Here is a 576,716-nt window from a genome sequence, read left to right as displayed (position 1 = left end):
TCCTGATCCAAGCTGATGAGGCAGGTGTCCACACCCCTGTCCTGTACATAGGCAATCGTATCCCTGAGCAGCGCCAGGCTGTCAGAGATCTTCCTGCCCGGCACAGTGCAGGTCTGGTCAGGGTGGATCACCAATTCCAGAGCAGACTTGACCCGATTGGTGATGACCTTGGACAGAATCTTATAGTCCACATTCAACAGTGAAATGGGTTGCCAATTTCTAATTTCCTCCCTTTCCCCCTTGTGCTTGTAGATGAGGGTGATGATGCCTTTCCTCATGGATTCTGACATGCTGCCGGCCAGGAGCATACTCTCGTACACTTCTAGCAGGTCTGGGCCGATCCCGTCCCACAGAGCCGAATACAACTCAGCCGGCAAGCCGTCGTTTCCGGGAGTTTTACTCTTCTCGAAGGACTCAAGGGCCTTAATCAGTTCGTCAGGAGTTAGCGGTTTGTCCAGGCTCTCCCGTGTACTGTGGTCTAAGACCTCCGTGATAGAGGACAGGAAGGACTGGGAGGCCGTGCTTTCTGTGGGCTTCACCTCATACAATCCGGCATAAAAGGATTTGCTGATCTTCAAAATGTCGGACTGCAATGACTTTACTGAGTCGTCTTCTCCCTTCAGGCTGCTGATCACAGAGCTCTCTGTGTGTACCTTTTAGAAGAAGAAACGTGAGCACATCTCATCCTGCTCCACGGAGCGGACTCTGGAACGGAAGATGATCTTGGAGGCCTCCGAGGCAAAGAGCAAGGCTTGCTGGCTCTTCACCTCTTGGAGTTCCTCCTTGACATCGACCCCCATCGACTGCAGCCGGAGCAGGTTCTGCATCTTTTTCTGGAGTCGGGACATTTCCCTCTGTTCCTTTCTAGCTTTCTGGGTGCCTTTGAGGATGAAAAACCTCTTGATGTTTCCCTTAATCGCTTCCCACCAGTGTGTCAGGGACTCAAAGAGGGGTTTCACAGTTCTCCAACATTTGTAATCCCTCTTGAGCTCCTCAATGTTCTCTGGGGTCAGCAGTTTCACGTTTGGCTTCCATGGCCCCCTGCCCACCCTCTGGTCTTCCTCTAAGTGACAGTCAGCCAGTAGGAGGCAGTGGTCAGAGAAGAACACCGGCTTGACGTCGGTGGATCTGACTGCGAACGCACGGGACACAAACGGGAAGTCTATCCTGGAACGGATGGACCCATCTGGCCGCGACCAGGTGTATCTACGCTGTGCTCCGTCTGCAGGGTTGCTGAAGACGTCATGCAGCTTGTCATCCTTAACTGTTTCCATGAGGGATCTGGACGTAGCGTCCAATCTGCTGTCGGCCCTGCCGGATCGTCCAGCCGCATCGATGATGCAGATGAAGTCACCGCCCAGGGTGACTGGCCTGGAGGTCACCAGCAGCAGTGGGAGCTGCTGAAAAACCGCCAGCCGCTCGCCCTTTTGAGCCGGGGCGAACACGTTAATTCACCGGAGTGGAGCGTTCTTGTACATCAAGTACCTCAAGTTCAGTCAGTGGTCAGGGTCAGCAGGGTATGACTGCAAGTGAGGCAGGTAGAGGGATCCTATATTCAGGAACAGAGGAGCCTCAGCTCTTGACCTTCTCCAACAGGTACAAGGTACTTGCTCCCTGTGTGGATGAGGAACAGGGCTGTAGGGAGGATGAGCCAGCTGACCACGGCACCGTGGCACAGGAGGCCATTCAAGAGGGAGGAGAAAAAAAACAAGTGGTAGTTGTAGGAGATTCTATAATTAGGGGAATTGATAGCATCCTTTGTAAGCAGGATCGAGAGTCCCGCATGGTATGTTGCCTGCCCGGTGCTAGGGTGAGGGACATTTCTGACCGGCTTGAAAGGATATTGGAGAGGGAGGGGGAGGATCCAGTTGTTGTGGCCCACGTCGGGATGAATAACATAGGTAAGACTAGGAAAGAGGACCTTCTTTGGGGATTATCAGGAACCAGGAACTAAATTAAAGAACAGGTCCTCAAGGGTTATAATCTCCGGATTACTACCCGAGCCACGTGCAAATTGGCATAGGGACGCGAGAATAAGGGAAGTTAACACATGGCTAAAGGAGTGGTGCGGGAAAGAGGGGTTCCATTTCGTGGGGCACTGGCATCAGTATTGGAACAGGAGGGATCTGTACGGTTGGGATGGTCTCCACCTGAACCGATCTGGGACCAATGTTCTAGCGAAAAGGGTAAATAGGGTGGTCAACAGGACTTTAAACTAGAAAGCGGGGGTGGGGAGGGGGGGGGCTAAAACTCCAAGAGGTATGACTAATGGGAAACAAAGCAGCAGGTTAGCATGTGGGGGGGCTGGATTCAACTTCATGGAAAATTATGAAAAAACTGAAAAGAAAGGAGAGCCCAGGAGAGACTATTAAAGTCCCCAGAACACAAAATAGGACAGAGTGTTTGGAAAGGGCTAGGAATCTAACTTCAAGCACATCAGATAAAGGAACGACAATGAGAAAGGGGACAGGAAATACAGGACTGAAGGTGTTGTATCTGAATGCACGCAGTATACGAAATAAGGTAAATGAGCTTGTGGCGCAGATTGAAATTGGCAGGTATGATGTGGTGGGCATTACGGAGACATGGCTGCAAGGGGATCAGGACTGGGAGCTAAATATCCAAGGATATACATCCTATCGAAAAGATAGGCAGGTTGGCAGAGTGGGTGGGGTTGCTTTGTTAGTAAGAAATGAAATTAAATCGATAGCAAGAAATGACGTAGGGTCAGATGATGTAGAATCTGTGTGGGTAGAGTTGAGGAACCGCAAAGGTAAAAAAGCCATAATGGGAGTTATGTACAGGCCTCCGAACAGTAGTCAGGATGTGGGGCACAAGATACACCAGGAGATAGAAAAGGCGTGTAAGAAAGGCAAGGTTACAGTGATCATGGGGGATTTCAATATGCAGATAGACTGGGAAAATCAGGTTGGTAGTGGCTCCCAAGAAAAGGAATTTGTAGAATGTCTACGAGATGGCTTTTTGGAGCAGCTTGTGGTGGAGCCCACTAGGGAACAGGCAATTCTAGATTTAGTGATGTGTAATGAGGCAGATTTGATAAGGGAGCTTAAGGTGAAGGAACCTTTAGGAGGAAGCGACCATAATATGATAGAATTTACCCTGCAATTTGAGAGGAGAAAGCTGGAATCAGATGTAACGATATTACAGTTAAATAAAGGCAACTACAGAGGCATAAGGGAGGAGCTGGCCAGAATTGACTGGGAGATGAGCCTAGCAGGAAAGACAGTGGAACAGCATTGGCAGGAGTTTCTGGGAGTAATTTTGGAGACACAGCAAAAATTCATCCCTAGGAAGAAGAAGCATACTAAAGGGAGGACGAGACAACCATGGCTGACAAGGGAAGTCAGGGACAGCATAAAAGCTAAAGAGAAAGCATACAATGCAGCGAGGAGCTGTGGGAAACCAGGGGATTGGGAAGCTTACAAAGACCAACAGAGGACAACTAAAAAAGAAATAAGGAGGGAGAAGATTAAATATGAGGGTAAACTAGCCAATAATATAAAAGAAGATTGCAAGAGTTTCTTTAGATATATAAAGGGTAAGAGAGAGGCAAAAGTGGACATTGGGCCACTGGAAAATGACGCTGGAGAAGTAGTAGTGGGGAACAAAGAAATGGCGGAGGAACTGAATAGGTACTTTGCGTCAGTCTTCACGGTGGAAGACACAAGTAACATCCCCAAAGTTCAAGACAGTTGGGGGGCAGAGGTGAGTATGATGGCCATTACCAAGGAGAAGGTGCTAGGAAAACTGAAAGGTCTGAAGGTGGATAAATCTCCTGGACCAGATGGATTACACCCCAGAGTTCTGAAGGAGATAGCTGAAGAGATAGTGGAGGCGTTAGTGGTGATCTTTCAGGAATCACTGGAGTCAGGGAGGGTCCCAGAGGACTGGAAAATCGCTAATGTAACCCCCCTGTTTAAGAAGGGAGCGAGGCAAAAGATGGGAAATTACAGGCCGATTAGCCTGACCTTGGTCGTTGGTAAGATTTTAGAGTCCATTATTAAGGGTGAGATTTCAGAATACTTGAAAGTGCATGATAAAATAGGGCAAAGTCAGCATGGTTTCATCAAGGGGAGGTCATGCCTGACAAATCTGTTAGAATTCTTTGAGGAGGTAACGAGTAGGTTTGACAAAGGAGAGCCAATGGATGTTATCTACTTGGACTTCCAGAAGGTCTTTGACAAGCTGCCGCACAGGAGGCTGCTCAGTAAGATAAGAGCCCATGGTGTTAGAGGCAAGGTACTAGCATGGATAGAAGATTGGCTGTCTGGCAGGAGGCAGAGAATGGGGATAAGGGGGTCCTTCTCAGAATGGCGGCCGGTGACTAGTGGATTTCCACAGGGGTCAGTGTTGGGACCACAACTTTTCACTTTATACATTAATGATCTAGATGAAGGAACTGAGGGCATCCTGGCTAAGTTTGCAGATGATACAAAGATAGGTGGAGAGACAGGTAGTATTGAGGAGGCAGGGAGGCTGCAGAAGGATTTGGACATGTTAGGAGAATGGGCAAAGAAGTGGCAGATGGAATACAATGTGGGGAAGTGTGAGGTCATGCACTTTGGTAGGAAGAATAGAGGCATAGACTATTTTCTAAATGGGGAGAGAATTCAGAAATCTGGAGTGCAAAGGGACTTGGGAGTCCTAGTCCAGGATTCTCTTAAGGTTAACTTGCAGGTTGAGTCAGTAGTTAGGAAGGCAAATGCAATGTTGGCATTTATTTCGAGAGGACTAGAATATAAAAGCAGGGATGTGCTGCTGAGGCTCTATAAGGCTCTGGTCAGACCACATTTAGAATATTGTGAGCAATTTTGGGCCCCGTATCTCAGGAAGGATGTGCTGGCCCTGGCGAGGGTCTAGAGGAGGTTCACGAGAACGATCCCAGGAATGAATAGCTTAACATATGCGGAACATTTGAGGACTCTGGGTCTATACTCGATGGAGTTTAGAAGGATGAGGGAGGATCTGATTGAAACTTACAGAATACTGAAAGGCCTGGATAGAGTGGATATGGGGAAGATGTTTCCATTAGTAGGAGAGACTAGGACCCAAGGGCACAGCCTCAGAGAAAAGGGAAAACCTTTTAGAACAGAGATGAGGAGAAACTTCTTTAGCCAGAGAGTGGTGAATCTATGGAATTCATTGCCACAGAAGGCTGTGGAGGCCAGGTCATTGAGTGTATTTAAGACCGAGGTAGATAGGTTCTTGATTGGTAAGGAGATCAAAGGTTATGGGGAGAAGGTGGGAGAATGGGGTTGAGAAACTTATCAGCCATGATTGAATTGCGGAGCAGTCTCGATGGGCCGAATGGCCTAATTTCTGCCCCTGTGTCTTATGGTCTTATGGTCTACATTACGTCTGCTACGAGGAGGCGCCCGCCCACCACCTCCTTAACCTCAGAGACGGTGAAGTTGCCTCCCTGCAGCAGAATACCCAGGCTGGAGGAACGTGAGGTGTTTCCTCCCAACCAGATCGATGGCCCATGGGACCACCATCGTGACCATTGCCTGTAGGAGCTGAGGTGCGGTATCGCACACTCCTGCAAAAACAACAGGTCAGCTTTGACCTTGGCAAGGTAGTCCAAGGTCGCAACACATCGCGTAGTAGATTTAATGCTACGCGCATTTATGGATACAATCCTTACATCCATTTTAAAGCATTTAGTCTCTTACCAAACCTGTTGTCTTTGAGAGTCCAGACCTTTGGTCTGCTCCTGCATACCCATAGTGTTCACAAATTGCTTCACTTTGGCTGGGCTGAGGAAACTGTCCTGAACCTCCCCATTGGAGATGTTCCGCTCAGGTGGCATCTGGGGGTTCGTGCAAGGAATGAGATTTGAAATGTCCTCTGTTGGAGAAGTCTCTCCGATCCTCTCCCCCTCTGGGGCATTGCTGCTCCCGGCTTCCCGGAGCTGGGGTGCGCTGAGCGCTTCCCTGCTCCCAGATTCCTGGGGCTGGGGTGCACTGGCCTCTTCGGGTTGTGGGCAAAGTTGGGGTGCGCTGGTCTCCTCATTGTCTCCAATGTTCTGGAGCTCGGGTGTCTCATCCTCCAACTCCCTAGAGCTTTGCCACTTCTTCTGTAGGTGCCACCCTTGCACTTCTTCGCCCGAAGAGCAGCTGCCCTTGTCATCCATGTCGGATGGGAGACGCCTCTTGCCACTTGTCTGGGAAGTGGCTTGGTCCCTTCTTAGCCCGTTCTTCCTTTTGGCTCTCTTCACCAGCTTCCACCCCCCCTGCTGATTTTCCGCTGCTTCCTCCTCCTCCATTGATTCGCTCCCCTGAGGAGTGGGAGGATCTCCAAAACTCCATATAGCCACATCACATATCTATCTTATAGTGACCATATGCATTATATTCTAACTTTGTCAATGTCACCATTACTGAAACTAGCTTTATCTACCAAATTTTATTAGTTGAATTTAAATTCCACCAGCTGCCATCGTGGGATTTGAACCTCTGTCCTCAGAGCATTAGCCTGGGCCCCGGGGTCACTAATCCAGTGACATTGTCACTACACCATCAACTCCCCATTGTGTGAATTGTTAGTGTTGGATGATGGATGAAATTTGTTGAGGTTGTGATGCCTGTGGTGCTGCAGTTATTCAACAGTGTGTTTGTGACACTCCCAGGCAATCTCTACCTACACCTTCCGTGTTAAACTCCCTCTGTGGCCTCCTTCTACTCCATGGGTAACTGACATCCCTCCCCCCCTAGACCCCCTCCACGAGGATCTCCAGTGCTGCGTCTGAGCTCCTGGAGGCTGCCTTCTTGCTCGGTCTAAGCCATGCTGAAACGTTCACTAGTCTGCCAATCCGCAGTGCACTCCACACCTTCAGTGGAAGTGGGTGAGTGGAAGCTACATTTACAGCTCCAGGAAAATTGCTTTTAATCAATGTTTGAGTGTTAAACCTGCAAGCCTCCTTTTTGGCCTTTAATCAATTCGTGATCATTCGTTAGCCTCAAAACTGTGAGTTAAATCCATATTTTCAAACAGGTGACTTTTAGCAACACAACACCCATTTAGCACCTATTTTCACAATTTCATTAAAGCAACTCCCAGGGTTTTATGCTGCAACATTGGTTTAGCACACATTCTGCCCAGGACAGCATGCTGGTAAGGGGTTGATGCACATTCTAGAAGCAGCCACCTGGAGGATCAATAAAGGGATTATTCCCACTTAAATTGCCTACAAGTGCTCATTAAGGAGCTTGCACAGCACTTGATAGCACTTGAACCAACTCCCTCTTCTCACAGTGCGGCCAACTGATTGAGAGTCTTGTAGAGGATTTCAAGCATTACTTAAAACTTATATCGACTTTTACTGTTCATTTAATGCTGGAGGTTTGAAGAGGACTTTTCGAAACACATGAGGGGACTTTCTGCCCCACTTTGTCAAGACTTCACCAACAGTATCAACATTTATTCTGAAAATTCTCTGAGGACGACACGACAAAGACTGAGTGCTGCGTTACTCTACCTCATTGGACACCTTATAGGGGTCACCGTGAGAAAGGGAGTGCCATCAGAATCTTGCACGGTGTCCTGCTTATCTGCAGAAGAGATGGGAGGAGGACATGAGGCAGCCCCAGCTGGAGAGAGGGACAGGGGAGTGAGGTGGATTTCTTCCCTCCTGTGGTTACAGGGCATCCCTCCTCTTCTGGACCTCCTCTATCTGGGCCTCCAGTGCTTCATTCGGGAACCTGTGCACCCTCTCACCTGGTCCCCGAGCCATCCTCAAACATGCTGCTGAGTGTCAGCCCTACAGTGGACGTGGGTGCAAGGAATGCATATACACTGCTCCACAAAACTTGCGTCCAAACAGAACTTGAGTACCAAACCTGTAGATGTCCGTTTAACACCACCGGGCAAATTATGATAATCAGGGGGAGGCAATGGTGTAGTGGTATTGTTGCTGGACTAGTAATCCAGAGACTCAGGGTAATTCTCTGGAGACCTGGGTTTGAAGCCTGCCATGGCAGATGGTGGAATTTGAATTCAATAAAAATCTTGAATGAAAAGTTTAATGATGACCATGAAACCATTGTTGATTGTTGTAAAAACCCATCTGGTTCATTAATATCCTTTAGGGAAGGAAATTTGCTGTCCTTACATGTCCTGGCTGACATGTGACTCCAATGTGGTTGACTCTTAAACACCCTCTGAACAAGGGCAATTAGGGATGGGTAATAAATGCTGGCCTAGCCAGCGATGCCCACACCCAATGAGTATTAAAAAAAAAGACCTGAAATCACATGCTAAAACCAGGTGCTGAGCATCTATTTAGAGCTTGCTTTCATCCTTTCACCAAAATAACCCCTAAATTTTTAATCTTTTCTGCCCTTTTCATCGTTCTCCCTTAATCCAATCTTCCTTTCCTTCTCTTTGTATCACTTTCTGTACCTGATTTGAATCTCCTTCACCCTCCTTCTCTTTCATTCAACTGTTTCTCAGTCCATAAATCCCTTTGATTGAGGGGATGGATTGAGCAGTGCTGCCATTCACTGAGCCCAGATGCCCCATTGCCCCCTGCTGCCCCATTATCAGCTCGCGTTTCAAGCAAGTGGCAGCACCAAAGAAAACCTCTTGAACTGAAGGGTGCAGGAAAATGCCTAACTTACGCTGTGCACCGCAAACTGTCCCACACCAGTAAGATTTATTCCGACGGGCAATTGACAGTTGGTGACGGATGGGGAATGCAGCAGTATATCCTGGGAACCTTGCATTATGGGACAAGGATGGAGGTGCATGTTAAACTGAATAACATTTAAACAATAACTACAAATTAAGGCTAAGCTAACCAACCAAAATCTCACGGCAAAGAGTATAGTGCACTGGAATCGTTGACCCTGCCCTCTGTGCTTCTAAAGATAAAGTGACTAGGCAACTGTTACTTCACATTAGTTCTGCCTGCTGCTGCTCTGGTCGTTCCTTAGTCTGCCGCCCGTACAAGTTAATATTTCACAGTTTGCTCTGATCTCAGCATGTGACACAGGTCCTGGCACAGATACGATGGGCCGAATGGCCTCCTTCTGTGCTGTAAATCTTCCTACGCCTTTCCAGGTTCGTGCCTCCACACGCAGTATTTGTCAGTCACATGGAGAGGGGAGGAGAGAGGTTAGGAGACAAATACAGCTGCTGACCCAGTCCCACATTCATCCTTGAATACTTTGGGCGGGGGGGGTGGGTATTCGAGTGTAGAAAACTAAAAAGAACAAAGTGGTTCAGCAAAGCTTCATCCCAATACAGCAGGGATGCGATGTGGCATTTTTCAACATGCCCTACAAGATGAGAAGGAGAGCAAGCTCGTGCTTCTGGTTAAATTTACACCGGCATCAAAAACATTTGGAGAATCAACACAGCAGGAAGCGAGAGATATAGAGATTTTTATCTTCAAGAAGCCACACTGACAAGCTGTCCATCAGGCAAACTCCTTCATAATAAGAATGATGCCCCTGCGGAATGGCTCGCTGCCTGAATTCTTTATGATGAATGATCATCTCAAAGAACAACATATAATCGAAGCAGCAGTATATCGACTCAGTGTGAATAGAATAGCTGCCTCATATTTTTCCCTCACAGTCGCAGTGATTTTTATTCTTTTTTGCTCTGAGCTTTTGGTCATCCGTGTTTACAGTAACGTTTTCTTAAGTCGTAATCCAATTTCACCCCCGCCAACATTAGCTCCGGCACTAGTGCCACGGGTTCCAATCCTCCCATTGCTATGAGCGTATGAGGATATCCCCACGCTCGCAAAGTCGGTCTCCATCTTCAACCCTTCGAAGTTCTTCTGGTACATCTTCCACCTATGAACACTAGATTCTCAGAGTTGTAGTATTGAGCACATCTGACATATGACTGATCTTATCATATATGTCTAGAATTAGCCCAAGCCGCCAGGTCTGGCCAAAGTGGTCTCTCGTCTCCCTCTCCATCACCAATTCCTCCAAAAGCTTCAGGATCGTCCTGGATGGCAGCCGAACCCAGGATCCTTTCCTCTTTGACTAACTGCATCTTCTAAATCCCTGCTTCCCCACCCTTACTTCCAATACCAAATACGACAGGATCGTTAATTTCTTGGTCAAAAGTTGGGTGGTATGTACAGCTGCCTCAGCTAATATGGGCGGAATTTTATGGCAGCAGGATTTTATGTTCCCATCGAATTCACTAGCGTTTAGAATGGCTCAACATATTTTACAACCACATCCACGCCGTGATGGGGCCATAAAATTCCAATTTATATTGCCCTTCTCTCTGCACCAGCCTTAGTGACCCCATGCCCACCCCCCTGCACCAAAAGAACTATTGCATCATGCAATAGTTTAACAACTTGATATCAGTATAGACCATGAATGCAGCAAAAGGTTTGGAACATCTGGTGTGAAAAGAGGAAAAGCAGCTAACAATACAGAAGTCAGTGTCACTTATCTCACTGGGGCGTCACTGCAGGTTGCTTTGGAATTGCCATGCACTCATTGCTGGAGCTTTGTTAAACAGTCATGCACAATTCCACAGTCGCCATCAGACCTTACCTGCACTTGGCACAACCTCTGTGTGTAAAAAAAAGTTTCTGCTCATATATCCTTTAAATGCTGGCTCCATGAAGTCCAAATCCTAGTGGACTTCTTCTGTTTTGTTGTACCAGCGTCACACACTGGCATCCGTTGTCCTGCCAATGTTTATGAATGTGGTTAACACCATGATAATGACGGATAATTGATTTTTTTGTGACGTTAATTGAGGGACAGATATTGGCCAGGACACCGGGGATAACTGCCCAGCTCTTCTTCGAAATAATGCCGCGGGATTTTTTTACACCCACTTCAGCAGGCAGATGGGACCTCGGTTTAAAAAGACGGTGCATCTGACAGTGCAGTATTCCCTCAGCATCCCACTGCAGTGTCGGCCTGGATTTTATGTGCCGAAGCCCAAGAGTGGGACTTGAACCTGGGACCCTGTGTTTCAGATGCAAAAGTGCCACCAACTGAACCACAGCTGACATTCTTGGCAAAGTAGCGAGCTAGTCCTCCACTCAGCAGGTTCCAGCTTCTCCATTGCCTCGTACACGTCATCGTGTTTGCTCTATTTACCTCAGGAGAAATGTGTTCCTGTGGAATGACTGGTACAATGAACATTGGCTTTAGAGTAACTAATCTCATTGTCAGTAGTGTAATAGATACTTCAATGGAAACCACACAAAAAATTGAATGCGATGCACTGCATTGCTACTCTGCATTCAATTGGCATGATCAGTCTGTTCACGTGAGTCTGAAAGGTTTAAAATGTCCAACAATTTGCAATAAACAGCATAATTAACACTGTAAATTAGGAGGAGCAGAATGCAGTTTAACTTTATCATTATAAAGTGTGTGTGACAAGTGAGGTAAAATACAGCTGGATAGTTTGAATCAGCTCATTCTCCATCTTGTGCCTTTGGAAATACAACTGAAGTAAGTATGACTGAAGCACTCTCATTGACCTAGAGGATATACATATTGCTCCAGGGCTCCCTCATGCTTTCAGTAACACCCACCAGAAGGTCCCAACTTCAATTCCCTCTTTGCCCTAATTCCTGGTGGGATGTGATGGCAGCACCAGCACCCTGAGGATCCTGTGCCAAGGATTTTTTTTTTTGTTTATTCTTTCATGGGATGTGGGCATTGCTGCCATCCTTAACTGCCCCTGAGCTAAGTGGCTTGCTAGGCCATTTCAAAGGGCAGTTAAGAGTCAACATGTAGGCCAAACCAGGTTAAGGATGGCAGATTTCCTTCCCTAAAGTGCATTAGTGAAGCAGATTGGCTTTTACAACAATCAACGATATCACCATTACTGGGGCTAGGTTTCAATTCCAGATTTTGTTAATTAAATTTAAATTCCACCAGCTGCCATGCTGGGATTTAAATCCAGAGCATGGGCCTCTGGATTACTAATCTAGTGACATTAGCACGACACTACTGTCTTCCCCCTGGTATTCACCAGGCTCTGATTGCTACACACAACTCCTGAAGAAAAGTAAAATCAAAAAACTGCGGATGCTGGAAATCCAAAACAAAAACAAAAACAAAGATACCTGGAAAAACTCAGCAGGTCTGACAGCGTCTGCGGAGAGGAACACAGTTAACGTTTCGAGTCCGTATGACTCTTCAACAGAACTAAGGAAAAATAGAAGAGAGGTGAAATATAAGCTGGTTGAGGAGGGTGGGACAGGTAGAGCTGGATAGAGGGCCAGTGATAGGTGGAGATTGCCAAAAGATGTTTAGTCTACTGCATTCGCTGCTCCCAATGCAGTTTCCTGTACATTGGAGAGACCAAATGTAGACTGGGTGACCGCTTTGCGGAACACCTTCGGTCTGTCCGCAAGCATGACCCAGACCTCCCTGTCGCTTGCCATTTCAACATTCCACCCTGCTCTCATGCCCACATGTCTGTCCTTGGCCTGCTGCAATGTTCCAGTGAAGCTCAACGCAAACTGGAGGAACAGCGCCTCATCTTCCGACTAGGCACTTTACAGCCTTCTGGACTGAATATTGAGTTCAACAACTTTAGATCATGAACTCTCTCCTCCGTCCCCACCCCCTTTCCGATCCCCCTTTTTTCCAATAATTTATATATATTTTTCTTTTCCCACCTATTCCCATTATTTTTAAATGTATTTCCATCCATTGTTTTTTCTCTACCTTTTAGCCTATTTTGATCCCTTCCCCCCAACCCACCCCCACTAGGGCTATCTGTATGTTGCTCGTCCTGCTTTCTACCCTTAATGTCACCATTAGCACACATCTTAGCTAATATCACCACCGTCAACACCTCTTTGACCTTTTGTCTATGACATCTTTTGGTTATCTCCACCTATCACTGGCCCTCTATCCAGCTCTACCTGTCCCACTCTCCTCAACCAGCTTATATTTCACCTCTCTTCCATTTTTACTTAGTTCTGTTGAAGAGTCATACGGACTCGAAGCATTAACTGTGTTCCTCTCCGCAGATGCTGTCAGACCTGCTGAGTTTTTCCAGATATTTTTATTTTTGTTTTTGTCCTGAAGAAAAGTGCTGGTTTTCAGTTATGGGCAGGATTGGGCTCAGTCACGATACTGTCTATTGATTAACAACTCGTTCCTTCATTGTAATTGGGTCAAAATCCTGGAACTTCCCTATTTAATGGCACAGTGGGAGCACCTTCATCACATGGACTGCAACGGTTCAAGAAGACAGCCCACCACCACCTTCTTAAGGGCAACTAGGGATGGGCAATAAATGCTGGCCCAGCCAGTGACTCCCACATCCCAAGAATGAATATGAAAATAAAAATTCTATTGGCTAGACTCAGAGATAGCTACTTGCCTCTTAGGCAAGGCACCAATGAGCAATAGTTAACTCTGGAGCTATATCAATGCAGTAATCAGCACCCTCAGGGAAGGAAATTAGAGAGGTTTTTTTTTAAAATTTATTACCCACTACTGAGCTATACAGGTTATGGTGAAGTGTTAGCTGATATCAGCTGGGGGTACTACAACCGGGTTCTGCATCTCTGACCTTCACCATTACCCTGTAACCCAGCTAGAAACTAGATATGTATTGGCATCAGGCGACAGCAGAATCACACCCTCACAGTTGGACAGAGTCCAGGCCTCCCAGGTTTATGCAGCAAGCTGAGCAAGTTAATGGAAGGCCACCAGTACCCACTGAGCTGGACACAGAAGAATCAAAATCTTCAAGGCGGCAACAGGAAAATTAAGTGGAAGAAAGGTAAAGTGACCAGAAAAATTGTAACAAAACAACAGCTTAGAACATCCCAACGCCCTTCAGCAAGAGGGATAAAACATGGAAAATATGCCAAACCAGGGAGGAAACAGTGAGGCAGAGAAAAATAAAAAGAATGAGCGTTCATTTAGCACCTGTCTTGACACAAAGGATTTTACATTCAACTAAGTAGTTTTGACACATAGTCATTGTTGCCATGTAGGAAATGCAGCAGTCAATTTGCACACAGCAAGCTCCCACAAACAGCAATGAGTCAATGACCAGATAATCTGTTTTTTTATTGATGTTAGTTAAGGGAAAAGCATTGGCCAGGCCACCAGACTCCCTAGGTCTTATTTGCAATAACACATCCGTCAAAGAGCACAGACATGGTCCCAGTTTAACGTTTCATCTGAAAGGCAACATCTCTGACAGTGCAGCACTCCCTCCCAGTACTCATTGCCGTAGAACCATGGAGCCACTTACAGCCCAGGAGGAGGCCATTAGGCCTATCAAGTTCATGCCAGTTCTCCAGGGAGCAACCCAATCAGTCTCATTCTCCCACATAAAAAAGTTCGTCCTCACATTCCTGGCATATCTCTTATCCAAAGCTTCAAATCTGTGTCTCCTAGTCCTTGTACCATCAGCTAATGGGAACGATTTTCCCTTATCCAAGTTATCCAAACCTGTCATCATCTTATACACCTCTATCAAATCTCCCATCAATCTACTTTTGCTCCAAGGAGAACACCAGATTCTCCAAACTAAACTTGTAGTTAAAATCCTTCAGCCCTGGAACCGGTCTGGTAAATCTCCTCTGCAGCCTCTCAAGGATGCTCACACTCTTCCTAAAGTGTATCAGCCTGGATTTTCTACTCAAGCCTCTGGAGGGAGACTTGAACCCACAACCATCTGACACAAAGGCAAGGGTGTTGCCGTTGAGCCATAGGTGAGGTAAGTTTTGGAGAGGCTTCTAAAAGAAGCAAAGGAGGTGGAGAGATTAAGTCCCAGAGTTCTTTTTTTTTCATGAGACATAGGTATCACTGGTAAGGTCAGCATTTGATGCCTACCCATTATTGCCCTTGAACTGAGTGGCTTGCAAGGCCATTTAAGAGTCAACCACATTGCTGTGGATCTGGAGTCATATGTAGGCCAGACAACTTCTTTCCCCTAAAGATTTTACAATTGTCATGGCCGCCATTACTGAGACGAGCTTTACATTCCAGAGTTATTAGCTGAATTTAAACTACCATAGTAAGATTTGGACACACATCCCCAGCACATTAGCCAAAACCTCTGGTTTATGAGTCCAGTGATATTACCATTACACCGCCATCAAATTCATACAGCACTGACATTAATGGAGGGATGAAGCAAAGGAGGTGCTCAAAAGTCCAGAGACAGCAGAATGGGATGCTCAGGAGGGAAAGGGAATTTAGTTTAGAAGGATTTACCAGTCTGAGACTATGGAGGGACTTAAGGACAATGTGGGAGAAACGTGTTTGCATTGCACTGCTTCTCGTAATGCTATCATATATGCTGACTTTCCGAGGGCAGGAAGTGATGTGGACCACATAGGACGCAGCGCTACGCAAATAGGTTTCTCCCCCGAGGATTTTAAATTTAACACGATGGGGGATAGGGCAGGGGCAGGCAACTGGGGCTTGTGGGATAAGGAGTGTACGTAAGTTGGAGTCTATAGATGGTGTCTGAAGGAAGGCTGACTATGACTGTAGGCAGAATCATCCCAGAATTGCACTAAATGAGGTAGTGGGGGTCAAAAAAGACATTTTATCCGCTGGCCGCAATGGCAGTTTTTCACACCCTATCGTCTGCTTCCCGCCTCATTAATTATGCAGCAACAGGAAACATGGCGTCTCGCTGGCAATGGCCTCTGAATCACCCACCACACCGTTACCACACCGTTACCACACCATTTCCTCACTCCGGGTGCCATATCTAAACTGTAGCTGCACACACAGTTCTCATTGTTTGCAGCCCAGGACCGCTCCAGTGAAGACATGACCCTGAAGGCCAAGAAGAGTTCAGTGAACTGTCACTGGAATGCTTTTTGGAGATCCACCTGAGATTGCAGGGGGTCCAGCAATCCCACCACTCCAGTTTTGGGCGGCAGTGGCAGTGGTGGTCAGTGCCAATGCTGCACAGAAGAGGTTGGCCATCCATTGCAGAAAGAGGATGAATGATCGCATCCATGCTGCAAGGATAAGGCAACCATCTCATCACTCTAAACTCCCAAACTCACAAGGCCGTCACACGTTCACTGACATCTCACTCACTGCCAGCTCAAGGGACATCACCACTCATTCTCTGAAACACACACCCTCACATCTTCATCTGGCCTCAGCTCCTCTGGAGACTGCCTCCTCAGTGTTCACCATCTTGGGGCCACTTGCACAGATGAATATGTGTCCCCACAAACACCCTGGGATACCCCCCTCCCCAACGCAGCCCTCGCCCTGCAGCCTCTTCCCTTGCCTGAGGCCACTTCCCCCCATTCCACAAGCAGCCCTAGCCCTGCAGCTGTTGAAAAGCCAACCCTGCCTTACGGCTGGTCTGGTAGGTAGAGACCTGCCCATGACTCTCCCTAAAAGTGATGTGGTGCTGCCTGGGAAGCCTGGCGCTGATAACCGTGAGTGCTGACCGAAGCAAGGAAGGCAAACAAACCTCCAAAGTCCAGAGCGAAATGCAGATCGCCAGGTGCACATCTGTGGAGAGAGAAATGGAGTTAAGGTTTCGAGTCCGCACAAGATGGTATGAGATGGTTTTAGTGGTAGCTGAGGGTCAATGCAATAGTTGTAGGGGTAGAGATGGGCAATATTACAGAGGTGAAATAAACCATCTTTGTGCTGGAGAGGGTATAAATGCAGGGTTAATCAAGATGTTGAGCTGAGCCTGAGATAGTTCCAGGGATTGGGGTGGTGGGGTGGCGGGGGTGGTATCAGTGGCAGGAAATGCACAAACCTGGCTGCTCTTCCCTTGGATTTCAAAGGTTAATGTTGATCTAAGGTTGTAATGGGATTTAATGGGGTAGATGGGGTTTCAGGGGAGGTGGTGGGAAGATGAGGTGAAGATTGAATTCACTGAGGGTGAGATATCTCTCAGGGCAAAGGGAAGAGGGAAAGTGAAATGAAAGACTTGCATTCTATATCATGTTTCATAACTTCAGGACATTCCAAAGCATTTTACAGCCAATGAAGCATGTTTGAAGTGTAGTTAGTGTTACGGCTAGGATAGGAGGAGTGCGCAAATTATCAAGCCCCACTACTCTGCAGGCTGTATCATTAATTTAAACATTGAATTCTCTCATGAAAATGGCATATTGTTTACTTATACCTCTGGTACACAGGAGTAAAGAGACTCTGACCAGGCTTCTTTCAAAAGACTCAGAATGATTAATTTATTATAAAACAAAACTCCTTTTAAACAAATTTCAAGAACTGGTTGACACATGATTGTAATCTGGAAGTGTAAATAACTAACCCTTTTAAACTTACCCAGCACACACACACATACAGACACACACACAGACAGACACAGACACACAGACACCCAGACACACACACATGCACATACACAGACACAGACACACCAACACAGACAGACACACACAGACACACACACAGACAGACACAGACACACAGACACCCAGACACACACACAAGCACGCACACACACAGACACAGACACAAACACAGACAGACACACATAGACACACACACACATTCAGACACATAGACACAGACAGACATACACACGCAGACAAACAAAAGACACACAGATAGTCTCTGCAGAGTCGGGTGGATGGAAAAAAACTTTCTTCGAAAGAAAAGAAAAATTAAAGTTCACGGAGGTCGGTCTGAAATTCCCTTGGTTGAACGCTGAGCTGGGCCATGTAGATGTCGGGAAGTTCACCAACGATGCTTCAGCGTGGAGAAGAGGATAGCTGAACCAATTCTTCTTGTCTCAGCTAGCAGGTCCAAAATTATGCAGACAAAGTACACTTAGATGAGGATTATCTGGTTACAGGCCGAGAACCACACACGGTTTCACAAAGCAGAGAGGAAGAGAGAGCGAGCTAGTCAGGGTAGCCTTCTGATCTCAGCCTTTCCCCAACAAGACTGAAAGCAAAACCACAGGTTCAAACTAAAGGGTTTTTTCCTCTGCCATGTGATTGTCTTTTTGTCTTCCAGCTTTTAATTAATTAAAGACTTTGCAGTTCAAAACAAACAACAACTCCTTCTCAAGTACCATATAGCTCTGGTGATTGCTTGGAAAAGGCCTGCTTGTTGACAGTTCCAAGGTGAACTTATGACCCTTTTAAAAAAAAAACTCTCAGACAGACTCCAAATGTCCAAATACTGCAATGTCCTTCCTTATTTTTTTAAAAAGAAATATCCAGATTAAAGAGATATGATTCTAACATTAGTGTTGTAATGTGCGAAGTACATACATCTCAGTGAGCAAGTCAGTCGGGATCCTGGAAGCACAGTAAGTGGCTGGGATTTGAAGTGGCAGGTTGAGGTACTTGAAGGAGGAGAAGGCACCAGAGGGGCAGGGTAAGAGGCCAAGGCATGATGTGGAGATGAGTGCCACTCTGCTGCCACAACAGTTTGGACAGGGGCATCAGTGGAATGTGTATTCTCGCAAGGAGGTTTCTGCTGCCTGCAAGCCATGTTGCTAGGGCCTTGTGGATGCCAAATCCTTGTCTGTGCACGTATTTTTTTGTTATTCATTCTTGGCATGTTAGCATCGCTGGCAAGGCTGGCGTTTATTACACAACTCTAAAAGTCTTTGAAGCAGGTGGGGGGGTGGTAGCTTGCTAGGCCATTTCAGAGGGTGGTTAGGAGACAACCACATTGCTGTGGGTCTGGAGTCACGTGTAGGCCAGACTAGGTAAGGAAGGCGAATTTTCTTCTCTAGATGCAGTTCATGACCACCATTACTGAGAATGGCTTTGATTTATTAATTATTTGAATTTTCAAATTCCTCCAGCTGCCTTGGTGGGATTTAAATTCATATCCCCAGAGTATTAGCCCCCACTATCTTCCCTTTACTCTGGAGCCCAACAGAGGCGGAACGTGACTGCGGTCTGGTTAACTACTCTTCAGTTACAGTACACGTTATTTTCCACACTGTCACATCTATTTGGGAGGAACAAACAATTCCCAGGGTGTTACCATCAATTTTAAATGATAGAAATATTCTTATTGAGGAAAAACATGGATCCTTTGGAGAAACTGATAGGATAGTCAGCGTTATTCATCTTTTAATTGACAAAAGGAGGCGGCTTCGTAAAGACTCTTCACTCGGATACGAGTCAGGCTGCAACACGGGTTTGAAATTAATGACCAAATAGTAGGCGTGGCACTCAGCCAGTCAGGTTGCAGCCTGCATTCTGGTGCTTATGAAACCACGAGTCGACAAGGGGAAAGAGCAGCAGTTCAGACGGTTCCAGCTCCAGGTGCAGGCGCAGGAGACGAAACTGAGCGCTATGGGGGAATATGCCTTAGAGGCAGAATTGGCAATCTGATTCTCCACGCTGCTCTGTCAAGGCTGGCACAGCCGGTAATAATGGTCCAGGTCAGAAGGGCTGCGCAACCAACCACCTGCAGTCCCTTGGCAAGGGGTTGCTGGTCGATATTGCCACAGGAGGGTTTAGAAGCTTGATCCTCAGCTTAGCCATTCCTGGAATAAGTACTGGGTCAGAGGGTAATGCATCGACAACAGTCTCTGGGTCACTTGGTTAAGAGCGGGTGTATAATTTGTGCAGAGGTCTAGTCAGAAGGTGACTTATAACACAGCAAGGTAGCCAGATTAATCTTTTGCAGAGCCTGGATCAATGAAACAAGCTGACAAACTGCAGTTGGGAGGTGACCTTCTTAGCATCGCTGAATGGAAGAACAGTCTCACTCACTTAGTGAAAACATAAGAGTCTGGCTTTGCTTATACCTTGATCTTTTGTGATCCTTAGTCATACTTAGCTGTTTGTAAGTTTCCTTTTAATTTATCGTTTTCCAGTGTGCAGACAGTTAAGTGTGAAGTCTTCGAACGGCTAGACCTGATAGCCCTCAGTGAATCAGCCCTCTACTAGGGTGACAGAGACAACGTTAAGGTAAAAAAGAAAGTCAGTTCTGTTAACTTGGTTATTTTTTTCTTTCAGTTAATAAAACAACAGGCTTGAATGCTGCCACAAATAAGGTGTCCACTGTTGGTATCACAATGTTGTGAAAGGCAGAGGGCAGAGCACATTGTGAAAATGTAAAATAATTTAAAATGGAGTGTCTATGACACGTTTAGAAACTGGTTTAGGCCTGTTTTCGTACCTGAACACGGTGAAGTATGCAGAGCACTCGTCTGAAGCCGGGGTGGCCAGGAACGTCTGAAATTAGGCCTCAGATCCCATAAGCGCAAGCTGCAGTCACCCATCGGACATCACTTAAGGCAGCTCACCAGTTCAGAGAGGACCCAATATGGGCCAGAAGTGGCAGCAGTGGCCCATGGGGTGGTCTGGGATGTACCAGGTTGGGGAGAGAGAGGTGAACAGGGCCTGAGGCAATCGCAGCCCACCTGAGGCCTAGGACTATAGAACCGGGAAAAGCACTCCTGCTCCTCTTGTCTCCACATCAAAGGGAAGTTCGTTGACCAGTTCTAGCAGTCCCTTTAAGGATTACCGGTTGTACCTCTTGGTATGTTGTTACATTATTCGTAAAGAGCTAGGAGCTAATTGTTATGTGAATATATATCCTGGGGTGCCACATTCATTGTCGCACTGCAGACATGTGCTGAGAAACAATGTATCAGTTTATCAGCTGCATGGAGAGCAGCAAGAAGTACACTTGGGTCTAAAGTATGAGTACTTCAAATTTTGGGAACCAGTAGATACTTCTGAAGAACCCAGAAATCGGAGCGTAATATGCCTGACTGGCCTCAATGCAGAAAAAATTCTAGAAATTGTGCAACAGGCAGTGGGCCCTTTAGTTAGCATATGCAATGGGCCTGCTGCCTGTTTAAGGCAGCTGTAGAGGATGCCTGAATATTGGCCAAGCCAAATTGATATTGGACATTTTTCAGGTGAGTTGAGATAATGGACACAAGCAAAATTGGACATTTTTGACTCCATTTCATGACTAGAGGCCCAATTTCTCTCGCTTTGAGCAATATTTTGTTGCTCAGTTCATTCAGTGCAGTTCTCCTGGAGCCGTTGTTACATCGTATAGGGCAGTTGTGTGCACCACTCTCAAGAGCAGATGTCTCAACCTCCTATCTGTGCTTGATTGTCTTGGGTGGGTTTTATCTCTTCCTGTAGCTTCTTCCTGGGATGAGCACCCATGGAGACAGAATGGCAGGGTGGGAGCCCACATCACTGCTTAGCCATTCCAAGCAATTCTTAACCTTAGCTTTGAGATTCCCTGGGGCAGATGTATTTCCGTTTCACCGTCCTCCGCGGACAGAGAGCGAGAGTGGAGTATGCGTTTGGTGACAGCTGGCACCATTTAAATAAGGCCCAGAGCCAAATTTGGTTCCAACTTCAATCTGTCACTGACCAGTGGGCCCTTCAACTTAGTGCCCAATTTCTCCCTTATTGTTCACTACTGGAAATACTTATGGCTGACCTTGTTTTGAGCTATTGCCTCTAAAGTCATGGATCTGCATCTCGGAACTTTGCTTCCTCAATATCCTCTTCTGGTGACTTCCCTGCCCTAATGGCTTCCTCATCCTTCAACTGCAAGGTAATCCCCCTCAATAGGACAATAATGAACTTTTTTTTTTTTAACATGGCAATCCAAAGGTTTCAGGGCCTGTTTTACTGATACCAGCATTTCAATCAAATTTTCCAAGTGCCCTGGTAGGATTTGAACTCACAATTCTTTAGGATTATTAGTTGAGGCACCTAGAATTGCTAGTCCATAGCAGACCTACTACGCCATCGTATCCAGTGGTCGGATACTAAAATAAGACTCAGGCACCCCTTGGGCTAGGGAGGAGCAAAATCAGCTGGTTCACACTGCTGGTCACTATCTGTGGACATGATTGGACTTGATTATAAGGCCCCCTGTGGTTGAAAACCCCTCTTGGGAATGACAATGGAGGCTAGCATTCAAAGAATGGTGACTTTGGCAAGATTTCAGGAGGCTGCCAGTGCCCTAGCATTAGCGATTGGCAACAGGGCTCAGTGGAAAAATTCTTTTTTTGTTTTGCTTCAACAACTTTATAATCTCCGTGAATTTTTTCTCTTTTTGAATAATGATCTCATTGCTTTCAATGATGTGACAACGGTAATGGTGGGGTAAAAGGAGAGAATTTTACTGGGACATGCCCCACTCTAATGAGGTTACAGTACTCTTGTCTACATCTTTTTGGATTCACCGCAACTTGGAGCATTATAGGCAGTGCAGAGTGTTGTAGTTAACTGACACAGAATTGAAACCTATCACATTAAACGTGATTGCACTATATCAACACAAGATATTCTGGATTGTTAATCAGTAAAGCTGTTAGGCTCACTGCAGGCTAAGTGGGTTAATCAACTGCGCTTTGTAGATGGGACCAAAGAGATCAGATATCATACTCAGAAATGCTGTTTACCTGTGTCCTACTGAATACTTAGAAATTCAATATTGTCAAACTTCGATAGAGAGAATAAAAAAATAAATGCACGAACTAATCCTTTAAGGCGCCTTTCAACAGATTAATGTCTTATAGACTCGATGCCCAAATTTGCCACCGAGTTTTAAGTTTAAAAATAAGTTGATGTTAGCTAATAAGATCATACCCTGCTACAGAATGATTTCCTTCCATTTTGCTCTTCTGAGTCTTGCTCCCAGGCTAGACTATTACAAAAAAATAGTCCATAAGTTAATAAGTTTAAAAGGGTCTGCTTGCTGAGAACTGTTAAGGTGTTGAGCCATGTATAGTCATATCAGTGCCAACCATGCCTTACTGGTAGCCCTCTTGCCTCTTGAAGGTTTAAGCCCTACTCCAGAGACCTGAGTAGATCATTGGCTGATCTGTACCTCAACTCCATTTTCTCACCTTAGCTCAGTATCCCTTAACACTCTCGCTGAACAATCGGCCTCAGTTTTGAAAGCTCCAGCCACCAGCGAGTTTCGGATTTCCCCACCCTTTGTGTGAAGAAGTATTTCCTGATTTCCAGCTAGATGGACATCACAGAAGAGCAGGCATGATCCATCTTGGTGTAAAAGTTTGTTTAATAACACTCCTGTGAAATGCTTTGGGGTCTTTTACTATGTTAAAGATGCTACATAAATGCAAGTTGCTGTTGTTGATAAGACTCAGACCAACAGGAGAGTCAGTGGCTGAGAGGTACCAGGTAATGAATGACCTGTGTGGCCAATCGAATTACACTTTGGCGCCAGACATCACCTAAGCCCATTAAGGTCTTCTGATGCCCATTAAACCACCACTAAGGAACTATGATGAGCTGGGGCTGGGCAGATCAACCAGATTGGAGTATTCAGTGAGAAGCAAGACAGAGATTTTCAACTTACAGATGAGATTCTCAAGTCATGAGAAAATTCAGGAGTAACTGTCAAGGAGAATCCTTCATCCTCAGTGTGCTAAGAATTACACTGACAACCAATTTAAGATTGTCAGTCGGGCTCGCTGTGTGGCACATTTGCTACATATATTAATCCACAGGGCCCTGTTCTTTGCAGACAGAAAGAGCATCCACACACATTGCACCTGTTTCAGCTAAACAAAATAAGTGACAGCCATTCGCTGGTTCATTCCCCAGGGTGATGTATTGACCAAATAGAGCCAAGCTACGTGGTTTGATTTTCAAACAATGCTTGGCAGTTAACTGTTGGTCACCATCAACTGGTGCATTCGCCCCTACCAATCAGAGCACACTTGCCAACCAATCAGCACTGTCTTCCCACATGGTAGAAATATGTTGTGTCTCTTGTGAATTGTCCTGATGAGTATAAGACGAAAGGTTTTGACAAAAGATATCTCTTTGTTCAGCAAGACTCATATTCTGTACTACCAAATGAATATTAGAACACAGCTTTCTTAGAAAAGGTGCCTTCATTTGTCCCAGTTATAACATTGAGGTCCGGTAAATCCTTTGTTATTGTGCAAAAATCTACTGCTCTTTTCGTTCCTCATCTGAAAGATTGATAACAGTCACAGCAGAAAGATGTGACTACCTTGCTATGATGTTTGGTGTGGGGCTTATTTTGTTAGCTCAGCTAGCCTTGGGATGTGGGCAATGCTGGCTAAGCAGTATTTATTACCCATCCCTAATTGCCCTTGAGAAGGTGGTGGTGAGCTGCCTTCTTGACTTCTTGAGGGAGTTCCAGGATTTTGACCCAGCTAACAGTGAAGGAACAGCGATATATTTCCTAGTTAGGATGGTGAGTAGCTTGGAGGGGAACTTCCAGGTGGTGGTGTCTCAAGTCTCTGCTGCTTTTGTCCTGCTAGATGGTAGCTGTCGTGTGTTTGGAAGGTGCTGTCTAAGGAGCCTTGGTGAGTCCCTGCACTGCATCTTGTAGATGGTACACACTGCTGCCACTGCGCATCGGTGGTGGAGGGAATGAATGTTTGTGGATGGGGTGAAAATCAAGCAGGCTGCATTGTCCTGAATGGTATAAAGCTTTTTCTTAGTTCTGTTGAAGAGTCATTCGGACTGGAAACGTTAACTGTCTTCCTCTCCGCAGATGCTGTCAGACCTGCTGAGTTTTTCCAGGTATTTCTGTTTTTGTTTTTGCTAAGTGAAAGGTAGCCTATTATAAAGGCCCTGTTCCCCTGCACAGTTATGATATTATAATTTTTTTTAGAAAAACTGTCCTGAAGGTCGCATGTTAATAAAACCTTGGATTGAGTTTAAGGCCTATTCTCAAAATGGTTCCAGGCTATCAGACAGGAGTGTGGATTTCAAACATCTTTCTCTTATCTCTTGAGGAGACCAGGATGCATTCCTCAGAACAAAAACAGAAATACCTGGAAAAACTCAGCAGGTGAAACCCCTCTCCTATTTTTACTTAGTTCTGTTGAAGGGTCATGAGGACTCGAAACGTCAACTTTGTTCTTCTCCGCCGATGCTGCCAGACCTGCTGAGTTTTTCCAGGTATTTCTGTTTTTGTTTTGGATTTCCAGCATCCGCAGTTTTTTGTTTTTATCTCTGCATTCCTCAGACATCTACATTTAAAATTCAATGAGTGTTCCAAAAGAGTAAACAGAAACTCATTGACTTGATGGCCTTCCCTCTAAACACAAAGACATTGATAATCCATGATAAGGTGTGAACAACTTTAAGCCTTTTGATCACTAAAGGGGGTAACAAGACTTCGGATAACTGTAATGGAAATATCAGTTGCCTTATATGGAAAGTGACTCGGCATTATTGTAGAGGTCACATGATAACAGTGGTCATCTTGCCTTACCTGCGAAAAGCTTTGGAAAGGGCAGGAAAAAGGCAGATCCACAAAGAAATCATGTTCAGAGAAGCAGAAAAAGCTTCAACCCAGGGAGAGACAGAGAAAGATATCTGAAAACAGTTGCTGATCTGCTGTAAAGTAACTAGGCATCTAAAAATGCCATACCTGCAGAAAAGAAGTAAAGAACCTTCTCTCCTTCCTGTAAACCCTGTTCCACCTACCAAGCTCACCTGTTAAAACAACCTCTGGCAATTTGACAGTGGAAGCCATCGCAGCTGAAGAGGCAACTCTACAACCTCAGGACCTTCACTTCAGACCATGCAACACCTTGACTTGAAAACATTGTAGGCCTGCATCGAATCTGGACTGATCTTGATTTACATTTATAAGTATCATCTTGTCTTCATTCGTAACTAATCTTTGTGTGTGTACGTGTTAGTAACTTTATCTTTTCTAAGGTAACTTCCAGAGCAATAGAAGGAAATAAAATACCTTTTCTTTTTGAAGTAAAAGGCTTTGCTGCTGGGTTATTTTTAAATTGAATTACTCACTCCAAGGGTAATATATGCATTCACGCATACAAATACATCATTCATGGGCGGCTTTGGGGGAAAACCTTTTCAAGCATCCATGACAGTGCCCTAGACCATGGGCTGAATTTTGCCGTCGGCGAGCAGGGGGCGGGGCCCGCTCGCCGACGCGTAAAATGACGCGGGATGACGTCGGGCGGAACCCCCCGGCATCACCCCGCCCCATTTAAATTTTCAGGAAGGCGGGGGCACAGCAAAATCAGCTGTGTGCCCGCCAACCTGTCAAAGGCCAATTGAGGCCATTGACAGGATCATTGACACAATTAAAGGACCTGCCCGGCCAACCTTAAGGCTGGCGGGCAGGCCAGGAGCCCCGGCGGGGAATGGAAAAAAAATGGAACCTCGTCCACCAGTGGGATGAGGTTTCATGTAGGGATTTAAAAAGTTTAATAAAGTTTTTAGTGTAATTTATGAACATGTCACATGAGGGGGACATGTTAAGGATTGTTTTTTCTTATTTTTAACGTTTTTAAAAGTGTCAACGATCTCCCTGAGTCTGCACTTAGCCTCAGGGAGATGTACGCTTTATCATGCACATGCGCGAAAGAACGCACTCTCGCTTTTGGGGAATCCCCCCCCCACCCCGCTCGCACAGGAAGCGCATAGCGCTTCCCACCGGATGTCACGCTGAGCGGGCCAGTAAGGCCCGCCCACGTAAAATGGTGGCGGGGCCCGTTTCTCCGGCGGGGATCGGTTCCCCGCCCACCGGAGATTGGGTCCGGCCCACCCGCCCGACAGGCAGAAAATTCTGCCCCATGTATTTCCTAGGGGAGTGTTGGAGCAACTTTGTCCTCACCCCATATTGCTAAGACGAATGGGGAGCCCCAAATCCTGTGTGGTACACTTCCCATAGAGAATAAGGGCAGAATTTTATCTGTGTCGCACCATTTCCAACAGCAGAACAGGAAGTGGGCACCACTTCCACTCTTCTGCTTTTTGCTCATTCCCACTCACTCACAATTAAAAGGTAAAGTGCCAGTGACGTGCATGGGAGACACGTACAAACATGCGGAAGGGGAATCTTTTCAGTGGTGAGACCCGCCATCAGCTGACAATGCAATAGGTACGGGCGGGCTATAAAAGAGCCTCTTGGACAAACAGTAAGGCTCTTCATCACAGCTACGACTTTCCTGCCCAACTCCATCACTGTTAACATAAGACTTACTGAGAGCAGAAAGGTGGCATGGGTGTTTTTCAAATTTAAATTCCACTTGTAAATATTTCACATTACATTGGTTTTGCTTTATGCATCATCATTATTTGCAGAGATTAGCTTAGTCAGAGAGCTAAATGTACTGGCACACCTCATGGCTGGCACACATTGATGGATACAGGGGACTTGGGACATTTCTTTATTGTGGAAGAAACAATGTTGTGTTTTTGCGTTCATTCCTTATTGACTAGTAACCCAGAGGCCGAGGGTAATGCTCTGGGGACCTGGGTTTGAATCCTGCCATGGCAGATGGTGGAATTTGAATTCAATAAAAATCTGGAATTAAAAGTCTAATGATGACCATCAAACCATTGTCGATTGTTGGAAAAACCCATCTGGTTCACTAATGTCCTTTAGAGAAGGAAACCTGCCCTCCTTACCTGGTCTGGCCTACACATGTCTCCAGACCCACAGCAAAGTGGTTGACTCTTAAATGCCCTCTGAAATGGCCTAGCAAGCCACTCAGTTGTAACAAACCGCGACAAGGTTTAAAAAAAGGAATGAAACCAGATGGACCACCCGGCATCGACCTAGGCACCGGAAACAACAACGGCAATTGCAACCCTGTTGACCCTGCAGAATCCTCCTACTACATCTGGGGGTGAGTGCCAAAATTGGGAGAGCTGTCTCACAGACTAGTCAAGCAATAGCCTGACATAGTCATCCTCACGGAATCATGTCTTACAGCTAATGTCCCAGACACCATCATCACCATCCCTGGGTATGTCCTGTCCCACCAGCAGGACAGACCCAGCAGAGGTGGCAGCACAGTTGTATACAGCCGGGAGGGGGTTGCTCTAGGAGTCCTCAACATTGACTCCAGGCCCCATAAAGTCTCATGGCATCAGGTCAAACATGGGCAAGGAAACCTCCTGATGATTACCATGTACCGCCCAGCCTCAGCTGATGAATCAGTGCTGCTTCATGCTGGTCACCACTTGGAGGAAGCACTGAGGGTGGCAAGGGCGCAGAATGTACTCTGGGTGAGGGGCTTCAATGTCCATCACCAAGAGTAGCTCAGTAACACCACTACTGGTCAAGCTGGCTGAGTCCTAAATGACATAGCTGTTAGACTAGGTCTGCGGCAGATGGTGAGGGAACCAACAAGAGGGAAAAACATGCTTGACTTCATCCTCACCAACCTGCCTTCCGCAGATGCATCAGCCCATGACAGTATCGGTAGGAGTGACAACCGCACAGTCAGTGTGGAGACAAAGGCCTGCCTTTACATTGAAGATATACTCTTCATATCATATTGTGTGGCACTACCACCATGCTAAATGGGATAGATTTCGAACAGATCTAGCAACTCAAGACTAGGCATCCAAGAGGCACTGTGGGCCATCAGCAGCAGCAGAATCGTACTCAAACACAATCTGTAACCTCATGGCCCAGCATATCCCCCACTCTACCATTACCATCAAGGCCAGGGGGTCAACACTGGTTCAATGAAGAGTGCAGGAGTGCATGCCAGGAGCAGCACCAGGCATACCCAAAAATGAGGTGTCAACCTGGTGAAGCTATAAGAGAAGACTACTTGCGTGCTAATAGTAATAGTAAACACTAGTAAACAATAGTAAACAGCATGGACAGCCAGTAATAGACAGAGCTAAGTGATCCCACAACCAACAGGTCACATCTAAGATCTGCAGTCCTGCCACACCCAGTCATGAATGGTAGTGGACAATTAAACAACTCACTGGAGGAGGGGGCTCCACAAATTTCTCCATCCACAATGATGGGGGAGCCCAGCACACCATTGCAAAAGATTAGGCTGAAGCATTTGCTACAATCTTCAGCCAGAAGTGCCGAGTGGATGATCCATCGCGGCCTCCTCCGGAGGTGCCCAGCGTCACAGTTGCCAGTCTTCAGCCAATTCGATTCACTCCACGTGCTATCAAGAAATGGCTGAAGGCATTGGATTCTGCAAAGGCTATGGACCTGACAATATTCTGGCAATATTACTGAAGACTTGTGCTCCAGAACTTGCCATGCAACTAGCCAAGCTGTTTCAGTACAGCTACAACACTGGCATCTACCCAGCTATGTGGAAAATTGCCCAGATATGTCCTGTACACAATAAGCAGGACAAATCCAACCCAGCCAATTACCGTCCCATCAGTCTTCTCTCGATCATCAGTAAAGTAATGGAAGGGGTCATCACCACTGCTATCAATTAACCTGCTCACTGATGCCCAGTTTGGGTTCCACCAGGGCCACTCAGCTCCTGACCTCATTACAGCCTTGATTCTAACATAGACAAAAGAGCTGCACTCTCAAGGTGAGATGAGAGTGACTGCCCTTGACATCAAGGTTGCAATTGACCGAGTGTGGCATCAAGGAACTCTAGCAAAACTGGAGTCAATGGGAATCAGGGTGAAAACTCTCCGCTGGTTGGAGTCATATCTAGCACAAAGGAAGATGGATGTATTTGTTGGAGATCAGTCATCTCAGCTCCAGGACATCACTGCAGGAGTTCCTCAGGGTAGTGTCATCAGCCCAACCATCTTCAGTTGCTTCATCAATGACCTTCCTTCCATCATAAGGTCAGAAGTGGGGATGTTTACTAATAATTGCACAATGTTCAGCACCATTCATGATTCCTCAGATACTGAAGCAGTCCATGTCCAAATGCAGCAAGTCCTGGACAATATCCAGGCTTTGGCTGACAAGTGGCAAGTAACATTCGTGCCATACAAGTGCCAGGTAATGACCATCTCCGACAAGAGAGAATCTAACCTTCATCCCTTGATGTTCAACGGCATTACCATCACTGAATCCCCCACTATCAGCATCCTGGGGGTTACCATTGACCAAAAACTGAACTGGACAAGCCATATATATACTGTGGCTACAAGAGCAGGTCAGAGGCTAGGAATCCTGCAGTGAGTAACTCACCTCCTGACTCCCCAAAGCCTGCCCACCATCCACAAGGCACAAGTCAGGATTGTGATGGAATACTCCCCACTTGCCTGAATGAGTGCAGCTCTCACAACACTCAAGAGGCTTGACACCAGCCAGGACAAAGCAGCCCACTTGATTGGCACCACACCCACAAACATTCACTCCCTCCACCACCAACGCACAGTAGCAGCGGTGTGTACCATCTACAAGATGCACTGCAGGAATTCACCAAGGCTCCTTCGGCAGCACCTTCCAAACCCACGACCACTACCACCTAGAAGGATAAGGGCAGCAGATAGATGGGAATACCACCACCTGAAAGTTCCCCTCCAAGTCACTGACCATCTGACTTGGAAATATATCGCCATTTCTTCACTATCGCTGGGTCAAAATCCGGGAACTCCCTTCCTAACAGCGCTGTGGGTGTACCTATACCATGTGGACCACAGTGGTTCAAGAAGGCAGCTCACCAACACCTTCTCAAGGGCAGCTAGGGATGAGCAATAAATGCTGGCCCAGCCAAGTGAAGCCCACGTCCCGTGGATGAATAAAAAAAAGAATGTTCATGTCAGTGTTCAGTGTTGTACTCACCACTCTGTGGAACATGGCTGAACTGACAGTCTCAGCTGGCCCTCCCTTCCATGCATTGTAAAGGACGTTGTCTGAGATCTCAGTAGGGATATTTGAAATGTTGTAGGTGAACACAAAGCCCTGTAAGGACTCTGCCAGCTAACACAGTGAGATGGGGCCCATATGTGGATACTATTGATCTTACACCCACAACATATTACTCACCACTAAAGCCAGTGGAGGGTAATATTGGACAGGATATAAAACTGGCATTCCGTGTAATCCTGGTACCGTCCCCAGAGAATTAGGTTAAAATGACTTCTGCAGATCGAGGTTGATTAATTTGATTTCCATTTCCCTTCCTTGGAGCAGTAGAGAAGGAAATCCTCTCTTGTTAAGTGAGAAGCTTATGTGTAGTTTAGCATGAATTTTTGTAATACCCAATTTGTGCTGTGGTACATCAAGGGAAAGAGTTTGCAAACAGGCTTCCAAGACATAACTGAAATATTGTACTTCCCCCGTCTGCTGGCTGCCACTCCATCTAGCGGATGAACTTCTACTGGTGTAGTTTCATTAAACAGACATAACCACAGCAGCAGAGATAGTTAGAAGCCAAGAGGACATGAAGATGTGAATTTATTTATGAAGCTGTAAGAAAGTTTGTGATCTATGATGCTCATATTGTATGTTTTTCTTACTGTTGCTGGGGTAGCAGCCAGTGGATGTGATCCCTGTGTCATGCCGAGTTTGAATGCATCACGGGAACAGTTTACGTGTCTGAGGTGGGTTTTGCAAGTGTCACTGTGGCAACTTCTCTTTTGGTGTTAACCTGGTGCTGTGAATATTCACATAAAACATTTACACATACAAGTTATCCAACATGCCCAGGCTCTGGCATTATTGCAGCTTGTTGTCTCCTTCTAGGATATTCTGATTTTCTGAAGAATGCTTTCAAATTCTTGAAGTGAGCAATGCAGGAATCTATGGCCTGATAATACATGCAGAGCACTGCTTCTTGGCATTCGATGTAGCGATATGATATCCCCAGGACCCCTGCCATTGAACTACCCAGAGATTTCACTTCAGTTAAATCGGACTGGTCAGTGCCCACACCAGTAAGGATGCCTTCAAACAAGCAAGCAATAACTCTTAGGCAACCGGGGTCAGGAGCATACAACTTCCATGATGACCACATTGTGCGGCTTCATTTCAGGCATCAGGCAGTTCCCAAGGATGGTTACTGCTCTGATGTAGCCAGGTGACCGAGGACTGAATTATGAGACACTGTGCAAATGGCTGACGTATTTACCCACATAACATCAGGAATTGTACTTTCTCAGTAATTTGTTATTGGGAAGTGCTTCAGGAAGCCCTGACACACATGATAAGGTTCTGCATAAATAGAAGTCTACTGTCTTTTCTTAAATAATAAGATAAAAGCAAAAAACTGCAGATGCTGGAAATCCAGGACAAAAACAAAAATACCTGGAAAAACTCAGCAGGTCTGGCAGCATCTGCGGAGAGGAGCACAGTTAACGTTTCGAGTCCGAATGATCCTTCAACAGAACTAAGTAAAAATAGAAAAGAGGTGAAATATAAGTTGGTTTACGGGGGGAGTGGGTGGGACAAGAAGAGCTGGATAGAGGGCCAGTGATAGGTGGAGATAACCAAAAGATGTCACAGACAAAAGGACAAAGAGGTGTTGAAGGTGGTGATATTATCTAAAGGAATGTGCTAATTAAGGGTAGAAAGCAGGACAAGCAAGGTACAGATAGCCCTAGTTGGGGTGGGGTGGGGGGAAGGGATCGAAATAGGCTAAAAGGTACAATGGATGGAAATGCACTTAAAAATAATGGAAGTAGGTGGGAAAAGAAAAATCTATATAAATTATTGGAAAAAACAAAAAGGAGGGGGAAAATCGGAAAGGGGGTGGTGATGGAGGAGAGAGTTCACGATCTAAAATTGTTGAACTCAATATTCAGTCCGGAAGGCTGTAAAGTGCCTAGTCGGAAGATGAGGTGCTGTTCCTCCAGTTTGCGTTGAGCTTCACTGGAACAATGCAGCAAACCAAGGACGGACATGTGGGCATGAAAGCAGGGTGGAGTGTTCAAATGGCAAGCGACAGGAAGGTCTGGGTAATGCTTGCGGACAGACCGAGGGTGTTCTGCAAAGCGGTCACCCAGTCTGCGTTTGGTCTCTCCAATGTAGAGGAAACCGCATTGGGAGCAACGAATGCAGTAGACTCTGTTGAGGGAAGTGCAAGTGAAATGCTGCTTCACTTGAAAGGAGTGTTTGGGCCCTTGGACGGTGAGGATAGGGGAAGTAAAGGGGCAGGTGTTGCACCTTCTGCGGTTGCATGGAAAGGTGTCGTGGGAGGGGGTTGAGGTGTAGGGGGTGATGGAGGAGTGGACCAGGGTGTCCCGGAGGGAACGATCCCTGCGGAATGCCGCCAGGGAGGGAGAAGGGAAGATGTGTTTGGTGGTGGCATCATGCTGGGTTTGGTGGAAATGGCGGAGGATGATCCTTTGAATGCGGAGGCTGGTGAGATGATAAGTGAGGACAAGGGGGACCCTATCATGTTTCTGGGAGGGAGAAGAAGGTGTGAGGGCAGATGCGCGGGAGATGGGCCGGACACGGTTGAGGGCCCTGTCAACCACCGTGGGTGAAAAACCTTGGTCAAGGAAGAAGGAGGAAATGTCAGAGGAACTGTTTTTGAAAGTGGCATCATCAGAACAGATGCGACGGAGGTGAAGGAACTGAGAGAATGGGATGGAGTCCTTACAGGAAGTGGGGTGTGAGGAGCTGTAGTCAAGGTAGCTGTGGGAGTCGGTAGGCTTGTAATGTATATTGATGGACAGTCTATCACCAGAAATTGAGACAGAGAGGTCAAGGAAGGGAAGGGAAGTGTCAGAGATGGACCATGTGAAAATGATGGAGGGGTGCAAATTGGAAGCAAAATTAATAAATTTTTCCAGGTCCAGACGAGAGCATGAAGCAGCACCGAAGTAATCATCGATGTACCGGAGAAAGAACTGTGGGAGGGGGCCAGAGTAGGACTGGAACAAAGAATGTTCCACATACCCCATAAAGAGACAGGCATAGCTGGGGCCCATGCGGGTACCAGCCTCCGCATCAAAGGATCATCCTCCGCCATTTCCGCCAACTCCAGCATGATGCCACTACCAAACACATCTTCCCTTCACCCCCCCGGCGGATCGTTCCCTCCGGGACACCCTGGTCCATCACCCCCTACATTTCAACACCCTCCCACGACACCTTCCCATGCAACCGCAGAAGGTGCAACACCTGCCCCTTTACTTCCCCTCTCCTCACCGTCCAAGGGCCCAAACATTCCTTTCAAGTGAAGCAGCATTTCACTTGCACTTCCCTCAACTTAGTCTACTGCATTTGTTGCTCCCAATGCGGTTTCCTCTACATTGGAGAGACCAAACGCAGACTGGGTGACCGCTTTGCAGAACACCTTCGGTCTGTCCGCAAGCATTACCCAGACCTCCCTGTCGTTTGCCATTTCAACACTCCACCCTGCTCTCATGCCCACATGTCCGTCCTTGGCTTGCTGCATTATTCCAGTGAAGCTCAACGCAAACTGGAGGAACAGCGCCTCATCTTCCGACTAGGCACTATACAGCCTTCCGGACTGAATATTGAGTTCAACAATTTTAGATCATGAACTCTCTCCTCCATCCCCAACCCCTTTCCGATTTTCCCCCTCTTTGTTTTTTCCAATAATTTATATAGATTTTTCTTTTCCCACCTATTTCCATTATTTTAAGTGTATTTCCATCCATTGTTTTGTCTCTACCTTTTAGCCTATTTCGATCCCTTCCCCCCACCCCACGCCCACTAGGGCTATCTGTACCTTGCTCGTCCTGCTTTCTACCCTTAATTAGCACATTCCTTTAGATAATATCACCACCTTCAACACCTCTTTGTTCTTTTGTCTGTGACATCTTTTGGTTATCTCAACCTATCACTGGCCCTCTATCCAGCTCTTCTTGTCCCACCACCCACCTCCCCACGCCCCTTAAACCAACTTATATTTCACCTCTTTTCTATTTTTACTTAGTTCTGTTGAAGGGAGATTCGGACACGAAACGTTAACTGTGCTCCTCTCCGCAGATGCTGCCAGACCTGCTGAGTTTTTCCAGGTATTTTTGTTTTTGTTTTTCTTAAATAATGTTGCATACTACACAGAGGATAGTGAAAATATCGGAACTCTCTCTCCCAAGAAAAACTACTGCGGCTTTAAGTCAATTGAAAGTTTCAAAACTGTGATTGACGTTTTTTTGTCAGACCAGCCTATTAAAGGGACACAGAACCAAGATAGGCAAATAGAGTTAACATATCATTCAGCCTTGATCTAGTTGAATGGAAGAACGGGCTCAAAGAGCTGCATGGCCTCCTCCTGGGAGAAAGATTTCTTAATGATTCAAAAAGTCAGATAGTTTTCTCTTACATTTGCATATCTGGAGAAACACACTCTACACTCTGCCCTGTGATGCAAGATAAAGGTGAAGTGCTCTTTGTATTCTCAGGCGACCTTGTATTTTAACCACTGTAAATGCTCTCAATAAGTCACTAATTGCAGACACTTCTTCCGTGTATTTTGAAATAGCCTAAAACCCATAATCTTATTCCGCAGTCTTATGTGCAGTGCCATGGTCCATTATTTGACTATAAACCTTTCTGATACTGTTCGGTATTGCTGCCTCCTATATGTTGCAATGTTCATTTTGCACCACATTGCTAGTTCATAGATGAGCAATTAACAACATTTCACAATGTCTTCTGACTTTTGAACAAATCCATTCTCACCTTTGTGTTCAAATCCCTCCATGGCCTCGCCACTCCCTATCTCTGTAACCTCCCTCCAGTTCTACAAGCTTCTCCAATTCTGGCGTCTTGACCATCCCCGATTTTAATCGCTCCACCATAGGTGGCTATGCCTTCAGCTGCCTGGGTCCTAAACTCTTGAATGTCTTCCGTAGACCTCTCCTCGTCTCTTCCTCTCTTTTCTCCTTTAAGATATTCATTGAAACCTACTCCTTTGAACAAGTGTTCGGCTACCTGTCCTAATACTGTTTGTATAGTTAGTTTCAGTTTGTTTTGTCTTGTAATGCTCTTGTGAAGCACCCTGGGACATTCTGCTACATTAAAGGTGCTATATAATTGCAAGTTGTTGTTATTGTGCAGATGTATAAGCTATAAAGCTGCGGGAATACAGATGTCCACTTGGATCAACGCTACAGATCCTTTATATGAGGAATGAGTCATTTCCTTGTGCTTAAATCTTGTAAACAGACTGCTAGCCCGAACATCTGAGCATTTACAACCTCACATCTCACATTTCACCTTGCCAGAAAGAAAGCTTAACAGGGCTGCAGTGTCTGCTTCTTCGAGCTAATTGGCCTGACACAGAGGCAAGGAAACAAAAGCTATATGAAGCTCGACTGCCATGAAATAATAAACATCTCAAGAAAGTCCATTGCCAAATTTGCATACCCAGCTAAATGATGAGTTTCAAAAGGCAGAATCGCCCTTTCAGGGTATGACTGATTGGATTTACTGGTGCCTTACAAGGACACTGTCAGGGCGAACATGGATGAGAAACATGTCCCCAGATCACTGGTCTCCCTCCCCCAAAGAAGACAGCTGTTTTTAATTTTCCATAATAGCTGCTTCACTGCCCATGTTCATTAGGTTGAGTGGACTAAATGAGCATGGAGGCACCTGCTTTCAGTTTTTATCAAATCATCAACTAATCCTGATTCCAAGTGTGCTTTGAAATTTAGAACTGTGTGAAACTTCTTTTCAGCGTGTCTTCATTTATATAGCAGACGTGCCAGTCAATGGGACATTCTTATACAGTGAGCGCAGGGTCAGTGTGTGAGGACGTGCAAACCAATCAAAGCAAGGGACAAAAAAAAGCAACACTGACACTTGAATGGCACAAGTCGGTCAGGCTTCAGTTTGCAATCTCTGGCACATACTCAGACCGAGTTAAATAGTATTGTTGTTAGAATGCACTCGGTTTTACCTCAATTCATACTACATGTTAGACCTGAACAACATGGTGGAATGTACGGGGAAAAGATTTGGGTAAAATTAAAATTTTCCAAATATAAATGATAAAAATATGGGATTAGAGAATTATAGAAGTACTTAGCATACAGTGCATTGTTCTGGTCTCCATTTACAAAAAAGGACACAGAGGTACTGGGGAAAATGCAAATAAGATTTACAAGGACGATACCAGAGCTGAGTAGTTATAACAATCAAAAAAAGCTAAATTGGTTAGGGCATTTTCCTCTACAAAAAGAGAAAACTGAGGAAGTGACCTAACAGACACCTTTAAAATTGCGAAGAATTCAAATTAATAATCAAATTAAAATTATAAAATCTAAAAAGTTAAAATTTTAAAAAATCTATATGTTGTTATCAACTGATTTGATAGGGTAGACAACGGGACATATTGATGGCGTCTTCACTTAAAACTAGGGAACATACATATAAAATAATTACTAATAAATCCAGTGAGGAATTCAGGAGAAACTTCTTTACCTGGAGAATGTTTAGGATGTGGAACACGCTACTGTAAGGGCGAGCTGAGGAGAATAGTACGGATGCATTTCAGGGGAAGCTGGATAAATACATAAGGGAGAAGCAAATAGTAGAATATACAATTGGGATGAGATGAATTAAGGTGGGAGGAGGCTTATATGGAGCATAAACACTCGCATAGACCAGTTCGTCTGAATGGCCTCTCACTGGAACGTAATTCCATGTAAAGGTTAAATGATGTTCCTGTAAAAGCTTGGTAAGTTTGACCAGTAAATAGTTAAGCTGAATACACCAGGAGGGTCTAAGGTTCAAGCCCTAGACCATCCTGAATCAAGCAATGACAGCTGGAGTGACAGTAGGAACAATTGGCCTCAGCACCTCTTGCTTAAGGAAGCAACAGCGGCATTAGAACTATTCAAACCAGGGAATGGCTCAAGCCAGCCAAGAGCTTCCAGTACTAAACCAAAAATAGCTGGAAAAACTCAGCAGGTCTGACAGCATCTGCGGAAAGGAATACAGTTAACGTTTCAGATTTCCAGCATCCGCAGTATTTTGCTTTCATAAAAGCTTCCAGTAAATGGACAACCAGACAATGTTAATTGCTGATCCCTGGTTATTCGATCAACTATTTTTGTATTGCTGATTGAAGACCTTTTCATGATTGTGTGTGTGTGTGTGAATTGGGCACTTGGTTAAGTCAGCAATATTTATTATATGAAGGGAGCCTCAAAGCCAAATGGCAATCTGCAGGGTAGAGAAAATTAATTAAAATTAACCTGCAAGCGGCAGGTAGCCAAATAAGCTTGTTGAAGGCCTTTTAAGGCCAATAGGTTGGCTCCAGGTCCCTGGAGATGTCAGTGTACTGTGTAGTTTTCTGGAGACCAGATCCAGTGCTCCAGGCAGACACTAGGGCCCTCTTCACCTGCACAGCTGCAGGCCACCTTGTTGAAAGGGGTTCATCTTCTACAGTGGTCGGTCAGCTGCTAAAGGCATTTTTTTTATTTTGAAGTTACAAAACGTTGGAGAGAGGGCGCCTCCACCTTCAGGCACCCACTAGCTCACTTACCCAAAAAGGTAGCCTGCTGCTTCTTCAGTGCTGGCCTTAATAGAATCATAGTCAAGCAAGTATTCAACCCCTTTCAGGAAAGGAAATGAGAGAAAAGACAAGCTTAAAAGGGCATGTGAGAAAAATTGCATCCGTTGGGTCTCAGGTTCGACCTGTAGCCTGGGAGTCAAATGATTTTTTACCCAGAGTGGGACTAAGGACAAACAATTGGCCACAGCACCCTTGTACTGTTGAGGAGAATGAATCAGCTGGTGTTTCCCACGCTTAATGTGCCAGAAAGTGTACTAGTGTGGTTGTGATTGGGCACTGCTGTGGTGCCCCAAGTTCAAGTAACCAGCCGAAACTCTCCGTCATGCCTGGCACACATAAAATGACCATAGGGGTGAGAGTGTTTTAAGGGTTGCTTGGAGAGGTCTGGAGACATGTATTGTTGAACATTAAGTGTTTATTAACAACACATAATTATATCCATCTCCAAGGTATAGCCCTGCATGGGTGCTGTCTCCATGCTGGCTTCTTCCAGACTCTTCTACACACAGTCGACCCACATGTGACTCTTCACATCATTGTGTGGACAGTGCTGTTTCCCCGGTCCCACATTGATCCTCGCTCTGCCGAACACCCTTATACTACACCCCCCACCACCCCCCCCCTCCCCCCCAACCAAAGTCTTTACCCAACATATTAACAATGCAATCCTCTTAACATACTACCCCTTCTCCCCCACCTCAAGTCCTGACTTTATAAATTCAGATAGTCAGCCATGTCATTCTTCAACAACTCAATTTGAGGCATCTAGTACTTTTCCTTCCGTATCTGCAGCAGAGCTTGTCCTTCATCTGGATTCTTCAAAATCTCGTTCTTTTCACATTCCGAGGAGTGGTAGTCTCAGCTGTTTCAGGTTGACTTTGTTGGTTCAGAATTGAAATCATAGTATTCTGTGTTTCCAGTGCTTGGGTGTCACCATTTGATTTGCTTTTTGCACCTCTTCAAGTATCGGCAATCCGCCTTCTTTGATGAGATACAATGGGCTTGTGCCATTCCTCCTGAAGGGAATGATTGCTCCGTTCATTTATAGAATGGCCTCGCATTTTCTTTTTCCATGGGATCTGCCAGGTTCTTCCTGGAAGTTGACATTTCAAAACTGAGATCATCATTTCCACTTGTTTCACAATTTCAGACAAATATTTCTTTACTCTCTAATTTTCCAATTCTTTCGCAAGCTTATTAATCTTTTCATCCAGCTCAGCAACCACTCTCCGTCAGTTGAGTTGTCTTTGTTTCAGAGTTATATGTGGATCGCTTATGTAAGTTGAACAACTTCACTTGGGCATTCAATTCCTTTTGTAATGTTTCTTCCATGGTCACTGACTGCTCCTTAGACTCTTTTAATTCACTCGTTAGATCTTCAAACTGTTTCCTAGAAGTTTCCTTATCTGCTTTTAAAGTCTGAATTTGCTCTTCCATGCTGCGCATCTCATCTTCCATGTTCTTCAGATTAGATTTAAGTTCAAAAATTTCATTGCCCTTTTCACAATGAAGCTCCAATATTTCATCACTTTTGGTTGTTAATTTTGCATTCAATCAACTGTTCGGAGTCACCAGTAACTCTTTTTCCTGTTCCAGCATCAGCTTCATGCTGTTTGTGTTAGCTTGAAGCTCATCATTTCTGAGTTTTCCTTTTGCTATTTCCTCTGTACTATCATTCAAGCTTACATCCTGTAATTTTACTTTTGCTAGTTGTTTCCATGACTCTTCAGGTTCTCCTGTGAGAATTTCTACTTTCCCCTGCAGCTATTCAACTTTTCCTTGACATTCTAGGTTCTTGATTTTCATCTCAGCCATGTCATTCTTCAACAACTCAATGGTTCTCAGTAAATTTGAGGCATCCGGTGCGTTTCCTTCTAGTTCCTTGAGCTTCAGCATCAGTTTTACATTTTCTGATCTTATTTCTGTCTTTTCTTCCTCCACCTGCAGTCTAGTTTTGACCTTGTCCTTCATTTTGGTTTCATGTTGGCCAGGTCTGTCTTTGGTAAAATCTTAACTTGCTTCAATTCGGTAACTGTGTTACTCTTGGATTCAGTATCCACTCGTAGTATGGAAATCTCTACGGCTTTTCCTTTCAATGCCTCCTCTTTTCCATTCAGCTGGTTCTTCAGCTCTCCAGTCCCTTTCTTGTATCTCTTAACTTCCTCCTGGAACATTGAACATTGCTGAGTCTTCTCTTTCAACTGGTTCTTCAGTTCGTTCAGAGTGACAGTTAATTCATTTTGCTTCTCTTCGTGATTTCCTATAGGAACAAACTTTGACCTGAGAGATCCTTGTAACATGTCAAGGTCTTTCACAGGTTTCCCTTTACTTTGTGAAGCACAATTGCTTCATCTAGAGGTTTTCTTGTAATTGAACAGAGTCTCCACAACTTTGTTGTGCTGTTCTTCCATTCTGCTGTTCAAAACAGTCTTCATGTCTTCATGCTGCTGTAGGGTTATGTACCCCCTTGCATTTGTTCTTGAAGGATGATCAGCAGTTCTTTCAACTGTTTATTTTCTTGTTGACCTTTTGGAAACTCACACTGTGCTTCAATGCATTGCTTTGTCACTAGTGATAGTTCCAATGCACCTTTCTCTGAATTAGTATTCAATGGGCAGAATTTTCTGCCTGTTGGGCGAGCGGGCCCGGCCCAATCTCCGGCGGGCGGGGAGCGGATCCCCACCAGAGAAACAGGCCCCACCACCATTTTACATGGGTGGGCCAATTAAGGCCCACCCAGCGTGACGTCCAGGGGGAAGTGCTATGCACTTCCTGTGCGGGCGGGGGGAGGATTCCCCAAAAGCGAGAGTGCACTCTTTCACGCATGCGCACGAAAGAGCGCACATCTCCCTGAGGCTAAGTGCTGCCTCAGGGAGATCGCTGACACTTTTAACAATATTAAAAATAGAAAAAAAAATTCCCTAACATGTCCCCCTCATGTGACAATGTCACATGAGATGGGACATGTTCATAATCAACATAATAACTTTATTATAAATTTTTAAAACCTGTATGAAACCTCATCCCGTCAATGGATGAGGTTTCATGTTTTTTCTATTGCCCACCGGGGCTCCTGGCCCTTTAATTGTTTAAATGGTCCTATCAATGGCCTCAATTGGCCATTGACAGGTTGGCGGGCGCACAGCTGATTTTGTTGTGCCCCCGCCTTCCTGAAAATTTAAGTGGGGCGGGATTATGTCGGGGGTTCCGCCTGATGTCATCCCGCGTCATTTTACGCATCGGTGAGCGGGACCCGCCCCCTGCTCGCCAACGGCAAAATTCTGCCCAACATCTTTTTTTTTAACTCCTCATAATTTTCCAGGAGCACAAACTGATTCTTCAAAGAGTCTTTCAGGGCAGCAACTTGTTTGAGTATCGTTCCTGCCTGCTGTTGGGCCTAACTATACTTCTCATTGAGTTCTTCCAACTCAGCTTTGATATAAACATTTTCCTGCAGAATAGCTTCATTTGTTTTTTGCAGGATTTTTTTTTGCTTTGGGTTACATCAGATAGCTTTCCTTCATTCAAAGCCATCTGCTCGCTCCGCACTGCCACCTGCTGTTGCAGTCAGCATTTTCAAGAAGTCCTATTTTTTAAGCCTTTTGGCTGCTTCTCAATCTCTTCTTTCCTCTGCACTAAACTCTTTGGCTCATGCACTTCATTGCACTGACATGGTCTGCGACCATCTTCCCTTTCCCTGGGGTCTCCTTACCTCTTCAGGGCTTTATTGGGGGTGTTCTAGACCTTTCTTTAAGGTCCGCACTCTCCACAGCTTGGAGTTAAAATATTTGTCGAAGACTTGAAATATCATATCAAAGCTGTAATCAAAATATTTTCTTCTCCATGACACCCAATTTTGGGTCTGGTTTGGCACTTGCCTTAGACTAAGTTGGTCTGCTAATGTTACTGTGCTATCCATGGCTGTTTTTCCACAGAAGGGCGTACAGCTTTAATTTTTCTTTCTTTCAAGATGTCTCCACAAGTAACCGTTTCTTTTTTCCTTCTCTTTGTTCTTCCCGCGCTTGTCGGGTTTCGGCGGGCTCCCGCTGCACTGACAGGGCTGTTTTTTTTTAACTTTTTAAACTTTGCGGAAAATTGTCAAAGCAAGACGTTTCGGCTATCTAGTGAGTTTTTAAATCGGAGAAAATGTACTGGAAGGCAATTTTTCAACTCTGCGTTCAGTTTTAAAACTTTTTTTTTTCATTCAGTCGAGCTGGGCTGCCACGTGTTATGGTGCCGGCTGTGGACCCATGCTGAGAATTTCTTCCAGCTGTGCCCTGGTACCCTCGTGCTGATCCTGACCGCTGCCAATTGTAAAAGGTCATTTCTGCCTTTTGATTGTATTTTGCTCACCTGAGCTGTGATCTGGCTAGGTCCTATGACCCTGCGTTCACTCCGTTTCTTCCTTTCATCTGCACAGTGGATTCTTCTTCTGCCTTTCAGCCTTTTTTTTCTCTCTTATTCCTTTACGAATTTTGCTCAGCCCTTTGGTGATCTGGTTAGTTTCCCTGGACTCTGCGTTCCATCAGGTCCGGCAATGGAAATTTTTTGGGCGATCTCCAGCTGTGTCTTTGATTCAGGCACACTCCTGGCGGGTCAGACTGCAGTTTCTTTAATTTTTCATGCTTTCGGGGTTTCAGGGTCCATCCTTCACTGCCAACCTGTTGTAAGGGTTGCTTGGTGTCTCACTGAGCAATCTGGATGGTTGAACATTAAGTGTTTATTATCATTTCATAACTATATATCTCCAGGATATAGCCCTGCATGGGAATTGTCTCCATGCTTGCTTCTTCTAGATTCTTCTTTTTTTATTCATTTATGTATGTGGGCATCGCTGGCTGGGCCAGCATTTATTGCCCATCCCTAATTGCCCTTGAGAAGGTATTGGGGAGCTGCCTTCTTGAATGCACAGTCTACCATCATTTGACTCTCTACATCATATTGTGAGCGGTACTGTTTCCCCATTCCCACATAGAATCACAGAATCTTTACAGTGCAGAAGGAGGCCACTCAGCCCATCGAGTCTGTACTGGTTAATTAAACAAGCATTCTACCTAATCCCACTCCCCGGCCTTATCACCGTAGTCTTCCACATTCTTTCTTTTCAGATAGCAATCCAATTCCCTTTTGAATACCTCGATCGAAACTGCGTCCACCACCTTTTCAGAAAGTTTGTGCCAGACTCCAACCGCCCTCTGGGAAAAAAATTTTTCCTCACATCACTTCTGCTCCTTTCGCCCATTATTTTGAATATGTGCCCTCTGGTTCTTGATGTACTCTTGAGTGAGAACGGTTTCTCACTACTTACCCTGTCCATACCCCTCAGGATCTTGAATGCCTCTATCAAGTCTCCTCTCAGCCTTCTTTTCTCCAAGGAAAACAGACCCAACCTCTCCAATCTATCCTCATAGCTACAGTTGTTTATCCCTGGAATCATCCTTGTTACTCTCCTCTGTACTGTCTCCAATGCCTTCACATCCTTCCTCAAGAATTTGTTTTTTAAGTTGTGATGCAATTTTATTTATTTTTTTCATCAGTTTTACAGTAAAGCCAGTATTCAATCCACTAATATGGTTAAACATCAAGTAATATGAACTACCATGTATTAGTATAAAATTAATCACAAATATAGCTACCGTTAAGGCAGTTGGTTTCATTCAGATATCATCTCCCCTGTACATTATCAAGAGGAAACAAATTAGCTCAATGAGTCAGTGCTTTTTTCTACAATTGTAGACGAAAAATCAGGCCTTCTTTAAAAGGTCAAATTTTAATTCATGCCATATTTATCTTTCAGTTCTTGAAATTTTGAGATGTACACCTTCACTGCCTCTTCTTTACTTGTTCCTTTACATTTGTTCCACGCATCCCACTGGGCCTTTCCTTTCAAATCAAACATGCCAGGATGATCTGTATTCACATCTCCAATGGTTGCCTGTTTGTACAGACTGTGGATAGTCAACATTTCATCATCAGATGGTTTCGATTTGAGCTGTTAAACCTCTTCTGCTGCCTTTTCAAAATCACCCTGTGCCTTTGCTGCTGTTGTCTCCTCGCTCCACCCGCATGGTCCCGATATGGCGCCCAGAACTGGACACAGTACTCCAGATGAGGCCTAACTAGTGTCTTATACAAGTATAACATGAACTCCTTACTCTTATACTCAATGTCCCTATTAATAAAATCTAGGATACCATATGCTTTACCATCTGCTCTCTCAACATGCCCTGCCATCTTCAATGGCTTATGTACAAATACACCGGGTCCCCTTGTTCCTGCACCTCATTTAGAGTTTTTCCCTATATCTTATACTGTCTCTCCATATTCTTCCTGCCAAAATGAATCGCCTCACATTTCTCTGCATTGAACTTCATCTGCCATTTGTCTGCCCAATCCACCAATATGTCTATGTCCTTTTGAAGTTCAAGACTATCCTCATCACAACTGACAATGCTTCCAATCTTTGTATCATCCACAAATTTGAAATCATGCCCTGCACACTACAGTCTAGGTCATTAATATATATCAAGAAGAACAAGGGTCACTACTCTCTCTTTCCTGTCACTCAGCCAATTTCTTAACCAAGTGGCTACTTTCCCTTTTATTCCATGAGCTAGAATTTTGCTCACAAGTCAAGCATGTGGCACTGTATCAAATGCCTTTTGAAAATCCATATACACTACATCAACAGTATTGCCCTTATCAACCTTCTCTGTTACATCATCAAAAAACTCCAAGTTAGTTAAATAAGATTTTCCCTTAATGAATCCATGCTGGCTTTCCTTAATTATCCTGCATCCATCTAAGTGATAATTGATTTTGTCCCAAACTACAGTTTCCAGAAGTTTCCCTACCACTGAAGTCAAACTGACTGGTCTGTAGTTGTCGGCATTATCCTTGCACCCCTTTTTGAACAAGGGTGTAACATTCGCAATTCTCCAGTCCTCTGGCACCACGCCTGTGTCTAAGGAAGACTGGAAGATTATCACCAGTGCTTCTGAAATTTCCATTCTCACCTCCCTCAGTATCCTCGCATGCATCTCATCTGGTCCTGGTATCTTGTCAATTTTAAGGAAAGATAGCCTTTCTAATACCTCTTCCTTCTCAATTGTAAATTCCTCAAGTGTACCAGTTACCTCTCTGAAAAAGGGTCATACAGACTCGAACTGTTCACTCTGTTTCTCTCTCCACAAATGCTGTCAGACTTGCAGAGTTTTTCCAGCATTTTCTGTTTTTATTTCAGATTTCCAGCATCAACAGTATTTTGCTTTTACCTTTTCTCTCATCTCGGCTGGGGTAGCATTCTCTTTCTTTGTAAAGACAGATACAAAGTACTAGATTAATACCTCCGCTACTTCTCCTGCCTCCACATGCAAGTCTCCTTTTTTATCCCTAATTGGCCCTACCCTTTCTTTTACCACCCTTTTATTATTTACCTGCTTATAGAAGATCTTGGGATTCCCCTTTATGTTCACTACTAGTCTCTTTTCATGCTCCCTCCTTGCTTTCCTGATTAGCTTTTTTCACTCCCCCTCTGGTGCCTCTATATTCAGCCTGATTCTCCATTGTATTTTCTACCTGTCATCTGTCATACGCATACTTCTTCTTTTTCATCTTCACCTCTATCTCTCTCGTCATCCAGGGCATTTGTCCTCCTTTTCCCCTTCAAGGGAATATACCTTGACATTGCTTGCAATACTATCTCTTTGAAGGTAGCCTAATGTTCAGCCACCATCTTTTCCGCCAACATTTGATTCCAACTCATTTGACTCAGATGCATTCCCATCCCATCGAAGTTGGCTTTCCCCCAATTAATTATCCCTGCTCTGGATTTCTCCTTGTCCTTCCCCATGGCCAACCTAAACCTTATGATACAATGATCACAGTCCCCTAAATGCTCTCCCACTGATATTTGATCCAATTGGGCCAACTCGTTCCCCAGAACCAAGTCCAACAGTGCCTGCCCTTTCATTGGACTAGAAACATACTGCTGCAGAAAATTATCTTGAACACACTTCAGGAATTCTCGCCCTTCATGTCCCTTTGCACTATTCCTATCCCAGTCTATATTTGGATAATTGAAGACCCCCATTATAATTGTTCTATAATTCTTGCACCTCTCTGTAATTTCTTTGCAAATTTATTTCTCCACACCCCTTCCACTAGCTGATGGTCTATATATTACATCAATCAATGTTATTGCACCTTTTCATTCCTTACCTCGAGCCAGAGAGATTCCATCCTTGACCCCTCTGGAACATCCTCTCTCCCCAGAGCTGTAATGCCATCTTTAATCAATACTGCCACTCCACCCTCTTTTCTTCCTTTCCTGCCTCCCCTAAATACCTCGTACCCAGGAACGTTTAACACCCAGTCCTGCACTTCTTTGAGCCAGGTCTCTGTTATAGCAATAATATCATAGTTCCATTTGTCAACCTGTGCCTGTAGTTCACAATCTTATTAACCACACTCCGTGCATTCACATACATGCACATTAATCTCAATTTAGGCTTTTTAACTTTTCCCCTTGCTCTGACCCCCATCTAATGACATACTAATTCTATCAAACTCTCCAAGTATTCTATCTACCTTGATACTACTCTCTGATATATCCTCCTTATTAGCTATTACTTCTCTACTTCCCACTGCCAGTTCTCCTCCTCTCCACTCTGAATTTTCCCTCAGGTTCCCATTCCCCTGCCAATCTAGTTTAAACTCTCCCCTACAGCACAAGCAAACCTCCTGCAAGGACATTAGTTCCAGTCCTGTTAAGGTGTAACTCATCCTTCTTGTACAGGTCCCACCTGCCCCAGAACCAGTCTCAATGCCTCAGAAACCTAAAGCCCTCCCTCTTACTCCATTTCTCCAGCAAGATATTGATATACCTATGGATATCTTAGTGCTAGGGGTTTGGATGGTGCAGAATTTGTAAGGTGCATCCAGGAGGGCTTCCTGAGACAATATGTAGATAGTCCAACTAGGGAAGGGGCAATACTGGACCTTGGTATTAGGGAATGAACCCGGCCAGGTGGTCGAAGTTTCATTTTGGGAAACGTGACCATTATTCAGTAAGTTTCAAGGTACTGGTGGATAAGGATAACAGGAGTCCTCGGGTTAAGGTGCTTAATTAGGGGATGGATAATTATAACAATATTAGTCAGGAACTGAGGAATCTAGACTGGAGGCGGATGTTTGAGGACAAATCAACAACTGACATGTGGGGGGCTTTCAAACGTCAGTTGATAAGAATTCAGGACCGGCATGTTCCTGTTAGGATGAAGGATAAGTATGGCAAGTTTCAGGAACCTTGGATAACGAAGGATATTGCGAGATTAGTCAAAGAGAAAAGGGAAGCATTCGTAAGGGCTAGAAGGCTGGGAAAGTAGGAAGAAACTTAAGCAAGGAGTCAGGGGGGCTAAAAGGGGTCATGAAAAGTCATTGGCAACCAGGATTAAGGAAAATCCCAAGGCCTTTTATACATATGTAAAAAGCAAGAGGGTAGCCAGGGAAAGGGTAGGCCCACTCAGGGACAGAGGTGGGAATCTGTGTGTGGAGTCGGAAGAAATGGGAGACATACTAAATGAATACTTCTCATCAGTATTCACCAAAGAGAAGGACTTAGCAGTCGATTTGTCTAGGGAAGAGTGTGTAGATAGCCTGGATCATGTTGAGATCAAAAAAGAGGTGTTAGGCGTCTTGAAGAATATTAAGGTGGATAAGTCCCCTGGGCCAGATGGGATCTACCCCAGAGTACTGAGGGAGGCAAGGGAGGAGATTGCTGGGGCCTTGACAGAAATCTTTGCATCCTCACTGGCTACGGATGAGGTCCCAGAGGACTGGAGAATGGCCACTGTTGTTCCATTGTTTAAGAAGGGTAGCAGGGATAATCCAGGAAATTACAGGCCGGTGAGCCTTACATTAGTGATAGGGAAATTATTGGAGAAGATTCTTCATGACAGGATTTAGTACCATTTGGAAGCAAATGGGCGCATTAGTGAAAGGCAGCATGGTTTTGTGAAGGGAGGTCGTGTCTCACTAACTTGATCGAGTTTTTCGAGGAAGTGACAAAGATGATCAATGATGGAAGGGCAGTGGATATTATATATATGGATTTCAGTAAGGCCTTTGACAAGGTCCCTCATAGCAGACTAGTACAGAAGGTAAAGTCGCACGGGATCAGAGGTGAGCTGGCAAGATGGATACAGAATTGGCTTGGTCATAGAAGACAGAGGGTAGCAGTGGAAGGGTGCTTTTCTGAATGGAGAGCTGTGACTAGTGGAGTTCTGCAGGGATCAGTGCTGGGACCTTTGCTGTTTGTAGTATACATAAATGATTTGGAGGAAAATGTAACTGGGCTAATTAGTAAGTTTGCAGACGACATTAAGGTTGGAGGAGTTGCAGATAGTGAAGAGGATTGTCAAAGGATACAACGGGATATAGATCGGTTGGAGACTTGGGATGAGAAATGGCAAATGGAGTTTAATCCGGACAAATGCGAGGTAATGCATTTTGGAAGGTCTAACACAGGCAGGAATTATACAGTAAATGGCAGAACACTTAAGTGCATTGACAGGCAGAGGGATCTGGGTGTACAGGTCCACAGGTCACTGAAAGTGGCAATGCAAGTGGATAAGGTAGTCAGGAAGGCATATGGCACGCTTGCCTTCATTGGCAGGGGTATTGAGTATAAAAGCTGGGAAGTCATGCTGCAGCTGCATAGAACCTTGGTTAGGCCACACTTGGAATATTGCGTGCAATTCTGGTCGCCACATTACCAAAAGGATATGGAGGCATTGGAGAGGGTGCAGAGGAGGTTTAACAGGATGCTGCCTGGTCTGGAGGTTATTAGCTATGAGGAGAGGTTGGAGAAACTTGGATTGTTCTCACTAGAGCGACGGAGATTGAGGGGCAACTTGATAGAAGTTTACAAAATTATGAGTGGCATGGACAGAGTAGATAGTCAGAAGCTTTTTCCCAGGGTGGAAGAATCAATTACTAGGGGACATAGATTTAAGGTGAGAGGAGAAAACTATAGAGGAGATGTGAGGGGCAAGTTTTTTACGCAGAGGGTAGTGAGTGTCTGGAATTCACTGCCAGAGGAGGTGGTGGAAGCAGGTACGATAGTGGTGTTTAAGAGGCAGCTTGACAAATACATGAATAGGATGGGAATAGAGAGATATGGACCCCGGAAGTGCAAAATGTTTTAGTTGACGGGCAATATGATCGGCGCAGGCTTGGGGGGCCAAAGGGCCTGTTCCTGTGCTGTGCTGTACTTTTCTTTGTTCTTTGAACTGCTTAATATTGCTGTTCTTATGCTCACTAGCACGTGGCATTAGGAGTAATCCTGAGATTACTGCTCTTGAGGTCCTGCTTTTCAATTTCCTTCCTAACTCCCTAAAATCTGCTTTCATGACCTCATACCTTTTCCTGCCTATGTCATTGGTTCCAATTTGGACCACGACCTCTGGCTTCTTGCCCTCCCCCAAAAGAAGACATTCCCAAAATCATGTCCCGCAGCCACTCTGTGACATCCTTCACCCTCGCACCAGGGAGACAAGTAGGCATCCTGGAGGCACGTCCATGGCTACAGAAACAGCTGTCTGCTCCCCTAGCTATGGAATCTGCTGCTACAGTAGCACCTCCACTCTTCTTCCACCTCTCCTGTGCAGCTGAGCCACCCGTGGTGCCACGAACTTGGCTCTTGCTAATGTCCTCTGAGGAACCATCTCGTTCCAAAATGGAAAAGCAGTTAGAGACAGAGAGATAGCCTTGGGGGATTCCTGCAATACCTGCCTGTTTCTCTTAGATACTCTGGCAGTCACCCATTCCCTCTCTGCCTGTGTACTTATTAGCTGGGGTGTGACCACCTCTCTAAATGTGCTATCCATGTAATCTTCAGCCTACCACAGAACTTTAACCCTTGTTCTGCCAAACACCCTTATACCACAAGAAGGAGTTATCCCTAGCGACCTGGCCAATATTTATCCCTCAACCAACTGATCTGATTATCACATTGCCTGTTTGTGGGAGCTTGCTGTGTGCAGAAATTGGTTGCTCTGTTTCCTACATTATAACAGTGGCTGCTGTTCTCATTGGCTGTGAAGCACTTTGGGACAACCTGAGATTGAGTGTATTTAAGACCGAGATAGATAGGTTCTTGATTGGTAAGGGGATCAAAGGTTACGGGGAGAAGGCGGGAGAATGGGGTTGAGCAACTTATCAGCCATGATTGAATGGCGGAGCAGACTCGATGGGCCGAATGGCCTAATTTCTGCTCCTATGTCTTATGGTGTTATGGTCTATTGTGACATGCTTTCTTTCTTTTAAAGGTGAAACTTTTGTTTGGTGCAGATATGTATATGAAAAATTGGAATGCATGCCCAAAGTCCTGACACACACTTCTGATACACAATGCTACGAGATGAGCGTGCTGAAAATATTTTTTTTAATTCCAATGAGAAACCATGGCTAAAGTAAGGACTTTTTTTTTGATTCATGGGGCACACAGGAAGAGATTATGTGATGGACCTGGGTACTGCAGTGGGTCAGCACACAGCTCTATCACACTAGCTGTGGGATCTGATGTCAAATGAAGTCTAGATAGGTGAAACTGACGCCTCCATCTTCACTGTATGTAATAACTCCTGCATGAAATAAGCTTGATCAGTTTTAACCCAGATCCCAATGGGTAGAGGCTCCCAGCATGCAACTGCCTCTAATTCAGCACAAGAGTGGCACAAAATTGCAAATCTTCCTGAGAGAAGGCGCAAGAGCGGTGTAGAAATAATAAAAATCACACTGTTGCAGAGGGAGTAATCTTCTATTCTCAAACTTAAGATACATTACTGGGGTAAGCTAGAGGAAGTTTTATTCTGTATCTGACCGTTCCATTTCTTACAATAGGATCCCCCGACAAAAATAAGGCTCTGTTTCGAACCCCCAGCACTGGCATGTCCTCATTTTGATAAACATAACATGCAGTCAACAAAAGTTACATTTATGCCGCCTCCCAAAATCACTGGTCAAGAGTGACATATAACAGGCGTAAAGGTATAAAAACCTGCCAAAAAAAACTTGTTTTGTATGATTGAGTTATGATAAATGAAGACTGCACAATTCTTGCTAATTCGTAACAGAAATTCCAGTCCTTTTCGAGAGGAAGTTAAATACACCTGGTGGAATGGTCCGTGGGGCTAAAAGGATGTTATTAGGGTGACAGTAAAAGGCCAATTTTGTCATCCCTTTTAACAGCAATGCCGGATTTTAATGTGCTGCCATTGCGATGGGAAGGTGGTAACTTACCCTTGATAAGGTCCCTTTGATGGTTGCACAGAGCCGGCACTACACCACGATACCTGCTGTGTCAAAGAAAAATCCCTGTAAAGAGGAATGAGAGTCTGAGGGGGAAAAAGCACCTCCGCTATTTCGTTTTAATCTCATTAAGCTTTAAAACTGACACAAATCAAAGTGAACGATCCTAGATTTTTCAGCAGCTCATTCTTGACACTTAACAAGAGATAACACCGCAGATGCTGTCAGACCTGCTGAGTTTTTCCAGGTATTTTTGTTTTTGTTTTGGATTTCCAGCACCCGCAGGGTTTTTTTTTTTGCTTTTATAACAAATTACGACTTACATACACTCAGGCGGCATTTTCCCGTCATGTTGCCATTCCTGATACAATTTTCTTTTTGTGTCACCGAACAATTAATGCCCGCGTTAACTCTGCTGACAATTAAAGAAAATAAAACTCCCTGGTTTCACATTTTATCCTTGAACATACATTTTTTTAATTGTGGCAAATGCAGTGCCAAAAGATTTCTCCAGGGGGTGCCTATCCACCGTTGGATCAGTGTCTGCAATCATGAAGTACAAACACTACACAATTTGAGGTTTCTATTTTTAATTATGCTTTTTACACAAATGTGCTCAGCAAAAATCTTCCACATTATTTTAGTTGAGGCTTCCTGTGTCCTGGGGGGGGTGCTGCGGGAGAGGTTCAATTCTGTAAATCTTCCAAGCACAGTTTCCAGTGGCAGGAGGTTAGGTAATCAGGCACACCAGATTTAACTTAATTTGCAAAAGAGCCAGAGGGGTAGATGAGGAGAGGGGTTTTTTTTTACCCCCTCAGCGAGTTGTTGTGATTTGGAATGCACTGCCTGAGAGGGTGACAGAAGCAGATTCACTAGCAACTTTCAAAAGAGAATTGGATAAATACAGGTCAAATATCCTTTATCCATAAATCCGAAAAACCGAAAACATCCAAACATCTTTTTTTGAACCTCATCGACCTTTAGCATGGGAAGTCCAGTTGTTTGTCCGCACTGTTTACCTTGCGATTTTTGTGGTGATCATGTCAAAAAGAAACTTTTTTTCAGGTACGCTGTATTTGTTTTTCAGTGATACATCTTACTTTTCTAGCCATTTTACTTACTTTAGACTGTAGTTAGCCTAGGCTTCGGCCATTATTATTATATAAGTTTATGTGCGGTATCCGAAGGCCAAAATTATCCGAAATCCAAAATCTAATTGGCCCCGAGGGTTTCGGATAAAGGATGCCCGACCTGTGTTTAGATAAAAAGGAAGAAAAATTGCAGGATGGTGTGGACAGAGCAAAGTAGTGAGACTAATTGGATAGGTCTCCCAGAGATCTTATTTTGTAAATAAAAATTGGGTATATTTTCTGAAATCAACATTAACTATCCTAGCTGGAGACAGCCCACCTATAAACTGCATTATTCCAATGGCTCAGTTGGAAGGTGAAAATGGAAAAAAGTACTATGTATTTAACATGTCAGCATCATTTCTTATAAAACCCCATCTGAAATTCAGCACTGGCATGATGGGCTGGGGCTTTTATAAATTAATTATGGCAAACGTTGAAATAAAGGAGAGAACTGTCAACAGTAACTTGCATTTATATAATAGCTCTAACATAATAAAATGTCCCAAGACACTTCCCAGGAGCACAAAAGAAAATTGACACCAAGCCAAAGAAGACAGCATTAGTGCAGGTGACCAACAGCTTGGCCAAAGAGATAGGTTTTAAGGTGCATCTTAAAGAAGGTGGAGAGGCAGAGAGGTTTGGGGAGAGAGTGCAAGGACATAGGGTCTGGCTGGTTGAAGGCACGGCCAACAATGGTAGGATGAAGGAAGTGGGGGATGCAGAAGAGGCCAGAGTTGGAGGAAGGTAAAGTTCTCAGAGGACTATCAGGCTGAGAACCATAAAAACTGCACTGCAATAATAAGGTTTTTGTTTTCGGTTCGTTGCGTGATGTGTAGTAGTGTTTCATGACCTTTCAGATTTCCGAATTTGGTTCTGTTATATAAATATTATGTGAAGACTTAACTCTACACTTGTGCACATGAACACACTAGTGTATGTGTGTGTGTGTGTGTGTAGCTAAACTTTAGATTTTAAACCACGTTGGTGACATCATCCAAATTCTTCTTATCCCCCCAGCAATGAAACATTCGCAAACTACAGCAACGATGACAAAGTCAGAAATAATTTACTTGCAAACAGAGGGACAGCAAAAAACAAAAGTGTCATCGCCCTAACTTTGAAAAAAGAGTGAGCTTCCTTAGCACCACAACCCAATTCATTTTCAAATAAAAACAGAATTGCTTTTTGTGTCCTTTCACAGGATGTGAGTGCCGCTAGTTAGGCCATCATTTGTTGTCCATTCCTAATTGCCCTTGAGAAGGTGGTGTGAGTCGCTTTCTGAACCGCTGCAGTCCATGTGGTGTAGGTACACCCACAGTGCTGTTAGGAAGTTCCAGGATTTTGACCCAGCGACAGTGAAGGAATGGCAATATAGGCCAAATCAGCATGGTGTGTAACTTCAAGGGGAACCTGCAGGTAGTAGTGTTCCCATGTATCTGCTGTCCTTGACCTTCTAGGTGGTAGAGGTTTGTAAGATGCTGTCGAATGAGCTTTGTTGAGTTGTTGCAATGCATCTTGTGTATGGTGCACACTGCTGTCACTGTGCATTGGTGATGGAGGGAGTGAATATTAAGGTGGCGGATGGGGTGCCAATCAAGCGGGCTATTTGTCCTGGATAGTGCCAAGCTTCTTGAGTGTTGTTGGAGCTGCACTGATCCAGGCAAGTAGAGAGTATTTCAACACACTCCTGACTTGTGCCTTGTAGATGGTGGATAGGCTTTGGGGAGTCAGGAGGCGAGTTACTCGCCACAGAATTCCTGGCCTCTGACCTGCTCTTGTAGCCAAATTATTTATATGGCTAGTCCAATTAAGTTTCTGGTCTATAGTAACCACCAGGATGATGATGGTGCAGGATTCAGCAGTGGTAATGCTGTTGAATATCAAGGGGAGATGGTTAAATTCTCTCTGTTGGAGATGGTCATTCCTTGATACTTGCATGGTGTGAATTGCCACTTATCAGCTCGAGCCTGAATGTTGTCCAGGTCTTCCTTCATGCTGTAAGGCATTTTGATATTTTGTGTGTTTCTGTGATGCTGTAAGGCCTCCCTTTGTTTCTTATTAATATGTATTATCTTTATACTTGTGTCAAAATGTAACCAGTTGTGAGATGGACCAATGTCCAACTGGGTGGTAGGAACGGGGAGTGCAGAGGACATCGGACAAAGGGAGATTTTTGACTGAAAACATCAACTCTGAGGCTTGTATGAAACTTCTTTAAAAATAAAGGCTGGACAAGGATACACAGACACTGACGTGTCAGGTCAAGCCACCGGGGCATTGGCTAATCACCAGATATCCTGATTACAGAAACTAACCTAGACAATGGCCTCTTGGATGTGTGTGAATGGCTTTCCTCCTGCCTTACCAAGATACAGAAATCACATCCATTGCTGGCAGGTACCTGGAGACACTCCCCTACTGAGAGCAGGAAATGACCACATGCAAGTTGTCTTTGCATGGGATTGATAATCCAATCAGATGACTCGATTTAACACGTTACCTTATATGTCGAGAGACCAGAGTCAGAAAGGGGTATAAAGCCACAGCTCCCAAGGACATTGGGGCTGCAATCAGGAAGTGTGATTTGGTCAATCACAGAAAGTCATGTGGAGGAATTTGTTCAGCATACTGACCACCCAGGGAATGAGCTCCTGCATGTGGTTCTTACTAAGAAACTACTATTGTAAGTACTATAGTTTAGTGCGTTAATAAAGGCTTTCCACATGAAGTGGGAATTATATCCATAGTTTGTTCCATGTTGTTGATATCAAGTACAGGCTGAGGACCTTAGCGGATAGTGGTTAAGAGTCGTGCAATATGTACACGAACTGCTTCAGTATCTGGGGAGCTGTGAAAGGTGCTGAACATTGTGCAATCATCGGCGAATATCCCCACTTCTGACCTTATGATGGAGGGAAGGTCATTGATGAAGCAACTGAAGATGGTTGGGCCTAGGACACTACCCTGAGGAACTCCTGCAGTGATGTCCTGGGGATGAGAAGATAGACCTTCAACAACCACAACCATCTTTCTTTGTGTGGCTCCAACCAGTGAAGTGTTTTCCCCCTGATTCCCATTGACTCCCATTTTGCTAGCACTTGTTGATGCCACACTCGGTCGAATGCTGTCTTAATGTTACGGGCAGCCATTCTCGCCTCCTCTCTAAAATGCTGGAAATACTCAGTGAGTCTGGCAGCACCTGTGGAGAGAGAAACAGAGTTAGCATTTTGGATCTTTCAGTAGTTTCAAATTTGATTTCTTGTATTAGGAGAAGGTAAGGATTTTTCACAATTGCTTCATTGCCAGCTATGCTCACCTAGCCTTGTTCCCCAATCAGTGCTTTCCATGCTAGTGCAGGTACATTTATCCTTCTATACATTTCCCTTCCATTGAGGTTTCTGTCTCCCTCTACCAAATATACCGTAACTGCAGTTTCCCATCTCACTGACCATGTCACTGCCACTGTCCTCCTCTCTGATGCCTTCGCCAGCTGCCCTGCTGCTATTTGGCTACCCCTTTCATATTCTACCACCCATACCCTCCTTGCTGACTATGCTGATGATGCTGCTGGGCCCTTCCTGTTTTGCAGTGCTGCTGCTGTTTTCCTCACTCGTTCTCTTCCTGATTCGGTGCTCCCACTGATCACCCTTTCCGACTGAGAAAAAGGGCCCCTCCCCCCGCCACCTTGAACCCATCTCCTCTGACATCTCCTCTTCCTTTGAAATAAAATTGCTCCACAAACCCCCACCTCCCCAACTCCCCTCTTCCCCTTCAGCAGAATAAACAACCTCTCTCTGAAATCTTAAGATCGAACCCAGGGGTGGGGAGGATTGTATTCGGATATATAATCACGGTGGGTGTGACACCTTTCTAATTATGGAGCCAGGAAAGTGGAGATCAGGGAAATCTGAGCCTCATCGACACAGTACAAGGGTTAAGGGACATAGGAAACTGAAACTTCAATCTGCGCAGCAGACAAACGTGGATTTAGGGGATGAGCTCTAAATCTGAACAAGTATGTTTTTTTTAAAAATGTCTTTCAGTGGGGAGGCGGTGGTATAGTGGTATTGTCAAGTAATGCTCTGGGGACCTGAGTTCTAATCCCACCACGGCAGATGGTGAAATTTGAATTCAATAAAAAAAATCTGGAATTAAGGGCAGAATTTTGCCCTTGATGGGCGGGCGGGCCCGACCGGCTCATCGGCGGGCGGGCAGCCAATCGCCGATTGCCGCAACGGGCCCCGCCGCCATTTTTAAGTGGGCGGGCCTTAACGGGTTGCCCGGCGGGAAGCGCTATGTACTTCCTGTGCAGGGGGTGAAGGGATTCCCCAACTGTCAAAGTGCATGCGTGAAAGAGCGCACAGCTCCCTGAGGCTAAGTGCAGTCTCAGGGAGATCGGTGAAAGTTTCATAAACCTCAAAAATAGAATAATAAAAAAATGATTAACATGTCCCCCTCATGTGACAATGTCACACGAGATGGGACATGTTAATAAATATGACAAAGACTTTATTAAAGATTTTTTAAACAGACATGAAACCTCATCCCGCCAGTGGATAAGGTTTCATGTTTTTTTTCAGAAGCTCGCTGGTGCTCCTGGCCTGCCCGCCAACCTTAAGGTTGGACAGGCAGGTCCTTTAATTGTGTTAATTATCCTGTCAATGGCCTCAATTGGACATTGACAGGTCGGCGGGCCTACAGCTGATTTCGCTGTCCGCCCGCCTTCCTGAATATTTAAATGGGGCGGGATGACGTCGGGGGTTCCTCCCAACATCATCCCGCTTCATTTTTGCGTCGGGAAGCAGGCTCCGCCCCCAGCTCAGCGACAGAAATATTCTGGCCTAAAAGTCCGATGATGACCATGAAACTATTGCCGCTTGTTGTAAAAACCCATCTGGCTCGCTAACATCCTTTCAGGAAGGAAATCTGCCGCCCTTACCTGGTCTGGCCTACATGTGGCTCCAGATCCACAGCAACGTGGGGTTGAATCTTAAATGGGCAATAAATGCTGGCCTAGCCAGCGATGCCCACATCCCATGAACGAATAAAAAAAATAAACTTACCTTTCCTAGAAAAATACAATAAAATTTACTGTTTCAATGGTCCTACAGGAATATATCCAAGTATTTTCTGAAATATTCATGTTCTGGGATTGTGAAAGACCTTTGTAGCAAATTTATTTTTAACCATATAAACAGAGAAACAGGGTGAAGATAATCAAATAAAAGAAAGAAATGCAGAGTAAGAGGTTGTTTTCCTTGGAGAAGAGAAGGGTGAGAGAAGATTTGGTAGAGGTATTCAAATTCATGAGGGGTTTGTACAGAGTATATAGGGAGAAACTGTTCCCACTTATGAAAGGATCAGGAACAAGAGGGCACAGATTAAAGTAATTGGCAAAAGAAGCAAAATCGACATGAGGAAAAACTTTTTCACTCAGCGAGAGTTTAAGGTCTGGAATACAATCCCTGAGTGTGGTGGAGGCAAGTTCAATCAAAGCGTTCAAAAGGGACTGTGACTTTGGGACTTTGTGCCTGTCTTCACAGAGGAAGATACAGAAAATCTCCCAGAAATACCAGGGAATCAAGGGGCTTGTGAAAATGAGGAACTGAAAGAAATTGGTATTAATAAAGAGGTACTCAAAAATTAATTGGATTGAGGTTTGATAAATTCCCTGGACCTGTTGAGCTGCATCCCAGAGTGTTGTGGGAGGTGGCTATAGGGATGGTGGATGCATTGGTGATTATCTTTCAAAATTCTATAGATTCTGGAAAGGTCCCTGCAGACTCGCAAGTAGCAAATGTCACCCCACTATTTAAGAAGGGAGGGAGAGAGAAAACTGAACTACAGACCTGTTTGTTTGACGTCAGTAGTAGGGAAAGTATTAGAATCTATTATAAAGGATGTGATAACTGGACACTTGGAAAATAATGATATGATTGGGCAAAGTCAAAATGGATTCATGAAAGGGAAATCATGTTTGCCAAACATGTTGAAATTTTTTGAGGATGTTACTTGTAACATAGATAAAGGAGAACCAATAATGTGGTATATTTCAAATTCAGAAGGCTTTTGATAAGGCCCCACACTGAAGGTTAGTAAACAAAATTAGAGAACATGGGATTGGGGGTTATACATTGGTATGGATTAATTGGTTAACAGACAGAAAACAGAGAGTAGGAATAAATGAGACATTCTCAGGATGGCAGGCTGTGACTGCTGGGGTATCACAAGGGTCTATGCTGGGGCCACAGTGTTCACAATCCATATAAATGATTTGGATGTGGGGACCAAATGTAATATTTCCAAATTTGCTGATGACACAAAACTGATTTGGAATGTAAGTTGTGCAGAGGATGCAAGGAGGCTTCAAAGGGACTTGGATAGGCAAAGTGAATGGTCAAGAAAATGGCAGATGGAATATAACGTGAATAAGTTTGAAGTTATCCACTTTGGTAGAAAAAGCAGTATTTCTTAAATGGTTGGGAAGTGTGATGTCCAAAGGGACCTGGGTGTCCTTGTTCATGAGTCACCAAAAGCAAATTAGAAATTGTTTCCTCATTTGCAGCAAGCAATTAGGAAGGCAAATGGTATGTTAGCCTTCATCACAAGGGGATTTGAGTACAGGAATAAAGATATCTTCCTGCAATTCTTTAGAACCTTGTTAAGACCTCACCTGGAGTATTGTATACAGTTTTGGTCTTCTTATCGAAGGAAGGATATACTTGCCATAGACGGAGTGCAATGGAGGTTCACCAGACTAATCCCTGGCAGGAGAGATTGAGGAAATTGGGCCTATATTCTCCAGAGCTTCAAAGAATGAGAGATGATCTCATTGAAGCTTGCAAAATTCTTAGAGCATGACAAGATGTATGTAGATAGGATGTGTTCCCTGGATGGTGAGTCTAGAACCAGGGGACACAGTCTCGCAATAAGGGACAGGCCATTTAAGACTGAGATGAGGAATTTCTTCACTCAGATTGGTGAATCTTTGGAATTCTCTACCCTAGAAGGCTGTGGAATCTCAATTGTTGAGTATGTTCAAGACAGAAATCGATAGATTTCTGGATACTAATGACAGGAAAGTGACCTTGAGTTAGATGATCAGCCATGATGTAATTGAATGTTGGAACAGTCAGTTGGCCAACTCCTGCTCCTATGTCCCTATGTTCAGTAGTGGGGTCATGGTTTGGAGGAGATATGAGCAAGTATCAGAGAGTTGGCGTTCGGCCTCTGCTAGGAGAGATCAGTACGTCAGTCAACAACAGCACCACTTTGTCAGCAGGTTTGATAACAATGTTAGGGCTGAACCTCAGAGAACGCAATGCAGCAAGTTCGGAGGGATACAGGTGAGTGAGAGGAGCCGAGAAATTGAGATGGCTAATACTATACCGGCAGTTCTCAATGAAAAGATCTAGAGAGGCCAGAGGGAGGTGTCCAGGCGGAGGTGGAGTATTGGAGATAGATGAAGGGATCCATTAAGCAGAGGAAAACTCCTGGTCAAAGAAGTGGGAATGAAGGTGGAGACAGCAGAACAAGAGCTCAGTGTCATGCCAAGCTCAAAATTCGTTGAAGTGGGGATGTAAGGGGATGAAGCTGAGGCCTCTGCTAAGGACAGAGCATTCAGAGTCAGAGAGAGGAAGGTCAGATGGTTTTGTGAATATACAATAAGGGGTGAAACTCGAGGAAGAGAGGGGTTTGGAGGGAAGGGAAGGGGAGGAAGGATCCAGAGGGGTGTTGGTACCCATGAGTTGGGGAAGCTTGTGATCCTTCACACTTGAAAGAAAGATAAAAGTTTCTTGTTAAAGCAGCGACTGAGGCAAAGGATGAAATGAAACTGTGGACCAGTACAAATTGGAGGTAGAGTGAGTCAGTGTTTCTTAAGGGAGAGATCAAGAATGTGCATGTGACGGCACATGGCATTGAGACTGCATCTTAGGATGTGGGGAGAACAGCAGTTTGAGGAGTTCTGGATGGCTTGGAGATATCTGTGATTATATCAAGAAGGATTGAATTTAAGTTGGAATCCACAAGGAAGCTGGAGATGGTTGCTGACAATGGAAATGTGGCTTCTGTGAGGGGGCTAAGACCTCGAATTTTTTTATTTTTAGAATATATGTATGGATATCCTCATGGCTATTTCTAAAATTTTTAAAACTGGGCAAAGACCTTTTAAAATGGCTGCAGTTATGTCTGTCTGTGACCCCTGAACAAAAAGAGCTATCTGGCAGTATCAAAGAAACTTGCACCTCATTATCCCTGAAGAGACACTAACGACCCCACTGTGGGCCACACAGACCAAATTCAAAGAGAGCCATACAAAGGCCATCTGCATTTCATAACCCAGGTTGGCCAACTGGAGTCTATTCATCTTCTAGGACAAATGGCCCCGCAACCTTCCTTTCAATTCTTAATGGTTCAGACATTTAACTATCTCAGGGACCGAGATAAGGGATACACACCCTTTGCCAAAGACAATGTGGAGAGGTGGGAGTCATGTGACATGGATCTCTAGTTTGTGAAACCAGGACTATTGCCTTGTGGAACTGGAAGCTCAGTTTGCTGTTTACCATCCTGCAAGCAGCCTCACAGGAAGGAACTCTGCCCAGGTTGAATACCTGGTCCCATCTACACTGTTTCTGCTGGAAATTATGTGCCATAGCCTACAAGACCGATTCATTTCTGCGTGCCTATCCCATTGTATGAAGTCAACACCACTGGAAAAGTGAATTAACCAGCATCAGTTTTCAGCTCACCAACCACCTTGAAGGAATACCCCTTTGGACTTTGATTCTGGTCTCTGAAACCCACGTGATATACTATTCCTTTTCTCTGATGTCTCTGCACTGTAAATCGTTCTTTTCTCTATCCCTCTCTTTACTGTATGAATACAAAGGAGGTGACATTGCGACCCTCCTCCCACATTTTGAGTGCGTGCAAATTAACTAGCCCTTTGAGTTCATCCAATCTCGAGTTTGCTGTGGGGTTATTAATAGAAAATTGGATTACACCAAAACTGAGGGGTTGGGAAATACGCCACCCCTATGAAGAGGGAAACAAATCAAAACACCTTTCTGTCTATGGACAGGTGGTGAGAGGAGAAATTAGTCCTATTTAAATTACCCCCCTCCTGTCCGTTACACTTTGGAAGTGGGCATTTTTTAGGTATCTGATCAAGAAGGGAAATAAAAAGCAAAGAAGGTGAACAATGTAAAAGAGCCAAACGGAAATCTCATTAAAAGAAGAGCAGAACTTCTTCAAGGTAGGCATTCCTGCAAGGACTGGAATGTCTGGTTTGGTTATCCATTCAATGTTCTGAGATGCCAAGTGGAGAAATGAGGTGCCTCTTAGAACAGGCCTAAGTGGGCAGGTTGATGATCCGAGACTTGTGACACAATCACACTTCGGGTTGTCCGTCATCGTCCGTGCTTTGTGCAGAGTCATTGAGCAATGTTTACTGTCATCAAGGGAGGACAAAGCCAGGAACATCTGCTGCTGGATCAGTAATGAGGTGTTGGTTCTTTATGCTGCATGTATCCTGTAATTCCATCCGTTTTGATAGTGGGGTTGGTAACAGCTGCATGAATGGGAAGCTGATGGCCGCCGACATGTGGGCTCCCTGTGTGTGTGAGTTCATCATGAACTTGCCAGCTAATCTCATCATGATGACCCAATGTCCAAAAGTGGCTGAAAAACCTTGCTTTCCTCCTTTAAGATGCCTCTTAAAACCTAATGCTCCAATCAAGCTTCTGGTCATCTGCCCTAATGGTTGCTTACATGGTTCAGTTGTCTCTATGAAATATTTTACAGTATTATATTAAAGGTACTATATAAATACAAGTATTTCTTTATATATTCCTTGAAAACTGCTCAGAAAAGCTGAGTAGACTGTAAACGGGGAAACTAATTCTCCTGAGTTTGTGTTCCAAAGGGCATTGGGTTCATGCACTAATTATGAAAACCGGCGTTCATAAGGAATTCTAAGCAACCCATGCTCAGCACTTCCGAAGAGTCATATTGGACTTGAAACATTAACTCTGTTTCTCACTCCACAGATGCTGCCAGACCTGCTGAGTTTTTCCAGCATTTTAAAAATTTTTATTCATGCTCAGTACTTGCTGGGTCTTGGGGATGGTTTGATCTCAGGACATATAAATTTAAGTACAACTCCTTTTCACTGCAGCATACTGAGAAGAATTTGCCCAAATTCGTCCCTGGACTAAAGAGACTCATACAACAGGAGCCGGTGGGATCAGACCTTCAGATCCGGCTTCATGAACATAGAATTCCTAAAACAAAATCTGAAATGTAATCGCAAAACTCCACAAATTATTAGTCATAGAGTTTTACAGCATGGAAAGAGACCCTTCAGCTCATTGTGTCCACAAGGTCATCAAGCCCCTATCTACTCTAATCCCATTTTCCAGCACTTGGACCGTAACCTTGTATGCTATGGTGTTTCAAGTGTTCATCTAAATACTTCTTAAATGTTGTGATGGTTCCCGCCTCTACAACCCTTTCAGGCAGTGGGTTCCAGATAACTCCCACCCTCTGGGTGAAAAAATTTCTCTTCAAATCCCCTCCAAACCTCCTGCCCTTACCTTAAATCTATGCCCCTGGTTATTGACCCCCTCCACGAAGGGGAAAAGTTTCTTCCTATCTACCCTATCTATGCCCCTCATAATTCTGTACACCTCAATCAGGTCCCCCCTCAGCCTTCTCTGCACTAAAGAAAACAACCCCAGCCTTTTCAGTCTCTCTTCATAGCTGAAATGCTCCATCCCAGGCTCTCCCAGGTTCTTGCTACTTAATGTGCATTCATGTAAAGAAGTGATATTCGAAGCTAAGCCTGTAGCTCAGCACAAGGATAGCCTAGCAACAGACTGCTGGCCAACTACTGTCATTGTGAGGTTTGTCTTCAGCCTGTATCTAGTACAGTCCCATGTTTCCTGATGATCTTGGGGCTGCTTCTGATTGGCACTGCTACAATGGGCACTTACCCCACCAACGCAAACAATAGACTCCAACGCAAGCAAACAGGCCACATGGAGACATTCCAGTCATCAAAAGAGACAATGGACATCTTAAAAACATGAAATTGTGCTCCTCAATAAATAGGGAGCTGCTACAGAACTCATGGGTTACTTAATCTACCTTCAGTGTAGACCGCATTGACTGAGGCCCAACATTCAGATATAAATTAGTTAGAATTAGGAGGTCATGACTGAAAAATACTTGAAGTAGACTAATTAATGTGGTATATGGTTAATTAAAAAAGAACACTTTCACCTATTAAAAGTGCTTGCACAATAAACAGTGTTTCATAATTTTTAAGACCCTATCGGCCAAGAATATCCATCTAAAATATATTTAAATATCTTCTCTCTGTGCATATTTCCTCTCTACACAACTTGCCTTTCTGTTGTCACATTTTCATCATGCATTTTGTGTCACTTTTGTCATGTCTCTAAGACACAAAAGAGATCATAAGCTGTTTAAATCAAACCTTACTTATTCGTATATTTAAAAAGTGGACTATGCTGAACCAAAAGATGGCTGTTGCAGGACACATGATTCACAAGTTGGCCACAGTTTCTGAAAATTTCCAACAGCAGTTACAGGACAAAAACTCAGCCCTCATCCTTGTAGAATCTCACACTTCTCATTGTGAGGACATATTACAATCAACGAAACCAGGGACCAGCATACAACTTGTCTCCTCAGTCTGGTCCCATAACAAAGGGAGAGCCATCGAAACTTATTATACCTGCAAAGGTGCTAACTGCCACCAACTATCTCCTAGGGGATTTTGACCAGAGGTATAGAAACTGCTTGTTAGGCTGCAATTGACTCATTAATGGGCAATGTCACATAACCTAAGCTTCTGGCCTTTGGAAAGTTTTAATATTACATTTCTAGAACTCTAATCTGCTGTTTTACCTCCAGCCTGCAACTACCACAGCAGGACTCCAGGCTGACCAACAGCCTGTATCAAGTCTAAGTCTCCTCAAAGCCTGTTTCTCTGGAACATTCCTGCCACCACCTGATGAACAGACCAAGTCTTTGTATACCAACCTCATCTCACTGTGTCACCATCAACTTTAAAGGAATTCTGTAACTCCTCCTTCAGCTAGCTGAACCCACCTGAATTGTAACTCCTCCGTGAAGGAACCCTCATCAGACTCTGACTTTCTGGACCTCTAGCAATCATGTCAACAGATATCCTTATCTGTTATTGTTTTTCTTTTAAGTCATTCATAATTGTAAAAACTAATTTTTCCCATCTTCTTATTGTGCACTTGTGTGTGTACATGAAGTTGCAATGATCCTCCGGATTTGAATGTATGAATAAACAATTCTCCTGATTCAACCCTAAAGAGTTTGCAGTGAGTCATTTTAAAAATTGACCTCACAAGCTGAGGGATTGGGGAAATGCGCCACAGCCTATTTCAAAAATCAAAACACCTCTGCTTATAGGCAGATAGCAAGAAAATAGATAAAAGCAAAAAACTGCGGATGCTGGAAATCCAAAACAAAAACAAAAATACCTGGAAAAACTCAGCAAGTCTGGCAGCATCTGCGGAGAGGAGCACAGTTAACATTTCGAGTCCGAATGACCCTTCAACAGAACGAAGGGTCATTCGGACTCGAAATGTTAACTGTGCTCCTCTCCGTAGATGCTGCCAGACTTGCTGAGTTTTTCCAGGTATTTTTGTTTTAGCAAGAAAATAGGTTTGCCTCTCTCACCTGTCCATAATACTTTTCCTGCTGTTAAAAATCCCAATGTCTATGCTTGGAATGATTTACCTGTGTAAACTGGTTAACTTGATTGTACAATCTGACTATCAGATTCCCACAAACTGCTTAAAATGATTTCTGACCTTTTTTAACCATAGTATTTTCTCAGTAACTGAAATTTCTAACATCCAAATTGAAGGCTTCACAAATCATGTAAAAGGTTATATATTACAAAGATAACATTATTAAATTTATCCATAAAGTTGTCTTTTGCTTCTCCTCATTTCTTCATTACAGTTTTCATTTAAAAGACTCAGAGTCTTCAAAATTTCTGAGCTTTGGCTTGATACTTCTAGCCAATTTTTTTGCCATTCCAGGTTATGAATTCCAGCAGCAATGGCCATAAGATAATTTCAGTTCCCTTTTATAGAACTTCTGAACTTTAAGATTGCAATTAGGTATAAACCATTTCCATTTGCAGGAAGGCGAAAATACTTCCTATATCGCTTCAAGTACAATCACATAAATTTATCCAAAAGCTAATTGTTATACAAAAATAAATGTATTTAATTACCACTATTAATTTGATTAATTAATTCATGGAATCAAAGAATGCTACACCACAGAAGGAAGTCATTCGGCCCATCATATATTTTTATGTTCTTATGCCTTTTTGAAGTAGCGATCCAATTAATCCTACTACCCTGCCCTTTCCCCATAGCCTTGCAAACGTTTTCCCTTCAGGTATTTAGCCAATTCCCCTTTTGAAATTCCTATTGAATCTGCTTCCAGCACCCTTTACGACAATGTGTTCCGGATCATAAAAATGTGTTGCATGAAAAAAAAGTCCTCGTGTCATCTCTTTATATGTTACCAATTATCTTCCTCACATTACTACCCATTCTGCTACTGGAAACAATTTCACCTTAATTACCCTATAAAAACCTCTTGATTTGGAACACCTCTATTAAATCTCTCCTCAATCTCACTGCTCTAAGGAGAACAGCCCCAGCTTCTCCAGTAATGGAAGTCCCATATGTCTGGCTCCATTCCAGTAAATCTTCTCTGCCCCCTTCTCCACAACCTCGACTTTCTTCCTAAAATTGGGTACAATACTCCAGTTGGGACCTAACCAGTGAGTTGTAAATGTTAAACATAACTTACTTGCTTTTGTACGGTGTGGGCTGGATTTTATCGATGGAGTCAAAGTCTCAATGCCAGGGTCACTTGCAGGTCCTGGAGTCACATGGGCAGGTGGCGGTATCTCCACTGCGATCTTCCGCTATGCAGCCAATTAGCATCAAGCTGGTAGGTGAGCCAGCAAATAATGGATATTGGGCAGGAACTAATGCCAGCAGGGAGGCTAACGGCACTTTTTTTGAAGGCCATTGTGCAGCCTTCACACTGGCTGCTCACAGGTGAGGCAGAGGAAGGGAACTTGACTACAGTGAGAGGAAGGGTTGCTTCACATTTCAATGATGGAGGTGCTGCTCCAGGCAGTGATGGAACAGAAGAAGAGCCTGCTCCCAGTGAAAGGGAAGAGGAGGCCAGCATAACCCCCATAAAAGAGGCCTGGCTGGAGGTGGCCCAGGAAGTCAGCAGTTGAAGGGAGGTCGCATAATCACGGGTGGAAAGCCAGAAGTGCTTCAATTACCTCGTGAGGTCTGGCAAGATGAGTGGCATGCATCATGCATAATGCAAAAGGGGCAGCTCTGCAGGTCTTACAAGAGATGTGAGGTGAGGTGATTGACCAAGGACTCACCAAGGACCTCTGTCCACAATAGTCACTGAGTGGCCTCACACCTGAGGACGATGGCACATTGAAGGCACTTGCAACAGTGCCAGACATCAATGTCCTCTTGCAGAAGGCTTCCTAGTGGCACAATGGTGCCATTTAAAGTGGCGCAGTCTGACAAGCACAGTTGAGCCAGAAGAGTTGTCTTGACTCTGTTGTTCTTTTGTTCCAGGAGAAGTAAATTCATAATGCCAGAGAACAGAGATGCATGGGAGGTGGTGTACTCTCATTGCTCTAATAACACAGATGGAGGAGAATGTGATGGAAATTGGATCAGTGGCAGCAGGCCAGCCTGTCGCACAGGGTGAAGCGGGTGCGGAGCCCAGGGAGAGTCATGGGCACCAAACCTTCTCACTGGTGCTTGACGACCACAGGAAGCTCCAGAGCATCAACAGGCAGGAGGAAGTGGGTATGAATGGATGTTGTTAACACCACTCTATCGCAGAGCCAGTAATGAGTGAAGCACCCCTGAGGGCATCAGAGCCACCTGAGAACCAGGGGAGGAGTCACCGTCTGAGGAGGCCCATCACATCAGTCCAGCACGCCCTCCACCAGTGCAGCTACGCTCACATCAGAGGGCACTGACATGTGTTTGGAATGGGTGTCACTAGCTGGTGAGCTTGGCACAGATGGCCTAAAGCAGGTAATGCAGACTCATGGGCTCATTGTCAAATGTCAGCCCACTTCTGGTAAGCAGGGGAATGTAGGTGTCATGAAAGGGTTGAGGAGTGACTAGTTAAAGATTATATATAGGATCTCTCCTCAAGACACTCCAGACATTGACAGAAACTCCTTGACCCCTTTCATGATGACCCAATGGCTACATCCAGCTCCTGATGACAGAGGCTGCCCCTGCACAGATGCAGGTTGTACAGCCTGTGCCAGATCTCACTAGGGCTCCGCAATACGGAGACCGTACCCCACAGGGATATTATGCACTGGAACAGCAAGGCCAGCAGTTTGCCCCACAACAGCTCCAGCTGCCGAGAGAGCAGAATCTAGGAATTTTCACCTAAAGGCACTTGGCAGCACTTAGGGCCTCACTGGGTGATTTTTATTTCCTGTATGCCACTGTGTGCTTGCTTTGTGCACCTTAAAATTTGCTGAAATCCATACTCGGATAGCCTGTGTGGGTCCCAGGATCCATGCCCAGATGTTGAGGCTTTGAAATGGTGCCCATGAAGTGGTGGCTGGTGAATGCAGGATAATGATGAATGATTCACTTGGGATGGTCTCATCAAGGACCCCTGACATTGTGATGGAATTTCATCAAAGGTCACCATGACATCCCCAGTCTCAACTCCAGTGGGGTGACCAGCTGAGTCATGTGTGGATGAGGGAGTTTGTTTCCCTCGTCATGTTTCCCTTGCACATATGTCAATTGGTGTCTCCACCATCCTCTCAAGTGCATGGCTATTACATATCAGATCCAGATATGCTCCCCCTCAATCCTCAGAAAAGGTAGCATGCTCAATGTGTCCATCCGTCTCCAATTCAGCTCCTCCCTGCTGCACCAGGTTGTGCAGACCACAGCATACCAGCATGTTATGGGATACCCTTTATGGGCCATATTGAAGGGCTTCCCCAGAAGTGCCGAAGCATCTGAACTGCATTTCCAGAAGGCCAATTGCTTGCTCAATGGGCACCCGCTAGTGCCTTAACAACGGCTGTACGCTTTCACTGCCTTGGTGTTGTCTGCACTGGTGTGAGCAGCCATGTTTTTAGTGGATGATCCTTGTCACCCAGGATCCATTCATAAAGGAAATCGGGTGGTTCAGGTACCTGGGGCTGTCTCAGGATCTATGAGTCATAGCTGCTTCCCAAGGACCTTGTGCACACCTGGAGGATCTCTTTCTCGGTAATTGCGGAAGAGTTGAATATTGAGGGTTTGGAACCCCTTCCTATTCAAGAACATGTCAGGCTGCTCTGAGGGAGACTTGATGGCCACATGCATACAGTCCATAACCCACAGACCTAAGGGAATGCTGCAAAGGCACAAATTCCAATTGTCATCTCCGCCTGATTAGCTTGATTGGTGTCATACCTGATGTATTCCCTTGCCCTCTTGAATCAGGCTTCCATCACTTGCCTGATGTAGTGATGAGCTGCTGACTGATAGATTCCACAACCGGCTTCAGATGACCCCTAGAATGAACCTGATATGAAAATGTTTGACACCCCAATTACATTCACCACCCCAGGCAATGGATGTCCACCACATCCCAGTGGCCCCAATCCTTCCTCCAGCATTCCACATAGGTCAGCAACCACCATCCTTTGGAGACACTGGTGCTCCGACATCTCCATGAAGTGAAGCCTTTGTCTGGTTACACTTTGCACTGGGTACCACCATCTTCGACCATCTGACTGCCTTACTGCCCCTATGTGCCCTTCACATCCGCATCCTATCACAGCTTTGTCTTTGTTGCCCCTCTCCGTGTGGCTAATGCTACATCTCTCTCAGTCTCCACCTGGCTGAAGGCGTCAAACTCTGAATGCAGAGCACTCATCCCTTTGGAGCCTCCATGGTGCAATGGCCCTCACCACCTCATCCACATTGCCCATACCCCCTATAGACAACCTGTGAGCCACTTCTCCTGTTACAGCCCTCCATAATGGCCTTCCACTCAGCAATCCCTAAAGGTCCTCGCCTCTGGCCTGGGCACAGTAGAACTGAATGGCTTCCTTCCAAAATGGCACTTCTCCCATGTCTTTTTTTTTCCTTAACCAAACAAACTGCTGGCCTTGCTGTTCCAGTGCATAATATCCCTGAAGCAGCACTTCACTTGCACCTCCTCCAATTTGGTCTACTGCATTCGCTGCTCCATATGCGGTCTCCTCTACATTGGGGAGACCAAACGCAGACTGGGTAACCACTTTGCGGAACACCTTCGGTCTGTTCACAAGCATGACCCAGGCCTTCCTGTCGCTTGCCATTTCAACACACCACCCTGCTCTCATGCCCACATGTCCATTCTTGGCCATCTGCAATTTTCCAGTGAAGCCCAACACAAACTGGAGGAACAGCACCTTATCTTCCGATTAGGCACTTTATAGCCTTTTGGACTTAACGTTGAGTTCAACAACTTCAGACCACGAACTCTCTCCTCCATTTTTTGTTATTTTTACTTATTTATTTTTTGTATATTTTAAATGTATTTCTCTATCCTTTTTCCCAGCTGTGCCACCTCTCCAACCCCCCCACACAGGGTCATCCGTCATTTGTTTTATGTTTTGCTTTCACAGAGCGCTGACCTTTGTTCGGCTATTAACACATTCTGCTATCTTACCTTTATGCCACTATTAGCACCTCCTTTAGTCTTTAACACTACCATTAACACCCCCTTTGTCCTGTGTCCATGACATCTTTGTCAAATTTCTCCTTAGTTCCCACCTATCCCTGACCTTCTACCTTGCTCCACCAGCTCCACCCCCTCTTAAACAGTATAAAATCCATCATATTTCTACTTCTCTTTAGCTCTGAAGAAGAGTCATACGGACTTGAAACACTAACTCTGTTTCTCTCTCCACAGATGCAGCCAGACCTGCTGAGTTTGTTTGTTCTTATTTTATATTAGAACTGAATAGCTGTTAGTTACAGCCAACACTCACCTGCTGCTCAGCTCTGCCTCTTTTGAGTAGATGAGCCACTGAAGCTCCATGGGACGCATGCACCCCATGGAAAACTCTCTACACAATGGGATTTATTTTCAATTGACAACTTAACAGGTGCAACTAAATGCTCACCCACCTCCAGACTCTCGATCACGCTGCCCAACCATTTAACCCCCTTGTTCATATATCCATTGTTCTTCAACCATCTATCCAATCTGCTCTTGAATGTTGATGGTTTCTAGCCCAGAAGTGAATTCCAAAGCCTCCTATCCCTCTATGTGAAGAACATGGTCTTGTTCTCTGTTCTAAGTTTCTTATATTTAATCATGTATCAAAAAACCCCATTCCAAACCCCTCAATTACTGCCATTTTACTCGACCTTGTAAACACCTCTCTCATATTGCCCCGTAATCGTCACTGGCCTAATGATATTTCAATTCATTCTTTATATCAGGCATCGTCCTAGTGAATCTAAAGCCTCAATACTCTTTTTATAGTGTTCTTTTTTTATTTATTCATGGGATGTGGGGCATTGCTGGCTAGGCCAGAATTTATTGCCCATTCCTAATTGCCCTTGAGAGGATGTTAATGAGCTGCCTCTTGGATCGCTACAGTCCACGTATCGTAGGAACATCCACAGTGCTGTGAGGGAGGGAGTTCCAGGATTTGATCCAGCGACAGTGAAGGAACGGTGACATATTTCCAAATCAGGATGGTGTGCGGCTTGGTGGGGAACTTGCAGGTGGTGGCGTTACCATGCACCTGCTGCCCTTGTCCTTCTAGGTGGTAGAGATCATGGGTTTGGAAGGTGCTGTCAAAGAAGTGTTGGTGGATTGCTGCAGTGCACTTTGTAGATGGTACACACTTCTGCCACTGTGTGTTGGTGGTAGGGGGAATGAATGTTGAAGATGGTGGGCGGGATGCCAATCAAGCGGGCTGCTTTATCCTTGATGGTGTCCAGCTTCTTGGGTGTTGTTGGAGCTGCACCCATCCAGGCAAGGGGGGAGTATTCCATCACACTCCCGACTTGAGCCTTCTAGATGGTGGACAGGCTTTCAGGAGTCAAAAGGTGAGTTACTCACTGCAGGACTCCTAGCCTCTGACCTGCTCTTGTAGCCATAGTATTTATATAGCTGGTCCAGTTCAGTATCTGGTCAATGGTAGCCCCCAGGCTGATGATAATGGGGGAATTCATCAATGCTAATGTCAAGGGGAGATGGTTAGATTCTCTCCTTTTGGAGATGGTCATTGCCTGGCACTTGTGTGTGGGGATGTTACTTACCACTTATCAGCCCAAGCCTGAACATTTTCCAGGTCTTGCTGCATAAGGACATGGACTGCTTCAGTATCTGAGGAGTCTCAAATGGTGCTGAACATTGTGCAATCATCAGCGAACCTACTGACCTCATGATGTAGGGAACGTCTTTGATGAAGCAGCTGAAGATGGTTGGGCCGAGGACGCTACCCTGAGGAACTCCTGCAGTGATGTCCTGGAACTGAGATGATGGACCTCCAACAACCACAACCAATCTGCCTTTGTGCTAGATATGACTCCAGCCAATGGAGGGTTTTCCCCCTGATTCCCATTGACTTCAGTTTTTCTAGGGCTTCTTAGTGCCATAAGTCAAATGCGGCCTTGATGTCTAAGGCAGTCACTCATACCTCACCTCTTGAGTTCAGCTTTATTGTCCATGTTTGGACCAAGGCTGGAATGAGATCAGGAACCTAGTGGCCCTGGTGGCAGCCAAACTGAGTATCAGTGAGCAGGTTATTGCTGTGTAAGTGCTGCTTGATCGCACTGTTGATGACACCTTTCATCATTATGCTGATGATCAAGAGTAGACTGATGAGGTAGTAATTGGTTGGGTTGGATTTGTCCTCTTTTTGTTGACAGGACATGCCTGGGCAATTTTCCATATTACCAGTTAAATGCCAGTATTGTAGCTGTACTGGAACAGCTTGGCTGGGGCCCGGGCTAGTTTTGAAGCACAAGTCTTCAGTACTATTGCCGAAATGTTGTCAGAGCCCGTAGCCTTTGCAGTTTCCAGTGCCTTCAACTGTTTCTTGATATTACATGGAGTGAATCGAATCGGCTGAAGACTGGCAGCTGGGATGGTGGGCACCTCAGAAGGAGGCCGAGATGAATCATCCCCGTGGTACTTCCGGCTTAATATTGTAGCAAATGCTTCAGCCTTGTCTTTTGAACTAATGTGCTGGGCTCCTTCATCATTGAGGATGGGGCTATTTGTGGACCCTCCTCCTCCTGTTAGTTGTTTAATTATCCACCACTATTCACGACTGATGTGGCAGGACTACAGAGCTTAGATCTGATCCATTGGTTTGACCTGATGCCATGTGACTTCATGGGGTCCGGAGTCAATATTGAGGGCTCCTAGGGTTACTGGAGCCCAGTACTGCACACAGTGCTCTAACAGAAATCTTTTGAAAATTTTATACTGGCTAACCATTACTTCTTGGGTTTTTATATTCTATACCACTCGTGACAAAACCTAGCATTTCATCTGTGTGCTTTTTTTCACAAATTGAACAGCCTGCATACTGTTTTTAATGTCCAGGCATTACATAAGGCTACAGCATTTGTGTTTTAACTGTTTAATTGCCAGATAGCAGAATTAAAATTCTATCTACATCATACCTTCATTGGCTCTTGCTTGAATGTTCCTTGATGTGTCCAATCTTATACTGTGAACTGGTACTCATAATCCCTCTGCTGTTTCACAGCAACAAGACTACTCCCATTCAGAACAGAATTACTGCTGTAACCTTTTAAACAAGAAGCATCACCTCATACTTACTGACACCGACCTCCATCTTCCATTTTATCACATTACCCCATCTTCTAAATATCCTATCATAGCTTTCTTTGGCCTTTTGAAGAATTAACTGTGCCTCCTATTCGGGTATATCTTCTCCAAATTTAGACACAGTTCTTAATGTTATTCTTATAATATCATGGGTCCTCTTCTTCAACATTAGTTAGTTTCTCACCTTTTTGTTTACCCATGGCTCCCTGAAATGCCTAATAGTTTCCTCCTTTTAATGGAATATACTTACTCTCAACCTTCACAATCTTTTTTTTTACTGTCCCTCTCCAGTTCTATGTGGCAATTTATCCTTCCACCCCAGCTCTGCCCATCCTTACAAAGTTTGCCCTAATTCAATCTGGTGTATTAGTTGTTATAATGATCTTTTCCCTTTCAAGTTGAATATCCAACCTTATTGTATCATTATCTCTAGTCCCAAAACACCCTTGATTTATAGGAGACCTGGGTGATATAAAGGTCAGTGTTACCATTTCTCTTTAACATAGAATATTTGTTTAATGCTGCCTATATACTGTACCTTTAACAGCAGTTTTTCAGCAAAGGTTTTCTGGTGCGTTAATGCCAAGACAGCAATAAGGGTTCTGGTGCAGGCTGGTATCACAATAAGCAAGGTTACATCCAAGATATGATCATGTTTCACTTTCTTGTCATTCCAGCATTTTAACTAGCCTGTTTTAAAACTTAAAATTAAGCTCTGGCGGTAGCACAAACTAATTTCAATTTGTACTGAAGGCTCTAAGGCTCCCTTCCATACCTGCGACTTCTACCACCTAGTGGAACAATGGCAGTAGACAGATAGGAACACCACTACCTGCAAGTTCCCCTCCAATCATCCTGACTTGGAAATATATCGCTGTTCCTTCACTGTCACTGGGTCAAAATCCTGGAACTCCTTCCCAAACAGCACTGTGGGTGTACCTACACCACATGGTATGTGGTGGTTCAAGAAGGCAGCTCACCACCACCTTCTCAAAGGCAACAAGGGATGGACAATCAATGCTGGCCTAGCCAGTGATACCCACTTCCTATGAATGAACAAAAAATAAACTTCAGACTGACCATCCTCTCAATCTTCTCCATTACTAGAACATAACCATAGCTTGAAGGCTGTTCCATCAGCTTCCGAACACATTTGAATGTTCAAGCGATAAACTCTGGCTACATGACACTGTATCTTTGTTTGTAAAATCATGTGGGAGTGTTGTAAGATTACCAGAATGATTTCTCAGTAACATTTCAGTAGGGTTGCAGTTGGAAAGTTATAGGAGTCCATAAATACTTGGCAACGTTCCTCAATCTTACATAAAATGTTATTAATTTGTAGTATGTATTGTTATTAAATATTTACTAATGAACCAAATCTACATGCAGCAATCAAATCATTCCAAGATTGGTATCAGCTTAATAGATAGAATTGTATAGAATCACGGAATTTTATAGAGCAGAAAGTGGCCTACTGGCTTGTTGTGCCTGCACTAGTTGGCAGAGCTAACCATTTATAAACATTCCTCTGCCCATTCCAAATTCCCTCTTAAAATTTCCTTTTTCAAATTATTATTCCTTTCCCTTTTAGTGCAATTGCGGATTCCGCATCCATCTCTGTTGAGGGCATGTAGGGTGTTTCATGTACAAACAGTCCTCTGCGATTAAAAAAAAACTCCTAAACTTATCCTTTAATTGTTTACTATAAGCATTAGTTATGTATGTTCAGGCAGATATGTGTGAGTGTGTATATTTGAATATGAGGTACTATCAATTTGAAGGTCCAGTTGAGTTAAAACAAAACACCTACCAATGTGTCATTATTTAAAATATTGATTTTTCAGATAAATTGGCTAAACGTGATCATTGAGGACAAGGGGCCAATTACACTAAAGGCAATAACATTTAAGAAAACCTTTCAGAACCAGTGGGGTAATTTTATTCCCAAAGATTTGGCGTCAGGTGGAACGTTAAAATCTTTAAAATCTGAAACCTGACCCTAAAACCTCTTCCAACCCGCCCGCTTCCAGTTTTCACGGAGGCAGGACAGGGGTTGCAGGCAGCCAACCCGCTCCCAGGAGGCAATTGATCATTTAAATATTATAACGGGGCTGCTTTCCTCAGATCTTAAATATCTTCCAGGTTTAAATCTGGCCGGCTGACTTTCCCGAGCCTCAGGAAACCCGGCAGCTAAAGGGAGGCAAGGGCTGCTTTGTGAAAGAGATGTGACTTTCAAGCACTGCTTGTGTACTAAAAGAAGTAGGAGAGTTTCATCCCAGCCTGCCAAGCTAACCTTCTTCCCCGCCCACTAATGGGATCCTGTTCCTACCCCTTACCATTATCCCATTCCTGGGATCGTGGTTGGGGGTCAGACCCGCACCGCCACCCAGGATCAGCGACCGCCCCAACTCCACCCCCCAACAAACTTCACAAGTCCTGGATCCAAACTCCCCTTATCTGGGCTGTCCGCTCCCTTCCTGCGACCAACATTCCCCAACATGGAGCCAAGCCTGTCAGTTAGGCTGTCTCCCAGGCACCAGGCCTGCTGAGGAAGAAAGGACACAGGCTGTGAAGTCAAAACTGCGCAGCAGGCGGGGGAAACCACGCACGGGGTGACCTTGTCAAGTTCGGGTATTCCACACCATTGGAGAGACAATGGGAGGAGGGGGGCAATGCTGCAGATGGGGAAAGGAATGAGCACAGGACCCTGCCAATGCTTTACTAGGGTTAAAACATTAATACAGAATTTGTAAATTCAATGTACTAAAATTGCTAATGATGTGAAAGCTCTCAATCTGTGTTTTAGTTGTAGTAATATTAAGATGGAGTACGTTGGTTTTACTCAATGTAGAGTGTATAATAGGCGCTTGCAATGACATTGGTGGCACAGTTCATTTGCAGTACTGCACCGTGGACTGTTTACAAAAAGGTCACAGTGGTTTAAGGCTTTGAAAAAAAAACCTTGAAAACTGTGTTTAAAAGCTGGTAGGCTGTTTTGCTTTGGAGGAAACAAGAAAGATCAACTGCTTAGGCAAAGAAGACAACAACTCCTGAAGCTCCAGACCCAGTTCAAAGCAGAGAGTGAATAGAAGTTGCTCCAAAGTCACTCTATGTTCTGAAATTGACTGACTATAAGTTTTTCTCGAAGTCCACCTGAAAAGTAGTGCAAGAATGATTGATTGTTTTTCAGGCCAGTGCTGACAAACCAACCATATAACCTGGATGCCATTTCAAGGACCCTACCATCTATCCTTTTCCCTTGAACCATTGACTTTTACCCATTTGGTGGAATTCCTCTACTGTATTTTATATATTTTTTTGGTGTGTGCGTGCATGCGTGCATGTGAGTGAGAGAGAGTTAGGGTATTTAGAAAGAGTCATTATCATCCTTTCATTTTTCATACTGTATGTTGATAAGCTTTGCCTTTCCACTTGACAAATCTGGCTTTATAATAAACTAATAATTTTGTTCCTCAGTGAAGAAACCTGGGCATTTTGAATGGTCGTTCTGAGATTAATAGGTTAAGCACCTATTTGGCTGTATAGCTAACTGAAAAAATCATTTAAATACATGTTGTGACACGTGGAGTAGCGGAACTAGAGACAGAAAGCACATTCCTCCCATCTTGTTCATAACAGCACTCACAATTTCTCGTACAATGAACATAGACCATGTAGGGATGCTGCAGAGAGCAGGAAGAGAAGATAAAAGTCAGAAGACAATTCAGCTCTACAGCTTTCACATTACAAAGTGCATTAGTACAGGCCTGAACTTTCACTTGCTCAATGGCTGGATATGGGGGCAGTCAAAAAGGAGGACAAGTTTAAATGTGTAGAGATAATTTTTCATAAATAATCACTTAGTCTCTATCTTATATTGGTGGATGTTCAGTGCCAATAATATTATTTGCCCATCAAAGTAAAATTGTTTTTAAAGATGCGCACCATATGCGTTAGGTGTTGCAAAAATGTAAAGGTAACACTAATGTGTTTAAGCTAAAAATTGAACAGTAAATGGAGGAGCGCAACATTACCAGTAGACAGATTTTAAAAAGTCATATGGGCAATGTCAAATAATGAACGTTTCCTCCATGAATAGCCTCATGATTTAAGGAATAACCATTGTAGTGACACAGCCTGTAGATCTCTCTGTATTTCTTTCATCAAAAATACTTTATTTTGCAGTGTTATGTGAACTGTGCTGATTTAACTGCCATAGTAGCATATCCGCTCCAAATTGAAAGATTACATTTTAACTTTTATTCAGAGGACGCTGCAAAGAACTGTTGAAATGTGCTCTTGTAAAGTCTAGTACTGGCAATTTGCAGAAAATCATCGTTTGAGGTTGCTCTGAAAAAAAATGATGTAAAGCTGCAAAGAACATCCAGCATTTAAAAAAAAACAAAAAAAAGAAGTACATTAGATGACAAGACCCAGTAAATCTTCTGCACAGTGACAAGAAAGGTAATACAGTGAAAAGGAATCTGTATGCATGAGCTCATTAATACCATAATGTTGTAAAATAGGAATGTGCAGTTACACCTGCTATGCTGCATTGCACATCACTGTGTTGTAGAGTGAAATACTGGACAGCCATGTGATTATTATGTGCGAAGCAAAGTTGTGGGCTGGCGACAATTTACATACATCATAAAAATGTCAGGAATTTACTTATATTTGAGATTGTAGGTACGTAGATTTGACTGTAGCCTGGTAGAATACAAATCCTTGCTGAGACCTGTGTGGTGATGCAGATCATTGATGCATCAGAAAGGAAGAGTGGCATTTATATAGCGGCTTTCACTATCTCAGATCAAATCCCAAAGCACTTTGCAGCCAATGAGTGCCACTGTAGTAGGGTATGGGTTCTCATGCGCAATGTTTCTGCCAGGCAAGTTTCAGATCTTCTTTGTTCCCAAGCCAGATGACCCCGCCCCTTCACACACCCACCACCACAAAAGTTAGACAGAGAAAAGCAAAGGGAAAATCATTTCCACCAACCTCCATCCCTACCACTGTATCACCTTCTCAAAGCATAACAGATGGTCAGCCTAATCTTCACAGTGAGGCGATGCAACATGATATTGAGGGGAAATGGGGAAAAAATCTATTAAATAGGAAATTATATTTTTTCTTGTCTTATCGGTTTGAATCGTTGCATTTAAGACTGGAGTTATACAGCACCCCACAAGCTCAAACTGGTGTAAAATGGCCTCCTTGAAGCAGCCTCACAGCTCAAGTCTTGAGTTAGTCTGCCACTCTTGCACTGATTAGTAGGGAAATGCTGGCATAATGGTAATGTGCCTGGACTAATACTCCAGAGGACCAGGCTAATGTTCTGGGGGCACAGGCTCTACCTCACCGAGGCAGCTGGTGGAATTCGAATTCAATTAATTAAAACAGGAGTAAATAGGTCTTGCTGGAATTATATAGAAGCTTGGTGAGACTGCATCTGGAGTGTTGCGTACAGTTTTTGTCTCCTTACCTAAGGAAGGATATACTTGCCATAGAGGAAATGCAACAAAGGTTCACCAGACTGCTTCCTGGGATGGTGGAATTGTCCTATGTGGAGAGATTGAGGAGACTGGGCCTTTATTCTCCAAAGTTCAGAAGAATGAGAGTGATCTCATTGAAGCATACAACATTCTTACAGGATAGATGCAGGAAGGGTGTTTCCCTGGCTGGGGGTTCTAGAACCAGGGGACACAGTCTCAGAATAAGAGGTACACCATTTAGGACCAAGGTGAGGAGGGATTTCTACAGCCAGAGGGTGGTGAATCTTTGGAATTTTCTACCCCAGAGGGCTGTGAAGGCTCAGTCATTGAGTATGTTCAAGACAGAGAGCAATAGATTTCTAAATAGTAAAGATATCAAAGGATATGGAGATATTGCAGGGAAATGGCATTGAGGTAGAAGATCAGCTATGATCTAGTTGAATGACAGAGCAAGCTCGAGGGGCTGAATGGCCTACACCTGCTCCTATTTCCTATGTTCCTATGCACAGCCAAAACCACTTTGCAATGATGTGAAAGTGACATAGCTATGTTCCAAGGTGCCTTTCCAGATCCACTGATCTTAATCATCTCACTACAATGTTTCTTCAAAAGTATATTGAGAGCTACAAATGCCAAACTATGATGAAACTAGTTAACGTTTCGAGTCCGTATGACTCTTCATCAGAACTAAGAAATATAGAAATGAGGTGGAATATAAGCTGGTTGAGGGGGGGGTGGGACTGGTAGAGCTGGATAACGGACCAGTGAAATCCTGTCGGAGAGAAGAGCAGTACTTCTTCAAGGTAGGCATTCCTGGGAGAGAAGTGGCAGTCAATTAAACACTAAGATAAAAGCAAAATACTGCGGATACTGGAAATCTGAAACAAAAACAAAAATAGCTGGAACCAGCTATTTTTGTTTTTGTTTCAGATTTCCAGCATCCGCAGTATTTTGCTTTTATGATAAAACTATCTTGTTTCATGCATCTTATTCCACTTATTATCAGGCACACACATTTGGCTGTAGAACCTCTAGCCATTCTTTATTTCACCCTAAAGAAAATGTATGTTTTGCTGAGTGTATCAATTCCAAAACGTGTAAATCAATCAAAAGCGATATTTTCATTTCTCATCTCTGAATACGGCTCATTAAACAGCACATGGAAATAGAAAACAAAAGTCTCAGCCATGACCTTGTGTAACATTACTGTGGACAACATTCTTCTTCCGCAAAGTAAGTTTGTGTTGACTGCTTACCTTGTGTGAAAAATAGGTTTCTCAAATTAACCGTTATGGCAGCTACATTTGCCCCAGTAAAGTATACTGAATTCATCCAATTACAGTGACTCATTTCTAGTGGCAATGCTTTCTCCATTATTTTTAGGTTTAAAGCTTGTCTATTACAGCCAGCCTCTAGAACTGTCATTATTGCATCTGCTGGCTATTGCTAAGATTATGTGCAACTACCTGTAAAAGCAAACTTAATGGTAATGCAAGCATTTATGTGTTGTGTAACTGGTCACCTCGTCGTTTAGCAAAGCTAGGCCACCTCACAAAATTAAACTTCCATAAGACACCTACCTTTTCTGCATTTCAAGTTCATATGAAAATGTGGGCAAGCATGGGAAATGCTTAGCCAGCACCAGTGAGAAATATGCAAGTGCGAGTTCCATTGTTAAGGGGTCACAGTTCTTTCAGTCCAGACTGTTGACAATTCTCTAGTCTCCCATATCATTGTGTGCTCTAGCTGTGCAGTTCCTATCTTTTATTCAAATTGCAAGACATTTAACATTGAGGAGGGGAATGTTCATGGAACATCCTCCTCCCCTTAGTTCTTTAATTGCCCACCACCACTGGAACTTCGATCTTGTGTTGGTTGTGGGATCGCTTAGCTCTGTCTATCACATGCATCTTCTGCTGTTTAGCATGCATGTAGTCCTGTGTTGTAGCTTCACCAGGTTGGGATCTCATTTTTATGTACGCCTGGTGTTGCTCCTGTCATGCCCTCCTGAACCCCTCAATAGCCCAGGGTTGGTCATCTGGCTTAATGGTAATGATAGAGTGAGGGATATCCTGGGCTGAAGCTGTAGTGGAATATATTTCTGTTGCTGCTGGTGGCCGACAACGTCTCATGAATATCCAGTTTTGAACTACTAGATCTGTCTTGAATCTATCCTACTGAGCACAGTGCCACACAGCATGATAGAGCATATCCTCAGTGAGTTGACGGCACTTTGCCTCCACTAGGACTGTGTGATGGTCACTCTTACCAATACTTCTATGGACAGATGTATCTGTGACAGGTAGATTGGTGAAGGTGAGGCCAAGTAGGTTTTTCTTTCTTGTTGGTTCTCTCACCACTTCAGCCCAGTCTGGCAGTTATGTCCTTCAGGACTCAGCCAGCTCAGTCAGTAGTAGCGCTACTGTGCCACTTTTGGTGATGAACATTTAATTCCCTCACCCAAAATACATTCCGTGCCCTTGTCACCCTCACTGCTTCTTCCAAGTGATGTTCAACATGGAGGAATACTGATTCAGCAGCTGAGGGAGGGCAGTCAGTGGTAATCAGTAGGAGGTTTCCTTGTCTATGTTTGGCCTGATGCCATGAGGCTTCATGAAGTCCAGCATCAATGTTGAGGACTCCCAGGGCAACTCCCTCCTGACTGTATGCCACTGTGCCACCACCTCCAGTGAGTCTGTTCTGTTGGTGGGACAGGACATAACTAGAAATGGTGATGGAGGAGTCTGGGACATTGACTGTCAGTTATGATTCTGTGAGTATGACTATGTCATGTCAGGCAGTCGCTTGACTTGCCTGTGGGACAGCTCTCCCAATTTTGGCACAAGTCTCTAGCGGTTAATGAGGAGGACTCTGCAAGATTCACTGGGCTCCGTGTGTCTGTGTTGTGTCTACTGTCTAGGTCCAAGCTGGGTGGTCTGTTTGGTTTAATTCTTATTTTGGTCCAATTGAGTGACTTGCTGGGTCATTTCAGAGACCAATTAAGAGCCAACCACATTGCTATGGATCTGGAATCATCTGTAGGCTAGACTGGTTAAGGCCAGTCTAACCAGTCTGGCTGGTTAAACCAGACTGGTTAGACTGGCCTTAACCAGTCTAGCCTACAGATTCCAATCTGTATTGTGATTGGATACACAATATCAATTCTGCTGATGGCTTTTTAAGACAATCCAGTAGTTTCATGATCACCATGACTGAGACATGTTGTTATTCCAGATTTATTTAATTAAGTGAATTTAAATTTTCTAGCTGCCATTGTACTACCACCTGCAGATTAGTCCAGGCCTCTGGATTACTAGTCCAGTAGCATAACCATTATGCTACCACGCCCAGACACTTGACTTAACTCCCTCGCCTGACGGTGACCAGCTGTTTGGGGGTAAACTAGCCGTTGCCAAGTATTTTGACAGTGACTTAAGGTTTCATCAGCTTTCACTGTTCACTTGCTGCTGGAGGTTTGAAAAGGACTTTTGAAACACATCAGGAGATTTTCTGGGACACTCAAGAGTTCACCAACATTCAAGTAACATTTATTCTGGAAATTTCATGAAGGATGTCATCTAAAAAGAGTGAGTGCTGTACTACTCTACCAGGAGGAAGGCAGTGTGAGGTCATAGGTGCCATTCTGAGGGTCCCTTAGTCTAGACGAGGTATGTGAGGAGAACATGAGGCCAAACAGAGCAGCACCAACTGCTGGCGGGGAGGGGGATAGGAAGGTGAGGCGGACTCCTTCTCTCCTGCAAGTACAGCAAATCCCTCTTCCTCTGGACCTCCTCTACCATGACCTCCAGCGCCAAATCTGAGAATGTGTACTCCCTTGCTCAGTCTCTGAAAGGAGCTGCTGTTTGTCAATCAGCACTCCACAACTTCAGTGGTAGTGGCTGCATTGAGCCCACATCTTCTGCTCAACAAAAATTGCATCTAATCAGCACTTGAGTGCTAAATCTACAGGTGACTGCTTTAGCACCTTCAGGCAAGGTTAAAATATGGCATCAGAAATTAGGGTCAAAATTGAATACTAAAACTAGATTTTCAAACAGGCATGTTATTAGTACAATAATAAAAGCAAAATATTGCAGCTGCTGGAAATCTGAAACAAAAACAAAAATTGCTGGAAAAACTCAACAGGTCTGACAGCATCTGTAGAAAGGGAGATAGAGTTAACGTTTTGAGTCCATATGACTCTTCATCAGAACTATTATTAATACAAGTATTATTATTAGAAGTATTATTAGTACTTTTATTAGTACAGCTCCCCATTTAGTGCCTGTTTTCACCCTTTCACCAGAATAACCACACCTCATGTTTTAACTCCTCCCTGAGGAGAAGAAAGACTTGCATTTATTTGGCACATTTCTTGACTTAAGGCATCCCAAGATGCTTTACAGCCAATTAAGTACTTTTCAATTTGAATCACTGTTGTTGTGATATAGGATAGGTGGCAGCTAATTTGCACACAACATGCTCCCACAAACAGCAATGACCAGGTAATCTTTTGTTTTTAGTGATGTTGACTTGGCCAGGACACCAGAGATAACTCCCCAGCTCTTCTTTGAGATAGTGTCTTGGGATCTTTTGCCTCCACATGAGAGAGTAACTGGGGCCTTGCTTTTAACATCTCATCCAAAGGACAGCACCCCCAAAAGTGCAGCACTTTCTTGCTACTGCATGGAATGGCAGTCCAGGTTTTGTGCTCAAGTCTCTGGAGTGGAACTCAAACCCACAACTTTCTTACTTAGAGGCAAGAGTGTTACCCACCTAGTCACAGCTAACACCAGCCTCTAGGGTTCACTGCCAAACTAAGGTCTCGAAGTGAATGATGCCTAAATTTGGATCACTTAATTCTTACATCATGCAGTACAGATTGATTATGGATTCACCTTATTAACTCTCAGTTAGAATACCCACAAGCTATTGAGTGAATAAATTGACCTCTTTCTGCCAAATCAAAGATCAGATCATGGAATAACGACTATTGACTACAAGATTCTAATTATTACTATTTAAACAAGCAATTAATAGATATAAATAGGTGTAGACAGGGTCACCTAGCACATGATTAATGGACAGTTACTTAACAAAATGAATAAGTGATTGTAAAGGTAATATTGTTGTGTCACCAAAATTCAGCATTAATTGGATTACTTATTCTCAGACCACAGTTGAAATTAGTATTTGTGATAGATATAAATTAATGAAGTTAAATTAGGATTTGACTCTATTTATTCTTTCGAGTTATCAACAGTCACAGATTGCAACTCTTTTGAGTACAATCACAGTTCTTGGTTTCCGGGAGTGGGACATGAACCCACAACCTTCTGATTCAAAGGCGAGGGTGCTATGGACTGAGCCACAGCTGACACCTCTTGACTCTATTTATAGTGAACAGTTTAGCATCAAAAGCTAGTTAGCCTATTGGGATTAGATTCTATTGCAGGCGGTGAGCAATGTTGCCAGAGTTTCTACGGCCTTTTCCTTCTGTGTCAGTCTTGGCTCAGTTGGTTGCACTCTCACCTGAATCAGAAGGCTGTGGGTTCATGCCCTATTCCAGGACTTGAGCACAAAAATCTAGGCTAACAGGGAATGCTGCATTATTTGAGGTGTTGTCTTTTGGAATAGTGTTGAACTGAACCCTGCCTGCCCACTCAGGTGGATAGAAAAGATCCCATGGCACTATTCAAAATTGAGCAGGGGAGTTATCCTTAGTGCTCTGGCCAACATTTATCCCTCAATCAACGTCACAAACATAGATTATCTGGTTATTATCGCGTTGTTGTTGGTGGGAGCTTGTGATGCACAAATGGCACATTTCCTACAGTACAACTGTGACTACACTTCAAATGTATCACATTGCCTGTAAAACACTTTGGATGTTGTGAAAGGTGTGATATAAATGCAAGTCTTTTTTTTTCAAACTGGCTGTGTCCATCTTCTTCCTCCCTGAGATAGCAGCGTTAGGCTCTGGAATATTGGTGGAATTTTACACCAGTGGAATTTTACGATCCCACCGAAGTCAATGGACTTTTGAATGGCTCGCCGCATTTTACAGCCTCACCCCCAGACAGGGCTGCAAAATTCCACCCATTGAGTTGATAAGTCCCTTCAATGATGGAATTAACTGTTTCACTTGGATCTTGGGTTTCACCTGAAACCATTTTATGCAGCTAGCTATCTTAATTCTCACCTTCCTTGGTCTCAGGCAACTTGTACAATAGACACCTTGTACAATTAAGTGATTGATTTATCTCCGCCTGTAATTGGTTAATATAGCCCTGCATTGTATGTTATTTAACCTCTTACTCTCTGTCCTGAAAGTCTAGACCAGGCGAGGCATCACATATTTATGCCCTACTGCCACTGAGACAAGGTTCATCCCTAGTGTTCTGTAATAGTTGGAGTTTATGTAAATCTGAGCTTGTGAAGCCAGCTACAATGGAAATGGCAAGATCGGGCTGGGAAGTGAACACTCACAAAAGGATTTCAGTCACGGTGGAGTGAGCTGACTGAATAAGGGCCGGGGGAGGGACTGTGGTGTTTCAGGCAGATTTGGAGATGGACGGACATCCATTTAAACCTCAGATCAGAGTTGAGCAGGATGCAGGTGATGCATATTGGTGTACTCAGTCTGAGAGAAGTTGCGGAGGTATTTGGAAGCAAGAGTGAGAATCTGAAGTTTCAGGCAAAAATAGATTTGCACTTGCCTCCTTCAAGGGAGGAAATATTGGCCCATCCAGATTTGATATTTACCAGCACAGTAACAGTTGAGAGATTGAGGAAATGGCAGAGATGTCAAGTTGGATGTCCTCAGCAAACATATATAACCTGACCACAAACTCACAAATCATTTGGCCAAGAGACAGCATATAGATAGGCATTGTAAAATATCAAGAGTGGAAACTTGGGCCTTACCAAAGGTGACCAGTAGAGAGAGTGGCAGTATTTGAGGTAACCAAGCCAGATCCAATGGTAAAGTGAGCTTGAGCCTGTAAGTGTTGAATCTGAGAAGGTAGAGGTGAGTAAAAGGGTTGGCAGAAGTAGGAGGAGAATCTGGCAAAGACCAGGGTTTCAAAGGGAACATGTGCAGCTGCTAAGCAGGCTGGTAGAAACTACAATAGTGACACTTGGTAGACTAAAACAGTGGGAGTTTAGGCAGAGTGAGAACTGGCCATAATTTTTTAAAAATATAATGCCAGAAAGAAAACGTGGGGCCTTAGAGGCGGTCAGGGAGTGTGAGATGGAACACGATGGTCAGCGGATGGTCATGGACGTACGTAGGGTGAGGTCATACCTGTTATTCCGTAACTTATGTGATCCACATTACCTTATAATTTAGTGTAAGACATTATATAGTTACTTAAATTCTGCCTTTTTGAAAAAAAAACACATACATTGTACTCTAGCTGAGAAAACAGCTGGGTGTAGTGCCCGAAGGGTACTGCCAATGATGCTGCTGAGCTGACTGCAAGGAATGTTTTCACAGGGAAATTACTGTCTTCAGTCATCCCTTGCCTTCTGTGGGGTAGCAACTAACCCGCATTTGGAAATTTGGTATGATTACTGCTACATTAAGACATGGACAATAGGTGTTGCAAAATATGACCCCAGATGCAATGTTTAAAAATTAAAGCAATTTCCGCATTTCCCAGCCAGGGGATGCCTTGCAGTGATACAGATTTAGACCTTCAGTCAGCCTAACAGTGCTGTGTTCTAATCCTGTGTTTTCTCCTTGATGCTTGCATATGACAGGCACTCTGTGAAGTGCTTCTTCAGTGGAAAGTGTGAAGTGGCTGATGGCTGGGTGTTAGCACAGGCCTCTTGGGATTCAGGTAGCCTAGTACTTCCTTTTCCTAAATCTTGAACGTGTGGCACCATTTGCAAAGTTATGCCCGCTAACTGTTTGCTACACACTTTGACATTTCTCTCATGTGAAAGGAGTGGGGGTGCTGGACAAGCTGAATTTGGTGTATCTACATTTCTGTTGCTCCTTCATCATGCCCATTGAATGGCAGAGCAGGCTCGAGTGACCATGTGGCTTGCTTCTGCTTCTACTTCTTACAAGAAATCTCCAAAAAATCCTTCCAGAAACCAAAAGGGAGGAAGGTGAAGGGTTACGGGAAGACGGCAGAGGAATGGCACCAGGAGGCAAATTGCTCATTTGAAGAGCTGACACAGACATGACGGGCCGAATGGTCCCCTTCTTTGCTCTAACAATTCTATGATCATCAGTCCACTGGGCAGCAGTGAGATTTGCCAAACTCTAAAGTCAGTAGCTCTCTTCATTCAAACTTCCAGCAATTCAAAGCTGGAGAAAACCAGCTGTACTTTGACGGCCCACTCCTCCATTACAGAAATGTGAGGATTCACAAATGATATCCCCATTCTGCAAAAGATCTCTCTCACACAGACCCACTAATTAACGCACGCTCCTTAGTAGACTGCGGCCCCAAGAAGCCATTATACAATGCAGAACTATGTAGCTGTAGGTGGATAAGGGAAATGTTCCACGCAATGCTGCAGGAATTTTTAAAAGGGTTTTGGGCAAAACTGTAGATAATACTCATGCTCTTCAAATGAATACTCACGCTGAACTCTGATACTTTTAGTTTGCACATGGCCAGTACCATCAGCATTTAGTTTGTGGCCTGCAGTCCATTACACCCAATAAAAGACCTGGACAACATTCAGCTTTGGGCTGATGAGTGGCAAGTTAACATTCATGTCACACAGGTGTCCCTGAGGTTCAATGGCATTACAAACATGGAAATGCCACCATCAACACCCTGGGGGTCGCCATTGACTAGAAAAGTAACTGGACCAGCCACATAAATACTGTGGCTGAACAGCAGATCAGATGCTGGGACTTCTGAGGTGAGTAACTCATTTCCTTTAGGGAAGGAAATTTGTCATCCTTATCTGGTCTGGCCTACATGTGACTCCAGACCCAAAGCAATGTGACTGACTCTTAAATGCCCTCTGAAATGGCCTAGCAAGCCACTATCAAACCTCTACAAAGCCACAGAAGAAGAATGAAACCGGACGGACCACCCAGCATCGAACTAGGCACCAGAAATGACAACAGCAATCTCAGCCCTGTCAACCCTGCAAAATTTTCCTTACTAACATCTGGGGGTCCACTGCCAAAATTGGGAGAGCTGTCTCACAGACGAGTCAAGCAACAGCCTGACACAGACATCCTCACGGAATCGTACCTTACAGCCAATGTCCCAGATACCACCATCACCATCCCATGCGTATGTCCTGTCTTACCGATGGTGGCACAGTGGTATACAGTTGGGAGGGAGTTGCCCTGGGAGTCCGCAACATCGACTCTGGACCCTATGAAGTTTCGTGGCATCAGGTCAAACATGGGGAAGGAAGCCTTCTGCTGATTACCACGTACCACCCTCCCTCAACTGATGAATCAGTGCTCCTCCATGTTGAACACCATTTGGAGGAGGCACTGAGAGTGGCAAGGGTGCAGAATGTACTCTGGGTGGGGGACTTCAATGTCCATCACCAAGAGTGGCTCAGTAGCACCACTACTGACCGAGCTGGCCGAGTCCTAAACGGCATTGCTACTAGACTGGATCTGCGGCAGCTGGTCATCCTCACCAACCTGCCTGCCGCAGATGCATCTGTCCATGACAGTATCGGTAAGAGTGACCACTATGCAGTCGTTGTGGAGACGAAGTCCCGCCTTCACATTGAGGATACCCTCCATTGTGTTGTGTGCCACTACCATCGTGCTAAATGGAATAGATTTTGAACAGCTCTAGCAACACAAGACTGGGCATCCATGAGGTGCTGTGGGCTATCAGCAGCAGCAGAATTGTACTCGAACACAATCTGTAACTTCATGGCCTGGTATATCTCCCCTCTACCATTACCATCAAGCCAGGGGATCAAGCCTGGTTCAATGAAGAGTGCAGGAGGACATGCCAGAAGTAGCACCAGGCATACCTAAAGATGAGGTGTCAGCCTGGTGAAGCTGTAACATAGGACTACTTGTGTGCCAAACAGCATAAGCAACAAGTGATAGACAGGGCTAAGCGATCCCACAACCAACGGATCAGATCTAAGTTCTGCAGTCCTGCCACATGCAGTCGTGAATGGTGGTGGTCCAAAGTGGGGATGTTCGCTGATGATTGCACAATGTTCAGCACCATTCACAACTCCTCAGACACTGAAGCAGTCCATGTCCAAATGCAGCAAGACCTTGACAATATCCAGGCTTGGGCTGACAAGTGGCAAGTAACATTCACACCGCACAAGTGTCAAGCAATGACCATCTCCAACAAGAGAGAATCTAACCATTGCCCCATGACAATCAATTGCATTACCTCACTGAATCCCCCACTATCACATCCTGGAGGTTACTTTTGACCAGAAGCTGAACTAGACTAGCCATATAAATACTGTGGCTACAAGAGCAGATCAGTAGCTAGGATTCCTGTGATGAGTAATTCATCTCCTGACTCCCCAAAGCCTGTCCACCATCCACAAGGCACAAGTCTGGAGTGTGATGGAATACTCCCCACTTGCCTGGATGAGTGCAGCTCCCACAACACTCAAGAAGCTTGACACATTCCAGGACAAAGCAGCACGCTTGATTGGTATCACATCCACAAACATTCACTCCCTCCAGCACGATGCACAGTGGCAGCAGTGTGTACCATCTACAAGATGCATTGCAGGAATTTACTAAGGAATTCCTTCGTTGGCACCTTCCAAACCCAGGACCACTATCATCTAGAAGGACAAGGGCAACAGATGGATGGGAACACCAACTTCTGGAAGTTCCCCTCCAAGTCACTCACCATCCTGACTTGGAAATATATCGCCGTTCCTTCACTGTCGCTGGTTAAAATACTGGAACTCCCTCCCTAACAGCACTGTGGGTGCACCTGCACCACATGGACTGCAGAGGTTCAAGAAGGCAGCTCACCACCACCTTCTCAAGGGCAACTAGGGATGGGCAATAAACGCTGGCCCAGCCAGTGAAGCCCACATCCCGTGAATGAATAAAAAAAATACTTCCTGACTCCCCAAAGCCTGTCCACTATCTAAAAGGCAAAAGTCAGGAGTGTGAAGGGATAGTCTCTAATTGCCTGGAGAAGTGCAGCTCCAACAACACTCAAGAAGCTCAACACCATCCAGGACAAAGCAGCCTGCTTGATTGGCACCCCATCATCACAGACACACCATGGCCTCTGACACCTAGAAGAACTTGGGCATATCACCTGCTAGTTCCCCTCCAAGTCACACACCATTCTGATTTGGAAGCATACTGCCGTTTCTTCACCGTTGCTATTTGCTCGTTAAACTCAAACACAAACTATTCCTAAAATAAATGTAATTTAATCTAACTGATTACTTCTGTGTTTATGTCGCTCTTTTTATCCTGTTGTCAATCCCTCTCCTATTTTTCACAGCTACGTCATCCCAACTTCTCATACTCTTAACTTTCATGACTACTTAATTTCTAGGAGACAAAAATGAAAGGAAAAGTACTTTTTCTCCTCCCTCTAACCCTCTCATTGCCCCTTATTAGTCCGATGTCACTAGAGTATACATTTTTTTCTTTAAACAATGCTAATCTGCCTTCCCCATTTTAGTTTTCCATCAAAATCAATTATTACCACACAACAGTGGTGTTAACTGAATAATTTAACTAGCGTACAAAGTTTTGACTCGTCCATTCTTTACTTGAACAAGAGACAGGACAGTAAAAAAAAGTACTCACTTTAAAAAAGGAGCAGGTAGAAAGCACCTTTGTTCTTGCTGTGACAACTGATTTATGGCTTATATGCTGTGCATGTGGCCAGGGAAATGGTGTTTCATCATTTCCAGCAAGATCAGTTCCCAGACCCTGATCTTTCCACCGTCATCAGTTATAAGCTCAGCTTCTTAAAGCACCACGAACGAACTTAACCTGACATCCCTGCTTTGTTGGACCTCATTCCCATGAGGCTCAACCTACACTTACATTCATAACTGCCACGAGTACAGGGCAATAATTCTTGGTCACAAGTGCATTGCACTTCAATGTGCTTTATGCCATGTGTTCTTTGCCTGCAGTTTAGTGTCACAGCCCTCAGTAGAAAGCTACACCGCATTTTGTGAACATCAAGCTAACCGGTGTCCTCAGACACGATCCCCATGTTTATAGAGCACTTAAAATATTAAATGCAAAACTTCACTTTCCTCCTGATTCATTTTTCTTTGAACCAATAAAGTTGCATATGCCACAAACTTTAAACCAATTAAGTTGCATATGCCAGAAAGTAATGATCAGTTTCTGATAAACGCCCCACATTTACAAGGGGGACACCAGTAAAACATCTGGCTCACAACAAGTAAAAGTGCGTGTGACAGTCAATGGAAACCAGTAGCATCTGCTGGTTGTGAAACGCTTGAAATGAACCTGACGCCACATGCCCCTTGCTCATTGTTCATGCTACAGAGATTCAAAGATATATTTTACCTGGTTCATGTGCCCTGTGGGTATTCAAGGGCTGTTTTTTTCCCACCTGTAGGATATTAAAGCCCTTTGTACAGTTATTTGCTGCTCCACAGCTTTGTGTACCACTCATGTGGTATTTTCCAATAAGTAGCAACATAGTTCACAGATAACAGGAAGTTAAACCACTCAAACCTCAGCCACACTAATCACAACTCTGCGTGACACCAGGCTTGTGCAAATCACAAAGGCTGATTAGAAAGCTACAAACTAACCAGAAACTCCATGCCCTTGCCACTGATACTATCCCCCACTGTTTCAGGTTAACACTGTTCGCAGCCTCAGTGTCCTTTACACTCCTGAGCTGAACTTGACTCTATATCTTCTTTATCACCAAAGACCACCCACGTCCAACTCTGTAACATCACCTGCCTCCTCTGATCTCATACAGAATCTCTCACATCTCTCTTTACCAGTTCCAGACTCTACTATTCTAATGCTCCTCTGGCCGGCCTCCCATTCTTCACAGTCAACTGCCCATAGCCTAATGCGTGTCCCATGCGCCCTTCACTTCTGTCATTGCAAGTTACAGCAATTTCTTTCAGAAAAAAGCATGTTTGGATACAGTATATGAGTAATTTGAGATACCAAGTGATAAATGCAGCATACTTCAGAAGAAAATGGTGATTTTGGACCTACACTGAAAGCTCTCCACCGGTTTTTCCTTGCTCAAGTCTATGGACTAATTGATAGATTGCTTTGATAAGTCAACACCTCCAATATCATTGGATAATACAAGCAACAGGATGCTGAAAGATAAATGAGATGCACCTTGATCTTTCTGCATCTAGCAATTCCTATGCTGACCTGCATCAGCTCACAACTGAAATGCTTCGAGGGGCTACTGTCGAAGATATCTGATCTTCAATAGGGGTTCAAATTGTACCATGCCATTGCCTACCCCCACAGTCCAAATTGAATACAAAGGAAATAAATCACTTTAACAGTGTCATAACAAAAACCCCTAGTGACATCAAAAGATAAAAATAGGGGTCAACCATGGGCCTAGGTAATCCACCAGGCAAGGGACATAGCACTTCAGGGAGTTTTTATACCTTAATGCATTCCAAATTTAGGAAAGAAAGATTTTTATTTATATAGAGCCTTTCCTGACCTCAGGACACACAAAAGTGCTTTACAGCTAATTAAGTAATTTTGACGCGTAGTCACTATTGTAGGTGCAGGAAAGGTGGCAGCCAGTGTGTGCACAGTAAGCTTCCACAAACTGCAATGTGATAATAACTAAATGACGTTTTCTTTGACATTGGCTGAGGGATAAACATTGGTCGAGGCACCAGAGCAAACTCCATGCTGTTCTTCAAAATAGTACCGTAGAATCTTTTGCATCTACCCGAGGGGACAACAAGAACTCAATTTAACTCACCCAAGAGCTGACACCTCCATTCGTCCAGCACTCCACCAATACAGCCCTGGTGTGTCAAACTGTTCGTTGTTCTCAAGTCTCTGGAGTAGGACTTGAACACACAACCTTCTGCCTCAGATGTGACAATCCACCAATCAAGCCATATCTGACACATAGGAGAACTTGCATACCCCTTTCCTGCTAAACTGGCCTGGAATAAACCATTAAAAAACATACAAAAAAATGATGTGCAGTCCAGGAAAGGACCAACTTGTCCACACAATGCAGATACTTCTCACACAAACTGCCTGTAGAAATAAGCTGCAGTACTATAAAACCTCCATTTGCGTGAATAGCTTACAGAAAGCAACTTGTACTTTTGTAGTAATTTTAAACTCTGGAATACTTAACTAATGTTACATAAGGCTGAAAACAGACGTCAAACAGTAGAAGTCAACAGTTGACAGATGTGACCAACATAGGATTCATTATGATTCTAAGCATGCATCGCACTGAACTAACTCAGTACATTTACTAAGCTAGTCAAAGAGCTGCTAGAAGCAGTCCAGAGGAATTAAAACTGGTTCTTCAGTCATTGTACTTGCCACCATTAAATTAACCTTTTGCCTTGTCGACTCCCAACAAGTGGTTGCTACTCAAACATTGATGCTGCTATGCTGCAAAATGCCTTACGAGTGCTCACAGTGGCAGAAAATGATTTGGATTTGGGAGTCTATAGGGAGTGATGAAAGCCAATATGGTGTTAATCACTGCTTGCCTTTGATGCGTTGTCTCCCACACCTTAATTGATATAAAGCTTAGCCTACAACAGTTATTATGAAACATATTGCTCATGATTTATTATGAACTTCAGAAATTGCTATTCTGAAGAGTATCAGTCAAAATGTTAACCTGTTTTTTCTCTTTTCAAATGCTACCGTGCAAGGATTTTAGATTATTTTGGATTTGCAGCACTGGCTGTTTTTCTTTCTATAATTGTCTTTCACACAAGCTGTACTTTTGATAGCAGCATAAAACTTCTGATTTTTTTTTTAATCTCAACAGGTGAACTTGTTGGGTTTCAAAAGGCTGCTGCAAACTCCCACAACTGGACCAGAATTACTTCTGGAAATCATTAGACCATCAGCACATAAGCATTGACTATACTAGCTCCTCCTGACTGATGGTGAATTGGTGACATGTTTGAGGGGCCAGACATGTCCAAAACTAAATCAGAACGGGTAGAATCGGGATCAATAGGGCTGACTTAAATGTTGCAAAGGCAGAAAAGACAAGCTTAGTGCAAGTTCACCAGGGCATCTTCAACAGCAGCTCCCAAGCCCCCGATTTCTTAGAAAGACAGGAAATCAAGCACATAAAAACACTACCATCATATGCCATCATAACTTGGATACATCACCATTACCTCATCATCTTTCGGTCAAAATCCTGGATCTCCCTACCTAACAGTACAGTAGTAGTGCCTGTACCATACAGACTGCAGCAGTTCAAAGAGGCTGACCACCACCTTCTCAAGGACATTTCAGTGATGGGCAACAAATGCTGGCCTTGCCACCAATACTCACAGAAAGCTCCAAGGATGGAGCAGACAAACAGAGAATTATATCTATGTCAGAGAGCACAAAAATCTAGGCTGACACTGCTGCACTAGAAATACCAACTTTGAGATAAGACATTAAAGAGGCCCTTTTCTGCCCACTTAGGTGGATTCAAAAGGTTCCATGGCACTATTTTGAGCAGGAAGTTCTCCCTCGTGCCTTGTTTAATATTTATCCCTCAACTAACAGCTTAAACAGATTCTCTGATCATTATCACATTGCTGTTATGAGAACTTGCTCTATGTGCATAAATTGACAACCATGTTTCCTACATTCCCTCTTTGAAGGGTCATCGATGTTGTACTTAATTGGCTAAAGTGCTTTGAAGTGTCCTGAAGTTATGAGAAGCCCTATACAAATGCAATTATTTCTTCTTGCTTACTGGAACACTAAATAGCACCAATGCAGCCTTTCATGGAGAGAACATAGGCTAATATAGTGACTAGTGCAAAACAAAGCTCTGTGACACAGTGGACAAAATATAGGGGCAATCCTTGTATTGCTTTGACCCCTAGTTAATCCATTATCCCCAAGTCTGGCGGTCAGGACTGAACAGTCTGGAGCAGAATTTGCAGACAACATGGATTGTTTTTCTCCCAGCTTATGGATATAGAGAAACCTGTCCCTAGCATCAGACAACTATGGTTGCAAATCTTGATGCCCCACTCAAAGGTACAGAGCTCTCCACAATGACTTTCTGAAGCACTCAACACTCTAATACTCCATTGTTAGGAAGTTCTGATTATCCTTCTTCTATTTGTTGACATCAAGCTGGAAGGCTCTTGTTGGATAAATCAACTTCCTTGAGTGGAATTACAACCGAAAGGGAAAAAGAGGTCACCTCAACCACTAACCACAGTTGGGAAGAGCAATGGGAAGACTACAAAGCATTAAAAGATTACAAATTGATTTGCCCCTTCTTTAACATTAACTTTTCACTAGCCATGGAGGCAACAGAATGGATGCAGGCAATGGGACACAGCCAATTTGCCCTTTAGCAGTTTATTTTATTTTATTTTGCAACTGTTACATATATTGGAAGTGCAGCCTATGTGCAATGAGTCATTGTGTGAGACCTGGTATCAAGCAGACCAGTGTATGAAGGCTCTCATCTTGACATGGGAAAGGATGGTGGGGCCTGGGTGCTTTGAAATCTATTCTTCCACCAAATGGAGGAATGATGCCACAAGTGGAAATATCATGGTACTCCCTTTGCTAGTTTTACCACCTCGTGCAGCAACTTTAGCATTCTGAAAGGCATCTGAGAGCATTTTATGGAGGGCTGACAAAGATTAAACACTTAGCAGAAGGAAGAACCAGAAAAACAGATGAGATGGGCAAATACACAATTTATGCAAAAAGGTCTAAGGAAGCTGAGACATAGGAGACAAGAGTAAATTATTGAGCGAGTTTGAGAGACAGCAGACACAAAGGAGTGCCTACCAATAATGGAAGAGAAAATAAGGAAAGGAGTAAACCAGTGCTACAGAAGTCAAGGATGCATGCAGGAATGTATGGCTAGAGGTCACTGGGAAAAGAGTTGCAGTGGCTATAGGAGGGGTTTGATAACAGGGAACTAAATTAATTCCCTATGGCACAGAGAGTCAGTGCACCTTGATGAGAAGGACAATGGGCCTTCGGGCAGCTGAGGATTCAGGGCTCAGATTAATGTTTCTGGGAGTCAAGTAGTACAGTCTACAGCAAAAGCCTGGAGCAGTAAGGTTGGAGATAAACAGGTACTGGCATGATCTGAAAGTCATCTTTTTTTTTCCCCCAAGGCTTAGTTGAAGGAAGTTACATTCATCTAAGTCATAATTTGGACAGTTAATTTGAAGAGACAATCCAAACATCATGGGGTTTAATGGGAGAAGGTAGAGTGTCACAAGCATAAATCTTTAAGCTTATACCATGCTTGTTTACAATGTCACAGAAGAGTAGCTTTTTTTAAAATCTATTCATTCATGCAATGTGGGCATCACTGGCTCAGCCAGCATTTGTTATCCATCCCTAATTGATCTTGTTCAGGGGGCATTTAAGAGTCAACCACATTGCTGTGGGTCTGGAATCACATGTAGGCCAGACCAGGTAAGGACAACAGATTTCCTTCCCTAAAGGGCATGGCAATGATTTTATGGTCATCATTGCATTTTTAATTCCAGATTTTTATTGAATTCAAATTTGCCATGGTGGGATTTGAACCCAGGTCCCCAGAGCATTATCCTAGGTCACTGGAATACTAGGTCCAGTGAGAATACCACTATGCTACCACCTCCCCACATACAAAGGAACAGGATTGGATCAAAAAGATGGAGAACTGAGAAACCAGTAACGACTATAAGAGGAAAACCAATGGAAGAGAAGTAATATTTCAAATGCAACAAGTCTGACTAGAATTACAAGTGTGCAGTCCTATGGAATAGAAAGCCATTGGAACATAGTGCAATAGCCAAGTATGATAACAGTAAAAGGTCAAGGAGAAAAAAAGGATTGCAGCTTGTGTTGTCTTAGTCCAGACATAAAAGAAAATAAAGATTTGCATTTATATAGCACTTTTCGGGACCACCAGACTTCTCAAAGCACTTTGCAGCCAATTACGTACTTTTGAAGTGTAGTCACTATATAAGAAACGTAGCAGCCAAGTACACAGCAAACTCCCATAAACAGCAATGTGATTATAAAAACAGATTTTCTGGTCATTATGTTGATTGAGGGATAAATAGTAGCCAAGACACCAGGAATAATTCCCTGGAAAAACTCAGCAAGTCTGGCAGCATCGGCGGAGAAGAAATCAGTCAACGTTTCAAGCCTCCAAACGTTGACTGATTTCTTCTCCGCCGATGCTGCCAGACTTGCTGAGTTTTTCCAGGTAATTCTGTTTTTGTTTTGTTTTGGATTTCCAGCATCCGCAGTAGCTTTTAGCTTTTTGTTTTTACCAGGAATAATTCTCCTGCTCTTCTTCAAAATAGTGCCATGGCATCTTTTACATCCACACATACAGGTAGATTGGGACCTTGGTTTAATGTCTCATCTGAAGAAAAGCACTTATTGAAAGTGCAGCACTCCCTCAGTATCACACTGGAGCGTCAACTTTGACTTTTGTGTACAAGCCCTGGGGTGAGAGTTGAACCTGTAGCCTTGTAACTCACAGCTGACACCAAGAGGAACTTTAATCCCATTGTCAACACACCTTATATCTGCTCATCAAATACAGCAAAGCTAAAAGTAATTGGATCAATCAACTGTTGCTGTTTGCCGTTTCGGTCCATCTCTGGAAAACGAATACAATTTCAAACCCTCATCAGAAAATAGGAACCAGTCACCAGTTTCATCCAAATGAGATTTTACACCTAGTTTCCACATGGCAGCAGTCAGCACCAAAATCATAGACAGAAATTTCAAATGCTTTTTTTAAAATGCCCTATTTAATTCATTAATCCAACTCCAGCAATTCATGTTAAAAATTTGGAGGTGACCTATCTGCAATGGCCAGTAAATTTTATGGCCAATCTTTGTATAGGTTAAAATTAAGTGATAGTTGCAGAAAACATAGTGGCATGTTTGATATTTCAATTATGTAGTGTATAAAGTATTGATGTTCTTTGCCTATTTCCTAAACTTCCTGGCAAGGAACTGGCCCCATTTCAAACAATTCCAAGTCATAAAACATCACTGTGATTAAAAAGGAAGTGTATCTTGCAATAATAGTGTTAGCCTTTGCCATAATTAAATTCACACAATTGGAGGATCTTAGTGCTGTAAAAATTCTCCAGAGACTTCTCCTTTGTCCATGTGTTTCATCTCTGGCCACTATTTACTACGTTACATTCAAGCAACATTATCTTTCCTTACGATTTTGTCTCATGCCTTAACAAAGTTGTAAACCCATTTAAAACCATGGTAAAATAGTACACAAGACTCAGATGTACATTTGTTAACTAGTGCCCTAAAATAGTGCATGGGAGGAATTTTAATTCCCAGGTCTGCTTGGGAAAAAGCATAAATATAGGCAGTAAAGGTGATAGCAAGCAAAAATTAAACTGCATGAAAACACACATTGGAACAGAGGAGAAACTCAGCATTGTGATCATTGCTGCATTCACGTGAAAGTAGTTTCACCAGTATGAAAGATTCTGTGCTTCAGAGTAGCATGCAATGAGTACCCAAACATGCCTTCACAGTGACATTGCTTGAAATATTTCACCTCCTAGTTCCCCAACAGTTTGTATTTTTGCAATTAAAGGAACAATGACTTGGGAGTTGTCACATCAAGTTTCAGACCAGAGCACAAACACCCAAGCTTCTTGTTTGGAGAGCATACAGGTACAGATCATAGAGCTTCATGGACCCCATACAAAGGGCGCTTCATGGACCCCATACAAAGGGCAAAGTGAATATTTCTATTAAAGTGCATATATATCTTAAACAACAGGTGCTAACAGATCTTATGTTCTAATTTAGGATGTATACAACAGTTAGCAACACTAACAGCTCTTTCCAAACCTCCAAGCTTGCAAAATACACACAAATAAAAATCAGTGAACAACATAAGCGCAAGCAGAAAATCAGTTATTGTGGACCTCCTGGACCAAAACCAGTTTAGACAAACCAGGACTAGGGAGTCCACTTTGAATAGGTTCGCCAGCTTTCCAAAATGTGGACTCAAACACTTTTCTGATTAAATTTATACCACTAAACCATGGATAAAACTAAAGAAAGAACTCACATTTAAAAATTTTGGGGGAGGTGGTAGTATAGTGGTAATGTCACCAGATTTGCAATCCAGATGCCCAGGCTAACGTTCTGGGGACATGGGTTCAATTCTCACCATGGAAACTGGTGGAATTTAAATTTAATCAATAAATCTGGAATTAAAAGCTAGCCTGTTATAGTGGCTATTGTCAATTGTCGATAAAAACCCATCCGGTTCACTAATGTCCTTTAGGGAAGAAAATCTGCCATCCTTACCTGGCCTGACCTACAGGTGACTCCAGATCCACAGCAATGTGGTTGACTCTTAAATGCCCTCTGAAATGGCCGAGTAAGCCACCCAGTTGTATCAAACGGCTACAAGTGTAATAAAAGGAATGAAACCGGATGGGCCACCCAGCATCAACCTAGGCTACGGCACAAATAGCCCTGTCGACCCTGCAAAGTTCTCCTTACTAACATCTGGGAGCTTGTGCCAAAATTGGGAGAGCTGTCCCATAGACTATTCAAGCAACAGCCTGATATTGTCATACTCATGGAATCATACCTCACAGGCAATGTCCCAGACGCCACCATTACCATCTCTGGGTATGTCCTGTTCCACCAGCAGGACAGACCCAGCAGAGGTGGAAGCACGCTGGTATACAATCAAGAGGAGGTAGCCCTGGGAGTCCTCAACATTGACTCTGGACCCCATGAAGTCTCGTGGCATCAGATCAAACATGGGCAAGGAAACCTCCTGCTAGTTACCACCTAAGCTGCTGAATCAGTGCCCCTCCATGTTGAACACCACTTGGAAGTTGCACTGAGCGTGGCAAGGACACAGAATGCACTCTGGGTAGGGGACTTCAAGGTCCATCGCCAAGAGTGGCTCGGTAGCACCAGTACTGACCGAGTGCTAAAAGACACAGCTGCGAGACTGGGTCTGCAGCAGGTGATGAGGGAGCCAACAAGAGGGAAAATCCTACTTGACCTCGTCCTCACCAATCTACCCGTTGCAGATGCATCTGTCCAGAATGGTATTGTTAGGAGTGACCACCGTACAGTTCTTGTGGCAACAAAGTTCTGTCTTCCCATTGAGAATACCCTCCATTGTGTTGTGTGGCAGTACCACTGCGCTAGATGGGATAGATTTCAAACAGATATGGCTACTCAAAACTGGGCACCCATGAAGCACTGTGGGCGATCAGCAGCGGCAGTATTATATACAACCACAATCTGTAACCTTGTGGCTTGGCATATTCCCCCACTCTACCATTACCATCAAACCGAGGGATCAACCCTAGTTCAACTGCCAGGAGCAGTACCAGACATACCTAAAAGTGAAGTGTCAACCCAGTGAAGCTGCAACGCAGGGCTGCTTGCATGCCAGACAGCAAAAGCTGCATGCAATAGACAGAGCTAAGCAACCCCACAATGAACAGATCAGATCTAAGCTATAAAGTCCTGCCACATCCAGTCACGAATGGTGGTGGATAACTAAACAACTAACTGGAGGAGGCGGCTCCACATCCTCAACGATGGGGGAGCACAGCACATCAGTGAAAAAGATAAGGCTGACGCACTGGTAGCATTTCAGCCAGAAGTGTCAAGTGGATGATCCATCTCAGCCTCCTGTGGTGGTCCCCAGCGTCACAGAAGCCAGTCTTCAGCTAATTCGATTCATTCCACGTGATATCAAGAAACGACTGAAGACCTGTGCTCCAGAACTAGCAAAGCCCCTAGCCAAGCTGTTCCAGTACAGCTAAAATACTGGCATCTATCCGACAATGCGGAAAATTGCCCAGTATGTCCTGTACACAAACGCAGAACAATCCAATCCAACCAACTACCGCCCATCAGTATACTCTCGATCATCAGCAGTGTGATGGAAGGGTCGCCAGAAGTGCTATAAAGTGGTACTTACTCAAAAATAACCTGCTCACTGATGGTCAGTCTGGATCCTCCACTCAGTTCTTGACTTCATTACAGCCTCGATCCAAACATGGACAAAAGAACTGAACTCAGGGGGTGAGTAAGAGTGACTGCTCTCGACATCAAAGCAGCATTTGACCAAGTGTGGCATCAAGGAGCCCTAGCAAAACAGGAGACAATGGGAATTGGGGGGGGGAAAACACGCCACTGGTTGGAGTCATGCCGAGCACACAGGAAGATGGTTGTGGTTGTTGGAGGCCAATTATCTCAGTCCCAGGACATCACTGCAAGAGTTCCTTCAGCACAACCATCTTCAGCTGCTGCATCAATGACCTTCCCTCAATTATAAGGTCAGAAATGGGGATGTTCGCTGATGACTGCACAATGTTCAGCACCAGTGGCAACTCCTCACATACTGAAACAGTACATGTCCATATGCAGCTAGACCTGGAAAACATTCAGGCTTGGGCTGATTAGTGCCAGGCAATGACCATCTCCAACAAGAGAGAATCAAACCACCACCCTTTTTGACATTTAGTGACATTACCACCACTGAATCCCCCACCATCAACATCCTGGGAGTTATCATTGACCAGAAACTTACTGGACTAGCCATATTAGTACTGTGGCTACAAAATCAGGTCAGAGGCTGGGAATTTTGCAATGAGTACCTCCGCCCAACTCCCCAAAGCCTGTCCACCATCGACTAGGCACAAGTCAGGAGTGTGATGGAATACTCTCCACTTGCCTGGATGAGTGCAGCTCCAACAACACTCAGGAAGCTCAACATCATCCAGGACAAAGCAGCCTGCTTGATTGGCACCCCCTCCACCAAATGCAGCATTCACTCCCTTCACCACCATAGCAGCAGTGTGTACCATCACTCCATTCACACAGTAGCAGCAATCTACAAGATGCACTGCAGTAGCTCACTAAGGCTCCTTCCAAACCCATGACCTCTACCACCTAAAAGAACAAGGGCAGCAGATGCATGGGAAAACCACCACCTGCAAGCTCACCTCCAAGCCACACACCATTCTGTCTTGGAACTAAAGCACTGTTCTCTCACTGTCACTGGGTCAAAATCTTGGAACTCCCTTCCTAACAGCACTGAGGATGTACCTACACCACATGTACTTTGATCTTTCACTGTGACCCCGGTCCCTATCATTAAGTTTTGGACTTGACAAAGTTGAATCAATGGTGGAATATAGGAATTTCTATTCCAGGGTGTCCTCTTCGATGCAGTGGTAGCATTCTTGCTGGAGCCAGAAGCCCAATTCAATCTAGGCTGACATTGTACAGTACGGAGGGTTTGCTGCACCGTCTTGAGGTGCTGCCCGCTTGATGAGGTGTGAAAGATCCCACAGCACTATTAGAGAAGAAGCAGGGGCGTTCTACTAGCCAACATTTATTCCCAACCAGAAGCTAACGTAGATTAAAGCAAAATACTGCGGATGCTGGAAATCTGAAACAAAAACAGAAAATGCTGGAAAAACTCAGCAGGTCTAACAGCATCTGTGGAGAGAAAAAAAAGTTAGTGTTTCAAGTCCTATAAGGACTTTTTTCTCTCCACAGATGCTGTTAGACCTAAGTTTTTCCAGCATTTTCTGTTTCTGTTTCAGCTAACATAGATTGTCTGGTCATTTATTGCATTGCTATTTGTGAGGCTTTGTTATGCACAAATAGGCTCCTGCATTTCCTACTTTGCAAACGACTACACTTGATTTGGCTGTAAAGTGCCAAATTGAATGTACTGAGGCTGTGGTGAAATAACCTATAACTTGCAAGTTATTTGGTCAACCAGTGTAATTCATACCTTGCAACCTTAGATTAAAATTCCCTTGAAAAGAAAACAAGAGGGACAAAGGCTTGGGAGTCAACATATATTGGCTGCAAATAGGACTTCAGTTGGAAAGAAAGAGCATTCATGCAAATTCAAAAGATTAAACTGAACTTTGTTAATTGTTTGGCTGGTTGGAAAAGTCAACACAGGAGACATCTTCCAAAATCAAACAGCATCATTTTGAGCCAGAGTTTAATTATTTTTTAAACAAATTGTTAGTATGTTTATAACTGATTTTTAAAAAGGAAACAAACTAGTTTCAATACTCACCTTTCTTAACCGTCTTAAATCAAACACCTTCAAAATACTTGGTGCACAAGTTATTTCTTGGGGACAGTAAAGGTCATTTTGGCTAGCTTTCTATATATCACTGGGTCATTTCTCTCCTGGTCACAACACCTACAAAGGGCTCCTTCAGACTGGTTCTGGTCTCCAGTCAGTATTTTGGTTTTCACCAAATATAGAAGATGTCATCAAAAGGCAACGACACCACCTTTTGCAGAGTGGTTAACTACCCACCTGAAAAGAAAAGTAACAAAAATCACTAGACAAACGTAGACAGAATCAGAGTGGATAGGTAACTTGGTCTTGTCACTGCCAGAAGATACAAGTTAATAATTAACTCAACCATGATGTTTGTTGCCCATCAGGTTTCTACCAATCCACCCTTAGAACAGCATCAGGAAAAAAACTGGACAACAAAAAGCTTCCACAACCTGCCCGCCCACCCATCAAAACAAAATCCTTGTGAAAGCACTTGTTTTTAAGGTTACCATTTTCAATTAACTTTCGTCAGCTGTAAGACAATCCAAACTCAAGCCATGATTCCAACATCCAATCTATCCCTATCCTGCCTGCTGCTCGGTTTCTATTTGTCAAATTAACGATTCAAGTGCCCTCCAACAAAGGGTTTTATTTTAAATTCATTTTTTAGGATGACAGCATTGCTGGTAAACCCGGCATTTATCATCTTCTCAAAGGCAAAAAGGATGGACAAGTGTTGAGGATGGCTTGTGGACAATTAAAAATCAACCACATTGGTATGTATCTGCAGTCACTGGTTAAGAATAACAGGATTTCTTGCCTGAATAAGATTAATGAACCCATTAGGATTCAATAACTGCTAATCCAACTGCTTCATGCTCAGTTTTACTGACTGAGCTGTGTTTCAGTCAGTCTTTTTAAAACAATTCAAATCTCATGCTGGTTTGAGAATTTGAACTCACTTTCTCTGGGTTTGTCCAGGCGTCTCCATTACTAACATAACTAGTGTATCATTTTACAAGCAGGCTACTCAGTCAGATACCCAATGCTTTGGGTTAACCACTCTGCAACTACACTGGGGCTAAGTGGCAGGGCTGGTTGATATAGATGAGGCATGAGAGTTTAAATTCCAGAAAAAAGAATTCAGCTTTATAGAACCTACACGGACTATTACAGCCCTATATGGCAATTGAAAAACATTTCCTGTTCCTGGCTTCAAAGATCAAATTGATTAACACTGCAAGTTTTTAAAAACTTGAGCATCATCTTTCTAGCAAGAATCAACAGTTGCACCTCAGTGTTAAGACATCTATCCAAGAGGTGTTAAAAAAAAACTGCAAATTTGTTACCATTTCCGCCCAAATGCGAAAGTTTAAAGGATCATGGTTAACAAATCACTTGAACCAGAGTGCTGGATAATGAATTAGGTCACCAGGAACCCGCTTTCCAAATGTTACCCACAATTTCTCCAGGAACCCGCTTTCCAAATGTTACCCACAATTTCTCCAATCTTCCTGCACTTTCAGCAACCATCATGGAGAATCAGGTCTGCCAGGCTCAACCTTTCACATTGATTGATACCCTCATTAGATTGTATAAAAATACCATTCAACAGGTGGTGGGTACGACAACTACTCTCTAGCACACCTAGTGGCTAAAGCACCATTCTAACTCTAGGTGACTCAGGCAGGGGAAAGAGAAAAGTGACAATACAAACTTATGTAGAAATTAACCTAACTTGTAGAATATAGAAAATGTTCACTGATTTTACTAGATTTCACTAGAAAAGTTTGTAGTTTGGAGATCAATAACGTTCCATTGTCATCTCAATTAGATGAACACTTAGAAATAACGCATGTCCTCCCAGATGTCAGGCCTATGTAAAATGTTTGCAATGATCTTAATATATCATGTGCCAAATCAGTGGGCAAATTTTGATTTTGCACTTTTAAGCTGTTGGCACCAAATTAAATTTGGGAAATTGCAACAAGAAAATCTAGGTTACATTTTGCCCAACTGATGAAAGATTTAAAAAGCAGCACTTTTTTTTTTAAAAAGTTTTTGAATGTATTAAAGTTTAGGGTGCAGCTAAGGATTAAAATACATGCAGGGTCACAGCATATTATATAAATTGTATGAATAAAGTTCAAGGTCTTTTGCTTTAATGTTATTTAACTTACTGACATAGCTCACATCAATATTTGTTTGCACACCTAGTGACCTCTGCACTCAATTAGCATGAACCCAGCACGGAAGATTAGAGACCAATAGATTAAGTACAAACTATGCTTTACTTATTTCTGCTGAAAAATAGGAAATGGCTGCACAAGAAAAAATACATTGATTCTTTAGCAGCCACTGGAAAACATTAATTATGGAGCACTGCAGCCTTAACAGATTGTTCCCCCAGGATAGAGAACACAATTATGCATAGCTGCAACTAAATTCAAGATACCTCAATACGTTAAGTGCTGGAATGTTTTAAGAACTATTCTTTTAAAAATCTCAATTCTGAACTTTGATTAAATTAATATCAATAAGGGCTAACAGCAATATCATGTGCAAATCTACAAAATAGGAGCTGCAGGAGTTGAACAACTGATCACTCAATCGGGTACTGGGCAGCACAAAAAACTTAAAAGCAGCACTCAGATGGTCTTATCCAGCGTCATTAGAAGCCACTTTTATAGTAGCATACATTGTGTATGGACAGATCCAACTATCACATGGACTTTATGTGCCAGGCCTTTGCCTCATTTAACAAGCTCTTCAAAACATAAAGAAACATCTCAAATTATTCCAATACAGTTCCCATCTCTTGACAATTGAATTCCCTAAATGGGATAAATGAAAGGTCATTTACTTTTCAGACAACTAGGAGGCACAGTGCTGAAACAGCTGATATAAAAAGGATAGAGGTAAAACAGCACAGTTGACATAACCCATATTCACTATTTGACCTGGGTCTGACCATCTCCCCAAGCTCTGCTGAAGGGCTTAGTTGTACTTTGCTCACATTGCATTAACTTGGCCAGTGCTTTTATTCTACTCCCTCCAATTTATTTTTTTTAATTTTCTTTTTGCAGAAACACATCAATGGAACCTTTGATACGGCTGCATTCATTTTATCAGTGCATCTTAATACTAAAAGTTTAGCTCTTTTCATCATTAATACCTGTGAACTACTCAATTTCACCAATTATGGCTATTAAACTGGGTAGCGTAAATTACAAGACTATCCTTAGTCATAACTGTAGAATTCAGTATCTATCAGGAATATATAGACTTTTGAGGTGAGCATGTGCATATTCATTTCAAACTCCCTTGAAACCATTGTATAGTTTTAACTAAACTACTGAAGTACTGTGGTATAGGGATATCCATTGTGAAATAGCTAATAAGACTTTAAGACAAGCAAGACTTTACAAATTTAATCCTGTTTTAATTACTTCAAAACACATTTTAGCATACTAAACATACAAAAAAGAAAATATACCTTAGTTACAAGATCATTTAAAGTACAGAATGCTCAGGGTTGTCACTAGGATTTCAGCAAAGTGCAAAATTGGGAGTCACCACACAGCCTGTGAAGTTTCAGGCGGGGCCACATATTACTGCACAAAGTCAATGTCATTTTTATATAAAAAGGGGGTGTCTTAAAGCATTTTGCTGAATTGTTCCCAAATTGCACCAATTGTGAAGTATGCAATCACTTTAAAGCATGAATACATTACCTAGAACACCACACACAGGCCTATTAATTTCAAAACAAAGCTTTTGTTTTAAAATAGTACAATTCCATTCTCATTTAAGAGTGAGAACAACAGTTCACAAAAATGGCAAGAATCATTTGCCATTTCACAGCCCTTTGGATTTGGCTTCTGCTTACCAATATATCCTTGGAAGTGCAGTAGCATGATGTATATAGGCACAGGAGGTCAGTGTTGAATGATGGTTACCTCCTTTTCAATCCAACAGGTCTAGATTAACTGATCACTACCCAAGAGTGGCTGCCATCTTGCTACTCTGCTTCTATAAACCATACCTTACTCATTTCGAATGAAGTCAAAAGCATATTGCACGACCATTCTGGTACATGGGACATCGTGCGATGCTGCCTACAAGTGTGGCAGGCTTAAAATGCCTACTGACAACTCTGATTTTTTTTTAAACTTTGATTGCTTCATTACCCCTCATACTTACAGCAATCTCAAAAATTGAAGAATCGGCTACAACGGCACTTTAAACTATACTGCACTTAAACACAACACCACATAAATACATTTTAATCCAGTTAAATCCCCCTTCTGTACAAGAGGCTGAGCCAGTTCACAGAAAGAAGAATTAACAGTTGACTCAATGTCCACCGCTGTAGTGTGAATATTACAAAAAGGCCTGTACAGTTTAAAACTCAAGCTACTTTTTGCCTTAGACCATATACACACCAACTTACAAAATTAAAAGGTTGCAACACTTGTAACAGGGTTTAAATGCTTTCAGTTACATAGCAAGTAATTAAGCTGAGGCAAATGTACAATTTAATCATCATCTTCTTCATCCTCCTCCTCCTCTTCCTCCTCATCTTCTTCCTCATCATCATCGTCATCATCGCAATATGCCTCCTTCTTGGCAGGGGGCTTCTTTGCACTATCCACCTTGCCTTTGGCGCGATAATCAGCAACATCCTTAAAAAAAGGAAATTATTTCAACTCCTTGCCACTTGGAAGACCAGCAATTCCCATGAGATAATCAACATGCACAAGACTTAAAACTACCAAGTCTCCCTGGTAATGAATAGTCAATACCTCATGCTATGCAAAGTTTCAGGTGGCATTACAAATGTTTCCAAATATAGTGGGGGAATCTGATCGATAATATGAGCGGCTTTCCTTATACACATCCGGTGGCTTGTGCACGTTTTAGGCCATTTACTCCAGTTTAGCCTTGGGAGCAAGATGTGAAAGTACTTAACGTTACAACTGGACATACCTTATCATATTTCTCCTTCAGTTTATAAGCTTTGCTAATGAACGGCTTTTTCTCCTCTTCACTACAAGCATTCCACAGCTCGCCAAGCTTCTTTGCTACATCACCAATAGATAAGCCAGGACTCACAGCTTTGATTTTTGGTCGGTGTTCCGAGCAAAACAAGAAGAATCCAGAGCTGCAAAGAAATGAGCATTACAACAAGTGCATTTGAAAGCATAGTTCCAGTATTATTAAGTATGTAGCTGTCCGTTGGGCATCAAGCAAAGAAAAACAAACAAGTGGCCATACAACTGAACTAGGCACTATCTTGTGGCAGGTGAGTAATTTAAAAATGTATTTCCAAATTAAGCTTTGAACAATGCTGCCATTTCTGCACAGCAGAAGTCAATGCCGCTCAAATCAAAATAGCGTCAGATTGCCAACACAACTGGCAGTATCTAAGGTACACTTACGGAGGCCTTTTTGGTGCATTGGGGTCCTTCTTCTTCTTCTTGCTACCTTTAGCCGGCACATAATTTTTCATTTCTCTGTCATAACGTGCCTTATCTACTTTAGCCAATTCTTCAAATTTGGACTTCTCTTTGCTGGACATGGTCTGGTGGAGAAAACATGTGTTACACCAACATCTCAGTTAAAATATATCTTTTATCTGTCAAAGCACAAGGAAAACAAAAGTTACCTTCCATCTTTCAGAGCACCTTTTAGAGAATTCTGAGAAGTTAACAGGAATATCAGGGCTTTTCTTCTTGTGTTCTTCACGGCAAGTCTGAACAAAGTAAGCATAAGAGGACATCTTGCCTCTTGGCTTTTTAGGGTCACGTTTTGCCATTTTGGTGTCTTCCTGTAAAGAGAAAAATGTTTACACCTCATTTTTAAATTTTCCTAAAAAGCAGAAAATCTGCATATGGCACTGCAAAAACAAAGTGCATTATAATTTGCCTTCTAAATTCCTATATTAGATGTAATGTCAACTTTGGGGGAAAAAAGTAAAAAAAAAAGATTTGGAATATAAAACATGTATTTTAAATATCAATCTTGAGAAAAATAATCCAAAGTCAAGAAAATTGTTATTTTAAATCATCTGCATTAAGAATGTTTTTAAATCACAAAAGTAAAAAAAGTAGGCTCATTTGAATTAAAACCTTAAAAAAAAAAGTACTGATGTGAAAATATTTTTTTTTTTTAAAACCCTACGCAGCACAAGTCCTTCTTTCCATTGTTAGCAAAAGATATTTCATTTCAGAGACAGATTCAGATAAGCGCAAATTAAAGGCTAAAAACTGAAAGCACAGGTCTGAATACAGCCGGTAGGGCTTTTCAGCTGGACAATTCAATAGCATTGAGCTTAATACTACTAGGCAAAGAGTCTTTCCTCAGCTATTTATCTATTTCTTTCCCGCCATGTTCTTTCCATCTCCATTTTATGTTCAAGGACAACAAAAAAAAAAATCCTCTTCTGAAACAAAGAACCTGCAAAAAAGGGCGAGAGAGAGAGAGAAAATTGGCATTTAAAAACCTTTTGCTTTCGTTATTTAAGCACAAGAAGGGGAGGTGGGGGGGACGGCACTGTACATGTATGTGGAGATAGAGAGTAATGATGGCGAATTGCAATCGACAAGGAGGAGAGGAAAAAAAAAGAGGGAAAAAAAAACAGGTCAACATCCCAATAATTCTTCTTCCATTTTGTGAAATCCTTCCTCATGAAAGAAAGTCCCCTTGAAATGCCTCCGTCGTCAGGCTGCGGCTGCTTTGGGGGTGGAAAATCGGTGGGGTGGGGGTGTTTGAAGCGGCTGTTTTATAAAGGGATAGAAAAGAAATTGTTCCCCCTCTTTGCTTTGGCAGCACAGTGCTTATATATAGCGAGAGAGAGAGAGAGAGCAGGGGCAATGTGTGTGTGTGTGTGTCTATAGTTGTTCTCAATAGCGCACACACGCTGGGCTAAAATGGCTCCATCTTTTGCACTAGGAGTGAACGACAGCCTGAGAGAGCCCAACAATACCTCACACACACACACACACACACAAAAACACCCTCACAAAAACATTCCATATTTTTAACCACCTTTTATTTTTGGGAGGGGGGGGGGGGTGGGGAAGGTGGGGGGGAAAAAAATTCGGAATTATTTTTTTTTAAAATTAAAACCGAGAGGAAATTCCCTTCGGCTGAAAAGTTTTGGCCACAGTTTTTTTTATATAAAATAGAGACACTTGACGCATAGCGGTTGCATTGATATAGACATTACGCCGGGAGTCGAGAGGGAGAGAGGAGGGGAGAGGGAGAGAGAGAAAATGCACAAGTTGTGAAAAAACACTTTCCGCCCCGCCACCCGCATTAAAACCCATCGATTCAAGCGGGGGAAGGAAATCCGAGCGCGAACCGAAGGGTCGGGGAAGCTGAGGAGGGGAGGTGGACGTGGAATTGGCGGCGAGGGAACAGCCGCTTCTCGCTCTCTCGGGCTCGCTTCGCCTTCGCCATTAAGAGGAGCTGCCATGTTATAAAGACAAGCGCCTCACACACACACACGCGCGCACGGCTGGAAGGGAAGAGCTGGGAAACCGTCTTCCCGTCGGGGTAGAGGGGAACGGGAAAGGAGAGAGGGTAGGGAGAGAGGAGGCGGAGGGGTAACGAAAGGATCGGGGTGGTTTAGCGGGAGCGGTTGGGTTGTTTTCTTCAAAAGAAAAAGCCCTCCCCCCCTCCTCCCCTCCTCCTCCTCTCTCTCGCTCGCGCGCCCCCGGCCCGGCGGTACCTACCGGCGGCGGCTGCCTCTGCTGCTGCTGGTCGGCGGACGCTCTCGAGCCTCCTTTTGCACCAAGTCCCGCCCACCCCCCACCGCTCCCTCCTCTTCTCCTCTCACCGCTGGGCTCAGCCGCTGATTGGACAGACGTGCCGCCGCTTTAAACAGTTGCCGCGCCTCCCCATTGGACGGCGCTGCCGCCCTCCGCCCCGCCCACCCGGACGCCTCCCGCCCCTCATTGGCCGGCCGCCCCGCACGCCGGCAGATTCAAAAAAGGCCCGCCTTTTTCAAAAAAAAACTTCAAAAAGAAGTGCTCGGGGTTGCATAAAAAAGTCATTCATCTGTCTCTTGTTTCTCACTCTGAACTTGTGATGTCTTCTCCTGTTTTAAATCTATCGCTACTCTTTCTCAACACTGCACTGTATAATCCATTTTTTTTTAAACAGAAATAGTTTTTTGCCTCGGTTTTTTATTCTGGCTCTATGTTTTTTTTAAAAAGAGTTTATAAAACAAACAGTGGTCATAAATTGAATAGTTTTTTAAAATATCTTATTGCTACCGTTTTTTTAGGGTTTTAAACCTGTTGCTACTGTTTATCAATCTGAGTTTATGATTTTTTTAAAAATCTTTTGTTTCGGTTCTTCTTTGTGGACATTTTTTTTTAACAATAAAAAGTTTTATAACTGTTGCTGCTGTTTTTCACCGTGAAATTGTGATTTTTTAAAACAAAAACTTGCCTACTGATCTTCATTCTGAACTTAAGAACTTTTAAAAACAATTTTAAACCTTTTGCCACTCTGGATGTATGATTTTTTTTGAAAATTGAACTTATTGCTACTCTTTCTCACTCTTAACTTACGATCTTTTTTACAAAAATAGTCTTTTGCCTCTGTTCTTCATTCTGGATTTTGTTTTTTTTTTAAAAGGGTTTAAAAACAAACAGTAGTAATAAATTTAAGAGTTTTAAATTTATTGCAACTGTTTTCATTCTGAACTTACGATTTAAAAAAAAATCTTTTGCCACTGTTCTTCATTCTGAATATGTTTTTTTTAATAAAAGGAGTTATAAACTTTTTTCACTCAAGTTTTGATTTTTTAAGTCTTGCCACTTCTTCATTTCGGGCGTATTTTTTTTAAGAATTTTAAATGTTCTTCACTCTGGACTTGAGTTTTTATTTTAAAGTTAAATTTATTGCTACTATTCTTCACTCCGAACTTTGAGTTTTAAATCTTTTAATTTTGTTGTTCATTCTGAACTTGATTGTTTTTGAAAAAAGCTCACTGCCGTTCTTCATTCTGGATTATGACTAAATGTTTTAAATCTATTGATGCTGTTCTTCGTAGTTGATATCCATTTATAAGAATATCCACCCTTCCCGTAAAATTCAATAACAAGACAAGAGTTTAGTGCAAGTTTTAAAAGCGACAAATTCAAATTTAGTTGTTGGGAAGAGTTTAGAATCTCACAATGGAATTTGACTAAAATAAATAACTGATTGCTAACCAATGGAAAACAATCAAAATAGGGAATTAATACTGTTGACATATTAAGTATTTTCCCAAATTAATTATGTAACCAGAGTTTCATTGATAAAATACCGTGGAATAAGCCAGCTATCCAAATAAAAGTGAAATGTGTACGAGAAAACCAAAATCTATTTACACACACACATATAATACAAATACTTGTATTTTATTTATGTTGCGAGACATGTGTAAGTTTTTTTTAAAAAAATAATAATGTACGTCGGAAATGCAACCGCCAACTTTGAGAATGTTTGCAGGTGAATTTTTTAAGACACTAGCTCATCTTTCTCGAGCTGTTGGTAGGTCTAGCACAGCACTGTTTAACGTTTAAAGGTGGGAGCCGTCTTTAACCCAACTTATCATGTTAACGGGCCAGTGCTCAGGTATTCCCTGCGGGGAAGTGATCTAATTAGACACATCCTGAGGGAAGTTTCTGTAGATTGGCATCTGCTTATGAATCCCCAGGTGCTATTCTTGGGATGGGGCCAGGATATCAAACTCAAAAGTAACAGCAGGAAACCACTGGCGTTCTCTCTTTTGCATACTTCGGTCGTTGTGGAATGTAACTTCTGAAGCACGCTACACCATTTAACACACTTATCAGATCACCGACGGTATAGCTCACAGTGATTCAGAAGATACACTGTTTAATAACGATAGGAATGTCACATCGCCATCCCTTTTAAGACCACTGATGCTAACCGCTGGCCGATGTCAATCAGGATTTAATTTACAGATTGGAACATGATCATTTCAGGCTCCAGGGTCATTAAATGAAAACACTTCTCTTTCTCGAATACTTTTCACATTGTTATTCTCCCCCCTCCACACTTTTCCCTTGGATTGTCTTTCTTTTTCTGGCTGCGCTACCGCCTTTCAAAACTTCCCCTAAATAACAGTTGGCTTGAATACGTTGAAGAGGTCCAAGCTGATAGGGTCGGTCCACTATGAAAGCTGAAAGGGGTCCAGCACTGTATCCTTGTCCACGTTATCTTATGGTCTCACACCAAAGTAACGTTCTGTTATTCATTTTTGGGGTGTGGGCATTTCTGGCAAGGCTGGTATTTATTGCCCATCCTTAGATGCCCTTGGAAATGTGGTGGTGATCCTCCTGCATGAACTGCTGAAATCATATGGTGAAAGTGTTCCCACAGCACTGTTAGGTAGGGAGTTCCAGACTTGGAGAGAAATCTGTAAACAGTTATCTAGTTTTGTCTCAAATTGTCCTGTCTGCGCTGCAGTTAAAGGTTCATCTTTGCACTTTTTCTCTTAATTCATAGTATCCCTAGTACTTTGTTCCCTTTTCAGTGTGATCTTTCTTCAGGTTATTGACTACTATTCACAAGCCAACCCTATCACTTTTTGGTGACAATTCCACTCATCATCATTCATCTAACAATAGTTACCATTTCTCTTACTTTCATCATGTCAGCACTCTTGACATTCAGTCCTCTGATTTTCAGTGGAACTCCTACATGTCATGCTAGGAAGATGATTTATGTTCCACTCAAACTACTTCCCATCCTTCCTCATCTAATTATCAGCAGACCCCTATATTCCATTCTCCTTTATGTGCCTATCTAGATTGTGCTCAAATGCATCTTTGGTATTTATCTCAACTACTCCCTATGGTAGTGAGTTCCACATTATCACTGGGTGAAGAAGTTTCTTCTGAATTACCTATATGACTTATTGGTGACTATCTTATATTGATGGCCTCTAGTTATGGTCTTCCTCACAAGTATCCATTCCATCAAACTCTTCATAGTTCTAAAGACCGCTGTAACATCATCCCTCAGTAGTAAAATACGTTAATTGTATATTAATTATGCTTAGTTGTATGCAGGTGGGCATTAACTGGGGATTTACTTGTGTTCCTATAAATAGGAACAGACAAACTGGGATGGTTGGGTTAGGGGATACATGTCTAGGCTGTGCTTCTTTGTGAATAAAACCCTATAAAAGTGTGTAAAGATTGGCTCCAGATCTATCCTTCACCACCATGACTTCAGGACTACAACACAAAAAAAAACCCCAATTTCTTCATCTTTTCCTTAAGGGTAGTGCTTTATAGTTTTGGCATCATCCATGTAAATTTTTTTGCACTCTCTCCAGTGGCTCTATATCTTCTTTTATAATAAGGAGTCCAGAACCGCATGCAATTAAAGTGTGGGTAAACCAAGATTCAATACAAGTTTAGCAAAACTTATCTACTTTTCAGATCTATCCATCCAGAAATAAAAAGGCAAATAAAGCACAAAAGTTTATGTATTTGTACACGCTGATCCATTTACCCCTCTGTCCCATTTGTCCGTATTAAACTTTACTTGCCATAGCTCGGCTCATATTTTGTCAGACTCATTCTACAATTTCTGATCTACCTCCTCAGATTGTACTGCCCCTCCTAATTTGGTAGCAACTACAAATTTAACCAATTTTCAGTGTATTTCTGAGTCCACATTATTGATGTAAATTAGAAACTTGCAGTCATATAGTACATATAGTTCATAAAACAAAGCAAAAACATCCCAAAATATGAGCGTCATGCACAAAAAGTTTGATACCGAGCCACAAAATTATAATAGAACAAATAATCAAAAGCTTGTTCAAAGAGGTAGGATTTAAGGAGCATCTTCAAGAGGAGAGAGGGGTAGGGAAGAAGAGAGGTTTAGGGAAGGAATTACAGAGACTATGGCCAAGGCAGCTGAACGCATGACCGCCAACAGTGAAGTGATTAAAAATTGGGAATGTGCAAGAGGCCAGAATTAGAGGAGCACAGAGATATCAAAGGACAGGTAGGCCCATACCCTGACCAGTAGGTGGTGGCGAGTATTGACCTCAGGGGATGGCGATGGCTTCTCTATGGAAGGCCAGAGATCAAATTCCTGAAGTATCAGAGGCTGGGTGAAGGGTTCAGGTGGGGGTGGTGAGGGGAGGGGTGCAGTGAGATAGGAGGCCTCATGGGGGAGATCGGAGGTCTGGGGGTAAGGCCAGAGAAATGGTCAGAGGGGGGAGATCTGAGGCTGTCAGGGGGAGGTTAGAAGTCTCAGTGCAGGGGTGTGAGAAAAAGATTGGAGGCATGGGGAGAGATCAGAAGTGTTGCGGGGAAAGCGGGGAGGGTAAAGGTATCAAAAGAGTTGGACAGGCAGACATGCTGGATCCAGCAGGTAAATGAAAAGGCAATTCCCTCCTCATTTAGCAGTCCCTTGGCTCAGTTTAGCTGGTGGCTTTTTGAGGCCCAGGAAACCTGGCAGCCAGGGTTAAATTTCAAATGGTGAACAAAAACAAAGCGCTCAGCCTGATTATATTTTAATTGCCAATCTGCCTCCTTCCAGCGGGTTGAGTACCCGCACCTGCCATTTGGCATCTGTTGAAACTGGAAGTGGGTGGGTCGGGCTCAGAATTTAGACTTTTAACACTTTAAACAACACCACCACCTCCCCCTCCCCCAACAGATCCAACCAATACCTGCCATTTTTGAGGTTAAAATTCTCCCCTACGACTGAGTAATTGCCTGAGAGTTTATGTTTTAATTTATTCATTCTTGGAATTTGTTTTTGTTTCTTTGGATGTGAGCTTCACTGCCAAATTTTCCATCCCTAACTACCCTTGAGGTGGTGGTGGTGAGCTGATCCCTTTTGAATGTTGGCATCACGCTGGCCTGTTTCCAATTTATCGATAGCTACACCAAGTCAAGTGGCTCCCTCAAGATTGTCATTAACTCACAAAGCACTTCCATTGTGTCCTTCAACAATCTTACTTAAATGTTGGCCTATACCTGGGAGTTTAATGTTTTGAGTCCTTTTATCTTATCTCAGACTTCCTTCTCAGTTATAGCAAAGTGATTAATTTAACCTGAAATCATTCTGTTTAGGGGGACCCTGCTACTCATACATCCTCTTTGATTACTTCCTCCACAAGTTATCACTTCAGAATGTTTCCTATTCTTTGTCTGTCCTCTTCTTATGGTTTTCTTTTGATTTCACAATTTTTTAACAGTTTTGAAACAAAGATGACGGGACACTTGATGACACAAGGGCAACTCCTTATGGATTTGTCATAAAAAGGTTAGCAATTGTTTGCCGTGTGGCGATCACAACCCAGTTCAATCCTATAGTTACCAACAACCGCATGCTAACACTTCCAGCAGGTGTCACTGAATACCAGTGAGGAGCAGGAACCTTGATTGACTACTTTTTTCAGTTTGAGAACATGAGGACAGGAATAGGCCATTCAGCCCCTCAAGCCTGTTCCACCATTCAGTTAGATGATGGCTGACCTGTATTTTAACTTCATCTACCTGCTTTGGCTCCATATCCTTTTATACCCCTGGCTAGCAAAAATCAATCAACCTCAGATATAAAATTATTAACTGAGCAAGAATCTACTTACATTTTGTGGGAGGGAGTTGCACACTGCTCTCACCCTTTGCATGAAAAAGTGTTTCCTTACCTCTTTCTGAACTGGCCTAGCTATGATTTTAAAGTTATATCCCCCTGTCCTATACTCTTTCACCAGTGTAAACAGTTTCTCCCTGCTCCCCTTTTCAAAATCCAAAAAACCTCAATCAAATTACCCTTTAATCCATTATATTGCAGGGAATACAAGCCTAGTTTTTGTAATCTGTCTTCATGATCTAAACCTTGGTGCACTCCTTCCAAGGTCAATGTATCTTTTATTCTAAGGTGGAGTGCCCAAAAACTATGCAGTGCTCCAGGTGTAGTCTAACCAGGGCTTGGTAGGGTGTAGAAAATTTCTTCCTCTTTAGTCCTTATAACTAAAAGGCAAGAATATAATGTAATAAAATTAGCCTTTGATTTATTCTTCGTACCTATTGCATTTTAGTAACTTATGTAACTGGACAACTAAATCCCTTTGAATCTTCACTGTTCCTTGCGTTTCACCATTTAACAAATACTTGGATCTATCTTTCTTCATCCAAAATAGATGGCCTCACTCTTTCCTGCGTCAAAATCAAAGTTTTGTACACACATTTAATCTGTCAACATATCTTTGTAATTTTGTATTTTCTTCACACTATTTACTATACCATCAATCTGTGTTGTATGCAAACTTGGATATGTGGCTCTTCATTGTGTTGTCTAAGTCACAAATAAACATAATGAATCGTTGAGGCTCCACCACAGATACTAGGGGAATGCCACTGATCATTTCCTTCCAATTCAAGTGAATATCAATTCTCTCTATTCTGTTTTCTACTGCCTAATCAATCTCTTGACCAAGTCAATAATTTTCCTTAAATTTCATGGGCTTTAATTTTAGCTAGCAGGCCCTTATGCAGAATCTTATTGAATGCCTTCTAGAAGTCCATATAAACCACATCCATTGACGTTCCCTATTGAAGTTCAATAATACTATTGTTACTTCCTCAAAAAATCCAGTTAAGTTTGCTAGACATTTAAAAGTTTCTGGATGTGCACCTCAAGTGCCGTAACCTGCAGGGCTACAGACCAAATGCTGGAAAGTGGAATTAGGCTGGGTGGCTCGGTTTTCGAGCGCAGACACAATGGGCCAATTGGCCTCTTTGTGTTGTAAACTTTCTATGATACTATGACAAAGCCTACCCTTTACAAAGCCACATTGGTTATGTGTAATCAGCTCAAATTCGTCTAAGTGCTCATGTGCTTAATTAGAGACTCCAATAACATCCCCACAACAGATGTTAGATTAACAGGTCTATCACTTCTGGGTCTCTGTTTCAACTTTTTTTTTAAAAAATGGAGTTGCATTTGTAGTTTTCCAAGCTAAAAGGGACAATTCCTGAATCAAGAGAGTTTTGGAAGATCATGGCTGAAGCAACCTCAATTTCCTCACCTACTTCCTTTAATATCCTGAGGTGGAAACTAATCAGCTCTTGGGGTTTTGTTAGTCTTTACTGCCATTATGTTTTCTCTAAAACTGTTTTCTTTCCTACGTTAACTTAAGTGAGTTCCAATACTTGATCCATCATTACTTTCCCCGGACTGTCAGGTATATGACTCTCTTCCACTATTGTGAAGACTGACACAAAGTACTCATTCAACAAGTCTTCCAAATCCTTATTTTCATTTGCACCCTGACCTCAAGCTGTTTTAAAAGGGCTCACATGACCTTGACTATACTTTTTCTTCCAGTATTGTTTAAAAGTGTTAATCTTTTTATCTCTTGCAAGTTTCTTCTCACAATCCTTTTCTCAGCTCTTGGTTGCCTTCCTTTGCTGATCTTTATAACTCTATCAGTCTGCTAGATTTACACTATTCTTTGCACTTTTAAAGGCTTTTTCCTTTAGTTTTATGTCATCTCTCATCTCTTTTGTTGACCGAGATTGTTTGGTCAATTTATTAATTCCTGCAATTAGTGGATGCCACAGAATGATGTTCATTGCTTCTTAGACCCAAATGCTCATTTAAAAGGTTTTGCTGACATCCTCCATCACTTTTTATGAGTACCATTCTTCCAGGATAGCTGCTTAAAGCTTCTTTTGTAATATTTCGCCTCATTGGCCTGAATAAAAAAGTGATAAAGTGCTGCAGAGTTCTGTAGGAATTATGGGATACATCCTCTTCACAAATTGACAGGACAGGGTGGCTATTTCAAGCATCCCGGGAAGAGGGCATGACTAACAAAATAGTTGGATGGCCAGCCCAAACTAAATTCAAATGCCAGTTTGAAATTCTTGTCCATAAAACATTTAACACCTTGGAGTTCCCAATGGTTAGAAAAATCACTGGGCTATACCTCATTTTGCTTAAGCTGATGAGCCATAAAACAAATTCAAAAATAAGGACTTGGTAGCTATTGTTCAGTGCCTATTTACCTGATTGCTCTGTTTCTTGACTCTAGTTCTGCCTTTCACTGCTCCATTTCCTGATAACAGGCCCCTGTCTCTCAATCTACTCTGGTTCCCAACTTAAGTGCATAATCAATGCTGTTTTGAGAAGCCTTCATGTGGGTTTCAGAATTACCAGTTGGCACAGTCTCCTCATAAATTTAAAGTTGCTTAATTTACATTCTGATAGAACCAAAAACAGTGAATTATCTTCCAACCTTGTTGTGTCATTTACAGTACACTGAATTGTACAATAATTTGAACTAACCAACGTAAAAGAGCAACTTTAAATGGTCTGAAATGGTCTATATTACCAGAGATGCTGGATAGTTGTGATGCTTTATCTTGACTATAAACAAGCATTCATTAAAAACAATGGGCAAAAGCTCACAATCCACCCAATACTCGCACCACTCATTTTCACTGACTTTAGTAGAGCCAAATAGGTGCAATTCTACCCCCTATTAAGCAGGGTTGGATATAAATTACTTTTCAGTCATGGCTTCACATGAACTTTTTAGCTTTGTGGCAACAACCAACTTTATCTTTAATTGTTAATGACAACCCACATGTTTCCCCTCCATAACTCTTTAGCACGAGAGAAGTATTGGTTTAGACAGTGTTGTTTGAAACCTGTCAAACATTGCAAGTCTGCCACATATATATGATGTCAAATATACTTCATCATACAGGCAAGTATTGTTGTCTGAAAGGTCATTTGGTTTATATCATTTATAAAAAGTTACATCGTGGCAAAGGAGTGGTAAGTAATGCTGGTAATTCATTGTACAGTCCCTACTTTTTGGTTCTCGACTTCATCAACCAATCAAGTTTTGGCCCAGCAGTTCACATCATCGAAACCACCCAGTGTAGTTCCACATGTGACATTCTAGATTTCACACAATCTAAGTTAACAACACAAAAACAGAATTACCTGGAAAAACTCAGCAGGTCTGGCAGCATCGGTGGAGAAGAAATCAGTTAACGTTTCGAGTCCTCATGACCCTAAGTTAACGTCCAATTGACTTGGACACCAGCATGCAGTGTTCATTAATTTGTTTAAGAGCATGTTTAATTTTCACCAGGAGTTGTGCACCAGTAAAATAAATAATTCTCACCAACAATTGAGTCTCAGGTGTTTTCTCAGTAATACATAAGGAGTTTATAAGGCTCACTTTGCACTTATCACATGCGCTAATAATTGAGCATGGCCCTTTCACTGCTGAGATCTCTGTTCCTTTTTGACACAGGCCAATTGGATATTGACTGATGCTTTAAAGTGATGTAATCACAGGTCCAAATGAATTAAATTTAATAAAAAGAACTTACCATAATTATGGAATTCTGCAATTACTTAACCAATAGCTCATAGAAAATCAATGCTGTTTCAACAATATTAAATTGAGTCTTGGTTTTTAGATTTTTTTTTTAAAAACTTGCTTAACACCAGAGGTTTGCCAATTATGTATGATGCAAATAGTACATCATAATACAGGCAAATACGATACAATCCATGTCATTTTCAATGATTTTCTTCAGCATTGGATAAATACACTGACACAAATTAGGTTTTCACTGGTTATGCAGCACCTCTCATGACCTCAGAACATCCCAAAGTCAATCACAATCATGAATTACTCTTGAAGCATTCCTGCATTCTTGCTATGGTACCTTGTCTAACTTTTTGTTCTACATCTGTAAGTTCTGATGGCAGGCTACTCAACACTGATGAGCATCATACTCAAGATTGATCATCTTGTTACACAGGCAAAACATGGTATTCAAATTGCGCACAGCAAGATTCCACAAACAGTAAATTAGATAAATGAGCAATTAGCCTGCTTTGATGGTGTCGGTTGAAGAATTGTTAGCCAGGACACATTCCAGTTCTTCTTCATACAGTATGAATACAATCTTGCACAGGTTGGTGGGGAATTATTTGAAAGGCAGCAACCAGAGGCAGGAGTGTGGCCACTGAACCAAACTTTACATCATCATTTATCTTTCATAATGGATAGATTCCACAAGTAATGGATTCATAGAATAGCTACAGAATAAAAAGAGGCCAATCAGCTGGTTGAGCCTGTGCTGGCTCTCTACTAGAGCAATTTATAGCTAGTCCCGCTCCCCCCATCCTTCCCCCATAACAGTGCAACTTTTTTCCCCTTCAGGCGTTTATCCCGTACTCTTTTGAAAGCCACAATTGAATCTGCCTCCATCACACTCTCAAGCAGTGCATTCCAGATCGTAACCATTCCCTACATAAAGAGCTTTCCCCCCATGTCGCATTTAGTTTTTTTGTCAACCACCTTAAACCTGTCTGCTCTAGTTCTCAACCTTTCAGCCAATGGGCACAGTTTCTCTCTACCCACTTTTTGTCTCGACCCCCTCATCATTTTGAGCGCCTCTATTAAATTTCCTCTCAACCTTCCCTTCTCTAAAGGGAGCAACCCTTGTTATCCAATCTATTCGTGTAGCTGAAGTCCCTCATCCCTGGAATCATTCTTGTAAGTCTTGCCTGCATCCTCTGTAAAGCCTTCACAGCCTTCCTAAAGTAGAAGGATTCTTATATGGCCCAATAGGTTAATGGATAAATATACCACCTGGTCTATTATTGAACCATACAAAGCAAGATGATCAGAAAATAGATACAAATGAGGAAAACATTTTGACCTACCTTAGCTCACTCATCCAGAGCAACCCAATAATCCATCCATCAAGGCATCCAGCTGTTTCTTAATTGATTCCAAGGTTTGACTCTGCCTTTCATTATTATGAACGTGCAGATCCTAAGCCTGTGTGGAGTTATCTGATCACAGCTGGGAGGCATGGTTATGGCTCTACAATTGGGCTTAAGGGATGGGAAGGGTTAAAGAAAAAGAAAAATCAACCAAAGTTCCCATTGCTGATTGTTACCCAATGACGCAAATTAGGAATTGCACATGATCAATCTTGTGTGTGATGCTCATCACAGTTGAGTAGCCTGCCATCTGAGCTTACAGATGAAGGACAAAGAATTAGACAAGGTGCCATAGCAAGAATGCAGGGAGAAAGTTAGAAGAAATCTACTTCCTTAGCTTTAGTCTAATATTCACTATTAATAAAAGTAGTTTGATTTTTTTGGAATTAAGTTGCCCACACTATCATTCTAATACACTAGAGACATGAATTCAAATCTGACCGTGGCAGCTGGAGGAATTTAAATTCAATTCAGTAAGTATATCTGGAATAAAAAGCCAGTCTCATTAATAACGTTCATGAACCTACCGGATAAAAACCGATCTGGTTCACTAATGCCCTACAGGGGAGTAAATCTGCTATCCTAATCTGGCCTGGCCTCCATTTGACTCAAGATCCACAATAATGGGGGTGACTCTTTACTGCCTTCTGAAATGGCCTAGCAAGCCACTCAATTGCAACTAGCTCACTGTAACCTGCTTAATCAGGAATGGGCAACAAATACTGATCTTGCCAGTGATCTCCACATCCCAAGAATCAAAGAATGAAAGAAAAGCATGACATTGGCACCTAGACCCATTGGACTATTACATTCAGTCCAATTTTCCCACAGTAATTAGGCTGCCCTGGTCAAAGTCAATGACACCTTTTCGGCAGTATATAAACACTCATCTCGCTCCACCATTTCTCCTCCATGGCACCCTTCACTCACATCAGCTTCTAACAATAGTCATCATATCCCCTGCGATGACTTCTGCTCCTGCATCCGTAAAGCTCAGTTGATAGCATTCTCACTTCAAGACCAAAGGTTGCGGGTTCAAATTGAACAGTTGAGGATCTGAACATTAAATCAATGATGACATTCCAAGGGAGTACAGGATGAGTGCTGCACTATTGCAGTTGCTGTCTTTTCCATTAGATGTTTAGCTGTTGGCTTGTCTATCCATTCAAGTGGAGGTTAACAATTCAGTGGCACTACTTCACCAAAGAAACAAGTTAACCTGTTTATGGGATGTTCTGTGCACAATATACCTGCCATGTTCTCCTATATAACAATTAGACTTTAAAACATTTCTGATACACATAGCATAGTACTAAATAAATATATATTCTTTCTTTTTCTTATCACCTGAGGAAAACCCCAATATTCCACTGAGGGCCCGCCTATTCTAATATGCTGACAACATCCCATTCTATCTTCCTATTGCCACCCTTGACTCTACAACAGCCACTGTACTCTGTGACATCTCAACAGAAATCAAGGCCTGAATTTTCAGCTCAGAGAGTGGGGATGGGGCCTGCTCGCCGATGTGTAATATGATGCGCGGTGACGTTGGGTGGGTGTCCCGACATCACCGCGTGTCATTTAGATCTTCAGTTCGGCAGGTTTACAGCTGAGTCGGCCGCGCACCTGCCGAACTGTCAAAGGCCTATTAAGGCCATTTAAAAATCAATTAAATTAACAAACTGAGCTGCCCGTCCAACCTTAAGTTTGGCGGACAGGCGAAGAGCCAGGCGCCCTTCGCATTTTTCATGGAAACTCATCCACGGGCGGGACGAGGTTTCATGAAGGGTTTATAAATTAAATAAAGTTTTTCATTAATGTTCATTGACATGTCCCAGCTCATGTGACACTGTCACATGAGGGGACATGTCCTAAATTATTTTCTTTTATTTAAATTTTTGAAACTTAAACTCATCTCTCTGAAGCACCTGTTTGCCTCAGGGGGATTTCTGCAGGGAGTGTGCAGGCCCCGACCCAGGGAATCCCCCCCTGCCCACACAGCACTTCCAGGCGCGCGTCACGCTGGGCGGGCCTCAATTGGCCTGCCCACGTAAAATGGTGGTGCGGACCCGATCGGAGGCGCCAATCAGGTTTGCATCTGCCCCCCCCCAACCCCCACCAACAGGGGGGAAAATTCTCCCCCATGTCATGAATGAGTCACAAATTCTTCCACTCATTGCAGAACTAAGTCCTAATCCTCTATCCCTCTTGTCCTTTCAGGAGTTTTTTTTAGCTCCTGACCCTATGCCCCCATTGCATTGAATTGGGATTCCCTGTCTCCATTTACAGATTCTGCTAAGGCCTCACCACATCCCACTTCTGCAACCTCCACTAGCACTTAACCCTCTGCTTTTGTACCTCAGGACTCCTTCACATCCTTTCCTCCCTCCACTCCATCAACATCAGAGACACAACCTTCAACCATCCAGACCCTGTAAATCTCTCCCTATAACAGTGACTTCAAAAATCATTAGTTGCCTATGAAGTGTGTCCTACAGGTATAAAAGATGTTATATTAATTTGCGACTGCAGTGTATATTATCCACAGGGTACACTGCAGCAATTCAGCAAGATTTCTTCAGCAGCACCAACCAAGTCCAAGATTTCTACTACCCTGTAGGTCAAGGGCTTCAGGTGTGTGGGGACATCACCTCCTTCAAGTTATCCTCCAAGTCACAAACCATCCCAATTTGGGCAGATACTTCTGTTTCTTCATCATCACTGGTCAAGTCCCTGGAACTCCTAACCTGACAGTGGTGCGGGGGCATCTTCACCACTAGGGCTACAGTGGTTCAAGAAGACGAACTACCACCACATTCTCAGGGGCCAAAAGTGAGGCGCAATAAATATTGGCCATTCTAGCTACACTCATTCACCAAGAATGAATTAAAAATACTTTTCTTTCTGTGTTTCTTTCATTCTCTTCCACTTTGCTACCTCGGTCATCTTCAAAAGCCTCTTCAAAATCTTTCTTTTTAATCATGCCATCACTTTCTCTAATTCTTCTATTGCCACCTAGTATCTACTTCTGCTCTGTGGTTTGGGGGACTTCGACCATGTCATAAGAACAATTTAAGTGAAAATAATGTAATATGCTACAACAGTACTACAGAACATTTTTGATAAAATAATTCTGTTTATATGCATCAACAAGAATGAACATTTGTTAAGTGCTATCTACACCGTTTGCCATTATGTAATTATATGTAACATTAATTGTCAAGATTTTCAGATTCAACCCAACAGATCTTCTCGTTACTGGGAATTAATCTATTCAGCCTTCTTGTTCTGCATGGTCAAGGATCCCTCTTCAAGATATGGTATTTTGAACACAATTGCCATGCCACCTCAAGAATGACTTGCTCGCAAAACTCATTCTATAACCAGCCATTAGGATATATGCAAGATACTCTTTAAGATACCCTCAGTGTGGTTTTATTTCATTGTACAACTAGAAGGGGTTTGAATCTTGCATCCAGGCTTGACTCCAAAGGAGTGGAAAATCCAAATTTGTTGCAAAAACATATCCCTTCCTAAAGACAGGTCATTTTGGGAATGCAGATTCAGTCATTGCCTGCTAACAGCTATTGCTAAGAGACCTCTTTCTAGTGTGTCAGACATCAGTCAATGTTGATTTTTGTGCTTGTTAACATATGATAAGATTTTTTGCTTTCAAGCAGGTGCTTTGAGGTTTGAGTGAAAATGTACAGTTCACAAGACAATGGTTTGTATTTGTATAGTGTCTGTTGTAAAGGCACTTCACAGCAGTGTTATCAGACAAAATTTAACACCAAGCCACATGAAGATATTAGGTTGGGTGAGCAAAAGCTTGGTCAAAGAAGTAGGTTTTAATGACTGACTTAAAAGAAGAGATGAAGGTGGCGAGGTTTAGGGATGGAATTCCATGCAATATTTTGTGGGGTGATATGTGTGTGTGGACATCGGTAGACAGAAGAAGAGTCTGAATTTCAATAGTTTAAAACTTCCCTCTTTTTCATGATAATCAGTGTTCGATAGATTGTCTAGAGAGAGAGAGAGGGGGGGGGATTGCATTGTGTACTGTGTTTCTTTAATCTCTTATTAAAATTAATCATTTATTTTGATTTGCAGAAATGTGGAAATAAAGCATTCTTGTCCTGGTTGTAGTTATTATGGAATCCATGTTAGGAGGCCCAAAAAGTTAAATCCTGTCCTCGGGTTCCAAAGCCATAGCATATCTGCCCGCGTCTCTCTATACCATGGCACAAAGCACTGAACAGCCAAGCACTTTTCTTTCACTTCATTTATGTGGTGCCCTCAGATTATGCCTGTTGACAGAGAAATGCAATTTGTCCAAACAGCAAAATAAATATTACGGTGCCTGATTGGATTTTTGCTGAGCAGAAATCTCCTCATATTTTAGTGCAAATCTCATGACTTTTGAGCACAAGATGAATTTGCCAATTATGTCATTGGAAAGCTGAAAGTTAAATTCCTTCATGGTCCAATTTCATAAGGACCGTAAGTGTGGTGCTGATGCACTCTTTCAGTCAAGAGCTCAAAATGAAGCTTGAACCGGAAGTCTCTGCGCAATATAGCTCTAAAAGTCCTTTAGCATTGAAAAATGTATATTGCGCTGCAGAAATAAAAATTACTAAAAACAAGACATAGATCTAAAATGTACTGCTTTCTGAAATTCTTATTACCTGATACATTTCTGCAACTTTCGTGTTTTTGGTGCATGGTTAATTATTAAAATATGTTATATCTTCAGGAAAACAAATAAAATGAATTTTAAATGTTTATTTTATGCCAGTGTTTTTGCTGGTGGTAATGACACTTCAACATAAAAGGATCATACTTGGTACAAAGCTTGTCCACCATCTGAAAGGCATAAGTCAGGAGTAATACTCTCCATTTGCCTGGATGAGTGCAGCTCGACACCACCCAGGGCCAAGCAGCCCGCTTGAATGTCACCCCCACCCACCAGTACCTCTTATTGAGGTACACAAAATTGAGGGGCCTAGATATACATATATTGGGCCTAGATAGGGTAGCCAGGAAAGACTTGTTTCCCCTAGCAATTACCAGGGGGCATAAATTTAAGGTGATTGGTGGGAGGATTAGAGGGGACATAAGGAAAAACATTTTCACCCAGAGGGTGGTGGGCATCTGGAATTCACTGCCTAAGTAGGTGGTTGAGGCTGAAACACTCAACTCATTTAAAAAGTACCTAGATCTGCATCTGAAGTGCTGTAGCCTGCAAGGCTATGGACCAGGTGCCGGAAAGTGGGATTAAAATGTGTGGCTAGCTTCCAACTGCCCCATTTCATAGCTCAAGGAGCCAGGTAACATACTTACAAAAATTAAAAGATTTGAAAAAGAGGGTTTATAATATATCAGTATGTTAATGTGTAACAGTTTCCTTTAATCAAATAATATCCTTTGCTTTCTAGAAGGGGCAATTTTTCTGTGATTTTCACGTTTATTAATGTGAGTTCATGAATGTGAGTTCCCTCTGGGTGAAAATGTTTTTCCTTATGTCCCCTCTAATCCTCCCACCAATCACCTTAAATTTATGCCCCCTGGTAATTGCTAGGGGAAACAAGTCTTTCCTGGCTACCCTATCTAGGCCCCTCAATTTTGTGCACCTCAATAAAGTCAGCCTTAGCCTCCTCTATTCTAAGGAAAACAACCCTAGCCTATCCAATTGCTCCTCATAGCTGCAATTTTCCAGCCCTGGCAACATTCTTGTAAATCTCCTCTGCACTCTCTCCAGAGCAATTATGTCTTTCCTGTAATGTAGTGACCAGAACTGTACACAAAACTCCAGCTGTGGCCTAACCAGCATCTTATACAGTTCCATCATTACATCCCTACTTTTGTATTCAATACCTTGCCCTATAAAGGAAAGCATTCCATATGCTTTCTTGACCACCTTGTCTACCTGTCCTGCCACCTTCAAGGACCAGCTCACGTTTTCATATTTCCTGATTCAAAAGCCACTTGTGCTGAACCCTGCCATGCCTCTCTAGCAGGAGGAGGTTCATGTGATGGTTAGACATGTTGGACCAAATGGCCTATTCCTATGCAGTAAAATTCTACATAATTCTATCCCGTGTTACACCTAGCACAAACTGGCTAATAATCCCCTATGGGTATATAATAATAGGGAAGAGGATCAAACGAATTCAAAATCACAATCGCATAAGAGGGTCATTGATAATTTTCAGCACATTAACAAGTATAATACGCAATTTGCTTTGAGGTGTGACATTGTCTTTTGCACATTAAACCCATCCAAGAGAATGGAGAGAAAATGCGTGATTTAATCTCCACAATTGCATATGCACCAGATGGCGCTGCATTAGACGTCACAAAATAATAAGACAGTATAAACAGACAAACAGCTATAAGTCTTAATAGATGAACAGAGCATTCAGACGAGCTGATGAGTGAAGCTGCTGGAACAGATTGAATGACAGCTGCATTAAAAAATGGTACAAATCAGAAAGACTTGCATTTTCATTCTGCCTTTTACAACCTCAGGTTTTCCAGAAGTGTTTTCAACCAATGGAGTATTTTACTGAAGTACAGTCAACTTCTGTAATGTATGAAACAGAACAGCAAATTTTTGGACAACAAGCTCCCACAACTGGCAATGAAATAATGACCACCTTGAAGGGGCAGATAAGGCCCCAATTTATCATATCTCATTCTGACTGTGCAGCATGCCCTCAGTACTGCAACGAGGTGTCGCTTTGGATTGTGTTCTGGACAGGGACAAACCTTGGCAGCTGATCCCATAAACCACAATTCTGAGCGTTGAAGGGAGGTTTCCTCGGTCCACCACGTGCAAGGAAGTTGCAAACCCTCCTTTATTAATGGGGTTTCCGATTTTTGTTATTGAGATTTAACAACAAGTCAAAGTGTTCAGTTTAAGTGTTCTAACCACTCACAAGCTGAATAAAAGGACATTATGAGTTTCTGATTTAAGACCACCGGAGACCATTGATCTTCTAATGAACTCTCTGTTATCATCTTAACCCCAAGGTGAAATTATATTAAATGTAATTATTTTTATATACCCATTGTTCATATTTGACAATATTATTTTTGGCAGTAATATTTTCAACAGCATATATAAGAATTAAGTCTAGCCAGTTGGTGCCACTTGAAGAACATTTGTTTTCTTTTTTCTGGATGTGTTTGATGACATGGCTGATTTCTAGGGTCAGGACACTTCACTCAGTTCATGCAGCATGATAACTTTACAGAAAGATTAAGTTTGAAATGTAAGCACAAGATTAACCAGAATTTAATCTGCAGCGGATTACTAAGCATGAGCACTGCTCTACATATTATATTTAGATACTAATAGCAGTCCTGTGGCATTGCCCATGGTGAGTCAGAGCATATGGTACAGGCTTGAGAAAAGTGTCACACTATGTAGTGTAGCAAGTGGCTAATGGTAAAATGCTTTTTGACTATTCCCTGGGAATTCTGGGGTAATCAGAAAGCGTGACAGATTTCTTTGCACAACAGACGAATTTAAGATGTCATGTGTGCTATAGAGAATATAATACTCATCCTATTTTGTTTGTTTTCAATTTGTTGTTCATTAAACTTTTTAATTGGAAGGTGCAAGTCTAGGTGGGGTAGAGGAACTAAGGAACCACGGAGTACAAATACATCAATCACTAAAAGTTGCGCCACAGGTTAGCACGGCCATAAATTAAAAACAAACAAAGCACTAGATTTTATTTCTAGAGGAATTGAAATGAAAAATAGGGAAGTTGTGCTAAACCTATAATTGATCCTTGGTTAGACCACGCTTAACAGTACTGCATGCAGTTCTGGTCCCCATATTATAAAAAGGATAGAGGCACTAGAGAGGATGCAGTGATTTACAAGTATAATACCAGAAATGCATGGATATACATACCAGGAAAGGATTGACAGGCTGGGTCACTTTTCTCTTGAAAAAAGGCGGCTGAGGGGTGACCTACGAAAGGGATTTAACATTATGAAAGGTTTTGATTGAATGGATACAGAGAAAACGTTTTCTCTTGTGGGGAAGAGCATAACCAGAGACCATCAATACAAGATAGCTACCAAGAAATCCAAGAGGGAATTCATAAGAAACTTAACACAGAGCGGTAAGAATGTGGAACTCGCCACCCCAGGGAATGATTGAAGTAAATAGTACAGATACCTTTAAGGGGAAAATTCTGGCTATTCTCAGTAAGTCTGTCAACATCTGTAGAAAGAGAAACAGGTCGATGACCATTCATCAGGAATGGTAAAAGTTAGAAATGTAAACAAGTGCAGGGAAGTGGATGAAAGGACAAAAGGAAAAGTCTATGATAGATAAAAGCAAAAAACTGCGGATGCTGGAAATCCAGAACAAAAACAAAAATACCTGGAAAAACTCAGCAGGTCTGACAGCATCTGCGGAGTGGAACACAGCCAATGTTTCGAGTCCGAATTACTCTTCCATGATAGGGCGGAAGACAGGAACAATTAAATGGCCCAAGGGATGTAAGGAAAAAGGGAGTGATAATGGGACAGGTAAAGAAACAAAAGATGTGTCCAGGTGAGCTGTGAATTGGAAAGCAGAATCACCACCAACAACCACATCCAAAAACAAAACAAAATAAAACTGTGGCAGAGGTTATGACACGAAATTGTTGAACTCACTGTTGAGTCCAGAAGGCTGTAAAGTGCCTAATCAAAAGATGAGGTGCTGTTCCTCGAGCTTATACTGAGTTTCATTGGGACACTGTAGGAGGCCGAGAACAGAGAGATCAGAGTGGGAGTAAAATGAAGAATTAAAATAACAGGCGACTGGAAGCTCAGAGTCATGCTTCTGAAATGAATGGAGCAGTTCCACAAAGCGATCGCCCAAGGACACGGAGACAAGCTACATTGTGTCCAGATGCATTGCTTGAGATTAGCTAACTCAGCGCAGCCTAGGAATTAGACCTGGTATGTTCTCAATTTTTATGAGCATTGTGAATACCACTAAATTATCTGTTACTTATGGCCGTGAAAGTGGGCAGCATTTTGGTCAGGTATGCTGAATATGCTGGCCAAGGAAGCATTCACAAGGAAAAGCAATGGAGGGTGATCTCAAGTTTGCCATCAAGTATGCTGGGAGGTCAATAGATGCAGAGTTCCAGGGGGAGCAAGGTTTCATTCAGACGCATGTAAAAACTGGAGCCAAATTCCAAAGTCATATCCCCAATGCACCCCCAAGGCCAATGCTCTTCTCTATCAGGTTCAGACAGCCCATCTTATTTGTCAACTTAGCATCTTAAATTTATACGAGCTGAAGACTGTCTGATGACGGAAGGAACAACATTTCCAACCGAACCCCTTTAAAACTGATGCAGCTGCCATGCAAGAATTGAGAGAATTACAAGAAACTGGAGGAATTTTTTTTTTTTAAGTTTTGAAAAATTCTTATTTTTAAAGCTGCAATACGTGCAGTTCCCTAGTGTATTGTAATGAGGGTCCAGCATATCCTGCTTTGTGTGCTTGAATATTGATGAACCATTTTGCACTTTGTGATATGCTAATGAAATAAAACATATAGGAAAAACACAACATTGCAAGTATTTTACCATGCGGGAATATTTAAAACTTTATCATTAATGTGGGAGACGTCCTCACATAGTCTTTCTTTACTTGCCACTCAATCCCAGAAGGACCTGACTATAACACATGAAAGCTACCTTATTACCATGAAGATAAAAGGCTGTTCTTTTCCAAAAGGATTGGGCTGAGTGTAAGGCAGCATGTATTAGTAGAGGAAAAAGCTTGTTTATAGGACTCCTTTAACAAAGCAAAATTCACCAATGTTGTTGTTACTTGGCTTGTGATATAAAATTATTTTATTAATTGAAGGAGCTAGCCACATCGAGCAAGTTAACTACAGGTTTCACTGAACTTGCGAAAAACTCTGAAATCCTGGTTGAATAAAATGAGGTTTGAAGGTGTGAGAAAGAGACCAGACTAGAACAAATCACTAAGAATTAGTTATTGCACATGTACCCATTAATATAATGAATTATACAAGACCATGACTGCTAGACTGCACAATGAGAACCTTTAGGAGATTAGATCTACCTTGTCAAGATAGAATGGCCTAGAAACCCTCTGGCACTGTGCCTCCTTTTCAGGCACAAAATGGGCACCTGAGAATCCAATAAAACGCATGCTCATCACCAAGCCGTCAGTGCCTCATTGGAGCATAGGAAGAGGAGTCAACCATTCAGCCCCTTGAGCTTGTTCCATCATTCAATTAGATCAGCTTTAAAATTTTCAATTGACCTAGTATCAACAGCTTTTTGGTGGAGAGTGTTCCAGATTTCAGCCCTCATGGCCTCATTCAAGTTTCAATGTTAGGTTCCCCCTTGTTCTTGACTCCCTAAATAGAAAGAATAGTTTCTCTCCAGCTATTTACTAATCATCTGAAACACCTCAAATAGATCAACCCTTGATCTTCCAATATCGAGGGCTGCTCTGTAAGCATCCAGGACACACACCTGAATTATTTGAAATGGTGGAAGATTAAAATTACACTTGTTACAGGGCCCTTTTTTGCTATTGGACTCCCCAGTACCAGATTCATTGCACAATGAACTCACTCAGCAACTTGTGGATCAAACAGATGAGGGACCTTCCAGCATTATCATTTAAAGGATATATCGGTTAATTACCAGTTTGTCTTTTCAGGCTGGTTAACTTCTGGTTGTTTTTTTGGCCTGTCTTCTGACTGAAAACTTCATCGACTGTTGAGAAGAAGATTTTGCTGGTGTTACCTTCTGAACAGTTTGCAACGTGAGGGTTAAGTACGTGCTGCACGAAGGTTAAAAAACAAGATTTGTTTATTACACCAACATCAAAACTGTGAACCATCAAGGGAAAGTAAAACTCCAAGGAACAACTATTTACAGAGAGCATTCACCGCTGATACTCCAGATCTCTGTCCTAGTTGGGTCCTCAGCACAACATTCACCAGGCATGTTCATGTTTGCCCTGCTTCCCCTCTCTCTCTCCATGAGGCTTCTCAAATTCAGGGGTGCAGCCAGTCAGTCTGACTAAGTCCCCATTCCCCTTCCTGGCTCTTCAGCCACCCTCAGGTGCTTCAAGCTATTTAAATTCCTATGACTCACCTGTCCCAGCTGCTTTCTCTCTCCCCTCACAACCTCTGGCCCCATCCTTCAGCTTGTCAAAGACACTGCTCCCTGCAGGGAGGGGCCCACAGGAGCTGGCCAGTTACCATGCTCGTTCCTCTCCTCCACCATCGCCACCTGGAGGCCCTGCTGCAAGTTGTACTGCAATCATGAGTGGTCTGGCAGTCCGAACTAAGTAGCTGGAGGCGGAAGAGGGGGCAACAGCAAGGAAGACAGGGGAGCAGGAATGACCACAGTAGGAGGAGATGCATTGTACAGGAGGCCAGACCCAAATGGCATACATCTCCTCAAGAACATCTCTGAGCAGAAATGTCTGAGGTGCCTCCACCACACAAAGGAGGCTGTTACTGAGCTAAGTCACCTGCTGCAGCCACAGCTGGAGCTTCCTACAAGGGCATGGGCACGGGCACAGACAGCACTGCGGCACATAACCTGTATACTGCAAGCTCCTTCCAGGCTGTAGCAGGTGACGTCAGTGACAGCTCCCTGTTTGGAATCCACCACTCTATGAGGGAGGTCACCAAGGCACTCACAACAGGAAGGATATCAACATCTCTTTCCCCATGGACAGAGTGAAGTAGGATGGGAGAGCCTTAGGCTTTGCACACAAGCCAGGGTCCATGGTGTTATATACTGCAGTGACATTGCCTTGTGAGCTCCCCATCGCCAGCCTGGCATCTTTGGCAAAAGGGTTTTCACTCCCTCAATGTCCAGCTGCTTTCTCTCCCACAGGCAGCCCACTCTGTAGTACCCTGCCTGGTCTCCTGGCAGCAGTCATGAATGATTTATCCTTTGCCAGCCCTCTGTGCCACCATTGTTCAAACCAGGCTGCCAGCTCACAGGATGGCCTGCTGGGTGTCAAGGGATATCCATCTCAGGCATGGCTCATGAGCCCCGTCAGGAACGTGAGCACAACTGGCCTACAACTAGGGCCCAATGGCCAGACATTGTCAAACAACACTTCTCAGCATGGCCCTGAGCAGGTATTTAGATTGCTAGTCATCTGCTGCAGGCCTCCTAACTTTACCATTATTCTGGAGCGGCCCTTACTGCCATCTGGACATGAAGAAAAGCAACGGGAGCAGGAGCAGCAGGAGGAGCATCGACCACCAGTGTCCCAGATGCCAGGACTCTCAGACAGCAGCTCATCAAGGAGCACTTCATGTGAACCAACCCCCACACCCACACCCTCCCCAATAGACCAACAGTTCCACAAGCTTCATCACCACTGTGCCTAATACCACAGTCCAGTTGCCTCCCTTCAGTCCAGCCCCAAATGGATTTTATCCTCACTCCACTACAAATATAAACACCAAATCCTGAGCAAAAAACAAATTTATCAATTATTTCATTTTCATCTGTGTTTAAGAGTTAACAGAAATAATTAGGAATCAGCTTTCTGTAAGCCCTTGTTGGCCATTCTAGTGTGCTCTTATACCATATTAATCTGACAAAATCTTTCCCCAGTGGCTACAGCTTGGAAGTTGGAAGGTAGCTGAGCTCACATTGAGGACACTTTAGATGGTTGGGGCGGGTGACCTTGAGCAGCTCTGGGCCTTGAAGGCCAGGCTGCAGACAAGGGTAGCTCAGGATAGAACTGGAATCATCTGGCTTACCTGCTGTGTGGCAATAACAAGGGCATTGTTGGAGTGGTTTGTAGAAGAACATGTGTGTTATCACCCTGGGAGGAGACAGAAGGTTCCTCTCCCACGGAGATAATACCCCTGTTCTGGGACTGTACACCAGCACTGCCATGGCTCTGTGGAAGAACAGAGGACAGAAATGATGGAATGCTCTGGAAGCTCCCGTAAACACCGGCTCCCAAAAGCCAAGACGACAGTCATCCAGGTTTCCATGACAGCAGCGTTAGCTTTCATGGCAGCTGTCAGAGCCCTCAGCAGGGGTCCACCATGGTCCACAGAGCTGACTGCTCCTTCCACGATGGACAGAATGGTCAATATGCCCTGCCCAAAGCCTTGGCACAAGATGGAGCTGGATTTTTCCATGTTCTGCAGCATTGTGTGCAAGCTCGCTGGCAGGCTGTCCAGTGCACATAACGTTTTATGGTGTACACACATCAGCTTTCTTCAGTTCTTGGGCCCATAAATGTAACCCCTCTATAACAGAGGTGCCGCCCTCTGATAGACTGTGTTACGATCTTGGTAGAGCTCAGTAGCTTTTTTTACAAGTAGGCAAAAATTAAAAACCCATTATTTATTCTGAGAATGAAGCCAAGATTCCACGGTTTAAATCAGATGTTTTTACTATACAAGAGTCAATAAAGCAAATACTAAATGCTAAATATCGTATACTCTAACATCCAGAATTAATGAGTTAAGCATGAATTCACAGGCAAATTGTAGTTGAATATAAACCATAAATTGCACAATAAAAGACAGATACAACTAAGACAGATATTATGAATTAGCTCAACTGTCCACTCTGATTGTAGTGATCACAGTGAATCACAAAGTCCTTCAAACTCTTTCTTCCTCATGAGGAATATTCACTCCGATGCTTCTAGGAACTAGTCTGATATCCAGCTGAGAGTAGTGCACAACCAGTCGGAGTTCCACAGCCACCGTCTTCACCACAAAGCACATGCCTGCAAAACCGGCTCAACTCGGTTTGGACAGTATAGGTCCCCCAATGTTATTTTAAGTAATAGAAACAGCTGCAGCAACTTATTCGCTTTACTTATTTACAGCTTCTGGTTCTAGCCTCTTCTTCTTGAGTTTTCTTCAGCTTGCCTGTTCTGCTCCAGTTGACTGAACAACTGCTACTGCACAGCTTGGACTGATCTGTGTCCTTTTATATCTTTCAACAAGGGCTGGAATTTTCCATTGTAGAGTCTAAGACCACTGGTAGGCGGGACAGTCAGCGTGATTCCTGTGGGTGAACACGAGCCACCTTCTGCTTTTAAGTTCATTAATTATGCATCTGCAAGGAGCTCAGCGAATTTCGTCGTGGGGCAAGCAGGAAGTCGCCAACCTCACTGTTACCTCATGGGGTCAAAGGTCATTGTGTCATATTTAAATGGCACCTGGACAGGTATTCACTCATTGTAGGCCAGGAGCTCTGTATTACTCCTCCAGTGTCCTAGGAACATAGGAACAGGAGTAGGCCATTTGGCCCATTGAGTCTGCGCCACTATTCAATTTGATCATGGCTGATTATCTACCTAAATGCCACTTTCCCACACTATCTCCATGCCCCTTGATGTCATTGGTCTCCAGAAATGTATCAATTTCTTTCTTGAACATGCTCAATGATTGAGCTTCCACAGCCTTCTGGGCCTAGCTTGACCCTGCCCCCTCCCATTATGCAAGCCACCTGTCTTGTCTCCCTTTGTAATTCACACGATGAGACATTCACCTACCAGATTTTCACCCTGGATATACCACCCAACTGCATCCCTCTCCGTCCTCTGACTGTGACTGTTCCCTCCTATCACCAGGACCCACACTTCTCCCCTCAGGACCCCACCATTGACGCCACTGGCCCCACCCTCTAAGACACTCCCCCAGCCTCTTCCCTGGACTCTCTACCCCACCCCCCCAACTTCCTCAGACATTCCCCCTGCCCCATTCCCCAGATATTAACCCCCTCTTTCCCTGACATCCCCTCCCATTCTCCCATACCTTCCCCGGACATTCTCCCCCCTTTTCCCGAAATTCTCTCCACCTTCCCCCGACAATCCCCCCCCCCAACCCCTTCCCCTTCCCCGGCCATTCCCTCCACTTCCCCGGACACTCACCCCACTCTTCCCCCATAAGCCTGCCTCCTTTGTCTAGCCTTCACTCCACCCTTCCACCCCACCCTGCCCCAGCCAAGTTCCAGCCTTCACCTGCCTCCCTTATCCACCCGTGGCACAGCGTTTGCTAACAGCACTCAGTGAAGTTGTGCGAGATCTGCAAGAAGGAGAACCTACCGACCTCAAAGCCGCGGAAGAGGTGAAGCTCACGAGCTGCACATCACTTTTTTACTGTTGCAAAACTGAACGTTCTAAATTCTCACTGGCAGGGAAATTAATTTGGAGGGGTTGGTTAATTCCGGCAAGGTAACCTTTTAATGAGCGTGCATAAGACGCTAATGGGATTCCCGACATTGTTTGTCAGGAAACTCAACCCACCTTTAACCTGCCTTGAAAGGCCCAGGAACAAAATTCTGACGATTTATCCTGCTTTTCTTGGAAAATCTAGAAAAACAGATTTTTTTTTGCCTCCTGCCGAATTAAGTTCCTGCCACTGGCGGGAGCAGAAAATTCCTCCCAAGGTTTCAGTTTCGACTTCCCAACCTCAGCTTCCTCCTTCCCGATTGCCTGAGGGGCCAGGGGATTCAGTTTAGATCCTGTTTACCTTTTCTGCTCCCCTTTCAGTTTCATTTTCAGTTCAGCTGCTGTTTTGAGGTAGGGTCCTGCCTCAAAAAAAACATACAAATTAAATTTGAAAGCTGTCTCAGTTAGCAAAAGCTTGGCAACGCAAGGACGCCAATTGTGAAAACAAACAGCTACATTTAAGTTGTTGGAAATCAAAGGGGGCATTAAAAAGAATTTATTTTGCACAGCGAATTATAATGACGTGGAATGCAATGCTTGAAACACCTTCAATCGTAACTTTTAAAAGAGAATTGGATATAAGCTTGAAATGGAGAAATCGGAAAGGCTCTAGGGAAACAGCATGGGAGCAGTTTTAATTCGATAGATCTTTCAAAGAGCTGGCATAGGCACAATGGGTCAAATAGCCTCCTTCTGTACTCTAAGATTCTATCATAATAGGTTTTCTCAGTCTAACCTTTATAAAGGGCCTGTGCATTCTGTAAAGACAAATTCAATTAAATAAAATAAATCCTTTATTCCTCCTACCTGTGTTTGCAAGAGGATTGTAATTGGCTCCTGAAGGGCTTCATGTTGAAGGATGTGGTTATACTTGTTTAAGATAAACCTGTGTGCATTGGATCTTTATGCTGCTTGGTTGGCAGATGGGTGACAGGGGTTGGGGGGTTGTTGTGGTGAGGTTTTGGGGGATGCAGTTCTAGCGAAGAGGCCCTTGCTTTTCATTTTAGGTAAGCGGAAGCAAGAGCCTCCTGCTTTGGATCTGGCTTTTCAAGAAAGCAGTCATCAGTTCGGAATAATGTAGACCGCAAAGCCTATCATGAACCAGAAGAAGAACCAGAAAATAAACCAGGAAGGATTATAGAGTACAATGAAGGGAACAACAACACAGCAGGTATATTCCATGACAAATCAGCCTTCATGAGGTTACTGCAGCCAAAATTCTGCCATATGACTTCAAAGTCTAAAGGGTGATGTACACGAGGGAATCATCCACCTTTGTGTTTTATGGTACAGATTAAGTGTGCCGCTAAGACTGTCAAGTGGTGCTGTTGATCCACCATACATTAGACTATCCAGATATGTAAATAAACTCTCATTGTGCTGCTACTTCTGACTCCATCAGTCATTTGTGATTTCCTATCTGACAAGTCAACATTGTACAAGATATAGAGCTGAAAGCAACACCGAACTTCAAAAGCACTTCATTTTCGTCAATCCTCATCTGCTCAGCATCTCTATTTCCTTCCTCCTGAAGTAGTCAGATTTAATCCATTCTGCATGCAGCTCAAACTTGCACCAATATTTCCCAGACAGCCAGCTCGATTGATGATGCTCCAGTGAATAATCTCTTCTGCTTGATGGATTTCCAAACCAAGCATCTCTCAGCTCCTTCCCCAGTGACAGCTTTCCTGATGAATCATTTATTTTTCCACCATATACCTTCCCACGTGGCTTGAAAATGGTGAGAACTGGACACTTAATATACAAGGATATAAAGTGTTCAGAAAAGATAGAGAAGGAGAAAAGGGAGCTGGGCTGGCGGTAATGATTAGGAAAAACATTGTAGCTTTGGAAAGAGAGGATGTCATTGAGGGGGCAGGGAGAGAGGCTATTTGGTGAGAGCTAAGAAGTAAAAAAGATAAGATCACACTACTTGGGGTATCCTATAGGCCCCCAAATAGTGAGAGAGAGAGAGAGAGAAGAACAAATCTGCAAGGAAATCACAGAGAGGTGCAAGAACTATAGATTGGAGACACTGGGGCGGGGGGTTTAATTACCCAAATATAAATTGAGATAACATTGGAGTAAAAGTTAAGGAGGAGGAGGAATTTCTGAACAGTGGTCAGGACAAATTCCTTGATCAGTATGTGCTCAGCCCAGCTAGAAAGGAGGCATTAAAATAAAAGCAAAGCACTGTGGGTGCTGGAGATCTGAAATAAAAACAGAAAGTGCTGGAAAAACTCCGCAGGTCTGGCAGATTCTGCGGAGAGAGAAACAGAGGTACCATTTCAAGTCCAATATGACACTTCTTTGAAGCCCCTGGACACATCACTGGGTCTGGTCCTGGGAAATGAGGCAGGCCAAGTGGACTAAGTGCCTGTTGTGGAACATTTTAGTAAGAGTGATCATTGTATCATAACGTTTAGTTTAGCAATGGAGAAGAGCAAGAAACCATCAACTTCTAAATTGGAAGAGGGCTTATTTCAATGGGATGGGAAGGGATCTAACCAAGATAAAATGGAACCAGAGGCTGAGAGGAAAAAACTATAATGGAACAATGGATGATCTTAAAGGAAGTGATGCTTCAGGTACAGGCTAGGTATATTCCAACAAGGGCAAAAGGTGAGGGAGCCTAAAACAGGGTTCCTTGGATGATGAGGGAGACAGAGATTATGATGAAACAAAAAAGGAGGGTACATGATGCATGTCAGGTGAGTTCTTCAAGTGAAAAATCAGGTCAAATACAATAGATCGAAAGGGGAGGTGAAGAGGAAAGTAAGACTGGCAAAGAGAGAGTGTGAAAATGGAATGGCAGTCAACATAAAATGGAACCCTAAAACCTTCTACTGATATGTAAATAATAAGCGGGTAGTAAGAGGTGGAGTGAATCCTATTAGGAACAAACAGTGATATTTGCTTAGTGGTGCAGGATAAAGCTAGAATACTTAATAAGTTCTTTGTACTGATGTTAACTAAAGAAGAGGAATCTGACAAAATATCGATAGAAGCGATGATAGCGGAGGCAATGAATAGTTTGAAAGTTGTTTTTTAGACTGGATGACGGCAGACAGTGGTGTTCTGAAGGATCAGTGCCAAGATCACACCTCTTTTTTGTTATAAATAATGACTTGGGATCTTGGAATACAGAGTAAAATTTCAAAATTTGCAGATGATAACAAACTTGAAGGAGTGGCAAACAGTAAGGATGATAAGAATTGCCTGCAACTGGACATGGAATGGATTGCTGAATGGGCAGACAAGTGGCAGATGAAATTTAGTACAGAGAAGTGTGAGGTGATGCATTTTTGAAAGAAGGGATAGGGAGAGGCAATATAGACTTAATGGCACAATTCTAAACAATGTAAAGGAACAGTGGGCCTGGGGGTGCATGGGCATTGATCTTTGAAGGTGGAAGAACATAGTGAGAGAGTGGTTAGCAAAGCATATGAGATTGTGGGCTTCAGAAATAGGGGCATTGAGTACAAAGGCAGGGAAGTTATGCTGAACCTTTGTAAAGCTCTTATTAGAAACATAGAAGTATAGAAAATAGGAGCAGGAGTAGGCCATTTGGCCCTTCGAGCCTGCTCCGCCATTCATTATGATCATGGCTGATCATCCAACACAATAGCCTGCTTTCTCCCCATATCCTTTGACCCCTTTCGCCCCAAGAGCTCTATCTAACTCCTTCTTAAAAACATACAATGTTTTGGCCTCAACTACTTTCTGTGGTAGCGAATTCCACAGGCTCACCACTCTCTGGGTGAAGAAATTTCTCCTCATCTCAATCCTAAATGGTCTACCCCGCATCCTCAGACTGTGACCCCTGGTTCTGGACTCCCCCACCATCGAGAATACCCTTCCTGCATCTACCCTATCTAGTCCTGTTAGAATTTTATAGGTTTCTATGAGATCCCCTTCATTCTTCTGAACTCCAGTGAATACAATCCTAACTGACTCAATCTCTCCTCATATGTCAGTCCCACCATCCCAGGCATCAGTCTGGGAAACCTTCGCTGCACTCCCTCTATAGCAAGAACATCCTTCCTCAGTTAAGGAGACCAAAACTGCACACAACATTCCAAGTGTGGTCTCACCAAGGCCCTGTATAATTGCAGCAAGACATCCCTGCTCCTGTACTTGAATCCTGTCGCTATGAAGGCTAACATACCATTTGCCTTCTTTACCACCTGCTGCACCTGCATGCTTACCTTCAGCGACTGGTGTACAAGGACACCCAGGTCTCGTTGCACATTCCCCTTTCTCAATTTATAGTCATTCAGATAATAATCTGCTTTCCTGTTTTTGCTACCAAAGTGGATAAGCTCACATTTATCCACATTATACTGCATCTGCCATGCATTTGCCCACTCGCTCAGCTTGTCCAAATCACATTGAAAGGCCCCAACTTGAGTATTGTGTCCAGTTCTGGTCACCACACTTTAAGAAAGATGTGAAGGTCCTTGAGAGGGTGGAGAGGAGGTTCACCAGAATTATTCCAGGAATGGAGGGTTTTAATAACAAGGCTGGTTTAAGTTGGAAAGGCTGGTGTTGTTCTCCTTGGAGTAAAGGAGACTGAAGGGAGATTTGATAGAGATGTACAAATATATCACAGGCTTAGATCAGCTGATTATACATGGTCCAGGGGCCAAAGATTTAAGATTTTGGGCAAGCGATGCACGGAGGGAATGTGAGGAAGAAGTTTTTAAGCAGTGAGCGGTAATGACCTGGAACTCGCTGCCCAAGAAGGTGATGGATGTGGAAACGATCAATGATTCCTAAAGGAAAGTGGATGAGCACTTGAAGGAAATAAACTTGCAGGGATACAGGGACCAAGCAGGTGAGTGGGACTGACCGGATTGCTCAGCAGGGAGCCGGTATGAACTCGATGGAACGAATTACCTCCTTCTGTGCCGTAATGGCTCTATGATTCCATGACCCTATATAACCCTCCGCACAATATTTTTCTCAACCAAGCTTCATTTAGCAGCATTTTCAAATGTTCACCTACTAATTTCACTACTGATCGCTTCTCAAAGCACACAATGATCAAAGCAGCTTCTCAAGCCAAACATTATAGATGATTTCAACCAAGCACAAATCCAATAGCAGCTCCCCAGCCCAAAATGACAGCTGTTGGAAGGAATCTGTGTTACTTTTTGTATTCTTGAAGTATATATAATTAAGTTTAACTCTAAAGAGATAAGACGAATTTTTTTTGAAAGTTCACTGTTTTCCCATAAATATTAATGCACTTTGAAGGGTTTCATTGTTTAGTTTTTTTAGTTAAACCATGTTGGGAGTTTGGGGGTGCTGAGCATGGATAAATGGGTTGCTTTGAGATCTTTCCATGTTCTGAGTTAGTGCAGGGAGTGGACAGGGTAGCTACTCTGCTCCACCTGTGTTGCTGCAAGTGGGCGCAGGCTATTCTTGCTCTTGGTTCTGGTTTGCTGCAGGACTTGTTCCATTCAGCTGGAATCTTAATGCTTCCATTCTTTTCCTTTTCTTTATTTGCCATAAATAAATGATTTATTTTAGATGTGGCACCTGTGTTAATCTCTTTAAGCAAAAGCTCAATTTATACTCAGCCCTTAAGGCATTTTGCAAATGTAAGCAGGCAGACAAGCATTTCTATATCGCCTTTCTCAATCTCAGGATGTCTCAAAGCATTTACAGCCAATGAAGTGCTTTTGAAGTGCAGTCACTGTCATAATGTAGGGAACACACCAGCCAATTTGCACACAGCAACCTCCCACAAACAGCAATATGATCATGACCAGATAAACTGTTTCAGCGATGTTGATTAAAGGATAACTATTGACCAGGACACCGGGAATAACTGCCCTGCCCTTTTTTGAAATAATGCCATAGGATCTTTTATGTTTACCTGAGGGAGTAGACAAAGTCTTGATTTAATGTTGCGTCAACCAAGATTTTTGTGCTCATGTTCTGCAGTGGAGATTCAACCCACAACATTTTGACTCAGATGCAAGAGTGTTACCAACTGAGCCACAACTGATATTTCATGTATAAAAAACCATAATCTCATATAACATTGACCAGAAACTGAACTGGACCAACCATATAAATACTGTGGCTACAAGAGCAAGCCAGAGGCTGGAAATTCTGCAGAGAGTAACTCACCTCCTGACTCCCCAAAGCCCGTCCACCATCTACAAGGCACAAGTCAGGAGTGTGATGGAATGCTCCCCACTTGCCTGGATGAGTGCAGCTCCAGCAATTCTCAAGAAGTTTGACACCATCCAGAACAAAACAGCCCGCTTGCTTGGTACCATCTCCACAAACATTCACTCTCTCCACCACTGACACATAGTAGCAGCAGTGTATACCATCTACAAGATGCACTGCAGGAACTCACCAAGGCTCTTTAGACAGCTCCTTGAAAAATGCTACTATCTAGAAGGACAAGGGCAGCAGAAACGTGGGATCACCACTACCTGGAAGTTCCCCTCCAAGCCATTCATCATCCTGACTTGGAAATATATCGCCTTTCCTTCGCTGTCCCTGGGTCAAAATTCTGGAACTCCCTTCCTAACAGCACTGTGGGTGTACCTACACTACATGGGCTGGTGGTTCAAGAAGGCAGCTCACCACCACCTTCTCAAGGACAAATAGGGGTGGACAACAAATGCTGGCCCAGCCAGTGATGCCCACATCCCATGAATGAATACAAAAAAATTTCATCTGGCAACCGCACATTCCATTTCTCCCGCCTGATTTATTCTCAATTAATTTATCAATTTAAATAATTCAATGTAGCATTCTTTATTTATATCTATCACATTTATTCCTAAATCACTGAGTAACCTAGTTGGCCTTGTCCTCAACTTACTTGCTGCAGATACATCTGTCCATGATAACAGTGGCATAGTGGTCTTTGTGAAGGCAGCCACTGCTATCATAGAAACATAGAAAATAGGAGCAGGAGTAGGTCATTCGGTTCTTCGAGCCTGCTCCGCCATTCAATATGATCATGGCTGATCCTCTATCTCAACACCATACTCCCGCTCTCTCCCTATACCCCTTGACGCCTTCAGAGTCCAGAAATCTATTTATTTCCTTCTTAATTATATTCAGTGACCTGGCCCCCACAGCCTTCTGCGGTAGAGAATTCCACAGGTTCACCACCCTCTGAGTGAAGAAGTTTCTCCTCATCTCAGTCCTAACTGGTTTACCCCATATCTTGAGGCTGTGACCCCTTGTTCTAGGCCCCCCCAGCCAGAGGAAATATCATCCCTGCATCCAGTCTGTCCATCCCTGTCAGAATTTTATATGTTTCAATGAGAGCTCCTCTCATTCTTCTAAACTCCAGTGAATACAGGCCTAGTTGGTCCAATCTCTCCTCATATGACAATCCTGCCATCCCAGGAATCAGGCTGGTGGACCTTCGCTGCACTCTCTTTATGGCAAGAAAATCCTTCCTTAGGTAAGGAGTCCAAAACTGCACACAATACTCCAGGTGTGGTCTCACCAAGGCTCTGTACAGCTGCAGTAAGACATCCTTGCTCCTGTACTCCCTCTCACAATGAAGGCCAACATACCATTTGCCTTCTTAACTGCTTGCTGCACCTGAATGCTTGCTTTCAGTGCCTGGTGTACAAGGAATACCAGGTTCCTTTGTAGATCAACATTTCCCAATCTATCTCCATTTAAATGATATTCTGCCATTCTGTTTTTCTTACCAAAGTGGATAACTTCACACTTATCCATGTTATACTGCATCTGCCATGTATTTGCCCACTCATTCAACCTGTCTAAATCATCTTGAAGCCTCTTAACACCCTCCTCATTGCTCACACTTCCACCATGTTTCATGTCGTCAGCAAACTTGAAAATATTACACTTGGTTCCCTCATCCAAATCATTGATATATGTGATAAGTAGGATAAGCTAGGGATAAATCTACCAGCCCAAGTTTGGGTATCCATGAGACGCTGTAGGTCACCAACAGAATTGAATGCCACCACAATATATATCCTCTTTGCTTGGCACCAACTCTGCACCAGCCAGGACACCAGAGACCAAACGCAAACTGGGCGACCGTTTTGCGGAACACCTCGGTCTGTCCACAAGAAAGACCCAAACCTCCCTGTCGCTTGCCATTTTAACACTCCACCCTGTTCTCTTGCCAACATGTCTGTCCTTGGCTTGCTGCATTGTTCCAGTGAAGTCCAACGCAAACTGGAGGAACAGCACCTCATCTTCCGACTAGGCACTTTACAGCCCTCCGGGCTGAATATTGAATTCAACAACTTTAGATCTTAAACTCCCCCTCCCCCCATCCCCACCCCGTTTCTTTTCCCACCCCCCCGCTTTTTTTTTCAATAATTTATATAGATTCTTCTTTCCCCACCTATTTCCATTATTTTTAAATCTAAAACTAAAACCTCTAGTCTTTCCACCCCACCCCCACTAGAGCTGTACTTTGAATATCCTGTCTTCCATTCTTAATTAGCACTTTTCTCAGACAAAGACCACCACCTTCAACACCTCTTTGACCCTTTTGTCTGTGACATCTTTTGATTATCTGCTCATCTCCACAATCATCACACCCTCAATGTGTCTCTTCCCCCCAACGACGCCCCCCCACACCACCCCACCCCCCCCCCTCCCCCCCCACCACCCCCCCAACCCACCTTAAACCAATTTATATTTCTCCTTTCTTCTAACTATGCTCCAGTTCTGCCAAAGGGCCATGAAGGCTCGAAACGTTAACTGATTTCTTCTCCGCCGATGCTGCCAGACTTGCTGAGTTTTTCCAGGTAATTCTGTTTTTGTTTAGGACACCAACACTGGTTTAATGGGTGGCACAGAAGAACACATCATGAGTGGCATGAAGCATACCTTAGAATGAAGTACCAATCTACCGAAACTACAAGCACAGGGCCACCTGCATGCTAAGCACTAAATATTGCAGATTATAAAGGAAATAAACTGTTCCACAAACAGATGAGGACATAGTTCTGTAGCCCTACCACACTGAATCAAAAACAACTACGCAGGAGGTGAGGACAAGGGACAAAATGTTTGCAAGCATCTTCAGACGTAAGTGTTGAATGGATGATCCTACATGTCCTCCTCTCCCTTGAGGTACCAACCATCATACACGCTGATGCCCATCCAATTCAGTTCATTCATGTGACAAAGAGTAGCTGAGTCCATTCAAGACAGTAAAGGCGATGGACCTTGATAGTATCCCACTAAAGACCTGCACACCAGAACTAGCCACCTCCTCCTCACCAGACAAGTTTTTCCAAAACAGTAATAACATTGGCATCTACCCAACAATGTGAAAAATTGTTCAGGTATTCCTATTCACAGTAAAGTAATCGAAACAGTAATTAGTAATGCCATGAAATAGGACCAATCAATATACTGCCTCGCCGACACTCAGGGTGGGATTTTTCATTTTGCAGACTAAGTGGTGGTGGGTGGGATGGTCAGCGAGTTTCACGCTGATCGGCGATGCGGGTTCTCACACTTGATCCTCCATTTGAAAGCTGATTAATTATGCATTGGCAAGCTTATACATGTTATATGATAATTATGCATCAGCAAGCTGAATCACATAGTGGGGCAGGCACTGATACATCCGCCCGCAGTTACCTCATGGAGCCAAAGTTCCTGGCGCCATAGTTAAGCAGCGCCTAAACACACATTCATTCTCTGCAGGCCAATGGTACGGTGTAGCCGTACGACATGTCCTCCAGGAGAAGCAAGGGAATCACACCTCGATTCAGCCACAACTCCCTGGTGACTCTCCTCCAGGCCGTCCGTGAACAGCGAGATGCCCTGTTCCCGAGGGATGGAAGCAGGAGGGTAACCAGCCTAACCTCGCCGGCCTGGGAGGAGGTTGCCAGGGAAATCCAAGCCCGTGGCACACAGGAAAGAAACGCGCTGCAGTGCAGGAATACAATAAATGATCTCATCTGCTCCGCCAGGGTAAGTCAACCTTCTGCTCACTCTGGGCTCACACTCTCATAAGGGCATCAGGAACTCTAAGGGTTACAGTTCACAGGGATGTCAAACACTATTAGCAGAAGGGACATCTGCAATGAATGCCTCACAACGAATGTCTCACATATACTTTAACATGACCACCATCTCATGTATCATCCTGCACACTCAACATCTTTTGCCCTTCCTGGAGAGGGCACAACATACACATCAGCCGTGCATGCTTCCCAAATTCTCTTCCATCCGTTCTCCTCACCATTCTATTCCATCTGTCTTCATGCAGGCAAAAAGAGGAAGCTAGCCCACAATGGTTGGGAGAGATCCCAGACCAGAGATACAGGAGCTGACTGTATTTGATGGAGTTGGCAGGGGTGGACAGGGATCGCTGCTGTGGCGAAGGCTAGATTGGCCTCCGCCAGCAAAGCAGTACAGATAAACCCTCAATTAGTCGAACACATCATGACGTTCACAGTGAGTTAACTGACATAAAAGCAAAATACTGCGGATGCTGGAAATCTGAAACAAAAACAAAAATAGCTGGAAAAACTCAGCAGGTCTGACAGCGGAGAGGAATACAGTTAACGTTTCGATTCCATATGAATCTTCATCAGAACTAAGGAAAAATAGAAATTCTTTTTTTCCTCAGTTCTGATGAAGAGTTAATTGTCATGTTGGATTCTGCCAACCCAGGAACTGTTTCTATCTTCTTTCTCTTCCAGGCACCAGCAGGAGCAGGCTGACGCAAACCTCCAGCCAGCCCCTCAGCCCCAGACCCCAGCCTACCTTGGACGATGATGCTGAGAACCCACTAGATGTGGAGCTGTCACTGCGCCCTCCACAAGCACAGAGACACACACACCTCAGTGCGTCCTAGATCTAGATTAGGCTCGGGTTCACTATCTGGAGAACACCTCATGAACACATCTCCCCAGCAGTCAGAGGCAGTGACAGCCAAGGTCTCTAGCACTCAGAGGACTGCTGGAGAACAGGCCACTGCTAAGTCTGAGTCGGATGATGAGCCTTTAGTCGTCCATCGCAAACATGCTGGAGATGCAACGACAGGCAGGGGAACATCAGGCAGAGTTGTCCAAGGCAGTCACCAGACTAGAATGAAGGGTGGAGGCATCTGTCCGTGTTCTCTCTGATGCCATAGCGCCATCGTGCCAGTGCATTGAGGCCTCCAAGGGAAGGGTGGCCGCCTTAGTGACCTTGGCCCAGCAGATCCTGCTGGATTTGTGCGCAGACCTGCACTCCATCAGTCTAGGTGTAGGTGGGATCCATCACTGACTAGGCAAGGGGGGGTAGGGTGGGGCACCTCAACATCCCTCCAGGTGCCCTTTCTCCTCAGGGAGCCAGGGAGGGGCCCTCGGACATTCAAAGGGTGGAGGAGTGTCTACCGGACACCAAGGTCCATTCTCCCAGGATACTCCAAGGGTATCCCGCCATTTCCTCTGACTGTGACCCCATCAACTCCAGCTGCTCAGGCCATGGAGGGTGCACCTGCCCACAGCAGGGGACCCAGAGTAGGCTGGGGCCCTCCAGGCAGCAGGCCTCCAGAGGACGCCTACCAAAGTCATCTCAGATGACAGGGCATAGCAGTCGTTTCCTCTCAGCCCTTTCATGGTGACCTAATGGTGGGTCGACTTTCCCACTGATCCAAGTTGGGAACCCCATCTGCATGTATTAGCATGTCATGAATATTCATTAAAATCACAACACGCCAGAATCACATTCTCCCTCCTAATTTAGGGCCATGTCAGTCGCTTGCCAGAGCTCCCTGTGAACCAAAGTAGAGATAATTAGTGCATGGCAGCAGAGTCAAAAGCAGGAGAGGGAGCACTCACAGTTGCGTTGAGAGAGGGATGATGGTGGTGCAGGATCCTCACGTGGGTGTTCACCGCCGACCTCACTGTCGCCGCAGGCACAGTCCATATCTTCACCAGTCAGCGTGATGCTCCCCTAAGAGATTGAGGAGTCTAATGTGGGCCACGCCACCCCTGGTTTAGGAACTCTCCCTGTTGTGAACAGGTTTCTCCTGCATGAAAACAGATGGAGAGAGTGTGAGCAGGACGCTTATCGCTGCATGGAATGTTTGTGTGGTGAGTGGAGCCATGATTGGGATGAGGATGCGAGTTCCAGAGGGTATGAGCCTGATAGAAATATGAGGGGGTGTGTGAGATTTAGTGGTGTTGTCCCTTGAGGTGTGAGATCCCTGTGGATGTGTGATGGGTTTGTGAGTGTGTGAGCTGAGAGTGATGAGGTGATTGACTTACCCTGATGGAACGGATGAGAGCATTCATCTTCTTCCTCTGTGCTCCGGTAGCACTGACCGCCACTGCCACCACCTCCCAGGCCAGATTGGTGACTCTGGTGGACCTCCTGGGACCAGAGCGGGGGTAGAAGACATCGCGGCGGCCTTCCACTGCATCCAGCAGACACCCCAGAGAAACGTCACTAAATTTGGGGGCTGCCATCTTCTTTGCTTTTGGGGCCATCTGTCGCCTGGAGCAGCCCTGACCTGTAGACATGAAGTAGGCTGTGCTCTGGTGTGCATTAAAAATGGCACCAGGAGCGAGGAAGCACTAAGGGCAAATCCAAGCCCACCCACCAGCGATCTGGAGCATTTCCCGTGAATGCATTATCAATGAGGCCAGGGAGGGGACGATACGGTGCGAAAACCCAGCTGGCAAGTAACAAGATTTTTTCCCACCCACTACCGCCCTTTGTGTAAATCTGGGACGATTCTACTCTAAGGCACAGGAAGGGAGAAATTGACGATTATCATGCCTGTTTACAAATGGAAAGGAAGAGATAAAAATTACCAATTTCACAGCACCTGCGCCCTAAGGACACCTGAAAAACATTTGATGCCATGGTGGCTGCAGACGATTCCCGGTCATACAGTGCAACCATTGAAACAGTGGTCAGGCCTCTGGCATATGCTAATGAAGGTGCCTAATGCTTATTTTAGGACCCCTGTGAGAAATTCAGCTGCCCAGCTCCAAGCCTGCAGCAGTCAGGTTTTTATGCCACGAATGCAGCCTAGGAACTGCCAAGGTTTTCCGTCGGGCACCACGGCATGTCCGACAGCCATTATCGGCCCCTATCCTGCTGCCTGCAAACTCCCTCCCCTATCCAATCGTCCAATCGCCCACTGACATCATAGTAGTGTGATTACTATTTCCTGAACCATGAAGGCATTAACCTTTTTTTGCTTCTTCTTGGCTGTACATCATTTTCAGAGCTTTGAGTTTTTCACGCTTATTTCTGAGCTCCTAAAAATGTGACTGTTTTGTGGGTTAATATCATAAATTTAGGCTGCCAGATGGTCCAGTACAATCGTGCAATGTTCAGGCATTTTAGGGGTTAAGAATAGAAATGTCAATGCTGCATTACGAGTTGAGTATGTAAAAACTTACTTAATGGATTAATCAGTAGATGGTGCTATAGATTCTTATTCACTTACGAGCAGATAGCTGATTAATTATAAGACAAAGCCGTTTCCACCTGCATCACTCCATCATGACAATGAACGCTCTCTTTGAATTATTACATAGCTGGTGCATTGATTTAGGTTCTCTCCAGAATGGTTTTTCTATTTATTACACAAAGCCTACCGTTTATTGTGCCATCTTGTTTTAGGTATTTAGAATGATTGAGCTAATGCTGGTTTCTTTGTTCAATCCACATGCAGAAGAAAACAGGGTGGGAAGAGTCAGTGGCAGCCGGTTTGGAATCTCCTAGAAGCCCGCTGCTTCTAGATTTCATATCTGCTCATGACTTTCTTTCTGTGCCTTACAATTTTCAGGCCTTTGCTGTTGTAAAATATGAAGAGAACCCCACGAGAGCCTTTGAGTGCTGCAGCAAAAGAATTGGGCACATGTCTTCTTAGCTCATGAGTATAATTGTTATTGCCCTGAGGGCAGTGACTCAGGTGTTTAATTATAGTCAATATACACCACTTCCCTCCTGAAAGTTTCATTATTCAAAAGGATTAAATAAGTAATTAAGTAATGGCTATGAGTCTTCCGTCTAAATATGGCTGAGAGAGTAATTATTCGGAGTGGTGGGGGGAGGATAAGGAAATCTCTTACGTGGCACAGCAAATGGAAAATGTTGGAAACACTCTGCAGATCAGGAGGCACCCATTGATCGTTGATCTTAAAACATTGGGGGAGGGGGTGAATTTTACCCTCCCCACCCCCACCCCATCCCCACCCAACCACGACAGGAGAGAGTGTCTGGGGGGGGAGGAGGGGCAAGGGGGTTGGTTAAAATAGTTACAAATATGAAACTCAATCCCAACTCATCATGGAAGCATCTACTTCTGCTTTAGCCATGTGTTTGGGGTTAGCTGGAGGGGTGGATCAGTAATTATAATGTGTAAGTGAAGCTAAGATTTTGTCAGCAATTTGGAATGAAGTCCTTTAGCATGAGTTTCCCAGGGCTCAGGAAACCCAGCAACTTAAGGGAGATGGGTAATGCTGCACACAGCAGGCAAATGCATTTCCAGGATTGCTTGTGACCCAGGCGGAGCAGAAATGTTATCCTTCCTTCCTGCCACACCCCCAAGCAGCTCCTTCCCCAGCGATGTCTCCACCTGTTGCTGCCCCACCCAACATACTGAACCCCACCCCACCCCCAATCTTCTCAATTGCTGGAGGCCATGCCCAGCAGTCTCCAGCTGCTACCATTTACTGCAAGTTTTACAGCCCTGCAGCTGACCAACGTCTCAATCTGGCCAGTTGAGAAATGGAGTTAAAGAGGCCCTGATGTAAAATTTGGCAGGAATTCTGCCTTCCCAGTACTTCCTGAGCCTCCCAGCCATTGACAGGTGTTCCCACTCTTTCCCTGCCTTCCTGTAAATATCTGGGCCACTAACTGTGTTTCTCTCTCCACAGGTGCTGAGTACATCCAGCATTTTCTGTTTTCATTTCAGATTCCCAGTAGCTGCAGTATATACATGTCTGGTCACATAATCAAGAAACCCTGAGGCTCCAGATGTTGACCATCACATTTTTCTTTCATGTAGCTTGTGCAAAACAACTAAAATCAAAATACCAATATTTTAGGAAAAAATTGTATTATTTGCATAATAATAATAATTTTGAACATCAGCAAGCACCAAATCTAAGTTTGCTTTTCCTTATATCTACACAGATAACATAGAGATCTGGAGTTGGCCAATGAGCCGATCAGTACTCAACATTATAAAGGAGGAAATCTGATAACAACTATTGGGCTACGCACAAGCATAAACTGGAAAATCCAGAAGTTGCTGTCAGTGACACCCTGCCCCTCCACAGGGGAGACTTATCACTGAAATGAATGCAATAGTATGAATTTGCTGTACTTACCCACTAGTTCTGTACTAAAAAGGACCAAAAAAGTTATGTCTGGTGCATTCAGGAGTAAGCGAGCTCTGGACAACTTAATAAACGTTTGTTATGCTGAACAACCTTTCTGGTCCTGAAAAATTAATTTTACAATTGTGAAATCGCATCCTTTTAGCAGGAAATGTTGACAATTTTTAAAAAACCTTTTCTGTCTATTTCTCATCCCTCTCCCTTAATCACCCTTATACTTCCTAATCTTTATGTCGCTCTCTGAAAATTATTTAAAACTAATTTGTAAGTCCCGCTTTATACTTCCTGCCTTAGACTCTGAATGTCTCAGTGTGGAAACTTAAATCTGATTCATTGAAGAGCCAGTTGCTTGCATTGTTCACAGTTGCCTCGTAAAGGGCACCACACGTGGAAAATATGCCAGTTTAGAGGAAATGGCCACTGAAAAGCCCACAAAATGTCCGTAGCAGCTGTCAAAGAGGTGAACAGCAAGTGGTATTCCTTCACCACTGAGAGCATAAAACCTGACCAGTATTCTTGAGTAATATACTGTCCTGATGTTATACTAGAAGTCTCCAAAATGTAGTATTAGGTGTCCGAAAGCCACCAAATCCATAAGATCAGATTGCATTGCTCTGTGATCAGCTCTCTGTATCTTTTTGACTCATTAACATGTTATTTCTGTTGCTATATAATAACATCACAAATCAATAATTAAGCAGCTGACACTATGATTTGGCAGTCTGGGCTTGGGGTCCATGGGAGTCTGTCCATCTTTGCAGGGGTTTTCCTGAAGTGTGTTAATTTTCACCGGGAGTCGCTAAACATCTGTCAAAGTTTGGAGCTATAAATAAGTCAGAGCAACAAACACCAAATTACAAAAATAAAGGTTTATCAATTAAAAGCCTAATATCAAATATTTTTTCACCTGTCCCCTTTTTGTATATGTTATATTTTCCCCTTCTGGTCTCTGTACCTTTCTTGTATATCTTGCTTGCTTTGTACCAGCCCAGATTATTTTCTTTCTCTTCGATGTGCCATAAATCTGTAACATATAGCACTGACTAGTCCTTTTGCAGCTGCTCATATCTGAAAGTCAATGGCTTCACTGTTTGCCTCTGGATATAAAATTTAATAAGCCATCATAAGATCAGAATGTGTGGGAGGAGTGGGAGGAGGGATTTTCAGACTGGTCCCTGTTTTTTTTAAACAGTTTGCCATTTTTGCTACTTGTGAGCTTTTGTGTGCATCTATATTTTTGAAGCAAGTGATGTAGGCAGCAGGGTTAGAATGTGGAATTTGCGAGCACAGGGAACTGTTGAGGTGAATAAATAAATGAGGTGAATAAAATAGATTTATTTAAGGGGAAGCTTTATAAGTACGAGAGAGAAAGCAATAGGAGGATAGCGTTAGATGATGAAAGGTGAGAGACAGTTTACATGGAGCATAAATATCAGCATGGACCAGTTGACCTGTTTCTGTGCTGTAAATGGAGTGTATTATAAGTAAAAAAAGGCAGATATTGTTCTCAAGGTCCTGAATCAGTGTCACCAGAAGTCGCAAGACTTAAAAAAGAAAATTGTTTGGACAGTTACCAACTTTATTTTGCTCAAAGAAGAACCCATTTATTATTGTATTACTTTTAGTTATCTTCTCTTCCTGTGTCTGACCTGGTTACCTACTTGAGATCAAAAAAATCATTAGACTGAATTCTGTGTCTGGCAACAGTGGTATATTATATTGGCACTGCAATGCGTTACCACAGCAGACCATCCATCTCAACTTGAAGTCCCACTTTCATTCATAGAGTCGTAGGGTGGAATGTTGTATCAGCGATGGGGGTCTCAACAATTGGCTTGGGAGCTGACAAGAAAGGGAGAAAGGGCTAATTAATAATCTCGTTGTAAAGGAGCCTTTAGGGAAGAGTGACCATAATATGATGGAATTTTACATGAAGTTGCAAATTGATGTAGTTCAATCCGAAAAAGTGGTCTTTGATCTAACAAAGGAAGCTATGAAGGTATGAGGGGCAAGTTGGGTGAGGTAGATTGGAGAACTACATTAAAAGATATGTTGTTGGACAGGCAATAGATAGCATTTAAAGAATGAATACATGGCTTGCAACAAATTTACATTCCTTTAAGGTACAAAAAGCCAGTAGTAAAAGTGATTCAAACATGGCTAACAAGAGGAGTTAAGGATTCTATCAGATCAAAGGAAGAGGCATATAAAGTTGCCAATAAAAGTAAGCATGAGGATTGGAAGCATTTTAATATTCAACAAAAGACACCAAGAAATTGATAAAGAAACAGAAAACAGAATATGAAATTAAACTCACGAGGGACATAAAAGTAGAATGTAAAAGCTTCCATAGGTATGATAATAGGAAAAGGTTAGTAAAGACCAATGTGACCACATTACAGGCAGAGAATGGAGAATTTATAATGGGTAATAAGGAAGTGGCAGAGAAACTCAACAAATACTTCATTGTTGTCTTCATGGAGGGAGATACAAGAAAGGTCCCTGAAGCATTAGGGAGCCAAGGTACTCGTTGAGACTGAGGATCGGAAAGAAATTAGTATTCGTAAAAAAGTGAGGAGAATTTTTTTTCTCTCAGCGTCGTGAGTCTTTGGAGCTTTCTTCCTCAAAAGGCTGTGGAAGCAGAGTCTTTGAATATTTTTAAGGCAGGGCTAGATAGATTCTTGATTAACAGGGGGGGTGAAAGGTTATCGGGAATGGGCAGGAATGTGGTTACAATCAGATCAGCCATGATCTTATTGAATGGCGGAACAGGCTCGAAGGGCCGAGTGGCCTACTCCTGCCCCTAATTCATACGTTAATATGTTTGTATGCAGTTGTACTGGAGAAATTAATGGGGCTTAAAGTTGATAAATCCCCTGGACCTGATGATCTGCATCCCAGGGTGTTGAAAGAGATAGCTGTAGAGATAGTGGATGCATTGGTGATCATCTTTCAAAATTCTATAGATTCTGGAATGGTGCCTGCAGATCGGAAGGTGGTAAATGTAACCCCATTATTTAAGAAAGGAGGGAGAGCGAAATGAGGAACTACAGATCTGTTGGCCTGACATCAGTAGTAGGGAAAATGCTAGAATCTATTCTAAAGGATGTAATAACTAGGCATTTAGAAAATAATGGTGAGATTGGGCAGAGTAAACATGGATTCATGAAAGGGAAATCACGTGTGATAAACTTTTTGGAGTTTTTTGAGGATGTTGCTCATGGAATAGGTAAGGGAGAGCCAATGGATGTGATGTATTTGGATTTTCAGAAGGTTTTTGATAAAGAGGTTAATAAACAAAATTAGAGCTCATGAGATTGGGGGAAATATACTGGCATGGATTGAGGATTGGTTAACAGGCAGAAAAGAAAGAGTAGGGATAAATGGATCATTCTCAGGATGGCAGGATGACTAGTGGGGCGCCTCAAAGGTCAGTGCTTGGACCCCAGCTATTCACAATCTATATCAATGATTTGAATGTGGGGACTAAATGTAATATTTCCAAGTTTGCTGATGACACAAAACTTGGCGGGAATATGAATTGTGAGGAGAATGCAAAGAGGCTTTAGGGGATTTTGACAGACTAAGAGAGTTGGCAAAAGCATGGCAGATGGAAAATAATGTGGAAAATGTGAAGTTATCCACTTTGATAGAAAAAACAGAAATGCAGAGTACTTCTTAAATGGGGAGAGATTGGGAAGTGTTGATGTCCAAAGGGACCTGGGTGTCCTTGTTCATAAGTCACAGAAAGCTAACATGCAGGCGCAACAAGCAATTAGGAAGGCAAATAGAGTGTTAGCCTTTATTGCATGGGAATTTGAATACAGGAATAAGGAAGTCTTACTGCAGTTGTATAGAGCTTTGGTGAGACCACACCTGGAGTATTGTGTGTAGTTTTGGTCTCCTTACCTAAGGAAGGATATACTGGCCATGGAGAGAGTACAATGAGGGTTCACCAGACTAATCCTGGGGAAGGCAGGATTATCCTATGAGGAAAGATTGAGGAGACTGGGCCTGCATTCTCTAGAGTTTAGAAGAAAGAGAGGTAATCTCATTGAAATGTACAAAATTTTTACAGGGCTCGAAAGGGTAAATGCAGGAGTTATTTTTCCTCTGGATGGGGAACCAGGGAACACAGTCTCAGATTAAGAGGTAGGCCATTTAGGACGGAGTTGAGCAAGAATTCCTTCAGTCAGGGGGTGGTGAATCTTTGGAATTCTCTACCCTGGAGGGCTGTAGAGGCTCAGCCATTAAGTAAGTTGAAAGTCGATAGATTTCTACATACCAATGACATTAAGGGATACAGGGATAGTGCAGAAAGATGGTGTCCAGGTAGAAGATCAGCCATGATCTAGTGAAATGCTGGAGCAGGCTTGAGGGGCCAAATGGTCTGCTCCTGCTCCTATATTCCTATGTTCCTAAGACCCCTGCGTCGACTCTTTCCAGGAAGATATACTGGTAATATGTGCCAATCCGGCAGTTGACAGGCCAGCTGGGGTTAGGATCCCAGGGTTAGGACCCCAGGGTCAAATCCCACCTATCAAGAGTTTCTGGCCAATCAGAGGCTTGCAGTTCTTTTGGATGGCAGCACCACTGGGGAGGCGTTGTGTGCTACCAGGACAACACCCACCCGAGGGCCTTGACCCAGGCCACAGGTGAGTGATGGCAGGAGGGGATTCGTGAGGTGGGGAAACTGGGGGAAGTGTGTATAGGGGTGTTGGCAGCAAAGACAGAGGTGGCTCTCAGCAGGTCCCCTTTTCCCAATGCCGGTCCCTCGATCAGGCACTGAGTGCCTTTGAACAAAATAGCGCCCCCTCCGAGAGCCACAAGCCAGCACACTAGGGTTTGCTTGTTGTGCATGCCGCAGGGCAAGCCCCATGTCCACCGCAGGGTTAATATCAGTAGTGTCGGGATGAGGCCTTGAATGGGCAATAATTGCCCACTTAAGGGTCTCCATTGGGGGCAGGCCTGGAAGCCTGTCCATGGACATTCCCACCACCGACCTAACTGGGATGGAAGTGGGAAGGTGGTCATGGGGCTGAATTATAGGAGGTGCCGGATTCCCAGCCACACCCACCACACCAGCTTAAAAAGCCGATGGGAGCCACCGAAGGGAACACCGGCTGCCCCGCAGACATTAATAAACTTGAAGAGGGATGTCTGCCCTTCTGGATCAGGAAGTTCTGTCTAAGCAAGCTGCTGGCCAATCAGCAGTTTGGTATAGAAGCGTGTGGTGTTGGAGCAGGGTTTGGGGGCCAGGTACCAAGCTGGCTGGCCCCAGTGAGGACGGTAAGGAAGCGTGGAGCTGGAGTTTGAGAGGCCAATGGTGGGGGGAGGGCTATCACCTTGGGGTTGCCCTCCAATAGGCTCAAGGGGCTCGACAAGAAGGGGCCTCAGACCCCACCCTGCCCACCACCAGCCTGAGCAGGGAAACCTGCCGGGCTGGGCACTTGGTGTGGGCCTCTTCCACTGCCGGTTAAATCCTGGCAGTGGTGGGATTGCCCACACAAGGGCCTCAGCTGGCCCTCTGGCAAGGGGGACGTCCCACACCATCCCCACTGCTGGTATAGCTATGGTTGGGCAAGCAGCTGGCAAGCTGCCTGCTAGATGTAACAAGCCCCCCACCTTCAAACCCAGAGCACCGGAGAAGGCTATTTGACCCATTGAATCTATGATGGTTCTCCTTTGAACATTCGGTCAGCCCCAATCCCCACTCTAGATTACCTTGGGAAAAGCAATTGCTATATTGTTTTTATAACAACTACCAAAGGCGCTTTAAAAGGTGTTTCCCCAAAGTCGTCCGAGAACAATATAGTTGTATGCATGAATGTGTATATTTCACCCTTGGAGTGAGTAATCCAATTTTAAAAAAACCCAGCTGCAAAGTCCTTTTTACTTAAAAAGGAAAAGTTAGTTTAAATCACTCTATTGCTCAGGAAGCTACTTAAGGAAAGATAAAGTTACTAACACATACACACACACAAAGAGTAGTTACAAATGCAGGTAAAGCGATACTTTTAAAGGTAACTTAGGTTCAGTCTATTTCGGTGCAAGCCTGATATGTTTTGAAGTTGAGATGTTGGGTGTCTGAAGTGAAGGTCCTGAAGTTGTAGAGTTGACTCTGCAGCTACGATGGCTCCCACTGTCAAATTGCTGGAGGTTGTTTTAACAGGTGGGCTTAGTAGGTGAAATCAAGTTTACAGGGGGGAGAGAAAGTTCCTTGCTTCTAATTCTGCAGGCATGGCACTTTTAGCTGCTCTGTTAATTACAGCAGACCATTAGCTATTTTGGGACATCTCTCTCTCCCTCTCTGGGTTGAAGCTTCTTAAGATAGATCTCCAAGATGGTTCTGTGGATCTGCCTTTTGTAGGCCACTGTTTCAACAATGCTGAATTATGTTCCATATAAGGCAAGTCCATTGTAATTCCATTACAGTCTCCTTACCCTCTGTAGTGATCAAAAGGGTCAAGGTTGTTTACACCTTACAGTTAGCATCTTTGCATTTGGAGGAAAAGCCATCAAGTCAGTGAGTTTCTGGTTACTGTTTTGGAAGACTCATTGAATTTTAAATGCTTATGTCTGAGGAATGCATCCTGATCTCCTCAGGAGGTAAGGGAAAGATGACTGAAATCCACATTACTGTCTGGTAGCCTGGAGCCATTTTGAGAACAGGCTTTAAGCTCAGTCCCCAAGCATTTTTTTTAAAATGTGACCTTCAGAACAGTTTTTCTAAAATTTATAATATCATAACTAGAACAAAACACTAACATGATGATGAAGTTTTAGTCAAGGTTGCTATGTTATCTTCCATGCATTTCAAAAATGTAGTTGAATTCTGATAACTCATTCAAGGACCTTCACTATTGCAGAACAGGCTGCTGTTTTATAATAACATCAACCATTTAGGCAGCTCTGATCTTTTCGTATCACTAATAGTTTGACATTTGAATATTAATGAAAAGAAAGAAACATGTTGCCAAAGCTTTTCATCTAGCATTCATCAGAAAAAACACAAGAATGCTAAATTTCAGATGATCACTACAAGATATGCTACAGGAGAAAAGAAGTGCTAATGGGTTGATAAGTCGACTCTGGATGAGGCGTTGCCATGGAGAATGCAACAGGAAACAATAGGCTGCCCATTCTTCCGGGTAATTCAAAAAAGGTGCAAGGCTTGAACATATTCCTTTTGTTTGCAGAGAACAGGTCCCTGCGTGTGAATATGTGCCACTTCTAGCAAGCATAAATGAGCCAGGTTACGACCTCAATTGATTATCTGATTAAGTAAACTAACAACCAATGGCTTCATCTGGTGCCATAACAGAAGTGGCTGCAGAGAGAGTAGATGCATTGCTTGTAATCTTCCAAAATTTCCTAGATTCTGGAAAAGTCCAGCAGATCGCTAATATAGCACCTCTATTCAAGAAAGGAGACAGATAGAAAGTAGGAAACCATAGGCTCGTTAGGCTAACATCTGTCATTGGGAAAATGCTAGAATCCATTAATAAGGAGATAATAGGGCATTTAGAAAATCATAATACAATCAGGCAGAATTAACACGGTTTTGTGAAAGGGAAATCAAGTTGACTAATTTATTAGAGTTCCTTGATGATGCAACAAACAAGCTGGATAAAGGGGAACCTATAGATGTGGTGTACCTGGATTTCTAAAAGGCATTCAATAAAGGATCACATCGGAAGTTACTACACAAAATAAGAGCTCATGGTGTAGGGGGTAACATTTAGCCTGGATAAAGGATTGGTTAGCTAACAGGAAGCAGAGAGTAGGGATAAATGCGTCATTTTCAGGTTGGCAAGCTGTTACTAGTAGAGTGCCACAGGGATAAGTGCTGGGGCCTCAATTATTTACAATTTATGTCAATGATGAAGGGACCGAATATATGGTAGCTAAATCTGCTGATGAGACAAAGATAGGTAGGAAAGTAAGTTGTCAAGAGGATATAACGAGTCTCCAAAGGGGTTTAGATAGGTTCAGTGAATGGGCAAAAATTTGGCAGATGCAGTATAATGTGGAAAAATGTGAACTTGTTCACTTTGGCAGGAAGAATAAAGAAGCAGAATATTATTTGAATGGAGAGAGACTACAGAACTTTACGTTGCAGGGAGATCTGGGTGTCTTGGTACATGAATCACAAAAAGTTAGGATGCAGGTACACCAAGTGATTAGAAAGGCAAATAGAATGTTGGTGATTATTGCAAGAGGAATCGAGTATAACAGTAGAGAAACGTTGCTGCAGCTGTACAGGGCCTTACTTGTTCCGCTTCTGGAGTATTATGTGCAGTTTTGGTCTCCTTACTTAAGAAAGGATATAATTCTATTAGAAGCAATTCAGAGAAAGTTCACTTGGCTGATTCCTGGGGTGAAGGGGTCATATTATGAGCAAAGGTTGAGCAGGTTGGGCCTATACTCATTGAAGTTTAGAAGAATGAGGGACATATAAGATCCAAAGTGGACTTGACAGGGTGGATGCTGAGAGGATGTTTCCCTTTGTGGTGGAGTCTAGAACTAGGGGACCCAGTTTAAAAATTAGGGGTCACCCATTTAAGACTGAGATGAGGAGAATATTTTTCTCTCAGAGGGTCATTAGCCTGTGGAATTCTCTCCCCTAGAGAGCAGTGCAGGGTAGGTCATTGAATATATCCAAAACTGAGTTAGACAGATTTTTGATCGACAAGAGTGTCAAGGGTTATGTGGGGCAGGCAGGAAAGTGGAGTTAAGGCTGCAATAAGATCAGCCATGATATTATCGAATGGTGCAGCAGGCTCCAGGGCCGCATGGCCTGCTTCTGCTCCTAATTCTTGTGCTCTTGTGTCCTTGGATGACCTATTGTAGAACGGATTTGAAAATCCATACCTGAGGCTATTAGGAATTCTTACCCTGCCCACTACTCAAGGTATTTATATTTTTTTTAAAGAAGAGGGATGAGGAGAATTTAAATACTTACGAAATATTTACATATTGATTGCACCTCAGGTCCCACATTAATGAGCTCTGCTCCATTGACATAACACAGTGCAAACTATTTTTTTTATTCATTCATAGGACGTGAGCATTGTTGGCATGGTGAACATTTGTTGCGCATGGGTAATTGACCTTGAGAAGGTGGTGGTGAGCTGCCTCCTTGAACTGCTGCAGTCCTTGTGCTGTTGGTTCACCCACTGTGCAGTTAGGAAGGGTGTTCCAGAATTTTGACTGTGACAGCGAAGGAACGATTATATATTTCTAAGACAGGATGGTACGTGGCTTGGAGGGGAACTTGCAGCCGGTGGGGTTCCCATGCGTCTGCTGCCTTTGTCCTTCTAAGTGGCAGAGATCGCAGGTTTGGGAAGTGCTGTCCAAGGAGGCTTGGCAAATTGCTGCTGTGCATCTTGAAGGTGGTACACATTGCTGCCATGTGCACCAGTGGTTAAGGGAGTGAATGTTTAAGCTGGTGGATGGGCTGCCGCTCAAGCGGGCTGCTTTATCCTGGGTGGTGTTAAGTTTCTTGAATTTTGTTGCAGCTGTAGAGAAGTGGAGGATAATCCATCACACTTCTGACTTGTGCCTTGTAGATGGTGGTCTGGCTTTGGGGAGTCAAAACTTGCCCCAGAATTCCCAGCCTCTGACCCGCTCTTGTAACAGTAATTGTATGGCTGACCCATTTCAGTTCCTTTTTTTTTCATTCATGGGATGTGGGCTCTGCTGGTTAGGCCAGCATTTATTGCCCATCCCTAATTGCCCTTGAGGGGGTGGTAGTGAGCTGCCTTCTTGAACTGCTGCAGTCCATGTGGTATAGATACACCCACAGTGCTGTTATGGAGCGAGTTCCAGGATTTTGACCCAGGGACAGTGAAGGAACGGCAATACATTTCTAACTCAAGATGGTGAGCGGCTTGGAGGCGTGGTGGTGTTCCCATGTGTCTGCTGCCCTTGTCCTTCTAGATGGTAGCGGTCGTGGGTTTGGAAGGTACTATCTGAGGAGCCTTGGTGAATTCCTGCAGTGCATCTCATAGATGGTACACACTGCTGGTACTGTGCATTGGTGGTGGAGGGACTGAATGTTTGTGGATTTGGTGCCAATCAAAATCAGAGCTGCTCTGTCCTGGATGGTGTCAAACTTCTTGAGTGTTATGGGAGCTGTACTCATCCAGGCAAGTGGAGAGTATTCCATCGCATTCCTAACTTGTGCCTTATAGGTGGTGGACAGGCTTTAGGGAGTCAGGAGGTGAGTTACTCACCGCAGGATTCCTAGCCTCTGGCCTGCTCTTGTAGCCGCACTATTTGGATGGCTAGTCCAGTTCAGTCTTTGGGCAATGGTAACTCCCAGGATGTTGATAGTGGGTGATTCAGAGGTGGTAATGCTATTGAACGTCAAGGGGTGATGGTTAGATTCTCTCTTGTTGGGGATGGTCATTGCTTGACACTTGTGTGGCACAAATGTTACTTGCCACTTGTCAGCCCAAACCTGGATATTGTCCAGGTCTTGTTGCATTTGGACATGGGCTGCTTCAGTATCTAAGCAGTCACGAATGGTGCTGAACATTGTGCAATCATCAGCGAACATCCCCACTTCTGACCTTCTGATGGAAGGAAGGTCATTGATAAAGCAGCTGAACGTGACTGGACCTAGGAAATTATCCTGAGGAACTTCTGGTCAAGAGTAAACAACAGGATGTTGATAGTGGGGATTCAACGATAGTAATGCTATTGAATGTCAAGGAGAGGTGGTTAGATTCTCTTGTTGGAGATGGTCATTGCTTGGCTCTGACATGGTGTGAATATTACTTGTCACACCAAACATGAATGGTGCCCAGGCCTGCTGCATGTGGGTATGGAGTGGTTCATATCCGAGAAGTGCTAAATGGTAGTGAACACGATGCAGTCATAAGTGAACAGCCTGCCCATATGGTGGAGGGAAGGTCATTGATGAATCAGCTGAAGATGGTTAGGCTGAGAACACTGCACTTAGGAACTCTGGCAGTAGTGTCCTGAGGCTGAGATGCTTGGTTCCCAACAACCACAATCATCTCTTTGTGCTAGGTATGAGATTCCCATTCACTTTAATTTTGCTAGGGTTCTTTGATATCAAATTCGGTCAAATGCTGCCTTGATGTCAAGGGCATCATTCTCACCTCATAGCTCTTTTTTTTCCATACTTGCACCAAGACTGTAATGAGGTCCAGGGCAGAATGGCCCTGGCAGTATCCAAACTGAGCCTTGATGAGCAGGTTATTGTGGATTAAATGCTGCTTGAAAGCACCGTCAATGATACCTTTCATCACTTTGCAGATAATCGAGAGTAGACTGATGGGGTGGTAATTTGCCAGATTGGATTTGTCCCAGTTTTTGTGCACAGGACATACCTGAGCAATTTTCCATGGTTGGGTATATGTCAGTTTTGCAGCTGTACTAGAACAGCTTGGCTAATGGCGCATCTAGTTCTGGAGCACAAGTCTTCAGTACCACTGGCAGAATATTGTCAGGGCCTATTTTTTTTTTCCCCACCTGTAGGATATTAAAGCCCTTTGTACAGTTATTTGCTGTTCCACAGCTTTGTGTACCACTCATGTGGTATTTTCCAATAAGTAGCAACATAGTTCACAGATAACAGGAAGTTAAACCACTCAAACCTCAGCCACACTAATCACAACTCTGCATGACACCAGGCTTGTGTAAATCACAAAGGCTGATTAGAAAGCTACAAACTAACCAGAAACTCCATGCCCTTGCCACTGATACTATCCCCCACTGTTTCAGGTTAACACTGTTCGCAGCCTCAGTGTCCTTTACACTCCTGAGCTGAACTTGACTCTATATCCTCTTTATCACCAAAGACCACCTACGTCCAACTCTGTAACATCACCTGCCTCCTCCGATCTCATACAGAATCTCTCACATCTCTCTTAACCAGTTCCAGACTCTACTATTCTAATGCTCCTCTGGCCGGCCTCCCATTCTTCACAGTCAACTGCCCATATCCTAACGCGTGTCCCATGCGCCCTTCACTCTGTCATTGCAAATTACAGCAATTTCTTTCAGAAAATAGCATGTTTGGATACAGTATATGAGTAATTTGAGATACCAGGTGATAAATGCAGCATACTTCAGAAGAAAATGGTGATTTTGGACCTACACTGAAAGCTCTCCACCGGTTTTTCCTTGCTCATGTCTGTGGACTAATTGATAGATTGCTTTGATAAGTCAACACCTCCAATATCATTGGATCATGCAAGCAGAAGGGTGCTGAAAGATAAATAAGATGCACCTTGATCTTTCTGCATCTAGCAATTCCTATGCTGACCTGCATCAGCTCACAACTGAAATGCTTCGAGGGGGTACCGTTGAAGATATCTGACCTTCAATAGGGGTTCAAATTGTACCATGCCATTGCCTACCCCCACAGTCCAAATTGTCAAGGAATACAAAGGAAATAAATCACTTTAACAGTGTCATAACAAAAACCCCTAGTGACATCAAAAGATAAAAATAGGGGTCAACCATGGGCCTAGGTAATCCACCAGGCAAGGGACACAGCACTTCAGGGCGTTTTTATACCTTAATGCATTCCAAATTTAGGAAAGAAAGACTTTTTATTTATATAGAGCCTTTCCTGACCTCAGGACACACAAAAGTGCTTTACAGCTAATTAAGTAATTTTGACGCGTAGTCACTATTGTAGGTGCAGGAAAGGTGGCAGCCAGTGTGTGCACAGTAAGCTTCCACAAACTACAATGTGATAATAACTAAATGACGTTTTCTTTGACATTGGCTGAGGGATAAACATTGGTCGAGGCACCAGAGCAAACTCCATGCTGTTCTTCAAAATAGTACCGTAGAATCTTTTGCATCGACCCGAGGGGACAACTAGGACTCAGTTTAACTCACCCAAGAGCTGACACCTCTGTTCATCCTGCACTCCATCAATCCACAGCCTATGTGAAGTTAATGTGGTTTAGGATGGTCTGCATGTTGCTTGCAGTGAGTGTCACAACTGCGCAATACTTGGCATATTGCAAGTTGCGCCATCTATAAGATGCATTACTGAAATTCACCATGGCTTCATCAACAATATCCTCCAAACTCATGACTTCTACCCTGATGAAGAACAAGGGCAGCAATGCATGGGACCAACAGCACCAGCAAGTTCCTCTCCAAGTAACTCACCATCCTGACTTGGGAATATATTGGCGTTCCTATACCATTGTTAGGTCACCCTACTCTACTGAACTGCACTGTACCAACACCTGGTGCACTACAGTGGCTCAAGGAGTCAGCTCATTACCATCTTTTCAAGGACAATTAGGATGGGCAATAAATGTGACCTCACCAGAAACATCCACGTTCCATTAATGAATTTAAAAAAGAGAGATGGTAAGCCAGAGATGTTTAGAGGAAGAATTCCAGAAATTAAGACTTGGAAATGGCTGGAGGCATGGCCACCAATGGTGTAGCAAAGAAAATTGGAGATGCACAAAAGGGGGAGGTGATGGCATAGTGGTATTGTCGATGGACTAGAAATCCAGAAACCCAGGGAAATGCTCTGGGCAATCAGAGTAATCCCAGGGTAATCTCGCCACTGCAGATGGTGGAATTTGAATTTCATAAAAATCTAGCATCAAAAGTCTAATGATGCCATGGAACCATTGTTGATGGAACCCATCTGGTTCACGCGGGAAGGAAATCAGCTGTCCTTACCTGGTCTACATGTGACTCTGGATCCATGGGTATGTGGTTGACTCTTAAAATGTCCTCTGAAATGGCCTAGCAAGCCACTCAGTTGTATAGAACCGCTACAAAGTCACAAAAAAGGAATGAAACCAGATGGACCACCCAGCATCGACCCAGGCACCAGAAACAACAAAGGCAAACTCAGCCCTGTCGGCTCTTCAAAGTCCTCCTTACTAACATCTGGGGGCTTGTCCCAAAATTGGGAGAGCTGTCTCATAGACTAGTCAAACAACAGCCTGACGTCGGCATCCTCATGGGATCATATATTTCAGATAATGCCCCAGATATCACCATCCCTGGTTATGCCCTGTCCCACTGGCAGGACAGACCCGACAGAGGTGGCGGCACAGTGGTATACAGCCAGGAGGGAGTTGCCCTGGGAGTCCTCAACATCGAGTCCGGACCCCATGTCTTATCCACCACGTGTTTGAGAGGAACACAGCCATGTGGACCCCATTGGTAGAGTTGATGTGGGGAGTGAAATAAATGTGCATCTGGAGATGAGGAGCCACCACAGAGAGAAGGATGCAGCCACAGCTGTACTGGGAGAGCAGGGGTGAATGAACCAATTGACAAAGATTCAGAGCCAGCTCTCAAACAATAACAAGATATATTCACCAAACAATATTAATTAATCACAGTCAATACTTCACATCAATTTGTAGCATTTATTCAAGAAGCTGATTTAATGAAGCTGTCAACTTTTGAGTTAACACCTGTTGCTGCCTGAAATACATAGAGTGCTTAACTTGTTGTAGGTAAGCAGCTTTGTAACTGACTGTAATGGAAATGGAAAACGTTTAACACTTTTTGGCCAATTCGAATGATTACCCAATTTAAATATGGGCATCTTAAGTGGTGGGGACTTGCACCTCCAAGTGAGGTCTTTTCCTCCAGTGTTCTTTCCTTGTCTCTCCTCTCCAAAGCAGTGATTCAACAGGCGCATGCAGTCCCTGGCACTTTATCCAAGTTGTTTTCTTATATTCCTTGATGGGATGTGAGTGTCGCTGGCAAGGCCAGCATTTGTCGCTCATTCCTGATTGCCCTTGAAAAACATCCATCAATTCATGTCCAAGCAGAGCCAGTTAGCATCAATGGCAGTCACCATGACCCAAGGCCATACACCTTATACACCAAGAGATATTGGATGACGATCAGAAGTTGAAACCCTGGTTATTTTCTTTAAAATGTTTCTCTACCCGAGGAGCACTGTGAGCTATTATATTACCATTCCATTTTTCCCAACTGATGTTGATTAATGCAGCAAAGATCGGGGGTTAAGTTTAGGAAACTTCTTGATCTGTATGAGTCAATGCCATAAAACACAGTACATTTACCCACTGAACCATAGGGGAAACCTAGATAAGAAATAGTAACAAACATGATAAAAGTACAAATTGCACACCATTTAACAATTCTGATGAATTTTCTGGTACAATGCAAATTACCTTTAAATAAAGTTAAATTAAACTAAAGAAATAAGGACCTGGACTTGAAATCTGTGATCTATTTGTCCAGAAAAATAGCACAACAGACAAGAGGAAGAAAACTTTGCACTATCATCTAAATCGCAATTCAGGACTCTGCCTTTCATTTTTCACATTTCCCACTGCATACCTATGTTGTTCCCTTCTTTGATGAGCAAGAAACTGTTCCAATTCTTTGTGAGGGAATGCTCTTACTATGACATTATTTCCTCTCAAAAAGGGACAACTCTAAGCATGAGACAAAATTATTTAAGCAAAAGTTAGCTGACAGCTTCTTGAGTTTACAACAATGTTCTTTGGTTCTCCGACTGCAATTTTGTTTGTCCACATCATAAATATCAATTAATGTATTTTCAAAGGAACTTGAATTGTGCCCTGGTCCCACTTGACCTTTATTCCCCAATGAGATAGGTTTAGTTCCTGAGCTCTTCTTTGTAGCTGAATGATCTGAAACCTGGGATTATCTTTGTTGTCTTTTTCTAAATCCGATCCACAGCCTCTATCTTTTTGTAAGTATGTTGCTACAGATGGACACAGTTCTTTTGTGCACTTTCTAATGCCTTATAGATTCTCAATATAACTTCCTTGCCTTTCACTTTCTAAGATTTATTTATATTCCCCAAGATCATATTTGAAACTCCAGCAACACTGCACGGTGAGGATATATTTCGTCACCCATTAAATCTTGATCTTTCTCTGATTTGTCTGATTGTACGATTTAGCCTACATTTTGTAAAGATATATACCACGTGGGTCTCAGTGGAAGCACAGTTCAGAGGAAGGACAGGGAAAGACTAAAACCTAGGTGTTTTCCCATTCTTTGGCTTCAAGTGTTAGTAACTAATGCTCAATATCACCATTGTGTTAGGTGACTAATAATGGGCCATACAATGCCTCAGGATGTCTTCTTTAAACATAGATGCTGTAGTATGTTGCATGATGGCTTGACCATCTTTACTTAATAAGCCACTGAGCCATACAGACTAGAAAGGTCTCGATTTCTCACTTAATTTATCTCAGCCAGGGTGATGATATGGCTGCTTCAGCTGGCCTCTTTGGGTCTTCGGCTCTATTCATAGACCTATGCACCAAGTTTGTTTGTGCGGACATCAGATGAAGACCAGATGCATTCCAGCAGTTGAAAAACCTCATAATGCTCACTAAAAAGGTTCATGTATGAACCACTTAGGTAAGGTACCATACGGTGTTTGGTACCCATGACATTGTATTCCAGCAAGAAGTCAACCCCTTCAGGAGAGATGGGAAGGGAGTATATTTACAAAGAGAGCATAACATGCCAAAGTGAATGACTGCTTACAAAAAAAAACTACTGTCGTAGCCAGAGAATCACCAGCAATGGTTTTCTTCCAGTTTCTGCACTGTTAGCTCTGGAGTCCCCAAGGCTCTATACTTAGCCCCCTCCTATTTCTCATCTACATTCTACCTCTTGGAGGTATCATCTGAAAATAACATCAGGTGACAACACCCAACGCTACCTCACCACCAACTCTCTCGATCCCTCCACTATCTGGTTTGTTATACTGCTTGTCTGACACCCAATGCTGGATGAGCTAAAATTTCCTCCAATCAGATAATAGGATGGCTGAACCATTGTCTTTGGTCCTGTTGTGACACAGCAGTTGGTAAAAGCTGTTATTTAAAATCCCAGAGGGAAACTTTAAACAACTGTCATAACCTATATTTTCAAGAGGTATGTTTTGAGTTGCAGCTCTAAATTCAGGAATAAGACCACCAGTTCTCGAGAGGTTTTTATATCAAACTACGAGATATTTATTAATTAACACAAGTTAAACATATACACATGGCTACAAATTACTACTATCATAACTTTTTAATAAATTCCCAAACTAATCTCCACTAAGGCAACAACAATCCATAGGCTTTAAGCAGACACCAGGCAAAGCATTTTCACCTTACAAATTCAAAATGAGGTTCCTTTCGGTTTGGGTCCTTTGCGCACAGTTGTAGGCTTACAGCTGCTTTGATGTTACTTGCCTCTGCCCTGCACACACAAAACTACCCTTCTGTTATACATAGCATTTCTCTTTGAATGTAAATTTGCATTGTATCACCAGGCCCTTTGAACTTCTTTCATAGTACCAATTTTATTATTAATATAAACATATTGTTTGGTGTCTCCCAGCTAGCTAGGCAAGATTTCACTTCCATTCTTGAATGCTCTATTCAACAAAATGCAAATGTACCTCTATCTCTGTTTCCATCTCAAAACTACTATATATCAAAGCACCCAGACTAGCTGTCTTTAATCCAATTAAAAGACACACAGGCACACCCACAGACAAAACCTCTATTCTTTTGAAAAATCATTTCCAATAACATTATAAACATTAGTAGCTTCATGACAAGTCCCTACCACAAACTCTGTTCCCTAGTCGCTCACTCCAACCCTCTCCCCGGTAACCGCCTAAAGCTGAGCCACACTGTTCGCAATCTCTGGTATTTGACCCCAGATGAGCTTCTGATCCCACATCCATTCCATTACCTAAGCCACCTGCTTCCACCTCAACAAAAACAGAAATACCTGAAAAAGCTCAGCAGGTCTGGCAGCATCGGCGGAGAAGAGCAAAGTTGACGTTTCGAGTCCTCATGACCCTTCAACAAAACTAAGTAGAAATAGGAAAGGGGTGAAATATAAGCTGGTTTGAGGGGGGGGGGGGGGGGGGGGGGGTGGAAAGAAGGAGGGGTGGTGTTGTTGGGACAAGCAAGCAGTGATAGGAGCAGATAACCAAAAGATGTCACAGACAAAAGGAACAAAGAGGTGTTAAAGGTGGTGATATTATCTAAAGAAATGTGCTAATTAAGAATGGAGAGCAGGACAAGCAAGGTAGCTCTAGTGGGGGTGGGGTGAAATAAACCATGGGTGGAATACATTTAAAAATAATGGAAATAGGTGGGAAAAGAAAAATCTATATAAATTATTGGAAAAAACAAAAGGGAGGGGGAAGAAACGGAAAGGGGGTGGGGATGGGGGAGGGAGTTCAAGATCTAAAGTTGTTGAACTCAATATTCAGTCTGGAAGGCTGTAAAGTGCCTAGTTGGAAGATGAGGTGCTGTTCCTTTAGTTTGCGTTGAGCTTCACTGGAACAATGCAGCAAGCCAAGGACAGACATGTGGGCAAGAGAGCAGGGTGGAGTGTTAAAATGGCAAGCGACAGGGAGGTCTTGGTCATGCTTGCGGACAGACCGAAGGTGTTCTGCAAAGCAGTCACCAGTCTGCGTTTGGTCTCTCTAATGTAGAGGAAACCACATTGGGAGCTACGAATGCAGTAGACTAGGTTGGGGGAAATGCAAGTGAAATGCTGCTTCACTTGAAAGGAGTGTTTGGGCCCTTGGACGGTGAGGAGAGAGGAAGTGAAGGGGCAGGTGTTCCATATTTTGCATTTGCATGGGGAGGTGCCGTAGGTGGGGGTTAAGGAGTAGGGGGTGATGGAGGAGTGGACCAGGGTGTCCCGGAGGGAACGATCCCTACGGAATGCCGCCTGGGGGGTGAAGGGAAGATGTGTTTGGTGGTGGCATCCTGCTGGAGTTGGCGGAAATGGCGGAGGATGATCCTTTGAATGCGGAGGCTCGTGGGGTGATAAGTGAGGACAAGGGGGACCCTATCATGTTTCTGGGAGGGAGGAGAAGGCGTGAGGGCGGATGCGCGGGAGATGGGCCGGACACGGTTGAGAGCCCTGTCAACTACTGTGGGTGGAAAACCTCGGTTAAGGAAGAAGGAGGACATGTCAGAGGAACTGTTTTTGAAGGTAGCGTCATCAGAACAGATGCGACGGAGGCGAAGGAACTGAGAGAATGGGATGGAGTCCTTACAGGAAGCGGGGTGTGAGGAGCTGTAGTCGAGGTAGCTGTGGGAGTCGGTAGGCTTGTAATGGATATTGGTTGACAGGCTATCACCAGAAATTGAGACACAGAGGTCAAGGAAGGGAAGGGAAGTGTCAGAGATGGACCATGTGAAAATGATGGAGGGGTGGAGATTGGAAGCAAAATTAATAAATTTTTCCAGGTCCCGACAAGAGCATGAAGCAGCACCAAAGTAATCATCGATGTACCGGAGAAAGAGTTGTGGGAGGGGGCTGGAGTAGGACTGGAACAAGGAATGTTCCACATACCTCATAAAGAGACAGGCATAGCTGGGGCTCATGCGGGTACCCATAGCCACACCTTTTATTTGGAGGAATTGAGAGGAGTTAAAGGAGAAATTGTTCAGTGTGAGAACAAGTTCAGCCAGACAGAGGAGAGTAGTGGTGGATGGGGATTGTTGGGGCCTCTATTCGAGGAAGAAGCTAAGGGCCCTCAGACCATCCTGGTGGGGGATGGAGGTGTAGAGGGATTGGACGTCCATGGTGAAGAGGAGGCGGTTGGGGCCAGGGAACTGGAAATTGTTGATGTGACATAAGGTGTCAGAGGAATCACGGATGTAGGTGGGAAGGGACTGGACAAGGAGAGAGAGAAGGGAGTCAAGAAAGCGAGAAATGAGTTCCGTGGGGCAGGAACAGGCTGACACGATCGGTCTGCCGGGACAGTCCTGTTTGTGGATTTTGGGTAGGAGGTAGAAGCGGGCCATCCGAGGTTGGGCGACTATCAGGTTGGAAGCTGTGGAAGGAAGATCTCCAGAGGAGATGAGGTCTGTGACAGTCCTGGAAACAATGGCTTGATGTTCAGTGGTGGGGTCATGGTCCAGGGAGAGGTAGGAGGAAGTGTCTGCGAGTTGACGCTCAGCCTCCGCGAGGTAGAGGTCAGAAGCTTCCACTTATTTGACATCTCCACTCCTGCCTCAGCTCACCTGCTGCTGAAACCCATATCCATACCTTTCTTACTTTAGAATTTGTTTATGCTAATACTATCCTGGCTGGCCTCCTATCTTCCACACCACATAAACTTGAGCTCATCCAATACTCTGTTGCCCGTATTCTAACTTGCACAAAGTCCCGTTCATCCATCTTTCATGTGCTCGCTAACCTAATTTCCATTCCTGTTTTAAAATTCTCATTCTTGTTTTCAAATCCATACATGGCCTTGCCCTCCCTATCTCTGTAACCTCCTCCAGTTTGCAACCCCAAAGATCTCTGCACCCATCCAATTCTGGTCTCTGGCGTATTCATGATTTTAATCACTTCACCATTGGCAACTGTGCCTTCAACTGTCTAGTCCCTATACTCTGGAATTCCTCTTAACCTCTCTGCCTCTGTCTCCTCTTTTAAGACACTCTTTGACCAAACCTTTGACCATTGTCCTATGTCTCTGTATATCTCTTTATATGGCTCAGTATCAATTTTTTTTTGGTGGCATTCCTGTGAAGCACCTTGGGAATTTTACTAATTCAAGGTGAGACATAAATTGAAATTGTTGCTATATAACATTAGACAACATTATACATGTCTTATATTGTGTCTTTTACCATCTCTATCATATGGCACAAATTATGAATGTGATTAATACTTTATTTGCATTATTCACCGTTTAACACATGTTGCTAAAGACGTTCTTACCAGAATCTGCGATCTGGGTGGATGTTCTCCCTATCTCCCTCAGGAGGTTGAAAGTATGACAACTTTCTATTTGTCAGTGAAAATTAAGTTAGTTCTGGCGACACAGAGTTCCACCTTTGCTTTGCAAAACTTTTACCCACGCCATTGTTTTCTGAGTACAAGGCCACCTGATTAGGTCTTTGCATCCTATCTAACTTGAATGCTATGGATAACTGGAATGCCTTTTCACACTGTCACACCCAAAGTAGGTATTCATTTTATTTTAAGTGACTTTGCGGGCGATCAGGCTGGCAAGCAAATGCTCTCAGGTCACATCTAAAACCCTTATGCCAAGCATCTTTCCCCTTCTCTCCATATCGCAAAAATCTCAATTTTCTCTATTTCCAATACTCACTCCAGGTTCTTCTTCATGATCCTGACAACATTATGCCTGAGACGTTTCTAACATCTCCAACATTCTTCAGGTAGAGTTTTTTCCGTCACAATTCTCCTCCCAGCTTTAAATGTCTCTGTTCTGCTCCCTTTTGACCTTTCGTAAAAAGCTTAAAAAGTGCTTTTGTGAAATTCTCATGGCCACTTAAAGTGATTTATTCCCTTTATTGGCATTCTGGATGCAAGGCTAATCCCAAAACTTTACCATGACAAAAGAGACTGGCAGGGAGCAGCAACACAACAGCAGTCAGACGAGAGGTAAAGTGAGGGAATGTTTAGGAGAGTTAATTACAGTTGGGAGCAGGGTTTGAGATGCAAATTGGAAAGGGAATGGGATCTGATTGAGGTGATATGTGTGAGAAGCTACTTTCTGCTAAATATATGGCCTAATATCTTTATAAAGTTTCGGGGGTGATGGCTGAAGAGTTAGAACCTCAAGGCTCTTATAGGCCTTCCTTCGGGAAGAGGACTTGTGTTTCCTTTGAATAGACACGAGGAAGGCAAGAGGAAACCATCTCATGTATTCTTTTCCTTAGTCATTTGGCTCGTTGAAATCGAAAATAAAAGGCTCTCACAAGCAACTGAAGGGGGAAGCATAATACCGCGAGGCATGGAAAAATGAGCAGAGGGACTGACCTTAGGCAGATCACTACTACAAACACTGAGAAAGAGAAAAAAATTCTAATGGAAATACTCAGCAGGTCAGGCAGCATCTGTGGAGAGAGAAACATTTAAAATTCTTTCGAGTTATCAACAGTCACAGATTGCAACTCTTTCGAGTACAATCACAGTTCTTGGTTTCCGGGAGTGGGACATGAACCCACAACCCTCTGATTCAAAGGCGAGGGTGCTATGGACTGAGCCACAGCTGACACCTCCAAATGTTAAACTCTGCAACTCTTTTGAGTCATCAACAGTCACAGAATGTAACTCTTTTGAGTACATTCACAGTTCTTGGTTTCCGGGAGTGGGACATGAACCCACAACCCTCTGATTCAAAGGCGAGGGTGCTATGAACTGAGCCACAGCTGACACCTCAGAAACATTTAAAGATGTACAGAGATCCTCAGAACCTTAACAGGCCCACAGGGACAGCTCATCCGTTTAGCAGAAGCAACTCTGCTCTTTGTGCTTTGAACTTGGGGGAGGGAGTGAGTAAATGAAAACAAAGTCAGACAGCTTGGTAGTTATAGAAAGTTTGGAATAGAACTAGTGCTGGTGAATTGGACCCAAAGTGGGAAAGTACAAGCGATAAGAAAGAAGAATGGAATCTTTAAGAGGTCACTCCAATAATATACAAACCAGCGTGTGTTCCCGGTGTTTGAAAGCTCCCCCCACTCCCGCTGTGCGCGCTTTGGTTGAGGGATAAGCCGAGGCACTTTTATTTACAATAGTCAGGACCAACTGGAAATAAGATGTCGGGAGCGTTATTTGCAATGAAACCTCCAGGGGAAAGAGAGAAAATCCGACAGCTTTATAATGAGCTCTTGGGGATTTGGTGACACCCCCATCCTTGGAGAATTACAGTGTTTTACCTTTGAGGGTCATACCTCTCATCTGTAAGGAATTAAAATATTAGCTAGAATATTGGAGCAACGCATCAGATCAGAGAGGATTTATTGAGAACCACTACTGGATCGACACAGTGAGAATTATTTGTCGACGTAAAGAAACTGTCTCCCAGAACCAGCTGCGCTAGTTTGAGTCAGAAAATGTCACCAACCGGGTCTAATTGCAGCATTGAGGGAAAATCTGGCTTTCGCCTGGGATCAGCACTTGGTTGAATACCAGCACAGGTTCAAACATCACAAATGGGTTACTTTTGCCTCACCTCCCACCTCTCTCTCTCGCCTAGTCTAGGTAGCCCAGGTCAGTCAGACCAGGAGGCAAAGGAAAGAGCGGAACCTGACGTCCCACAGCTAATCCAGAGTGGTGTTTGGATGGTCATAACTAGCAACTGACTTTGTAAGCAGATATCAACGACAACCCACTACCACTGGTCATAGCCAGTTAGGTCCTGGAGTGTGAAATAACGCAGCGAGCATCTACATACTGGAAGAGTAAAATTGCACCCTTCTCTCCAGCTACAGCGAGCAGGTTCCAAAATCTGCGCCAATGCTCCGCTTGTCGATTTGCCCTTTGGCCGGTTGTGTGTGCTAATCATTTCTGAGCTGAAGTATTGAAAATCCTGTTTAGAAAGAAAGACGTGCATTTCTATAGCGCCTTTTATGTCTTCAGTGAAGCCCCAAAACTGAGGGGAATAGCAAAACCAATCCAGCTATGTTTGCAGTATTTATCGCGGCATTGCAAGGCAAGGATTTTTGTTTCGCAAGAGTGTAATTTTTAAATCTAGCTACCGTGGAATTGTACAGGAAGGGTAATTCACCGCACTAACTAACTGAAAATGCTAGGGGAAAAACTCAGCAGGTCTGACAGCATCTGTGGAGAGAGAAACAAGACCCTTTCATGCAGACTCGAAACATGAACATCTCTCTCCACAGATGCAGTCAGACCTGCTGAGTTTTTCCAGCATTTTCTGTTTTTTATTTCAGATTTCCAGCATCCGCAGTGTTTTGCTTTTAATTCACCGCACTACTGCACGTTTGCAGAGTCGGATATATAATTAAAAAAAAGGCTTGTAGGAGAAACTTTCAAAACGCAACACGGTTATATTATTAAAAAAAAAATAGTTGTTGAATGTCCGAGTCGGGAAGGAGTGGTCCGGGTAGGGTGTGATGGTCAGTGTGGAGGTGCTTGAGCCAGCTAGCCTGTCTGTATCTGTGTGTGTGTGTGTGTCTGTCTGTCTGTGATCGCTCCTCTCTCCAGCGTGCAGACGCTCAGCGTCACTCAGTGTCAGATGGGCCGGGGAGTGAGCAGAAATAGGACGTGCTGGAGGCTGGTGTGTTCCCGGCTACTACTTCAATCTGACACTTCCAGCTCAACAAGCCGCCCCCTTTTCCTCTCTCTCTCTCTCTCTCTCCACCTAGCTCCAGCAACAGCAACTTGATCTTCAACCTCAAAAAACATTTTGCTCCACAGCCACCCCCACCCTCCCTTTCTCCTCCTAACCCAATCTCAGCACCACTTTCCACAAGCCTGCACCAGAAAAAAAAAACAAATACATTTTTTTTACCAAAACAAAAACCCTCAACCGCCCGACCATGGCGAACGCCCTGAGAGTTGTCTTCCTTTGCGCCACTTTTACCCTGTTGACAGGACGAGGTAAGAGGATTTTGTTTTCTCTCTCTCTCTCTATTTCTCTCTCTCTCTCTCTCTGAGTTTGGGTGGATCCCGCCCGAGTGTTACATTATAACGGGCTGGTTGCTGATTGACGCAGTGTCGAGGCTGTTTTTCCTTTTCAACCTTCACAACCAGTTGGAAATTTGGTCATTTTCCTCAGATATAATAATAATAATAAAGGAGCTTTCGATGTTTGAGTAAAAATCCCGAAGTGTGGTGTTTATTTATTTTTATTTGTTTATTTTTTGGGGGGGGGGGTTGGAGGGTGTATGGTTAGGGATTGACAATAGGATTGGATTGAGTTCCCCTTTTCCTCCCTCCCCCTCTGCACTGCGCACGATAGCCTCCCCACCCCAGGATAAATGGTTGGCCCCTGCGAAAAAAAAAAGATCTTAAAGCCTTGGCTCTTCCCTCCCGCCATTGGTTTAATGCAGATTTATAGGGGGGGTGGGTGGGGGCAGAATGACAGCTTTTAGTAATCGAAGCGCTTCTGCATTCATCGTTCAGCCGCTGCGCCCGGCGTCTTTTCGCTTTCTAGTTGCCCGGGGGAGGGTGAGGGGTGGGGGGTGTTGGAGGTTTGGGTGCAGAAAATGTGGCCGATTCTCACACCCAACGATCACATCTGCAGCAGCAAAGACAGGGGAGTGGTGGTGGGGGAAGCAGAGACAAGAGAATCTGTCCTGATGAAAAGCGATTCGGTATCGTCTCTGGACTTAAGGGCTTCCTCTAGGAACCCACTGGACCCGATCCACGAATAAAATTGCTGTGCACAATCTTTTTATATATATATTTAAAAAAAACAGGCGCAAGATCTTTTGGTAGTATCGCAACGCGTGAATAAAGCCGCAGAGGCTGTGCTGGGGCCCTGCTGCTTGTCATCATAGAGAAAAAAAATCGAATCTCGTTCAATTCGTTCGATCAGCCAGTGCAGGTTTACAGCGACCTTCAAACGCAGTTTCTTGTTATCACAGGGGAGGAGACCATTCGGCCCATCGTGTCTGCACCGGCTCTCCAAATGAGCATTATGGCCTAGTGCCATTGCCCTGCCTTTCCCCCTCCCCTAACCCTGCACCTCGTTTCCATTCGAATGTAAAACATGAGTCAGCCGGTCGTTTGAGCACAAGACTTGTAATGATCACTTTTGTCTTTGCCTTGCAATGAGGGGGATCTGGAATATTCATGATGCATTGATTTTTTTTTTCTCTAGAATACATTAAAAGACTCCGTTTGTAATACAGTCCAGCCTGAATGCGTGTCCCCTAAAGGACACTTAATAACTGATTGGAATAGTTAAATTCAGTATCTGGGCACAAAATCCAAGGTTGACACTCCAGTGCAGTACTGAGGGAGTGCTACATTGTCAGAGGTACTGTTTTTTTGGGTGAGGTGTCAAACAGGCTTCGTCTGGCCCCTCAGGTGAACTTAAAAGATCCCATGGCAGCATTTCAAAGATGGGCAGGAGAGTTACCCCCAATCCCCTGGCTAACATTTCTTCCTCAATCGACATCACTAAAACAGATTGTGTGGTTATTATCACATTGCTGTTTGTGAGAGCTTGCTGTACATAAAGTGATTGTCGTGCTTTTTACATTACAACAATGACTACACTTCAAAAGTACTTAACTGGCTGCAAAGCACTTTGGGACATCCTGTAGTCATGAAAGGTGCTGTAGAAATGTAAGTCTTTTTAATATAGTAGCATATTTACCAACATGGGAGAACTATACACACAGGTCAGATATGCAGATCTTCAGGTGAATATTTGAACTTTTTGAAATGGGCAGTGAGGTGCCCCATAAAATCAAACCTTTATGCATCATTCTTTTTGTATTTTTACTTGCCAAATAGACTGTTTTGACAGTGAAAATAAGGAACATATTGAGCATGATGTTTATTCAATAGGCAGAGGCACTATAAATAGAATGAAGTACCTCAGGTATGGAGTAAGGATGACAAGTATTCTGAAAAGATTTTAGACAAGTAAAACAATCATGGAGATTTCATTAAATCAGTATGGCTACACTGTTAAGAGTAATTTATTATTTTACACAATGCTGTCTTCCAAGTTGATGCATGTGTTTAGGACATAAGATGAATGAATAAGATGTTTGAAATTTGTTCACGTTGAATGAAAAGTGCTATTGGCAAACAAAGGATACACAACTGAACAGTGGTATTATGAAGATTATTCCATGTGGCAGGGAATCCTAAATTCATAAAGCATTAAGCCTGATATTCTCTTTCACTGGCCCAAATTCCCTTAAAGGGATCCCCAGACTGTACATTCAAGGTATGACTAAAGCTTGCCAGATTAATTTCAAATTATTGGTAAGAACCCCCCCCCCAAATTCCCTTAAAGGGATCCCCAGACTGTACATTCAAGGTATGACTAAAGCTTGCCAGATTAATTTCAAATTATTGGTAAGAACCCTTTTTACACGAAAGAATAATTTACATTTAACAGACACAGACTGTGCTTTTGAGGGCTTCCCACCACGATGATGGCTATCCCATGAGTTATTATGCACAATATGTTTTGGCCAATGTGCCACCTTTTTGCAGTTGCGTTTCACACCCCTTTGTATCAGCTGAACAATGGTACATTATCTGGCCCTTAATCTCAAGCAGAATTATCCAGGCTATGCAGACAGTGGCAGTAAGCACACATGTACCCCTTTTAAAAAATATTGTTTAAACACGAGAAAGGAAGGTAAAGCTAAGGGAAGTTCAGCTTTCGGAGTTAAATTTCTCTTTATACTTCAGGATATAACCTACAAAAGAATATTTTTAAAGACAATCACTGGGCAATATTGAAGGAGCTTTTATCTGCTGTCAATTATATATTAAACAAGCCTGATTCTGACTCTTCATAATAGATAAATGTCCCTCAATGCTAGTGTAAAGTTCAAAAATAAGTGACATGATCTGAGGATTATGCTGAAGCTGCATTTAATTTTCATGTTCAAATCACTATTCCCAGCAGCAATACAATCTAATATTAAAATTGTTCCAAGGATTAAGTGGTCCTCACTCTATTTATGGAATTTATACATTCACCTGGACATAACAGCAATTATTATTTAGTTATGCCATCCAATGGAGCTTTTGAACAAGGGGTGTGTTCATCACTGAGATGGACCCAAGTGGTGTCTTCTATGTTCATTGTAACTATTGGTCACAGTACTTCATTCATTAAGCAAGTATTAAAATTTTGTGAAAAGTTATTGCAATTTAAATACAGGTCCAAAGAATACTTTGAATTTTAGAGCTAAATATGAGAACAGTGAAGCCGCATTCTAAAATCACAACCAACTCATAACATCACAAAAGTGTTGAAATTACATTATCTGTAATCTGCAATAGAATTGCATTTACCTGTGTAGAGTGGTACAACTTCAGCATTCTTATTTTGGTCACCTTCCCTTTTTGGTGTTTTCTATATGCACAAAAGTGGAAATACTTCAGGAAATCATGAAAACTATAATATCTGTTACACGTGTGTATATTTGGATTAGGTTGGAGAAGCTGAGGGTGTTCTCCTTGGAGCAAAGGAAATTTGATAGCGGTGTTTAAGATTATGACAGGTTTAGATAAGGTGGATAAAGAAAAGCTGTTCCCATTCGCTGATAGCACAAGGACTGGGGGGGAAGGGGGTGGATACAGTTTTAAGGTTTTGGACAAGTGATGTAGGGGCATGTTCGGAGAAGTTGTTTTAATGCAGCCTGTGGTAATGACATGGAACTTGCTGGCTACACGGATGGTGAAAGCCGAGACAATGAGTGATTTCAAAAGGAAATTGGATGAGCGCGAGGGAAATCAGAGCTACAGCGATAGGGCAGGGAAATGGGATTGACTAGATTTCTCTACAGAGAGCGCCAGTATGGGCTCGATGGGCCAAATGGCCTCCTCCTGTGCTGTCATGACGCTGACTCCATATATCGGTATGTGTTTATAATAATTGAGAGAATTTGATAAAAATGCTGAAAAGATTTCAAGGCTACAGGAAGAACAGGGAATGAGATTGATATAGGTAACTCCAACATGGTGTCACTCCTAGCTCAGGATTGATGGGCTAAGATTTCTTCAGAGTTTGTGTGGCTGAATTAGCAATTGAAATCTAATGGAGGCAGAAAAACACGGAAACACGAGTGGACCTTATGGGATTTAAATTGATTGGAACTAATTTATGTTGACTCTGTGGATTATGGGGAATAACGTTAAAAAGTTTATTTTCCACAGTCGAGAGAGTCAACACAAATTAGTTCCAATCAATTTAAATCTCAAAAGATTCACATGGGCATTGCATTTTTCTGAGTTTGCCAGAGATTTCGGACGTACGTTCTAACGCAGCCTCTCAAACTGGAAAGAATTTTGGCTGATCACTCCTGGTTCAGCCAAGAGTGGCACCATACTGACGCTACCTACTTCAATTTCATTCCTTGCTCTTCACATTTTTAATTTTTTTCTTCATGTTTACGTTGTTTAACAGGTGGATATCCAAATACTGAACCAGGCAGCAGAAGACATTCTGTGAATCACAACTGTTTTATTGTTAAACTGTAGTTCAGTAAAAAATACCAGTTTCCACCCTTTCCTTCTAAATCCCTTCCTTGTCCAGAAGCAAAAACCCACTTGCCAGGGAAAAACCTAACTCTTAACTACAGGCTTCAATGTGCATCATGTGCTCTCAATTCTGCTTCAAAAGCTATTTGTGGCAATGTCAGCTATATTCAACTGGTGCATCATTTGGGGTGATGCAATAGGCATGGCTTTGAATGAACAGAATATCCAGTACCAACAGTTTCTAGTTCTTTGATTACTTGTCCAGTGAAATTGTTTTTTTAATTTACTCTATGCGTTGCATTGTTCAGCTAAAGTGGTTTAAAGGCTCTGCTGCACAGGAAGTTTGTTCGGTGGTGTATTGTATTTAACTAAATGCATTGCAAATGAATGAGTTGCACATAAGATGTGCTGGTTAATTTGTTGAAACTAACTTGGATTTGCTCTATTGTTAAATTACCCATACAATTACTGCAGTCTAGAATGGGCTATGCATAGAACCATAGAATGATAAAGTACAGAAGGAGGCCACTTGGTCCATTTTACCTGTGCCACTTCGGAGCAGATTACAGAGATAAGGAGAGGCAAGCTCATGTAGGCATTTGAATACAAGAATGAGAATTTTAAAATCACGATGTTGCTTGGCCAGCCAAAGATAAAGTAAAATAAAGGCAAAGATCCCAGACATTTTTTTAATAGCCTCCTGAACTTGAAAGATTTATGTATACACACCCCTATAAATCTTTAAAATGGTTTATATTGCCTCTTACATTTTGGTAGGAAGAATGATTACTTCACATTTCTCTGCATTAAATTTGATCTGTTGTGTGTCTTCCCATTTCACCAGTCTATGTCTCCCTGAAGTCTATTATTTTCCTCCTCACTTGACCACATTTCCAAGTTTTCTTTCATCTGCAAACTTTAAAATTATGCCCTGTATACCCGAGTACAGGTTATTAATATAAATCAAAAAGAGCAGTGGTCCAAATACTGACCCCTGAGGAGCAACATCATATATTTTCCTCCAATCTGAAAGACAATCATTCAACACTCCCCTCTTTCTGTTTCTTAGCCAATTTTGTACAGTGGACAACAAATTAAAATACTGCGACGAAAATAGAAAAAGCTAAAATCAAGCAGACAACTGATTGAAGAGTTATGGGGCTGATGTTGAATTTTTACAGTGAAAGAGCATTCTGTCCCCACCTCCTTTCTGCCTGACCTAGGTATCTATGGTAACTTGTACATAGGGCAAGAGAAGGCTCATTGCTGTGTTAGCCCTTGGAAAGTGAATCATAAGCAATGTTGGTGCTGGTTGGATTTGTTTGACAATACGATTGGCAATATTAACCTTAAAAAAAAAACAAGCAGCATGATCTGAGAACATCAAATAACAGAAAAAGATTTTGAGTGTTGTGTGAGCATAGGGCACCCATTTATTTATGTCCACTAGCCCCTTTCTGTTGTGGAATTGATTAAAACAAAAAATTGGGAAGCAATGGATGTGCATTGTGTACTCCTGTTTACTGTACCATTTGGAGAAAGAGACAGGATTGTGTTACATTTTTGTTTGGTCTGTGGATGTTCTATGTTAGGCTAGACAGCAACGTATGTCAGTCTTGTCATGAAGAGATTAATGTTTATAATGTTATTGGAAATTATTTTTTAAAATAAAGTTCTAGTGGGGTCTGTGTCTATGTGTGTGCCTGTGTGTGTCTTAATTGGATTAAAGCCAGATAAACTGGGTGCTTTGATGTATAGTAGTTTTGAGATGTTAATTGGGGAAACAGTAAGGAAGTTAAAAGTGTGCATTTGCATTTGTTGAATAAACCACTCAAAAGAGTGGGTGAAATCTTGCATGTAGCTAGAAGATGCCAAGCAATGTGTTTATTTTTTCAGCTTACTAATAAAATTGGTGGAATGAAAGGATATTATTGTTAGAAGATGTAACGTTTAAAGCCTGGTGATACAATGAAAAATTTACATTCAAAGGAAAAGCTTGGTATAAACAGAAAGGAGTGTGTAAGGCAGAGGCATTTAAGATCTAACCAGCCTGTATGCCTCCAACAATGTCTGCAAGGAACCTCATTTTGAATTTGTAAGGTCAAATGTGCTTTGCCTGGGGTCTTTTGAAGTCTATGGGCAGAATTTTGCCATCGGCGAGCAGGGGGTGGGGCCCGCTCACTGACGCATAAAATGATGCGGGATGATGTTGGGCGGATAGAGTTTCCCGCCGGACGTCACGCTGAGTGGGCCTTAATTGGCCCACCCACGTAAAATGGCGGCAAGGCCCGCTTTTCTGGCGAGGATCGCCTCCCTGCCCACCGGAGATTGGGTCAGGCCCGCCCGCCCAACAGGCAGAAAACTCTGCCCTATGGGTTGCTGTTGCCTTGGTGGAGATTTAATTGGAGTGGTTAATTTGGGGATTTATTTAAAAGTTATTACAGTACGAATTGTAGCTGTGTGTATATTTTTGATTTGTTGTTAAATTAATAAATGCTTGATTTAGTTTTATATAAAAAAACCTCTTGAGACTCAGTAGTCTTATTACTATTGAAATCAAAGCCTGCACCTCGAAATATACAAATTGCTAAAATGGTTTACGACAGTTGTTTCAAGTTTCCCTCTGGGATTTGAACAACTCAGCCTTTACCATCGGCAGTGTCATAATAATAATTTTGCACCTTGCTAGAAGACACCAAGCAATGTGTTTATTTTTTTTCAGCTTACTTATGAAATTGGTGGAATGAAAGGATATTATTGTTAGAAGATATAGCATTTAAAGCCCAGTGATACAATGGAAAATTTACATTGAAAGAAAAAGCTAGGTATAAACAGAAAGGAGTTTGGGTGTGTAAGGCAGAGGCATTTTAAGATACATCAAGTGTGGGAAGCCTCCGGCCTGTAAACCTCAAGTCTGTCTGCAAGTACCCAGGACTGAAAGAAACTCATTTTGAATGTGACTGTCCAGGGTGTTCTCTGCCAGGTGTCTCTTTAAATCTTTAAGTTTTACTGTTGCCTTAACGGGGTTCTAACTGAGAGTCAGATTAATTAGGGGACTTTTGTAGTTATTATAGTAGTAATTTTGTAGACATGTGTATGTGCTTACAATTTTTCTTGTATTAATAAATGTTTAATTTAGTTTTATAAAAAAACTCTTGAGACTCGGTGGTCTTATTGCCACCGAATTCAAAGCCTGCATCTCGAAACACACAAATTGCAAAAATGGGTTATGACAGTTGCTTCAAGCTTCTCTTTGGGATTTGAGCAACTCAGCCTTTGGTGTCATAATAGTCTGTTGTAGATTGACTGCCATAATTAGTTGACAATTCCATTATTTTCATATTGTGTGACTATGAGGATGATAGAAGACAAATTAGACAGACCTTGGTTTTTATTCATATCGTAATTTATGTTCCTATCTGTTATACATTCAATATTTCTTTTTGTGATTCAACCTGGATATAAAATAGTCCATTTAAAGAAAAATAATGGCGATGAATTAGCCAAGAAGGTGGATTATAAAAGTGTTTACTGTGCAGAAACAGGTCAATCAGCCCAACAGGTCTATGCCTCTGCTTATGCTTCACACGATTGCTACACTGTTCCCGTGTTCAGTTTAGACTATTGCACCCGATCACTTGTCAGATTTTGTTTCCATTGGCTGAAATAAGCAGTACCTAATTGATGGCTGAAGCATTTGCAACCATCCTCGGCCAGAAGTGATGAGAAGATGATCCATCTCGACCTCCTCCTGAGGTTGCCAACGTCACAGATGCTAGTCTTTAGCCAACTCGATTCACTCCGCGTGATAGCAAGAAATGGCTGAAGGCACTGGATGCTGCAAAGGCTATGGGCCCTGACAACATTCTGGTGATAGTACTGAAGACTAGTGCTCCAGAACCAGCAGTGCCACTAGCCAATCTGCTCCAGTACAGCTACAACACTGGCATTTACCCTGCAATGTGGAAAATTGCCCAGTTACGTGCTGTCTACAGAAAGTAGGACAAATCCAATCTGGCCAATTATCGCCCCATCAGCCTCCTCTCAATCATCTGCAAACTGATGCAAGATGTTGTCGACAATCCCATCAAGAGCCATTTACACAGCTATACCTTCCTCACTGATGCTCAGTTTGGGTTCCGCGAAAGCCACTCAGCTCCTAACCTCATTACAGCCTTGGCCCAAACAGAGACAAAAGAGCTGAAGGCCAGAAGTGAGGTGAGAGTGACTGCCCTTGACAACAAAGAAGCATTTGACCAATTATGGCATCAAAGAGCCCTAGCAAAACTAAAGTCAATGGGAATCAAGGGAAAGAGGCTCCACTGGTTGGAGTCATGCCTGGCAAATGGAAGATGGAGTTGGTTTTTGGAGGTCAATTGTCTCAGTTGCAAGAGATCACTGCAGGAGTTTCTCAGGGTAGTGTCCTAGGTCCAACGAGTTCAGCTGGTTCATCATTGACCTTTTGTCTATCATAAAGTCAGAAGTTGGATGTTTGCTGATGATTGCGAATGATACTGAACATTGCACAACTCCTCAGATACTGAAGTAGTCCCTGTCCATATGCAGCAAGACTTGGACAACATACAGACTTAGGCTGAAAGTTGGCAAGTGACATTCATGCCACACATGTGCCAGGCAGTGACCACCACCATCAGGACAGAATCTAACCATCTCCCCATGACATTTAATGGCTTTACCATCGCTGAATACCCCATTATCAATATCATGGTGATTACCATTGATCAAAAACTGAGCGACATTAGCCAAATAAATCCAGTGGCTACAAGAGCAGGTCAGAGGCTGGGAATTCTGCAGTGAGTAACTCCCCTCCTGGCTCTCCAGAGCCTGTCCACCATCTACAAGGAACAAGTCAGGAGTGTGATGGAATACTGTCCACTTGTCTGGATGAGTGCAGCTCCAACAACACTCAAGAAAGTCTACACCATCCAGAACAAAGCAGACTGCTTGATCCGCAGCCAGTGCACCACTCTAAACATTTACTTCCTTCACCATCAGTGCACAGTGGCAGTAGTCTGTACTGTATACAAGATGCATTGCAGCAATCACCAAGGCTCCTATGACAGCACCTTCCAAAACCATGATGTCTACTACCTACCATCTAGAAGAACAAGAGCAGTAGGTGCGTGGGAACACCACCACATGTAAGTTCCCCTTCAAGCCACACACCATACTGACTTGAAACTGTGCTGCCGTTCCTTCACCGTCGCTGTATCAAAATCCAGGAATTAACCTTCCTAACAGCACTCTGAGTGTACCTACGTCAGTTGGACTGCAGCAGTTCAAAAAGGTGGCTCACTACTAGTGATGGCAATTAGTGATGGCAGCAAATACTGGCCTAGCCAGTGACTCCCACATTCCATGAAAGAACTAATTTAAAAAAAAATTAATCAAGCTAATTTGCTTAAACATCAAATTATCATTATGGGAGAGCCCACCCATAAAATTGATTGAATTACTTTATTTCCCACCGAAGTTGTTTTGGCAACCACATTACTGTCTGGCCCAATACACCATGCATCCATAATTACATTTATAATGGATAATATATTACAATATGTCATCAATCCGAAAAGATGAATATCTATCCTTACCATTTGTATGCAAAACCTCCCTACATAACATTCCCCAGCATTGTCTTACCCTGTCTTTAGGACCAGGGACTCGAGTTCTCATCTAATTACAGAGCTAGCTTTATTTTTGTCTTGCTTACCTGCAAAAGTTGGACCTTAGTAGCCCTCAATGTTTCTTTTGGGACCTCTGCACATATTAAAGACAATAAGGTACTCTGCCATTCGGAGCTTCAGTAATCTGGATAGAATTACCATGGCTGTAGGTGCAAACACAATACGAGAAAAGCAACTAAAGTAAAAGTAACAGCTCCATAAGGTGACAACAGGCCACAAATGAGGAGGTGCATAAAATGATCGATATATGAAATGGTTACTTCATGTTAATGAGTGAAGGCATTATCAACATGCCTTCCATAATTAGCAACACTAGAAATTATGACGTCAATATAAATGAGATGTGAGATATGGGCAAAGTAGTGTGTTGTTCAGGTTACTGGACTAATAATCCAGAGAATGTGAGTTGGAATTCTACCAATGCACTTTGAGAGTTTGAATTCAGTTTTAAAAATCTGGAAATAAAAAGCATTGTCAGATTGTCGTAAAAGCACAACTTTAGAGAAGAAAAACTGCCTCCTTGCCTGATCTGGCCTACACATGACTACTGCCTTACACCAGTGTGGTTGACAGTTAACTGACTGCTGAAACGGCCTAGTAAGCCACTCAGTCAGGCAACTAGAGGTGAGCAGTGAATGTTGGCCTTGCCATTGCTACCCATATCCTGAAAGTGATTTTATTTTTAAATAAAGATTGATGTTTGGAAGGCATTAATGGCCATTATATTGGATCATGCACATTGGAGAGGTTTTAGTAGTTTGGAACCAGGCTAACATCCTGTGCCTATTCAAAATGGGTGACAGATTATGACAACCATAGATCTATTAATCTTACATCAGTGGGAGATAAAATAATTGAATTGATTATCAGGAATAAACATGAGAGATTAATGCCTAAATAGAAGGGGAAGGTTATGCCCGACCAAGCTCATTGACTTTTTGGGTTCAATGACTTCTAAATTAGTGCATCCTGATTTCCAAAATGCATTTGACAAAATCTGCATAAAAGTCCACTGGCTAAATGTAAAGATAAAATTTTGGTGGCAGAAAGTTTTTTAAAAAAATATCATGGGATATGAATGATATTGGTAATGCTGGGATTGTAGTCCATCTCTAGTTGCCCTAAGAAAGGTGGTGATGGTTGTTGCATTGAAACATTGTGGTCTTCTAGGGATGGTACTCTGATGATGTCGGTTAGGAAATGTAATGGTGTTAGGTGGTATTGAGTTGGGTGCCCTGGGATTTGAGGTTGGGAACTGTTGGAACACCGGAATTGATATCTCCTCAAATATTTATCAGTGGACCAGATGAATCTTCAATATTTACTCCTTGTCAAGGAAGTGTCTCCATTTACTGCCCAGCCAATGTCTAGGAATGCATGATGCCCAGGTTTGGCTTTCTCAACTGTCTTGCATGAGCTGGTTCAGATTGTACTAATAATTACCTCACCAACCTCCAATTAGGATTCGCAGAGCTGCTGAATGAATTAATGCTTCCTTGTCAAAGCCTCAATGATGCAGACGTGCATACAAGTGATGCGCTAACATTTATTAATTTCAGAATCATAATTAGCAATGCCTAAACGTTGAGTATGCAAATAATTAGGAGGTAAGATTAACTAACATTGAATAACAGATTATAAAGGAAAAAGTGAAAATACTGCGGATGCTGGAAACCTGAAGGGAAAAAAACGCGTGGCAGGAGGAGGTGGGTGGAAAGGGAGTCATGCCTGCTGACCCCAGAAAGAGTCCGGAGGCAACGCAGAGACTGCTCGGTGGGGAGGTGGGCTGGTCGAAAGGCCAACCTCGGTGATCTGGTTGTATGTCCCAGCTGCAAAAAAGACAATAAAACAAAAAACAGTCCTCGCTGCCCCTCACACCACCCCCCCACACATGCTTCCCATGCCCTATCCATGCCACTTCATGCCTCCCCACCTAACCCCATGCCAAACCAAGGCCCCCACACACTGCACCCCAAGGCTCTTTACTTAGTGCCAACTCATGCCATGCCACCCACCACCCTTTGCCCTTATCCTATCAATGCCAACTCACCTAGCATCCACTATGGACAAACCTTAGGAGACTTGCTGGCGCAAAATAAAGTTGTGTGTCTATAGATGACATCACTATTTTAAACAAAAAATCTCATTGATAAAAATCATTCAATACATGGTAATCCCTTCACTTAATTTCTTATGAAAACCAAATTTCTATTTTGTAACCAATTGGAGCTGTGAATCAAACTGCTCGCAACAGGCACCCCACTATGTTAATGTTAGTTTGTAAAATCAGTATATTGCAGCACAAACCCTATAATGATTGACCTCAGGCTTATGTCAACAGGCAGAATGAAGTATGAAACACTGATTTTTATTTTGAACGCCACACTTTAAAGCCCAGCAGAGTTAAATCCCTGGACAGCTTTGACAGTTTCATTGGGTTTTGACAATTCCATTGAGTATTGACAGCTTTAACAGTTCTTTGACAGCTTCAATGAGTTTATGCATTATTTACTCACAATCATGTTTACTTATAACAATCCAAAAGGGTGCCTTACCTCTCCCAAAGGTATCCGGGACCATATCCAAAGGGGGCACCTTACCTCTCAAAGGAGGCATTCAAAATGAATCCACCAAGCTCAGACTAGCACTTACCTAGTCTAATCTGCACACATGGCATTTCGCGTCCCTGGTCTACCAAGATCCCACTTCAGTGGAGGCAGTTCTTGATTTCAATAGCCAGTTGCCTCCTCCGCAAACCACGCATGCGTGAACCCTGGCCCGACTCTAGTTCCGCCTCTGTGAAAATAGGAAATGTTCCAGGGCAGGACTTAGAATCTTGGGCCATTTCCAATATTTTTGCCTGGATGGAGAGCTTCCCTGTCGTGCTGAAATTCATTCTGGGCCTTAATTTTGTGAGAAATGCCTTCCGTTCGGTTGACCAATTCTGACACATATCAGAAGAGCTGACCTCTTTTTGATTTCAATCACTAGCTGTATAAATACTGTGGCTACAAGAGCAGGTCGGAGGCTAGGAATCCTGCGGCGAGTACCTCACCTCCCGACTCTCTAAAGCCTGTCCACCTTCTACAAGGCACAAATCAGGAGTGTGATGGAATACTCTTCACTTGCTTGGATGAGTGCAGCTCCCACAACACTGTAAAAGCTGGACACCATCCAGGACAAAGTAGCCTGCTTGATTGGTACCCCATCCACAAACATTCACTTCCTCCAGCACCGATGCACAGTGGCAGCAGTATGTACCATCTACAAGATGCAGTCAAGCATTATACAGCTAGTGATTGAAATCAAAAAGAGGTCAGCTCTTCTGATATGTGTCACACAAACTGGTCAACCGAACAGAAGGCATTTCTCACAAAATTAAGGCCCAGAATGAATTTCAGCACGACAGGGAGGCTCTCCATCCAGGCAAAAATATTGGAAATGGCTCAAGATCCTAAGGAACTCACCAAGGCTCTTTAGACAGTACCTTCCAAACCCAAAACTTCTACTATCTAGAAGGACAAGGGCAGCAGCCACATGTGAACACCACCACCTGCAAACTCCCCTCCAAGCCACTCACCGTCCTGACTTGGAAATATATCACTGCTCCTTCACTGTCACTGGGTCAAAATCTTGGAACTCCCTCCCAAACAGCACTGTGGGTGTATCTACACCACATGGGCTGCAACGGTTCAAGAAGGCAGCTCACCACCACCTGCTCATGGGCAATTAGGGATGGGCAATAAATGCTGGCCTAGCCAGGGACATCCATACCCCATGAATGAATAAGAAACGATTTAAGGCCAACTTGGTGTCACTGGTGACCTCTGGATATCAGGTGGTGATTCATTCACATAATTCCACAACTTTTGGTACAAAAGAATGCTTGTTTTATTTTCAGTTATGTTTCAGTCACAAGCTTATCTCCTACTGAGTTATCTCTAAGCATGTGGCCTTGATGGGATGTTTTTCTAAATTCTGTCAAGCTGCTTTAAATTCATTTTTCAGGCTAGTGACTTCATTTTGAGGACACCCATGAGACAACTTTCAGGGCATTCTGCTGACAGACTCCGTCTTTCCTAATTTACATTTATGACCTGGGTTTAGAAACTGATTGCAAAGTGGCCCAAAACTCAGACAACATCAAACTCAGGGATTGATTTTAAGAAATCAGCTTGGAAACAACAAAATGAGTTAAACAGAATATGTAAGTTGGAGGAATAATTGAAAATTCAATGCTGACAAGTGTAAATTGTGGCACATGGGAAGAAGAAGAACTGTCAATGCGAGTACTCCATGTTAAAATAGCCAGGGGTGAAGTTAAGAGACAACAGTTTTAGTCTGCTCAAAACTCAACATGCAATTACTGAGCAGCAACCAATGAAATAAATAGAAGATGGACTATATACTCAAAACAGAATCTGAGTTAGGAGCAGAGGTAGGCCATTTGGGCCTTTGAATCTGTTCCGAAATTCAGTAAGCGCATGGCTGATCTGGTTGTGATCTCAACTCCACTTTCCTGTCTGCCCCCATAATGCTTGACTCCCCTTGTCTATCAAAAATCTGTCTAACTCTGCCTTGAGTAAATTTCAATGGCCCGGCCTCCACAGCACCCTGGGAAAAAGAATTCTACATACTAACCGAGCCCCCAGAGAAAAAAATTCTCCTCACCTCAGTCTTCAAAGGGAGACCGCTTATTCTTAAACCCTGTCCCCCATTTCTAGTCACCCCCACAAGTGGAAACACCCTCCCGGTATCCTCCCTTTCACAACCCCTCAGGATCTTATGTTTCCATAAGATCACCTCTCATTCTTCTAAATGAGGGGACTTCAATGGGTATAGGCACAACCTGTTCAACCTTTCTTCATAAGATAAGCCCTCCATCGCAGGAATGAGTCGAGTGAACCTTCTCTGAAATGCTTCTAATGCAATTATATATTTTTTCAATGAGGAGACCAAAACTGTACACAGTATTCCAGATGTGGTCTCACCAATGCAGCTGCAGCAAAACTTCCCTACTTTTACATTCCATTCTTCTTGGAATAAAGACCAACATTCCATTTGTCTTCCTAATCACTTGCTGTACCTGCATTATACTAACTTTTTGTGATTCATGTACCAGGACACCCAGATCCCTCTGTACCATTATATTCTGCAATCTGTCTCCATTTAAATAGTATGCTGCTTTTCTATTCTTCCTGCCAAAATGGACAATTTCACATGTTCCCACATTATACTCCATCTGCCAAATTTTGGTCCACTCACTTAACCTACCTATATCCCTTTGCAGACTCTCTACCTTGTCTTGACACTTACTTTACTACCTATTTTTGGTGTCACTGGCAAACTTAGCTACCATACATTCGGTCCATTCATCAAAATCATTGATGTTGATTGTAAATATTTGAGTTCCCAGCACTGACCTCTATGGCACCCCGCTAGTTACAGCATGCCAACCTGAAAAATGCCCATTTGTCCCTACTCTCTGCTTCCTGTTAGTTAACAAATCCCTTATCCATGCTAATATGTTACCTGTACACCATGTCCTCTTATCCTGTGTAGTAATCTTAGGTATGGCACTTTATTGAATGTTCTCTGAAAATCCAAGTTGACGACATCTACAGGTTCCCATTTATCCACCCTGCTTGTTACTTCTTCAAGAAAACTCTAATAAATTAGTTGGACACAATTTTCCTTTCACAAAGCCATATTGACTCTGCATGATCACATTATGATTTTTCTAAGCTTCCTTCTATAACCTCTTTAACAATGGATTCTAGGAATTTCCCTTTGACAGATAATGGGCTAACTGGCCTTCATTTCCTGCTCTCTCTCTTGCTCCTTTCTCAGATGGCGTCATACTCATATTTTAAAGTGAGTTGACCAGACCACATCTTGAGTAATCTGATTCCTGTGTCCTAACTTGCACCAAGTCATATGGATCCATTACCCATGTCCTGGCTGACCTACAATGGATTCCAGTAAAGTAATGACTTGATTTTAAAATTCTCATTCTTGTTTTCAAATCCCTCCCTATGTCTGTAATCTCCTCCTGCCCCACAACCCTGTGATATCTGCACTCCTCTAATTCTGGCCCCAAAAAAGAAAGTATTGTATTTATATAGCACTATAAACATAATATGCCTCGAAGCACTTCAGAGGCAATGAAGTATTTTTTGAAGTGTAGGAAACTGGGCAGCTAACTTGTGCACAGCAAACTCACACAAACAGCAATATGGTAATGACCATATTTCTTTGTGATGTTGATTGAGGGATAAATGTTGGCAGGGCAACAGAGACAACTCTCTACTCTTCTTTGAAATAGTGCCATGGGATCTTTTACAACCACCCAAACTGGCAGTTGGGACCTCGGTTTAAAGTTTCATCGATAAAACAGCACCTCTGACATTACAGAACCCCTTCAATACTACACTGGAATGTCAGCCTTGATTTTTGTGCCCAACCCTGGAGTGGAACTTGAACCTGGATCCTTGTGACTCGGACAAGAGTGCTACCAACAGAACCACAACTTACACACCAGTATCCCTTCTTGAGTATCCGTGATTTCAACCTCTGCACCATCAGCAGCCACACCTTCAGCTGCCAAGGGCTTATGCTCTGGAATTTCTTCCCTTAAACCTCTCCTTCTTCCTTTAAGACACTCCTCCAAAGTCTGCCTCTTTGAGCAAGCCTTTGATCATTTGTACTAATATCTCCTTACATGGGCTGGTGCCAGATTTTACTTTGGAATGATACTGAGAAGCATCTTGGGATATTTTATGATGTTAAAGTTGCTACAGTATATAAATGCAAGTTGTTTTTGCTGTCTTTCATTTTGGTCAGCCACATACAAGGGAGATAAGCAAACCCCTAGACTGATCCATAACTTCATAGGACTGAGTTCAGAGAAAAATTGAAAGTAATTGGGTTATATTAACTCCAAAGGATAGTGAATGAGAGGCTGCCTTTTCTAGGTACACAAAATAGTAAATTGTACAGAGAAGGTAGGTCTGGAATGCAACACCAGGCTAGGACAAGGTGTCGGGTTCAGTTTTAATCCTCCTGCCTGAGTCAGAAATTGGTGGTTTCAAGCTTGTTATGATACAGCAGGTGGTATTTGCCAGGCTGACCAAAGCCACAAGGGAAACTTGGCCACGCTATTACAACGATTTTGCAATTTGTATTTATTACGAGAAGGCTTGTGCATGAAGTCAGAAGTAATGAGTCAGCTACCACCCTTAGAGATTTTAAGGATTAAATTAAAACATTTATAAACAAAAGAAGAAAAACAACTTAAACACAGACATAAGATCACAGTTACACAGCTATAACAGTTCCTAAAATGTCTACCTAACCAGACTCCCAACTACGCACCCTCTTTAAGGCAACAGCTCAAATAGATCCCAAATTTATAAAGTCATCCAGCAATTTTACCACAAGCAGCCACTGGACAATGGACTTCCAAAGACTTTTAACACAACTTTGGTTACTGGAACTGCAAACTTCTGCAGGGTGGTTAGAGGCTTTTTCCCCCAAGTTTGTTTCACACAGTTACCTTTCAAGATCTCACACGGCCACCCTCACACAGCCTCCATCCTTCTTTAAATATATTTCTCCCTTTTTGATCTGTAAATCCGATTATTTCCACTTGTCTTTAGAAGTTATTTTTCCCAAAATATAACAATCTTGCATGGTATTATTATGGCCAGCACTTTTGGTAAAAATCAACATAATAACCTTGCTTTATTTATCTTACCAGCTGTAAACATTTCTTATGTCCCTTTGAAATTGCAGATATCTAAAAATGCAACTTTCATCCAGACTGTTTCTGTTAAGACTTCACCCTAGCTTTTCTCATCTTCATTTTATACGCCTGTTTTATACCTCATTTTTTTGATAATTTAAACCTTGCAATTTTATCGTCTCTGGTTTAATTAAATTAACCACACACACAGGCATACACACACAAACATAAACCTGCTTTAAAATATCTCACAATAATATTAGGAAAAATATGATAATTTCTTGACACCTCTATCCTTATGGAAAAATGAACTGTCATAATTTTAAAAGACGGTTTCATTTTCTCAACCCACCTTACGTTGCTTACTATACTTATCTATATACACAAAACTATTACACTACCAGGTACATGCATTAACATAACAATAAATACAAATCCGCTGTATCAACAGAGGTCATTTCAGTCCAGTGTCTACGTTTCAAATGTCCAATCTCCTTTGAATTTTTGAACTCTTGACGATGCATCTTCAATTAAATGTTCTCATCTAGCACATGTATAGTCAGTAAATTAAACTGTTGCAGTGATAAACTCCATCTGAACAGTCTTGTACTTTGGCCTGAATTGCTTCCATCACTTCCATCAATTGCCAACTTAAACTGCTTGGCATAATTAGGTGCTGCCAAAGCTGGTGTAGTGGTCAACACAGTTTTTAAACTGTCAAATGCATTCTGACACTCCTGTGTCCATTGAAATTTCTTCTTTTTCAGTAGTTTAGTTAATGGAGCAACCACACTGCTAAAGTTTGGTACAAACTTCGGGTAAAATCCGCCCATGCCCAAAAGTTTCCCTTTTGTTGTAGGCACTGGGAAATTCATGATGGCTTTTACTTCCACATTTCTTGGGGCCACCTGACTGTGTCCCACAGTATGGCCTAGATAGGTAACTTGCACTTTTGCAAATTCACTCTTAGCCAAGTTCACCACTAAATTAGCTTCTTTCAGATGTTGTAAATGCTCCTCCTACGTTTGACCGAACTACCAAGTGGTCAATATAAACAGCACAATTGCTCTAACCTGCAATTACTTTGTTTCAGTCTTTGAAATGTTGCTGCTGCACTCTTCATACCAAATGGCATAACTTTTAAACCGATATAGTCCATCTGGCGTTACAAAAACCGATATCTTTTTCGCTCTTTCCGATAACAGTACTTGCCAATATCCTCGGAGCAAATCAATCTTTGTGATAAACTCTGATTGTCCCACTTCCTCAATACAATCTTCCAACCGTGGAATAGGATATGAATCTGCTTTTGTCACTGCGTTTATTTTTTGATAATCCACACACAGTCTGTGTTCCATCCGGTTTCGGTACCATCACAATAGGTGAACTCCAGTTACTGCAACTAGACTCAATGATGTCATTCTGAAGCATGAATTCGATTTCTTTTTGTACTTCAGCTAATTGTGCTGGATTTAATCTGTTAAGGATGTTGCCTTATTGAAACTGAATCTCTAACATCTACGTCACATGTAGCTAAATTTGTTTTCTCCAGCTTATTTCCACAAACAGCTTTGTGTGACTGCAATAGCTTTTTCAAATCACTTTGACACTTCTCTGGAAGATAACTCAATATTACATTTAATTTTTTAAGTACCCCTCATTATCCAGTTTGATTAGAGGGTAATCAATTCAGAATGCTTCATTTCTACCTCTTTTGCTTTATCTACTACCACTAATACCTCCTTTTGTTCCTCTTCCCTGTCAAAGTACTTTTTAAGCATATTTACATGACATACTGTCTGCTTCTTTCTTCTATCTGGAGTATTTATTAAATAATTTACTTCACTCAGTTTCTTTTCAATCCTGTAAGACCCACTGAACCTTGCCTTTAATGGTTCACCTGACACTGGTAACAAAACTAACACCCTTTCTCCAGCAATGAAACCACAAGCTTTTCCCTTCTTATCTGCATTTGTCGTCTTCATAGAACCATAGAACCATAGAAAAGTTACAGCACAGAAGGAGGCCATTCAGCCCATCTTGTCCATGCCAGCCCGAGGACACCCAGGTGCCCTTTCTAATCCCACCTTCCTGCACCCAACCCATAGCCCTGCAGCTTACAGCACTTTAGCTGCAGATCCAGGTACTTTTTAAAAGAGTTTAAAGTTTCTGCCTCTATCACCAATTTGGACAGAGAATTCCAGACACCCACTACCCTCTGCATAAAAAAGTTCTTCATCTGTGGTGATAACTTTAAATGTTTCTTAGCTAACCCACATGCTCTTTTTAATCTTTCGATGAATTTTGTCACATAATCCAGAAGAGTAGTTTCTGAACTCCGACCCATTAGTTTCTCCTGAATCAACTTAAGTGGTTCCTTTACTTCATGACCATAGACTAATTCAAAAGAGCTAAATCCTGTTGATTCGTTAGGGACATCCCTAATAGCAAATAACAAGAATGGAATCCCCGGATCACAGTCCTGTTCATAGTCTTGATTATAAGCTCTCATAGTTTTTAAAGTTTGATGCCATCTTGCTAAAGCACCTTATGATTTAAGGTGATAAACTGATGACTTAAGCTGTTTTATCCCCAGGCTGTTCATTACTTCCTTAAACAGCTGTGACATGAAATCCAAACCCTGATCTGACTGTATTTCTTTTGGAAACCCATATCTTGTAAAAAAAAAAATTTGGCCCAACTCCTCTACAATTCTCATTGCTATAATATTTCATTAAAGGTATCACTTTTGGAAATCCAGTAGACACGTCCATGATTGTCAGCAAGTACTGATTTCCACTCTTGGCCTGAGGGAGGGTCCCTACACAATCAATCAGGCCCTGGTAAAAGGTTCCCCAAACTCTTGAATCGGATTTAAAGGTGCTGGTTTAATCACTGCTTGAGGTTTCCCCGACACCTGACGTGTGACACGATCTACAGAAGTTGACGACATCTTTATGCAGCCCAGGCCAATAGAAATGTTTTTGTATTTTTGCCTGAGTTTTCCTAATTCCTAAATGTTCAGCTATTGGGATTTCATGAGCTACTCTCAGTATTTAATTTCTGTGTGCAGATAGCATAATTATTTGATGTACCGCCCACTTCTCACCTGCTGGAGTATGAGACAGCCTCCACTTGCTCATTGACACATTACCTTTAAGGTGATAACATTCTGGAATACGTTTTGCCTCTGTTTCTGAATAAGCTGTCTGGTGTAACTTCTTTTTTCATGGATCCTTCTGCTGTAACTCTACCAATTTATTTGAGCTAAAACTTCCGCCCCATTCTCTTCGCCCTTCTCTTCCTGCACAACCTTTTCAAAGACAGATCCAGCTAATTGGATGTCAGCATCCTTCCCCTGCCAATTAGATTCCTCTTCTTTCTGTTTCAACCTGTGAGTTTGTGGCCTTGTTACTACACAATCTGGAAACAATCCAGGATGTTCTTTCTGCAACATCTCTGTTGAATGCATCGCCACAGGCTGCTCAACCACAGTAGGCATCACCAACATCTCTGACCCAGCTACACTATTATCTAAGATAAATTGAACCCCTGCTATGGGCAATTTTTCCACTACTCCAATAATCACCTCACCTGTTTTCAACTTACTCTTTAAATTTACCTTCCACAATTGAATAGGTTTAGCACCTCCATGAATTCCAATTATTTACACTCGTTCTTGCAATTCTCCCCCTGGACAACAAATAGCATTATCCCATAACATTAAGGATTGACTAGCCCAGTGTCCCTTAAAATTTTAACATCTTTGCCTGCTCCACCATTTACACATGGGCCAACTTGTTCCCACCCATCGGGGTGGGGAAGAGCGGGAGCGGACACGAGCGGGCAGGCCTCCGACCAGCGCCCCCGGTCGGGGGTGTGCCGCCATTTTATGTGGGCGGGCCAATTCAGGCCCACCCAGTGTGATATGCACCAGGAAGAACTATGCACTCTCTGTGCAGGTCGGCGGGTGGGGGCGGGGGGATTCCCTCTGCCGGAGTGCGCTCTTTCGTGCATGCGTGTGAAAGCGCTCACAAATCTCCCCAAGGCAAAGTGCTGCCTCAGGAAGATCGTCTCCAATTTAAAACTTCAAATAAAGAGGTTAAAAAAATTTCTCTGCCATGTCCCCTCATGTGGCGCTGTCACATGAGTTGGGACATGTCCATAACTTCTATTGAAACCTTTTGTAAAAAGTTAAAGACCCTCATGAAACCTCATCCCGCTAGTGGAAGAGGTTTCATGCTTTTTCTGAGGCCCGCCTGGGCTCCCAGCCTGTCCGTCCACCTTAAGGTTGGACGGGCAGGTCCATCAATGAGGCTAATTAGCTTTTTAATGGCCTTAATAGGCCGTTGACAGTTCGGTGGGCGCGCAGCCGAACTGAAAATCTAAATGACACGGGATGATGTCGGGACGCACGCCTGACATATACCCGGCATGCCCCACCCCTGCTCGCCGACCGGAAAAACCTGCCCATGGAAAGACTTTCCCTTCACACACAAAATCTCAAAACATGTATGTAACCTGAGGAGAAACTTGCTGAAAATTTCCTACTGCTCCTTTTCTTCCCTGACTACCTGCCTTCCTTTTACCTTCCCACTTTCTCTCCTTCTTGAATTTAAAAAGGTGATGAAAGAAAGGTTTTGATCTATGGACTAGCTCATAATCATCAGCTTTCCCTGCTGCCTGCCTAAGTCTTTTTAACACTCTGTTCTTCCACATGAGTTCTAACTACTGAAGGAATTGAATTTTTAAATTCTCCCTGAAGACTTACTTCTCTAAGAGCTGCATATGTTGCCTCTATTATTAATGTCTGTATCCACCGGTCAAAATTACTTTGCTTTACTCTCAAGCTCAATTTAAGTTTGACCAGACTGTTCACTTACATTCCTAAATTTCTGCCTGTATACCTCAAAGGGACCAATTTATATGCACCTAAAATAGCCTTTTTTATTGCCGCATAATCCACCAATACTCCTTCTGAGGGTGATGCATATACCTCATGAGCTTTACCTACCAACCTAGACTGTAAAAGCAATGTCCAGATTTCTTGTGGCCATTTCATTTGCTTAGCTATCTTCTCAAGCGAAGTAAAGAACGCCTCTACATCCTTTTCCTCAAACTTTGGAAGAGCCTGTACAAATTTAAACATCTCCTCACTGTGTTTTGGGTTGAAAGTGGTTGTTTCCACATCAGAACATTCCTCAACATCTGAAATCCCTTTTTAACTTCCAGCCTTTTAAGGTGATATTCTCTTTTTCTTTCCTTTTCTCTTTCCTCCATGGCTAACGTCTTACTCTGAAGGTCAAGTTTTCTCATTTCCATTTCTCCTTGAAATGCTCTCTCTTTTTCATTTTCCCTCTCTTCTGCCTCCAATTCAAGTTTTTTTCGTTTGCAACTGCAGTCTCGCTACCTCCAGCTGTGACTCACTAGTTTCAGGTATCCCTTCCACTTTCAAATGCTGCGCGTTAACTTCAATTATATCCGCTTTCTTTGCCCCTGCAGCCAGCCCTAACAGCAACTTATCCATCAATTCTGTTAACTGTGCCTTAGTTACTTTTTGAAAGCAATCAGAGTTACACCTTCTATTCCCAGAAAAATCATGGCAATTGTCAAAGCCAACTTTGCAGTCTAACCACTATAAAATCCGTTAAGCAACTCCTGAGTTTAATGTTCTTTTATTACTCATAGCCTTAAAATTCACCAACTCCAAGCCAATCAAGGAATTTAAAAAATCCCACAGAGTCCCCACATTTGTTATGATATGGTGGATGGTATTTGCCAGGCTGATCAAATCCACAAGGGAAACTTGGCCACAGTATCACAACGATTTTGCAATTTGTATTTATTATGAGAAGGCTTGTGTACTGAAGTCAGAAGTAATGAGTCCACTGCTACCTTTAGAGCTTTTAAAGATTAAATTAAAACACTTGTTAACAGAAGTTAAACACAAGATTACAGTTACACAGTTATAACAGTTCCCAAAATGTCTACTTAACCAGGCTCCTAACTACACAGCCCCTTTAAGGCAACAGTCCAAATAGATTCCAAATGTATAAAGTCATCTAGCAATTTTACCGCAAGCACCCACTGAACAATGGACTTCCAAATGTTCTTAACACAACTGGAACAGCAAACTTCTGCAGGGTGGCTGGAGGCTTTTTCCCAAGTCTGTTTCACACAGTGCACCTTCCAAGATCTCATACGACCACACCTCACACAGCCTTCCATCCTTTTTTAAATATATTTCTCCCTTTTTGATCTGCAACTCCCATTATTTCCACTTGTCTTTAGAAGTTACTTTTCCCAGAATATAACAATCTTGCATGTTATCATTATGGCCAGCACTTTTGGGAAAAATCAATGTAATAACCGTTCCTTATTTATCTTGCCAGTTGTAAACATTTTCCATGTCCCTTTGAAAATCAAACACCTCTCCCACTTATCTAAAAATGCAGATTTTATACACACTGTCTCTGCTGACTTCACCCTAGCTTTACTCATCTTCATTCCAAATGCCTGTTTTATACCTCACTTCTTTGATAATTTAAATCTTGCAGTCTAATTGTCTCTAGTTTAATTAAATTAATCACACATACAAGACCATACACCCACATAAACATAAATCTGCTTTAGAATACCCCACGATAATATTAGGAAAAATATAGTAATTTCTTGACAAGCTTCACTCTGGAATCCTGAGCACATAATTTTAAGTTGACACTTCACTGGAGTGCTGCACTGTCAGGAATGCTGTCTTACAAATGGGATGTTGCATAACGAGGCCAACCTGACTTGCTCAGGTGGACATAAAAGATCCTATGGCATCCCATCCCATTCGAAGAAGAGCAGTCTCGTGTCCAAAATTTATCCCTCAACTAACATCACTGAAAAAAACCCTACAGCCATTTGTTTGTATTGGACCTGTCTGTGTGCAAATTGGCTGCTGTTTCTGCACATTACAACAATGAATAGACTTTTTGGCAGTGAATTGCTTTGGGATGCCCTAAGGTTGTCGCAGGAATTATATAGTTATACGATCTTTCTCCTTATGTTCCTTGGACAAATGATGGCAAAGTTCTTGACAGAATGATTAAGTAATACACGTCTTTGATGGCACTTTCCAAATGTGCAACTCTACCATGGAATGTGGGCGTCATGGCAAGGCCAGCATTTATTGCACTTGAGAAGGTGGTGAGCTGCCACCTTGAATTGCTGCAGTTAGTGTGGTGAAGAGACACCCACAGTGCTGCTCGGAAGGGAGTTTAAGGATTTTGATCCAACATGTTGAAAGATGAAGGAACACCAATGTATTTCCAAGTCAGGATGGTGTGTGGCTTGGAGGGGAGCTTGCAGGTGGTGGTTTTCCTATGCATCTGCTGCCCTTGTCCTTCCAGCTGATAAAGGTCATGCATTTGGAAGCTGCTGTCAAAGGTGCTTTGGTGAGTTGTAGATCATGTAGATGGCACATGCTGTTGCTACTGTGCGCCAGTGGTGGAGGAAGTGAATGTTTGAGGTGATGGATGGGGTGCCGGTTAAGTGAGCTGCTTTGTCCTGAATGAGAGTTGCCGCGGCTACATTCATCCAGGCAAGTGGAGGGCGCTCTATCCTGACTTGTGCCTTGTAGATGAGGGACAAACTTCATGGAGTTAGGAGGTTAGTTACTCACTGCAGAATTCCCAGACTCTGACCTACAGTATTCATATTGTTGTGAAATTGTCTAATTTCATGAGTCATATGTTTGGAAGACAGTAAGTCAGAGGATATTTGCCCTCACTTCGCGAGAGATGTAAATTATTCATGTAATTCCCCAGATCAAAGAAATGTTGAAAAACAAATGGTAAACTAGGGAGGATCTTAAAGTATCCATATACTTTTCAGATCAAAGGATAAGTTTGGGAATTGAAATTAATTAGTTGAAATCTCTATCTGGGACATCCCAGGTTTGCTCATTGCTGGGAGAAAGATTGCAAAGAGGCAGTCTTTTGACTTGAGTTTATCTCTCAGAATTTTTCTCACAGAAACATATAGTTAGTTTGGGAGTAGCTTTGAAATAGGCAGTGAGAGAGAAAGCTGCCAGTAGCTGTAGACCAATAAGCAATAACGTAGTGAAGCACATGCTTGAGCAGGGGTGTCTACAATCGTGAGATGGTTAAAGAGAATTGGAGGGTTGCCTGGCTAAATGCTACTGGAATGGCCCCAAGAAAGTTCATACTTCGGAGAATAACAGGAACAGAGGAAAATTTAAAGTGAATTTCTAAGAGCTGTGGCACACCTTGGTTTGGTCCCTGGAGAAGTGAAGGAACCCATAAAACCCTGTAACGTAGTGGGAAATTCTTGGGTGGAATTAAAATAGCATGGAAAATGGTCTGTTAAGATGTTTGGGTTCAATATCTAAATGTTTACAAAATACATACAGTGTTAAATTAATACTACTTGCTTTGTTTCATTCTTGTACAGTAAAAATCTGGGTCAAAATCATGGAACTCCCTTCCTAACAGAAATGTGGGTGTACCTACACCATATGGACTGCAGCGGTTCAAGAAGGCAGCTCACCACCACCTTCTCAAGGGCAGCTAGGGATGGGCAATAAATGCTGGCCCAGGCAGCAAAGCCCACAACCTGTGAATAAATAAAACAAAAGGTTTTTGTTTAAAATGTGAAATCTTGTGGCATAATTCTTTTGGGTAAGAACTGAGAGTTCTAATTTCTTTTTAAATGTTAATGGTCTTCCTTGAGATCATAACAATGTCGCTCGTCCAGTTAAGTTTTTTGTCAATAGTGACCTCAAGATGTTGAGAGGAGATTTAACAGATGTGTCCAAAATCATGAGGGATGAAGAGAAATTGTTCTCATTAGTGGAAGGATCAATAACCAGAAGCATAATACCTTTGAATGTCACAGGAAAGTGGTTAGACTTTCTCTTGTTAGAGATGGTAATTACCTTGCACCTAAATGACAAGCGACATCCATTCCACATATCAGCCCAAAACTGATTGCTGTGCAGATAATGCTTCAGGATCGAATGAGTTCTGGACGGTGTTAACACTGTACAATCATCAGCGAACATCCCCACTTCTGAGCTTATGATGGTCATTGTTTGAGGATGGGGATGTTCATGCTCTTGCCAATAGTTGTTTAATTGTCCACCACCATTCACGACTGAATGTGGCAGGACTGCAGAGTTTGCATTTGAGGATATGGATGTAGTCTTATAGTTCCATAATATGCCTCAGCTTCATCAGCTTATTTCCCTACAGTGTTTTATTGGTTCTTATATGTTACTGGTTCTCATGCATTTTGTTCAAATTTAGTTTGTTTGAATTCATTTCAACTCCAAATCAACTTAAAATGGGAAGGGTTTCAGAACCTAGTCTGGGGAGAGACCAGGGCCTGATTTTTACAAAATATATTATTAAATAAATGAAGATTGAGATTTTATGAAAATTGAGAGGAAAGGTATAGATACACATCAGGATTGAGAACTAAAGGACATGCCTGAATTTAACATTTCTCAGCTGCAGTTAGTATGTAGAATAGACAGCCAGGTGAAACACTTAACCAAATACTGGATAAACATCTGTATAGTTACAGCATTGGGAGAAACCAGATTTAGTATGGATAGAGATGATTGAATGCCATGAGGCATTTGGTAGTTTCTGAACTGTTGGGAACATGGAGTGCCAAAGTCAGTAAGGGAGCTGATGGAGGGTGGATATTTTGGAGTTCTACCCACTTGATTTTGGGGATACAGACAGAACCTTTGCAGGACAAATCCAACCCGTCAAATCTTCAGTACTGGCAGTAGTACTGAAGAGGTGCTGCAGAACTGGTCGCACCCCTAGCCAAGCTGTTCCAGTACAGCTACAATACTGGCATATACCTGGCTATGTGGAAAATTACAGCCTTGGTTCAAGCATGGACAAAAGAGCTGAACTCCTGAAGTGAGATGAGAATCGCTGCCCTTGACATCAATGTCACATTTGACCAAGTGTGGTATCAAGGAGCCCTAACAAAACTGGAGTCAGTGGGAATCAGGGGGAAAACTTTCCACTGGTTGGAGTCATACCTAGCACAAAAGGAAGATGATTGTGGTTGGTGGAGGTCAGTCATCTCAACTTCAGGGCATTACTGCAGGAGTTCCTCAGGGTAGTGTCCTCAGCCCAACCATCTTCAGCTGCTTCATCAATGACCTTCCTTTCATCATAAGGTCAGAAGTAGGGATGTTTGCTGATGATTGCACAATGCTCAACACCATTCGCGACTCTTCAGATACTGAAGGAGTCCATGTCCAAAGGCAGCAAGACCTGGACAATATCCAGGCTTTGGCTGACAAGTAGCAAGTAACATTCACGCCATGCAAGTGCCAGGCAATTACCATCTCCAACAAGAGATAATCTAACCATCGCCCCTTCATGTTCAATGGTGTTAACATCACTGAATTCCCCACTTTCAACATCTTGGTGGTTACCATTGACCAGAAACTGAACTGGACTACCCATATAAATACTGTGGCTACAAGAGCAGGTCAGAGGCTAGGAATCTTGCGATGAGTAACTCACATTCTGACTCCCCAAAGCCTGCCCACCATCTACAAGGCTCAAGTCAGGAGCATAATGGAATACTCCCCACTTGCCTGGATGAGTACAGTCCCCACAACACTCAAGAAGCTTGACACCGTCCAGGACAAAGCAGCCCGCTTGTTTGGCACCACATCCACAAACATTCACTCCCTCCACCACTGATGCACAGTAGCAGCAATGTGTACCATCTACAAGATGTACTGCAGGAATTCACCAAGGCTCCTTCAACAGCACCTTCCAAACCCATGGCCACTACCATATAGAAGGACAATGGCAGCAGATAGGTGGGAACACCACCACCTGGATTTTCCCCTCCAAGTCACTCTCCATCCTGACTTGGAATTATAATGCCGTTCCTTCACTGTTACCGGGTCAAAATCCTGGAACTCCCTTCCTAACAGCACTGTGGGTGTACCTACACCACATAGACTGCAACAGTTCAAGAAGGCAGCTCACCACCACCTACTCAAGGGCAATTAGGGATGGGCAATAAATGCTGCCCCAGCCAGCGAAGTCCACATCGCGTGAATGAATTTTTAAAAAAATATATCTAATTGTATTGATTTGGTAGAGTGCCTCATCTTTGAAAGTGCCTTGGAACATAAAAGTTTAAGAAACGAAAAAGGAAAGAAAAGAAATGCTTGCATTTTTCACTAGCACTGACTGCTTAAAGCACTTTACAAACAATGAAGTACTTTTGAAGTGTAGTCACTGTGGTAATGTAGGAAACACAGTAACCAATTTGTACATGGTAAGCTCCCACAAACAGCAGTGTGATAATAACCAGATTTTTTTTGTGATATTGATAGAGGAATAAATATTGTCTGGAACACCAGATATTACCTCGCTGCTCTTCTTTGAAATAGTGACATGAAATCTTCTAGCACTTACCTGAGACTGAGAGGGTGGATGTTGGTTAACACCTCATTAGAAAGATGGCACCTCCATCAATGCAGCACTCCCTGTGCTGAGAGTGTCAGCCTTTTAGTTTTTGTGCTCAAGACCTGGAGTGGTACTTGACCCTGGTGACTCAGAGGTGCGTTATGATTCAGCAGATGGTGTTTGCCAGGCCGATCAAATCCACGAGGGAAACTTCATCATGCTAGCACAACGACTTTGCAATTTGTATTTATTTTGAGATATGTACCCTGAATTCAGAGGTAATAAGCCCACCAAGACTTCAGAGATTTTTTTAAAAACTAGATTAAATCATTAACAAAAGACAAGATTTCAAGCACATATATACGTCTACAAATTACTACTATACTATCTCCTAAAACCCTTAATCAATCTGGCTTCCAGTTACAAACCCATTAAGGCAACAGTATAGAAAAAAGATTTTAAACAGATCCAGTAAGTTAAAACACAGTACCCTGGACAGTGGAATTCAAAGTGGCTTTTCCCAGCTTTGGTTTCTGTAGACAACAGCTTTAATGCACAATACTGAAGACTTCTCACACTTCTGGTAGATCTTATAATGCCTTCCCTGACACACAGCCTCAGTCCCCTTTATACATGTTTCTCCCTTTTAATGTCCATATGTCTTTGGAACTTTACCTTTCCTATAATATAAATCTTTTCATGTTACCACTATATTGTCAATAACAATTGAGAAAAATAAACACATTCCTTAGCTTGCTTGTCTGGCAGTTTGTAAACAGACTGAAATCCCTTTGAAAACTAAATCCCCCTTTCTATCTAAAAATACAAATTCCCTTTACACCTTACATCCTAAGACCCTGCAGTCTGCTTGACTACACGATGTAATTAAATCTCACACACAGACAGAACAACACAACCCCCCCACAAACCTACTTTACACGAAACCAGAAAAAATTTTGAAAATTATTATACTTTCGTAACAGGTGAGAGTGTTACCAACTGAGCCAATGCTGAAATAGGAGGACTAGGCCATATGCTCCACCATTCTGCAGGGAGAAGAGATCCTGTTAAAGCCAGGAGGAGTTTAAGCACAAAGCTATGTTTCTGCTGAGAGTGTGGTGTGCGGCATAAACGTGGCATGGGGTTTTTGGTTGTGTTAATAAGTTAATTAGGAATGCCTTTTCTGTATTTTAGTGTATTAGTTGCCTACTAAATAATGTTTGGTCGATGTTGAATTTAGTTTGTTTGATACAGTAAAAGCCCTAAACCGTGACATCATGTTGTGCAGTTCTTTGCATTGGTTACTGGAAGATTCATATTTTTATAAAGATATTGATCTCTACAGGAATCGTACCACAATGTTGTAGTGTAAGAAAATGCAGCATCTAAATTGCACATAGGATGGTCCCACAAACATCAATGACCAAATAATCTGTGCTTAACAAGTGTTGGTCAGGACCCTAGAAGAACTTGCCTGCTCTTCTTCAGCTACTGCTGTAGAGGACAGATCAAGGCCCTCAGTTTAATATTTTACCTGAAAGGTGACATCAGTACTGAAGTTTTAGCTTAGGTTATATTTTCGAGGACAGAATATTGACGTCGGCGGGGGCGGGCCCGACATGCTGATGCATAAAATGACGAGAGATGACGTCAAGCGTGCGTCCCAACGTCATCGCGCATCATTTCGATATTGCGTTTGGTGGGTGCACACTGGAGGCAACTGCGTGTCTGCTGAACTGTCAATGGCCTACTAAGGCCATTAAGAAAGCAATTTACCATATTAACAACGCTGCCTGTCCCACCTTAAATTGGCGGGGGGCAGGCAAAGAGCCCAAGCAACCTTCACGTTTTCCAGAAAACCTCATCCACTGGCGGGATGAGGTTTCCTGAAGTTTTATAAAGTTACAAATAAATTTTGTCAACTTCACAACCATTTCCCAGCTGATGTGACACTGTCACATGAGGGGACATGGTTAAATAATTTTTTTACTTTATATCTTTTAAAAACTTTTATTATCCACTTAATCTCCCTGAGGCAGCTCCGTGCCTCAAGGGGAGTTTGCTGCGCTCTTTCGCAGGCGGTGATCAACTCCGCGCCTGCCTCCTGCCCGCTCCCACCCAGCCCCGCCCGCCATGGATAAGGTTCTACCCCAAGTAGATTCCACTACTTGGGGTAGTTGTGGAGCTCAAACCCACAACCTTTTGACACAAGAATGAGAGTGCTATGGGAGAGCTGACATCATCGTAAAATGATTCTATTAAATTTATGAAGCCAGGGTGCAGTCTCAAGACAGTTATATAAGAATCATAGAAGCAGATAAATGGAATTTATTTCTGCCATTGATTGTTGCATCATTTCTCAGCACACTGTTGAGATAGCATGACCGATGAACAACTCAACAGGCAACCACTCATGCTCAAACTGGCAGACTTCAGAAGCCTGCTGAAAGGTGAGGTGTTTGTTACTAACGATTGGAACAATCTGAGACTCGATGCACAAGAATGAATTGCAGACAAATACTCATGAGGTGTTTTGTGGCTATTTAACCTGAAGATTGAATGGCAGGCTGTAATTCAGTTCAATTTGCTTCAAGTGTTACCTGTAATTCTGTGACAAGTGCAGCATTGAGGCAGGGTAGAATCTAGCCTAATCGTGTTAAATGATATAGGGCTAATAGAGCTCCATCATGAAGCTTGTATCATTCCTGTACAGAGATATCTGTCAATATGTTTTCCAATAAAGTTAGTGTTTAAATTAATGAAAAAAATGTAAGAGCAGGAAATAGTTTGTTTTTCAAATAAATTATCCAGATTTTTTCTGGAGATACCAGGTGAAAATTTATTCAAATCTCTTAATTATGACCTGGCAATTTAAGTCTGCCATTAGTATCTAAGCAGTTAGATTTCATTGATTTCATTTGAGGAAAAAAGCCTTTCACAAAAGGAGGAGGGAAGTGATCATTTAAGCACCTATGTTAGAAATGTTACTCAAAATACTTTTAGATTATAAACAGTAAAAAAATACTCTTGTAAAACATATGAAGTTTTAATGGCTTACGAAGAAAGCTCATTATTGTAATAATTAATGATCCTCCATTTTGCTGGGATTTAGGTAGGGTGTTCACACCTGCACGAACAGGAGAATGCCCCTCAGCCCCTCAAGCCTGTCCTGCCATTCAGTTAGATCATGGCTGATCTGTGTCTTAATCCCATTTACACACCTTGCCTCCATGACCTTTAATACCCTTGGCTAATAAAAACCTATCAAATTCAGTTTAGAAATTTTTGGTTGATTTCCCCCTAGCTTCAACAGCTTTTTGAGAGATAGATTTCCGCAATTACACGGGCCTTCACTGCCCATTGGTGATGATGCGTTGGCCACTAGGAAAGGGCCCACACAACAAAGGGACATTGCAGGCATCATTAAAACACTTCATTCAACTCACGTGCCCAGCAACCTTTCGCCCTAGCAGAGTCAGCTTGCAGCAATTGGGGCTGCTTCTGCAGTAATGACGGTGGTATTGATTTATATGGTAGATGTGAGATGAAGGCATGCATGCATTTTTAATGTTATGTGCGTGAAACCAGCTCTGCTGCCAGAATTTCAGTGAGGAAATAGGAGTGTCACAGTAGGAGGTGTGTGGCATGAATCATTTAAATAAAAAATGTTGCCAATCCTATTAATCCTTATTTTGCTTAGAAACTTGACCTTCCTTTGGGCTAGTAGAGTTTATCAGGGTGTTGGCCAGTTTTCTGTTGGCTACTGTTACAGGGAGACGCAATAGAGAGGAAAGCGGTTTCTGATAGTGATGTATTGCAGCATGCACCACTTGCTTTAACTTTGAGGATGTATTTTATACTGCGTTTCTCTAGACTTCAAACCAGCTGTGGCTATGAGGATCAGCAGCTGGCCTGCCCTCAAACCTCTAATATCACCCTAAGACCAATACAGAGGTACAGAAACACAAACTTACTTCTGGCTTTTGATTATGTGGGGGAGGCCTTCCTATGGCACAACTTTTTGCACATAGGGCAAAATACACAGTTGCTTATTTATGCTACAATTCTGTGTTTCCCGTTCTGCTAATGACATACAGTCCTAGACTGATTGGGTCAAATTGCCTTTTCCATCCTGTCATTTCCATGCACTTCAGATTCCTAGATGCAGTGGGCTTAGCACCTGAATTCAAAAAGACAGATTGAGTGGAAATACTTTGGATTAGTGTCAGGAAATATTTTAAATTGGCTTTCTCATTTAGAGGGTTCAAGTAGCCTTCAGCACACATTCCATTGTAGATGCAGGACACCATTTTGCTATTCTGTGGTCATCCTTTATGTTTTTTTTAAATTCATTCATGGGATGTGGGCTTCGCTGGCTGGGCCAACATTTATTGCCCATCCATAGTTGCCCTTGAGAAGGTAGTGGTGAGTTGCCTTCTTGAACCTCTGCAGTCCATGTGGTGTAGGTACACCCATAGTTCTGTTAGGAACGGAGTTCCAGGATTTTGACCCAGTGACAAGTGAAGGAACAGCGATATATTTCCAAGTCAGGATGGTGAGTGACTTGGAGGGGAACTTCCAGGTGGTGGTGTTCGCATATATCTGTTGCCCTTGTCCTTCTAGATGGTAGTTTTTTAAAAATTTATTCATGGGATATGGGCTTCCCTGCCTGAGCCAGTATTTATTGCCCATCCCAAATTGCCCCTGAGAAGGTGGTGGTGAGCTGCCTTCTTGGACTTGTGGGTTGTGGGTTTGGAAGTGTTGTCTAAGGAGCCTTGGTTAATTCCTGCAGTGCATCTTGTAGATGGTACACACTGCTGCTAATGTGAGTCAGTGGTGGAGGGTGTGAATGTTTGTGGATGTGGTGCCAATCAAGTGGGCTGCTTTGTCCTGGATGGTGTCAAGCTTCTTGAGTGTTGTGGGAGCTGCACTCATCCAGGCAAGTGGGGAGTATTCCATCACACTCCTGACTTGCATCTTCTAGATGGTGGACAGGTTTGGGGAATCAGGAGGTGAGTTACTCATCGCAAGATTCCTAGCCTCTGATCTGTTCTTGTAGCCACAGTATATATATATGGCTTGTCCAGTTCAGTTTTTGGTCGATGGTAACCCCCAGGATGCTGATAGTGGGGGATTCCATTATTAAGGATGAGATTTCAGAATACTTGGAAGTGCTTGGTAAAATCGGGCAAAGTCAGCATGGTTTCATCAAAGGGAGGTCATGCCTGACAAATCTGTTAGAATTCTTTGAGGAGGTAACGAGTAGGTTAGACAAAGGAGAGCCAATGGATGTTATCTACCTGGACTTCCAGAAGGCCATTGACAAGGTGCCGCACAGGAGGCTGCTCAGTAAGATAAGAGCCCATGGTGTTAGAGGCAAGGTACTAGCATGGATAGAAGATTGGCTGTCTGGCAGGAGGCAGAGAGTGGGGATAAGGGGGTCCTTCTCAGGATGGCGGCAGGTGATTAGTGGAGTTCCGCAGGGGTCAGTGTTGGGACCACAACTTTTCACTTTATACATTTATGATCTAGATGAAGGAACTGAGGGCATACTGGCTAAGTTTGCAGATGATACAAAGATAGGTGGAGGGACAGGTAGTATTGAGGAGGCAGGGAGGCTGCAGAAGGTTTTGGACATGTTAGGAGAATGGGCAAAGAAGTGGCAGATGGAATACAACGTGGGGAAGTGTGAGGTCATGCACTTTGGTAGGAAGAATAGAGGCATAGACTATTTTCTAAATCGGGAGAGAACTCAGAAATCTGGAGTGCAAAGGGACTTGGGAGTCCTAGTCCAGGATTCTCTTAAGGTTAACTTGCAGGTTGAGTCGGTAGTTAGGAAGGCAAATGCAATGTTGGCATTTATTTCTGGAGGACTAGAATATAAAAGCAGGGATGTGCTGCTGAGACTTTATAAGGCTCTGGTCAGACCACATTTAGAATATTGTGAGCAATTTTGGGCCCCATATCTTAGGAAGGATGTGCTGGCCCTGGAGAGGGTCCAGAGGAGTTCACGAGAACGATCCCAGGAACGAAAGGCTTAACATATGAGGAACATTTGAGGACTCTGGGTCTATACTCGATGGAGTTTAGAAGGATTAGGGGGGATCTAATTGAAACTTACAGAATACTGAAAGGCCTGGATAGAGTGGACGTGGGGAAGATGTTTCCATTAGTAGGAGAGACTAGGACCCGAGGGCACAGCCTCAGAGTAAAGGGAAGACCTTTTAGAACAGAGATGAGGAGAAACTTCTTTAGCCAGAGAGTAGTTAATCTATGGAATTCATTGCCTCAGAAGGCTGTGGAGGCCAGGTCATTGAATGTATTTAAGACCGAGATAGATAGGTTCTTGATTGGTAAGAGGATCAAAGGTTACAGGGAGAAGGCGGGCGAATGGGGTTGAGAAACTTATCAGCCATGATTGAATGGTGGAGCAGACTCAATGGGCTGAATGCCCTAATTTCTGCTCCTATGTCTTATGGTCTTATGGTCAGTCCTTTAATTAAGCTCTGAGTTCCTGGTACTCTCCAAACTGGACCTCTTGCCTATGGTTCCCTATGCTATTGGTTCCAGCATGGATCACATGATTGAATCCACCTCCTCCCTCTCCCAATATTCCTATATGCTAGTTTGAGAGGTCCCTCACACTGGCATCAAGTGGGCAACATACCACGTGGACTCGCGATCCTGCTTACAAAGGATGCTATCTGCGACGTCCCCCCCCTCCCCAATTATTACATTTTCTACAATGACAGATGTTTCCCCTCCTCTCCCTCCCTGCTTTGAACAGCTTCCTACTCTAATGTGCCAAAGTCCAAATTGCAGCAGTCCTTCTGACAGTTTTTATCCTTATCCTGTTGGACAACAAGTACATTGTACCCGTTAGATAGATCAGTTTCTGTTGATTCTTATTCTAAATCTTACTCTGTACACAATCAATCACACCAACCCCATTCTGTATTTGCACAGCTTGACGAAGTGTGACCGAAGTCTGGAGCAAACTGTCCAGTTTCTCCTCCCCCTTCCTTATGTGTTGGAGTATCTCCAACTCAGGCTCCAGATCACTAACTCTGAGACAGAGAAATTTGAGATGGAGTCATCGATTGCAGATGTGTTGGCTATGTGGGTATTACTACCCACAAACTCGCACATAATTCAGTCCAGACACAAACTCTTCTACAATATCTTAGTCTGGATTATTTCTGTTTTTTTAGTTTGTAAGGTTTTCTTTGTTTATACACTAATTTGCACTAGGCGCAAACATTGCAGAAAAATTTTAAAGTACTTATTACCTCGCGCCTACACAGAACAGTTACAAATATTGGAGGCAAAAAGCAGCACCGAGTTCTGACTTTCACCAAATTTTGCACTGTCTTTTTGCTCTGTAGCCCATTCTCTACATCAGGAGACACTGTTAACTTGTATAGACCTATTTTTGAGACACATACAAGTGCTGACTCAGAATTCTGCTCACAATAATATCTGGGCAAACACATATAGCCGACTGACAGTTAACTGCCACTGACAGGCAGTTTCTGTGCCTGGAGTTTTTTTTACCAATTTTTAAAAGTTCTGGGTTGGATGAAAAACATTAAATTAAATTTCAGTTTGAGATATACTCACTAATATTTACCAGAGAATTCCCACTCTTTCCAAATTCCCATTCTGAAGTGGGGACGGACACCACAGGCAATATGCAAACCCATAGCAATGGGAGAAAATGTTTCCCATTTCTGTTTTGTTGCATGAGGTACAACTATTTAAAATTGTTTTGCAATGAGAAATGGCTCTGTGGCCCCTCCCCTCAATGTTATTAGATTCCAATCTGCATATTATGCTGAATATCTAATTCATGGCTCATGTTAATATTTTAAAGGTAATGTTTATCTCCGGGAAGACTGTTGTTGTGAAGATAAGGTAACTAAAATGCTGGGCTTTAGAGATTACCAGAACATCTAAAAGAAAATGGCAGTTCAGAAGGTTAATAGAGTCAGAATAGAAGAGAGGGAACCATAAAACAGAAGGTGGGTTTACTTGGCTGGAGAACTGGAGCCATGATGTCTACACTGCTTGCAAAGAAGTGCAGTCCAGAGAGAAGTTTTGGGAGTTAGAGCTAAATTAATTTAGCTCAGTGCACTTTGAAAGGCTACATCATGGAGATGGGTGGAGCTTATGAACGTGCTCTGGTATGAATTTATCTGAGTGTTCTGGAGCAGAGGAAGAGGCTATACTGAAAGAGTTATTGTGAGCAGACTCCAGGCAGTTAGGGTTCAGAAAAGCCCTGGGAGTCATTCTGTGAAGCTGAGAATTGCAGTTTGGACCCCGTGTGGTTTGCAGCTCAAAGAAGCCTGGGAAACATTAGCAATGCTAGAACTGCAGTCTGTGTGTATGAGTTCAGATTAAATAAATATAACAAAAATAATGCATTTATTCAAAATAGCAAACCAATGAATAAGTCTTCAACACTGAATATGTTTCCAAAAATTAGTATTTTGAGGGTTTTTTTTACAGACCCCCATCATTGTATATGAGGTCGGAAGGCACACAAAATAAAACAGGTGGCTAGCCCGCTACCTTCCCGCCCATTCCCAAGCTGTCTCCCATGTTACAGTGGGTGTGTAAGGCATCAGCCAGCCTTCCAACCTTAGGCCTATTGAGGCCCTTAAGTGGTGTGTTAAAGGACACTTAAGGGCTTATTTCCACCTCTGCTGCCATTGTACAGTGGGCAGGGGAAAGTGGAAGGAAAGTGGCCAGCTCACTACTTTCCAAACTTGGGGTAAAAGTTGGGAAGAAAGGCGGGGGGGGGGGGTACCTCTTTTTGGCGGTCCCATGTACCCATTGGGGACACCCCAACCACCCCCCTCTTTTAGCCTAACCCCCCAGGCCTCTTGGGCCAATCACCCCCTCCCCTGCTTGCTCCCCACACCCCCTCTCGTTAGGGTCCCTAGTCCCTCCCTGACCAAAATACCCGGATTTACCTCTCAGTCTGACACCCATGATCTTTTTTGAGACTGCAGTCCCAGCAGCGGTCACTACTTGTTTCTGGCGCTGCTGGGACTACTCAGCTGCCGGCCAATCAAATTCACCCGCTGCTCTGGCGGGCATGATTTCCTGTCCGTGAGGGGAGGAAGTCCCACTCTCACCTTGTTTAGGCCCCCCACCCCCCCAAGCATATTATCGCTGCAGGGCACCTTTCAAAGTTGGTGAGCTGCTGATCGACTTTTCTACCTGGCGGGGTGTGGGGGGGCAAACAATATTCCCCACCCCCTCCCCCTAAAATTCACCTCTTTGGTTCCGTGCTTATTTTCTATTTTGCATAGCATTTGAAAGAGAACATTAGCAAGCAAGGGGAATCTGTCACCGTAAAGCTCTGTATCCAAACCCTTTGTGATAGTAGAAATCAACTAAGTGCAGAATAATCCTTGTTTGAAGAGCTACTCCACTGAACCCAGCAGACAGATTTTCCATCTTGGTTTTAACAGATACACACTCCCGATAGCATTAACCTACATTTCAGATTCAACAAGCACTGAGTTTAGCAGCTCAGATTGGATTGAGCCCGAGTTCAGTTTACAAAGAATTTTTTAAAAATTCATTCACGGGATGTGGGCTTCGCTGGCTGGGCCAACATTTATTGCCCATCCCTAGTTGCCCTTGAGAAGGTGGTGGTGAGCTGCCTTCTTGTGCTGCTGCCGTCCATGTGGTGTAGGTACACCCACAGTGCTGTTAGAGAGGGAGTTCCAGGATTTTGACCCAGCGACAGTGAAGGAACGGCGATATATTTCCAAGTCAGGATGGTGAGTGACTTGGAGGGGAACTTCCAGAAGTTGGTGTTCCCATGTGTCTGCTGCCCTTGTCCTTCTAGATGGTCGTGGTCATGGGTTTGGAAGGTGCTGTCTAAGGAGCCCTGGTGAATTCCTGCAGTGCACCTTGTAGATGGTATACACTGCCATTACACTGCATTGGTGGTGGAGGGAGTGAATGTTTGTGGGTGTGGTGCCAATCAAGCGGGCTGCTTGATCACAATGGGGGCACTGGGGGAAGTGTTTACGGCCATGATTGGGGAGGATGATAGCCCGGGATAAGGCAGGGGGTGGGGGGGTTGCGAGGGGAGAGGCAAGGCTTCCTCGTGATGCCAAGAGAGGCATTCCTGCTCCACCTGGCCCATAAAAAAGTCTACAGTTAAAACATTTTAAATGTAAGCTGCCAGGGCTGCCTCTGGCCCATGATCCACCTCCTAGCAGGTCTGGTCTGACCAGGAAACTATCATTGTCCCTCCATTTGGACCTCTGAGTGATATTACAGTGGGCCCTGATGACGTCAGATTGGAAGAAGGACCTCAGTTCCTTTTTTTGGGGGAGGGGTGTTCTGCTCCCCTACTCAAAGATCAGGACAGGGAGGCAGTAGAATCTGATTACCTAAGTGCCCTTATTGTAACTGGCCCCATTCCCTCCAGGGCCCTGTCTCTGCTCGGCAGAGGGAATTACTCAGATCCTCAGCTTGAAAACTAGCATCTAGGTTATATTCAGACTTAAAACGTTATTGAATACGAAGAACTAACAGATATTTCTTGAACTCTCTAAATAAATATCGCCTTTTGACCATTAGTAATTTATTGTCAAATGATTATAATGAACCTTGAGATTTACTGATAGAACAGGGGCTCTTCCTTTAGGACTAGGTGTTCACTTGCATCTTCTTCAACCCGATAATTATCTTTAAATTTAATTGAACCAGCTAATACTAGTTTTCTGTTACTGCTTGATGGAAAGGCAATGTTAAAACGTCCTCTTCCCCATGTGGCTAATTTTACTTTAGTTAGCAATCTGCTAATTTAACAGGCTGGCATTGCTAAGCGACCGCTTACCAGTCCAAGTTCCCTATTTGTTATGTAGTTAAACGGCTTGGAGAACAGTGGAATTGGTTTTCAATAAAATCAATGCGTCTGCTTTGGGTGTACAATACTCTACACAGACAGATTGAGATTTGAGGCACCTCCACTACCATCTTAAATAGGACAAGAAAACTTAATTTGGGGAATCTTGATAGTTCAGTATGTATATTTGGCGAGTAGCTGAGGAACAAAAGATCTGGAAAATCCCAGATCTGATCTCTGGTTCCCTCTGAATTTACTCTTTTGGGCTGAGTAGGTTACAGTCAGTCTGCAGAGTAGGAGAAAGTTCAGTCAGTTCCTGATAGCCATCCAACTACTCCAATCAGGAGTATGTACCCGTCAAGGCCCCGTTCATTTTCTTCCCTCAAATAGTTGAACAGCCGGCTGCCATTAACTGTCAAGACCACTGTGTAAGTAATCATCACATGGATCAGCTATTAGAGGATGGCAGCTCGAGAAAGGGGGTCACATTTCCAAAAGAAAAGGCAACAAATTATGATGTAGCAATGTTTAATATCTTTTAGGTAGGTGCAGTGAATAGTGCGCAACTTGTAGCAGTGCAGCAAACCAGCAAAATCTGAACAAGCTTTTTCATTAAGTAAAAAGTATAAACATCAACCTACATTTATATAGTGCCTTTAACTTAGTAAAACGTCCCACATCTTCACAGAAGTGTCCTCAGACAAAAATTGACACCAAGACAAGGGAGAGGACTTAAAGGCAGGTGACCAAAATTTGGTGCAAGAGTTAGGAGCATCTTAAAAGTAGGATAGAGAGATTTGGGGTTGGGAGGTTGGGGTGGGGGGGGGTGGAATTCTAATGGTTGGAGCCTGAGCAGCTAAAATCATGACCACCAGTGCTGGAATGTAAAACAACTTGGGTTGCGCAAGAGGCCAGAATTAGAGGAGTGTAGTGACCTCAGAGGGTTTTAGGGCTGAAGGAGTTTATAGAAGTAAAAGCAAAGTACTGCGGATGCTGGAAATCTGAAATAAAAACAGAAAATGCTGGAAAATCTCAGCAGGTCCGACAGCATCTGTGGAGAGAGAAACAGAGTTAACGTTTCGAGTCCGTATGACCCTTCTTCAGAGATAAAGAGAAGTGGAATTTTCTGAGGTAAATGGCATCAGTGGTTCTCCTTAAATAGTCTTCCATTTAATGCATAAGATGGCTTTCAATTCATTCAAAACTCTGATGCCCAGATTCTTTGAATCATTGAATAAACTTACAGAATGGTGTACTGTTTGTTCACCCTGGTCACTCTCAAACCTTTGGTTTCTCATTCTCTAACGAATTGAATTTAAAATTCTCATCCTTGCTGTTGCCCAACAATCTGACGCACTCTCCCTGAAGCCCTGCTATCTTCAAACATCTTTGCAAAACCACCTCCTTTGACAGTGCCTGTGGTCCCCTCCACTAAACACTGCTTGTTAGCCTTGCTTGTCTCTGTGAAGTGTTGTGGAAGATTTTTACCATGTTAATTGTGAGGTACAAATGCCAGTCATGATGGTTGTATAAAATAAGTGTGTCTACTCCTGTGTTCATTATATCTGAGCTAACTTTATGGCTGCAATTATTGACTCTAATTAAATAATAAAGCAAAAAGTGTGCATGGCTGTCCATCTACATATGCACTCACATGCACACACACCCCATCTAAAATAATGGGCGGGATTTTCCGGCCCTGCCACTGGTGGGCATTGGATGGGAAAATTTGGAGAGTCGTTAATAGTCAATGGCTCTCCGAATTTTCCCGTCCCACCTGGAACGACGCCAGTCAGTTGCGGGGCCAGAAAATCCCAGCCAAAGCAATTTTTGTGAACATTTCTCTTCTAGTGTTTTGTTTAATTCATCGGGATTCAGTCCCGGAAAGAGGTTGCATTTACTTCATGTCAGCAAGCACCCAAAAGCCCTTCTCAGCCAAAGGATCACAGTTTGAAGTGTACTTTACTGTTGTGTAGACAAATGTGGCAGCTAATTTGTGAACAGCAAGGTTCCACAAAGCAGCTGGTTAAGGATAAATATTGGTCAGGAAACAGGGCAAATCCCTCTGCTGTCCTTTGAATTGGGCCATGGGATTTTCTTTTCTTTTTTTGTTCATCAGGAAGGCAGGGCCTTGTTTTACCTCTTGTTTGAAAGCCAGCACTTCCAACACTGTAGCTTACCTTCAGCACTGCATTGAAGTGTCATGTTGTATTATGTGTTTACGTCCTGAAGTAGGGTGCTGAGCAAACATATGGAGCCAAGCTTTCGGACTCATGTGGCACCTTCTGAACAGTGAACTGTGGATAAGCAAAATTTGTTGCAAAACGTTTTGAGCCATAATTGTTGTATTTACAGTAGCGATGCTAAGCCTCCCGGATAGCCCATAATTGGGTGTGGAAATCCTAGGAGATCTTTGTGCTCTGAAATTTATTTGCACAGCAGTGCCTACCTTAACTCCCAACTCCTGCAACCTACCCCCCCCCACCAAACAACCAACCAACCCCCCTGTGACATCACCAGCTACCAGAGTGCGAAGACCATCTCCTGTGACAGGAACATTGTGGAGTCAGGTGAGATTTGGTCAGGAGTGGGCTGATCAAGCTGGAGACTGATTAATGGTGGTTGGAAGGATTGGGAATGGCGGGGGAACAGCATTTTCAGGAGTAGCAGTTGCAACACGGTGAATAGGAATGGCGCTGGAAGAGCAGCAGCCAGCAAAGAGGCGAGTGAAACCGGGGGACTTTACCATGAGCAAATAGTAAGAGATTGTTTCTACTGGTGGACAAAGGGGAACAAGTGACAGAGACCAAGGATTCTCATTGGAGAACCAAAAAAAGAAGGAACGTTCTTGAACTTAGGGATGCTTCACCACAAGGGGGAGGTGGTGGCAGGAGCATAGTGATATTGTCACTGGACTAGTAATCCAGAGGCCTAAGGTAATGCCCTGGGGAACCGGGTTTGAATCCTACCACGGAAGAAGGTGGAATTTGAATTCAATAAAAATCTGGAATTAAAAGCCTACTGATGACCATTGTCAATTGTCATAAAAACCCATCTGGTTCACTAATGCCCTTTAGGGAAGGAAATATGTTTTCCTTACCTGGTCTGGCCTACATGTGGCTCCAGACCCACAGCAATGTGGTTGACTCCTAAATGCCCTCTGAAATGGCCGAGCAAGCCACTTAGTTGTGTCCAATCGCTAGAAGGTCAGTAAAAAGGAATGAAACTGGACGGACCACCCGGCATCAACCTAGGCACTGGAAATGACAACAGCATACCCAGCCCTGTCGACCCTGCAAAATCCTCCTTACTAACATCTGGGGCTTGTGCCAAAACAGTGCCAAACTGTGAGAGTTGTCTCACAGACTAGTCAAGCGACAACCTTTCAGTTATCCTCACGGATTCATTCCTGAGAGATAATGTCCCAGACACCACCATCATCATCATCCCTGGGTTCGTCCTATCTCATCGGTAGGGAGGACCCAGCAGAGGTGACGGCACATTGGTATACAGTCGGGAGGGAGGTCCTCAACGTGGACCCCAGACCCCATGAAGTCTCATGGCATCAGGTCAAACATGGGCAAGGAAACCTCCTGCTGATTACCATATACCACCTACACCACCACTGCTCCCCCCCTCCACTTCAGCTGATGAATCAGCTGGAGTGTTGCACACCACTTGGAGGAAGCACTGAGGGTGGCAAGGGCACAAAATGTACTCTGGGTGGGGGATTTCAATGTCCATCACCAACAGTGGCTCGGTAGCACCACCACAGACCGAGCTGACCGAGCCTTAAAGGACATAGCTGCTAGACTGGGTCTACAGCAGTTGGCCAGGGAACCAACAAGAGAAAGGGAAAAACATACTTGACCTCATCCTCACCAATCTGCCTGCCGCAGATGCATCTGTCCATGATAGTATTGGTAGGAGTGATCACCACACAATCCTTGTGGAGACGAAGTCCCGTCTTCACGTTGAGGATACCCTCCACCGTGTTGTGTAGCACTACCTCGGAACAGGTCTAGCAACTCAAAACTGGGCAACCATGAGGCGCTGTGGGCCATCAGCAGCAGCAGACAGGTGCTCAACCACAATCTGTCACCTCATGGCCCGGCATATCCTCCACTCTACCATTACCACTAACTCGGGGATCAACCCTGATTCAATGAAGAGCGCAGGAAGGCATGCCAGGAGCAGCACCAGGCATACCCAAAAATGAAGTGTCGACCTGTGTACAACACAGGACTACATGCGTGCCAAACAGCATAAGCAGAAAGTGATAGACAGAGCAAAGTGAATCCGCCCCTTGCCAAGCTATTTCAGTACAGCTACAACACTGGCATCTACCCGGCAATGCTAAAAATTTCCCAGGTATGTCCTGTACACAAGAAGCAGGACAAATCCAACCCAACCAATTACCGCCCCATCATTCTTTCCTTGATCATCAGTAAAGTGATGGAAGGGGTCATCAACAGTGCTATCAAGCGGCACTTGCTTAGCAATAACCTGCTCACTGACGTTCAGTTTGAGTTCCACCAGGGTCACTCAGCTCCTGACCTCATTACAGCCTTGATCCAAACAACAACAACAAACACGAACAAAGGAGCTGAACTCCAGAGGTGAGGTGATAGTGACCGCCCTTGACACCAAGGTAGCATTTGGCCGAATGTGGCATCAAGGAGCCCTAGAAAAATTGGAGTCAATGGGAATCAGGAGGAAAGCTCTCTGCTGGTTGGTGTCATATCTGGTAGAAAGGAAGATGGTTGTGGCGGTTGGAGGTCAGTCATCTCAATTCCAAGAGATCATTGCAGGAGTTCCTCAGAGTAGTGTCCTTGGCCCAACCTTCATCAATGACTTTTCTTTCATCATAAGGTCAGAAGTGGAGATGTTTGCTGATGATTGCATAATGTTCAGACCCATTCGCAACTCTTCAGACACTGAAGCAGTCCATGTCAAAATGCAGCAAGACCAATGCAATATCCAGGCTTGGGCTGACAAGTAGCAACTAACATTTGTGCCACACAAGTGCCAGGCTGTGACCACCTCCAACAAGAGAGAATCTACCTGTTACCCCTTGACATTCAATAGAATTACTATTGCTGAATCCCCCACTATCAACATCCTGGGGATTACCATTGAACAGAAACTGGACTAGCCATATAAATACTGTGGCTACAAGAGCAGGTCAGAGGCTAGGAATTCTGTGGCGAGTAACTCACCTCCTGATTTCCCATAGCCTGTCCACCATATACAAGGCACAAGACAGGAGTGTGATGGAATACTCTCCACTTGCCAGGATGATTGCAGCTTCAACAACACTCAAGAAGCTACACCACCCGCGCACAGTAGCAGCAGTGTGTATCATCTACAAGACGCACTGCAGGAATTTACCAAGGCTCCATAGGCAGCATCTTCCAAACCCAAGACCGCTACCATTTAGAAGGACAAGGGCAGCAGACACATGGGAACAGCACCACCTGGAAGTTCCCCTCCAAGTCACTCACCATCCTGACTTGGAAATATATTGCTGTTCCTTCACTGTCGCTGGGTCAAAATCCTGGAACTCCTAACAACACTGTAGGTGCACCTACACCACATGGACTGCAGCAATTCAAGAAGGCAGCTCACCGGTACCTTCTTCTTCGGGGTAATTAGGGACAGGCAATAAACACTAGCTTAGCCAGCGATGCCCACATCCAGTAAATGAATAAAAAGAAAATTATTGAGGTAGAGACTAGAAATAATTTACAAGAGAATGGGGTAATTATATATTTTTTAAAAGAATATAAAAGGAATGAGGGTGTGAATGAAGTTACAGGATTAGAATGCCTCCTGTATTGCATTTCTGTAATTATATGGAAATCTCTACTAATTCTGAGTCCAAGGAATGGTTTAGAAATGCTGGTTTTGAGCTGAGCGTAGGACAAGTGGCCTCTGAGATGCACCCTAAACACCGAGCCCTCTGCCCTTTGTGCTGTCTTTTTGGTTGGTTTGTTTTAAGTCAGCCTTTGACTGTTTGGCTTTGAAGAATGAATCGACTGAAACTCTCAGTTTAAAGTTGGCACCTTCACACATGCAAGCCAAGTTCAATCCAGATTCCAAGGAAATGGAGAGAGAGAGAGAGAGTGATGGGATCTGCTAAAAGTTTCATCAGCTTACGCAATGTAGGCAGATTCTGGCTGTAGTTTCATGTGAATATAGGATAACTACTAGTTTCAGGAAGGATATTAGGTTGTATACCTATTGTGGCCAGTGTGTTATTGTATTACTATTCATTGTGACTATTATCGGTATGCTATTAATTATTGGTACAATTTCAGTGAATTAGTGTTGGTTACTGATGGAAGTAAAGTCACTCCCACCTCTGGTTTCTGCCCAGTGAGTCCTTCCCACACCTTCAGTCTCCCTTTGCCCCTGCGACTCTCCCTTCTCTTATCCTCCCCCCGCTCCCCTCTACCGAACCAACTCCTTTCTCAACCACCCCACACCTCCGTCCCCTTTCTCTTCTTCATTTGCTTGTATATGGACGCCTGATTCTCAGAACCTCTTGCAAAACAGCCGCTGGTGCAAAACCACAAGCAAATACACTCAGCAGCAGGGGAACTCGACCCTTCACAATGCAAGAACATAGTACAGACTGGGAAGAAATGCTCCCTTTGCCTGCCACTGCCCTCTAAGACTTGAAATGCTGAACCCACATTACACCTCTCAGAATAGCCATGAGCAACAACATTCTTTCTGACTGCATCAGTGAGCCTTCACTGAAATGACCTCTTAAACATTCGCAGATGTCACATGATCAAACCCCTAGGAATGTCTCCCACCTTAAGCAAAAACCTGATGTTTTATTTGTTTTAAGAGGCGCTGCATTTAAATATCTGGTTCTTTATCATGAAATACACAGTCTTATGATAAATTATGGCACTGGTAATGTTTTCAAATTATTAGCAATAGTGCCACATTCAGGCAAAGACATGAATAGCTGAACTGAATGTTTCAGTGTGAAAATGTTGCACAGCATGAGAACAAGTAGTAATGGAGCTGCAAAAGATCTATCCCTAATTGATGTTCCATTAACACAGAAAGACATTCCCTTGAGGATAGTAAAATGACTTTTGTTTTGTCGAGTGCAAAAGTGCTTTGGGACCTAGTGATGGCCTTATTCCTGTCAGGAAGTGACATGAGAGCCAGCTGACAGCTGGTTTAAGATAATGTAGTGGCTGAAAACCCTTTTTAAAAATTGGTTTCGTTCAGACAATTATAGTATCCTTTGTAGGCAGTGTGCAAAACTGCATAATTAGTAAATTAATATAGCTAATGTAACTTTTTATTACGTTAGTGCCTACAGTTTGCAACCTATTGTTTCAACGTTGCTTCTTGCCTTTGAATTGTTCAGTAATTTGGAAAGAGGAATGGAGAATCCAAGTTTAAGACCATTCCAGTGAAGGCTCACTGATGCTGTCAGAAAGCATGTTGCCCGTGATTATCCCGAGACGTGTAGCGTGCGCTTAGCCTTTCAAGTCTAGTGGGCACTGACAGACAAAAAGAGTGATTCTTCCCAATTCGCACTGTGTTCTCAGCAGAAAAAATGGTCGCAGCAGAATGTTGTTTTGTGCAGGCCTCAATTTTTAGAATTCTCATCCTAGTTTCCAAATCCCTCCATGACCTTGCCCCTGCCTAACTCTGTAATCTCCTCCAGCCACCAGAGCTAACCCTCTGGGATCTCTGTGCTCCTTTAATTCTGGCCTCTTGAGCATTCCCAATTATAATGACTCGATTGATGGCCATGCCTTTAGCTCCCAAGGCCTCAAGCTCTGGAATTCCCTCCCTAAATCTGTCTACCTCTCTTTCCTCCTTTTCACATTCCTACATCCTTGACCAAGCTTTTCCCTGTGTACCTTGGTGTCAAATTTTGCTTGATAATGCTCCTGTGATGTGCGTTAGGATGGTTTGCCACATTGAAAGGTGCTATATCAATACGAGCGGTAGTAGCTCCAAATTCCCAACTGAAGTATAAACAAGAGTAAATTACGGGCAAGATTGCAGCCTCCTGCTGCCAAGCAGCCACGAGAAGGTGTGACGAGTAATTTATCCTAGTCAGTCAGGTTATTCTGCATAGGTGTGTCTGATTTGGTTAGAGGTAAGCCCCAGATGGCTGATGCTCTGATCAGACCGAAATGAATCTTAAATCAATTCATTTTAGAGGGTGGCTTTTCAGGTATTATTTAAGTTTAAGTGTTGTGGAACCATGGCATGTAATGAGTGTCTGACTTTAGTTGCAGTCCCCATATATATGTATAAGAATTTTCATAAGAAGCTCCTTGGAACGAGAGGGGTTTCTCATCCCAGAATGCAAAATGTCGATGGAAAATTCTGCTGTTGGAGGTTTCCATTTTATGGCAAAAGAGAGACAATAATGGAAGAATAGGGGCTAATTGGATAGCTGTTTCAGAGGGCCAGCACAGGCACAATGGGCTGAATGGTCTCCAACTGTGTTTAAGATTCCACGATTCTAACAGCATCCTAATTAAGGAATGTGGAGGCAGGAAGTAACATTGAAACAAAATAGATTTTCAACAAAAAAAACCTTCAAGCAATGAGGTCCCTTCTAATAAACAAGTTACATTAGCTGTATTGATTTAATTATACTTTTACTAGTTCCGCACTCTTGAACACTGCACACGCGCCAGATACCACCATTGTGTGCCTGGCTGGAAACATTTTAGTTTAGATTATGTAAATACACATCACTGCTGAATTCAGCTTTTATAGTCCGTTCCCCAGAGATCAGCGGCACAGGAATGAATCAGTTCATGTTTCTTTTGTCTGCTTTCCTAGAAGCACAAGTTATTTGGAATGGAGTACATATACTGTGACATGGTTTCCGTCCTGCCCACTTTCATGATGTGGTGTTGCCCAGTTACATCCCTAACAATGTGCATTGTGTTTGGCAATTTTGAATGTTGTTTCTCATCTGAAATTTCTGCCTTCTGGAAAAGCCCAGGGAGACTCTGTTTTCATTAACAAAATTGGATCCTTGCATTCCCTCCTCTCTCCCCATTAGGTAGCAGTCAGTGAAGAATTTTGATGATGGTTTTTAGAATTGGCTTACAGCCACTGCAATCTCTATGAACACGCCATGCTCAGAAAGGCATTTTGCAGTGCTTTATATTGAAGGGGGCAACTGGGCATTGAGTAGGAGGTAACAAACAGGCTTGGTGGGTGGCAATGGCACAGTCAAAGAAGGGTTTCGAGGATGTTTTTCAGTGCTGGGACAGAGAAGGCAACAACAGCAACATCCGTTTAAACGGGACTTTTAATGTGAAGAAAAATGACCCAAGACCCTTCATAATCAGTGGAAAAACGTTGGGTCCAACAAACGGTCCTTAAGAAGGGTCAAATGAGGAAAATGGGCCTCTAGAGGGGTTTTGGAAGGAAATTCCAAAACAGGTGACCTAGATAACTAATGGCTTAGCTGCCAAAGATGGGTGAGACAGGTGCAATGCACAAGAGGCTGGAGTCAGGAGAGGGGAGAGTAGGAAAGTATTATAAGGTTGAAGATTGTAGATATAGGAAGGAACATGGTCATGGAGAAATAAAGACAAGAATGAGGATTTGAAATGTTGATGGATGAGGAAGGAGGACAGAGATGATGGGTGTATGGGACTTGATGCAGTATTGAATACAGGCAGCAGAGTTTTTAAATGAGCTAAACTTGAAAGATTATGGAGGTTGAGTGATCAGCCAGGAGAATATTTGAACAGTCAAGCTTGGAAATGACAATTACATGATTTCAGCAGGAGATGATGGGCTGAGGTGGGGGTTAAGGTGAAAATAGGTTGTATTTATGATGAAGAGGGCATGGGGTCAGATAGGACAACAAGATTAAGTATCTGGTTTTGCCTGAGAGTGGGAGGAGAGGAGGATGGAAGGATGCAGAGTTTGTAGTGGGGGCCAAAGATGATAGCTTTCCTGATGATTGAATGGAGGAAGTGGTAGTCCATCCATAAGTAATTTATCAATACCACGGCATTGGAGAGTTTGATTATTGCTCCTGTGAAATGACTTGGAATGTCTTACTATGGAAAAGGCAACATATAAATGCAGGCTGTTTTTATAGAGGCGGGACGAGTTTCATCTGCATATATATGGAAGCTGATCCTATGTTGTGGATGATGCCACCAAGGGATGCCATGAAGAAGGTGGGACTCAGCATAGATTCTTGGGAGACCCTGAATGAAAAGGAGAAGGGTAGGGAGTTCCTAAGGAAATCGATATAATAGCTTAATCATTGGCCATCATTGGGATATTCTTAGTATCCCAATCCCCAATGTCGGAGGGGCAAAGTGTGTGCACAGGCTAAGGCTGGCAGAGACCACTATCAGGCAAGTTGGGAGCAGAAATCAGCACTGGGGTTTCCTTTGTGCGTTGAGGCTCCCAAGAGACGCTGCTGCAATGCATGAAATAATGGACAAACTGGACATCATGGAAGGAGACATGAAGAATCAGGGCACAGCAGTTCAAATAAAGGTGACTTTTTTCCCCCCTGGAAAACATCAGGAAACCTGTTAGTTCCCTAGATGGCTGTTCTTTTAAAATCAGAACCTCTACCATTAAACTGCTGACAGGTGTATTGTTGGGTAAGTCATATAGGGCTAGATTTTCACTGATTCAGGATGACTTGGGAGCCTTTAGAAATGGCAATTGAGTCCAGATTCCTGGATTCCCGACTCCATTCCTGGGTTTCTGAACCCCATTCCCAGAGTTTCCAATTGTAGGAGTCCCTTTTAAGCATGTGGGCTGTTTCGGGTTGCGAGCCCACACCCTGCACTCCCGACCTGGCTGGTTCCGTTTTGGAGAAAGACATGTCTTAGTCCTCCGCAATTTTCATGGAGTGGGGCCAGCTTTTCAAAGAGTCACAGTGTTGTGAACCATAGTCTGCATGAGGGAACCTTTTGAAAGGTAAGTTCAAAAAGCCCTCGTTATGCCCCCATACACCAAGGTATGCCTGCCACCCACTCCCTGATGGCCCCTCATGGTCCCCCCCTGCCAAGGTATACCCTCCATTCCTCCCCCCCCGCCATGGTCCCCATTGCACCCAGACCAAGATATGCCACCCACCTATGGCCCATTATGCCCCCAAACAACCCCTGTGGACCCTCATGCTCCCCTATGCCAAGCTATGGCACTTTCATGCCCATTCACCCACTATACACCGTATAGAACTATTGAACCCTTTAGTGACAATAGGATGTATAAAAAAAAGCTTTAAAAAAGGTGTAACTTTCCAGACCCTTTAAAGTATCAATAGCTGGAACTGTAAGCACTTGAAACCTCTTAACCTTGTGTAATTGACAGCATAGATCAGAGAGCCAGAGCTACCAATCAAGCAATGTCCTCTCTAGGGCTCAGGTGTTTTAGTACTCAAATGGGTGTCTGGGCTCTCAGCTAAAGCGCCTATGTATTCTTGTAAATTTTTCTGACCTCTGTTGCCCGCCTCGAGGATGAAAATCCAGCCCATAATGTTGAAGGAAGAAAAACATTTTAGTTTCAATTAAATTGAATATCAATGCTGTTTTTCTTTTTATTCATTTTCTTCCCCCTCCTTTAATATATTGACCTTCACTGGAACAAAGTTGCATGTTTACCAGACTCTCTGACATGCTTTCCTCTGTGTCAGCCTGGCCATCAGTTTGGCAGACTAGACAGTCCCTGGGAATTCAGAGAGGCTGGATTCTGTCCTTGCCTGACATCCACACATGTACTTCCGGCAGGGCAAGGGTGGCCTCTGAGTAATGAACAGGACTAAGAATCCATAAAGATACTTCACTCCTTGACCCATGGGCACTGAGGCCAATTGTCATGCCTCTTCTGTCGTCCTAGTTGAGGTCAGCTAACTCTCACATGAATAGAATTGGATCTGGGACCTTCTCAGTCAAATCAGTTCTGCTAATGAAGTAAACCCTTCCTTTTTAATTACAAAAATAAAAGCAAAGCTATTTACCAGCTTGCATGCTGATAACACTAAAACTAAATGAGTTTTGCGCCGTGACTTCTTTTTAATTAGATTTCCCCTAATGAATGTCCAAATATAAAACCATTTTGATCCATCTTCAATGATGCTGCCTCGGGCAATTCCTTCATGAATATCACTCAATAACTTGACACACCATTGGATTCTTACCAGCCTTCAGAAACAGCCTTCTCTCATTATTGTCTGAGCTTCAGTTAAAACATTTTTCATTGCAGTATAAGCTAGGGGTGTGCAAGCGTTTTGACTGTGTGGGCCACAGAAGTCTGTATCATGGAGAGCCATGAGGTAAAAGTTAAATCTGTTAATTACCATATGTTTCAAACTACTATTTGCTACATGATACAAAATATATGTAAAGGATGGGGCGAATCTCGCAACAATCTCCCGGATATGAACTGGGATTAAGGAACAGGACTGAAGCTGAATAATAGTGCATTGCACTGTGACAGCAGCTCTGACAAGGAATCTTTTTAGTAGCAGCAACAAATCACCACACAGCATCCAACTGTGGTGTAGCAACTAAAATAGTTCAACATGCTTTCACTTCCTTCAGTGGGGATCTTTTTACCACCTACCTTAATGGAGCAAAGCTACAAAGTGTTAAGTATTATTTATTCTGCAGGATTTTCTCCTTACCTTTGACGTGACCATGGACTGTGTCGGAGTCAAACTGCATCCTCAATAGAATGGGCTGCCACAGGGTCCAAATGTCCATCTTTTTAAAATCACTCACCTGAAGAGTATCAATTCACCACGTGTGGCGAGCATATTGGACAACTGTGACCTCTGAGGTTCCATTCTCAAAGCGGTGCCTGAAATACCTCATCAAGAAGTACCTTAAGAGAAACAACCTGCGTCACTGGTTTCGCGTAGTTACAAACAGCAAAGAGAGCTATGAGCTCCGGTACTTCCAGATCAATCAGGATGAAGAGGAGGAGGAGGATGAAGACTGGGCTGGTCTGAACTTTTGTACAAATTATCTTCAATAAAGTTGACAAAAAGGTAAAAAAACACTGGCCTAGGCTGATGCTCAGGTGCTGTGCTATCTGAAGTGATGCCTGTCAGATGAGACGTTAAACTCGGACCCGACCTGTCCCTTCAGGTAGTTTTACCCCGTTTATCCTATCTAAGCCTGTGATAGTTTTGTACAACTCTGCCAAATCTCCCCTCATCTCTTTTGCTCCAAGGAGAACAACTCCAGCCTTTCCAACCTAACCTTGTAAATAAAACCCTCCATCGCTGGGACCATTCTGTCTTATCTCCTCTGCGCCCTTTAAAGAATTTTCACATCTTTTCTAAAGTGTGGTGATCTGAACTGGATGCAGTACACTTCTGGGGCCCTAAAAAACCCAAACTTTATATGGGTTCAGCATAACTGCTCTGCTTTTGTACTCGATGCCTCTACTTATGAAGCTGAGGATCCCATTTGCTTTGTTAACCACTCTCTCAATCTGCTCTGCTATCTTCAAGGGTTGATGCGCATGCACCTCCAGGTCCCTCTGTTCCTGCACACTTTTTAACAATAGTGAACTGCAGCTCTGTCAAACAATATGTTTCGTAGCAGCAACTAATCGGTGTGTGCCATTAAGCCTATATTGCTTCTCCCTATCCCTTCTACCAAAATGTATCATCCTACATATCTCTGTATTGAATTCAATCTGGCAATTGTCTGACTATTCTGCTAGCCTATGACCTGTTGCAGGTAATTCATATCACCCTCACTGTTTACCACTCCAAGTTAGGTATCATCAGCAAATTTTGAACTTTTGCTCCATATTCCAGGATCCAAGTCGTTTATATATAGCAAAAAAGAAAGCACTGGTCCTAGCACTGATCCTTGGGGAACACCACTGTCTACCGCCTCCAGTCTGAAAAACAACCATCTACCACGACTCGCTGCTTTCTGTCCTTAAACCAATTTTTTATCCAATTGGATACTGACCCTCCTACTCCATAACTCTCAATTTTGTTAATCAGCCTTTTATGTGGTACTTTGTTAGACACTTCCTTAAAATTCATACGGACAGCATCCAGCACATTCCCATCAACCTTCTCTGTTACTTAAAGCAAAAGTTAATTAGGTTAGTCAAACACAATCTTCCTTTTACAAAACTTACTGATCACTGATGTTAACAGGGCTGTTGTTGTTAGGGTGTAAGTACAGTCCTTTCTTCGATAAGGGTGTCACATCTGCCATACTCGATCCTCTGGCATCTCCGCATATCTAGGGAAGCTTGAAAAATTAAGCTTCCTCTATCTCCAGCTCCTCTTCCTTTAGCAACCAGGTTGCAAGCCATTAGGACCAGATGACTTATCTACCCTAAGCATAGCCAGCCATTCCAGGGCCACCGCCTTTTCAATTTTCACACTATCCATTGCCTCCACTATCTCCGCTGCTGCTGATATTTTGTCAGATCCCTTTTCTTCAGTAAACACCGATACAAAGAACTTATTTAGCATTCTAGCCTTGCCCTACACCTCTAAGCATATGTCACCCTTTGTCCCTAGTAGGACCCAGTCCACCTCTTACTATTTACCTGGCAGCAAAAGATTTTTTGGTTCCCTTTTATGTTGACTGCAATTCTATTCTCATATCTTCTCTTTGTCAGTTTTATTTCCTCTTCTCTTCCCCTCTCATGGAAGTTCTTTCTTTAGACCTGGGTTGCAGTTTGCATGCTTCTGCACTTTACTGAATGGCTCCACTTGCCCTTGGTGTTAATGTCCATTGATGTTAACACCAGAATAAACATTTTGTAGTTGTACAGGGTCCATCTGTAGCAGGCTAGTAATTTTTAAAAGAATCCAATTTTTGTGCTCTCATTGCAGATCAGGTCCTCAGCTTTAGTTGTGTCAGCACCACAGACTAATGCCTGTATTCCGTCAGCATTTATATGGGTAGCGCTAGCTAAACCAGGCATCACAGGCTGTGATGGAAGTCCTGATAATGAAAACTTATAAATGGAAATAATCAGAAGATGGACCTTGAAGATTTCAAGTGATGGGGCTGTGACTATTTCCTCTGGTACCTTGTTCCATTGTGAGAATGTCCTTGGGAAGAAAGATTGATGATACACTGCTTTGGAAACAAATGATCTTTGTAGTTTTGTGTGGATGGCTACCACGTGACTTGTCATTGCCAGAGGGCTCCACATTCTTGTTTCTGTCAAGTCCCACCAGTTCATTCCATATTTTATAGAACACGGTCAGTCTGTTTATCTCCCTCCTTTGCTGTAGTGATTCCCATTCCAAATCTCTGATCAGGTACGTGACACTGTGCATTTCCCATACTGATTGATGAAGAATCGTGCAGCACATCTTTGGATCGCTTTAATCTTTTTTATATCTCTCGCCATATAAGGATCCCACACAAAACTTGCATTCTCCAGGAATCGACAAATAAATGTTTGGTAAGCGAAAACTCTGATATTTTATATCGCAATGCCAAAAATTCCTCCTCAGTAATCCAAGAACCCTGTTTGTTTTGGATGTTAGTCACGGAACATGGAATCCCCATTGAAGATTGTTTTTAAAGATGGACCCCCAGATAGGGTTGTGTATCTACCTGTTGGAGAATTTGATTACAGAACTTAAAGCTGGATCCTTTTTGTTGGTAATTTTTAATTTATTCATTCATGGGATGTGAGCGTCACTGGCTAGGCCAACATTTATTGCCCATCCCTAATTGCCCTTGAGAAGGTGGTGGTGAGCTGCCTTCTTGAACCGCAGCAGTCTATGTGGTGTAGGTACACCCACAGTGCTGTTAGGGAGGGAGTTCCAGCGACAGTGAAGGAACGGCGATATAGTTCCAAGACAGGATGGTGAGTAGCTTGGAGGGAAACTTCCAGGTGGTGGTGTTCCCATGTATCTGCTGCCCTTGTCCTTCTAGATGGTAGCAATTGTGGGTTTGGAACGTGCAGTCTAAGGAGCCTTAGTGAGTTTCTGCAGTGCATCTTATAGATGGTACACACTGCTGTCACTGTTCATTGGTGGTGGAGGGAGTGAATGTTTGTGGATGGGGTGCCAATCAAGTGGCTGCTTTGTCCTGGATGGTGTCAAGCTTCTTGAGTGTCATTGGAGCTGCCATGTGAATAGTTTAATCTCTTTCAAGACTTAAAGCTAAGTCGTTAACAGTCTGTAGAAAAAGCTGAATTCTCAAGAATTGGAGTTGAGCACACAGTATACTTCTACATCAATACCCTTGTGGAATATTTGACTCTGCTTTTCAGTCACCCAAGTTAAATTTTGTCTTCAACAATAGATGTGTGTTTGGATGTTTGCCCATTAAGTAACACGTTCACATTAAGCTAAACATGAGTATTTATTTGTGTTGGCAATGAATCAGTAGGTAGACAAGTCTTTTTGGATGAACTCCAAAATTGAGAGACACTTTGATGTACAGTCTCTGCAGTAACATATTCGGGTCAGTACCAGTCATCTCTTCTTCACAAGATTTCCAGCCATTTAATCACAGTCACCACAGTACAATGAGTGAACAAAGTTAGTTGATGATGAGCACATTGTGTTTGTATATCTTTATTACAAGACCCACGTCTATCTGTGTGGAAGTTTGTATGTTTTGCTGAAAGGGGCGACAGCACTTCAGATTGCAGAATCAGAGATTGATGACCTCTTGGCTAATCACAAGCTTCAGGAACCAATTGGTCAACAGAAGTGTGTATGTAAGCACAGATCAACCAGATCTTGGAACCATGCCGACACTGTCATTTCTGACAGACTGAGATCAGTCAGCCATATTTTTTTTTAACTCATTCACGGGATGTGAGCTTCGCTGGCTGGGCCAGCATTTATTGCCTATCTCTAGTTGTCCTTGAGAAGGTGAGCTGCCTTCTTGAACCGCTGCATATCCTATGAAGGTTATGTTCTTAGCGATTGCTGTCCATTAATCGTTCACTTTTCCTACTTTTATAGTCATAGCATTTAGAAGAGAATGAATGCGTTTCATTTTTACATCCCAGCATGATTGATCCAATTACTCCAAAACGTGCTTCAGTTCCTGATCAGGCTGCCAGGTTTTGAGCGCTGTGACTGTAGATAGACCCTCCCCCCACCCAACTCCCCGAACGTACCACTTGATCAGTGTTATCCAATGTGCTCACCCATGTGGTAAGTCAGCCACAGACATGTGGTGAATTGATGCTCATCAGGTGAATTGATGAAGCCCACTTGACTGAGGAAGCGGTTCCTGTTTGACCTGATCCATAGCCACATCGAAAACAAGTAGAAAATCCTGCCAGAAAAACAGTACTTACCTTAAAGTAGCTAAGCTACAATTGTTTAATGTTATGTAGTAAAGAGTCATGCATTGAAGGAAATTAGCCCAAAACTCCCGATCAGAGTCAGAACCCGTGTCCGACTTTGATGATACAGAAAACTACCCACTTACCTGCGTATGTTGAAAAGGTTCCGACTTCTGATAGAAGATCCTGCAGATCTCCCTCAGCGCAGGGATCATTGCAGAGAGCAGCAAAGAGAATCAGCGCCGAGGCCCCACGTGCCATTCTTTTGCAGCACCAGCTGCCATATTCTGGCAAGTGTTTAAAGGTTCCCCAAGCTTCTCGGTTTCTGCGTGAATGGGTGAGTTAAGCATGTAAGCGGGTAGGGTTGCAGCTGAGTGAGGTGGCTAGTCAGTTCAGGTCGGGAGGTGTTGTCAGGTCAGGAGCTAGTCAGGTTGGGGTGACAGGAAGTCGGGGGCATCAGTTGTATAGTTATCCAGGAGTTACAATAGGATTTTCCTGTCTAACATTTTCTGGGTAACAGTTCGGGTAACTACATCCGAACTATCTGAAGTTGACTCTAACTCAGTCGGAGACTTTTTCAGAGGATCCTGAGAAGAAGGGCAATTGCCCATCAGAAGTTTCAATTTCCCAGGCAATTCCCATGGAGTTATTGTGTTGGGATTTCTGCAAGGTCCCGAAGTGCGCCTTGGAGGGTACAGCCAGTCTCTGACTATCTAGAGACCAGAAGATCTGGGCCTTTCTTCGATAAAGCTGCTGTCACAGCGCAATGCATATTGCTTACCTTTAGTCCTGTCTCTCAATCCTGGTTCATCGCGATAAGATTGTTACAAGATTCTCCCCATCCTTTGCGTATATTTCATACACGGTGAATATGATGACATGATTGCCACAAGTTTGGCGAGCATCGAAATCCTGTTGGATAACACTGTTACTCAATTTGCCCATACGTCTGTACTTCATGCTAACCTAGCCTAGGCACCATAAAAACAGCACCTTGGCAACAGGCTAAAGCAGTGTTTACCAACATCATGCAAGTGCGTGGAATTTATCTTCCTTCCTACCTGGCTCTGTCTCAGAGCAGCACTAGACCCATGTCTCAGCATTCAAACATATTCTGCATGATCGTGTTCAACATGATAGTTTTTCTAAAATCCCAGAAGTTCAGCAATAATCGTGTTCTACAAGGCTTTCAGCCATTGGCTTTCACTGAGTTTTGCAATTGATCACTCGAGCAAAAGAGGTGGCACAGACAATAATGGGCCAAATGGCCATGTTGGAAGTCTATATCTACACACCACCCTGAAAATAACTTACGTTTATGTAGTCATTTTCATGGCTGCAGGACATTTGCGTTATAGCCAAGGTCCCACAATAAAACAGATAAATGGCTAGATAATCTGTTAGTTGTGGGACTCTTTCTAGTTCTAAATCATTTCATTACTTTAAACAGAGTAAGCATGCATCAGTTAAACAATGCAAATTCAGGTCTTTAATGGGACATCACTCTTCATGATTCCAGTAAGTGTGCCTTGGCCTTTATTGAGTTCTCAGGTCTCATGTCACAGTTCCAGCTTGAGTACCCATATTCCACATGACACAACACGGCATGTGTATAACATAGTGGTTCACTCAGAACTCATGGGCCAGAATTTTGACGTTGGCGTGAGGATGGGGGGGTGGGCCTGACAGGCCGATGCGTAAAATGACATGCAATGACGTCGGGCGTGCATCCTGATGATCGTCTCCACACCCACCCGCACCCGCTCCTGAACAGCCCATCCACTGCCTGAAAAATTCAGGCCATACTAATACTACCTTTGATCTGTACATTCCATGCATTCTATAAAGATACATAGAAGTGACATCAGATTAATATGGAGGCAGCAAAATACACTTGACTCTTCTAGTCTTTTTAGTTACCATGGTTATATAACCCTTATGTCTCATTCTTATACTGCCCACATAAACTGTTAAGGGTGATTTTTATAATTATAAACTACATCACGAGATCAACATCTTCCAGGCCATGTTGAGGGAATGTGAAAGTCAGTCAGCCCCTTAATCTCAAGGGGAAACTCCGGACCCGCTTACACAAGCTCAACAGAAAGCTATTTTAACTTGTCATGTGCTGAGGCATAAATAGTCCAAGACATAGAGGTACACAGGTAGTTTGAGTTCTCATTTCCAAATTAGTAATGTTGGATGAGGATAAATATTGGCCATGACAGTGGGGGGAATGTCCCTGCTCATTTTTTGAATGGTGCCATGGATCTTTTGCATCCATCTAAGGGAGGGAAGGTATGGCTTCTGTTTAATGTCTCATCTGGAACTTAGTGCCTCTTGACAGTGCAGCACTCTTTCAGTAATGCCCTGAACTGGAAGTTTAAATTGTGCTTGAAGCCTCTAGAGTGGGTTTTGCACCTGCTCGACCTTTCAGTTGAAAGCTAAGGGTACTACTGAGTCACAACTGCCAAGATGCCCGTCTGTAGGAATGGACAAGTCTCTGTGCTTTGCCCCTTGACAGCACCTCCCTTACTTTGTCACTTTACTGTGACTTCTGTGGTTGTTAATCTGGACCTTTGGTTCTCAGTTTTTTTTAAATCCATGAGTAATGTGACAAGAGATCCTCCAGTGCAGTAATAAATATATTTATTGTTCTGCTTAGAGATCTCTGGGGCCAGTTAGATTGATTCTCTTGCCAAATGCTTTTCCAACTTCATCTTAAAATAACAGATGTTATCAGACTGGACAATCTACAGGAAGCATTCACCTTAATTTGTAGAAAATGTTAGTACTTGACCTGTCCATTTCTATACCCTCTTTTGAACTTCATCCCATGCACCCATCTTGTCCGGGCTGTTTTGCATAGAGGATTGTGAATCTGAGTTGATCAGATACCAGTTTTGGGAGGTGGATTTTGCAACTCCCCATTGTATGCAGTTCTGAGTGAGTCAGTCCAGAACCCATCACCAAAGGCACATATCTGTTAGGATTAATTTTCTACAGGATCTTGGATTGTTTCTAGTTAGGATAGAAACAGACAGCCTTAAGGAGTCCTATCACTGTAACCTCCTCCAGCCCTACCAATCCTCCAGGATCTCGGTGCTCCTCCAATTTTGGCGTCTTGCGCACCCTAATTTTTATCACTCCACTATTGGCAGCCGTGCCTTCAGCTGCCTGCACCCGCCCTCAAATTCCCTCTCTACCTTTTTCTCCTCTTTCAAGAAGACCTCTTTCCCCATTCTGATATCTGCTTACGTGGGTTGTTCTCAATTTTGGTTCGATTATGCTCTTGTGAAGAGCCTAGAGATGTTTTACTATTTGTTTTTGCTTTGTAGTTTCCTGTATTGCTCCCACATTTGTTCAACTTTGACAGCACTTCAATGTTTTCTTCCCACACCAAGCACTTATGCTTAGCTAGATGAGCTATTTGCCTTCCCTTCTTATAATGGCATAAGAAATAGGAGCAGAAGCGGTCCTACTTGTCCCCTTGAACCTGCTCCACCGGTCAGTAAGATCATAGTTGACTTTCTAACTGAATTTTCCTGCTCTGTTCCCACATCCCTCATATCCCTTATTGCCCAAAAATCTGTCACCCAATGACTGAGCATCCAGAATTCCAAAGATTCACAATCCTTGATGGTTGATTGCTTATTTTTGAGTCCAGACCCTCTAGCCGGGGAGAAACTGCCTTTCAACTAAGCCTCCTTAAGAATTTTATACCTTTCAATTGGATCACCTTTCATTCATTGAGGAGTCTAGAACCAGGGGACACAATTTCGGAATAAGGGGGAAGCCACTTAGGACTGAGATGAGGAGAAATTTGTTCACTCAGAGGGTTGTAAATCTTTGGAATTCTGTACCTCAAATGGCTGTGGAAGCTGAGTCATTGAGTATGTTTAAAGCAGAGATTGATAGATTTCTAAATACCTACGACATAAAGGGATATGTGGGTTGTTTGGGAAAAAGGCATTGAAGTGGACGATCAGCCATGATTGTATTGAATGGCGGAGCAGGCTCGATGGGCTGAATGGCCTACTCCTGCTCCTATGTTCCTATTCTTCAAACTCCAGAAAACGTAGGCCCATTCTACTCGATCTCCTCACAGGACAGCCCTTGCATCACAGGAATCAATCTAATGAACCTTAATAGCACCCACCTAAGGAAAGTATATCCTTCCTTAGGTAAAGAGACCAAACTGCACACATTACCCTAGGTCTTAACAAAGGCCTATATAATTGCAACAAGACTTCTTCATTCTTATACACAAACCCCATTGCAATAAAGACTTAACACACCAATTGCCAGTTGTACTTTTCTGCTGAAGACAGGGTTTAACTGGAACAATGATTCCACAAGTTCCACTTGTTCCTCAATATCTTTCACCCACATTCTGTTTCTTAAGAGCCAGCGAGTAAGGCTGGAATTTCTGCTCGCGCCAGCAGCAGGAATCGTGGCGGGCTGGGGCACTAAATTTGGCGTGATGGGAAAAGTCATTTTCCTGCCAGCAGGAATTTAGTTTCGAATTTTGTTCTCCCAATTTTAAAGCTGGGTTCAAGGTGGGTTGAGTTTCTCACAGGTCTATGTCAGGAGCCACATTTACATTCATTTTCATCTCATGTATGCGCATTAAAAGGCCAACTTGCTGGAACTTTGTTCTTCCTCCAAATTAAGCATCCCACCAGCAGATAATACTGTTATAATAATACTGTTTCACAACAGTATTTAAATAGCATGCACCTGGCAAGCTTCGCTTCATCAATGACTTTGAGGTACGTAGATGCTGCTTTCACCTACCTTTAAGAACGGTGCTGCGAGATTTCAGTGCTGTTCGGAAGTTGCGCTAAGACTAGGCACAGGAGGCAATACCAGTAGCAAGGGGGAAGACGGGGGATAGGGGGTGGTGGTGGTGGTAGTGTGTGGCAGAGGCAGGAGTCGGGGTGGGGGCTGGGGGGGAACAAGGAACAGAGTGGAGTGGTGAAAGACTGTCTTGGGACAAGAGTTATAAGGCTTTCCATGGAGGAATCAGAGACTGTCCTGGGGCTGAGGCCATGCTGTCGAGGGCACATTGAAGAGACTGTCCTAGGGCTGTGTGGGACATATTAGAGGGCTCTTGGTCCAAGTCTTGGGGGGCGGGGGGAGGCCTCTCTGGGCAGTGACAGCCATGCACAGCATGGTGTGGTCAGACACCTAAAGATTTCGGTCATGGTGGTTAGAGCCATGGTACTTTGAGGCAGATGGCACGGTCACAGTCAGGGGAGGCATCTGCAGTCTGTAAGTCAGGAATTGAAAAGTCATATGGGGGGTACTGCATGATCTCATTCAGCTGGGGAGGGGGTGGGGGGTTGGGTGATGGGGTTCCTGGAAAGTCAGGGTTCATGTGGCCTCAAGAAGGGGAGGGATCCAGTCGACAAAGGGAGGCTGGAGAGTGACAGGAGGAAGGGGGATTTGGATGCAGTGAGGATGGGAGGGACTTGGTGGCTGATGGGGCTGGTCTTGCACAAGAATGTAAGCAGCACCATTTTTCAGTTCCCCTTCCAATGATGCAGTTAGAAAATAAAGCTTGAAAACACTCACACGGGGAGGGGTCTCAGGGTATGTGGGAGGAGTTCAGCACAGCAAATCTTGGCCAATTGAAGGGAACCTGATAATTATATTGCTCAAACCATGGAGAGCATGGCTCAGCTGAGTGCCGGACTCGAGGCTCTCATGCACAATGAATGAGACTGGCTCCATCCCTAATGGTGCGCATTCAGGTGAGAATCCATTTAGTTTAGGTGCTGCGGTGCATATGGTCTTACTTGACATCGGATCCTTTCAGAGGCATGTTAGAATGGATGCAGGGTCCAAGAATCAGTGGCCATGTCCGCTGCCTAGAGGCAGCATTTGCCCTTCATGCCTCCATGTTTCCAGTGAATTGGTCATGGCATTCAAGGCACCATGCTTGCAGTCAAGGGCATAAGTGCAAGGACTTAGTTATCCATAGTTATTGTAAAGGCCACTGGAGGGCAATCAACACAAAGCTGAGTGTGGTTCCAAGGACTTGGGTCTTTGGTCCCTAATGAAGACCCTCGTTGTGAAGGTGCAGTCAAGTCTGAGGGGAAAGATCAGTCACCTGTCGTCCTCCAGGATGCTATCATCCTGCAAGAGGAGGCCTTAGTATGCAATATACAGACGGAGAGCAAGCCTGTAGTTAGAGACGGCATTCATGCCTTGTACATGGAGGGAGACCGTTCAAGCGGCATGGCTGTTGATTGCTCGATTGTTTGCATTCACAGATGGAAGCTGGAGTGGGGAATGCTGGCTGCAGGCAACGCTGTTTTGTGTTTTGTGGTAGTTTTGATGTCAGTGAGGAGAAGAAGGGCCCGCCGCTGTTTGGCACAGCTCAGGGAACACTGTCCAAATATAGAACAAGAGCCAGCGGGGCCCCAGGAAGACCCAGGTGCCGCTAGGAGGGACCAAATCCATGGAGACGTTTGGCTCAACCAAAAGTCTACACGAGATGCAGCTCATTCCTCGAGATGAGTGAAAGGCAGTGCTGCAGATGCCTTCGCGTGTCTAGGGATGTGGCGTCTCGTATTTGCCGCATTCTGTATGAGGATCGCATGCTGCGCAGACTTGTAGGCCACCCAGTGCCAGTTCCTGTCGAGATTACCGCTGCACCCAATGTTTTTGCCAGCGGATCCTTCTAGGGCTCCGCTGGGGACCTTTGCGGAATCTCACAATCAGCCACACATAAATTCATAAGGGAGGTGACCGACACCCGTTTCAATAAAGAACACCATCATGTGCAGTTCCACATGGATGAAACAAGCCAGGCTGCCTGAGCTGTGGGATTCACTGTGATCTCAGGCTTCCCGCAAGTGCAGGGCACCAAGGACTACACATATATGGCCTTGAGAGCTCCTTTGCAGCAGCCAGTGCGATACATTAACAGAAAAAGATTTCACTCTCTCAACGTCCTGCTGATCCGTGATCACACTGAGCAAATTATGCATGTTTGTGCTAGGTACCCTGGCAACAAGCACCACTCTGAAAACTTGAGTCATTTGCAGGTACCACAGACCTTTGAGGGCTGTTGGTGCTTAGAGGGTTGGCTCCTCGGTGACAAAGGTTACCCCCGAAAGACATGGCTAATGGCAGCTGTTCATCGTCCACAGAGTGCATCCGAGGAGAGAGATAACGCTGCACATTCAGCCACAAGGTCCTTAATAGAGCAGACTATTGGACTCTTAAATATGCATTTCAAATGTTTGGGCAATCAGGCAGGGCTCTCCAGTACTCACCACAGAGGGTGTCCTGCACCATGGTTGTTTGCTGCACCATGTACAACCTAGCGCTGCAAAGGGAGGATGTGTTGCCATATGGAGACATGGAGGAGCTACACGTCCTCAGAAGAGGACATTGAAAGGGATGGTTTTAAGGAGGGTGAGGATTCAGATGAGCCAAATGAGGATGTCATTGCATGGGCACAATGCAGAAGATGTGTCTGTGATACCCTCATAGGGACAAGATTACAGGAGGAATAAGGTGAAGACAAGCTGCCACGAGTGCAATTCCCCTGACGTCTCGATGCACGGGTAGATGTTAAGACCTTCGTTGTTATCCTCAACATCTCAGAAAAGGTAATCAATCTCAAAATGAGAATGGAGGAAGCATAAATCACCTTCAACCCCAACTATAGGGTCATCCTTGGAAGGCGCAGTGCCCTAGTGAGCCCGTGGTGCTGTGTAATGGGATAAGCACTCCGCCAGCGCTCACTCCTAAACAACTATACATAGTGCAGTCCTTTCATCCATGGCACAAAAAAGCTGTTAGCCGTAGCAGCCTTCAGGAGGCATCAACACTCCTCCACACATCAAAGCACTCGTGCCAGTGTGAATGGAGTTTAGCCAGGTGGCTCTAATACAGACAACATCTGTCATTTGTTATTGCTTGTCCATCTGAAGATGGAGCTACATCTGGACAGCACCATATCTCCAAATGGTAGCTCTCATGCATGATTAATGCAGGGGCCAGAACTTGATACTGAGCCCCAGGGATGCCATCGGACATCAGGAGGCAGTGATCTGTTGCACTACAGCATGGACACAAATCTGCAGGTGACGTTAGCATCTTACTGACAGAGAGTGATTCAGCAGTACCATCATGAGATTATTCACAAAAACTCATTGGGCTGAATTTTGCCGTTGGTGAGCAGGGGGCGGGGCGACGCGCAAAATGACGCGGGATGATGTTGGGCGGAACCCCCGATGTCATCCCGCCCCATTTAAATTTTCAGGAAGGCGGAGGTGCAGCAAAATCAGCTGTGCGTCCGCCGACCTGTCAATGGCCAATTGAGGCCATTGACAGGATAATTGAAACAATTAAAGGACCTGCCCATCCAACCTTAAGGTTGGCGGGCAGGCCAGGAGCCCCAGTGGGGAATAGAAAAAACATGAAACCTCATCCACCAGCAGGATGAGGTTTCATGTAGGGTTTAAAAAGCTTTAATAAAGTTTTAGTGAAATTTATTAACATGTCTCATCTCATGAGGGGGACATGTTAAGGATTTTTTTATTTTTCTATTTTTAATGTTTGAACAACTGTCAGCGATCTCCCTGAGGCAGCACTTAGCCTCAGGGAGATGTGCGCTCTTTCGTGCGCATGTGAGAAAGAGCGCACTCTCGCGTTTGGGGAATACCCCCCCCCCGCCCGCACAGGAAGTGCATAGCGCTTCCCGCCAGGCGTCACGCTGGGCGGGCCTTAATTGGCCCGACCACTTAAAATGGTGGCAGGACCCGCCGGAGATTGGGTTGGGCCCGCCCGCCCGGTAGGCAGGAAATTCTGCCCATTAACCTGCCTTTGTCGGACGCCTCCCAAGTTTACATCCTCCACTGCCTTGACAACTGGGAGAGACGTGGCCCAGTCAGTTTTGATACAGCATTCAACGATAACTTACTCCACTCATAGATACTGACGAACACTCAGTCAGTGTGCCAGAGCATCGCTTTCATACCACGACAGTATACTTATCACAAATGTCAATATTTGCTATAAATCCTAAGACACTGATTGCACCGTCATGTCAGGAAATTGTTAGCGATTGGCGTTCTGTAACCTAACATAGAGATTATGTCAAGTAGTGCTATACAGCCATTCAGGGGCAAAGTAACATCCTCGGAGATCATTGGCCGGCGTCCTGAGGATGAGCACACACACACTGACATCACGCACTGACTTCCATCTAGCAGACATTTCAATTGTCAATGGCTAAAAACAACCTCCATCGCTCACCGTCATGCATGGGGAGTGTGGGAACTAATAAAGAAGTACTCTTCAGCCTTAAAAGCGTCAACAAAATAACACTGCAGGGAGGCATGAAAGGCTATGATGCTCGACGCAATGATTAATACTTTAACCAAAACCTCACAGTCATAAAACGAAGGCCATTGGAAAGTGCACCCAGGTGAAAAGACTGTGACATGACTCGCGATAAGGACTTACAACATGCACAAAGAACAGACCCGGTGCTACAGCACCAGGATACTCAGTAACCTAGCAAGAACAATTCTCATGCGGCCACATAATGTGATCTTCAGATGCAAGGGTTACATGTGTATTGGCCACCCATCATTCTCATGTTGAAAGTGCCTTGAATTATGCCACAGATCTGGAACTAAAGGCTGAGATGAGATTGAGTGAGACTACATGGAACTGAGGGACAAGATGGGAGATCGTTGGGTTGGCGGGGGGGTGCATCTGAAACCCTTGAATTAATGTGGGACATTGCATCACAATGCCATTCAGCACCTGAGACTTTGATAGAAAGAAGTGAAATATATTTACAAAGGTGGAATTTGTACACAGTGATTGAAGACCCGTGCCACTATTGCGCTTTCAGAGCTTCTTAATTTTTCTAATTCTACTGATACATCTGGGTGCAGCCCTGACATCTGCAGCAGAGGTGGAAGCAGCCTGCTGACTGCTGTGCCCTGTTGTCTGAGATTACTTTGGTGGCCATCTCTGGGGGCCCAAGGTCTGGAGGGCTCCAGCCTGCTAAGGGTCTCCTCCTCTGGGGAAGGTGCACCCTCCTCGGCCTGACCTGTTAGGGTTGATGGGGTGACAGAGGGGATTTGGAGCAGCAGGACAACCTTGGAGATTCTTGGGTGGATGGCCCCGGATGTCCAGCTGATGCTCCTTCTCCATTTGGTTGCCCGAGGGTCTCTCCTAATTCCTTGAGGAGAAGGGGCACCTGGAGGGAGGCCAAGGTACCCCGTCCCCTCTCACCTAGCCACTAATGGAACGCACCCATTTCTAGAGATGATGTGCGGGTCAAAATGCAAACTTGGCAGAAACTGCTGGACCTGGGTCTCCAAGGTGGCCGCCACCCTTCCAATGGAGACTTCGATGCATTCGGAAGCCAGGGCCACGATATGAGACAGGACATGGACAGATTCCTCCATCCTTCATTCCAGCCTCTGACAGCCTCTGACTGCTGATCTCCTGACTGTCTTTGCGTCTCCAACGTTTGTCTCAGGGCCAGCTGCAAAGACCTCGGCTGTCACTGCCTCCGCCAGCTGTGGACATGTGTGGTGATCCTCAGATTTTGAATCCGAGCCTACTCTAGAACTAGGACCCACCAAGGTGCATGTATCTGTGCTGGTGGAGGGTGCAGTTGAACGCAGTGACAGCTTTCTAGAAATGGATCCTCAGCATCCTCATCTGAGACAGACTGGGGCAGGAGCTGAGGCGCTGGCTTGCCCTCTTCCTCTGCCTTTTCTTGTTGGTGCCTGGAATAAGGAGAAGAGGATTAGTGATTGACCAGGCAGGCTCCAACATTATAGATCACTCACATTCAGGGTTCGCATGTGGCTGATGAATACTGGCTGCTTCCTCACCAGCTTTTTGGGGGAGGCCGGTCTTGCTTGCCGCGCAGTAGCAATTTCTGTCCGCACCAGCCAGCTCCTAGGCCTCCTCCTTGAACATGGAGAGGTGCTACAACACCAGGGTCCCACCTCTGGTCTTGTCTCTCTCCTTTTTGTGGTGGGAAATTTTGTCCTGCATAAAGACAGATGGATTGACTGTGAGCACTATGGATGAAAGAGCGATTCAGAAGCATGCATGCCTGCTGTGTGTGTGCTGAGCCCTCCCCAGTTAGTGTTGAAGACACCATTTGTGCTGGATCTTACATGAGATGGTGATGTCAAAGTGGCCAACAGACATGCAGTGCTGCTGCCCCATCTGCTAGCAGTGTGACATCCCTGTGGACACAAATCCTTATACTGCATGATTGTCATGAAGAGATTAATGTTTATAATGTTACTGGAAATTATTTTTTAAAGTAGAGTTTGGTGTTGTCTGTGTCTATGTGTGTGTCAGTGTGTGTGTGTCTTAACTAGATTAAAGCCAGCTAGTCTGGGTGCTTTGATGTATAGTAGCTTGAGATGTTAATTGGGTAAACAGTAAATAAGGATAAAAGGTAAAGAGTACATTTGCATTTGTTGAATAAAGCATTCGAAAGAATGGGTGAAATCTTGCACCTAGCTTGGAGATGCCAAGCAATGTGTTTATATTTCTAATACAATTAGTGGGATGAAAATGTTATTTTTAGAAGATGTGACATTAAAAATCTAGTAATATACATTTATAGGAAAAGCTAGGTATAAACAGAAAGGAATTTGTGTGCGTAAGGGAGATGCATTTAAGAAATAAACCAGCCTGTACACTTCCAACTGTGTCTGCAAGGAACCTCATTTTGAATTCATGAGGTCAAATGTGCTTTGCCTGGGGTCTTTTTAAATCTATGAGTTTTACTGTTGCCTTAACAGGGGTGTAGCTGAGAGTCGGATTAATTAGGGGACTTTTGTAGTTATTATAATAGTAATTTTGTAGACATATGTATGTGTTTACAATCTCCCTTGTATTAGTAAATGTTGAATCTAGTTTTATTTAAAAAAACCCTTGAGACTCAGTGGTCTTATTACCACTGAATTCAAACCTGCATCTCAAAACATACAAATTGCAAAAATGGGACAGTTGTTTCAAGTTTCCCTCCGGGATTTGAGCAGCTCAGCCTTTGCCATCGGCTGTGTCATAATAATGATGCCCTATGAGATTGTGAACTTGGAATGAGTAGAAAAGATCATTTATTCTCTTCCTGCACTGCAGGGCAGTCCTTTTTTGTTTTGAACGGGCACTAATCTCCCTGGTGACCTCCTGCCAGGCCTCTGAGATCAGCGGGGGAGGACCTTCCTGTACAGCTGGAGGAGAATCCCCAGGGAGGGCTCGCTGAATCATGGTGCAGAAGATTGGTTTTTTGTTTGGGAGGGCCATTGCTTTACTTGCCACAACCACACCTAGGATGCAATGAGCGAATGTGTGTGCAGGTGCCGTTTAAATATGTCGCCAGGACCTTCAACCCCATGAGGTAATGGCAGGGTGGACGAATCACTCCCTGCCCCACATCAAGATTCGACGAGCTCCTTATTGAGGCATAATTAATGAGCTGAAAGGCAGAAGATCGGGTGGGGAAACCTGCCCAGTGAGATTGACGCCGATTTTTCCTACCCACAGCCACACTTCGTCTCCAGAATGGAATTCCTAAATGTTGGAAAGGTGGCTCAACTCATGGGAGATATCATGATCGAGCCTAATGTCCAGACAGCTGAACTTTTCATTGTGGAGACACTGAATAGTATTGAGAGAGTCTTGGCTAATTGCCGCCCTGGTTGAGACTGTTTAATTCAGCAAGAATGGGGACAAGATACTTTCTTTTGATTCAGTTGCATCAAACAAAATTAGCTAACATGGGAGTTTGTGTTTTATTTTTAAGATTCCATTGTGGTTTGAGTAGTGTCAACAGCTACCAATCCAGACACCAACTTTCTTTAGCATAAAGTTAGCCTCTAAATGTTCAGGGTGGGTTTATTCACAGTTATAGTTTGTGGTATTAGAGAGGGTCAAAGCATATGAATTATGCAGCATGGGAGGTGGCCACTTGGAAAAGAATGTGTCTACTGGAGGAAGACTAGACCCTCATGCTCCTGGAGCAGAGGAAACCTTTGGGGATGAGGGAGGTGGCGAGTGCGATTGTTAAACCTTACAGCACAGAAGGAAGCCATTTGTCCCATTATGTCTGTGTAGGAGCTATCCAGTTCTCTATCCTTCTCTTAGTCCTGCGATTTTTTTTCAATTTTCCCCTTTTCAGTTATATACCTAATTCCTTTTGAAAGTTACTGTTGAATCCCTTCAGGCAGTGTATTCAAGTAACTGCTCACAGTCCGCGATGAGACTTCACATATTTAGCTTAAACTGTTTTTTAGCTCGACAAAGTATGCTCTATTTAGTAGGCTTTATGTGCAATTAAGATGGCAACGGAGAAAGTAAGTTTCTTGAGAAATTTGATTATGTACTTATTGAATCTTGTTACTGGTAGCTCTGATTAAAAGTGATCTTTGATTACTTTAGAATTAGTCCATATGATATTGGGGCCAGTTCTCATTTCACTTTTAGTGGTTTGTCACCTCTTATCAACATGAGTTAGGTGTGTCACCATGTCCTGCAGGAACCAGATAAGTGTCTTAATTATATACCACTGCACCAGTAACTTATAGAACGAGTACTGGCCGAATTATGCAATCGACATGAGGCTTTTATCAGGTTACATATCTTTTTTGTAAGCAAGTGATGCAATACAGAGGATAGATTCCGTCCTGTAATTTGAACCTGAGCATGGGTTCCCTCCAATCATTAATGTGACCTTTTCTGACAACACGAACCTGCTGAAAGTGAAAAAGGTTAAACGTTGTGACAAGATGCTTCCACAGTGCCAGTGTTTGATACACTTTTCACCTCTTTCATTCAGCAGAACACATGCTGGGAACCTAGTTGACAGTCACAGGATATCATATCTGAAAAGGAAGAATGTTTACACAGTAAATGGTAGGGCACTGAGGAGTGCGGAGGAACAAAGGGATCTGGGAGTTCAGATACATAATTCCCTGAAAGTGGCGTCACAGGTAGACAAGGTTGTAAAGAAAGCTTTTGGCATACTGGCCTTCATAAATCAAAGTATTGAGTATAGGAGTTGGGATGTTATGGTGAGGTTGTATAAGACATAGGTGAGGCCAACTTTGGAGTATTGTGTGCAGTTCTGGTCGCCTAACTACAGGAAAGATATCAGTAAGATTGAGAGAGTGCTGAGAAGATTTACTAGGATGTTGCCGGGTCTTAAGGAGTTGAGTTACAGGGAAAGATTAAACAGGTTAGGACTTTATTGCTTGGAGCGTAGAAGAATGAGGGGAGATTTGATAGAAGTTTACAAAATTGTGAGGGGTATAGACAGAGTAAATGCGAGTAGGCTCTTTCCACTTAGATTAGGAGAAATAAACACAAGAGGACATGGCTTTAGGGTGAAAGGGGAAAGGTTTAGGGGGAACTTCTTCACTCAGAGAGTGGTGAGAGTGTGGAACAAGCTAACATCTGATGTGGTAAATGCGGGCTCACTCTTAAGTTTTAAGAATAAATTAGATAGATACATGGATGGGAGAGGTCTGGAGGGTTATGGACTAGGTGCAGGTCAGTGGGACTAGCGGAATAATATTTCGGCACAGACTAGAAGGGCCGAATGGCCTGTTTTCTATGCTGTAGTGTTCTATGGTTCTAAATCTGGGGCTTGTGACGATGCAGAGAGGGAAAAAGACCAGAACCAAGTTGGGCCAGGGAGCATCTGTGGAGGCAGAAACAAAAGTGATCTTTACCGGTATAGAATCTCCCTCAGAACAGCAGGGTATTACAGATAAACAAAATTTGAAAGGAAAAGAGGCAGTGGCGGGTGGAGGGAATGTGGAAATAAGCACAACAACCACACACAAAAAAATGACCTGTGAAGTGTCAGGTGCAGAATGGGAGATGGCTAAATTGCAGAAGTAATATTTGTAAGAGACAAAAAGGGGGCATAATAAAGAAATCAATGAAATATAATAAAATGGACATAGGTTGTGCGAATAGACAAAAGGGGCTTCTAAGATGGGTGCTGGTGCATTGAAAAACCTGGCCAAGTAGATTAGGATCTGGTGGAAGAAAGATCTTCCATTTATAAAATCATCTTTCAGATGTCCTAAAGGACGCAGCTAATTCATTACTTTTGAAATACAGTCACTGTTATTTAGGGAAACTCAGCAACCCATTTGGACAAAGCAAGATCCCACAAATATAGCCAGAGAGTTTTGTGATGCTGGTGGAGGAACGAACCTTGATAATGAGGGACCTTCATCCTCTTGTTCTTTTAAAATGGGGTCATTCAATATTTAATGTCTGCCCCAGTCAGCAAAAATGGATCTTGGTTAAAATGTCTCACCCAAAGACCACAGTCAGAATCTTCCACTCCCGCCAGCAGCGGGAATCATTGCAGGCGGGGGCACTTAATTTGACGTGAAGTCAAAAAAATCGGCTTCCCGGCAACTGGAAAAATGTTGGAATTTTGTTCTCCCGACTTCCGAGGCAGGTTAAAGGCGGGTCGAACTTCCCAACGAGCAATGTCAGGAACCCCATCTGCATTCACTAGCATGCAGGCCAGTGGGTGTTGCTTCCATCTTTCTTTTAATCCTTCACTCTTTCACATCGGGTGTCAGCAGCACAAGCTGCACCAAGGCTGGGCGTTGGAGGCAGGACCGGTGGGGAGGGGTGGGAGGGAGACAGGACTGGGGAAGGGTGAAAGACTGTCAGGGGGAAACGTTTAAGAGACTGTTCAGGGAATGAGGCCAGACTGTCGGGGGCATGATAGAGGGCTCGGCACGTCTTGGTCCTGGTTTTGGGCGGGGAAAGGCCTCTCTGGGCAGTGACGGTCTTGCAGCAAATTGTTTAAAGGGCGTGGTCTGTCGTTTATTACATTTGGTCCTGGGGGTTTCAGTCATGGTACTGGGATGCAGAGGGCACAGTTACATTCAGGGGAGGCAGTTGGATCCGGTACGGTGCAAGTTCCAGTGTCATGGGGAGGGAGGGTAGTGTGGGTGGTCTCACGGGAGGTGTCTCTAAAGGTGAGACTGCAGCTGGCCTCGAGAATGGGAGGGGGTCAGATTAAGGAGGGGCATGCGGTCGTCAACATTGAAAGGAACGGGGGAGAGAACAGGAATGTCAGCATAAATAATAAAGGTGTCAAGGATAACGAGGGAGGCTGGATGGTCATTAGAGGAGAGGAATTAGGAGGATGGGAGGAACTTGGTGGGTGGCAGGAGAAGGTTGGAATGTGCTAGAAGCACCTACAAATACAATTGTGTGCAGTTGGGGGAAAAAAACGATATGGGATGGTTTCAAAGCAGGTGGCGATGGTTAATGACTCCTGTTTTGGGCCAAGTGAAGGGGCACCCGAATAATTATTTGCTCAAGCCATATAAACCAGGCTGAGCTGAATACTGTTTCAGAGGTTCAAATGCCCATTGGAGGAGCAATGCTCCACCACTAATGGGCGCATTCCTGCAGGAATCCATTGAGGTTTGGAGCTGGAGTTGACTAGGTGTGACTGGCCATCTGTTCCTGACAGAGACAGGAAAAAAGGAATGTAGGTGAATTCATTTGAGGTGGTAGGACTGCTGGGCAGCAGCTAGATGCACACTCCAAGGCTCCGTAGTCCCAGTTAAATAGTCATGGCTGACAAGGCATAATGCAGAAACCCTTTCTATTATGCCATGGCTAAGTTCTGTATATAGAGTGGCCTAGACTCATGGAGGCAAGCTGACAGTTGCCTGATGGAGCTTTCTTGCCCGTGGCTGTAATCACCCTGGTCGGGAACATCCGTCCATGGTCCTCCAAGATGCCCTTCACCTGGAAGGGGTGGACTGGGGAAGACATGACTAGACAGAGGACAGGCCAAGGGCTTAGCACTGGCCTGCTGGCTTGGAGATGGAGGCAAACCTGGTAAGGGAAATCTGAATAAAGTTATCAAATCTATTCATTCAAAGATACAAAGAGACGTTGAGAATACAGGCTGCAGGCAACCCTCTCTTGGTTATTGCTCTCATATGGATGAGGAGAAGGAGGGCTCGTTGTCGACTGGCACAGGCCCAGGAGGAGCAGCAGCCTGAGCAACAAGAGGGAGCGGGGGCCCCAAGAAGTCCAAGCTGCCCCCAATGGCCTGACTCGGGTATATCACAGGTCCTGTTCATATATGGGAATGAGCAAGAGGCAATGCCACAGGCACCTTCGCTTGCCAAGGATGTGGTAGCTCACATTTGCCAGCTTCTCCTTGAAGAACTGAGGCCACAAAGACCTGGAGGACATCCCATGCTGGTGACATTGAAGGTCACTGCTGCGCTGAACTTTTTTGTCAGTGGTTCCCTCCAGGGCATCACTGGGGACCTTTGTGGCATCTCCCAATCAGCGACACACAAATACACACAGGAGGTCACAGAAGTCCTGTTTACTAGATCTCACCAGTATGTCCGTTCTGCATGGATGCCGAAAGCCAGGCTGGGATTCGCTGTGATATTTGGTTTCCGCAAGTGCAGGGCGTCATTGACTGCACACGCATGGCCTTGAGAGTTTTCTGGCAGGAGCCTGTGAGATTCATCAATCGAAAAGGATTTCACTGTCTTGAACGGGCAGCCACTTTGTGATCGCAGAAGGCAAGTTCTGCATGTTTGTACCAGGTTCCCAGGATGCTCCCTCGACACTTACATTTTGACCTATACGCAAATGCCACAGATCGTTGAGGGACCTAGGCGCTTAAAGGGCGGGCTCCTTAGAGACAAGGGATACCCCAGAAGACGTAGCTGATGTTGCCAGTTCACCATCCACATAGTGCTGCCGAAGAGAGATACAATGCTGCACATGCTGCCACCAGGTCCTTGTAGAGCAGACGATAGGCCCCCTGAAGACGTGTTTTCAATGTTTGGACCGCTCCGGTGGGGCTGTCCAATACTCACCACAGAGTGTGTCCTGGATCATTGTTGTCTGCTGCGCCCTGCACAATCTGGCATTGCAAAGGGGGGACTTCTTTCCTGAAGGAGACATGGAGGAGCAAGATCTCTCCTCCAGCGAGGAGGACAATGAAGGGGATGGGCCTGACAAGGGCCAGGACTTCAATGAGCCACATGAGGCCATAGTAAGGGTACGACGTAGTAGACGTCAACAGACATGCCTGTGAGAACCTGATAGCAACCAGATTCCAGGAGAAGTAACGTGCCAACACAGTCTCGCAAGTGTTTGTTTTTCTCCTCTTTGCTGCCTGGAAGGCCCAAGCATCTTTTTGCTCACACAGAATTTCTTTCAAAAGTTCTGTTTTTTCTTAGAGATTAAGGAAATATCCAATACTCACCGTCTGCCCTGTTGTTGAGTTAGCCCTGGCGATACATGGCTGCCATAGAACTTGAACAGTTCTCCCTCGACCTTAGGCAAGTTTAAATGGAATAGTAATCTCACCCATGCCCTCACCAAGTCTGTGTGCATGGCAGCTTATAAGCAGCTTGAACTCATATTTAGCCAGGAATGCACTCATGTAACCTTGACATCTGCTCCCAAAGTGGGGCCGACTAGGCGTATCATTGTCAGGCATAACTAGATGGATGGCTCCACAGGGAGTAGCAGCATGAGAGCACCATATGTCCCCTCGCCACTTCTCCTCCATGCAGATTGATGAGGCATCATCTTGTTACTGCCCCTGATCGCCATTCGCACATCATAAAACTAGAAGCCTTGACATCTTGATAATGCAGTTAAATTTCAAAGTTATTTGCAGTGAACTCACTGAGAGTGCCCCACGTGGACTATGATTTGTTGAGGTGTAGTCACTCCGGGCCCTGCAATTGTTGGAAGCCTTAAGGGTCTCTGTCCTAGATGGACTTTGCATTTGGGCGATACCTTGAGCACTCAGTTTGGACACAATAGCCAAGGTTGAATTTTTCCTGCGTGGACCCTGCAGAGGTCTTAGAGGCCTGTGCATCACATTGAGAGCATCACGGTCATTGAGAGAATGCAGCAAACAAGGCTATTCCTGTCTCTCTCTCTCTCTCCTAAGTCACTAAAGTTCCTGTCATGCAATGATTTTGAGCTCGATTTGAGTGTTATATCTTTACCCAAGGACGACTAACACCCTTGATAAGGAGGCGAGCAGGTCCAACGAAACTCCATGTGAGCTCTGGAAATGGCTGCAGCCAGATGAACACAAATATCTTAAAAACAAAAAGCTAAAAGCTACTGCGGATGCTGGAAATCCAAAACAAAACAAAAACAGAATTACCTGGAAAAACTCAGCAAGTCTGGCAGCATCGGCGGAGAAGAAATCAGTTAACGTTTCGAGCCTTCATGGCCCTTCGGCAGAACTGCAGCATAGTTTCAACAAGGGAGAAATATAAATTGGTTTAAGGTGGGTGGGGGGGTGGGGGGGGGGGGAAGAGACACATTGAGGGTGTGGTGTGAGCAGATGATCAAAAGATGTCACAGACAAAAGGGTCAAAGAGGTGTTGAAGGTGGTGGTCTTTGTCTGAGAAAAGTGCTAATTAAGAATGGAAAACAGGATATTCAAAGTACAGCTCTAGTGGGGGTGGGGTGGAAAGACTAAAGGTTTTAGTTTTAGATTTAAAAATAATGGAAATAGGTGGGGAAAGAAGAATCTATATAAATTATTGAAAAAAAAGCGGGTGGGGGGGGAAAAGAAACGGGGTGGGGATGGGGGGAGGGGGAGTTTAAGATCTAAAGTTGTTGAATTCAATATTCAGCCCAGAGGGCTGTAAAGTGCCTAGTCGGAAGATGAGGTGCTGTTCCTCCAGTTTGCGTTGGGCTTCACTGGAACAATGCAGCAAGCCAAGGACAGACATGTTGGCAAGAGAACAGGGTGGAGTGTTAAAATGGCAAGCGACAGGGAGGTTTGGGTCTTTCTTGCGGACAGACTGCAGGTGTTCCGCAAAACGGTCGCCCAGTTTGCGTTTGGTCTCTCCAATGTAGAGGAGACCGCATTGGGAGCAAGGAATGCAGTAGACTAAGTTAGGGGAAATGCAAGTGAAATGCTGCTTCACTTGAAAGGAGTGTTTGGGCCCTTGGACGGTGAGGAGAGAGGAAGTGAAGGGGCAGGTGTTGCATCTTCTGCGTGGGCATGGGGAGGTGCCATAAGTGGGGGTTGAGGAGTAGGGGGTGATGGAGGAGTGGACCAGGGTGTCCCGGAGGGAACGATCCCTACGGAATGCCGTCAAGGGGGGTGAAGGGAAGATGTGTTTGGTGGTGGCATCATGCTGGAGTTGGCGGAAATGGCGGAGGATGATCCTTTGAATGCGGAGGCTGGTGGGGTGATAAGTGAGGACAAGGGGGACCCTATCATGTTTCTGGGAAGGAGGAGAAGGCGTGAGGGAGGATGCGCGGGATATGGGCCGGACACGGTTGAGGGCCCTGTCAACGACCGTGGATGGAAAACCTCGGTTAAGGAAGAAGGAGGACATGTCAGAGGAGCTGTTTTTGAAGGTAGCGTCATCAGAACAGATGCGACGGAGGCGAAAGAACTGAGAGAATGGGATGGAGTCTTTACAGGAAGTGGGGTGTGAGGAGCTGTAGTCGAGGTAGCTGTGGGAGTCGGTAGGCTTGTAATGGATATTGGTGGACAGTCTATCATCAGAAATTGAGACAGAGAGGTCAAGGAAGGGAAGAGAAGTGTCAGAGATGGACCATGTGAAGATGATGGAGGGGTGGAGATTGGAAGCAAAATTAATAAATTTTTCCAGGTCCCGACGAGAGCATGAAGCAGCACCGAAGTAATCATCGATGTACCGGAGAGTTGTGGGAGGGGGCCGGAGTAGGACTGGAACAAGGAATGTTCCACATACCCCATAAAGAGACAGGCATAGCTGTGGCCCATGCGGGTATCCATAGCCACACCTTTTATTTGGAGGAAGTGATATCTTAAATCCTGCACTCAAACCCCTTTTGCAGTCAAGGCTAAGGTGCCTGTTGTATCCTTACTTACCTTGTCTTGCTGCATGGTCTCTAAAAGTGACAATTCTCTAAGGAAGGACATTCAGCATTGAACATGCCCATCACATCTTCCTCCAGTCAGTTATGGTAGCTTATGAGTTTTAATTGCTACAATTACAGTGCCCAAATACAGCTTCTCAACCCTGAAAATGCATTCACAATGAACCCTGGGACACAAGTAGTTAATATAAGTCGCCACAAGTAATCATGCATTCCACACACACTGATACCAGTGCAAAAGCAGCAGTAAATGCAATAACCTCGATAAGCACATCTCCCGAGTGTAGGATTTAAGATATTTGTGTTCTTCTGGCTGCAGCCGTTTCCAGAGCTCAGATGGAGTTTCATTGGACCTGCTTGCCTCCTTATCAAGGGTGTTAGTTGTCCTTGGGTAAAGATATAACAGCATGGTTAGCAGTGAAAATTGGCTCTCAAGAGTATTGACCAGGCAGCACACTGATAACCATTGCATCATGTTGCCTATGTGTCATATAGACTATTTATTTTGGTGACAATGTGGGAGAACTGAAGCAATAGAAGCTCCTGATCAGACTCAATGGGGAGCCAACATTCTGGAGCCTTAATTGACCACAAAACTTTGAATAAACTAATCGAAAAATGGAATCCATGACACTTGGAAATGGTTAAACTAAATATATATTTACAATTGTGACGACTATATACAACGAGTGTACACCCATGCCACCTGCGTGCATTCAAATACTTTTTAATTTTTCTAACTCTGCTGCTACATCTAGGTACATCCAGCATCCACAGCTGAGGTGGAGGCAGCCTGCTGACTGCTATGCCCTGTTGACTGAGATGACTTTGGTGGGCATTCTCTGGTGGCCCGAGGGCTAGAGGGCTCCATCCTGCTGAGGGCTCCTGCTCAGGTGCAGGTGCACCCTCCTCGACCTGACCTAATGCAGTTCATGGGGTCACTGGTAGAGAGGAGATGGAGCGGCAGGGCACCCTTGGAGTGTCCTGGGTGGATGTCCCCAGGGCACCTGCCTGATGCTCTTCCTCCCTTTCGGTGCCCGATGACCCCTCCCTGACTTTTTGAGGAGAAGGGGCAGCTGGAGGGAGGTTGAGGTGCCCTGTCCCCCTCTCGTCCTAGCTACTGCTGCAACGCACCATGGCTACAGCGATGGAGTGCAAGTCCGAGCGCATATCCAGCAGAAACTGGGTCTTCTGCTAGACTGGAGTCTCCGAGGCAGCCACCACCCTTCCCCTGGAGACATCCATGTGCTTGCATGTCAGAGGCACGACAGCAGACAGAAAGTGGACAGACTCCTGCAGCCTTCTGTCCAGTTTGCAGATGGCCTCTGGCAACTCTGCCTGACGTTCCCCTGCCTGTCTCTGCATCTAAAACATGTATCTTAGGGCCAAATTCAGAGGCTTATCATTTGATTTGGATTCAGCAGGGGCCTGGTCTCCAGCCGTCCTCCGAGTGTCAGAGATCCTGGCTGTCACTGCCTCCACCTGCTATGGACCCATGCAGGTGAACCTGATAGGGCAAATTCTAAAAAGTTAGGGAGGAGGTGGTGATGTAGTGGTATTGTCATTAGATTAGTAATCCAGAGACCCAAGGCAATGCTTTGGGGCTCCAGGTTCGAATCCTACCATGGCAGATGGTGGAATTTGAAGTTAATAAAAATATCTGGAATTAAAAGTCTAATGATGACCTTGAAACCACGTTGACTGTCGTAAAAACCCATCTGGTTCACTAATGTCCTTTAGGGAAGGAAATCTGCTGTCCTTACCTGATCTGGCCTACATGTGACTCACAGCAATGTGGTTGACTCTTAAATGCCCTCTGAAAACAAGTCAATAAGGAATGAAACCGGACAGACCACCAGAAACAACAAAGGCAAACTCAGCCATGTCGACCCTGAAAAGTCCTTCTTGCTAACGTTTGGAGGCTTGTGTCCTAAAGGACATAGCTGCTAGACTGGGTCAGGGAACCAACAAGAGGGAAATACATACATGACCTCATCCTGAGCAACCTGCCTGCCGCAGATGCATCTGTCCATGACAGTGTCGGTAGGAGCGACCACCACACAGCCCTTGTGGAGACTAAGTCCCGTCTTTACATTGGGGATACCCTCCATCGTGTTGTGTGGCATGACCATCGTGCTAAATGGGACAGATTTCGAACAGATCTAGCAACTCAAGACTGGGCAGCCATGAGGCGCTGTGGAACATCAACAGCAGCAGAATTGTACTCGATTACAATCTGTAACCTCAGCCCAAAATATCCCCCACTCTACTATTACCACCAAACCAGGGGATAAACCCTGGTTCAATGAAGAATGCAGGAGGGCATGCCAGGAGCAGCACAAGGCATACCTAAAAATGGAGTGTCAAGCTGGTGAAGCTACAACACAGGATTACTTGCATGCCAAACAGCATAAGCAGCAAACATAGGCAGTGCTAAGCAATTCCACAACCAACGGATCAGATCTAAGCTCTGCAGTCCTGCCACATCCAGTCGTGAATGGTGGTGGATAATTAAACAACTCACTGGAGGAGGAGGCTCCACAAATATCCCCATCCTCAATGACGGAGGAGCCCAGCACATCAGTGCAAAAGATAAGTCTGAAGCATTTGCGACAATCTTCAGTCAGAAGTGCCGAGTGGATGATCTACCTCCGGAGGTGCCCACCATCACAGATACCAGTCTTTAGCCACTTTGATTCACTCCACGTGATATCAAGAAATGGCTGAAGGCATTGGATACTGCAAAGGCTATGGGCCCTGACAATATTCTGGCAATAGTACTGAAGACTTGTGCTCCATAACTTGCCATGCCCCTAGCCAAGCTGTTCCAGTACAGCTACAACACTGGCATCTACCTGGCAGTGTGGAAAATTGCCCAGATATGTCCTGTACACAGAAAGCAGGACAAATCTAACCAGGACAGTTAATGCCCCTTCAGTCTACTCGCGATCATCAGTAAAGAGATAGAAGAGGTCATCAACAGTGCTATCAAGCGGCACTTACTTAGCAATAACCTGCTCACTGACGCCCAGTTTGGGTTCTGGCAGCGTCACTGAGCTTCTGACCTCATTACAGCCTTGGTTCAGACCTGGACAAAAGAAGTTCCTCAGGGCAGTGTCCTAGGCCCAACCACCCTCAGCTGCCTCATCAATGATCTTCCTTCCATCGGAAGGTCAGAAATGGGGTTGTTCACTGAAGATTGCACAATGGTCAACACCGTTTGCGACTCCTCAGATACTGAAGAAATCCACATTCAAATGCAGCAAGGCTTGGACAATATCCAGGCTTGGGCTGACAAGCAGCAAGTAACATTTGCACCACACAAGTGCCAGGCAATGACCATTCCAACAAGAGAGAATCTAACCATGGCTCCTTGACATCCAATGGCATTACAATCGCTGAATCCCCCACTATCAACATCCTGGGGGTTACCATTGACCAGAAACTGAATTGGGCTAGCCATATAAATACTGTGGCTTCAAGAGCAGGTCAGAAGCTAGGAATCCTGTGGTGAGCAACTCACCTCCCAACTCCCCAAAGCCTGTCCACTATCTACACGTCACAGGTCAAGAGTGTGATGGAATATTCTCCATTTGTCTGGATGTGTGCAGCTCCAACAACAATCAAGAAGCTTGATACCATCCAGACAAAGCAACCCGTTTGATTGGCACCCCATCCACAAACATTCAGTCCCTCCACCACCGGTGCACCATGGCAGCACTGTGTACCATCTACAAGATGCACTGCAGGACTCAGAAAGGTTCCTTAGACACCACCCTCTAAGCCCATGACCTCTACCATCTAGAAGGACAAGGGAAGCAGATAGATGCGAACACCACCACCTGGAAGTTCTCCTCCAAGCCACTCACCATCCTGACTTGGAACTATATTGCCATTCCGGCAATGTTGCTGGGTCAAAATCCTGGAACTCCCTTCCTAACAGCACCATGGATGTCTGTGCAGCACATGGACTGCAGCGGTTCAAGAAGGCAGCTCACCACCACCTTCTCAAGGGCAATTAGGGATGGGCAATGAAAGACAGCGTAGTCAGCGAGGCCCACACCCCATAAGTGAGTAAAAAAAACACCCCATAAGTGAGTAAATGAGCCTTAACTTTGTACAGCTTAGGGAAGAGTCGTACTCGATTGTGACCCCAGAGCAAACACTCATCTGTGTGACAAGAATGTTTAAGGAGCCGCCCAAATATTCATTATCCAGATAGTTTGTAAATGGTAATTGAAACAAAAGTCATTTCCTAATTCCATCAACTCTCTTGCATGTTGAGCAGATGCCTTGCCATTTAAGTAGAAATAGATTTGCTGGAATAATTGAGGGACCTAAAACAAGATAAGGTGGGCAGAGAGCCAAAGATTTCAATTCAGCAGTAAGAAAAGAACATCTGATAAATGAAGCAATTTAAGCCAGTCAGTTAAGGAAGTCTCTAGTAAAGTGTTTAGCGGAACCATCACTAACACAAGTGAGATTGAAATAAGAGGTAACACATCTGTCATAGTTGCTGCAGAATAGTTCTAGCGAAATACAAGTGTGTTGCTCTATCATTGCCCGTTGACACAAGCTACAGTGTGAAAGTAACCTCTGACATGACTAAGGGAGCTCCCCTTCTGTCAACACACAAGTTGTACCATAGCAAAGCTTGTTAGCGATGCCAAGTTGCTGCATTTGACCAGAAAACTCGGAATTTTTAAGTAAAATTTGTCCATCCAAACTTTTGTTTCTCCAAGTTTCCTAAACTGAGAAGCAACTACAAAATTCAGATGACAGGATTTAACTGGAAAAACTCTCAATATTAAAACGGGGCACGTTACATTTCTAGGGCATCCTGGTGGTGCAGGCAATTTTTTTAAAAAGCGCTTAAGACAAGGCCATATGGTTTGCTGTCCAGAGCAAAAGATTTAACTGCAGCAATTCAATCGCAATAACACTGAGGCACCTACATTCAGTTAAATATCATCAATTGACGATTGAGACCAAAGTTAAGCTGGGTGGATGGACCAGGTCCTCACAGGTCACCCAAGGAAAAGAAAGGGAACAGCTTACCAACTAGGTAAAGTAGTGATGGATTGTGTGGAATCGGAGTTGCAATTGATGGACGGTGCCATTATACACTAACCTGTAATAGCTGTCAAGAAAACAAGAAATTGCAATATTTTCCTTCTGGTAATAACCCTGGCATATTTTCTTATGTACTGGAAGTCAGGCTGAAATTGGATTAAGAGCTAGAGTGACGGCAAGGGTCTAAAGTCAACAGTAAGATGTTGTTTTGATATGTTAATAAACCAAGAGGAACTTCAGTCAGTGTTTTACATAAAGCATTGAGTTGTAGTTCAAAGGGGGATATATGCAGATTGTAAAAAGGTGTAGGGAAGTGAGATAAAGATAGGGTAAGTTTGTTTTTACAAGTCTAAGAGCTAAAGTAAAGAACAATTTAATAAATCCTGGGAAAAAAGCATTGCTGAAGAGACTGGTTGAAACAGTCGAGAGATTAAAGGGAAGGCATGCATTTAAGGAAATACTGAAGCCCATGTCGGGGGTTAGCTGTTTAGATCTCCCAGAAGACAGCAGGGTAGCTGGTCAGAACACCCAGAAGACAGTGTGAACAAGGCCAGACTGAAAGAACCAGTTGCTGTCAGCCTCAGAGGACACCCCAAGGAAAAAGCACTGTGTGCTAAAAATTACTGGCAGAATTTTACGTCCCGTGTGCGGGCATGTGCCCAACCCAATCGGGCGTAAAATAGCACGCGATGACATTAGGAAGCATTCCGATGTCATCATGCACTCGCGTAACTGGATGGATGGCTGCTGGGTGACAAATGCTATCTGTTGAAAAGGGGGCTCAAGACACCTCTCCGCCACCCAAGAACAGAGGCAGAGAAGCGTTACAATATGAGTTATGCCTCCAAAAGGGCGGTGATAGAGAGGACCATAAGTCTTCTGAGGATGTGCTTCAGATGCCTGGACCATTCAGGGGATGCACTACAATACTCCCCAGAGCAGCTGTCATGGATAGTGGTTGCATGCTGCGCTCTCCACAATCTGGCACTGGCAAGGGAGAACTCACTGGAGGAAGAGGATACTGATGCAGTAGGCTTGGCCACAGATGATGAGTCCAGTGGTGAGTCTGAAGAGGAGCACGGTGAGGAGAACACTGAGAGCATGGAGCCAGACCTCAGTAACCTGCAGGGAGGCAGGGTGACCAGGGACGCCTTGATCCAATGCTTCTCCTCCTTCAGCTAGGCTACCAAAGGTCAGCTTCATCGGCATGCCAGGGCTGCCACCTCCATCCTGGGTCTCTGAAAGGACCCTTTCATTTGTACGCAAAGAACGCTCAGTGCCTGTTCAATAATGTCCAGAGGCATTTACGTCCAGCATTACATACTGGCGTTCCCCACAACAATGAAATAAAAAGGTCAGGCCATGCTGACACTTTATTTCATTCTGACAGTTCAATACTATTTACGTAAACGTCTCTGGTCTTCAACCCCAGACCAGTATAGATAAAGTAAACATAAATGAACATAAAATCACCTGTGACCTGTCCCTCTTGTGCTCCTGGTACCTTTAGCTTACATTTGCGAGTGCAATGTCTTGGTGCCCCACCCCCTTGCTGGCACCGGCATTCTTGTTGTCTTGTTAGCCTTGATGACCTAGGCAGCCGTCCTCTGGCTAGTGGATCCTGTGCTGGCCCCGCCTGGGAGAGAGCGGCCAATGCCAGGGCTGGCATCTTCCCAGTCGCCACAGCCTCGTCAGATGCCACGGTCACTGGCAGAGGGGCGGAGGAACTGCTGCCGTCACCCAGAGCGCCCTGAGAGGAGCCCACAGAGACGACAGGCAGCTGGTGCGCCAACGTGAGGTCACTCTGGACCTCCCTGCTCACCATTGATGGACGGGCACCTAGCTGGGATACAGGGTGCCTCATCCATCTCCCACAAGGACACTGACCACCTGAGGTCATCGCTCGTGTGAGGGCTTGCAGGTCCGAGTGCAACCCCATGAAGCCGATTCTGCTCCTGGAGCAGCCTCTTCATGAGAGTCACCATTCTCTCAATGGAGGAGGCAGTGTGCTCGGCCATGAGGGTCAACACAGTGCTCCGCATGGACTCCTCCATCAAAGAGACCATGGCATGCACCCCCTCATAGATCTCCACCAGATCCTCCCGCACATCTCGCTGGACATCCAAAATCTGCTGCCTAATGGATGACCCCAGAGGCTCATCATCAGCCTTCGACTGAGCATTGTCCTGGTCCCCAGCAATCTTCTGATTGCCGGCGCCCTGGGCACTCTCTGCCTCCGCCTGCACCTCAAGCGAGTGTGAAGTTCCCTCACTAATGTGTACCAAGATACTATCCGCTGATCTAATGCCCACCGAGGTGCTGGTATCTGTCCTGGTGCCTGCTTCAAAAAGTGGATATGACACAAGTACAATAGAAGCTCGGTGGTCCTCCGGTTGGCAGGGATGGCCCTTCGGGGTCCGCAGAGCGCACGCCTGCTAGTGAGCCTAAAAGGGAGAACAAGGACATAATCTTTAGTCATCACACTGTCATTGTGCATGCCAGGTACCGTGGTGAGACCATGAAGATCCGCATCATGGTGCCATCGTCTATCAATGATCAATGGGGAATCCAGGTTCGAGGCTCCCATCAATGAAGAGACTACACAAGAATGGTTGCATAATCCGAAAGTCTCACCTCTGTGCACTGCACTGTTACCTCCGTCTGGCATCCCCGCCTCTCCACGCCCGGTTACATGGGGAGCATGTCAGCTCTCGAGCTCCAGAGTATCTTGCTGGTACCTGGTAAGGATTAGGAGGCAAGCGGGGCCTCCACCGGTCCACGACTTTTCAATGCAGGCTGTCTTCTCCTGAAACAACAGAGGAGCATTGATTAGTCCACTCTGTACCTGCTGCGCCATTGCAGCCTGGCCAACACCAGCTGTGGAGCACCTGGCAGGGCGAGTTGTGGGCCTCGAGCTGCAAGGCACTCAGTCCAAGCAGCCAGGGCTCACCTCCTTGGCTGGCTCCAGTGTCATTGACAGTTGGCACTTAGATTCTAGAACCCCTGAGATCCAAAGAGGGACGCCCACACCTCAATACTTCTGCACACTGACCCATGCCAACATGGTACTCACCTTTCCTGAGCGCAGCAGGTCATTGAAGCGCTTCTGGCACTGGACCCAGATGCGCCGCACCACGTCATGGCTGCTCACCATTGCTGCCACCTCCTCCCATGCCCTTTGGTGAGGTGTGGTGGCCTCTTCCTCCCCATCCCAGGGGACAAGGGTGTCCCTCCTGGCAGCCACCTCCTCCAGGAGGATGGCGAGGCAATCATCAGAAAAACGGGGGGGCCAAGTGCCCACTCTACCTATCCTCCCACCTACCGTGCCCAGCTACACTCGACTCCATTGCGAAAGTTCGGGAGACGTCCTTCCGTAGTAGCTTTCCAGGGGCTTCTGGGCCGCTTTTAAACCGGCCGCTGGGTCGCCATTGGACTTGGCAGCCGACAGGCCCCCGTCCCCACTCGGCCCTTCCCGGCCAGTGACGAGCCGTGTTTCATGCTGGGCCGGCTTTAATTGGCCCACCGGTGTGAAATTGCTGTCGGGCCCAATCGGGGGCAGCGGACAGTTTGGCAGCTGCTCCTGGGACCGGCCGCCGCGCCCTCCTGGAGGCCTCAAAATCCTGCCCACTGGATTTCTATAGATTTTAAACTCTATGAGGATAGTTGCTGAACAGAAAAAGGGAAGGTTAGCACTGAGGGTAGTGAAGTTAAGATTTGTGGAACTGTTTTAAAGTACTGTTTACTGTGTGAAGCCATTCGTGTGTTTAAGTGTAATTGTGTTTTATTTGTTTTTCTTTATTCCGTTAATAAGTGTTTACTTGACTATAAAATCCTCACAAGTAGTCAGGGACATCATTTTCTGCTTTCAGAACCGCTCCTCATACAAACAAATTGCAAGAACCGTTTTGGCAGCTGTGTCAAGTTTCCCTCTAGGATTTGAGCAGCTCCACATTTACCATCCACCGTCCCATAACATAGGACCAGTAACTTACTGCTGCTAAATTATCACCAGCTGAATTTAGTTACAGGATGTTTTGTCCTTGGAAATTCTTCCCTCCAATTATACACATTTTTACTATGATCCCTCAAACACATTCTCCCAACATTCATTTTCATTTGCTTGTTTCTTTTAACAATGCCATATCCTGTTGCCCAAATTATTTCCATAAAATAAATCCTGGAGGTCATTCAGTTAGTCCTTTATCTCCAGGAAGTTGAGTCACTGCAGGTTTCTATGGTGAAAACACCTGGTTTTTTTCCCATTGAACTTGACCTTACTCCCTTAATAAAGGACTAGCACGTTGAGGGTGGAACGAGCAGCCTGACTGGGATGAGATTCTCAGGGGGTGTAAGCACAGTGGGGAATAGGTAGATATATTATGATTGTTCAGCAATATGAAAATCTGGAATTCCATTATAAAAGACTCCTGAATAACCAGCTTCCCACAGTCTCCTCTATTAGGCACTAGCCTGTAACTCTTTCGAGTTATCAACAGATCGCATGTAACTCTTTCGAGTACATTCACAGTTCTTGGTTTCCGGGAGTGGGACATGAACCCACAACCTTCTGATTCAAAGGCGAGGGTGCTATGGACTGAGCCACAGCTGACACCTCACTAGCCTGTAATAGGACCAGTAACTTACTACTGCTAAATTATCACCAGCTGAAGTTCTTTACAGGATTTTGTTATGTTGGCCTTCATTGTGAGAGGACTTGAGTGCAGGAGCAAGGTTGTCTTACTGCAGCTGTATAGGGCCTAGGTGAGACCACACCTGGAGTATTGTTTGCAGTTTTGGTCTCCTTACCTATGAAAGGATATACTTACCATAGAGGGAGTGCAGCAGAGGTTTAACAGACTGATTCCTGGGATGGCAGGCTTGTGGTATGAGGAGGGATTGGACCGACTAGGCCTGTATTCACTGGAGTTTGGAAGAATGAGAGGAGATCTCATTGAAACCTATAAAATTCTGGCAGGGATGGAGAGACTGGATTCGGGGATGAGGCTGGGGGTTCTAGAACAAGGGGTCACAGTCTCAGGATACAGGGTAGATCATTTAGGACTGAGATGAGGAGACACTTCTTCACTCAGAGGGTGGTGAACCTGTGGAATTCTCTACCACAGAAGGCTGTGGAGGCCAAGTCACTGAATATGTTTAAGGAAATAGATAAATTTCTGGACACTAAAGGCATCAAGGGGTATGGGGAGAGAGCAGGAGTACGGCATTGAGATAAAGGATCAGCCACGATCATACTGAATGGCGGAGCAGGCTTGCAGGGCCGAATGGCCTACTCCTCCTATTTTCTATGTTTCGATGTGTCTATTTTGAGCAGATTAACACTGTGGGTTTGCATATTTACAGTGGGATCCTAGTTACTGAACAAGGCTGCTGGCAGCCCAGTGTGCAAATTCTTCATATTGCAGAAGGTATTCACTCTCCGAAAATTGAGATTAATGTCCCAGGCAATCTTGCTATCAGGATATTGGGTAAAACTTAGGCAATGAATGCTGCTGCTGTTTTACGTGGAATATAAACAAACCGCACAGAGGTTGATGGAACAATGGCAAACTGAGCTCCTCAATTCTGGCCACAGCCGGGTCCCATGGTTACGTGTGGTATACCATTGATTTATAATCTGCGGTTGTGTACAAGTAGTTTGTTACCCTGCAAGTAGTTTTCCAGCATCTTTAGAAACTAGAGTTCACATAGATTTAAATTACAGTGCTGATGTGATCCACAATCCTGGACAAATTCTTGTGGGTTTAACATGCTTGATGAATTACTAATCAGACAAATGAAGAATGTTTTGTTGCTCAAGGGAAGGATGAGCATTTCAGGGCAGTTACCATGGTTTCTACACTTGCTACCAACTACCGTTTAGGTGGGTCATGCTACCATTACCTTGCATTCTACAGTAAAGGGGAACCTCCAAATCTCTAATTGGATTTTTCATTGACTTTGACTTGTGTATGCACGTAGATTTACTAGGATAATAACAGAGGTGAGAGGATTTACTTACGACTTTTTTTTTTAAAAAGAGAGAAGACAGCCAAAGCTATATTTTGGGGCAGAGAATGTTAAGGCGGGGTTGGGGAGGTGGCGGGTGGGAATCTAAATTGAATTCTCCAAAATCTGGAAGCGCTTTGAAGCAGTGGAGAGGGAAAGATTATTCTCTGCTCGGTGAATCTGCAAAAGGGGCATAAATATACAGTTAACACTAGAAGTTTTAAAAGGAGGATTCCCATCCTCAAACAGAATTATTAGGATATGGAAGGTTTTGCTCGAGGCCCATTGAGGCCTAAGCATTGTAACATTTAAACATATTAAGGGTACAGCTGAAGAGCAAGGAAATGGGATTAGAGTAGGGAACGCTAGCACAGGCACAAATTTGTTGAATGGCTCCCTCTTTACTGAAACTTCAAGAGTTCTGGTGCATCCAGGACAGACTAACAGAAGCAAACATGCTACAGGGTCAAGTTAAATCTATACCAGATTGCACTTTTTTTTCACACTGTTCCTTAGGCTGCGGGAAGACAGCTCAAAGCTCTTTTCACATTTAATTGAAAAATCTTTTGTAACTTGATCTTGTTGATCTGGGTGTGCAGCAGCTGTGCTTTAAATCATTGGCTGAATGAGTTAGAGAGAGAGAGAGAGAGAAACAAAATAACTAATTGCATTCCTAAGCAAAGGAATAACTGACAACAAGAATAGCCATGGCGTTATCCAGGCCACCAAGTCCACGACATCCCTCACCGGCAATGTCATTGAGTTGCTGGTCATCCGAAGTGTTCTGGAGGCTGCTACAGCCCAGATATATTTTAGATCATTTTCTTTGTGGTAGCCATGGCTCAGTTGGCAGCATTCCTGCCTTTTAGTCAGTCGGTTACAGGTTCAAGTCCCAATCCAGAGTCTTGAGCACAAAATGTGAGCTGGCATGTTTCCTTATACTGCGATAGTGGCTAAATTTCAAGAAGTGCTTAATTGGTACTCGAGGTTCTTTGGGGGCATTCTGTAAGATGTGAAAGGTGCTGTATAAATGCAAGTTCTCTTCTCACCACCACCACTTGTTCTGCCCAAACTGTACCATCTGTGGTAAAGTGGTGATTAAGCATTTCTGGCAGGCTAGGTAGCCTAGAACAGTCCCCCCGCCCCCCATATATCAGGCTGGATGCTTATCTGTCCTTATGCCTATATAAATATCAGATTCTGCAGTTTGTATTATTTTATATTTTTAATAATGCTGGACTGAAAAAAACATGTTTTAAAAAAAAAAATACCACAAAACTTTGGTTTTAAAAAAAAATATTCATTCATGGGATGTGGGTATCGCTGGCGAGGTCAGCATTTATTGCCCATCCCTAATTGCCCTTGAGAAGCTGGTGGTGAGCTGTCTTCTGAACCTGGGATGTTCCATTAATCCAGCAAATGTGGTTTGTGGGCTGCAGGAAGAGAGGGTTAAGGTTCAAGGCTGGGCACATTAAAGTGACAGTCAAGAGTTCAGCCTTGATGGTGATCTGCACTCTGGGTCTTGCCCTATCACAGTGTGGTGAACAACTTTGTCTAATCTACTGCAGTTGTCCTTTTGCGATGTTGTTAAAACAAGCCAACACTTTCAATACCCCTAAGCAAAATTATGTCACTCATTATAAAGGTATTGCATTATGAAATGGTATTTCTATTTTTGTTCTCATTATGTTGGCCAAATCTGCAGTCATTGTCCTTCCCTAGTTGCCAAGAATGTAATCTCGGATGATTTTATTTGAACTGCTGCAGTGTAGCAGTGAAATTGTTCCCACAAGGATATTGAGTCAATATCATGGAATTCTTTACCTAGTGACAATAAAGGAATGGCAATAAATGTCCAAGCCATGATGGTGTGAGGAGATAAAAGCAAAGAACCGCGGATGCTGGAAATCCAAAACAAAAACAGAAACAGAAATACCTGGAAAAACTTAGCAGGTCTGGCAGCATCAGCAGAGAACTTGGAATTGATAGTATTCCCAGAACATTTTCACTCTTGTCCATTTTAGTGACAGAGATAATAGGTGAGGGAGGTGCTCCTGACATGAGTGCACTGGTAATAAAGAGAGTGGATAATTGAGTTCTGTAGTTGTGGCGTTGATTAATTGAATTGCTCTCTCTGCTTTTGCAGCTACACTTTTGCAAGCAAAATGAGTACAGTGTTGATGTGGCTGATAAATTAAGTTTCTGGTTATTGGTTGGTGTCAGTGTTGATGACAATGGTGCAGTTGCAGGTCAGAAGAGATGCTTAGGTTCTCTCTTGCTTGAGATGGTCAATACCTGGCAGTTAGTATGACAGGAAATGTTATTTGCCACATGACAGCCCAAGCCAGGATGTCATGCAGGTCTGTTGGCCTTGCCTTTCTGGAGTGAGCTAATGGGGTTGAATATGTTGGAACTGCCAATGAATAGTCCCACTCTGGCCTTATGATGGAGGACCGTAAAGCAATCGCAGAGGGTTTGACTGAGGGACTCCTGAAGTGATTCCTTAGAGTTCCTCGAACATTTTCACTTCACTTTCACTGACACCATCCTCATTTTTATAAATGACACTGTTTACAGTTGAAAGCTGCCAAGATCTTGAGAGTAGTAACACTCAAATCACCTCTTGCCATACACCTCTTGCACCCATAGATCAAGGTTGTAATAAGATCTGGAGTTTAGTGGTTCTAGTTGGTGACAAAATGTTATTTAATAGCACTATTAATGACTCCCTAATATCTTTAGTAATGATTGGAAGGAAGCTGATAGGTTGGTAGTTAGTTGGGTTTTGTGGGGTAGAACATAACTGGGAAATTTTCCACAGTGTTGGGTAGCTGCCAGCATATTAGCTGCACTGAAATTGGTGTCCTATTAATTATGGAACTGAGATTTTCAATCAATAATGTACTTGCACTCATTGAGAAACAAGTATATTATTCCCCCCTTGAGATCTTAGAACTGGAGACTTTTAAAGGATATATCCCATGTCCAGTACTTTAAATCCATGGTTACATAAACTGACTCATTTAATGTTGGCACCAAAATTTAAAGCTGGCTGCATAGTAAGGGTGATTTGCCACTGATAGTAGGATCACAAAATAAAATGCCTGCTTCAAATGAGTCAGTAATTAATCAGTAAAAATTATTATTGTCTGTAGAATGCCCTTGATAGTTAAACTTTCCAAAAAAGTGCTTCACAAAATTAAAAACTGATGTCACGCAATAGAGAAAGAGTTGGGCAAGGTGATTGACTATGTGGTGAAAGGGCTAAGTTTTAAGATGGCTTTTGAAGGAGATAAGAGAGGTTTTTGAAGGAGAGGAGAGGGCTAATAAGACAGTGGGGGTTTGAGATGGGGCAAGCCTGTGGCATCAGAAGATGTGAATCAAGGGAGGAGGTGGAAAAAGGAGACTGGATTTGGAATAGAGTATGGATTAAGAGCTGGAGGGGTTTGCAAGTTTGCCAGGTAACTAAACCAAGAAGGGGCTTGTAAATGAGGACAAGACCTTTAATTGGGTAGGGATTGGGAAGACTTTGGAGGTTGGCAAGGGTGGGGGAGAGTGCAACTTAGAAACAGGAGTTGACCATTCAATTCCAAGCCTGCTCCACCATTCATTTAGATTATGACTGATCTGTAACTCAGTCCCATTTACCTGCCTTAGCTCCAGATCCCTTTTCACTCTTACCTAAGAAAAATCCATTAATATTTGTCATGAAAGCCCAGTTGTTCTCCAGCATATTCAGCTTTTTAAAGCAGCGAATTCCAGATTTCTACCTCTTTTTGTATGGAAAAAGTAGCTCCTGGTTCCCCTTCTAAATGGCCTCGCTCCAATTTTAAAATTATGACCCAAACCTTCTGGTCCCCAGATCATCGGAGACCGAACGTGTGACCCAAGATGTGCATCGGGACTCCGTGGAAGCCCCGACACGCTTACCCCTGTGGGAATTACTGGGAAGTTTGAAATTCCTACGGGCAATTTCCCTGCTCGCCGGGACCCTCCACAAAAGTCTCTGACTGAGAGGTAGGGTAAGACACTTCCGACAGTCCCAACATACCTACCCGAATAGTTATCTAGGAAATGTTAGACAGGTTAAAATCTAGTCTAACTCCTGGGTAACTACAGAGCTGAACCCCCAATCATTCACACTGACCACCGCCCCCCACCAACCTGATTACCACCTGCCCATTCACTCATCCATCCATCCATTCACTAACATTCAGGCTGGACATTTAAACTTACCAAATGGAAGCTAGTGCCGTAAAAGAGGGGATACACCTCATCCACCCCCCTCCAACCCCCCACCACCCCCCTCCAACCCCCCACCACCCAACGCCACGTGCTGCAATGGAGCTCTCCAAATGGAGTGCTCCACATTTCTGGAGAAGTCAGGTTCAGAAGACTCAGCAAGAAATGCGGAGCAGCTTTGGGACATGGGAACGTTCGAGCAAAACAGCAATCCGATGACGATCGCTGCTTCACGGAAGATCCAAGCCTATGCCTCTTAGTTCTCAATTTCCAACCCCCTCCTTCCCAAAGGAAACAGTTCCTCTGTACCTACACAAAAACAGAATTACCTGGAAAAACTCAGCAGGTCTGCCAGACCTGCTGAGTTTTTCCAGGTAATTCTGTTTTTGTTTTGGATTTCCAGCATCCGCAGTAGTTTTTTGTTTTTACCTCTGTACCTACCCTATTTATGCTTTTAACATTTTGAACACCTCTATTAAATCCACCCGCCCCCACCCCCATTCGTCTATACCCACATCTGCCCTGTGTGAAGTAAAGGATTCTTTGACAAACCGTAGTGCAAAACTCCAGAGGGCTGTGAGAAGAATCTCCGGGTTTCTGCAGCAGTAGGTGTGAGATTAAGGTGGAAGCAGGTGATGCTGCAAAAGTTTAAAACCGGTTTTCCTGATGGATGTGTGGTTTAAAGCTAAACTCTGGGTGAAACAGGACACCAAAACTGAGCACTACTGGGTTCAGCCTGAACAAGCAGCCAGAGGAGGAGGTTGGAACTGGGGCGGGGGCTAAGGTGTTGAGTTTTTGATAATAGCTGAATAAGATCGCTTCAATTCACTACCACAGGAACAGTACAAATTCTGTCCATATGCTGTCATCCATGGTATGATGGGGGTGGGGGGAACACTTTACATTTAAAACTGTTCTGTTAGAAATAGATTTATTTATAAAAAATATATAAGTTAAATGAATTTTGATTATAGGCTTTATGTCCAAGTGTACTAGCATTAGTGCTTAATATGGAATTTAAAATAACTTTTTTGATGCCTGCCCCCAGCAATAAGGATTGTTTTAGTGGGGGTTGGAAGGAGGGATATGGCTGCAGAAGATCCGAATAAAAATTTTACTGCAGGTCACATTGAAGGAAGTGTAGATCAAGCAGCCATAATATTTCCACATCTTTAGCCCAGAGAAAATGTCAGTTTAATAACCATTAGAAAAATACAAACCACAGAATAAATTTGCAGGATCTGATAATGTGGTGAATGATGGGATGTATAAATTATAAATATGTCAGACTTGCAATTATGGTTACTTGATAAGTTACAAGGCAGCCAACAAAAGAATGAGCTGGCAGTCTTCCAGCTATGAGATCATAGCTCACTAACTTGGCTGGCTGCCTTGCTTTAGCACTGTGGCTTACTATGCTGAGACAGTCTGTGTGATAACAGTGGGGGCTGCACATATTCCTTCTGTCAAGGGTTAGTGGTTGAAATGCTTATGCATCTTACTTTACAAGAAGAGGTTATTCAACTTAGCAACATTTAGAAAGATTCTACAAAGATTTTCCTCGTCTAGGCCTTGCTAGCTCATCTGTGCTGGGTAATAGTGTAGGCAGTTACATTAAGCTTCAACATCACAGGAAAACCCAGCAGGTTACCTGCTTCCGAATCCTGTCCTTAGCTAGAAAGTGCAAGTGCAGACGTCTGTAGAGAACAGACTGGGCTGGGCTGAGAAGCCTTCTAAGAACTCACTGTTTAGGCTCACACACACACACAACGGTCACTTGAGTGAGGTACTGGAGCACTACTGGTGGGACTGTGCACTATCATGAGTCAGACCCTCCATGAGAGGAGGAGGCGAGAACATGAATAAAGGTCAAATAAAGGTAAGATCATAGTGATCCTAGATGTTCTCAAAGGGTATGCTCTTTAAAATATGTGCTTTTATCAAATCAGACAAATATCTAATCTAATCTCTCTCTCTGGCCATTGGTCATAGGGTCATCACTGGTATATGCTGCATGTAACATAACAGTGAATTGAAAATGTGCTATATATACACACACACATTTATGATCTCACTACACCTCAATATTATAAGTTTTAGAGATGAAAAATTACCAGTTCACTCGCTCACTTTTCCAGAACCGCTTTATCCAATTCAGGGGCGCGGGGACTCAAAGCCTCTCCTTACAAGTAATGGACGCTAGGCAGGGTACACCCAGGGTGAGACGCCAGTCCATCACAGGGCGCACGCTTACACCCACAGACACGGACACACACACACTAAGGGGCAACTTAACCGTAGCCAATTCACTTAACCAGTACGTCTTTGGACAGTGGGAGGAAACCGGAGCACCCAGGTGGAAACCCATGTGAACACATGGGGAGAACATGCAAACTCCACACGGACAGACACCTGAGGTCAGAGTCCCTGGAGGTGTGAGGCAGCAGCGCTAACCACTGCACCACAGTGCCACCCAAAATTACCAATTGTTTCTTGATTTTCTCATTTATTACAGATGTATTTCGAGTGTGGTAGTTTCATCAATAGAAACAAAGCCCGCTGTTGCTGAATTAATAAAATTGTTTACAACGTTGAGTTACAGTACCATCTTCACCGTCATGTTTTGATAAAAGGTTTGTCTGACACTCCAGATGCTATTCCTTTAATTTCTATCCCGATTGATAGTAATGACTAGGATTCTCGGCCTTTCTTTCTGCAAACGTAGCTCCTGCTGGTGGATCAGGAGATGGCACTAGTAATCTGCAGGAGACGCTGTCTTTATAGTTCAAAGAGGTCATGCAGGAGACAAGGGTACTTTTTACATTTGCAAGGGGGCAGGAGGGAGGCGGGGCACACTACAAACTGGTGGATGGAAGTATTGGTGAGAAATTTAAATGTGACTTTGCTATTAACCCAACCCTGGAACATTATCCACCTAACCACAGCACGCAATGTGGTTAGTCTCACTTACACAGTATATTTCATTATTATATGATTATATTTCAACTTAGGGTGCAGGTTTGCTACAGGCCATTTAGAGAAGATTTTGAGCATTGATTTAATACCGTAGGTCATAGACTAATCAATGCATGTGCAGTATACACACTATGCACTATCACCAGATGATTGCAATGAATAAGACCATGGCTTGGAAAAAATGGTTTACTATGATCTCAACAAAATTAACAACTGTGCTGACCTCTTAAAGTTACACGTGTAAGAGAATTTCCACCAGAAACCCAGTGCTCACTGCAAGCACCTTTGAACACTGTTGAAAATTCCAGTGACATTTTGGTTTAAATGATGCTGTGATTTACTTTTGACTTGGATTGGGGAAGTTATCCATTACCAGTTAGTTTGGGGAAGTAGAGACAAAATGTACACACATCCAACTGAATGGGAATATCTGCAAACTTTCAAAACTTTCAAATTGCATTGGCAATTCATAGGTTTGATACCAATTTGAGGAAGAAGCCTTCTAAAGTGAACCCTTTTTTGCCTGAGGCTGTGGTTGAACAAATCGTCAGTCATCATGTTGAGCATAACAGAAAGCTTCCATTGGCAAAATGTTCTCACGCATTGACTTGAAACAACGCTTTGTCAAAAATAGACTTGATATAATACTGTAATATACAACATGTTGTAACATACGTCTGATATTTTACATTTTATTTTAGTTTTAGGCGATGATTACTTTGACTTGCATGATGCCCTTTCTGATGACGTCACCACAAAGCCACGTAAGTTTCCTAAATTATGAGGATCTTTTTTGGCATTGCTTTTGTCTCATTGTTACAGGGCTTTTCTACATAGAAATTCTGACCAAAATTTGTTCTTTAAAACAATGCACTTTCCTGAAGTGGAATCCTGTACTTTTTATTAGTATTATTTATTGGTAGGACGTATTACTAGATAGGTGGGAAAGTAAGTTGTCAAGAGGAGGTAGAGTCTGCAAAGGGATATGGGTGGGTTAAGTGAGTGGGCAAAAATTTGGCAGATGGAGTATAATGTGGGAAAATGCGAACTTCTCCACCTTGACAGGAAGAATGGAAAAGCTGTACACTATTTAGATAGAGAGAGATTGCCGAACTTGGTGCTACAGAGAAATCTGGGTGTCCTCCATGAATCATAGAGAGTTAGTATGCAGGTAGAGCAAGTGATTAGGAAGGCAAATGGAATGTTGGCATTTATTGCAAGGGGAATGGAATATAAAAGCAGGGGAGTTTTACTGCAGCTGTACAGGGCCTTGGTGAAACCACATCTGGAATACTGTGTACAGTTTTGGTCTCCTTATTTGAAAAAAGATTGCATTAGAAGCACTTCAGAGAAGGTTCATTCAAATCATTCCTGGAATGAAGGGCTTATCTTATGGAGAAAGGTTGAATAGGTTGGGACTATACCCACAGGAGTTTAGAAGAATGAGAGATGATCTTGATGATCATTGAAGATCTAGAGGGGATTTGATAGAGTCGATACCAGGAGGATATTTCCACTGGTGGGATAGACTAGAACCAGGGGACACAGCTTCAGAATAAGAAGTCTATTGTTTAAGTGCGAGATGAGGAGATTTGTTTTTCTCGGTGGGTTGATGGTATGTGGAATTCTCTTCCCCAGAAGACAGTGGAGGCTGGGTCATTGAATTTATTCAAGGCAGAGTTAGACAGATTTTTGTTGACGTGGGAGTCAAGAGTTATGGGAGGCAGATGGCAAAGTGGAGTTGAAGCCACAACCAGCGCAACCATTATCTTATTGAGTGGCAGAGCAGGCACAAAGGGCTGAATGGCCTACTGCTTCTAAGTCCTATGTTCCTACTTTTTATTTTAAAAGCACTAGTTCTTCAGCACTAAACTTTGTAGCAGGGTAAGTGTTAACATACTTACCCCGAATGGCATATTGGACATGATATCAGATTCCAGTAGGAACTGCACCAAGATTCTGCACATATCTCATTCAAAATGATTGGTAACCTCAACAAGTTAAATGATGATCAGAGGTAGTGTGCAAACTGGAACACTAATGTACTTGCACCAGGGTGATGGCTGCAGATTTGATCCCTTAGTTCTAGGTGCTGATTGGAGGCAAAGCAATCCCCAGAAGAATTGGAGATTGGTTGTGTGGTGGGTGGGAGACAGGGAAGAGTCAAAGCTCTTTTAGAATAATTAGATCCTTGTTGTACAGTATAACAAAATGGAAGAAACAATTTCAGTAAACGTAATAAGGGGTGGGCTCTTGGACACACTCCACACGGTTCAGTTGAAAACTGTCCAGTGAATAACCACAGTTTAACATTACCTCAAAACAATATCATTTAGACCACCTTTGAGAAAGGGCTTTCCTATAACCAACCTTTAAAAGCATTGTTTTAGGTTTCCTCATCATACCATGACCACCAGCTCCCTTAATCAACCCCAACAGCTATGTAGTCACCTGGGAGGGGCAAAATAAGAGGGAAATAAAAGAAGGGCTGGGTGAGGTAGTCTGGAAAATTCCCCTGACACCATCCCCCCCCCGCCCCACCCCCACACCCCCCAACCCAAGGCAATCAAGCATGTTCTGGTAGATTCAAATCAATACCCCACCTATGTTTTGTACACTGTGATGTCAATCCAGCCAGGAACTCAGCTAGCTTCCTTTGAATACTTGCAATGAATCCACAATCACAGCACCAGCCGACGAGTTATTCCAGGAGGTCGATGACCCTGGGCAAAGAAAAATCTCCTGACATCTAACCTTACATGTGGTATACACGTCCCTTGATCCTCCCTAACCTTTCACATTCAAATAGACCATCGACATGGACCATATCTAAACCTTTTGTTGTCATAAAGATGTCAATCAAATCTCCCTGAAGCCTACGCTTTTCAAGCGTGTAAAGACTTAGCCCTCCAACTCTCTTGCTTCAAAACGTACAAAAAGGATTGGATTTTAATGGTAGTACAGCTGATCAAAAACTAGCTGAATAATTTGCAAGATCAATCTAGTGACTCTGCATCTCTTCCAGGCGTTCAGCACTCACCATGTGAGGTGATTTAAAGTGGATGCAGTATTTCAGATGAGACCCATCCAAAGTCTTGTGCAAGGACTGTTTATAATGTTTTTGTTTGTTCTGTGTTCTGTTGTCTTAGCAATGCATTGGGATATTCTTTGTTTATTTTTGCAACACTTGCCATGAATCTTAAGAGGTCCATGCACTAAATCTATCTCCTTCTGAAGAGCCTTGATGCTCAAAACCTGCAGGCTTGGTTTTATCTCACCACCCCACCAACACACCCCGCCCCCCTCACCTACCTCCCCACCACTGCCCCACGTACAGAACATTGCATTTATTGATATTAAAATGACACTTACCAAATATCAGCCCAGTTCCTCCCCCTTGCCATGATCTGTCTCATCTAAAGAGATGGCACTAGTCATCTACAGTCATTGGAGGGATGTTTAATTTTTTAAAAACCAAGAAGTGTCAGCTTCTAAATGGACCAGCCAGTTCATTTTTGCACTTTGATATGGATTTTAAACAAATGCAAGATGCATTGATAGTTTAACAGTACAGTACAGAGGGAGCTCTTACCTTGTATATTCCAAGATGATCCATCCCTCATTGGAACAATTCCCCCTCAATCAAACCAAATGAGTTGTTTATGATGATGTGGACTGTTAACATGTTTCTGAACATGTGCACACACACATGTACTGTAGTATATTAGTGGGCAAGTGAACAAGAATATATTGTGGAGGTTGTGAAACAGTTGATTTATTTATAATGGATCTGGATTTATTGAAATGCAGGGTTGTGTGGTTGTTAGGGAAGGGGGTGGTGGGTGGGATGTATAAATTATAAATATAAAAATGTCATGCTGACTAAACTTCATCCTGCCCCTTCCATATATATAGCTTTATTGAAGTTAATGGAAGTGCAGTCTTATGGGACTAACACAAATGTTTCTGCTTAGGTGGTTTTCTAAAACCTAGCGCATACAAGTTTAATGCTAATACTCCCAAAATGCTGCTGTAGCCCGGGCAAAACCACACAGCTCAACGGTGCAAAAATAGTCATAAGAAAGGAATTCTTCATTACCGATTAACCTTGTGGCATTCCCTTTGGCCAAGGCAGCAGTAGCAAAATATTGCTGAGAACAGAGCCCACAAGTGCTCTCTGGAGATGATTCGGTACAAGTCAAAGGCAGCTGTCAGCATCAAATCTGCACGTTGCAGCCAAGGCCACTCAAGGGAGTCAGCAGCCCAAAAAACAATTTAACAAGAGCAGGGAAACAAATCCAGTGTGTGCACCGTCTAGAACACACATGCTTCCAGTTCAGCTACACAAGGCAGAAGCGAATCTGCCCCTTTTCCGGAGGTGCAGTTCCCTTGAGCAGCAAAGCTCTGGTTTCATTTGAACAGTGTCCAGGATCAGTCGCTTTACGTCTCTAAAGCACTTCCCTTTCTGTAGTTATTTTCGTGCTATCCTCCAGCCCCTTCGTGCTCCATTAGCCACCGCCGCATAAAGGAGAGCAGTCGCTCAGTTGATCAGACAAAATATCCCCATTAGACAAAACATCCCCTTCCCACCGACTGCAGCCTGTTTCTTATTAACACAGCAATGTGACTCAGGTGAACGTTAAAGTTCAAGTGCTGAAGACGTTTAGGTCAGCGGAATCTGGCCTAAAAACTATCATCCCCCTGCATACGTTCCATTCATTATCAGCCATACGAAAAGGATCACTTAGGATCATCCAGCACAAACACAACCGTCATTTGTTTTCCTGGATAGTGAGATTAAAAAAGGGAGATTGCAATGGAGTTAGAACTATCCCAGCATTCCGTGGCAGTCAGAATATCCTCTATTCGAACTATAATGCTATAGTTTTGGATCAGGTTTTCACAACTGCTGAATAACTGCTGGATAATCCTCCTTATTGTCTTTTACTTCCTGCCCCATGAGAGCAAGACAAAATACTTCAAATCCCACAGCCAGGAACAAAATAGAACGCGATGGGAAGGATATTAATGGCAGTCGGCTTTCCCCTGTGGTACATGCGACAGACACAGCTTGGTGATTTTAGCCACGCGTATGTTTTTGGTCTCCAGGCGCCACTCACGTTTATTACTCACAGATAGCTCTTGTCAAGCATCGATGGTTTTGGCCAAACACTAAGCAGTGTCTTTTTTTTTTTAAAAACTAGGCAGTGATCACAACACAATGTGTTATTATCCAAATCGCACTTGAGTTCCGGCGGGCGGAACCTTCCGGTCCCGCCTGCAGTGGGGAGTTTGGCAGGCAGGGGAAATCGTAATTTGGCCTGGGGCCAAAAATCAGTTTCCCGACGGCTCGATGAACTTTAGGGATTCTGTTCTCGGGTCAAACTTCCCAACGAGCAACATGGGCAGCTCTTTTGCATGCATTAGCATGTCACGCATGCTCACTAAAAGGCCAGCTCACCGGAATTAAGTTCCCCGCCAGCAAGGAATTAGAGCGTTCACTTTTACGACTGTATATAAGTGGCGAGCTTCACTTCTTCCACGACTCTGAGGTGAGTATATGCTGCTGTCACCTTCTTGGGGACTGCTCACAACTTGACAAATGTCAGGTGCCAGTAGAACCAGGCTGCGTGAAGGCTGGACACAGGAGGCTGCCGAAGGATGGTAGAGGGGTGGTGAAGGAAGAGTGGAGCAGAAGCTGGCCACAAGAGCCAGGCTAAGGTTGAAAGCGGGTTGGGGAAAAGAGTGCGTCTGGGGAAAGAAGACGTTTTCTGAGGAAATGGGGGGGCAGTGAGGGAATGTGAGGGTGCAGCAACGTGGGATGGAGGGAAGGCCCTTTTGTGTTGAGTCTTATGGGGAGGGAGGGGGGTGGTCCTGTGGCTGGGTGGGATGGGCAAGGATGGTTGGAGAGAATTGGCCCTAGAGGGTGGGGTCAGTGCTATCGATGGTGGAGTCTGAGGGGTTGAAATAAGGGTACTGGGCAGCAAAGGGAACAGTCATACAGTCATATGGTCAAACAATCATATGAAGAAGAGTCATACGGACTCGAAACGTTAACTCTGTTTTTCTCTCCACAGATGCTGTTAGACCTGCTGAGTTTTTCCAGCATTTCCTGGTTTTGAGTCAGGTTGTGGGAGGAATGGTTATATTGGATGGGTAAAGGGTGAAGGGGGAAGTTGGGGAGTGACAGAGGGAGGGTAGAAGGTAGTGGAGCGAGCCTCAAAACTAATGTGCACCATTTTCCCAGTAACAATACAATGCAGTAGATTTAAAATTGCAATACTGAGAAATGGGAGGAGGCTCTTTTTGGGTGGGTGGAGTTCAAGGTCAGCACAATTGGCTGACTAAAAGGACACCCTAATAATCATAACTGGATGATGATAATGCTCAACTGTGTTCTCCTCTCTGTGGCATTGCAACTTATGGGTCTCAAAACATCGAGATCCCAGCAAGATGTGGAGCTGCCGTTCACTCTGTGCCATTTGCCATCTGCTGCTGTCAGAGGCAGAGATGAGGTGAGGGAGGGAGGTAGTCACCTCCAAGGGGCACGAATGGAGAATGGCAGCAAACTTGCACCTCCATCCTCCCAATTGAATGGTCATGCCTGACGAGGTCTCACTTGGTTAGTCTTTATATGCTGCCAAGGCAATGGTCTCTCTATAGAGTCTCAAGGGTAATGGAGACAAGCTGATTAGTGTCTGAGGGAGGGTTCCCTCACATGGCTGCCATCACTCCAGACAAAGAGCAATGTCTCATGCACAATCATGTGTGAATGGGAAGAACACCCATCTCTTGTCCTCCAGGATGTCCTTTACCTGGAAAGGTGGGTTGGGTATGCCGTGTCTAGATGGTGGCCAGGCACAGGGCTTAGTGGCTTCGAGATGGAGACAAACCTGTAAAGAATATTGTCACTAGATTTATTACTTCAATCCATTCACAGATCTGCTGAGACCTGGATGATACAGAGTCCAAGCAACCCTGCCATTCTACTGGCTCTCATCCAAGTGAAAAGAAGGAGGGCCCGTTGCAGGTTGGCACAGTGTCAGGAGGGGCAAGGGCCTGCTCAGCAAGAGGCAGCGGGGTCTCAAGAGGGTCAGGATGCTGATGAGCAGGGTCCACTGCAACGGCTATCAGTGGCCCAACCATGGGTGTATTGCAGGCGGTGCAACTATCTATAAATGAGCGGAAGGCAATGCCGGAGGCACCTTAGAATGCCCCAGAATGGGGTGGCACACATCTGCCAGTTTCTTCACGATGACCTGTGGTTGCAAGGACTCGGACAGTATCCCATGCCAGTAGCATTGAAGGTCGCTGCCTCCTTAAACTTCTTTGCCAGTGGCTCTTTCCAAGACTCCACTGGGGACCTGTGCATCATGTCCCAGTCAGAGATGTAAGTGCGTAAGGGAGATGACAGAAGCCCTGTTCAGGAGAGCGTACCAATTTTTCCAATTCCGCCTGTACCTCAAAAGTCAGGCTACAAGAGCGTTGGGTTTTGCAACAATCTCAGGCTTCTGCAAGTGCAGGGCACTATTGACTGCACGTGTGTGGCCTTGAGAGCTCCCTGGCAACAGCCAGTCACATTCATCAATAGTAAAGGATTCTACTCTGAATGAACAGCTCAAATGTGATCGCTGAAGGCAAATCCTGCATGTTTGTGCTCAGTTCCCAGGGAACTCTCACGGTGCCTACATTCTGACCCATTCCCACGTGCCACAGGCTTTTGAAGGACCTCGACGATTGCAGCGGAATTGCTTGGGGACAAGGGATATCCCCAGAAGACCTGGATGATGATGCTAGTTCACCATCCGCAGAGTGCTGCTAAGGAGAGCTACAGTGATACACAAGCCTCCACCAGGCTTGAGATTGAGCAAACGATAAGCCTCCAAAAAGGTGAGGTTCAGATGTTTGGACCGCTCAGGCAGGGCCCTCCAATACTCACCACAGAAAGTGTCCCAGATCACCGTTGCCTGCTGCGCCCTGCACAACCTCATGCTACAAAGGAAGGATTGTCTTGGCTGAGGGAGATATGGAGGACTGAGATGGCACCTCCAACGAGGAGACCGACGGTGAAGGGGATGGAGCTAATGAGGGCCTAGCTGCTACGTAGTCACATGCATGGATATAACGTGACAGATAGGCCCATGCCAATCTGATAGCTACCAGATTCCAGGCAGAGTAAGCTGCCGACACATTTCTTTAACTTTTTGGTTTTCTATCTTCTGTTGGCTGGAAGGTCTCAGCACATTTCTGGTTACAGACATTATTTTTCTCTAGTGTACCTTGATTTACGATAGCTGAATTAAATTGCACTAATTACTGTCAGCCCTGCTGGTGGATTGATCCTTTGCATCCGCCAAATTACGCTAATAGGCAGAGCCCTGCTGCTAAATGTGTGCATTAGAACCTAGAACCTGCGCAGCACTCCGTTCTCCCGCCACTTCAGACACCTGCAAGTAGGATTGTGATTTTACCCTCAGAAAGCCCATGTGCATGCAACTTGGAAGCAATATCAAATCTAAGCTTGGCAGCAATGCACTCATGTCACCCGCACACCTGCTCCCAAAAGGAGGGCCGACCAGGCAGAGAGCTCTTTCAGGCAGAACCAGATAGATTGGTCCACAGGGAGGAGCAGCCTGAAAACACCATTTGGCCCCTCAAGATCGCTCCTTCCTGCAGGTTGATGAGGGAAGATAGTGCTCCTGGCCCCCGATCGCTCAGAGTAAACGTGTATCCCTTGACATCTTTATCCTGTCAAGAGGTTTTGAGGTAACTGTGAAGCCCAGACACTGGGAGTGCCTCACCTGCACCATGGATTGCTGAGGTGAAACCACTCCGGACCCTCCAAATCATAGAGTCATAGAGGTCTACAGCACAGAAAAAGGCCCTTTGGTCCATCGAGTCTGTGCCGGTCAAACAAGTACCTAACTATTCTAATCCCATTTTCCTTGTATGGGATTAGCCTTGTATGCCATGGCATCGCAAGTGCACATCCAAATACTTCTTCAATGCTATGAGGGTTCCTGCCTCTATCACCCTTTCAGGCAGTGAGTTCCAGATTCCCACCACCCTCTGGGTGAAAAAATTCTTCCTTACATCCCCTCTAAACCTCCTGCCCCTTACCTTATACCTATGCCCCCTGGTTAATGATCCCTCCACCAAAGGGAAAAGTTCCTTCCTGTCTACCCTATCTACGCCCCTTATAATTTTATGCACCTCAGTCATGTCCCCTCTCAATTTCCTCTGCTCCAGGGAAAATAACCCCAGTCTATCCAATCTCTCTTCATAACTAAAACTCTCCAGCCCAGGCAACAACCTGGTAAATCTCCTCTGCGCTCTCTCTAGTGCAATCACATCCTTCCTATAATGCGGATTCCAGAACTGCACGCAATACGCTAGCTGTGGCCTAACCAGCTTTGAATATAGTTCCAGCATAACCTCCCTGTTCTTATATTCTATCCCTCAGCTAATAAAGGCAAGTATCCCATATGCCTTCTTAACCACTTTATCTACCTGTCCCACTACCTTAAAGGACTGGTGGACATGTGCACCAAGGTCTCTCTGATCCTTGGTACTTCCCAGGGCCCTATCACTCATCGTGTATTCCCGTGCCTTGTTTGTCCTGCCCAAGTACATCACTTCATACTTATCCGGATTAAATGTCATTTGCCACTGATCAGCCCATCTGACCAGCCCGTCTATATCCTCCTGTAATCTAAGGCTATCCTCCTCACTATTTACCACCCCACCAATTTTCGTGTCATCCGTGAACTCACTGATCAACCCTCCTACATTCAAATGCAGAGACCCCTACAAGTCTTAGTCCTCGATGGCCTTCACAGTGAGACTGTGATCTGTCATTGTGGGTGCCCCAGCGAAGGTAAACTTCTTTCCTGAATGGACCCTGCAGTGGCCTGTTAGAGCTGCTGATGCTTCACATGGATAGCTTCACAGTCCTCAGTACACCCAGCACACAGGCCCATTCTACTTTCTCTCACCTCATGCACTCAAACCCCTGTCCTGCAATGATGTGGGGTGCACTTTGTTTGCAAACCATTTAGTGGGGTCTACTGCCCCTTGATAAGGAGACGAGCAAAACAAACAAATCTCCATGTGAGGTCTGACAAAAGCTTCAGTCAATTCCACACACCCCTTTTAAATCCTACACTCAAAATCGCTCTTGCATCAAGTCTAATTTGCCCGATGCCTCCTTACAGTCTTCACCTGCATGTTAGCTCAAAATGACAAGTCACCAAGGAAGATCATTAACGTTTGAACATGCCCACCACAGCTTTCCCTAGAAATGTAGGGCAGCCTCTGGTTTTCTATTGTTAATAAGACAGTGTAGAGCTTCACTCTCCTGAACCTGCATCTGCAGTGTCCCTTGCCACTCACATGGCAGATTTGACACCCCTCGAGTACTCGTGGCATCCACCCACATCTGACATCAGGGCAACAGCAGCAGGAGATGCAGCGAATCGCTGAACACATTTTCAGAGGTCCGAACATGTTGAGCTGCAAGCAGCGGTTTGCCTGATGTGTGGCCAGGCAGCACACTGGCTAGTGCTTAATCATGCACATGTGGGATTATTGAGTAATCACTATGTTGATAATGTGAGAGAACTGGACCTATAAGTATTCAGTATCGGACTCTGATGAGGGTCCACACTCCAGACCCTTAAATGCCTGCGACTGTTGAAGCAACTAGCAACAAAATGGCATCCAGGAAATTTCCAAACAGTGCAAGTAAACATATATTTACAAGTGCCAAATCGATATACAATGATTGTACACCTGTGCCACCTGTGTGCCTTCAGTACTTCTTAATCCTTCATTGCCTACCGCTAAATCTTGGTGCAGCCCCGACATCCGGAGCTGAGATGGAGGCAGCCTGCTGACTGCTATGCCCTGTTGACTGTGGTGACTTTGGCGGGCATCCTTGGTGGTCTGAAGAGTCTCCTGCTCAGGTGCAGGTGCACCCTCCTCAGCCTGACCTGATGGAGGAGATGGGGTCACTAACAGAGGGGAGGCTAAGCGGCAGGACACCCTTGAAGAATCCTGGGATTCAGCCTCGGTGGGTGCCTGACTGGTGCTTCTCTTTGTGGGTGCCCCATGACACTTCCCTGACTCCTTGAGGACAAGGGGCACCTGGAGGGGAGGTCTAGGTGCTCCTTGCCCCTCTCGCCTAGCCAGTGCTGCACTGTACTCATGGCTGGAGTGATGGAGTGCAGGTTTGAGCGCATTTCCGGCAGCCGCTGTGCATTCTGCTGCACCTGGTTCTCAAAGACTGTCGCCACCCTTTCCATGGAGGCAGCCTAGCATGCTAGAGCCACGACATCAGACAGAATATAGACTGACTCCTCCAGCCTTTCGTCTAGTCTGTGCATGGCCTCTAATAACTCTGCATCTCTAACATGTCTCTTAGGGCCAACTCCAGAGGCTCAACATTTGCATGGGGCTGAGCAGGGGCCTGGTCTCCAGCAGTCCTCTGAGTGTCAGAGACCTCGGCTGTCACTTCCTCCGTCAGCTGTGGACCCGTATCAGTGACGTGCTCACCGGAGTGTGATCCCAAGATTACTATAGAACGTGCACTTAACTGAGGCGATTGTATCTGCGTTGATGGAGGTGCAGGTAAACGCTCAGACGGTGCATCCCCTGAGACATCCTCCTCAGGGATGGAGTTGGGTCTGGCATTGGTCTGTGTTGATGGCCTCCCCCGTTTTCTTGCTTGTGCCTAAGAAGTTGGCTTCTTAATTAAATGTCTCAGTCTGTGCGCAGCTGACAACTGCAGACTGGAGGCATTTTCACTGGCTACCTGGGTCAGTTCTATTTTGCCTTCGGCACAGCACGGTCCTGCTCCTTCCCGGCTATCTCTGTGGCCGGCTCCTCATACGGGGTGGGGGGAGAACTCAGATGTCCAAATTCCTCCTTTGGTCCGGGAGAGCTCCTGTTTGTGGATGTTCTTCCCCTGTAGAAAGACAGAAGGATTGATTGTCACTCCAGTGGCTGCACGAGCAGTTCAGGAGCATGCATGTGTGTGGCAGCTGCTGAGCCCTCCCCAGTATGTGATTAAGAAGCAGATTGTTTGTGCAACTGATTGAGAGCATGAAGCGGCTGGCACACTTTCCGTGCAGATGTCTGATCTGTTGGTGAGGGCTGCAGCCCAAACTCCTGCCCGACATCCCTGCCCACTCTTACACTTAGGCTGCCTTATGAGTGTCAGTTTGCAATGAAAGTAAACGGTGCAGTTAACCTGGTGGAGCTCAGCAGATCGATCATCCTTTTCCTGCGCTGCTGGGTGATTCTGTGCTGGGCTCTGCGGGTGCTAACCTCCACCGCGACGTACGTCCAAGGCCACCGTGGTCAGAAGGGAGGGCCTCCTGCTGCCATCCCGGGGAAACAGCACCTCCTGCCTTTCCTGGACGGCTTGGAGGAGAGTCTCCAGGGACCTGGGGCCACACGTTGTTTTCTTCTCTGTGACATTCTCCTTCAGCGTTGAATGACAGCCAGACTGAAGCTCCTGGTCTGCAGTGAGTGAATGGCTGTCCGCATGCCCCTAAAATATGGCACCTTCAAGCCCATAAGGTAACAGTGAGGCAGTGACTTGCTGCCCGCCCCAATCACGAGATTTGCTACGGTCTGCATGGATGCATATTAATGAGCTGACCAGCGCAAGATCGCTCTCCCCAGTGGGAATCACTCCCACTTCTGCGCCCGCCACTGAACTTAGACTTAAGAACAGAAGAGTCTGTCCTACATGTCTCTAAAGATCATTGGAACACTGCACTGTTGTTAACAAGAAATATTGGCAATAGAACAAGATGTGAATTCCTGGCAACCAGTTCCATAGGGTGGAGTCCATGGTCTTAGACAGCGACCTTTCCCCATTGCGCCTTTGCGGCGGCTGCCCTAAGCTTTAGTGCGTCCCTCAGCACGTAGTCCTAGACTTTGGAATGTGCCAGCCTGCAACACTCGGTCGGGGACAACTCTTTGCGCTGGAAGACCAACAAGTTTCGGGCAGACCAAAGAGCGTCTTTCACCGAGTTGATGATCCTCCAGCTGCAGTTGATGTTTGTCTCGGTGTGTGTCCCTGGGAACAGCTCAAAGAGCACAGAGTCCTGTGTCACAGAACTGCTCGGGATATATACTTTACAAAAAAATCACAAAGCTGTGCACCCTCTGTCTGCCATAGTGCAATGAGGAGTTGGGAACTGTTGAGAGCCCCTCGGGCTGTACAGCTCAAATGAATGTCTGCATTGAATACTAATTGTATTATAAATGTATTGAAGCACCTGAGAGTGCAACATGATGTATGTTGATAACTCCAATACCATTGCCTGATTGTCTGTAATGACCATATTGAAATGATTGTAATATTCATTGATTGTATTGAAGCACCTCGTGATCCATGTGTAAAAGTTGAATCTGATTGCACTTTTTGTGATGGCGATTTTGAAATGTTTTGTAATGTTCTTCCGGATATTTTATGAATAAAGTATATTTTTCAAAAAAATATATATAGATAAAGTCTTGCTATAGGCTGTGTAGCCGGTGACTTCCTATGTAGTACCTCCTGTTGGGTGCATGGAAAGGCAGTGCAGACTCTTATTCATATCATGGAATCTATTACAAAATCAGTTCTTTCACACTTGACGCCATACAGACACATTCAAAAAATCCTCCCAGAATAGTTCCAGGGAAGGGTGGGAGATAAAAAAAAAATGAAGCCATACTTTATATATATATATACCAGAGGCTAACAACAAAATACATAACATTTGGTCTGTCATCCACATGCATCCGAACAGCACAGTCGGTGAAGTGAGCTCACCTGTTTTTTTTTGTGTGTCTAAGGAACCTGGGTTTCCCCCTTAGAGAATGAAATTAATCAGTGACCCATGGTAAATTGCTGGAGTGATTCTTAAAACCCCAACCTACGCGATTGTTTTTATTGTCCTCTGCTTCTTGTTAAGCCTCTAATTGGAATCACATTTGCACTTGCCCTGGTTCAGCCAACTGAAAAATATTGTCGCTAAATCCTGTTAGGCGTCCAACTAGATTGCCAGCTCCACCTGCAGTCATTAAGGGAGCATTTGTTTTTCAACGTGCAAAGTTGGATCTACCAGTCAACATACTTGCCATTCCAATTGTGGCATTGTTTGAGATTCTCTCTGTAACCCCTTCACTCTGTGTATTGGGTGGGGGGGAAGGGTTGACAGTAGGAGATGTGAGGATTTTAATTTAATTTTCACGTGATTTGCTGAGAAATTCACAGAACTGAGAGCTTGCGGTTATGGGAAAAGTGTGAACAGGTTATGGCTCATTTTCTTTAGAGGTGACCTGAGAGAGGTCTTTAAAATTCACTGGCTGGCAGCGTAAATTTGGAATGTTTCCACTTGTGGGAAAATCCAAAACCAGAGGCTCATAAAGACAAGCTGGTTAATAATAAATCCAATAGGAGAGTAAGGAAAAATGTACTTAAGAGCGGTTAGAACGTGGAGCTCGCTACCACAGGAAGTGGCTGAGGCAGAAAGCTTAGATGCTTTCTTAAGGAAATCAGATGAGTGCATGAGAGAAAAGGTAAGAGAAAGGTATCAGAAAGACTGAGATGAGATAGGTGGAATGGGATGAAACTCATGCACAGTATAAACACTAGCACAGACAAGCTGGGTCAGATGTCCTGTTCGTGCACTATATATTCAGTGTATTTTTATGTAATTAACCCTATCCTAATTTCTTTTAAAAAAAGAGAGGTGATAACAGATGAAAAAACTTTTTTCAGTACATTATACATTGAAAGAAATGAGAGAGCAAAGAGAGAATGCAAGTATTGGAAAATATTATTGTGTCTATTCTTCAATTAGGTTCCACCTTCCTTACCTGTTTTGTCCTTTGTGGGGCATGAACAAAAGGCAACAACAGAAGATGGTTAGAAGTGAATCAAAATGACCTGTGTTGACTGGCTTAGCGCTATGGAGAGCAGAATCCCGTGACACAGGAAGGGTGTGGCTATTGTTAACTTTAAATAGTTAGTTTAAAAATAACTTAATTAAATCAAAGTATAATACAATTGAAATTTATCTCTATCCTTGTGGCTGTAACTCCAATTATCAAACTGCCACTGTTGGTATAATATATTTCCAAGATACTTTCTGAATTAACTTTACTGTCAACTCTTTTTTATCATTCGTTCATGGGATGTGGGCGTCGCTGGCTAGGCCAGCATTTATTGCCCACCCCTAATTACCCTTGAGAATGTGATGGTGAGCAGTTTCCTTGAACTGCTGCAGTCCATGGGGTGGATGTACACCCACAGTGCTGTTAGGAAGGGACTTCCAGGATTTTGACCCAGCGACAGTGAAGGAAAAACAATATAGTTGCAAGTCTAGCTAGTGTGCGACTTGGAGGGGAACTTTCAGGTGGTGGTGTCTCGTGCACCTGCAACCCTTGTCCTTCTAGGAGTTAGAGGTTGTGGGTTTGGAAGGTGCTGTCAAAGGAGACTTGGTGTGTTGCTGAATTGCATCTTGTAGATGGTATAGACTACTGTCAATGTGCATCAGTAGTGGAGGAAGTGAATGTTGAAGGTGGTGATGAGGTGGGCAATCAAATGAGCTACTTTGTCCTGGATGGTGTCAAGCTTCTTGAATGTTGTTGGAGCTGCACTCATCCAGGCAAGTGGAAAGTATCCCATCACACCCCTGACTTGTGCTTTGTAGATGGTGGATAGGCTTTGGGGAGTGAGGAAGTGAATTCCTCGCCACAGAATCTGACCGCTCTTCTAGCAACAGTATTTGTATGGCTAGTACAGTTCAGTTTTCTGGTCAATGGTAACCCTCAGGATGTTGATAGTAGGAGAGTCAGCAATGGTAATGCCATTGAAATATCAAGGGGAGATGGTTAGATTCTCTCTTGTTCGAGATGGTTACTGTTTGGCACTTATGTGACACAAATTTTACTTGCCATTTATGAGTCCAAGCCTGAATGCTGTCCAGATCTTACTGAATATGGACATGGACTGTTTCAGTATCTGAGGAGTCGTAAATGGTGCTGAACATTGTGCAATCATCAGCGAACATCCCAAATTCTGAACTTATGAAAGGAAGGTCATTGGTGAAGCAGCTGAAGATGGTTGGGGCAAGGACACTACCCTGCGGAACTCCTGCACTGATGCTCTGGGACTGAGATGATTGACCTCCAACAAACACAACCTCCAACAGCCACCTTCCTTTGTGCTAGGCATGACTCCAACCAGTGAAGAGTTTTATCTCTGATACTCATTGACTCCAGTTTTGTCAGGGCACCTTGATGCCACCATACTTGGTCAAATGCTGCCTTGTTGTCAAGGACAGTCTCAGCTCACCTTGAGTTCAGCTCTTTTGTCCATGTTTGGACCATGGCTGCAATGAGGTCAGGAGCTGAGTGGTTCTGCCGGAACCCAAGCTGAGCGTCAGTGAGCAGATTATTGCTGAGTAAGTGCTGCTTGATGGCCCTGTCGATGACACCTTCCATCACTTTGCTGATGATCAAGAGTAGACTGATGTAGCAGAAGTTGATTGTGTTGGATTTGTCCTGCTTTTTGTAGACAGGATATATCTGGGCAATCTTACACATTGTTCGGTAGATGCTAGTGTTGTATCTGTACTGAAACAGTTTAGCTAGGGGTGTAGTAGTTCGGGAGCACAAGTTTTCAGTACTATTGCTGGAATGTTGTCAGGGCCCATAGCCTTTGCAGTATCGAGTGCCTTCAGCCATTTCTTGATATCACATGGAATGAATCGAATTGGCTGAAGACTAGCATCTGTGATGTTGTGGACCTCGGGAGGAGGCCGAGATGGATCATCTACTTGGCAGTTCTGGCTGCAGATGGTTGCATATGCTTCAGCTTTGTCTTTTGCACTGTTGTACTGGACTTTGCCAGCATTGAGGATGGGGATTTATGTGGAGCCTCCCCCTCCAGTTAGTTGGTATAGCTAATACTATATATAGAGTCATGTTTGTGCATTAGCTTAGTCAAGAAATGAACTTCTATTTTTAGTTATAAGGCCAGTCTAAATAGTCAGCACACATCATTCGAGAGCTTGATTCCAAACCACATGAAATACAACAGTTGTACCTCCGGTAATTGTTGCTGTAAGACATCATGGGTTCCTGAAGGGTAGTACTGATGCAGTTTCGTAGTAAATTGTGCCATGCATTCTAACACTGGTCCTTTTTGATCAGTAGCACACTGCTTTAGTTTTGCTGTACATTATTTTCTTAGTTTTAAAATAACTAATCAAGATCCAGAGCAGCAGCAACATCTTAGCATCTAAATTCTGCGCTTAAATAAAAGAAAGAGAGTTGATTTAAAGCAAAAGTTTGGATTAAAGTACCTCCTATTCTAGAATAGAACCTACACCCCTTATTTCAGGTATCATCCAGGGCTCAGTTAGTGGTACTCTTACCTTTGGGTCAGAGAGTTGTGGGTTCAGATCCCACTCCAGAATTTGAGCACAAAATTCAAGGCTGACTTCCCAGTGCAGTACTGAGGGAGTGCTGCACTCTTAGAAGTGCCATCTTTCGGATATGACATTAAACCGAGACCCCGTGTGTCCGTTCAGGAAAAGATTCTATGGCACTATTTTGAAGAAGAGCAGGGGTGAAACTCTGGTGTCCTTTCCAATATTTATCTCTCAATCAACATCACAAAAACAGGTTATCTAGTCATTATCACTTTGCTGTTTATGGGAGCTTGCTGTTCGCAAATTGACTGCTGCATTTCCTATCTTACCACAGTGACTGCATTTCAAAAAGTACTTCATTAGCTGTAGAAGTGCTTTGAGATGTCCACTGGTTCTAAAAGATTGTATATAATTGCAAATGCAAGTCATTCTTTACACAGAGCTATAAGCATCTAAAGGAGAAGCTTTTTTGACAAGACCCATTTGACTTCATCAAATTTTAAAACACTATTTTTAATTTCCTTTTTTTTTTGCTACATCTGTATTCTTCATTGTTGCCTCTCAATAACCGAAGGTGGGCAGGAGCAGCCCGAGGTGACATGCTTTAGATTTTTGCTTTCTGGCCCATCCCTCATTTTGTCGCCTGGCAGCCTGACTGAGATAGGAAACTTGCTTTGTGGGCATCCAGCCACTCTATTGGCGCAGCACATTCATTGATGAACCAACACAATACTCTGGACTGGTGCTTGGTTTTTCTAAATGATCTCGGGACTTCACTCTGCATTAGCTAAATGGAAATGACACTGAACATAATGCCTTAGTATAATTTGCTTTATAGTGTTTCTCAGTAATGCAATGCATACCAGTAACAGAACGTTTATTTTCTCAACAGCTCCTGCAAAACCTCGCAATCCCTCAGGTGGGACAGACACAGGTGAGTGCCTTCCTTCAACGTTAATGTGATGCACGGTTTAATATTCGCATATAATTGCATGATATGGTAAACACCATTGACACCATGGGCCACATCAGTAACACTTAGTGATGGCACAACTACAATAAAATCTCCATCTGTGCACTGTGTAGAACATGAAACTTAAACTGGAAATGCTGTGTTTTGGTCCGTGTCAGCAGGCATTATTGCAAGGTTGCTGCAGTGACAGTTCCACATCAGAAGTTGATGAGTTGGGGCTAGAACATGTCACTAATAAGGGAGCCTCCTAAAATGCTTTACTACCCTGTTGGGTGATGTGGATTGAAGATCTGGCTGATTAACAGGGCAAACAATCTTCTGAGACTTCCTGTCATGCCCTATATTGCCTTCATGTAGTTTGATTTGCCGCCAGCAATTTTGCATCAAGCTCCTGGAGGGAATAGAAATGCCTGTGTGGCAGGTCAGGGGATGGGGTGGGGTAGTGCGGGGCAGCACAGTGTCTTAATCACTTGTCCTTTGCACTGGTCCTACCCAAAGAGAACATAGTTAGGATACTTCAGTGTGATGTAACATTTTTATGTCAAACCTCACTGCATCCTACTCTGTACATGATGCACTTCAGATCTACATGAACAGAGTTTATCATTCATTCTCGAACTGGCCGGATACATTTTTTTCAGCCTGTACTTAATACCAGCTGTTACTATTTATAATCCCAACATATTCCTTTTCATTCTCAGTTCTCTGACGGATCCTCCCACATTCATGTTCCTTCTGCGTCATACACCATTCCCTGGTTGAAAAGATGGGGATAATTACTCTGCTCCCTGATCTCTGGCAGTAATTGGGGGAGGTGTTCAAACATGGCCCAAGGTGACTGATACCCACAATCCCTCACCACCCTACTCTCAATGAGGGGAAGTAGTAAGGATTTGTTTATTGTTCTCCATAATTTTTAAAAATTCACTCATGGGCTGAGCCAGCATTTATTACCCATCCCTAATTGCCCTTGAGAAGGTGGTGGTGAGCTGCCTTCTTGAACCACTGCAGTCCCTGTGGCATAGGTACACCCACAGTGCTGTTAGGGAGAGAGTTCCAGGATTTTGACCCAGCGACAGTGAAGGAACAGCGATATATTTCCAAGTCAGGATGGCGAGTGGCTTGGAGGCGAGCTTCCAGATGGTGGTGTTCCCACGGGGAGAATTTTTAGCTCATTGGGTGGGCACAGGCCCGACCACACCGAGCGTCAAATGACAGGTGATGACGTCAGGTGAGTGTCCCGATGTCACCGTGCACTCGCGCAAGATTTCGACTGGCAGGCGCGCACCAGAGTCGGCAGTGCGCCCGCCAACAATTAAAAGACCTATTAAGGCCATTAAAAAGGTAATCGAAAGAAATATTTTGCTGCCCGTCCAACCTTACGGTTGGTGGGCAGGCGAAAAAGCCAAGCGGCCTTAGCATTTTTTAGGAAACCTCATCCATGGGCGGGATGAGGTTTTCAGCAGCAAATAAAAATAAAAATAAATATTTTTAAATTTCATTTATACCAAGTCCCTGTTCGTGTGACGGAGTCATATGAGTGGACATGTTTTATAACATTTTAGAAAACTTAATTTTTTTATTTTGAAAAATGCTCATCTCCCTGAGGCAGCCCTGTGCCTCAAGGAGCTTTTCCAGTGCGCACCCACGTGCAGGCGCGAACTTGCGCACTTGCCCACCTCCCCCCCACCCCCACCACACACACACACACATCGCATTTCACACAGGGCGGGCCTTGGTTGGCGCGCCCGCGTGAAATCACGGTCCGGCCCCGATTGTGGGTGGCAGTCGGCTTACTGACCACCCCCGCCAGGCCCACCTGACACCTTAATTTGGTGGGCTTTCCCCAAAGGAGGCATCACAGAGGTCCCGCTGGCTCTCCAGCCGGTGAGTGAAAGCCCTGTCACCTGAATTAAATAACCACCCCATAAGCTCATTTCCCAACATGGCAAGTTGAAAAACTACATTCAATTAATCTTAACATTGGGAAGCTGCTGCCCACCAAAGATGAGGAAGCCAATCTTCACCATCCAGTTGATTCTTAATGCCCTGTCAAGTACAAGTCAGTTATACAAAGGCCTCTACTGCCACTGTAGAATATCTGGAATTGTGAAATAAATGCTGCCTTGCCAGTGTCAGCTGATCTATTCCAGGAAGTCAGATGGTGAAGGATAGAACTGGAGCCGGTCTTTACATAATTTTGTATCAAAATTTATTTACAGAGATACACATTGCAATCATGTACCTCCTAAAGCAACATCCACAGTTTCAGTCTGTTCCTATTTATAGGAGCACAAGTGAATCTCCAGTTAATGTATACACCACCTGCAGACAATTAAATATATCTAAAATACACATATATCCCCAAGAACAAATTAAAACTAAAGCGCAGTTCCACATGCAAATTCACTTTGCTTGTAACATTTACACACAACAGAAGTATATTCCAAGGGTATATTTTTACCTATCGTATAGATATCACATTGTTTGGAGCAAGCTTCTTGCAGTGTTTGATCATTGATGATCTCAGGTGGAAAGATGCTGGTAGTTGAATAAATCCTTTGTTGGAGATTTAAGAAGCGCCCTGTCTTAACAGTATCCTGTCCTCGGGAGGGAGAAGTAAAATATAATAAGGCACTTTCCAAGCTGAATGTGGGTGCCTAGGTGCTTTACCTCATAGTCGCTTGAGGTCCTGGTTTATCTGTTGTCTGGGTTGAATAAACAATAATCCACCCAATTGCAGTCATTTCTGATGTGTTTCTGTTTTGCGGACAAAACATCTGTGTAGTTACTGGAGAAGAAACGAAAAGTACAAGAAAATAAATAAGTCACTTAGGAAAAGCACAGATAACAATTGAAAGAAAAACGCACCTAAGATTCTTTCTTGGAATCCTGACTCTGTTGTGGCAAATGTGCACAAAATGTTTGTTTAAAAAGAAATTGAAGGAATATAAACTCAACGTGCAAAATGTTGCAACCAAGAACCCAACACAAATCACTAAGGGTTATTTGCTAAGCTCCCTTGTATTTAAGTCCACGGGAAGATTCTAAATAATCTCTCTGGCATAAAGTAGCTGCTATTAACATAAGTCTCCGAAGTGGATTATTTTCACCTTTCAATAAGTAAATGAAATGAATTTCGTTAATATGTACTGCTGGGTTTTACATTGAATTTACAGCCCAGAAGTTGCCCATTCAACCCACTGGTCTATGCTGGTGTTTATGCTTCATCCGACCCTATCAGCATAACCTTCTATTCCTTTCTGCCTTGTGTACTCATCTTTTCCTTAAATGCATCGACATGATACAGGAGACATGTTACATGTATTCATTGTTGTATCCTGGATGTCCCTCTTAAAGCATTTTGACTGCACAACAATATGCTGAGGACCTTGAATCACTCAGTCACGTTTTTTTTTTCAAATTTGCTCTTCTATTCTCTCCCCTCCACCCTCAGTGTGTTTTTATACTGTAGTTTAGAAATCTGTATAAATGTTTTGAGATGTCTGTCAGACATTTAATTCATTTTTTAAAAAAAATTACAATGAAAGCCAGTCAATTCCTGTTGGTTTCTTCTAACTGTTTTAGGATCTGTGTGGTTAGGCACATCCCCCTTTCCCCTCACTTCCCCCCCCCCACCCCCAGTGCCCCACCCTAATCTTCACCAAGCATTACTGAAAAATACTCTTGCTTTTCCTTTGTACAGTGCATTCCAGGAAGAATTATATCATGGATGCATTGTAGCATTAAAACTATTCACATAACAATGGGAATAAACAAGAGAGAAAAGTATCTTGAAAGTTATATTACTGCTTTGAACAATGCCATGATTCTCAAAAAGCATCCCTGGATGGCGAGTGAGTAGGGTTGTCCCAGTAGCTAAAAAAAATGCAAGAGTTCCTATTTGGAATTCTTCACACTTGCAGTAGCACTGGTTGACAATATCTATTCAAGGATATTATTTGAATCCATTGGGTCCTGCTCAGGACCAATATTTTGAATTTCTACTTTAATGCAGAAAAATATCCCAAGGTATTTCATGTTGGCTTAAGTAAAATGGATGCTGAAGCATAGGGATTATGAGGGATGATCAAAAGCTTGGTCAGAAAGGCAGGTTTTTAGGGGAATCTTAAAGGAGGACAGGGAGGTAGAGTGATTAATGGGTTTTAAGGAAGGAAATTTCAGATGTTGGTGCATGCACAAAAGGCTGGAGGAATGGACAGCTGTGGTTGGGGGCAGCGGTGGTAGAGTTGGAGGAAGTAATGACTGTCAGATAAATGTTTTGAGCTCATGCCTAGTTCAGTGTCCCAGTTAATAACCTCCAACCTTGGGGCTTTCAATCACACTGCTCTTTTAACCTGTCATTACAAATCATAGTAATGTATCTGAATGAAGGGGATAATTGAACATTGTGAAGAACTCTGATTTGACATAATATGGGGAACGTGCATTGAAAAAACTATTGAACATGCAACATATAAAAGAAGTGATAGAATCCATAATTCACAAGTGGCAAAGTAATGAGTAGATTGGATCAGTCAGGTTGAAGTTTGTGATAATTGCATGAATCTCAATGGTATGGTATGTGTGCTCTGCCCTAAGGCAGGTCCTTGGCTCATTGTCTGCTGATGCTTCATCCTGAGCCATTTTCTTGGCAGTTTTATTTTGTCAGCAGTGGTTTGTCATTGCCTTCCACTCTCAGGGGCACAGCAAGGAGGCAGGTCCCAAGTCTACCTCAGCCGGAACAGGAATTGAACCCACGCTGTTGGTGATATTCTGAACCACATGCGAGCCATCCAGCCGAATCAGCTAACTGGTCCCCGGATGAGTTGTGATAACGCCTATGAATTTCGGCCCTTTTTTTGAAAAGTAGGAAAGAACTATTAAGCTTGTAGTGTTGAGGCTAGGAATCAGATTCTTGGCAACAGTAGTGCCGGTTAACCCTAATTCAGTGTATGTTGTTCACTGGTTACATTCACAGTGTAAAGTGTTCACTGCATCTTATATAAAGCTGATCACCAACAAGTGACCTTTGGCGGATAAGTTCATCTGCTTTGTGCAGTATGGTTAAAAATTGTCATTTTGGATTGTTGGTCGTAAGTGCACTTTTAGTTTTAAAAGTAAAATTTTAAAATAAAGTTTCAGGATTCCCCTTGGAACCGCCCTCCCCTCACCACATCTATGCTTCCTGGGTCACCTACAAGCAAGGAAAACTTCATGATGACTTGGTGTTCTGTGACTGGAAAATATTCCTATAAGACGGGATGAGTTCTGCTGTTTTTGCTTCTTCCCTCCAGCATCCATTCATAGAGGAGATATCGGGGTGGGTGCAGAGTGTTCCATCTATTGCCATCTAGCAAAACAGAGCATTACTACATTGCTTGACTTGTTGCAACAGTCTTGCATGTGAAGATATTACTCTCAAACGTTTGCCATTCCAGTATTTTTTTTTGGTTGACAACTCTTTGAAAGGATTTATTTTACTGTGTGCACAGTATTGTGGCTGCAGTTTAATTCTACAATTTAATTTCTTCTGTTCTAGGGGACTTTGATTTTTCAGATTTACTTGACTTTGACACTCCCTCAGATAAACAAACTACCACCAAAGCCCCCCGAAGAACAACAACCACTAAAGCACCAAAGAAAGCAATAGGTGATGGTAAGTCAGATAAGCTGGGTCAACTCTAAAGGGTTGATTTTTCCAAATCTGCCTGGAAAAAGGAGAAAACATGGACCAATTTTCCCCCATTCCTGATTCCAAAATATTCAAACACACCTTGCATGCACATAGAACCCCAGCATGGTAAAAATTCCTGAGGTGCTTCACAAAAGCATTTAAGCAAAATTTGACACCGAACTACGTAAGGAACATAGGACTTGGGAGCAGAGCAGGCCATTCAGCCCTTCGAGCCTACTCCACCATTCAATAAGATCATGACTGATCTGGTTGTGGTCTCAGCTCCACTTTGCCGCCTGCTCTCATAACCGTTGACTCCCTTGTCTATCAGCAATCTAACTCTGCCTTGAATAAATTCAATGATCCAGCCTCCACAGTTTTCTCAGAAAGAAAATCATATATACTAATGACCCTTAGAGAGAAAAAATTTCTCCCAGTCTCCATCCTGGATGGTAGATCTCTTATTCTTAAACTGTGTTCCCTGGTTCTAGTCTCTCCCACAAGTGGGGTCATCCTCCCAGTATCTACCCTAGCAAATTCACCCCCCAAGGATCTTTTATGTTTTAATAAGGTCACCTCTCATTCTTCTAAACTCTAATCGGTCACATGAGTTGGGACATGTCCATAACTTTTATTTTAAAATATTCTGAAATTTTTAAATCCCTCATGAAACCTCATTCTGGCCGTGGATGAGGCTTCATGTCTTTTCAGAAGCCCGCCTGGGCTCCCAGCCTGCCCGCCAACCTTAAGGTTGGACAGGCAGGTCCATTGAATAGTTCAATTACTTTGTTAATGACCATAAGTGGCCGTTGACATGTCGGTGGGTGCACAGCCGACTCAGCTCCACGTCCGCCAACCTGAGAATGTAAATGACGCGGGATGACATCACCCCACGTCACTTTGCCGACTGGAAGATGCAACCCCATGTGACAGCATCACATGAGGGTACACGTGTAAGTGATTTTTAGATTTTTTTATTTTGAACTTTCAAATTCAACTTAATCTCCGAGGCAGCTCTGTGCCTCAGGGAGATTTCTGCGCTCTTTCTCGCTCATGCATCACAAAAGAGCGCAGGCCCCGACTCTCCCTCCTCCCCCCCCCCACCCGCACAGGTAGCGCTGAATGCTACCTGGCGTGCATCACGCTGGGCGAATGGAGGGGCACAGCCGATCGCGAGTGTCAGTCAGCCCCGTGCCCACACCCGCTCCCAAAAATTCTCCCCATAGTGAATGTAGGGTCAAAGGCAAGATATTTGGGTATTTGAAATTGCAATTGGTCGGATGTAAGATAGGCATCTAACCTGAACTTGCCCCATATCCATGGGGTGGAGTAGGCTTAAAATTAGGCCCATTTTATCAAAGTTCACTGCTACAGATGTCACTGCTCATGCTGTATAATCCCACCATTGAATAAACCAGTGTGAAATTCTGAATAAAAGAAACATGCATAAATATATAAGGCCAAACTCTGACGAGGTCAGGTAAGAGGCAAGCGTGTAGCAGTTCTTACCTATACGGACGATACCTAAAGAATTCTGAGTTTGTCTTGAAACAGAGAACTTGTGCTCTAAACTTTCACAACATACTTAGTGCATTTACTGTACTTTCTACAGACTACAACCTTTAAGAAGGGGGTTTAAAGGTGGATTCAGGGGAAGGAATGAATTACAAGACAGGTGCAGGGGACAGGGTGCATCAGTTCATCATATCTCAATATCAGGAAGTGATCCCTGCCTCAAAATGCTTCAGATGCAGCGTTTATGCTACCAGGTTGTTAATTTGCATTCAAGTTAATTTGTTGTTCGTCTGATCTATATAGTGGAAGCTGTGTTCAGTATTCAAAGGCTTGTATGATGTAGGAAGAAAGAGCATAACACATGGTATTCTACATGGCATAACACCAGTAAGGCACAGGAAATGTAATTTGGTATAATATATAAAATAAGATCAGAAGGGAGTATTATCTCTTGTAAAGTACCAGGGTTATTTGATGAATATGACTGAATAAGACTAATATGACTGAATAATTAAGTCTGGTTCTGGTTTTATTGTGTGGAATTGTGGTATTTCTCCCAGTCCTATGGGGTTCAAAGTCTATAACAATGCACATTACTATGCCTATTTTTGCATTATTTATTGTCTCTTCACTGTTCAAGTGTAAGGTGCAAAACAAGATGGTAGACAACATGTATAAAAATTGAATGCAAGTTATAGCAGGCAATGGGATCAGGAGTTACAGAGTTTAGCGGCAGTCAAGGGAAATATTTGGCTTCGGTAGCATTGAAGAGCTATGATTCCGTGGAATAGTTCTATTGTAGGGGGAAATCTTGGGGCTTTGTAGCATGGGCGGGTTGGAATGCATGGTCTGGTTATATTTGGGGTGAGTGGCAGCAGGCATTCCCACTGAGCTATTGCAACACTGTGGGTTGGGAGAGAGAATGAGATGGGCACAGAATCTGGGAAGAAGTTCCAACATTTATTGCTTTGTGGTTGGCTGGTTCCAGGAGGCAGTGGTCAACGTGTCTAAGCCTGGAGTACTGTGTGGAAAGAGACTGACATATCAGAGCTGGTGGAATGCATGATCCCTTGGGATCTTGGGACAGTGGGGAATGGGATCTCTGAGGGTATGGGAGCAAGACCATTATCAGGTGGAGGATGTTCCAATGATTTGGGATCATTGAGGGTCCCTGAATCTGGCAGCAGTGGTGATGGAGCTGGTGTGTATGAGAGGGATCAGTGTCAGGAGCATTGGATAGGGGAGCAGGGAGGCAACAGGTGAAGCATTAAAGTCTATTACTCCTGGTGGTAGCACTGGCTTGGACAATGGGAATTGGAACACAGGGAAGTACCTGAACTGTGTGGTGGGTGTTGCTAGGTATATCTACAAAGGGTAGAGGGAGTGGGGTGCATGGAGAGGGTGCTGGGAATAGTGGTTTGTGCATAGGAGAAGATGGGAAGTGGAGTCCTAGCAACTGACGGCACTACTAGGAGAGTACAGGAACATAGGGGAAGTGCATCCATACATCAGAGGCTCCCAGAGCTGTGATGAATGAAGAAGGGCTTAAAAGGATCTGGAGGGAATGGTTCTTCCTGGTGGTGTGTTGGAAATTTCCAAGTTCTTGGAGCAATGATAGGGGGATCCTGAGATCTGGAAGCACTAGGTGTTCTCAGTGGGTCTAGGGACATTGACAGGGGCATTCAAGTTGCTCGAAATACTGGCTGAGAATGTTTTTGTTCATCAGTTTTCCTGTCCTGAGAAACTTCTTTAGCCAGACAGTGGTGAATCTATGGAATTCATTGCCACAGAAGACTGTGGAGGCCAGGTCATTGAGTGTATTTAAGACCGAGATAGATAGGTTCTTGATTGGTAAGGGGATCAAAGGTTACGGGGAGAAGGCAGGAGAATGGGGTTGAGCAACTTATCAGCCATGATTGAATGGCGGAGCAGACTCGATGGGCCGAATGGCCTAATTTCTGCTCCTATGTCTGTTTGGAACAAACTTAATAAAAATATAATTCATACCATAAAAGCTGACTGGTGTGGCCGGAATGTGCCCCTGAGAAGTGTAGCAATAATTGGTACCATTTCAAACTGCAGTAACAAAAAACCCACACCTAATTTTACAAGAGATGCACAGATTCTTCTGAGATTTGGGTTGAGTAGGGTACCCTTGTAAACTGAAAGAGCTGACAGCAAATGACAAACTGCTATTGCTGGTTGTCTTGACAGAAGTGCATACTCGAGAACTTAAACAATAACTTCGTCTGGTGTTAAGCAGATCAGGCAATAAAAGACTTGTGTGTCAGATAATGTTTTATTCAGTGTTCTGCAGTGACATCTGTTGGCAGAATTGGCATGTTACGACACCTGAAGAAAAATTCTACTTCCTTCTCCTTTGTCCATTAATTTTACTTTAGCTTGGGAGTGAAACTGGTGGTGGGGGAAAGGATCTGGCTTGTCAGTGGGTGCTAGCTTGTTACCTCATTAGTTAATCCATGTCAATCGCAAAGACCGGGTTTCAGCAGAACATCTAGAAATTTCTAAAGTGAGCCCTCTCCTGTGCTTTTGCTGCTATTTAAAATCTTAGCCTCTGTGGTATTTGTCAACCCTGGTGAGAGCTGTGAAATGTTTAATCTATTTATTCTTTCCATTTATTTAAAAAAAAACACTAACTTTTATTTTGTTTTCTAAATAACCCTGTGACCAAGGAAAGAAAGAACCTGCATTTATTTAGCACCTTTTACAACCTCAAAGCGATTCAGAGCCAATGTGGTACTTTCACTTTTTATTTAACGGTAACCGATGTTGTAATGAGTGGACACGAGGCAATTTGCGTACCTGTGTGAATTGAGGGACAAACTCCTCCTCTCCTCTTCATATTTTACAACGGAATTTATTGTTGATTTGGTAAATGAGGCCTCGATTTAACACCGCACCCGAGAGGCAGCATGTCTGACAGTGCTGGGATCAGTGGGCTGAAGGCTGTGCCCTCCCCTGTGACAAGTTTGGTGGCGGGGAGACATTTAATCAGGCGGGAGAGTGACGGGTGTGCACTCCACCTTCTTCCTGCCTCCACCCCAAGTTAAGGCCCTGGTGGGAAGGCCTGTGGAGGGCCTTCCTGCCCCAACGCCAATTGACGACTTTAAGTGAACAATTAATCGCCCTCTTATGGGCCTCATCCTGCCGTTGCTGGTATTAAGCCAGCAACGAGATTGCGGGGGTTGGGGTGTGGTGGGGGGGGCTCACCATTTAGGGAGCAAATCCTGGTGTGTTTGCTTGAGGACTCGCAGGGGTTCCCCTATTCAAAAAGCATTCAGTGGCCGATCAAGGTACCCACCCGGCATCAGGAAGGGGAGGGAACACTTGAGAGCCACGCCCCTCCTCTTAGTGCAAGCCCCCCCCCCACCACCCCCAATCACACCACCCCTCTCCCACCCCCACCATCACTCAACCCTGGCCTAGGATTCAGCGATGACCTTAGGCCTCAGGTCGGTGTCGTACTGGTGGAAGTCTCCACCTCTCCAGTGCTGGCAACTCTTGGAGGGCGATGTTTACACCCCCCAGGGTCCTTGGTCCCAGGGGAAGGCCCACCGCTGGCCTGTCAAGTGCCTGATTGGCACATGACACAGTGGGCCGTCCCAAATAGGAGGCCCCACACATGGCAATCGCCAGCTCTCTATCTGGCAGCCGAGACCCCCATCGCCTCCACAAAATTCCACCCCATCAGTGCTGCAGTTTCAGGAGAGATTTATGTTCTCAAGTCTTAAGAGTAAGGCTTGACCCATGACCTTCTGCCTGGCAGCCAGTGTTATAAAGCTGTTTTTGATGCCTTTCTTGAGGGAACTTTACACCGCAGAAGGTTAAATGTGAACGGAGAGTCGCCACAAGTGTGTGTTTCAGGTCAGCCAGTCGCTGTACATCAAAACAAAATCAGGTTCAAATCATAGGAACAAGCTGCAATAGGGCTTTCTTTTAACTTGAACTCAGATTGACTGAAATTCATCTCTAAGTCTCTAAAATCAGCTGTACCAAGGGGACTGTGGTTAACCTCCACAACTATTCATTCACTGTTGATTATAAAGCTCAAGTAAACATCATTCTACAGGGAGCCAAACACAAAGCAAACAGACTGACCCAGTTCACCATTTCCACTGGATCCAATTCGCCTTTACTCATTAATCTCACGTTTTTATTTCTCCTTGAATACTTCTGTTTATTTTAGCAAAGCTGCATTTTGGCTTCAGAAGCTGTTATTTCCTCGTAGTCTCAGTGACAATGATTGTCATACTATACAAATACTCTTCTCTTTGTTCCTACAGATGATTTTAGCTTATGGGATTTGATTCAAACTACTTCGTCTCCTCGTAAAACCACAAAGTCACCCAAAACCACCAAGAAACCACAAAAGAAGGGAAACTCGGGTAAGTCTCCTCCCTAATTACTGAATCTTTAGATTGTAAAGCAGTGAGAGATGGCAGCCTTGGTACACATTAGTGGATCTTAATTTCAGAGGACCGTAAGATTAGCTGCTTTTTTTTTTATTGGTCATAGAGGGGTGTTTGTGCAATTAGTTCCTGTTACATATATGCAGCTCACCTCTCTAGCACGTCTCTTGACCCTACATTGACACTGTGTAAAACTTGACCAGTATCCAGTCTTGGATTAGCTGCAGTTTCTTCCAGATAAACATTGGGAAGGCCAACGCCCTACTCTTGGGTCCCACCACAAACATTGACCATTGCTACTAAATTCCACCTTTCCCTCTGGCCACTTTCTTGGGCTGAGCCCAATTGTTAGCAGTCTTTGCTCTCAATGTGACCTCAAGCTGAGCTTCCATACACTCTCCACTACCAAGACGGCCTACTTCCACCTCTTGCAGCATCTGCCTCTGCCCATCCTCATTAATTCTGCACTGAAGCGTGGGTCTAGAACCTGTGCTCAAGTCTTGGAGTGAAAATTGAACCCAGCATCTTCTAGAAATTATCCCCAGCTTGTCATTCCTACCTTAAAGTTACTGTTAATAATGGAAGCTTGGTTACATTTATTCTTTACGCAGAAGTTAATTCATTATTCCACTAAAAATAGAGACTGCATCTCTTCTAATAGCTAACCACCAGAACGATGACTTATGTATGCTATTGGTCTTTGATAGTGTCAAGGAGCTAAAATGTATTATTTAAACTGTTCCGCTGCCATTCAATGAGATTGTGACTGATCTATGACCTACTCACGTTTGCTCCAATAACTATTGGTGAACAAGAATCGATCAGTCACAGATTTAAATTTAACACTTGACCTAGGGGCAGAATTTTACGCCTCATGGGCAGGCGTGTGCCTGACCCGATCGGGCGTAAAATAGCGTAAGACGACGTCGGGTGAGCGTCCTGAGATCATCCTGAACGCGTGCAATCTTCAGATCGGCAGGTGTGCGCTGGTGTCGGAGCCCTGCCCGCCAATTATAAGACCGTTAAAAACCCAATTGAACTCGATTCCATGTTGCCCGTGCGATGTCACGCTCGTCACACGGGCAGCCCACATTTTGCAAAACCTTATCCAAGGGCAGGATAAAAAGGGAGAGGGGCAGAAGGGAGAGGAGGCCAGGTGTCCCAATGCAGCTTCCAGGGGAGGGACCAGTGGGAGGAGAGGCGCAGGCACAAGGGGCGCAGGGCCAGCTGATGGGCCAAGGCAGAAGGGCCCGCAGAAGACATCACTACTCTGCTGCCAGGGTTTACAGGCAGCGATGTAGCTACCTCAATATGTCTGAAGTGCACTGCTGAAGGAGACTCCACCTCTCCAGGGAGATTGTGACCTCCATTTGTCATATGATTGGGCCTGAGATCACCTCCAACTGTGTGGGTGGACACCCCATGCCAGTGACTCTGAAGGTCACTGGTCCTCAACTTCTCTGCCTCCGGCTCTTTCCAGGGGTCAGTGGGGGATCTTTGTGGAGCGTCCCAATCAGCTGTCCACAGTTGTGTCAAGTTAGTGACAGACTCTCTGTTCAGGCGGGTAATGACATTTATTCATTTCCATACGGACGAGGCCAGCTAGGCTAAGCGAGCCAGAGGCTTTGCAGCGATGGCTGGGTTCCTGCACATCCAGGGTGCAATCGACTGCACACATGTGGCCATCAAGGCGCCAGCGGATGAGCCCGGTGCCTTCGTCAATAGGAAGGGATCCCACTCCATGAATGTGCAGATAGTGTGTGATCACAGGATGCAGATTCTGCAAATCTGTGCAAGGTACCCAGGCAGCTCCCATGACACGTACATCCTGAGACACTCCCAGGTGCCGGGGCTCTTCAGTGCTCCAGCCCGACTGGATGGATGGCTGCTGGGTGACAAGGGCTATCTGTTGAAAAGAGGGCTGGACGTCTCTCCTCCACCTAAGAGCAGAGGCAGAACAACTTTATAATAGAAGCCTTGCCTCCACAACAGCGGTGATAGAGAGGGGCATAGGTCTTATGAAGATGTGCTTCCGATACCTGGACCGTTCAGGGGGTGCACTACAATACTCCCCAGAGCGGGTGTCACGGATAGTGGTTGCATGCTGTGCTCTCCACAATCTGGCACTGGCAAGGAGGGAACCACTGGAGGAAGAGGATCTCGAGGCAGCTCCACAGGCCACAGAGGATGAATCCAGTAGTGAGTCAGAAGAGGAGCACAGTGAGGAGAACACTAAGAGCATGGAGACAGACCTCTGTATCCTTCAGGGAGGCAGAGGCACTAGGGACGCCTTGATCCAACACTCCCTCAGCTCCCCGCCAAAGATCTGCTTCCACCTCATGTCAGGGCTGCCGCCTCCATCCTGGGTATCTGAAATGACCCTTTCATTTGAACCCAAAGTCCACTCAGTGCCTGTGCAATAAAGTTTAGAGACAGTCACGTCCAGCATTACATACTGGCGTACCCTGCACCAAAAGAATAAAAAGGTGAAGTATACTTAGGCCATTACGACAAAAACAAAATTTATGTCATTTTCACAATCCAAACAAATTAACATCACCTTCCCTGGTCTTCATTCCCAGATCAGTGAACATAAATAAAACATAACAGAACAGATCACCCGCGACAGTCCCTCTTGTGCTCATGGTGCCTTAAACTTATGTTCGCGAGGGCTACGTCTTGGTGCCCCCACCCTCGCTGGCAGCAACTTTGGAGACAGCCTGCTGACTCTGGTGTCTTGTTGGCCTTAATGACTTTGCAGTCGTCCTCTGGCCAGTGGAGCCTGTGCTGGCCCCGCCTGGGAGGGAATGGCCAGTGCCATGGCTGGCATCTCCCCAGTCATCGCAGCCACATCAGATGCCACAGTCACTGGCAGAGAGGCAGCGGAGCTGTTGCTGTCATCCAGAGCACCCTGAGAGGAGCCCGCAGAGATGACAAGCAGCTTGTGCACCAACGTGAGGTTGCTCTGGACCCCCCTGCTCGCCATTGATGGACGGGCACCTAGCAGGGATACTGGGTGCCTCATCCATCTCCCACACTGGCACTGACCACCTGAGGTCATTGCCTGTGTGAGGGTGTGTGAGGGCTTGCAGGTCTGAGTGCAACCCCAGGAACCCCTGATTCTGTCCCTGGAGCTGCCTCTCCATGAGAGTCGCACTCCCTCAATGGAGGAGTCAGCCGCTCAGCCATGAGGGTCAACGCAGTGCTTATGCTGTGCATGGACTCCTCCACAACAGAGACCAGAGCACGTATACTCTCATGGATCTCCACCAGATCCTCCCACACATCCTGCAGGACATCCGGCATCTGCCACCTAATGGACGACTCCAGAGACTCATCATCTGCCTTCGACTCAGCAGCATCCTGGTCTTCAGCAGCCCTCCGACTGCTGGCGTCCTGGGCACTCTCTGCCTCCACCTGCTCCTTAAGTGAGCGTGAAGTGCCCTCACCATTGTTCTCTGACATTCTAGCCAAAGATCTAACACCCACCGAGGTGCTGGTATCTGTGCTGGTGCCTGCTCCAGAAAGCGGGTGTGTCGCAGGTACAGCAGACGCCTGGCGGTCCCCTGACGTCGGGGTGGCTCTTTGGGGCCCTGCGCGTGAGTTCGTGCTGGTGAATTTGAGGGAGAACAACGACATCTCATCAGTTTGAGTCATCACGCTATGCATGCCCGACACCCTGGTGAGACAATGGAGATCTGCATCGTGGTGCCATCGTCTTTCAGTGATCAATGGGGACTCGAGTTTTGAGGCTCCCATCAATGATGAGACTACACAAGTATGTTTGCACCATCCAAAACTCTTACCTCTGTGCACTGCGCTCTTACCTTCGTCTGACATCCCAGCCTCTCTGCGACTGGCTGACCAAGGTGTGTGGCACCTCTCCAGCTCCAAGGCGTCCTGCTTGAATCTTAGGAGGTGTGGGAGCCTCCATCTGTCCGTGACCTCTCAATGTTTTTATGGATCGTCTTCTTCCTGAAAAGACAGGAGCATTGATTAGTCCACTCTCTACCTGCAGCACCATTGCAGCAACCCCACCTGAGGAACACCTCGCAGGGCACATGCGAGTCGTGGCCCTCGAGCCGCAAGGCACTCTTTCCAAGCAGCCAGGGCTCACCCCCTTGGCCAGCTCCGGCATTATTGACAGTTGGCACTCAGACTCTAACACCCCGGAGCTCCATGGGGGCTCACCACACTGATCCACGCCAACATGGTACCCACCCTTGCTGAGTGAAGCAGGCCATTGAACATTTTGCAGCGCAGCACCCATGTGCGCCGCACGACATCATGGCCGCTGACCTCAGCTGCCACCTCCTCCCAAGCTCTTTTTGGCAGGTGCGGTGGCCTCCTTCCATCTCTGGGGACGAGGGCGTCCCTCCTGGCAGCCACCTCCTCCAGGAGGACCGCGAGGCACTCGTCCAAAAACCGGGGGACTGAGTGCCCACCCAACCTGTCCTCCCGCCTGGCATCTCCAGCCGCAGTTGAGGCCATAGCTTCGGCACTCAGCATGCAGAAGATATGTTCTTCCCTGGCAGCCTTCGAGGAGCTGCCTGTGCCATTTTTAAAACTGCCCCGTCGGGACGCCATTGAACCCAGCGCCCGACAGGCCCCCCACCCCCGCCTGGCCCTTCCCGACCTTTGGGGGGATGTGTTTCACGGTGCTCGGGCCTTAATTGGCCAGCTAGTGTGAAATTGCGGTTGTGAGCCGATTGTGGGCCGGGTCTAGTTTTCTCACCAGTCCTGGGCCCGCCGATCGCGTGTGCCCGCCAAGGGTAAAATTCAGGCCCTTGTTTCAATTGTCATTTGTGAAAGACCATTTCAAAATTCTACCACCCTCTTGTGGGTGTTGGAGTGTTTCATAACTCCACTCCTGAAAGGCTTGGCTCTAGTCTTTAGGCTATCTCCTCTAATCCGAGACTTCCTAACCAACAGAAAAGGTTTTTCTCCACCCACCCCATCGATTTCCCTTAATATATTTAAAACTTCAATGAAGTTGCCCCTTAATCTTCTAATATGCCAGAGAATACAACCCAAGTTTGTCTGCTGTCTCTTTGTAGTTCAACCCTTGGTGTCCAGGTATAATTTTGCTAAACCTATGCCGCACTCCCTCCAACACCAATATATACCCGAGGTGTGGTGCCAGAACTGAACGCAGTACTCCAGGCATGGTCTAATCAGAGCTTTGTATAAATGTGGCATAACTTCTACCCTAATCTTGTCTTTTGGATGCCTTCCTCTTCTTGAGTTCTCTGCTCAAAGGCAGGTCCGGCCCACAGCTCTGCGATCTCCACCAAAGATAGGCCAAGGAGGCTCCAATTTCCTTTTATCAGCTGGTTGACCAGGAATCTCTGTTCTTACCCCTTACCATTGGCCTATGTTGGAAGAATTTACAAGTTGACACTCAGCTTGTTTAGCCGCATTATGAACACAACTTCTTTGGCCATCAAGTCCTAGAGTGGGACTTGAACCCAGAGCTTCTAGCTCAGAGGTGGGGTACCACTTACTGCGCCACAAGACCTCCTTCTTCTAGATATAAAGCCAACCCAATTAGCCTTTTTGATTATTTTCTGTGCCTGCCTGTGCTATTTTAATCTCTGTACAATGGACCCCTAAGTTTATTTGGGCCTCTGTTATTTCTAGCTTTTCACCATTTAGAATGTATTCTGATCTATCCTTTTCAGATTCAAATGGATGACCTTACAGTTTCCTACATTGCTGTCCATTAGCCACAGTTTTACCCATTCACTTAAACTATTAATAACTATTTGTGACTTAATGCATCTAGCTGCACTACTTACAATACCTCCTTTCTTGGATATATGGCTGTCTACCCCATCATCTAAGTCATTAATTAAGGCACTGAACAGTTGAGGCCCCAATATAGGTCCTTGTGCAACCGAATTATTCAAATACTGTCAAATACCTATGTACCTGCCTATTATCCCTAATCTTTGCTCCTCTGCTCGATCAGCTTCCTAATCAGATCAATAGTCTACTTTCAGTTCCATTAACTTTGACATTAATTAACATTCTCTTATGAGGGACTTTATCAGATGCCTTCCTGAAGTCGGTATAAATAACACCCTTAAACATTTCTCTGTCCACTACGTTAGTCACTTCTTCAAAAAGTTCAGGCAGGTTCATCAGGCATGATCTACCCTTTATACATCCATGCTGGCTCTCTCTAGGAAAGTTTTCAAGGTGTTCCTCTTTATCTTTAATTTCGTCCCTAGTAGTTTCCCGATAATGGATGTTGGGCTGAATGGTTAATAATAATAGTCTACCTTCTTCAACCACAGAGTCACGTGTGCAATTTGTTTGATTCCTAAATGGAGAGAACTTTGGAAGGTTATAGCTAGGGCATCTGCAATGTTTTCCATTTCAAAACCCTGGTTTGGAAATCTTCTGATTCTGGGATTTGTCACTCTTTAATGCCATTGGTTTGCTTACGTTGATTTTGGTGAATCTGTGATTCAGTATCAGTTTCCTATGTCCAGCATGCTATCCTCTTCCTCTAATGTATATTCAGTTCCCAGTCCTTACCATTTTGCAGCCATTTTTCAGTAATGGCAACTATCTTCTACCCTCTCAGTTGAATTTGCACCTACAATTAATTCAGTTTGTTCCCTGGTAGATGAGCTACTCCAGCATCCACAGAATTTTTTTATTTGCTTTTATTTTAGGGAACTTTGGATGGTTGTTTGGATCACATGTCCCCCTAACCTGTCCTTCTGCTGTCATGTTGTTTTTTTCAAGTATTCCTTATTTTTCATGTTTCAGCCATGACACAGTTGGTAGCCCACCCCCACCCCGACTCTAAATCACAGGGTTCCGTGTTCAAGTCCCACACCAGAGCTTGAGCACAAAAATCCAGGCTAAAGCTTTAGTGCAGTACCGAGGGAGCACCGCACTGTCAGAGGTGAGGCCTTTCGGATGTTAAACTGAGGCCATTATCTTCCTGCTTGGCTGGATGTAAAAGATCCCATGGCACTATTTTAATGAAAAGCAGGGGAATTCTCCAATATTTGGCCATTATTTATCCCTCAATCAACATCACAAAAAATAAGTTATTTGGTCATTATCACATTTCTCTTTGTGGAAGTTTTCTGAGCACTTATTGGCTACCACAGATCCTATATCACGATATGACTATACCTCTGAAGCACTTCATTGATTGTAAAACGCTTTGAAATGTCCAATGATCATGAAATCTCTACATAAATGCAAGTCTTTCTTTCTTTCATGATTTAATTACATTATCTCTTTTTTTTTTTAGTTTTCCTCTATACCTGTGGTGCCTAATTTACAATTTCTGACTATTACTCTACTCTCTTCCCTTTTGTCCCAGGGGTACAGTTCTTTCCCAATATTGGTAGCTGGACCCCATGAAATGGAACCTCCCTTTCCCACACCACAGTTTCAGTCACATGCTCACCTCTGGCTGCTGGAAATCTCTAAGACTTGTTTAAATTACCCAGCTTTGCAAACTCACTTATTCCCCCAACCCACCCCGAACTTCTTTTGAATGGATTTTCTTTGTACCTCTAGACCCGAATGACTTTGACTTGTTGGATGCTCTTGATGACAGTAATGACAACCGTGGCAAGGGAGGTAAAGGTGACTCAGGTAAGGAATGAAAGCAGAAAGGATCTGCCACCATATAGTTATTTGAGCTCAAAGTCTATTTGGTACTTCATTTGTCACTTAATAGAAAGTTACCTGTGAGAGTTTAAATTTTTTAAAGATTCAAATCAGGAATGAAATAAAAAATTCAAGTTTTGCGTCAGATCTCTGCAAGGAAACCGCCTTCCAACTTAAATATGAAAGTACAGTGTTATTACGCCTCCCGCGATGGTTATCCTGGCATCGAAATCAGATATCTCACGGAGGAGAAACTGTCCAATCTGAGACGACCCCAGGCAAAAGACTGAGGTCTTCAAAGACATACCTTATGATGTACTGTTTGCTGATGACTGTGTACTAGCTGCCGGTTCAGAGCTGAACATGTAATGTAGTATGGACTTGTTCTCCAATGCATGCAACAACCTCGGCCTGATGATCAGTGTCAAGAAAACTGAAGGAATGTACCAGCTTGCTCCAGGAAAGCCCTATCTTGAGCCCAGGGTTTCAGTCCATGACTAGAACCTGCCAGCAGTAGATAAGTTCATTAATCTCGGCAGCACACTCGCTTGAGCTGTCTATATGGACAACGAGACAGATGAAAGAATTACCAAAGCAGCAGACTTCGAAAATCAGTCTGGGAACAAAGAGGAGTAAATCTGTCTACCAAACTGGAAGCCCATAGAGCAATATTCCTGCCCACTCCGCTCTACACATGCAGGACTTGGACTGGGTAACCAGCACTATGCCAAGAAGCTCGACCACTTTCACCTGAGCTGCCTTCAGAAGCTTCTGGAGGTCAAATGACAGGATAAATACCAGACCAAGCATCATATTGAGATAGTCACAATTGTGTTGGGCTAATCATGTAGCCAGAATGTCTGACACTTGCTCACCAAAGCAAATCTTCTATGGAGAGCTTGAGTCTGTGATTCGCTCTTATTAGGGGTCAAAGAGAGTGCTACAGGGACACCCTGAAGGCTTTGCTTAAGAGTTTTGATGTCAACTTCGGAGTCCTGGGAGAAGCTCGCCCAGGACCGCTGCACCTAGTACAACCAAATATAAAATGGTGCAGCCTTCTTCAAAAGCAAATGCACATCAGAGGCAGAGAGAAAATGCAAGGAGAGGAAACCTTGAGCCAGCAACTCACCCAAAACTCAGCCATCTCTGGTATCCTGTCCAATGTGCAGCAGAACCTTCCAGACCCTAGCAGTCACCCACCGGAATCCTACCAAACACCCTGAATGATGAACATGGTCATCTTCGTCACAAAGGATGGACAAGACAAGACAATGTTAGCTTTTTACATTTGCAGTCAATCATTTTAAAATTCAAATGGACGTACAGAAATAGGATGAGGAACGACTTAACTAAATTTTAATGACAGCCCCACTAAAAATCCAAAAGCACAGTGGGTTTTAGATTTTTAAAAGCAAGAACAACTGATCTCACTCAGGTCCTGCATAAACAATGTAAAATATTCTGACGACCATTAATTGATGATTGAAGTCTGATATGAGCAGAATCTTTCAACCCCTGCCCATGTGCCAATATGATGTGAGAACATGAGAACATTCAGTCAGAGGAACGGGCAGTGCTTACCGCTGCAAAGAGGAGACAAGCTTACATATGAAAGAGTTATCGGAGAGTCTGAGATGAGAATATTCCTTTTTACATGTTGTTGTTCTTAGCTAAAGAGTTTCTATCTGTCCAACAGATCACCCTTCTGTTCCAGGCTCCAAAGGGAATGACAAACCAAAAGGAGGTAAAAAAATGGGTAAGGAGGCTGTCACTAGAGCTGGGTGATCCATCCAGAGCTGGGTCAAACCAAACATAAACCTAAAGATTTGATTTAATACTCTGAGCCAGAGTTTTGAGACAGCTAGCAGAGTTTTCTCAAGAGACTGAGCCCTTTCTAGTTACAAAAATGTCTTTACACAGGCAACAACTAGCCAATAATCAGCCACACCACGGTAGACAAGCAAAGCGGTCACTGCATATGCAAACCATCTCAATTGGCAGCAGTTATTCCAATCCAATCATCTACCATCCAATCAAGGAAGGAATTTTTCCACTCAGATTAAGGTGCTCCACTGAACATTTGCAGTCAGTTGAGTTTTGGGAATTATATCACACATGTGGAGAAGATGTTTACTCTTGTGGGAGAATCCGGAACTAGGGGTCACTGTTTAAAAAAAAGGGGTCGCTCATTTAAGACAGAGATGAGGAGAATTTTTTTCTCTCAGAGGGTTGTGAGTCTTTGGAACTCTCTTCCTCAAAAAGGTGGTGGAAGCAGAGGCTTTGAATATTTTTAAGGCAGAGCTAGATAGATTCTTGATTAACAAGGGGGTGAAAGATTATTGGGGGTAGGCTGGAATCTAGGGTTGAGGTTACATTCAGGTCAGCCATGATCTTATTGAATGGTGGAGCAGGCTCGAGGGGCCAAGAGGCCTACTCCTGCTCCTAATTTGTAAGTTCGCATACAATTTCAGAAAATCTGAATGCATTCATTATTGAAGATTGCTAACCAGCAGCCTTAATATCATGACATGTTCTCATTCACACTCACAAAATGAAAGTTTCATTAGTAAACCCACACAGAACAACACTAACGAACAGACATAAGGCAGCAGCATTAGCTGCTGCAAAGATTTGGCCATTGAAATAATTTGTTGGAAGGGGGAAAGCAGATTTACAACCCACATTATAAACTGTGGGCTGAAATTTGTAAAGGTTACTCGAGATTCAACATACCATTTAAATATCAGCAAAACAATTAGTCTCATTGCCTATTCTTTCAAGATCTACTAAAGAGAAATTTGTTGGACAGGATACCATTTGAAAGCCAGATAACACAGAAATTATTCAATTTGTATTTTCTGCTGATCTTAACTGCTGTGTTTTGATCTGTGACCCTGACCACTTAGGGTAAGCCTATGTGACTCAGTTACAGTCCAGCTGGTTGCCACAGAATCGGACCAGTGCATTGTTTCAGTGCCAGAACAGTGATGGTTTAGTTCCTGGAAGGATTAAAGATACAAATGGAAGGCAGTGCCACTGTATGCCAGCAGAATGCTTCACCAACAGAATACTTTAGTATCATCTCAAAGCAGAATTTGAGTATCATATCTGCTAGCTGTACGCTCAACTTAACTCAGGCTCAAATATGTTTTTTTCTTTCTGAGGCTGTCCAGAGACCATGTCCTTGGGCTTGTCTGGATTCATCCAGCTTTACTCGCAGCCAGTTGCAGTCTCCTTTCCTGTCGCTCACTGCATTCCGACTTAGCATCATGTCCCCCGATCTCCATAGATCCTCCTTATCTTCTACAAGCAGCGTGTGGCTATTAACAGCACTCTCCTTTCTGGTCTACAAATAAATCTGCTTATTAAAGCAAAATTTAAACATTGCTCACCCTTTGTACCATTAATAAAAAGTTATTTAGAAGCAGCCTTGCATGACTGCACGGTTCCACCAGAATCTACCTTTGACAGTGTTTCCTCCGTGTGGATGAATTTTGCAAGTGTTATTGGGGGCTGGTGCATGGCTTTACGTCTTTTTCCGTCGTCTTCCTTCTTTTTCTCTAAATCGCACTTTTTGACAATTGTGAAAATGTTTCAATTATAACAGTTTTTTCCAAAAATTCAGGATGGTCACAGAAAGACGATGACAACAGACACTCAGATATGCCACTAAGTCATTTTGAAACCATTTCAATGACACAGGCCTACCTCAAAAAAAAAACTCTTGTACATGAAGATCACCCCTTCAAAATGATCCAAACCCCAAATATGTTGTAAAAGCCTAAAATGCTGGAAATACTCAGCAGGTCAGGATACTTTTGTGGAGAGAGAGAAACAGAGTTAATAGGTGGGATTTAACCACACCACCCCACCCCCCCCACCACCACCCCAAACAAAACCGGTGGGTTGAGGTCAGCTAATACGTGAACATTTTAAAAATCCCAGACCCAATTCCATCCGACTACTTCCAGGCTTAATGGACCTGGGGTGGGTGGGAAAGCAAGCAACCAACCTCCTCCCAGGAAGCTGGTTGGTCATTTTGAAATTGTAACAAGGCTGCGTGCCATTCATTTCACCTAGCTGCCAGGTTTAACCCTGGCTGGGTGGGTTCCTGGGGTGAGGATTGCTTCGTGGAAGAGGCAAGTGCCTTAACAGCACTGCTGGCAAGCCAAGAGGAACAGGAATGCTTTCCCTAGCACCCCCCCCAAAGCCCAGCAGAATTGAAGATCGGACCATATCCGCTGCCCTGACCTCTGGGACTAAAGAATGGACTCGCCCCACCCTCTTTCTCAAAGTTGCTGTGACATATTTCCTGAAAAGTTTGATTTCCAGAATGCTCAATTCGATTTGCAAATGAGAGTTTCAAGGTAAAGTCCATAAGCTAACCATAATCCTGAATTAATTACTCGAGTACATTTCTGTGCACATCAAAGTGTTATCAGTGTTGGATTTGTGATGTTTTTGTTCTCTCTGTGAAATACTCATTTGCTGTAAGACTGAAGCGAATAATCATTTAGTTTCTTTCAGTGAACCTGGATCCAGGTACATCTGTTAACTTTTGATCCTGTGTGCTAATATTCACAGATTCCTGTGCTGATTTTATTCTGCATCAATAGTGAGGAGTTTGCCCTGCATCCTCAGCTCTCTGGGTGTACTATCACCATCAGCCAGACCTTAGATCAGAGAGTGCCTGAGGTATCTCTATTTCCTGAAATTGTGGTCTAGCCAAAAATAAGATGTAAAGTTCAAAATTAAGTGCAGAAAGAGAGTAAACTGAAAGGAAAGTAATGAGCTGGGAGATGCATGGAAACTCAACTTGAATCCAGACTGGGATACGTTTTGTGTCATGGCTGTGAGGAATCTCAAATGATATTCGTTCAAGCTTTTCCCGAAAAAGGAACCTCACTACCACAGAAGATGATCATAGTGAAACAATCCTACTTATTTGGTTTCCCGCTGTATGTTGGATTTTTTTTTTTCAGACTAGATTAACAGATTACATCAATTTAAAATGACATGTTTAAGATAAACCCCACGTCCCTTGCCATGTGAATGCTGTGAAATTGCTGAGTTATTCCAGCCAAGCATTGATTTGGAATCATTAGTTTGTTGTACAGCAAAGAACACATCACTTTTACTTTTTTTCAAAGGTTGTTTCGACGTTGACGTGTTTTGACAGTTTAGTTATAAGCAAGGTTGGCCTAAATTGCATCATGTCACATTTTGGATAAGATTCCATTCAATCATTTGTGAATTTCCAACTACTGCTATCAGATGCAAAACATTAACCAGTCAATCAACTTGATATGAAAGATATGTTGACAGCTAGTTGACACTAGTGTTCTTAGAGGGGGAGATTGTAGTGTATAAATAAGGCCTATTTGTGAGAGCTGTCCCTCTTTCCAACAACATTATCCCTTAATGAGCAGCAGTCTGCTCCTGATTGGCTTTCACATGTCAACATTTTCTCTTGGGTTGGAAGGTCTGTAATAAGATTTAGAATAAATAGAGTACACCATGGACATTTTTAGAATATACAATATATATTAAGTCCCATTTGCCTTGATGAGGTGACGTACTATCAACAACAACGACATACAAATATCAACCCACTTGATCATTTACAATGGGCAAATTCCACTTGCCATTGGCAGCTGAGCACAAATTCCTGAATTGTTGTTCGACATTTGAGGTGTTCAAACCCTAGAGTATAACTTGCACTTAAATACCTGATTCCGGGGTGCACAGTCACATCCCATTGTACTTAACAGCGATATCATCTTCTCTCTATCTGTAGGTGCCTCTGACATTTCAGATAAAGACCTTGAAGATCTGTTGGATGATGGGAACTATAAACCAGATAAGAAAAAGTCAGGTAAACATCACACTGTTGGGTTCATACATTTGTCGGTTTTCACACATGATTAGATTAATATGTCGCATAACTTGTGGAATAATTGTTGGATATCAAAACATAAATGGAAATAAAAGTTACAATACAGAAACTGGCCATTTGGTCCATTCAGTTCAGGTTGCTGTTTAACCTCTACTTGAGCAGTTTTAATCACATGTACCCACTTTGTTCCCATTTCCCTTCAATTCCTTTTCTTTCATCTACATTCCAATATTGACATAGGCCGGGATTTTCCAGTTCTGCCTGTGGCGGGAATCGCCGGTTGACTTTGGGCGGAAATTCCTGGCGAGACCAGAAAATCCCGGCCACAGTTTCTGCCTCATGCAGAATTCCACACCCTCACCACTCGCTGTGCAAATATGCTATTCCTGCTCTCTGTTATAAATCTATTTCATTTCATCGTGTATCCCTTTTCCTTGACCCCTTAAATACTGCAAAGTCATCTTCTATTTACCTCATCCTATCCTTTTAAAATTTTTTAACACTTCTATCATATCGCACTTTCATCTGAATTTTCAACTCCCCTGAGATTAAGTCAGTTTATTCGCAACCTTGGTGTCCCATTTGACCCAGGGATGAGCTTCCAATCTCCTTTGTGCCACCTCTAAGACTGCCTATTGCCACCTCCATAACATGGCCTGACTTTACTCCTGTCTCAGCTCACCTGCTGTTGAAAGAGTCATTCATGCCTTTGTTACTTCTAGACTTGACTATTCCAATTCACTCCTGGCTGGTCTGCCACATTCTTCTTTTTCAGGTTCCGTCCTCTTGCTGAGAGTTGGATGGAATGTTGGGCCAGTTGCTTTTTGTTTTGTAAGCAACAGCATTATTCCTACATTCAACCCTCCATAAACTTGTCATCCAAAACTCAGCTGCCTGTGTCTTAACGCACACCAAGTCCTATTCCCCTCTCACCCCAGCCAGGTCATTGACCTACTAGCGATGTCTTGATTTTAAGAATCTCATTCTTTCTTTCAAATCCCTACATGCCCTCACCCCTGCCACCTGACCCACCCCCCAACTCCCCACTATCTCTGTAATCACCTCCATCCCCACCACCCTCCAAGGTATCTGTATGCCTCCAATTCTGGTTTCCTGTACATCCCAGATTTTAATTGCTCCACCACGGTGGCACCTTCAGCTACCTAGGCCCCAAGCTCTATAACACACTCATTACACCTCTCCACCTCACTACCCTCCTTTAAATCACTCCTTAAACCCCACCTCTTTGACCAGGCTTTTGATCATTCTGATCTAGTACCTCCTTATATGGCTCAGAACTTTACCTCTGAGGCAAGATTGGGTGGCCTGGGGTTCTTCTCTTTGGAACAGAAGAGGCTGAATGGAGATTTAATTGAGTTGTACAAAATTATGAGGGGAGGCTAGATAGAGCGGATAGGAAGGATCTATTTCCGTTAACTGAGAGGCCAGTAATCAGGGGCCATAAGTTTAAACTAATTGATGAAAAGGTTAGAGGAAAGTTGGAGAGTCATTTTTACACCGGAGGGTGGTGGAACTTACTGCCTGAAAGAATGGTAGAAAGAAAGAAGCAGAAACCCTAATCTCATTTAAAAAGTACTTGGATAGGTACTTGCAGTGCTGTAAGTTACAAACTTAAGGATCAGGAGCTCGAAAGTGCTTTTTTATTATTTATTCTTACATAGGATGTGGGCGTCACTGGTAAGGCCAGCATTTGTTGCCCATCCCTTATTGCCCTTGAACTGAGAGACTTTGCTAGACCAATTCAGAGGGCAATTAAGAATCAGCCACATTACCATGGATCTGGAGTCACATGTCAGCCAGACCAGGTATGGATGGCAGATGGGTTTTTATGACAATCAGTGATAGTTTCATGGTCACCATTACAGAGATTACCTTTCAATTCCAGATTTTATTAATTGAATTTTAAATTCCACCAGCTGCTGTGGTGGGATTTGAACCCATGCCCCCAGAGCATTAGCCTGGGCCTCTGGATGACTAGTCCAGTGACATTACCCTTACACCGCCTTCTCCCCTATTAGATTGGATAGCTCTTGCCCTACTGGCATGGACACGATGAGCCGAATGGCCTCCTTCGGTGCTGTAAATCTGTGTATTTCTATTACAATTGTGACTACACATCACAAGTATTTTGGTGGCTGTAAAGCACTTTGACATGTTCTGAGGTTGTGGTAGGTGCTATATAGATTAAAATCTTCCTTTCCTTCCCTTCCTTCTCCTCTGCAATAGAACATTCTTAAACAGGAACAATCACAGCCTTTAGTATTCTACAAAATGATCCAATATGGACAGCCATCTTTGGACTCCTGTTCACAGTTTCCTGCCACTCTCTCTGTCCCCTTTTTATGGTCTTTGTGGTGAGGCACCAAATGACCTCTTACCTTGTTTTCTAGGTGACGACGTACCTTCTGATGACAAGGATCAAGGTAAGTGTTCCTAATTTGTGAAATCAAATTGCATTAAGAGGTAGCTTGATTGCTGGCGGTTGTGAGCTCTGTCCCATGGAACACACTGAGGAGCCTATAGCGTTGACAACTTAGGCCAATCAGATCTATTATCAAAAGGGATTAATTGCGCGAGTGTGGTGGAAGTTTCAGATGGTCACATCTTTATTTCTGACAAGTGTAAAAGTGTGCCTGCCATGTTCTGATGGATTTAGGAACTTAAGAACAGAAGGTGGCCATTTAACCTTTCAAGATTGTGGCTAATTTGTATCTTAATTCCATCTACCCGCCAGGACTCCTTAACCCTCAGTGTACTTGCCTAACAAAAATCTATTAATCTCAGTTTTGAAATTTTCAATTTCCCTAGGCTATTGACATAATGCTGGACACTTTGGTATCTGTGTTTAAATCCTGGTCTGTGTTGGTATTGGTACCACACAGTCATTGTATTCATCCACACAGTCATTGCCGGCTGCAGTGCCAAACAGCGGCTAGGTTCTGGGCCTAAGGTATGGAGGTGAGGTGCAGAGGTTCAATGTGCATTGTCAGAACAGCACTTAGACCTCGAGTGACTCTGCCCCTGGAAGGCAACAAGTTGATTACAGTTGCCTCAATGGGAAAATAAATTGGAAAAAGTGTAAGTGAAATAAATTCCCCTGAAAGAACTTATGTTAAGATATCAGTATTATAACTTTCCCAAAATAATAATAATTTTTTATTCATTTACGGGATGTGGGCATCACTGGCTAGGCCAGCATTTATTGCCCATCCCTAATTGCCTTTTAGAAGGTGGTGGTGAGCTGCCTTCTTGAACCCCTGCAGTCCATGTAGTGTAGGTACACCCACAGTGCTGTTAGAAAGGGAATTCCAGGATCTTGACCCAACAACAGTGAAGGAACGACGATATATTTGGTGAGTGGCTTGGAGGGGATTTTCCAGGTGGTGGTGTGTCTGCTGCCCTTGTCCTTCTGGATGGCAGCGGTCATGGGTTTGCAAGATGCTGTCTAAGGAGCCTTGCTGAGTTCCTGCAGTGCATCTTGTAGATGGCACACACAGCTGCCACTGTTCACCGGTGGTAGGGGGAGTGAATGTTTGCAGATGGGGTGTCAACCAAGTGGGCTGCTTTGTCCAGGATGGTGTCAAGTTTCTTGAGTGTTGTTGGAGCTGCACTCATCCAGGCAAGTGGAGAGTATTCCATCACCCTCCTGCTTTGTGTCTTGTAGATGGTGGGCAGGCTTTGGAGAATCAGGAGGTGAGCTACTCGCTGCAGGATTCCCAGCCTCTGACCTGCTCTTGTAGCCACAGTATTTATATGGCTAGCCCAGTTCAATTTCTGGTCAATGGTAACCCCCCCAAGATTTTGATGTTATGAAAAGATTTTTATAGTTTATGTAATAGAACATCCCAAAGTACTTCATAGAGGCACCAAGTGGATATTGATGGTGGGGGGGGCAGGGGGGAGCATTAGGAAGGTGCCTGAAAGAGTGGCCATGGTTTTGGGGAGTGTTTGAAGAGGGGAAGGGAAGTAGTAGGGTGGAAGGGTTTGGAATGTGTTTGGGTGTGGTACTGAGGCAGTTTACAATTCTGTGACTAAAGAGATTGGAGGAGCATATAAAGTCAGGAGGGCATGTCCAAAATGTTGAGTTGGAGAACTTTACAGAGGTAGGGAATGATGCAACATAGATTTTCAATTCAAAGCAATGGGGTATTGGGGGGTGGGGGGATATAGAAGTTGGCAAACAGGTGGATAGGAGAGTAGGGCTTGGCACACTACTGCACCAAGACTTTGGCAGCAGTTGTGTGGCAGTTTTTGAAGGTTAGAATTGGCTAGTTGGCTCAGAACGAGATCAGAGTAATGGAGCCAAGGTGTGGATAAGTGTTTTAATGCTCGTTGGAGTGAGATCATGACAGGTGAATGATGTTTCTGAAAGGAGAATTGTCACAGCTGCTGGTAGTTAAGATTTGAGGCTAAAAAATTAGCTCCAGACACCAAGGTTCTGCATGTTCATGCAGGGAGATGTGTGGGATTGGGTGCTGGAGTTCACGTTTCAGGCCACTGACCTTTCATAAGAACTGGAAAAAGTTAGTGATTTAATGGGTTTTAAGCAAATACAGAGGCAAGGAAGGGAGGGTAGGAAGTTAAAGAACTTAAGGGAAGGTCTGTGATAGGGTGGAAGGCAGGAGAGATTAAATCACAAAAAGGATGATGGTGCGAAGCAGAAGTGGGTGGCAATAGGACCAGTAAAGAAACAAGTGATGAGTCTAGAGGGAAAAGCAGAATCATCAACAGCTGCTGAAATGAAAAATGCGGGCAGAGGTCATGATCTGAAATTATTGAGGTCAGTGTTGAGTCCAAAAGTCTGTAAAGTGCCTAATCAGAAGGTGATGAGATACTGTTACTCAAACTTATGTTGAACTTTATTGGAACGGTATAGGATGCCAAGAATAGAGAGGTCAGAGTGAAAGTGGAAGGAGAATTAAAATGCTACTGGAAACTCAGGGCTTTTTCTTGAAACAGTACAGTTCATGTCGTGAAGGTGTATTCCCATAGTGCTGCTATTCAGGGAGCTCCAGGATTCTGACCCAGCAGCAATGAATTAAAGAGCTTTTTTTCTTTATTTGTTCATGGAATGTGGGCATCGTTGGCTAGGCCAGCATTTATTACCCATCCCTTGAACTGAGTGGCTTGCTAGATAAGCTATTTCAGAGGGTCTGGAGTCACATGTAGGCTAGACCAGGTAAGGACAGCAGGTTCTCTTCCCTAAAGGACATTAGGGTTTTTACAACAATTGACAATGGTTTCATGGTCATCATTAGACTTTTAATTCCAGATTTTTATTGCATTCAAACCCAGGTCCCCAGAGCATTATCCTGGGTCTCTGGATTACCAGTCCAGTGACAATACCACTAAATCACCCCTTAGGACACTTGTGAAACCTCACAACACATAGCAACTGTTTTTAGTATAGAAAACGTATCGAAGTAAGATCAAGTAATAAATGACAGCTAACATTAAGTTATTCGTGTTGCGAGATTGTCATTGTGACTCATTCAATATTTCCCTTTCTCTACCAGTGGCTATACCTGAAACTACAATAGCTGGAATCGCCAGTGCTGTGGCTGCTGCTTTGTTGGGTGCAGTGTCCAGTTACATTGCCTACCAGAAGAAGCAATTATGTTTTAAAATGCAAGGTACAGTACGTTTGAAGTGTTACATTAAATTCCGTAGAATTTACAGCACAGAAACAAGCTACATAGTTCAGCTGCTCTATACCAGTGTTTCTGCTCCACACAAACCTCCTCCCACCCTACCTCACCTAACCCTATTCTTTTCTCCCTTGTGTTCATCTCCAGCTTTCTCTTACTATGCTATTCACCACAGCCACTCCTTGTGGTAGCGGTTTCACAGACTCACCGCTCTGTGTAAAGAAGCTTCTCCTGAATTCCTGATTGAATTTATATGACCATTTATATTTATGACTCTAGTTTGTCTCATACTGCTACCTACTGGCTACAACCAGCATTCCAAAGACAAGTAGAAATCGCCTCGTTGACACATCAGCCATTTAAAAAGGAAGTGTGATCGGGGTTCCTGAGTTCAGTCCTCTGGACCCTGCTGTGTCAGATGGGATTCTGCTGCTGCACGGAGGAGATTTTTTTTGGGAGGAGGGGTGGGGGCAGGGGAGGGGAATATTCGTAGCGCTCTGTTGTGATTGGTTGCTGCCAGAAAGTGCACACACATGTACAACATATATGAGAATTTGGGTTATGGTCAGTTCGATATTTTCTGCTGTTAAACCTGATGGAGGAAGTCATTAGGAGCGCACATCAGTGAGGGGTCCCACCTGAAACATGAACCTGCTTATTCTCGTTTCAGTGCAGAATGGCTTTTAGGCACATTCTGCATTTTCTATTTACATTTGCTATTTACATTACATTAGCATTCCTTTCATGATTTTTTTTTAATGCTCCCACTGTTGCTCCTAAAATAAAAGCAAAAAGCTGGAAATCTGAAATAAAAACAGAAAATGCTGGAAAAACTCAGCAGGTCTGGCATCATCTGTGGAGAGAGAAACAGAGTTAACGTTTTGAGTCCATTGTCCATGGCCTTTGTCCTGATTCTGGCTTGTAATTCTTTCTGTAATAGTTTTTCTCCCTGTTTACTTTGGATATCACTGAAGATGATAATGTAGTAAATTATTTTACAACATGTTTGTTAAAGATAAGGAGGATGCAGAACTGCTCCACTGTCTAATCTTTCTTAGCTTTGTCTCTTCAGTTGAAATCACAAAACAGGGTAAGGTGGTCTAGTTCTAACCTGTGCCACACCTGATGAATTCCAGTAGTTACCAAGTTAATGATATTGTAAAGCTCCTTAATTTTACCTCTGTGACACAGGGAATCACAAACTCTCCCAAGGATTTATTCTGACTGTGCTCAGTTCTATACATAATATACATGTAGTTCTGGGGACGTGGCCAAATCCACCAAGATTAGCTATTTATTGCCTATCCTTGGTTACCCTATGGGCCTTGAGTCAACCACCAAGGGTGGGGCTCCAGTCTCCTGTAGGTCAGACAGGGTATGTGTGACAATGTACTCTTGAAGTGCATTAGTTTTTTTTAAAAAGAACAATTTGGCAGCTTCCCTCTTCCCCCCCTCCTCCCCCTCCCCCCCGGGCTAGTCCAGAGTCTTTTTTAAATTCAAGTCTCACAGCTTGGCCATGGTGGGATTTGAACTAACAATTCTCTGGTTTGCTGGTCGCGTGTTATAACCATTATCTTCCTATATCCTTCAAACTAGTGGCTCTCCAGCCAGGCAAATCTAGCCCATTTTGAGGCACTTATGATCCTAATAATTCAGCCGAGTAACAAGAGCAGTGAAACTGAGGTGTGTCCATCATCTTAGGGAGCTGGAAGGATGCCGACGACTATATCCTTCAGTGCGCGAGCATTTGAACCTCACTATTGTATTTCACTTCACTGACGCTGCACATACAGCAAGACCGGACTCTCAGCAGCAGCGTGGATGGGGACGGCGACTTCTCCCGGAATCTCCGAGTTTTAATCTCCTGTACACGGTTGTGATCAAAACCTGGAGAATGGGGGTGGGGAGATGGGTGGGCGGTTGTTTTGTTTATTCGCTCTTAGGGGGAAGGTTATTTGGGGAATAGGTAGCAGTTGCAGGTGGGATATCCTGTCGTGAAATCCTCAAGAATACGTCCAAACGCTTCCACCCCGAAGCATGTCGAGGTCAGCGCTGCCGCCACCAGTTGAGCTGACTAGTCCCCAGGGGCTGTGTCTCTGACGGCTGCTTGGCCACTGTCATTTATTTCTGACTGCAAGTGCGTCAATCGCTCCACCTGCCGTTTTTGTATGGGTGACCTGCATGGCTAAAGGGGGAGGACTCGGAGACAGCAGACAGAAGCTGCGGCTACGATTTGAACCCCTACACAATGCGCAGCCTTGTTTGTCGCCACTGGAATTCTCAACATAATGTAAAGCGATAAAAGCAAAAAAACTGCGGAAATCCAAAACAAAACCAAAAATAAAAATACCTGGAAAAACTCAGCAGGTCTGACGGTCATGACTCTAAGAGTCATACGGACTCGAAATATTAACTGTGTTCCTCTCCGCAGATGCTGTCAGACCTGCTGAGTTTTTCCAGGTATTTTTATTTTTGTTTATAATGTAAAGTGAGATCCGCTCCACCGCTTAAAGGCCGGAGCAAACAGATCTGCTTCCGTCTGTGCAAGACCGAGATAGATAGGTTCTTGATTGGTAAGGGGATCAAAGGTTACGGGGAGAAGGCAGGAGAATGGGGTTGAGAAACTTATCAGCCGTGATTGAATGGCGGAGCAGACTCGATGGGCCGAATGGCCTAATTTCTGCTCCTATGTCTTATGGTGCAACACAACGGGGCTGTTAATCATTAACTTCAATCCACGTAAACTAGTTACAGCAACTCGGGTTCTGTTACAGACTGACACGCGCGCAAACTGGCTTTGCAACTGCAAAGCTTTCAGGCTCCACTACTATCAGCCACCATTTAATAGATTTTTTTTTGAGGAGAGGGGCATGGATCAGACGTTGATAGCCTTGCTCACTGGAGTAGAGGTATTAGAATTCGCTTAGTGCTGACTTCATTATGTCTGCAGCTGCTCAAAGTGCATTGAAATGACTGAATTCAGAACCTGTCATATTTGCCACATTCTGCACCTTTAACTCCGCAGGGAGCCTTAATCAACAGTACGTCAAAGGAGAAAATGCCGAGGCAGGAGCAATGACTGAGCCTCAAGGTGAGTGTCTATCTCTTTCCATTCCTGTAAATATAATGTATTTACTCCTGAATGCCTTTACCTCATAAAGTGATCACTTTATTTATTTTTTTAAAAGCCAATTTTGAATAAATATCCTTTTCTCATGTTTACTCACAGATAATGGGTATCTTTTCTTTAAAAAAAAAATAGCTGATTTTTTTTTGGTTCCAGTTTCATTTCCGTTTTCCCTTGGTTCTCTGCATCATGCACCACCTCCTACCCCACACAGATCTTCTCAAAGGCCTTTGCCATTTTACTCTGTTTAACAACAGTCCTGAACAATTGATTTATTGGAATGTTTCCTCCCTCTCCCCATATTGGTGGAAGTGCCTGATCTCCACTCTGCACCTCCCCTACCCCTTCACCACCACAGCTGTGATCGGACTCTCACCAGATTTGGTGACCAGGTATCTTTCCACACTATGACACAACATCCCATACATCCAATGCCACCTTCAATGCTGGGAAAATATCAACTAGAAATTGCTGTTGCCGATATTGGCAAATGAAGTTAGTGGTCTCCTTTCATTGATATTGAAATGGTTAACACCAACATTAAAGTCACAGAAAGTCAGCAAACATCCTGGCTTGGGCTGATGTGTGGTGCGAATGTTACTTGCCACCTAAGTGCCAAACAATGACTGTCTCCAACAAGAGAGAATCTAAATATCTCCCCTTGACATTTAACAGCATTACCATCACTGAATCCCCCACTATCAACATCCTAGGGGTTACCGTTGACCAGAAACTGAACTGGACCAGCCATATAAATATTGTAGCTACAAGAGCAGAGGCTGGGAATTCTCCCCAAACCTGTCCACCATATGCAAGGCACAAGTCAGGAGTGTGACGGAATACTCTCCACTTGTCTGGATGAGTGCAGCTCCAACAACACTCAAGAGGCTCACCACTGTCCAAGACAAAGCAGCCCATTTGATTGGCACACCATCTACTAGATGCACTGCAGCAACTCACCAAGGCTCCTTAAACAGCACCTTCCAAACACGCAACCTCTACCACCCGGAAGGACAAGGGCAACAGATGCATAGGAACACCCCCACCTGCAAGTTCCCCTCCAAGCGTCTCACCATCCTGACTTAGAAATATATCACTATCCCTTCACTGTCGCCGGGTCAAAATCCTGGAATCCCTTCCTAACAGCACTGTGGGTGTACCTACACCACATGGACTGCAGCGGTTCAAGAAAGTAGCTCACCACCACCTTCAAAAAGGGCAATCAGGGATTGGCAATAAATGCTGGCTTAGCCAGCAATATCCACATCCTGTGAGTAAATAAATAAGAACAAAAATGCCACACAAAAACATTTGCTATCATAACCAAGAGCCAAATCTAAGCTTGCATGAGAATGGAAGCACGTTGACCATACTTCTTCCTTTCATTGACCACTCATGAACTCACTAGCAATGCCTCTTCCCCATTTCTAGAGGTTCTGGTAAAAAGTTGCCTGGTGATACATTGATGCTGGCATTTCTAATGAATTTGCTAAGAATTTTAGAAGGGCACCAGGTTTGAAATTTATCATTTGTCAGTTTAAAATCAAACCAATTGAAAATAGTACACCCAAGAAAAACGTTATTTTTCATACTCAGACTCCAGTAATTCCATGATTTTGGAATATGCTAACAGTAAACTCCACTCCAGTGAAACTATATTCATGCTATCAAATTTCCAATGTCCCACTTAATTTAACATGTAACTAGATGGATAATATCACTATTATAATGAAATTACTACTGCTTACAGGGTTCGTCTGAACACTGCTCATTCAACCTATGAAGAATCTCTCCATGTTTGTTGGAAGTTTCTCTCACCCTCTGGTCACCTTCAGGTCCTGGAATCTCCTTTGCATGTTCATGCTCCTTTTTATTTTCAAGCTCATGATCATCAATATTTTCTGCTTTCTTCCTTTTCCATTAGATTTTGGTTGGTTTGACTTTCTTGTGACATGTGTTTGTTATGTGCATCTCGAGGCTGCCTCAAGTGACACCCCCTCCCTTTACTCTACAAGTGTTGATTTGGTACAGTTTTTCCTATTGACTCCCCTTACTCTCTCCTGTCGCATTTGGCCAGCTCTGTCAAAGAGTGAAAACCTTGCTCCGGCTGGTACTCGTTGTGATGCAGTTTCATTACAAACAGGTCCAGTCTTGCCTGTATCCTGGACAGTAATTCCTCATTTCCCCACATCTATTCCTTGGAGTTCATTACTCCTTTCCTATCACCATAGCCATTTTTTCAGCCAAGAGAACTGATGATCAGAACTACTCTACAACTGGAATCCTAATTCTGCTCCAGTTGGCTTAAAGAATTTGGAGTGTGCTAGTGTCTTCAAAGATTACTTTGAACTTAAAAGGGTGCATCGCCACAGAAAATAGGAGGAGGAAGGTTCTGGTATAAAATGCACAGGATTTACTCAAGACAGTAGAGCTGGGAGTTCTTGAGTCAAGGTCTCCCATAACTAGCAATTATAACTGAGCCCTGGATGAATGTTGGCATGCCAATACAGTGTATGGCCTAGCAATCTTCACTGCTATTTCATCTAGACTCTTCTCGGTAAGATTGAGGCTGAGTAGGTGGATACAGTGTGTATAAGGAAGGACAGATACTTGTGCACTGTAGCAGCAGTTTGGCAAAACAAATGTACTAATTACTTGGGTGGCACTGAAGAAGGAGAATCAATATCAAAATCAGGGAGAGGGGGAGCAAGGAATTTACACAGGGCTGGCACATGGAAAATATGTTTGCAGAACAAAACTGGGTGTGCGTGTGTTTCCAGTGTCATCACAGGTTGCGTCAGGGGGAAAGGATCCAAAAAGGTTTTGATGTGATTTGGACGTAAATCAGCAAACACATCTAAATTGAGAAGCAGTCACAGTAGGCTGACTAGTTAGCAGAGGAACTTAAATGGCACATGTCAAAGTTCCAGACAACATTCTCTGACCTTACTGAACCTTTACAGGGTTACTTGGTGAGATTGCTGTGACTGGCACAATCAAACTGTGATCCAGTATAAACAGAATGTCAGCAGCAATTCCTACATTGGGCTCAAGGAATGAACAAAGTGGCAGAAACTTTGCTGCTGATCCAGACTATGTCTGTCACAGCTATTGCTCGAATGTACCGTGGGCTCTGTGGAGGGGAGTCTGCTGACTTTGTTTATATTTCTGGATTCTCAATGGCCTTGGTAATGTGCACTGCCTGCTTGTCCTGTTTAAAATGATCTATGTCTATGTTTTCTTCCTGACATCTATCACGGCGGTTTGGCTGAATCTTCATGCAGCTGAACGGAACCTCCTGCAAACACAATCAGAGAAGCCCTCTGCAGACAACGCCAATCAGATCTAGATGGGAACACTGCCAAACACAGCCTTTGCCTTGACACCAACTTCTGCTTAAAATGGCTTCTTTAAATTTTATTTAAAACAAAATGGTTGCGTAACAGGAAGTGATTCCTTAGAACGTTAGATTGGCTCTTTAAATATGTGTTCAACTAGGTATGGTGCAGTGGTTAGAGTAGGTACAGTACACTGGTTCAATGTTGGCTTAGGTCCTACATAAAAGTAAAGGACAAAATGGAAGTATTTGGCTTGGATATAAGCAATTTACCAGAAGTCGTTGCTTGGACTAAGCATGTAGTTTAGAGATTTCTTTATGGTGCTTTTAGAAAAAATGAAGTTTAATGGTTAGTGGTGGGGGGGAGGGGAGTGTGGGTACATTGGGTACTGTTCCGGTGAACAGCCATGGATTGGTTCCGTTCATATCAAAGATGGGGTTGCAGAATTAAGAATGTGATGCACTTGTTTCAGACAGCATTGTCCTTCCTCTGCAATCCATTCTCTACCCTTTGGAAATGCAAACTAGAATGCTTTTTTTAAAAAAATATCTGCAATTGAATAAAAAAAATGCCCTTCTCTTTAGTTCATGGCAGTGGGTGCTAAAAATTCTGGAGAAAGCAGGTAAAGCATACCCAGGGATTTGAAATTCCTCAACATAGTGATTGTGGCTCTGGAAGAGTTGAATACAGTATTCCTATTTTAAGATTCAAACTCTTGCCATCATCTCAGATATTCAGATTAAGCCACCCTGTCCACTGGACTCAGAACTTTGTTAAAAGGGAGGTGGGGGGTTCCCTAAATTGTGTCAGCATTAGGCAGCAGAAACTTTACACCTGCCTGTTCATTTGCGCAACATTGTTTCAGATTTAACACACCTGGGGTTGTGCACATCTAGAAGAGGTTAGTGCATGAATGCAGTTAACTTGTGTACATAGTTTTTTTTTAAGATTGCAATCAGCATTTAACCAGAACCCTCCTGTACTGGTTGAACACCTTGTCTTGATCTGTGCCTGTCTCCTGAGCTCTGAAATATCAATCGACTTTCATAAGCGAAGGACATGAACCACTATAAACGGTACGAACACAGTCAAAGTATTTATCACGTACACAGTCTTGTGGCTGCTAGTCTGTGCCCCTTGCGTTTTTGTTAGAGACAGAGCAATCTGTATTAAAAATCGGTTCTGGTGCATTTCCTTTAAGGGCTGCGCTTGCTTCTTGTTACACCGCAGTCGTGACACTTCAGCACGTCTCTGATTCCTTTTTAACATTGCCATGGGCTAACTTTATACATATAAAGAGAAACAGCCAGTCACCGATCCCTTGTTTGAAATATACAAGTAGTTCCAACTGCACTTTGACCCCAGCAATGTCTGAGCAGCCACAATTACCTGATATCCCAACTTAAGAGCAATAGCCTCACGGGGATGGGCCAGGCTGGCGACTGGAACTATACAGCTGTGCTCCAAAACTAGGACTCCCCCATCAGCAACACGAGGGAGAGCCCCAGTTAAGTTTGATGCCTTGGCTCCTTAAAATGGTGATTTGAACGTTTAAAAGGTGACCTTTGTTTCCACGACATATCCTTAGATAAACTTTAGCGTTTAAAATGGTCCTTCTGTAGAATTAGATAATGTAAGTTAGCATGTTCTCCGTAAAACCGTAACTCGCCACTAATTAAAGCAGAGAATTAAAATAAATTCCCAGCTGTCGCAGGGACAACATCTGTTTCAGATATTCCAGTGGAAATACTGGAATGCGTGAGTACTCACCGATTGCACCGACTGCGTTATACATGTTGCTGACTCCGAGATTATAGCAACAAGCAGTTACAGGAATGATGTTCGTGTATCATCTGTAAACACTCAGCTGCTTCACCATCATCATTTCCAGCCTTGGACGGCCACAGACTGTCGCTAGAATAGAACTCGGCTCACTGCAGAGAGAAAGTACCTTGGTGCGGACTGAATACCAAGTGTGCAAACTCCTCAAGGGTGAAACTTGGCTGCAAATGGGGTAACACTTCAACAGTTATTTATCAACTGTTTGCTATGCTTAAACAGTGCCTAAAAAATGCTGTGTGCCATATCGGCTTTTCACTTGTTCGGATGACGCTTGCCAATTTTAAACAAGGTACTAGGTGCTTTATTTCAAAAGGGGGCAGCACTTCGTGGAAACTAGTCATAAGTAAAATGACATTTATTTAACTCTTGAAAATGGCCTGTAATCTCCCACACATCCCCAGTTAGTCCCGAGCCTTGGCCGCTGAGATGAAATCCAGGATTGCTCCCAAACTGGCGGCTGATTGTGGATTGGCAAATGTAAATTGGGGAATCGAGCCTTGAGGGGCCATGTAATAAACACCAGTCGCTCAGTGCTGGAATGTAACTCTTTTGAGTAAAACTAAATTAACAAATCAGGGGACAAATTAAGAAGCACCCCCTTAAAGGGAAACTGCAAAAACAAAAAGACAAAATTTAAAGGAAACTTAAACATTAAAGCAAAATGTGATCAAAGGGGTCAATAAAACACCCCAGTCCCTGCGGGGCCCATGAACTTCATGTCAGGTTAATGACAGTCACCATTGCAATGGGGAAAAACCTTGTATTTATATAGCATCTTTCACATCCTCAGTGTGTCCCCAAGCACTTCAATGTAAACTTGCAGAATCTTGAAAGATGGTTTCCCTTTCCAACCTGCTTCCCATTCCTGCCTGCAATTTAATTTTGTGTATAATTATCAGGCCCCCGTATCTCACTCCAGTAACAATTACTAAGTATGATTGATTTAAGTGAGTGGAGGGAGATTAGTCCATCGGAGGCTAAATTGCAGCTAAGCCCAAATACGAGCCTCATACAATATTTGCATACACCTACATCACTGGGTAATCGTCAGGAGATTGTCTGCACACCCCTCTTCCCCAGTAGCACTGAGACCAATTGCAGTGTTCCTACTGTCACACACGTATGTGCGAAAATGACTCTGGGTGGGGGTCTCTTCCTATAATTTAAGCAGGTTAGCCAAAACCACTGAGCATATTTTTTTTTAAAAGGCCATTTACTTCCCCACAGGGTTTCTGCCAAAGTGATCAGGAAAATCCTGTGGATGCAGGATTTATTCAAGACCTGAGCTGTAACCTAACCAGCACAATCTGAAGTGCATTTTGGATGCACCAATCCGATTCTGACCAAAGTGGCAACTTCAAAGCCCTTGTGGTTCGCAACTCGGACCTCCCGCTCTCCGCTCAATTGCAATCCAATTCCACAATTGCCGCTAATTGACCCATTAAGTGCCCAAATTGGCTGTCCCCATGGCCGGGCGATTGGGATTCATCCTCCGGGAAAAGGACAGAGGCAAGACAATGTCGTGGAGCCAGCCTGACTGTAGTCCTTCACAGTTCTCTGCCATCTACTCTCCCCCGCACCCCCACCCCCCCAAGTCACCTCTGTGATTGAACCCAGTGAGCGTGCATGTGACTAATGAAGTGTGTTCCTGAATGTGTGTGTGTATAGGTACAGGTCGTTCTGTATGTGAAAATTTGACTATAATTAATCTTAAAATGTAATAGGTAATTGAGGGAAAACTCGCATAATTTGTATATATTCATTATATGTTTATTATGCACGTTAAAGACATGTTCTTATTTTTAGTTTGTTGATAAGCGAGTCAGACATTCAGCTAGCTGGTGATTGAGACAGATCTCCCAGGAAAGGTACTGCAGCTATTCGCATGATTTACAATTCACATGCAGAGGTCACACTTTCAAGTGTATTATTTACTCAGCACCCCACCCACCACCTTCAAAAATAGATTTTGGAATTTTCAAAACAATATCCATTGGATTGTGTACTGCCGTATTCAAAATGTACTCACGTGTACATGTGTTTCCATGTCCTCGGGCCTGATCGTTTGCAATGATTTATGTCAGTTTTGAATGCGTATGATCTAATGAGATTGGGAGGTGTACAGTCCTGGGCACCACACTATTGGAAGGATGTGAACGCGGAAGAGGTTTACAAGAATGGTTCCAGGGATGAGAAACTTCAGCTATGAGGATAGGTTGGGACTGTTCTCCTGGGAGAGAAGGCAGCTAAGAGGAGATTTGATAGAGATGTTCAAAATCATGGGTGGGGTGGGGTGGGGTGGGGGGGGGGGCTGCACAGGGTAGATAGAGAGAAACTGTTCCTGCTCATAAAAGGATCAAGAACGAGAGGGCAGAGATTTAAAGTGGTTCGCAAAAGAAGCGAGTGGTTCCGGTCTGGAATGCATTGCCTGGAAATGTGGTGGAGGCAGGCTCAATCAGGGCATTCAAGACGGCATTAGATGATTTTTTGAATAGAAATCACATGCAAAGGTTACGGGGAAAAGGCAGGAGAATGGCACTGAGTAACAATGCTCGTTCGAGAGCCAGTGCAGACACGATGGGCTGAATGGCTTCCTTCTGCACGGTAACAATCTTTTGATTGTGTGGATATTTAAGTGCAATTTGACATCAGGAAAATAGGCCCAATTTGGGGCGCAACTTTTAGGTTGTGCCCAAGGTAGAGATTCCAGTCCAGGCCCATCACCACAATGATGTGTGATGGTGTAACTAGGAGCTCTTCAACACGCCTCACCCTCCTCAATCCGTGCACTCCCCCAATTTTAGCCTCTCGCTGATCACTGATTTTCATAACTCCACCATCGGCCGCTATGCCTTCAGCTGTCTAGAACCTAATCTCTGGAATTTGCTCCCTAAACCACACTGCTTCACTCACTCTCTTCTCCTTTAGGACGCTCCTTAAAACTTACCTTTTGACAAAGTTTTGGTCACCTGTCTTAAGTTATGGTTTGGTGCAAATTTTGTTTTGATAACACTTTTGTGAAGTGTCATGAGGCATTTTATTACATTAAAGGAACCATGTTGATGTTGTGTACAGAATACAAGGCTTGAACATGCACAAATTCCTAATAACCAAATTTCATGGACGGTACTAAACATTGGGGTCTTTTCAGAATCATCACCAGTGGAGTATGGAAAAGCAAACACACACATGAGCAAAAGGTTAAAATGGGATGCAAGTCAAATACAATGAAAAGAGAAATCTGTGATGCAGCTGGTACCTGGCTCAAGTTTAATTTGAAATGTTTCCACACTGTTTATTCTTTCTTGATGTGGATTTTAACTATGAAAACAGCATCTTACAATGAAATGTGCACGCTATGTGCCAAGGTGTTGACATATTTAGACTGCAGTTTCAACTAGCTCCACTGCTGTGTCAAATCTGTTACAATTATTTGTCACTCTTATAGTTAACTGAATCTGAATTACATCAGCAGCGATGCAAAGCTAAATCCATCAGGATAGCCAGGGTTGAATGTTGGAGGTTTTATGCAGTGTCAGCTCATGGGTGAAACTATGATTCATCCCTTATAAATTTATTATTGCTGTCTACTGTGTAAGTTGCAGTGGAATCGGTCAAGAGCAATGCCTGACTATATAAAAGAGACACACATATCATGTGTTCTGATGTACAAAGGTGCAATTTTCAGAACATACAGTAAGAAACAACGTGTGTCTGGTGAATGCAGCAAGATTTTTGAATAAGTGGCTATTCAACTATTTAATGAATACGGGAGAGAGAAAAAGAAACACTGCATAAATGTTTCCAAGGGTTTAATGATTTTTTTCCCGCAGGCTAATGCAATAAATGCAGTATAGACAAGATGCTAACAAACCAGTTCCAGATTTGTCCTTTCTAATGGATGATGGCATCTTTAAATTTTGGTTAGAACACAGCTGTCTTATGCAATTTCAGCTGAGATGTGACTTCGTAAATCATGTTGAACAACAAAATCTACCACAGTCAATGTAACTTTGTACCTCAGTGACTCAATAATTGAATTGTAACCAAATTGAAAGCACTGAATAAACTTGTACATTAAGCGAGCTTCTACTTACTCATTATTACAAACTAGCAGAGACCCGCAAAACATTTGCGGCCAAATTAGAATCTTTATTGCAACAGTGCTTCTTTAAATATGGGATTTCTAGTTACTCTTCCCAAAGACTTTAACAGAAATCAAAAATTCTCACTCTGGTAAAGCTACATAAAGATGCCCATGTATAAAAACAGGCCTAGGAACATAAATACAAATTTTATCCAGAGTATGGGCCTGTGACTTGTTTATAGTTATAGAATATGACAGTCTAATTGGGAACTATTTTTACTTGAGTTGAAAAGGCAGGTTTACATCTGATGGGCTCAATATCATTCTAATAAAAGGAAAACAGCTTTCAAACCCGAATCTCATTCCATTACAAAGTCCTTGTTTAGGATTCAAGCTTCATTGCAGCATTATAACTGTTGATTCCTTGAGTCTAAGCATGCCCATTGGAATTGGAGTGTGCAGAAACGCTGGAGGATGTAGACTGTTATCATCACCTTAATCAATAGAATCAATGTCTGACAGCTTTTCCACACTTTCATTCAAATATAATGAATTTATATTCTTAGCACAAAGAATAGCTTTTTAATAATAAGCTGTATTACATAATTGTCCTGCCATTTTGCTACACTTAACCAATTCCATCATCTCACCCGCCCCATGCCATACCATCCATCCATCCCATCCTGTTTTTTTTCCATCCCTCCAATACCATCCCCATCCGTTCCATCCCACACAGAACCAGCCAGGGTCATTCTGTGTTGAGCTGCTCTTCCATTGTTCTTATTCCGCACCAAACCCTGATGCCGCTGCCATTACCACCAAACATTGGCAGCTGCACATGCTCCAGTCCTGTGTGTGCTCCAAGTGCCTCTGCGTGCGCCAGGCACTGCCTGCCAAATAAAACCACCAACAGACGTGTGCTTTAAACTGATTAATCAAAACAGTCCGGACAGACAAAAACAAATAGATGGTTTTCAGTAATGTGATTGATTTTTGCTCCTGTTTTAGGGTGTGATATCATTGCTGAAGATGTTAAGTTAAAAAGTTCATTGCTCTATAAAATATGAGGACCAGTAAATCACTGTGTTTGGAAAATGATTTATAAAACTTGTATTTATAGAGCTCCTTTCACGCCCTCAGGACATCTCAAAGCACTTTCCAGCCATTGAAATACTTTTAAAGATTAGTCACTGTTGCAAAAGAGGGAAATGGAGCAACTAATTTGCATGCAGCAAACTGCAATGAATCAAATGTCCAGATAACCTGTTTTAGTGATGCTGGTTGAGGGATAAAGGTTGGCCTGGATACTTTGAAGAGGAGCAGGGGAGTCTTCCCAAAGTGCCATGGAATAGTTTGCATCTGCCTAAGAGAGCTTTGGAGCCTTGTAGCATATATGATCCATTTAAAATGCAATGTAGTCAGAGGCAAACACTTTCTACATTTACACCTATCAAACATTCACTAACATAACATCGCACCATCACCAAAAGTTAATGCATTTGCACTTCCCAACAATAAAACTGGTTTTAAAATGCATTATGCTTCTGTTTTGTAAATTAACACAGGAGCTGCAGTTTATTAAAGCATTATTTATCCACCTCAGAAATATGTACATTGGCAGTGCGATTGCTAGTTTTCTTTGACACAAGACAAAGGCAGCAAAAGTTGAAAAGCCGTACCACTACAGAAAGGTAAAAGTTAACTCTTGGTAGTCTAGGAATTGTTATAAAACAGATGAGGCTTTGCTAGTCCAGACTGGCAGCATTTGCCAATCTGAGGATAACTCAGATATGGGCCAATACCAAGTTGTGTTCAGCATTAGATGCTTGGGTCCAGTTGCAATTAAAATAATATTTTAGATACTTAAAACTTTAGTTCAGCTCTTCCACCAAGAATCCAAAGTATAGATTCATATTCAGCTTTAGTCTGTCCAAAGCCAAACCTCAGATGTCCATCTCAAATACAAAGTGCATCAAGTCCACAAAGCCATGTCAAAAATTGAACTGTCTGGCTGGCTCATTTAGCTAATAATACCATTTGATCAGAAACTGACAGACAGCTTTAGGTCTGTAGTTAAAACATGCAATGCCTCTATTGAAAAATCTACTCTTTTAAGTACTGAAAAACAAATACAAATCTTGTCAGAACAGTCATAAAAAGAATCCATGTAATGTTTGAATCCTGCATCACTGTAAGGTAGAATGGGACACATCAACAGAACGTCGCTTCATTTGATGAACAATTGAAATGAAAAAGTCATACTTTTAATCTGGTGCTCGAATTCTGCACCGATGGTACATAGGACACTTTCCTCTTTTGAACAAATGAGAGGCCTTTTCTGGTTTCAAGAAGTGTGCATCCGCTCTTCCTAGGATGTGCAAAAAATTTTTTTTTGCGTAAAATTTCTGTAATCTTCACTATTACAAATAAATTGAGTTGTCTGGTTAAGCTGCAGCATTCTTGGCAAAAACAGATTGGTGTCTTGATGTTTGAATCCTCCTTCAGTACCCAAACAAAGCTACACACAAAGGCCATGCATTCATCTCTTCTCCTGACAAGAAAAATAATAAATCCACACTTGGAAGGAAGATGAAGTTTGAAAAAAAAAAGCTGATGTTAATCCATGTTCTCGCCTTAATGACATTTCAGCTGTGTGTGTACATGCTTCATGGTTGAGAATATTACTGCCAAGTTTTTTGAAGACTAAATGTTACATACACGAATGCATTGTTTTCAAGCTTCTTGGAAGCTTCTGGAAAGTGTTTAAAATTTAGTTGTTTAATGGGGAATAATAGAGTCTTTTATGGGCACTATGTAAAAATATATAGATTTTATTCAGGACGAGAAGTTAAAAGAGTAATAATTAAGTTCCCTACAAAAAAAAACACAAAAATGTAACTTATTTTGGATTGAGGCAGGATACCTGTCTCCCAATCCTAAATCACAAGTTCCAAGTCGATGATGGCCGATACTGGGCATGTTTTGGGGGAAGAGGGTGAAATGTCTAGCCATCTCCTCATCAGTTGACTGCAAAGGAAACTTGGCACTGTGGTCCCTTGATCAGGCTGACCCATCAGATATATATGCCTCTGCACACCACCCCCCTCTATCCCCATCCCCCCCATATCCCCCTTTCTAGCTAACTCATGGATTGGCACCACCATTGTTTAGGCCAGATACAGTGGCACTCAAATTTAGCCTTCCACTGAAAAGCTCAGCATCAGAATGAAGTGGTTATACAACAGGGGCATCCACACATAGGTTTACAAAACCTAAAATTTGCCGCGAAGTATTGCATGCGCACAAAAAAAAAATCTGTATTTACAGCTTTCAAGTACATGGTGCAGTCTTGCTAACTGTAACTTCAATGACTGAGTACCAGCTAACCATGGCGGGGGTGGTGTAAGGGGGGGAGGGGGGGGGGGAGGGTGGTTCACACAGTTGTCTGTACAGGTGACACTGAATGCGTGGGCGAAGCTCTTTCTGAGGATGACGACACCGCCATATTGCTGACCTCACGCTGAAGCTCCTCGACTTTCTTCTGAAGTTCAGCCCGGATGCTGAGTAGCTCTTTACAATTCTGGTGTATTGGCACCTGTCACAGAAAAAGTACAATGAGACTGTCACTCAAACCAATTCCAATATATCCAGTCACTGCTTGGCAAGGCGCAACAGTTGGCTGGTTCATAAGTTTTCTTAAGTGCTTGCGCTTTAGTGGAGCACATGTTGCAAGGCAATTTTCACACTGGAGTGGCAGATGGCAAATAATAGGAGGACAAGAAAGCAAAACCCTTGGCCATCAATGGGCGGGGACGGTTGTTATATTAAATTGCGGAATTAAGGGAAAAAAATTCCGAAGTATTGAGTGGAGATATCTACACCTCATTTGAACAATTAATCTGCAAAGCATTGTAAAGCTTGACCACGTTAATTTTGCAATTGTTCTAGATCCAAACTAAGTTGAGAAAAATAGGACTCAACATGGAGATGATTGAAAAAGAGATTCACCAAGTGATCACATTGAGACGCAAACAATTTCAGTTAAAATGCACTGAGGGAGCACTGGTGCAATAGTTTTTATTTGTAGCTTAGAGCGGTGCTGACCCAAGAAATCATTTCAGAAAAGGCAATGGCATGAAATCTACAGGTGATAAATCCATCCCGGCAACCCCAGTATCAAAGCCATCACTATTCTGGTTGTCATAAAATCTTACAGTACGAAAGGAGACCAGTCAGCCCATTATGCTTGTACCAGGACTTTAAAAGAGCTATTTGATTAGTCCCACTCGCCTACTTTGTCCCTATAGTCCTGCACTTTTCTCCCCTTCAAGTGCATATCCACTTCCTTTTTGAATGTTACCACTGAATCCGCTTCCCCACACTTTCAGGCAATGAATTCAAATCATAACAACTCACTGTGTCAAAGAAATTCACCTTCACTCAGCCAGACAGAAAACTGTTTCTCCCTCTAAGTCCACTGCTCAAGTATTATGTTTTGTGATGTTGTTACAGTCAAAATAAAAATACAGGATTGTTAAATTCAGAACATTTGGATCTTTTGTGTGCATTGATCTGATTAATGTCTGGTTGATCTTTGGATATGAACATAGAGGAAGCTTATATGGCCTTCGTTCTCCAAAAGCTAGACAATCCCCGTACAATTTGTAGGTTCTGGGAAAACCACATGAAAATGGCATCATGCATCCTGCGCTGTAAGGAAGATGCCAAGGGTCATCCTTTCTGTGCATCTCTTAATCAGTGCAGGACACACTCAAACATTCCTTTGGCTATATTCATAGCCTTTTGCTTTTGGCCCTTGTCTGACTTCCCCAGAAGCCACCAAGTTCAGCAATACTTTGATGTCATGCACTTGGATCAGTTGCTAAACCATCACTGACTGGAAATGAACTGAACTTTGTAAATAACTTCAGGGCTTGTGCCCCAAAATTATAACCCAGGTGGAACAGATGGGAGAAATTGTTCATTGGGAAGGTGACCTGGAAACTGGATGGTGGGTAGGGGCAAAAGTATAACAGGCAAGGCAGATGAGTTTACAGCTTGGATTAGTACTTGGGACTATGATGATATTGCTATTACAGAGACTTGGTTGAAGAATGGACAGGATTGGCAGATAAACGTTCCAGGATTTAGATGTTTCAGGCAGGATAGAGGGGGATGTAGAAGAGGTGGGGGAGTTGCACTGCTGGTTAAGGGGAATATCACAGCTGTACGACAGGAGGACACCTCGGTGGGCTCTTGCAACGAGGCAATATGGGTAGAGCTCCGGAATAGGAAGGGTGCAGTCACAATGTTGGGGGTTTACTATAGGCCTCCCAATTGCTGGCGGGAGATTGAATAACAGTTATGTAGGCAGATTTTGGAAAGATGTAAAAGCAATAGGGTTGTTGTGGTGGGTGATTTTAACTTTCCCTATATTGACTGGGAATCACTTAGTGCTAGGGGTTTGGATGGTGCAGAATTTGTAAGGTGCATCCAGGAGGGCTTCCTGAGACAATATGTAGATAGTCCAACTAGGGAAGGGGCAATACTGGACCTGGTATTAGGGAATGAACCCAGCCAGGTGGTCGAAGTTTCAGTAGGGGAGCATTTCGGGAAAAGTGACCAGAATTCAGTAAGTTTCAAGGTACTGGTGGATAAGGATAACAGGAGTCCTCGGGTTAAGGTGCTTAATTGGGGGAAGGCTAATTATAACGATATTAGGCAGGAACTGAGGAATCTAGACTGGAGGCGGATGTTTGAGGGCAATTCAACAACTGACATGCGGGGGGGCTTTCAAATGTCAGTTGATGAGAATTCAGTACCGGCATGTTCCTGCTAGGATGAAGGATAAGTATGGCAAGTTTCAGGAACCTTGGATAACCAAGGATATTGTGAGATTAGTCAAAAAGAAAAGGGAAGCATTCGTAAGGGCTAGAAGGCTGGGAACAGATGAAGCCCGTGGAGAATATAAAGAAAGTAGGAAGAAACTTAAGCAAGGAGTCAGGAGGGCTAAAAGGGGTCATGAAAAATCACTGGCAACCAGGATTAAGGAAAATCCCAAGGCCTTTTATACATATGTAAAAAGCAAGAGGGTAGCCAGGGAAAGGGTAGGCCCACTCAGGGACAGAGGTGGGAATCTGTGTGTGGAGCCAGAAGAAATGGGAGAGATACTAAATGAATACTTCTCATCAGTATTCACCAAAGAGAAGGACTTAGCAGTTGATTTGTCTAGGGAAGAGTGTGTAGATAGCCTGGATCATGTTGAGATCAAAAAAGAGGTGTTAGGCGTCTTGAAGAATATTAAGGTGGATAAGTCCCCAGGGCCAGATGGGATCTACCCCAGAGTACTGAGGGAGGCAAGGGAGGAGATTGCTGGGGCCTTGACAGGAATCTTTGTATCCTCACTGGCTACGGGTGAGGTCCCAGAGGACTGGAGAATGGCCAATGTTGTTCCATTGTTTAAGAAGGGTACCAGGGATAATCAAGGGATAATCAGGGATAACAATGAAAGCGCAGTGGATGTTATATACATGGATTTCATTAAGGCCTTTGACAAGGTCCCTCATGGCAGACTGGTACAGAAGGTAAAGTCGCACAGGATCAGAGATGAGCTGGCAAGATGGATACAGAATTGGCTTGGTCATAGAAGACAGAGGGTAGCAGTGGAAGGGTGCTTTTCTGAATGGAGAGCTGTGGCTGGTGGAGTTCCACAGGGATCAGTGCTGGGACCTTTGCTGTTTGTAGTATACACAAATGATTTGGAGAAAAATGTAACTGGGCTAATTAGTAAGTTTGCAGACGACATTAAGGTTGGAGGAGTTGCAGATAGTGAAGAGGATTGTCAAAGGATACAACGGGATATAGATCGGTTGCAAACTTGGGTGGAGAAATGGCAGATGGAGTTTAATCCGGACAAATGCGAGGTAATGCATTTTGGAAGGTCTAATACAGGCAGGAATTATACAGTAAATGGCAGAACCCTTAAGTGCATTGATGGGCAGGGGGATCTGGGTGTACAGGTCCACAGTCACTGAAAGTGGCAACGCAGGTGGATAAGGTAGTCAGGAAGGCATATGGCATGCTTGCCTTCATTGGCAGGGGTATTGAGTATAAAAGCTGGGAAGTCATGCTACAGCTGTATAGAACCTTGGTTAGGCCACACTTGGAATATTGCGTGCAATTCTGGTCGCCACATTACCAGAAGGATATGGAGGCATTGGAGAGGGTGCAGAGGAGGTTTACCAGGATTGCTGCCTGGTCTGGAGGTTATTAGCTATGAGGAGAGGTTGGAGAAACTCCGATTGTTCTCACTAGAGCGACGGAGATTGAGGGGCGACTTGATAGAAGTTTACAAAATTATGAGTGGCGTGGACAGAGTAGATAGTCAGAAGCTTTTTCCCAGGGTGGAAGAGTCAATTACTAGGGGACATAGATTTAAGGTGAGAGGAAAAAATTATAGAGGAGATGTGCGGGGCAAGTTTTTTACACAGAGGGTAGTGAGTGTCTGGAATTCGCTGCCAGAGGAGGTGGTGGAAGCAGGTACGATATTGGTGTTTAAGAGGCAGCTTAACAAATACATGAATAGGATGGGAATAGAGGGATACTGACCCCGGAAGTGCAAAATGTTTTAGTTGACGGGCAATATGATCGGCACAGGCTTGGAGGGCCGAAGGGCCTGTTCCTGTGCTGTACTTTTCTTTGTTCTTGTTCATCTCCACCAAATTTTTGCTCCAACTGGTACCACCACTACAGAATCTCAAGGATTTGAGTGAGGGCAGGAGGGCACACTCTGACCCCTCCACTCTGTCCCTTCCCCCATTCTAACTTGGAGGCATGACCTCCAACAACCACAAATATCTTCCTTTGACTCCAGCCAGCGGGGAGTTTTCCTCCTGATTCCCATTGACTCCAGTTTTGCTGGGGCTCCCCTGATGCCACACTCAGTCCAATGCGGCCTTGATGTCAAGGGCAGTCACTCTCACCTCACCTCTGGAGTTCAGCTCTTTTGTCAATGTTTGAACCAAGGCTGTAGTGAGGTCAGAGATTGTTTTGCTGGCCTCTCGTTAAGCGTGCTGCTCCGTCGGATAGTTCATCAATGAATCTTTGAGCAGACTCCAGTTTGCTGCCCTACACAAACCCTAATCCACAGAATGACACGTCGACCATCCTGAAATCCTCCTGCTCACACAGATAGATGCCCCTGCAGCAGAGGCATCCACCCTCCCCATTGTGGTAATCACTCCATCTCCTGGGCTTGGTGCAAGGTCAGGGCATTACCGAAGCAGTGGGCCCAAATCAACAACATCGTAGGAACTTCTAGCCTCTGTAAAGTTTGTGTCTTTATCCTGTACACCACAGGATGCTACCAAAATAGTAGAGATCTGAACAGGGGCAGAGTCGGCATTGAAATCACAACGCCAGCTGTCAGCATCGATAAGGATTTATTGTGTGCTGTATCTAAACTTAGACTGTAATGGTCCGTAAATGTGTGAGGATCTCTCTGCATGTATGCTATGTGCTGGAGCCTAATTAAGCAATGCCCAGGAAGGAGCTGTGGGACAAGTGATAACCTTAATTTGCTGCTGCACTGATTTGACTCTAATGCTTCATCCTGCACCATAGGGAATGCTAAATTGCTCTGCAAGCACCTTCATAGCAAAATAAAAGACCACATGCAGCTCAACCTGCTATATCATGACGATGTTTTCACATGATCAGGACATGTTTTCCCCAGAACCCAGCACGCCTCTACTCCTGGAGAGTGTGCAGAATAATGGAATCATAGAATGTTACAGCACAGGATAACAGGCCATTCTGTCCATTCTTCAAATCAGCCACCAAGTCTAATTCATGCTCCTCACTCTCCAAACCCTTTGAAATTCCTTCGTCTAACAACTATCTAATTGCCTCTTGACGGACTTTGTTCAACAACATAATTTGGAAGGAATCTTTTATTCTAACTAATCCGTGTAAAGACAATTTTTGTCGTATCTCTATTTCTTTGGACAAATCTTACTTTTGTGTCCTCATAATGCCAATCAGCAAAAATAATCTATTCACTTTCTAATCTTGCATAATTCTGAGGAACTCCATTAGGTCACCTCTTAATCTCACTCCAATCATGAAAACTGTCATACTATTTTTAAAAAAAAATGTTACATGTCCCAGGGGAACTACCTCTAACATCTCAGAGATTTTACAAAAGAAAACAAGAGCTGCTTCATTCTTCGAGCAGTATTTAAAATGATCGTGAAATTCTTCCGTTAACGTTTCGAGCCTTCATGGCCCTTCGGCAGAACTGCAGCATAGTTTCAACAAGGGAGAAATATAAATTGGTTTAAGGTGGGTTGGGGGGGTGGGGGGGGAGAGACACATTGAGGGTGTGGTGTGAGCAGATAATCAAGAGATGTCACAGACAAAAGGGTCAAAGAGGTGTTGAAGGTGGTGGTCTTTGTCTGAGAAAAGTGCTAATTAAGAATGGGAAACAGGATATTTAAAGTACAGCTCTAGTGGGGGTGGGGTGGAAAGACTAAAGGTTTTAGTTTTAGATTTAAAAATAATGGAAATAGGTGGGGAAAGAAGAATCTATATAAATTATTGAAAAAAAAAGCGGGTGGGGGGGGGGAAAAGAAACGGGGTGGGGATGGGGGGAGGGGGAGTTTAAGATCTCCTCCCCCTCCCCCCATCCCCACCCCGTTTCTTTTCCCCCCCCCACCCGCTTTTTTTTTCAATAATTTATATAGATTCTTCTTTCCCCACCTATTTCCATTATTTTTAAATCTAAAACTAAAACCTTTAGTCTTTCCACCCCACCCCCACTAGAGCTGTACTTTAAATATCCTGTTTCCCATTCTTAATTAGCACTTTTCTCAGACAAAGACCACCACCTTCAACACCTCTTTGACCCTTTTGTCTGTGACATCTCTTGATTATCTGCTCACACCACACCCTCAATGTGTCTCTCCCCCCCCACCCACCTTAAACCAATTTATATTTCTCCCTTGTTGAAACTATGCTGCAGTTCTGCCGAAGGGCCATGAAGGCTTGAAACGTTAACTGATTTCTTCTCCGCCGATGCTGCCAGACTTGCTGAGTTTTTCCAGATAATTCTGTTTTTGTTTTGTTTTGGATTTCCAGCATCCGCAGTAGCTTTTAGCTTTTTGTTTTTATCTTTGTGAAATTCTTCCCATCCAGTTTCACAGGGAATGATGAAGACTAAGGGGGCCCTTGGGTTCCCCCAGGCAGGAGTATGCAAAAGCAGCAATGCCAACTCCCGATTTCCCTTCTCCCAAGGAAGCTCTTCACTCTTGGTAGGTTCTCAGGTAACTCAGATTGAGTCCGTACTCAGTGAGCTCCAATCAACTGGTCTGACACCATAGGTTAACTCGCTAAAGGCAAACACTGTCTTTCTCAATTTGTTGTACAGTCGATAACTTGCAATGGCTAAAATATCTACGATGAAGAGTCCCAGGTTGTGCAGCTGCTATCGCCCAGTCTGAAGGTGTTTGATGAGTCTGGTTTCATGCATATAGATGAAGCACCAATTGACTCATCAACCAAGATGTACACATTCAATAGTTGAATATATGTAGAGTGCATCTCCATGCACTTAAAAGGATTAAGAACTCTTTGATAATGTAATCGATGGCTATAAAAGACACGGCACTAGTGGCAATAATTAACAACTGTGATCAAATAAGAACCAACAAATAAATATAAAAGGCAAAGTAATTTTAGTCTCTATTTTCATTACTGAAATGCAGATTATCTGGAGACTACTCGGGGGAAAAAAAGTGGTGCAAATGGATATTGCGCACAATAAATTGTAAGTAGCAGTTTATTACACCTAGATGAAATAGGTACAACATAAGGATGAATCTTTTACTTTAAAAAATTTCTAAAATCAAACAACTCAATAAAAACAAGAAAAGCTGACCATCTAAAAACCTGACCATCTGGGATCAGTCTGGTCTGGTCATTGTTTTTATTTTTTTTTTTAAATGAGGGTGATTATCAGCATCCAGTAACCTTCCAGGTATGTCTCTGAACAGAGTATCTGAATACGTTATTGTCTCAAAACAAATAGCAACTCAGAGCGCTGTAAAAGGATCTGTCTGGCCGTGGTACAAACTACTGCATACTGAACCAGCAATTACATCAACCCCTTGACTTCCATGATGTCTAAAGCAGCCTCTGTACAAATGAGAAAGGCTGACAGACAATAATGACATTAAATCCCAAACAATTAATGATTTCTTTACACCATTGCATAGAAATACATGGAGATCACAACCCAGATCATGGCAATTCTACCTAACCCATGTATATTCTCCACAAGCAGTACTCTATTCCTATGCCCATTTTATGCATTTTGTTTCCCTTAATGCCCCATTTCCTCCAAATGCCTATCTCACTGACTCAGAAATGTTGGCACGGTCTCTACTTCATCACAAACTCCATTAGTGCATTAGCACAGCCTCACAAACCTGTCGGGAAAAAAAATGTTTCTCCTACTCTATGCCCTAATCTCTTCCATTTAATCTTATGTCTGTGCTCCCTCATTCCAGACCCCCTCAATCACTGCAAACTTTCTGTCTCCATTTGCCCTGTCCCAACTCTCAAACTACCTGTAATTTCTGCTGTAAGATGAAAGCAGGCACAGTTTTTCCAATCTTTCTTCAGATTTGTATTTCCTCATTCCAGGCAGCATCCTAGTGAATCTGTACTGTTTCCTCCCTATTGCCTTGATATCGTTCCTACAGCATTAAATCCAAAACTGTATATAGGACTCCAATTGTGGTCCTACTAAGTATTACATGGATTTACCTTGACATCTCAACTTATATTCTATACATCATTCCATAAAACCCAGTATTTCCTTAGCTTTCACAGAATCTTAGAATGGCTACAGCACAGAAGGTGGCTATTCAGCCCTTCATGTCCATGCCAGCTCCCTGCAACACAAACTCGGCTAGTCCCACTCCACCACTCTTTCGCTGGATCCCAGCAATTCTTCTCTGTGAGGTGTTTCATTTTCCTTTTGGAAGCGTCAATTGAGGCTACCTCCACCACACTTTCAGGCAGTGCATTCTAGATCCTAACCACTCACTGCATAAAAAAACCTTCCTCTTGTCTCCAGCACTTCTTTTGTCAATCACCTTTGATCTGTATTCTCTGGTTCTCGACCCTTCTACCAACAGGAGCAGTTTCTCCATATGTACTTTGTCTGAAACCCTCATGGTTTTGATGGTGATGGAGTGATAATGTCACTGGATGAGTTAGTAATCCCAGAGGCCCAGGCTAATGCTCTGGGCGCATGGGTTCAAATCGCACCACAGCAGCTGGTGGAATTTGAATTCAATTAATATAAAGCTAGTCTCAGTAATAGTGACCGTGAAACTATCATTGACTGTTGTAAAAACCCATCTGATTGACGAATACCCATTTAGGGAAGGAAATCTGTCATCCTTACCCAGTCTGGCCTGCAAGTGACTGCAGACCCACAGCAATATGGTTGACTCTTAACTACCCTCTGATAGGGCCTAGCAAGGCACTCGGTCAAGGGCAATTAGGGATGAGCAACAAATGCTGGCCTTGCCAGTGATGCCCACATCCCATGAAAAGATTTTTAAAATCTCTGAATTTCTCGAAGGAGAACAGCCCCAGATTCTCCAACCTAATCACGCAACTGATGTCTCTCGTCCCTGGAAACAGTCTCATAAATATTTTTTGCACCCTCTCTAAAGCCATCACATCCTTCCAAAAGTGTGGTGCCCAGAATTGGACACAATATTCCAGTTGAGGCCGAACCAATGTTCATCATAATTTCCTTGCTTTTGTATTCTATCCCTCTGTTTATAAAGTCCAGGATCCCATAGGCCTTTTTAACCACGTTCTCAACCTGCCCTATTTGTGCACATAAATCCCCAGGTCTTTCTGTTCCCGCAACCCATTTAAAGTTGTATCCTTTATATTGCCTATCCTTATTCTTCCTGCCAAACTGTATCACTTCACACTTGTCTGCATTAAATTTCACCTGCCACGTGTCTGGTCATACCACCAGCCTATGTCCTCTTGAAAAATGTGTATCCATGCCGCCACTGTCCCTTTTATCCCATGGACTTTAACTTTGCTGGACAAGCCTATAATGTGGTACTTTATCAAACACCTTTTGGAAGTTCTTGTACACCACATCAACGGCATTACCCTCATCAAAACACCAATCATATTAGTTAAACAAGATTTGCCTTTAACAAGCCATGCTGATTTTCCTTAATTAATCCACACTTGACCAAGTGACTGTTAATGTTGTCCCAGATTATCATTTCTAAAAGCTTTGCATGGCATTATCGACTCGTAGTGCTAATTTTAATGTCTAGTGCTCCTGAACCCCCAAATCTCTCAGCTCCTCCACATCACAAAGCTTTTCCCCATTCAAAGTATAATATTTCTAAATCAAAAGGTACCACAGCACATTTACTAGCATTGAATTAGTTAGCTACTTCTTTGTCCATTTCATCATCTTATCAATATTCCCTTGCAGCATCCTTTGGTTCTCAGGAATACACACTATGGTTCTACTTTTAATACTAGCAACAACTATAATGGGCCTATACCCATTGAAGTTTAGAAGAATGAAAGGTGATCTTATTGAAACATATTAGACACTGTGGGGATTTGCTAGGGTAGAGACCGGGAGTGCGTTTCCACCTGTGGGAGAGACTAGAACTAGGGGACACAGTTTAGAAATAAGGGGTCTAATTTATAAGATGGAGATAAGGAGAATAATCTTCTCTCAAAGGATCGTTAATATTTGGAACTCTCTTCCCAAGAAAGCAGTGGAGGCTGGGTCATTGAATTTATTCAAAGTGGAGTTGAAACCACAACTAGATCAGCCGTGACCTTATTGAATGGCGGAGCAGGCTTGATGGGCTGAATGGCCTACTCCTGTTCCAAAGTACTACGTAACTCTGACACCACTCCACCAGCTCTGTGTCCAAATCATTGATGGATGTAGTGATCAGAAGCACTCCCAGAATGGGACACCATGGCCAACACACCACACTTTCAAATTACTCTGAGAAATTGCCCTCAGCTCCTACTCTCTGATTTGTCCCTTCTAACCAGTTTTTTTTAAAACTACCTTTCCCTAATTCTATTTCCTTAATCTTCTCAATAGTCTCCTGTGGTACCTTGTTACTTTTGTCAACAGCTCAAAGATATATATTATATGAATACTAATGTAAAGGAAATTGTATATTAAATACTGAATCACTGTACAGGAATTTTTTTTATATACACACACACAAGCAAGTGGATGGAATAAGTGCAAGGTTTATATCACAAATTAGAGGAAATAAAATGTGGGTCTCTTTCTTCCATCCCACCTCTCCCCATCTTCCAAGACATCACTTCATGCTTTCATCAACCAGAGGTTTAACATGCTAATGCTCAGCAACTTGACCCATCCTCCAAAAGCTTCAACCCATTCAAAACCCCGCTGTCCACAACTTCACCACACCAAGTCCCACATCTCAGTTCTCTTCAAGCACGACCAACCATCGATACCCCAGTAAGTCAAAATTCTTGTCCTTATTTTCAGATCCCTTCACAGGCTTGCTCATTCTGCATTAATAATATCCTCCTGTCTCAAATCTCCACACATACCCTCTCCTCCTCCAACAACATCCCTTACTCTATGATGAAAGCAGCTCATTCAGCCACTATCCTTCCACCTTCTGGAACTTGTTGTCATGAAAATATAATAATTCCCATAATATTATGATTTATTGTAAAAGTAGTTAATAGTGGGGTTTGGATTGTGTGTGTGAGAGAGAGAGAGAGAGAGAGAGAGAGAGCGTGAGAGAGTGAGTGTGTGTGTGTGTGATATAGAGAGAGAGAGTGTGTGTGTATGATTTAACTGAAGTGGAGACAGCTGGTTTGGGGGCTTTGATTCATCAAAATAAACTGGGTTTGAAATGCTAAGTACATAAATATGGCTGAAGTCTTAGAATGTGAGGTGAGGAGAATTTGCGTTTTTAGATAAATCAGGGTAGTTTGAATTTCAAAGAGATGATAGGATGTTAAACCTAGCCAGAGAAGCTAGGCCAAGCAGTGTGTTTATATTTCCAAAAGGTTACTGACAATATTAGCATCATGGAAATATTTATATTATGAGAAAGGTAAAGTTCTAAAGACATATGGGAACAATGGAATTTACATTAAAAGGGAGAAACATGTATAAAGGAGAATGAGGTTGTGTGTCAGGGAAGGCATTGTAAGATCTAACAGAAATGTAAGAAGCCTCCAGTATTTGTACATTAAGCCTGCTGTCTACAGAAACCAAAGCTGGGAAAAGCCACCTTGAATTCTACTGTCCAGGGTATTGTGTTGACTTGCCTGGTTCTGTTCAAAATCTTTTTTTCTAAACTGTTGCCTTAACGGGGGTGTAACTGGAAGCCAGATTAATTAGAGGTTTTAGGAGTTATTATAGTAGTACTTTGTTGACCTATGTATGTGCTTGGAATCTTTTCTTTTGTTAATAAATGTTTAAGTTAGCTTTCTAAAAAGTCTCAAGTCTTGGTGGACTTATTACTTCTGAATTCAGGGCACGCATCTAGAAATAAATACAAATTGCAAAACTGTTGTAATAGCCTGATCAAGTTTCCCTCGTGGATTTGATCTGCCTGGCACACATCACCTGCCACGTTATAACACTGTTCAGTCCCTTTCACCTTCATCGCTGTTTTCAAAAATCACAAACCCCTTCTCTTTGACCGTGCCATTAGCATCCCCATCCTATCCCCGCCCTCACCATGTTCCTTTTGTACTCGATATCTATAGTTTTGTCCTCCTAATGTAAAAGGTTTCAAGATGTCCTCTGCACGAGAAGTGCTATAGAAATGCTATGCTCAGCTGTTTTCCTTTATTTTCAGGGTCCCTCAATCCACATTGTAAAGTGGTTCGATAAATTGCCTGAAAACTGGCTACAAAGGCTGCTTCCTTGACATTTGAGGATTAGTATTCTGAAGGTTAACATAGATTTGGCCCGCTCACTTTTTGGTGACATGTCAAAATATTTGCTAAGTATAATTCGAAGCTTTTTTAAAAATGTATTATTTCATGGGATGTGGGCATCACTGGCAAGGCCAAAATTTGTTGATCACCCCTAATTGCCCTTGAACTGAGTGGCATGCTAGGTGATTTCAGAAGGCAGTTAAAAGTGAACCACATTGCTGTGGGTCTGGAGTCACATGTAGGCCACACCAGGTAAGGACAGCAGATGTCCTTCCCTAAAGGGCGTTAGTGAACCAAATCGATTGTTGTAAAAACCTAGAATGGTTTCATGGTCACTATTACTGAGACTTTCAGATTTTATTTATTGAATGTCAATTCCACCAGCTGCCCCAGTTTGAACCCATATCCCCAGAGCATTACAAAAACAGAATTACCTGGAAAAACTCAGCAAGTCTGGCAGCATCGGCGGAGAAGAAATCAGTTAACGTTTCGAGCCTTCATGGCTCTTCGGCAGAACTGCAGCATAGTTTCAACAAGGGAGAAATATAAATTGGTTTAAGGTGGGTGGGGGGTGGGGGGTGGTGGAAGAGACACATTGAGGGTGTGGTGTGAGCAGATAATGAAAAGATGTCACAGACAAAGGAGTCAAAGAGGTGTTGAAGGTGGTGGTCTTTGTCTGAGAAAAGTGCTAATTAAGAATGGAAAACAGGATATTCAAAGTACAGCTCTAGTGGGGGTGGGGTGGAAAGACTAAAGGTTTTAGTTTTAGATTTAAAAATAATGGAAATAGGTGGGGAAAGAAGAATCTATATAAATTATTGAAAAAAAAGCGGGTGGGGGGGGGAAAAAAAACGGGGTGGGGATGGGGGGAGGGGGAGTTTAAGATCTAAAGTTGTTGAATTCAATATTCAGCCCGGAGGGCTGTAAAGTGCCTAGTCGGAAGATGAGGTGCTGTTCCTCCAGTTTGCGTTGGGCTTCACTGGAACAATGCAGCAAGCCAAGGACAGACATGTTGGCAAGAGAACAGGGTGGAGTGTTAAAATGGCAAGCGACAGGGAGGTTTGGGTCTTTCTTGCGGACAGACCGCAGGTGTTCCGCAAAACGGTCGCCCAGTTTGCGTTTGGTCTCTCCAATGTAGAGGAGACCGCATTGGGAGCAACGAATGCAGTAGACTAAGTTAGGGGAAATGCAAGTGAAATGCTGCTTCACTTGAAAGGAGTGTTTGGGCCCTTGGACGGTGAGGAGAGAAGAAGTGAAGGGGCAGGTGTTGCATCTTCTGCGTGGGCATGGGGAGGTGCCATAAGTGGGGGTTGAGGAGTAGGGGGTGATGGAGGAGTGGACCAGGGTGTCCCGGAGGGAACGATCCCTACGGAATGCCGTCAAGGGGGGTGAAGGGAAGATGTGTTTGGTGGTGGCATCATGCTGGAGTTGGCGGAAATGGCGGAGGATGATCCTTTGAATGCAGAGGCTGGTGGGGTGATAAGTGAGGACAAGGGGGACCCTATCATGTTTCTGGGAAGGAGGAGAAGGCGTGAGGGAGGATGCGCGGGATATGGGCCGGACACGGTTGAGGGCCCTGTCAACGACCGTGGATGGAAAACCTCGGTTAAGGAAGAAGGAGGACATGTCAGAGGAGCTGTTTTTGAAGGTAGCGTCATCAGAACAGATGCGACGGAGGCGAAGGAACTGAGAGAATGGGATGGAGTCTTTACAAGAAGCGGGGTGTGAGGAGCTGTAGTCGAGGTAGCTGTGGGAGTCGGTAGGCTTGTAATGGGTATTGGTGGACAGTCTATCATCAGAAATTGAGACAGAGAGGTCAAGGAAGGGAAGAGAAATGTCAGAGATGGACCATGTGAAGATGATGGAGGGGTGGAGATTGGAAGCAAAATTAATAAATTTTTCCAGGTCCCGACGAGAGCATGAAGCAGCACCGAAGTAATCATCGATGTACCGGAGAAAGAGTTGTGGGAGGGGGCCGGAGTAGGACTGGAACAAGGAATGTTCCACATACCCCATAAAGAGACAGGCATAGCTGGGGCCCATGCGGGTACCCATAGCCACACCTTTTATTTGGAGGAAGTGAGAGGAGTTAAAGGAGAAATTTCTCCCCCCTGTTCTCTTGCCAACATGTCTGTCCTTGGCTTGCTGCATTGTTCCAGTGAAGCCCAACGCAAACTGGAGGAACAGCACCTCATCTTCCGACTAGGCACTTTACAGCCCTCTGGGCTGAATATTGAATTCAACAACTTTAGATCTTAAACTCCCCCTCCCCCCATCCCCACCCCGTTTTTTTCCCCCCCCACCCGCTTTTTTTTCAATAATTTATATAGATTCTTCTTTCCCCACCTATTTCCATTATTTTTAAATCTAAAACTAAAACCTTTAGTCTTTCCACCCCACCCCCACTAGAGCTGTACTTTGAATATCCTGTTTTCCATTCTTAATTAGCACTTTTCTCAGACAAAGTCCACCACCTTCAACACCTCTTTGACTCCTTTGTCTGTGACATCTTTTCATTATCTGCTCACACCACACCCTCAATGTGTCTCTTCCCCTCCCCCCCCCACCCACCTTAAACCAATTTATATTTCTCCCTTGTTGAAACTATGCTGCAGTTCTGCCGAAGAGCCATGAAGGCTCGAAACGTTAACTGATTTCTTCTCCGCCGATGCTGCCAGACTTGCTGAGTTTTTCCAGGTAATTCTGTTTTTGTTTTGGATTTCCAGCATCCGCAGTAGCTTTTAGCTTTTTGTTTTTTATCCCCAGAGCATTAGCCTGGGCCTCTGGATTACTAGCCCTGTGACATTACCACCGCACCGCCATTTCCCCACACAAGTTTTCAAACAAGTGAAATACTGTTCCTTTGTAAAAGAAGATGTACAGTGACTGAGGGATCCTTTTAAATTCTTCAAGTTATTAGATCATGTTATTTTACATCACAGTTAAAGGAATTGACACACATGAGAATCTAGCTGCAAAAGTGCACTTATGGATTATTCATCTTTTCTCTCATTTAGCTTTGTGTTTCTGATCAGGATGTGCAAAACTTATTTGAAATTCTCTGTAAATTGTAAAATAGTCCTTGATGCGGAGAACATGCCACTGTGCATATTGAATAAGAAACTGCAGCTGAAGTGCTCAAATCCCTCCAGCCAACGTGAAACGATTTAGTAATAGCTTCAGCTATTAACAATCTTTTGCCGATAATTAGTCAGGTGATTTTGTATATTAAGCCAATGCATACGATAGCAGGTCACTAGATTAACCACACAAAGCAGAAGCCAGAACGCATTTTAAAAGTTGGAGAACATGACGGCTAAAGAGGAATCAGCTTCAGTAGAGCCTGGGAAAGATAAATTAATAAAATCCTGAGAACTGACATCAAAACAGAAAATGTTCAGCAGGTCTCGTCATCACCTGCAGGGGGACCAGACAGGTTAGTAACCCAAGGGCATCAACCTGAACTGTTTCTCAGTTTCTCTCTCCACCTGACTTTGAGCGTTTCCTGCATTTTTTATTTTTATTTCGGGTTTCCAGTATGAGCAGTATTTTGTTTTAGTCTTGGAAAAACTCAGCAGGTCTGACAGCATCTGCGGAGAGGGATACAGTTGACGTTTCGAGTCTCCGACTCGAAACATCAACTGTATCCCTCTCCGCAGATGCTGTCAGACCTGCTGAGCTATTCCAGGTACTTTTGTTTTTGTTCTAGATTTCCAGCATCCGCAGTATTTTGCTTTTATCTTTTTGTTTTAGTCTTAATGGTTTGGCTGTCAAACTTCTAGCCACAAGTATTGAGATAAAGCAAATAACTATATGTTGAAAGTCAACGTAAAACGGCCCAATAAGGAGTGTCTGGCTGAAATGTTAACTTGTCGGGTCCATATACCAGGGCACTGGTATTCCCAGTGGACTGTGTTTCTAACAGTCGCCAGGCAGTTTCCTTTCTTTTGCAGACAGGAACTGGTTAATGATGGCCACCCAGTCTGGTAAATTGATTCCAGCAGTTGACTTCAGTCACTTGCACATTCCAGTCTGGCCAGCACGATTCTTTCACTCCCCCTTGCTGCCTCGGAACCTGCCAGCCATATCTCTCTGCTAACTACGCTTTAGCCCCTCATCCCACCCAGTCTGTCTGCACGTTCCTTAGCCGGCAATCACCGTTAGAGAACTGAGCTCACTTTTGCTCAGTCACCGAGAGAACGTGATCAGCAGCGAGGATTCCCTTCGGCCAGTGCTAATACACCACGACAGAAAGCTATTGCATGGAAATCGGAAACAGAGTTAAACGGAGAGACAGACTGAAGGAGGGAGAGGAAAACAAAAAAAAGGAGAAACGACAAGAAAATAAATAAAAGGTAAATAATATTTTCATAAAAAGTGAAAAAGATAAGCAGCAATTAAATGGAAAATTAAGTGAGAAGGATTCAAACGCAAGCAATAATAAATCTCAAAGTATGAAGCTCTCTCTCTTACTCTCTTCAACACACAAAGATGGGCCAAAGTAAATCTGAGTTCTGATGAAAGATCATCAACCTGAAATGTTAACTCTGTTTAGCTGTCTACAGATGCTACTGAATATTTCCAGCATTTTCTGTTTTTAAATCCAAGACTGAATTCATATTAGCGATTAAAAAGTTTCTATCAAGGGCTCAAAACATTAGGTCAAATATATCAATTGCAGGACAAGGTCAAGGCTGCTATATGAGCTTGGCCTTGTGATCATGGAAATCATAGATAACATCACATTCTTTAGCTCTGGCATGATGGGCTGAATGGTCTCCCGTGCTGTAATTTCCACGATTCTCACTTCAACAGTTAAATAGTTTGAGTTACTTTTGTGACAAATTACAGCAAAGCATGTTTAAAATAGGTTTGAGCTTATGGTTACAAACCTTTGGAATTAAATGCCGCAAAGTGTAGCAGGCAAATAATTCAGAGAATACATTTGCAGAAACAATTCTGAACTATTATACTGGAGAGAGGACAGCAGTAAACTTACACTTTGGTATGTCTGCGCGCCCAGTGAGGCTCATTATACAGTTATTAAACATCATTCAGTGTTTTGATGGTAAGCCAGGAGGGTGGAACATACATCTGTGTTAGAACGCCCAGTGCCGATAGCCAAGGGCATTTGTATGTGATCAAATCCTCTTGTACAACCGAAGGCATAATACATTCAGCAATTATAGCCCTTAAATCTTACATTACCACCTTGCAAGCATAAAAGAGAAATTATTTCACCCATTTTGGGCAGGCTGCATCCCAACGGTTTGTCAAGCCAATAGCTGGTACTCAAAGTGACAGTGAACACCAGTGTCTGACGATATCAATTCACAGGCGTCGGCCATGGTTTTCTTTTTAATAAGCAGGCAACAGTTCAACCCCCCACTCTTAATTCAAAGGGTTAAAATACACACTGATTTCCTGTCCAAAAGCACGTCATAAATACTCGATGTTTTTAGGGTGTGGTAAGGGCAACTGCTGTAAGAATCCCGGGAAATCCCTACATCGTGTTTTCTTGCTGATTAATGGGAACGAGCTCAAATGGTATACTTCTTTAATTTCATTGTTAGAATAAACTATATTTTTAATCCTGTTCATAATACACTCTGGGGAAAAGCAGTTGAGAGGTGACTTGTTGTTTGGACCTTCATTGACCAAATGTTTAATTTGCTTAAAAGGTGTAAAAGAGGTCCATTGGTTAAAAAAAAGCAAACTTCAGCACTAGTCCAGTAAGTGAGAGAAAAGGCAAGTTGCTGTGTGGGAACAGAGAGATAAACACCTCCCAGAGGGTGGAGAAAATACTGCCTTAAATCCTAGACAAGGCACCACATTTTCACTGCTTGGCATGGGAATGATGAATCCCTGTACCAGGGGCAGACCATGGGAATGATGAATCCCTGTACTAGGGGCAGACCATGGGAATGATGAATCCCTGTACTAGGGGCAGACCATGGGAAACTAAGTGTTTGAGAGTTTGATGCCGCTTGAGCGGGCACAGATGGTTCAATGACAGCTTTTGTAATTGGTCCATTCAAATGATAGCTAGGCAATGATTGGGTTAAATTAATATCGCCAAAGACATTGCCGTGTAAAGTATAAGAAGTGTTCCCCCGAGCACAGAGATTTGTACAGGATTTATGTATTGCATTGACCTATGTGTCGGTACCTGGGGAAGACCAGGGAGCATTTACATGGAGATGGCCCTTCTACTCAGCGTGTAATGGTAAAGCTGTTGCACTTTGATACTACTGTTCAGACATCAGCCTTTGTTGAGTCTTGTATTGAATAAAATATAACCACAGTCACCAATAAGTTAAGGTCACCACAAGTTAAAGGGTTAACTAACTACCAGTACCCCAAATCATCTGTTGTCTTTGCTTGACTAATATTCAGTACACATCCAACTGTATTTTTGACACCAATGTAGCACCCCAGACCTTCAACAGTATGTAAACAGTTTCTAAAGTTTAATGAATGTAAACATTAGGAATCACTGTTTTTTTTTAATTACAGATAGGAATGAAGGGTGTGTATCAATGGGATTTAATTATTCAATAACACCACAATTAGCAAGCTCTTAATTGCACATCGATTCCGGTAACTGGACCAAGTGAAGTTCTGAGCAAATCAATCATTTCTGTTGATCTGAGTATTTACTAAGGAGATAAATGCATTTCCGACTGATGTTTTCTGCTTACAAGTTTTGTGCATTGATTTTTTAACAATTATTATTAGGGAGAAACGTTTGCTGAAGAACTTAAGAAACCAATAGTTGGAAACAGAACAGGAAAGATTAGAGGCAGAAGGTGATGTCGGGAAGATCAATAGGAAGCCGCTGAAGTCAAACTGGAAGAACGGCTGAGGGGTAGAGGAGGCAGTAAAGAAACAGGATGGGAAAGTTGGGAGGGGTTTAAGCAGGAATAGAAAAAAAATAGCAGATTTAAGGACCGACACGTGGGGAAAAGGGAAAAATATGAATAACTTTTGAAGACACAAAGCGGGAGGACCAAACAAACAAACTGAAGTGAAGAACTCTGGTTCATACGGCACCTTTCACAACCTCAGCCAATGATTAATTTTTGAAGTGTGGTCACTGTGCGGAAAGAGAGAGATAAACACCTCCCAGAGGGCGGAGAAAATAACAGTGCCTTAAATCCTAGACAAGACATCTGTGTGCGAAGGTCACTGTGCACAACAAGCTCCCACAAAGAGCATTGAGACAAGGACCAAATTCATCTGTTTTAGCTACGTTGGTTGAAGGGTGAATATTGGCCAGGACACGGAGGATAGCTCTCTGCTTTTACTTGAAACAGTGGAAGGGGATCTCGCACTACCACCCGAGAGGGCAGACAGGGCCTCAGTTTAATGTTTCACCCAGAAGATGAGACTTCCGACAGTGCAGCACACCCTCAGTTCTGCACTGAGAGTATCAGCCTTGGTTATGTGCTCAAGTCTCTGGAGCGGGACTTGAAACCACAGAGGAACAGGTGCTAGCGACTGAGTCAAGGTTGACAGGTTCCCCTATCCTTCCTGAACTGAGTGGGAGAAGATGGTAAGAGATGCAAGGGAGAGAAAAAAAGAATCTATGGTGTAAAGGGAGCAGAAATAAACCAACTCGGAAACACCAAAGGCAGTGGAGTTGATGGGTTTTACTGGGCATCTCCACAAATGGACAGAAAGGAACTCTCATGTTTTTGTCCCCAGAATGTTCTTTTGTTTTATAACCACCTTACCTGAGGTCTCATCCTTGGGTTCCACCTCACGTAATAGTTAACCCACAGTTCCAAGTGCCGTAAACTGGCAACCGGGTAAAGCACATGATTTTCATAATTCACATAAAATGGGTTGGTAAACTCCTCCAATTGGCTGTTTACGTAGGACCAGAGGGAGACTGTCTTTGTCTGCACTTCCTGTAACAACAGGAAACAGTATGCAGGGTTAGATTTTAACCTTGTCTTGTTCAGCGGACGCTATTAGCGCTTACACCACATACAAATCAACACTTCAAATTTCAAGATCACAAGCGATAATTCTCATTACAGATGGAAAAGCACAGAGCTGTGAAATTCTTTCCTATTTGCACCTTAAATTCTACAGCAAGTCGCACAACAATAAATCAGAATTCATTTTAGTTCATTATCTCAGCAACTTGGTTCAATGACACTGCTGGTGACAGTGAAGTATAGAGTTATTAATTGTTGAGATTAATACTTTCTTCAAATAACCCTCCTGCTGTGTATGCTATATGCTATCAGTAATAATGCAAATAGCACAGAGACGGTGAAAACTGAGTTCCAACGGAGTCGGTCAGTGAACATTTTACAAATGTTAACATGTCTGAGTGATTTCAGACTCTTCACATACCTCCTTCGCTCTTTGTTGCTCACAGTTATAAAGGAATGTCCCAAACAGACAGCTGTACAGATGGTCCAGGATAGTCAACAGGAAGAGCTCATTAAACTCAAAGGCTGCAGGAAACTAAGGGGAGAAAGGATACAGACATACAAGATGTAAAAAAAAAGGATCAGAAAACAACTCCTAAACTTTGCAAATTGCTCAGGCAGGGACACATTGTGGGATGGAAGAACTCAGACACTCTGAGCCATGGAATGGTAAAACTCCAATTTCTGCCCACTGTTTTCCTTTACAATGTGTTCCCACCCTCGACTTTACCTATGTGATGGGTGAGGTGGGGAGGGAGAGAGAGAATGTGGGAAGGAGAGAGAGAGGGAGAGAGAGAGAGTGTGGGGGAAGGGGAAGGGGGAGAAAGAGAGGAGGAGGGAGAGCAAGGGGGGGGGAGAAAGAGAGGAGGAGGGAGAGCAAGGGGGGGAAGAGAGAAAGAGAGAGAGGGGGGGGAAGGAACAGAGAGGGAGAGCGTGAGGAAAAGCAAAGGAGTGAGAGAGAGAGAAAGAAAGAAAGGAAGAAAGAGAGAGAGACACACGAAGAAAGACAAACAGAGACAGAGGGTGGAATCTTCTGTTTTTGGAGGAGTTTCACTTGCTGCCTGAAAATGTCATGAGACACCCATGCTGACTCTGAGGCCCACCATATCTGCTGCCCATCAGGTAGTTAAATGGACAGTGGTGCATCTTCCTCCACTCCAGACTGAAACCCCTGGAAGACAACTTCCCATTCGCCATGAATTGAATTCAATAAAAGAATTTTAAAAAGCCTAACGCTGACCATATAATCATTGTCAATTGGGAAAGAAATCTGCCGGCCTACATGTGACTCCAGTCCCACAGCAAAGTGGTTGACTCTTCAATGCCCTCTGAACAAGGGCATTTAGGGATGGGCAACAAATGCTGATCTAGCCAGTGATGCCCACATCCCATGAATGACTAAAAAAAAAATGGAGCTGGCGCAGGGAAATGGGGTGGAATCTTATGGAAGCAATGGGGGGGTCTCGGCTGCCAGCCGGAGAGCTGACGGGAGCCCCGCGCCGCCTCTTTTCGAGAAGGGCCGCCACGTCTTGCACCACTTAAGGCTGGAAGGCCTTGCAGCAGGATCAAGGACCCCGAAGTGGCTGTGGCTGTTGCTACAACCACCTGAGGCCTTGGATTAATGAGGGACCCAGGCACAGGCAAATGGTGACGGGAGAAGGGGGGGACACGGGGGAGGTGGGGGTAGGGGGTGGTCAGCAGCAAGGGCAAGGGCGGTGGAGTTCAGCAGGCCCGTTCCCCCCTCTCATAGGCCAGGTTCCTCGATCAGGCACGAAGTGCCCTTAAACAAGGGACCACCTCCCCCCCACCAACCCCGCCCCCCCCCCCCCTCCCAACTTCTGGGAGCCCGAAGCAAACATGCCAGGGTTTGTTTGTTGTGCTACCCACGTGGCGAGCCCCTCGCCCACCGCTAGATTAATACCAGCAGCAGCAGGATGAGGCCCTTGAGTGGGCAGGCCTCCCACCCACCACCTTCCCACCCAATTAAATGCCCTCTGCCACCAAATTCATCATGGGGAAGGGCACAAGATTCCACCCATGGTTTCAAGAAAAAAAGGTCATAATTATAACATGATTGATGAAGAGAGGCCTTATTTCTATTCAGTCATTCGCAGGTCACATGAACAGATAGACCAGTGCAGCTTTACACATTATAGCTTCACCTTTCACGCTCCTGATCACATCAGATTCTACAGCTTGCATTATGTAACAATTCGAGGAGAAATCAGTGAACGTACACATGCAGAAAGCTGAAAGGATAACCAAAAAAAAACATACATAGAAGGAAACCAGCAAATCACAGAATGTAGGCATTTACCCTACTTCTGAGGGAAGTTAATCAGCATTTAATAAAAAGGGCACTCCAAATACTGCAGCCACCCACAGATCACAGCAATACGGACTCAAAGGAACAACGCTACTGAAAATAATGAGTGTTTGAGAGGCAAGGAAAAGGCCCACAAGTCTCTGATCCTCACAATGCATCATTAATAGCTCAGCTTGTTAGGTGATATATAAATGCAAATCTTTCTTTCTTTCACCACTTCAGAACGCCCCAAAACACTTTACAGTACTTCAGAAGTGTAGTTACTGTTGTAACGTAGGCAATGGACAGCTAAGCATGGAAAGCTCCCACAAACAGGAATGAGATAAATGATCAGATAATCTGTTCTGGTGATGTTGCTTGAAGGATTGTTAGTGAAAGCAGAACATGTGAAGGTACACATACTGTTAACATTAAATACTAACAAATCAACTGCTGCAGTCATCCAAAGAAAACTCCTACCTGCTTTGTCATTTGCCACACACAGTCAATGAACTGAAGGAAGATGGGCGATCGGTCAGCATCAGCGTGGTCCTCATCACCATGCCCTATTCTCTGGACAAGAAAAGGTTTGCATTTATATAGCACCTTACACAGCTTCAGAACAACACAAAGCGCTTTTATAGCCAATTAAATACTATTCAAGTGTAGTCACTGTGGGGATGTAGGAAATGCAACAGCCAAATTGCACACAGCAAGATCCCACAAACAGCAGATAATGTTTTTTTTGGTGATGTTGATTGAGGGGTAAATTTTGGCCAGTGCACCAGCGATAACTTCCCCTGCTCCTCTTTGAAATACATCCACCCGAGGAGGCAGACGAGTTCTCGGTTTAACTTCTCACCCGTTTCTGACACTGTAACAGCCCCTCGGTACTCCCACTTGAGTGTCAGCCTACATTATGCGCTCAAGTCTCTGGAGTGGGGCTTAAGCCCAATTCTAGGTTTATAAAATTTACACACTTTAAATGCTGTAATGAGCAAAATGATTCAGATTTGCTCGCTCCTAACTGCATGATGCTCTCTAGCTACTTACCACTGCAAATCTGTGTCCAAAACTTAGCCACTCCTTTTCAATCAGCACTTCAAATCCCTTGATGGTTCGGTAGTAGCTGTCGAGGATCAGCATGGTCAGCGCTGTCAGCTGTGATGTCCGATCCCAGCCATCACTGCAGTGGACCACAACTGAAGTTTTTGCAGATTCAACCTTGTCTGCTATGCGCACTGCTCCAGCTAAAAGGATCTGGGAGAGAACAGAGGACAGCCCATTAACGAAAGATGTGCCAAGGCCGAGACTGCACCAGCAGGGGAGAACTTAGCATGAATTGAATAAAGCAGTTGTATTTCTTTGCCTCCTAGTTATATCCTCAGGCAGCCCCAATGTGAATTACTTTTGGAGGGAGTGGCTTCGGTTATGCAGGCAAACACGGCAGCCAGTTCATACACAGCAAAATCTCAAAGATGTCACATTAGTGAACAATCAGGTTATCCGCCTTTGGTGGTGTTGGTTTTAGCGCTGGTGTGCGGCACCCAGAGAACTCCAGGTCCTTTTTTGAAGAGTGCTATGGGGATGTTTTATACCTCCCCAAGCAGGCAAATGGATCTCGGTTTAATTTCTCATCCAACAGACGGTGCAGCACCCCCACAGCGCTGTAAGCCTGTAATGTGCTTTTAAGTCCAGAGGGAGGCTTGAACCCAAAATCTCCCGGCTCCTGGGTGAAAGAGCAATCAACTGAGCCAAACTGACATGAAGGAGCAGTGTTTAGTTCTTGTCTTTGCCTTGGCTCTGGGTAAGTTACAGCGGATGAGAATATAGATGACTTTATGTTACTGTCATTCACACAACTAAGAGCATCAGGAAAGCGCGACCAATTCCAACAACTGGACCACAGGTTATCAAAAGGAAGCAAAGTGCAGTCCAACAGCTAATGGCACCAAATTTTAAACTGCAATTCATTTTATCTTGAAATAAAATGATTTACAAAGTCAAAGCAAGAATTAAACTGACCAGATGTACAAATCTGTTTGGAAACTGAATATTTTAAAAAAAATAAGAGACTAAAACAGATAATCTGATCATTCACTAATTTGCTATCTTTGGGATCTTGCTGTGTATAAACTGGCTGCCGTGCTTGCCTGCATAACCAAAGTGATTGGACTTCAAAAGTAATTCACTTGTAAATCACATTGGGGCCTCTTCAGGCTATGATTAGAAGGTAAAGAAATACAACTTCTTAGAAATTAAAAAATATTAATTTATTTGATGTTTCAGAATATTCCTATCTCTTTTACTGAGCATGAGTTTACACTCCTCTCACACAGGGGCATTGCTGGAAGGATGGGCTGAATGACCTTCTTTCAATGCTGTTAATGTCTATGGTTGTAGGGTATCACTGTTGCTGGTGAATATTCTAAGAGGAATTATCAGTATATAGTTAAACTTTGTGGCTAGGGTTGTTAGTACTTACTCTCAGTGTTAAGGTTAGGGTGTTACATTAAGAGGGGGGGCAAAGAAAGAAAGAAACTGAAAGCGATTTTAACCCAAGCTGACGTTTATATCCCTAATAGAATCGATACGATGACTCCCTATGTTGGGTATATCGAAGACGCTGAGAGGAACACTGTGCAGTCACAGCACTGACTGGAGCTAATTACAACTATGATCCTGAGGCTCTTGAGAGGATGGATGTCGAGAGGATGTTTCCTCTTGTGGGAGACTCTAGAACTAGAGGTCACTGTTTAGAAATAAGGGGTCACCCATTTAAAACTGAGATGAGGCAAAAAGCTCTCTCTCAGAGGGTGGCAAGTCTTTGGAACTCTCTTCCTGAAAAGGCGGTGGAAGCAGAGTCTTTGAATATTTTTAAGGCAGAGGCGGATAGATTCTTGGTAAGCAAGGGGGTGATAGGTTATCGAGGGGTAGGCGGGATGCAGATTTGAGGTGATCAGATCAGCCATGATCTTATTAAATGGCAGGGCAGGCTCGAGGGGCCGAATGGCCTACTCCGGCTCCTTGTTCGTATGTATCTCTCCATTTTGAAAGAAGTTAATTACAGTGAGTGATGGCCAGGAGACTCCAGAGATAAAATAGCGACGTCACCCCATGACCTACTTCACTGCGCTTAACCAAATCATCTTTGAAAGAATGGGGCACAGAGAAAGCGAGAAGTCCCCACTCCCGGGTGTCCACCAAAGGGCAGTGTTTGGGAATCCAGAGAGGTGTGTGCAGGCTAGACATCGCACCCCCTCAATAAAAGATAAAAATACAAAGGAAGGGAAATGATTGGAATTACAGAAAGTGAAAGGGTTTAATCTTTAACATCAAAGATTCAACTGTGAAAATTTAGAGCATGGGCAAGATTAGTCTCAATTGTAAGACTTTCCGATTACAAAATAATGATTTATATCAGGATTTAGGCCCAAGATTTTCTCTCCTCAAACTTACAACTTCCAGTTCAGGACGCCAACAATTGCAGTAAATTGCTGTCAGTAAACTCTCTGACGGATAAATACCTGGGAGTCAAAGACTACAATTCAATCTCAGGATCCAATTATCTCAAGAAACTAGGTTTCTCTTAGACAGGCTGACCCTGTTTGAAGTGCAGTCAATTGAAGTTTGGGGTTTTAACCTCACCGCCCCCCCAACCCCTGCCCCAGTGATGTCTTTTATTCTATGTTCATTATTGCAGATGCCACGTGAAGCTCCTATCCCTCCACCAGCTGGGCAAACAACAGTCTTTCTGGCAATCTTTAGGGGCAGAATTTTGCCCTGGCGTGCAGGTTCGGCTGGGGCAGTCGGGAAGCCGACCACCGCCCGCAATTGGCACCGCACCGCGATTTCGCACTGGCGTGCCAATTGTGGCCCGCCCAGCATGGAACGCGAGCCGGGGGGGGGGGGGGGGGGGGGGGGGGGAGTGGGCTGAGCGCGAACTTCATGCATGCACACCAGAGAGCGCTTCATAATCTCCCTGAGGCACAGTGCTGCCTCAGGGAGATAAAACGCTGCTTTCAAAAAATAAAAATAAAAATGTCATAAAACACATTCCCTCATGTGACTCTGTCACATGAGCAGGAACATGTTTTTAATTCAAGTGTAAAATTTTTATTTGATTGTTATTTGCTTTAGGAAACCTCATCCTGCCTGGGGCTGAGGTTTCCTACAAAGCGCAAAGGCTGCTTGGCCTATTCGCCTGCCCACGAACCGTTAGGTTGGACGGGCAGCATAAATTTAATTACCTTTTTAATGGCCTTAACAGGCATTTTAGTTGTCGGCGAACGTGCTGCCGACTCCAGCGCGCACCCGCCGAACGAAATATGGCAGGACTGTGCGATGACATCGGGATGCTGGCCCGATGTCACCACGTGTCATTTTACACTCAGCGCCCGCCCGCTGAGCTTAATATTCTGCCCGAGGTGTTTAACACGGAAGGGGTAGAACTTTCAGTCGGGCAAGGGGATTAAAATCCCCTTCAAATTGTCCCTCCATTTCCGTCTGCCCATTATAAACCCCATCCAATTTTCTATTGCAGTCACAGTGACTGATACGCTAATGCCTTGGAGTTTACACCCTTGTCCAAGTTGAAACCTCTGCCCAGGCACAGCTCATTACCCAGAGAGAAGAGCACAAATGTCTTCCCTGTAGTGCACTGAAGGGCTGGGAATTGTACAGACCCCTCGGGCTGTACGACTTACATTGAATATATGCAGTGAACATTACATGCATCACAATTGTATTGAAGCACCTCAGAGTGCAACGTGATGTAGATAACTTAAATACCATTGCACTGCCTGACTGTCTGTAATGACCATTTTGAAAGGTCTGTAATGTTCATTGATTGTATTGAAGCACCTCAAGGTGCGACATGATCTATGTGAATAACTGGAATATGATTGCACTTTTTGTGATGGCCATTTTGAAATGTTTTGTAATGTTCTTTCAGATATTTTATAAATAAAGTATATTTTTGCAAAAAAAAAATTGTCTTCCTTGTAGATTAAGTGCTCCTGAGACTCATATTTCCATTTTCCTATGTCAGTTACAGAACTGATAAAACCAGAGGCACCTGTGGATCCAGTCAGTACCTGAACCACACAAATCAGTTAACTTAAGGCTGCAGCACTGAGATTGAACGCAGTGTCTCAGGATAGGAAAGATGGGGTAGTCTGGCAGGAATTGCCTGCTCCTGATCACTGTCCAGCTGGGTTTGTGGGGGTATCTGGGAGTCGTGCTCCAATGTGATGCTGCTGTGGCAAACCTGCCCAGTGATGTTCATCATCAAGGCGGTGACACGAACGACCGCTACATGAGCAAAGTACCAGGAGAAGACGGGAGGAAGCTGCAAGGAGGTAAAGAGGTTACAAATTGAACATGCAGTGTTCCCCACTCTAACCACAGTCATTATTTCATCCCACTTCCAGTTTAAAACAATGCCCCTGTAATTGTAAACCATTAGCACCTTCCAAGGATTGGAGTCTCTCAAAATTGAACCAAAGAGACCAGTTACATCCAGCGGTGGTAAATAAATTCCAAACTGCAGGTGCCTCACCCTTATGTATTCTAACCAATGAGTCGAATCAATATTTGACAGCCACTTGGACTCGTCTATTACAGGGTAAACTAAATCCTTCAGTTTCCTCAGAGACTCCCTCATGACGTGGATATTATGGATTTCCAAGAAAACGAGCTCAGCGTTGGAATAGGCAGTTTCACTCTCATAGCCTCCACCTTTTGCCTGAAAGAAAGTGGCAATTACGCAAATATCAATGGATTAAGAAAAGCACAAAGACAAGACCGAGCTCACTTGACTCAAGATATTTCTCTCACTCCTCCTCAACACTTTCAATGTTATGCCCACTTACATTAACTCCAGTGCAGGGCTGCAGCAATCGAGTATGAATATTACAAACAGCTGAAATTCTCTCAGCTAATTGACCTACATAAACATTACTCAAACACAATGGAATCTGAATTCATTGCAGTCGATTTTCAAGTTTCCAACCACAGTCTATTTACAGCCACGTTTATCACTCCCACCACAATTTCCATAACGTGCACCTTATTGGCATCTGCAACACTGCTTTGCCGAGCGTCAAAAATGATTAGCTTGTGAGATTGAGCGTTGGCGTCCATTATGGTTTGTAAGTATTTCTCGTCTTCCTTGCACCGCTTGTCATTTGGCCCCACCATTGGCTGGCTGCACCTAGTAATTGTTGCTTGGCTTTCCGGATGGATCCATGACAAAACCTGAGGAACAAGGAAAAGGAGTTTTCAGGTACATTCATACTCAAGTGTTTTAAGGGCACATTTTTTTTATATAAGTTATTCACAGGATGTGGGATTCATAGGAACAGGAGTGGGTCATTTAACCCCTCAGGCCTATTCTGCCATTCAATGAGGTTCTGGTTAATCTGTGAAGGCAGGGTATTAATTAAACTAGAGTTAATCCAAGGTGGAGGGTAAGAGTTGAGCAAAATGTTAAGAGTAGTTGACTATAGTGTGGCAAAGACAAATATAAAAAGTGTCAGAGGAGCGTGGGGCTGGTGTTGGTGCAATGTCGATGCTGTGGAAGTACATAATTTTTGTGAGGATATTGATTCTGAGAGAAGATATTTCTCTCTCTAGGAATGAAGGGGAGAAGACTTGTTCAAAGAACTGGGTAAGAAAGACGAAACTATTTGAACACACAGAAATAGTTAATACTTCCAGGATCAATGCACTAAATTATCACAGAATTTCTACAGCACAGTGAGGGGCCATTTGGCCCATAGTGTCTGCACCAGCTCATCGATATTTCCTGGGCAGTGTCTCCTTCAGTCCCAGACCCTTACTACTTTACTCAGTTGCCAGCAAAGCTTTGGCATGGCTTAACTCACGTAAACATAACTCTGAATGCCACTGTAGTTTTCTTTAAATTGTTGAACCGATAATGGAAGCCAACAAACAGCAGCCTATTTTCAAACAGTTCATTCCGTTTGTTTCTCCCAACTGGTTTAATTATTTACATGTGTGTGTGTCGCGTGTTGCGGGGTGTGTGTGTATGTCATGTGTGTGACGTGTGCCATGTGTGTGCACGCGCATGCGCACTAAGCTCCACTTCATACATGCAGTGCTTTCTCTGCAATGTCCAGCAGTCATTAATGCAAGGATTCAGCAGCTGGAGCTCCCTTTAACAGTGTCGACAGTCTGGGGTCACTGTGGAAGAGAGAAGCCACTGGATTTTATGTTCAAGCTCAAACATGGTGGCAGTACAGGAGGGGGAGTGGGAGGGCCAGGGGAAGTAGAAAGCACACACAAAGATGGTAAAATAAGTGACTATGATTAAAAAAAATCTGTAACTAAAAACAAAAACCATCAAAAAAAAAGAGAGCTTCTGATGTCACAAGAGACCAGTTTTTGACTATTCTTCGTGACACTATTATAAGAACAAACAAATTAGGATCTGGAGTAGGCCACACAGCCCCTCAAGCCTGCTCCACCATTCACCAGGATCATGGTTGATCCTCCAACATAACTCAATTTTCCCACCTGATTCCCACCTTGATTCTCTAAGGTCTATCTATCTCAGCCTCAAATGTAGTCATTGACTGAGCATCGGAGGTAGATAATTCCAAAGATTTACCACACTCCCGAGAGAAGAAATTTCTCATCTCAGTGCCAAATGATTGACCCGAGAGTACATCCCTCAGTACGAGAATCTCCAGGGGTAACAGCCTCCCAGTGTCTAGCCTGTCCAGCTCCCTCAGAATCTTGAATATTTCAATCAGATTTCTTCTCATTTTCCTAAATTCCAGAGAGCTTAGACCAAATTTACTCAGCCTCTCATTGTAGGACAACCCTCTCATTCCTGTAATCGATCTAGTGAGTCTTCACTGTACCGCCTTCAATGCAAATATATCCTTCCTTAAGTATGGAGACCAAAACTGCACACAGTATTCCAGGTGTAGTCTCACCAAAACTCTATGCAATTGTATCTTTATTCTTGTACTCCAATCGCCTTGCAATAAATGCCAACATACCATTTGCCTTCCTAAATGCAGCCATAACTGCATGCAAACTGTATGTGGCTTGTACAAGGACACCAACATTTAAGAGTTTTGCACCATTTTAAAAAAAAATTCTGGTTTTCTTTCTTTCTACCAAAGTGAATAGCCTCACAATTTCCTACACATTATTCCATCTGCCACCTTTATGCCCACTCACTTAGCCTGTCTATAACTTTCTGCAACCTTAGTATCCTCCTCACAGCTTACAATCCTACCTTGCAACGTACCATCAGCAAACTTGGATATATTACTCTCGATGTCATTAATATAGAATGTAAATAGCTGAGACCCCAGGATCACCCTGCAAGTTACCGCCTGCCAACTTGCTCCCTTTATCCCTACTCGCTGCTTCCTGTCTGTTAACCAATCCTCCAACCCTGCTAATATATTACCCCAACTCTATGAACCCTTATCTTGTCTCGCAGCCTTGTACGTGGCACCTTGTTGGATGCATTTTAGAAATCCAAATATACTACATCCACTAGTTCCTCTTTATCTATCCTACTAGTTATATCTTCAAAAAACTCTTAATAAATTTATCAGACATAATTTCTCTTTCATAATATCATGTGGAACATTACCTGATCATATTATGCTTTTGTAAGTGTATTTGTAACACCCCCATTTCAGCATTTTCCCAACAACTGATGTCAGGCCAAATCTCTCTCCTTTCTTGAATAGTGCTGTTATGTTTACTTAATATCCCGTCAACATTTTTTTTTAAAGGGTGGAAGCTATGCGTTTATTAAAAACAAATAGTTTAAGCATCAGTTATTAGTTAAGATTAAATGGAGGAGAAAATTACTGTTTAATTCACAAAATGAATACAAATATTAACCAGAATATTTCTCCCCCCCTCTAAAACCGCAGTGGTATTGTAGTGCTCAAAGGGAAAACGATTACAGAAACTGCTCTGTGCCAGGCTCATTAAAGCTCAAAAGTAAGTGATTGTCCCGGAGTGCTTGATGCAGCAACGCAAGTGAGATTCAAACAACTGAAAGCGAGAGTGTTGGGAACTCACTGGGATGCGCCCACGGGTGCGGAATGCTGCCACTCTGCAAAGGTCGTCATCTTTGACACTGGTTGGTACCACTACAACAGAAGGGTAGGTATCACAGAGCTCATAGTTGCTGTTGATTTTACTTATTGCCCAACTTTCATTCGGCAGTCCCTGCAACAAAACGTAAAGAGAGAGTTAGGGGGAAAAAAAAAGACAAACGCAAAATTCTGCTGAAATATAACTCAGTTCCTCTCCTCCACAGCTGCCGCCTGACTTGCTGAGTCCTTCCAGCACTCTCTCTTTTTCTTTCACTCCACTCTAGGACTTGAGCACAGATAAATCAAGGCCACTCTCCCTATGCAGCACTGAGGGAGTACTGCGTTGTCAAAACTGCTGCTTCCAGGTAAGATATTAAACTGAGGCCCCGTTTGCTATCTTCAGGTGAACACAAAAGATCCCATGGCGCTATCTCAATGGGGAGCAAGGGAGTTGTCCCTGGTGTCCTGGCCAATATTTATCCCCAAATGAACGTCACAAAAAGGTAACCTGGTCATTATCACATTGCTGTTTGTGGGAGCTTGCTATGCAAGTTGGCTGCCACATTTCCTACATTACAACAATGACTAAATTTCAAAAGCAAAAGTACTTCTTTGGCTGTAAAGCACCTTGAGATGTCCAAGGGTCATGAAAAGCACTATATAAATGCACTTAACTGGAGAAGTGTCTAGATTTTGTTATGTTTACAGTTCAGCTATCCCATTGTCATGCGTGCACACAGCTAATCAAACTTGGGTGCTGCTTACAGACACCGTACATACAGTCAGCCCACTGGGCCTATATTCACACAGCACTGCCTCCCAAGATGGGCCCAGTGCAGCCACAAAAAAAAGCTGGATCAACGAGACAGCTCTTTCCAAGAGCTAGCACAAGCAGGATGGACTGAATGGCCTCCTTATGTGCTATATAATTCTATGACTGTGGAATCAAGAATTACAAAAATTTAAAAAAGACACATGCACAATAATATATTTACACTATTGCCACTTAGAGGAGTCAGTGTATTTCTCAGATCAATATACCTGAACTTTGAAAGGGGTTTTAACGACAAGCTTCTCCTTTCAATATTCATGTAAGAATTCAATTAAATCTGGTAAACTGCAGCTTTGCACAAGAGAAACTGACCAGGAGAATTCCCATTTCACTGTGAAAAATACAACTGACTGATTCGCTAATGCACTTCAGGGAAAGGGTCCTACCACCCCTAGCCAGTCTGACTTACACGTGACTCCAGTCCCACTTAATGTTGCTGAGTCTCGTAGCCCTTTGAAGCGGCCGAGTGAGCTCATCAAGTGGACGACTCATCAAGAACTGGCATTTATATAGCACCTTTAATTTAGTATGATGTCCCAGGGTAGCCAGGGAGCAGCCATAAGTGCATCCTTGCCAATGCTGCCCACATTCAGAGAGCTGAAGAACAGGAATGACAGACCCTCGACCCACTCGTTTCCATCGATAGCTCAAATGGTGGAAGATGACAAAACTTTGCAAAATTGGGATTTAAAAAGTAGAGCAGGTTTAAATAATGTGCTTCACACAGAAACAGGTGCCATCTCACAAAACAAGTTGTGCGCTGGAGTGACATAAGTGACACACCTGTCTTTTATATTCTGCAGCTGGGTCATACACCTTCCAGCCCTGAACAGGGTAGTTCTCCTTATACTTCACCGCAAACAGTGGCTAAAGAGGAACAAAGAAAACATTGTGAGAAAATCATAACGAAACAGCACATTATGATCAAACGCACCATACGTAATTTAAAGCAATGTTTACCATGTGGCTAATTTGGAATCCCGACATTCCTCATTGTATCAGTAAATAGTGAGCAATTGACACTGTCACTGGCCTTGGGATCTCCACACTCCTATTTGCATCGTGTCAGCATTTGAACTTTGACCCGTTTGCTAGCTGACATAATGGTAAAAAGTGTGCAAGTGTTTTTTGGGTCATCATGCGTACTTTACTTTTAGTTACTGCCTGTGGGCCGTCTGCTAAAATAGTGCATAACATAGGGAAAAACAGTGCATGAGCGCGCCGGAGCCATCAGCAACATGGTATGGAGAGGGGGAGCTATCACTGTGGTCAGCTTGGCCAACAGGAATACCTAACTGCTTGGTGCCAGCAGAAGGAATTAGCCCAAACCAATAGCCAGCAGGTAGCAAGCATGATCCAGCTACATCCTGGGTGGGAAGCAATTGGGGGAGGAGAGGTGGGTCTGGGTTGTTTGGGGTGGGGGGGGTTGCTTGGCAGTGGGTCAGAGGGTAGGGGGGCTTGGGTAGGCAGCAGGAGTTAGGGGTGGGGAGGGGGGAGGCGGGGTTGATGTTCAGGGTGGAGAGCAGGCAGGGGACAAGTCTGAAAACATTTGTTGGACTGCTGAACAAAAATGCTACAAACTACAATGCACCGAGGTGTATTGTACGGGGGTGATAAGTTCCAACTTCAGTGAAAGGGAACGACTGCAAAGTTTCACAATGAATGCTTGGTAGATGCGTGTCATTTAAACACACATGTGAGGTACATTTACCTGTATTGTGTAGAAGATGATTTCTACAAAAATTAGTTTGAGAGGCTAAAACTGTGTCACTGTAGCTACACCTAGGGCTAGTCAGCACTTTCTATTGGGTATATAACAGCCACTTGAGCTGACGTTAAGCCGTCAATGGCCATGGTTTTTTGAGAGAGGCCTGTGCAGGGGGCCACTTTTGAATTAAAGCATTTCCAAAGGCAAGCTTATTTCACAGTTATTCTCGGAAAGAATAAAATGCCGGGGATTACATGGATCACATTTCAAGAAAACTGTCCCAGGTTATATTATTTAATAAGAGCTACTAAGCTCCTGCAAATTTAAATATCTGCAATAGTAAACTGACCCTCAGGCATATCAGAGGTGTCATTTTAGCGTTTGTCATACAATGCCTCGAGTAAAGTTTCAGAGGGTCTTTCCCACACTTCCCATAAACTACGCAAACCTGCATTCAGTTTTGCTTTAACTGACCAGCATTAACTTTACTTTCACACGGCTGCTCCAACACATTAAATTGAGTTCTGGTTGTGAGATTTTCAAAGAATTTTAACTCGCATACATACAAAATCTGCTTTAACCTAGAACTAATTTAGGCCTTTGAAGAGAAAAGTGCAGCTGCTTCCCCCTAATGCAAAGGTATTTTACAGGTCTCAGGGTTTCTATAAATCCACATCACAGGAACCGTCACTCTTTCTGAAGCTAAATGATGGGTTTCAGCAGCACTCCCACTAACCACCTTCTGGACACCTGCTGCAATTGGCAGTACCTAACCCTGGGAGCACTGGCATGATACTGGGCCTCTGTGGGGCTGGCAGTGACCATTTGACTCGAGAATGAAAACTAAACATTTTGTTTGTATATCCAGTGATTGATAGTGACAGGCAGTTCTGCAGAACAACTGTGTCCTGTCACCAACAGGCACTGAACGGCTATTGAGTGCAGCACTGATCCCAAATTACACTGCAGTTCAGTAAAGCACAGCAGATTAGTGAGCGCTCCTCAGTGCCCTGTCACACCACCCCCCACCACAACTCCCCAAATGGCACCCTTTTAAATTGCCAGAGAGCTGGATGCCCAAAGAAGTTGTCAGATTCACTGTCCTCCATCTGATGATAACCCAATCTTAATAATACAGTAGGCATTCTTTGAAATGATTCATAATTACTAGCATTTTAAAATCTCATTTGCCAGGTTGTTTCCTCCCATGAAGCTTCCAAACGCTGAATTCCATGTTTATTTTACTTGGAAAGCATTCTTACTGCCTACGTAAAGTGCAATTTTCCCCAAGTAGAAGTAAGATGGGCACTTCACAGGAGGAGAGAGTGTAGGCCGTGACAGTGGTACAATGGGCAGCATAGTGCCACAGCACCATCCACATGTTGTGTAGTCAATAGATACTTATAAAAAAAGGAGTTTCCTTCAGCAGATTCATGTCCAATCAGACATACAGCAACTCATGCTCTTCTGAGTTAAAGAAATGTTAAGGGCACATCACATCAATTGCTGTATTGAAGTTTGCAGGGTCAATGGAAAACATAACAACGTGGGCACTGAATCTGACCTCACCCCAGTGCTTCGGTGATGGGTGGAAGGGCTGTGCAGGTGATCAGGGAAGGTTCACACTCTGGATCAGTGTCCATCGGCTTCTGGCAGAACGTGCACTTCAGGCTAGATCTGTGAAGCCCCACATGGTCAAATAACCTATAGGTGGTCAGTGTTCAGTGAATGATGGGCACCTTGTGGAAGGTTGCTAGTGCCCAGGGGAGGGTAGCGACGAGAGAAATTAATGCAAGAAATGGACAAACAACTGAAGACAACAATCTACTGAGTGGATTGCTCTACAGAGAGCCAGCATGGGCTGAATGGCCTCCATCTGTACCATAATGACAAACAACTTTAGCTTCTGTAACAATGGTGTGGATAACAGCTGAGAACCCCCACCCACAGCAGCTTACATGCAAACATAAAACACAACTGTGCTTTGTAACTGCTTGCCAGTATATTATCAACTATAGTATAAAAGGAACTTGCGTATTCAAATATTTAGCAGCAATTTTTTTTCATAAGTCACACCTGAGTAGCTCATCAAGCAGCTATCAAAGTTACACCAACTGCAAAATTTAAACTCATCACACCAGAAAACAGACTTACCAAGTTCCTAGAGACAGGAAAGGCAAACTGTGTTAGATTCTCAAAGATCTCGAGTTTCCCATGCTCTTCCTGTTTGTATGCAAACCGCAGATTTCTCATATCCTGTTAAGACAATTAGACAGGGTCAAGTCTAACAATGTCCGGAAGTAAAGTGTAAATAGAAGCTAAAGTATGCCAGGGTTGATACGCTGTAGTCGAGGTAGCTGTGGGAGTCGGTGGGCTTGTAATGGATATTGGTGGACAGTCTATCACCAGAAATAGAGACAGAGAGGTCAAGGAAGGGAAGGGAAGTGTCGGAGATGGACCACGGGAAGGTGATAGAGGGGTGGAAATTGGAAGCAAAATTGATAAATTTTTCCTGGTCCAGGCAAAAACATGAAGCAGCACCGACGTACTGAAAAAGAGAGTTATGGGAAGGGGGCCTGAGTAGGACCGGAACAAGAAATGTTGCACATACTCCGCAAAAGGACAGGCACAACTGGGGCCCAGGCAGGTATCCACAGCCACACCTTTTATATGGAGGAAGTGAGACACATTAAAGGAGAAATTGTTCAGTGAGAGAACAAGTTCAGCCAGACAGAGGAGAGTGGTGGTGGATGGGGATTGTTCGGGCCTCTGTTCGAGGAAGAAGCGGAGAGCCACCAGACCATCCCGGTGGGGGATGGAGGTGTTGAGGGATTGGACGTCCATGGTGAAGAGGAGATGGTTAGGGCCGTGAAACTGGAAATTGTTGATATGACGTAGGGCATCAGAGGAGATGAAACATCAGAGGAAACTATCCATTGTTCTATATGATGAAGGCAACTGTAAACCAGAGATCATTTTAGAATTGTTGAAAAGTGCAAAACAAAGGCCTGTTCTGGAGAACAAAAAATTGAAGGTAGCTGAAAAACTCGAAATGACACTTCATTTTCTGAGAGAATGCAACAAATTTATTCAATAATTTGCTCCACTGTCAATATTGCTAACCAAACAGTTCCCAGGTGCTGGTGCAAACACACAGGAACAGGAGACGGCCATTCAGCCCCTCAAGCCTGATTTTGCCCCACCTCCTTTAACACCTTTGGCTGACAAAAAATCTATCCATCTCAGTTCTAAAATTAACAATCGATCTAGCATCACTTGGTAATTGTGGAAGGAAGTTCCAAACCTCGATGGCCCTTTGTCTGAAGGAGTGTTTCCTAATTTCATTCCTGAAATGTCTGTTGTCTAATTTTTAGACTATGTCCCTAGTTCCAGAATGCTCATTCTGCAGAAATAGTTTCTTCCACCACCCCATCTATTCCCCTTAATATTGTGAAAACTCTGATTAAATCACTTTCCAAATTCCAGGGAGTACAACCTTAGTTTGTGTAATTTCTCCTTGTAATTTAACCCTGGGAGTCCAGGTCTCGCATTGGCAAATCCACGATAAATTCCCTCCAAAGCCAAATTCCCTCCAAAGCCAATATATCCTTCCCAAGGCGTTTTGCCCAGGACTGCATGCAGTACTCCAGGTGTAGTCTAACCAGTGTTTTATACAGCTGCACGACTGCTACTACTTCCTTGTCAACTTTTCCTCTAGTAAATACATTGCAAATGGAAACCATTACCTTGCACACAATTTCCAGGCCACAGGAATTCTCTTGAATGCCAGCAATCTTTTCAATACGATTCACGACCCCAAGTGGAACATCAAGGGTGAAAGGGGGGTCCTAGTTTAGAAATACAAATCTGTAAGTGACGGATGGTTTGCACCAAACAGTAAATCAGGGAAACTGGATGGAATTTTGTTGTTGTTGTTGTTGTATTTAGTCACTCCACCTCAGCCTCGCCCACCCCGCATCCCACCTCCCTGCTTGTTCAGGTCTCTTCCTCCCATAAGCAGTATTCACTAAAACAAATTACCGACTCATTATCTCCTTGTTTGTGGGGGTCTACTGCGCCCAAATGGGCTGCTGGGTTTCCTTTATTGCAACAACAACTTGCATTTATATAGCACCTTTTACAAAGTAAAATATCCCAAGGTGCTTCATAAAAGCATTAAGACAAAATTTGACACCGAGCCATATGCAATATTAGGTGAGCTAACCAAGAGAGGTAGGTTTTAAAGAACATCTTAAAGGCCCTCGAATTTCAGGGCTTGGGGCCCAGGCAGTTGAAGGCCGCCAACAGTTGGTTGAGGGCTAGAGCATGTTGCCGAAATAGGGAGTACAGGGACTACACTTCAAGAAGTGTTTCATCGACTGTAAAATGCTCTGGGATGTCCTGAGGTCATGAAAGGCATTACATTAAATTCAAGTCTCTCTTTTAAGTCACCCATCACATTCCAGCCTACGCAGCAGATCGATGACTATTCCCGGGTTTTTGTATCCAGCACGAGCGTGCAGGAGGGGCAGCCATCTTCCACTTGCTCCACATGGAGAGAAGGAAAGTCACACGGCTTTCCAAGTCGATCCCTGAGAAAACTGATCTTGTGAGGAGGTGCGGACAATCATTATGTGTCATGCAATTTTTTTTAAATAGGTCGATAACCTGTTGGAAAAGGCACAAGGCATTGCTGCCTCATGCTTCTAGACATCTCTTGGAAAAAACACACAAGAACTGAAGAAATAGCAGCAGGAAGAGACCATACGGTCTGCCCACCATTCAATACGATCGTGGTTGATCTTGGTCTTCAACTCCATTTTCCCACCCGCTCCCCACATCCCTCGATTCTCCGAGAGACCAAAAATCTGTCTATCTTAGCCTTAAATGCAGGCAACGATGGAGCATTCACAACCCTCTGGGCTAGAGGATTCCAAAGATTCATGACCCTTGGAGTGAAGAAATTTCCCTTCAACTCAGCCCTAAATGATCCGCCCCTTATCCCCCTGGCCGTGCCCCCATGTTTTAGATACCCTGACCAGCGGAAACAATCTCTCAGCGTCTACCCTATCAAGCCCCTTCAGAATCTTGTGTGTTTCAATGAGATTCCCTTCTCATTCTTCTAAACTCCAGAGAATATAGATCCAATTTACTCAGCCTTATACAAATTTTCTCCACTGAATGGAATTCAGAGAAGTTTAGCACAGTTCATTATCCAAATCAGTCCTGAGCATAAAACTGCTACAAATTTGGGTTTGTAGTTGACATACAGTTAAATGCAAAATCCCAGAACATTCACATGTGCTATATAACCCAAGACATAGAGGAGATGCAAAGACCCTGCCCTGGTGCCTGCTTTCAGGATTTCATTTAACTATGAAGCTCACATCATCAGTCTTGTTTAACTTACCCGCTCCACACTTTTGAAGTACAATTTGTATTCAGTCACAGTAAGTGTTCCACTAATGGCCCCAATGAAAGGACAGATGTACGTGACATCTTTGGCTGTGGAGTAAATGTACAGATTTCTTAACATTATCGGTCCATTTTATTCTGCTTGAACCAGTTTGCATAGGCAGCAAACCAGAATTGCTGCATTCCTCCCTCTCTCTCTCCTGCCTGTATAGAGGTCGTACTATCTAACAATATACATTTATTAAGTGCTTCTTGTATTAAAAACACACCCAGCTCAGGAGTGCTTCACAAAGGGGCACCACAACGCGAAGGGATTTTATGGGGGAGTAAAACTGAAGAGACAGTCTAAGAAAATAAGGTCTCACAAGGCTTCTGAAGATGGGAGGGGAGGAGAGGGAGAGCGAGGAAGCAAAGTCTCATGAGCATGGAGAAACTGGGAGTAAGCATTGGTTAACAAGGAGAAATCAGGAGTTGGGAATGGGGAACGGACAACAATCCCAATGGAGTTGGAAGTGAGTGCGATCATTCAAAGTCAAAAACAGAAGCCTCAATGTATCACTAGAGTGGTTTTTCCCAAATGGGTTAATGTAGGATCAGCAGTAGGCAATGCAGACTCTTGAGCCTGTTTTGTCTTTTAATTGAACCATGACTGATCCATTTTTCAAATTCATTTAACCGCCCCTGTTTCAAATCCCTTGACGGGTGATTGTGGAGCAGGACTTTGGAAGATTGAAAATGTGGATAGAGATCTTCAAGCCGATTGTTGGGCTACAGGAGCCAGAGGGTAAAATGAGGATAGGGTGATGGGGCAATGAGGGTGAGGATATTTTGTGGGAGAGGACTAAGTGACAAAAGTTCTGAATTACTGGAATTTTGTAAAATCTAAATATTTAACTGGTGTACACTCCATTCGCAACTCCTCAGATACTTCAGATAATGAAGCAGTCCATGTCCAAATGCAGCAAGACCTGGACAACATTCCAGGCTTGAGCTGACAAGTGGCAAGTAACATTCGCACCACACAAGTGTCAGGCAATGACCATCTCCAACAAGAGAGAATCTAACCATCGCCCCTTGACGTTCAATGGCATTACCATCACTGAGTCCCCCACTATCAACATTCTGGGGGGGTTACCATTGACCAGAAACTGAACTGGAGCAATCATATAAATACTGTGGCTATAAGAGCAGGTCAGAGGGTAGGAATCCTGCAGCGAATAACTCATCTCCTGACTCCCCAAAGCCTGTCCACAATCTACAAGGCACAAGTCAGGAGTGTGATGGAATACGCGCCCCTTGCCTGGATGAGTGCACTCAAGAAGTTGGACACCATCCAGGACAAAGCAGCCACTTGATTGGCACCACATCCACAAACATTCACTCCCTCCACCACCAACGCACAGTAGTAGTAGTGTACACCATCTACAAGATGCACTGCAGAAACTCACCAAGGCTCCTTAGACCACGACAACTACCATCTTGAAGGACAAGGGTAGCAGATATATGGGAACACCACCACTTGGGAGTTCCCCTCCAAGGCACTCAGCATCCTGACTTGGAAATATATTGTTGTTCCTTCACTGTCGCTGGGTCAAAATTCTGGAACTCCCTCCCTAACAGTACTGTGGGTGCACCTGCACCACATGGACTGCAGTGGTTCAAGGAGGCAGCTCACTGCCACCTTCTCAAGCAATTAGGGATGGGCAATAAATGCTGGCCCAGCCAGCGAAGTCTATATCCCTTGAATGAGTAAAACAGAACTCCACTTCTACACTCACTTCCCAGTGTGTAAACGAGCTGCACAGGCCAAGCAATCTTAGCTTTGTTCTCTGGTCTGTACTGACATCAGCCTGGATAACAATAAGCTTCTTCCCTCTCCCCAGTTTGCAAGGGGAGGCTGGGGGGTGGGGGAGATGTGAGGGGAAGAGGAACAAGGTTAGGAACGGAGCCAGGGGTTCCGTTCTTATTATCCACCAATTGCTGCTGGGAAATACAAACAGGAATGAATACATCACAGTTGAATAGCCTGTTGATTCACACTTCCCCAGCTTACAGAAGGTGAGTAGAGATTTCAGTAAGTACTAGGGAACCATATCCTAATCATTCTCTGTTGGCAGGAAAGTAGGAGCAAAAACCAAGAGGTGGCAGTGAGGAGGGAGGGACACAAATAAAAACTAATATCGATATATAAATTATTAATGAATAACATTTCATTACACAATACATTTAAACATCAATGGTAAAATATTCCAGATACAGCAGGGCTATGACAATCCAAAAAAGTGTCATTTTATTAAAGTACAGCAAAAAATCTGATTAATTATTATAGGAACTTGGTATCATTTGAGACTTCGTTTCAGGCAATTTTCTCAAAGCAAGACAGAGGCAAACGACCTTAACACACTTTTAAAATAATGGCCTCTGGGCTCAGCTCTCAGCCATCTTCTTCGCTTGAGTTTAGGACCCCTTAATATGGTAGCCAATAATATATGGCATGTCAATTCATTCTGAAGAGTGCTATTATTAATTTTGGTAATGTTAAGCATTTTAAAAACAGGTTGAAGCATGACTTAGGAGCGTAGGTAAAATGAGTCAGCACTTACCGATTGCTTTAATAGCTTCCCCCGGAAAGAGTGGTGCTTCCTCCATTTGAGCCAGTTTATTTCCATCCCTTAGCACCTGACAATTAACCATATCCAGTTAAAGTCACAGCCCACCCACTAATCTCATCTTCTCTGTATATTTTCTATCACATCTCTCCACCCCCGCCTCCTCTCTCTCTCTCTCTCCCTCTCTTTCAAACTAACAGGAGAGCCAGGCAATTAAACCTGTCAGAGCTCCCTCCCAATTTCAATTAAAATTATTGCACAAATTAAAATCTTTTCATATTTCAGACCAATCTGAAGCAGTAGGTGCATTATAAAATAATTTGGGCATTGAAACAAGTGGTTCGTGACAGATTACAAAGTAAGTAAACGGCTGATTGTGCATTTTACTTTGTCACAGCTTTCTGTGACGAAGCCATCAAAAGTGGCACGACAAATTTAAAGGCCATATTCTTGATTTCACTCTGGGGCTCCCCCCACCCCCACCACCCATCTCCCCCCCACCCCCCTCCTCTGGCCCTAGATTCACAAACATGCTTTGAAACTAAAGTCCACATTCACCTTGACTAATTTAACAGACGGTTATTTTCCTTTCACAGTTCTAGTGTGTAAACCTTTGTTTGCCAGTTTACTGACAGAATATACTAGCATTTCTGATTTTTCTATGATGATGGATGACTGCAGCCCATTCTGTGGCTAAGACACAGAATACTAAACACGTCTGAATTTACATAGTGCCTGCAGTCATTTAGCATAACTGGATTAACATTAAACATGCTCTTGCATGGTGTGAATGCAGATGAACAGGCAAAACCTCACAATGGTGCAAGCCAGTTTCTTTTTTGCCTTAGCTGTGTCGAATTTTATTACAAAGCAGCCCAATTGCTCCATTAGATCAAGCTAATGAGTTACCTTACTGAAGCATTTTATTCCAATAAATGAACATTCCATTTCACAAACATAGACATTTATATAATGCCGTGTTAGAAAGCACTGCAAGGTTAATGATTTGTCTTATTAACACTGCCGAGCATTGCTAATCTGAACCTTACACAGATGAGTAATTGGAAGGCAAACTGCTTTGTAAAGAGCAGTTCACATTGGTCTGGGGCACGGGTTCCAGAATTTAAAAAAATATATATATATTTTTTTGTGTGAGGTTATAATTGGAAAGCGACTGCCAATCCGATGAGCGTGGTTGCATTTAACTGTAACTAGAGTACGGTAGGTAGCAAAAGTAAACAATTTGAGCCGTGTTTGAACCCGACCAGTTCAGAGTAGCACTGCCCTACTAGAAGGAGTGAGAACACAGAATCATGCAACACAAAACCAGGTACATGTGATCTGAAATGAGAGAGCAGTTTGCCAACATGGCTTTTTGTTTTGCTTAGAAAACCAAAATACCTGCATGCAATTCATTCATTGGTAGGTGCTGGTTAGCTGAAGTCTGTACTCTCAGCTATAGGTCAAAAGGGAAGGGGGTGGTGGTGGAAAAAAATCACACATTTTCAATGAAGAAAATTATCACTTGCCAAGGAATGTACACCCAGTTCAGGGTCAGCATCAGAATGACAGGACCCACTGCGTCCATCCTGATTCTCCTGCAGATCAACGTCAGCAGTGGGGGAAGCACAGGTTTGGGGGGGAAGCATGCACAAGGTGAGAGGCAACATATGTTACAGATTATTGACATGCAACACTACAGCAAAGGGAAGAGCAAGCGCGCATCATAGGGAGCAGTTCTATAGATTTCTTTTTTTTAAAAAGAAACATAATACAAAGTAATCCTTTTTTTTTAAGTAAAGCATTTCAATGAGCAGTTTACATCTATGACTAAAATCAAAAAGGTGGTGGGAAATAGCGTGAATTATACATATGGAATGAATTGGGAGGTTGCTGTCTTTTGACCTGGAACTGTTACCCGTGTATGTGCCTATGTGCTCTGGTTGCAATGCTGCTGTGTTTTAAAAGTCCCAGTGTCTTGTTTTTTTTTAATTTGACATTTTATAATTGCCTTGCTGTTAGTGTGTGTGAGGGTTCTAAGCCATCGGTTTGTGAGGACTGCGTCATCAACAAGATCATTTTGGTGATGGATTTTGTTGCTGGCCAGCTTCAGAATCAATGGGCAAGAATTGGAAACATAAATCCAGATTCCAGAGCACACTGAGCAGTTCTAAAACCTGAACAGAAAATCAACAACCGGGTCTTTATCTCATCTTATAAATAACATCGGGAAGGCGCACTAGACAGCTTTGTGTAAATAGAAGCAACTCCTTTGCTATGAATATCAGGCTAAAGGCTACAATCGTGTTTACAAGTTACTATTAGTCAAAGTTCTACTCCCAGGCTGTATTCATTCTAAGGAACAATCAGATTGTAACAGTAGAGAACCGTCCACAATGCTGTAAACAATTTGATTTTAAACTAAATCTCACAATGGCATTTCCATATTCTGCTAGGTTCTCTTTCAATGAAATTAATACAGAAATTTCAACATTCACAGCAATGTTCGAATTTCACAATCATTTAGTGCATGAACATGCTTAGATTGCCATGATGTCTCCTGACTGAACAATAGGACCACAGTTAACTGCTAATGAGGAGAATAAGAACAAAAGAACATAAGAAAAAGGAACAGGAGTAGACCATTCGGCCCCTTGAGCCTGCTTTGCCATTCAGTAAGATTATGGTTGATCTTCTTGTGTTTCCATTTCCACATTCCCACCTAACCCCGATAACCTTAGATTCTTGTTAGGCAAGGGAATCATCTAACTCTGCCTTAAAAATATTCAATGACCCCGCCTCTACCACCTTCTGAGGCAGAGAATTCCAAAGTCACATGACCCTCAGAAAAAATTTCTCCTCATCTCTGTCCTAAAAGGGTGCCCCTAATTTTAAAACAGTGCCCCCTAGTTCTGGACTCACCCACAAGAGGAAACATCCTTTCGATGTCTACCTTGTCAAGACCGTTCAGGATCTTGTATACTTCAATCAAATCACCCCTCACTCTTCTAAACGCCAGTGGAAACAAGCCCGGTCTGTCCAACCTTTCTTCATAAGACAACCCCCTAATTCCAGGTACCAATCTAGTAAACTTCCTTTGAAATGCCTCCAATGCACTTACATCCTTCCTTAAATAAGGAGACCAAAACTACACACAGTATTTGAGGTGCAGTCTCACCAACGCCCTGTATAACTGAAGCATAACATCCTTACTTTTATGTTCAATCCCTCTCATAACAAAGGATAGCATTCCATTAGCCTTCTTAATTACTTGCTGTACCTGCATACTAACCTTTTGTGACTAATGTACTAGAACATCTAGGTCACTCTGCACCTCAGAATTATGCAGCCGTTCCCCGCTTATGCAATACTCTGCTTTTTGTTCTTCCTGCCAAAGTGAACAACTTCACATTTTCCCACATTAAACTCCATTTGCCAGATCTTTGCCCACTCACTCAACCTATCTATATCCAACTGCAACCTCATGCCCTCTTCATAACATACTTTCCTACCTATCTTTGTGTCACCTGCAAATTTAGTTACCATGTCTTCAGTCCCCTCATCTAAGTCATTGATGTAAATTGTAAAATGTTGAGGCCCCCGTACAGGCCTCTGTCAGAACAACAAGTAAATAGAATGCCCAGGACATCAAGATAGTGTATCCTCCCTGCCCGCTATTCAATCTATCTCCCCTCTGAAATATGTTGGGCGAATTGGCACATTGTTTATCCCAGTAAATTGGCGGTTACAATTCAGTTGGTCTGAAGAAGTCTTCGGAATCATACGTGTTAAATATTTATTGACTTTTAAAACTATTTATAGATATACAGTAAAGGGTACAAGCTGGGAGCTGTCTCCATGCTAGCTGGTACACACGGCTCTGTCCAACACTCAACTGACCCTGGCTTCAGGTCATGTGCTCTCTTACATTACTGTGTGGGCGGAACTGTACTCAGTCCCACATTAACCCTATATGTATCCTACATCTTCCCCACACCCACCGCCCAAGTCTTTATCTAATGTATTTAAATGATTATAGTTTGCCTTATTTTTTACATTGTTACTAATACATTATCACTACCCCATCGCCCCCCTTCAGGTCCTTGAATTCAAAGGTTCAGAATGGTCGGGAGGCCTGATAACCCTTCCATATGTAGCTCGGAGGATGGGTAGGCTCTGTCGCTTCTGGTTCTGTCTGTTGGTTTGGAGGGTGGGCTGGCATCTGGGTACCTTTTCATCCATTTCTTCGTGTTGAACCGCACTTGGTTGGTCCGGCTGTTGCGTTGGCTGCCGTTCTAATTCATTTCTTGCGGGACGGACAAACATAGTGCTCGTCTCCTTGTTGCTCTTTTCATTTACTCCGTCGTCATGTGGGTCGTGGCCATGTCCTCTGTCTCTTCTGTGGCAAGACAAGAATCAGGTTTATTGGTATGCTAACCTCTGCCGTTTCATTGTTGGCAATGGATGGCTGCTACCAGCTTCCAGCATCTTTTGTGGCTCTGTCATGCTGGCTGGGAGTTGCAGTGTATGTTCGCTGGTTGCAATGTTGACCTGCTGTACCGTCATCGGAGCCAGAGGTTAAGGCTCATCAGACGGCCGATTGCTCTCTTTTACATCCTCCGCTGGAGGCGTCCTGGGTGGTCGGCTGGTCTGACCATTATAGGTTTTCCGACACCTGTAACAAGAATGGACAAATGTGCTTCGCAAAGAGAGAAGACGGTTCAGAGCTGTAGATCTAGTCAGGATACCCTTTTTGTTTGAGTGCTCAGGAGCTTGCAGTTTTGTATAATTAATCACAGTGGCTGTCTTGATATCTTCTGCCATTTTGAGGTAGTCCAGGGCTACACAGGCACCTCTGCTCAAGAGAGAGAAAGGCTGGTTATGGATGACATTCATCAGTTCAACGATTTGTTTGCCGCCATATCTTAGTGGGTTCAGAATCACGCCTATGACCGGAAGTCAGATTCCTCCAGGCCCATAGGGTAGTGCATCCATTGTTCGAAGCCATGGTTCTTTGTCCAATAGGGCTGTTACGCTGACTCCTGTGTCTAATATAAAATTTATTAAATGGCCACTGACGGAAACGTCTGCATTCCAAAATAAGAAACCAAGATCTTTGACCTCATCCAAGAAGCATGGCTATGTGTCTCTCCCAGACTTGTAGTCTCATATCGTGCACAATCTTTGAGCCTTCTGTGCATTTCAGAGTTTGCTGTGGTGTCCAATCCTGTTGCATGGAAAGCACTGGGCTGAAGTTGCAGGACAATTGATCTCGCCTGTGGGTCCGCTTTGCTCCACAGTGTTGACATGGTCGCTCTTGCTGGATGGTTTGGGTATCACTTTCATTGGCCCGGAGTGTCCCTGTGTCTTTGTTGCTTAACTAGCTGAACTGTGGGTTTGCCTCTGCACCACAGTTTATTTTCTCCTCTTAAAATGGTTCTGTGCTGCTCACGGAGTTCTGACTGCCTAACTATCTGGATTGCCTTTTCCAGGATTAGATCTTCCTTGCTTGCATGAGGTCAGAGAATACATGGTCCGCTGCCTCCTACCACTATTCCGTCTCTGATGAGTTCTGATTTTAAGTCTCCATATTCGCAACCTTCTGCCATCCCGTACAGATCATTGATGAATGAATCAACAGGCTCTCCTGGTTGCTGGACTCGCTGGTTAAATTTAGCTCTTGAGTATTTTATTGCTTCTTAGATTGAAATAAACGTCAAAAAATGTTAATACTTCTTCAAAAGTAGCAGATGAATCATTGATTCCCTGTCTTGCAATGATGTTGTCTGCAATTGGGCCTACCGAGTAAAGCAGCGTGGTGACTCACTTAGCTTCTAACTTTTTGTTTAAACCTGAAGTGATGCTGTATTTTAGGAATCTTTTCCTCCAATATCCCCAATTACGTGACTGATCTGCGACTCGGATTAGTCCGAATTGATTTGGAAGTGCGGAATTCCGATCCAAGGTTAAATTTTTTTTGAAGTGCAGGTTCTGCTTTAAGAGCTTTCTGAGCAAGATGACGCCGCCTTTCACTTGGTGACAAAGGGATTTCCCGCGGTTTCCAGGCTCCACTAGAATGGTGATCGCACTCAGCTTGGAAAAAAAAAAGAAATTCAACAACGGCTGCCTGGAACGGCTGCCTGCAGAGTTCTCTTGCTCAGCATTTATGTTTAAAGTCACAAATTTGTCTGATCCTGGCTTTTGCTTGCCTTTAGTCACGACTCTCCCAGAGTATTCAATTGATTATTTATAAAAAAATTTTGGAGCGCACAAACTCGAGGATCGGGTTTTTTCAAACTGCATTTCTGACTCTGAATTATTTCAATATTTTTTCAGGATTTAGTGCAGCCTGGAGCTCACTCTGCTCTCTGAGATTTGAAATTGGACTTCCAAAGGAGATGTAATGGAGTCTGCTGCTGCAGTAAGGAATTTTAAATCTCTGCCTTCAGCTTCCAAGCCTTTCTTTGGAGCTTTCTCTTGGCAATTTTTCCTCTACACCTCTGCTTATGGAGCTTCTTTTCAGATCAGGCTGCTTTGTTACATTTTTTTCTCAGTCTTCCAGCATTTTAGCTTTATTCTGCATTTTCTGTGAGGTTTTGGGTTTTGCCACAAGCTGCCCCCATGTTGTAGGGCGTTGGTTACAGTCCGGTAGGTCTGAAGAAGTCCTCATAGTCATACGTAGGTTAACTGTAAGTCTTTATTGACTCGTAGAACTATTTACAAATATACAGTAAAGGGTAAAAGCTAGGATCCGTCTCCATGCTTGCTGATACACACAGCTCTGTCCAACACTCAAATGGCTCTGGGTGCAGGTCACGTGCTCTCTTACACCACTGTGTGGGCGGTACGGCACTCAGTCCCACATTAACCCTATATGTGCCAGACCCTTATACCACAGGGCTGAGCAATACTACTTTCTCAGGGCAGTCACTAGCAATACCTAGTATCCCAGTTTGGCACTTCAGAAACAGCAAATATAATTATAATCCCATTAGGAAGCAACCAGCTTGAAAGTACCAAAATGGTTTCAAAAGCACAGCCCTCACCATCGGCTAATCCCCTTCCTATTGTTAACCAGCCAAATTCAATGTTTCAGCCAAGAGCTGTATTACCTCCGTAAAGGTCTGTAATTTGAACTCTTATCCCTCACAGATATCTTTATATCTATTATTTGACATACGGAAAGGGTCACCATGGCACAGCCCCTTAAAACGGAGAGAAGAATTTAAAATGAATACCTTCACCTTTAGCCCAAAGACTGTTTTATCTTGAAATGTGCTCCATATGATAAAACTCGACAATTATTGCAATAAACACAAAGCCAGCATCTTAATCAATATTACAATGGAACGTTTTACTAAAAAACTGTAACTGGCTTTTGATGATGCCACAATGCACCTTCATAGACTGAGAGCTGTATTTCACCGCAAAATGTTTCTTAGTGAATGTTACCTGCTTTGAAAAAAAACAGTTGAAGTTACAACACTGCTCATAATTACCTCTGGCCTAATTTCCACTAAACAGGGAAACCGATAGAACCTTTGACCTGAACAGCTCCCAATTTTCACTGCTTCAAGCCACCTCAATCTTTCAGTAACTCTGCACTGCACCAATGTTGGGTGCAGAAGGGAAATTCCACATTTTATACACAGAGCATGGATGGAGACTGGATGATGAGATTTATGCACTCCAATCAATTTATAAGAAATATCTTTTTATTCTGGGAATAAAGGATCATTTAAGAATGAATAAAAAGGAGGAAGATTGTCACAATAACTAGTGTTAGTATGTGGGAATGCTAAACGCCGAGAACAGAGGTAAGGGCTGATTTAAAAGAGAATTTCCTGTATTAATAGACTGAGAAACATATCACCATCCTGACTTGGAAATATATCGCTGTTCCATCCCTGTCGCTGGGTCAAAATCCTGGAGCTCCCTCCCTGACACCACATGGACTGCAGCGGTTCAAGGAGGCAGCTCACCATCACCTCAAAGGCAACTAGGGATGGGCAATAAATGCTGGCCCAGCCAGCGAAGCCCACATCCCATGAATGAATAAAAAGGAGGCTAGAGAAATGAAAAGGGAAGAGTGCTTTCCTCCCTAATTACACACTTAAACATCCCGCTTCAGAGTAGATTTCAACGTGCCTTCTCTGTTTGTGGTGTGCTGGTGCTGGGAATAAATTGGCATTACCTGTGTACAACATGTGATAACCCTACAGTATAACATGCAATTAGTGCATAATATTTACTGACTATATTCATTTTAAAGAAGTTGGCTCAAAAGTTTTTATCTCTGCTCCAAAAGGTACAAGGTTTTGAGTTACTCAGTTACTTTGGGTTTGCTAGAAAAACTGGCTAACAACTCTCCCACTTAAAACTTGGGTTTTAAAACTGGGGTCTGTGGGTTCTGGGATACACTGGAGGATCCCAGGGCTCCGAGGGATGTTATCCATTTCGAGCTAACCCATCAGCACAGTCTCGATAATTTAGACAATCATTGAATGGTTCTAACCCAGGAGGTAGCTATTCGGCCAATCGAGCCCACGCCAGCTCTCAGCAAGAACAATCCGGCTAATCCCACTTCCCTGCCCTTTACCCGTAGCCATGATTTTTTTTTTTCCCCTTTCCAGTACTTATCCAAATCTCTTAAAAGTCTCGACTGAATCTCCCTCCACCACCTTTTCAAGCAGCGCATTCCAGATCTGAACTTGGATGTGTCATTCGTTCTTTTGCTTGGTGAATACTGTATATCAGTGCCTTCTGGATCTTGACCCTTCTTGTCAGTGGGAACAAATTCTCTCTCTATCTACTCTGTCTAGACCCCTCACAATTTTGAAAGCCTCTATCAAATCTCTTCTGCAACATTCTCTTCTCCATGGAGAACAATTCCAGCTTCTCCAATCTATCCACGTAACTGAAGCCTCTCATCCCTGGAATCATTCTAATAAATTTCTTTGGCACCATCCCCAAGGCATTAACGCCCTTCCTAAAGGACTGTGCCTTGAATTGTACACAGTACTCCAGTTGAGGCTGAACCTTTGTAAAGACTGCCTTTGTAAAGGTTCACTGTAACCTCTTTGCTTTTGTGCTATTTGTGTCTATTTATAAGGCCCAGAATCCCAACTAGCCACTATCTCAACATACCCAACAATTTGTGCACGTATTCCCTATACCTCTTTGTTCTTACACCCCAATTCTTAAGCATTTACCTGTATCTATCTAGTTGCTGTATACAGAAATTGCTCTCTGTGGAGATAATTCTTTGGATAACTGACAGCGAAGGCACAACTTTACACCAGTGGGATTTTATGGTCCAGTCAAAGTCAATGGAATTTTGAACGGTTCGCCACACACCCAGAGTTTCCAGAAGTTGAAATATGGGCAGCGTGTCAATACCGAGAGAGAGGAGTCCCGTGAGTGAGTTGGTCCCTGCAGGGTGATTTCATTGCTTTGTGTCAATAGTCGTGTGGTAGAACAGAACTTGAGTATTGCTGAAAAAGGAGATATTTCTAAGCTTTTCATCTTGCATCTTTCAGTATCTTTATGAGTGCAGGATGAAAAGCCTAGATGTCTCTTTTTTCAGCAATTGTGCCAATACTTGGAGAGGAGGTCCCAGGCAGTGTGCCAATGTTTCTTGCAAGATTTCTATGACTGTCAGTATCTGGAAAGACTATCACCTGGAGGGTGTCAATATTTTCAATGAGGGTCACAGGGCAGTGCCAATATTTGAAGAGAATATAAAACATAAAATATACAGCACAAAACAAGCTACTTGTCCCAAACTGTCCATGCTGATGGTGTCTATGCTTGTTTTCTCTTAGAAGAACCTATGCTTTTCGCCTCAACTACTGTGGTAGCGAGTTCCACATTCTCACGACTCTCTGGGTACTCCTGAATTCCCAATTTGATTTGTCAATTTCTATCTTATATGTATGGCCCCTAGTTCTGGTCATCCCACAATCATCTTCCATATGTCTACCTTATCAATCTCTTTCATAATCTTAAAGGCCCCTCAAGGTGACTCCTCAACCGGTCTTTCCAATTTTTCCTCTCTGGTATCATCCTAGTAAATCTTTTTTTGCACCTTCTCCAAATGTCTCTATATCCTTTCTATTATTTGCAATCCAGAACAGTCTCCCAACTGTGGTCTAACGAAAGATCCATACAAGTTTACCATAGTTTCTGTGTTTTTGAATTCAATCCTTCTAGAAATAAACCCCCATGCTTTGCTATGTTCACAACCTTATTGAACTGTGCCTAGTTTTAGTGATCAGTGTACCTATACCCCTCAATACCATTTCTACTCCATTTACACTCTTATTTTCTGAGGAGTACATTCCCTCCTTATTCTCCCTAAGGAAATGCAGCACCTCACCTTATCTATTGAAATTCGTTTGGCAATTACACACCCATTCTGCAGATTAATTAACGTCTTCTTGTATTTTGTCACCATCTTCCTCAGCATTAACCCTATGCCCTTAATTTGATGTTGTCAGCAGGAGTGTGTCAATATTGGCAGCGTGGCTCATTGGGCTGTGTTTGCATTTAAACAGGGGTTCCCCGGACATAAACATTTGAAACTGCCCAGTTTAAATGGCTCCATGCTTGTTTAACAGCAGTCGACACGATCAGCGTTTCAAAATTAAAATTCGTAAGAGATTTGGAAGACATGCAAACAATATTTTCGAGCCGGATTCTCAGCGGAGCCACAGGCTTCAATTTAAGGGACGAGGGGGGTAGTTGAGATCAGCTAAAAAGTTACGTTCTTGGAGCAGGGATGAGACTGCATGAGAGCGAACTCCTTACCCTGCCAGTTGCCACAGAGCTACACACTTGGTAAACGGCATTTTTAATAAGCATTGCAAAAGTCGAAAAACCCACTCCACTAAAAGGAGGTGAAAGATGTAAAGGTTGTACTGACATTTAAAAAAAAACAAGAAAAATGAGGCCAAACACACGCTGGAAGCTTTGCATCACAGTACAAGAGACAAACAGGAAGTAAAAAGCCTGCTGTGTTCCTGATTTGTTTCATCCTTACCCTTAGATCAGGCCTTCTGAAAACCTGTTAGTTAAAATACATTAACAAAAAATCAATAAAAGAAGCTTGGTACGGTGGTCAACGTCTCCCACCATTGAATCCTGCTCATCACAATCAACCAACATCAGAAATAAAACAACATTATTAAAGGTCTATGCAGTGAAATCCACAATATAAGTCTGCAGCTTCCTGGGGTTTGTAGCTTTTGTACCATAGTCATCGATTTAGCACAAATAATTAAGAAGGGGCTCGCAGAATTAAATAAATGTAGCAGCGAGGGCAAGAGCAGGCAGCTTGGCTGTGCTCCTTTTGATCTGCCTGGTAGTCTTGCTGTGCACTGCGAACATACAGCTTTCCCAGTGGCTTACAAACAGGGTTAACACAGTGCTTAAATATGCCAGCACTCTAAGGCACTGGAAGACAGAGAGAGTCTTGGATGTGGCCTGTTGTTCGCAATTCCCTGCACAGAGAGTTGCTGACGATGAACATTAAGCACAAGACAGAAACCGCTTCAGACTGCTTGTTCTCCTTCCAGCAACAGCACTGCCAGAAGCTTAGGAGCAGGTTTCCTATCCAGCAGGATAGAGGGCTTGAGCAAAGAAAATGAAACATTAAAGAAAGGGAACTAGAGTAACACTGGCAGCAAAACCTCGGATGTCACATCTCATGGGCCTCAATCACACTCCCCCCACCCCCCCCCACCGCCGAACAGCTTCCAGGTTAAGACCTCAGGCAGGCATGAAGGCCGTGTGGCCACTTTTATTCATTACTCCTCGGCTCTGTAGCTGGGATTCTTGTGACCTGTCCAAATGAGGAGTCAGGGCGCCCCAGAGACAGGCTGCCAAGTGGAACGTTGTGAGGAGAGAGGGAAGCAGCTGCAAAAGATAGCTGGTCTCAGCCTGCTTTCCGGTCTAGGCCTGGACCTGCAGAGGCAGCACATGCCTGCAGCAGGCGGCCCTAGAATCGAGGGAAACTGGGCCTTAGGTCTCATTTGAATAATTGAGGTGAGCAGTTGGTTAAATCATCAGAAGCACATCACCTAATGGGACACTTCAGGAAGTCTGCCTCGATGAGAAGTGGCCCTCATGTAAGGGGTGGTGGGAGGTAATAAGAGGGGTGGGCTACGGTTAGGTGAGAGCTGAAATAGAGGGCAGACGATTGCAATGCCTGTCGACTCAGTGAAGCACTTCTGCTCCCCCTGGCTCCACAGGAAGGTGCATCATTCAAAAAAAAACAATAATTAGCTCTGCTTTGGGACCACTAATAATTCCTGAGTGGAGTAGGCCCCAAGCCTGCGCCACTCATCAATACCTAATTTGTTAAAGGGGTTCTTTAACAGGGGGTTAGCACCCTAATTTTCATATTCACAGGACCTAACTCCTGTTTTGAAGGACGCCTTAAAAATGGACCCCTTCAATTTGACAGCAGAGATGGGCATTCATTGGCCATCCCACTGTGAAACCACCATTGCTGTGGGGAAGAGTGTGTACCAAGTTCTGCTCTGTCAGCTGCAACAGTCTGTAAGAGGAACCTCTCTAAGTGTACAGGTGCTGTACAGGCGCTAGAGTCTGTCACAGAATGTGCAGCCGACTCACTGACAGGAGACAAGAGTAAATGACAAAAGTAAATGCTGGAAATTAGAAATTAAAACCACAAATGCTGTAAATACAGAGTAAGTTTATCAGCATCTGTAAAGAGAAAAGACAAGTTACTCTCCCGGATGCATCCTCTTGATCAGATCTGAAAAATTAAAAATAAGCTGTTTAGGTGGAAAAGAGACAGAAGGAAGGGCAAAAAGGTAGAAGCAATAAATATTCAAATTGTGACAAAGGACTAGAACAAGTACCAAGGAGACTGCACCATGAGCAGTGGCTATCTTACACTAGATTGGAAGAATAACGTAAAGGTTCATAAAGATTGCTGTCTCACATAGAAGGCTTGGGGCCTTGGACAATGGAGGAGATAAATGGATAGCTGTCGCATCTGTAGTTACACAGGACGATGGCAATGGAGAAGAATAAGGTATCCTGGAGGTAACGCTCTCACTACAATGTGGACAGGGGAAGGGTTGGGAGGGAGGGGATGATACGACCTGGTAGCAGGACCTTGCTGAAAGTGGCGGAGTTGTGGACGATGATCTGGTGAATGTGGCGGCTGGTGGAGTTAATGATTAGCGACTAGGGTTTCCCCTGGTGCTGCCGCTTGTTTGGAGAGATGGGGGTGGGGGAAGTAGTGAGCGCAGAGGCTCAGGAAATAGAATGGGGGCTCGTGGCCATCATGGGATGGCTGCTGGAAAAAAAACAGAAACTTCAGAAGCTCCAGGGTAGAAAGTGGAGGCATCAGAGCAAATGTGATGGGGAAACCGGGATAAGGAAATGATGTCTTTGCAAGAAGCTGAATGGGTATAATCCGGGTTTATTATGGAAACCTGTAGGTTGATAGTAATGTCACTATCAGAGAAATATGAGGACAGAGAAATGTTCAGGAAAGACTCAGAGACAAACCACATAAAGGTGAATGATAGGTCAGGTGGCATGAAAGATGATGTGAAACTACAATCGAGCCAGGCAGTAAAGAATGAGACCTGCTGTCGGAGATTGAGTATTGGGCGGTACACAATAGGTATATATTGCACAAAACACCAAGAGCACCAGAGGATAAAGTGTGACCATCTATTCCAAAGAGAATGAGCGGGGAGAACATACATTGATAAATCATCAGAATGCAACAAAAGACATAAATATAAAGATACAGCAATTCAGGGATAAATATTAAAGGCTTTAGAAAATTTAGATCTGAACTGAAGGGACGAGCTAGTTGTAAAGTTTAATTCGTTTTTTTCACATGTATTTCAACCGGGTATCACAGTAAAAATGCTTATTGAGCAACAGATTCTGTTGCAAGATTTCTGTACGTTTACTTTTGTAATGCCAAAACACAAATAATCTGAGCTCTCATCTGTATAGTTATATAATAACTGACAGTCTTGAATCCTGACCCAAACTTATCAGTTCCCTTTCAGCCAATGGAGATGATAGCTTTCAGCCCATATTATATATCAGCTGATCACGTCAATGCTGTGTTTGAGACTCTATAATAGATCTCCTGCTGGTTGAGAATTACACTGGTAACAAATTCACATAAAAGATTTTTCATAACCTATACACCCAAGGTAAAAGGGAAAGTATTTGACATTGACTCCTCGATACAATATCCTTTCTCTCAACTCAACAGTTTGCTTGAACTATCAAGTGTGCACAGGTTGGATCCTTCAATCTTATTATTCTATGGCTCTTGTGTAAGGGATTAGATTAGATTAGAAGGCCCTTCATGATTACACTACTTGGCAGAGTCTAGGAAGTTACAGCATAGAAGGAGACCATTCAGCGGGTTGTGCCCCTTTGAAAATCGTGCTTTGTCCCACATTTTGTCTATACCCTGCAAGTTCCTCTTCCTCAAGGATCTGCTACTACACTATATACACCAATGAGCTGAACTCCTGCACATCAATCTAAAATATGCAGCGTAATCTGCATAACCCGTCAGTTAGTTACTTTAACATCTTTAGCATTTGTGCAGTAAAGACACTAAATTATTTTCAACGTTTTTTTTTTAAATTGTATATAAAACAGACTATTGTCCTAACACATTGGATGTACTAACGCCAGAGTGAAACAACATTTATTACTCTCCACACAGTGAATACCCTGTTGTCCAAATCATCGGGCAGAGTGGGGGATGGTGTTAGGGAGATGGTTAGCCAGATGGAAGGATAATTCAGGAGCTATCCTCACACAACTCCGAGTCGTCACTTAGATAGACACACAAAACCTCATGTGGTGAACAGGGCAGTGGCCTGGGACGGGGGCATTGAAGAGGAGGCAAATGGAGGAGAGTAAGTTATTGAGAGAAACAGATTCCAAGGCTGCAGGTGTCACAAGTTTAAACTAACATCACTTACCCTATAATCTTTGGAGATGGAGATGTTGTCTGGCACTGCTGCAGTTGAAAGCTGGGTTGAGATAGTAGCAGCTATAAGCTGTTTGCACCATTCAACATGAGACCCTGCAGGGCTGGATAAACAGGAGAAAGCGTCAGGCTCCATCGACAACAGGCGCTAATTAAAACCCAGTCCCCACTGTTTATACAACACATATTAGTGTTTACGCCACTTGCCCACTTTACAAGTAAGAACCAAGACCTAACTAACCTAAAAACACTAAATTGCCCCTAATTAGATTCATCCAGAATCTGATCACTAAGATAATCGTACTTTAACAAGGTAACAGCAACTGATTGATCAGTAAGTACGGGGTAAGTATTTATTGAACTGCCCAAAATACCCAACACACTTGACACATTATAAGCAGCACCTATAAAACTGACTGCTTTGATCACAGCAAATTTATCTGATATAGTCAGCAAACCATAATAAATGTAGACAGTCTAAGTGGCAGGGAGAGACTCTGCATTACAATTTGGCCAAGGAATGTCTCTATATGTTTTTGTTTCATATATGTGAGCAATGCCATAACAGATTATCTAAGGAGAGGCTTAGCGGTGGCGTAGTGGTATTGTCACTGGAGTAGTGATCCAGAAACCCAGGGTAATGCTCGTGGGAAACAAAAACAAAAATACCTGGAAAAACTCAGCAGGTTTGACAGCATCTGCGGAGAGGGATACAGTTGACCTTTTGAGTCCGTATGACCCTTCATCAGAACTAAGACATATAGAAATGAGATGAAATATAAGCTGGTAGAAGGGGGTGGGACAGGAGAGCTGGATAGGGGGCCACTGATAGGTGGAGGCCAAGAAGAGACTGCCAAAGATGTCAAAAGGACAAAGGGGTATTGATGGTGGTGATATTATCTAAAGGATGTGCTAATGGGGACATTAAGGGAAGCAAGCTAGTGGCAGATGGCCCTAGTGGGGGTGGGTGGGGGGGAAGGGATCAAAATGGGCTAAAAGGTGAAGATGAAACAATAGCTCAAAATAAATTTAAAAATAGGAGGGAAAAGAAAAAAATGTAGTGTAAAAAAATTATAAATTGGAAAAAGGAGGATCGGAAAGGGGGTGGGAATGGAGGAGAGAGTTCATGATCTGAAATTGTTGACTGGGGACCAGGGTTTGAAAGCCACCACAGCAGATTCAGTAAAAATGTGGAATTAAGAATCTAATGATGACCATGAAACCATTGTTGTAAAAACCGATCTGGTTCACCAATGCCCCTTTGGGAAGGAAATCTACTGCCTTTACCTGGTCTGGCCTACATGTGACTCCAGACCCACAGCAATGTGGTTGACATATTGAAATGGCCCTCAAATGGCAGAGCAAGCCACTCAGTTGTATTAAACTGCTATGAAGTCTATAAGGAATGAAACCGGATGGACCATTTGGCATCAACTTAGGCACCGAAAACAACAATGGCAAACTCAGCCTTGTCAACCTTGTAAAGTCTTGCAAAGTCCTCCTTACTAACATCTGGGGGCTAGTGCCCAAATTGGGAGAGCTGTCTCACAGGCTAGTCAAGCAACAACCTAGCTTATTCATACTCATGGAATCATACCTTACTGACAATGTCCCAGACACCACCATCACCATCCCTGGGTTTGTCCTGTCCCACCGGCAGAAGAGGTGGTGGCACAGTGGTATATAGTTGGGAGGGAGTTGCCCTGGGAGTCTTCAACATCAACTCCAGACTCCATGAAGTCTCATGGCATCAGGTAACATATGGGCAAGGAAACCTCCTGCTGATTACCATATACTGCCCTCCCTCAGCTGATGAATCAGTGCTCCTCCATGTTGAACGTCACTTAGAGGAGCAATGAGGGTGGCAAGGATGCAGAATGTATTCTGGGTGGGGACTTGAATGTTCATCACCAAAAGTGGCTCAGTAGCGCTGATTCATTGGTACTGACTGAGCTGACCGAGTCCTAAAAGCCGCAAATGCTAGACTGAGGCTGCAGTAGTTGGTGAGGGAACTAACAAGAGGGAAAAACATTCTTGACCTCATCCTCACTAACCTACTTGCCACAGATACATCTGTCCATCAGTATTGGGAGAGCCACAGATACATCAGCATCAGTAGGAGTGACCCACCACACAGTCCTTGTGGAGTCCCGTCTTCACATTGAAGATACCCTCCATCGTGTTGTGTGGCACTAACATCATTCTAAATGGGATAGATTTCGAACAGATCGAGCAACTCCAGACTGGGCATCGATGAGGTGCTGTGGGCCATCAGCAGCAGCAGAATTGTACTCAACCACAATCTGTAACCTCATGGCCTGGTATATCCCCCACTCCACCATTACACCAAGCCAGGGGATCAACCCTGGTTCAAAGAAGAGTGCAGGTGGACTTGCCAGGAGTAGCACCAGGCATACCTAAAAACGAGGTGTCAACCTGGTGAAGCCACAACACAGGACTACCTGCATGTCAAACGACATAAGCAGCAAGTGATAGAACTAAGCGATCCCACAAACAACGGATCAGATCTTCGCTCTGCAGTCCTGCCACATCCAGTCGTGAATGGTGGTGGACAAACAACTCACTGGAGGAGGAGGCTCCACAAATATCCCCATCCTCAATGATGGGGGTGCCCAGCACATCAGTGCAATAGATAAGGCTGAAGCATTTGTTACAATTTTCAGCCAGAAATGCTGAGTGGAAGACCCATCTCAGCCACCTCCAGATGTCCCCACCTTCACAGATGGCAGTCTTCAGCCAATTCAATTCACTCCATGTGATATCAAGAAACGGCTGAAGGCATTGGATACTGCAAAGGCTATGGGCCCTGACAATATTCCGGCAATAGCACTGAAGACTTTTGCTCCAGAACTTGGTGTGCCCCTAACCAAGTTATTCCAATACAGGTACAACATTGGCATCTACCCAGCAATTTGGAAAATTGCCCAGGTATGTCCAGTCCACGAAAAGCAGGATAAATCCAACATGGCCAATTACCGCTCCATCAGTCTACCCTCAATGATCAGTAAAGTGATGGAAGATATCATCAACAGTGCTATCAAGTGGCACTTGCTTAGCAATAACCTGCTCACTGATGCTTGGTTTGGGTTCCACCAGGGCCACTCAGCTCCTGGCTTCAATACAGCCTTGGTTCACGCATAGACAAAAGAGCTGAACTCCCAAGGTGAGGTGACAGTGACTGCCCTTGACAACAAGGCAGCATTTGACAGTGCGTGGCATCAAGGAGCCCTAGCAAAACTAGAGCCATACCTAGCACAAAGGAAGATGGTTGTGTTTGTTAGGGATCAGTCATCTCAGCTCCAGGACATCACTGCAGGAGTTCCTCAGGGTAGTGCCTTGGCCCAACCATCTTCAGCAGCTTCATCAATGACCTTCCTTCCATTACAAGGTCAAAAGTAGGGATGTTTGCTGATGATTGCACAATGTTCAGCATCATTCGCAACTCCTCAGGAGACTGAAGCAGTCCATGTCCAAATGCAGCAAGACTTGGGCAATATCCAGGCTTGGGCTGACAAGTGGCAAGTAACATTCGTGCCACACAAGTGCCAGGCAATGACCATCTCCAACAAGAGAGAATCTAATCATTGCCCCTTGACATTCAATGACATTACCATTACTGAATCCTCCACTATCAATATCCTGGGGGGTTATCATTGACCAGAAACTGAACTGGACGAGCCATATAAATACAGTGGCAACAAGAGCAGGTCAGAGGCTAAGAATCCTGCAGCAAGTAACTTACCTCCTGACTCCCTAAGCCTGTCCACCATCTGCAAGGCACAAATCAGAAGTGTGATGGAATACTCTCCACTTGCCTGGATGAGCGCAGCTCCAACAACACTCAAGGAGCTTTACACCATCCAGGAGAAAGCAGCCCACTTGATTTGCACCCCATCCACAAACATTCACTCCCTCCACTACCAATGCACAGTGGCAGCAGTGTGTGTACCATCTACAAGATGCACTGCAGGAACTCACCAAGGCTCCTTAGACAGCACCTTCCAAACTCAAGGCCACTGCCATTTCGAAGGACGAGGGCAGCAGATACATGGGAACAGCACCACCTGGAAGTTCCCCTCCAAGTCACTCACCATCCTGACTTGGAAATATGTCACCGTTCCTTCATTGTCGCTCGGTCAAATTCCTGGAACTCCCTCCCTAACACCACCATGGATGTACCTACACCACATGGACTGCAGCGGCTCAAGGCAGCTCACCACCACCTTCTCAAAGGCAATTAGGGATGGGCAATAAATGCTGGCCTAGCCAACGATGCTCAAATCACACGAATGAATAAAAATATATATAAAATATTATCTGTCATAGCACTGCTCATAGTAATTCAAAGAATGAGTAGTTTTATTAGGGTGGCAACAATATTGCAAGTAAGGCACAGTGTATTGCTCTTGTGCTAAAGTATTAGTGTATATCCTTTTAAGGCTACAAAACTACAATCTTATTGTTGCTAAGTAAATACTGGGTAAGTTCAATTAAGGGCCTGGAGATACTGTGTGTCCAGGATGTTTTGCAGCTGGACAGTTTGTCTCCATCTTTCAAATGATTTGTATACTTTTAAATTGCAACGCTGTATAAAGTTATACATGCAACAATAATTAAGCTTGCAAAAAAAAAATAAAGATTTTATAAAACACTAGCCAATTTCCCACGTTTCAGTAAAGACCAGGAGTAATCCACAGATAAAGGGGGGTTAACAAGTAGGAGGTAATTGGACCAGGGCATACAGAGGTATTTCAGTCCTATTTTAAATAGCAAACATCCTGTCCCTATATTACTATTTTCATTATAAATATGGATACAAAGATTTATTTAAATTGGTTACACTGTAAGTACCCCTTTCTGCCTGTGGTGACACTGCAGCATATCCACAGCATGACAAGTCTACATTGGCAATTCATAGAATCATAGTACAGTGCAGGAGGAGGCCATTCGGCCCATCATGCTCTTTGGAAGAGCTATCCCCTACTCTTTCCCCTGCAAATTTTTTCCATCCAAGCATTTGTCAAATTCCCTCTCAAAAGTTACTATTGAATCTGCTTCGATCACTCTTTCAGGTAGCGCATTCCAGATCATGACAACTTGCCGTGTCAAAAATAAAAATCTAATTTCTTATCTGATTCCTTTGCCACTTACCTTAAATCTGTGCCCTCTGGACCCTTCTGCCACTGGCAATAGTTTCCCCTTACTTACTCTATCAATACTTTGATTTAGAACACTTTGCTATTAAGTCTACAATTAACCTTCTCTGCTCTGAGGAGAACAGACCCAGTTTTTCTCATCTCCCCATTTAACTGAAGACCCCAGTGTTCCTGCTACCTTCATAGATGTGGCTATAGGAGTTTATAATGTAAAAAAAACTGGCAGGAAGTACACACAGATGCAGGATTTTTTAAATGGATGATAGGTATATGACCATTCTACTGGGCAAAGACACTCTTCAGAGGGCAGGATTTTCAGCTTGGCATGTAGCGGACACGCCCGACACACCCGAGCATGGAACAGCGCCCAACGAGTGTCCCAAGGTCATCGCACACTTGCACGAGTCGGGAGCGTGCCTGGTGATAATTAAGAGGCCTATTAAGGTCATTAATCAATTAATCAACCTGTATTTCTCACTGCCCGTTCAACGTTACGGTTGGCGGGTGGGCAAAGTGGCCAGGTGGCCTTTAGATTTTTTTTTAGGAAACCTCATCCACTGGCGAGATGAGGTTTCCATAACGAAACTAAAAAAAAAATAAAAATTTTGGACAGAATTTTTGAAACGTACATGTTAAGGTGACTAAGTCGCTGCGAGAACATATTTTCCAGATTTTTTAAAACTTCATTCATTAGTTTAAAATAGTTCAGCTCCCCGAGGCAGCTCTCTGTCTTCAGGGGGCTTTCATTGCACACTACCCCACGCCTGCGCTGACTTCAGCGCTCGCCCTCCTCCCGCCCTCATCCCAGCAGCTTCTCAGCACGCCTTTCACGCTGGCTGGCTGTTAACTGGCGGTCGGGGGCCGATTGCGGGTGACTGGCCGTTTCCCGGCTGCTCCTGGGCCCGCCTGCCCGCCCGAGGACCCAAAAATCCTGCCCAGTGTGTTATGATGCCAATGCAGACCTGAAAGTCCCAGGTTCAAGTCCTGCTCTCTGCTATTAGCTGATCTAAACCAGGACAGCAGCTCGTGCTGTACTGCTTTCCTCAGCCACACTGGAAGGAGGGGGATGAAAGGAACGGTGGTTACACCTGCTTGAAGGTGTGCACCAGTTTTGGACAGAACAGCGGCTAGCCAGAGTGCCAAACAGCCTGACAACATTCACTGTACAGGCCTGTCCATGTAGGGTGGAATTTAATGCCCTTCCCGTGGCGAGTATGGTGGCGGTGGGGGGTTGGGCATTTAATTGAGTGGAAAGTTGATGGGTGAGGACTCCATTACCTTCCTGCGTCCACCCCGATTAAGTTGATGGTGGGAAGGCCAGTGGACAGCCTAGCCCTCCCAGCCCCCAACTGAGGCCCTTAGGAGGCCATGCGGGGATGTTTGCTGACTCCCAAAGGGGCCCCTTGTTGTCAAGCACTTCATGCTTGATTTAGGGACATGACATCAGGGAGGGGAGAAGCCACTGAGAACCATCTGCCCCTCCCCATCCCGCCCTTGCTGACAAATCCCCTCCCCCACGTACCCCAACATCGCAAAACCTCTCCTGCCATCACTCACCTGTAGCCCAGGTCCATCCATGATCCTAGGCCTCCCCAATGGTGCTGCCGTCCAGCAGAGCTGTGGCTGCTGACAGGCCAGCAGCTCTTGACAGGCAGGCTTCCACCCTGGGACTCTTGATCCCATTCCCCTTCCATAGCTACCAACAATCAGATTCACACAGCAATCAAAGAGACAGCTACCAGCAAGAAACAAAATGACATAAAATGCTGGAGACATACAGGGAGTCAGTCAACATCTGTAGCGAGAGCACAGGCTAACATTTTGGACAGAATAATTCATCAAAACATCAGGGGTTTTTTTTTTTAAAATTCACTCCTGGGATGTCAGCATCGCTGGCTAGGCAAGAATTTATTGCCCCTCCCTAAATGCCCTTGAGAAGGTGGTGGTGAGCTGCCTTCTTGAACCACTGCAGTCCATGTGATGTAGGTACACCCACAGTACTGTTCGGGAGGGAGTTCCGGGATTTTGACCCAGAGACAGTGAAGGAATGGCAATATATTTCCTAGTCAGGATGGTGTGTGGCTTGGAGGGGAACTTCCAAGTTGTGCTGTTCCCATACATCTGCTGCCCTTGTCCTTCTAGATGGTAGCAGTCGTGAGGTTGGAAGGTGCTGTTTAAGGAGGCTTGGTGAATTCCTGCAGTGCATCTTATTGATGGTACACACTGCTGCCACTGCACATCGGTGGTGGAGGGGGTGAATGTTTGTGGATGGGGTACCAATCAAGCGGGCTGCTTTGTCCTGGATGGTGTCAAGCTTCTTGAGCGTTGTTGGAGCTGCACTCATCCAGGCAAGAGGAGAGTATTACATCACACTCCTGACTTCTGACTTGTGCCTTGTAGATGGTGGACAGGCTTTGGGGAGTCAGGAGGTGGGTTGCTCATCACACAATTCCTAGCCTCTGACCTGCTCTTGTAGCCACAGTATTTCTATGGCTAGTCCAGTTCAGTTTCTGGTCAATGGCAACCCCCAGGATGTTGATAGGGTTTTGATCATCTGAAATGTTGACTCTTTTTGTCTGCACAGATGCTGACTGGCCTGTTGTGCCTTTTCTGCTTTGGTTTCAGATTTTCAGCAATTGCATTTTGTTGCTTTTTTTTAAAAAACTTCTATCATCAAAAAGTGTGCTCATTCAATGGGACCGACCCAGGTATTTATCAAGAAAAAAACAACTGGCCTATTTGTGTTAAGGCTTTAGATCCACAAATGTGATGAAAAATGCCAATGGCTTGTCCCAACATTCTGGGCAGGTTTGTACCCACACAGTTAGAACTCCTACAAGACATCATACCAATTATAACAATCTCTCTAAATGAGCACAATGCAACGATTTTGCTGAAGAAGGCCTCTCTCTCTTTCTTTACAGTTGTATTTTTATATTTGGGGAAACAAATGCAGGTTAAGGCCACAATCTACTGTTAGTTTAAAGTTATTTTTTGCTTAAAAAAAAAACAAATTGAATTATCCCATAATTTGCTTTAAGTAGCTCTGAAATAAGAGTAAACTCTATTGAACAACACTGATGGAGTATAGATACGTTTCAATTATGCTAATGTTTTACTGAATATTTCCTAAATGCATGGGATTTTTGTAGTCTCCTGAAATCTGATCAATCTTCACCTAATGAATTCCAGTACTCCAAAATGAAAACAGAAAATGCTGGAAAAACTCAGCAGGTCCGACAGCATCTGTGGAGAACGAAAAACAAAGTTAACGTTTCGAGTCCGTATGACTCTCCTTCAGATCTAAAGAGAAGTAGAAATGAGATGGAATTTATATTGTTTGGGGGAGGGGTACTTCCAACAGTATAAATTCCATCTCATTTCTACTTCTCTTTAGCTCTGAAGAAGTCATACAGATTCGAAACGTTAACTCTGTTTCTCTCTCCACAGATGCTGTCAGACCTGCTGAGCTTTTCCAGCATTTTCTGTTTTTATTTCAGGTTTCCAGCATCCTCAGTATTTTGTTTTTTTTCCCCCACACCAAACCTTTTCCCCACACTTCAGTAAGTTTGCAACATCCCAATAATATTTTGCTGTTTGTTAACAGAGGAAACAACTGTGCCAAGGTTTTAGTATAATTCCCAGACAACACAGCCAGTAAAAGTTTACAAAGAAATATCTGAATTATGTTCCTCAGTGAGGCACAATCGTTAAAAAACTCAGTATTTCCATTTTTACCCTCTGTGTATGTCAACAAAGGAGCAAGTTAGGTTAAATTGCCAAGGGCTATTAAGGTCACATTGTAAAGGCCTGGTGATACAATGGGAACCAAACTGAAAGAGTAAATTTAAATTCTTTAATGCAAAAGCCCTTCCCAGTTAAGTCAACTCTTGGACTTTCTTTCGCTTGTATTAAATTATTTATTAGCAAAGCACTTAAATGTTACGAATGCACTCTAGTAAAAACTAACAGCAAGCAGATGGCTGGGTTTTTACATACAGAGAGATGTATTATTGAAACAATGTGAGCATTCTCTTGCCACTGAGCAGAAAATGCATGCACACAGCTTCAATTTCCCTGGCTAAGAAATAGTGCAAGTGCTGGAATTGTAACTCCCTCCTGTTGGACCCTCGCCCACATTACCCTCTAAGAGGTTGATCTCAAGCCAGTACCTGTAGTATTCTGACATGTGCACGTTTTAAAGAGAAGGCTGGAATAACCCTCCTGTCGAGGTTCAAGCAGCCACTTGTAACAAGCTGGTGTAATACACCCTTTCAATTTGCAACAACATTCCCCTGGCACTTACAGAATTATACAGTGCAGGAGGCGGCCGCACGGCCCATCGAGATTGTGCCAGCTCAGTGGTAGAGTTATCCAATTAATCCCAAACCCCTGCTCTTTCCCCGTATTCCTGCAAATGTATACCTTTCAAACATTTATTCCGTGGGCCAAGTATCCAAGGCAGAGTTAAGCCCCTCTGTCTAGAGACAGTTTCCATTTGAATTCTACCAAGCCAGCCAGTGTCTAAGAGTTAACTACTGCTCAAATCCGCCTCCTTTTAGCCCATCACCCCAAAGAGGTTGTGCGGTTCTGCAACCCTGGCGCTGGGATAAGGGAACCGAATTTAGAAGCATAAATGCTGAAATCCGGCACTCTGTGGTTTCCCACTTTACAGATGGGAACACCACCAATGGAAAAGCAGCTTCACACACTCTCGATTTTTATACTTTAACATAGCTCCACTTTTATCTTCAGCAGCTTTACGAACTTGATGATTTCTACTGGGTCACTAACCAGTAAGAAACTAACTAAAATCAGGAAGGCAAAGCATTTGAAAAAGACCCTGGATTCTCTCTTAAAATCCGACCACATGCAGGTTTCTGGTTAATTGTGGGGATATTCAGGAATATCCATTTATAAATGGACACATTCCAAAACCAAGAGTTGCTAAAAGGACAGTTACTGTCCAGTGTGTGTGTTCAATTAGCTCTCTACACCTTATCCGGTATTCATGTCCGGTCATAGCTCTGTCTCCCTGCACTGCAGCCGGGGCTCAGTGCACCGAGCCCGGGGGTCTCAATGCACCGAGCCCGGGGGTCTCAATGCACCGAGCCCGGGGGTATCAATGCAACTGCAGCCGGGGATCGGTGCACCGAGCCCGGGGGTCTCAATGCAACTGCAGCCGGGGATCGGTGCACCGAGCCCGGGGGTCTCAATGCAACTGCAGCCGGGGATCGGTGCACCGAGCCCGGGGGTCTCAATGCAACTGCAGCCGGGGATCGGTGCACCGAGCCCGGGGGTCTCAATGCAACTGCAGCCGGGGATCGGTGCACCGAGCCCGGGGGTCTCAATGCAACTGCAGCCGGGGATCGGTGCACCGAGCCCGGGGGTCTCAATGCAACTGCAGCCGGGGTTACCGGTGCTGCACCGCCGCCTGGGCGGCTCCCTCCTCCCGCTGCCCCGGCCCCCGGCCTCTCTACCTCTCCGGTGAATCCGCGCTCGCCTGTCCGGAGCCAGTCCCCAATCGCGCCGGCTTCTTGGTGGCCAGGCTGTCGGAAGTGACCAGTCTGTCCATGGGCGCCGGCCTTTTGTTGCCTCGGATTTCCTCTCCTGGGCCCCGGAGCTGCAGCCGCTCAACTTTGTGTCAGACGCTTCCTCTTCCTGTAGCAACAGCGAGTCAGAGTTCAGCTGGAGACTGGGTGACGGGTGTGGACCGGGCAGGGGCGACGGGTGTGGACCGGGCAGGGGCGACGGGTGTGGACCGGGCAGGGGCGACGGGTGTGGACCGGGCAGGGGCGACGGGTGTGGACCGGGCAGGGCGACGGGTGTGGACTGGGCAGAGGGACGGGTGTGGACCGGGCAGGGGCGACGGGTGTGGACCGGGCAGGGCGACGGGTGTGGACCGGGCAGAGGGACGGGTGTGGACCGGGCAGGGGCGACGGGTGTGGACCGGGCAGGGGCGACGGGTGTGGACCGGGCAGGGGCGACGGGTGTGGACCGGGCAGGGGCGACGGGTGTGGACCGGGCAGGGGCGACGGGTGTGGACCGGGCAGGGGCGACGGGTGTGGACCGGGCAGGGGCGACGGGTGTGGACCGGGCAGGGGCGACGGGTGTGGACCGGGCAGGGGCGACGGGTGTGGACCGGGCAGGGGCGACGGGTGTGGACCGGGCAGGGGCGACGGGTGTGGACCGGGCAGGGGCGACGGGTGTGGACCGGGCAGGGGCGACGGGTGTGGACCGGGCAGGGGCGACGGGTGTGGACCGGGCAGGGGCGACGGGTGTGGACCGGGCAGGGGCGACGGGTGTGGACCGGGCAGGGGCGACGGGTGTGGACCGGGCAGGGGCGACGGGTGTGGACCGGGCAGGGCGACGGGTGTGGACCGGGCAGGGTGACGGGTGTCGACCGGGCAGGGTGACGGGTGTCGACCGGGCAGAGCGACAACCATCCATCGTCTTGGAGTGACAGCTTGTCATCAGTGACAGTTATACCCCAAACTTTGGGACAGGATAACGAGCTTTGCTGCAAAGATTAAACCAAGTGATTAACCAAGCTCTGGCAATCCTGTATATATTTCAGTGAATTTGCAATCTACATTGCTCTACCCTGTTTAATTAACATTCCCAGCTCATTTCCTTGGCAGCATATCCATCACCATAACGTCAATTCCATTGTTTCGAATCAAATTTCTCTTCTGAGGTCCCTCGGGATCGGGGATGGCTTGCTTCCACTCCAGTTCCATGGGTTCTGAGATAGCTGATAAGTCCAATGTGTAATGTGCAGACTTTGCCACATGCAGGGCAGGTGGTGCGTCAAAGTAGATAAGTTGTTTGGAGGTTTGCGCGCTCCCTCTGATGCCTCGACTTCGCCTCTGCACATTCCTGAATGAGCCTTCTCCGTTTTGATTGGTCACAAGCCGATGTTTGACCTCTTGAGGGACGAATAGAGGACCTCCCTAAGGCGTTTCTGCTGTCCTCCTCAGAGTCTCCTGCCACGACAGAGTTCCAAGTAGAGCAGTTGCTTTGGGAGTCATCAGGCATACAAATGACATGCCCAATCCAGCAGACCTGCTTTTGAGTGATTAGCACCCCAATGCTGAGCAAGTTACCCTTGGGAGAGGACATCAGATCTGCAGGATCTTGCAAAGGCACTGCTAGTGGTACTTCTCCATGGCTTGGAGGTGACTGCTGTAGGTTGCCCAAGCACTGTTCGATGCAAAAACAGAAAAAAGTCAAAAAGATTTAAACAAGAAGCAGACAAAAGGACCTCATCCCATTTTTTTCTTCAAAAAGATGTAAAGAAAGCCTCAAGAATGCTTTATGTGCTCGCATCCCTGAATTTTAAAAAACAATGTAGAAGCAATTTTTCTAGTCATTCACAAAAATCTTGCATATTTTACATTTTTCTCCCATATTATGGAGAGAACAGCCCAAAAGACTGGAATTAAATGAGACAATCAGCAACATTTTGTCTGCAAAATTCAAGTTACCAAATAAGGTAGAGCTATTGGATCAGGTCTCACACATCAAAGGGTAATAAAGGCATGCACATTGACAAAATCAATGTCCCCATAATATTTTTACACAAAAACATCAAGTACGCTATAATTCGGCTGTCTAGACAAACACATCCTGTAATTTTCTTGTTCTCCAGAGCAAACATTTCCTGCAATTTTATATTTAATATATGTCTGATGACTGTTGTGTTGCAGCTTGGTTAACTGTCAGTACAATACAGCGCCCTGTATTGCAGCATGATCTTTTTAGTTTTACAAATCCACCAGAGATTTTCTCATTACACTGAAATGTCTGACAAACACTGAAAACTTATTGCAGAACAATATGTTTCTTTTTCATGTATTTACCGTGCTGTGTTTTAAAAAGTAGACTTCTGTTCAATTATTTATAAGTATGCTGTTGCATCAGTGACACCAGAGCTTCATTGTTTTGTTGCACACTGCAAATAGTAAAAGACCAGGCTGTTTACTCTGAATCACTAAAAAGAGATGGAGCGAGACATAGTAAGGAGGGAGGTATCTTACATATTACACAAAATAACAGATGTTCATATGAATGAAGTTTTTTTTAATTCTTTCATGGGATGTGGGCGTCACTTGCAAGGCCAGCATTTATTGCCCATCCTTAATTGCCCTGGCAAAGGCGATGGTGAGCTGCCTTCTTGAACTGCTGCAGTCCATCTGGTGCAGGTACACCCACAGTGCTGTTAGGAATGGAGTTCCAGGATTTTGATCCAAGGGCACTGAAGGAATGGGAATATAGTTCTAAGTCAGGACAGTCTGTGGCTTGGAGGGAGGAACTTGCAGGTGCTGGTGTTCCCATTTATCTGCTGCCCTTCTAGGTGGTAAAGGTCACAAGTTTGGAAGCTGCTGTCGAAGGAACCTTGGTGAGTTGCTGCAGTGCATCTTGTAGATGGTACAAGCAGCTGCTACTGTGCGTCGGTGGTGGATGGGATGCCGATCAAAGAACAAAGAAAAGTACAGCACAGGAACAGGCCGTTCGGCCCTCCAAGCCTGCGCCGATCATATTACCCATCAACGAAAACATTTTGCACTTCCGGGGTCCGTATCCCTCTATTCCCATCCTATTCATGTATTTGTCAAGCTGCCTCTTAAACGCCACTATCGTACCTGCTTCCACCACCTCCTCTGGCAGCAAATTCCAGACACTCACTACCCTCTGTGTAAAAAACTTGCCCCGCACATCACCTCTATAGTTTTTTCCTCTCACCTTAAATTTATGTCCACCCTGGGAAAAAGCTTCTGACTATCTACTCTGTCCATGCCACTCATAATTTTGTAAACTTCTATCAAGTCGCCCCTCAATCTCCGTCGCTCTAGTGAGAACAATCGGAGTTTCTCCAACCACTCCTCATAGCTAATAACATCCAGACCAGGCAGCATCCTGGTAAACCTCCTCTGCACCCTCTCCAACACCTCCATATCCTTCTGGTAATGTGGTGACCAGAATTGCACGCAATATTCCAAGTGTGGCCTAACCAAGGTTCTGTACAGCTGCAGCATGACTTCTCAGCTTTTATACTCAATACCCCTGCCAATGAAGGCAAGCATGCCATATACCTTCCTGACTACCTTATCCACCTGCGTTGCCACTTTCAGTGACTGTGGACCTGTACATCCAGATCCCTCTGCCCATCAATGCACTTAAGGGTTCTGCCATTTACTGTATAATTCCTGCCTGTATTAGACCTTCCAAAATGCATTACCTTGCATTTGTCCGGATTAAACTCCATCTGCCATTTCTCTGCCCAAGTGTCCAACAGATCTATATCCCGTTGTATCCTTTGACAATCCTCTTCACTATCTGCAACTCCTCCAACCTTAGTGTCGTCTGCAAGCTTACTAATTAGCCCAGTTACATTTTCCTCCAAATCATTTATGTATACTACAAACAGCAAAGGTCCCAGCATTGATCCCTGCGGAACACCACTAGTCACAGCTCTCCATTCAGAAAAGCACCCTTCCACTGCTACCCTCTGACTTCTATGACCAAGCCAATTCTGCATCCATCCTGCCAGCTCACCTCTGATCCCGTGTGACTTTACCTTCTGTACCAATCTGCCATGAGGGCCCTTGTCAAAGGCCTTACTGAAATCCATGTATATAACATCCACTGCCCTTCCATCGTCGATCATCTTTGTCACTTCCTCGAAAAACTCAATCAAGTTAGTGAGACACGACCTCCCCTTCACAAAACCATGCTACCTCTCACTAATATGCCCATTTGCTTCCAAATGGTAGTAAATCCTGTCACGAAGAATCTTCTCCAATAATTTCCCTACCACTGACGTAAGGCTCACCAGCCTGTAATTTCCTGGATTATCCCTGCTACTCTTCTTAAACAATGGAACAACATTGGCCATTCTCCAGTCCTCTGAGACCTCACCCGTACCCAGTGAGGATACAAAGATTTCTGTCAAGGCCCCAGAAATCTCCTCGCTTGCCTCCCTCAGTACTCTGGGGTAGATCCCATCTTAATATTCTTCAAGACGCCTAACACCTCTTTTTTGATCTCAACATGATCCAGGCTATCTACACACTCTTCCCTAGACAAATCGACCGCTAAGTCCTTCTCTTTGGTGAATACTGATGAGAAGTATTCATTTGGTATCTCTCCCATTTTTTCTGGCTCCACACACAGATTCCCACCTCTGTCCCTGAGTGGGCCTACCCTTTCCCTGGCTACCCTCTTGCTTTTTACATATGTACAAAAGGCCTTGGGATTTTCCTTAATCCTGGTTGCCAGTGACTTTTCAAGTAGACTGCTTTGCCTTGATTGTGTTGAGTGTTGTTGGAGTATTCCATCACGCTCCTGACTTGTACCTTGTAGGTGGTAGAGAAGCTTTGGGGAGTTACGTAGTGATACTCAGTGTGGAACATATGCGGCTTCTAAGCTGAAAACTGAATAATTTACATGTTTACACTATAGAGCTCAAAGTGAATTGTGTACAACTGATATAACTGAAAATACACCATTGTAATATCAGCATTATATATCAAACAGTAGAGTTTGGCTAATCTGATTAAACACTGCACACTTCGGTACATGCTGTCAAAGCTTTTCGTCCTGCACTCATCAGGACAGATTCACAAGAATATAAATTGTAAAGGGTACAACAATACTTAAGTTCTGTATTACCAAATAACTATTTGTATAACTGCATACTTTGAGACAGCTATACATAATCCATGCAGTTCACTATCTGACAGTTTCCCCTATCACCTTCACATAAATACTGAATGGCTAATCATTTCATCTATTAATAATATGGACTCAAGCAAATAGCGGAACTATTTTGTATGAAATAATGGAAAAATCATCCTTGCTGACAGGCAGCCCTATATTTATATATGCTATATCATTAAGAACCCATCTACCTTTTGGGGCCGGTTGGATCCTCCAAATCCTGAAGGAAATCCCTGATAGGCTCATTGGTTCCCAGAGACTTCATGCTTCAAATTTAACATTTGCATTCTTTTATATTTAAATCCATCCTAGTTCTGTGACTTCATCGTGCCTCTTCACCACCCACCCCTAAATCTGGCCTTGTACATCTCCATTCTTTACCCACCATTGGCGACCATCCCTTTACTAATCTGCAGTCACGGCCTGAAATTCACTGCCTAAAGCCTGCTGCTTCCTCCTTGGACCGAACTTCTGGCCACCTTTCTTAATTAATCTCTCCTTCCTTGAACGAGAGTCAATTTTCCTTCCATCTCGGTGAAGCACCTTGGGGCATTTTCTCTGTTAAAGGTGTTACATATACACAAGTTGTTGTTGCCAAAGTCATAACTCGTCAGGTCAAAGCTTGAACAGTGTTAACAGGTTTTTCAATAGTGAAGAACCCAGTTGAGCTCAATCCGATCCTCCCCAGACAGTCACTGAATAAACATCGGGAAAGGGAAATCATTCCCCACGGCATTGAGCCCATCTATACACATACAATAAATATAAATAAAAATAGAATTAAGGGATATATGTAACAATTCATAAATAATGTTCAAAAATCTATATTTCCCCCACACTATGGCAGTGCTTGTTATATATATCCTTTAACTTACTTTGGCAAAATCAACTTTTGATCTTGTTGAGTAGTCAGCCAATGGTGATACCCCATTACATCATGTGTGCTCTGCCCTGAGGCATGTCCTTGGCTCATTGTCTGCTGATGCTTCATCCTGACCTGTTTTTCTTGGTAGTTGATTTTGTCAATGATAGTTTGCCTTCCACTCTCAGGGACAGTGCAAGGAAGCAGGCTCCAAGTCTACCTCAGTCAGAACTGGAATTGAACCCACATTGTTGGTCCTAGCCTGAACCATATGCTAGCCAGCTAAGCTCACAGGCTCCCCCACCCACTACATAACCCCTCACAAAGCCAGGTAAGCCGCTTAAATATTTCTTGAAACTGCTGGCAATCTTCTGTAGCATGCTCATGGTAAAGTGTATAATTGTTCGTTTTATAAGGATGAAGTATTATACCATGCATCCACACAACAGCATGCTTAGTATCCACTGCACTCTGTATTCCCGTAAATGATCTGACAGCACAAAGTTTGCATACTGCCTGAATGGGAAGCAACGAACACAGGTTAAGCGCGCATTGCAAGCCTTATTAAACATCACAGCCAAGATATAGCTACAGCATTCTATTACCATTAAGTAAAGTTGAAGTGAATTCATTCAAACATTGAAGATTATATCCATGCCTTCATTTGTGGGTAGATCAATTAACAGCTCTGGTATATTCTGTGCCTGAAGAGTTAGCTAGTGTATTGGAAATCCAAAACAAAAACAGAATTACCTGGAAAAACTCAGCAGGTCTGGCAGCATCGGCGGAGAAGAAGAGTTAACATTTCGAGTCCTCATGACCCTTCAACAGAACTGAGTAATATTAGGAGAGGGGTGAAATATAAGCTGGTTTAGGGTGGGGGGGGGTTGGTGGGGGAGAGAAGTTGGGTGGGTGGTGGGGTGGTTGTAGGGACAAGCAAGCAGTGATAGCAGCAGATAATCAAAAGATGTCACAGACAAAAGAACAAAGAGATGTTGGTGGTGATATTATCTAAACGAATGTGCTAATTAAGAATGGATGGCAGGACACTCAAGATACAGCTCTAGTGGGGGTGGGGTGGAAAGACTGACAGGGTATTACAGTTCTAGATTTAAAAATAATGGAAATAGGTGGGAAAAGAAAAATCTATATAAATTATTGTAAAAAAGAGGGGGGAAGAAACGGAAAGGGGGTGGGGATGGGGGAGGGAGTTTAAGATCTAAAGTTGTTGAATTCAATACTCAGCCCGGAAGGTTGTAAAGTGCCTAGTCGGAAGATGAGGTGCTGTTCCTCCAGTTTGCGTTGGGCTTCACTGGAACAATGCAGCAAGCCAAGGACAGACATGTGGGCAAGAGAGCAGGGTGGAGTGTTAAAATGGCAAGTGACAGGGAGGTTTGGGTCTTTCTTGCGGACAGACCGCAGGTGTTCCGCAAAGCAGTCGCCCAGTTTGCGTTTGGTCTCTCCAATGTAGAGGAGACCGCATTGGGAGCAAGGAATGCAGTAGACTAAGTTAGGGGAAATGCAAGTGAAATGCTGCTTCACTTGAAAGGAGTGTTTGGGCCCTTGGACGGTGAGGAGAGAGGAAGTGAAGGGGCAGGTGTTGCATCTTCTGCATGGGCATGGGGAGGTGCCATAGGTGGGGGTTGAGGAGTAGGGGGTGATGGAGGAGTGGACCAGGGTGTCCCGGAGGGAACGATCCCTACGGAATGCCGCCGGGGGGGGGTGAAGGGAAGATGTGTTTGGTGGTGGCATCATGTTGGAGTTGGCGGAAATGGCGGAGGATGATCCTTTGAATGCGGAGGCTGGTGGGGTGATAAGTGAGGACAAGGGAGACCCTATCATGTTTCTGGGAGGGAGAAGGCGGCGTGAGGGCGGATGCGCGGGAGATGGGCCGGACACGGTTGAGGGCCCTGTCAACGACCATGGGTGGAAAACTTCGGTTAAGGAAGGAGGAGGACATGTCAGAGGAACTGTTTTTGAAGGTAGCATCATCAGAACAGATGCGATGGAGGCGAACAAACTGAGAGAATGGGATGGAGTCCTTACAGGAAGCGGGGTGTGAGGAGCTGTAGTCGAGGTAGCTGTGGGAGTCGGTAGGCTTGTAATGGATATTGGTGGACAGTCTATCATCAGAAATTGAGACAGAGAGGTCAGGGAAGGGAAGTGTCAGAGATGGACCATGTGAAAATGATGGAGGGGTAGAGATTGGAAGCAAAATTAATAAATTTTTCCAGGTCCCGACGAGAGCATGAAGCAGCACCGAAATAATCATTGATGTACCGGAGAAAGAGTTGTGGGAGGGGGCCGGAGTAGGACTGGAACAAGGAATGTTCCACATACCCCATAAAGAGACAGGCATAGCTGGGGCCCATGCGGGTACCCATAGCCACACCTTTTATTTGGAGGAAGTGAAAGGAGTTAAAGGAGAAATTGTTCAGTGTGAGAACAAGTTCAACCAGACGGAGGAGAGTAGTGGTGGATGGGGATTGTTCGGGCCTCTGTTCGAGGAAGAAGCTAAGGGCCCTCAGACCATCCTGGTGGGGGATGGAGGTGTAGAGGGATTAGACGTCCATGGTGAAGAGAAAGCGGTTGGGGCCAGGGAACTGGAAATTGTTGATGTGACGTAAGGTGTCAGAGGAATCACGGATGTAGGTGGGAAGGGACTGGACAAGGGGAGAGAGAAGGGAGTCAAGATAACAAGAAATGAGTTCCGTGGGGCAGGAACAGGCTGACACGATCGGTCTGCCGGGGCAGTTCTGTTTGTGAATTTTGGGTAGGAGGTAGAAGCGGGCCGTCCGAGGTTGGGCGACTATCAGGTTGGAAGCTGTGGGACGAAGATCTCCAGAGGAGATGAGGTCAGTGACAGTCCTGGAAACAATGGCTTGATGTTCAGTGGTGGGGTCATGGTCCAGGGAGAGGTAGGAGGAAGTGTAAACTGGAGGAACAGCACCTCATCTTCCGACTAGGCACTTTACAGCCTTCCGGACTGAATATTGAATTCAACAACTTTAGATCTTGAACTCCCTCCTCTATCCCCACCCCCTTTCCGTTTCTTCCCCCTTCCTTTTGTTTTTTCCAATAATTTATATAGATTTTTCTTTTTCCACCTATTTCCATTATTTTTAAATCTATACCTTTTGTGCCCTGTTAGTCTTTCCACCCCACCCCCACTAGAGCTGTACGTTGAGTGTCCTGCCATCCACTCTTAATTAGCACATTCTCTTAGATATCACCAACTTCAACACCTCTTTGTTCCTTTGTCTGTGACATTTTTTGATTATTTGTTCCTATCTGCCAGACCTGCTGAGTTTTTCCAGGTAATTCCAGCATCCGCAGCTTTTTGTTTTTATCTCCAGAACTGCTTGCTTGTCCTTACAACAACACCCCCCCACCCCCACCTTATATTTCACCTCTCTCCTAATATTACTCAGTTCTGTGGAAGGGTCATGAGGACTCGAAACGTCAACTCTTTTCTTCTCCGCCGATGCTGCCAGACCTGCTGAGTTTTTCCAGGTAATTCTGTTTTTGTTTTGGATTTCCAGCATCCGCAGTTTTTTGTTTTTATATAAGTGTATTGGAAGTGTCTGTTTTTGTTTATAATCGAGTACAACAGGAACTTGCATTAGGTACAGTGCTTTGTGATCTCTGAAGTGTGATGAGCAGGAATTGTGCACAGAGCCTTTTTAAAATATTGGGTGAGTCAAAAATTAGTGTTTAATATGTTGACAGAAATATTAGAACATCTGAAGAGAGATATTACATTATGTAATGGTTTTTATTTCACAATAACTAGACAGTAGCATATTTGACTGTACAGGAGAAACATACAACATAGATCAATTTTATATACTGTTTAATTATAATCAATTTGTTAAAGCAAGGCATGTCAAGTTGAGTGTCTTCCATTAATTTAGTCCATGTTCCATTATTTATCTTTGCTTACTATATTATCAACATGTGTCCTTATAATCAGCAATTTGCCCCCTCAAAATCTGTGCAGTTCCAGAAACTGCAGATGAGGAGGAGAAAACTGCAGACGTGGGGGAGAGAGAAAGAACAGAATTTTAAAGGCAAATATCCTGAGCATAATTAAATATAAACAAAAAAAAAACATATGAACAAGATACAAATGCTACACACCAGAGAGGATGAAATTCTTACATGGAAATATTTACAAAAACATTAATGAAAGTAACACCGCATTCCAACTTAAAACACAGAAGTCATCATTTTGACCAGAGTTAATGAATGCATGAATTTCACCCCCTTGCAGGTTGTTTCTGGTACAGTGTGTAGTGACAAAGCATTATTGTCAAGTACATCTATGTAATACGCAAAATGGACACCAACTCAGAGAAACAAAATGAAAACTGCATTAAGACCAAACTATATTTAAACTACAAATCTGATGTCTAATTTTTTTAAAAATGTAACGATAAATATATGCAAGTGCTGTATTTTACTTATTCTGTCATATTGACGATCAGATCAATTAGCAGTCATGAAAATGGTTTTAATGACCATTAAAAATGATTGTTAAATTCAAAAACTTTCCATGAAATTAAGTGTACAGTTGTGGTAAAAGAACATTCAATAGAGATTAACAATGGGTTACATCATATTCAGAAGGGCCTCTAATTTTAATGAATCTTCCTCCCCTGTAAAACATACTCTCTCATCAATCCCCAAGTGCCCTTTAGAAGCATAATGTATTTCCATTTACTTACTTATTTTTGCAGTTACAAAAGCCCATTTTTCATCAGACACCCGTTTCAAGGGGAAGTGTTTTCTTTGAGCACAACATTAAACAAAATGAATACATACAAGTCAGTAGTTGCAATGCAATGTGTGCAGCATATCAGAATATTTCAGTCCAAAATTTCCATTTTTTTTGTCAGAAATATACAACAGGCTAGTAAGTCAGACCATCAGCAAGCTGGAGAAGTATCTGAATACTAAATGGTAAGAAATCTGACAGCAACGCTGTTTGGCCACAAAATATAATTTGTAAACATATGCAGAATCTGCGAGCATCAGCCTTAATGTAACAGTTTAATCTGTCACCATGTAAATTCATTCCATCTTTCTTTAATTACGAACGCTTCATAGCCCACAAAAGAAAAGCCTTTGGCTATTACAGTTTGCTACTCAAAAGAAGGGAATATGTTCCAAGATACAGATCAGCCAACAAAAGTAAAATGGTTTAACCAGTCTGGAATTCCCTGTTATTTTGTAATATTCTTGTGAAGAATATTGAAAAAATGGAATGCTCAACATGATTAATAAGTTATGGATTGTTAAGACAAAGAGTATGGCATTGAGACACTCATTACTGAATTTCTAAAACCAATTACAGTTTCTGAGTCTTGAAACATGTTTTTTTTTAAATATTAATACATTTTTAACTGAGGTAACAATTGGCAGCAGGCCTAAATAAACCAAAAATGGAAGAAAATGTGCCATCCTCACAAATAATGACGTGCAACAGAAAATTCAGAGAAGAACCAACTGTATAACCAGATATAGGACAATGGCAAGGATTTCAACTGATCAATCTCTTTCCTAATGCTTGTCATCTGCATCATTCTCTAAACATACACAGCTCCAACATATACAAACGTTTGATCTACTGTTTAAATCAGACCAACGACGGTGATGTATGCAAAGTTTTCAGCACTGAAATCTCTCATTTGATTTCCGGTTCCGATTACGACAAGGGCCATATTCACATTCAAGACATAGTAGATAAAACAATTGTAATGATGCATTTATGACCCACAGCTATCAGTCAAACCCAATTAAAGTTCAACTGTAATGCAGTAGCCTTAAGTTTAACTAAGTTTAAAATGTAGAGTAGAAACTCAACAAATTCAAACGTATTTAAATTTTCCCCAAGGCCAAATACAATTTCTCTATGATCTGGTTTCCCTGGTGCGTGGAATAAGGTGTAAATGGCAGAAACCAGGAAGCATCTAAATTGAATTAAGACTTATGGAATTTGATTAGGATAATGTACCAATTTTGAAGAATTAGTCCAAGTGTGCTCAATTTGTCATAAATTTGAAAGAACAAATTTGCATTTATATAATGTGTTATGTCCTCAGGATGCCTAAAGCATTTCAGAGCCAATTAATTACTTTTTGAAGTGCAACTACTGTTACACATGTAAGATTTTGCATTTAACAAAGTGCCACAAACAGCAAAGGAATGAATGACCAGATAACGTTGTGTTTTATTGACGGTAGTTAATGAGGAATATTGATCAAAATACCAGGAGAATTCCCCTGCTGCTCTTAAGATAGTGCCATGGGATGTTTTATGTCCACATGAGCTGATGGATGTGTCCCTAGTTTAATATCTCTCCTGAACACCTTCAACAATGCTGCACCCCCTCAGTACTGAACTGAACTGTCAGCCTACAGCATGTTGTCAGGTTTTCACACCCTTCTTATTCAGACAAGTACTGCCAATTTAGCTACATTCTCAATATCACCTTTGCTTCCCCTAAAAAAAATGAATCAGTGTGAATATTTTAGTGTCAAAGATACATTCAAAGAAAAATAACTCCAATGCAAATAGCCGTTACGTAATAAGCATAAAATTCCTAAAATAATATTCATGAATATTATTTGGCTGATATAAACTGAATTGAAAAAAATTGATGGACAAAAGTGCAAACAAGCCTACGTATGTTACTGAAAGAAACGTTATGTTAAACAATTGCACTTTACTAGAAAACACATCTGTAACTAAAGAAAGTCTACAAATTACTGTTAGTATTATTAATGGCATTCTCTTGTCCATTATTTCAATTCAGCTATTTACATGGTGATTTTAGATGAATTAATACCTCTGGCAAAATATCAGACAGCTGTTTAGTTAACATACTAACAGGGCCAACAGTAGCTCTCAGGTTTATGAAGGCCAGTGTTTAAGCCCCACTGTTATTTTCAGATCCATGACTGCAAGGAAGCAAATTAATTTAAGCCAAGGATAAGTAGCTGCTAAAATGCTTCAGGTGGCTATACATTTCCAAAATCAGTCAGTATTATTTACTGGCCCATAAAAACAAAATATTTGTACGAGATCCTAAATGTAACTTCACTTAATATCAGTATAATTGCTGTAAAGGGATGGATAATAAAATAATCAGCATTTTCAAGGTATAATTGACTATAATTTAATAAATTTAATTCAAATTTGTTTAAATTATGCATAATATTTTTAGCTCCTGGAAAATAATTAAAAAATGAGTGGGGAAATACTTCAGCCAATTATATAAACTCAAAAATTGCACCTGGAAATTCCCACCAGGAATGTAGGCGTTTGCCTAGAATATCAGGTTTATTGCAAAGGCTGTACGTGAAGGGAGAGATTCTACTTACAAAAAAGAGAACTCAGGCTATAAAATATTAATAGAAACAAACTGGTTACATTTTACTCAGGTCCTGATTTTAAGACTGAAAAGACGACAGCACAAAGTAGTGGCGGATGATGGGGTGGGTGCATGACAGGTACGAACGAAAATGACCAGCTACAGTCATAAAAAAATACACTGGGGGCTAAAATTCAGCTTAGGCAGCAGTGCGTAATGGACAATTACAAATCAGCATTCATTACTCTGGTGTGGTGTAAAATGGGCTGCTGACTGCCCGCTATTGCCCGTTTGAAATGCCACCCAAGATCAATTACTCCCCCATTTTGTTTTCACAATCTTTTCTAGTCTGTTGTCTTTGTTTGGCACTGACCCTTAAATCTCCATTAATACTACAGTACTATCTCCATTAATACTACAGTACTATCTCCATTAAGAAGGAAAAACCCAGAAAATGCTGGAAAAACTCAGCAGTTCTGACAGCACCTGTGGAGAGAAAAACAGAGTTGACGTTTCGATTCTATACGACCCTTCTTCGGAGCTCAGAAGGGTCATACAGATTTGAAACGTTAACTCTGTTTTTCTCTCCACAGATGCTGTCAGAACTGCTGAGTTTTTCCAGCATTTTCTGGTTTTCTTTCAGATTTCCAGCATCTGCAGTATTTTGCTTTTAACTATCGCCATTAATACTAGAGTACTATCTCCATTAATACTAGAGTACTATCTCCATTAATACTAGAGTACTATCTCCATTAATACTAGAGTACTATCTTCATTAATACTAGAGTACTATCTCCACTATTACTAGAGTACTATCTCCACTATTACTAGAGTACTATCTCCATTACCTAGGGAACACCATTAAAGTAGGAAACAGTAATGTGATCAGTAATTTGCAGTGCTAGCCATATAAGCTACATAACAGAATCAGGATTTCCTGGTTAGTTCTTGCAGTAATCCATAGAGCCATGATAGCTGTCCTCTCAAGACTCTCACTACTCATGGATTTGAGATGAGTAATTCCACAGTTTTCTTTACTCAGTGATTGAGAAAGTCAGCACTACTACTGACAAACAGAAATAGCAGGACAGTAACCCTACATAAATGGCAGCCTGCTACCATTTAAACGAAGGCACATCATTTAGAACGATGCTATTTATCAAAATATTTTTAATTCACTTTTTGTATAAAGAGAAATTATAGTATTAACATGCAAATAAATCAACATTCCAGCATTCTTTTAACAGTATAGCTTAAATGAATTCTTTACAGTCTCTAAAGTAAAGTACTGTAAGTATTTGGAATTCTATGCACACATTTCAAAGCGTTGTCTGCGAGCGTGGAGATACTGGCACTGGAGAAGATGAGGTGGACGAATTGGAAACATGGGGAAGCATTCCTGTCGGAGAGTCTGAAATCTGCAGTTCCTCTAGTTTCTTCAGTAACTGCTCTCGTACAACCAACAGCTCTTTGTATCGCTGTTGCACTGGATCCTGCTGCTCAAAGAGGAGGCAGGAAAAACTGTTACATGAATATTAACATTTTACGGTAATATGAAAAAGCTGTTCAATATACTGTTCAATATAACCAGATATTCATTCGCCCAGGCAATGAACATTTCTAGTGAATATCGAAACAGTTTTATTGCATCGGGATTCAGTTCCACAATAGTTTGCCCTATCTTTTTCTCAAGAAAACTGATGCAACACATTCTAAACAGGACACAAGTTGCTCACCAAAGTCCAAATCATTATTGGCATCCCTTTAGGCGAACCTTTATGAATTTCTGTTCTGTTCCTGGGTACAGTCACAATGGTGAAAATACAATGCAGGTTAAACATGCGACACAAAAAATATTTTAAATCAGAAGTAAAATACGGCAAATCGGAAACGAAAACAGAAAATACTACAAATGCTCAGCAGATCCAGCAGCATCTAAAGAGAAAGAAACAAAGCTAAACATGGCGATATTGGATAGGATATAAAGGGCACGTACTTAAAAGGTTGGCAGTACTCAAAATAGAAAAGACACTCAATCTGGATGGGAAGCAGTCCATTTCTGAGGAAAGTATAGATAGAAACTGTGGAAACTCTGGCCACAACCTTTCACAATCCCCTTCAGTATGGGAGTCGTGCCAGAGGATTGGAGGGCAGAAAATGTTACACCCACTCAAAACAGGGGAGGGGGATAAACTCAGCAATTATAGGCCACTTATCCAAAAATCATGGTGGGGCTAATAACCCATGACAAAATTAATTGGCACTTGGAAAAGCATGAGCTAATTAAAGAAAGTCAGCACAGATGCATTGTATTTTCTGTTTTTATTTCAGGTTTCCAGCAACCGCAGTATTCTGCTTTTGATTTAAAATATGTTTTGGTTTTGCACTCTAAACCTGTATTGTATTTTGGCTTAAAGTAATTAGTGTACCCAGGAACAACAGAAATTCACAAAATTTCTTCTAAAGAGGTGCATATTCACAAATCTTTGGAGGTGGCAGGACAAATGAAAATACAGTTTTTTAAAAAATCATGAGATCCTTGGCTTTATAAATAAAGGCACAGAGTACAATAACAAGGATGCTAAGTCAAACCCTTATACTGTTTAGGCCACAGCTGGAGTCTTGTATTCGATTATAGACACCACATTTTAGGGAGGATGTGAAGGCCAGAAAAGATTTAAAAGTGGCCCCAGGAATGAGCAACTTCAATTATGTGGAGAGACTAGAGTTGTTCTCCATAGTACAAAAAAGGTTAAGAGGAGATTTGACAGGTGTGTTCAAAATTATGAACAGTTTTGATAGAGTAAATAAGGAGAAATTGTTTCTGGTGGCAGAAGGATTAGTAATCATATGACACAGATTTAGGCTGATGTGCAAAAGAACTAGAGGTGACAGGGACTTTCTTTTTACACACAATGAGCTATGATGATCTGGAATGCACTGCCTGTGGAAGCAGATTGAATAATAACTTTCACAAGGGAATTGGATAATTACCGGGAGGCAGCGGGGTGGTGGGGGTGAGGGAGGAAACATTACAGGACTATAAGAACAGGGACAAGGAGTAAGACTAATTGGATAGATCTTTCAAGAAGTTTGCTAGGTACAATGGGCCGAAAGTCTCCCTTTTGAGATATATCAGTCTTTACATCAACATTAATGGGATGTTGCAGGGATAAGCCTATTGCCCTAGACTTCAAAAGGCCAGATTATTGAGGATAAACAAGGATCATACTGGTAGAATTTTGATGGACAAAAACCAAGTTTTAGTACAATTAAATCACCACATAAATAAGTTACATATTTTAGATGAAATCTTGGGGTCAGTGAAAATCTATAATGCATTGCATATGGAAACACGTGCTAAGTCACTGAATGTCTTCAACTCACCTTAATGGAACTGACAGTGTACGGAAACCTAACAGAAGAAACCTTATCTTTTAATAAGGAAAGGAAAGGCTGGCGTATCCTGTGTTTCTAAAGGGGCTGGGGGTGGACGTAGCAGAAGAGCTCATCATAATCTTCCCTAGATACAGGGGGAGGAAGGTGCTGGAGGTTTGGAGAGTGGCAAAAAAATGACATTCTTATTCAAGAAAGGATGTAAGAACAGTCCTAAAAGCTATAGGCTATTAGTTTGACATTAGTGGTGGGTAAGGTTTTAGAAACAACAATCAGGGAAAAGAATCAACAACAGGCACTTGGAGAGGTTTGAGTTAGTTAGGCCAGCAGAGATTTGTAAAGAGAGATTGTGCTCAACTAATCTAACTAAATTTTCTTATGAAGTAACAGGGAAGGTTGATTAAGGGAATATGTTGGATGTTATCTCTTTGAATTTTAAGAAAGTGTTTGACAAAGTACCACATAAAAGACTGGTTAACAAAATTGAGGCTCATGTAATAGGAGCGTCAGCATCAAACTGGATAAACAACTCCCTTAAAGACACAAAACAGTGATGGCAAGTGGTTATTTTTCAGACTGGATGGTGGTAGACAAAATGTTCCCAAAGGATTATTGCTAGGACCACCGTTTTTTTTTGCTATATGTAAGTGACTGGGATACTGGAATACAGAGTAAAATTTCAAAATTTGCCAACGATACCAAACAGTAAGGATGATATTAATTGTCTGCAACAGGACATAGATAGGCTAGCAGAATGGGCAGACAAGTGGCAAATGGAATTTAATACAGAGAAATGTGAGGTAATGCATTTTGGTAGAAAATATAGGGAGAGACAATGAGACTTAATGGCACAGTGTGCAGGAACAGAGGGATCCTGGAGTGGAAGTGCATTGATCTTTGAAGGTGGCAGAACATATTGAGAGAGTGGTTAGCAAGGGATAGGGGATCCTGGGCTTTATAAATAGATGCACTGAGTACAAAAGCAGAGGAAGTTATGCTAAATTTTTATAGAGCTCTACTTAGGCTGCAGCTAGAGTATTGCGTTCAGTTCTGGTCACCACATTTTATGAAGGATTGAGAGGATACAGAGGAAATTTACCAGAATGGTTCCAGGATTTTAGCTACAAGGTTAGGTTGGAGAAGCTAGAGTTGTTCTCCTTGGAGCAAAGGAAGTTGAGGGGAGATTTAATAGAGATGTACAAAATCACTACAGGTTTGAATAAGGTAATCAAGGAAAAACTGTTCTCATTAGCTCAGGGTACAAAACTTGGGGGACGCAAATTTAACGTTTTGGGCAAGAAAGGCAAAGGGAATGTGAAGAACTTTCTTCCACAGTGATTGGTAACAACCTGGAACTCGAGGGTGTGAAATCAATGATTTCAAAAGGAAAATGGATGGTCACTTAAAGGAAATAAACTTGCAAGGCTACAGGGATAGAGTGAGGGAATGAGACTAACTGGATTGCTCCACAGAGAGCCAGCATGGACTCGATGGTTTGAATGGCTTCCTTTATGCCTTAAATGACTCTATGAATGACGTGTTCTGTACTAACATGCTTCATCACAAAGGGTAGAACAAATCTGCAACATCCCATTAGTGAATTCATAATCTCACTTGGGCTGGTGCCTGACAAAGCAAGGTATTTCCCCAGAGAAGATGACCAATTTAATGGGCTGCCTCACACCCTCAAAACTATCATACTCTTACAGCAATATAGTATGCATGATGATTTGCACCTGTAGTCACATACCTGTTGCCTGAACCAAGGGTTCCACCGGATGTAATAGTTGACCCAGAGATCCAGGTGCCGCATGCTGGCTACTGGGTAGAGCACACGGTGTTGGTCTTTTGTGTAAAACGGATTGATGTACTTGTCAATTTCACTGTTTATATAAGACCATAAGGACACAGTCTTTTTTCGCAAATCCTTGAAATCAACAAAAAAAAATGACTTTTAACACAATGTTGCACAAATACAGGAAAAATACAAGTACAAATATCAGCAGGAAACTTCCTGACGGTTACCACCTACTGTCCTCCCTCAGCTGATGAATCAGTGCTCCTCCATGTTGAATGCTGCTTGGAAGAAGCACTGAAGGTAGCAAGTGCACACAATGTACACTGGATGGGGCACTTTGATGTCCATTACCAAATGTGGCTCAAAAGCACCACCACTGACTGAGTTGGCCTAGTCCTAAAGGACATAGCTGCTCGGCTGGGTCTGCAACTGGTGGCAAAGGAAACAGTACAAGAGAAAAATCTACTTGACCTTGTCCTCACCAATCTACCTGTCACAGATGCATCTGTCCATGACAGTATTGGTCGGAGTGACCACCACACAGTCCTTATCGAGAGAAAGTCCCATTTACCTTCCAGTAGGGGAGAGGGGACGGACCTGCGTGGGAGCACCCTTCCTGAGCTGTTTGTGAATTTGAAAAAAAAAAGTGAGAATGTGACATCACAGGAAAGTTATGAATTGATTGGTTCTTCAGCAGCTGCTATTAGGGACTGTGTTTCAATCCCAGTAATTTTGAAAAACGTAAATCTCTAAACAAGCACAGGGAAAGTAAGAATTTATAGACACAGGAGAGGGAGCTGATTTGTGAGTAAAGGCGAAGAATTTCTACTTTCTACTAATCTCCGCTTTATAGTTAACAGTACAAGAGTAAGGTAAAAGTAAGTAAAAGTAACTAAAGTTAAAGTAAATAAAGTGATTTAAGAGTTTAAGGTTAAGGCATGGCATGGAAGGAAAGCTCAGCCAAGTGGAAAGCCCGTCCTGTGGTATGTGGGGAGACATGGACACTTCCCGTGACCCAGACGAGCCCACGTGCAGGGAGTATCACCAGCTGTAGAAACTTGAGCCTCGCGTTTCAGAGCTTGAGCAGTGTCTGGAGTCACTGAGGCACATCCGTGAGGCAGAGAACTACGTGGATAGCATGTTCAGAGAGGTGGTCACACTGCAAGTTGGGGCAAGCAGGCAGATAGGGAATGGGTGACTGCCAGGCAGTCCAAGAGAAACAGGCAGGTAAGTGCAGGAGTCCCTAGAGGTCCCACTCACTAACAGATTTTCCATTCTGGATATTGGTGAGAGTACGGATCCTTGGAGGAGTGCAGCAACAGCCAAACCTGTGGCACCATGGGTGGCCCAGCTGTACAGGAGGGGAGGAAGAAGAGTGGAAGGGCAGTACTGATAGGGGATTCTCCAGTTAGGGGGACAGACAGGCGTTTCTGCGGCCGTCAACATGATTACAAGGTGGTTTGATGCCTCCCTGGTGCTAGGACCAAGGATGTCACAGAACGGTTGCAGGACATTCTTGCAAGAGAGGGCAAACAGCCAGAGGTTGTGGTCCACATTGGTACTAACGACATAGGTAGGAAGGAGATGTGGTCCAGCAATCGGAAGTTAGGGAGCTGGGTAGAAAATTAGCAAGCAGGACCTCTAAGGTAATCATCTCCGGATTAATTTTGGTCCCACGTGCAAGTCAGCACAGAAATAGGAAGATAAGACAGATGAATGCATGGCTGGAAAGATGGTGTAGGAGGGAGGGCTTTAGATTCTTGGGTCACTGGGATTGGATCTGGGGGAGATGGCACCTGTACAAACCGGACGGGTTGCACCTGAGCAGAGCTGGGACTGAATTCCTTGCAGGGTGTTTTGCTAGTGCTGTTGGGGAGGGTTTAAACTTAAGGAAACCAGGAGAGGATATTAGAAAGTAACACCAGGGTGCACGAAATGCTGGGAGAGGCAGATAGCACTAAAATAGAGAATCGTAAGTTAATAGATGAAGTCGGAGTAAGGGAGCAAGTAATGAAATCTAAATCAGGGTTACACTGCATGTATGTGAAAGCACAGAGTATACTTAATAAAACTGGGGAGTTACAGATTGCCTTGTGGGATTATGATGTGGCGATAATGGAGACCTGGCTTAAGGAAGGGCAGATCTGGATCTTAAATATTCCTAGTTACAGGGTGTTCAGAAAAGATAGGAAAGGGATAAAAGGAGGGTGGCGTTTTTGGTTGAGAGTATTGCAGTATTGGAGAAACAGAATGTATCAGAGGATTCAAGGACAGAATCGATTTGGCTAGAGCTAAGGAATAAGAAGGGTGCAATTACATTGCTCAGTGTAATATATAGATAGACCATCAGCTAGTGGGAAGGATATAGAGTAACAAATCTGCAAGAAAATTACAGAGAGGTGTAAACATCATAGAGTAGTTATAATAGGGGACTTTAAGTACCCGTATATAGACTGGGATAGTGGTAGTGTAAGGGGCAGTGAGGGACAAGCGTTCCTAGATTGTGTTCAGAATTTCCTGTAGCAGTATGTGTCCAGTCCAACAAGAAAGGATGCACTGCTAGACCTGGTTCTTGGGAATGAGGTGGGCCAAGTAGGCCAAGTGACAGTGGGGGAACATTTAGGGGACAGTGATCATTGTATCACAAGGTTTAGAATGACGGTGGAAAATGATATTGGTCAATCCAGAGTAAGAATAATCAACTGGCAGAGACCGGACTTCAATGGGGCAAGAACGGAGCTGGGCCGGACAGACTGGAACCAAAGGTTGGTGGGAAAAACAGTAGCTGAACAATGGGCTACCTTCAAAGAGGTGGTGGTTTGGGCACAGTCAAGGTATGTTCCCTCAAAAGAGAAGGGTAGGACAAACAAATCCAGAGCTCCCTGGATGACAAAGGAGATAGAAATTAAATTAAAGAAGAAAACGTGTGCTTATGTAAGGTGTCAGGTAGCAAATACAATTGAGAACCAAGCTGAATACAGTGAATACAGAAGGTTCAGAAGGGATGTGAAAAAGTAAATACGAGAAGCAAAGAGAGATGATGAAAAAAGACTGGCAGCTAACATAAAAGGAAATCCCAAAGTATTCCATGAGTACATCAATAGCAAAAGAGTGGTACAAGGTGGAGTAGGGCCGATTAGGGACCAAAAAAGGGATTTACACATAGAGGCAAGAGGCAAGGCTGAGAAGTTAAATGAATACTTTGCATTTGTCTTTACACACGAGGCAGATGCTGCCCAGGCCATGGTGACAGAGGAGAAACTCAGTCACAAGGAGGGTTTAAAATTGATAAGGTGGTGATATTGGATAAACTGTCGGTACTTATAGCTGATAAGGCACCAGGACTGGATGAGATGCATCCAAGAATATTGAAGGAAGTGAGAGTGGAAATTGCAGAGACACTGACAATAATCTTTCAATGTTCCCTGGATTTGGGGGAAGTGCCGGAGGACCAGAGAATTGCAAACATTACGCCCTTGTTCAAAAAAGGTTGTAAAGATCTGAACTGCAATTACAGACCAGTCAGTTTTACTTTAGTGGTGGGGAAACTTCTAGAAACAATTATTCGGGATAGAATTAATAGTCACATGGAAAAATGTGGATTGATTCGGAAGAGTTAGTATGGATGTATTAAAGCAAAATCATGTCTAACTAACTTGGAGTCTTTTGAATAAGTAACAGATGGTTGATGAGGGCAAGGCCATCGATGTGGTGTATATGGACTTCCAAAAGGCGTTTGATACAGTGTCACACAACGGGCTTGTCAGGAAAGTTATAGGTCATGGAATAAAAGGGACAGTAGCAACATGGATACAAAATTGGCTGAGGGATAGGAAACAGGGACTAATGGTTAATGGTTATTTTTTGGGCTGGAAGGTTTGTAGTGGAGTTCCCCAGGGGTTGGTATTGGGTTCCTTGCTTTTCCTGACATATATAAATGATCTAGATCTTGGTGTGGAGGGGACAATTTCAAAGTTTGCAGATGACACAAAACTCAGGAGAATTGTAAACTGCGAGGGGGACAATGTAGACCTTCGAAAGTACATCGATACATTGGTGGAGTGGGGAGATAGGTGGCAGATGAAGTTCAATGCTGAGAAGTGTGAGGTGATGCACTTTGATACAAAGAACACGGAGAGACAGTATAAAATAAAGGCTGCTATTCGAAAGGGTGTGCAGGAGCAGAGAGACTTGGGTGTATATGTACATGTGTCATTAAAGGTGGCAGGGCAGGTAGAGAGCGGTTTCTAAAGCATACAGTATTCTAGGCTTCATTAATAGGGGCATAGAGTACAAGAGCAGGGAGGTTATGATGAAATTATGTAAGACACTGGTTAGACCTCAGCTGGAGCATTGTGTACAGTTCTGGGCGCCACACTATAGGAAGAATGTGAACGCATTGGAGAGAGTGCAGAAGAGGTTTACGAGAATGGTTCCAGGGATGAGACGTACTTCAGTTATGAGGAAAGACTGGAGAAGTGGGGACTGTTTTCCTTGGAGAGGAGAAGGTTAAGAGAGACTTGATAGAAATTTTCAAAATCATGAGGGGTCTGGACGGAGTAGATAGGGAGAAACTGTTCCCGCTCATAAATGGATTGAAAACCAGAGGGCACAGTTTTAAAGCGTTTTGCAAACTAAACAAATGTGAGGTGAGAAAAATCTTTTTCACACAGCGAGTAGTTAGGGTTTGGAATGCACTGCCTGGAAGTGTGGTGGAGGCAGGTTCAATTGAGGCTTTCAAGAGGGCATTGGATGAGTATTCAAATAGAAACAATGTGCAGGGTTATGGGGAAAAGGCAGAAGGTTGGCACTAAGTTAAAATGCTCAAAGAGTCGGTGCAGACCACGATGGGCTGAATTAAATGACTGCAGGGCGGCCAGTCAAGGTGCGGGAGAGGGGGCTGCAGATGGTGGCAAACACTGGAGCTCAAGACTAGTGGGGACCCGGGCTCCGTGTTTTAAACGGAGTTTCTCATCGTCCAGACTGAGCAGTTAGAGCCACAGACTGGCTTAAAAAAGATCGGAACTGAAGAATTCCAACCTTTTTTAAAGCCAGTCTGTCAGTGTCAGTGTCGATTTCACTTGAGTTGCTGCATTACAGCTTCCGACCTTCGGGCAGCTTCATGGGTCCGTGTTTTTTTTTTACAAAAGCCCACCAGAAAACCAAACAGCCCAGCAGGCAAACAGCTATGCTAATCAAAGGCACCAAGTGGAGCTACCCAGCCATGCTTCATTCGAATGGAAGGTCAACATAGCGCAGCAACTGTGAGGAGAGTGTTCTTGCTTGAAATATGGTAAGTGAGATCCCTGCAATCTTAGGACCAAGTGGATGCTTGGATGCTGTATGTGTGTGGGGAGGGCAGGGTGGGGGTGGGGGAGTAGGAGATTTGAGTGCAGCTGAGAGGTCTCAGTGGAGGTTGTGGGGAGTTTAGAGGGGTGCTGTGGTGAGGGGGGGGCAAGGGGAGGTTGGCTACAGAGTTGAATTGTTTTGTAAATGCAGTGATTTCTTTGTAGCCACTTTCCTAACATCAGTTGATTGCTCTGTGATTAATCATCCTTAGAAAATCAGCATGGGGTCTCCAATGCGCTGCTACAGTCACACTGGCTACTGTATGCAGATGTAATGAAAGAAAGACAAAACTACATTTATACAGCACCTTTCACAAATGTCCCAAATCGCTTTACAGCCAATTAAGTATTTTTGAGCTGTAGTCACTGTATAATGTAGGCAATGGCCTACTCCTGCTCATAATACGTATGGTCGTAGTCATTCTGGGATGGATGAGATGAACTGGGTTAGATGGCCTTTGTCACCTATAATTACCTTGCGAATAGAGGGTGGAATCATGGCTGGAGTTCTGTTTATTTTGTTGCTAATGAAAGTTGACTGTGAGGGGGATTTGTAGGGTGAGATTGCCAGGACAGAAGTGTGTAATGGACTCATTGTGAATCAGTAACCTGTTTTACACGGCACATGACTCTCAAGGGTTTTTCCATTGACTTCAATCTTGTCCTTTTGTCTATTTACCCATTACCCCCCTTTCTTGGTGCTTTACATGAATTTTTGGAGGTATTGAAATATTGTGATAAAGTTGTGCTGCATGGTAAATATGGAAAATATATTGTAGTGGAAAGCAGTAGAGTCTTCAGGCTTGTTGATCAAGAAAACACAGGTACAATTGTGAACCAGTCTTTGTTCTCAGGCCTCATCAAAATTGTGTTGCACAGAGGTACATGAGGGCTCCAATGCTTCCACTGACAAAGACGACCTATGTTGTTCAATCATTCCACTTTGTTGCTCAGGGGTCATTTGATCTTTTTACCCTGTGAGATTACTGATAAAATAGATTCCAATTACACCCCTTATATGAAAGAATTAGATTGAAAATCATGCAACCAGGCAGATGAAAGTCTTCTACCTCTACAGAAAAGATTTTGTGTAGTTTATCTGGGCTGCAATATTGAATCTTTCCCCCAAATATGAATTTACTGTCATCATGTCCATATGGTTCAATGTGCAGAACATGTTAATGAGGACTGGTGTAGTCACCGAAATTAGCGTTATCGTCTGCGCAATTATAAATAACTAATGGGATATTGTCAAATTAATTGCTACTGTCAAATTAACAATATTGCACGATGTTGTTAAAGTGAAATTTGTAGTTTCTGGTTTGTTTAATAATCGTGGTGGGATCACCTTTAGGGTGCACACAACTAACACTGCATTATATTGTTGCTGCTCTTGATATTATTGACCCATGCTGCATATATATCGGATGATAGTTATAACCAGATGCCTACAATGGGTGTCATCATTTCACTAGGATCTTTCTGTGATTGTTTGGTGAATTGTTTGGTGAACCTTGAAAGGGGAAATAATATCATGCATGATTGAGGGAGAGGGTTAAAGTTGGCGGGGGTGGGGAGGGAGGGGAAAAGAGACTCACAAAATTAGTGTTTCTTACATTTATATAATGCCCGTAACGTATTAATACAACCCAAAGCATTTAGGAATGACACAGCAAGTCGACTAGCCAGGGAAATTAATGGCCCCAGGATTAGAATAGCAGTCAACACATATACACAATCTGTTTTATTAAAGTATGCTGCAATTTTACCTCCACGCACCCCTTCCACCAAGGGTTCCATAGTTTGAGTTTTAATTGCAAAATGGAAGAAATGAAATGTAAGATACAAAAAAATGTGACGAGATTCTAGTACAGTTGCTTCCCTGTCCCTTCCCTCTTCAACTGACACCTTAGATGTGTGCTGACTCCTGCTCTCCCAGAAAATACCAGAAACAGTGAAATATAAAGAAAGGAAGGTTGGGTTCCATTGGGTTAGAACCAGGAGAAATCAAAGTGCCAAAGGGAAACAAGCAGCTGAACGGAAAATTGAACAATGAAATAACCAAAGTTAATAGAAAGTGTTACATTTATAGCACAACTTAAATGCATAAAATGAAGTTATACACACAGAGCATGAAATATGGAACACTTTATTAACTCCATACTATAGCCCCCCCCACCTTAATGCTATAGGACAGGTAATGAAGTACTTCAGCAGATATTACAATAAGAGCAGTACTGCTGGATGCACTTTGCTAATCCCCACTAGATGGCTAGTAGAAAGTTTCCAAAATCTGCTTGTACCAACCTCCTTTGACCGCTGTTGCTCACAGGTATAAAGGAAGGTCCCAAATCGGCAGCTGTACAGGTGATCCAGAATGGTAATCAAGAAAAGCTCATTAAACTGAAAAGCTGTCGGAAACTAGAGCCAAGAGAAAATAATGTCAAGAAAAGCATCCCTTTTAAGCACATTTTGTTAAATCCATCTGAAAATGGACCAAGTTAATACTAGATAAAGTAACAACAGAAAATGCTGGAAAAATTCAGCAGGTCTGACAGCATCTGTGGAGAGAGAAACAGAGTTAACGTTTCGAGTTTGTATGACTCTTCTTCAGACAGACTCTTCTACGGATTCTTCTATGAATCGAAACGTTAACTCTGTTTCTCTCTTCACAGATGCTGTCAGACCTGTTGAGTTTTTCTAGCATTTTCAGTTTTTATTTCAGATTTCCTGGATCCGCAGTATTTTGCTTTTATCTAGATGAAGTAATCCGCAGTATTTTGCTTTTATCTAGATGAAGTAATATTTGGTTCAAATTGTGCTTTACCCCACAGTAAGATGAAACATGCAGAGCAATTGTTTTGATCACAGTAGTTTAGTTCAAATGGATGCAATTTATAGTCAACATAAAGATACCAAATAATACTTGACACCACCCTACTTAAGTAGCTCATTTTACTTAAACAGAACAACCCATCTGTATTCTGTCCCACATCCCAGGACAGAACCACTCTTCCAGTAGTGCTGTCTTCTGCAATGTCTTGTGTAATGCCTTTTTTTTTTCCAAAAGCCAATATGCCTTTTGGTTAGTGTCTATGCCACTTAATTGTCTAAAAAAAAGTTCCACAATACCTGCTTGTCCAAATTGAATACCTCCCCCAGAGTCCAGTCCACCAGCCCAACTTGGTACTGACCTCTGCTGAGTTCAAATGAACAGCATTGTCACAGCAATATTGAAAGTATACAGTTGCTGGAATGTCAAATTCTCTCATTATCTCCAGGATGCTAGTTTTAAACAGCCCCTCAAAACCTACTGTATATCTGTTATGGTCCTGTGAATTTAAACTTTTACAACTTAAATTTATGTTGTACCTTTAATGTAATAAAATGTCCCAAGACAATTCAGAGAATAAAAACAAAATATGACACCAAGCCACATAAAGAGTTACAATGATATTTCCACCAGACAAAGAGCTATTAGGTCAGGGGGCCAAAAGCTTGGTTAGGTTTTAAGGAGTTTTAAGGGTCAAAAATGACACTAAGGTTGAGAACAGTCTAGCTTAGTCTCAGGCAGTTGTGTGAGAGAGGGTGGAGCCAGTAGTTTAGGGAATGGAGTCAGTTTAACTTTAAATGTATTTTTTTATATACAAGTAATATGCCCACATCCTCTCTGTGGAAGAATAGTCAAAAGTTTCAGATATGCAATGGTGTTCAATAGTTGCCTATCATGCGCTTCTATTATAAAATGCACTAACATATTACATTTCCCCCACTTAGTATTAAAAGCACTTACTTGCTTTGTCATTTGCCACACACAGTCAATGAACTGCAGAAATATAGGAGACCGATCTGCATCTGCATGGTTCTTGTCACCATGTCCTATTCTCTAAAGTAAAAAAATTAAGTCAACTTCTGTTTATCAAAACATGCCTTATAAACTTACATCAACTAAAAATCAGAGGTGATTTTAACTTGAAGAACAGATGATGAATCTGTAACTGCCTAGGGGAGACCTGCAGCAGTTGTCTTTTAGCAAAAGGGGTAAAATAATAAACTACACTATGAAGAACCTGTTATAACCCAGAAAGCCAGGTGGTGAAGGACAGAACTGGAGCCAATCTTAACACTTTTTTTTTTGAAACAGAGATACATTACAAATATCCTAACCTAGCCCTCACAGTTCCAGTCTGTTCCTATTTAGAGAGACACATGTGAATCTCCAGTTAATGAACAACAAATGCACACAATTTTTAAAAAAAATATTCATTCAGGTGATGTGTGCGTCACTGCCCATCCATAATTACCTTTGTTCAGAGGGTATTTAAGAGTCAACCACATTGCTGTGGGTCTGGAGTCACATGTAGGCCAGACTAGGTAAGGATGCAGATTTCCTTCCCTAAAGGACACTAGTGAACCAGATGGGTTTTTACAACAATCAACAATGGGTTCATGATCATCCGACTTTTAATTCCAGATTTTTATTGAATTCAAATGGGATTCAAACCCGGGACCCCAGAGCATTATCCTGGGTCTCTGGAATGCTAGTCATTGACAATATCACTATGCCGCCGCCTCCCCAATGAAAAATACAATTAATGTACAATTTACAGAGCATTCAAATCATGTACGTTGAAACCTCCTGGTTGAAAATTTAATGGAGCAGTAATAGCAGAAAGTTCAAATGGTCAATTTAGAGAAATTAATCCTTCAATGAAATTTTAGTGCATAAACTCAATTGATTGCATACTGCTTAAAAAGATGAAGTTCTTGTGAAAGATCTTTTGCTGGACCCAAACTAGACGAATGTTTTGTAAATTGCAACAAAGGGATCAATGTACAAACAAAATTAAGTTCTTTATAACTTTGGCACCAATTTCCCAAGCAACGTTCCACTGCTCTCGAGATTTTCACTATGAAACTAATTAACTTATCCTTTTGCCTCTATAGGCAATATTAACTTTTAATTAATTGAAGTTTCATGATATCGAATTCATTATAAGCAGATTTCCGTACATCAACAACTAAAGTGATGACATCAAAAATTTCAACTTTGCAGAAGTATTATATTGAAAGGTATATTGGTTTATTTTAGTCTCAGAAACAAATAACATGCACATCCCAATTGAAGAATGTAGTGTTCTTATATGATGAATAGTGACTTGGAATTCTTACCGTTGCAAATTTGTGTCCAAAACTTATCCACTCCTTTTCAATGAGTGCTTCAAAACCTTTAGCTGTTCGATAAAAGCTATCAAGCATCAGTAGAGCCAGAGAAGTAAGCTGTGCAGTACGGTCCCAGCCGTCACTGCAATGTATCAATGCTGAACTTTTCCCAGATGAAACCTTATCTGCTACTCGAATTGCCCCTGCCAGAACAAACTACATATAAAAATATAAGTTGTACAATGTGTTTTTAAAAAATGGATATGTTTCTGAATTTTAAATGGAAATAACAATGCAAACTAGTGATCATGTTAAGAAATTCATAACTTAATTCAAAGCTTGCACAGAAAACTCAACTGGTACAATTAACTAAAGACAAGGAGAAGTTATTTGTGTGAATATTATGTTAATTGTTACACCTTATTAAAAAACTCAAGGATTGGACGGTTTATATGTAAAAAAAAAACTCAACTAAGATGCTCACCAAAAACTAGATTACTGGATGTTCATCTTATTTCTTTAGTTTACATTTTAATTTCCAACTTCTTTAAAAATAATCTCTAAGTAACTAATGCTATATAAAGCCACTATTTACAAATCAGAATCTCACCTTAATATGTTCTAACCAGTGCGTTGATTCAAGACTTGACAGCCAGTGGGATTCCTCTACACTAGGGTACACAATGTCCTTTAACTTCCTTAGAGATTCCCTCATCACATGAATATTATGAATGTCGAGGAAGATGATCTCTGCTCTCTGATAGGCATCGTCACCTTCGTAGCCCCCTCCTGTGGCCTGAAGAGAGTGTGGGATTTAATAAGGGCTTTCTTCTCAATTACTTGCAATGCAAACTAGCCTTTGTAACTAAACAAGAAAAGCAGACATTGTACAATGTTGGGCAGGGCAGCAATACACACATCAAAAGTTGAACACTAATTTAAACATAGTGGATATTAACCTATTTAAATGTTGTAAAATATTCTCTCAATTTACAGGAAGGTTTAAATACGCTGGAATTTAATATCGCCTTAATGAATTCCAAAGAAAGATAATGAAACATTTAAAATGTTTTTCACAATAATTTACATGCAATGGGCCTTTGATTAATATACTAGCTTTTTAATAGAATGAATGATGTCAGAGCTGTAACTTTGGCAGCAGTTAAATGTGGAACATGATGTAGTTAGATGGTAACTTTAGAGATTTAATGTAGTTAATATGTGGGCTGATAATACATTTCAGTACAGGTATTGCAATACGCAATGTTGTTAAATTGTTTCAATGGTTACAATAGAAAGGTTTCAACTGTGCAAAATTACAGATACTTCTAAACCATTCCCTTCAAGCGTGGGCCAGAATTAAATATTGACACAGTTACTTTTGCTTTTCATTCATTTTCAATGCCTTTATCTTAAATTTTGTTCAGTTATCAGTAATCCTTTTATTTTATATTGCTACTTTTTCACGACTTTTAAATGAGGTCTTTTAAACAATTACCTTCAATATCAGACTGGAACACCGTGGACCATTTTACTATTTCAAACAATACTAGTCTTGTAAAAGATGACCTGGCAATGAAACCAGCCCTCTGAGAACAGTACAACGGCATAACCTGACCCTAAAATACAGACTAGGCATGGGTGTCGGACAGTATTAGGATTCGTACAGATAACCATCTAATTGACAAACAGACGCTCAGTGCTCCCTGCTACAGCTCTATTTATTCTTTTGGAAGTGATTAATAGATTGTAGAGTGTGTGAAGAAGGGATGGGTGGAAAATTTGTTAAGATTGTAATAGAGGAAACTAAAGTGGAGCAGCTTTCTTGCGTAGTTACACAATGTGACCCAGTAATAAACAAAAATCAGGGAACATGCAACACAGAATGCAGAAGAGAAAACTATCCTAATCTCTAAAAGCAAGTCACTATATTTTTTTTTTCTTGGGATGTCAGAAACACGGACAAAGCTGCATTTATTGCCGATCTTTAGTGGCCCCAAGTAGAGAGTAGTGGGCCTTCTCTTAATGATTGTGCAATTGGGCAGCTTGCTACAAAAGCAAAATACTGTGGATGCTGGATGAAATAAAAATGGAAAGTGCTGGAAATACCGAGCAGGTCTGGCAACATCTGTGGAAATGTTCTGGTGAAGAGTCATCAACCTGAACTCTCTCGTCAGATGCTGCTAGATCTGCTGCATATTTCCAGCATTTTCTGTTTTCACATGAGCAGCTTGCTAGGTCATTGCAGAGGGCACGCAGAGTGTGTGGGCTACAAAGTAATGTGGACTCATTACATATAAGCCGGTTCCTGAAGAACATTCATTAAAAAACTGTCATTGCTTCTAAGTTACCAGCCTATTACCCTAACCACTACACCATCTTACCCTTAAGTGCACAATGCTTCTGCTTTTACATTGTTACACACCTTGTTGGCTACTGCATTAACACTTGGTCTTGCGTCAAAGATGGTTAACTTCTGGGTCTGCCCATTGGACTCTCTAATAATATCAAGATATTTTTCATCATCTTTGCTGCGCTTCCCACTCATGCCAACCAGAGGCTGACTACAACGAACAATCACGGCTTGATTGTCTGGATGTATCCAGGATAACACCTGAAACAGATGCAAACACAGGTCATTACAAAAGTTGATTTTTAAAACTGAATTTATGGTTATTTCATGCGGCTGCGCAAACCAAAACCCAGAGCGAAACTTGGCTTGCGGGTCATATGCTTTTTTTTGTATGCTGAAAACAAGATGACGACATATCAATCTCAGCAGTAAGAGGTCCAGTAACACTTTTGGGATTTTATTATTATTAACAAGAATAAAACAAAACTTAAGAACACAAGATTACAGTTTCATAATTAAGGCTAGTCTCTCCTCTTGGTCAGACCCACAAGTAATCACCTTCCAGGCAACACTCCCTTATAGATAAAAACAAAAAGCTAAAAGCTACTGCGGATGCTGGAAATCCAAAACAAAAACAGAATTACCTGGAAAAACTCAGCAGGTCTGGCAGCATCAGCGGAGAAGAAATCAGTCAACGTTTCGAGCCTTCATGGCCCTTCAGCAGAACTGAAGCATAGTTAGAAGAAGGGAGAAATATAAATTGGTTTAAGGTGGGTGGTGGGGGGGAGAGAGACACATTGAGGGTGTGGTGATTGTGGAGATGAGCAGATAATCAAAAGATGTCAAAGACAAAAGGGTCAAAGAGGTGTCGAAGGTGGTGACATTTGTCTGAGAAAAGTGCTAATTAAGAATGGAAGACAGGATATTAAAAGTACAGCTCTAGTGGGGGTGGGGTGGAAAGACTAACAAGGTTTTAGTTTAGATTTAAAAATAATGGAAATAGGTGGGGAAAGAAGAATCTATATAAATTATTGAAAAAAAAGGCGGGGGGGGGGGGAAGAAACGGGGTGGGGATGGGGGGAGGGGGAGTTTAAGATCTAAAGTTGTTGAATTCAATATTCAGCCCAGAAGGCTGTAAAGTGCCTAGTCGGAAGATGAGGTGCTGTTCCTCCAGTTTGCGTTGGGCTTCACTGGAACAATGCAGCAAGCCAAGGACAGACATGTGGGCAAGAGAACAGGGTGGAGTGTTAAAATGGCAAGCGACAGGGAGGTTTGGGTCTTTCTTGCGGACAGACCGCAGGTGTTCCGCAAAACGGTCGCCCAGTTTGCGTTTGGTCTCTCCAATGTAGAGGAGACCGCATTGGGAGCAAGGAATGCAGTAGACTAAGTTAGGGGAAATGCAAGTGAAATGCTGCTTCACTTGAAAGGAGTGTTTGGGCCCTTGGACGGTGAGGAGAGAGGAAGTGAAGGGGCAGGTGTTGCATCTTCTGCGTGGGCATGGGGAGGTGCCATAAGTGGGGGTTGAGGAGTAGGGGGTGATGGAGGAGTGGACCAGGGTGTCCCGGAGGGAACGATCCCTACGGAATGCCGTCAGGGGGAGTGAAAGGAAGATGTGTTTGGTGGTGGCATCATGCTGGAGTTGGCGGAAATGGCGGAGGATGATCCTTTGAATGCGGAGGCTGGTGGGGTGATAAGTGAGGACAAGGGGGACCCTATCATGTTTCTGGGAAGGAGGAGAAGGGATATGGGCCGGACACGGTTGAGGGCCCTGTCAACGACCGTGGATGGAAAACCTCGGTTAAGGAAGAAGGAGGACATGTCAGAGGAGCTGTTTTTGAAGGTAGCGTCATCAGAACAGATGTGACGGAGGCGAAGGAACTGAGAGAATGGGATGGAGTCTTTACAAGAAGCGGGGTGTGAGGAGCTGTAGTCGAGGTAGCTGTGGGAGTCGGTAGGCTTGTAATGGATATTGGTGGACAGTCTATCATCAGAAATTGAGACAGAGAGGTCAAGGAAGGGAAGAGAAGTGTCAGAGATGGACCATGTGAAGATGATGGAGGGGTGGAGATTGGAAGCAAAATTAATGAATTTTTCCAGGTCCCGACGAGAGCATGAAGCAGCACCGAAGTAATCATCGATGTACCGGAGAAAGAGTTGTGGGAGGGGGCCGGAGTAGGACTGGAACAAGGAATGTTCCACATACCCCATAAAGAGACAGGCATAGCTGGGGCCCATGCGGGTACCCATAGCCACACCTTTTATTTGGAGGAAGTGAGAGGAGTTAAAGGAGAAATTGTTCAGTGTGAGAACAAGTTCAGCCAGACGGAGGAGAGTAGTGGTGGATGGGGATTGTTCGGGCCTCTGTTCAAGGAAGAAGCTAAGGGCCCTCAGACCATCCTGGTGGGGGATGGAGGTGTAGAGGGATTGGACATCCATGGTGAAGAGGAAGTGGTTGGGGCCAGGGAACTGGAAATTGTTGATGTGACGTAAGGTGTCAGAGGAATCACGGATGTAGGTGGGAAGGGACTGGACAAGGGGAGAGAGAAGGGAGTCAAGATAACGAGAAATGAGTTCCGTGGGGCAGGAACAGGCTGACACGATCGGTCTGCCAGGACAGTTCTGTTTGTGGATTTTGGGTAGGAGGTAGAAGCGGGCCGTCCGAGGTTGGGCGACTATCAAGTTGGAAGCTGTGGGAGGATGATCTCCAGAGGAGATGAGGTCAGTGACAGTCCTGGAAACAATGGCTTGATGTTCTGTGGTGGGGTCATGGTCCAGGGAGAGGTAGGAGGAAATGTCTGCGAGTTGACGCTCAGCCTCCGCGAGGTAGAGGTCAATGCGCCAGACAACAACAGTACCACCATTGTCAGCGGGTTTGATGACAATGTTGGGGTTGGACCTGAGAGAACGGAGTGCAGTGAGTTCAGAGAGAGACAGATTAGAATGGGTGAGAGGAGCAGAGAAATTGAGACGGCTAATGTCACGCCGACAGTTCTCAATGAAAAGATCAAGAGAAGGTAAGAATCCAGAGGGAGGGGTCCAAGTGGAGGGAGAATATTGGAGGTGGGTGAAAGGATCCGTTGAGCGGGGAGAGGACTCCTGCCCAAAGAAGTGAGCACGGAGACGAAGACGGCGGAAGAAGAGTTCAGCATCATGCCGAGCCCGAAATTCATTGAGATGAGGGCGTAAGGGTATGAAACTAAGTCCTTTGTTGAGCACTTAACGTTCAGCATCGGAGAGGGAAAGGTCAGGGGGTATAGTGAATACGCGGCTGGGGCTGGGATTGGAAGATGGGGTGAGGACGGAGGGACAAGCAGGGGTGGAGGGTCCCAGATGGGTGTTGGAGTCGATGAGTTGTTGGAGCTTGCGTTCCTTAGCACTTGAGAGAAAGAGAAAAAGTTTCTTGTTGAGGCGACGGATGAGCTCCAACAACTCATCGACTCCAACACCCATTTGGGACCCTCCACCCCTGCTTGTCCCTCCGTCCTCACCGTTCTCTCAGGTCCAACCCCAACATTGTCATCAAACCCGCTGACAAGGGTGGTACTGTTGTTGTCTGGCGCATTGACCTCTACCTCGCGGAGGCTGAGCGTCAACTCGCAGATATTTCCTCCTACCTCTCCCTGGACCATGACCCCACCACAGAACATCAAGCCATTGTTTCCAGGACTGTCACTGACCTCATCTCCTCTGGAGATCTTCCTCCCACAGCTTCCAACTTGATAGTCGCCCAACCTCGGACGGCCCGCTTCTACCTCCTACCCAAAATCCACAAACAGAACTGTCCTGGCAGACCGATCGTGTCAGCCTGTTCCTGCCCCACGGAACTCATTTCTCGTTATCTTGACTCCTTTCTCTCTCCCCTTGTCCAGTCCCTTCCCACCTACATCCGTGATTCCTCTGACACCTTACGTCACATCAACAATTTCCAGTTCCCTGGCCCCAACCGCTTCCTCTTCACCATGGATGTCCAATCCCTCTACACCTCCATCCCCCACCAGGATGGTCTGAGGGCCCTTAGCTTCTTCCTTGAACAGAGGCCCGAACAATCCCCATCCACCACTACTCTCCTCCGTCTGGCTGAACTTGTTCTCACACTGAACAATTTCTCCTTTAACTCCTCTCACTTCCTCCAAATAAAAGGTGTGGCTATGGGTACCCGCATGGGCCACAGCTATGCCTGTCTCTTTATGGGGTATGTGGAACATTCCTTGTTCCAGTCCTACTCCGGCCCCCTCCCACAACTCTTTCTCCGGTACATCGATGATTACTTCGGTGCTGCTTCATGCTCTCGTCGGGACCTGGAAAAATTTATTAATTTTGCTTCCAATCTCCACCCCTCCATCATCTTCACATGGTCCATCTCTGACACTTCTCTTCCCTTCCTTGACCTCTCTGTCTCAATTTCTGATGATAGACTGTCCACCAATATCCATTACAAGCCTACCGACTCCCACAGCTACCTCGACTACAGCTCCTCACACCCCGCTTCTTGTAAAGACTCCATCCCATTCTCTCAGTTCCTTCGCCTCTGTCGCATCTGTTCTGATGACGCTACCTTCAAAAACAGCTCCTCTGACATGTCCTCCTTCTTCCTTAACCGAGGTTTTCCATCCACGGTCGTTGACAGGGCCCTCAACCGTGTCCGGCCCATATCCCTTCTCCTCCTTCCCAGAAACATGATAGGGTCCCCCTTGTCCTCACTTATCACCCCACCAGCCTCCGCATTCAAAGGATCATCCTCCGCCATTTCCGCCAACTCCAGCATGATGCCACCACCAAACACATCTTCCCTTTACTCCCCCTGACGGCATTCCGTAGGGATCGTTCCCTCCGGGACACCCTGGTCCACTCCTCCATCACCCCCTACTCCTCAACCCCCACTTATGGCACCTCCCCATGCCCACGCAGAAGATGCAACACCTGCCCCTTCACTTCCTCTCTCCTCACCGTCCAAGGGCCCAAACACTCCTTTCAAGTGAAGCAGCATTTCACTTGCATTTCCCCTAACTTAGTCTACTGCATTCCTTGCTCCCAATGCGGTCTCCTCTACATTGGAGAGACCAAACGCAAACTGGGCGACCGTTTTGCGGAACACCTGCGGTCTGTCCGCAAGAAAGACCCAAACCTCCCTGTCGCTTGCCATTTTAACACTCCACCCTGTTCTCTTGCCCACATGTCTGTCCTTGGCTTGCTGCATTGTTCCAGTGAAGCCCAACGCAAACTGGAGGAACAGCACCTCATCTTCCGACTAGGCACTTTACAGCCTTCTGGGCTGAATATTGAATTCAACAACTTTAGATCTTAAACTCCCCCTCCCCCCATCCCCACCCCGTTTCTTCCCCCCCTCCCCACCCCTTTTTTTTCAATAATTTATATAGATTCTTCTTTCCCCACCTATTTCCATTATTTTTAAATCTAAACTAAAACCTTGTTAGTCTTTCCACCCCACCCCCACTAGAGCTGTACTTTTAATATCCTGTCTTCCATTTTTAATTAGCACTTTTCTCAGACAAATGTCACCACCTTCGACACCTCTTTGACCCTTTTGTCTGTGACATCTTTTGATTATCTGCTCACCTCCACAATCACCACACCCTCAATGTGTCTCTCCCCCGCCCCCCACTCCCACCCACCTTAAACCAATTTATATTTCTCCCTTCTTCTAACTATGCTTCAGTTCTGCCGAAGGGCCATGAAGGCTCGAAACGTTGACTGATTTCTTCTCCGCCGATGCTGCCAAACCTGCTGAGTTTTTCCAGGTAATTCTGTTTTTGTTTTGGACTCCCTTATAGATGTTTAACTATAAGAAATCCAGTATTATTAGCTGCAGCTTTAATAGAGGCATACCACATGGCCTGTAGCTCTCTTCCACTCTGCTATGGAATCAGAATAAAACTGCTTGTTGCAGCCCAAGACTTTTTTGGCTTGACTGGATGACTGGTTCAAACAGCACCTCCTCCTAGCCCAGAGCTAACAGCTCCCAACTCAACAGCTCAAACAGCTCCAGCTGCTACCTCAACAGCTCAAACTTTAAAATACCTTTTTTCCCCTTTCATCTCAAGTTCCATAGTTCTCACCTTTTTGAAACTCAAATCCTGCCAAATATAAAATTTTTCCTGTCTCTATTTTGTCTTTGTTTTTGGGTCAAAAAAATATAATATGCCCCCCCTCTTTTTACCCATGAAACTCCTGTAAGATGCAAACAAGTTTCTTGTCACTTCTGACCTCCCCTTTGATACTCAAACTCTCAACTTATCTAAAAATGCAAATGTTAGATCCAACCTATTTACTTGCACCTCAAACCTAACACTTCTATCCTTTTATAAAAACAAAAAGCTACTGTGGATGCTGGACCTCCCTGTCGCTTGCCATTTTAACACTCCACCCTGTTCTCTTGCCCACATGTCTGTCCTTGGCTTGCTGCATTGTTCCAGTGAAGCCCAACGCAAACTGGAGGAAAAGCACCTCATCTTCCGACTAGGCACTTTACAGCCTTCCGGGCTGAATATTGAATTCAACAACTTTAGATCTTAAACTCCCCCTCCCCCCATCCCCACCCCGTTTCTCCCCACCCCCCCCTTTTTTTTCAATAATTTATATAGATTCTTCTTTCCCCACCTATTTCCATTATTTTTAAACCTAAAACTAAAACCTTGTTAGTCTTTCCACCCCACCCCCACTAGAGCTGTACTTTGAGTGTCCTGTCTTCCATTCTTAATTAGCACTTTTCTTAGACAAATATCACCACCTTCAACACCTCTTTGATCCTTTTGTCTGTGACATCTTTTGATTATCTGCTCCTATCATGGCTTGCTTATCTCCACAATCACCACACCCTCAACTTCTCTCTTCCCCCCCGCCCCCCCCACCTTAAACCAGCTTATATTTCTCCTTTCTCCTAACTATGCTTCAGTTCTGCCGAAGGGCCGTGAAGGCTCGAAACGTTAACTGATTTCTTCTCCACCGATGCTGCCAGACTTCTATCCTTTTCATGTTTCAACCTCCCCAGACAACTTGTTTCCTATCAATCTCTGCCCAGCTTAATTAAATCATAAACACACACAAACAGACTTTACAGAATAACACAATATTCCCCAAAAATATTTTTTTAAAAACATCCATTTCTCTCAATATCTACAAAATAAATAACACTTGGAATACAATAACCGAGCCTCACTTTATCCACACACCATGCCCCTAACCACCCACTTCCTTCTTCCACTAAAAAAAGGCACTCTAATTATCTGTTGACGACAAATAAATAATTAAATTCATGGCATTCCACAGCAGAACTGATCAAAGCACCGCTTCACCAATCTTGGAGGCACAAGGCTTAGTATGAAAGCCTTTTCCAATCCATGTTCACTTATTGCACAGAATTAAAACATGGTGTTGCTATTTCTGTTTCCTATGTATACAAAGCCAAGATGAGGTTCTTAGCTTGGTGATTCAACATTATCTTTGTTATGTGACTACATGGTGACAAAGATTCTATTTTTGTCTTGCAAGAGTCATTGTGTTGGGAATTTTGTGACAACTGCTCACTTCAAGAAAGAAGTGAAAGAAATAATATTATTATTGTATTTTTATATGTATTATGGATAATTCACATTTAAGAAAACTAAAAACTAATTCAAAAAAACTAACTCAAGAGTTCACAAGTCTCTCTCAAATTATCAGGGCAATGTTTTTTGAATAAATTCTGCAGGCTGTAAACAGTCTGTGGATATAATGTACAAGTACTGTATGTGCAATAATATTACATTTCTGAAGAACATTGAACCTATGAAACACATTAGCAATTACAACCAAAAATTTGGAACAAAATCATACAAAACCATATTGGACACAAATATTGCTCATTTTTAAAAATACTTATTTTAAAAAAAAAAAATAAAAATACCTTGTTCAAACTGTTAACAATTAAGACAATATTCTGGTTTGAAGTGACAGCACTCCTTTAGTTGCACTGCATATGTATGGTCAAATTAAATTTTTACTCAAAAAGTAATTTTAAGATCAACTGCACATAAAGATTGTTAACACACTAAAATTTGAACAAGTGCAGATTTTTTGTTCTTTCATGGGGTGTGGGCGTCACTGGTTAGGCCAGCATTTATTGCCCATCCCTACTTGCCGTTGAGAAGGCGGTGGTGAGCTGCCTTCTTGCACCACTGCAGTCCATGTGATGTAGGTACACCCACAGTGCTGTTAGGGAGGGAGTTCCAGGATTTTGACCCAGCAAGCATGAAGGAACAGCAATATATTTCCAAGTCAGGATGGTGTGTAGCTTGGAGGGGAACCTGCAGGTGGCAGTGCCCCCATGCATCTGCTGCCCTTGTTCTTCTAGGTGGTAGAGGTCACAGGGTTGGAAGGTGCTGTCTAAAAAGCCTTGGTGGGTTGCTGCAGTACATCTTGTAGATGGTACACACTGCTGCCACTGTGGGTCAGTGGTGCAGCAAGTGGATGTAGGAGGTGGTTAGTCTGAGCCAATCATCAATTCCTGCCATTGCACATTGGGAGTCGAAGCATACTTTTACTTGTTTTCTAACAGAGTAAAGATGACACTTTCCTTTTTTCACTTTGGAAATGAGGACCTGTTGAAGTAAGATGCTCCATCTGGGATTGAAAAAAGTTCCTGCCCTTTTCAAAAAATTAAGGGACCACTCAAATTAATTATTCATTTCTTCAGATGTCAGGGATTTTGCCAAAAATAAAGGACAAAATATATTTTCCCTTTTCACATCCTGCACGTTGAAGCTTCTTAATGAATTGCCTACTAGAATGTTTGTCAATATATTACATTAAAAATATTCTATTAATGGAACACAGAACATATCTCCCCCAGAACTGTAGTTAAGTCAAATCCCAAGCTTTTGGGAGAGGCTGAAGTCTTCATATGTAAACTTTAATGGAAATTGCGCTGGAAAATACAGAAGGCAGTTCAATGGATTAATTTAACCGTGTAGTGAATTATGTAATTTATTTGCTAAACCCATATTTTACACAAGAAACTTCAGTTACTGAAGGAAAAATAGGCAGATGAAAAAGAGCATATTGAATGATTTATGAGGACCCAGGGCGAATCATAAGATGATATGCTTTCACCCAAAAAAAATGCATTGACACAGGCTGTGAAAGGGAAGCGTAGCACTTTTAACATTGGAAATGCCTATCACTGCACCACTTAGAGAAGCAAAAAGCATTTAGAATGAGATTCCAATGAAACACACACCCATGTATTTAGTACAGTAGGGTAATCATAATTTAAATTGAAAATGTTGGTTTTTAACAAATCAATAAAAAATATTTCATGCAGTTCAACTTGAAATTTTGAGAAATGGGAAACAGGACAGGTTGGAGAAAAGAAATGGGGGTCTCGGAAACAGCAACGTGTTCAAACAGATTCCCTTATGATATTTTATTTTAAAAAGGAATTCGGTATGAAAGGTAAATGGATAGTTATCACCAGATATTATTATATGTTTTATGTAATATATGTTAATGAATATATATTATATATACACCCACCGGTAATCGACCCTTGGACCTGAAGGCTGCAACTTTTCGCAGATCATCATCATTGGCACTTCCTGGAACCACTAAGGTGGGTGGATAGGTGTCACAAAGCTCATAGTATTGATTTATGTTCGTGATTCTCCATTTCCGCTTTTCGTCAGGTAAGCCCTGTAAGAATATAAAATAAAAACAAAACTTAAATAAAGTGACTAAGAGCAAATCAAAAGCATCATTCACATTATCTAAAACATAGAAATAAACTTCCTTTTGTCAAATATCTTAAACTAAAATAATAGGAGTAATATTGTACTTGAATCCATTTCCATATGCCACAGGTGGAAAATTATACTACCTCCTATTAAGGTAGTCAAGGTCAATTAGGGATGGGCAATAAATGCTGGCCAGCGACGCCCACATCCCTTGAATGAATACATTTTTTCTTAAAAGTCTGCCCAATATTATATTATAGGGTAGTTTTCTCTGAAGAAGATTTAATCTTCACGAAAAAGGCGTTGTTTAATGCCAAATATGGGAAGGGAACTTAGTCAAGATACTACACATGTCAAGGTTCTTAAAGGTTCAGCATCCCAAGTGATTTCTTGCCCCCTCCCCATTACATGGCAAAATCTCCATTTGCATATGGAAATTTAATGAATGAATGATATTAGTAAATAACAGGTACCAGTTAGACAAAACGTTAAACCAAGTTAATTAACTGGAATTGTGAAAGCTGTCCTGCTTAAAGGGGGGGAGCGGTGGCAGGGAGTAAGAAGGAGCACACTTCTCCCCAAACCCCACCCACCAAAGTATTGTCCTATCTTAAAAGAAAACATCATCCTCAGGAGAATTCCACTTAACATTTAGGGGGAACGAAATATCTGTTCATTTCTTATGAATGAATACAAAACCGATATTATAGATAAAAATATACAATTCTCTTGACATTAAGACTTTCATCCAGAGAATGTAGCTATGCTTTGAATAAAACATACTGTCCCTAGACTTTCCTTTCTGATTAGATGCAGTTGCCTCAGCCAACCACATGAGAATGCTAAAGCACCAGAATTTGGACTTTGAAAGCTTTAACATATTTATAGCAGGCTGAACAAAATTCATCTCAGCACTTACTAATTCAGACGTGGAGAACAGTTCTTACTATTTTCTTTCAGGGATAGGATGAGAACTAAAATTATTCACTCAGTCAGTCTGTCTACCAAGGGTGGTTAACACCAAAAAGAATGCAGCTACAAAACAGCTGGTTGATTTGGGTGCAAACGGGTGCAGAGAAGACCATTAACATCCTGGGAATCCTGCATTGAGTAAATTGCTGGACAACCCCTACTGCCAAGTCCTTGAATGAAAACCAGTTCACTTAAACACATACATCATTTAACAAATAAACTGAACAACTGCAGAGTATAAATAACTTTGAGCTGGTACTGTTCTTAAATGCTCAGCAACCTCACACTAAAGTCCTCCTAGTCTGTATTTATTTTAAATGGGTTACTCACGAATCCATCGCCACTCCCTCAACCCCGCCCACCCCACAACCCCGCCCACCCCACAACCACCCCCTCGAGTAATTTAGTATGATTTTTACATACCAGAACAGCAATCTTATTCTGTATCCTCGTGTGGATCAGAATCCACACAAATCTAGCAGGATCATATTCATTCTAGATGGATATGTACTAAACAGAGTATAAACTTCAACTGAGTGAATTTATTAAACCAGTGAGGGTGGCTGAATAACTCAATAGGTAGTTGTGGTTGACTTTAAGAATAGAAACTAAAATCACAACACACTACCCTAACCCAACTCTCTATAGCACTCCTGACAAATAACAGTGGAAATAAATGTGATGCAGTGGTACAAAATGACAGCAACACACATTTACATAGCAATGTTCTTGTAAATAAACAACCCAAGATGCCACAGAGGTGTAATCAGCCAAAAACGATTTCCAGAATGTGGGGTCTAGACAGCAGAAGGCACAGATAACAATGGTGGGGCAAAGGAACAGAGGAGGGATAGACTGTTCCAGCAGTGGGAAATGGAGGCACAAGGAAGTTCTAGAGATAGAGAAGGGCTGTGCCATAAGAACTTAAAGACAGGGATAAGAATTTTTAAACAGAGACTTTGGTGGATCTGGAGCCAATGTATGTCAGCAAATGGTGGCAGCCACGTGGGACACGTAAAGGATTGGACACAGGGAGCAAAGTACTGGATGAATTGAAGTTTACGGAGGGAGGAGAATGGGAAGCCAACAGGAGAGCACTGAAATAATCAAACCAGAAGGTGGCAGAGGCATGGATGAGGGTTACAGCAGGAGAGTAGATGAGGCAGAGAGAGAGCCTGGAAATGTTACGAACGAAAGAGATGGTCTTATACTGGAGAGGACATAGGGTTAGAAAGCTCTGCAAGGTCAGCTTGGAGTTCAATAGGACGCCAAGGCTGCAAGCAGTCTGGTTCAGCCTCATCCAGCCACCAATGATGGGGACAGGATTAGTGTCACGGATAGAGAACTTGTGCTGGAGGCCAAAGATGAAGGCTTCAGGTCTTTCCAATGTCTAACTGGAGGAAATTAGATCTTATCAAAGGCTGGACATCTGACAAGCAGTCTGACAATGGAGGGGTGGAGAGAGATCATGGAGAAGTACAGCTGGGCAAATGTGATAGCTGCCCCCATGTCTACAGGTGTTTTGCCAAACAGCAGCGTACAGACAAGATTGAGGGAAGGGCCAAGGACAGATCCTTGGGGAATTCGAGGTAACGGTGTGGCAAAACATGCAACTGCTGGAAATGCTCTGGCTATAATTGGATAGATAAGAGTGGAATCAAGCAAGGCTACTGCCACTGAGGTGGATTACAGAACAGGTGCATAGACTATGTCAAAGACTGCAAGGCAATTGAGGAGGCATAACGCACTGCAGGGAAGACTAGGAGAATGCTACTTTTGAATTTGGTTTTGGTGCTGTGACAGAGACAGAAACCTAATTGGGGAGATTCAAATGTGGAGGTGCGGGAAACTTGAGCATGGAGTTTGGGGACATAAGGTTCAAGGATTTGAGAGAGGCAAGTAATGTTGGAGAGGACAAAGAGGTCAAGTGTGTTTTCTATTCTTCTCAAAGGTAGGGGGTTGATAACTGCTGCTTATGAAAGGTGACAGTAGCTGAGGACAGGGCAATTTACAATGTCAGTTGATACTTGGGACCGTCGAGTGGTCAGGGGCTCAGTGTGAATGAGGCCAAGGGAACAGGAGGTGGAGCTCATGGATAAGATGAGCTTGTAGAAAGGCATGAGAAGAGGGGAAAGAAACTAGAGGAAGACATGTGCTTGGGCTAGAGTACACAGTTGAGGAGAAAAGGGTGAAGAGACAGTTGAATCGCAAACTTGGTGTTAAGAAACCAATCCACACCCACTGAAGGTGGGGCTAGAAGGAGCAGAGGAGAAAGGTTTAAAGAAGCATTGGTAATGGGGAAAATAAGCCGGAGGTTATTTCTGTTCTCCAAGATGATCCCAGAGGAGTTGACACATTTGGCACAGCAGTGAGGCTCAATAGCTCTGGACATGGTCCAGCCAGATCTAGTGATGGATGGCTAAAAGTTATGCACTAGAGCGCTCAAGTCTGCACTCCTTGAACTTGAAGGCGCAAAGGGCAAAGTGGGGGGGGGGTAAGGGAGTTGGGGTGCAGGCCTGTAACTGGATGTGCCAACAATGATGGGGGAAAGAGTAAAAGTTTTACTGAGGAAAAAGATAAAGGGATTGTAAACTTGACTTTAGTGTTTGGTTGTTGAATGATGTAAAGCAAATTCAATGTTAAATAGCTCACACAATTCCAATTCCAGGTAGGCTGAGTAGGCCCCCCCCGTCATAAAAGTTCACAAAGCAACTCACCTGCCTCTTAAATTCTTCAATTGGGTCATAAACTTTCCACCCATCTTCAGGGTAAGTTTCTTTATTTTCAAATGCAAAAAATTGCTGAAAGCACAAAAGTAATTGTTAGAGCAAAGGATTAATATTTTTGTTCATTTCCTCTATGAGCACAAAATTTTCCTGCTGTATCTTTATGGAATATTCCAATCAGACCTACTGGCCAAAGGAGAGTTCAAAAGATCCAATGAGAAAATCAACACCATGCTGGAGTTGGCAAACTGCATTACTCTAAGCATTTGAAGACAGTACTTTCCATCAGTGAAGTTGTGTTGTTTCTACTGCTGGCTAGTTTCAGAAAGAGGCCAAAAGTAGGGTGGAAAAAATATGACCACCACCAATACCTCCTGCTTTCCACTCTTAATTTGTTCTTGTTTTGTGTTTGCATTTGAGTTTGGTTTGCTAAAGTGATAGTGCCAAAATAATTGAAAAGCATGGATTTGGAAAGGAGCCCATATAAACAATTACTCAGCTGATTACATGTGTTTTAAATTCTGAACATTTGATGTGCCTGTCAATAGCAGCCGCCACATTGAAATTTGCAGGGGTAAATTAATTTGATCACTTGCTGCTCCTCAGTCTGTTAGAACTGAGCTTGTTCAGGTCTGATTTCTTTTTGGGATAGCTCAAGTAAGAAGCTCAAAAGAACAAAACTCACTGTAGATATCCTGCCTAATAGCAGTGTTTTTAATTAATATGTACCAAAAGAGCCTAGAACCTTGATGCCTTAAACCATTTGGTAAGGTCCTGCACCTTGCAAAATGACTGTTTTAAACAGATTTCATACCAAATTGATGGACATCCACTGTAAGAGCTGGAAAATAACATTTTTTAAAAAAAGTTTAGACTAAAAAATAAATCTGGCTGAGCAGTGGTGTCAATGGCATAATCTGGAGGAGGTCAGAGCTGTGAGGATTCAGAAAAATACTTGAGAAGAAATTGTCTGAAGAATAGAAAACCTTGGGTACTTGTTAGAGGAGTGATATCGAGGATTGAATTACAGCCAGGAGTGGGATACTGTTTTACATGGCTACTGTTTTTTATTATAAATTCAGCTCAGAAACTCAATGCAAATAGTTACGATTTGTATATGTCACCAAACTGGGAGGTGCAGTTAATTCTGAGGGACAGCTTCAGGAATACAAACTAAATTGGACAAAATAGGCAAGTACTGATCAATGGCAGATGAGATTTGGTTCAGCCAAGTGTAAAGTGCTACACATTGGAGCAAAAAATATGTAGTCTATGCATTAAATTGAAAGAGTTCGGCACCACACTCAGTTAGTCAGTAAGGAGGATGACAAGACCTTAGAGAGGGTGCAGAGAAGATTGAAATGCATGGTACCCACAGCAGCTGCACACCTGCAACATCTTGATAGAAATACTTTACAATTCCCTACACGCTGCCTTCTGGGTTGCTGTGCATCACACACATGCAGGGCTTAGAACAATCACTGGTTGTAAATAGCAGGGCAGATATGGGGGAGCCAGTGGATAAAGTGTATTTGAATTTTCAAAAAGGTACTCAATAAGGTGCCATACAGGAGGTTATTACACAAAACTAGGGCTCATGGATTGAGTGTCAATTGAAGATTTGTTAATGAACAGAAAACACAGCAGGACTAAATGGGTCATTTTCAAGTTGACGGTGCATGGGAAAACCATCACCCTCAATTCCCCTAGTCATACACCCTCCTAACTTGGAAATATACTGCCGTGCCTTTGCTTCTGCTTGGTCAAAATCATATACCACATATACAGCAAATGGTTCAAGAAGGTGGTTCATGACCATCTTCTCAAGGCCAATTAGAGATGGGTAATAAATGCTAGCGTTGCCAGTAACGCCCACATCCCATGAACAAAAAAAACCTGCCTTAGAGGCAACAAAGGTTCACTAGGCTGATCGCTAAGATGCGAAAAGATCAAATTGACTAGCCCTATATTCCCTAGAGTTTAGAATGTGAGGTGATCTCATTGAGACATAAAATTCTCAAGGGGCTTGACAGGTTGGAGGGTGTTTCCCCTAGCTGGGCAGCTAGAACTAGGGGTCACAGTCTCAGACTAAGAAGTCATTTAGACTGTGATGAGGAGAAATTTCTTCACTCAGATGGTTCTGAATCTTTGGAATTTTCTACCTGAGGGCGAAGGACATGACCTTGTTGAATTGAGGAAAGGGCTTGATAAACATGAAAAATTGGAACAGTCTATGTTCTTATTTGCAAAATACATCTTTGCGTAGCCCCCAAAGACTTAAAGAACTGGACTAAACTATTACTTTTTCCACAGCATAACAGCACATTGGGTTAGTTAAATCCACCTGCTATTTAACCTATAACAAATTCCTGTTGCATGGGATTCCTTTCACTTGCTACACATTTAGATTAATGAAGCTAAAGCCAAATGGATTAATTTGTTACAATTATTCTTTGGAAATATGTTTTGTCATGTTCCAATGTCAATGACTGTAAAGCTTTGTTGAGTCAATATAAGTTACGACATACATAGAGATTCAATTAGTTAAATATGCTCCTTGGAGATGGAGATGAAGAGAAATTTCTTCTCTGAGGGTTGTGAGTATGTGGAATTCTCTTCCCCAGAGAGCAGTGGAAGCAGGATCATTGAGTATTTTCAAGGCTGAGTTAGATAGATTTTTGATTGACAGGGGAATCAAAGGGTATAGCAGGCAGACAGGAAAGTGGAGTTGAGGCCACAATCAGATCACCCATGTTCTTATTGAATGGTGGAGCAAATTTGGGATGCCAAATGGTCTACACCTGCTCCTAATTCAGATGTTCGTATGTATGTTTGTTCATATTAAACTGTGCCCCCTAGTTCTAGGGGAAAAATCCTCTCGGGATCTTATATGCTTCAGTAAGATCACTTCTCAATTCTTCTAAACTCCAATGGATACAGGCTCAGCCTTTCGTCAAAAGACAACGCTTTCATCCCAAAAATCAGTTGAGTGAACCTTCTTTGCACTGCTTCTAATGGAATTATATTCTTTAAATTAGGAAACCAAAATTGTACACAGTACACCAGATGTGGTCTCTCCAATGCCCTATACAACTGTAGCGAAACTTCCCTTTTATGTTCCATCTCCCTCCCTAATCACTTGCTGTACCTACATACTAACTTTCTAACATCCATGTACCAGGGCACCCAGATCCCTCTGTACCAGAGTTCTGAAATCTCTCTCCATTTAAATAATATGCTGCTTTACTATTCTTCCTGCCAAACTGGACAGCTTCATGGTTTCCCATACTTATATTCCGTCTGCCAAATTTTTGCCCATCCACTTAAAACTATCTATGTCCCTTTGCAGAATCCATTATGTCTTTTTGACAACTTCGTCTCCTACCTATCTTTGTACCATCAGCAAATTTAGCTACCATATATTCATCCATGTCAATAATATAAATTGGAAATAGTTGAGGCCCCAGCACCGATCCCTGTCACTCTACTGGTTAAATCTTGCCATCCCAAAAATTATCCATTTATCCCTACTCCTGTTAGCTAACCAACCCTCCAACCATGCTAACATGTTATCCCCTACACCATGAGCTCTTATTTTGTGTGGCAACCTTTGATGTGGCTCCTTATCAAATGCCTTTTGGAAATCCAAGTACACCACATCTATACATTCCCCTTTATCCACATTGCTCGTTGCTTATTACTTCCTCAAAGAACTTCAATAAATTAGTCCAACATATTTTCTCTTTAACAAAATCATGTTGACTCTCTGCATAATGTTTTTTTTCAAGTGTGCTGCTATAACCTCCTTAATAATAGATTCAAGCATTTTCCCTATGACAGATGTTAGGTTAACTGACCTGTAGTTTCCTGCTTTCTGTCTCTCCTTTCTTGAACAAAGGAGTTACATTTGCTATTTTTCAATCTGATGGGATCTTTCCAGAATTTAGGGAATTTTGGAAAATTAAAACCAATGCATCTACTATCTCAGCAGCCACTTCTTTTAAGGTCCTAGGATGAAATCCATCAGGTCCTGGGGACTCGTCAGCCAGTGTTTGTAGTGAGTTCTAATAGTTTTCCCAGTACCCTTTCCCTGGTGATGGTGATTGTTTTAGGTTCCTCCCTCCCTTTCACCTCCTGATTTACAAGTATTTCTGGAATGTTATTTGTGTCTTCTACAGTGAAGTCAGATACAAAATATCTGTTCAACCCTTCTGCTATTTCCTTGCTTCCCATTAGTTCTCCATTCTCACTCGCCAGGGGACCAATGCTCACTTTAGTTACTCTTTTCCTTTTTAATTACTTGTAGAAACTCTTACAAATCTGTTTATATTTCTAGCCAGCTTTATCTCATCTGCTAATTTCTTCCTCAATATTTTTAGTCACTCTTAGATTTTTTTTTATGTTCTATACAATCTTCTCATCTGCCACTAACCTTCGCAGCACTGTATGCATTTTCTTTCAATTTGATATTTTTCACTTCCTGGCCTCAGATTAAGAAATATGTTGGGCAAAGCTCCACATCAGATCTTAATCTAGGTTGCTGCTTCAGTGCAGCACTGGGGGAAGTATTACATTGGTGACTTAGAGGGGAATGGAGGCCCCACATTCTGGAATGGCCTCTCTAAAAGCGCCTGAATCTCTACCTCTCTCTCCTCCTTTAAGATTCTCCTTAAAGTCCACCTTTGGGACCAAAGCTTTGCTCATCCTTCCTCTCTTCTCCCTTGGCTGTTTACTGTCTGATTACACCACTGTGATGAGCCTCAAGACTTTTTTCTACGTTATGGGCCTATATGAATGCAAATTGTCACCGTAATGTACCACAAGGCTGGTTCATAAATATTACAATAACATAGTATTTGATGATCATTAATTTGTTATGTCCACAGCAGATGTTTATTGCTGCGTAAACCAAATCCCAGAGGGATACTTGGCTTATGGGCCATACCTTTTTTTTTATATTCTGAAAACAAGAAGATGTACTGATCCCAGCAGCATGAAGTCCAGTAACACTTTTGGGATTTTAAATATTAAAAGTAAAAGTTTTATTAACAAGAATAAAAGAAAACTTAAGCACACGAGATTACAATTGCACAATTAAAGTTAGTCTTGCAAAACATTCCCCCAAAAGACTCCCTACCTAGTCAGACCCACAAATAAACACCTTCCAGGCAACAGTCCCTTATAGATGTTTAACTATAAAAATCCAGTATTATCCAAGGCAAATTGTTGTAGCTTTAATAGAGGCATACCACATGACCGCAAACTCTCTCCTACTCTGCTTTGGAAATCCAAAACTTCAGAACAAGGCTGCTTATTGCAGCCCAAGTCTTTTCTGGCTTGACTGGATGGCTGATTCGAACTGCATCTTCTCCAGCCTAGAGTTGTTTCCAGGAGATCTTCCTCAATGCCAAAAGCCCACAGCTACCAGCTCCAGCCATCAGCAACAAACAGCTGTAAGTTTTCCACAGTAACTCTAAAATAGCTTTTTCCCCCTTTCATCCCAAGTTCCATTGTTCTCACACCTCTTTGAAACTCAAATCCTTCCAAATATAAAATCTTTTGTTTTGTGTCTGCTTTCAGGTCAATAAAATGTAATATGCCCTCTTCAGTTTATCCATGGAACTCCTGAAAGATGCAAACGTGTTTCTTGTTCCCTCTGACTTACCTTTGATATTCAAACTCTCAACTTATCTAAAAATTCAAATGTTAGATCCAACCTATTCACCTGTACCTCTGACCAACATCTCTATCCTTTCATTTTAATCCCCCCAGACAACCTGTCTTCTAGTAACCTTCCCCAGCTTAACTAAACACACACACTCTTCCCCAAAATATTTTTAAAAACATCGCAACTTCAAATTGATTTGAGTCAGGTCTAAGTTTGTGGAACATACAGGTTGAGTATCCTTTATCCGTGCATCCAAAAATCCAACGTTCTTTGCATGGGAAGTCTGTGACCTGAGCCGACACAAACATTGCTGACCAGACCCAACCTTTAGCACGGAAAGTCTTGTTTGCCTTTCAGCTGCTGAGAGAGTTTTTGCTTCTGACCCAAACCCTATCATGCCAACTAAGTTCAACCAAGAAAATGCTGCCCCTTGGGCAAGTAACGATATTGGTTCCAAATGGAATCAGCAGGTCTTCGGAAGTGCAGGTATGAGTTCCAAGTCCGATCTAATAGAGGCTGCTTTCCCTTACTTCACAACTGTTTACCATACTGAGGGACACAAAACCTTTTCTCCAACTCATTACTAGCTAGGTTTCCACAAGTCACTACTTATTCATCCTACTATACACAAAACGGTAGGCATATCACATCCGAAAATATCCGATTACCGATTTGCAAATCAGTCCTAAGGATTTCGGATTAAGAATACTCAACTTTTATTGAAGCGGAGAGAGCGCTGGAAGCAGAGGGTATGAAGATCAGCAGACTAAAGACCTCAGAGTGAGGTGTTAAGATTATGGGTAAAGACTTGGAGAAAGTGAGTAGTTTCAAATGGCTGGGGTCAGTGGTGGCAGAAGATGGAAGTATGGAAATGGAAATGAAGCAAAGGTAGGGGTAATTAGAAGCACAGTGGAGTGTTGTGTGATAGAAAAGTATCACAACGAAAGGAAGAATCTACAAAACAGTTGAGAGATTGGTCTTGTTATTTGCAGGAATTTGGGTAACATCAAGAAGAGAGGGACAGTGGCTGGATACTAATGAGATACAGATACAGAGATGGATGCGTGGAGTGATGAGAAAGGACAAAAATTAGGAACAAGCACATTGGAGTAAGTGAAAATTGTGGGAGCATCGAAGAAAGTAGCCAAGAGGAGATCCAAATGGTATGGTCATCTGTCATGGGGAGAGAGAGGGGAGAAATGTGGTGAAGCGAGTGATGGAGATGGGACTGCCAGGAAGGAGAAGAGGAAGGCCTGAGAGCAGGTAGAAAGATGCATTGGCAAGAGACTTAGAAGCAGCAGGACTGGAAGAGGAATGGATGACTGATGGGAGGAGATGGAGAAGGGTGATCAACCACCATCGTCAGATTGTGGCCCCAAGTAAAACTGGAGAAGGCAAAAGATGATGATGATTAAAGAACTTCCATCTTTATATGAAATGGGTTTAATAGAAATTATGGCAGCATTACAGCTATTATATCTCCCCATAATCTCCTTTGCTCCAAGGAGAAAAACCCCAGTTTCTTCAGCCTAACACTGTATCTAAAATCCCTCATCCCTGAAGCCATTTAGATAAATTTCCCCTGCACTCTATCAAGGACCTTCATATTCTTCCTATTGTGCAGGGACCAGAACTGGATGCAATCCCCTAGTTGTTGCCTAACCAGAGCTTTGTACAGGTTCAGCATAACATCCTTGCTTTTGTACTCAATAACTATTTACGAAGCCCAAGATCCCATGTGCTTTGCAAACTGCTCTCTCAATATACCCTACCAACTTCAAAGATCTATGTATTTAAGACTCAATGACAGTATTTGAAGAGACCAGTATCCTGGCTACTCTTTATCCCCAAACCTTCATTGAAACAGATTATATAAACAGAAAATGCTGAATAAACTCAGCAGGTTTGGCAGCATCTGTGGAGAAAGAGAGAGAGAGAGAGAGAAAGAGGTAAAGTTTTGAATCTGTATAACTCCTCTTCAGAGCTGAAGAGAGGTAGAAAGTCATGGGTTTTATGTTGTTGAAGAGAGGGGGTGGAGTAAATAGGTCAGGGATAGGTGGTAGCTCAGGAGAGATTTGACAAAGATGGCACGGACACACAAGACAAAGGAAGTGTTAAAGGCTAAGGCAGGTGTTAACGGTGACATAAAGGTAAGATAGCAGAATGTGTTAATAGCAAAAGGGTCAGCGCTCTCTGAAAGCAAAACATAAGCACAAGTTACAGACTGGCACTTGTTGGGGGAGGGGGTTGGGAAAAAAGTCAGAATGGAGGACAGAATTCATGATCTAAAGTCACTGAACTCAATGTTAAGTTCAGAAGGCTTTAAATTGCCTAATCAGAAGATGAGGTGCTGTTCCTTAAGTTTGCGTTGGGCTTCAGACATTGGCCTGCTTCTCCCACCTATCCCGACCTTCTATTTTGCTTCACCTGCTCCAGCCCCTCTCTTCAACAGTAAAGAAAACATTACTTTCTACTACTTCCAGCTCTGAAGAGGAGTCATACGGACTTGAAATGTTAACTATGTTTCTCGCCACAGATGCTGCCAGACCTGCTGAGTTTTCCAGAATTTTCTGTTATTTCAGATTTCCAGCATCTGCAGCATTTTGTTTTTTTATTAAAACAGATTTTCTGGTCAATGATTTAATTGCTACTTAAGGGAGCTTGCTGTGGCAAGCTGGCTGCAGCATTACCTGCAACAGTGACTATACTTCAAAAAGGACTTCATTGGCTATAAAGTGCTTTACGACATCCTAAAGACATGAAAGGCACTATATAAATACAAGTCCTTTGTATTTTAATAGACAGCAGTCTGAGAATAGGTCACCCAATGTTTTAGCCATTAACTGTGGTCCAGAAAAGAAAACAAACTCATGCATTTACAAAAATAAAACCTACTCTTGTAAAAAAATTTTCCTGACCCTAGCCCTCAGAGAAGGTTTGTTCTCCAAGATGCAAATGTCAGGAAGACGATGCAGAGACCCAGGTTTGCGGGACAGGTCAAAGGTTGACGATCGTACACATCTTTATTTAAACATTTTTCCCCCATACCATCCTACCATGTCGGGTTTTTAAGCACAAATCACGATCTTCTCACTGTCAAGCTCCATTAGCAATTATCTGAGCCTCAAGGCACAACTGCAGACCTTCTACACCTCATTTTCCGCCTGCTCCACTGCTCTCAGTCTTTGGTGTGGACTGAACCATATTGGGTTAACTTAGTGTCAAATCATAGAACTGGCCCTGTGGTAAAGCTTGATGGGCCTCAAGAGCTCCAGCAATTAAATGCAAATAATTTCTCAATACATTTGCAATGGTCCATAGCACAAACACTCTTGTTTAGCACTGATTAGCACCCGAACTCAGAGGGGCCTACAGGAAATGGAGCAGTAACACACTGATGCAGAAGGACACCTGAGGTTTGGACTAAGGCATGTTGCTGGAGCAGTGGAGAAGAACTTCACTCTTTAACTACCGAAAGGCTATATTGAGTACCCAAAATATAAACAGAAACAGAAAATGCTGGAAAAACTCAGGGCTAACAGCATCTGTGGAGAGAAAAAACAGAGTTAACATTTCTAGTCCTTATGACTCTTCTTCAGAGTTCTGAAGAGTCATATGGACTCGAAATATTAACTGTTTTTTCTCTCTCTGCAGATGCTGTTAGACCTGAGTTTTTCCAGCATTTTGTTTTTGTTTCAGATTTCCAGCATCCACTGTTTTGCTTTTACCCAAAATATAAACTATTTTAGTGTTATCATTCAACATAAAAAGGATAAAATGTGAGAGTTTCTCAAAAAAAAATCAGAATGATTAATTACACAAAGTAAATATAATTCCGCAAGCATTAGAGAAAACATTTGATACAAAATAATGTATGGATACAAGGGAATAATTTCAAAATTGCAAATACCAGGGTTCAGATACTAATGGAGTAGCATTAATTTCACTCCTAATATATCTGAAACAGCTGTCTTTCCATTTCTTATTCTTCCATTTGAAAGCAATTGGTTCAATCCCCACGAAGTTGACACTAATGTAGCACTGAGGAACATTTCAGCGTCAGAAATACTACCTTTCAGATATGACTTTAAACAGAGATCCTAAGTGCCTTCCCAGGTGCAAGCAACAGTCCCCAAGACACTATTCAAAGAAGGGTGGGTGAGTTCTCCCAGTGGTCAACATCATTTAAACAGATTAGCTAGTAATTTATCTCATTTGGCCTTGGTGATACCTTTTGCTGTGAACAAATTGGCTATTGTGACAAGATTGTAACAATGTAACATTCCCTACAACATCTGAGTAAGAACATGCCATTCAGCACTTCCAGCCTACTCTGCCATTCAATAAGATCATAGTTGGTCTTAGACCTCAACTCCACCTTCCTGCACTATCCCCATATCACTTAATTGCCTTGGTATCCAAAAAACTATTGATCTTTTTCTTGAATATATTCAAAGACTGAGCATCCACAGCTCCCTGGGGTAGACAACTCCAACGATTCACAACCTGTGAGTGAAGAAATTTCTCATTTCAGTCCCAAATGGCCAACCCTTATTCTGATTCACTGACTCCTAGTTCGAAACTCCCCAGCATCTACTGTGTCAAGTCACCTAATATTTTCTATCTTTCAATGAGATCACCTCTCATTCTTCCAAATGCTAGAAAATATAGGCCTAGTTTACTCAACAGCTCCTCCCTGGACAATTCCCTCAAGCCAGAAATCAGTCTCGTGAACTTTTTTAAAAATTCTTTCACAGGATGCAGGCATCGCTGGTCAGGCCAGCATTTAATTGCCCTTGAGAGGTGCTGGTGAGCTGCCTTCTTGAACCACGTGGTGTAGGTACACCCACAGTACTGTTGGGGAGGGAGTTCCAGGATTTTGACCCAGTAACAGTGAAGGAATGGCAATATGGTTCTAAGTCAGGATGGTGTGTAGCTTGGAGGGGAACTTGCAAGCGGTGACGTTCCCATGCATCTGCAGCCCTTGTCCTTCAAGAGGTCAGGGGTTTGGGACAACTGCAACCATCTTCCTTTGTGCTAGGTATGACTCCAACCAGTGGAGAGTTTTCCCCAATTCCCACTGTCTCCAATTTTGCAAGGGCTCCTTGATGCCGTACTCTGTCAAATGCTGCCTTGATGTCAACGGCAGTCTCTCACCTCACCTCAGGAGTTCAGCTCTTTTTCTGAGCCAAGGTTGTAATGAGATGAGGAGCTGAGTGGCTCTGACGGAACCCAAATTGCACATCAGTGAGCAGGTTAATGCTGTGTAAATGCCGCTTGATAGCACTGTCGACAAAACCTTCCATCACAAGCTGATGATCGAGAGTAGACTGATGGGGCAGTAATTAGCCAGGGTGAATTTGTCCTGCTTTTTGTGGACAGGGCACGCCTGGATAATTTTCCACATTGACAGATAGATGCCAGTGTTGTAGCTGTACTGGAACATCCTAGGAGCATGGCTAGTTCAAGAACACAAGTTTTCAGTACTACTGCTGAAATGCTGTCAGGGTCCGTAGCCTTCGTAGAATCCTTCATTGCACGCCCTCTAGGGAAACTATATCCTTCCTCAGGATGACACAGTAATTGAATACTGGGTAGTCTGTAGTGCTTTTTTCCCACTATTGTCTGTTTTTATTTCTTTTCCTGAGCTGTAATGCAGTTGGATGTTTTTGATGAATTATTCCTCTCACTGTTGTATATTTCTACAAGGAAATGGTACCCAGCGCCAGAAACTGAGTGCACCTCCAGTTTTACAAAAATAATGGTATAAATCTAAGTGGCAAGGTCAGGATGATGACTGACGGCATTTGGGGGAAGTTACAATTTGCGTACTAGAATCTAGAGAAACATAAGTAGCAGGGAGCACAAGGTAATAATATACTGTGGATAGGTAAATCTGAAGCATCTCAACTTTGCAACCAAACTGTGAAATTTAGAAAACTGATGCCTTTGATTCTCACCTTTAAAGTGCAGTATGATACACCAATGGGTAAAACCCAAATCTCATTTACCTACGTGTGATGATGATTATGGAAGTTCCAGCATCGCCACCACATTTAGTGTAGGATGAGGAGCTACAGGTATAAACTAGTTACCCAAGGTCAGGAAGCACTTTCCCACCATTAAAAAGTGGTTATTGCCTGAAATGGTTGCCTTTGTAGGATATGGAGGCAAGGACTGGAATAATTCAAAAAGCATTTTAAGTGGTATAATGGGGGCTGGGGGGGTGGTGGAGAAACAGAATCATAGAATGATACAACATAGGAGGCCATTCATCCATCATGCTTATGCTAGCTTTTTGAAAGAGCTATCCAATTAGTTGTACTCCCCTGATCTTTCCTCCTAGCTTTTTTTTTGCCTTCAAGAACTTACATTAAATGTGGGTCTTCTGGCTATTAACCTTTCTGCCACTCCAACTTCAGCCATTAAGCTTCAGTAAGCAGATGACATTTGTGTGTGGGCTCACTCAAACTGAGCTCCAAGTCATTGTTGTCTCCTTCTCTGATGCACGAGAAAATCAACCCTGCATTAAACACTTGGAAAACTAAGGTCCTCACCCAGTCCCACAGACAACACCTTCCCCCGTTAAGATCAACGGCAAGATCCTGGAAAACGTGGACCACTTTCCATATCTTGGGAGCCTCCTCTTAACGAAGGCAGACATAAGTTACAAAATTCTTCATCAACTCCAATGCACCAGCTGAACCTTTAGCCAACTGAAGAAATGAGTATTTGAGGACCAGAATCTCAAACTCTATACTAAGGTCATGGTTTAATGTGTAGTAGTGATCCCTGTGGTCCTATATGCTTTGGAGACTTGGACAACCTGTAGCAGGACACCTCAAAACACTGGAGAAGTACCATCAGCAGTGCATTCACAAGGTCCTCCAAATCTGGCAAGAAGGGCGGTCCAACTGCAGCATTCTCTCCCAGGCCAACATTCCCAGCATTGAGGTGCTGATCACTCAAAACCAACTTCGCTGGGTAGGGCATGTCATTCGTATGCCTGGCACCAGACGGCCGAAGCAACTCAGAACTCAGTCACAGAAGGATACACCCAGGAAGACAGCAGGAACATTTTAAGGATATCCTCAAAGTTTCCATGAAGAGATGAAATATTCCCACTGACTCACGGGAGTCCCTGGCTTGTGGCCGAACAAAATGGAGAAGGCACATTCAAGGAGGCACCGAACATATTGAGAAATTTTGCTGGGATCATGCAGAGGTGAAGTCTAAACATCAGAGGGAGAGCACAAACTTCCTAACACCACCAGTCTCTCATGGAGCAGAGTCTGAAGACTGTGCATTGGACTTATCAGCCATCTCAGAGCCCATCAATCCAAAGTGGAAGCAAGTCATCCTTGATCCAGAGGGACTGCCTAAGAAGGTGGAGACAACTGGAAACAGTTTCTTCTTAGTTACTCAATCAAAGCCCTGTGTGATCTTGAACACCTAAATCCGTCCTTCATCTGTGTTCATCTAAAATTGCGCCCTTCTATTTTAACAGAGACATTAATCGATTTAAAATAAATGGATTACTGTTTCTACTAAAATAGTAGAAGAACTGTAAACCATCTTCCAACATTCCGTCACACGCTCTCCAGCAGGGAACACTCTACAATAATCAGGAACAGAAACCGTGATTTATCTTGTACCTCTTAACATAGGGATGTGAAGGCCAACTGCAATGTTCCAAATACAGCCTCAGCTGAGATCACATAATTCAGCAGAAACTAGGAATCAAACCAGGGATCCCTCTGGTTTCTAATGAACTAGCATCACATTGGGTTGGGTCTTTATCTGTTGGGCAATTCCTGGGGAGAGGGGAGGCAAATATGGTAGCATATTATCAATTTCTTCATATTTTTTTCCCGATGATTCAACTTGCACAACTGAGAATGCAGCAAAATTGTGATACTTACCTCCTTACTCCAATTGAGTCTGATCTTCAAACTAAAGAGGAATTCTTGCAGTATGGAAGCAATTCTAATTCTTAGCATTGATACATGTTCAATCATTTTTTAAATGGTGATTTGGCAGTTTGTTCTTCAATTGGAAATGATATTGATATGAATGCAAATGTGCTTTACTCTAATATTTCTACATAGTAAATGTAATCTGTTCCCCTTTACACAAGGGGCGGCACACCTGCAAACACTCCACAGAAAAATGCTTATGCCCTAAAATAAATCTACACCATTCCCCAAGTAAATTACAAAGGCTTTTACACTAGCAGACTGCTAGTTTTTTTCAAGTAACAATAATTAATTTGCCTCTAATTAAACATTATACAGTCATAAAGCCAGTTTGAATGGCTAAACAAGTTTGTGGAGTTTAATGTTGCTTCTTTAGGAGCTCACTATATTTATTTTGGACAACACTCCTTGTCTAGGGCTACTTACTGCCACTAAGATTTACATGTACAAACATTAAACTTGCTGTAAGAAAGTGACAAAGTGCCTCAGTACACATGTCAAACAACCTAACAATGTGTAAATTTAAACCACATTTTAAATACTCTACTGGTGTTGTCATTTGAAATTAGTACCACACTGCAGAAAATCACAAACAAAAGGCTGCATTGATGGAACACCTGCAAGCAGTATTGAACAATGACTTCTTGTTTCTAGCTTATGGCACTGGTACCTCTCTTCTGTAATGAATCACTAAACTAAGTCGCTTAGATTCCATTCTGGAAAATAGAACTAACAAATTTAGAACTTGGCAGAAAAATGCAATGTTCCACTTTTCATATGACTCATAGGCATGTGTTCCTCTGAAAAGCAGTTTTACAAATTCATTTTCCCTAATTGATGTTTTTGATCAATATTCAAACATCACCATCTTAGCCAAGGGGCTTCAAAATGACGTAAGCTTGAAAGATATCCTAATGCATATTCACACAGATATAGAGGAAAGAATTCCGAAAAGAACAAATTGTGCCATACAAGCTAAGCCACACAGAAGCTTAGCTGCAACTCTTTTTACCAGCAAAGACCTTCAATCATTATGTTAAATACTCCACACCCAAAAACTAATTGAAGCAGTCGTACTGTGTTGGCATAGCTTTAACGATTAATTACTGGATAGATAATATAACAAGTTGTTTTTTCCCTTACTAGTTATCAGTTTTTCCCCTTCTCTAGGTAGACATTGAATTCTTGCTGGGGCATGATAGCATTGATGCCACTTGCCCTTCAACAACCCACTCAAAACAGCCATAATTCATTCATAAATTATGACAGTATGCAGAAAAAGGATATTCAACAGTGGAGGGCATCAAAACTGCACTTGATCCTCTTCCCATCCATCATCCACCCCACATATGCATACATTTTCTTCAGAGACCTCTAAATTGCAATCAGGAGAAGGAACCCTGGTCAATTTTCCCCTCCCTGGCACTGGATGCGGAGGATGACTGCACCTATTAACTTGTCCTGGATCAAACTTAGAACCAACTGTTTAAAGAATAAACTCAGCCCTTAAAAGAACTGTTACTTTTTTTATTACAAATAAACACTAATTATTTGATCAGAACTCTGTACCACACAGTATTTTTGATGAAGTAATGTATTGTGTTAGTGTTTCCTGCTTTATTAACTTTACTAACTGAGCATAAACCTTAGGTGTAAAGATTATCTCAGCTGATGTATTTATATGTCAGACAGATCAAGACAACCAAGGGGATGACCTTTAGTCTGAACCAAGTTAATTTAATTCAGTTGGAATGGCAGTAAGAATGCTACAATTGATCTCAATATCCCCAGGCTAAGGAAAGATTTCTGCACCTGATCAACATTATTTCATAATACTCTATAAATATTAGATAAGAATAAATTTCAATGTTATCATTCCAAATTTAACATGTAAACCAGTTAAATTACTAACCCTAGAGCATCAAAATATGACAGAACATACAGCACAAAGACAGGTCATTTGGCCCAACTGGTCCTTGCTGGTTTAAGTCACATGATCCTCCTCCTACTCCTCTTCCATTAATCCTATTCTTTTCTCCCTTACCTAGCTTTCCCTTAAATTAATGTATGCTATTTACCTCAACTACTCCTTGTGGTGGCAAGTTCCACATTCTAACCACTCTCTGGGTAAAGAAGTTTTGCCTGAATTCGCTATTGGGTTTATTGGTGGCAATCTTATGGGCTTTACTTTTCTATCAAATTCTTCCATTATCTTAGAGGCCTCTATCAGGTCACCCTTCAACCTTCCCTTTTCTAGAGAAAACAACCCAAGCAAGTTCAATCTTTCTTGATAAGTATGACTTCTCAGTTCTGATATCATTTTTGCAAATCTTTTTTTGCACCTTCTCCAGTGCCTCTATATCCTTCTTATAATCTGGTGACCAGATCTGTGCACAAGTGCTTCTGCAAGAGAATGGGAATAATTGCCCAAAGCAGAACACAACAGCTAATTATTCTTTTGAAACATAAATACACTCTGCTAAAGCATGGCCCCTATTCTTGAAAGGCCACAGAAACTAGATTGTTGCATTGAATAAAACTGTCACATGATACCTCAATATGACACAATAAAAAATAAGTGGAGACTGACTGGGAGCGCTTTAACATGTGCTACTGGAAGCAAATTCACATGGTTCCTTCCTGAAGCTATTATAGTGACAGGCATTTCCAGTGATTTCCTGGCTTGGTTTGGATACCTTGCCCATAAAATAACAAAAAAAAGGTATAAGTTTTAATGTTTGTAAGTGTGGAACAACGTGCTGAGGGTCAAATGCTGTTGTGCAGTTTCCAACTATATTCTACGGGATGCAATGGAAACAAATATCTAATAGCCAGAACAATCAAGAATCAAAACAGAATGTTTGGTTTAGATACCAAATCAATTGCATTCAGGCTCAACAAAGCAATAAAATATTAACTATTTACCTTTAATATGAATTACACACGTTGAAACCTCATAGTAACTACTGTAAAAATTAAAAGTTGGAAAAGACAATATCAACAGTGATCTTTTAGATACAGCTAAACCAACTATAAATTGTACTTTTTAAGACAACTAATTAATTCTTTTTTTTTTAGTTCACACACTGGTGGAACTGGTGAGGATTAAAGAGAAAAAAAACTTATGATAAATAAAATTAAAATTATGTGCAAGCTGCTATTGAGAGCCTCAGTAATCATGTACCATCTTCATAGAATAATTGTCAAACACAGTTTTGCATTTTAATGTTATAATCTATAAAAGAAGTTTGAGGAATAAGAGTACAAGGACACCACAGGCTCAGGTTACTAATGAACAAATCTTGCAGCTAGACTAAGCAATGCTGTCTGATTGATAGCAAGGGATGATTTCCAGGGTCACTATTCATAACAAAATCATAAATGCATTTCCCACTCCACCTCAATCTCCTCCTTCAGGACTGTTATTAAAAACCTACCTCTTCGACCAAGCATTTGGTCACCTGTCCTAATATTTCATGTGGTTCAGCATCAAATTTTGCTTGGTAATTCTCCTGTGACATGCCTTGGAGTGGCTTACTATGTTAAAGACAATATGTAAATGCAAACTTCTTGTTGCCGCGCACATTCAAAATTTCCCTATAAATATCAAGAACAGAAAAACCTTCCTTTTTTTAAAAAAAGACCATAAGGCATAGGAGAAGTAGGCCATTCGGCCCATTTAATCTGCTCCGCCATTCAATGGGATCATGGCTGATCAGATAATCCTCAACTCCACTTTCCTGCCTTCTCCCCATAACCCTCGATTCCCTTACTGATTAAAAATCTATCTATCTCAGCCTTGAATATACATAGCAACCCAGCCTCTACAGCCCTCTGTGGTAAAGAATTCCATAGATTCACTACCCTCAGAGAAGAAATTCCTCATCTCTGTTTTAAATGGGCAACCCCTCACTCTGAGATTATGCCCTCTGGTCCCACAAGGGGTAACAACCTCTCAGCATCTACCCTGTCAAGCCCCCTAAGAATCTTATGTTTCAATAAGGTTGCTCTCATTCTTCTAAACACCAATGAGTGCAGATCCAATCTACTCAACCTCTCCTCATAAGAAAATCCCTCCATCCCTGGAATCAATCTAGTGAACCTTCTCTGGACTGCCTCCAATGCCGGTATATCTTTCCTTAGATAAAGGGACCAAAACTGTCCACAGTATTCTAGTTGTGGTCTAACTAGTGCCTTGTATAGTTTTAACAAGACTTCCCTATTTTTATACTCTATTCCCTTTGAAATAAAGGCCAACATTCCATTTGCCTTCCCTATTGCTTGCTGAACTTGTATGCTAGTTTTTTGGGATTCATGCACGAGGACTCCCAAATCCATCTGTGCTGCAGCTTTCTTCAGTCTTTCTCCATTTAAGAAATATTCAGCTCCTCTATTCTTCCTGCCAAAGTGCATAACCTCACACTTTACCACATTATATTCCATCTGCCACATTTTTGCCCAATCACTTAACCTGTCTATATCCCTCTGTAGACTCTATCATCCTCACCACTTGCCTTCCCACCTATTTTTATAAAGATTACGCATGAAGTTAAGTGTCATGTTCATAAAATTATAAATATTAGGGATCCCTTGCAATAATTGTGGAAAACTGTCATTGGAAACCCAAAACGTATAAATTCACACAATGCATTTTGACAAAGGTTTTCTCTTCTAACATTAAAACTTCTGACACAAAGGAACTTACAAAATCAATAACGAGAGAACCTTCAAAATCTTAAAATCAAAACAAAGGGTCAGATTGTTAGTTAAATTTGCAACTGTAGCATTTCAGCCCATGATTTAATCTTCTGTCTTTCCTGACCCTCCCACATTACCCTTGCCTGGCCTCAAACTGAACATAATTTGGGAAAATGCCAACTCATTACCCACTACTGTACATTAGTTCAGAAACAGGCTGAGACAGTGAAGCAACTAACGTTGAAGGATGTTTAGAGTTATCTGAACTATTCAGAGGACTTCAAATTGTAGTTCGTATTTTGCAAGAATTTGAATAAATTACTGCAACATGCAAATGTACATGATTTGTTTGCCAGCAATTCTGTAGTTACCATACTTAATCTACCATGAAACTATTTGCTTCAAAACTATAACAATATTAACTGTAATTGATTGCATAATGTATTTTCCACATGTTGGATAATGTGTAAAAGTCACAAACCATCCCGCATGAAAATTCTTGACAACAGCGTTTGTAAAAACTTCCAAAAAGTGATCATAATGCAATGAGTACAAATATATATATCATGTGCTACCCACAAAGACTCAATTTTCATAACTATGCTTGAAACTTGGACAGTTGAGTCGTTTGCAGTTACCACCATTCTAAATTTCTTCATGGGGAGACTGTACTGACTCCACAGTGCCCTGCACAATAGAGTTGCACCTTATTCTCATGCGTCTTCCAATGTCGCTTGTCACTAGTCATTATGAGACTGCTAAAGCAATTCAGAAGGATTTTCCCTCAAACTTTTAACTTCCTTCTTGAGTGAACACGATGCACTGAATGCAACTCAGCATGTTTTGCTGCCTTGATCTCATCTACCTCTCTGCTGCATCACATCAACTACACCACTCTTCCCACCACCTCTCCTCCATTATCTACCTCTCTGCTACCATCATCTTATGGCTGCATTCCTATTCATACAGGTGTGTTATCCTGGTGTAGTTAGACCATCTCCTGCTTTGATTTCTCCCCTCAGGACTGTAATTACCTCCAATTTCCTTTAAATTTCTGCCTAATTTATGTCAGCAAATGCCCTGCAGCAAGATTATTACCAAGTATAAAGTCAGCTTCAACACATAGCTGATGTCTTAGTTTTATCCCTTAACCACCACCAACACAAACTGTTACTGTTTTGTCCAATTGCTTGTCTGATTTCATGGATTGACTCCCAGCAACTTCAGACAAAGTTATCCTGTTCAGTTCCCACCAAAAACGTCATAGCCAATCGCCGATGCCATTCTCTCTCCCCACCTGTTCACTCAAACTGATATGAATGGTGCGCTGTGTCCTGTTTGACAACATTGAGCTTCAAACTTTACATCTGGATGTATAGCTGCTATCAATAGACAGGGAGTGGGGAAAAGTAGTATACTGACTTTGGATGAGCAGAAGGTGTATGCATAGAGATACAGTGAAGAAGGACATGGAGGTGGAAAGGAGAAGATAATGGAGAGATTTGAAAATGAGACAAATATACTACAATCAAGTAACTTTAAAACCTGAAGCCTTTTGGAGTAATGGGAAGCAAAGCCTTTGTGCAGGTGAGGATGTGGGCTACATTATTTTGGTGGTTTATGTTGGATGGAAATAACTAGGATGGATGTGAGGAAGCCAGCAGTGAAGTTTGAAAATAGGGGTGTAGTTGGAGAGAGCTAAGATTCTGCAAGAAGGTATCCATCACAAAACCACCTCTACTTCGACTTATAACATGGCACTCCCCTTACCCTATGACCATAAACACTCAGACTTGCCTTCGTAATCTACATTTTCCACTTTTCCTGTGCTCCAATTATTCTGTAATGTCAATTATCCTCGCCAACCTCCCCATTTCCTACTACATCCAGAGCCTCATTTAAAATTCTGTCCATGGCTCACCCAACCTTATTTCTCTGGCCTCCTTCAGTCCTACATCCCAACTCACACTTACTGGTCCGACTGTTCTTGACTAAACCTTCAACCATTAAAAGCTCTATGCTCAAACTCTCTTTCCCTTGTTACCTCTACCCACCTTTAGAAACATCTTGAAAGCTCACTTCTTGGATAACAGCTTAACTCCTTTGTCTAATTTCTCTTTAGTGCTCATTTCCCCCGCCTTTACATAAAAATTACAACACAAAAACATAGGAAAGATGGAAGCCATTCAGCCCCTTATGCCTGTTCAGCCTCGAACCATTCAGCCCAACCAGTCTGTGTTGGTATTTATTCTCCACACAAGCAGTGGCCCTAAAACACACCCACCCTGTTCCCATATTCCCCTTTCCTTCAATCATCTATCTAACCTATTACATTTTGGCATGGTCTCTGTTTCAATCACTAAGATTGGTGGTTCATTCTACACCCTTACAACCCTCAGCAGAAAAAAAAGGGTTCTTCTGGTCACTTGCCTAATTTCATGCATTTAACTTTATATTTGCATCCCAAAGTACTCAGCATTTCAATCACTTAAAATGGGCTGTTTCTATCTACTCAGTCCTATATCTACATAATGTATTTTGTTAGAGATGTTAACATTCTCTGTTGCAATGAATATAGCTCCAGTTTTACATCTCATTTCCTTATACCAGACTGCATCCTAGTGAATTTTCACAGTACCTTTTCTATTGCTTCAACATCCTTCCTATTGTGTAACGCACAAAACTGCGCACAGAACACCATTACATTTCAACTTTTACATTCTATACCTCTCAATGAACATTGAGCTATTTTTACTCAGGAGTAGATACGGTAAGAGGACAACTGTGTGCTTTTACAACAGCCTTTTTCAGCATAAACAATAGTCTAGACTCACTTTACTTTGTAGTTGACTGCATATACATCTCTTGTTGCTCTGGGCTTACCAAAGGTTTGAATGCAATTAGTTCTCAATGCAAATTATTGCCTTACAGTAGCTCTGTACTGTCTCTGGAGATGAACAATTGTAACCCTTCTCTCCTCCATCACGTCTTGTAGAAAATTGTTTGTGCCACAAAACCAGAATTGACCTGAAACCTTAACTGTCTCTCTCCACTACCTGATGAGTACTTGCAGCATTCTCTGTTTTTATCTCACATTTGCTAATAAGAGCTTATTTTGTTTTTTTCAGAGTTAATTTCCTCAACTTGTATGAAAAAACCCCAAAGGTTACCGCTTGACTAGAAAATCAACAGTGCCATGGTCACCAGCTGCTCTCTGCTCCATCATCCATCCTACCATTTTTCAAGTGTGATGGCTGTTTGACCACAGGGAGTATCATTGCCACAAATGATCCAGCCCTCAGCCACATACATACTTCCGGAAGGGGTTGCTGGAGAGCAATGTGGAGTAGTAACCCTGGGGGCACTGAAACCAATTATAAAATTATTATAATTTTACAGAACAAAAACAGGTCAGACAAGCCCATGCCTCCACAAGAACCACCTATTTTTATCCCCATCTATGCCTTGCTCTCCATACCTTTTACATTTCTATTTCACAAATAATCTAATTTTTGGGGGGCTAATTTATCGACCGTTTCAATAATGATTCACTAACATTGCCCCCACTGTTAGCACAGTGAGAGAGAAATTATTACTTTTACCATTCAAGGGATTGTGGAGTACTTTGTGGCATTTCAGTACGTTGAGGATGCTGTACAAGCGCACATCATTGTGACAACAGAAAGGAGGACGTGTTCAGGAATGTAAGTGCTCATATAGCATAAAAGGAAATGTGCCGTAGAAATCAAACAAAATCTTAAAAGTCACCATATTTTCCACAAATAATCAGTGAACTCCTCTTTACCGCCAAACTCGAAGGGGAAAAAAATCCGACATATGATACTTAAGTGAGAAAGCATCAGTGATGGGGCTTACAAGGAACCACTCTATTATGGCTAGAAATTTGCATTCACCTCATCACACTGCCAACCATAATGCCAAGGTGATTGTACTCAAAACAGCATAACTCAAATATCAAAATCCTCCTTCTCAGGGAGGTGGTGGCATAATGGTAATGATACTGGACTAGTAATCTACAGGCCTAGGCTAATGCTCCAGGGACTTGGGTTCAAATCCCACCACAGCGGCTAGTGGAATTTGAATTCAATTAACAAATCCAGAATTAAACACTCATCTTGATAACCATTGGTGACAATGAAGCCATTGTCAATGGTCATAAAAACTCATCTGGCTCACCAATACCCTTTTGGGAAGGAAATCTGTCCTTACCCAGTCTGGCCTATATGTGACTCCAGACCCACAGCAATGTGGTTGGCTCTTAACTGCCCACTCAGTTCAAGGACAATTAGGGATGGGCAACAAATGGTGGCCTTGCCAGTGATCCCAAGAAAGAATTTTTAAAAACTGCGTGGTCCAAGGGAACATGGCGGAAGTCAACTTGATAAAACAAAAAATAAGAAAGGAGCTATTAATCTTTGAAAAACATGCCAAGTCCTGCTTGCATGAACCAGTGATAACTGTCCTTTGGATAGAATAACATCACAAAATCATTGTTCGCTTCTGCAACAGGCAACCTGAAATAAGACCTCGATATTCGGCATCTGTCTACAAAGATCCATAAAAACTGCATTATTTAATCTATTCGAGGAGAAACAGCCTTCACACTCCTGACCATGCACTAATTTATTAACTTGTCTTTATGCCTCACTTAGATTTTCATGCCAAGTTTCATATACAAATCTAACCTCTTAAGAATGCAAAAATCATTGCCAATTCAAAATAGAGCAATCTCAAAAACAGATAGAAATATGGATTACATTAAGCCCTCACACTACCCATTTTCCCACAATCTACTGCCACAAATATTAGCAAAAGATTTTCCATGCAGATAATGAACCACACTCGTAAGCTAACCAATGTAACCAGTAATTCCCATCATTTACACCATGTGTAGAGCTCCTCACATGAAAAAAAAATTTTCAAACCAAGAGGATAAAAACTGGACAGAGAAGAGTGGGAAGAACAATAAAGCAGGGAAAGGAGTTGGAGTCAGAATCAAAAGTATGGTAGAAGGCAGCTTTTTAAGACAGTAAGGAAGATAGCATGGTGGAGGGGTTTGGAGAGAGAGTTTCAAAGGGGAGGATGAAAGAGCAAGCTACCAGCTTAGAGCAGATGGTGCACACAGCAGCAGCTGAAATAGGATGGGGAAGATCATGGAAAGCAAGAAGAATCTTAAAATTGATTTGTTGGGACACAAAGGACCTAAGCAGGGCTTGGTCAGGACACAGGCAGTAGCAGTGGGTGAAGAAATTTCAGAGGATATCATTTGAGAAACCTAGTTTGAGCTAGGTACAAAGTAAGGTGTGGAGATTTGTGTAGTCTAGTGGTTATAGCTAGTGCCCAGAGATTGAAAGTTCAAATCCCACGATGGCAAGATCAATAAGTCTGGTAATTTGTGGGTTTGTGACAGAAAAAAAACGTGACCATGAAAGCTGCTGGATTATTGTAGCGAGTCCAAATAGTTCACTGATGTCTTTATGAAAAAAGGAGCCTGACACCACTACCACATCTGTCCAATACCATGATACATAGTTGACTCTTAATGCCATCTTGAGTGGCCTAGCTGAAGATGGCCTACTACCACCTCCTAGGGCAACAAGGGAATGGCAATAGATTCCATCTTGCCACTATTGGCCACATTTGAAAAAGGGAAGGCGATGTTGAAAAGATAGAAAGTAGTATTGTATTGGGATAGTAGCAGAAAAGAAATTCAGTTCAGAACTAATACAAGACAACAAAAGCCTACAGCTAAATTAGAGGATCCAAACAAACTCACTGATTTGGTAGAACCAAGCAGTGATATGTCAGATGTAACAACACTAAATATTATGCCTGAATTCATACCTCAGAATAGCCCCATGTAATCACTAGTGATATTTTACAAATTAACATATGACCTAGCTTTAAAGCCTCTCTAAGCAAGATTTCAAGTTGATGTCAATTTATGTCAATTTCTGCAGTTCTTTTATGATAAGTTTGTTTGAGCTGCATTTAAACATTGGTCCCAAAGGTGAAAAGACACCGAAATGCCTCTAACATATGGCCCTGGATGTTACGCCCTTCGCCGACACCTTTGAAGGCAGAGGGGCAGGACACATAAAATGAAGCACATGGCCTGCCCACCGCCTTCCTGCCTGTCCTTGAACTGTCTCCCAGTTTACAGGAGACAGTGGAGGCATCAGAATGCTTGTTCTCCCTTGGGCCTATTAAGGCCCCTAAGTGGCCAATTCATAGCCCCTTCCCTTGAACCTTTCCCCCAGCATCTCAAACCCAGCCCCTATCTCCAGCTCCTAATGTCACCAGTCTATGGTAGTATTTAAAAAATATATATTTCTTATTCCACATACGGATCCTGTTCAAGGAGGTACCTCATTTTCAAGCTTCCATTGAGGTCATTCACATAAATCATCAGAAACTTGGTAAGTCACTTCACCTTTACTCGCTTACGGTTGGGAAACAGTTAGACCTAGACATCTTGAAGAGCAAGATCGGAAATAGGATACAAAGGGAATAGCAGATGCAAATCCACATTTTTGTTATGCCTTTAAATGCTGATAGTACCAAGACATTGCTTGTAAAGCAGCTATCAAAAAGAAACAGGTTTGTAGATAATTTCACACAAGAGATGGCCACTTAACTTTTATTGCCAGCATGGAGTTTAGATCCCACTTGGGGTTAATGTTACACATCCCTTTTTATGGATTCTCCTCAAACGAATCCAATACACGGTTTTCTTTTTTGAAAAACTACTTACTTTTTATGTATGGTCTTAGTTTTCTTTACACAGGGACTTTGATAAACCAGTATTTGATATAGTTTTTACTCTTACGTTTAAAATTTTGCACATACGTTGATAATTAGAAAATGTAAAGAGCATCTTGTCTTCATTTTTTTTAAAGTATATTTTCAGCACGTACTAAAGCATGATTATGATTGGAAGTAAATAAAAAGATACTTTCCAAAAAGACCATTAAACTAAATAAATTGAGAAGAATGATACTGATGATTCCACTGCTAACAGGATCAATTACTTAGGCGAGCATCTCAAAAATTAAACATGATTATTCTCAAATACATATGGCAATTAACCTGCCATAAAATGTACTTCAGAGATGCACAGAGCGTGTTGTATCTTTACTGGCAAAATAAACCCATTTTCCTTCTCCAGAAATCTTGTTCATAAAGACATCAGTTTAATCAGTAAAAATATCAATTTAAACAGATCAAAGATGACAAAACAAAAAAAAATCAAATTTCCTTTCTCAAATAATAGTGAAACAAATTTTTGGTGTGAACTATATATTTTTTGTTGATCGTCTCGCAGAGTAGAAGTATGATGAACAGGGAATTTCAGAGCCATAAGTAAAAGATAAGTCAGCCTCACAAGCAAAACTAAAAATAAGCTTTGAATTTACAAAATACGAATATTATAGATGAGCAGTTTTGAAGTCTCATGCCTACAGATATTTGATGGAAACTACCTGTCAACAGCAATATGGCAAACATTTCCATCAAGGGCTTCCTTTTCATGACTTAAGCTTTTGCTCGAGTAATCTAAATGGAACTGGGTTCATATAGGGCCATTACATTTAATCTGGTATAATCTTACAATTTATTTATTGGCAGGACGTATTAACAATAGAATTCCTTACCAAGCCACTCGACATAGGAAATGCGTGTTTTGTAAGATTTTCGAACATGGATTTTCTGCTGCGACCTTCCTGTTTAAGAGCAAACCTCAGGTTTCGCATATCCTGTCAAAAGTAAAAAGTACTGTATCATAAGTGCGCAATAGGTGCACAACACCCTTGTCAGAAGAGATAGTATATTGTTACTTATTCCCTCCTGCTCTTGAAAGACATAAACAGCTTAATCTTCAAGGCAGATCTTGCAAAACAAGGAAAAAAATCCCCACAACTGTTGTTTCATATTAGGCCACAATTAATGAATATCAGAACTATAACATACGGTTAGAGATCAAATAATAAACACAGGGATTGTTATATTAGTGGGATTGTACAACAGAACCCCTAATTGTGGGAAGGAAATGGAAGAGGAAATCCGTAGACAGATCAGGGAGTTCAGTTGGAACAAAATTTCAAAACTTCAATGAGATTTTAATTACATAATCATTGATTGGGAGGTGGAGGAATTAACTGGAGAAAAAGAATGGAACTCTCCAAACGATCAAGACTTTGGGAGAGAGAGGTTAAAACGTGCGAAACTTTGGGAGAGGGAGAGTGGGAGGTTAAAACGTGCGAGACTTTGGGAGAGAGAGAGAGAGAGGTTAAAACAGTGAGACTTTGGGAGAGAGAGAGAGAGAGGTTAAAACAGCCAGACTTTGGGAGAGAGTGGTTAAAACAATGAGACTCAAGTAGGAGTAGGGGTAAAATAAAAGTAAAGGTCCCTATTCTATTTAGTCAAGGTATGCCTGGGGAGCTCAGTTCCGTGATTTGCACATCCTGTGCTATGTAAGAAATCCTAGATGCTCCTTGCAGTCTGAATGACTATGTGTGCAGGAGGTGCCTCTGAATGGAGCAACTCGAGCTCCGGGTTTTGGAGCTTGAGCGGCAGCTGGGGACATTACGGAAGAAATGTGGGAGGGCAATAGTGGTAGGAGATTAGTTAGTGAGGGGAGTAGACAGGCAAAAAGGGAGGAAGCCATAGACCAGGAAATTTCAGGCCAGTCAGTCTAACTTCAGTGGTGGGGAAATTACTAGAAAGAATTTTGAGGGACAGAATATATCGGCACTTGGAGAGACACAGATTAATCAGGGATAGACAGCATGGATTTGTTCAGGAAAGGCCGTGTTTGACAAATTTGATCAAATTTTTTTGAGGCAGTAACCAGGAGTGTTGATGAGGGTAATGCATTTGATGTGGTCTACATGGACTTTAACAAGGCTTTTGATAAGGTCCCTCATGGAAGACTAGTCAAGAGAGTAAGAGCCCACGGGATCCAACGCAAAGTGGCACATTGGATCCAAAATTGGCTGAGGCGCAGGAAGCAGAGGGTGAGAGTAGAGGTTTCTGTGACTGGAAGTCTGTTTCCAGTGAGGTTCCGCAGGGCTCGGTGCTGGGGCCCTTGCTGTTTGTGGTGTATATAAATGATTTGGACTTAAATGCAGGGGGTATGATTAAGAAGTTCGCAGATGACATGAAAATTGGTAGGGTGGTAAATAGTGAGGAGGATAAACGTAAACTGCAGGAGGATGTCAATGGATTGGTCAGGTGGGCAGAGCAGTGGCAAATGGAATTCAACTGAAAAAGTGAGAGGTAATGTACTTGGGGAGGGCTAACAAGGCAAGGGATTACACTATGAATGGTAGGACCCTGGAAAGTACTGAAATCAGAGGGACCTTGGTGTGTATATCCACAGATCCCTGAATATAGCAGGGCAGGTAAATAAGGTGGTTAAGGCGGCATATGGGATACTTGTATTCTATGCCCCGGCTAATAAAGGCAAGAGCAGGGAGGTTATGCTAGAACTGTATAAAACGCTGGTTAGGCCACAACTGGGAGTACTGCATGCAGTTCTAGTCACGACATTATAGGAAGGATGTGATTGCAAGGAGAGGGTGCAGAAGAGATTTGCCAGGATGCTGCCTGGGCTGGAGGGTCTGAGCTATGAGGAAAGATTGGTTAGGCTGGGGTTGTTTTTCTTGGAGCAGCGAAGGTTGAGAGGGGACCTGATAGAGGTGTGTAAGGTTATGAGGGAAATAGATAGGGTGGATAGGAAGGCACTTTTTCCATTAGTAGAGGGGTCATTAACCAGGGGGCATAGATTTAAGGTAAGAGTTAGAAGGCTAAGAGGGGAGGAGTTGAGGAGAAATCTTGTCACCCAGAGGACGGTGGGAGTCTGGATCTTACTGCCTGAAAGGGTGGTTGCGTCAGAAACTCACGTAACATTTCAGTATTTAGATATTCAGTTGTGTTACCATAGCCTCCAGGGCTATGGGCCAAACGCTGGAAAATGGGATTAGTGTAGTCAGATCTTTGTTGACCGATGCAGACACGATGGGCCGAATGGCCTCTTTCTGTGCCGTAAGTGTCTATGAGTCTATGATTCCTTCCTTAATCAGTGCTTGTTTATGTTGTACTGTTGTGTGTTGTCTCATGAAGAAATCTTGAGGCTTGTATGGTTGAACAATAACTACTTATTAATAACAGGTAACTATATACATATTTACAGGGGACAGTCCTGACTAGGTACTATCTTCATGCTGACTTCTTCCAGGCTCTGTACTGCACACTACTATTCCCATGTGACTTTCTACATCATAATATGGGTGGTACTGTTTCCCCAGTCCCACATTAAACCTTATAGTCCAAACACCCTAATACTACAGGTTACCTACAAGAGAAAAAGCATCGCTAAATCTACTTACATCAGAAGGCAGGTTGGGGACAGGATTCTGATCTTTAACATTTCACCATCACACCTAATCCAACCCGTATGTGATTTTCTGGCGGAGGTGGGGAGGGTTCAAATTCCTCCAAAAGATACCAGATTGATATAGGACAGATTTTAGGAAAGTAAGTACGCTAGTAAAATTGAGGAGAAAAAGAGAAATCAGCACCCCAGACTGATTTAAGGTGTTCTTAAAACCAACCACTTTGACCAAGGTTTTGGCCTTCTGTCCCAACAACTCCTTATGTGATCCATTGTTAAATTTTGTTTTAGAGGAGTCCTGTGAAGCAGGGACATTTTATTTAGGTTAACTCATAGAATGGTTAGAGCACAGGAGGCAGCCATTTGGCCTGCCATATCCATGCCGACTTTCAGCAATTCAGCTACTCCTACTCCCTGTCCTATCTCCGTAGCCCTGCAAACATTTTCTCTTTAGCTGTTTATCCAGTTCCCTTTTGAAAACTCCCTTTGTATCTGCTCCAAAACATTCTCAGCTAGTGCAATATAGATACTACCCATTCACTGCAAAAAAGCATTTTTCCTCATATCACTATTGGTCTGTTAGCTAATCTCCTGAAATCTGTGTCCTCTGGTTGTCAACCCTTCCACCAATGGAAACAGTTTCTTTCTATCTAATTTGTCTAGATCCCCCATGATTTTGAGCACCTCAGTCGAATCTCTTCTCAACCTATTCTTCTTTAACAATAACAACCCCAGCTTCTCCAATCTATCCATGTAACTGAAGTCCCTCAACACAGCAAACATTCTCATAAATCTTTTCTGCACCCTCTCTAATGCCTTCACACCTTTCTCAAGTGTGGTGCCCAGAATTGGACGCAATACTCCAGTTGAGTCCAAACTAGAGTTTTATAAAGGCTCGTCTTAACTTCATTACTTTTGTACTCTATGGCATTACATAAATGCAAGTTGTTGCTGAGTTCAACATTGCAACATGATTAAAGAGATTGTAAATGTGAAGAATAAATACATATTAAAAAATTAAAAATTGCAGAATACCATAGGTTTTAACTTTATTTAAGCAAAATCAAAGAGGGGGGCATTTAAGGATATGGTGGGAAGGTGGAGTTGAGGTTGAAATCAGTCTTTTATATAGCACTTTGAGTGCCTTTTGGAAATCCAAGTACACATCGTCTACTGGTTCCCCTTCATTTACCCTGCTGGTTACATCCTCAAAAAGCAGTACTAAACTTGTCAAACGCAATTTCCTTTTCATAAAACCACACTGACTGATCAGACATGATTTTCCAAGTGCTTTGTTAATAATATTATATTCCATAATATTCCTATAAAATTATACTCCATAATATTAGATTCCAGCATTTTACTAATGATGTCAGGCTAACTGGCCTGTCGCTGTTTTTTTCCCTCTCCTTCCTTTCTGAGATAGCAAGGTTACATGCTCTACCTTTCTATTCATTGGAGATGCTGTAGAATCTAGGAAATTTTGGGAGATCACAATCAATGCAACCACAGTCTTTGTAGCTGCCTCTTTTAGGGACCTAGGATGCAGACAACAAATCTATGACATTTGTTGGTTTTTAGACCCATTAGTTTCTCCAGTGCTTTTTCTTTATTGGTGCTAATTACTTTAAGTTTCTCACTCGCTTTGGCTCCTTGGTTCCACACTATCTTTTGGGATACTCTGTGTCTTCTACTGTGAAGACAGATACAAAATATTTATTTAACAGCTCTGTCATCTCCTTATTCTCCATTATTTCTCCTGTCTCAGCCGCTAATGGACCAACTTTTACTTTGCTACTCTCTTCCTTTATGCATATTTGTAGAAACTCAATCTGTTTTTATATTTCTCGCTAGTTTACTCTCATTCTATTTTTCCCATTTTAGCAATTTTTTGGTTGACCTGTGCTGGCTTATAAAACTTTCTCAAGCCTGAGATTTACTATTATTCTTTGCAACATTTTATGCCTCTTCTTTTAATCTAATACTATCCTTAACATCTTTAGTCAGCCACAAACAGATCACTTTTCCCACAGAGATATTGTCAATGAAATGTATTTTTGTTGTGAATTTTGAATTATTTTTTTTAAATGCTCTCCACTGCTTATCACAGTCATATCTTTTACTCTATTTTCCATAATCAACCTCATCCAACTCACCCCTCAGACCTATGCAACTGACTTTATTCAAATTTAAGACACTTGTTTCAGATAAACTTGCGTCATCCTTGAACTTACTGTGAAATTCCATCGTATCACGATCACTCTGTCCCATAGGATCTTACGCTATGAGATTTATAACTATCCCTACCTCATTACATAATTCAAGATCTAAAACAGCCTTATCCCTGGTTGATAGCACAACATATTGTTCTAGCACCTTGTCGTGCAAAAGCCTACAGAAAGCCTACAGGTAAGCACATGTGAAACAAATGGGCTGCAAAATCTGGCCCAAAACAAAAATAGGAATTCTCAGAACCAAAGAAAACTGCAAAGGGATATTGATAGGAATGTGAAATGGGTAAAATAAGTGGCAGATGAAATTCAATGTCATAAATGTGAGGTGGTACATTTATTAAAAAATAGTGCTTATTTACTTTGAATGGGGGAAAAGCTGTGTGGTGCGCAACTTATTCATACCTTTAACATTCTGGCAACAGTTCAACTGAGTTAAGGCTAAGAGTAGTTGAATTATACAGTCCAAGGTTTGGCCAACAGACTGTGCTGAATCAGCTTATATTAACCAGGCAAGTGCAAGACTACCAGGTAAGGATGGATAATTGTTGCCATGCTCCCAGTTCCTGTTCATTATCCAGTAGCTTCTACTGGAAGAGAGCTGTTAGGTGTCAGGAGAGGACATGATTGAAGTTAGCACATGACATAATGAATCAAATATCCAGCCAAGGTTCACACATTAATAATAGCACTTGGAACGAACAACAGAGGACAACTGCTGCCAACTGAGCTGTAGACCTGCAAAGAGTCAAAGCCCTTAGAAGACGATGATAAAGAAGACAACTGGCAGAAAGAGGCAGAGAAAAACATTAAAATGTCAGTTTAATGAAACAAAAGGTTTATCTCATTTCTTGGTAACAACTTTTAAGTTATATTCGAAATTCAAATGCCTCTGATTCAAATTCACATAAAATACATCAATTGGTTTGACTTCCAGCATAGAACATTTCAAAGTAGATTCATCAGCTCATTATAAGTCACGTGTACCAGTATTACACAGCCGTAGTTAATTTGTGTGACTTGTCAGCACAAATTATTCAAAGGGGAAATTAAGGCATTTCATGATGTGGGGGTATATCCCAATAGGACACTATCATCTAGCAATAGATGTAGTGGGACATTAAATGGACTATGGGTGATTTTTCTGGGAATAACACATTATTTCCTCATGTAGAACATTTTTTTTTAAGGTTTAAAAAAAATTTATAGCTGCACTACAAGAGTGCTATTCAATCAGCTGATACACTGCAAGCAAATGTTGACAGTCTCTTTAATTTTAATCACATTCTTGGCATAACTTTAAAACAAACGTCACCTCAGCAATTCCAAATATTTTCCCGAGGACAGAAAAAAAACTTAGTTTAGCTTTGCATCAAGGATCTGATTAAAATATACAAAAGACTAACTCAGTTTGCTGTGAACTGATATTACCCAGGACCACTGGCTGTAAAGACACCTTAGTTTGCCACAGACTAGACTTCACACTTACTAGTCCAGCACATTAAAAAAAATCTATTTTCAGCTCCAAGAACACAGATGTTGGATGATCATAGTCCCAAGAGATACAAACCAGACTGCTGAAACTGCATGCTGCTCTGTTTTTCTTGTATCCTGTTTTCTACTCATTTGTAAACTTGAGTCTTAGGATACAGTTACTTCTAACTTTAAAATAAAGCGTGAAAGAAGGTGAGCCATTTCTCTCCAGGATCTACCACTAAAACCGAGAAATTATTTACAATCATCTGCAGCCAATTAAGAACACGTTGATTCCAGCTGAAATGAACAGAAGGCAGTCTTCTCCAGCACTGGTATGGCAATTTCACAAGTCCTTTAAAAACACATTGTACACAGTAAGAACCATTCAGCATTACCTATTGCTCTTTAGAGACTAATTATAAACTATCACAAAGAGCTTATACAACAGCTTTGCTAAACGTAAGTCTACTCTTCTCCTGCAATCTTCCTTTAACATGGTTTGACTGTTTTGATATTTGAACACTGGTTATCCTAGTGTTGAGACTGGAATGCTTTTGACATGAACAGAAGCCAAAGCTGCAGTTTTGAGAACGGCAAAATGAGTGATCAACCAGAGACTTTAAAGTAGTACTGATCTTCTAAAAAAATAAACTTTGTTAAAGTGCTTTCACCCCTTCTAAACTTGCATTAAATATCTTGTGGCACGATGCTGACTGCACCAAAATTACGGTCCTAATATTCAGTAGGTGGCTGTAGCGGCCAGGAAACACGAGAATGTAGGTAATGTAGGGGCCCTGCCGAATTTAGTGGCAGGACCTCATTTAAATTTCTTAACTGGCAGACAGCCTAGTTGCCACGTGGGATGTCTTGTATCGGAAGGCCACAGCAGGGAGGGAGAGAATGAGGTGGGGGAGCATTGTGAATAGGGGTTTCAAGTGGTTGTGGGTGAGGAAAAGGAAGAATGGGTTGAAGAGATTGTGGGGTTTTGGATCATAGGAGGGACATTATTCGGTTAGCTTGGGGAGCTGGTAGTAATCACTATGGCTCCTCTTGACTACATGCAGTGTGGATAGGTACTTAGCTGCAGGATCCTGCCTTTCTCGCTTCCCTTTCACCTGCAAAACCCGACTCACAGCCATCAAGTCTAAATGACTGCTTAAATCTGAAGCACACAGCTACATTAATGTATTTAAATTACTGGCCCACTTCGAGAGCAGGTTGGCTGCATACCTCCCAATCGACCTCTGTTAAAACGCAGAGGGTGTTCAATCACAGTAAAATCAATTCAGAACATTTCTGCACAAAATCTGAAAGCTATTCTCTGTACCTTTTGACAGGACCATCTTTAGCATTCCCCAGCCCACCAAAAGAAACTACAATACAACTTATTTGCCCTGAAGAACTTCTCCTTCAATTACCACCATGCAGCCATCTGAATGGTATACTTATTAGACATCCACACAAACACACATTTCTAGCAGGGCGACAAGCAGGAACCCTGCAAATTCCTTCTCCTCTATCCTGGGCATGTTTTTGCCAAGTACATTACCCCTGCCATAAACCAAGGATCCAACCTTCCTGATTTTTATGGCAAGTGACCAAAAAGTGCATTTATTCATTTTGTCAACAGAGGGAGCTCATCACACATTTCATTAGATCAAGGCAATTATGCTTCATCCATCGAACTGACGTCTTGTGGTTCAGTGATTTGCTGCAACAAGTTCCCCTAACCTTCCCTGCTATACTTTGTTTGTTTCCCATATTTTTATGCTTGGTACGCAACAGAGTATAGCCAGAATCAACTGGAACAAGTTGAATTGTACAGAAATTTTCCCAAGTGTTCCCCATTAGAAGAGCCTTACTTTGCAAGTAATTTCCAATCCATAAGAATTTTCACCTCTGCTCGACTGGCCACCTATCTTTTCAACTCGGCTGATCACCCCCAGAGGGATGTCAAGGGTCATCAAGGGATCCTATGCAAAAAGGAAAAAACAGTATATAATTGCTCAAGTTTTCAACACATTTAGTTCATCGCTTGCCTCTGACAGCAAAGTTTACACTAAAACAGGAATTAATGACTGAAAAATGATTAAACCTCATCATCGATGTCATTAGACATCCGTCAGCGTGTGCAAACTTAAATCAAAATAAAACAGTCAAGAAGCATAAAGTCATGAAATATGCCCTTATTCACAGTATCCTCATTAAATTATCAACTTAGTAACAACCTGTTTGAGCATCAAAATAAAAGTTTGGTATTTTTAAAGACTGCTAAAAATTGAGACATGGTTCTGTGTATTACTTTAATTCTATTTTAGGAACATAGGACTTAGGAGCAGGAGGCGGCCATTCAGCCCTTTGAGCCAGCTCCACAATTCAATAAGATCGCGGCTGATCCGATTGTGGTCTCAACTCCACTTTCCTGTCTGCCCATAACCCATGCCTGTCAAAAAATCTAACTCAGCCTTGAATAAATTCAATGACCCAGTCTCCATTACTTTTTGGGGAAGAGGATTCTACATGCTGACGACCCCCGAGGAAAAAAAATTCTCCTCATCTCCATCTTAAAAAGGAGATCTTTTATTCTTAAACTGTGTCCCCTAGCTCTAATCTCCCCCAACAAGACAAAAACCCTCCTGGGTTCCACCTTATCAAGTCCCCTGAGGATCTTGGTATTTTTCTTTAACTGCATTCACCTTCACGACTGTTGACAATTTTCAGTACGTTACAATGAAGTAATTTCTAAATTTTAGAAAGCTTTCGGCATTCAATGGAGCATGGATTTAGCAGAGCAAGGAAGTCTTTTGCTTTGGGACTTGGTAAACAAGAGAGATCGGACCAGAGGGGGTTGCAGCTTCCTCTCATGCACATTTCAGAACACTGGCTGCTTGCGATTCCACTCCCCACCCCGTGTCATGTCTCGCCAAATAACTGCATCAACAAAATTTATAAAGGAAGGCATGACTATCACAAGTGCACCATGCATGCTTTTTAAATAACCCTGGTTAGGAAACATGTTGAGTGGAGATACCACGGTACTTATATATGCAAAGACTGGAGATTTGAGGCCTGAAAACAAAATGTTGAAACCTTCCCTGCAATTACATTATCAGAAAGAGAACTTTTTGCGTATACAGAAGCTAAGATGTAGGTTTAAATCATCTACTGAACGAAGGTTGCTACGACATGCACTTCAGGCCAGTCCAGATTATATTCTGGATATGTTCATTTCCACCTCGGCATAACTTGCCTGAGAATTTTCACAATCACCACAACCACTAGGTTAGCATTTCTGCACCCGGTCTTATTTGCCTAATTTGGTGCTCCATTATGCTGAAACATAACAGCAGAATTCAGATAGGGCTTAATTTTACAGGGTCCCTCCACAACCCCAACCCCGTCCCCACTGCCCCCAAAAGTCGGTTTCAAACTGACTGACTTAAAAAAAAGTCGCTCCACAGCAATAACACACCTGGGGGTGGGGGAGCTTAAATAAGCAGAGGGTTGGTTGGACTTCTGCCCCTCAGCGGGAGGAAGTCCCATCAAGAGAGTTGCCTGCCAATCTGATTGGCCAGTAGCCCTAGGAGTGCAGAACTCACTAGTGGATGCTACTGGGACTACAAACAAGCCCTGCAAAGAAGAGCAATGTATCTCAGACTAAGGTATGTTCTGGGCTTATAAGGCAGGAAGGGATTGGGCACCTAGGGAGGGAGGAGGTGGGAGACACAGGGTTTGGAGGCCAGGCGGGGAGGCATAAGACGGAGTGGATGGTTGCAGGCATCAATTTGGGGTGTGCCCCTGATGATCACAGGGCACCCCCCCGCAAAGAACGGAATCCCCCACCCCCCACCTTTGATCCAGTTGGGTTTAAAAAAAAACCAGCCTATCTACTCCCACCCGCCTGCCAACACCGACTGTATTATGACGTGTACAGCATAATATATTCGGCTCGTTAACAAATTAAATTGCTCATTTAAAAAAAATATGGTGGGCAACCTGCCGATTTCAGCTTCTGCCTGCCTGCCTGGCATTTTATGGAGACTGGATCTAGGGGTGGGAGGGAAGGCGGTGGGCTAGCAACCAGTCATTTTTACTTGGCCCCCTGTTGAAAACGCACCTGGCAGGGGGCTGTAAAATCCAGCCCATAAATCAGAAGAACACATTTTAATTGAGCCTTGAAGTTTACTCTATCACAAGGGTTCTCAAATGGGGTCTGGAAGAAGATATCATGGGGTCTGCGAGCTGGTTTGTCCAGTGGTCTTCCCTGTGTATTGAGGCAATTGGAATAGTCTCAGATACACAGTGTATGCACATAATTGTGCACCATTTGCATCGCGGTTGGTTGGGCCAGTTCCTCCATTATCACTGGTCTCTATGGATTTCTCTTGGTAAGATTTTTTTAAATGTTTCTACATCCATGGAATAACCCACTCACTGCTTTTAACTATTAAAAATAGAAAGAGTTAGAACTTCTTGAAAACCGTGCTGAGGGCAGGAAAATCAGTGAGTTAATCCAGTGTTGCGGAGGCCAAGGTCACGAGCCTTTCTCTCAACTCTTTTCTTTCCCCTCGTGTGGAGCCATTCCTGTGTCAGTTGCACGGTTGAAAATAAACCATTCTTTTTCTCATTAAGCTGGGCGGTTGAGATGGGGAGAGTGAGTGAACTTGGAAGGGGCAGAAAGAAAGAGATCTGCCATTATCTCAGCCTACATCAAGGTGTATGTTGGGTTTAGTATTGAAATAAGAAAACATGGGCTCTGAGATTAATTATAGTTACTGCAACACTATCTGTTAACTCAGTATAGGCCAGGGTTCAAACACATGCACCTTCCTGCTGTGTATGGCACAGAGCCACACTGGAAGGTAGATCTATCAAATAAGTCAATGGAGAGAGTGTTCTTGTCATGTGGAGAGAGAGGAAACAAGGATTTACCAGTCATTGGGCCTGTGGCAAAACTGTAATAATTGGGACTGCTGTGATTCTTTCCTTCAATATCTTCATGCCAAGTTAATAAGTTAGCTGAAGGCGTTCTCACCATTTTTCCTCATACCTCAGACTCGAGTTTTACATTCATGGCCCTGTAATTCTCAGATGGATGGAGAGGCCATGTCTGAAGGTTTGTGTCCCTTGAGTTGAAGCTGCCAATTATCTGTGAAGGGACAGGAAGGAGGAAAGAGGCTTGGGGGACAGCCTTTGTCACTAAAAAAAATAATGGTGATGAGGTCAGGTGGCCAGAGCCTAGTTTATTTCTCTGATTCTCTCATGTGCCATCCGCCATTACTGGTGCAGTTAATTCAAGTTACTGGCTTTCACCACCATTTGGGGTTTGGTTATTGTAATAATCGTTGTTTTGGGTGTGGGGGGCTTCTGTTCTTTATAAATAACATATAACATCGAAAGCAAAAAGATTGGGAAACTCTGTTCCAACATAGCATTCAGCTTTGTTATTTTTCCTTTTATTGTCATCCAGGTCTGACCATTTAACCTTGCTCACAGTGAGATAAACATGAATTCTTTTTCAGTATATATCTATGTCTATCTAAGCAGTAGATCAAGTACAAAAGTGATCGAGCTGGAAGAATTCATAACCAACAGCTCCAATTGTACACACCCCAATTTGCTAACTCTTTCCCAATCACACCATTCCCCCACCCCATCAAGAAAAATTAAGGACCAGAACAATCTTCCACAAAACTTAATCTCACTGAAGGAAAACTTACTTAACGAAAATCTGTTGAACATTTTTAATTAATGCAGCAAACCCATAACTGTGATGAACAATGTGATGGAAGATTGTTAAAAATAACCTGCAAATTTCTGCTGTAACTTACAAATGGTGTTACTGAATAAGTTTCAGTTTAAAATGTAAGACCTGAGCAAATGTGACTCATCGAATGGCTCTGAGTTTTTTTTCAATTGCCACTGGGCTATAGACTAGGATAGTCCCATATCTGCACTAAGTTCTCTGGTCTTAATGTGGTAGTAGCACAGCATTAGAAATTAGCCTTAGCTTTGTTTAGGGAGGCAGCAGTTGATTTGGCACCAACCATTTCCAAGTATTCCATGACGGAAGTGCATGTTGGAAGGAGTTTGCACCAATTCCCTCATGAGCAAAAAGCGTATTGATGCTCTCGGTTCACATTAATGATGGTCAATTGGGCAAGGTACCAGAGGGCAAATAAAACCCCTCCAAGAATTTAACAAGGGTGGGGGACAGGAGCGAAACGTAGAAATGTGTGCCAGCTTTTGATGTATTTACACAGTGTAAGCATACAGTTCTTTTAGCAGCATTTTAGAATTGGAGATTTGTTTCTACATTGGCAACACAAGGAGGTTTGTCTTGCTATTCATGCAGCTTTGCATATTACAACATTCCAGATGTGGATGCTCTCGGGCAGCATGGAATTATTCAGGGATTACAGGATCTTGCTCAGAATAGAATTATTCAATGATAAGGCAATTCTGGTGAAATTTAAACTTGTGTGGCTATAGTGAAAATTTTGATTTTAGTTTGGCTTATAGTGTACAATGAAGCAATAAAAAAATACCACTGCATCAAAATCTTTCTTGCAGACATGATTATTTGTTTTGGACATTATGGTTTGCTGTTAAAGTTTACAGTTACCCTGAATATGTTTAAACCTATCAGAACAAGGACCAATCTCAATACCTCCTGGATTTGCATTTGCATAACATTTACAACATCTTAAATATCCCAGTTTAAAACACATTAAAGCAGTACTTTTGTCTGTGCTATTGTGACAAAGTAGTGAACTTTAAAAATGAAAAAGTCATGTGTGTATTTGTCTCATTTCTAAATCAATCTGCTAAACCCAGAAAAGGAAGCAGTTTAAACAATGATTTCTTCTCAAAGTAAAAAACTTCTCGCAGTATTTAGTGTTTTTGTTCGCTGAAGCAAAAGCTTACCATAAACTTTTCTTAAATGTAGAGATTATTGATCATTTAGTGTATATTAAAGCTGGAACACTTACATGGATTTAGGCCCTTCAGAAATGCTAGATTTGTTTATCCACTGGATCGGGGGCACACAATTGTATGGCACGTAGAAAAGAGTTAAACACACCAGCAAGGCCATGGATTAAATTCATGACCTATCCTCAGTTTGGCAGCTTTAACTTGGCTTGTACGAACATTCTAATTGGGCTCAGCATCCCCGTGCCGGCAAGGAAAAGGCAAGGGAAAATCACCTGAGGTTCCCCTGATGACGATTTAAAGTTACCTCGTGGAAAAGAGCAAGTGGACATCAGGTGAAAACACTGGACTTAGTCACTGCACCTTCCTGTGTTTGAAAGACTACGATTACCTCAGTTCACACAAAGAATGGTTACTTGCGCAATCTTCTAAAGTGTGGCTTTACTCCAGGCAGAATGGCCACTTTAGAAAATGAGGCGCGAGTGGGAATTAAACAAAAAAATGGCGAATGAGAACAAAACCAAATACAATACAATGCCAAATAAATCAGATTAATTCTGGGCAGCGGTAAATAACAGCGTATGAAACTCTGATTAAAGAAAAATGTATGCATAGTGGGCTGGCAGGGGAGCCTACACATGTCAGCTTACGGTGTATTAAATGGTGTAAGCATAGAGTTCTTTTAGCTTTTTAGAAGCATAGCGGGTCCAATTTAAAATGCTTTCAATTTTGTTTTCCTTCCCAAGTTTCCTCCCTCAAGATAGTGAAGTGTTACATTATAAGCTAAATCAACAGCACAAAGTGTTCATTACAATCAATCTTGCATAGGACTCACTGAAGCACAAAAATACTACCTTTAGAGCAAAGACACTACAGACTGCTGAACGCTCAAATCAGAAGGTACTGAAGTGCTAATTTTAATCAGACTATTAACATTTTCCTAACCCCTCCAGCATCACTGATGAGATAACTTGTACCAGCAGATCCTAGCTCTGGGCCATTAACTAGGAAACTAAATTGGACATGGGAGGCACTTAAAAATCATGTCCAATGTTTAATCCCTACTTGTAATGATGCAACCAGGTCAAACTTTCTAACAAAACATGGAATCTAATTGGCTAAAGAAAGATTCAATCAACATTTTAGCCAATTAAAAATCAATTTCACTTTAATTTGATAAAGACTTACTGGAGGCAGAAGACAGCAACAAGTAATAATAAAGTGAATTTTTTTTGAAGTGTAAATGTGCAATATATACATACGAGATAATAGAAAATAAGAGAGAAATTGAAGAACAGGATAAGTGACAAAATGATTATAAAAATAAAAATCCCCTAAGTGTTTATTTGTTCATACTGTATTGATATTATAAGTATAAAGATAATGGATGAAGACTTGGCAAAAGTGAGTAGTTTCAAATGACTGGGGTCAATGATGGCAGGAAATGGAAATGAAGCAAAGGATTTGCTCTGGTTGGAATAATCGGAAGAAGTACAATGGAGTGTTATGTGATAGAAAAGTATCGCTGAAACTGAAAGGAAGAATCTACAAGACAGTTCAGATACCAGTTTTGTTATCTAGTACCGAAACTTAGGCAACATCAAGGAGGGAGGAATATCACTGGTTACGAATGAGGTGTAGATGCTATTGAGAAAGCACAAAAATCAGGAACCGGCACATCAGGGGGTCAGTGAAGATTGAGAGAGCATCGAAGAAAGTAGCTGAGAAGTGATTGAAATAGTATGGCCAACTGTTGCGGGGGGGGCAAGACAGAGCAGGGGCGCGCGAGACAGAGCGAGAGAGGGAGAGAGTGCGCGAAAGAGAGAGCAAGGGAGCGAGGGAGAATGTGATGAGGCGAGTGATGGGGATGGGACTGCCAGGAAGGGGAGGAGCAAGGTCTGAGACCAGATGGAAAGAGTGCAGTCACGAGAGACTTAAATACAGCAGGATAGGAAGAGGAATGGGTGACTGAAAGAAGGAGATGCAGAAGGGTGATCAACCATCATTGAGGTGACCACAAGTAAAATGGGAGAACTCGAAAGAAGAAGAAAGAAACTGCATTGATATTACTATAAGGCAACCCCTGACACTTCGGTAGAATTTCTGTAATGCTGCACATTTACCAGTGTGTAAAACATCAACAAAATGGCCAATTCAGGGAGCGCACAATTTCCTGGAACTTGTGCCTGCTTCGGTTTAATTATTAAACAAAACTAATAAACCACATTATAAAGCTTGTAAAAGTTTGTCTTGATGTTTATGGCAAGTCTACAGATACAGAAGTTGGACATCAATGCTCTTTATATCATCTAGAAATACCATGGCAAAAGACTGCAACATTTTAGCAGAATTGAAAAAGGAAGTTTGATTTCTCTAAAAGCAAAATATGCTGAGGCTGAAATAAAAACAGTAAATGCTGGAAACGCTCTATAGGTCAGGCAGCATCTGTAAAGGGAGAAACAGCGTTGACGGTCCAGGTCTTGTCATCCCCAGACGGTCTTACACCGGAGGTACCCCCAAGATGCGCTGAGGGACCCTGCAAAATTATTTTTCCCCCCTCCCAAAAAAGGACATACGATAAATTCTCTTAGTACGACTAAGCTACAGGCAAATTATCACTTTGCTGAGATCAGTGTCAAATACTTTGCTTCCCAATGTTTGTGTGTCGGTTGTGTTTTCAGTGTAGTGAATACTAACCATAGGAGCAACATAAACAACAGTAACTAATGAAATAGAGTTATTAGGGTCTAAAGTACGTGAATATATGTCACAAAAAATAGAACTGAGGCCTTCAACCTTCCCACTTGCTGCATGTGTCTGTAATCTCTCACTTAAGGGCAGGTGGAATTGCTAAGTATTTAAAATATCATTAGCTAAAAGCCTATGATGCTGCATTAATTGTACACTTTCGTAAGGTGTTAAGCCATTCAGTTGGTAGCCCTCCGAGTTGTGGCCTATCCCCCTCTCACTGATCTGAGTTGAGGCCTCTCCCCTCCCCAACCCACCCTCTCGCCAAACCTCCCACTACCTGACTCACCCTCTCACAACTTCCTTCACCTAGCTGTGAGCGAGGGTTCAGGGGAAGAGCAGTGAGGTAGCAACATTTTTTAAAAACACATGGATTACAGCAGCCCCAGCTCGGCACTTATGCACCAACGGAATTCGTACTTCCACAAAGTCGGAGCTCCGGCATCAGATCAGATCTGGACCTTCAACAGGAACTCAGGTCCAGGAGAGGAAAGCGGTGAGAGGATGTCATGAAGGAGGGTAGTTTGGTGAGAGCATGGGTCGAGAAGAAGAGGGGCCACAACTCAGGAAGGGGAAAGCTCGCTCCAAAATGGCACCAATTGGGTCACGCGGGAAATGACGTTAAAACAAATCTCAACAACACTCAACAAGATTACAGGTCCCATTAACTTACCGACATTAAAGCGAAACATTAAACGGGACCACGTTAAACAAGGACTTAACTGTTTTACTGAATGAAATCCACCCATTTTGGAAAAACCCAAGTTTTCATAACGCTTACACAAGAAACCTAGTAAATTTTCTAAGTAAGTATTCGTATTAGTCACTTTAATCTTTGGAGCTTTTGAAACCAAAAACGTGCTTCCACTTTTTCCACTCACTTCCACACCTGAAGCTACATTGACAATGCGCTAATAACACAATGACAATTTATTACCAAAAAAAAACTGAACTGTCCTCATTATACTTTTTTTAGATTCATGGGATGTGGGCGTCACTGGCTAGGCCAGCATTTATTGCCCATCCCTAATTGCCCTTGTCAGAGGGCATTTTTAAGAGTCAACCACATTGCTGTGGGCTATGTAGTCATATGTAGGCTAGGCCAGGTTAGGACAGTGGATTTCCTTCCCTAAAGGGCATTAGTGAACCAGATGGGTTTTCATGGTCATCATTAGACTTGTAATTCCAGATATTTATTGAATTCAAATTCTGCTGTGGGATTCGAACCCGGGTCCCCAGAGCATTACTCTGGGTCTCCGGATTACGAGTCCAGTGACAATACCACTATGCCACTGCCTTCCCCCCATATACTTGAGAGGAGCATAAATTTGTGCCCCCTGAGGTCAACAGTAAGCCTCTGAAGTGTAAAGTTACAGCAATTTTTTAAAAATTCTTTCATGGGACGTGGGCTTACTGGCAAGGCCAGCATTTGTTGCCCATCCCTAACTGCCCTTGAACGGAGTGGCTTGCTGGGCAATTTCAGAGGGCAGTTAAAAGTCAACCACATTGTTGTGGGTCTAGAGTCACATGTAGGCCAGGTCAGGCAAGGCAGATTTCCCTCCCTAAAAGACAACAATGAACCAGATTTTTTTTTTTAAAACAACAATCGATGATAGTTTCACGGTCACCATTACCGAGTCTAACTTTTAACTCTAGATTATTAATTGAATTTAAATTCCACCAGCTGCTGTGATGGGATTTAAGCCCATATCCCCAGAGCATTAGCCTGCGCCCACTGGATTATTAGCCCTGTGACATTACCACTATGCCACCGTCACCCCCATCACATTGATTGTATAGCATATCAATCACATTCAGTTGATGAATGGAATGTTGTGCTGGAGCTCAATTATTATATTATCTATCTACTGAACTGGACTGTTTTGCTCTTACACCCCCCCACCACCCTAACCCCCTTTGCGCCAACCAACCAGCAACAGAAAAACTGCTACAATAGTAGCAAGGGCTTGGTTTAGGGATAAAGCTAAGGGTAGAGTTTATGGAATCAAGGTTTGGCTTCAGGGTTACTGTTGGACTAACAGAGACATCTCTCAGAGATCTGTTATTAGTTTTATTTATCTGAGAGAAACAAGGAGATTCATAAGTTAATGCCATTATGACAGACCATCCGTTGTATTCAGTGCTGCCATATCTTTGTTTGTACTATGGTGGCTTGCCAAACCTACTACGCATCAGCTATCAACCTACATCAATCCTGTACCAATTAGTAGTTACACCAGATGCACTAATACATGCTGCAAGAGATCCTAAAGTACTCTTGTCAGCTTAAACATTAGATACAAGCCTACATAACACGAGACCACCAATATTTGCACATACTGCTCTTGCGAGCATTGCTAAAAGTAACACAATTTGCACTTGATTTTTTAGTATCCAAGTACTCATTGAATAGCCATATCTTAATCTTGGAACCAGAAACCAACATTTGAATTCAAATATCCATTAAGCCAAGCCTATGCAAAACTTTTGAGAAAATCAGATTTTCATAAACTTACTGCCAAATTGCTCAAGAATAGCCATATGGTACAATTAGTGACTCCCTTGAAAAAGCCACAAAAGATGCCTGCCTCACCACCACATAAGATCATCATCAAAACATGTATGCCTGTCCAAATATGGAACTGACAATGTGCCAATGCATATCTCCAAAAAATGAGCAAAATGTGCAACTCAATTAACATGTAAACCAACAGAAAACTGCTTTTACTTAAGTTGAAAAACAATCCTTGCACTCAAGCCCAAAATTAAAACTAGTTTTTATAGGACAGGAAATCTGACACTATTAAAAATAACTGAAGTAGTGAAGTGTTAAGCATCAAGGTAAGAGGAAAAACAGTTGTGATCAGCTTAGTTTCCTTCTGTTATGAGCATGAATGAACATCGGGGTAAATTAACTTGCTTCAGACTATGAAATGCAAATTTTCTGCCTTCAGTAGTGCCTTCCTACGGTTTTCAATTTTAGATCAGTGTCCCCACCCTTGACTGCTAACAAGTGAATCCTGCTAGGAGAGTGACCCTTGCTAAAGAGTGCACATTTATGGATAATGAGAGATTCAGTCTCTGTTGTGATTCTCCCCATCAGCCTGCCCCCAACACACTGTTTGAAACCAGACATGAAGATTGGCCACTTGGGCAATCCAGTGGTTTTATGCCATTACTCATGTGAAGTTTACTTCAGCACCTTCAGAAGAGATGGAGAACAAAAAGGAGGAAAAGAGGAGGACGAAAACACTAAACAAAAGACTGACCAAATTAGCTTTTTTGTCTAATTTCACAGCTGAAGACTGGAGGCCATATTTCTGAACCGTAACAGAGTTGAAAAGAATTGCGATGGGTGAAAGACAAGGGAAATAATAAATTAGCAGTTATTAGGTATTGTGACTGAAAAATCTTGATATCCCCCTCACCCCAACACTGTTGCCCATGCCTTCAATCACCTTGGTTCCACACCCGAATTCCCTCCTCAAACTCTTCCACCTTCCTTTCCTCCTTAAAACCCTCCTGTGACCGTGCTTTTGGCCACCTGTCCTAATATTTCATTCAGCTTGGCATCATGGAAAAATACGTGACACTTCTGTGACTTTAGGAAAGGCACTATCAAATGCAAGTTATTCAAGTTCCAGTCATTGTTGAATCAGCTGATCTAAGTCAGGGTTACACCCTCCTAATTACTTCCAGCGACCGGTTAGAAAGTGTCCACCTGTACACTGCACACTGCACAAAAACAAGGTTGAGCTTGCATGTGTTGCCTGTATTGCATTCCACAGTCAAATAGCTTTCCAATGCTCACTGCCCAGACCCACGTGAATAATAGCTAGTTGGGCAAAATCATTTCAGGATAATAGGGAGCACTGGAATCTAACTCAGTACATGTCAGAGGCTTCAGGATTGTAAAGATGAAAAACTGGTGGGGGGTGTGGGTAGAAACAGCCTCCCCATTGTGGGCACAGTATCCAAGCCTTGATTAAAGTTAGGCTTCATAAAGTTTGAGCTGCTGAGGGGAGAAGTTGCTCACATTAAATAGGAGTTGGAACTTCTCGAATGTAGCCAAGGAGATGATGTAAGCTTTAGGGAACTGGTGACCTTAAGTATGTTTGTGAGAATAGAGTGAAAGGTAAGAAGTGACAGCCATTTAACTTGAGGCATGAAGGTATGGACTTACAGTAACACTTGCCACAGTGAAATATAAAAATGTAAGACGTTCTACAAAGTTAATTAAAAATCAGAACTTACCAGTTCAACACTCTTAAAGTAAAGTCTGTAGCTTGTAATATACACCACTCCCTTTTTGGGCCCATTATAGTGACAAATGTAGATCACGTCCTTTTCTATGAAGCAGAGATAAAAGACTCATTAGCCAGTAGAAGCTTGCAACAGCAAAAAATTAATTTCTACTGAATATTTCTTAACCCGAAATGAATGCAAATATGGTCTTTTAAATGATTATTACACATCTTGAAAATGTGAATGCAGTTCTTCAGATGAGGGAAATTCCTTAAAAAGCAGAAGTTTAATATTTAGGTCTTAAAATTACCAGACTTAGTCATTTATTAGATAGTGAACAGAATGGAATATTTTCAGGCAGAGTTAATGTCAATGCAGTCCTACCTTTACTTTTAACATCTTCCCCTGCTAATAGTGGTACTTCTTCTGTCTGTTGTGCCTGAAAAGAAAGAAATGCTCAATTAATCTTGCAAATGGATTGGTACACTGATTTTGCTTATCAAATATTCTTATGCCACAGTGATTACTAAATGTAATTAGTTCTGGTTATTCTACACAATTAACAGACCACATTACAGGAAAATCCTAGAACTTAGTTGCCCAAATTCAATTTATCACATTTAAAAGGACACATTACTTTTGAAAGGAGTTGGCATTTTCTTTTTCTCAAAACCCATTACAAAAGACACACTACTTCTAAGTTAGTGTTTACCACCAGGACCCTCTGTAAAGCCTCCACAGACTCTCCATAAAATGATTTAACAATATCATTAAATCATACATGTTAAATAACTCAATGCACACTTCACATTTCCAGGAAAGCTTAATTACCGATAAAACTGGAACCCATATACAGAACAGGCTTTATATCATTGCTAGAGTTTTATTTACTGCTTTTCAAATCTTCAAGTTTATAGTGCATATAAACTAGTGTCAGTCTCATCCTCCTAATTCTCATTACTGCTGCCTAGCTTTCAGCCTATCCTGAAGGTCATGGGCCTGAAACATGAACTTTGTTTCTCTCTCCACAGATGCCGGCTGGGGTGCTGTGTGTTTCTAGCACTTTGTTTGTATTTCTGCACTCGTATTCTGCAGTGTAAGAATGATGCCTTGCTGACTGTTCTCATCCTGCTATAATACCTGGGATTATTTACCAAACTAATCACAAGTTTTCCTTCTGATAATCTGTTTGGATCTTACTTCAATCACCCATCCTTCTCATGATTCATTCTGGGGTACAGTTATACAGGCACTAATTCTTTCTGTACTTCATCCAAGTGACTGTTCTTCATGAGTAAGTCTAAGCTAACAATGTTAATAACCTGTTCAACTTCATAAGGCATTAAAGCCAAACCTGATTTTGTTCTCACTCAATCTACTCACCCATATCTTCCAGCAGGAGTCACTAGACAGCAATCAGGTCTAGTGTCTCTGGTTAATTTTTTTTCAGCCTCCTTTCAAGAGCGCAAGGACACGGATTAATTGTACTACTACCTTCCCACCCCAGTTGAACTGAAACATGGGACGTTCCCAATCAGCATGGCCCAGCATACAAAAGGCGGAATATTTACCCAGCAGTAAATATAGTGGCTGGTCAAGTTCATAAAATTAAAATGCCACCTAAACTATTTGGTTGGACCCTTAAAAAAAAGTATAATGTTTAAGGAGTGACTCAAAAGAATAATCAACAAACATTTACATATTCTGACAGGTTGTGCTTTTTATTTTAATTCTATTTGAAAAAGTGAATTCTACTAAGAGGAAAAACATACAAACACTATCAGTAATCAGTTGACTCATGCATTATACAGTCGATAATTAAAACCAGGGGGAAAAACATTTGCTGGAATTGTCCTTAGTCAGTAAGCACTGCAGTGTAATGTAATGCAGTGTTTATGTTAGTGGATAAGTAATCCAGAAGCCTAGACTGACACGCGAGTTCAATCCCACCACGGTAAATTGAGGAAAAAAATCTGATTAATAAGAAAAAATGACCATGAAGTAAATGTCATAAAAACCCAACTGGTTTTCTAACTGTCCTTTGGTGAAGGAATCCATCTTTAGCCAGTTGATTCTTTACTGCCCTCTGAAAGGTAAGGAACTCAGTTCTATCAAAGAATGACAAGGATTGCAGTGGTTCATGAAAGCAGACCACCAGCTGGACCACTAATGATGGGCAATAAATAGTGGCCTTGCTAAGGAAAAACACAGTCACAGAATTATTTTTTCCAAAACAGCTACACAGTCTAAAAAGGTCCCAAATTCAGTTCTCAGTATGTAACGAGCTAATTGACCTGGAAACTGGAGCACTACAATATTCTAGGTTAATGAAGCTAGAGGGAGTAACAAAAAAGCAGCCTGGGTGGGTACCCACTTCTGATCTCTGATCCATACAAGGAAGTAGATCTGTGGACGCTGATTGAGGACGGGACTGGTCTCAGCTGTCATGTCTCACATGATTGAATACCTTGTCAATACTCAATATTGAGGCTAACATATTAAGTGCTGGAGGTCTGCAGTGATCCCTGTAGATATCAGCAAGAATCAGTAACTTCAGAGGAGAAGAGAAACATACCTTTTTATTTGTTGCATTGATTGATGCAGAAGTGGAATTTACTATCGGAGTGAATGCCGAAGCCATAGTTTACCCAGGTTCTTAGAGGAAGTCGACTGCAATAAAAACATACCAGTTAGCTATACTTTCACAGATATAAGCCTTTCTCAAAAATTAAATAAGCCCTGCTCGAGTCATTACAGCGAGATGTGTTGAATGGATTTTGATAAAGTCTATATCAATATTGATTGTTATGTGATTTTTCATCTGTGTAACCGTGCATCAACGATACTTTATATCCTTACCACACAATTTATAACCCAGTTCATCGGTGAAGGTAGCACACACCAAATCAGCATTATCCACTGTTAAAAATTTTCTGCCATGTGTGCACTTTCTGGGGGGGATGGGAAGGCAAACACAAGGATAAGCAACTGCAGGTTTCAATATAAATCGTGCTGCTGAGAGGAAGTGCCAAACAGAGGCCAAGCATCACGCTACAGAAGGAGGAATAATTTCTCCAGGTCCTTTGCACACACCAGCAGTGGTGTTGCCCTAAATAAACATTACCCACTTGTGTGCTAATTGTATCAATTGAGGTTAAGTATATACAGGTGAAGGGCATTGATTGGATGGTTATTTGAGCACATGTAAAGTGACACTTACTGACACAGGGTGGGAGTCAGGCAAGGAATTATATACCTGAAATGATTCACTCTGAATAAATCTACACCGAGTAAAAATTGGCTCTGGCTTCTTCCTTTACTAGTTGGCTATCAGGAGTAAAACATTGTGTTCCCAAGCACAGTTAATGCAGCCCTGGAGAGTAAAACAGAATCCTTGCCTTCAAAATATGAAACGGAACCAGTAAATTATTTTACCCCCATTTTGATGGTTACTTCTAAAAATAAATGACAGTATGCACAAAACAAATTGGATCGACATGAAAAAATAATTATTTTACTAATCAAATATCAACATTATAGAGTACTTGAGGAAATTTGCTTGTTTCAGTGAGGGCGTAATAGCAAAAATTTCCCTTTTGGCTTAGTCAATGAGACATTGCTGGTGATTGTAACATTAATCATCTATGCTTTGAATATACAGTACAATTAATTAGGTAACAAAGCTACATAAATGGTTGGCAGAAAACATATCCAAGCTCTCTATCCTAGTGGTCCATTTAGACTCAAGCCACGGAGCCCTAGAGGTCACAAAGAAAGTCAATACTCCAATTAATTTTCTTATGTACCAAAACTGCAGATACAAGTTATTGATATTGAGAGTTAGGATTTATTCACTAATGAGGCAACAGTGCCAAGTAGAACCTTTAACAAACCAAGCACACAAAATGCAAACACAAACCAGCAAGGAGGAAATCTAAACACAGATAGAATAGAGTTGCATGTTCTTATCAGTCATACGTGGACACCCAGTTCTGCAGTATTCTAAGAATAAAAATCAACATATAACTTTTAATTCTAGTGTTGAAATACTACACTAGTCCAAGTGTTATAAGTTTTCTACCAGCAACTCAGTTGCTATAACTCCCAGCCATGCTCTTCACCTTCCCCAACACAGCAAAATATTTTAATTTATCTTAAATTAATTTTTAAAAAATTGATCTAATACTTTGTGGAATGCTGAACAGAGAAATTGTTAAACAAAAATGGGATCTGCTCATGGCTGGTCCCAACCTAATACCTAAAACCTAAGAACAATGGCTGCTTCTGAACTTTCCAAACACTGGAATTCAAAAACACAAAACGTCACATTACCTGGGAATTTCCAAAAGAATATTATTTAATTTGAAAAGAATCCTCAATAGGCCATCTTTAAAGTCATTCTGTACAGCTTAATGTACCCTTTTAAAAGTTGTTCAAGATTTCTGGACAATACAGACAAAAGAATAACTTGTGTATAATGCTTGTCATTACCTTATAATTCCAAAGGACATCGAAGATAATGAATTTCTTTTGAAATGTAGTCATTGTTGTAATATAGCAAACACAGTAGCTAATTTGCACACGGCAAAATCCCACAAACAGTATTCAAAATTACATGGGATCAGCAATGAGATAAATACCTAAATCTATTTTTAGTTTTGCTTGGTGAGGGATAAATGTTTGTCAGGCCCCAAGGAGAGCTTCAGTGCTGTTTCTCGAATAACGTCATGGGATCCTTAACATTCACCTCAGAAGACAGATTGTCCTCAATTTAACCTCTCGTCGGAAGAGTGGGCACTTCCAACTTTGCAGCACTGAAGCATCAGGAAGATCATGTGCTGAAGCCTCTGGAGCAGGGATGAACTCAGGACCTTCCCAGTCAAGGCTAACACCATCTGATTTTTCTCTGCCTCAACCATATAAAGTTCAATAGGAAAGGAAATCAGCTTGGTCAAAACGCATCATGGCTCAGTGGGTAAATTGCTTATCATGATGTGGTACTGAACCATATGGATTAAGAAGGTTCCCAGACGTCATCCCTGGTTAGCCAAACTCAGCTCTCCAATTGGCCTCAGATCACAAGCATAGTTTCTATCCCCAACTGTCACCCAGCAAGATACATACATCGGTCAATGTCTGTTGAGGACTGGAACACAAGGCCCTGCAAAGCCCGGCTCACTGCCCAGGTTTACACATGAATAAACAGCTGTGTAGTTTGTTGTTGCCTGTGGAAGTGTGAATCAACGTTTTAGGAGATTCAGATTTAAATCATCACAGATGTAAGTGCACAATTGATGTGTGACCTGGGAACTGCAAAATCATTGGATGAAAGTTTAAAATGGTTTGCTGTTCAAAGGTAATATTTCAGAAATTAGTGGAAAAATTAAATCATAAGATCTCAGTAAAGCACTGGAATCTTAACACTGTTCTGGCATTAGCATGCATTTTGAATTGACAAAAGATTCTTTGTGCCATTCTTTGCATAATTGCAGTGATATATCTCTACAGAATTTTTGTTTAAAAAAAACATGATTTACCATGTTTACAAACACTGTTTTCATCCCATCATCTTAAACTTTGCCTTCTAAATAAAATCCTTCATAGATCACTTTATTCCTCCGTTCGCCTACAGAATTTGTCTTCATCTACCCATCCGAGGATGGGGGCAAGGCCTGGCTATGAGGACAACTGCCAATGCCTGTCTCAAGGAGCTGCCAGGACCCACTCAAACAATGATTCACCTTTTCAATTCTCCCTCTCCCAACCAGATATCGTGGGGTGGCTTAAACCAGCAACTGAGGCATAAGAGCAGGATTTAAATTGCACCACTGCTACTCTGCACCATTATTATTGATTATTCTAAGGTACTCCACTTTACAAAATTCTACACTATTCATATAGTCCAAAAACTACTGCAGCATATCTTGAAATAATCAGGAACAGTGCCTAGAAGGCAGCAGAAGCAAGTAGGAAAATACCAGGCTAGGTTATAAGAAAATGTCAGCAAGACTTGGGAGCGCACACCCATTTCCTAGCTAAGGCTCTAAACTGGATCTTCTCCGTAAGATCCAATGCAAGTCCAGGCCAGTTTCAAGATTCTAGGGAATGTGTTGTTGGACTCAGCAGAACCAGTACACAAATCCAATACTTGTTTGCTGCACGATGATAGCATGATCAAAAGATTCAACACATTTGCAAGAAAAAAAGCTGTCAATGACAGAAGTGTTCTTGAATTCATTCATAACATATTTACAACCAACAGTTGCACAATTTAAAGTTAAGTTGCCTGTCAAACAATATGATCATACTTTGAACTGAACTATTTCTCTAATTACTATCATTTAGATCTTTTAACCACTCAGTTATTGTGTCATACCAGTAAAGTCACTTGATTGTAAAGGAGTACACCACATGACATCCCAGCAGGGTTTGACGAAAAATCCTCTCACAAAATTGTTTATTTGCTCAAGTAGACCTGAAATCGCTGTATAAACAGAAAGTCATGCTGATTTTAATGTGGTAAGATTATCATCTTGCAATGCAATATGCTGCTACTTCAACCACCACGCCCCGCTGTCCAATTCTAACTATGTGAAAAATTTCACACTAAGCTTTTTCTTCATATTTCAGAACACAGAGTACACAATATGTCAATCCTCTTCTACAAAAGTAAGGCTCTGCAAAGGAACGATCTTCACACAAAATAAAGGTTTCCCCTATTCCAGGTGTCTATAATTGAATTTAAATTCCCCAGCTGTCAGTTAATTAAATAAATCTAGAATTTAAAAAAAGAACTAGTCTCAGTAACAGAGATCGTCAAACCACTGGATCATTATAAAAACCTGTTTGGTTCACTGAAGTCCTTCAGCCATCCTTAATCAGTCTGGATTATAAATGTGACTCCAGACTCTCAGATTGGGGTTGATTCTTAACTGCCCTTTGAAATAGCATTGCAAGCCATTCAGTTGCATCAAATCACTATGAAAAACAGTAAGAATAAAACCAAACAAACCATCTGTTATTGACCTAGGCACCAGACACGGCAAAGGCATACCCAAGCCCAGTCGACCCTACAAGGTCTTCCTTACAAACATCTGGGGATTTGTGCCAAAATTGGGAAAGCCTGACATTCATTGTCCCAGATTCATACCGACCAACTAATGTCCTAAACTCCTCCACCAGGATAGGACAACACACTTCAGGTATACAGTCAAATGGGAGTAGCCCTGGCAGTCCTCAAGGTTGACTCTGGACCTTATGAAGTCTCATAGTATCAGGTCAAAAATGGCCAAGGAAACTTCCTGCTGATTACTTCCTACCACACTCTACCAGCTAACGAATCAGTGCTCCTCCATGTTGGATACCACTTGGAAGAAGAACTGAGCATAGAAGGGCACACAACGCACTCTTGGGCGGGGTGCAATGTTCGTCACCAAGAGCGCTCGGTGGCACCACTAATGACCGAGCTGGTCGAGTCATGAAGGACGGTGCTGCCAGACTGGGCCTGCAGCAGGTTGTAGGAAAACCAACACAACATAAAAACCTACTTGACCTCATACTTGCCAATCTACCTATCATAGATGCATCTGTCCATGGCAGCGTGGGCAGGAGTTATCACTGCACAGTCCTAGTGGAAACCTGGCCCTGTCTTAAATGCTGAGGACACCCTCCATGGTGTTGCAGAGCACTAAATAGGATTGATTCAAAACAGCTGAAAATTGGGCATCATCATCATCATCAGCAGAATTGTATTCAACCACAATCTGTAATTTCATGGTCCAGTACATCCCTCACTCTACCAGTACCATCAAACCAGGGCACCCACCCTGTTTCAATGGGGGCTGTAGAACAGCATACCACGTGCAGCACTAAGCATAACTAAAACTGTGATGCCAATTTGGTGAAGCTACAACAGGGTTACATGCATGCTAACGAGCAAAAGCATACTATACACAGAGATAAGCAATCCCACAACCAGTGGTTTAGGTCAAAGATCTGTAGCCTTGCCACAATCAGTCATGAACGGTGGTAGATAATTAAAGAGATTCCATGAACACCCAATCCCCAATGACTGGAGCAGAGTATAAAGGACAAGGCTGAGGCATCAGCAGCCATCTTCAGCAAGAAGGGCAGAGTAGATGATCCATTTCAGCATTCTCCTGAGGTCTGCACTATCACAGAAGCCAGTATTCAACTAGTTTGATTAGCTCAACACAATACCAAGAAACAGCTGAGTGCACTGGAGGCATCAAAGGTTATGGGCAGCTGAGTGGAGCGCCTGGAGGTGGCATGCCAACCGGAGGGGACCAGCTGGCGCTCAGTGCTAGCAGGATGGAGCCTTATTCTGCTCCCTGCCCCGTCTGCCCCGCCTGGTTTAGCAGCAGGTGGGTGCGCAAGTCCCGCAAGAAAGCCTCGGCCAATATCTTCCAGGACGTGGAGCTGGAGCAGATGCAAGCGCTGTTCAGGAAGAGCGGAGACGAGAACGCCGAGGAGCGGGCGAGGATCATCTGGGAGAGAGAGAAGCATGGGGACCAGGACATTACACAAGCTCTGATGGAGCTCAAGTCCAGGAAGACTCAGCTCTTCTTCCAGCACAATAAAACTGGAGTTGAATTCTTGGGGCTGATGTGGATGAAAGCCTTTAACAGACTGCGCATCAAGGATGGAGGGAAGGGTTCTGAGTTCGAATCTATCAGCAGCGTGGAACGATCGCAAAGGAGCAAGATTAAGAGAAAAAGACTCAGTGCAAAGAGATCCTTCAGCAAACTGCTCTAAAAAAGGGACTGTTAAGTACGGAGGCTGCTGCAAAACTCGTCTTTAATTTGCACCAAACAAAAACAACTGCAACTTGCTGGGGAGATGAATCGTCTGCATTTTTATTAATATATTTCGTTTCGGATACGAAATGTTTGTCTGCCTGTTCTGCTTTTTGTGATTTTTTTTTATTATTTAAAATTCTAAACACTAAAAAAAAAGGTCTCTTTTTGGATGACTGATTTCATTCCGTTATACGTTTTCTGCATTTCAATAAATTTGTCATAAAAACTACAAAAAAAAAAAATCCTAGTTGTCCTGAAGTCTTGTGTTCTGGCACCAACTGTGTTTTTAGACAAACTGTTCGAGTACAGCTACCACATTGGCATCTACCTGAAAATGGAAATTTGCCCAGTTGCATCCTGTCCAAAAATAGGAGAAAACCAGCCCAGACAATTACTGCCCTATCAACATATTCTCAATCACCAAAGTGATTGGTGTTGTTGACAATGTAATCAAGCAACATTAATAATCTGCTCGTAGATGCTCAGTCTGGGTTCTGTCAGGACCAGAGCTCTAGATCTCCTTACAGTCTTGGTCCAAACATGGAAAAAAAAAGCTGAATTCCAGAGATGATGAAAGAGTGACAGCCCATGTCATCAAGGCAGCGTTCAACCAAATGTGGCATCAAGGAGCCCTTAAAAAATTGAAGTCAGTGGGAATTAGGAAGAAAACTAGCCACTGGTTGAAGTCATCCCTAGCTCAGAGGAAGATGGTTGTGGTTGTTGGAGGTCAATCATCCCAGCACCAGGGCATCAGTGCCTAAGTTCTTCAGGTTAGTGTCCTAGGCCCAACTGCCTTCAGCTGCTTCATCAATCACTTCCCCTCCATCATAAGGTCAGAATCAGGGCATTCAGTCCATAAAGTCTGTGCTGGGTCTCTATAGTGTAATCCAATCAATTCCAGTCCCTCACTCTATCCCTGTAGCCCTGTAAGTTTATTTCCCTCAACTGCTCCATCCAATTTCCTTTGAAATCACCGATCATCTCAGCCTTCAATACCAGTTCATTGCCACTAACTGCAGAAAAATGTTCTTCCTCATATCCCCCCTGCATCTCTTGCCCAAAACCTTAAACGTGCCCCCCTGATCCTAGGGGGAACAGCTTTTCTTTGTTTGCCTTATTTATTGAAACCTGTCATAATCTTGTACACCTCAATTAAATTTCCCTTGCTTCAAGGAAAACAATCCAGATTCTCCAACCTAACTTTGCAGCTAAAATTCCTCATCCCTGGAACCATTTTGGTAAATTCCCTCTGCACTCTGTCAAGGACCCCCATTTCCTGTATGCTGACCAGGACTGGACGCAATTTTCTAACTGTGGCCTAGCCAGAGCTCTAAAAAGATTCAGCATAACCTCTTCACTATGTTTTGTCCTCATACCTCTATTTATGAAGCTCAAGATTCCATAAGCTTTGCTAATTACTCTCTCAATATGTCTTGCCACCTTCAACGACTTATGCACATGAATCTCCAGGTCTGTCTGCCCCATGCACACTCTGTGGAACGGTGTCATTAAGTCTATATCGCCTCCCCCTATTTCTTCTGCCAAAAAGTGCCAGGCAATGACACTTTCTAACAAGCCAGAGAGTCTAATTACCTACCCTTGACTTCAACAGCATTACCATCATCGAATGCCTCACCACCAACATCCGAGGGGTCACCATTGACCAGAAACTCCCATATCACTTATATAGGATCAGATGCAAAGTAAAACTCCTTTTACCTCTGCCTATTGTGTTTACAGCCCAACCTGTACAGTGTCTTTCTGAATCTCATTACTGGATTAACACCAAATCATAAGCAGTGCTCCTGATGGACCCTGACCAACATACCATGCAACTGAAGCAATCACTTCCTCACTTTCACATTCCAATCACTGCACCCCCACCCCCACCCCCACCACCACCCCTAATCTTGGAGATGAAGGCCAACATCCCATAAATCACAGGAGACTACTGTCTGTTACTAATGTGCCACGACACCTTGCAAAAGCAAAGAAAAAATTAGGTGAAAAGAAATGAAGTAATACCAGCTGTGCAATTTAAAGAGAATAGAATTTGAAGTCAATTTCAAGGACACCAATAAAATTGTGGAACATTAACGGCACTTATATATTGACAGTTTCACAGGTTATAATTGTGTTGCATCAGATTCCAATCTATTTAATTTTAACCTGCCCTAATGCGGGTGATATGCTTTAATATGCAGCTTGCAGTCTCAAACAAAATCTTTCTCCAGAAAGGATTAATACAGGAAACTTCAGAAATTATTCAAAATGCAACCAATCATACTCCTTTCGCATTCTTGCGCATTTGCTCTTCTCCTTGTTCCTCTTTTTTAAAACACATGAAATTTTCAGTTTTATCTTTGGTTTTCTTTTTTTTGAAGTTCACTACATGTTGATATATTGCCGCCATTTTTTAAAACATCATTTTCATGTACCTAATCTTTTTATATAGATCTGTTTCTTCATCCCCATTATAGCCATGTATTTATTCTTAAACAATGCAATTACCTGTCTAACAATTTCGATCTCGCTTATGGCTCAATTGATGGAAAGTTGTGGGTCAAAGTCCCACTCCAGAGATTCAAACGCCAAATGCAGGCTGACACTCCAGCACAACACTGTCAGAGGTTCTGTTTTCAGATGAGGTTTTAAACCAAGGCCTAAGTCTTCCCTCTCAGGCAGAGGAAATGATTTCATGGCACGATTACAAAGAGATGGAAAGTTCTCCCTGGTGTCCTGGCCAAATTTATCCCACAACCAACATCAAAAAACAGATTATCTGTTATTTGTCACATTACTGGTTAAGGGACACTGCTGTGCACAAACTGACTGCTGTGTTTCGTATATCACAACAGAAACTTTATTGGCTGTAATTTGCTTTGGGATGTCCTGAAGTTAATAGGGGCAATATAAATGCAAGTTCTTCCTTTGTTTTCCTCACTCACTGCCATTAGCAGAAAAGAAGATGATTTTAAGCCAATAGCATGGATGGTTAAGAAAGTCAACAATGGTGGCTTGTCAATGGGATTGAAGACCTTCCTTGAGCAAGTGCTTTTATATTCTGTAACATCAGGTTTGTGTACCAACATGGGGCCAGATGTGATAAGAATAACTGAACAACTTGATCTTCAGATACAGGAACATAGACATAACCAATGATTGGTCACTTGCTCTGTGTCTCCTGAAAGACATGAGTGAGCAAACTAGGAATTTAAACCTGACTAAATCTCAGAAGTCAATCAGTATGAATACAGTACATATTCTGAAAAAGTTCATTACGACTAACACAACATACAAATACAAGCAGAAGCAGAATTATGCTTACCCTTCTATAATGTTGACAATAAATGAGAATCGTTGTTTTTCACTCATGTGGAGATTAAATCAATTATTTAGCATATAATCAGCCAGGCCCAGCTGAGTAGTGAATATTCTCAAGGTGCAAGTCACAAACCTGACTTCCTATGATGGACAGGTCTCTAGTTCAGGGCATATTACTAACGATTAATGAGGTTTGAAATCCTAATATCGCAGTACAGTAATTCTGGGGAAATCACATGGGTAATATCTACTGTTAGGCTCAATGGCTCTAATGGTATAAAATCATCTCTAGTGCACTGTAGCTATTGTACAATAGTTGTTTGGGATTAGATTAATTCTGCAAGTCATGCTATAATTCTAAATGGATTCATAATTAAGGTGTTAGCTCGCATCTTTTGGTCCATTCCTGTTCCTATGTTGAAGCAGTTTGTTCTAAGGTAAAAATAAAGAGGAGCTTTTTAAAAACTACTAGTCACGCTTCCACAATTTGTATACTTAAATTTACTACTGTCTTTACCAATGCCTGCATGCCTAAAGTAAAGTGTCAAGGTCTGAAATGTGTACCTGCAGACAGTAAGCAAGAGCATCATGTAAACGCAACAAGGAATGAACAGAGATTGCTGTGACTGTCCAAAAATACCGACAGACAGGCACAACATCTTAAGATACCTACCTACTTAGTCCCCATAAATTACCTCTGTCACAATCATACCCCTCAGTCATATGAAGGCCCCATTTCCACCATCTTTTGTTTTTCCCAAAGGTAATGACAGATACTGTGATTTCGTTCCACGTGTAAACAGGAGCAAGGACAATGATGTATTTTTTCCTTCCCGGACCTCGGGTCACTGCGGCCAACCCCAGGACTCCCCTTATTCCAGCTGAGATCAGTTAACTCTCCACACGGCAAAGAGCAATCTTGGGAACTTTCATTGACTGTACACTTCAATACCTCGCCATACTTCGCAGTGATGAGAACAATTGATTAAACCATTTCTGATTCATTTTGCATTTCTCTGCACTGGATTTCACCTACACTTCTCTTGCCAATATCCAATTATATTCAAATCCTCCTGTAGGATATTCTGTTCAGCTCTTCAGTCTACCACCTTCATTACTTTTGCATCAATTGCACATTTAGCCACTGAGCTTGCAACTCCCAGTTCCACATAATCTCTAAAGATATTAAAACAGAAGAGATAGTAACATTCTCCCAGGTGGATGATAATCCATAACCCATCACCTTTTGCTTCTGTCAATCAATCACAAATCAATTTAAAAATAATTTCACTGATTCACGCTATTTCCAGCACTCCCCTTTCCAGAACTTCTGTGTCAAAAATTTTACTGAAACCCAAGTACACAACATCTATTGCCTTACCTATCAAGTTTCTCTCTCATACCCTCAAAGCAAACCCATAAGTTAGCTTGGAAAGACCCCGCTTCATGAACCATGATTTTGTTTGAATCCAGAAAGCTCCCTGACCTTACCTTTAATCAGGGTTTCCATAACTTGATCCACAACACTATGCCTATAGTTTCCTGGGTCACATTTGCTTCCTTTTTTAAAAAAAATAAGAGCAACATCTGCCTTTCTCCAGTTCTCAGGCACCTCTGTAGTACTCAGTGATTTCAGGAGGATCTGTGCTAGTGTTCTGACAGCTGCCTTTCTTATTACCTTTAGAATCCTACTGCATCTTATCCAGCCTGTGATTTATTCACCTTAAGTTTGCACAGCTGTTTGGCAACAAGAGTGTGGAACTATTCATTTTTGCCTTTTTAAAGGAAAGGTCAATGCTAGGCAAACAATTGGGAATACACAGCAGGTCAGTCAACATTTGTAGAGAGAAAAGACAGTTTATGAGACTACAGAAGTGCAGCCTTTCATTAGAACATTCTGATGAAGGGAACAAACCCAAAGTATCACAACCTGCCTTTTTGCTTTAGATGCTGACCGACTTTTCGTGTATTTGTAACTAATTTTATTCCAGCTCTCCAATGTCTACGGTATATTCTTTCAATAAAAATATTTAATTCGGAAAAATGTGGAAAGGAAAAGTACATAACTTGCAAGTTGGCCTTTACTTCCAGTCAAAATTGAAAACACAAAAGCATCTGAATGTCACATTTCTTTGGCACATCACAAGAAGTTTCAAGTAAAAATATACAATCCCTTAGTTGTTTAGAAAAATGAGAACCTGAGTGACACAGAGCGGGTGAGCCTTAACTTCTACCTCCAGCCAGTATTGAGTTCATTGGTATTAGCCTTGGCAATGATAGCAGTGTTATAACTGGTCTCCATGCCCCTGAATCAGAATACTGGCAGAATACTGAGATAAAGTTTCTGGTCATTCTGATTTCTGGTTTCCCATCATTTGCTATTCTATGACACTAGAATCATGTACGTGTGGACATTAGGTGAAGACAGAGGTAAATAAGCTGCAAAACACTCTCACAGTCAACCAACAGGTCAATGTCATGTGTGCAGGATAAAATTAAAGCAGAAGTTACTGGAAGTACACACAACAGTCAGCATCTGGAAAAAGAAAAGATAGGTTCTGATGTTTCAGGTGTGTCATCTTATTCAGCACAAAAAAAAAACTTGAACATGTTTACTGGGTCTCAATTCTACTGTTAACTGGAAACAAGCTCTCCCATATTTGAAGGGATGACAAACAGTCTCAACTAATACAAGAGAAACAAAGGAAATGTACAAAGGAGGGCTGGATGGTACATCTTGACGTATCCAGCATCGTTCTCAGAAACAGCAAGAGTTTGCATTATTTTGATTAAGGCCAAAGGGGAAACACTGTGTTCTCAGTGTCATCATTACTGCACCAGCACTACAAATGTCTCCCTCAAGAAGTGGGCATCACTAAAACACAACTACAGATGGACCAATAAAACTAAAAATAAAATGAACCCAAATCATAATCAGGCTTTCCTCAACAATGGTACAGTTAATGAACTATGGTCGTGCCCACTCGTCACAGCCTTGAGTATAAAAACAAACAGTAATATGCCATTCAGCCCCTTAAACCTGTTCAGCCATTCAATTAGATTATGGTTGATCTCTACCTCAACTCCATCTTGCCGCCTTGGTTCCATAGCCCTTAACACCACTGGCTAACAAAAATGCATCAATCTCAGTTTGAAAATTTTCAGCCTCAACAGCTTTTGTAGTGGGGGAGTTCCAGATTTCCTCGACCTTTTATATGAAGAGTTAGGGGTGGGGTGGCGTAGTGGTACTGTCACTGGACTGGCAATCCAAAGACTCAAGGTAATGCTCTGGGGACTTGGGTTCGAATCCCACCATGGCAGATGGTGGAATTTGAATTCAATAAAAAATCTGGAATTAAGTCTAATGATGACCATGAACCCATTGCCGATGGTCGTAAAACCCATCTGGTTCACTTTAGAGGAGGAAATCTGCCATCCTTACCTGGCCTGGCCTACATGTGACTCCAGACACACAGCAATGTGGTTGACTCTTAAAATGCCCTCTGAACAAGGGCAATTAGGGATGGGCAATAAATGTTGGCCTAGCCAGCGACACTCACATCCCATGAACGAATAAGAAAAAAAAGTGGAGGCAGAGGGCATGGCTGAGGTAAATGAGTACTCTGTATCTGACTTAACCAAGGAAGGGGATGCTGCCAAGTCATTGCAGAAGAGGTAGGTGAGACACTGAATGGACTAAAAATTGATAAAGAGTAGGTATTAGAAAGGCTGGCTGTGCTCAACAGAAAACAAATTGTAAATAAAACTTAAAGTTACACAAATTTGCATGAACTAATAAGGGAAGACTTACAATTTATAAAGCGCCCTTCATGACATCAGGACATCCCAAAACACTTCACAGGCAACAAGGTACCCAGGAACATGTACTTTTGAAGTGTAGTCACTGTTATAATGCAGGAAATGTAACAGCCAAATCACACACAGCAAGCTCCCACACTGGTTTAACATCTCAACCAAAAGATTCTCTCACTACTGCACTGGGGTTCCAGCCTAGACTTTGCGCTCGTTTCTCTGCATTGGGGCTTGAACTCATAACCGTCTGATTCAGACGCAAGATTGTTACTAACTGAGCCACGGTTAACACCTTACGAAAGTGTACAATTAATGCAGCATCTTAGGCTTTCAGCTAATGATATTTTAAATACTTAGCAATTCCACTTGCCTTAAAGTGAGATACTACAGGCATGTGCAGCAAGTGGGAAGGTTGAAGGCCTCAGTTCTATTTTATGGGACATATATTCACATACTTTAGACCCTGATTTAATCTATTTCATTAGTTACTGTTGCTCCTATGGTCGTACTCACTACTGAAAACACAACTAACACAAAAACATTGGGAAACAAAGTATTCAACACTGATCTCAGCAATGTGATAATTTGCCTGTAGCTCAGTCATACTAAGAAAATGTATCATAGGTCCATATCTTATTAGGAAGGGGAAAAAATGAATTTTGCTGGGAAGAGAACGCAAGAAAATGGTCATTTGTGCAAGATCCTATATTTAATCTGATCAAATCCTTCAAAGTTGTCATCAACAATTTTTTGAATGCTCTAATATCCAGTACACAGTTCCACGCCAATGGATTAAAGCTGTACAATTTTACATATTGAAGGAGATCCTCAACTAGCGTGGTTGAAAAACGAAGAGCCTTGTGTGGTACAGAGCCAGAGAGTGAGGCGACCACATGGTTGATCCCTACTCTGTGCGGATTTAACTGATCTCATCCAGGGAGTGACTGGAATGCAACAATTGGCCTCAGTGCCCAGGGCTAAGGGGAAAATTAGCTAGATTTCCTGCTCCTGATCTTTATGACATGTACACATGCAACTGATCTGTGATGTCTCCTATGATGAAATAGCCCATCTCTGGCTCAGACAAGGAATTTACCAAGTAACAAAGGGCTGCCAGCATCCATTCCTCACCACAGGAGCGATTTCATTGTCAATCATTAAAACTTGCATACACCAATAAACAACGGCCCATCATCTTAAATACTACTCTGGAAACAGAAAACAAAATGAAGCAGCTAAAACTTGTTGGATCCCACAGATTACAATAGGAAGCCACTCGTGTTGCTCAAACACCCTATGAACACCTTGGATGAAACCCTCTTGGTGTCAGTTGTGCTGAATGTTAGTCATTTTACGACATTCACATGGCACCTAAACATCACCAATGTTTTTTATAACTACAACTATGGATGAACTGCCATAATGTTATGATAGTAAAAAAAAAGCCCTGTTTAGGTTTCAATACCCCTGTAATGTTAGCAAGAAGTGGATTTTTTTTTAAAAAAGCACAACCACAAAGAATTTAAAAAATCATTTACACTGAAGGGCGTAAGCACAATCCACCAATAAAACAAAAATTGACGTTTAACCTTCTCTTACGTTTAAGAGAATTGCACCAACCCAGAAAGTGCAGGGGGAACATACATCAGAGCTGAGGGGAAACTATATGAAGTGGATGAGGGGGAACTCTTTGCCCCTTGGTGTAGATCCAGTTTCCAGGGTGATTTAATGCCTTGTCTTGAAGTGGTGTTAACTTTGACACCTGCCCAAATGCAGGGCAGGGGAGTGGAGGGGGAGGGTGTGTAGGGAGGAGGAGGTGTAGGGAGGTGAGTGGAGGCAGGCCCAGCGCTGACTCTTACCCCTCACCCAGCACAAACCAATCACACTGCCCTCCCACAAGTGCATCAAACCTAAACAAAACGGCGTCTGATTAATCAAGCGGCCGCTGAGCGGAGCACAACAACAATTGGAGAAAAGCCCTACCTGCTCGGGCCGACCAAAGAGTCTCACAAACCCAGAGCCGCCTAACGACGACGACGCCGCTGATTCCACTCCCCCTCCACCCCCGCCGCCTCTCAGCGTCGTCGTCGTCGTCGTCGTCACCTCCTCCTCCGCCGACCGCATCACCTGACCGCCCTACACTGCGCACGCGCGCCGGCACCAACAACACCACCACCACCACCGCCGCGCGGGCTTCTGGGGGCTGTAGTCTCCTGGGCTGACCTGTTCTCACTGGAAGCTAGGGTTGCCAACCCTCCAGGATTGGCCTGGAGTCTCCAGGAATTGAACACCAATCCCCAATGTGCAACCTTGGAGCACAATGATCGGGACACGAAGAAAGATTGTTTTTATTTTTGTCACTTTCTTTGAACATTTCTCTTTACGGGCAAAAAAGGCTGTTTGGGATTGACAGTCAAGCACCATCTAATTGGCTAATGAGTCTTATTGCTTTCCAATTGGTGTAGGGAGGCAGTGCATCACAAGGATGAGTGTGTTGGCCGACTAATGACTGGAGTGTAGGGGCAAGTCATGTGATGAAGCCTGCAGGAATACATTTAATCACTAAGATAAAAGCAAAAAACTGCAGATGCTGGAAATCCAAAACAAAAATAAAAATACCTGGAAAAACTCAGCAGGTCTGACAGCATCTGCGGAGAGGAACACAGTTAACGTTTCGAGTCCGTATGACTCTTCAACAGAACTAAGGAAAAATAGAAGAGAGGTGAAATATAAGCTGGTTTAAGGGGGGGCGGTGGGACAGGTAGAGCTGGATAGAGGGCCAGTGATAGGTGGATATAGCCAAAAGATGTCATAGACAAAAGGACAAAGAGGTGTTGAAGGTGGTGATATTAGCTAAGAAATGTGCTATTAGGTAGAAAGCAGGACGAGCAAGGTACAGATAGCCCTAGGTGGGGTAAGGGGAAGGGATCGAAATAGGCTAAAAGCTAGAGATAAAACAATGGATGGAAATACATTTAAAGGTAATGGGAATAGGTGGGAAAAGAAAAATATACATAAATTATTGGAAAAGAGGGGGATCAGAAAGGGGGTGGGGATGGAGGAGGGAGTTCATGATCTAAAATTGTTGAACTCAATATTCAGTCCAGAAGGCTGTAAAGTGCCTAGTTGGAAGATGAGGTGCTGTTCCTCCAGTTTGCGTTGAGCTTCACTGGAACATTGCAGCAGGCCAAGGACGGACATGTGGACATGAGAGCAGGGTGGTGTGTTGAAATGGCAGGCGACAGGGAGGTCTGGGTCATGCTTGCGGACAGACCGAAGGTGTTCTGCAAAGCGGTCACCCAGTCTGCGTTTGGTCTCTCCAATGTAGAGGAAACCGCATTGGGAGCAGCGAATGCAGTAGGCTAAATTGAGGGAAGTGCAAGTGAAGCACTGCTTCACTTGAAAGGAGTGTTTGGCCCCTGGACAGTGAGGAGGGGCAGGTGTTGCACCTTCTGCAGTTGCATGGGAAGGTGCCGTGCAACTGTTTAATCACAGTTGGCAACTCTACTGGAAGCATTCCTCTAATGGTAGAAACAATGTGCACATATGAGAGCCATGCAAATGCCACACCTTCCCACTCCATTTTAAAGTTACATGTACTTATTGCATTGCTAATTTTCCTATTTGTACCAAACTGAAAAAATACTGGCAACTGGAAAGGAAATGGATGGGATGAGGGGAGGTGGCGGAGACGGGCGGAGGTGGTGGGGGTGGGGGGAGGTGGCAGGGATGGGTGGTGGTGGGGAGAGGGGGTGTTGGAGATGGAGGGAGGTGGCGGGGATAGGGGGTGGCAGGGATGGGGGGTGGCGGGGATGGGGGGGTGGTGGCGGGGAGTGTTCCTTAAAGCAGCTAAAAAGAAGGACTCGCATCAATATAGCAGTTTCCATGATTACAGGACATCCCAAAGCACTTCACAGCCAATGAAGTAATTTTTTTTGAAGTGTCATCACCGTTGTAATCTAAGAAATGCAACAGCCAATTTGCACACAGCAAAATCCCATAAACAGCAATGTGATAATGAACAGGTAATCCATTTTTATGACGTTGATTGAGGGACAAACGTTGCCAAGGAGCAGGATACCAGGGGTAGCTCCCCTGCCCTTCTTCAAAATAGCACCGCAAGGTCCTTTATGGTGAGTTCAAAGTGCGGACATGGTCTTGGTTTCACACCTCATTCAAAAGGCAGCATCCCCAACAGTGCAGCACTCCCTTCAAGTTTCAGCCTAGATTTTTGTGCTCAAGTGCTGGAGTGGCACTTGAATGCACCACCTTCTGACCCAAATGGCAAAAGCACTACCAATTGAGTCACAGCCAGCACACTGACAGCTACTAAATGGAAAGCAAATTGGGCACCTCAAGCACTTAGCACATGAATGAGTCTTTGCCTACTTAACATTTTCTTCAGGTTGGAAAATCTGACAGGTCTTTATAAGAAGCAGAATCTTAGTAACACCAAAACTTTTCTTAAAAATTACACAGAGTGACAATGCTGTTCACTTAAAGTGAGAACTGGTCAAGGAATCTGCCTCTGCAGAACCACTGGAGCCTGTCGCAGGAAGGAACCGCACTATCATCACTAGCTATTAGCTCAAGGTTTAGTGATCTTGTAACTTCAAGCTTCTAAGGTCTCAATAACATCTCCAAGTCAATGATTCCAGCACCTGTGAGGTGAAACCAAACCTGGTGGAGGTTTTGTTGTGCCTGTGAAAGCCTGGTCAGCAGTCTGAAAACAAAGTTTTTGACCAAGAGTACCCAGAGTCAGGTTTGGTGCCATGGTGCAGTAATTATTCAACCAGTTTTCTCCTCTGTCCCTTCTTCTGTAAGTGCTAACTCCCTCTCGAGTACATTCCCACCTCAGGCTCCCACCTCCCATCACTTTCCATCAAGGGGTCACTGGAGAATCAGGGCTGGATATCCAGGCTGATTTTCCTGACTCCAGCCCCAGGATACTAAGGGCAAATGCCACACCTAACTGCTGTCTAGGCTGAGCACAAACTAGGAATCAGGTGAGACTTTCAATTTCCTTAATTTCCTCTTTATTTTTAGTGTAGTGTAACATAGATTTACAATATCAAGTGACTCCAACCAAAAAATGTCAAAATTGAGATGGTTCTGATTAAATCAGAAATTTTAATCAGCATGCAAATATAAATGCCTGTAACTCATCTGCAGCCATCACACAGATGGCCCTGATGAATAAAATGGTTCTCACTACGATGAATGTGAAACATTTTTTTACCCCTTGAAACAAGAAGATAAATTATTTAACATCCCTTATCATTCTGGAACAAGACAACATATTCTCAATGTATCAGTTTGAACTAGGCGACGAATAGTGACATCCCACTAGCTGGCTTGCCTGGCTTTAGTGAAGATCCTCTAATGTCTGCAGCCTAAGGCACAACTAATGCTTCTTGTTCCTATTTTTATTCTGGCTGTAGCTCGAACAAGAACCTGGGAACTATGTTCCAGGGAGTAAAACTAAGATACTGCATTAACGTAAAGAGCGCACAGGTGCTTATAAGTAAGAACAAATGACCTTTCTACCAAATACCACTTGCAAATATTGGTCACGGCTTGAGCACATTGGCTAGTACTTCTGTGCAGTTCCGAAGAGGTGCAGCACCATTGAAGGCCCTGTCTTTTAAATGAGATGTTAAACCATCTGCCTTCTTGAATGAACATTAACGACCCCAAACCATCATTTGAAGAAGAGGAGCAGAGTTTTCTTGGTGAGCTGGTCAATGTTTATTCCTCACCCAATATCACTAAAATAGATTGGTCATTTATCTCATCGCAGTTCATGGGATCTTGCTATGTGCAAATTGGCTGCCACTTTTCTGTACATTACCACAGTGACTATACTTCAAAACTACTTCATTAACTATAAAGGGCTTTAGAATGTCATGTGGTTATGCTATATAAAGACAAGATCTTCTAGAATTGCTTAACGGCATCTGTGAACATTAGATATTCACTCGGCCATGAACCACAAAATTTACTTTTACATTTGCTTTCCTGTTGTTTAAGGACTAGGTAGTAAACTGCCTCAGCTGTCCAGAAGTAAGATGCAATACTTGATCATTGCAGTTTGGTTTAGTGTTTAGATATATGAAGTACCTTAAGAAAGCAATTACCCTTATTTTTTCTTGATATAACTTTGTGGACTACTACAGAAGAAACACGTAGAGGAATTTCAAAAGAAGTAGGAGAGTTGAAGGAAGCTCAACTTACCACTATCGTAGATGAAAAAAAAAATAGTCAGCACTTATTTCAGAAAGTATGATGATGCTTGACAAAGCCTCATAGAATTCCTTGAGAAAGTAACAGACATGATAGATGGGGGAAATATAGGGGATATTGTGCATATGGACTTCAGAAAACGTTTTGTCAAGGTACCACATTGGAGACTAATGGAGGATGAATTAGAGGGGAGTATAGTAACCTGTATTATAAACTTGTCAGAAAGCGTGTAAAAAAAAAAATCAGAGAATAAAAGTATCACATGTCCTCAGGGTCCCTCAAGGTTTAGTCCTGGGACCATTTTTGTTCACTTTGTACATTAATGATTAGAATATCATTTGAGAGGATTTGGTGTCAAACTTGATAACCAAATAGGAGATATAGTTCATTCATTAGAAGATTAAAGCTGCAATGAGATATTGATAAGATGGAGGAATGGGCTAAACAATAGCAGATGGAATTCAACGTCACTATGAGGTGACCATTGGAGACTGTACTGCACTAGATTAAGTGCCTAAATCTTGGAATTGAACATAAAATTACAGTTCTGCTGAAGGGTCATGAGGACTCGAAACGTCAACTCTTTTCTTCTCCGCCGATGCTGCCAGACCTGCTGAGTTTTTCCAGGTAATTCTGTTTTTGTTATAAAATTACAACCTACTGACTCAAAGGTGAATTATATCAATTGAGTCAAGCTGCCACATCTGGTAGCTGGTAATTAGTTTTATTTCAAGGCTGCATGGATTTAAAATAGTTGGTTTGATAGGCACTCTGTTCTGCCTGTCCTGACGTTTGCTACTTTGACTCTTCCACAGGTTCAACTAAAAACTTGAGCATTTTGATCTTCTAGCAGATTTCTTAAGGTGGATGTCAGCTGGGACAGTCACAGATTTTCAGCACCAGGGTTCACATCCTGATTGCTATCTGGTGATCCATCTGTGGATTTTGGGTTAAGAATGTATCAGGCTCTGTGATAACTCCAGGATCAGTTGGCTTGTCAACATTAATGACAAATAGTCACTTGGGTAATACATTGGATGGATGCTAGGCAAATGGAGCCATACCCTAATATATATAAATAACCAGCTTCGGGGGAGAAAAGAGGAAAACTGGAGGATTTGAAATAAAACATAAATATGTATATACTCAATAGTTTCAAAGATGCACATGAAAATATTATTAATCATGACTCATCTCACTGCAATAGTCTGGAATATTGTTAAGCATAGTGACTTCAGTGGGTCTCAGAAGTAATCACTATGAAGCAAAATACAGAATTCCAATTGATTTCTATCATGCCCTGCAGGTACAGCAAGCAACTGGGAAAGAAAATGATATTATAGCCTTTATTGCAAAGGGGTTGGAGAATAATAGTAAGGAAGTCTTGTAGCAATTATATAGGGCTTTGGTAAGACCACACCTGGAGTACTGTGTACAACTTTACTCTCTTTACCTAAGGAAGTATATATTTGCCACAGATGGAGTACAATTAAGAGATTGATTTCAGGGATGATAGAGCTGTCCTAGGAGGCAAGATTGAGAGGAATGGACCTTATTCTCTGTAGTGTAGAAGATTGAGAGGTAATCTCATTGAATCATATAGAATCATTAGAGGGTTTGACAGGATAGATGTTGAGAGACTAGAGAATCTAGCGTGGTGGAATCCATGGTTTCAGAGCTTGTATTTTTTGAGACAGACCCTAACTAAAAAGGGAAACTGAAAAAGGAAACCGAACCTTCCAGTCTCCAGTGAAACAAAGGCTGGAACTGAGATTGGAGCACAAAGCTTCTGGGGAAACTGAAACTGGTTGAATCCAGATAAGAGGACACAGAGCCATCCGAGCTCAGGCAATGATTCCAGTCATACGGTACAGAGAGGCTGAAGAAGATGGAGTTGGATCCCTGAGCTAGGAATAGGTGAATACACAGTTTCTGCAACTATTTCTGTTGCTTGAAGATAACATTAGTGGATCTACACCATCCAGACCATTGTAAGCAGTGTTGAGGAGGTTCTGCAGACACATGCCATTTTGGTGAAGACGCGCCCGTGAAATTCAGATTGGTTTTGTGCTGCTGTTGGGTGGGGATCAGGCTAAATCCTGGAAGAAGAAGATCTTGAATTCTTTGTCAGAAAGAAAGAGCTTTGAAGGACTTTGGGGCTGAGAATGATGAAATATATGCTGAGTGAACTGCTGAGCAAATTCATAGAACCATAGGGCAGAATTTTACCCTTGATGGGTGGGCAGGCCCCACCGGCTCGGTGGTGGGTGGGCAGCCGACCTCCACCACTGAAGCAGGCCCTGCCGATTGGCCCGCCTAGCGGGCTGCCCGACGGGAAGCGCTATGTGCTTCCTGTGCGTGGGGGAGGGATTCCCCGACTGTCATAGTGCGCTCTTTCACAGAGTGCTGTCTCAGGGAGATCATTGAAGTTTTTTAAACATCAAGAATAGACAAATAAAAAATTTATTAACATGTCCCCCTCATGTGACGATGTCACACGAGATGGGACATGTTAATAAAAAGGACATAAAGTTTATTAAACAATTTTAAAATGGACATGAAACCTCATCCCGCCAGTGAATGAGGTTTCATGATTTTTCTATTCCCCGCTGGGGCTCCTGGCCTGCCCACCAGCCTTAAGGTTGGACAGACAAGGCATTTAATGAGCTTAATTATCCTGTCAATGGCCTCAATTGGCCATTGACAGGTCGGTAGGCGGACAACTGATCTCACTGTCCACCCGCCTTCCTCAATATTTAAATGGACTGGGATGACGTCGGGGGTTCCTCCTGACGTAACCTCGTGTCATATTCACGTTGGTGAGCAGGCCCCGCCCCCAACTCGCTGACGGAAAAATTCTGGCCATAGAAAAGTTACAGCACAGAAGGAGGCCATTCGGCCCATCTTGTCCATGCCAGTCCGAGGACACCCAGGTGCCCTTTCTAATCCCACCATCCTGCACCTGGCCCATAGCCCTGCAGCTTACAGCACTTAAGGTGCAGATCCAGGTACTTTTTAAAAGAGTTTAGAGTTTCTGCCTCTACCACCAACTTGGGCAGCGAATTCCAGACAACCACTACCCTCTGCGTAAAAAAGTTCTTCCTCATGTCCCCCTACACCTTCTGCCACTCATCTTGAATCTATGTACCCGGTTCTAGAATTCTCCACCAAGGAAAACAATTTTATCCTGTCCACTCTATCTATTCCCCTCATAATTTTGTACACCTCAATCAAGTCACCTCTTAGCCTTCATGAGATCTATCTTAGTTGTATATGCCATTTAATGTGTAATTTATAGGTTGACCTTAATTTGCCTGTTAATTTATATTTAATTTATGTTGATTTTGAATTTGATTGTTAAAGTAAAAGCTATTAAACCTCGATCATTGGTTCTGTGAGTTTGATTCGTTTGGTTTGTTGGGATCCACAGGGATCATAGCAGTAGAACTAAGGGCCATTGTCTTAAGATAAGGGGTCATTAATGTCAAATTGAGGTGAGGGGAAATTTCTTCCCTCAGAGGAATGCATCATTGGAGATCTGTTTATGGCCTTCCTAATAGCACTGTGGGTGTTCCTGCAACACATGGGCTGCAACAGTTCAAGAAGGCAGCTCACCGCCACCTTCTCAAGGGCAATTAACAATTGACAATAAATGCTGGCCTAGCCTGCAACGCCCAAATCCCATGGACGAATAAAAAAAGTCTTTGAGCGCATTCAAGTTAGGACAATAGATTTTTAGGCAATAAGGGAATCAAAGGATATGGGAATAGGGCAGGAAAGTGGAGTTGATGTATAAGATCAGCCATGATCTTATAGAATGGCAGGGGGTGGGGGCCATTTGACCTACTCCTCTTCCTATTTCTCATGTTCCTATGCTTATATTTGCAAAATACTTCTTTGTGCAATCCCCAAGGATTCAAAGGATTGCATTGAACTAGTTTTCTCCACAGCATAAGAACACATTGGGTTAGTTACATCCACCTGCCTGTTAACACAAAACCAATATTCCTCCATTTGAGCATGAATGAATTCTTTTGTCCCTGCCACACCTTTGGATTATTGAAACTAAAACCAAATGACTCAATTTGTTACTATTGTTCCTTGAAAAGGTATTTATTTGTATTCTTAAGAAGGCAATGACCTAAAATAAAGAAAGCAATGACATATTTAAATGGAAGGTCTAATTACAGAGACAATGTTCTTTGCACTTTTCTACAGGATCCTTATATCAAAAACAAAGTCAAGACTATGATGGCACAATTGTAAGGCAGCCATAAACATATCACTAAATAGGCAAGAAGATGAAAAACTGCCCTTCACCTCTGAAACTCAGGCTTGAGTTTAGGCTAGATGGGTGGGACAGTCTCCATGTTCTGATGGCTGATGAACATCCTGAGTGAAATGTGTTTGACAGACACCATCCATGCCATGCTGAACATGTGTTCCCAAACTACAGTTGATTATAATATCGCACTGTGATCCACTAGCAAATTTATAGAATTGTACAGAATAATGTGAAATTGCATTGAAAATACAATATGAGGCTGGAATTATACGGCCGCTCACTTTCACCTGCCTAACCCCAGGAGCAGGCTGGCAAGTCAGGGGTGCCAGGTGGGGGTGGGTGTGTGGGGGGTGGGGGGGTGGTGGGGGATAGTTATAAAATTGTGTCAAGTAAAGAAGAGATTGTTACATTTTTCTTCTGCTAATAACCCTGTCATGTTTCTTGTGTACCGGCAGACAGGCAGTTGAGGGTTTGTAAATATGATAATTGGAGTAAGAGCCAGAGTGACTGCAAGAGTCTAAAGCCAACAGTAAGAAGTGGTTTTGATATGTTAATGAACCAAGAGGAACTTCAATCAGAGTTTTACATAAAACAATAACAGGAGTAGTTTTGAACTGAGTTGTTTTAGTTCAAAGGGTCATATATGCGGGTTGCAAAAAGGTGTAAGTAGTTAAGGTAAAGATAGAGTAAGTTTACTTTTTAAAAACAATCTAAGAGCTAAAGTAGAGTCTAATCAAATAAAATAAAAGCAAGATACTGCAGATGCTGGAAAACTGAAACAAAAACAGAAAATGCTGGGAAAAACTCAGCAAGTCTAACAGCATCTATGGAGAGAAAAACAGAGTTAACGTTTTGAGTCATTATGACTCTCAGAGTCTAATCAACTCTGGGAAGAAAGCATTTCTAAAGAGACTGGTTGAGACAATAGAGAGATCAAAGGGAAAAGAAATGTTGAAGCTTATGTGGGGGTAGGGGTAGCTGTTTAGATCTCCCAGAAGACAGCAGGATAGCTGGTCAGAACTCCCAGGAGACAGTGTGAACAAGAACAGAGCTGGAAACCCAGTTGCAGTCAGCCTCAGAGAAAGGGAAAAGGCACTGAGTGGTAAAAATTACTGAAATTCTATTGATTTTAAAATCTATAAAGATAGTTGCTGAGCAGAAAAGGGGATGGTTAGCTCTGAGAGTAGTTAAGTTAACTGTTTTAAAGTCATGTTTACTGTGTGAAGACATTCTTGTATTTAAGAGTAATTGTGTTTTTTTTCTCTATTTTCTTTTAATAAACATTTACTCTACTATAAAACCATCACATGTAGTCGGGGACATAATTTCCTGATTTCAGAACCTCTCCTCAAACTATACAAATTGTAAAAACCGTTTTGGCGGCTGTTTCAAGTTTCCCTCTGGGTTTGGGCAGCCATGTGCCATAACAATTGGTTAGGATGGCAGAGGGATGCCATGGCTGTTGTCTACCCGCCTCAACTGATATTTTACCAGTGGTGGCCCACCCACCTTTGGGCCAATTACACCCCTTAAGTGGCCAGGGCCTCTTCCCGTCATCACTGGTATTTTACCAGCGGTGGGGAGGCACTTTGCCATGTGACGAGAATGCCATCTTTACTCTGTGCCCTACGGAGACCAACCCCAACAGCAATGACAGGTGCCGCTTGAAGACCCCCCTCCTGACCTCTTGATCACCAAACTGTCCCCTGGCCGCCTGACTGGCCCTGGCGATCCCATCCCATTTACCCCTACTCTGGGCTTTTTGTGCTGCTCCTGCTTCAGGGCATCCTGCAACCCCATGCAGTGGCCACTACACTGCTGGGACTGACGTGCTGCCAGTCCTCTGACTGGCCAGCACCTCTTGGAGGCAGGACATCCTGCCTCAGAGGGACAGGAGCCACAAATTCAAGCACCTAATTGGCGGGCAGAGCTGGGCTTTCCTACCAGTGGGCTGGGCCACTGACTCCACATTAAATCCCAGCCATGGGAACAGATAGTTTGGCCCAACCAGTCCATGTTGAAGTTGATGTTTAGCCACCAGACAAGCAGCATTCTTCATTCCATATGCCCAACCCATTCATAAATCCCCTGTGTTTCAAACGCTCTATTTAATTTGCTTTGAAATGTTAATATGGGGCTGACATTTACCATGAGCTTTGGAAACCTAGGGCAGAATTTTGTGGATGGCTGGGGGTGGCAGAGCGGCAGTGGGCATGGGAGCAGGTGCGGACCCGATCGCCACTCGTGATCAGGTCCGAGCCGCCGTTTTACGCGGGCAGGCAAGTTAAGGCCCACCCAGCGTACTTCACGACTCCCATGCATAGCAGGAGTGGGTGGGTGGCGGCGGGCGTGCTCAGCTGGGTCCAATGGCGACCTGTATAAAGGAAGGCCTGGCAGCCTTGGAAAGGCTGGTTGTAATGGCTGGGCAAAGAGCTCTGCAGAGGGGCAATGGGGGTGACGCAATTCCGGAGGGTAGGCCATCGGGGCAGGCCAGGCCTGAGGGTAGGGTGGGGGGCCAGTGTGCCCCTCATTTTTCCAGTGAGTGCCTTGCTACCCTCCTCAAGGAGGTGGCAGCACGGCGAGAGGTATTGGTTCCCCAGGATGGGAGGAGGAGCCCCCCTTACATGACCAAACGTGCCTGGGAGGAGGTGGCGAAGGTGATGAGCTCTCACGATGTGGTGCGGCGCATCTGGATCCAGCGTCACAAACGCTTCAACGACTTGTTGCGCTCTGGAAGGGTGAGGACAATGTTGCCATTGGTCACTTAACCCAGCAGGTCGGCTTACCCCACCCCACCCCACCGAGTCTGAGTGCAGTGACTGCATTGAATTGTTGATGGCATGTGTCCTTTACTGGGTGGGCCAGCACATATTGCCCATGCCGAGGTCAGCCTGAGAGGGTGGTGAAGAGATGGGTTCTGCGCCCGCAGCATGTGGTACACTGAGACCCATGTTACTGTTTTGGGGGCTACCTGGAGGAGCTGCACCTGGGCGCAGTGCTGGAACTGCAGGACATGTCCAAGTCAGTGTGATAAGATGGTGGGAGGGGAGCCTCAAGGTGGCGTGGCAACGAACCATCTGCTGCCCTCTGCGCTCCACGTGCTTGCGCCTCCTTGTTATGGAAGAATATATCGTATGGTGCCTAATGTGATGTAGGCAGCATTTGGCCAAGGGTGTTGGGGGGAGCGGGTGGGGACAGGCCTCGCATCTTCTTGAGTGTTTGGCAGCAGTGGGGTGAGGAGGCACTGGAGCCCTGCAATGTCCCACTCTGGTCGGGGTGGGCCATGCACGAACAGAGTCCACGTGCAATTTGCACTAATCAATCAATGCTCTTCTCTCATTTTCAGGAGAAGAATGCTCATAATGCAGCAGAACGTGTGAGGACTGGCGGTGGCCAGGCGCAGTTAACCATTCTCAGCCGGTTTGAGCAAGAGGACCTGGATCTGGAGAGGCGCCATGCGCCCAGGTCCACTGGTGTCGGTGAGGCTGGGGTGCCACGGCCAGGTATGTTTGCCCAGCAGTGAGGTCAGCATTGTCTTCCCAACAGCCATAACATTGCTGGATGTTCAGCGATTTAATTTTGCAGCATGGCTTGACCATTGGTTATGGAAGGATGAGCGTATAATGATCCGAGGGACAGGGATGCACATTGACATTGTCTCCACGTTAACTGATCCAATGTCCTTGTTCTTCCTTTCAGCATCAGTGGAGCAGGGCCGGGAGGAGGAGCAGCAGAGGCCCCCTCTCACACCTGAGGGCCCTGAAGTCTCACCAGCGTCACACCATCTCTGTCAGTCAGGCACCAGCACAGATATTAGCACCTCAGCGGGAAGTAGAACATCGGCTAGTGTCCCAGGGCACAGCGATGAGGGCAATTCACAGTCCCTGGAGGAGCTGGCAGAGACAGAGAGTGCCCATGGTGCCAGCGGCTGGAGGACCACAGGGGTCCAGGCACATGCTCAGTCAGTGATGATGTGCCTCTGGAGTCGTCCGCAATGCAGCATGGACATGAAATGCAGCCGGGTGTGCGGGAGCATCTGGGGGAGATACATGAGGCTATGCTTGGCTTGGTCTCCGTGATGGAGGAAACTACGCAGACGATCGCTGAAGCAATGAGCCACATGTCCGAGCGCCATGCATCCTCCAGGGAGAGAGTGGAAACTCTCGTGGAGAGGCTCCTCCAGGAGACCCATCAGGGCTTCCTTGGGATGCGCTGTGACCAGCAAGCCCTGCTGGTCAGTGCCAGTGTGGGAGATGGTGTGGGCACCAAGTTTCCCAGCTCGGTGCCCATCCATCCATGGTGAGCAGGGAGGTCTGAAGCGACCTCACGTCGGTGCAGCAGCTGCCTGTCATCTCTGTGGGCTCCTCTCAGGGCACTCCAGACAAGTGCAGCAGCTCCTCCTCTCCTCTCCCATGGACTGTAGCATCCAGTGAGGCTGCGATAACTGGGGAGATGCCAGCTGTGGAACTGGCAGCTCCCTCCCAGGCGGGGCCAGCACAGGCTCCACGGGCCAGAGGGTGACCACCAAGGTCATCAAGGCCAACAGGACAGCAGAGTCAGCAGGCGGGCTCAGATGCCCCTCCCAGTGATGGGGCAGCAGCAAGACATAGCACTTGGAAACGTAACCATAAGGCACCTTAGGCACACCATGGGTTTATTACTGGTGCTTTTGTGTTGACCCGAGATGAGGTCTTTATGATTTGCTTTGAATTGGAACACCCTTGTCATTTTGTTTCATTAAGTTTCTTTGCCTGTGATATTAAATTCAGACATGTGACCATGGCTGAGGGTGTCTCTTTTCTCCTGCAGGTGGATGGTTTCCAAAAATGTTAGGAGTGCTTTGTGGAACATTCAGCTTTATTAACAAGGCCCTTAGTTACTGTTCCTAACCTGGAAGATTTGGCACATAGGTATCGAGTATGGAGCCTACAGCCCAGGCTTGACCTGGAGGTCCATCTATAGTGTGTTAGCTGAAGGTTCATTGGATTAAAGCCTCCAGGGTGTCCCTGCCTCCCTGCAGTGTGCCTGGGTCAGCGTCTACCCCCTCGGCATTTCCCTGTGCGTGCTCATCCTCGGACTCACTGCTCAACTCCTCGTGTGCAGTCGCAGCCACTGCGTCTGAATCTTCTTCGTCTGCTGTGAGCGCCCTTCCCAGCGCAAAATTGTGGAGGGCGCAGCATGCAACCACTATCAGCAACACACAACCTGGGGGGTATTGGAGTGTGCCCCCCGAGTGGTCCAGGCATCGGAAGTGCATCTTGAGAAGACCGATGGTTCTCTCCACCACAGCCCTTGTGGTGCCGTGGCTCCTATTGTACCGCCGCTCAGCTTCTGTTCTTGGATGGTGGAGAGGCGTCATGAGCCACCTTCTGAGGGGATAGCCCTTGTCACCCAGCAGCCATCCATCCAGCCGGGCTGGAGCACTGAAAAGACCCGTCACCTGGGAGTGTCTGAGGAAATAGGTGTCATGGGAGCTGCCTGGGTACCTTGCACAGACTTGTAGAATCAGCATCCTGTGATCACACACTATCTGCACGTTCATGGAGTGGAAGCCCTTCCTTTTGACAAAGGCACCGGGCTCACCTGCTGGCGCCTTGATGGCCACATGTGTACAGTCTATAGCACCCTGGACACAGGGGAAGCCAGCAATCGCCGCAAAGCCTCTGGCTCGCTGTGCCTGTCTTTCCTGGTCTCAACGGAAATGGATGAAGTTCAATGCCCATCTGAACAGGGCATCTGTAGCCAGCTTGACACAAGTGTGGACAGCAGATTGGGAGACACCGCAAAGATCACCCACCAACCCCTGGAAAGAACCAGAGGCATAGAAGTTGAGGGCAGCTCTGACCTTTAGAGCCGCTGGCATGGGGTGTCCACCCACACAGTTAGCAGAGATCTCAGGGCCAATCATCTGACAGATAGAGTTGATTGTCTCCCTTGAGAGACGGAGCCTCCTTCGGCACTGCACCTCAGGCATATTGAGGTAGCAGCAGGATAGTGGCATCTTCTGCAGCCCCTCCCGCCTTGTTCTACCTCTTTACCCTGCGCCCCCTGTGCCTGCGCCTGTCCTCCCAAAAGTGGCTCCCCTGGAGGCTGAATGTGGACTCCTGGCCTCCTCCCCCTTCTAGCCCTCCCTTCCTCCTCAGAGGAGGAGCCTCCAGTGGAGAGTTCAGCTCCCATTCCCAGGCTATGGGAAGGCTTCCAGAAACCTGCAGGCCCAAAAAAGATTCCTCACTGCAGAGTGCTGACCTGAGGGTTAAGAGTCCAGACAAAGCAGCTGGGATGTGTTTTGAAGTCTTGCAGATCACACAGGCAAGTTTCAAAAACTTTGAAAAATCAATATTTCAGAGAGCACACTCGCGACCCTAGTGAGCCCTCTCATCCCGAAGATTGCACGGGCGCCGAAAAATTGGCATTGATTGGTGAGTCAAGAGCCTTAATTAGCCCATGAATTAATGGCAGGCGCACAGCAGATATCATTGCGCGCCTGCCCAATGAAATATCGCAATGGCACGCGGTGATGTCAGGACACTCACTTGACGTCACCATGCGTCATTTTACACGCGAACGGGAAAATTCTGCCCCTAATGTCAGGCTCATTTCTGGCTCCCAACCCAGCTTAATGTTGTAGCGGCGTTATACGTTATCGTATCCTGTGGCTGGAAACCCGTTACTATGTGGGCGCAATCATTTTGTATTGCTTATTCTACAGTTCAATTTTGTGGTTGCATTAAAGTTCAATGGTTTCAACCAGACACCTTTGATGCTGTGACCCTGAAGGTAAACACACCCTACAGGTGTAGCACGCCTGCCATAGACCGCCTCTACATTCTCTGTCCAATTAGGGAGATGGGAGCTCAGGGCAGCGCAGCCCATTGCCAGGGAGTCTGGCAGCCCTCACTGTGTGACCAGTAGGAGTGCTGCTGAGGCCCAAGCAGCAAGAGCAGCAGGAAATTGCTGCAGCTACCATCAGTATGAGGGAAGCAGCTGAGATGTCGAGAGCTCCATGGCGAACAGAGACATCTGCCTAAAAGAATTTTACACTCAATGGCCAGGCTGCAAGGTGGGGAGACAGCAGCCTTGCCATTTTCTGCTGGTATCATTTAAATATCTATAATGCAGCCTCCATGTCCCTGCTGCACAGCCACCTTCTTTTACCGGCCAGGGTGTCAAGAAGATATAATAATGTCTATAATGTTATTGGAATTTTTTTATAAATAGGGTTTAGTGGTGTCGGTGTCTATGTGTGTGTATATGTCTTAATTCGATTAAAGCCAGCTGGTCTAGAGGTTTTGATGTATAGAAGAGAAGTAGGTTTGAAATGTTAATTAATAAACATGGGGAAGTTTAGAAACATAGTGTCAAGGGGGAAATTTGCATTTTTAAAAATACCATTCAAAAGAATGGGTGAAATATTACACCTAGCCAGAAGAAGCCAAACAATGTGTTTACTTTTTCCAAAGCTTACTAATAAAATTGGTATAATGAAAGGGTCTTATTATTATAAGAGATAAAGTTCAAAAGACATAGTTATAAAATGAAAATTTGCAGTCAAAGACAAAAAAATGTATAAAGAAAAAAGCTGTCGGTAAAAAGGAGAGGGATTCTAAGATTCAAAGGCTTCAGCCTGTAAGCCTCAAGCCACTGTCTGCAAGGACCCAGAGCTGAAAGAAATTTATTTTGAATGTGACTGTCCAGAGTGTGCTTTGCCGGGGTCTGATTTTTACAGTTGCCTTAACAGAGGTGTAACTAGGAGTCAGATTAATTAGGGGATTTTTGTAGTTATTATAGTAGTAATTTGTAGACCTATGTATGTGCTTACAATCTTTCTTGTATTAATAAACGTTTAATTTAGTTTTATAAAAACCTTTTGGGACTCGGTGGTCTTATTACTACTGAATTCAAAGCCTGCATCTCAAAACATACAAATTGCAAAATGGTTTATGACAGTTGTTTCAAGTTTCCCTCTGGGATTTGAACAACTCAGCTTTTACCATCATAATACAGGCTGAGGACACAGCAGGAGGTCTGCGCAACTTCAACAAAATTTCTGTATTACGTTAATTAGCGCTATGGTCCCTTAATTTGGTTGATTGTATTCGCACTGCTGCCAAACAGGAAATCATGACCTCCATGAAGCCTCAGCCAGAAAATTTGCAAGGAGGTGGCAACATGTCGGCAAACCGCACGCTATCCTCTGGCATGAATTTAATGGCCCACCCGCCTCTATTGCCACCTTTGAATCTCTGGGAAAATTCCCCCTAGGGCCTCTGCTTCAATCACTAATTCCAGTAAGGCATTCCACAACCTCAAAACTCTCTGTAAACAAGTTTCTCCTGCTCGCTCTATCTGAAATTTCTTACAATTAATCCTTTATCTATCCACTCTTTCTAGACCCTTCAACTACTGTTCTTCAATCTACTCTGTTCCAGCTCTACATAATTTTAAATGCCAGTCTCAGGTTACCCTATAATCTGCTCTATTGAAGGATAGATGAGAGAAAATTGTTGTGTTAGCGTTGTGAGTGAAGTGGCCTTCTAATGAGGTCACTGTTGGGGCACATTATCATAGGGAAGCACTTGCAAAAATGGACTAGAACAAAGAAAAGTACAGCACAGGAACAGGCCCTTCGGCCCTCCAAGCCTGCGCCGATCATATTGCCCGTCAACTAAAACATTTTGCACTTCCAGGGTCTGTATCCCTCTATTCCCATCCTATTCATGTATTTGTCAAGCTGCCTCTTAAACACCACTATCATACCTGCTTCCACCACCTCCTCTGGCAGCGAATTCCAGACACTCACCACCCTCTGCGTAAAAAATTTGCCCTGCACATCTGCTCTAAAGTTTTCTCCTCTCACCTTAAATCTATGTCCCTTAGTAATTGACTCTTCCACCCTGGGAAAAAGCTTCTGACTATCTACTCTGTCCATGCCACTCATAATTTTGTAAACTTCTATCATGTCGCCCCTCAATCTCCGTCACTCTAGTGACAACAATCCGAGTTTCTCCAACCTCTCCTCATAGCTAATAACCTCCAGACCAGGCAGCATCCTGGTAAACCTCCTCTGCACCCTCTCCAATGCCTCCATGTCCTTCTGGTAATGTGGTGACCAGAATTGCACACAATATTCCAAGTGTGGCCTAACCAAGGTTCTATACAGCTGCAGCATGACTTCCCAGCTTTAATACTCAATACCCCTGCCAATGAAGGCAAGCATGCCATATGCCTTCCTGACTACCTTATCCACCCGCGTTGCCACTTTCAGTGACTTGTGGACCTGTACACCCAGATCCCTCTGCCCGTTGATGCACTTAAGGGTTCTGCCATTTACTGTATAATTCCTGCCTGTATTAGAACTTCCAAAATGCATTACCTTGCATTTGTCTGGATTAAACTCAATCTGCCATTTCTCCGCCCAAGTCTCCAACTGATCTATATCCCGTTGTATCCTTTGACAATCCTCTTCACTATCTGCAAGTCCTCCAACCTTAGTGTCATCTGCAAACTTACTAATTAGCCCAGTTACATTTTCCTCCAAGTCATTTATGTATACCACAAACAGCAAAGGTCCCAGCACTGATCCCTGCGGAACTCCACTAGTCACAGCTCTCCATTCAGAAAAGCAACCTTCCACTGCTACCCTCTGTCTTCTATGGCCAAGCCAATTCTGTATCCATCCTGCCAGCTCACCTCTGATCCCGTGTGACTTTACCTTCTGTACCAATCTGCCATGAAGGCCCTTGTCAAAGGCCTTACTGAAATCCATGTATATAACATCCACTGCCCTTCCATTGTCAATCATCTTTGTCACTTCCTCAAAAAAATCAATCAAGTTAGTGAGACACGACCTCCCCTTCACAAAACCATGCTGCCTCTCACTAATACGCCCATTTACTTCCAAATGGTAGTAAATCCTGTCACGAAGAATCTTCTCCAATTATTTCCCTACCACTGACGTAAGGCTCACCGGCCTGTAATTTCCGGGATTATCCCTGCTACCCTTCTTAAACAATAGAACAACATTGGCCATTCTCCAGTCCTCTGGGACCTCACCCATAGCCAGTGAGGATACAAAGATTTCTGTCAAGGCCCCAGCAATCTCCTCCCTTGCCTCCCTCAGTACTCTGGGGTAGATCCCATCTGGCCCTGGGACTTATCCACCTTAATATTCTTCAAGATGCCTAACACCTCTTTTTTGATCTCAACATGATCCAGGCTATCTACACACTCTTCCCTAGACAAATCTACCGCTAAGTCCTTCTCTTTGGTGAATACTGATGAGAAGTATTCATTTAGTATCTCTCCCATTTCTTCTGGCTCCACACACAGATTCCCACCTCTGTCCCTGAGTGGGCCCACCCTTTCCCTGGCTACCCTCTTGCTTTTCACATGTGTATAAAAGGCCTTGGGATCTTCCTTAATCCTGTTTGCCAGTGACTTTTCATGACCCCTTTCAGCCCTCCTGACTCCTTGCTTAAGTTTCTTCCTACTTTCTTTATATTCTCCACGGGCTTCATCTGTTCCCAGCCTTCTAGCCCTTACGAATGCTTCCCTTTTCTTTTTGACTAATCTCACAATATCCTTCATTATCCAAGGTTCCTGAAACTTGCTATGCTTGTCCTTCATCCTAGCAGGAACATGCCGGTCCTGAATTCTTATCAACTGACGTTTGAAAGCCCCCCACATGTCAGTTGTTGATTTGCCCTCAAACATCTGCCTCCAGTCTAGATTCCTCAGTTCCTGCCTAATATTGTTATAATTAGCCTTCCCCCAATTAAGCACCTTAACCCGAGGACTCCTGTTTTCCTTATCCACCAGTACCTTGAAACTTACTGAATTATGGTCACTTTTCCAGAAATGGTCTCCTACTGAAACTTCGACCACCTGGCTGGGTTCATTCCCTAATACCAGGTCCAGTATTGCCCCTTCCCTAGTTGGACTATCTACATATTGTCTCAGGAAGCCCTCCTGGTTGCACCTTACAAATTCTGCACCATCTAAACCCCTAGCACTAAGTTAAAAACAAAAAACTGCGGATGCTGGAAATCCAAAACAAAAACAGAAATATCTGGAAAAACTCAGCAGGTCTGGCAGCATCAGCGGAGAAGAGCAAAGTTGACGTTTTGAGTCCTCCTGACCCTTCAACAGAACTAATTAGAAATAGGAAAGGGGTGAAATATAAGCTGGCTTAAGCCGGGGGGGAAGGAGGTGGTGGGGGGGGGTTGTTGGGACAAGCAAGCAGTGATAGGAGGAGATAACAAAAAGATGTCACAGACAAAAGAACAAAGAGGTGTTGAAGTTGGTGATATTATCTAAAAGAATGTGCTAATTAAGAGTGGAGAGCAGGACAAGGAAGGTAGCTCTAGTGGGGGTGGGGTGAAATAAGCGATGGGTGGAATACATTTAAAAATAATGGAAATAGGTGGGAAAAGAAAAATCTATATAAATTATTGGAAAAAACAAAAGGGAGGGGGAAGAAACGGAAAGGGGGTGGGGATGGAGGAGGGAGTTCAAGATCTAAAGTTGTTGAACTCAATATTAAGTCCAGAAGGCTGTAAAGTGCCTAGTCAGAAGATGAGGTGCTGTTCCTCCAGTTTGCGTTGAGCTTCACTGGAACAATGCAGCAGGCCAAGGACAGACGGAGGCTCCAATTATATTTCTGTCACACGGCTGACCAGATAACTCACCCCATCTGCCATTGGTATGTGTTGGAAGAATTTACAGGGCGATACTCAGCTTGTTTGACTGTGGGTGGAATAGTCCCAGGTTTGCACTGTGTGGGAGGGAAAAAGGACGTTTCACCCGCCGGCCACAATGGCAGCTTTTTGCGCCATATCGTCCCATTCCTGCGCATCCCGCTGCATTCATAATACATTCCCGGGTCGCTGGTGGGGCGGCCTCTGATTTGTCCACCCCACCATCACCTCAGGCCTTCAGTAATCTAGGCACCATATTTGAAGGGTGCCCCTGCACAGAGCTAGCACTCTCCACTCTCCAAAGCATCAAAAGCTGCTGGAAAGTCAGGGCTGCCAAAGGGAGGAAACATGCTGCTCCCAAATTTAGCGACGCCTCCCTCGTCACCTACTGGACACAGTGGAGGCCCACTGTGACGTCCTCTATCCCAAGTCTTGGTGAAGACCAGCAAGGAAGGCCACCAATCCAGCATGGGAGGCAGTGGCAGCGGTGGTCAGCGTCAATGCCCTGCAAAAGAGAACAGCCACCCAGTGACAAAAGAGGATGAATTATCCCCTTTGTTCCGCCAGGGTAAGTCACTCTTCTCATCACTCTCAACGTACACACTCACGAGCCCAGCACACATCCACAGGGATCTCACTCGCTGCCAGTTCAAGGGACATCGTTATTCACTCTCTCACACACATCATCATCTGCCTGCAGACTGTGTCCTCATCCTGCCCATGACACCACTCACCACGCACATATGCCAGACATACTTATCATCTGGCCTGGCAATTGTCCTGCTTACACTCCCTCCACCTGTATTCATGCAGGTTAAGTTGGCACACAACAAAAGGGAGAGGTTGCAGACTGGTGGAGGAATGCCCAACATCAAGGTCCTTACAGACTTTGAAGATAGAGTCATCAAGGTGGCCGGCGATGATGTGTACCATTCCTGTGCTGATGGTGAGGTTGGTGGTGCTTAACTGAGTTAGAATCCAGCAGTGCAACACCCATCAGGCAACCAGGCTGTGAGTCAGTTCCCCTGTTCCGTTGTCCCCTGCCATACACTAATAATCTCTCCTTGCTTTCGCAGGCACATCTGGAAAACAGCCGAGAGGGTCCACGACACTGGTCCTCAACTCAAGCCCCGAAGACACCTTGGAAGAAGAACCTGATGACACCCTCATTGAAGTCCCGTCACAGCGCTCACCCACACCCTCCACCAGCGCAGAGACACACATCTCGGTGGGACCTAGCTCTAGAGTAGCCTCGGGGTCACAACCTGGTGAGCACATCGCACTGTCTGATCCACAGCAGGCAGAGACAAGAACTTCTCAGATTTCCAGCACTCGGAGGACTGCCGGAGGCCAGAAATCTACTGAGTGCGAGTCAGATAGGAGCCTCTGGACTCGGTCATATCTCAGTTGCTGGAGCTGCAAAGGCAAAAGCTTGGGAACTTCAGGAAGGGATGTCCGCTGCACTCCTCAGATTGCAAGGCATGATGGAGGAGTTTGTCCACCTTCAGCCTGAGGTGAAAGCGCTGGCATGCCTACACACCGAGGTCAACACTGGGAGGATGGCGGCCGCCATGGAGATCTTGGTCCAGGACATCAGTCCTGCTCTGCTGCAGGGGCTAACTCCATCACTGATGCCATAGTTAGCCTCCAACAGTGTCAATGCGAGAGGGGAGTGGGCAGCTCGATCTCACTGCAGCTTCCCCTTCTCCCCATGGGGTCAGCCACGGGCCCTCAGGCACCCAGAGGGAGGAGGATCAGCCAGCCACCCAGGTGACTCCGAGAGTGTCTGGCCCATCCAAATTCCCTTTTCCTGTGACCCCAGCAGCTCCAGCTCCACAAACCGAGGTGGGTGGCACTGCCACTCAGCAAGACTCCGAAAGCAGGCCGGGGTCCTCCAGGTCTCAGCCCTCCAGAGGACGCCCATCAAGGGCATCACAGACAGGTTGTAGCAGTCAGCAGGCAGCCTCCACCTCCGCTGTCGATGTCAGGGGAGCACCAAGACATAGCAGCAGGGTTAGGAAGGTTAAGAAAATGTAGTTTCACCGTATGGGCACGGATAATGCATAATGTTGACTATTGTAAATAAATTCCCAACAATGTCACCCTGTCTATGGTGCCTTGTTGTGATGAGCAGTGTTCGTGTCACTCAGATCTGAAACCTTGGTTCCTGCATAAGATAAATGCAGGTGTCTCAGTCCAGGGCCTCCTCCCTCTGCTTTGTGTAACCTTCCCAGTGCACTGGTGATGCACGTCCACAGTCACTGGGCACATCAGCCATGCCTGCACCTCGATGGGGCTTATCAGTGCTGCCAGCATAACCTTTGCCAGCGGCACAGAGTCAATCATTGTCTCTCTGTGCTCTCAGCACCTTTGAGGTGTGGCTGCCCCCCATCTCATCAGTATCTGTATCCGGTGACAGTGTGGTCCTGAAGGGTTCAGCTCACGAAGGATGCCATAGAAGCAGGAGAAGTTAAAGTTTCCCCCTGCATCTCCATGATATGCCCCTTTTCACTGAGCGCAAGCGATCTGCATAAGCCACACATGAGTCAAACGTTCACAGATGCAATGTGAGGATCTATGGAGTCTCCTTGCTGCATGTCATCATCATCCTCCACGAACCCAGCAGCTATGAGGGCCTCTCGAGCGTACCTGCCTCATCTGGACAACAAGATGGTCTCATTGCCATTATCCTCGCCTTCAAGGACCAGATCACCCTAAGCCCCATCAACATTCTCCTCATTGGAGATGTGCAGCTCCTCCATCTCCTCCTCAACCAGCTCCTCCCCCCACTGCAGCGCCAGGTTGTGAGGGGCGCAGCAGACGACAACTATGCGTGACACCCTTTATGCAGGGCTCCACCAGACCAGTCCAGGCATTGGAACCTCATTTTCAACATACCAATGATTTGCTCCACCAAAGTGTGAGTTGCAGCATAAGCCTCATTTTACCTTCTCTCTGCTGCAGCCTGAGGCCACTGCACAGGCATCATCAGCCACGTCCTCCGTGAGGAGCCAACCCTGCAGCCTCTGTGGACCCTGGAAGAAATCGGGGATCTGAGACCTGCTGAGAATGTAGGAGTCGTGGGCACTCCCTGGGAATTGTGTGCACACCGGTCGGACTTTCTATTCTGGAGACTTGGTATGGTGGCAGGCGGGAAAGTCGCTGTGATTCCGACTGGGCAGTGGGGCGGATTTTCACACCCGATTTTCTGCTTTTCAGCTTATTAATTATGCATCAGCAAGGAGCTCATTGAATCTCGTGACAGGGCAGGCAGTGATTCATAGAAACATAGAAACCAGGAGCAGGAGTAGGCCATTCGACCCCTCGAGCCTGCTCCGCCATTAATTATGATCATGGCTGATCATCCAACTCAATAGCCTGCTCCCACTTTCTCCCCATATCCTTTGATCCCTTTCGCCCCAAGGGCTATATCTAACTCCTTCTTGAAAACATACAATGTTTTGGCCTCAACTACTTTCTGTGGTAGCGAATTCCACAGGCTCACCACTCCCTGGATGAAGAAATTTCTCTTCATCTCAGTCCTAAATGGTCTACCCCATATCCTCAGATTGTGACCCCTAATTCTGGACTCCCCCATCATTGGGAATATCCTTCCTGCATCTACCCTGTCTAGCCTTGTTAGAATTTTATAGGTTTCTATGAAATCCCCCCTCATTCTTCTGAACTCCAGCGAATATAATCCTAACCGTCTCCTCATATGTCAGTCCCGCCATCCCAGGAATCAGTCTGGTAAACCTTCGCTGCACTCCCTCCATAGCAAGAACATCCTTCCTTAGATAAGGAGACCAAAGCTGCACACAATATTCCAGGTGTGGTCTCACCAAGGCCCTGTATAATTGCAGCAAGACATCCCTGCTCCTGTACTCAAATCCTCTCGTTTTGAAGGCCAACATGCCATTTGCCTTCTTTACCGCCTGCTGCACCTGCATGTTTACCTTCAGCGACTGGTGTACAAGGACACCCAGGTTTCGTTGCACATTCCCCTCTCTCAATTTATAGCCATTCAGGTAATAATCTGCCTTCCTGTTTTTGCTACCAAAGTGGATAACCTCACATTTATCCACATTATATTGCATCTGCCATGCATTTGCCCACTCACTCAGCTTGTCCAAATCACCATGAAGCATCTCTGCATCCTCCTCACAGCTCACCCTCCCACCCAGCTTTGTGTCATCTGTAAATTTGGAGATATTACATTTAGCTCCCTCATCTAAATCATTAATATATATTGTGAATAGCTGGGGTCCCAGCACCGATCCCTGTGGGTACCCCACTAGTCACTGCCTGCCATTCGGAAAAAGACCCATTTATTCTTACTCTTTGTTTCCTGTCTGCCAACCAGTTTTCTATCCATCTCAATACATTACCCCCCAATCCCATGCACTTTAATTTTACACGCCAATCTCTTATGTGGGACTTTGTCGAAAGCCTTCTGAAAGTCCAAATAAATCACACCCACTGGCTCCATTTCGTAAATCCATGCTGACTCTGTCCGATTCTGCCATTGTTTTCCAAGTGCTCAGCTATTAAATTCTCTATAATGGACTATAGAATTCTCCCCACTACTGACGTCAGGCTGACTGGTCTATAGTTCCCTGCTTTCTCTCTACCTCCCTTTTTAAATAGTGGGGTTATATTAGCTACCCTCCAATTTGTAGGAACTGTTCCAGAGTCTCTCGAATCTCGGAAGATGACCACCAATGCATCCATTATTTCTAGGGCCTCTTCCTGTGGTACTCTGGGATGTAGATTATCAGGCCCTTGGGTTTTATCGGCCTTCAATCCCCTCAATTTCTCTAACACCATTTCCCTACTAATACTGATTTCTTTCAGTTCATATTCATCCCCCCACGCTGTTACCTCATGGGTCCGAAGGTCCTGGTGCCATATTTAAATGGCAACCGCACTGGTATTCACTCACTGCAGGCCAGGCCTAAATTACCATGCCGACCAAAACATTCCAAACCCTTTGCTCTACGGTTCAGCGAGGCCTCCCTGGGGATTCTCCTCCAGGACGCCCAGGAAAGGCGGGAGGTCCTCTTTCCCTGGAATGAGAGCTGGAGGCCCTCCCGCCTGACCACGCCGGCCTGGGAGGAGGTCACCTGGGAGGTCAGCACCTGTGACGCCTAAAAAAAGGACAGGAAGCAAATGGGTGATTTGATGCGCTCCACCAGGGTAAGTGAACCTTCTACTCACTCCAAAATCACACTCCCATAAGGGCATCAGGCCTAAGAGATTGAGTCTACAGGGTTGTCACACACGACCAGCAGATGGAACATCAGCACTGATTGTCTGCCAGCCATTTGAAGATCACCATCTCATGTAAGATCCTGTACAAGCAGCGTCTTAATCCCTTGCTGGGGAGGACTCAGCACACACAACAGGTATGCACGCTTCTGAACTGCTCTTTCATCCATAATGTTCACAGTCAATCCATCTGCCTTTGCAGACAAGATTTCCCGCAGTCATCAGGAGAGAGCTAAGACCGCAAGGGGTACACCCTCATCCCATGCAGGCCACAGAGCTGGCTGGAGAGGACAGAATCATCCTAGAAGGTGAGATCAGCCTCTCCTAACAAGTCTATGTGGGTCCATCCTGTATACATCGGCCTCATGCAAACAACGACTGTGTGTGATCTATAATGTAGGAGCCTGCCTAGTCAATCATTAATTATCTCTTTGCTCTATTCCAGCCACCAACAAGAAAAGATGGGGGAAGATGTCGAGCAAGCACTTCAGCCCCAGCCCCAGACCACTCCTGATGAGGAGACAGAGGAACCATCGATGAAGACCCATCACTGGGTTCATCTGCATCCTCCACCAGCACAGATACACGCAGCTGGGTGGGTCCTCATTCTAGAGCCGGCTCAGGGTCACTATCTGGTGATCACCTCACGGACAGCGGGCAGAGGCAGTGACAGTCGAGGTCTCTGACACTCGGAGGTCTGCTGGAGACCAGGCCCTGAAGAGTCTGAGTCAGGTTATGAGCCTCTGCATTTGGCCCTGAGCGAAATGTTGGAGATACAAAAGCGGGCAGGGGAACATCAGGCAGATTTCTCAGAGGCCATCATCAGACTGGAACAAAGGATGGAGGAGCCTGTCCACATTCTGTCTGAGGTCATGGCTCCAGCGTGCAAGCTCATCGAAGTTTTCACTGGAAGGGTGGCGGTTGCCATGGAGACCCAGGCCCAGCAGTTTCTGCCAGATTTGAACTCGGACCTGCACTCCATCAATCTAGCCGTGGTGGCTAAGCGGGAGGGGGATGGGGCACCTCAAACTCCCTCCAGGTGCTCCTTCTCCTCAAAAGATCAGGGAAGGGCTGTCAGGCACCCAAATAGTTGAGGAATGCCAGCCAGACACCCCGGGGGCATCCGTACCGGGCACTCCAAGGGTGTCCTGCTGCTCCAAATCCACTCTACCTGTGACCTAGCAGGTCAGGCCGAGGGGGGTGCACCTGCCCCAGAGCAGGAGACCCTTAGCTGCTCAGGGCCATCAAGGCCCCTGGCCTTCAGAGGATGCCCGCCAAAGTCATCTCAGTCAACAGGGCATAGCAGCCAGCAGGCTGCCTCCACCTCTGCTGCAGATGTCAGGACTGCAACTAGACATAGTGGCAGAGTTAGGAAAATTAAGAAGTTTTGAATGCACAATGGGTGGTATTGGTATTCGTTCACTGTACACAATCTGCACTACTGAAATATATTTCGGTTTTATCCTCTTCAAGTCTCAGGTACTGAATGGCTAATCAATGTGATGTAAAGTCCTGCATTCACTCAAGTGTGCAAAATGAAGCCCTCCCCCAATTGTCTCCCATGTTGTTCCTCCATTTCATTCAGTCTCTTTCAATTTCGTCACAGTGATTTGCCTTTGGTTCCACATCAGCGACATGAGCAAAGGTACTTTCTGTATCAAAATGATGGCTGGACAAGACACATGTATCCTTTACATCTTAGGCAGACATCATGTGACCTCCTGGGAATTGTTCATCAAAGTTAGTGATTTTCGTGATGCTGTCATACTGAAGTCTGCAGTGTGTGGATGTAATAAGTATTTGTTGTGATCAACCTTGGAGTCTTTCCACCCAAATGCACAACGGCTTTTATTTTATTACTGTCAGATTTTGGTTAAAGCAATATTCATCATTGAGCACCTCCATGCAGCGTAGTTTTTTCTCTGTGTTTAAGGCTGAACATTATTCCTTTATTAGTCCCCACTCTCCTCATGCATGACGCTGACCGCTGGAAGTTGGTTCCATTCGGTGACATTTGAAATATGTGCGAGAGGGGGTTGAGTGTGTGCTGTCAGAGGTGTGTGCTCATCCTGATGAGCCCATCCACTTACTGTGAGGATCATAGTTTGCTCCTGAATGGCTGCCTACCAGAACTTCGCAGAATCCCTCTGAGGTCACAGAACGCAAATCACAACCTAAGTCATGGCATGATTGTGCACTCATTGACTTAAGGTGCTGAGAAATGATTGGCCTTTGTGAGATGGACAATGTCGAGGACTGTAATGGTATGGAAGTGATACTCTCCTGATGAGTGCTTAGCAGTATTGATGAAGGGAATAAGTTATCATTGACTGCTGCGTCAGAATGGTCTGTGACATGTCTCTCGCAAATGCCAAGGCAATGCAGGATATGAACTTGGCACACCTCGGGCAAATGGAGGGTTGTGAGTGTTTGTCAATAACCACTCTCTGTTAGGACAATGCTAACTTAACTTTCAGCTTTGGGTGCATGCCGCCGTGTTACTGATCACTGCATCCTGATGTCCAATAGCATCTTGGGGCTCAGTATCAAGATGTGATCTCTGCATTAATCATGCTGGAGAGCTGGCGTTTGGAGAGATGGCGCTGTCCAGATATAGCTCCCTCTTGAGATGGTCCAGCTCTAACCACTGACAAACGTTCTTCTTCTTAGAGCTGCCTTGCTATGCTGCTGTAATGCGTGCATGAGTGCACGTAAGTGTGCAATAGCGTTTCAGCCTCTTGAGGAATGCCCTGGCCACTGTCTTGTTGGTGCCATCTACGTGCAGTTGTTTGAGGATGTGTGCTTGTGGAGTGCTAAGCACATTCCACAGTTGCCACATGCTCTCTAATGCTACTCCGACTTCCAAGGATGACCCCATCGTTAGGGCTGAAGGTGACTTATGCTTCCTAGGTGATCATTGTGAGATTGTTGGCCTTTCATGGCATAGTGAAGATGACAATGAAGGTGTTGTGGTGTTCGCTGCATCGAAGTGTGAAGAGAACTGCACTTAACAGTAGCAACGTGGATACAAAATTGGCTGGGGGATAGGAAACAGAGGGGAGAATTTTTGGTATGACGAGTGGGGGCAAAGCCCGCTCGCCGACGCATATAATGACTTGTGATGACGTTAGGCGGGTGTCCCGACGTCACCGCGCATCATTTAGATTTTCAATTCAGCGGGTGCGCAGAGTTGACTGCATGCCCGCCGAACTGTCAAAGGCCTATTAAGACCATTTAAATATCAATTAAAACAATAACCTGAGCTGCCCCTCCAACCTTAAGGTTGCATATGTGAAACAGCGGAGGCCACGACTCAGGGAATGCCCCCCCGCCTGCACAGGGAGCGCTCAGCGCCTCCGGGTGCGTGTCATGCTGGGTGGGCCTTGATTGACCCGCCCATGTAAAATGGCGGCGCGAACCCGATCGGGGATGCCAATTGGGTTCACGCCCGCCACTGCACAACCCCCCCGACGGGGGCAAATTTCTGCCCAGAGAGTAATGGTTAATAGGTATTTTTCGGCCTGGAAGAAGGGTTGTAGTGGAGTTCCCCAGGGGTCAATGTTGGGACTCTTGCTTTCCCTGATATATTTATATAAATGATCTAGATCTTGGTGTGCAGGGGACAATTTCAAAGTTTGTTGATGACACAAAACTTGGGAGAATTGTAAACTGTGAGGAACAAAGAACAAAGAACAAAGAAAAGTACAGCACAGGAACAGGCCCTTCAAGCCTGCGCGATCATATTGCCCGTCAACTAAAATATTTTGCACTTCCGGGGTCCATATCCCTCTATTCCCATCCTATTCATGTATTTGTCAAGCTGCCTCTTAAACACCACTATTGTACCTGCTTCCACCACCTCCTCTGGCAGCGAATTCCAGACACTCACTACCCTCTGCGTAAAAAACTTGCCCCGCACATCTCCTCTATAGTTTTCTCCTCTCACCTTAAATCTATGTTCCCCTAGTAATTGACTCTTCCACCCTGGGAGAAAGCTTCTGACTATCTAAGGAGGACAGTGTAGACCTTCAAAAGGACATTGACACATTGGTGGAGTGCACAGATAGTTGGCAGATGAAGTTCAATGCACAGAAGTGTGAGGTAATGCACTTTGGTACAAAGAACATGGAGAGACAGTATAAAATAAAGGATGCTATTCTAAAGGATATGCAGGAGCAGAGAGACTTGGGTGTATCTGTACGTAAGTCATTAAAGGTGGCAGGACAGGTACAGAGAGCTGTTTCTAAAGCTTACAGTATTCTAGGCTTCATTAATAGGGGCAAATAGTACAAGAGCAGGGAGGTTATGATGAACTTATACAAGACACTGGTTAGACCTCAGCTAGAGTATTGTGTACAGTTCTGGGCGCCACATTGGAGGCATTGGAGAGAGTGCAGAAGAGGTTTACGAGAATGGTTCCAGGGATGAGACGCTTCAGTTATGAGGAAAGATTGGAGAAGTTGGGACTGTTTTCCTTGGAGAGGAGAAGGCTAAGAAGAGACTTGATAGAAGTTTTCAAAAGCATGAGGGGTCTGGACGGAGTAGATAGGGAGAAACTGTTCCCGCTCAGAACCAGAGGGCACAGTTTTAAAGTGATTTGCAAAAGAAGCAAATGTGAAAATCTTTTTCACACAGCGAATAGTTAGGATTTGGAATGCACTGCCTGAAAGTGTGGTGGAAGCAGGTTCAATTGAGGCATTCAAGAGGGCGTTAGATGATTATTTAAATAGAAACAACGTGCAGGGTTATGAGGAGAAAGGCCGGAGATTGACACTAAATTCAAATACTCAGAGAGCCGGTGCAGACACAATGGGCCGAATGGCCTCCTTCTATACCATAACTATTCTGTGATTCTGTGATTTTGCAACAACTTGCCTTCACCTCATTCCACCTGGAACCTTGTAGCTATGAAGTTGTCATCTTCCGTGTTGTGCCCATGCAATGGCGTCTGCATGTGTCTCATCTGAATCATCATCCTATTCAGATTTATCCCCTTCAATGTCCTTCTTGCCTGGGGAGATGCCTAGCTCCTCCATGGGCAGAATTTTACGTCATGTGGGCGCACACCCGACCCGATCGGGCGTAAAATAGCGTGCAATGATGTCGTGCGATATTTCGGTCAGCGAGTGACGGGGCCGCGCCCACCATTAATTAAGAGGCCACTTAAGGCCATTAAAAAGCCAACTGAAGGCGATTTTTCGTTGCCCGTGTGATTTTGCGCTTTTCGCACGGGCAAAGCAGGCGGGCGGCCAGCCGGCAATTTCAGAAACCTCATCCACGGGCAGGATAAAATTGGTGGGCAGCATTGCCAGTGTCAGTAGTGGGGAGTTTGGTACATAGTTTGTTGCTGGTGACTTATTGGTACTTGGCAGCTTCAACTCTGTTTGGGGCTTCATTCTTAACATTTCCAGGCTTCACTTCAGGACACCTTGGTGTCTCCAGGGCCCCCAGAGGATTCAGACTGTGTGGCCCCTTCCAGTTATCAGGTAACGTTCCATGACCCTGGTAATGGGGATTGTGGTCTCTGCTGGAGGCACCTCCTCTGAGGAGGGAGAGAGGGGAAGAAGGGAGAGGAGGCCAGGTGTCCCAATGCAGCTTCCAGGGGAGCGACCGGTGGGAGGAGAGGCGCAGGCACAAGGGGTGCAGGGCCAGCAGGAAGTCCAAGGTGGAAGGGGCCGCAGAAGACGCCACTATCCTGCTGCCAGGGTTTACAGACAGCGATGCAGCTACCTCAATATGTCTGAGGTGCAATGCCAAAGTAAGCTCCACCTCTCAAGGGAGTCAGTGATCTCTGTCTGTCAGATGATTGGGCCTGAGATCAGCTCCGACTGTGTGGGTGGACACCCCATGCCAGTGGCTCTGAAGGTCACAGTGGCCCTCAACTTCTATGCCTCCGGCTCTTTCCAGGGGTCAGTGGGGAATCTGTGTGGAGTCTCCCAGTTGTCCACAGTTGCATCAAATTGGTGACAGAAGCTCTTTTCAGGCTGGTACTGACCTTAATTCTTTACCATACGGACAAGGCCAACCAGGCTGAGCACGCCAGAGGGTTCGCAGTGATTGCTGGCTTCCCCCACATCCAAAGTGCAATCGACTGCATATATGTGGCCATCAAGGCACCAGCAGGTGAGCCGGTTGCCTTTTTCAACAGGAAGGGATCCTACTCCATGAATGTTCAGATAGTGTGTGATCACAGGACGCTGATTCTGCAAGTCTGTGTAAGTTACCCTGGCAGCTCCCACGATGCTTATATCCTGAGTCACTCCCAGGTGCCAAGACTCTTCAGTGCTCCAGCCCGACTGGATGGATGGTTGCTGGGTGACAAGGGCTATCCGTTGAAAAGGTGGCCCAAGACGCCTCTCTGCCACCCAAGAACAGAGGCAGAGAAACGTTATAATATGAGTCATGCCTCCACAAGGGCGGTGATAGAGAGGACCAAAGGTCTTCTCGAGATGTGCCTCTGATACCTGGACCGTTCAGGGAGAGCATTACAATACCCCCCAGAGCAGTGTCCCTGATCGTGGTTGCATGCTGCACTCTCCACAATCTGACAGTGGCAAGTGGGGTGGGGGATCTCACTGGAGGAAGAGGATCTTGATGCAGCTGCACAGGCCACAGATGATGAACCCAATAGTGAGTCAGAAGAGGAGCACGCTGGTGAGGAGAACACTGAGGGCGTGGCGGCAGACTCTGGTAACCTCCAGGGAGGCAGGGGCACCAGGGACGCCTTGATCCAAAACTCCTTCAGCTAGGCTGCCAAAGGTCAGCTTCAACTGCATGCCCGGGCTGTCGCCTCCATCCCGGATGCCTTTCACTTGTACGCATAGAACACTCAGTGCCTGTGCAATAAAGTTCAAAGCCACTCACGTTCAGCATTACATACTGGAGTACCCTGCACTAAAAACATAAAAAGGTGAAGCATACTCAGGCCATTACAATAAAAACAAAGTTTATCTTATTTTGACAATCTAAAACAATTTGCATAACCTTCTCTGGTCTTCATTTCCGGGCCAGTATAGATAAATGAACACAAAATCACCCACAATCTGTCCCTCTTGTGCTCATGGTGACTTTAACTTATGTTTCCAAGTGCTATGATTTGGTGTCCCTGGCACCGGCATTGGAGACAGCCTGCTGACTCTGGTGTCTTGTTGGATTTGATGACCTTGGCGGGCATCCTCTGGCCAGTGGAGCCTGTGCTGGCCCCACCTGGGAGGGATTGGTTAGTGCCATTACTGGCATCTCCCCAGTCATTGCAGCCACATCAGATGCCACGGTTACTGGCAGAGGGGTGGAGGAGCTGCCATGGTCATCCAGAATGCCCTGAGAGGAGCTCGCAGAGATGACAAGCAGCTTGTGTGCCAATGTGAGGTTGCTCTGGACCTCCCTGCTCACCATTGATGGACAGGCACCTAGCTGAGATACTGGGTGCTTCATCCATCTCCCACATGGACACTGACCACCTGAGGTCAGTGCCTGAATGAGGGCTTGCAGGTCCGAGAGCAACCCCAGGAACCCCTCATTCTGCCCTTGGAGCTGCCCCTCCTTGAGAGTCGCCACTCTCTCAATGGAGGAGGCAGTGCGCCTGGCCATGAGGGTCAACATAGTGCTCATGCTCTGAAAGGAGACAATGGCATGCATACCCTCATGGATATCCACCAGGTCCTCCTGCACATCTTGCTGGACATCCAACATCTACCACTTAATGGACGACTCCAGACGACTCTCTGGCACCTGGGAGTGACTCAAATTGTACAAATTGTGTGAGCTCCCAGCGTACCTAGCACAAACATGCTGGATCTGTTTCTGAGATCACAAATTAGCTGGATATTCAGAGAGTGAAATCCTTTCCTATTAATGAGCTCTCAGGGTCACATGTGTGCAGTTGATAACACCATGTACTTGTAGAAAGCCTGAGATCGCAGTGAATCCCGCAGCTCACTTGCTTCATCCATGCGGAACTGCACGTAATGGTGAGCTTTATTGAAGAGGGCATCAGTCTCCTCCATAATGCATTTGCATGTGGCCGATTGTGCGATTCTGCAAAGGTCCCCAGTGGAGTCCTGGAAGGATCCGCTGGCAACAAAGTCCGGTGCGGCAGTAAACTTCAGAGAAACTGGCATTGGATGCCCTCCAAGTCCGCGCGGCGTCAGTTCCTCACAGAGAATGTGGCAAATATGAGCTACCACATCCCTAGACAAGCGAAAGTGTCTGTGGCGCTTTCATCCACTCATCACCATGTATGAATTGCGTCTTTTGTAGACCCTTGGTTGTGCCGAACATCTTTGTGGATTTGGTCCCTCCTTGCTGGCACCTAGGTCTGCCTGGGGTCTGTCTGACTCTTGTTCCTCAAGGCGATGGCCTTCCCTGAGCTCTGTCACCGACAGGCCTTCTTCTCCTTATTCTAATCAAAGCTATCAAGAAGGCATTGTTCCCTGAAGCCTGCATTCTCACCCCTCCTTGGTTCTATGAATGGAAATAATTGGTCAATCAATGGTAGTCCCCGTTTAATGGTCTCCCTCTATATACAATGCAGCTATGCAGTCTTCAGCCCTTGACTTCCCTTAGTCTGCACATCACATACCAAGCCCACCCCTTGCATGATGATGTCTTTCTGGAATACGACAGGTGGCTGAGCTTTCCCCTCAGATGTGAATGCACATTCACAATGAGGGTTTTCATTAGGGTCAAAAGACCCAAGTCCTAGGAGCCACAGTCAACCTAATGTTGGTTGTCCTCCAGCGGTCTTAACAATAACAACGGATACCCAGTCCTTGTACTTCTGTCCTGATTGCAAGCATGGTGCATTGAATGCCCTGACCAATACACTGGGAACATGGAGGCTTGTAGGGCCCATGTTGCCTCTGGGTAGCAGACATGGCCATTGATTCTTGGACCCTGCATCCATTCTGACATACCCCTGTAAGGATCAGATGCCAGTCAAGACCATAAGCAATGCAGCTCCCAACATAATGGGCTGTTGCCTGAACGCACACTATTAGAACAGCTGAGCCAAGATTTGAGCAATACAGTTATAGGGTGCCCCTTCATTCGGCCAAGATTTGCTGTGCTGAACTCTTTCCACACGCCCTGAGTCCCTTTGCCGACCAATTTTTTATAGCTTGTTTTTTGAACAGCGCCATTGCAAGGTGAGCACAAAAATTGTGCTGCTGACCTTCGTCTGGGAGACCAGCTTCCAACCTCCCACTGTCACCCACCCCAAATCCTTCCCATCCTCCTCCATCCTCACTGCCTCCTAATTCCCCCTCCTCCCATCACTATCCAGTCTTCCGCTGTTACCTTTGAGCCCATTGTTATGCTTTTTTTATTCATTCATGGGATGTGGGCGCCCTTGAGAAGGTGGGGGTGAGCTGCCTTCTTGAACCGCTGCAGTTCATGTGGTGTAGGTACACCCACAGTGCTGTTAGGGAGGGAGTTCCAGGATTTTGACCCAGCGACAGTGAGGGAACAATATGAGTCAGGGTGTTGAGTGGCTTGGAGGAGAACTTCCAGGTGCTGGTGTTCCCATGTATCTTCTGTCCTTGTCCTTCTGGATGGTAGAAGTCGTGGGTTTGGAAGGTGCTGTCTAAGGAGCCTTAGTGAGTTCCTGCAGTACATCTTGTAGATGGTACACGCTGCTGCCACTGTTCATCGATGATGGAGGGAGTGAATGTTTGTGGTTGGGGTGCCAATCAAATGGGCTGCTTTGTCCTGGATGGTGCCAAGCTTCTTGAATGTTGTTGGAGCTGCACTCATCCAGACAAGTGGAGAATATTCCATCCACACATATGACTTGTGTCTTTTCGATGGTGGACAGGTTTTGGAGAGGGAAGATACACGCTAGTCCGGTTCAGTTTCTGGTCAATGGTAACCCCTAGGATGTTAATAGTGGGGGATTTAGTGATGGTAATGCCATTGAACATCAAGGGACAATGGTTAGATTCTCTCTTATTGAAGATAGTCACACCTGGCACTTGTGTGGTGCAAATGTTATTTGTCACTTGTCAACCCAAGCCTGCTGCATTTGGACATGGACTGCTTCAGTATCTGAGGAGTTGCGAATGGTGCTGAACATTGTGCAATCATCAGCGAACATTCCTACTGCTGACCTTATGATGGGAGGAAGGTCATTGATGAAGCAGCTGAAGATGGTTGGGCCTAGGATACTACCCTGAGGAACTTCTGCAGTGATGTGCTGGAACTGAGATGGTTGAACTCTAACAACCACAACCATCTTCCTTTGTGCTAGGTATGACTCCAACCAGTGGAGAGATTTCCCCCTGATTCCCATTGACTCCAGTTTTGCTGGGGCTCCTTGATGTTGCACTCGGTCAAGTGTGGCCTTGATGTCAAGGGCAGTCACTCTCACCTCACCTATTACATGTTGATACTCCTGTCCTCCCCCACTGAACACTTTAATGTTGATTCCCCCATGCCCTTTGTCGACCTAACCCCTCCACTTCTTGAGGCCAGATGCAATTTGACTTTCTGGGACTCCACCATGAGACCATCCAATACCACCACCCCCTACTACCCCCCAACGTGAATTTTCAGCTACCACCTTACAGACTGCAGATGTCTTCCCCGACCGTGACTGTGCCATCTGCCTCACAGCACCATGACTCTAACCCCCATGACCAAATTCCATAGGTGACTGACCATGCACTGCACACCATACAGTGCACAATTATCACTGCCTAAGGAGGCCTTCCTCTGCCCAAGACAGGGACCAAGACATGTGTGCCATGCAGAGCCCTCTAACATGGCTCGCACAACCCCAGGTCAGTCTCTCCAATGTGCCCCCAACAGCATGGCCTCAGCCCCAGGACAGTCTCTGACTTTTCTTTGGACAATCATATAACTCTTGTCCTGAGACAGTGTTTCACCACTCCACTCTATTCCTTGACCACCCACCCCCCCAAGTCCAGCCTCTGTCTTCACCCTTCCCTCCCATCCCCAGCATGACTCCATCTCCTACCACCCCCACCTCCCCAAACCCCCACCCCACTGGTATTGGTTCCCATGTCCAGGCTTGGCATAGCTTGTGATACAGCCACCCAAAATCGCGCAGCACTGCTCTTAAAGGTAGGCAAAAGTAGTCAAAGTCATGATGAAGTGAAGTTCGGCAGGTGAACGCCACTTATGTACAGTCATTCTAATTATTTGAGCATAAAAACATACGAACAAGGAGCAGGAGTAGGTTATTCAGCTCCTCGAGCCTGCTCTGCCATTTAATAAGATCATGGCTGATCTGATAGTAACCTCAAATCTACATCCTGCCTATTCCCGATAACCGATCACCTCTTGCTTGCCAAGGATCTATCCACCCTCGCCTTAAAAATATTCAAAGGCTCTGCTTCCGCCACCTATTCGGGAAGAGAGTTCCAAAGTCTCACAACCCTCTGAGAAAAAATTTCGCCTCATCTCCATTTTAAGTGGACGACCCCTTATTTTTAAACAGTGACCCTAGTTCTGGATTCTCCCACAAGAGCAGACATCCTCTCCACATCCACCCTGTCAAGACTCCTCAGGATCTTCTATGTTTCAATTAAGGTGCCTCTTACTCTTCTAAACTCCAGCAGATACAAGGCTAGCCTGTCCAACCTTTCCTCATAAGACAACCCGCCCATTCTAGGTGTTATTATAATAAACCTTCTCTGAACTGTTTCCAACGCATTTATATCCTTCCTTAAATGAGGTGACCAATACTGTACGCAATACTCCAGATATGGTCTTTCTAGTGTTCTGTATAACTGAAGCATAACCTCCCTACTTTTGCATTCAATTCCCCTCACAATAAATGATAATATTTTATTAGCTTTCCTAATTACTTGCAGGAGCTGCATGCTGGCCTTTTGCAATTCATGCACTAAGACACCCAGATCCCTTTGCATCTCAGGACTCTGCAATCTCTCACCATTTAGATAATATGCTTCTATTATTCTTCCTGCCAAATGGACAATTTCACATTTTCCCACATTTTACTCCATTTGCCAGATCCTTTCCCACTCACTTATCCTATCTTTATGTTTTTGTAGCCTCCTTCTGTCCTCTTCACAACTTACTTTCCGATCTATCTTTGTGTCATCAGCAAATTTGGCACCCATCCCATGCATCCCTTCATCCAAGTCATTTATATAAATTGTAAACAGTTGAGGTCCCAGCACTGATCCCTGTGGCACACCAATAATTACATCTTGCCAACCTGAAAAATACCCATTTATGCCTACTTTCTGCTTCCTGTTAGCCAGCTAATCTTCCATCCATGCCAATATGTTATCCCCTATACCACGAGCTTCTATTTTCCACAATAACCTTTGATGTGGCACTTTATCAAATGCTTTCTGGAAATCTAAGTACAGTACATCCATCGGTTCCCCTTTATCCACAGCACATTACTTCCTCAAAGAACTCCGATAAGTTGGTTAAACATGATTTCCCTTTCACAGAACCATGTTGACTCTGCCTGATTACCTTGAGCTTATCCAAGTGCCCTGCTATAGCTTCTTTAATAATAGTTTCTAACACTTTCCCTATAGCAGGTGTCAAGCTAACTGGCCTGAGGTTTCCCGTTTTCTGTCTCCTTCCCTTTTTGAATAACGGAGTTACATTTGCTATCTTCCAATCTAGTGGGACCTTCACCGAATCTAGGGAGTTTCGGAAAACCAAAACCAATGCATCAACTATCTGACTAGCTATTTCTTTTAAGACCCTAGGATGAAGTCCATCAGACCCAGCCACTTGTCAGCCCACAGCTCTAACAATTTTCTCAGTACCATTTCTCTGGCAATTATAACATTCCTGAGTCCCTCCCTACCTTCCATTTCCTGATTTATAGCTGCTGCTGGATGTTACTTGTATCCTCTGTAGTAAAAACTAATGCAAAATACCTGCTCAATTCATCTGTTATTTCCTTGTTTTCCATTATCAATTCCCTAGACTCACTTTCTATAAGACCAACGCTCACTTTTTAAAATATTTATAGGAACCCTTACTATCTCAATTTATATTTTTAGCTAATTTGCTCTTGTACTCTAATTTTTCCCTCATTAATCTTTCAGTCATCCCTTGCTTCTCCTTATATTCTGTCCATTCTTCTGGCCTTCCACCTATCTTTGCACAATTATATACTTTTTCCTTAAGTTTCATACTATCTTTAACCTTTCTAGTTAACCATGGATGGTGTGTCCGTCCCTTGGACATTTTCCTACTCGTTGGAATGTATCTATTCTGTGTATTCTGAAAGAACCTCTTAAATGTTTGTCACTACACCTATATTGACCTATCCCTTAACCTAACTTGCCAATTCACTTTAGCCAGCTCTGCTTTCATGCCCTCATAATTGCCCTTATTTAAGCTTAAAAACATAGCCTCAGACTCACTCCTCTCTCCCTCAAACTGAATGTAAGATTCAATCAACATCTGCTGGCGGGGCACTTAATTTGGAGGGGGAACGTAATTCCGGCGAGTTGGCCTTTTAATGAGGATTCATGAGATGCAAATGAATGTAAATGTTGTTCCCGACATAGATTAGCAGGAAACTCGATCCGCCTTTAACCCGCCATCAAAGTTGGGAGAACAAAATTCCAAACTAATTTCCCGCCGGCGCAAAACTGACTTTTCCATCACGCCGGGTTTAGTGTCCCCTTCCTGCCACGATGCCCGCCGGTGGTGGGAGCAGAAAATTCCACCCATTGTATCTAATTCTGAGCAACGCACTTTAAGAAGCATGTGAAGGCCTGAGAGTGGGTGCAGAAAAGATTTACAAGAATAGTTCCAGGGATGAGGGACTTCAGTTACATGGATAGATTGGAGAAATTGCTATTGGTCTCCTTAGGGAAGAGAAGGTTGAGAGAAGATTTGATGGAGGTGTACGAAATCACGAGGAGTCTGGCCAAAGTCAGTAGAGAGAAACTGTTCCCATTTCCAGAAGAGCCAAGAACCAGAGGACATCAATTTAAAGTGGTTGGCAAAAGAATCGAACGCAACATGTGGAAAATCTTTTTTTCACACAGTGAGTGGTTAGGGTCCGGAACGCACTGCTTGAGAGTGTGGTAGAGGCAGATTACATTGAGGCTTTCAAAAGGAATTGGGCAACCACTTGAAGAGAAAAGACTTGTAGGGTGACAAGGAAAAGGAGGACTGGTCGAGTTGCTCTGAGAGCTGGCAGGGACATGACAGGTCGAATGGCCTCCTGCTGTGCCATAACCATTCTGTGATACTAGTCCACTGACAGACTCGTAGCCCAGGGTAAAGCTGTTAACAAACAATGCAAAGCAATTTCAACAGCATAAATATCAGAAAGCGGCTCATGCACCCTGGGCACCCAGAGACCAAATAAAATAACAATATAGGGTTAGACTTTCCTCATCCTGTGCCTGGATTACCCAGGCAGTGAATACAGGGAAGCGGGGGAGGGTGCAGCAGGCACCTGCAAAGGATCGCACCCAATTTCCTGTCCTACATGGGTTTCCTTAAGACGTGCCCCCACCCTGCATCCACCCCTTACTTTTCCTGCACTTGCCATGTTCAGGTAACGCAACACAGCCAGGTGCAGGTCTGAGAAAACACCCCTATAAAAACAGTTTGAAACACATTGCAAGATTCATCATGACCGTTATCAACATTTGGCTGAATAAATCTCACATTCGGAATAGCTGGACACCAGTCATCCATTTCCAGTAAATAAAAGGGCAAAGTTAATTTTTCCTAAAGAAAAGCTCAAATTTTCATGGGAAAGAAGGTGCAAAAACCAATTTAAAATTGGTCATTCTGTCTTCACCAAAGGTGATAAACAATCGGATAAGGTTAAGGTTGAAGAGGGGATTTTAAGATTAAGGAATTCAGCTCTTGTTTTTTTATTTAATTAGTTTAATTTAATCATTTGTGTAAGCATAGAACCTGCTACAGCCTCAGTTGTGTCAAAGGAATACTTCAATCTCCAGCTTTGGCAATCTGCTGCCTCCTCTGAACACATTCAACGTGCCAGTTGGTTTTTTTTTGCTAAAGTGTATACCGCACAATCAACAACAACTTGCATTCATGTACTGTGCCTTTAACACAGTAAAACACACTAAGTCGTTTCACAGGAGGTTTGCAGGAAAAGAATTTAACGCTGAGCCAAAAATTGGAGTTGTAAATCAGGAGGTAGGTTTTAAGGAGTATCTTAAAAAGGGGAGGGAGAGGCGGAGGAGTTTTGTGAGGGAATTCTAGAGCTTGGAACCTAGACAGCAGAGGGCCTGGACACCAATGGAGGGGTGAAAGAAATCATGGAGGCCATGGGCGAATTTGAACACAAGGATGAGAGTTTAGAATTTGAGGTGTGGGTGGACTGAGAGCCAATATAGATCAGCAAGCGCAGGGAATGATGGGTAACTGGTTTCACTTGGAAGGAAATAAAACAGAGACCTGGCTCCATGTAGCTTTTGTCAATATTGGCCTTAAAAATGAACGCATTTTAAAAGATTAAATTAAAAAACGAGCAAGTAATTTCTTCTCAAGGGCCTGAATTTTTCAGTCGGAATGCGAGGGACAGGCCCGACACGCCAGCAAGCGAAATGACGCGCGATGACGTCGGGCGTGTGTCCTGATGTCATCGTGTTGTCTTGCGATGTTTCGTTCAGTGGGTGAGCACCGGAGTCGTCTGTGTGCCCCGCTCATGTTTAAACGGCCTATTAAGTCCATTAAGGAAGTATTTAATGTCGTGGTTAACGCTGCCTGTCCAACCTTAAGGTTTTTAAGCCTTCAAGGTTTTTAGGAAACCTCGTCCACAGGCGGGATGAGATATCCTAAAGCTTTTTATGAATTAAATTTTTTGAAATGTAAAAACATATCTCATCTCATGTGGCACAGTCACATGAGGGGACATGTTTAATTACATTTTCAATCCATTTATTTATTTATTTCAAAAGCGTTCCAATCTCCTTGAGGCAGCTCCGTGCCTCGGGAGGAGATTGAAGCTCTCTATCGCCTGCATGCGCCAAAGAGCGCTGGCCCCCAACTCCCCCTTTCCTCCCCCCGCCCGCACAGGTAGTGCTGAGTGTGCCACCGCTTGCACCTTATTACGCTGGGTGGGTCTTAATTAGTTCGCCTGCGTAAAATGCCAGCGTGGAGCCGATTGCGGGTCACCTCCGCAATCGCCTCCGCCCCCGCCCGCTCCCACTGAGCCCACCCACCGACTGGAAAATTCAGGCCAAGGTTTCAATCAGCCACTTGTAACTTGGAACAAATGATTAGCAGGTCAGCGGTGCTGGATTTATCATCTGCTGCAATGAAGGAAGAAAGTTCTGGTGCATTGGGGTCTTCCATAGCCCAGGCAATCCAGTTCACGCTTGAGAACCAACAACCCTGCCTGCTTCAGTTGTACCAATAAAGGATGTGAGGTTAAAATTCCTGCACGATCTCGGAGACACAGCAGTTTGTACCCAAGTCAGCGAATGACGTTCGACAGAACTTTCTTTTTTCACCCCACAAGCTGCAGCTAAGGCAAAGAGACAGATGCAATCGCACGGGGAACTGGAAAGGAAATTAGCAGAGTCAGACAGGTTTCCCAAAATTAAGCCCTCCCTGATGGGTAGGAGCACAAGTGATTCTGGCCTAAGGCAAGCCCAAAGCTCTTAGCAAAGGCAGGGAATGCTGCTTGAGTCCTGAGTCACGGAATCATCCCAGATTTGCACTAAGTGCAGTAGCGGGCGGGTAAAACCCGCTGGCTGCAATGGTGGGTTTTCACGCCGTGTCGTCCCAAACCCGCCACATTATTTATGCATTCCCGGGACACACGCCATTTCCATGGTGGGCAAGCTCTCATTTTCCCGCCCGCCATCACCTCGTTGCTTCATCACACCGGCCGCCATACTTAAAGTCCAGCCGCGAGCTTACATCTCAGGGCTTCCAGCCCACGATTACTGCAGGGAAGACATGGCCATGAAAGGCAAAAAGACTGCAGCCCCCAGGTTCAGCGACACATCACTGGAATACCTTTCGGACATGGTGGAGGCCGGCCAGGGTGTCCTGTACACCCGCTCTGGCCACAGGATTGGAAGCAACATCACCAATCCAGCTTGGGAGGCGGTGGCAGCGGTGGTCAGCACCAATGCCCTTCAAAAGTGGACAGCCAACCAGTGCCACAAGAGGATAAATGAGCTCCTCTGTTCTGCCAGGGTAAGTCACTCTTCTCATCATTCTCAACTCACACACTCACAAACCCGTTGCACATCCACAGGGCCCTCACTCACTGCCGGTTCAAGCGACATCACCATTCACTCTCCCACACTCACCATCATTGTCCTCATCCCATCCATGGGAACACTCACCAGCCATACATACCAGGCATGCTTATCATCTGGCCTGGAAGGTGTCCTGCTTACACTTTCTCCATTTCTATTCATGCAGGACAAGCTGGCTCACAAAAACAGGGAAAGGTCGCAGGCTGGTGGAGGAATGCCTGAAATAAGGCCCTCACGAACTTTGAAAGCAGAGCCATCCAGCTGGCCGGCAAAAACCGGGACTGGTCCTGTGCTGATGGTGAGGTTGGTGGTGCTCTATGAAGTGAGAGTCCAGTAGTGCAACATACATCAGACAACCATGCTGTGAGTGATGTGTCCTGTTTCACAGGCCACTGCCATACACTAATTATCTCCCCTTGCTTCCACAGGCATGCCTGGGAAATAGCCGACAGAGTCCATGACCCAGGGCCTCCTATCAAGCCCCAAAGAAACCTCTGAAAAGGAAGCTGGAGGCACCCTCCTTGAAGTCCCGTCAGCGCTCACCCACACCCTCCACCAGCGCAGAGACACACACCTCGGTGGGACCTAGCTTTAGAATAGCCTCGGGATCACAATCTGGAGAGCACATCTCACTGTCTGATCCACAGCAGGCAGCGGCAGGGACTCCCCAGGTGTCCGGCACTCAGAGGACTGCTGGAGACCAAAAATTTGCTGAGTCCGAATCAGGTGACGAGCCTTTGGATTCGGTCAAGTCACAGTTGCTGGAGCTACAAAGGCAAGCTCGGGAATATCAGGAAGGGATGTCCACTGCAGTCCTCAGATTGCAAGGCACGATGGAGCAGCCTGTCCCCCTTCATTCTGAGGTGATAGCACTGGCAAACCAACGCACCGAAGTCAACACTGGTAAGACGGTGGCAGCCATGGAGACCTTGGTCCAGGACATCGCTGCTGCGCAGGCTCAACTCCATCACTGTTACCATATTTGGCCTTCAATAGTGTGTACGCAAGAGGGTTGCTGGACAGCTTGATCGCACTCCAGGTACCCCTTCTCCTCAAGGAGTCAGCCTGGGGCCCTCAGGCACCCATAAGGAGGAGGATCAACAAGTGCACCATTCTGGGTGACTCCAGGAGTGTCTGGCCCACCTGAATCCTCTCTTCCTGTGACCTCAGCAGCTTGATCTCCACAGGCAGAGGAGGGTGCCACTGCCACACAGCAGGACCCCAAGTCCAAGTCTCAGCCCTCCAGAGGATGCCCACCAAAGTCGTCACAGACAGGGCGTAGCAATAAGCAAGCTGCCTCCACCTCCGCCATGGGTGCCCAAGGAGCACCAAGACATAACGGCAGGGTTAGGAAAATTAAGAAGAATTAGTTGCACAGCCTGGGCATGGGTCTTAATCACTTGTACATAAACTCCCAAGAATGTCTCCCTGCCTACGTCTCTTTGTCCTGATGAGCAGTGTTCTTGTCACTCAGATATGAAATCTTTCAGCACAAGATAAAGGCAGGTGTCTCAGTCCAGGGCCACTTCCTTGTGCTCTGTGCAGCCTTCAGATCAAAGGGATGATCCAGCCTCACACTCCCTGGACACATTGCTGATGCCTGCACCTCAGCGGTGCTGGTCATTGCTGCCAGAATGTCGTGGGCAGGCGTCACAGAGTTCCATCATTCTCTCTGGGTGCTCTCAGCTCCTGTAAGGCGGGACTGTCCCCCATCTCTTCAGCATCTGTGACCACCGATGCTGTGCTCCTGAAGGACTTAGGTGCTGAAAGCAGACAAAGGATCAGATGCTTCTAAAGTTTCTTGGCTGCATCTCTATGATATGACCCTGATCATGGAGTGCAAGCTGACAGGAGTCAGACATTCTCAGAGGCTATGTGAAGATCTATGGAGTGTCCTCACTGCATTTTGTCATCATCCTCCTGCAACTGTGTGACTATTAGGGCTTCCACTGCGTCTCCATGACAGGAACATTATCACAGAGGGTATTCGTGCTACCTTAAGCCAGACTGGAGTCAAATGTTCACAGATGCAATGTGAGGATGACTGCATGTCATCATCATCCTCCACAAATCTACCAGCTATGAGGGCCTCCTGAGTGCGCCTGCCTCACCTAGCCAATGCGAGGGCCTCATCCCTGTCATCGTCACCTTTGAGGACCCCTTCACCCTCATCCGCATCGGTGTCCTCCTCATCAGATGAGACCTCCAGCTCCTCCATCTTCTCCTCAGCCAGCTCATCTCCCCGTTGAAGCGTCAGGTTGTAAAGGGCACAGCAGACGATGACGATGCATGACATCCTCTGTGGACTGTATTGCAGGGCTCCACCAGACCAGTTTAGGCACCAAAACTGCATCTTCAGCATCCCGATGGTCTGCTCCACCAAGTTGTGAGCTGCAGCATGAGCCTTGTTATAGCGCCGCTCTGCTGCAGTCTGAGGCCGCTGCATGGGTGTCATCAGCCACGGCCTATGTGGGTAGCCCTTGTCCCTGAGGAGCCATCCCTGCAGTCTCTGTGGAAGTCTTCAGGGATCTGTGACCGACTGAAGATGTAGGAGTCACACTCCCTGGAAACCATGCGCACACCTGCAGGATGTGTTTGTGGTGGTCGCACACCAGCTGCACATTCAGTGAGTGGAAGCCCTTACGGTTGATGAAGTCCACCGTGTGTTGTGATGGAGACCTGAGCACCACGTGAGTGCAGTCGATCGCATCCTGCACCTGTGGGAAACCCGAGATCTGGGCGAATCCAATCGCTCTTGCATCCTGGCTGATTGGTCCCAGGCAAAATGCACAAAGCTGTGCAGTCTCGTAAAGTTGGCATCCATGACCTCATGTATGCATTTGTGGGTGGAAGCTTGAGTGATCCCACAAAGGTCACCTGCGGAGCCCTGAAAGGAGCCACTGGCGTAGAAATTGAGCACAGCAGTCACCTTCACAGCCACTGGCAGTGGATGCCCTCCATGTCCCCTTGGCGCCAAATCCTGCTGTGTGACTGACCAGTTCCCTAGACATGCAGTCTTATTGGTCATCTGCAGGAATGAAAGGCAGAGTCTATAGACCCTGGGTGTCACTAGGCGCCAACCAGCGACAGCTCACTGTGGCTCTTAGGCTGTGTGTGTGGGAGATCCAGCCGACCCTTCTTCCTGAGGTTGCTGCTCCTACTCCTGCGCAGTCAGGAGCCTCAATTGCTCTCTCCCCTGTCTTCGTCACGCTCTGTACACCATGAGACTACAGCTAGTTCACCAGGCTCCATGGCCCTGATGTACTGCTCCTGCAGGATGAAAGAGAGAGACACATGTTTATCATGGGTATACTAAGAACCTGTCCTGGTTAAGTGTGAAGGCCCCTTACTGCATCCTGGAGAGTGCTGGCTACCACTTGGGTCGCCAGAGATTAGTGCGCTGCATGACTGCCCAAAACCTCACCCACCTCCGCCCCACTCCACCCGACTGATTGGCAGCAGCCTTGCCCACTGGACTGCATGCTGTGCTCTCAGCTCAGTTGCAGGCATTCACCTAACCCGCACTGCAAGGCTGCACCGATAGCTTGAACCATGCGGAAGGCTAATCCAAACCGGGATGATGACATTGCAAGGGGCTGTGAGCGCCTCCACCAGTGGCTGCTCCATGGGCAGCTTTAGCAAGGAGATTGTACAATGTGCCCAGTTGTCCAACTGTTCTGCAGTCTACTAAAATGCTCATGACTCTGCAGTCTGTGCTGGGGGGCGGTGGGGTGGAGGGGTGAGAGGTTTTGGAGCACTTGGTGGCACTTTGATGCCTCTGCATTGCTTGAGTGGGCAGATAAGTGAGAAGCTCCAATCATAACAATGTGGCTGTGCCTGAACTGTCTCAGTTGCAGAAGAATGGTCACTTTATACAGGTGTCCCTAATGTGTGGCCGCTTCCCTCGCCCACCCTGAATGCTTGTGCGCTATATTCAGCGGCAGGGCAGCCCTGGCCCCCACCTTGCCCTGCCCCCTCCACAAGGCAGCCCTTGCACCACACCCCCCATAAGTTGCCTCAACGGCAGGGCTGCTTTTAAACCACACCCCCCAATGCCCCTCAAGCTTGAAGCCCAACAGGTGAGCAACGCACAATGTTACTGTGTACTCACTTCCAAGTTCCCCTTAAAGTGCGGGCCGCCAAGTGCATGCCTTTTATGTGCTGTTGTGAAACATGTCAGCGTGCTTTCCCGCCAATGTGGATGGACAATCCAGTGCCAGGGGGGTGGGGTGGGGGGGAACGATTCCCGTGGGCTGGCCTTATAATTATATGCAGATGTATTACAATGAGGTTCCCGACATCCAATGGCAGGAAACATGCCCCGCCATTGGCGGGCTGAACAGATGATCATTAACTGGTTTCACACCGTCGTACCTTGGAGGTACCCCAGGAGATGCGTTGGGGGAAGTCAGAAGTCCCCACGCAATGGCTGCGCAGTATCTGCCTGGGAAGTTCAAACTTCTGAGGGGCAATTATCCTGTACTGGGAACCATCCAATAATCTGATTTAAATTGGAGGCTTCAGATGGTTCCAACTCTCTTAGTAGAATAGTTACCCAGGAAAGGTTGGAGGACTTTAAACCATTTCTAATTCCTGGGTAACAATAATACTGAACCCAAACCAACCCTCTACTGAACCATTGGCTAACCACCCCAACCCCCTGACTATACCCCCCACCCCCAACTACCATCCCAATCCCCCAGCTACTCCCCCGACTATGCCCCCACTCCTTGACTACCCAATCACCCCGACTACCCTCCCAAACTCCTCCACCATTCCCAATTACCCTCCCGAAAAACAGTGTGGCTTGAACTCAATGAGCAGCTTAGAGTTTGGTGAATGAGGGAGTTCGATGAAGTGGGAATAAGGTGCTCCTTTCTTTTTCTACCTTTCCCACCCTCCAGTATTTGGCTCTTACAATGGTACAGTGGAAGGAGCTGATTGGTGAGTATCTGGTAAGTTATTCTAATAATAATAAATAGTTTGTAAAGTTAAGGTATGTCAGGGCAGCTCGGCCGAATGGAATGTGCCTCATGTTGGTACGTGGGAAGTCATGGATGCACCATGTGTCTTAGACAAACACACCCCCAAGTAAGTGTCTCTGGCTGCAAAAGCTTGAGCTCTGGGTTTTGAAACTCAAGCAGCGGCTGAAGTCACCATGGCATATCTGTGAGGTAGGGGGCGGATTATGTGGATAGCATGTTTAGGGAGATGGTCAGACCAAAGATTTGGAGCATGCAGGCAGAAAGGGAATAGGTGATCGCCAGGCATAAGACCATAAGATCATAAGGCGTAGGAGCAGAAATAGGCCATTCAGCCCATCAAGTCTGCTCTGCCATTCAATGAGATCATGGCTGACCTAATAATCCTCAATTCCACTTCCCTGCCTTTTCCCCATAACCGTTGATTCTCTTACTGATTAAAAATCTGTCTATCTCAGCCTTGAATATATTTAACGACCCAGCCTCTACAGCCCTCTGTGGTAAAGAATTCCACAGATTCACTACCCTCTGAGAGGAGGAATTCCACCTCATCTCTGTTTTAAATGGGTGCCCCCTTACTCTGAGATTATGCCCTCTGGTCCTAGACTGTCTCAACCTCTCCTCATAAGAAAATCCCTCCATGCCCAAGATCAACCTATTGAACCTTCTCTGGACTGCCTCCAATGCCAATATATCTTTCCTTAGATAAGGGGACCAAAACTGTTCACAGTATTCTAGGTGTGGTCTAACTAGTGCCTTGTATAGTTTTAACAAGATTTCCCTATTTTTATACTCCACTCCCTTTGAAATAAAGGCCAACATTCCATTTGCCTTCCCCATTACCTGCTGAACTTGTATGTTAGCTTTTTGGGATTCATGCACAAGGACTCCCAAGCCCCTCTATGCTGCAGCTTCCTGCAGTCTTTCTCCATTTAAATAATATTCAGCTCCTCTATTCTTCCTGCCAAAGTGCATAATCTCACAATTTCCCACATTATATTCCATCTGCCAAGTTTTTGCCCACTCACTTAACCTGTCTATATCTGCAGACTCCTTGTGTCATCCTCACCACTTGCCTTCCCACCTATTTTCGTGTCATCTGCAAACTTGGCGACAGTACATTTGCTTCCCTCATCTAAATTATTAATATATACTGTAAATAATTGAGGCCCCAGCATTGATCCCTGTGGCACTCCATTAGTTACAGGTTGTCATCTGGAAAATGCCCCATTTATCCCAACTCTCCATCTTCTTTTAGTTAACCAATCCTCTATCCATGCTAATATATTACTCCCAACACCATGGGCTCTTACCTTATTAAGTAGCCTTATGTGCATTACCTTATCGAATGCCTTTTGGAAGTCTAAATATATTACATCCACCAGTTCCCCTTTATCTATCCTGCTTGTTACCTCCTCAAAGAATTCTAATACATTTGTTAGGCATGATTTCCCCTTCATGAAGCCTTGCTGACTCTGCTTGATTATATCATGTATTTCTAAATGCTCTGCTGTTACATCCTTTATAATAGACTCTATCATTTGCCCAAAGACAGATGTCAAGCTAACTGGCCTATAGTTACTTGTTTTTTGTCTCCCTCCCTTTTTGAATAAGGGTGCTACATTGGGTGCTCTCCAATCTTCTGAGACTTTTCCAGGATCTAAGAATCCTCGGAAGATTACTATCAGTGCATTCACTTTCTCTGTAGCTACTTCCTTTAATATCCTTGGGTGCAACCCATCAGATCCAGGGGGCTTATCGACCTTTAGCCCCATTAGTTTCCCTAGTATTTTTTCTCTAGTGGTAGTTATTTTATTTATTTCCTCCCCAACTTTTGCCCCATGATTATTTAGCATTTTTAGAATGCTATTAGTATCTTCTACCATGAAGACTGATGCAAAGTATTTATTCAACTTCTCTGCCTTTTCCTGGTTTCCCGTTAATATTTTCACAGCTTCATTCTCTCAGGGACCTTTGTTCACTTTTCCCTCGCTCTTCCTTTTATATATTTAAATAAGATCTTCCTGTCCATTTTTATATTACTTGCTAGTTTACCCTCAAAGTTTATCTTCTCTCTCTTTATGATTTTTTTGGTCATCTTTTGTTGGATTTTAAAACTTTCCCAATCCCCTGGTTTATCACTAATCTTTGCCACATTGTATGTTTTTTTCTTCCACTTTGATACTATCCTTAACTTCCTTGGTTAACCATGGTTGCTTTTATCCCCTTCCTAGAATCCTTCTTCCTCACTGGGATGTATCTTTGCTGTGAGTCATGAAGTATTTTCTTAAATCCCTGCCATTGTTCGTCAACCGCCTTTTCTGCTAAACTCCATTCCCAGTCCACTCCAGCCAATTCTGCCCTCATTCCTTTGTAATTACCCTTATTTAGCACAGTTGTTTCTGACCCAGGTTTCTCACTCTCAAACTGAATGCTAAATTCTACCATATTATTATCACTGCGTCCTAAGGGATCCTTTACTCTGAGATCATTTATTAAACCTGCCCCATTACATATTACCTGATCCAAAACAGCCTGATCCCTGGTTGGATTCACAACATATTGTTCTAAGAAACTGCCCTGAATGCACTCTATAGCCTGAATTTTTCAGTCAGTGTGTGGAGGCGGACCCGACATGCCGGCGGGTAAAGTGATGTGTGATGATGTCGGGCATGCATCCCAAAGTCATCGCGCTGTCTTGCAATGTTTCGTTCGGCGGGCACGTGCTGGAGTCAGCTGCGCGCCTGCCAATATTTAAATGGCCTATTAAGGCCATTAAGGAAGTAATTAAGGTCATTGTTTACGCTGCCTGTCCAACCTTATGGTTGACGGGCAGGTGAAAAGGCCAAGCGCCCTTTACGTTTTTTTAGGAAACCTCATCCACGAGCGGGATGAGGTTTCCTAAAGCTTTTATGAATTAAATTTTTACAAATTCTGAAATATAAAAACATGTCCCATCTCATGTGACACAGTCGCATGAGGGGGCATGTTTAATTACATTTTTAAGCCATTTATTTATTTATTTCAAAAGCGCTTCAATCTCCCTGAGGCAGCTCAGTGGCTCAGGGAGATTGAAGCGCTCTTTCACGCGCATGCGCAAAAGAACACTGGCCCCGACTCTCCCTCCTCACCCCGGCCCGCACAGGTAGCGCTTACGCTAGGTGGACCTTAATTGGCCCGCCTGCGTAAAATGGCGGCGCAGAGCCAATCACGGGCGGCGATTGGCCCTGTGACCGCTCCCACCCACTCCTGCCGAGCCCATGCGCCGACTGAACACTTCAGGCCTATGAATTCTTCCTCGTGTCTACCTCTGCCAATTTGATTTTCCCAATCTACACGAAGATTGAAGTCACCCATGATTAATGTGCTGCCTTTTTTACATGCCCTCTTTATCTCCTGATTTATTCTCTGTCCTACAGTATAGCTGTTGTCAGGGGGCCTATAGGCTACCCCCACCACTGTCTTCTTCCCCTTGTTATTTCTTACCTCCACCCACATGGATTCTACATCGTACAATCCAAGATGCTTTCTTGTTATTGTACTTATTCCATCTCGTACTAACAAAGCTACCCCATCACCCTTTCCTGCCTGTCCTTTCAAAAAGTCACATACCCCTGAATATTTAGTTCCCAGCTTTGATCTCCTTGCACCCACGAGTCCGTAATGGCTATAAGATCATACCCATTAATCTCTATTTATGCTGTTAATTCATTTATATTGTTCCAAATACTACGTGCATTTAAGTAAAGAGCCATTAATTTTGCCTTTTTACCATTTTTTCCCCTTTTGACCCTATTTGCTGCTGTTTTTTTATGTCTGCACCCTCTGTCCCTTTCTGTCACACTCTGGGTATCATTATCCAAATAGCTGCCCTGCAAGGCTGCCATGTCCTTTTGCTTTGTAAGCCTATGTATCCCCTTTCCAGAACCCTCCCCCCTCTATTTAGTTTAAAGCTCTCTCTGCAGCGCTAGTTATTCGATTCGCCAGGACGCTTGTCCCAGCACGGTTCAAGTGAAGTCTGTCCCAGTGGCGCAGCTCCCTTCTACCCCAGTACTGGTGCCAGTGCCCCATGAACTGAAACCCATTCCTCCCCCACCAACCTTTGAGCCACACATTTAACTTTTTGACTTTATTTACCCTATGTCAGTTTGCCCGTGTCTCAGGTAGTAATCCCAGGATTATTACCTTGAGGTTCTGCTTTTTAATTTAGTTCCTAACTGTTCAAATTCTTTCAGCAGAACCTCCTTTCTAGTCCTATCAATGTCGTTGGTGCCAACGCGGATGACGACAACTGGATCCCTCCCCTCATGCTCCAAGTTCCTCTCCAGCCCTGAGGAGATGTCCTTAACCCTGGCATCGGGCAGGCAACACAGCCTTCGGGACACAAGCTCATGGCTGCAGAGATCACTATCTATCCCCCTCATTATACTGCCCCCTACCGCTACTACATTCCTATTTCCTCCCCCAACTTGAATGGCTCCCTGTATCACGGTGCCGTGGTCAGTTTGCTGATCGTCCCTACAGTCCCTACTCTCATCCACACAGCTTGCAAGAACCTTGTAGCTGTTGGACAGTTGTAGGGGCCAAGGCTCCTTGACCACTAGCCCCTGGGTCCTCAAGCCTGCTTCACCTGCAGGCACACTCCGCTATCTCTGATCACAGACCAAATTTGAATGACCTAATCTGAGGGGTGTGACCGTCTCCTGGAGCAAAGTGTCCAGGTAACTTTCCCCCTCCCTGATGTGCAATGTCTGCAGCTCGGACTCCAGCTCCTTAACTTGGATCCAAAGTTTCTCGACCTGCAAACGCTTGGTACAGATGTGTTCTGGATCACCTTGGTGTCCAGCAGCACCCACATGCTGCAGCAGCAACGCATCGCCCATCCTGTAATCGCTATCATATTTTATTCAATTTATTAATTAATTACTCTAGTATCCCCACTCTTTACACATTGTTATTATTATTTTTGTACACACTAGCATCGATCTTATACTTAACAAGCTATCTTTAAGAAAAAGAGAAAAAAAAAACTAGATATCTAAACACAAACTAAAGACCTTACTTTACTGTAAGGAAGAGAAATAGTCACCAGTCCTACTCACCAATCAGCTGCTTTCAGCACTCTTTTCCGCCTCACGCTCTTTAATGGTCTCACACTCTTCTCTCACTCTCTCACTGTTAAAGGCCCGCTCCTTTCGCACACTCTCGCTGTAAATGACCATGCTATTTCTCTCACACTCTCTCGCTGTAAATGACCACGCTGTTTCTCTTAAGCTCTCTCATTGTTAAAAGCCCCGCTTCACTCACACATTTTCACTGTTAAAGGCCCCGCTCCTTTCACACTCTCTCACTGTAAATGACCCGGCTGTTTCTCTCACGCTCTCTCACTGTAAATGACCGTGTTGTTTCTATCACGCTCTCTCACTGTAAACTACCATGCTGTTTGTCTCACACTCTCTCACTGTAACTTACCACACTGTTTCTCTCACACTCTCTCGCTCTAAATGACCACGCTGTTTCTCTCACACTCTCTCGCTCTAAATGACCACACTGTTTCTCTCACACTCCCTCGCTGTAAATAACCATGCTGTTTGTCTCACATTCTGTCCCTGTAAATGACCACGCTGTTTCTCTCACACTCTCTCACTGTAAATGACCACACTGTTTCTCTCACACTCTCTCACTGTAAATGACCATGTTGTTTCTCTCACACTCTCTCACTGTAAATGACCACGCTGTTTCTCTCTCACTCTCTCACTGTAAATGACCCGGCTGTTTCTCTCACACTCTCTCACTGTAAATGACCGTGTTGTTTCTCTCACACTCTCTCACTGTAAATGACCACACTGTTTCTATCACGCTCTCTCACTGTAAATGACCGTGTTGTTTCTCTCACACTCTCTCACTGTAAATGACCACACTGTTTCTATCACGCTCTCTCACTGTAAATGACCGTGTTGTTTCTCTCACACTCTCTCACTGTAAATGACCACGCTGTTTCTCTCTCACTCTCTCGCTGTAAATGACCACGCTGTTTCTCTCTCACTCTCTCTCTGTAAATGACCACGCTGTTTCTCTCACACTCTCTCACTGTAAATGACCACGCTGTTTCTCTCACACTCTCTCGCTGTAAATGACCACACTGTTTCTCTCACACTCTCTCACTGTAAATTACCACGCTGTTTCTCTCACACTCTGTCCCTGTAAATGACCATGCTGTTTCTCTCACACTCTCTCACTGTAAATGACCACGCTGTTTCTCTCATACTCTCTCACTGTAAATGACCACGCTGTTTCTCTCTCACTCTCTCGCTGTAAATGACCACACTGTTTCTCTCACACTCTCTCACTGTAAATTACCACACTGTTTCTCTCACACTCTCTCACTGTAAATGACCACACTGTTTCTCTCACACTCTCTCGTTGTAAATGACCATGCTGTTTCTCTCACATTCTGTCCCGTAAATGACCACGCTGTTTCTCTCACACTCTCTCACTGTAATTACCACGCTGTTTCTATCACGCTCTCTCACTGTAAATTACCACACTGTTTCTCTCACACTCTCTCACACTCTCTCACTGTAAATGACCACACTGTTTCTCTCACATTCTCTCACTGTAAATGACCACAATGTTTCTCTCACGCTCTCTCACTGTAAATTACCACACTGTTTCTCTCACACTCTCTCACTGTAAATTACCACGCTGTTTCTCTCCCACTCCCTCGCTGTAAATTACCACGCTGTTTCTCTCCCACTCCCTCGCTGTAAATTACCACGCTGTTTCTCTCACACTCCCTCGCTGTAAATTACCATGCTGTTTGTCTCACACTCTCTCACTGTAAATGACCACGCTGTTTCTCTCACGCTCTCTCACTGTAAATGACCACGCTGTTTCTCTCACGCTCTCTCACTGTAAATGACCACGCTGTTTCTCTCACGCTCTCTCACTGTAAATGACCACGCTGTTTCTCTCACACTCTCTCACTGTAAATGACCACGCTGTTTCTCTCACGCTCTGTCCCTGTAAATGACTACGCTGTTTCTCTCATACTCTGTCCCTGTAAATGACCACGCTGTTTCTCTCATGCTCTCTCACTGTAAATGACCATGCTGTTTCTCTCACACTCTCTCACTGTAAATTACCATGCTGTTTCTCTCACACTCTCTCACTGTAAATGACCACGCTGTCTCTCTCACACTCTGTCCCTGTAAATGACTACGCTGTTTCTCTCATACTCTGTCCCTGTAAATGACCACGCTGTTTCTCTCACGCTCTCTCACTGTAAATGACCCAGCTGTTTCTCTCACACTCTGTCCCTGTAAATGACCACGCTGTTTCTCTCACACTCTCTCGCTGTACATTACCACGCTGTTTCTCTCACACTCTCTCGCTGTAAATTACCACGCTGTTTCTCTCACACTCTGTCCCTGTAAATGACCACGCTGTTTCTCTCACACTCTCTCATTGTAAATTAACACGCTGTTGCTCTCACACTCTGTCCCTGTAAATGACCACGCTGTTTCTCTCACACTCTCTCGCTGTAAATGACCACGCTGTTTCTCTCACACTCTCTCGCTGTAAATTACCACGCTGTTTCTCTCACACTCTGTCCCTGTAAATGACCACGCTGTTTCTCTCACACTCTCTCACTGTAAATGACCACGCTGTTTCTCTCACACTCTCTCACTGTAAATGACCATGTTGTTTCTCTCACACTCTCTCACTGTAAATGACCACGCTGTTTCTCTCACACTCTCTCATTGTAAATTAACACGCTGTTGCTCTCACACTCTGTCCCTGTAAATGACCACGCTGTTTCTCTCACACTCTCTCGCTGTAAATGACCACGCTGTTGCTCTCACACTCTGTCCCTGTAAATGACCATGCTGTTTCTCTCACACTCTCTCGCTGTAAATGACCACGCTGTTTCTCTCACACTCTCTCGCTGTAAATGACCACGCTGTTTCTCTCACACTCTGTCCCTGTAAATGACCACGCTGTTTCTCTCATACTCTCTCGCTGTAAATTACCACGCTGTTTCTCTCACACTCTCTCACTGTAAATTACCACGCTGGTTCTCTCACACTCTCTCACTGTAAATGACCACGCTGTTCCTCTCACACTCTCTCACTGTAAATGACCCGGCTGTTTCTCTCACACTCTCTCGCTGTAAATGACCATGCTGTTTCTCTCACACTCTGTCCCTGTAAATGACCACGCTGTTTCTCTCACACTCTCTCACTGTAAATGACCGTGTTGTTTTTCTCACACTCTCTCACTGTAAATGACCACGCTGTTTCTCTCACACACTCTCACTGTAAATGACCACGCTGTTTCTCTCACGCTCTCTCACTGTAAATGGCCGTGTTGCTTTTCTCACACTCTCTCACTGTAAATGACCACACTGTTTCTCTCATACTCTCTCACTGTAAATGACCGTGTTGTTTTTCTCACACTCTCGCTGTAAATTACCACGCTGTTTCTCTCACACTCTCTCACTGTAAATGGCCGTGTTGCTTTTCTCACACTCTCTCACTGTAAATGACCACACTGTTTCTCTCACACTCTCTCACTGTAAATGACCGTGTTGTTTTTCTCACACTCTCTCGCTGTAAATGACCACGCTGTTTCTCTCACACTTTCTCACTGTAAATGACAATGTTGTTTCTCTCACACTCTCTCACTGTAAATGACCACACTGTTTCTCTCACACTCTCTCACTGTAAATGACCCCGCTGTTTCTCTCACACTCTCTCACTGTAAATGACCACACTGTTTCTTTCTCACTCCCTCACTGTAAACCCAAGAGAACCAAGCAGGTAGTGGAGAAGTCTCCTGACTTGGTCTCGCTCACTAGCCAGTTTCCCATTTTGGGTCCTTAGAGGAGTGCAGCAAGAGCCAAGTCCATGGCACCATAGGTGACTCAGCTGCACAGCAGGGGAGAAAGAAGAGTGGAAGGGCAATAGTAATAGGGGATTTGTTAATTAGGGGAACAGAGAGACATTTCTGCAGCTGTTGACTTGACTCCAGGCTGCTGTGTTGCCTCCCTGGTGCCAGGGTCAAGGATGCCACCGAGCAGCTGCAGGCCATTCTTCTGGGGGAGGGTGAACAGCCAGAGGTCATGGTAAACATTGGTACTTCATAGATAGAAAGAGGGATGAAGTCCTGAAAGTAGATTTTAGGAAGTCAGGAAAGAAATTAAAAGGCATGATCTCAAAAGCAATAATTTTAGAATTACTTCCACTGCCATGTGCTAGTGAACATGGGAAAAAGAGGATTGAACGAATGAACACGTAGCTGCAGAAATGGTAAAGGAGAGAGGGTGCCAGTTTTCTGAGCCATTAGGATTGGTTCTGCGGCAGGTAGATGGATGGGTTGTGCCCTAACAGGACCGGGACTAACATCCTTCAAGGCAGATTGGCTAGTGCTGCTGGGGAGAGTTTAAACTAGATTGATAAGGGGTTGGGAACCAGATTGGAGGGAAGCAAAACTAGTAACAGGAAGTAGAAAGGTAGTAAGTGAAATTAGAAGGCAGACAAAACAAAGGCAAGCATCAAATAGGATCAGAATGCAGAATAGTGTTAAAAAGTCATAGTACTCTTTCAGAGAGCTGGTGCAGGCCAGATGGGCTGAATGGCCCCCTTCTGCATTGTAACAATTCTGTGATTCTGATTCTGTAAGAGTCAAAGTTAAGGCCACTCTATCAGAATGCACAGAGCGTTTGCAATAAGGTAGATGATTTGAAGGCGCATATAGAGATAGATGGGTATGATTTAATTTCCATTATGGTGACGTGGTTACCGGTGACCGAGATTGGGAACTGAAAATGCAGGGATATTTGTCGTTTAAGGAGGAAAAGCGGAGGGGAAAAGGATATGGGGTAGCACTGTTAATAAGGGATGACATCAGTACATTAGTGAGAGAGGATCTTAGATCGAAGAATCAAGATGTAGAATCAGCTTGGGTGGCGCTAAGAAACAGCAAGGGGCAGCAAACATTGGTGGGAGCTGTTTATAGGCCACCAAAATTTAGTGGCAATGTTGGGCACAGTATAACTCAGGAAATTAGAGCTGCATGTGACATGGGGAATGCAGTGATAATGGGTGACTGCTATTTACATATAGACTTGGTAAAGCTAATTTGTGCCAATGCTGTGGGGGATGAATTCTTGGAGTGTGCACAAGATGCATTTATGGAGCAGTACATTGAGGAACCAATTGGGGATCAGGCTATTTTCGATTTGGCATTATAATGAGAAAGGGATATGGCAGGTGGTATTTGCCAGGCTGACCAAATCCACAAGGGAAACTTGGCCACACTGTCACAAGATTTTGCAATTTGTATTTATTACGAGGAGGCTTGTGCATGAAGTCAGAAGTAATGAGTCTACTACCACCCTTAGAGATTTTAAAGATTAAATTAAAATTTATTGACAAAAGGAGAAAAAACATAAGCACACACAAGATTCCAGTTAGACAGCTCTAACAGTTCCCAAAATATCTATTTAACCAGACTCCCAACTACATACTCCCTTTACAGCAACAGTTCAAATAGATTCCAAATTTACAAAGTCATTCAGCAATAATACCATCAGCACCCACAGGACAATGGAATTTCAAAGGCGTTTAACACAATTTTGGTTACTGGAACAGCAAACTTCTGCAGGGTGGTTGGAGGCTTTTTCCCCTAGTCTGTTTCACACAGTTACCTTTCAAGATCTCACATATCACCCTTCACACAGCCTTCCAGCCATCTTTAAATATATTTTATCCCTTTAGATTTATAAATCCCATTGTTTCCACTTGTCTTTAGAAGCTATTTTTCCCAGGTTATAAAAATCTTTCATGTTCCCATTATGGCCAACACTTTTGGGAAAAATCAATGTAATAACCTTGCCTTATTTATCTTGCCAGTTGTAAACGTTTTCCATGTCCCTTTGAAAATCAAACACTTCTTCACTTATCTAAAAATGCAAATTTCATTCTTACCTTCTCTGCTGAGACCTCACCCCCTTGCTCATTTCCATTTCAAACGCCTGTTTTACACCTCACTTCTTTGATAATTTAAACCTTGCAGTCTAACCATCTCTAGTTTAATTAAATTAGACACACACACACACACACACACACACACAAGCCTGCTTTAAAGTATCCCACAATAATGTTAAGAAAAATATGATAGTTCCTCGACACTAATTAATAACCTTGCTATAAAAGAGCCATTAGGAAATAGCGATCATGATATGATAGAGTTATACATTAAGTTTGAAAGTGATATAATTCATGCTGAAATTAGGGTCTTAAATCTGAACAAAGGAAATTGTGAAGGTATAAGGGGCAAGTCGGCTACAATGGATTGGGGAAATACATTAGACAGGTAATGTCTAGTAGTTAAAGAAATATTGCACAGTCTAAAACAAATATACATTCCTCTAAGACATAAAACCCAAAAGGAATGGTGCATCAACCGTGGCTAACAGAAGAAGTTAAAGATTGCATTCGATCAAAGGAAGTGGTTTATAAGGCTGCCAGAAAAAGTGGTCAGCCTGAGGATTGGGATCTCTGAGCAATTTCCTTAAAAGGATGAACTAGGTCAACACCTAAACATTCCTATTGTGCTGCAAGTCCTGTGAGGAACAACATGTGAGATTAGGTAATTATATTTTAAAGTTACTGGAGCAGAAATGATCCTGACAAAAACTTTAACATAGTAAAACAGTCTCAGCATTGACATGATGCTGTGTTTTCAACGCTTTTCACTACAATCGTCATGCTGCATTTTAAGAATTCTTTGATGCTACGACTTCACTGCGGCCTAAAAAGGAGTGACTCTAATCGCTGTTACCATATCGAGGGTCTTCTTGAAAATTCTCAAAGATATTACCATGTGGAGCCCTTTAAAAATCCACCATGCTGCCACCATGCTGTGTTCTTATAAAATAAGTCCTTGAACTTATTTGCTATATAAACATCAGGGCACCAGCCATGCATAAGGGATTAGTTAACACATTATTCATAGGTTGATTTATTAAGGATCAGATAGATAATAGCAGTCTTACATTATTGCAAAGCTTGGAAACATGTCTGAGCTGTTGCCTGCTCATTGTATACAGAAAATGACATAAAGACTGAATCGCATGACATATTGTATCATTTCCCTTCTGGTGATATATACAGACACATATTAATACCCTTAAAGGTATACCACAGTTATGACCACAGCAGATGTTAATTGCTGCGTAAATCAATCCCAGAGGGAAATTCGGCTTACCCTTTATTTTGTATTTGGAAAATGAGAAGAAAACGTACTGATCTCAGCAGCAAGAATTCCAGTAACATCTTTGGGATTTTAAAAATTAAAAGTTAAAGTTTTATTAACAAGAATAAAAGAAAGCTTAAGCACACATGATTACAGCTACACAGTTAAAATAAGCCTTACAAAACATTCCCCAAAAAAGACACCCCACTGGGTTAGACCCACAAGTAAACACCTT

General features: G+C 43.7%; 4 protein-coding genes, 1 long non-coding RNA gene and 1 pseudogene across 7 annotated transcripts; 1 reads left to right on the top strand and 5 right to left on the bottom strand.

Annotated features, from left to right (window-relative positions):
- Window positions 1-43,766: 43,766 nt before the first annotated feature.
- LOC144683343 (acyl-CoA-binding protein pseudogene) lies at window positions 43,767-44,175 on the bottom strand (annotated as a pseudogene).
- A 62,545-nt stretch (window positions 44,176-106,720) lies between these two features.
- LOC144683991 (high mobility group protein B3-like) lies at window positions 106,721-111,109 on the bottom strand. Its single transcript, XM_078547650.1, has 5 exons — window positions 111,039-111,109; window positions 108,968-109,129; window positions 108,741-108,883; window positions 108,289-108,463; window positions 106,721-107,984 (listed from the first exon to the last, which is right to left on the bottom strand). The coding sequence occupies exons 2-5, from the start codon at window positions 109,115-109,117 to the stop codon at window positions 107,838-107,840; spliced, it is 615 nt and encodes a 204-aa protein (XP_078403776.1). The 5' UTR covers window positions 109,118-109,129; window positions 111,039-111,109; the 3' UTR covers window positions 106,721-107,837.
- A 65,628-nt stretch (window positions 111,110-176,737) lies between these two features.
- Window positions 176,738-330,640, top strand: cd99l2 (CD99 molecule-like 2). Its single transcript, XM_078547659.1, has 12 exons — window positions 176,738-177,098; window positions 274,691-274,753; window positions 292,320-292,361; window positions 297,943-298,059; window positions 303,897-303,998; window positions 311,571-311,648; window positions 313,360-313,419; window positions 317,461-317,538; window positions 319,971-320,003; window positions 323,097-323,213; window positions 326,254-326,319; window positions 329,640-330,640. Exons 1-12 carry the CDS (start codon window positions 177,038-177,040, stop codon window positions 329,702-329,704), a joined length of 882 nt encoding a protein of 293 aa, XP_078403785.1. The 5' UTR covers window positions 176,738-177,037; the 3' UTR covers window positions 329,705-330,640.
- On the bottom strand, window positions 294,291-332,280 carry LOC144683997 (uncharacterized). Its single transcript, XR_013577378.1, has 3 exons — window positions 331,464-332,280; window positions 317,277-317,512; window positions 294,291-295,191 (listed from the first exon to the last, which is right to left on the bottom strand). It is a non-coding gene; the product is annotated as an uncharacterized LOC144683997 (long non-coding RNA).
- Window positions 332,281-335,332: 3,052 nt separating this feature from the next.
- On the bottom strand, window positions 335,333-407,400 carry LOC144683993 (phosphatidylinositol-3-phosphate phosphatase MTMR1-like). Of its 3 annotated transcripts, none has more exons than XM_078547656.1 (16): window positions 407,217-407,400; window positions 396,552-396,663; window positions 392,591-392,614; window positions 381,544-381,619; window positions 378,936-379,030; window positions 377,272-377,373; window positions 375,680-375,781; window positions 372,601-372,684; window positions 370,969-371,118; window positions 367,960-368,148; window positions 367,451-367,636; window positions 362,944-363,150; window positions 362,371-362,463; window positions 360,007-360,120; window positions 359,376-359,552; window positions 335,333-339,217 (listed from the first exon to the last, which is right to left on the bottom strand). In XM_078547656.1, exons 1-16 carry the CDS (start codon window positions 407,309-407,311, stop codon window positions 339,056-339,058), a joined length of 1,968 nt encoding a protein of 655 aa, XP_078403782.1. In that variant the 5' UTR covers window positions 407,312-407,400; the 3' UTR covers window positions 335,333-339,055. The 3 variants fall into 3 exon arrangements, with proteins under 3 accessions (XP_078403782.1, XP_078403781.1, XP_078403783.1); XM_078547655.1 differs by lacking the exon at window positions 392,591-392,614 and adding an exon at window positions 383,079-383,147; XM_078547657.1 differs by lacking the exon at window positions 392,591-392,614.
- A 9,676-nt stretch (window positions 407,401-417,076) lies between these two features.
- On the bottom strand, window positions 417,077-501,944 carry mtm1 (myotubularin 1). Its single transcript, XM_078547658.1, has 16 exons — window positions 501,825-501,944; window positions 501,144-501,238; window positions 498,953-499,007; window positions 498,578-498,672; window positions 486,505-486,615; window positions 478,195-478,296; window positions 452,171-452,254; window positions 448,285-448,440; window positions 438,826-439,014; window positions 437,011-437,196; window positions 436,410-436,616; window positions 435,031-435,123; window positions 433,545-433,658; window positions 425,842-426,018; window positions 421,478-422,191; window positions 417,077-421,362 (listed from the first exon to the last, which is right to left on the bottom strand). Exons 2-15 carry the CDS (start codon window positions 501,207-501,209, stop codon window positions 422,015-422,017), a joined length of 1,812 nt encoding a protein of 603 aa, XP_078403784.1. The 5' UTR covers window positions 501,210-501,238; window positions 501,825-501,944; the 3' UTR covers window positions 417,077-421,362; window positions 421,478-422,014.
- Between the last annotated feature and the right edge of the window lie 74,772 nt (window positions 501,945-576,716).

Source organism: Cetorhinus maximus, chromosome 8 (genome assembly GCF_964194155.1).
Source record: "Cetorhinus maximus chromosome 8, sCetMax3.hap1.1, whole genome shotgun sequence".
NCBI classification, from domain to species: domain Eukaryota; kingdom Metazoa; phylum Chordata; class Chondrichthyes; order Lamniformes; family Cetorhinidae; genus Cetorhinus; species Cetorhinus maximus.
The sequence above is the reverse complement of the archived record's forward strand: the minus strand, read 5'-3'. Positions and strand labels throughout refer to the sequence as shown.

Excerpts from the sequence above, each read along its gene's own strand:
- LOC144683991 (XM_078547650.1), bottom strand. The coding sequence starts at position 109,117 with ATGGCAAAACGTGACCCTAAAAAGCCAAGAGGCAAGATGTCCTCTTAT. Across the intron at positions 108,464-108,740 it reads AATGCACCAAAAAGGCCTCC|CTCTGGATTCTTCTTGTTTT; the intron begins GTAAGTGTACCT and ends ATTTCTTTGCAG. Across the intron at positions 107,985-108,288 it reads TGAAGGAGAAATATGATAAG|GATGTTGCTGATTATCGCGC; the intron begins GTATGTCCAGTT and ends CCTTTTTTTAAG.
- mtm1 (XM_078547658.1), bottom strand. The coding sequence starts at position 501,209 with ATGGCTTCGGCATTCACTCCGATAGTAAATTCCACTTCTGCATCAATC. Across the intron at positions 498,673-498,952 it reads GGAAGATGTTAAAAGTAAAG|AAAAGGACGTGATCTACATT; the intron begins GTAGGACTGCAT and ends TCTGCTTCATAG. Across the intron at positions 439,015-448,284 it reads GGTCCAAGGGTCGATTACCG|GTGTTATCCTGGATACATCC; the intron begins GTGGGTGTATAT and ends CATCTGTTTCAG.
- LOC144683993 (XM_078547655.1), bottom strand. The coding sequence starts at position 407,311 with ATGGACAGACTGGTCACTTCCGACAGCCTGGCCACCAAGAAGCCGGCG. Across the intron at positions 383,148-396,551 it reads CCATCTCCAAAGATTATAGG|GAGAATCAGGATGGACGCAG; the intron begins GTAAGTGATGTT and ends GTTGATCTGCAG. Across the intron at positions 381,620-383,078 it reads AACTGGGTGTACATTCCTTG|GTGCTAAGGGATGGAAATAA; the intron begins GCAAGTGATAAT and ends GTTAATTGTCAG.
- cd99l2 (XM_078547659.1), top strand. The coding sequence starts at position 177,038 with ATGGCGAACGCCCTGAGAGTTGTCTTCCTTTGCGCCACTTTTACCCTG. Across the intron at positions 320,004-323,096 it reads TTCTGATGACAAGGATCAAG|TGGCTATACCTGAAACTACA; the intron begins GTAAGTGTTCCT and ends TTTCTCTACCAG. Across the intron at positions 323,214-326,253 it reads ATTATGTTTTAAAATGCAAG|GGAGCCTTAATCAACAGTAC; the intron begins GTACAGTACGTT and ends TTAACTCCGCAG.